We start from the raw sequence: 576,716 nt of genomic DNA on the forward strand, positions 1-576,716 counted from the left end.
ACCCTCCTGCCTCCCCCAGAACCAGCTGCCCCTCTGTAAACTGAAACCTGAAGGATCAGCTCATGGCTGTAGCTGTGCCCTCAATGGTTTAATGGGAGCCATTGCCAGGTTGTTCAAGGGACTTCGTAATTTAAACCCCTGCAACTTTGGCAGGACGAGTAGCAAACAATCTCCAAAATATATCATAAATCCATACATCTTATGGGGGCTATTACATCTACTTACAGAATACAGTGGAAGGCATGAAGTAGACATAATATCTGCAAACCCAAAGTTCTAAGAATACATTTAATCTAATCTTCTATAATGAAATGTGAGGCTGGATGAACACAGCAGGCCCAGCAGCATCATCAGAGAAGGGTCTAGGCCCAAAACGTCAGCTTTTGTGCTCCTGAGATGCTGCGGGCCTGCTGTGTTCATCCAGCCTCACATTTCATTATCTTGGATTCTCCAGCATCTGCAGTTCCCATTATCACTAATCTAATCTTCTGCAAACCTCTCTCCATAAATCTATTTGAGTTGTTCAACATTGCAAGTCAAGTTAGCACTGCGTTACCTGACATGAAATATAATCTACTTGTACTGATCATCTGAATAGCTGTAAAGAGAACCCTTGTGCTCCAAACAAATCTGCATTATAGCCAGCCAACTGTACGACGTCATTGTCCTCATAAATGGTAGGTGCAATATGAGGAGTACACATTTTGTAATTGGAACCATAAAACTGAATATATGTTAAAACGAATGTCCTAACCTTCATGATGAACTCAATAATTCACAAAGTTAAATGCATGTCATAAGATGTTGAACAAATAATTACCTCAAGCAGGGGAGAAAATCTGATCAGCTCTTACATGCACATGATTCATTCTCCCACTCTGAAGTTCAGAAAGTTGTAGCGGAACAATGGAAGATTAGATTAAATGTGTTCTTAGTACTTTGGGTTTCCACATACCACATCTACCTCATGATTTCCATACTAATCTGTATGTAAAGTTGTACTGTTACAGCAAAAGAGGGGTGAGAGTCCATTAGGTGTTTGGCTAGACAGCCAGCATGTAGATTGGGGTTCACGGGGTTCGATTCCTGTTCCAATTGAAGTACGCTAGGGACCTGCCACCTCACCCGACGCGGCATTTGGCCATGGTTCAGCAAATAATCACTGAAGACCTTCCTTTGAGCTAAGAACTAAAGAAGTGCTGATGACAGGGAAAGGCCATTGAGAATGGGGTAAAGTGAATTTCTCTTGCAGGGAGTCAGAGTGGATTTGATGGCAAAATGGACTTCTGCATTATAACTCATTTTCTGATTCTACGTGCTGCCATCCGTACCCATTGAAGTTTTCTTTTCAACAGTCGTGCCTCACTTAAATTCTGTGCTGACCTGAAGATTTGGCTCATCCATCATCATGTCATCCGACGTTTTGTCGTTTCAGATGACAGGATCACCATAGAGTTCTAATGAAAGGCAAACCTTGAAATGTGAACTTGCCCCTTTACTTTCCAGACATTCTGCCTGAGTTGCTGAATGTTTGTACAATTTTCTGCTGTTATCTTGATATGTGGTGTGATATTCTTTACAATACATCTTTACAATTCAAAATCCATTAAACTCTAAATTTATTTATGAAGTTAAGTAAAGACCTGCAGTCTGGAATTGTTCACCCGCGATACTGGAAACATATAACTATTACAAACCTTCATTGTCACCGCTTATACATCATTTATTAAGATTAAAAATCCAACTAAAATATAAACAGTTCAGAACTTTATTAAAAAGATCGCTAACAGTTTTGCAGAAAGCAGGTAAAATAAAGTGATATTCATGGGCCTTTGAAGATTTTGTTGATAATGTTTGAATACTTAATTTTGCCTTCCATGTTTTCATCATATTTTGACATCATGTGATAAATTTCATCTTCATCCAAAACTATGTTGCAGAGTCGAAGAACAGATCGAAATTCAGGCAGTGTGAGAAATCCAGTGCTGGTAAAATCCAATTTTCTACACACCTTTTCCAATGTTTTTCGGTTACCAGCTAACTACAGGGGTAATTAAAAGAACAATGGAATCTCAGAAGCATTTAATTCAGTCACTATAATTGGCAATATTATGAGATCAACAAAATTAGCATCCTACAAAATCAGCAGTGCTTTCAACGTGTTAGCACATATTTCAACATTGAATAACTGAAAATACTAACACCGTACCTTAGCTGAAGAAATGTTAAACCAGATATTACCATCAACTGCTGATTGCCCAGATCAGACTTTGTTTTCAGATCACTAACAGTTGTAGTTTTTCTTTTAAGCTCTACAATGATACCTTTATATTTTTACCTGAAGAACAAAATGTCTACAATAACACGTGACTTTTAAAATAAAGAGAGACGGTTGGAGTAAAGCTAGCGTCAAGTATCCGTGTGTAATATGAGTATATGCGAGTATAATGAGAATCTTGAAAAATCAAAGTTACAGATTCAAATTATTGTTTATAAATGGAATGATAATTTTATGTTGAGTTGTCAGATTTAATTTAAGCAGCAGAAGAAGTGCAATTTGTGCCCACATTCACAAATGTCAGTTGAGGGGAAACATAAACTCTTAAATCCCAAACAAGTCACAGCTAACCACACTTGTGTTTGTGTAGCTGTAAAATGGAGGCGGTTCAGAATTAACTAGATCCCTTTCTCTCAATCAATAAATCACAATGTATCGAACTACCATTTAAACAGAATCCTCACCATTCAGAGAACATATCCCAGTAATCACAGTATTGTATTCAAGTCAGACATACTGATAAAGATACTAAAGTCAGTCAAAAGAAATGTAAAATGGAATTGCAGGTAGATAGTGAAGGCGGCATTTGGTAAGCTTACCTTTTATTGGTCAGTGCATTGTGTATAGGATTTGGGAGGTCATGTTGCGGCTGTACAGGACATTGGTTAGGCCACATTTGGAAGACTGTGTGTCAATTCTGGTGTTCCTGCTATATGTGGGATGTTGTGAAATTTGAAAGGGTTCAGAAAAGATTCACAAGGATGTTGCCAGGATTGGAGGATTTGAGCATTGTGAGAGGCTGAATAGACTGGGGCAATTTTCCCTGGAGCATTGAAGGCTAAAGGGTAACTTTATACAGGTTTATAAAATCAGAAGGGATATGGATAGTGTAAATAACTAAGGTCTTTTCCCCAGAATATGGAAGTCCAAAACTAGAGATCATAGGTTTAATGTAAGAGGGGAAAGATTTCAAAGGGATCTAAGGGGCAATTTTTTCTTGCAGAAGGTGGTATGTGTATAGAATGAGCTGCCTGAAGAAGTGATGGAGGCTGGTACAATTACGACATTTAAAAGGCATCTGGATGGATATATGAAGAGGAAGAGTTAAGAGGGGTATGGGCCAAATACTGGAAAATGGGACTAAATTTGTTTGGAATCTCTATCAGCATGAATGAGTTGGTTTGAAGGGTCTGTTTCTTTGCTGTGAAAGTAGAAGTAAAATAGCAAATTGATGTTTGTAAGTGAAGATTTCTATACAGTGCTCACTAGAATATTGCATTTCCACTTTAAGAGGTAAAGACAAATTGGATCCCCAAGTGCTTTGATTAGCTTTTACAAGCTAGTCACAGATATGTCCATTTGTTCTTACATATAAATAAATAAATATTCTAAATTGCCTTCAACTTCACACATCAGGGAATGTAAATGAAATCAGCATGGAACAGGATGTTTAATTTTGCTAATTTGCTCCTGCAATTTTCACTTTATTGTGAAGACCACAAACACAGTGAAGTTACAACTGTAAGTGTGAAGAATTACCATGCATTTTGTATTCTATGGCATAACTCATTAGGGGTTAGCAATATACCCTGGGAGGTGGAGCTCACACAGTAGATAGTATCACGTTGTACATCAGTTATTAACAATGTCTAATATTTAATTCTACTGACTGCCCAAGATAAATTTTCAACCCTAGATCAGATTTGAAAGTTATGAACCTGATATGATATCTTTCTTGAATCTGGACTGATAGTTGGTGTTCTCTACAATTTAACTTCAACTCCAAGCAAATTGCAACGCAAACCCCAGCACTTAATCTGAATCTGTTACGTATGTTTTGTTCGTAACAAGTTAAAGTCCAATATTAGCTACATCCTCCAGTGAACCACTCTGTGAATCTTTCTATTACCTTTCTTCTCAGTTTCTCCGTGATCATGTTCAGACCTTTATGCATAGTTTCTGTGTATATTGTGATGTCTGGTTGATGTTTTTGGTTTGGAGTTTTCAAATTCTTAAGCCTGACTGCTCTCCTTCGATCTTCAAATGGCTGAAGGAACTCGACGTATGAAATCCTAAACAAAACATATTCCATTGTTTCAGAGAAAATTTCTCTCTAAATTATGACAATGCACAAGCTTAAAGTACATTTTGGACCAGTAAGCGGCACTCGATCAGGAAGAAGAGATCACATCCAGCGTGAGGCACAGCCCAAATGGGATGAGGAGTGGCAGATGGAGCTTAATTTGGATAAAGGCAAGGTATTACATTTTGATAAAACAAACAAGGACAGGACTTATACAGTTAACGGTAGAGCCCTGGATTGTGAGACTCAGGTGTTCATGTATATGTCCATTTGTCCATTTCAAGCCCACCGACACCCACAGCTACCTAGAATACACCTCCTCCCACCCACCCTCCTGCAAAAATTCCATCCCCTATTCCCAATTCCTTCGCCTCCGCCGCATCTGCTCCCACGATGAGGCATTCCACTCCCGCACATCCCAGATGTCCAAGTTCTTCAAGGACTGCAACTTTCCCTCCACAGTGGTCAAGAACGCCCTTGACCGCGTCTCCCGCATTTCCCGCAACACATCCCTCACACCCCGCCCCCGCCACAACCGCCCAAAGAGGATCCCCCTCGTTCTCACACACCACCCCACCAACCTCCGGATACAACGCATCATCCTCCGACACTTCCGCCATCTACAATCCGACCCCACCACCCAAGACATTTTTCCATCCCCACCCCTGTCTGCTTTCCGGAGAGACCACTCTCTCCGTGACTCCCTTATTCCCTCCACACTGCCCTCCAACCCCACCACACCCGGCACCTTCCCCTGCAACCGCAGGAAATGCTACACTTGCCCCCACACCTCCTCCCTCACCCCTATCCCAGCCCCCAAGATGACTTTCCACATTAAGCAGAGGTTCACCTGCACATCTGCCAATGTGATATACTGCATCCACTATACCCGGTGTGGCTTCCTCTACATTGGGGAAACCAAGCGGAGGCTTGGGGACCGCTTTGCAGAACACCTCCGCTCGGTTCGCAATAAACAACTGCACCTCCCAGTTGCAAACCATTTCCACTCCCTCTCCCATTCTTTAGATGACATGTCCATCATGGGCCTCCTGCAGTGCCACAATGATGCCACCCGAAGGTTGCAGGAACAGCAACTCATATTCCACTTGGGAACCCTGCAGCCCAATGGTATCAATGTGGACTTCACCAGCTTCAAAATTTCCCCTTCCCCCACCGCATCCCAAAACCAGCCCAGTTCGTCCCCTCCCCCCACTGCACCACACAACCAGCCCAGCTCTTCCCCTCCACAAAACCAGTCCAACCTGTCTCTGCCTCCCTAACCTGTTCTTCCCCTCACCCATCCCTTCCTCCCACCCCAAGCTGCACCTCCATCTCCTACCTACTAACCTCATCCCACCTCCTTGACCTGTCAGTCTTCCCTGGACTGACCTATCCCCTCCCTAGCTCCCCACCTACATAAATGCACAGTGCTCAGGTAATGCAACACAGCATTACAACACAGAGTGGGCTCAGTAAACATTCTCAATCCTACTCATTTCGCCGTATGAATTATTCATTTATTCTATTCTTTATTAGTCTCAACATGAATAAACTGGGCAATTTGGGAGTGACACGTCTCTCTGCCATCCTGAAGGAAGAACATTGCAAAATACAGAGACTGTCATAAGTAATTATGTTTGAAATATCAAACAACACACGTTATTTGCCCTCATGCATTTGGAATTCCATATTAGTAACTACCAGCAAATGTCACCTTCTCACTTCTATTATTCTGTAATAATTTACACATAAGCACAGACTATAAAAAGGGAAGAGATAATGTGAACTGCAGATGCTGGAGAATCCAAGATAACAAAGTGTGGAGCTGGATGAACACAGCAGGCTAAGCAGCGTCTCAGGAGCACAAAAGCTGACATTTCGGGCTCTCCACCTATCTTCTTTTCTCTCCATCTTCGGTCCGCCTCCCCCTCTCTCCCTATTTATTCCAGAACCCTCACCCCATCCCCCTCTCTGATGAAGGGTCTCAGGCCGAAACGTCAGCTTTTGTGCTCCTGAGATGCTGCTGGGCCTGCTGTGTTCATCCAACCTCACATTTTATTATCTTGGATTCTCCAGCATCTGCAGTTCCCATTATCACTGTTCATGTATATAGTTCTTTGAAAGTTCTGTCACAAGTAGACAGGGTGGTTAAGAAGGCATTCAGTATGCTTGCCTTCTTTGCTCATAACACTGAGTATAGGAGTTAAGATGTCATGTTGAGGTTGTTCAGAACATTGTTGAGTTTGAGGCCACTTTTGGAATACTGTGTACAGTTCTGGTCAGGAAGGATAGTATTAAATGGGGGAGGGCTCAGAAAAGATTTGCCAGGATGTTGCCTGGACTGGTGGGCTTGAGTTAAAAGGAGAGGCTGGATAGGCTGGGAACTTTATTCGCTGGAGCATTGGAGTTTGAGGGGTGACCTTATGAAGGTTTGTCAAATTATGACAGGCATAGATTAGGTGAATAGCAAAGGACTTTTCCCTAAAGAGCAGGAGTTCAAAACTAGGGGGCATTTTATTTTTTTAAGGTGAGAGAAAGATTGAAAAATGACCTCAGGGGCAGCTTTTTCATACAGAGGGTGGTTCATATGAGGAGTCAGAGAGTGTGAGGGTGTGCATGAGAGGGAGTGCGTGACAGTGTGAGAGAGTGTGAATGTTAGAGAGAAAGAGTATGAGAGAGTGTGTGTGTTCCATGGAAAATAATCAAAAAGGTTAAAACGGGGTGCGTTCAGCAGAAGGTATTAACGTTTCCAGAACAATTAACAGGACAGAGAGTTTGGAAAGGGTCAGGAATTTAACTTCAGGCACAACAATAAAGTGGTATCAATGAGACTAGAGGCAGTCAATGCGGGGCTGAGGGTGTTGGACTTAAATGCATGCAATATACGAAACAAGGTAAATGAGCTTGTTTGAAATTGGTGGGTATGATGTCGTAGGATCACTAAGAAATAACTGCAAGTGGATCACATGCTATCGAAAGGAAAGGCGGATAGTCAGAGGGGAAAAAGTTGGAGGAACACAGCAGACTAGGCAGCATCAGAAGAACAGAAAACTTGATGTTTCAGGTTGGGACCCTTCTTCAGAAATGCATTCCTCCAGCTCCACACTGTGTTGTGTCTGACTCCAGCATCTGCAGTTCTTGCTATCTCAGAAGAGAAAAGTTGTATTGTTAGTAATAAATCAAATAAATCAATAGCATGAAATGATATAGAGTTGGAAGACATAGAATCTGTGTGGGGCAAGTTGAAGAATTGCAAAGAAAAGAAGACCCTGATGGGAGTTATGTGCAGGCCTCCTAACATTATATTTTTTTCCAACATCCTGGCTAATTTAGGAGATAGAGAAACCATGTAAGAAAGGAACTATTACCATAATTATGGGGGACTTCAAAGTGCAGGTGGACTGGGAAAATCAGGTTGGTAGTGGATCCCAAGTAAAGGAATTTGTGGAATGTCTGTAAAATGGTTTTTTGGAGCAGCTTGTGGTAGAACCCACAAAGGAACTGGCAATTCTGAATTTGGTAATGCGTAATGAGCCAGACTTGATTAAGGAGCTGAAGGTGCAGGAACCCTTATGGGGCAGTTACCATAATACGATAGAATTCAACTTGCAGTTGACAGGGAGAAGCTGGAATCAGATATCATGGTCTTACAGCTGAGTAATGGTAACTACAAAGACATAAAGGAAGAGCTGGCCAAAGTGGATTGGAAGGGGAACCTAGCAGGGAAGACAGTAGAGCAGCAATGACAGGTGTTTCTGGAAGTAACTTAGAAGGTACAGCAGAAGGAAGAAGAAACATACTAAGGGGAGAACAATGTAGAAATGACTGACAAGGGAAGTCGGGGACAGCATAAAAGCAAAAGAAAAAGTATACAATGTGGGGAAGATTAGTGGGAAGCCAAAGGATTAGGAAGTCTTGACAAACCAGTAGAGAATAACTGAAAAAGCAATGAGGAGGGAGAAGTTGAAATATAAAGGTAAGCTAGCTAGCACTATGAAAGAAGATTGCAAGAGTCTTTTTTAAATATTTAAAGGTGAGACAGGGAAGAGTCGACATTGGATCGCTGGAAAGTGAGGCTGGAGAAGTAGTAATGGGTAACAAAGAAATAGCAAAGAAACTGAATAGGTACTTGGTGTCAGTCTTCACAGTGGAAGAGGTTAGCAGCATACCAAAACATCAACGCAGCCAGGGAGCAGAGGAAAGTGGTGTGGCTATCATTAAGGAGATGGTGTTGGGAAGTTGATCGGACTGTAGGCAGATTAATCAGCCAGACCAGATGGATTACATCCTAGAGTTCTGAAGGAGATAGCTGAGCAGATTATGAGGCATTGGTTGTTGAATTTTCAGGAATCACTGGAATTAAGGAAGGTCCCAGAGGACTGGAAAATGGCTAATGTAACACTCGTGTTTAAGGGGGGAGAAAGGCAGAAAACAGGAAAGGAGAGGTCAGTTGACCTGACCTCAGTCGTTAGAGAGATTTTAGGAGTCCACTATTAAGCATGAGATTGTGGAGTACTTAGAAGTGCATGGCAAAATAGGGCTGAGTCAGGTAGCATTGTCAAGGGGATGTCATGCCTGACAAATCTGTTGGAATTCTTTGACAAGATAATGAGCAAGTTAAACAAAGAAAAGCCAATAGGTGTGATTTCTTTGAATTTCCAGAAGGCCTTTGACAAAGTGCTTGAAATAAAATAACAGCCTATGGTGTTATGGATAAGGTACTAACATGGATAGAAGATTGGCTGACTGGCAGAAAGCAGAGGGTGGGGATAAATGGTATTTTTCGGGATGTCTGCCGGTGGTGACATTGCTGCAACAGAAGGGTGGCAGTCAACTAGTGCCTGATTAAGGCCACCTGGAGCACAGGATGGCCTTGTTCAAAGTTGGTCAATTCAAGACCTTCCTACCTTCAGGGAGAGGATGAGGAGAAAGCTCCCATACCCATAAAATCCAACTCCATCTGAGCTATATAAGGTAAAGTAATATAGGCTTTTCCTGATCCTTGATCATTGCAATGGTTTCTCTTCTTACTCCCACACTATTATTTCTGGTATTCCCAGTATCTCTCCTTGATCCCCTGTTTCTCATACACATGCTACCTTTGATGACATCATGCAAAAGAACAGCGTTAGTTTCCACAGTCACCTCACCACTATCTCTCTTAATTCCTCCATCATCACTATACTCTCAGATTGCACATCAGACCTCCAGCACTGAATGAGCAGTAACTTATTCCATCTGAACATCTGGAAGAGAGAAGCCCCTGTTTTCAACCCTTCCTCCAAACTTAATTCCCTGCTATTTATTATGTACTCATCTTTAGCAACAATCTAACTGAAGCAATCTGTTTTCAACCTCATATCTGACTCAGACAGGAACTTCTGACCTCACATTTCCACTATCATTGAGGAAGTCTATTTCTATCTCAGTGACATTGCTCTACTTCACCCCACTTAGTATATCTACCACTGAAACTTTCAGTTATGCCCTTTTATTAAACTTCTGTCTATCTATCTTTTCTCTAGTGTTTGTTTCCGAAGATTCTGAATGACTTCAGAATGTTAATCAGGAAACTCTCCCATTCTTACCACCTGCTAACAGGCATTTTGGAAGAATTTACAGACCGACAACCGACCCTTGTTTCAACACAGCATGAATGCAAATTCTGTTGCCAACAAGTCCTGGCATGGGACCTGAACCTTCTGGCCTAAAGATAAGGGCACTATAAGTCTGCCTTCAGACTTGTCTTGCTATCTCTAGGCTTCAGAGTTCTCACACATTCTCTCTACGATCTTGTGATCACTCAAAATTCCGCTACTCGTGTCTCAGGTCATACCAAATATTTGTAACCTGTCATCTTCTGTACTCACTGACTACATTGTGTTCTGATCAACAACATTTTGATTTTATGATTCCTGTTCATAATTTGTAATAATTTGCTCTTTTTTTTCCCATCTCCAGCCCCACAAGTTTCCAAGGCATATAGATGCATCTAATTCTGACCTACTCAGCATCCCTGATTTTAATTACAGTATCATTGGCTTACACTCCATCAATTACTTAGGCCCTTATCTCTAGAATTCCCTTCCTGCAACTCTTCACCTTTTACTTTCCTTCTTTAAGGCACAACTTAAAGCTACATCTTTGACTTGGTTGTGGGCCATCTCTCCTAACCAGCCATATCGTACAGTTTCATATTTTGTTTTCTTGTGCTTCTGTGATACACTTTGGGACGTTTCTTTACATTAAAGTTATTATATAAATGTAAGTAGCAGTTGACGTTTCAACCTTTCTTTGCCAAGAAAGTAATGTAAATTTTGTAATGCTGGCATGTCTATTTTGTCTCACTATTTTCATCACATTTCCCTCCCCCCCGGGTCAGCACATTTCAAGTATTAGACTCACGTATGATTAAGAATGCACATCCTGCTGTCATTCTGGAATCTGCCCAACACATCAGTATTTGACACTCAGTCATAAAGTTGTTGTATGTAAATGTATTTCCTACCACTGCATGGAAAACACATTCATGCACCTGGGTTATCCCAAAATAGGTCATTATACATCCTTTATTGATCTTTATTCATCTCTGCAACACACAATCAGGATTTAACAGGGTAAGCCAGGGAGGAAATCAATTAAAAAAAAGATAATTGGGTACTAACTAACCAGTTCTTCTCATGGGTAAACCTACTGGCGATTATCTCACAGGTCTGATCATTCAGCGACTCACATACATCCATAAGAACATCTTTGAACTCCTCTTTGCTAACAAAGCCAGTGTTAAATTGATCCAACTCACGAAAATTTGTCCAGAGGTCATCTAGCATGAGCTTAACCTACAAAATAACACCAGAGTAATCAATAAAAATGGAAAATCAGTGTTAAGAGAACCAACTGGCTGATGTACACACATATGCAACAGAATAATCTATAAAATTTGAAAAGGATATTGGATTGGACAGCAGCAGTATTGTCTTTAGTAAAGGGTTTTTCTTTTTGGCTTTCTTCTTATTTTATTTTCTTACTTGTAATCAAAATAAAATGAGGGTAGTAACACTACTGATAGGTTTAAACTCTTGTGGTGCTGTATGCCAACCAGCCCCACAAGCTTTCTCATCTAATTCTGGCCTGCTGAGCATCCCTGATGTTAATTACAGCATCACCAGCTGATACTCCATCAATTAAATGCGGAGAGAATCTTGCAGTATCTCAGTTGAAATGATAAGGAATGTAAGTAGAATTCAGTTTTGTTTTAAATATTTCAGCTTCGTGAACTCAAATCAGGAATATTTAAACAAAGAGCTAAATCAATTTGAAGTGCTTGAGAAACAGACTGACATTCTTGCATATTGATTCATAACAATTTCTACCAGGAGTTTTCAGGAACTCTTCCAGTTGATGCAAGAAAGTGTCACCTATTAGGAAAACTACAACTGGCTATATTTACTTTCTGGTAGGAAATTTTATGGAAAAGCTACAGGGGAGTTTTATGATGTTGCTTAATAGAGGCAGTGTGTTCCTCGAGTGATAACGGAAATGAATGTTCAAGGATATAGTGGGAACTGGGCAATGTAATTACCCACATTTTTGGAGTGTTACTAATATGTTTCTGACAAGTGGGCAAACCCTGAAATCCACTTCATTGTATCAGTGGAGGCAGCTACAGGGAGAGAATATGATAAAATACATTAAATCAGCTACAGTTAAATATAAAGAATGCTTTTAAGATCTAGTGTGTGCAATGATTGGCAATGCCTATGGTTGGCATCAAAGGAGCAAATGAAAGACAAATTTTAGGTATGTATTTAGCCATATGAACTATTGTTTATATTTAAATATGTATTTGTTTATAATATACAGGAGATCAGTTAGCTCAGCTGGCTGGACAGCAGATTTGCAATGCAGAGCAATGCCAACAATGTAGGTTCAATTTCCACACTGACTTGAGAGATGACTTGTGGTGGTTTAACTTGACACTCACCTTCTCGACCTCCCTCCTTGTCTGGGGTGTGGTGACCCTCAAGTTAAACCACCACAAGTCATCTCACCCTCCAAAAAAGACAGCAGCCCTATGGTCTGGTAAGACTATGGTGACCATTATATAGACCAAGACATTTTTCAAAATGAATTTTTATTGAGGTGCAAATATTGCAATTTCTGGGTTATGGTAGCCAATTTTCACCAGGAATATCCCACAAATGACAAATGAATAAGCAACCAATTAGTTTTCTGTTATGAGCATGTCATGTTGGCCATAACGCCAGGAGAAATTCTTTGCTCTTCCTTGGCTAGAATAGTATCAAAAGATACCTTATGTGCAACTAGAACAACTGTTTTAAAGGGGATTAGTTTTGCACATTATCGCCAATTCATTAATGCATCACTCTAGTACTGTATTATTGTCAGCTTCGTGAGTTTTAGTCTTTGATCACAGATTTTCAAATTCACAAGTTTCTGGCCTTAAATTGAAGACACCAATAACTAGCATCATAGGAATGAAGTCTGAATTCTCGTTTTCAGCCAAAGGTGATATTTCTTTCTGGAAAGTTAGAGGTAATTGGCTGAAGAGTAAAGACAGGATACATCACCCAATGTTGTGCTGTATCCAATTTATCCTACACCTTATGCTGAATTTATTTTAAATAAATATTAAATGTAAATGATGAATGAAAATGCTGTCTGCTGATTTACCACTGACCATGAATATAAACATCATTTCTTGACTGAATAATTACTTAACCTTAGCTTGCAGATTGTCCTCAATGATTTCTGTGTCACAGTTTAACTTCCTAGATCGTACCAGGAAGTCACTGTCACCTTTAACTGGTGGATGTATTTTGGCATTTGGGTAACAAGCTGATTTAGGTGAAAATCCAAAGTGCCGGACAAATTCGTAGAAATCCAAAGTGTTATCTTGACTGGTAATTACAGTGCTCCACAGTTTTTGGACGTCATCTCTTGTGATTGGCGGGTGAATATCAAATCTGTATATGACAAGAGAAAGGTAACAGCATTTCTGAGAAAAAAAGTTACTGTGACAATGAAAACACAATTATGTACATTTTAATGGGAACAGCAAAAAATATTTCCTTAACTGCTTCAAAAGTTGATACATTGACTCAGGAGAAAATCGTCTGGTGTTCATCTTATCAAGTTTATTAAAGTTTTGTTCCACCATTTGGTATTGTTTCTTCACAAGATCCTGTATAATATTTGAGATCTAGAATAAAAGAAGTTATTCATAAGTGCTGGCCAAGTTCCACTCCTTGTAGATAATGAGTGAAGATTAAAACCTGAGGAGGTTTTAATTTACATTGATTTATTCACAGTGTGAATCATTACAAGTGTCTAACTCCTAACTCGACTCACACCCTCTGTCAGTAAGTATCCCTATATGTGTACTCAAGTAACCATTCAATTGATGCTGTTAAGATAGTTTAAATCAATCTGTTCAGAAGTTTCATGACACACCTGTGAAGCATGGAACTTGTACCCAGGTCTTTAGACTCAGAGGCAGGAACATTATCACCTCCATCTGTATATACTTAGCCTCAAATGATACAATTGACAACCTGCACTTCTCAATAACTAGTAATTTATCTTCAATTTTAAACACTGAGGTCGGCATTTCATTGAAAATGCACCACATAACATTAGGATGTGCATCTGAAAAAAGGGAATCTATCGTCAATGCAATGTCAAGATTCATCAAAATAACATTAACAGTAAAAGTAAACTAGCAAGTTAAGGTTGTCTGGTCAATTCTCTTCAGTGACTCTCAACCATATACCTTTTTATTTTGATCTACACTCCAATAACAATTTTCAGCAGGAGCATAAAAAAGGAAATTGTGAGCATACTCATTACAATTTTACACCTATTAATAAGCTTGTGGATCTTATCTAATTAATAAAAGAACTTGGATACTGGCCATACCAGAAGGTTCACTGGTTGTAACAAATATGTCAAATAAGTTTTGAATCCATTCACATCATTCTGTCTGAAGATGATAGTGAAAAATTGGCACAGTACATCAAATACAAACATTTCAAAATAATATCTATTAATCTTTACCTGATCTGTTGTTCTTCTTGAGCCATACTCTTTGTTTGTTGAATTTTCATTGCTGAAGTTTGTCATTATAGATTTGTCACACAAAAGACTCTTCGCACCTTTACTATTGTGCAATAAAGACAAATGAGACCTAGTACTTAATCTGGGATTCCATTTTAACTATTGGATATATTCATTCATAGCTACATCATAATTTATGTAATCTGAGAATTAAAAATATTGCTGTTTGTCATAGATTCCTTTTAAATTTTTCTCCTTTCCTCAGATCAGCAGCTTCCTGCAGTAAAGCAGTCCAGCACAACACTCTAGCAAGTAGAATATAAAAACAGATAATTATTTAAATGGTGAACAATTGCAAAATTCCAATATGTGGAAGGATCTAGATGTTCAAATGCATGAGTCACAAGAATTTGATATGCAGACAAAGTAAGTGATTAAGAATGTTAATTGAATGTTATCCTTTATTACAAGGGGATTTGGACATAAAAGTAATAAAGCCATGCTTCAGTTAAACAGGGTATTGGTGAAACCACATCTCAAATATTGTGTGCAGTTTGGTCTCCTTACTTAGGGAAGACTGGAGGACTTCAGTGGAGATTTACTGGATTGGTATTTGGAATCAATGGGTTACATTTTATGATAAAAGATTGGACAAGCTGGACTTGTGTTTCACTAGAGTTTACAAGAGTGAGGGATGATTTGGTTCAAATTTTTAAGATCCCGAATGGTCTTGACAAAATGAACATGAAAAGAATGTTTACTTTTGGGGATGAGTCCAGAACAAGGGGACACTGTTTTAAAATTAGAGTTGTCCTTTTAGGGCAGGAATGAGGGGAAATATTTTCGCTCTGGGTATTGGGTAGCTTTGGAATATTACTTCCGAAGACGGGAGAGGTGGGGTTATTGTTATTTTTTAGCCAGAGGAAGATAGATGTTTGATAGGCAAGGGAATCAATAGTTATCAGAGATAGATCAAATTGAGGAATCCAGAACATAAATAAATCAGTCTTGGTCTTAACAAATAGTGTAATGGCCTTGAAGTCGAGGATAGCCTACTTCATTGTATGTTCGGATATTTACAAGGTGCAATATTTTTTCAGCCAATTGGTGGCAGGGTTTCTCATCTGCATAGCTATGAATAAAAATATTTGTCTTGTGAGAAATATGAAACCAGCAAATTACTGAAAAAAAATTCTCTCCTATGATGCCCTTAAAAAGAATGAGTATGTCAGACTCTATCTAAGGAAGAAGGTCACTTGCAATTGTCAAGCTGAATGTTACAAATTGTCCCTCAATTGTATGTCTGTGTAGCATGTCTTAGATATTTTGAATGATATTGGCTATTAAACATGTCATAATATAGCTTTTTGTCTACTTAGTATTTCTAAACATTTTGAAGTGATTCCAAGACTACATCAATATGTAAAATGCATTTAACGCCAGGGATTTCTGTATTAAAGTACAGCCCATCTGGAGTAAGATTATGCGTACATGTTATATAAAAGGCTGCCAATTTCAATCTTTTCCGCCAGTAGCTGACGGCTACACATCACCCCAAGACCCTATATCTATAAAGATTATATCATGTTACAACCTATCCCCAGGTGAGGTTCCCCAATTTGTGTCAGTTCCACCCCAACTACTCCAAATCATTAATCTCCAGGTGTCTTTATTCACCTACTCCCTGATTTGGTTGTAACAAGATTAATTTAAAAATGATTCTCTCCCATTGTGAATACAATTTTCCCCAAAGTGAAGAAATTTACATTGAATTAATTGATTAGCAGTAATTTAACCCTGTTTGAGTTTATTAATAACTAAACCCAATAATAAATATTAATACAACACATTTACACAAATCAGATACAAGAATCCAATACAGAAAAAGATAAAAATTAATAGGCCTACAGATCAGTTTCTGAGTTATTTGCAATGAGTAGGTAGTGGATAATCAAGCAGTCAATTTCAAGATTCTTGACTTTACAGGTTAGCTGAAATTTTTTTGGCTCATTTAGTTTTGAACTGGCTTGCTAACTACCTTCAGGCACCTCAAGCAATCAAACTATGACCTGCAATGCAGACGTGACTGGTGGAAAGTTCTTTGTGACTTTCGTAGCACGCCAAGCAAGTAAATGTGAGTATATATAGAGCAGGACTGAAACTCATTCTTAAACTCTGTACCTCTGTTTTCCTGAAGGTGGAAAAGACAAACATCGCCTAGACTGCTGTCACTTCTGCTGTCATGTTCCTAGTCTGAGATACTCACAAGAGATTGCAATTCAGTTTGCAATGCGTTTCTCCTTTTGAAGCTGCTTTGTCACTTTCAGACATTCTTAAATGCCTCTCCAGACCACCACTGGGTTTATATCCACAGTCATCTTTTGGTGTATCTCCTATTTCTTAAAAAAAAGCATTTTGCGAGCATTTTTTCAAAATGTCCAAAGGTGATTCGAAGTTGTGATCTGTGGTCACGACAATCTGATTTAAAGTTTTCAAGTTTTTGTAAGTTTTGTTAGTTTTCTGAGGAAGAAAGTCTCTAGTTATGTGGTAAGAATAACAGTAAGTATATTGGAAAACATCTACTTATGTCCCCAGAGGTATAGGTGAACAGAGAGATCTGGAAGCTGTTGTCAGAGGTGTAGTGAGGATATTCTGAGATTGTCAAGAGATGTAAATCTGCATTCATATTGTTGAATAACCTTCCTTTATCAACTATTTACGAAGTGGGTAGGAGAGAGCATTCTTCAAACCTAAAGGATTGATCCTAATGTGAAACATCAGCAACATTACCCATGTTGTATACTACGTATGAGTTAAATATGACTTACTCATTCTCCCTCCCAAGCCTTTTACTCTAGTTCGTTAAATCATCATTATTGTTTAGCCATCTACATTTCTCTTTACATAAGCTGGGGGAGAAAATTTGACTCTGTCATCAGCCCGTCTTCAGGGAAGAACAAAGCTTTTGTCCAAAGGCAGAAGCTTGAGCTGACTGAGTGTATAAACTGACACCTCAGAGGGCACTGCAGGTGCACCCACCACAAAGACCTAAAGGTAATGTCAATGAACACCTATATTGTGGAGTGTAGGAGATTGTAGAAAATAAAATAATTTGCTTCCTCTGGGATACTATTACTGTCAAATACAGTTTTCAGCAGTCCATTAATGTCCATTGAAATACATCCTAAGCCTTACAGTCAAAAGTTGAAAGTGAGGCTTTAGTCAAGATACAGTATCAGAAAGGAACAATGCACCAGTTTCAGTAACCAATTTAATATGAGCCTTCTCGCCATTAACAAAAATATCAGACAGCTGGCAGTCATCTTGAGGTCTTGTAACTTCAGCCAATAAAAGTGTACCATTGCTTTCATTAGCATCTATGTCTAGGACACAATAAGCTGTTGCCATTTAGTTTTGCCAAGTTGTCCTGCTGTAGGGACTCCTTCTGCTGTTCCTACAGATAATTCTGAAATGGCCTTTTTTGCTATGTGTGGAACAGTGTATGAGTAGTTTTCTTGCCAACAGGGTCATTTCCCATCTCACCATGAGAATGGAGCAATGAGGGCCATTGCATCGTCTACCCATGGCTTTCAGTTCCTAAATGGCTGAGCTGGCTTGTGGTTAACAAACTGGACAGGCTTAGGTGTGGGATCCCAGGGCAAATCTCTCTCAATTGAGAAGAGCTTGTCCTGTCTGTGGATTTCCTCTTGGCAGCCTATTTTTAACAGATGTAGTACTTCCCTAGACTTTAAGAGTTCAGATAGACCTTCATCTAGGACACCAAGTGCAATGCAGTTGAATAAGCTTGTCTCATAGGGTTCTAAAGCAGCAGTAAAATGCTAGCAAATAAAAAACATTTATGAAAGAAACCACAGTGTATACTGTTTGTTGGCTGTGCTAACTGAAGCTAGCATGATCAACATCTGTGTATTGCCCTGGACTCAAATGGTTATCAAGATCCTTAATTAAGCTAACATATTTTGCCATTTCTTCCTCTATTTTAAGTTGGTCAAGAACTACATCAGCAATGCAAAAAGTATATCAAATGGTCTTTACCAGTTCTGGAAGCAAGGCCTGAACTATGATGCATTAAGTTAAACCATTGGTGCTAGCATCTTCATTCAGAGGGCTCATCTGAGCTACCTTTTTGCTTCAATGGTTCAGACGGGGCAAGGGGCTTAATTACCATGAAAGGTACAGCTATGTTCTGCAACTGACCAAATATAGGTTAACTAGTTTGTGTTCAATCACCATGTAGTAACTTGCAAATTAAATTTTTGTTTGTCACTTTGCATCACCTGAGCTACGAGGTGGTTAAGCATTTTCCTGCTTCAAATCTTCTGCTATGTACTCACCATCTGGCTGTTCAGTTCTTCAGATTGTCTCCCTTCATGACATCAACTAAGCTTGAGAGCAGCAGGTGAGTGCCTGTGCTTAGGGCTTTCCCTAAGGATAAACCTTGTTCCATTGGCTGCTTCAAATGTTACCATCATCAATTAGAATGGTGGTAAAGTTTTACTGGTCAAGAAGTCCAAAATTGCTGGCAACATGTACATACTTAAATTGTAGACACAGGATAGTCTGTCCTCATACTGGTGAGCAAAATCTTCATCAACTAATTTCATGTACAAGTTGGTAGGAGAGAACATCCTCAAAACCTGGTAGACTCAGTCCTCATTCCAAGTGTGTTCCTCCATCAGTACAGATCATTAATGAACACGATTCATTACCATAATATGATTTACCTAATGTCCTACAAGCTGCATTAGAAATGATTTTGAAATCCATATAGGGTGTGACCTTGCTGTATGTCAGCGAGTATTTGGGCTGCTATATGCAGGGGTAAGTGAACTTTTCACGGCATGATAAGTCTTACATAGCATCTTCATTTTTTTTAGCATTTAGGGAGAGATGGAAGGCAAGGGAAGAGAGGGAAAGGAAAGAAAATGGAAAGAAAGTGAAGGGAAATGATTCAAGCAAGTGAAAGAGGAAATGAAGAGAAGGAAGGATGATATTCCATGGTCACTGACCACAAAATCCAAATGATTTTCTCAGTATTTCACACACCAAAGCAGCTGTAGTGAACCAAACATGCATTTCTATATAATTGTTGAGTATTGCAATCTTTCAGAATGCATATTACCTATCCCCTCCAGAGATACTGAGTGTCTATATTGATGAAAACACCTCTTTTATGAATATTCACATATGTGAAGCCAAAAAACATGCTTTGATGGGCATTTAACCCAATTTTCTCTGTGACTTATTTATTATTGTCTATTCAGGGCTAGGCAGGTCTTTTTAGGTGAATTGATTAATGACTATTAGGAACTACACTATTTGACTGTGCTTGCTCATATCAACTCATTTCATCATATACCTTCGGATTCAAATTGGGAAGAATTTGATATACAGCAAACTACAACAAAGAACTGCTTACCAGCTGTCAAATATGGACATGAACTCAAGATATTTTACATTGCCTTGGGCATCAAGTGGTATTCGGTTCTTCAGATAACTTACTTCTTCATCCGACATGTCAATGCCAAATCTTGGGGAATAAACAAAAAAAAACAGAAAATAATCATAACCAAGTAATACTGATAAAAGATATAATTCCAAGCTCTTTAGAAAAGTTTACATTCCGCAGAATACTGCAAACAACACCAGGAATATATAAGCATAGTGTGTCTATTTTACAGTATTTTAGGAATGTTTGTTTGCTGCAACATAACGTAGAAAATTTTTTTCCAGCAAAAAACATGGTCATTGCTAGGATGAGATGCTATTAGGTATCATACTCGAATTCAAAAAGTACACATTATCTAAAGGAATAATTTTTCTGTGACATTTTATAGTGCAGTGGAGTAGCACTCCTGACTCTGAGCCAGAAAGCCTATGACATGATGGCCAAATGTGTGTTCATAACAGTCAAGTAAGTTAAATATCAGTTCTGAAGAAGGTTCATTGGATCTGAAATCTTTACTCCAATTTCTCTCTACAGATGATGCCAGACCTGCTGAGCTTTTCCAGCAATTCAGATCATAGAATGTCTACAGTGTGGAAACAGACTCTTTGGCCCAAGGCCACACTGACCCATCCCACTATAACGCACCTATAACTCCACATCCCTGAACACCACAGGCAATTTAGCATGGCCAATCCACCTAGGCTGCACATCTTTGGACTGTGGGAGGAAACCGGAGCACCCAGATGAAACCCGCAGAGACACGGGGAGAATGTGCAAACTCCACACAAGGGTAGAATCAAACCCAGGTCCCTGGCGCTGTGAGGCAGCAGTGCTAACTACTGAGCCACCGTGCTGTTTCTGTTTCTGATTCCCAGCAGCCACAGTTCTTTTGGTTTCTGGTTTAGATTGAATATCAACTTGCAAATCCTTCCAACATATGCCAATGATATGTGGTGAGAATGTGACTAATTCTTGGTCAGCCATGTAATGGAAAAAAAATTGAAGCCACCACCAGCAGTGTTTGTAGTTCCTGACTACAAAATGCATGTTAAAGTGAATATTGCCACAGCAACTCAAACTCCTCAGTTGCTTAGATGGCTAGTGTGGATCGAATTGGTGTCATCAGGACAGGTTTCAATCCCTATGCCAAGTAGAACGGATTTTGTATCCTACCAGGGAATGAGGTTGTGGAACTTTGAGTTGCATCTGACTTCAGGCAGAAAACTCAACAGGATGTTTTTTCTGTGTGTCAAAATATCCCTAATCTCCTCAAAAGATTCTCCTTTTTCTTAAGGTTCTGCACATATTATTGCACCTGATCTCATTATCCCTTTTAGCCACCTGATATTCTGACTTGATTAAAGGAAGAAAAGTAGGGGCGATCACCTGATGTGGAATTTAAAAAGACACTGTATGTAAGAAGAGAGATACCTGTCAAAAATATACCAATATCAAACAAGATAGTATTTCTCCGAAGTAATGATACATTTTTGCTAACCTTTTGTCATTTGAACTTCAAAACTGTTCTGAATCAAATTTCAGCCAGCAAAATGATGTTAAGTGATTATAATAAGAGCCTGTGTCAAATTGAAGTAAATTATTGGTATCAGAAATTGTGCTTACAAGATTTCAAATCGAAGTATCTTAAGAAACAAATAGCATTTTATGAAGCTAACAACCCATTAAGTTGAGAGTGTATAATTTTGAAATATTTTGTTGTGCATTTATTAGAATGATGATTATTATTCACATATGCTAAAGCTTCTTTATTGCTTTATCCTTGATTGCTAACTAGTATAGCAATGCATCTCATTGATGGCTCAAACTCCTGTGTAAAAGGTTGCAACACATTTTAGTTTTCAATTTTTGAGCAGCGCACTCTCACATATCTGTAGGTTGGCTTTTGTACCAAGACAATTGTGTCTGTCTTTCCTCTATACTAAAAAAATTGTTGTACTAGCAGTTGTTGTACTTCAGTGATCCATACTTTACTGTATTGCCGGTTCTGTGAACTCTGAATGCACCTACAATAAAAGAGTTAATGAGTATTATTTTGTGCCACAGGTTTAGCAACATTATCAGATGTTGTGAGATAATTCTGAATGACTAGGATATTTACAGGGCTTTGCAAATCTGCAAATACAAAACCTGGAGATATAGGTTTTTGTCGGGTTTTGCCAAATTTAAAGGCAGAAACTGATTGTAATTCTTGAATTCAATTTCAATGACTGTAGATAACAATATTAAGAGGCTGGTTGAATGTGGTTCACTTAGGCCTGTGATCAAACAACCCCATGCCACCAAGATCCAATGCCTTTCATGCCCCATGATCTAGTTCCAAAATTCCCACCATGCCCTCCACAGTCACTCCTCAGGAAACTGGAAATTAAAGCTGTAACAGCAATAAAATCTGAGGCACAAACTTTCTTAAAATATTTAAATGAGCAATCTGGCCAGAGATTGAGTTAGTCCCCTTTGTGCCACCTCCATTAATACTAGCAGTGGGCAGGCACATTGCATATACGGGTCACTTTGCACAAAGCTTGCTGTACAAAAAATTCCATGTTATTACTTATGTTCCTGGCAACCCAACATCGCAAATAGTTAACTGTGCTGTCTATAATCTTATAAAAAACATAAATCATCCACGAGAAAAATTTTAAAGATGTACCTGTTTTTTAAACACATCCAGAAGGCTTGTTGGCTGATTACATCTCGTTTCTGCTTGTCAATTTCACTGCAAAGCAAGATGTTGTATCAGCTTCAAGTGTATGCACTTGAAAAGTATGTGACGTTGTGCAATTTTGTGATGCCACCTTACTTAGCCACTGGCCTTCCATCAACTCCTCTGTTAATAAAAACCATGCTTTTTGAATCTCTAGACTGGACAAATCCAATTCTCTCCAGGCAGGATCTCCCATCTTCCATTCTCTCCAGCTCTTTACCAATCTCCTCCTTTAGAATGCACCTCCAAATCTACCACTTTAATCAAGCTTTTGGTCAGAATTCCTCACTTCTCCTTCTATTGCTCAATGGCAAAGAAGTTGAAAATGTATTTATTGTTACTGTTCTTGTTAAGTGCTTTGGATCAGTTTGCTGAGTTAAATGCACGCTACAATTGTAAGTTCTTAGAACCATAGAATCATACAGTATAGAAGAGGCCCTTCAGCCCATTAAGTCTGTACCACCTAAAGTATGTAACTACCTTCACCAGTCTCACTTTCCTGCACTAGGCCCATAGTTTTGAATGTTATGACACTTCAAGTGCTCAACCAAATACTTTTTAAAGTTTGCGAGGTTTCTCATCTCAACTACCATCGTTGGCAGTGCATTCCAGAAACTCAGCGTCCTCTGAATGGAAAAAGTTTTCCTCAAATCGCCTCTAACCCTCCCGACTTTCACATTAACACTATGCCACCTGTATTATTGACCCTGAAACTAAGGGGAACAGCTGCTTTCTATTCATCCTGTCCATGCACCTCAATCTATACACCTCTATCTGGTCCCTTCTCAACCTTCTCTGCTCCAAAGAAAATGATCCAAGCTTATCCAGCCTCTCTGCATTGATGAAATGTTGCAAGCTAATCCCATCCAGTACAGTTACATGCTTCATGAAATGTGGTGACCAAAACTGCTCACTGTACTCCAGCTGTGTTCTAAATAAAGCTCAGTACAATTCCAACATAACCTCCCTGCTCTTATAATCTATGCCATAACTAATAAAGGCAAGTGTGCCGTATGCCTTCTTAACCACCCTATTAACCTGCCTTACTTCCTTTGGGGATCTATGGAATAGTACCCCAAAAACCGTCTGTTGTTGAATCAGAATCTAGACTGACATTTCAGTTCATTACTGATAGCAATGTGTGTTGTCAGGGGTTCCATTTGTTGACTGAAAAGTTATACTAAGCTCTCAAACCCAGAGGATCAACTGCTCTGCATTGCCATTGAGACAGGTGCCCCCTTATTAGGCTGCAAGGAGAAGAGGAGTATGCCTCTATTTTCAAACTCCCTCACAGGACAGGAAATTGCTTCATTATTCAAACAGGCAGGTCCCAGCTTTTATTGAGGAAAGACTCCCAACAACTGCTATCCTTGGCCCCAGCGGCTCCCCTTGTTGTTGGGGCATTGGGCTCTCTGGATCTGATGGCGTAGCTTACACCCCATTCTTTCATTGTAATGATTATCAAGCATGTAAAATCAAATATATCACTTACTGAAAACTTCCTAAAACGGAAAGGAAATCATTGTGTAACAGTTCCATTAGCTTTGCCTCCGTGGCAGTTACTGAGGATTGAGAACCAAAGCTTCTGAGTTTGTTAAATCTGCACAGGACAATGAAGAACAATTAAAAACACTACAGACAGAATTCACCTTTAAATCATTTCACAAAGTGTGTACACTGCATTATTTCTGCAGACAAGATATATTCTGCAGGACCAGCTTTCTGTTATAGATACACAACAAAGAAACAAGTCCAGACGAAAACACCTGCTGTATGACTACACTGTCACCTGTGATTTTCATCAGTTATAATACGGTGAGGTAGTCCGTTTCCACTTCTATCTTGAAAGTTGTGAAGAAACTCCATATAATTTATTGTTGCTGCGTCTTCTTGAAGTCCACAACGCAAAAGGAAAGTATTTAGCTGGTCTTCCTGCAACTGAAGGTTGTATTTTTTCAAGACACATAAGAAGTTGTCTCTGGATACCTTCATGAGAAAAGAAAATGATTTACTCGATTTACGCGCTGACACACTAGCACAAAGTAAATTTTCTGAGTATGCTTAACAAGCTAACTGACTTTATATTAGTACTTAAAACCAGTTATTATCAACAGTTATCCTGTAATAAGTGATTTATCATTGTGTTAATATTTCTTCATCCTGCCCTATTTCTCATTTTTATGTACTCATATAAATAGCTATTTATGTTAAACTGTTACCAGTTGACTACAGTGAAAAGTTAAATCAGGTAGAGTGTAAAATGGGCACCTGGCCTAGTCCTGTTAATTTTCCACTTGATGGGCTAAGTTAAAACATCCCATAGCTTTTGGACATAACTTTTATTCTGGTATTTAACTCTAAAAGGGGCCATTATTTTGACACAGTTCATCTTTTTTTTAAAAGCCTTGTATTCTGCTTTTCTAATGTTACTGAGACAAGACTATTGGCAACCTCCATCTCTCTACAATAGACTGCATAATGGGTCATTCAGTTAAGAGATGTTTCTCTCCTGTGTGCTGACATGCACCCTTACCTCAAGTTCCAGCAAAGAAGACTAACAGCACCATTATATCATTATCACTTCTCCACTCACCAGATTCATTGACTTTATAGCCTGTCAAAGCTGAATCAGTAAATTAGTGTTTAATATTTGGAAGAGTATTTACTTTGTGGATTAATTATACTGGGAACAGAGTCAAGGCTCCATGGAATTACTTACAGTTAGAACTGTATCTTTTTAGTCCTGCCTGGACTCCTGCCCAGTTTCCATTGTGTCACTCAATCTGTTAATTTGGCAATATAAATATTCCCTTTCCAAAACTGGATTTTCTTTAAATAGTAGCAGAAGTGTACTGTTTTCATTAAAAAATAATACCTCATAGAAATCATGCAACAATGAGTTCCAATACATGCTATATGCTTTCAAGCAAATATAAAATGTTTACCAAACACTGTTGTGAAGATAGTGCCCCTTAATTGTCTCCACTAAATAACTCTATGTAGCTACTCTGTTAAGTCCACAGCCTGTTCCAAATGTCACTTGAAAATTGGCCATTTAACCTTTTGGCACATTCCCTAAGGAACTGAATAGGACAAAAACTAATTTGTTTTGAACACTGCAATATTAAGGCTTTTTAAGCTCCCCCTTCCCCATACTGACGTACATAATTCCTCCTGACTGGTACAGAAAAACACAAATGGAGGTTAAAAATCATTTCAGAATAGAATGCAACTTTTGAGCAACCAATGCAGTTTCACCAACATTTAATGTCAATGTAGGTCCAAAGAGCACCAAGTTACCTTTCCAGAGTTGTCTTGGTCATAGTAATAAAAATCAGTCAGCATACTCTTGAAACCCTCTCTAAACTTTTCCTTCAACCAGTTTTCTATGTTCAACGTCAATTTTCTCTCCATGTCTGCTTTGGTTTGGTTTCTTCCTGGAGATCCTGCATTTGAATGTGAAATGTTATCCACAAATATAAAAGTAAATAAAATCCATGTGGGAAAAGCAATTGGATCCCCAGAAATGTGACACATTTGTTAGTTCATATTAATATCCATGCCAATCTATAACTGTGCCACAACTTTTAAACAGCAAACATTGAACAGCAGCATATTATTTTGTGCTGATTACATTTGATTGTTTACGAGCTGGATGGAAAATAAAGGAATACTGATTTCATTTTATTTTGGATTTCATGTAGAGCACAGCTCCCAGAATTCAGGTTCACATATATGTTCTTACACCTTCAAAACCTAAAATTTGTTCCAATTAAAGGCACTTTAAGGTGATTGATTAACACGTACTTTGTTTTTAATATCTCTAATGCTCATTTAAGGGGATATTTTATCTCCCTCTACCTGGTTTGGTAATTGCATATATCCCAGGACCTTACAATGAGTCATAAGATACCCTTATCTACCAGGAGAACCCCAGGTTTAGGAAGTAAATCAGGGCCTATGGCATAAATAGGACGCCAGTGCCATTTATACTAACTGCTGAGCAATGGAGACTAAGACAGAACAAAATAGAAGTGACATTATTTCGATGTGGCCATGAAGAGAAAGAATAATGTGGGCTACAGCCATACTGGACTCCCCAGTCCCAATTGCAAAACCAATCTCCACAAATTTGGTTTCTTCCTACCCTGGAGCTGGAAATTTGCCTCGCAACACCATCTGTTGCTTGCAGCTCACTGCAAACATGTTAGCAAGGCCTAATCCTGAAAATATAATGGACATCACACTGGCACTATGGAACAGCCAATCAACTGCTAATGGTTAAAATCAACCCCGTCACTCCATGAGGAATAAGGAAAGCACCCAGACATACTTGGTTGATCTTCTGGCAATGTGAATCTGGTCGTCTTGCCAGGTGCTGATGGAACTGCTCCCCATCTTTCTCTGTTCTCACCTGTTGTTTGAAAACCCAAAGCCCTCATTAAACTGTCAGCTTTAACAATCCCAAGATCATCTGGGTCATACCTGGAGATGGAGTTGATAAAGGATAGTGAATAATGAGTAATCAAAATCACAGTCTAGAAATTCAAGTTCTATATGACCGTAATGACTTGTTTTCTTTTCAAGAAGTACTCACTTAAGTACTTTAGCTGTTTATGTAATATTATGTAAAAAGTATTGTCATTGTGGAAAAAAAAAGACCTAATGATGACAAGACTCCTCCATTGTGTTGTTCCTTTTATAGAAGAGCCACTGAACATCTACAAATTGCATCAATTATATTGGGGCGGCTTCTGAAAGCTAACTATGAAGTTAATTGCTTTGCTGAATCTTGTATCATAGAGTCATAGAATCATATGTCACGTCTTATCGCCTATCTCTTGCATAATCTCACAATTTTTTTACAAATACGATTTTTACTCTTAAAACAGTTGAGAATTATTGTGGACAACTGATGTACTTTAACAAATGCTACCAATTGACCAATTAACTGTACAGGGATCTGTAAAGCTGCACTGTAAAGTCACAGCTGCTGACTGGAGACCATTGCTGGAATATTGGTTCCAGCAAAACATTGCCTTGTTTATTCTGTCTCTTCTTGGAGTTCTTTCTTTCCACGGGGAACGCTCCAGTTATGGCTGTACTCAGAGAGCAGGGACAAGCATCCACGTTCTCTGAGCATATTGATCTCTATGACTCTATGACTCCTCCAAACTCCTTGACATTGACCACAGGTTTTCTGTATTTGAGAATTATCTCACTGTGCATTCCCATCAGCCTTTCCTGAATTCCATGCCTCATTTGAGATTTCTGCAGCAGATCTATCTGTGAGCTCACACCTGGATAACCGGTTTCCCCTATCACTATTGCAGGTGACTCAGTATCTAAACATATGCAAATGCCTCCTCCAAACTATTCTGGAAGTGTTTCTTCATCATTATTCCATATTTCCTCTTTAATTTCCTGCTCCTATACCTCTAACTGGCCAGGTCCTTGTCCTCTGAAGGGAGAAATGCACATCAATAACGTTGCAACGTGCATGTGCAAAGATGAAGCAAGTGTATCCTTAAATCATCTGATGCATGCAAAGCAGAAAGGTTGTGGGATGAGGGGGATGTGAGATGTAAAAAGATGGTTTAGATCTTCATTTCTGATTTTCTCAATACTGCTGCTGGCCACAGCCTCCGACAACAGTGACGAATTGCTGCTGCCTCCGATATTGCACTGTCTTGTAATGCAGTGAAGAAAAGAGTGCATCACTGAGTGGGATGTGATAGTAATGATAATGGTTAAATAGTTTTGAAGAGGTAGCATGGAGAACTGAGGGCCGTGTGACGCTTATGGTTCAAGTTTAAGGTTGTGACATATGGATACACTCATAAACCTTGACCAACATGGGATGCCATTGAACATTTTGTGGCACTGCATTCAATCCTATACTGCTGACACTGACCGTGGAAGCTGGGCACCTTTTCAGTGGCCTCCTGTGCTTAAATAATCTCTCTCCTTGTTATCTCCTGCACCATGGTCTCCAGTGCTACATCAGAGCAACCTGGCATCTCCACCCCACTTAGTTGTGTTATTTCTCTGTGTTTACTAGGTCAAGCTAATTCTTTGAAACAACATTCCTTCCTCTTAAGAGGTACAAGTTGATTCTAACGAATGCAGTATAGCATGAACTCGTGTGAGCATCTCCCAATTTTATTCACTCAACAGCAGCTGCATGCTGCATGCTGCAAATGCATAAAAACTGCATGCAGCAGAGTAAATGAGTGCAGTTTAATCCTGCATCAGAATCCCAGGTTTTCAGGAGCTGTCTAACTTTGCCCCTTAGTTTGCAATCTCTCAAAGTTTTAGTATTTTAAAAATAGAATTCAAGTGTTTTAAGACAGATCCATTGACGGAAAAATTTTCACTGTAGCAGCATTGGTGAGAGTTATGTTCAGAACCAAGCAAAGGTCCTGATGCAGCTGAATCAACACAATTTTACAATGGACAATTATACAGCATCATTAGCCCCCTAAAAACGTCTCCAACTCTGAGTTATATTCAGAGATTTTGGATGGTTACTTAGCTGAATAATTAGCAAGGATAAATTATGGAATTAAAACTGCTGTGGCTGTTGATCATTGGAAGACTGACCCTCATCTCTATACTCCAACAACTCCTTGCTCCCACCAACCCCTGATGGATGCTCCCCCTTCCTCAAAGCCCCCAACTCAACACAACTTTTAAGCACCCTATAATACAATACACATCCTGACCTTCAAGTCCTCATCACCAGACCATGGACTTGACTCTCACACTCCCAGTTCACATCCTATCCCATTGCTTCCCCCAGACTGAATATCTCTGATCCAGACATTTACTGACCCAACCTCTACATATCCAATAACTCTCTACCCTACCCAATATTTCTCATTATCCCTCCCTTGCTCCGAGCTACCAAAACCCCTGGACACCGAATTCCCAACCTAACCCAAGCCCTCATTCACACTTGACACCAAATCCCTAACTGCTTAGCCTGCATCCGCTCACTACCTGGCACCTGTGTACATCCCCAACCCACCTGCCACCTGTACCCCTTCCACCCCTGCTCCTCCCTGGCACTCTATTACTCACACGACATCCTATTCCTCTCCACCCCGGCACCTTGCAGCACACCCACCTGCCACTCAAACTTATGGAATTAAAAACTGCTGCAGCAGTTGGCAGTTGTAAAATTGACCCTCATCCCTATATCCCAACAACTCCCTGCACCCCCCCCCAATCCCTTGATGGAAGCTCCCCCTTCCTCGATGCCCCCCAACTCAACACAACTTTTAAGCACCCTATAGTACAATACACATCCTGACCTTCAACTCACCATCGCCACACCATGGACTGGACTCTCACACTCCCTTACTTGACACAGTTCCCTTCTCTCTCCATCTATCAAAGTGGCTACATGACATTTAAACCACAGAACATTGCACCTACTACTGAAAAAGCGGTGTTTGGTTTCAGTATCCACTCGACTGTTGGCTGTGTATATCAATGCCCTCATGTATGCCGCTCAGCTGGGAAGGTCCTGACTCAGATATTCACAGAACAAACCCCACCAAAGTTAAGTGGGCAACTTTTAGTCTAATCTGACTCAGAAATAGGGATTCCAACCAGATCACAAGATTTATTAACCACATAATGGAAACATGAACCTGTTCATTTTAAGTGTTTTAACACTTGCAACAAAATACCAGGCAAAGAAGCATTGTAAGCCTTCGAAAATCAGATTTTTTTTGTGTTTTAAACATACAAGTCCTGTGGAATTGTAAGCATGTCATCAAGCTATTTGCTACAAACCACTTCATTACTTATAGTGCAGTCATTAATAATACTCTGTACCTTTTCAGCAGTTTTATGAATTCTTCTTGTTCCATTTCTATTCCCAGCTGATGTAAAACATTTTGAAATGTGACTGGATACATTCTACCATTATCCATTTTTAGAAAAAGATCTCTGAGTTCCAGTGATCTGGAAATAAGGCAAAATGGTTTGTTAGGCAAATTTATACACTTGTACATTCCTAGCTGCAAACTGGTTCCTAGGGACCTGTTTCATCAGAAGGGGCATGTTTGCATGGTTCCATTGCAACTATCCTAACAATTGGCAAATTACTGACACTGATTATAGAATAACGGAGTACAGAAGAGGGCCTTCAGTCCATTGATTCCGTACCACTAATAATATATTCCTACCTACATTGGTCCCACTTTCCTGTGCTATACCCACTGCCATGAAGGATAATGGCCTTAAAAGTGACATCACCCTCTCAGTTTCGTGAGGCTAGCGGGGGAGGATAAAATTAGGAATTATTCAAGGTGCAACCTCTGCCCTATTTAGTATCATTTTATTTTAAGTTGACTGTAATTAATCTCCCTTCTTAACGAGATTGATGAGTTTTATTTTAAAAAAAGTCAATACTTATACTATATTGGTTTATCATAGCACACCATGAAAAATATTCATTGCATTTCTCAACGTTAGTGGTTTGTGCGTACAACTTATGAACCTTGTTTCAAAATCGTGTTATGAGAAATTTCTACTGAGCCACAGAGGAGAAGATGACCACATGCTCTGGGCTTGTGTTGCTTTATTTTTGTTGATGTCAAATTATTCCTGTATTATTTCAATCAAATAAAACTTAATAACCTCCAAACACTGAGCTTAAGTGATTCTTTTCATCTAGCAACTTTTGCACAAACGCCAATGTGTTGAGAGTGATGGCCCTTGACAACAAAGGCAACAAGGGGCCAAGTACATCAAAAAGATCCAGAAAAATTGTAGTAAATGGAAATCAAGGGCAAAACTCTCCATAAGTTGCAATCATATTTAGAACAAAGGAGGAGAGCTGTGGCTGTGGAAGGGCCAATCATCTTAGCGTCAGGACAGTGTTTCAGGAGTTCCTCAGGGCAGTGTCATAGGTTCAACCATGTTCTGCTGTTTCATCAATGACCTTCCCTCCTCAAACTTGTCAGAAGTGGGGATGCTCTGTAGCATTAATAACTCTACAGACACTGAAACAGTTTGTGCCAGCCTGCAGCAAGATCTGAACAACAATTAGTTCCTGACTGTTTAGTAGCAAGTAACATTTGTGCTATGCTAGTGCCATTTCCAGCAACAGAAAAATCTATTTCCTGTAGATGTTCAAAGGTATTAACATTGTTGGATCCTTATAGTCAACATCCCAGAAGTTACCATTTATCAGACTGAATCAACCATAAGCATACTGGAACTACAAGAACAAGTCAGAGGAAGCATATCCTGCAGCAAGTAACTGATATCCTGAATTCCCAAGCCTGTCCAACTATTTACAAGGTGTAAATCAGGAACATAGTAGAATACTCCCGACTAGTTTGGATGAGTATAGATTCAGCAACACTCAAGCTCATCACCCATCCATGACAAAACATCTCACTGATTAGCAGCCCATCGGCCGCCGGCAATATTCAGTCCCTTCACATTTTTGCATACTGGTAGCATTCAGTGACAAGGCTCCTTTGAAAGCACCTTCCAAACAAACAATTTCTACCATCCTGAAGACCAAGAGCAGTAGCTGCATGCAAATACCACCACTTTCAAGTTTTCTTCCACATCACAGCATCTTCACTTGAAAATATATCACCACATCTCACTACCACTGGGTCTAAATCTTGAAACTGTTTAGCAACAGTACAGTAGGTGTACATGTATTAGATAAACTGAGATAATTCCATTAGACTGCTCACCACTAATTTCTCAAGAACAGTCAGGGATGGGAACAAAGACCAGCCATGCCAGCAACACTCACAATCCATGAATAAATTAAAGAATACAACAGGTATAGGAATAAAACATTAACATATGAGAAAATGTAAATCATCATATACCACCATTGAGTTCCCAAGGATTGCACGAGTCCAATATCTGACAATGCTGTGCAGTGTTACTTCATCTTTGGTGTCTAAATTTCTGTGACAGAACCCATTGGACAGTGGTATAACTATACACAGTCTTACCACATACTGGGCATAACAGTAACAGAAACACATCATATAAACATCCCACTGCCAATTAAAACCAGAGAACACCACAAGGAGAGCTCATCATTATTGAAGTATAACATTTTATATAAAGGAAGCAGAGAGAAAGTTACTTTTCAGGTTTACAGAAAGTAATAAAAAAACTCTCTACATTTTTATAAAGACATAGATATTACCTTTCTCTAGCCATCGCTTTCAACTGTATATGAACTTGTGTTGCACTCATTCTTTTGTTTTCCCGGGGCCTTTTCACAGGATCCATCCAAGCTGGATACCCCTTTGGTTCTTGTTCTTTGAAGTGTGAATAAAAGTTTTCAAATGTAATGATGGACTTTGCATTAAGTTTAAGTCTGTAATGATACAATTTGACAAATATCGAACACTACTGGTCAGAAAAAAAATACTGAATAATACATTCATGTGTTATTTAGTGGACGTGAAGATTTCTATCTAATTTCTAAGACACTTTCTTATTTTGGTTATCCAAACAAAACATATTAACTAACAAACACTAAAAAATTGTTGGCAATACAGTGCAAATTAATCAGGAAGTTTGTGAACTACAGTTGGGGCACAAACAAAAGACACACAATTTACCCAGGATTCCACTTTGATACACAGTCCTCAGAATAACACGTCTTACTGCTCCTAGATGCTTTATTGACATTTGTTATGACGGCAATTTAAACATCTATCTTTGCATTTTCACTACTAATACACAAATACATTTTAAAATGTTGGGAGAAAACTCCAGCTTTGAGATTTTATCTGAATATGAGACATCAATATGAATGTTAACATGTCAATATTGATGAGAAAAATTCAAATTAGCTGCTTGGAAAATTATGGAAATATCTATTATGTCCATGCTTTCTAAGTTGAATCTTACTAACAGAATTTTTAAGATGGCAAAATCTTCCCTATATCCAGCAGATTAAACTAAAATGAAGTTTAATAAGCTACAAGAAATGTTATGGTATAATGACATAAAAGCAAAACTGATAAATGAAGTCATAATTTAGAATTTATTTGAGTAACCTTGTTACATCACCAATGAAAGCCATAATTGTTATTTTCCTTACATTTTAGTTTATTAGCCAAGGAAATAAACTCTCAGGAGCAACATTCTTGAGGTCCTGGATATGATTCTGGCATTGCTGTGCCATTATTAAATCAAAATCTCAGTTACTTATATCATGAAAAATGTATGATGTGAATGGTGAGCCACAGGAAAAGGTAAGGAAAAACCCATTCACCTTAGATAACATCTCTGACTGTCAGCTGATAAAGGACTCCCATTGACACAGAACTTCAGAGAAGATTCACAGTCATCTGAAATCTTGGAGCCCCTATGGGGACACGCACTACTCCCAACAAACTGACAATAACCCCACCTCTTAATCACACATCTCCTGGGTGACTGTAAACTTCACTAAATACAACTTGCTACCTGATCTAAGTAGAGAGGTTTTAACTTATTACAGAATGTGAACAGAACTTAGCTGTTTAAGGCTCAGTCAAGAAAGTTGTTGCCACTTGATCTACAAGTGGAACATGAAGATCAGTTCCAAATATGACTGTAGCCATCTGAATGAGACCTTCACCCACCTACTAAATGTCTGCCCCAAAAGAACTTATCGTATTGGCATCTGGAACACTGCATCAGCATAAACTATTAAAAATGTTGTTAGACTCAACAACAACTTTAATTCCCCAGAAGGCAAAGAAAAAAACACAAATAAAATAAAAGTAAAGTAAAATAAAGCTTGCGTTTTACAGTCAATATTAAGTTTCTGGTGTGCAACAAAATGTCCTTAAGTACTATTTTTTCGTTCAAATTATGTATTACAACATACCTCAGTAAAAGATGATAGAACTGCCTTGCAGCAATGTATTTTCTCAGGAATCTAGTAAGAATTGTCAGCAGTACTTCCCTGAAGTATGGAAAAGTGAGAAAAAATTTATTCGATCATACATTGCATGTAACTTTATTTATAAACTTTCACTCTCAGTTATAATGCTGAATTATATCAAAGAACAGATCACTGAATTAAGCTAGCCATTACTGTTTTCTTAAGCCTGTCACTTGCAAATAAACATAGAATAGGCCAAAAACTGTTGCAATGGTAGGTCAGGCGAGCTTCAAAGCTCACCATTCACATCATACTTTTTTCATGATATAAGTAACTGAGATTTTGATTTAATAATGGTACAGCAATGCCAATGTCATATCCAGGACCTCAAGAATGTTGCTCCTGAGAGTTTATTTCCTTAGCCAATAAACTAAAATGTAAGGAAAATAACAATTAAGGCAGATGGAAGAAAAGGTAGGATGAATTATGTGGACACTAAAAGGAATAAGGAGCAGTAAAGAAAAAATGTGGTTTAAGACGAGTAGAATAAAGAGTCAGAAGAAAAGGTAAAAAGACATTTAAAAACAAGCAGAAGATGAGGACGATGTATCCCAGTTATGTTTGAAAATTGCTGAATGAACCTTGAGAAGTTAGCAGCCAAAGCCCATGAAGGTTGTGTGAAATGCAAAGGCTAAAGGGTAGAACGACTGTGGTCAGAAGTGGAATACTCCGTGGATATTGTTCTCATAGCAACAAAGGAACTGAAGGGCAAACAAAGGTGAAGATTCATATAGATGGCCTTCTATTGGAAAAATCTCTTTCAATGCGTTTACAACTAGAAATTACGTTGTGGAAACACTAAGTCCTATATCATGTTGTTCCTCTCCAGCATACAGCACTTACTATATTTCTTGTTTCAAGTTACTTCTATGTCATTTCTGAAAGAAATTAATTTTATTATTGTTTGAATGAATGAATGTTCTGAATGTCAAACTGCTTTGGTCCTGAAAATTATCAATTTCTAACACTTACAATGTGCAGGTGCTAAAGATAGTATTAAAATACCTGTAAGATGGATAAAATGTATTTTCAAAAAAAATCCAGGAACAATTCAGCATGAGATTATACTCGTCCTTATATTGGCCAGCAAGGTTTAATGTCTTGTCAGATTATAATTTGTATTATTAACCAGGACCGCCAGAACATTAACTGTTGACTTTAAATGGCTGCAGCAGCAATTATTTGTAATCTTATCATAAATCCATGAGGAAGAATTCTTGTGGATCAGTGATAGTGTCCTGACTCTTGGACCAGGAGGCCTGGGTTCAAGTCCCATCTGCTCTAGAGGTGTGTGATTTTAGAACAGGTTGATAAGAAAAAACAGGGTTTTTTACAAGAAGTTTTGAATCGATTAGATTCAACAGGGACCTAACTATTGATTTTGGTGAAGTTAGCAGCAAACATTTTAGAAATTTGAAAAGAATCAGAACTTATGGCATGTCTCTTTCACACTGAAATGCAGGATCTTTTCCAAATTAATAATGCCAAGTGTTGTTAACATGCATTCTAACTTCTATTGCAATACAAGCCTCCTAACAACTTAAGGCTGAGGAAGAATTCTCTGAGTGGCTAAAATTCAATGCAAGTAAATGAACCTTCCTTTCTCTAATCAATTAGAAATAATTTAAATGTGGATACATGCATTAGTGTGACATGCTATTCTGATCAGAAATGTAGATGTGCACGTGGGTTGACCAGGGATATTTGGGGAAATTCCTGGGTTTAATAGTATGGGGAAGGAAAGAAAGCAATGCAAAGCCAAAAACTGTGAAGGGAAATGTATTCTCCATCTTTGCACCCATGAATAACAAAAGACCTCTGTTTAACATGTGTTATAGTCAATGTGTGTATTTAATAAAGTATAACTGTTCAACTTCTGATAATCTGTTTAGTATTTGCAAACTCTTGTCGACTGTTGTTCTGTATTGAGTTAATTGATCTTAGCAAATTAATTTGATGGATAAATGAACTCAGTGTTCTGAACGAGAAACCACTCCTGTTTATTATTTACTTGTCTGTGTTGGAATATTCGAGACTGTAGTCACTGCTTCAGAAAACAATCGAGCTCGGCTTTGATTTTCTCCATATAAATTAGCTGTTAACATGCAAAGGTAAACCTTCCAATAAAAATACAATTTTATTTTTGAGTTACTCATTGAAATTTGCTGGCAAGGCCTGCATTTATTTCCCATTGCCTTTGAGAAGGAGGTAGCAAGTTGCAAATTGGTGCAAAATTTAGCCAAGACAGATGTGTTGATGGTGCGTGCAATTTATTAGGGTTAGCTCCTGATCGTAATTGTCCATAGCTCCAGATACAGATTTGGACATCTGAAAGGAAATGAGACAATGATGGGTCCAGAAAATCCAGAAGAGATTAAATTTAGAAGGATGTAGCCAGTTTTAGCAAAATTTAAGAAAAAAATTGATAGAGAAAAAGAACTAAAATAGTCCAGAAATAATCTCAAGGCTAAATTGCTTTCTTACTGTACACTTTGCATATTGTATGCATGAATTATTGTAAATTAGATGCAAGATAAGTGACTCCTTTGATTCCACCATTATAATGAAGCTTTCTTCTGAAAACTCTTTGCTTCTGTTTACTTGATCCTAGAAAATAATTTAAAGCCTAAAATGAGCAAGACCTATGTCTAAATGATTGGGTTCACATGACTTACATCTGTTAATAAAGCAAGGACAAACAGAGAACCTATGCTTTCCAAATACTGACAGTCCCTCTAAGGGAGTGCAAAAGATGCCTGCTTCTTCTTCATAAGGGAGATTGTCATCAAATTAAGCCTTTCATTGATACTCATCTGTTAACAAGTTCCGCCGCAGAGCCAAACCCTAATTGTGGCTGTGAATATCTTTACTGGACTATTGGCAAGGACAAGGATAAAGCGCAAGGTAAACCTATGCTGTCAAACTTGATTATGAATAGTTATTGTGTAAGTTAGTTCTATACCACACTATCATAATGATTACTGTATCGTGCAACCAATAATACTTGGTCAACGACTATCACTTATACAGACAGTAACTGCTCTAAATAAAATTATTCAATGCCGTATTTCCCTAATAATGAGTGGTAGCTATATAGTCAATCAAAGATGCTTGTTACATGATTAGTCGACTTTAGATTTAAATATATGCTTAATTCCTCCTGAAAAAAATCTTAAGTATTATCAACTAAGATCTAAAGAAAGCTTTCCACACAATCCTGTGCAACTTCTTTAAAAAGCCTTTGTCCAAAGTGTTCAAAGAGGAGCTAGTAATAAACTCAACCCTTTTGTTTCATTAAGATAGCTGCCTGTCTCTCTGTTTGTGTGTTGCCTTTAAGACTTCAAGCCAGTCTCTTTCGAACAGGCTTTCATTGTGTGTCCACAAAAGCAAATCTCATCAATTTGCTTATACTGTCTCTTTTATGAATTCTTATGCTTCACTGTTCATTTAACTTGCTCATGTTTAGTTACCGTCCAGCTGCAAGACCTCAAAGCTTCCTTACAGTCCCATGTATGCCTACAGTGTCTGCTGTCTGGATCATTGTGCACAGACCATATTGTTATTATTTTTCTGTATTTTTGATTATGAACTGAAATAGGAAAATGACTCTCAATACCAAGAATTGTAGAAAGGATTACTGTATTTTTAAAAGTAGGTAACCTGGCACTCATTGCAAAGTGCTGTTTACACAACTGTTTGTTCAAGCAATGGAGTTACTATAGACAAGCTGGATTGGATGGAGGGGTTGGGGTTGGTCGAAGGGAGGCCAGCAGCAAGTAGCTGATTGGTCTGCGGAATGGTGACCAGTGTTGATGACACAGGCCATCTCTCTGCCAATGAATAGAAGATTGGCTGTCAGGTAGCTAAGAAGCTTGTAGAAATAAATGTTTGTGCAGAAACCATCAGGCCAGCCAATAGGAAGGAGGTGTCCCTTTCTCTGTAGTGTGTAAGAAAAATCTAAAGAAAGTCAGTTTATTTCACCTTAATAGCAGTTGTAAACTTAAGATTTGAACCAATAAGTCAGAACCTTTAGAAATGTGCCTCCTGCAAGCAAATGAAAGCACATGATGAAGGAAGATCCAGGAGCGGCAGGTCCTCACGAGTCAAAGGATCATCTCAGTGAATCTCTGTGGATAGGCGTCAATGATCTGTTTTCCAGTTTTTCTCTCCACAGTACCCAGTTTTTTCTGTGTGTCCGTCTGTACGTGTAGGGGTAGTTTTATAAGGGGAGTTGAATTTTAACTAGCAAAGGTGCATGTCAATTGTTTATCTTTAGCCAGGATCCATTTATTTGTAATAAATAGTAACTCTTGCTAAGTACAGAAATCTAGTCCACGCTTTCTGTCAATCTGGATCTAAAAGGCAGGAAAGTTGGGGAATTATGTGTACTTTTATAAAAATTTTAATTTTTGTATCGACGCCAAGAAAGCAGGGCTTGATATACCCAGAGAGGCGTAACACTTGGCACTTATTCAAATAGTTTATTTGAATAGTTTATAGTTTATTTTATTTACAGTAGTTTCTGTACACTTCATTAATGCTTAATTATTTTTTCAATAAATAGGCCACTTCCATTACAAGACTGATAGCTGGGTCGGGGTTCATGCTAGGTATTTCCAGAAAAAATTGCAAATTTCTTTCCTCCGAAAAGTAGTTGGTGTATTAGGGGAGCTGAAATCAACATGTTATTTTACTACTCAAGTTCTCAGCCAGTCAGGTCTCTGCCACCAGTGAAATATTACAAAATGTACCTTCAGTTATATGAAACACAATCTGATTTAAACTGTTAAAATTGGCCCACATTGATGCTTGCCCAAATTTAAAATGATTCAATAAAGAAAAAGACTTGTGCTTCACCTTGTCACATGGCCTCTACCAGTAGGGTCATGTGCCTGGAAAAGCTGTTTTAGTGTGTAGAATCCACCAGATCTAAGCTTTTCATGTAGAAGATATTGAAGCTGGAAAATCAATAAGGAGAAATCATTAGATCCACAAAATGCCCACGTGAACATGTAGTTACAATTCATGCTTTCTCCAAGCATTCTTGACTTGTGTTTTCAGAGAAAGGCTGCTCGGTAAGTAAACTTACAATAAATATGATCTGTAATTTCAACATTCATGAAATAGTGTGATGTAGAATTAACACAGTGTTAAGCACTGAAACCCACTTTGCACACTGTCCACGCTGTAATTCAGAAAACACTGCATTATTAGAGTGCAGCATTTAGTCTATAGCAAAAAAAACTAATTAAAAGGATGTGATTTCATAGATTCAAAGTAAAACAAGCAATCAGCAATTATACTAATAGAATTACACAAGCTGCTCCAAACTGAAATAATGGCGTTCAGAACGTGCGTTCTCAACTTGCATTGTTGTAATTTGTGTGGTCTGTTGTGTGAAGTCAGGCATGTTATGATTTTTATATTTTATTGATTTGTCAGTAACCTTCAAAATGTTGTTTGCATTTTCTGGGTTTTGGCCGGGGCCTGAAAATTGCACATTTATTCCAGCTATGAAACTTCATTGAAAACAAAATGCAACAAATTATTTCTCTGTGACCAGGTTTATCTAATTGATTTTTGTTTACATAACTAAGGGTTAATAAGCAATCTGTTCCTAGTATTGTTAATATAGTTGGTCCTTTGACTTTAATGATACACCACCTCTTTATGTGACCCAAATCAGTCTAACTAATAATTAATAAAATGATGGAATCTTAATAATTGTGCTGCTTTTATTTTCAGACTGTCACTGTGGTTTTTAACACTAAGGATACCCATTAGTTAAACCCACCTGCTGTGAAAATATCTTTAATATTTTACAGCCTGTTGGAGTGCCCTTAGGTAGCTGGACCATTGCATTGTTAGGTAAGAACAGCAGAGATTCATGTTCCACATCGATTCTTATTGCTAGCACTCAAATGAAAAGACCCAAACTCCAGTATTTCACAGAAGAGGCATCTGCTGCTCTGATAACCTATGTATTTAATGCATGGTGTGACATGGTGCTGAAGTATAAAGGAACAACATGGGTTCAATTCTCAATTTTTCCTGATCTCTGTTGAGGCAGCTGCACAAATGCTGCTTTTAGCTCTAGTGGTATTAAGCTGCAGATGAGAAAGAAATTAGTCAGACTCCCTGCTCTTGACAGATTTTCAATGAGTCCTCATGGAAGTGAATGCAAAAAAGCTCGAAATCTAAAATAAAAATAGAAAATGTTGGCCTGTCATTGCTTAAGCCATTGATCTCTTTTATTTCAGTAGCTGGAATAGATCGATTAACTGTAGGGTTGATCCAGATTTTGTGGAAGGAAAGGTGATTGAACGGAGTAGGCACAATAAAGTAAGTACATTATTGAAAAGAAAATCTGTCCAGGGATTCTGATTAACAAGAAAACGAACGAGTGTGATGAATATTTAAAAAGAACCTATTAATTCACATTTCAACGCTGCATTGTTACAGAAATTGTAACATGCGTCAAAAGCATGAGAAACTCATCTATTATGAATACATAATCAGTTTAATTCAGTAAAACAATTATTTCTATTTTATTTGAATACAGAGAAAAATTAAAATCAGCAGGAAACATATCATTAATTTGCTTTCTGTTGATTTCAGTTCACGTACAAAAAGGAGTACAATGATGCCATTATTTGCCTGACATCATTGACCAAAATGCAAAGCATAAAGACTTGTGCTTCTGAGATCCCAAATTTAAGAACATTTTTCAGTCAGATTTGATGGATAGGGTTCAATTGTGTTACGTACATGAGGATCTCATGAAATGAATCTCTGCTCCATTTGCTGGACCCACCTACTGATGCCATACTGCCTAAACATTATCCCTTTAGTAAAACCTATTCCTGTATTTGATGGATGATGGGCACAGGACAAATTTCTAAACTTGGTGCATTCATTCATTTTTTAAGCAAAATTCAAACCATGCAATGATTATGCCTTAACTTCAGAACTTTTATTTATTATTGCCTCTACTTTTTTCATTGAATCCCTACAGTGTGGAAACAGGTCCTTTGGCCCAACAAGCCCACACTGACCCACAGAGCATCCACCCAGACCCATCCCCCTCTAACCCACCTAATCTACACATCCCTGAACACTGCGGGCAATTTAGCATGGCCAATCCACCAAACCTGCACATCTCTGGACTGTGGGAGGAAACCGGAGCACTCGAAGGAAACCCACGCAGACACGGGGAGAATGTGCAAACTCCACACAGACAGTCACCTGCCGGTGGAATCAAACCCGGGTCCTTGGTGCTGTAAGGCAGCAGTGCTAATCACTGAGCCATCATGTCGCCCCAACATTTTTTGTATTACGTCAAATTGAGAATGCAAGCACAGCACACTAAATAAGCATAATATTTAATTGTACAGCTCTAAATTTTTTACCTCATCAATTTGCAGTCTCATCTGAGTACCAGGCCTTGTGTTAATTGCCTTAACATCGTGATCAATCAATCTGGGGTCACTGGCCCACCGTTTTTCTAATTTAAAAAAAAATCATTCTTGTTATCAAAAAGTTACAGAATTGTGAATTTTATGCTTCCCTTATCCAGTCATAGAGTCATTGAGATGTACAGCAAGGAAACTGATCCTTCAATCCAACTCATCCATGCCGAGCAGATATCCTAAATTAATCTAATCCCTCTAAACCACATCCCTCCAAACCCTTCCTATTCATACACTCATCCAGACACCTTTTAAATGTTGTAATTGTACCAGCCTCCATCGCTTCATCTGGCAGTTCATTCCATACCTAACCCTATCTATAAAATGTACGACAAAATTATTTAAAGTTCTATGACTGTGGCCACTCTCTCATGCAAACTTTTTATTTAATTAGCTTTCATCAAGTATTTGAAAACTTTGTTTTTGAGGTTCTCCCATAAATCATTCATTTGTGGGCACAGAGGCAACTAACCAACACCTCTTTTCACCAGCAGCTGTTTGAGGTGTTAAAGGATGGTTCGTGATTAATCACCCCATGGAGTAAGCAATGCTTCCTTGGAGCATTTGAAAACTGGACATTACAGGTTGAATTTTGATGCTTTTCTCACGCAGATTTTCTGAGTGACTATCCAGTCAACCTTATGTAATCTTTGAACCACTATCATACACAGCTGCAAGACTCAGCTGAACATACTGAATCCACTGAACATGTAATTCATGGTGCACACTTATCCCAAAGTATCAATGAGTATGCATTTAATCGTGGAACTTACTGAGACTTATCCAATGATCAAGTTTTCTCCAGTTGTCCATTTGTCCCTTTCTGTGCTCTTTAAGTGCATCTTCCAAAGCAGAGATGTACTCACGCCTTCTGTGGCTTGTTTTCAATGGATCCCCATTATTTGAAAATTCCCAAGAAGCAGATCTTTCACTATATAGTCTTCCACTTGACAGGCTTGATTCTCCCTGAAGTGAAATAGTTTCAGGATTGCCCAGCCTTGACAAAGGGTGTTGCACTTCAGGAAACCTGGTTGGTAACTCTGAATGTGAAGCTGGTCTGGTAATGCTTACCTGGGCCATTTTGGCTAATGTGAGCTAAGCAAATGCTAAACCACCATGATTAGAAAAGCATTGGTGTCCTTGCCGCAAACAGGAACTCTCGTCACAGCAACAACTTTGTGTTGCTATGGGCAACCTCAATTCTATACCTCTGAAAAGAATAAGCTGCAGGGGAGATCTGATTGAATGGCTGTCTCTCAAAGGTTTCCACTAAATTAAACAAGCTTCTGCTTTTGTCAATTCAAAAGTGCGCCATTAACAGTGAACACAGTAGTTAGAAGCTGTGTCACACCAGTGACATTCTTTGAACAAAGCCTTGATTATTAATAACTTATCTCTTTTCTATTTGAGTCCGTTGATTTCTGCAGTTTTAAAAATCTACACTGTATTAATGATTTTATTCCCCTTTTGAATTGTCCTTTCTTCATCTCTGATATTGCTTTCAAAAGATCACCAAAGTATCTCATAAGACAAAACATTGCTATTCAAACAACTGTGTCTGTCAACCTATACTGGCTTCAATTCTCCCAAAGTCTCAAATTAAATTCCCTCAACGGCCTTGCCTGTCACTATCTCTGTAACTTCCTTCAGTCCTATAATTCCAAAAACTCCGATTGGGATAGAACTGCAATATTATATAAATGTGGCTCCTGGCTTGCGATAGTCACATGACCTATCTGTTGTGAGAAAAGTCACTGCAACATTTATTTTACAACCAGTTGAATAAAGACATAGTGTAAGTTAGCCTGCTGTCCTATGACCTAATAACAGAATCACAGTGGAGCTGAGACTGAGGGTTGAAAAGCTGTTTAGAAGTACAGCTGCTAAAAGAGGAACACAGGAATGTTGAGAGCTGAACACTTAAAAGCTACAGATAATAAAGAAGCATGCCACAGCTGTTAGCCTAGACGTATTGGGCTGAATCTTGTGTTTCTTTTTGGCTAAGTGAGTGGTGTGTCAAAGTTTTTGGAGTATTCTCATCATGAGACCCGGTGAGATTTCTCGCTATATTGTACCAATGTGCTTCACTAACTACCTACCCCATCCCATGTCATCCCTCATGTGTGAGTTAATTCCCACGTTGCCATGAGTTTTGAAGTAACTCCACAGAGGCCAGGATCCCATCACCAAGTCACCCTTTATTTACATGTGGAGCATCCTTAACACTGTTCCAGCTTCTTCAGAATCCCCTCTCGGAGTGAATAGAACCTCTGACACTACTATTTATATCTGTCAGCTACGGTTCCCTGATTAGACCAGAAGAACAGGCCCAATCAGGGAAATCATATTCTGAGGGCCATCTGGTTGACCTCATTACAATCACTACATGCTATTCACAGGGCAACCTGTTTGGCATCCCTTTCATTCACACCATCTTTAAAAGCCCTGTGCACCCAGAGAAGCGATGTTAGTATACAGCTGCCCTGCATGATTCCAGACATTTGCCTTGCATAGGCAAGTCAAAGGGAAGTGGGTGTCCCACTGCATGGACAGGGCAGTGCAAAAATAAGATGTCCTCTTCCTGCAGGACCAGTGGAGGAGGTCATGCCAATCAGGTCAGTGTAGCCTCAGCCATCTGGAGAAATGACCAGCAGTAGAAAGAATATCATTGACTTCCTCCACTCCACCAGAATAAGTCCCACCACCTTCTCTCCGCTTCCTCAAGCTCACTTTATCTCCGCTACTGCATCCACGCCCCAACAAGGCTCAAGCGCTACCACTTTCAATATTGCCTGCTACATTTTGCCTCGCTCACTGTCACTGACACGCCAAACCCCTGACAGCAGTCCTGCCTGTCCACTGTGCTGTCTGTTCACTCACTTGGGACATCTTTTCACTTGCAGGAAAAGTAACAGCTGTGCCACCCATTTTCATCTCCCTTAACCATGCCTCTCTCTCATTCCAGGAGTGTAACAGTCACATAATAGGGCAGAATGTGACCATCCTGAGTAACTGACTGACAATGTGCAAGCCACTGGACTAGTATCAGAGGTTGCCCTTGGCTTACTATGCTGGGACATCCTGAATGCAGCCTGTCTCCCTTGACTTGACTGGGACTGCTGACAACCACAACAAGCTTCCTGGCTTTATAGCTGCACTAGACAGCAAGGCAAGACAAGTAATGGGTCTTATGAAATCCCATGTAGACTCAGACTGAGTGAGCACGGTGGCAGCACACACTGTCCTTGCAGCAGCATTGCAACTGGAATCTAGGAGCAAGGGTAGGCCATTCAGCCCCTCGAGCCTGTTTCACCATTCAATGAGATCAGGCCTGATCTGTGGCCTCAGTCCATATATCTGCCTTTGACCCATATCCCTTAATACCTCAGATAAAATTTTGTTAAGCAATCTCAGATATAAAATTAATAACTGATCTAGTGTTCATTGCCATTTCTGGAAGAGTATTCCAAGCATCTACCACCCTTTGTGTGTCAGAGTCCTTCCTCACATTTCTCATGAGCAGTCTGGCCCTATTTCTCAGACTACATCCCTGGTTGTAGCCATGTTATGGACGTGCCGATGTTGGACTGGGGTCAGTAAAATCAGAAATCACACACCAGGCTATAGTCCAACAGGTTTATTTGAAATCACAAGCGTTCGGAGCACTGCTCCTTCATGTACTGATGAAGGAGCAGTGCTACAAAAGCTTGTGATTTCAAATAAACCTGGACTATAACCTGGTGTCACGTGGTTTCTGACTTGAGTCTAGGATGTGTGTTGCCAGTACAGCCTGACATGCAGTTGATGTACTCTCCTGATCTAACAAAGTAATCAAGCATGTGCAGTCTTTGCAATGAATACCAAGCTAAGCAAGTTAGAGAACTGCTGGTAACACATAACACACCAGACAGACCATAATGAAGATGGGAGTAGACTGCTTCATCGTTGCAGGTGGTGATTATCTGGACACCATAGTCTACCTTTATGATTAACGAGAGGCATACCTATTGACTTCAACGACTACCAGTGCAATTGTGGAATGTGTAAAAAGCACACTATGATTGTTCCTGCATTCCAGACATTGTGATGACTGACAATAGCCCTAAATTCACAACTTGAGGACTGGTAATTTCAACCCCAAACATCATCTCTACACTGTGACCACTCAAATGGAAAAGCTGAGGCAGCAGTGAAAATTACCAAAGGAATCAAGCAAACCAAACCCAAGGCAGTTCTCAAGTTGAGAATCTCACCTACATAGGGCATGGAAAACAGTCTGGTCCAAAAATTAATATCACACTGTACCCAAACTACCCTTGCAAGAAACCCAAAATATTAACAGCCATGAATGACAAAATAGAGGTGAAATGGCAGAAAGCCACTTTTCCTTTAGACAAAACCAACAAGCCATTGCCAGAACTGAGCATTGGAGAGCCAGTCAGGGTACAAGTCCTCAACCCTCTCAACAAGTATTAGCCCAAGTGGCAACTGGGGACCTGCCTAGTGCAATTGTCCCCTCGTTTGTATGCGGGAGGAGTAAACAGCCAGGTTGCAATCATGGGCATACATGCACAATTGGAGAAGCTATAACTTCACTGCAAACGCCCAATGAGGAAGATGTGAATTCACCATCTGCATAGACCACAGATTAACCATTAGTCCCAGAGGTCTACCGCATCTCAACAACGGAAATGGAACATGTTATATGACAACAAGTGGCATGTGAATAACACTCCCTAGAGAAGGAACCTCACCTAGATGAACGGCCAACAACATGCATGGATACTTTAAGAGACCAGCATGATTTTAACAGTGGGCACAAGGCATATGCAGAGACTGACAACAGTAAAAAAAAACTGCTCAGGTACAAGAACAGTGGGCGCATCATAGGTAACTTGATAATGCACAATGTAAATGAAAAAGAAATAATTTTTTTTGAATAAAAAAATTTTGGCTGGAAATGCAATATTGGCTTCCCTGTGACCTTGACCATGAGGCAGTTACTGCAATCTTATGACAGTTCAATAAAAACACAGTACAAGCTGGACTGTTGTAAACTCTTAACAAATTCTACCTTCAAATTTTAACATTATGGATCCTCTATTCTCTTTTCCATATCACTGGAGCCCCTGTCTAGAGCTGTCTTGGCTAATTTTTTTAGAATACACACCCCAAAGTCTCTACACATCCTCAACCCCACCTTCACCTTTAAGGAATTTGCTTCTAACATACCACCTCAACCAAAACATTTTGACCTCCTCATATTTTTAAGACTTGTCGATTTTTATCTGATTGCACTTCTGGAAAGCCAACTTGGGATATTTTTCTATATTATTGATGCTAAACAATTTTGTTGTTGCTACACTCGTGACCTTTTCATTAATACCAGTTCAATGTCTCAGCACTGTTCTAATTCAGGGTATTCAAATTTTGAGAGAACTGTTTCAAGAAGCACAGTGTACATCTGTGATTAGCCTCTCTTTCTTACATTGCTTTGGCTACATATATTACATGGCTCTGGAAATTACAAGAAACAAAATAAATATACCAGAAGTGACCAAGTATACCAGTTCCTAGGATTGAACACTGATGTCAGAACAAGTAATCGTGGATGAAAACGCCTCAGCATTTCAGTCTATTTAGTTTTAACCCCTATGTTCAGAAAAAAAAAATGCTTTATTGCAACTTCTGTGAGAAAGACCTGTGGTGACTGGTTTTCAAGTGCGCAAAGCGGGGACATTCAAATTTGTGGCTGTATTTATACAGATTATAAATAGCCGCTAGGATTGTGGTTTTCAAGCAAACAGTATGGTACTCTAAGATAACAAAGTATAGATGGACACAGCAGGCCGAGCAGCTTCAGAGGAGCAGGAAAGCTGACGTTTCAGGTCTAGACCCTTCTTCAGAAACGGGGGAGGGGAAGGGGATTCTGAAATAAATAGGGAGAAAGGGAGAGGAGTCTAGAAGATTGATAAAAGAGGTGGAGAGCAGACAGACAGATCAAGGAGGTGGGGTTGGAGCCAGAAAAGATGAGTGTAGGTGGGGAGTTAGGGAGGTGATATGTCAGTCCAGGAAGGATGGACAGGTCAAGGAAGCGGGATGAGGCTGGTAGGTAAGAGATGGGGGTGGGGTTTGAGGTGGGAGGAGTGGACAGATGGGAGGACAGGCTAGGGAGGCGGGTACGAGTTGGGCTCGTTTTGGGATGTGGTTGGGGGTGGGGAGATTTTGAAGCTTGTGAAGTCCACATTGATACCATTGGACTGCAGGGTTCCCCAGCAAAATACGAGATGCGGTTCCTGCAACCTTCGGATGGCATCGTTGTGGCGTTGCAGGAGGCCTACAATGGACACGTTGTTCCAAGGAGGGGGAGGGGGAGTTGGAGTGGTTCACACTGGGAGGTGCAGTTGTTTGTTGCGAAATGGTCCCCAAGCCTCCGCTTGGTTTCCCCAATGTAGAGGCGGCCACAACGGGAACAGCAGATGCAGTATACTACATTAGCAGACGTGCAAGTGAACATCTGCTCGAAGGTCTTCTTAGGGCCTGGGATGGGGGGGTGAGGGGGGAGGTGTAGGGGCAGGTGTAGCACTTCCTGCGGTTGCAGGGAAAAGTGCTGGGGGCGGTAGGGCTGGTGGTGAGCGTAGAACGGACAAGGGAGTCACGGAATGGTCCCTCCGGAAAGCAGATAGGGGTGGGGAGGGGAAAATGTCTTTGGTGGAGGGGCCGGATTGCAAATGGCAGAAGTGTCAGAGGATGATGCATTGGATAACTCAGTACTCTACTTACTTTGGTAAAAGGTCAAGTTCTGTATTCTGCAGATGCTTGTTAGTATTCTTATACATATGCACATTACTCCTCACCTAAGTTAAATTTAAAATGTTTATACAGTGCAGGTAGCAATGCCCATTTCAGAACTGAAGAGGAGTCATACTGGACTTGAAACATTAACTCATTTTCTCTCTCCACAGATGCTTTCAGACCTGCTGAGTTTTTCCAGTATTCTCTGTGCTGCTTTCAAGTTTGCAGGTTGGCTAAACGTGTTTGTAGGCCTAATGAAACCAGGGCCTGGAGGCCCAATTTGGAGCTGAACTTCATGCAACGTCAAACTGAAGTGGTACCATGCATCATCAACTCCTGAGATACTCATGTTGCTTTGTTCTGAGAATATTTTTACAAACCTCATTCCTGGAATGTGCCTGTCACTGCAAAGCCAACATTTGCTGCTCATCTCGAATTGGCATTGAGCTAAGTGGCTTGCTAAGCCATTTCAGAGGGCAATGAGAATGGAGTCACATGCAGGCCAGACAAAGTAAGAATGGTGAATTTCCATTCCTAAAGAATGTTGGTTTATCAGACGAATATTTACAACAACTGACAATGTTGTAATGGTCGCCATTTAATTAGCTTTTTAATCCCAGATTCTTACTGAATTCATATTTCACTATTTGCCATGGTAAGATTTGATACAGGATCGACCACAATCACTTTAAAATGGCATAGCATTTGTTACTAGTTTCTGTGTTTCTATATTCCCACAACATTGCTCTGTGGACTACTAGTCTACTGACAGTACCACTACCTCTCCTCTCGATTATGTCAGTGCCTGAGTGAAATGACTTCAGCTGGTGGCAGGTGGGAACTGAAATTGTATCATAAATACAGTTTCACACACAGGAGAAAGACAATGTGAAAAATCCATTTGAAGACAAATTTCCAGGACTCCAGGTGGTGGTGAACTGTTTCACGTGACAAATTACCAATAAGAAAATAATCCCTTATCGACTTTTCTTCACTTGTAGAGTAAACGTCTGTTTGTCATCAGGATGAATTTCAGATTGTTCCAGCAAAGTGTCAGCACAAATAAGAAGGGATGATTGGCTTTGTTCTCTGTTTGAGAAAAATCATGAGAAGCAACCTACATTACTTGGACAGCAAGATTAACTAAATCAGGAAGGTTCCAGTGACAACAAAGTTCTCTGATCAACTTACAACATCCATCACTGTGAATAATATGTACAATACCCCTGCTTTATAAAATGCTAGAAGGTGATCCTTCATAGTTAAGGTCATCTTGCATGATTAAAACCTGGTTTCTGGGTGTAACTGAGGTAATTCCACTGACTATTGTTGAGAAAGCATGTTACTTGATCTTTAAGTATGGTCGCTAGGGTACATTCCATTCATCAGAGCAATAATTATATTCTGTGTTTACATTTGTTCTGGTAGATTAGTATACAAAAGCAATTATAGGCACAAAGACACACGATAACTCAACATAAATTTCACCATTTGTAATAAAGCTGCCAACTGTCTAGTTGGATTACAAAAATGACCCTCTAGGTTATTTTTATATTTACTTTTTTAAGAATAGTTGTCCAACTGTTGAGCGTAAATAGGTTATATGTTATCAATTGAGGACAAGATTTTTTTATTGCAACTGTTTTAGTATTTTAAAAAAATCCCTTTGTAAAATTAATAGAAATGCCTTAAATGTCCTGGTACACTGTCATATCTCTCAAATATCCTAAGATAGTATATTTTACTTTATATAGGTAAATGTTGGGGATGATACAAATTCAAGCAAACAAACAGCGGCTGAATTAGTGAACAAACAGCCTATACATGATAAATGTTAGTCAAGTTATAGGGAGAACTCCTTGATCTTGAAATTATGCCATAGAATCTTTAATATCATGACCTCAAGAACAGGCAGATAGCTTCAAACCAAATGTTAAATCAACCTGCTAGCATACCAACATTGCTACTTCCAGATACCATGGTCTGAATCTTAAGTTGATTTATTTAAGTCCGAGTTGTGCTGGGGTTTTGTTTGGACATTTTTTCACCAACCTAGCAGATTTTTACTCTTAGCAAACTCGTTATATTAGTTACTTACTGAGTGCCCCTCTAGCATGTCTCACCCCATTTTTATCACATACTCTTCCTGAAATCACTTGCTGGTCAGCGGACACCCTTCAGTCTGTGCCATCTTGCAAAGGCCCTGTGCGCCTAGATAAATGTTGACAATGAGGCGTTGCTCCTCACCAGCAATGTCATGGCTCAGCAATCCCAAAGCCACAATCGATCACAGCTGGCATAGCTGACACTCCCTTGCACATACAACCTCATTTTGTCTCTCTCCATTGCTGATATTTAACCACCAGGCCACACTTTCACCTGTCTCTACACCCTCTAAGTCAATGCTATCCTATCTCCAATGCCCATGGTAGATCTACAGTTTGTTATCGTTCAGTAGGGGAACATCACATGCAAGTAGTTGGACAAATACAGAAACCAGTAGAGTCTGATGTTTGTCCTGACGATGCGGAAATCTGATTTGCATTAAGAACAAAGGTCAATTTACAGCCCACGATTGTTCATTACACCCAGCTCTCTTCTCTTGGAACTGGGCATAGGTGAGGTTCTGTCTGCCTTGTTGCATCTAATGCAGTTGTACCCTGTCACGGACAGAGTTAGGTTCCTCCTCCCCATGAAGACTGTTCCTGTTCCCCCAGTACTTCAACATCTACCACATCACCTGCTGCAACTGTGCGGAGCACAGCAAGCTAGGGTGATATGACACACTCTGTCCAGATGATACTGGAGGTTCCAAGAACAGCAGAACTGCATCTCCAGTAGCCCTATCATCCAATCTACTGAGGCCTGGTTAAAGCACAGACGGACTGCAAGGGCATGGGCTTCAAGACTCTGGCAGAATTAAGTATCCGGAGTGCCCACAGACAAACCCCAAACTGGAACTTTATCAGCCCCATGACTGACCGTAGTCCTCCCATGCCCCATTAAAGAGTGTTACCTCCTGACTTTGACACATGTTCACATGACTGAAGCGCATAGTGTAAACTGCTGACACGTCACAGGTATCATATTGATATAGTCCAATGTCACACTGACATGTGCATCTGCTTGATTGTTCAGTGCTCCCCATCATAACAAACTACCTCCTGAAGACCATATGTTTCAAGGAAATAACATGAGGCACACAAAGGCTAGCAGGCCACAAGTCTGTGCTAACGTCAGCAAGTGGGCATGAAGAAAGCCATGTGAAGTATACAGAGTAAATGCAAAGTGAGCGAGTGTTAAGAAAGGGAGCTGAGAGCCATGAGATGCAACCTATGCAGATGCATGAGGTACATGTGAGATATTGTGTGCACAATGAACTGGAGGAAGCACACAGGTCATAAGTGCTCCTGTGCTCCAAACTGCTGAAGAACTGAATTGTTCAGAGAATTTTTCTGAGAGCAGACATGCTGATGTGGCAAGCCTGGTAGCTTGCCTATGCCAACTTGCAAAGTAACAAAATCCCAAGAAGGATGGTGGGTGTGGACATTGTTCTGAAGAAGCAGTTACATTATGGCCAGTACAAGCATTCGATGAGCTGCAGCTGCCAGGTAACTGCTCTGAATTACTTGGTGGGAAATTGCGCCATCTAGTTTTTCATTGGACAAGAGGATAATTGGAAGTGGTGCATCATTAGGCGAGTTGGGGCTTTAATGCAATGCAAAAGACATGGACACAAGGTTGTTGTCATTCAAGGATGACTTTCTGAAGTTACCATGTAAGGTTTACGGACAAATCAGGAAAACGTTTCTCAACATCGAAGATATATTTATAAAAAAATCCTCACCATATTTTCCTTCATTTCTTGCCATTGCTCACATCACATTAGGGAAGGTAAAATTGGAGTCTATGCTCCAACTTGGGAAAGAAGGCAACTACAAAGCAAATTGAATTTAACCCAACTTACATTGAGAAAACAAAAGTGTGGAGCTGGATAAACACAGCTGGCCAAGCAGCATCTTAGGAGCACAAAAGCTGACATTTCAGGCCTAGGCCCTTCTTCAGAAAAGATGAAGTTCAGATGTTTATCAATATCTAAAAGTTTATCAACATCAAAAAAAGGAGGTAGATTCTGGGGAAATTGTACTGGAAGCACAAGACTTAGGTTTGTCTTCAGAAAGTGGCAATCAAGTTGAAGGACATAGTAGGAAATGTAGATGCTGGAGAATCTGAGATAACAAGGTGTAGAGCTGGATGAACACAGCAGGCCAAACAGCATCAGAAGAGCAGGAAGGCTGATAGTTACATGATGGCCAGGAAATTGCACCATCTAGTTCTGAAGAAGAGTCTGGACCCAAAATGTCAGCCTTCCTGCTCCTCTGATACTGCTTGGCCTGTTGTGTTCATCCAGGTCTACACCTGGATATCATGGAAGTTGGAAGTATGTCTTGAACTGCTTTTTGGTTTATATCCCTTTAGTGTGTTTTCTAAGTTTCAATATTTCACACAGAGATGGCCACACAAGTGAAAACTGACAAAAGATATGCAGGAGGAGAATCATTAACTTTTATAAAGTAGAGCTACAGAATTTATGGAATAAGTTGTATTTTCTCACGCTATGGGCTGAATATTATTCTTTTAGCTGTGTATCAGTTGCATTGGGTTTTTAGTGTTTCTCTCCATGATGCCAAGCAAATTTTACTGACATCTTACCAAACCCACATTATACCTTCCACCCCACCTCATGGCACACCACTTGTTCAATTCTAGCCCCATTCTACAATTTACTTGACTCAGAACACTTCACCAATGCTGGAATATCCTGAAATGCACTAGCATCCTAACCATCTATAAAAGGCCATTGTGTACTTGGACAAGCAGTGTTAGTCCAGAGCTGTCTGGCACAATCCCTGGCATTTGCCTTGTATGGTGAAATGTGCTCAGCCCTCAGCTACAGAGTTTACCACTCTGAGACAACATCTTGAGGTCTAAAGAATTTTTTCCAATCTTTTTTGCAATTTAGATCCTTTACGCCATGAGTGATTAGGTGACAGTCAGTCCTATGGGGTAAAGGTGTATTATACATAAAATTATCATTTGGGAATTTGGATTTTTCAAAGACAGACAAAAAGCTTTTAGTTTCAGTGCTTTAAAATTAAGTTTTTTAAAAATTTTATAAAATTGAAAAGGTCAGAAAGCCATTTTGAAAAGAGATCTAAAGGTATAACTTCCAAGAAAGCATAAGACTTAGTCGAAGACTAACCAGACACAAACTGTGTTGAATGATGAAGTGTTTAAACTGCCTTGTATGTTCTTAAATGTATTGAGGATTCCTCACAGCCTTTTAGGCAGTACGTTCCACATGTCCACCAACCTTTGGGTGAAAATGAAATTCCTTAAATTCCCTCTAAACCTCCTGTTCCTTACCTTAAAACTGTTTTTGACCCTTCTACTAAAGAGGAAGAGTTTCTCTCTATGGCCCTCAGAACTTTACACACCTCAATTAGATTCTCTTTCAGCTTCCTCTGCTCTAAGGAAAACAACCACAGCCTATCTAGTCTCTCTTCACGGATGGGAAATTTCAGGCGAGGCAACATCCTGGTGAATGTCTTCTGCACCCTCTCTACAGCAATCACATCCTTCCTAGTGTGGCAACCAGAACTGCACAATACTCCAGGTGTGGCCTGAGTAAACATTACAAACCGCTCCTTTATAACCTCCTTGCTCTTGTATTCAATATCTTGACTAATAAAAGGTAAATATTCAATTTGCTACCTTGACTACCTTATCTATCTGTCCTGCTGTCTTCAAGAATCTATGGACATTCACGCCAAAGTCCATCTGGTCTTCTACACTTCCTAGATTCCTACCATTATACATGTACTCCCTTGCCTTATTAGTCCTCCCAAAAACTCCCACTTCAGGATTAAATTTCATTTATTACTATTCAGCCCACTTGGGTTGGTCCAATTTTTACTGCAATGAATCAAAGGCAGGGATGGATTATGATGAAGTGGATGAAAATTAGTGGTGATACAGTAGCAGGACAGATGCTGAGGTGCCACAGTGAGTAAATAGGAAGTGCTTGGGAGAATGAGGTGAGTGAGAGCGGTTAAGTACAGATGATGCACACAATACTGAGGGTTGCCTTGGTGAGTCACATGCGCAGTAGCAGAATTAGAATGAAGGCTGCCATGTGAATGAAAAATAGCAGAAAGACGGTGGCATTTAATATGGTAGCAGAAGATCATTGACCTTGAGGTTGCAGACTTGTTTGCCAAGCCGATGTGTTTGATTGCAGACATTTTGTCACCCTGCTAGGTAACATCATCAGTGGGCCTCCAGTGAAGCATTAATGTTCTGTCCCACTTGTTATTTATATGTCATGGTTTGGTATTACTTCCAGTTCTATTTTTCAGTGGTTTGTACATCGGGTCCAGTTCAATGTGTTTGTTGATGAAGTTCTATCAGGCCTCCAGGAATTCCCGAGCATGTCTCTGTTTGACTCGTGCTATTATGGATGTACTGTCCAATTTTCTCAAAAACTTTAGATCATTGACTTTCCTTTGGCCATTCCAATTCACTTGCAATTTGGGGCTAAGATGTCTCAGTCTGCCTGCATGGCCGCCTGTGATGGTCAGCTAGAATAAAGTATGGCCCTTTTCTTCACGTCTACTAATACTTCCAAGTTCCTGTGCACGAAGTAGGAAGCAAACTTCCCTTTCCGTTCGGCCATGTGATTCATAATAATGTTCAAGCACAACAGTATGATTAGTCAATCCTGGTTTGCAGCATCAGAAGTGGCATGTAGCTAGTCTTTAAATATAAGACCATAAGACATAGGAGTGGAAGTAAGGCCATTCGGCCCATCAAGTCCACTCCACCATTTAAATCATGGCTGATGGGCATTTCAACTCCACTTCCCTGCACTCTCCCCGTAGCCCTTGATTCCTTCTGAGATCAAGAATTTGTCGATCTCTGCCTTGAAGGTATCCAATGTCCCAGCCGCCACTGCACTCCATGACAATGAATTCCATAAGCCCACCACTCTCTGGCTGAAGAAATGTTGTCTCATTTCAGTTTTAAATTTACCCCCTCTAATTTTAAGGCTGTGCCCACGGGTCTTAGTCTCCCCGTCTAACGGAAACAACTTCTTAGCGTCTACCCCTTCTAAACCATACATTATCTTGTAGGTTTCTATTAGATCTCCCCTCAACCTTCTAAACTCCAATGAGTACAATCCCAGGATCCTTAGCCATTCATCATACATTAAACCTACCATTCCAGGGATCATCCGTGAGAATCTCCGCTGGACACGCTCCAGGGCTAGTATGCGCTTCCTGAGGTGTGGGGCCCAAAATTGGACACACTATTCTAAATGGGGCCTAACTAGAGCTTTATAAGGCCTCAGAAGCAAATCACTTCTTTTATATTCCAACCCTCTTGAGATAAACGACAAAATATGGGTGCCAGATGAGTGAAAGATAGAAGGCTCCAGCTGAGGTAAGTAATCTCTCTCTCCAGCTGTATAGTTACCCAATAAAGCTGTCCAAGAGCCCGGCTGTATTATCAATGAGGCAAGAGCAGAAGATTATATGAGTTACATTGTTACAGACTATGTCGGACCAGGTACCACGAATTCAAATAATGTGCTCAAGTAAACATTAACAGAAAAGGGGAACATTCCACCCAAAAGAAGCAGACCAAAAATTCGGAGCCTTTCAAATTTTCGCCGACTTTTATCACTCATTACATTCTGTTTCAGACAACACCAAAATCTTTGTCTCAATTCTCTTCCTTCATAGAAAACTCCCAGTAAAAATACTTAAAAGGCAGCCACAACTAAAACAAGAAATAACCTATACAAATTTTGATACAAAGACCAGTTAAAGTCCTACACTTCCATTATGTTGAACATTTGCAAACTAGATATTTGAAAACCAGAAAACGTCTATATGAGCATTGTGAATAATGATGCAAGGCACAAGGTACGTGCAGCCTAAATTAAAGGCTACTTTGATTGTCACATGTACCAAAATACAGTGAAACGTTTTGATTATGGGCAGCACAGGTAGATCATAGTAAGCAAAGATGTACAGATCAAAAAGATTTAGACACAGGTTACATTGCACAAAGCGTGCGCTAGACCAGATCGGCATTATTTTTGGCTAGACAGTCCATTCATCAGTCAAATAACCGCCAGGAAGAAGCTGTTCCTGAACCTGCTGGTGCATGTGTTCAGGCTTCTACATCTTCTAACCAGCAGGGAGTGCACTATGCTGCAATACTCTCATACAAATGCAATTTGAACAATGGTTCTGGTATTTATCAGTTTCACAAGTAGTCATGAAAACACCAATTACTTCACTGCGATAGCAATCATACTGGTTATAAACTATCAAGCTTTGGAATTTAAAGTGCTGCTGCTTGTTGATTAGTTTATTTTTAATTCCAATTAAAAGCTATGCCATTTGAGATTTTAAGAAATTGCTTAAAGGGGCTATTGTGTTTATGAGCAAATCTTGTTCAAATACAACATTTCAAGAGTAAATAAATTGGTTTGACAAGCTGTACTAGGCCAAGCTTCTTTCTCATAAATAAAAATGATACTAGTATCAGAGGTAATGGGAACTGCAGATGCTAGAGAATTCAAGATAACAAAGTGTGGGGCTCGATGAACACAGCAGGCCAAGCAGCATCTTAGGAGCACAAAAGCTGATGTTTCGGGCATAGACCCTTCACCAGAAAAGGGGGAACGAGGAGAGGATTGTGAAATAAATAGGGAGAGAGAGGGAGGCGGACTGACGATGGATGGAGAGGAGGGTATGGGTGGGGAGGTAGGGAGAGGATAGGTCATCCAGAGAGGACAGACAGGTCAAGGGGGCGGTTTGAGGTTAGTAGGTAGGAATTGGAGGTGTGAGGAGGGGATAGGTGAGAGGAACAACAGGTTAGGCAGGTGGGGATGAGCTGGGCTGGTTTTGGGCTGCAGTGGGTGGAGGGGAGATTTTGAAGCTTGTGAAGTCCACATTGATATCATTGGGCTGCAGGGTTCCCAAGCGGAATACAAGTTGCTGTTCCTGCAACCTGCAGGTGGCATCATTGTGGCACTGCAGGAGACCCAGGATAGACATGTCATCTAAGGAATGGGGAGGTTGAAATGGTTCACGACTGGGAGGTGCAGTTGTTTACTGCAAATCGAGCATGGGTGTTCTGCAAAGCGGTCCCCAAGCCTCCGCTTGGTTTGCCCGATGTAGAGGCAGCCACACCGTGTACAGCGAATGCAGTATACCACACTGGCAGATGTGCAGGTGAATCTCTGCTTGATGTGGAAAGTCATCTTGGGGCCTGGGATGGGGGTGAGGGAGGAGGTATGGGGGCAGGTGTAGCACTTCTGCGGTTGCAGGGGTAAGTGCCAGGTGTGGTAGGGTTGGTGGGGACTGTGGAGCAGACAAGGGAGTCGCAGAGAGAGTGGGCTCTCCGGAAGGCAGACAAGGGTGGGGTGGGAAAAATGTCTTTGGTGGTCGGGTCGGATTGTAGATGGCGGAAGTGTCGGAAGATGATACCTTGTATCCGGAGGTACGTGAGGACTAGGGGGATTATTGCGAGGGTGGGGTGTGAGGGATGAAGTGCCACCTCATGCTCCCGGGAGGAGCTCGAACAGTTCATCCATTTCAACAGCTTCCACCCCCACCTCAAGTTCACTTCTACCATCTCCAACACATCCCTTACCTTCCTGGACCTTTATGTCTGCATCTCAGGCAACCACCTAAAAACCATGTCCATTTCAAGCCCACCAACTCCCACAGCTACCTGGAATACACCTCCTCCCACCCACCTTACTGCAAAAATTCCGTCCCTATTCCCAATTCCTTTGCCTCTGCCGCATCTGCTCCCAGGAAGAGGCAATCCACTCCCGCATATCCCAGATGTCCAAGTTCTTCAAGGGCCGCAACTTTAGCCCCGCAGTGGCCAAGAACGCCCTCGACCGTGTCCCCCGCATTTCCCACACCTCATCCCTCACACCCCACCTTTGCAATAACCCCCCTCAAGAGAATCCCCCTAGACCTCACATACCAGCCTACCAAGCTCCGCATACAACACATCATCCTCTGACACTTCCGCCATTACAATCCGACCACACCACCAAAGACATTTTTCCCTCCCCACCCTTGTCTGCCTTCCAGAGAGACCACTCTCTCCACGACTCCCTTGTCCGCTCCACACTCCCCTCCAACCCTACCACACCCGGCACTTTCCCCTGCAACCTCAGGAAGTGCTACACCTGCCCCCACACCTCCCCCCTCACCCCCATCCCAGGCCCCAAGATGAATTTCCACATTAAGCAGATGTTCACCTTCACATCCACCGGTGTGGTATACTGCATCCGCTGTACACGGTGAGGCTTCCTCTACATTGGGAAAACCAAATGGAGGCTTGGGGACCGCTTTGCAGAACACCCACGCTCAGTTCGCAGTAAACAACTGCACCTCCCAGTCGTGAACCATTTCAACTCCCCCTCCCATTCCTTAGACGACATGTCCATCCTGGGTCTCCTGCAGTGCGATAATGATGCCACCCGCAGATGCAGGAACAGCAACTCATATTCCACTTGGGAACCCTGCAGCCCAATGGTATCAATGTGGATTTCACCAGCTTCAAAATCTCCCCTCCCCCCACTGCATCCCAAAACTAGCCCAGCTCGTCCCCGCCTGCCTAACCTGTTGTTCCTCTCACCTATTCCCTCCTCCCACCTCAAGCCGCACCTCCACTTCCTACCTACTAACCTCATCCCACCCTCTTGACCTGTCCGTCCTCCCCAGACTGACCTATCCCATCCCTACCTCCCCACCCATACTCTCCTCTCCACCTATCTTCTCCTCCATCCATCTTCAGTCCGCCTCCCCCCCCTCTCCCTATTTATTTCAGAATCCTCTCCCCATCCCCCCTTTTCTGATGAAGGGTCTATGCCCAAAACGTCAGCTTTTGTGCTCCTAAGGTGCTGCTTGGCCTGCTGTGTTCATCCAGCCCCACACTTTGATGCTAGTGTCAGAGTCCTTTGGTTCAGCAAAACTGTGCCTTCATACAACCTCAACAGGAGATAGTATTTTAATGTAAATATGTTACTTTACATGAAATGATCACTGTAAATTAGAGGCAAATCAATATTCGTTCAAAAGCATCAATTTAATTTGTAACACAAATTCATCAACAAAACATTTTATGCAAGTTGTTTAATGGATACTTACTATTGCCTCAACTTCTCAAGATCTTCCTAACATGCCCATTAAGCCCTCTCAGGACATCATGCTCAGTTTCTAGTTTCTACATTTCTTTTGTCAGACTAAGACTTACAAGGTTTATCACTTACATGGAAGCAGCTGTAAAGAATGAAAAATGCACAAATGCCATTCTAAAGTCATAAACATTTCTATTACTGTTTTCAATCAATTTAAGTGGCTGTATCCTTTTAAAAGTATCTGTCACTTGTGTAAGGAACCTGTATAACCCGCAAGTCCAAAATATGCTAGGAACTTGCTTATTCCAACTGAAATATGATGGGGTTAACACAGCTTGTCAGGGCCTAATAATACCAAATTGGTAAATCCCATGGTTAAATGTATCAGCAAGGGATAAAGGCGTTCAAAGATTAGTAATGGGACATATCATGTATTTAACGAAATATTTAGTTTTATATAATTGAGGAAAAACCATATTTTAATGTAACAACTGTACATGAAATAGAAAACAATGCATTAAAGTTTAAGACCAGCCACACAGATGAGAAATTTAATGAAATATTTGCTATGTTGGCAGAGACTGAGGTTTCCACAGGATTGCACCCCTTCACAAATCAGACTTTAGTCACTACCAATATATTTTTGATTCTGACCATTGTCTTTCTTTTAAATTAATGCATCTGGTTACAAGATGAGTTATCACAAAGCATTATCGTGTCTTTTCAGTAAATTACAAAAGTTGAGAGGTCAATTAGAATGGAGATTTTAGATAAAGAAATTTCAACCATTTCAAGCATCACGATTTGTTTCCAATCTCTTCCAACGAGATTAGGGAAATTTAACACTTTGGGTCTGAGTAAGGGTTGGACAAAGCCAGGTAAAATAGTTAATTAAGATTCCATTGGCACAGGTGTAACTATTGAAAGGAAAATATAACCACATATTTCTTGTCACGAGTGGAAAAAGAGTTATTGAATTCAGAAGAGGAAGGCTGCACATTGATTTGAATGATGTAGAAATAATTCATGCAAGTTCTTAGACTCTTGAACACCAATCTTGGTGCACATGCACAGTCTGGCTAGTTGGGCATTAACCTATCAAGATTAGATTCAAGTTTCAACGTCACTCATAAAAGGATAAAGGATTCATCATATACAATGCAGTTACGTGCAGGCATGTCATCACAACTGTACTTATGCACACCTCTGCCATTTCCTCAGTTACTCCATAGTGGACAAAAATTGCACATAAGAGGAAATGCTTACTTTATGTTACTATGAGCAAGACAAGGAAAATGCGCTGATGGGAGAAGTGAGAGTCCAATCGTAGTTTGTACTTTCTTTCTGATGACGAGTCACTGGACTTGAAATGTAAGCACTGTTTTCCTCTCTATAGATGCTACCAGACCTGCTGTGTCTCTCCAGCACAGTCTGTTTCAGTTTTCCACATGCACGGTTTATTGTTTTTATTCGTATTTCATCTCAAGCTACTCTCAACTCACTAACTCAACACACCCAGAGCAAATATTTAACAGCAAATATATCACTGCACTGTGCTAATGCTGTCTTCATGATCTTTGTCTGTTTTACATTTCACAAGGTAATTCCCAGGAACCAGGGCCACCTCTCCATAGAACTTAACAGTGGAATTAGGCCAATTGACGCTTCAATGCTGTGCTGTCAGTTAGTTGTTAACTAATCTGGCATTTTTAACTCCACTTGCTTGATTATCCTCATAACTAGCGTCTACAAAGAAAATACCTGACTTGCCTTGAATAAATTCAAAAACCCTAACATCACTGTTTTCTGGGGAACAGAATTCAACTTACTAATTAAATTCTGCAAAATGAGATTTCTTCTCCTCTCTACAAAAGAGACCTCATTCTTAAACCGTATCCTTTCTTTCTGGTCTGGATAACTGGAAGCGTCCTTTCAGCATCCATCCTTTTGTGTTCCCTCAGGATCTTCCATGCTTTGATAAGATCACCTGTCGTGTTCCTGAACTTCGAAAGATACAGGCCCAACCTTAAGAGATAAGCTTTTCCTTCCACCAGGAATGAGTTGAGTGAATCTTCCTTGAATTGTTTCTAATGCAATTTTACTTATTTTCAAGTAAGGAGGCCAAAACCGCGCATAGTAATCTAGATACGGTCTCACCAATGCCCTGTACAGGGGCAATAAAGCTAGCACCTTTTATATTCATTAAATTTGCAATAAGCAACATTTCATTTACTTTCCTAATCTCTTGCTGCATCTGCAACCTTTCCTAATTCATGTAACAAGACACCGAGGTCACTCTCTACTAGAGAAACGTAATCTTTCTCTCCTTAAATAAATGTTACTTTTCTATTCCTCTTCTCAAAATTGTCAATATGTTCCCACACAATGCCCCATCTGCCAATTTTCTGCCTACTCATTTAACCTGTCCATCTCCATTTGGACCTTCTAGCTCCCCTGAAAAAATTCCTATTTGGGTGTGATCAGCAAATTAACTGACGTACATTTGGCCCCTTCGTGGAAGTCATTGATATAGGCTGTAAACAATTGAGGTCCCAACACAAGACCCCAATGGCATTCCACTTGTTTTCTCTTGCCACATGAAAAGACATTTATGACTACTCTGCTTCTTGTTAAGCTAACTAATTCTCTCGGCATGATAGAACGTTACCACCTACACCGTGAATACTTGTGATGTTTGGTAACCCAAGATGCAGCATTTTTTTGAATGCCTTTTAGAAATCCAAGTTTTGAGTTTCCACTTTATCTGCCTTTAGATCTTTGAAACATTCTAACAAATTAGTTAAACATGGCTGCCTTTTCACAGTCATGTTGACTCTGCTTAATGTCTCCACATTTATTTTCCCATTGAATAATTCCCCAGACTCAAGAAGGTCAATACTAGTTTCGGTTATACTTTTCCTCTGGTTATTGCACAAATTGCTACCCTGCTGGACTACTTTACTGCTTCCTTTGATTTACCACATCTCTTCTTGCATGATTCACTCACCTCCACTATTTAAAGACTGCTCTACCACAATGGCAGAGGTAGGAAGATGGATGAGGTTCTACAAGTAGATTTCAGAAATTAGGAAGTAAAAAGCAGTTCTTGATAAGGAGCAGTTAATAGGATTACTCCAGTGCCAGATACTTCAAGTCAAAAGGATCGATCAATTGAATGCATGACTGGAGAAGTGGCAGAGTCAGGACCACATCAGATTTCTGAGGCTTTGGGGCAAGTTGGACGTGTACAAACTAGTCAGGTTACATCTTAACTGGGCTGGGACTAAGACTTTACCTACACTGCAAAATTCCATGACTCAAACAAGAAGATAAAAATAATGTATTTAAATATTTTACCAGAGAACAATGAGTAAGGGTGAGAAATTATACATGGAGGGGGAAAGAAACTATGCTATTTGCAAACTTAGAAGCAGAGTACAAAAAAAGGGCCTGGAAATACATATGCAAGATGAATTTAGATGCAGTCTTTTTGCAATCACGAAACCACAAATATTAAGTGGATTGTATTAATTGGCTCTCACAACTCATACTCTGTATTTTAAAGGAGTTGGAGCAGGTGATTATTGGTTCCAAAGAGTCACATTGAACTCAAAACAACAATTCTGCTTATCTCTCTAATACGCTGCTCGACCTGTTGAGTTTTTCCCCAGCAGCTTTTTGATTTTCAGATCGCCAGCATCCATAATGCTTGGCTCACTTTGGGAGATGATAATGAAGTGGTAATGTCACTGAACTAGTCGTCCAGGGCCCTGGCTAATATTGGAGGAACGTGCATTTGAATGCAAATGGTAGATTTGAATTCAATAAAAATTCACAATTTAAAGCTTGCTTAATGGTAACATTGACAATTGTTGGAGGTGATTACAAAAGATAGGATTTTATGGCCATTTAGAAAGGTAAAAATTGATTAGGGATAGTCAGCATAATTTTGTGCAAAGAAAATTGTGCCTTACAATTGAGTTTTTTAAGGAAATTACCAAAACGATGGATGAGGGTAAAGGGTGCTGTGTATGTGGAAGTGGTGAAGGATGTGGGTAAATTACAATTGTTAAAAGACACGTGGATAGATACATGGATAGGAGAAGTTTTGGAGAGATAATGGGCCAGGAGCAGGCAGTTGAGACCAGTTTAGTTTGGGATTGTGTTTGGCAGGGACTGGTTGAACTGAATGGTCTGCTTCCATGCTGTATGACTGTCGTAAAAGCCCATCTGATTCAAAAAATATCCTTCAGCTGAAAAAAAAACTGTTGTCTGAACATGGTCTACATGTGATTCCAGACCCACAGCAATAAATCACCTGCTGTTAGCTTCTGAAATGACCATTAAGCCACTCAGTTCAAATACGGTTAGGGTTGAACAAGATATTTTGCACAAGATGCCAGCGATACCCACATTTCATACAAGAATAAAAGAAGAAAGGAAACATTGGTTCTCATAGCAAACAGGTAGACTGAAAAAGGAGGTAACTTTGCAATTGCAAAGGACCTTTGAAAACAGTATAGTCATTCTGCTCCATTTTAGTCCTGTTATTCCAAGGAACAGGTCAACAGTGTTTGGAATACTCTCATATTTACCTGGATGAATGCCACACAAACACCACCAAGAGGCATGACATCATTCACAACAGAGCAGCCCACTTGATTAGCACCACAACCAACCATTCAATCTCCACCACTGTTGCAGCACCTTACGCCATCTCTGAAATGAACTAGCAATTCACCAAGACTCCTCAGACAGTACCTTCAAAACCCACGACCACTACCATCTGACAGGATAAGGGCAGCAGATATATGGATTACAATCACCTGCACATTGCCCTCCAAGCCAGTCACTATCCTGAATTGGAAACATATCACAGTTCTTTCAGTTTCGTTGGGTCAAAATCATGGAATGCCTCCCCAACAGCATTATGGGTCTACCCATAGCATACAGACTCAGCAATCCAAGAAGAAAGCTCACAACGACATTCTAAAGGACGGATAATATATTCTGGCCCAGCCAATGGTAGCCACATCTCTTACAAGAATAAAAAAATTTGAGGAACTTAAAGGTTAACAAGTATGTCAAAACTTCAAGGACAGAGTAGAAAACCAATTTTGAGAGAAGTAATTTGACAAAAAGGAAATGTTGTTCAAAAGGCACACAAACAGTAAAAGCCTATTATTAAGTGGAGAGTTGTGAGATATACACATTGAGTCATATGACACAGCTGAGGTATGATTCAGAGTGGCTTCAACACCATAACAGCACAACGTGTTTGTAATGTCCAAGCTGGTTTTAAGAGCTACCATACACCCCGTAGATGCACAGTTTTGTTGCCGAATTCCAAACAAACGCCAGCTAAAATTTCACTGATGACAGCTTCGTAGTAGGACGAATATCTAACAATGAGTCAAAATACAAAAGGGAGACAGAGGGCTTGGTGACGTGATACAAGGAGAACAACACCTCTTCCAATGTTGGCAAAACTAAAGAACTGACCGCTGACTTCAGAAAGGAGAACACACCCCCCATCTACAATCAACAGAACTGGAGTTAGATTAGATTACCTACAATGTGGGAGCAGGCCCTTCGGCCCAACAAGTCCAGACCGCTCCTTGGAGCATCCCACCCAGACCCATCCCCCTATAACCCACACAGCCCTGAACACTACGGGCAATTTAGCATGGCCGATCCACCTAGCCTGCACATCTTTGGACTGTGGGAGGAAACCGGAGCAAACCCACGCAGACACTGGGAAAACGTGCAAACTCCGCACAGACAGTTACCCAGGACTGGAATCGAACCTGGGTTCCTGGTGCTGCGAGGCTGCAGTGCTAACCACTGAGCCACCGTGCCGCCCTGTTGAGAGGATGGAGAGTGTCAAGTTCCTCAGAGTAAAGATAACAGACAATCTGTCTTGGACTTCCCACATAGCTGTGACAGTCAAGGCAGCACAACAACGCCTCTTCTTCCTCGGATAGCTCAGGAAATTCGGCATGTCCGTAGGGACCCTCGAAAATTTCTACAGATGCATCATTAAAAGCATTCCACCTGGATGCATAACGGCCTGGTAAGGCAACTGCTCTGCCCAGGACCACAAAGAGCCGACAGAAGGTGATGTCACAGCCCAGCCCATCATGGAAGCCAACCTTCCATCCATGGGCTCTATTTACATGACTCATTGCTAGAAAGGCTGCCAACATCATTGAAGACCCATTGCACCCCAGTAATGATTGCCTACAATCACATCCATCAGGCAGAAGACACAGACATCACTCACACACACACACACCAGCAGGTTCAGCTTCTTCACAGCCATTATTAGACTGATGAATGGACTGTCTAGCCTTAAATAATGTTGATCTCGCCTAGTGTGATTGTAACTTGTATGTCTTTAAGTTATTTTTTAAAAACAATCTTTGATCTGTACATCCTTGCTTACTATGATCTGCTGCACTGCTCGTAAACAAAGTTCTTCACAGTACTGCAACAAATCAATCGATCTTATCCAGTCTCACTTCCATCTGCCATTTTTCTGTAGTTCTGTAGCATTTTTCTCTTAAGATAGCTTTTAGAAAAGAATAGTGTAACTACGGTTAAGTCAACCTCACAGTAGCAGGAAGCGAGACTTACAAAACTTAAGACATTTCGAATGGTGAGGAGGATAGTGACAGACATCAAGGGAATACAAACAGGCTGACAGAATGATCTGGCATTTAGCAGATGATGACATTTAATGCAGAAAGAATGAGAAAAAAATAAAGAACACAATTCTGAAAAGTATGCAGAAGGAGTTATTTGTACTTAAGTCATTGAAGATGGGACAAGTTAAGTGATTAATAAGAGGCAATGATATGGTCTAACTAGAAGTATGGAATACAAAAAAGTTATTGTAGACTATAAAAAGCTCCCTGATCTCCAAATGAATTAGATGAATTAGAAATTCTGAGCACCATACCGTGAGTGGGAGATGAAGACATTGAGCAGGGTGCACAGAAGATTTGAGGATAGTTCTAGGAATGAGGCACATGAATTTCATAAAGTTTGAACACAGAAGGCTGAGATCAGCTTCGACAAAGGGTTTTCGAAATCATTAAGTGTCTCGTCTGAGCAGACAGAAAAACTGCTTCCAATGATGAAACGACACCAATGCAAATTGAATAGCAAAAGAATGAAAAGTAACTTGAGGAAAAAAAAATTTATACAATGAGTGGTTAAGAATGCACGATCTGACTGTGTTGGAGGTACAAAAATAGCAGCTACAAAAGAAGATTAGATGAACACATGGAGAGAAATCATTTGCAGGTCTACAGGGCAAAGACTACAGAAAGGGGCTAAGACTTATTCTTGCAGAAAACAGCAGTCATGCAGGCTGAATGGGCACCTTTTGTGTTGCAACCATTCTATGATTCTCTAACTGTCATCCCACGGCAATCCAAGGCCAAAAATAATCCAAAGTGACAGAGTTTTAAACTCTCAGTGCAACTCAGTTCAATACTAAACTTGCAACCAGGCAGCCAATTTCTCTAACGCTAGCTAATGGCCTGAATTTCTGAAATACAGGACACTCCTGAGCAGTATAACACCTTGAAAGAAATTAGGGGACAATGGAACATAAAACATTTATACCTTTATTTTGAAGTAAGCATGATAGCGAAATATTTAACAATCAAGTCATTAATTATTTAAGCAATAAACTTTAAACTTAAATGATACCGCAAAAAATAAGTTTCAGGAGACCTGCAATTCATTTGATACATTGTTAGCTACTACCTCAAATTTTAGTTATCATGATATATGGCCAGACCTTGTCCATGTGGCTTTCTTCAGGACATGTACCTTATTAAACAATGAGTAATAGTTCAGTGGTTACAGGATTCAAAATTACTAGATAGACATTTCAAATATTGTACTTTCGGCTTTCTGAATTTTAATCAGACAATCAACACTATTCTCGGATGAAAAACACATTCACTTCTGAAAACACTTATTCCAAAAAGTCCAAGCTGGAACAAGAGTAGTAAGAACAAAATTTAGAAGCTACTCCTTGACCTTTGCGAAGTATTCCTTCGAACCTTTTGGGGAAGGCTTGATCTGTAAAATAAATCACGAACAGATTTATTACACTTAAGTGAAATGTGTCTTTGCAATTAAATTTTAAAGATAACTTTCCTAAAGTTAAACTACAGGGTGCAGTACAAACTTGGGAAGTTGTAAGTGCAGACAGTTCAAGGCAGTTCAGACATGTTTGGAAGTAATGCCATTGATAATAGACTGAAAGCTGTTGTTTTATATTGAGTATGATGAATGCAATTGCAATCCTATTTCACCCTTTTGGCTTTGGGCTGATTGTGGAAGGAATTGAAAATGTAAAATTTGTCAAGATAACAGCAAAGCTGTGCAGGAAAACACACAATGTCAACACACAGCATATGTAGAATAGTTTCAATCCCTAACCCATAAAAAGATGCTAATGTCAATCAAAATGCCTCACTGAGGAGCCAAATAACTTCAATATTGAAAACTGAGGAAGGGGTATAAGCTTCCATTTTGATTGTATCGGATTCGTGTCCATCAGCTGAGAGATTCTGTTCAGTAACTTGTTATCCTTGTTTTTTGTCCTCAGGAGATGTTAGGAAGACAGACTGATTGTTGTTATTTATTTGTTTAAGCATGGAACTGACCACTACACAGTTAAATATTCCAAGAATTTCTTCCAGTAATCATATTGCATCCTGGCCTCCCATATTAACCAAAAGTAGCATGGAATGTATGGACACCTTCAGTGCCATTTTTGCCAGAACCTTTGCATACACTAAGCTTTCAGGTAAGAAGTTCATGCCATTAACACTCGGTAATGATTGGGTGGTCCCTGTATTCCTGAGTAGGACAGTAGTTTTTTCACTTCATTGAAGGATCACAGGTACTGTTCACTTCAAAACAAACCAGTGGTAACTTCCATGGATTTTGACTGTTTCTTCTGCAGCTCGGGTATTGTTCCTGGAGGATCAATCACTCTGGCTGGACCACACATTTGTGAACGGTGCTAGCACCCTTTTCTAGACTGGCTTGGTGAATCCTGACAAAACCTCCTTTGAGGTTCCTTTGAACTTCTAGAAGTCAGATTTCAAACGGCCTATTGTATTACACATAAAAAGCACATGAGTCTTTGGGATTTCCTATCCTGTACACCCTTACTTTTGACACTTGGGGCAACACTGCATTCTCAATTTTATTCTCACTTTATATACCATCCTATCATTTCTAATCCGTTTGCTCAGGCCAGGAGTCTGTAGCCAAACCAGATCTATCCGTTCGTAGTTTTTTAAGCAGGGTCTTGTTCCATGAATAATCAAGATGTTTCTTTTCTCTGCCCCAAAACTATGCTTTATTAAATCTCCTTATCAGAAACGTGGCTTCTAACTTTGACTGAAGCATTTCTTTCCATTGTCCTCAAATATTTTCTGAAAGCTAGATCTTGTCAAGCAGTGGAATCCAAGTATCACCCACACACATGCATTATGACAAAGTAGGGCTTTTCAAACCCTTTTTCTATAATCAAAAAGTACAATCACTGTTGGGAAACAAGGTTATTTTAGATAAGTTGGAGAAGTACACCCAAAGGAAGGGTTGTTTATAGTTCAATAACTTATCAAAAGATGCATCCAGAAAGGTCATTTACATTTGAATGTCTGTCAAGATTTGGCAGGGTTCTGGCAAAAATGGTATTGGAGGTGTCCATACATTCTATGCTAGTTCTTTGAGGAGGCCACGAGGCAGGTTGATGAGGTTCGAGCAGTGGATGTGGTATACATGGGCTTCAGCAAGGCATTTGATAAGGTTCCCCACGGCAGGCTCATTCATAAAGTCAGGAGGCCTGGGATACCGGGTGATTTGGCTGTCTGGATTCAGAATTGGTTGGCTGACAGGAGACAGAGAGTGGTTGTAGATGGCAGGTATTCCGCCTGAAGGTCAGTGCTGAGTGGTATCCCGCAGGGCTTTGTTCTTGGGCCTTTGCTGTAGTTTTTATAAATGACTTGGATGAGAAGGTTGAGGGGTGGGTTAGTATGTTTGCTGATGACACAAAGGTTGAAGGTGCCGTTGATAGTATTGAGGGCTATTGCAGGCTTCACCGAGACATTGACAGTATGCAGAGCTGGGCTGAGAAATGGCAGATGGAGTTCAACCCGGATAAATGCACCGTGATGCATTTTGGAAGGTCGAACTTAAATGCTGAATATAGCATTAAAGGCAGGATTCTCGGCAGTGTGGAGGAACAGCGGGATCTTGGTGTTCAAGTGCCTAGCTCCCTCAAAGTTGCCACCCAAGTGGATAAGGTTGTTAAGAATGCATATGGTGTTTTGGCTTTCATTAACAGGGGGACCGAGTTTAAGAGCCGCGAGGTTATGCTGCAGCTCTACAAAACCCTGGTGAGACCACACTTGGAATATTGTGTCCAGTTCTGGTCACCCTGTTATAGAAAAGATGTGGAGGCTTTGGAGAGGGTACAAAGGAGGTTTACCAGGATGCTGCCTGGACTGGAGGGCTTGTCTTACGAGGAGAGGTTGCCTGAGCTCGGACTTTTCTCTCTGGAGAGAAGGAGAAAGAGAGGTGACCAGATCGAGGTGTACAAGGTAATGAGAGGCATGGATAGAGTCGATACCCAGAGACTTTTTCCCAGGGCAGGATTGTCTGCCACGAGGGGTCATAGTTTTAAGGTGTTATGAGGAAGGTATAGAGGAGACATCAGAGGGAGTTTCTTCACCCAGAGGCAAGAGAGTTGTGAGTGCATGGAATACTTTGCCAGTGGTAGTCGTGGAAGCAGTGTCATTAGTGACATTTAAGCGACTGCTGGACATGCACATGGAGAGCAGTGAATAGAGGGGAATGTAGGTTAGGTTATTTTATTTTTGGATTAGGATTATTCCACGGCACAACATCGTGGGCCAAAGGGTCTGTACTGTGCTGTACTTTTCTATTTTCTATCTAATACTGGGATCTGGCTAATTAGTTTGTTACTTTTCTTGGTAATCTTATGCTTAAACTTGTTGACCAAACTTTAATATGCCATGAACTATAGATTAGTATTGCTGACAGTAAATTACACAATGAATCACATCAACTTTGGAGCACAAAAACAAGCTATGCTACTGAAATAATCTATAACCTTGTTTAATATTGCACAGGAGCCTCCACCCATTCTTCACACAACTCTACTTTGCTTAAGAAAATAACTAGTTATCTGAAGGAAGAGCATTTGATTTTACTAAAACCAACACAAAACTGAAGTTAAATAAGAAAAAATGTACTAAGAAAAGCTGTATGTAGCGTCATCATTACATGCTGAGCATCAAAAATTTCAGTGATTTCTGATTAAGTTGTTTGAAGATTCTTTTGTTTTCAATTAGCTATTTAAGCCATATGATATCAAATTGTGTCCAATTTCAATTTATTTTCCAAATCCAATTTTATTGTATTAAATCAGTTCCCCAAGTTTGACAATTTGACAATTAACCACTAAAATTTGATGCAATGAAAACATTTGGAAGAAAATAAGACCATAAGACATAGGAGTGGAAGTAAGGTCATTCGGCCCATTGACCCCACTCTGCCATTTAAATCATGGCTGATGGGCATTTCAACTCCACTTCCCTGCACTCTCCCATAGCCCTTGATTGCTTGTGAGATCAAGAATTTATCAATCTCTGCCTTGAAGGCATTTAACATCTCGGCCTCTACCGTGCTCCGTGGCAATGAATTCCACAGGCCCACCGCTCTCTGGCTGAAGAAATGTCTCATTTCCGTCTTAAATTTACCCCCTCTAACTCTAAGGCTATGCCCACAGGTCCTAGTCTCCCCACCTAATGGAGACAACTTCCCAGCATCCACCCTTTCTAAACCATACGTTATCTTGTAAGTTTCTATTAGATCTCCCCTCAACCTAAACTCCAATGAATACAATCCCAGGATCCTTAGCCGTTCATCGTACATTAAATCTACCATTCCAGGGATCATCCGTGTGAATCTCCGCTGGACACGCTCCAGCGCCAGTATGTCCTCCCTGAGGTGTGGGGCCCAAAATTGGACACAGTATTCTAAATGGGGCCTAACTAGAGCTATATAAAGTCTCTTTAAAATCACAATGGTATGAAGAACTTAGTCCTATCAAGCTTTCTTCCTCCTTCCCTGAGTGACACAAGCAAACTGGCATACAAGTCTTGATTTTAAACTTTGCATACACCCTACCCAAGAGGTGGTGGGGAGTGGTGGTGAAGAGAAATACCCAAGACATTTATCAAAGAGCAGACCAACATCCAATAGCTTTTTTTTGTAAAATGGAGCTTACAAAGTATGAATAACTTAATTTTTGTACTCTTGGATTGATTTTTGATCAACAAGGTAGTCAAGGGTTGAGGCGGGATAGGAACCACAATCAGATCAGCTACGATCTTAATCAAATGGCAGGGCAAGTTCAAGGAGCCAAATGGCCTTATACGCTTCTTAATTCGCACGTTTTTGTGCTCAGGAACAATTGTTCATTCCTCAATCTGTTGCAAAACATGAAAATGGAGAATTTGCTCATATGTTTTCAGAATCAAATCCAAACCCATGTGTGCAATGGAGGTTATTTGACTGACAGAAAAGAACTGTTGAGTGGAAATGGATTCATGTAGAGAATAGAAAGTCATTTAGTGGGACTGGGATATTTTTGCCAATATACAAATTTGGAGAAATGTCATTAACCCTACAAACCTTGCAGCATTCGTTAAAATCATGGCTCATCAGTTTGTGTTCCAAATTTCACATTCTCATCCATCCCTGATAACCTTTAATTTTTTGTCTAACAAGGATCTATCTCCACCTTAAAAATGCTTAATTGCCCCATGTTCACCATCTCCTATGGCAGAGAGTTCCAAAGCTGCACAAACCTCAGAAAATATTTCTCCATATCTTGGTCCTTAAAACTCCTTAAAGGAGGACAAAACTGCATACAGTATTTGAGATATAGTCTCATCAATGCCCTATAACTGTACCAAGACATCTTTACTTTTATTTTCAATACTTCTGGTAAAGGATAGCATTCCACTAACCTTAATCATTTGTTGTACCTGCATGCCAATTTTGAGACTCAAACACTAGAGTACGTGGATCCCTCTGCATCTCAATTCTGCAGTCATTCGCTGTTTAAATAAGTCTTTTATTCTTCCTGTCAAAGTGAAGAACTTCATTTTCTTGACTTTGCCTCAGTCGCTCAACCTTCATCCCAGTTATGTCATCTTCACAAAAGAGCTTCCTACCTATAGCTTTGTCATTTGAAAATTTAGCAACATACCCTCAACCAAGTTGTTAATATAAATTGTAAAAGGTTGAGGGTCCACCATAGATCTGTACAGGACCTCAATCATTCTGCAAATCTGACAAAGTTCTATTTATGTATACTGTTTTCTGCCAGCCAGCCCATCTTCTACCTGTATTCAAGGAGGGAGGGAGGGAGGCAGGAATCTGAGGGCCAGTTAGCTTGCCGATTCTAACAACTACTCCAGAGACAATCATTAAAAAGGTGGTTATTACGGAGGACTCGGAAATATCCAAAATAATCAGGAAGAGTCAGCATGGTTTAGAGAGAAATTATTTTGAACCAACTTACTGAAATTTATTAAAATGGTGTGATAAAGCGAAGCATGATGCATTGAACTTGAATTTCCCGAAGGCACTTGAAGATTCCACATAATATGCTTATCGCATAAAGGGGGGGCTTAGTGTAGGGGCTACATACCAGTATAGAGGGATTATATTTGCTACTTTCCAGTCTGATAGAATGTCTTCAAAAGATGTGACTAATAAGTTTATTACTACTAATGAGTTGGTATCATGTTATACCAAGCACAGCTTGCTTTCTGGTCAGTTCTAGAATTGGCTCCTTGAAAGAAGTCTCTCAAAAGTACACTTTGAGCTCACCAGGGCTACCATCACCAATCTAATTTTTCCAGTTTAGATGAAAAGTTGATGAAAATCATCCATAATTATTGCCAACCCTTAATCGCAAGCACCCAGTATTTCTTCTTTTATAACTCTTCCCCTCGTGGTGGTTACGGTTCAGAGGCCCGAAACGTCAGTGTTCCTGCTCGGCCTGCTGTGTTCATCCAGCTCTACACCTTGTTAGCTCAGATTCTCCAGCATCTGCAGATCGTACTACGTCTGATACTACATCATAATTTCCTGAACCTAAGGTCACCTCTGGCTATTGCACCAAACGATCTTTGATTATAAGTGCAACTGCTCCACCCTTCTGCAGCTTCCTGCTCTTGTTGATATCAATATCCTGAACTCAATCCTGCAGTTACATCTCTGTGCCAGCTATCAGACGCTACTTAGTAATCTCAAATGAGCATTATCACTTCAGTTACTTTGCTATGAAAGTTACTAGCTGGACAAAGTCAGTAGTCTCATGACACCAGGTTACAGTCCAACAAGTTTACTCAAAATGACAAGCTTTTGAAGCGCTGCTCCTTCATCAGAAGTCTAAAGGAGCAATGCTCCAAAAGCTTGTGATTTCAAATAAACCATTCGGACAATAGCCTGGCGTTGTTTGACTTCTTATATATGTTTGAATCATTTGCAGCAGAATTCTAGTTTTGGTTTACAAACAAAAAAAAACAAGCAATGCCATTTCATTAAATTGTAATACAGTCAATTTTACAAACCGTTGGAGATTGAGGTGTCCAGTCAGCTGGACAAACCTCTCCATGTGTTTCCACAAACTGGAAGGCTTTAACCAAACGTAGAGTCTCTTCAACACTGCGACCTACAGGCAGATCATTGATGCCAATGTGCTTGATAATGCCGTTAGTATCAATGATGAAAAGTCCTCTGGCAAAAATAGAATTTTAAGAAATGAGTAAATCAAAAAATATAATTCCGTATATGTCTGTCAGTAATTCATACATATCTTAAATTTATGATGTGAAGAGCTGAAAGTTACATTCAAGGATCCTTAAACTGAAAAATACAATTGTAAACATGCCTGAAGTGTTTCATAGTGAGGAAAAAGGCATTAAATATTTTAAATTGTATTTACAGCAACAGGTAAATCACATCACTGGCACATGGCAGTTTTAATTCTGATTCTGGCGCTCAAGCCTTGCTTAAAATTAATACATTAAATCTTCTTAGGTGCCATTAGTCAAAGGAGTAGATGATTCTACTGGAGAAACAGCTACCCATAACTTAGGGCCGAAGGAAAGTTGTCAATATCAAATCACAGTGATTGAGACGGAAAGTTGCAATCGTGCAATTGAAGTTATTCAAGATCATAGGGTGAGGGATGTCACTGCTTCACAAGATGCTTTACCCTATAATTGGCAAATACAAATCCTGCCATAAGAGCAAATTTCCGTTCAGCAAGAAAGTTAAGGCATATATTAAACAAATTTATACATGCCACATACACACAAGGTTTGTCAGTACCGAAAGGAACTGCCAAGAACAAGTATTGGTTCCTTCTTTGGTAAGCAACTTTTAACTACCAACTTTTGATGAATGTGGCAGAGGTGGCCTTGTTTTAAGTGTCAGGTACAGATGCCAGAAGAATCAGGTTCTAGAAGACCTTGACAGGAGACTCCAAGCGTGCAAATCAAATCTTCTCTTTTAAATGCCCCATTTCAGCCAATAGTCTCCATTTGAGGAACAGAAAGAGACATTGTGTATTCTGCCACTGCAGCCTTTATTCTGTTAATTCATAGAATGTTGGAGAAGTAAACCTTTGAATCCAATATGCCCATACCACCACACTGAAGGAGCTACGCACTCAATTGCACTTTCCCCATCTTTAACCTTATCCCAAAATTCACTTTTAAGTACACATTTAAATCCTTTTGGAAACATTTCCATCATTCTTCCACGTAGCGGATTCCAGATCATTAAGACTCACTACACACAAAAGGTTTCATCTCTTCATGGGGTATTTTTGCCAATGATCTCATGTCTGTATCCTCAATTACCATTCCTCCTGCTACTGGAAACAGTTTTACCTACCTACTCCGTTAAATACACATGTTCTAGAAACTGCTTTAAGCCTGCAAAAAAGCACTCCTGTCCAAATGGTTTTAGGTGTAACACATTCAAGACTTGACTGCATTCCTCCTCGTTTCTGGGTTTCAGATGCATCAGATACACTTTCCCTTTCTATTGCAAAGTCACAATCACATTTACTCCTGAAGGCCAATCGTTAGGAGAACTGATCCTCCACAACCTTTTGCCAATAGAAAATTGACTCTCTTTCTCTCACTTTTGCTATATTGTTTCACAATGTCAGTTTGTTCTGCCAACCGCAACAAAGCAGTGTCCACAATTTTTTGAATAGCTTAAAGAATTAATTACACCAGTATCAAGGGGTCCAGGTGCACATCGCTCACGATCACGAGCAGATATAACGTGTGCACTTGGTTGCTGTGCTCTCATACATAAGACATACCTATAACGTAACACTTCCACTTGTGTGTAACCCAGACAAACACTTCTGAGCAGGGATGGATTAGCACTGTGTGGCTGACAATGGGAGAGCACTATATAGTGCAAGGTCTTTCTTTCTTTCTTTCTTTCTTACTGCACCATAGAAAGTAGTCAGAAGGCATTAATTTCAATGCACATTGTTAAAAACAAGACTGGAAATTTCACTTACTTAAATGGGGTAAAACCACAATGTGCAGAAATGATAATCACATCTTTCAAAGTCAGATAAGAACAGAACAGGAATAAAACAGCAGGCCAGAAACAGATGCCAATTAAAATTTTAAAACATTTTCTGCAAATTCTTATTGCATTATGTAGTTAGGAAAAATTCATATCTTCTAGCAATTTGAGACATGGAAAAAGACTGCCAATCAGCCTGAGTGAACAGCTTTCATTTCAGTCTGCAAGCAAACAACTTAAAAATTCAACATGTTCCATTAAATTTACATGCAGTAGGTGGCTGATTAAAATCCCTCTGAAAAGAAGGCTGATAAGCTCAGTTGACTCGTGGTTGAGGATAACGGTAACAGCACAGGCTGAATTCCTGCTCTGGTTAAGGCAGAATGGGGGCATGCTTCCTTGCTCTGCCCCTGACAATCCACCATTAACAAACCTGCCAAGGAATGTGGCCGAGGATGAGCTATCAGTCGGAAATGAACTAACAACTTGTCTTCAGACGGGCCACAAACGGAATAGAGGTGAGGAAAACAACTCCAAAAAAAACTTGCACTTCTATTTAGTGCCTTTTAAATTGTCAGAAAATCCCAAAGCCCTATACAACAAGGGCACTTTTCAATATAGAGACAGACTGTTTTCATTGCACCACATCACTAAGCCCTCTATCTCCCTTCTGTGTTTTGATTCGCTGTTGTTAGAGATCTGTCCCACTGTGGTCGGGTCATCAGCAAACCTGTAGACGGTACTCGTTCGGAATTTGGCAACTAAGTTGTAGGTGTACAGGAAGTACAGTAGGAGGCTGAGGACACATCCTTGGCAGGCTCCAGAGTTGAGTGTGAGAGGAGGTGCAGTTACCTATCCTCACTGATTGCAGTCTATAGGTCAGAAAGTGGATGATCCAACAGCAGAGGGTGGAGCTGAGACCAAGGTCTCAGTTTTGAGATCAGTCTCGGGGGGATAATGGTATTGAAGGCAGAGCTGTGGTCAATGAGCAGGAGTCTGACATAGGTGTCTTTGTTGTCCAGATGTTCCACGCATGAGTGCACAGCTAAGGATCTAGCATCTTCCGTGGATCTGTTGCGTCAGTAGGCAAACTGTAGGGGATTGAGGCAGGTTGGGATACCGGAGTTGATGTAGGTCATGACCAGTCTCTCGAAGCACTTCATGATTACTAAAGGCAGAGCTACTAGGCAGTAGTCATGAACGCACATTGCATGTCTTTTTTTGGGGTAAGGGGATGATGGTGGTCTTCTTGAAGCAGGTGGCGATTTTGGCTTGTGGGAGGGAGATGTCGAAGATGTCAGTGAATACCTCTGCAAGTTGGTCTGCACAGGATCAGACTGCTCGGCCGTGGACACCGTGCAGACCCTGGCGCTTTCTGTAAGATGTAAGATTGTAAGATTCCCTACAGTGTGGAAACAGGCCCTTCGGCCCAACAAGTCCACACCGCCCCTTGGAGCATCCCACCCAGACCCCTCCCCCTATAACCCACACACCCCTGAACACTACGGGCAACTTAGCATGTCCAATCCACCTAACCTGCACATCTTTGGACCGTGGGAGGAAACCGGAGCACCCGGAGGAAACCCACACAGACACGGGGAGAATGTGCAAACTCCACACAGACAGTTACCCGAGGCTGGTATCGAACCCGGGTCCCTGGCGCTGTGAGGCTGCAGTGCTAACCACTGAGCCACCGTGCCGCCCCGTTTCCTTGGGTTAACTCCCAGGAAGATTAATCCGACTTCTGAAGCAGTGACAGAGGGTACAGGTGTGACTGGAGCCTCTAGGGCAGACATTACCACGCCAGTGGTATTCTGCTCAAACCGAGCGGAGAAAGCACTGACTGAGACAGGGAGGGATGAGTCATTGTCCACTATCTTACACTGTTTCATTTTGTATCCCGTAATGTTGTTTAGGCCTTGCCATAGACAGTGGGAGTCTGTTTGGTCAGTCTGGGCCTTTAACTTGGTCCAGTACTGCCTTGTGGCGTCCCTGGTGGCTCTGCAGACGTCATATCTGGATTTTCTGTATTAGTCCTGCTCATCTGAAGACCAGGCATGCAGCATTCAAATCAGTAGGAAGTGGATTTCCTGGCTCATCCAAGGTTTTCGGTTGGGGAATGCTCAGATTGATTTCTTTAGTACACAGTCCTGCATGCATTTGCTGACCAAGTCCATGACAGTGGTGGTATACTTATCCAGGTTTTCCACTTAACACATCCAGACAAGAGTCCAAGCAGTCCTGGAGACAGTCCTCTGTTGCCCCGGAACAGTACTGAACTTTGTTTCGTCAAGGGTTCTACCATTTCAGCTTCTGCTTGTAAGCTGGGAGGAGGAACACGGTGCTGTGGTCAGATTTTTGGAAGTGCGGGCAAGGGATTGAGGTAAGCACCTTTGATGGTTGTGTGGCAGTGGTCCAGAATGTTCAGGCCTAATGCAACAAGACACGTCATAGTTGTGCAAGAAAGCAGAATTGAAAATTTTGCTAATCTTTGGAACAGATTCGCTGAATGCAAACTAGACTGATGCAAAAAAATTTCAATGTAAGCAATCCCAGTGTACTGCTTAAGTTTCTAAATAACAACAGATTGGCCTGAATGTCGAGGACAGCATTCATCATCATTACTCTATGGTACGCATTGCAACATCCACACATGCAGAGACAATTTGGAAATCCAGAGTTGCTCAATGATTCATTGCTCGTTTAAAGGTTGAGTTTATTGATAATGCAAAACAGCTAGAAAATCAACGAATTAATGTAACCTTCTACTTTGTGTTATTACTCTTTTGTGAAATCCCTAAAACTCCCTTGTGAAGTTAAGTATGAATGAGTTTTTTTTTAAAAAAACAGCATATTAATCCATAGCTTGCACAGATCAAGACCTCTGGCTTGAAAAATCTAACATTATAACCGTTGACCGTTCCATTTCTCAAGTCACGATATCACAGGTTTTATTTTTCTGTAACAAAATACGTCAGTCTTTAATTGCAAGTCTACGTCCTGATGTTTATTTTGTATTCAGCATGGTTATATAAAGTGATTTTAAAATGTATTCATGGGACGTGAGCATTTTTGGCGAAGACGACATTTATTGCCCATTCCAATTTGCTCTTGAGAAGATAGTGGTGAGCTGCCTGTTTGAACCACTTCCTGGAAGAACACCTACAACGCTGTTGGGAAGGGAGAGTGATAAAAGCTGCCTGTTACTTGCTGGTTTATCATGTGAAATTTTTTCACTATGACTGCCTGCTTAGCCTGCCTAATGGTCTTGCTATTCCTGGAGTCTAGTTTCTTCCTACATCTAGCATTAAATTAGCTTCAAGAAAAGCTAAGTTCATGACACCCAGCACATTAGATATTTGTGGGCAGCTCAAGGTCAATGATAACACATAGTGACTTCACTAGTGAGTGCTAGACCTGGGTCAAACTAAATACATTTTATGGTCAATATCTAAACATATCTGTTCGCTTGAAAAGACAATCGGAAGGCAGACTTTCTGATCCATCTGCAAGCAACTAGTTCCAATACCATGATGTTGCTGTGTTCATCCAGCTCGACACTTTGTTTTCTCGGATTCTCCAGCATCTGCAGTTCCTACTATCTTTGAAACAGTTCAAATACTACCACACATTAAAAACTGAAATCTAGTGTCCTTGATGATACATATTAAAATGCTTTATAAAGTGTCCTCAATCTCACCCTGTACCTCATTAATATACTCTACTAATTAATTCCACTACCACCGAAAAGGTCAAGACTGAAGTTAGACTACTACTTCAATTCTGCTTAACTGCAACAACAAAAACCTCTTACCTCAGTGCAATACCAGCATTTTCCAATAATATTCCATAATCCCGAGAGATCTGCTTTGTTATATCAGACAATAGTGGTATATTCATATGCCCTAGACCTCCGCTCTGGGTTAAGAGAAAAAAAAAGTTACAAACAAACTTGTTAAAGGAAAATTGACTTCAGAATGCTAAAAAGTTATTTATCAAAAAGCTTTATACCAAGTACAATTAATTGAAAATTCCTGATTACTATGCCAGACTGTCTAAACTTGGTTATTCATGAATAAAGTTATATTCTACTTTCAGACACCATCTAAAACATTTTGTTTTTGTCATCATTAGTGCTCGATAAGACAAGACATTCTTGTCTTTCCAAACAAATTCGATATTCTGAAAGATTGAAACAGAATTGTTTAGCAATTATCTTATTCAAACGCTAACTTTATAGGACTACAGCAACTGAAACTCATCTGAAAACTAACTTTTTCTAGAAGACAAATAAACAACAGAAGGTCCAGGTGTATAAATCTTCATGCTTACTTCTGTACCTTTCTCGGAGTATTGATCCAGGCAAGATGAGAGAAATGAGAGTCTACAGAAACACCGATTACTTCACAGTTCACATCATGGAACTCGTTTGCTTTGTTACTAAATGCAACGATCTCAGTTGGACAAACAAATGTGCTGCAAAAACAATTTTTTTTTAAAAGAAGTTTAAATGCAGACTTTTTAAAATCAAGTAATAATAATACTACTACTAATAATAATACTAATCAGAACCTAGTTAAAAGAAAATCCATCATGTCTTACATTCTGGCAAATATTTAATAGGTTAAACACAAATACATTTGTTTTACATGTACAATTGTGTTTTTAAAAATGGCTCATAAATTGCAACTTCAAGTCTGGAATATGTGTCCACATTTCTATCTGCATAAAATATAGTACTGGGAGAGAAGGAAATAAGCAATAGACAAAGTTATGACAAATAGATTTCACTGTAAATGAATGTGCGTTCAACCACTTTGGGCCTAAAAGGTATTGTCAAAATAAATGACCAGTCTGAAACAAGAGCGATCCAAAAGAGATAGTAGGACATGCAGATACTGGAGAATCTCTGAGCTAACAAGGTGTAGAGCTGGATGAAAATCTGAAGAAGGGTCTAGGCCTGAAACGTCAGCTTTCCTGCTCCTCTGATGCTGTTTGGCCTGCTGTGTTCATCCAGCTCTACACCTTGTTATCTCAGGGATCCAAAGAGATTTGGATCTCCATGCAGATAACTTAAAATTTTGTAGAAGTCGGAAGTAATCAAAAAAATTAGTATAAAGCTAGCACTTTTCAAAAAAATCCAGAGGACTAGATGTTTCAGTATACCAAAGCATAGTTCTAGTTGGCCCATATCAGAAATATGAAAACAAGTCTGGGCATCGCACCGAAGGAAAAATATAGAGGCCCTGGAAGGAGTATAGGTTAAATTAACCAGATGATACCTTGAGTCCAATAGTTGACTCACAGGAGAGATTACAACTAAGATTGTATTCCTTAGATTCTAGATTAGAGATGTTCTGAACAAAAAAGTTTTCAAAATATTAAGGGAACAGATTGAGTTCATTAGGAGGCATTAGTTTAAAAGTTAGCGCATACAAAGCATGATAGAAATTTAGACTTTTCTACTGGCAATTGATGCTTGATCATTTGTTGATGGATATGGGTCAAAAGCAGAAAAATGCAATTAGGACACAAAGCAGCCATAATCCCATCGAAGGTTACAAAAGATTATGGGCATCATGAGAAAAGAAAGACATTTTGTAGGAAAATAGAAACTGATAACGAGAGAATGAAAAGTACCCTGACATCTCAACAACTGCCCAATTGAACTTTAGGAACTACATAACCTATGTTCAAAGCATTATGATGTTCAATTTAATGTTCAGTCATTCCTTTGCATTTATTACCCTTAAAATGTTTGGCATATTTAGTACAAAAATTTAATTTATAACATTTAGAAAAAAAAAGTGTCCCAATATTAACAGAAGCGCTTATTTTAACATTTTGACAAAAATGCTATTAAAATCTTAAATTCAATGGCTGTTGAAAATGAGCTATTTAATAAACTGGATTAGACGATCTAAAAGCTTTTTAGAAAACATACATGTACAATCCTTAGCAGGTTCATCTTCAAAAGAATCAGAAGTGTTTGATGTAAGCTAGCCTTCATGATTGCTCAAGCTTGAATAATAATTGCGAAAAAAGCCCAAAGATCAGAAAGCGATGTAACATTTACAACATCATTAAGAATGGCCTGCTATAGATATCTGATTTTTTTTATCTAGCATTTATAGTACCCTTCCTGAATACCTTAAACAGTGGTTAAATACATTTAGCTTTGCATAAAGAACATAAAAATCTTCTGTGCTACACCACAAAAAGTATGGCTGGTGTGCACACCAGAAATTACAACAGCTATTCTATCCCTTTAAAAAAAAAGATGATTCAAGCCCAGAAATTAAAAGCAGAAAAGTAGCCATGATTATTGTTCATTTGGTGAGGTTAGGGTTACAGCTTGTGTATAGAATGAGGATTCAGAATGAGATAAAACAACGTTAGGGGTCAGAGCAAACAAAAACAAAAGTAAAAGCTGATAAAGAAAGTAACAGCAATAACAAAAAAGTACACACAAGCTAAAATCACAGCTGAAACGAACCCACACCCAAAGAATAGAGTGGGTTATCAAGATACGGGAGCACAACAGTATTTCTCTGAAAGATGTACTCCACCCATCTTTCACCTCATATTTTTAGAACTGATAATACAACAAGACGTGTGGGCCACCTCCTACTTAACTCTGACCAAAACAGAGTATTTCCATGCTGATTCTTTTTGAAACTTCCCTCAGAAAATACTTGAAACAAAATACTGTTTGCATGTATTAGAACTGCGCTTGAAACAGGTGTCAAGAGAGGAATTTAAAAGTACATAATCAGAGAAATATGGCCAAAAAAATTATTCATCTTAAAAAATATTCTAAGCAAATTTTAGATATCAATGTTACTTACAAATCCAAAGGATAGAAGAAAATGACAAGATATTTTCCTTTGTAGTCATCCAAATTGATCTCTTTGAACTCACCATTGACCACAGCAGTGCCCTTGAAAAATGGAGCAGGTTGGGTGACAGCAGGAGTAAAGTTTGAATAAGCTGAAAAGGTACAAAAGCCAATTATCCAGAGGCTACACTCTTTCTACTAACCTCACAACTACACACAAAGAACATTTGTATGAAAATTCATATTCCCAGTCCGCCTGCACAGTGCATAGTTTTAAAATAGTTACACAGAAACATTAAATTTGCATTCTCTGGAATTGTATATAACTATGATCAGCACTATTAACCAAAGATAGACGGCATACAGTTATTAAGTTCAAAAGTGAACACTACTTATAACAAGAGATACAGACAACACACAGAAGGGTAAGCACAACGGTACCCAAACTCTGACTCACAAATCTGTGTTTATTAGAGAGGTACAGACTTAGAGGAGATTGTAGAATGACAAAGTTGATAGATTTTGACCAATTGAATAGGCAATTTGAAATTAATTGAGGTGATATCTTTTAGAGTATCTGTATTTGCAAGGGCAAAAAAGAGAGATTACATGGTAAAGGAATGCCAATTCAAAGCGTAAAAAGTTCACCGTGGAGTGGCTGATGACAGAAATCTTGAGTTACTATTGTCTCCAACAGCTTGTCAGATTGCCTTACACAGTCAGCGACTTACCTGAGGACTAAACTGAAGGAAGAAATCTTCTGAAGAAGGGTCTAGGCTCGAAACACCCGCTTTCCTGCTTGGTTCATCCAATTCTACACTTGTTATCTCAGATTCTCCAGCATCTGCAGTTCCTGCTATCTCTTGACTAAACTGAAAGTTCTGAGGAAAGGTCACTGGACCCAAAAACATAGACTGTTTTTTTCTCCTTCACAGATGCTACCAGACCTGCTGGGCTTATCCAGCAATTTTGTTTTTGTTACTAACCTTCTAGCATTTTGTGATAAAATTGTCCAGTTTTATTCCTCATCTAGAGGACTAATACAGATTTGTATCATGACAGTGTCAGTTGCTGCATCAAACAATTTGAAATTCTTACTTGAAATATCTGAGCAAGATGTTTTCTTAATGTTATTTTAGAACAGTGCCAAAAAGAAGTGCTCCTCAAAACATGTTTTAGGCAATGTTAAATTTAACAGGCAAGTTATTACTAGTGGCAGGTTTAGCTATAAAAATCAGTCAGCTTCTAACGCCGCACTGTCGGGCGAAAGGCTCTATCTGTTGATAATGAAATGTGAGGTTGGGTGAACACAGCAGGCCCAGCAGCATCTCAGGAGCACAAAAGCTGACGTTTCGGGCCTAGACCCTTCATCAGAGAGGGGGATGGGGTGAGGGTTCTGGAATAAATAGGGAGAGAGGGGGAGGTGGACCGAAGATGGAGAGAAAAGAAGATAGGTGGACAGGAGAATACAGGTGGGGAGGTAGGGAGGGGATAGCTCAGTCCAGGGAAGACGGACAGGTCAAGGAGGTGGGATGAGGTTAGTAGGTAGGAGATGTTAATGGTTTTTGCTCAAACTGGTTATGAGGTCGTTTAGAACACATCAGCTTCCCAGAGTACTTACTTGTACTGAAGTTGCACTTATGACTTAGAGAGGTTGAACTCCGCCAGTTTGCTGCATTTTTGTGTCTGCAGTGCAGTCGGAGAGCCGCAGAAACTCCCCTGGCGTATAAGCATGCACGAGAAAGCTGCAAATCAACAGAAACGGAGAAGATACAAGATCACTCCAAGTGAACTACGCTTGGACGAATGTTAAATTTATGTTTCTTGCAGACGTAAGAGAAGTAAAACCATAAATTGATAGTAGTGTGGCTCCCCAAACAAATTAAGTGAAATAATCAGAAATTCAGATCGCTTTATATCTTTCAATTTAACAAAACAAAAATGTGTTAAGGAGGTTGGGGGGGAGGGGGGGGGGGGGGGGGGGGGGGAAGAGAGAAAGAGAAGTGGGGGGGGGAGAGAGAAGTGGTGGGGGGGGGGAGGAGAGAGAAGTGGTGGGGGGGGGGGAGAGAGAGAAGTGGTGGGGGGGGGGGGAGAGAGAAGTGGTGGGGGGGGGGAGAGAGAAGTGGTGGGGGGGGGGGAGAGAGAGAAGTGGTGGGGGGGGGGGAGAGAGAGAAGTGGTGGGGGGGGGAGAGAGAAGTGGTGGGGGGGGGGAGAGAGAAGTGGTGGGGGGGGGGAGAGAGAAGTGGTGGGGGGGGGGAGAGAGAAGTGGTGGGGGGGGGGAGAGAGAAGTGGTGGGGGGGGGAGAGAGAAGTGGTGGGGGGGGGAGAGAGAAGTGGTGGGGGGGGGAGAGAGAAGTGGTGGGGGGGGGAGAGAGAAGTGGTGGGGGGGGGGGAGAGAGAAGTGGTGGGGGGGGGGAGAGAGAAGTGGTGGGGGGGGGGGAGAGAGAAGTGGTGGGGGGGGGGGAGAGAGAAGTGGTGGGGGGGGGGAGAGAGAAGTGGTGGGGGGGGGGAGAGAGAAGTGGTGGGGGGGGGGAGAGAGAAGTGGTGGGGGGGGGGAGAGAGAAGTGGTGGGGGGGGGAGAGAAGAAGTGGGGGGGGGGGGGGAGAGAAGAAGTGGGGGGGGTGGAGAGAGAAGAAGTGGGGGGGGTGGAGAGAGAAGAAGTGGGGGGGGGGTGGAGAGAGAGAAGAAGTGGGGGGGGGTGGAGAGAGAGAAGAAGTGGGGGGGGGGGGTGGAGAGAGAGAAGAAGTGGGGGGGGGTGGAGAGAGAGAAGAAGTGGGGGGGGTGGAGAGGGAAGAAGTGGGGGGGGGTGGAGAGAGAAGAAGTGGGGGGGGGTGGAGAGAGAAGAAGTGGGGGGGGGGGGGTGGAGAGAGAAGAAGTGGGGGGGGTTGGAGAGAGAAGAAGTGGGGGGGGGGTGGAGAGAGAAGAAGTGGGGGGGGGTGGAGAGAGAAGAAGTGGGGGGGGGGGGGGGGGAAGAAAGGTGACCTTCGCCAACTGGCTGCAGGAATTGAAGACCAGCAGACAGATTGTCAGTTAAAAACTGTGGCCTCCTGATGCTGCTCCAGCAAAAACGTGGAGCCATATCGCCACGTGATTGGGGTAAAGCAGTCACCACACGGGACGGGGTTAAAAACACAAACTCCAAGTCTCTTCAGAGAGGGAAAAGGGGGCAAGTAGACATTTCGTGCATCTAAAGGTATGGTTCACTGGGACATCTAGAGAGCGGCAAATGGCCACAGGCTGTCCAGCAAACATTGACGAGGCACCCGGTACTGACGAACAACGCCATTTGGGGGAGGTGGGAGAGGGAAAGAAAGCCACATTTCAGATATAACGAGTATTCACTACGACCGCGACACAAAGAAATGGAGAGAATTCCCCTTCACACACCCGAGTCACAGTCGCCGCCATCTTAGTGTCCACAGCCCCGCCCCCTCCAGGGGGAACGCTGGGCCGCTGTTAAAAATGACCATCAGTTATCAAAAAACACACCGAATTCAATGCTCCGAAAACAACACGCAAAGCCCGTGTTAAATAACATAGAAATAAAACAAACAAAATTAAACAGCGCCAGGACCCCGCCCACAGTCCATGCCGGATGTGATGTCACCAAATGCGCGCAATTTCCGGAGGAGCAAGATGAACTACATGCCAGGGACAGCTAGCCTGATAGAGGACATTGACAGTAAGGGAATGTATTAAATATTTATCATCGGCGAGTTGTAGCCAACCTCATGTGGGGTGTCGGTAGTAAAGAAGTGTATTTAATTTTCATTACGTTCAGCTGTAGTCAGTCTGGTGCAGGACGTTAACAGTAAGAGAATATACACATTTATTGTTATGCCTGGCTGTAGGCAGTCTGATAGAGGACATTGATGGTAAGGGCATGATGCTCAATTGTCATCATGTAGAGTTGTAGTCAGTGTGAAAGAGGCTATTGGCAGCAAGGGAGTGTACTCTCACTACCTGTGCTCAATTGTCATCAGTTCAAGCAGTCGCCAATCTGAGAGAGTTACATTGTCAGTAAGGGAATATATTCAATTACTGTCATGACAGGCTGTGGTCAGTCTGATAGAGGATGTTGACAGGAATGGAAAATACTCAATTATCATGTTGATCTACAGTTGGTCTGATAGAGGACATTGATAGTAAAGGAAAATACACAATTATCATTATGTTGAGCTGGAATCACTTTCGTAGAGGACCTTTATAGTTAGGTAATACACTCAATTATCATCATGTCAAACTGTAGTCAATCTGATGGAGGACATTTGAAAGTAAGGGAATAGACTCAATTATTGTCATGTTGAGCTGTATTCTGTCTGAGAACAATGATAGTAAGGCAATATTCTCACACTGTAGACTCAATTATTATCATTATCATCATCATGTCGAGATATAGTCAGTCTGATATGGGGCATTCACATTTGGGGAATAGACTCAATTACCACAATGTGCTGAAGTGATTCTGATAAGCAACATTGACAAGAATGGAATATGGTGTCATTCTCACAGTATTCTCAAATATTGTCACATCGAGTTATAACCAATCTATTTGCATAATTTGGTAGGGAATATACTCACAATGGACACTCAATTATCATGTCAATCTATAGTCAGTTTGCTCGAGGACATTGACAATAAGGGAATATACTCACATTGCATCACTAAAATCAAAGAAGATCTGTAAAATCTTTTAAAAGTGTTTAAAATGTAAACATTTGGCTGAAATAAATATAGGTTCTTTACAGGCACAGTTGGAAGAATTTATACTGGGAAATAGAGAAATGAGAGAGAAGCTAAATGATAAAATTTTGTCTGTTTCTCTGTGAACTTACCAGAAATCTCTCAGAAGTAGCGATCCTAGTGACTGAGAATGATAAGTTGAAAGAATTTAGAGTTAGTATGAAGATTGTACTTGAGAAATAATGGATTCTAAAGTTGATAAATGGCCAGGACATGAAACACTACATCACAGAGTGTTGAAGGAAATGGTTATAGAGGTAGTCATTGCATTGATGGTTTTATTCCAAAATTCTGTAGATTCTGTAAAGATTGCTGCAAGTTTGGAAAGTATTGAAAGTCATCCCACTATTTAAGGGACAGAGAGAAAACAGGGAAGTACATACCCTTTAACCTTACATCAGTAGTCAGGAAAATGCTAGAATCTAGTATAAACAATGGGATAAATAAACACTAGTTGATAATTACTTGGTTGGGCATGGTCCGGATGAATTTGTGATTGGAAAATTGTATTTCACAAGCTTATTGGCGTTTTCTGAAAATGGTACAATATGAATAAAGGAGAACTAATAGATCTAGTATATGTAAATTAAAATAAAGGGAAAAAATTGTTTACATCTTATTCAGGAAATATCAAAATGCATTGCATATTGTAGAACTCGTGTGAGCAAGTATATACAGACACTGAAAACTAATGAGCTATATTACCTGGTTAAATTATTGCCCATTATGTCAATTCATGGAATGGAACATGTTAGTCTTTTACACCTACTGTCAGCATCAAGCAATTAAATCAACTGTAACACAGAAGGGTGTATACTTAAGTTGTGTGGAGCCAGGTGTAGATATCTTTTCTATTATCTCCACAATGTACCCAATGATCTACAGTAAACTACACATGAGTTTAAATTTATGAATATGCCATTGGGCTGTGTTCATATTTAATTGTAATAATTGTAGGAAGTATAAATATATACAGGGCTAGACATCAGTGCTCCTGAGACTAATTTCCCACATGAAATGTAAAACAACCAAGACAACAACCAGTGCATAATGTTATTTTGAAATTATTTTTAAGAATTTGTATATTATAAATGTTGTCAAAATTTCCTTTTGCTGAATTTCTACATATGTTTGATTCTGTAAAATTAACAGACCACCATATCAATTGAAAATAGTAATGTATTTCATCGTTGTTTGCCATTAAAATTGTTGCACCACTATGAATATCATGACATATAAATATTCAATGTCAAATGAAACTTAAAATAATTGAGAAATATATGTCTTATGAAGGAAAATATTATGGAATTTATAACATCTATATGTGTATATTTTGATTTACAGCACTAGAAACTGCGAGTATTGCTCCAGTGACCCCTTTTAGTATTTCTAATAGTTTCACTTTTGCTTTTAAAGAATGACTTTTTAAAACAGAACTTTAAATATCAAGTGTTTATTTTTTAATAAGTCCATGTCTTGTAAATCTTCCTCAAAGAAGAGGGCTGTTTTTCTCATGTAAATTTTAGATTAATTCTTTAGTTATTTGATATTGGATGAGGTGGTATTGTCTTTCTTTCCAGACCTGATGGTCGTGTTGGAAAGCAATTTTAAATAAACGAAGGATACACTAAACTTTGGTAACTGCATCATACGTGGGAATAATGATTTTTCAAACTATTTGTAGTACTAAGACTGGTTTCCAGGATTTGAAAGGATACTTGTCTTTGCTCCCACATGAAAGGAACTTACAGACTGCAAATTCTGTGAATAGACAAATAAGCCTCAAGTCGTTATGCAGTAACATCTGTTGCTTATTTTTCATTCATTCGTGGGATGAAGGCATCGCTGGTAAGACCAGCAATTATTGCCCATCTGTAATTGCCCAGAAGGCAGTCAAGAGTCAACCACATTGCTGTGGGTCTGGAGTCACATGTTGGCCAGATCATGTAAGGATAGCAGTTTCCATCCCTAATGGACATTAGTGAATCAGGTGAGCTTTTTTCCCAACAATTAGCAATGGATTCATGGACGTCATTGTACTCTTAATTCCAGATTCTTTTAAAATTGAATTCAAATTCCACCATCTACCATGGCAGGATTCAAAGGTCCCCAGAACATTACCTGGGTCTCTCAATTAACAGTTCAGGGATAATACCTTAGGACATCGCTTGTCCAAGAGTTTAAAACTAAAGTTCCTATATACATATAAAGTAGATGAGAGTGTGTGTTTGAGCAAAGAATATTATTGAACGTCAGAGCTGTTATTGTCTTCCACCACCAATACCATCAAAATGCATTCACTGCCTTTAAGTCTGAAGCTAAAACTAAACAAAGTTAGAGAGGGTTTTGCCATACCCCATGGTCCAAATCTGAACACAATTTAGTGCATGAATAGAGGAAACTTTGGAAGTCAATACTCTTTTCAGTCCAAAGATGCAAAAGATTCAAAACTCATTTGTAAAATGGCAGTTCAGCCAACATTAAGAAGAAACAGGATGCTTCTTCTCATTTGCTTTATTCACATCGCACTTTTAGTGATCTACTGCTAAAGTACACCTTCTGAGAAAGAGATTTTGTGTGAGAAATGACTTTAATGATATGATAATAGTATAGTAGGGATAGGATTCCTCCCCGCCAGTTCACACCACTTTTGACACATACTCAATCATTTCATTTGTTAGTTTGTACTGTACTTTCTTGTGTTTCTCTGGGTTTATTTTGTAAAAACTCCTCACATCTAAAAACTTTCTGTTTTGGAACAAAGCATAATTAGTCATATGCATAATCTGTCAGATTTAGCTGATAATGATCATTATAACAGAATTTATGCTGTAAATATTGCCATACCTTATCCAGTTGTTCCTTCAGCTGATTGGCACAATTATTGTTTGCTATGTCTGACTGCTACTTGCAAGATGGCAGTGTGCTCCTGAGATGCTGCTTGGCCTGCTGTGTTCATCCAGCTCTACATTTTGTTATCTTTGCCTGGCTTGGCTGTTGTCTTTTTCCTACATAGGCAGAGATTGGTTACACCTTCTACTATCCATCATCCACAAGTGATTTAAAACAAATTCTGGCTAATCCAACTCTGCCCAGCACTAAACGTGTGCTTTGCAATGCCCAGTTGACTCTTCCCTGCATACGTATGGCAGCTCATTCCATACATGCATTACCCTCTGTGTGGAAAAAAAGTTGCCCTTTAGGTCCCTTTTAAATCTTTCCCCGCTCACGTTAAACCTATGCCCTCTAGTTTTGTACTCCCCTATTCTGGGAAAAAGACCTTGGCTATTCACCCTATCCATACACCTCATGATTTTATAAACCTCTGTAAGGTCACCCTCAGCGCCCAACACTCCAGAGAAAATAGCCTCAGGCTATTCAGCATCTCCCTATAGCTCAAACCCTCTAACTCCAGCAACATCCTTGTAAATCTTGTCTGCACCTTTCAAGTTTAACAACATCTTTCCTATATAGCAGGGGGACCAGAATTGAACACAGTATTCCAAAATTTGTCTAACTAATGACATGTATGGCTGCAACACGACACGAATGCACTGATTGAGAAAGGCAAGCTATCAAACGCCTGATGAAGGGTCTAGGCCCGAAACGTCAGCTTTTGTGCTCCTGAGATGCTGCTTGGCCTGCTGTGTTCATCCAGCCTCACATTTTATTATCTATCAAACGCCTTCTTCCCTACCCTGTCCACCTGACTCCACTTTCAAGGAACTATGAAACTGTACCCCAAGGCAACATTTGGCAAAACACCCCAAGACTCTACCTTAAGTATATAAGCCCTGCTCTGATTTGCCTTAACAAAATGTGATACCTCATATTTATACAACTTAAACTCCAGCTGCCACTCCTCCGCCCATCTGATCAAGGTCCCATTGTACTCCAAGATTGCCTTCTTCACTGCCCACTCCACCACCAGTTTTGGTGTCATCTAAAATCTTACTAACTTTTCCTCCTATATTCACATCCAAATCGTTTATATAAATGACTAAAAGCAGTAGACCCAGCACCAATGCTTACGGCTCACTGCTGGTCACAAGCCTCCAATCCGAAACCAATTTTCCACCATCTGTCTTTGTCTCCTACCTTCAAGCCAATTTTGGATCCAAATGGCTGGCTCTCCTCTGATTCCATGTGATCTAACTTTACTAATCAGTCTACTATGTGGAATCTTGTTGAATGCCTTACTGAAGTCCAATTAGATTACATCCATTGATCTGCCTTCCTCAATTGTCTTTGTCACTTCAAAAAACTCTATCAAGTTAGTGAAACGCAGTTTCCCACAGACCATTTTGACTGTCCCTAATCAGTTCTTGCCTTTCCAAATACATCTAAATTCTGTCCCTCAGAATCCCCTACAACAACTTACTCACTACTGACTTCAGGTTCAACAGTCTATAGTTCCCTGGCTTTCGCTTAAAGCTTTTCTTAAATAGTAGCACCACATTTACCACCCTCTAGTCTTACGGTGCTTCACCCTTGGCGGTTGATGGTTAAAATATCTTAGCAAGAAGCCCAGCAATCACTTCCCTTGCTTCCCACAAATTTCTAGGTTACACCTGATCAGGTCCTGGAATTTATCCACTTTTATGCAGCTTAAGAGGTCTAGCACCACCCCTCTTAGACAGTTTTTCAAGATATCACTGTCTATTTCTCCAAGTTCTGTAACTTACATATGCTCCACTGTAAATACTGATGTGAAATACTAATTTATTATATCATTGGTTTCCTGTGGTTCCACACATAGACAGTTTTATTAATTTTTAAGGGGCCCTATTCTCTCCCTACTTACACTTTTGGTCTTAATATATTTATAGCATCTCTTTGGATTCTCCTTAACCCTATTTGCCAAACTGCCTAATGTCCTCTTTTTGCCCTCCTGATTTCCCTCTTGAGTTTACTCCTATTGCCCTTATATTCCCATTTACTGCAGCTGATTGAGCATCTCCAACCCTTCTAATCTATGCAATAGTGGTCCACTTGATCTTTCAAGATGGCATGACCAGCACGTTGGAGATAGATCACTCACATTGGGGCCAATTTGACTTTGCACAGCCGTGTACAAGTGATTGCAAACTTTCAACCTGTTTTATGTCTTTCCTTATTTTCTTCCGTTGCCACTCTTAAGAACATCTTTGCAATATTTAGCTCCTTTCCTTCACTTACAGAGAGAAAGAATTGAAACTTTTGCTTAGTGCCCTGCAAAACAGAGAAGATTGTTGTGAAATGCAGATTTGCATTGCAGTCTTGAATAAATCACTTCATGATCAAAACTTTTTTTTTGAAGGGAAATAAAATATACAGTGTCTAAACAACAACAACTGCACTCAGTGCTATGAGTTCAACTGTTCAATACATAATTCAAGGAGCCCTATCATCTATTTCAACACAAAAACAAGAGTGTCCCTGCTGGAAACCAGAAATAAAAACAGAAAATTCTGAAACTTACAATAGGTCAGGCAGCACATGAAATATTAGTTGTCTATGAGGTTGTTGACTTGCTTATCGAGCTGTTTTGTTTCCGTTCAGACGTTTTGTCACGATGCTAGGTGACATTATCAGTGAGGCCTTGGATGAAGCAATGTTGTTCTACTCTGCTGGGAATTTGTACTGTCCGGACTGTGGTGGTGAGTAGTGTCATTTCTGTTTTTGATCTGTATGAGTTTGTATATGGGGTCCAATTCTATATGTTTATTGATCAGAACTACGGGGTTAAAAACCATGCCTGTAGGAATTCCTGTGTGTGCCTGTATTTGGCTTGGGCAACTTTGGTTACGTTGTCCCAGTTAAACTGACGGCCTTCATTGTCTGAGTGTACTGATACTGAGGAAAGTTTGTTGTGGCAATTTGCTGCTAGCTGGTGTTCATGTATTCTGATGGCAAGTTTCCTTCCTGGCTATCTGATGTAATGTTTATGGCAGTCATTGCACGGTGTGTTGTAAACCATGTTGGTTCTGTATGTTGTGCGAATGGGTCGTCTTAATTCTTGGGAGTGTTTGTCCCCACAATATTCCCGCAACTTCATCTGCAGATGCCTACTAAACAGACAACAACAGGAGGAAACTGTGCACCCTAACACACTGGCCACACTGCCCTATATCAAGAACATATTAGATCTGGTAAAAGGACTCCTAAGACCACTAGGAATCATGGTAGCACACAAGCCCACTGCTACTCGGTGACAAACACTCAGAAGGATTAAAGACCCCGTTCCCACAACATGCAGAACCTACATGGTTTACAACATACCATGCAATGACTGCCAGAAAAATTACATTGGATAGACAGGAAGAAAACTAGCCATCAGAATACATGGACATCAGCTCACAGCAAAACAATGTGACAAACTTTGCTTAAAATCAGTACACTTAGACAATGAAGGCCATCAGTTTAACTGGGACCATGTAACCATAGTAGCCCAAGCCAAACATAGACACACATGGGAATTCCTAGAGGCATGGTTCTCCACTCATAATGCTATCAACAAACATATAGAATTGGACCCCATATAAAAACCCACAGAGATCAAAACTGGAAATGACACTACTCACCACAACAGAGCGGACAGTATAAATTTCCAACAGAGTAGAACAACGTGTGGAGCTGGATGAACACAGCAGGCCAAGCAGCATCTCAGGAGCACAAAAGCTGACGTTTCGGGCCTAGACCCTTCATCAGAGAGGGGGATGGGGAGAGGGAACTGGAATAAATAGGGAGAGAGGGGGAGGCGGACCGAAGATGGAGAGAAAACAAGATAGGTAGAGAGGAGAGTATAGGTGAGGAGATGGGGAGGGGATAGGTCAGCCCAGGGAAGACGGACAGGTCAAGGAGGCGGGATGAGGTTAGTAGGTAGGAAATGGAGGTGCGGCTTGAGGTGGGAGGAAGGGATGGGTGAGAGGAAGAACAGGTTAGGGAAGCAGAGACAGGCTGGGCTGGTTTTGGGATGCAGTGGGGGGAGGGGACGAGCTGGGCTGCATCCCACACCAGCCTAGCCTGTCTCTGCTTCCCTAACCTGTTCTTCCTCTCACCCATCCCTTCCTCCCACCTCAAGCCGCACCTCCATTTCCTACCTACCACCTCATCCCACCTCCTTGACCTGTCCGTCTTCCCTGGGCTGACCTATCCCCTCCCTACCTCCTCACCGCGCCTCCCCCTCTCTCCCTATTTATTCCAGTTCCCTCTCCCCATCCCCCTCTCTGATGAAGGGTCTAGGCCCGAAACGTCAGCTTTTGTGCTCCTGAGATGCTGCTTGGCCTGCTGTGTTCATCCAGCTCCACGCTTTGTTATCTTGGATTCTCCGGCATCTGCAGTTCCCATTATCACAGAGTAGAACAACATTGCTTCATCGGCAGCCTTACTGATGATGTCACCTATTTACGGTGACGAAACGTCTGAATGAAAACAAGCCAGCTCGGTGAGCAAGACAACAACCTCACCCACAACCCAAGCTACAAATCTTAGCTAAAACTTTAAATTAGCTGTCTATCTCTCTATTTCCTATTTCACTTGTATAAGTTTAATGATTTCCATTTGAAGTTTCAATAGCAATTATTCATTTTTATTTTGGGTGTAAGATATTTTGGGGCAATTGTTCCACATCTGCAAGAACATGGAATGATTCTGTCTGACTTGTAGAGCCAGGAGGTACTTGCTGTATTTGTAGACAAAGTGGGAACATTTTCAGCAGCCTGTACTGTACTATAGACAGAGCTGGACAGCACATCAGGACAACCGTTATCAGCGGTAGAGCCCTTGAAGGAATGTTACCTCAGTGTAACTTATTTTTGAGTAGAATAATAACAAACAATGAACAAGCTAAATTTTTGTCTGTCAGTGGGCCATTTTACTCAGCTTAAATAAAATGCCTTTTAATTATCCTCCGAAATTCTTCTGAACCTGATGAAAGTTTGCCCTCAAAACCTGTTTCAAAACCTGACTGGTTGCTTGGGTCTCTGTTGCTATGTTCAGAACAAAATAAAGTCTAGGCCAGAACAACCCCTTGCAATATTATAGTCTACTTAATTAACAATTTAACTACCTTTCATTTTCAGTGCCTTTTGTGCTGAATATAATTTGCATTAAGCAAATCCAATAAATCTAACTTTTGACTTGAGATAATGCTCCTAGCCCTCTTCTGTTTAAGGACTCTCAAATTATTGCTCCATTTACTCTTCTATATTCATCAGCTGATTGGCTCAAAATTAAAACACTCAAATAATAGAATAACTATTTTGCATGTCTTGAAATTTGAAATATGATTGATTTATTAAGATGGTTGGCCTGAATCCTGCAGCTACATGCATGAGACTTTGCTATGTCAATTCAAGAGCATTTAACAACATACTTTTCAATCTTGTCCTCTGTCTTGACCCCATGTTAATACTGTTTTCTTCTAATATTGAAACCATTTGTATTTCATGAAAAATGTTTATTTATATTTATTGTAGAAAATGATACCAAAATAGTTCACAGATGTAATGCAAAATTAATGTTGAAGCAAAAGGAAGAACTTATAACCAGAACTAAGGAATTTGAGGGAGTTTAGAAAATGTTGTGTATTAGGAGACAAAAATAGCTTTAGGAATACGTAATCAGAAGGAAGGCTCTGTAGCTGCATGACCTACAAGTTCATTTCACAGATCATGAAATGTTTCCAAATCAACAGCCTTGTCAAGTTGCATTCCACATGAACATAGTTACCTCCACAACTCTGGTGCATGACTGTAGAGTGATCTCCCCAGGCTGGGTGGATTTTTTTTTATATGTGTGTCCTCTTTTAGAATCCTGTGGGGATTCTAAATCCTCTTTTAGATTTTCTCAACAAATGTAGGAAATTCCTCTCAAAATGTTGGCATGCAGCATGCTGCTGGGTGCTTTAATCCACTTGAGGTTATTTGCAAACAAAAGAATTCTTCTGTTTCTTGTTTACTCAGTGAGAGTCAAAGGATCACAAACGTTTAGAAAACTTTTTATTCAGGATAACACAAACCTAAGCTGCTATGTATCATTTTCATGATAATAGCCTTGATGTAAGTGACAGATTGCTGTATTTCGATTTCTAAACTAAAAGATGCCAATTTTCATCTAGGCAATGCATTGATAGTATGTAGAACGAGACAGTTTTCAATAAATGTAGCAGCAAAAATGGCAACACCTACTGAACTGTGTGCTCAACCAATGTTCAAAATTCCAAAAGGATGCCTCACATCATAACATGACTGCTTTGTTTTTTTTAATGCTTGATAAAAGGAGGGAATATTCTCAATTCATACTATTAATTCAATATTGAAAGCAACCAATTTATTTTGCTAGAATGACTTCCATTTCTGTAGCACTTTTAAAGTGGTAAAATGGTGAAATAGTCAAGTCCAGACTATCAAAGGCATGCATGAGTGTTTCACGAGCAAACGAATTGAAACAGCTAAGAGTGAGATGATGTAAAAGGTGGGAATGGGCAGTTTTAGTGATGGCATGAGTCTGTGATTTGAGCCACATTTTCATATCAAACATGATTTCAAGCTTACAAAGTTAGTTCAGCCTCTTAACAGGTGCCAAGGAATTAATAGAACCAGTGCGAGGGGGTGGAGTTTGTAACGGAGATGAAAAACAATGACTTCAGACTTCCCAGCATGTCATTTTAAGCAAATTTTGGCAAATCTGATATTGGATGTTAAAAACTCTCATAACTTAGAAATAATAGATGAGTCAAGAGAGGTGGTGTGACATGAAGCTGGATGTCATCAGTGCTGATGTGAAAGTCAGTGTTCTGCTTTGGGTGTTGTGTTTTTGGATGGGGGTTCAGGTAGATCTTTCAGAGACACCAGTGGGGCTCATGCTGGAGCAGGAAGGCAAGAACAGCATTCACTACTTTAGTGGAACATAAATTGTTGAATTCTGAATTGTTTAGCCATTGTTATAGTTTGAGAGAGGTGATAACCATGGTATGTCAAAAGGACAGGGTCATGGGTGAATAGGATTGGTTCAAACACCAAAGTTTTGGATGAATAGAAGGTGAAGCGGGGATGGGGGTGGGGTCAGGGGGCAGTGGGGCCATCGGGGAAAACGTTGGAACTGTTGATTTTGAAGATAATGAATGGATGTGGCTTGCAGTACAAGTACAGCAGTGATACATAGGCAATGTTACAAGGATAAAAGCAGTTGGTTTTCGTAATTAGCAGAGTATGAGTCTGGAATCTCACAGGTTAATGCCTCAGTTAAGATAGCAGTCAGAGGAATGTCAGACATTATGAGCTAACCTTCATGCAGTAAAAGTTCAAGGTTTCAATAATGGTTTATTCGCAGACTTTAGAATTTACTGCACAGAAACAGGCCATCTGGCTCAAGTCTGAGTTGATATCTATGTCTACCAACTTATGTTTCTGTTGTACTCATCAATACTGAAGGTCCCACTATTGTATATTGTGGCTTACGGATGGAACCTTCAATGGTTCCAAATTACAACTGTGTACTTGTGTTGAACTACAAAGCAAGATTTCCAACAGTTTGTTCCGATAAATTTCTGAGTGTATTTTTTCACAGGACCCTTATGATTAATCGTATTATTTAAAATATTTCGTTTTATTTACAGAAAAACATTTAGTAGTACTTCGAGATGGGAGAACATTAATAGGATATTTAAGGAGTGTAGATCAATTTGGTGAGTATTATTATAGGAACAAAGTAAAGTTATTTAAACATTGTGGTGTATCAATCATTTTTGATCATGAAAAGTTGCATTGATCATGTGATCGAAGTTGTTAAATATATCCATAGGCAATTAAAAGAATATGGTGTTCCTGTGATGATGGATTTGTATCCGTACAGTAATTGCAGAACACTAGAGTTAGGAGAGGTTTTAGCATTGAATTATGACCCATCACGGGAAGTATAGAATTGTACGCATTCAGGTTGCGTTTGTTTTCACTGAATTTTAATTTAATGCCGAAGCAGTACAGATGTAATAGAGATATCATTATTACTTCTAGAAATTAAATAGATGCAAAGAGGTATGAATAGTAATTTTAAAAAAGATTAAAATGAATATTCTAGCATGTGACTGCGTAGCACAATGCAGCTTGACATAATTGAAAGGAACAGCTAAGTAAAGAAATTGACATTTGTGGTTACAAGGAGCACCAAAAGATTTACATGTTAATATACCAAGCCAATAATTTATAATGATCTGACATGTACTCCAACAAATGTATTTAAATAAGATCAATATTGAGCTTTCAAATATAAGAGGCGTTCCAAAAAGTAGGGGTCAATGCAAAGCTCTACAGCTGGAATTTCTGTGCATTTGGATAATTTGTGTTTTAAAATGTGTTGAGAGCAAGATTAATTAGTTGTCTCTTGAAAGTGTCCAAATATAGCCTTTTCCTCAAGTAGCCGTGTAGAGCACTGAAGTTTACAACTGGAAAAATTAAACTTAGCTTTTCAACCTTCTCAGTGAAAGCATTTTCTTTTCTTGGCTCTTTAGTAGTCAGTCTTTGGTGTTTACCAAACATTTTAGGAGCGTTTGTCGTTCACCTCAGAGAGGTGGGAGGTATTTTATGTCAACTTTGTCAGTCACTCTTCTCAACAGTTCTTTTTGATCTTGAATGTAAACCTATAATTTATTCATCCCTTCATAATTCTATCTCTATCTGCCTAACGTAGCTCAAGTCAGCAGGAGAGTTTATCACTCTATAAAGGAATGTTACTGTCAGTAGGGGAAAATAAAACTTCTGGATGCCATGCCCCACTTTGAAATTGAAAAATAGAATGGAGTCAAGATTTCCCTGAGGATCCTGTGCTAGGTGTTATGAAGGCAGGGCAAGTGCTCTGACTTGGACAATTGCTTTCATCATTTGAGCAATGGTTCAATTGTTTGACAGTTGTAACACACTCCATAATGTTTGGGAATTGCTTCATTTTTAGATTCTGAGTTTGAGAATGCAGCTAATTGTTAAGCAGATAGCAGGTTATACTGCAATTATGTCAAAATAATCAAAATGTAGTTGATAGGGTTTATTGGTCTGCAAAGTTCCTTTCCACTGAAATTCAGTTGTCCAATTAGTTTAAACAGAGAAGTGGTGAAAACAAATGTATAATTAGATCTTGAAGAGCCAGATCATAATAGAGCATATGAAGGTGATCTTTGGATGGAAAACTTAATATAGCTCACATTTCCACTCACTGACCTCTCAGCAAGTACGTTAAAATTTCACATATCAGAGGAGCAGAATGTGACTCCTGTCATGACGTGAGGGTAGTGCACTGGAAATCCAGCCCCACTATTCTCAGAGATGTCACTAATATTAAAATTTCATTAAACCACCAAATTGTACAATTCTACCTAACTCTCTAATTCAGGTTCAAGGAATGTGCACACCAGGATTTCATGAACAAGAAAATAAGTGTTTATTGTAATAAGAATATCTTTAAACAATAGCATTAAGGAGACATGAATTATTAATGTACAAGTCAATAACTAAAAATCTACTTCTTTCTAAAATTTCTGTATACGCAGAATCTCACAAAAGAGACAAGGCAAAACACAAGTATTTATAGGCGTTAGGAAAGTCAAAAAAAAAAGGGTCAGAGAGGCACATTTCTGGCACCAGTCTGGATCTTGGATGTTGTATCAGTGATAATGGGAACTGCAGATGCTGGAGAATCCAAGATAATGAAATGTGAGGCTGGATGAACACAGCAGGCCCAGCAGCATCTCAGGAGCACAAAAGCTGACGTTTCGGGCCTAGACCCTTCATCAGAGAGGGGGATGGGGAAGGGTCTAGGCTGAAACGTCAGCTTTTGTGCTCCTGAGATGCTGCTGGGCCTGCTGTGTTCATCCAGCCTCACATTTCATTATCTTGGATCTTGGATGTTGATGTGTTGTTTTCTTTTGGTCTTCTTTCAACTCCTAATTCTTTGCTAATAACACAAGATTGTGGATGCCCTAATTCAATGACTTTTGTTCACCGGTTGAGGATTTGCCTTTTCAGTGCCTCTTAAGGTGGCTTTTCCACTGTTTCTTTCAACAGGGGATTTTGCAGAGGGAGAAACTTAGAGAGAAAGATGAGGGACAGTAACTAACTGCTAGATATTTTCTTTTACTTCTCTACGCAAAAGGTAGGGAGAGATGGATGCTTTCCGTTTGCAGACCAGATATTTCTGCTGTTTTGTCTACACCCTTAGCTGTAGCTAGCTGCCCTGGAGCCATCAAGTGACTGTTACTATGCTGAACCCTCCCAAGCCCACAAAAACTGATCCCAATTGAAGTACAAATCAGAATGCTGTCTCTGGGTAAAATTGCCCTGACAGAAAGGTCATGCCTTTCTGTCTTGAATATTCGCTCTTTGTTTAAATAAGACAACATTATACATACAACTCAAAATGTGTTCTAGTAAATTGTTTTTAAAACTGTAGATACCTTCTCACATAGTTGCTTTGGTTTAAATCAGTATTTTCATTTTTTGGTCCACAATCCAAAAACAAAGCGAATAAAAAAATGTAGTCTTTACACTACAGTTTTCTCAAAAGAATATGTGGAGTTAGATTTAAAATATGTGGCATTACATCTGGAATATAAATCCGTTGTGACAACTGTGAAACGATTACTGTTTTAAAAACCCATCTTGCTCATTCATATCCTTTTCAAGGAAGAAAATCTGCTGTCTCACCTGGTCCAGCTCACGTGTGATTCCAAACCCGTGGTACTGCCGTTGATTGTAATCAGCCCTCTGAAATGGCTTTGCAAACTACTGAGTCCAAGAGTAGTTAGGAATGGCCAACAAATATTGGCCCTCCAGTGGTGTCCACATACAATGAAAGCATTAATAAAGACCCTGTGTTGAATACATGTTGACCATGCAATACCATCCAATGTGGTTTATCCAAAACCATGCAGTTTGAAATTGACTTTGGATCTTACCTTGGGTAATAGGGGGTCTCTTCTTGAAATAGAAATTTGCATAAGTTAGCTTAATTTGTTTACTAATTCACTCAATTTTCTCAAATTACGAATGTAAATTTGTTTAAGTGATGGTTTAAATACCCCTGTGAGGGTGTGCTATTGATGCATGCAATTGTGGAGAAGTGGTACTTTTCCTTTTGATGAAAAGCATCACAGTTAAAATTATGGTTGGTGGATTTCTGGAACTTTGGAACTAGCAGAAATATATCAGTTTTGACAGTAGTTCACTTGCCTGTTTCAACAGTTAACTATTCAGGGGTTAATTTCATTTCATACAACTCTGATGTAAAAGTTCAAAAAAAATATGAATTTTACATATGTTATAACAGTTGAAATTATCCTAGTAAAAATTGCTGTGTGATGTATTACATTGCCCCTGGGATGTAAGTTAGAGGTTAATTCCCATGACACTTTGATCTTAACAGATTGAGGTTCATACTGTCATCTAATCTATTATGACTGAGATCCTTATTTTACATTACACTGTATGAACTTTAAATGTAACCTTTTGCACGAGCTAGGTTGAGTTAAGAATTAAGTTTGAGTTAAGGTCTCGAACTGCAGTGCAATTGCAACACAAGAATGTGCTTTTATTGATGATTGTGTAGTAATCTCCTTCAGGTATTGATTTAAAATTTCTTGAGAGTGGAGTTCATGCTGAACACCAAGGCAGTTATGCTTCTTCTTCCATCACTGTGTTGCAGCTAATTTGGTTCTTCATCGGACAGTGGAACGAATCCATGTAGGAAGAAAATATGGTGACATTCCCAGAGGGATTTTTGTTGTCCGAGGAGAAAATGTGGTGCTTCTGGGGGAAATAGTGAGTTTAGTTATTCTCTGATTTCCTACTTCGTTATTTTTGAACCATACTAATAAAAACAATAACAGAAAATTGGAGAATAACTTTAGTTTGATGTTTGGCTTTGCAAAAATTAATTAGCCATTGATTACACCACTTATTTCTACCTAGGTAGTATTGCCTGAGATCCACGTCTTGGGTCACCTTCTGGTGAAACCTTCATTCGCTCTTTCGTTACCTCTGGACTTAAATATTCAAAGGCTGATCTCTCCCACTCTAATTTCTGTAAACTTGAGGTCATTCAAAATTCTACAGTTTGTATCTTAAATAATAGCAAATCCTGTTCCCCTTTCAGGCCAGCACTTACTGACTTACATTGGCTGTCAGTCAAGCAATATTTTGACTGTAAATTTGCATCCTTATTGTCAACCCACTGGTTGCCTTACCCCTACTTATCTTCGTAATTTCCAGCACCAAAACCCCTTCAGATCTCTGCACTCCCCTAATTCTGACCTTTTGTGCATCCTCAATTTATATTGCCTCACTACTGGTGGCTGCTCATTCAGTTGCCTAAACCAGACTTTTCAAATACCCTCCGTACACCTCTACATTCCCTACCTTATTTTTTTCCTTTACACACACTCCTTTTTGACCAAGCTTTCAGTCATCTCATCCATTGTCTCCTCATGTGGTTGGATATCATACTTTGTTTTGTAATGCTGTTGTGAAGTGCCTTGAGACACTGACAATGTTAAAGGCAGAATATAAATATAACCTATTGTCATGACAGGATTGACATTTGTTGTACTTTTCCTCTCTTTCAGCAATCAAAATAATGGTCTCGTGGTGTTTAAATTTGTTATTCTATTACATTCCTTTAACGGTTGATTTTGCCTTACAGGATCTGGAAAGAGAGACCGATACTCCCTTACAGAGGGTGTCTATTGAGGAGATTCTGGAAGCTCAAAGAGTTCAGCAGCATGAAAAACAAGAAGCAGAAAAGGCAAAAAGTGAAGCTTTGAGAGAACGAGGATTATCTATCCCCCGTACAGATACTCTTGACGAATACTAAAAGAGCCACTTTTAAGAATACAATACCAGACTTTGCCACACCACCTTTTTAAGTGACTGAAGTTGTTAGATTTCACAGCTGAAATGGGATAGATTGTGTCTATAGTTGAATGAACTCCATATGTAAAAAAAAATTTTTAACAGACATTTTACAATGGACTTGCTGTGATTCTTTTCAAAACACAGCAACAAAACATTAGAAAAATTCATTGAGTTAATTTACGGGTTCTTGAAACCATCCTATTGGTCTGAAAATGTAACAATAAAAGACCTTCACCACAATGAAGCTTTAGTCGTACATGATGGGCTTTCCATTCACCGAAAGGATGTGCCATTGCAATCAATGTGTAGGTAGGTTTTTCTTACATAGATTAACTTGCTGTATATTTACCAAAAATAAAAATATCATTCATTTCATAAATTGCAGAGTCTCAACTCATATCTTTGTATGTTGTGGAGCCTTGTTTATGTACAAACTGGTTCCCTCGTTTAAATCTAAAATACACCAACTGAAGGTTGTGAGCAGTGATTGAAAACAACAACTTTGTTAATCTATTATATGACAATCTCTCAATAACATTTGTTGACATGCACTCATCTATGACCTATTTTGCACTGTTCCTGGCTACTTATTGGCAGAAAAGTAATATTAAGATATTCCTTTACATAGAAAATCTTATTTCTACTGGTACCTCTATGGAGGGTCAACCTATTTTGGTGTAGGCTTGTGAAAATGGCAAGTTTTTATTCTACTTTTTATTTCTTCTATTAGTTGCAACCAATAAATTAATTTGCTGAAACTGATCCACTGTTGCCTGGTTATATCCTAGTTGGACATTTCTATTTACTTTGCAAGTCTTTATGTTGTCCTACTGCTGAAGGAATGTCTTCTCTATAGTTGACATGCAATATATTTTGCCCCATAAATTACTTACTTCTCTGGGAGCAGCACCTAAAATGTCTTAGAAATGTACCTATATTGAAATTACTTCAGAAGAGATTGCTTGGTCCATCAATGGAAAGATTTTAGAAGCAAATGTGTTGAAGATAGGACTATCTAGTTCAGATCTCAAGGTACGAATATACTTTTTGCATTATATTATAAAAGTTATAATTCAAAGATCTCATCATAGGAGCATACATTCGGTTCAGGATTGACAGTAACTCCTTCAATTTGCAAAGGCTTGAGTTTCACATAAAAAGCACAGAATAGCTAAGTGAACTCTTATTTGCCAATGTTATTGCCCCTTGTTTCATAACACATATGCCAGGGCATATCCAGCTTCTTGTTTGTTGCTTTGCCTAAGCCTCTGAATGCTGAGGCCTTCTGTAAGCAAAAGACAGAGATCTTGTACCAACCTGCCCTGGTCACAAACTCCAAACCCCTACAGTCACAATCAACCATACACCCCTCAATTTAGTTCAGATATTTTGCAATCTTGATAGTATCCTCTCCAAAAACACCTGGTTGATGAAATCACCTGTCACTTGGCAATTTGGCATGGCACAGTTGTTAGCACTGCCAGCCTTGGTTGATTGGCTGTGTGGAATTTGCATGTTCTTCCTGTGTCCTAAACGGGTTTCTGCCGTGTGTTCTGGTTTTGTCCCACGATCCAAAAATGTGCAGCTTAAGTGAAATTGCCATGCTAAATTGCCCTGTAGTGTCCAGAGATGGGCAGGCTAGGTGCATTAGCTATGGTAAATGGGAATAGGGTGGGTTTGGTTGAGATGCTCTACAGATAGTCAGTGAAGACTTGATGGGCTAAAAAGGCTCTCTCTACTCTAAGAATTCTATTATTCAAATGCATTTGGCAGGCTTACCTACTAATACGCTTTAGAGAGAGTAAGGAGTTTGTGTCAAAAGAAAGACCAAAGTTACCATGCAGTAGTTTGCAAATTTCTCAATGGCAATCAGGCATAGCTAATCTACTGATGCCATGTGAAGCAACTTGATATATTCCACCTTCTCTCATTTAGGATCTATATGCAACACAAAGTTACAGGACAAAATTTCTAATATCCAAGTTCTTCCAAAGTGCAGCAGACCCGGTCTAGTGAGCATGCTTATAAAAACCTTGCTTTGTTGGGTCAGCCATGTGGTTCTCACGTAGCAAAGGCCGTATCCTACAGCCAGCTGAGCACCAAAACCTATGTCATAAGGTGCCCAAAGCTCAAAAGCAAAGACACTGGAAGCCAATCTAAGCCTGTACATTGGATCCTGCTGCATAGGAAGTTTAACTCTGGAGAAATTCAAACGCAAAAGTCTCTGTCATGAAATAATCTCAACGTTTGAGAACAGAATTCCTACGGAATAAGTGAGCATGTTGCAGAGCCAGTGCCTTCAGCCACACCTCCAAGAGTGAATTCATATGTATAATTTTCAATTAGATCTGCAAAGATTTAGTGTAACTTTAAATATGGGATAACACCAATCCAGACAGTGAATATTTCATCTCATTTCTGAACAATCATCCATCAGAGTAACAGGAGAACTCATCAAGTCAATTAGAACTTGAGTAATGAGAATAGGAAGCAGCGCACTGCCGGCTGAGAAACAAGTGGAATAGCAGCTTGGATATCCATGGTGGCCAGGGATGGTGGAACATGATCCGCAGACTGGGAAATACTTTATGTTCACAACCGACTCAGATCAGTTTCCGGTCAGTATGAGACAAAGGTCCAGTACAATCCTACTGTCTAGTGTAGCACCGAGTGACAGCCACCAGAGATGTTGGAGACATTTATTGGAGTTTGTTGTGGATGTAGCAATCAAAGTGGTTGAAGTGCTGCCAGCAGTATTCCCTCTGAGCTGCTTGGCCACTGGGATGCAAAAACCGAAATTGCTGGCAAAACTCAGCAGCTCTGTGGTGAGAAAGCTGAATCAACATTTCTGGTGACTCTTCATCAGAACTGTTAGCAGCTCAGAAAAATGTGGTATTTATGCTGAAGATGAGGTTGGTGGGGCATGTGGAGCGGTGGAGATCTTGCCGAGAGAGAGAGAGAGATGTGAAAGGGATAGAGAGAGATGTGAAAGGGATAGGTGAACAAGGAGATTATGGATAATAGCCCAGGACTGAAGAAAAGCTGAACAATTGATAACAAGAGCTAATAGCAAGAAAGAATTAGAATTAGGTTTTATTGTTACATGTGCTCAAGTACATGGATGATGTGGAGGTGCTGGTGTTGGACTGCGTTGGGCAAAGTCAGAAGTCATACGACACCAGCTTATCGTCCAACATGTTTATTTGAAATCTCAAGCTTTTGGAGCTGAAATCTGAAGGGATATAGGAGTGTAGTGAAAAGTTTACAATGTCTCCATTGTCTGGCACCATTTTAGGCACAAGAGCACCTAGATGTAAAATCTTGGTGACGCAGTGAAAAGTAAAGAAATAAAGCTAAGGTCGACGTTACAAATTTATGATGGGATAGCAAGTTGTAAGAAGGATGGAGGCCTGCAGAGGGGTGTAGACAGGCTAAAGGAGTAGGCAGAAAAGTTGGCAAATGGAGAATAATGTGGTAAAATGAGAAATTGCCTACATTGGAAGGAATAACAAAAGGCAATATATTTAAATGGAAACTGTAGAAAGCTTTGTGACAGGGATCTCAGTATCCTCGTACATGAATCACAAGAGGTTAGTGTAGTGATTGTGACAAGGTCAGCCAGGTGGACCTCATAGAATATGAATTCCCTGATTGGGGCTGTTAGCCTGGTCCAATAAGGGAGCCCTACCTGACAGGCATAAGCAGATATGTCAGGGGTTCTGCACACTCTGAGAGCTGGCTGTGAAGAAGCCGGACTAATAGATTAAAGCCAGACTTTTGGGGTGGCACGGTGGCTCAGTGGTTAGCACTGCAGCCTCACAGCACCAGGGACCCGGGTTTGATTCCGGCCTCGGGTAACTGTCTGTGCGGAGTTTGCACATTCTCCCCGTGTCTGCGTGGGTTTTCTCCGGGTGCTCCGGTTTCCTCCGACAGTCCAAAGATGTGCAGGCTAGGTGGATCGGCCATGCTAAATTGCCCATAGTGTTCAGGGGTGTGTGGGTTATAGGGGGATGGGTGTGGGTGGGATGCTTCAAGAGGCGGTGTGGACTTGTTGGGCCGAAGGGCTTGTTTCCACACTATAGGGAATCTTAACTAATCTAATCCAATATCAAGTATAATGCACTTGTACGTAAAACGTAGCTTGGTGATGGAATACTGGCCTCTGTAGAGTTATTTCAGTTAGCACAGAGATATTCTAAGGAGCTCAGAAAGACAAATGAAATGTTGGCCTTTATTGAAAAGGGAAGATATTATAAAAGCAGTGACTATAGAGAGAATTAGTGAGACCACACCTAGAGCACTGTGAGCATTTTTTGGACTCTATTCTTAAGGAGGAATGTCCTTGCATGGAAGGCAATTCAAAGAAGATTCACTCAGCTGATCCTTAGGTCTTATAAAGAAAGATTTAACCAGTTAGTCCTATACATATTGGAGTTTTGAAGAACTAGTGGTGACGTTATTCAAGATTCTGAGGGAATTGAGAGGGTAGATGTTCAGAGGATGTTTCCCCTCATGGTGCAAGCTAGGCACAGCTGAAAAATCAGGCATCTCCCATTTAAGATGGACATGTGGAAGACGTTTACTTCTCTCTGAGAGTTGCCAGTCTTTGGAATATCCCTCTCCAGAGAGCAGTTGAGGCTGAAACACACAATATGTCCCCAGCTCAGTTTTGTCTACAGGATTGTTGGGGCTTGTGGGGAACAGGCAGGAAAGTGGAGCTAAGGCTAAAGTCAGATTAGCAATGACATTGATGGATCTTGGAGCAATTCAGGGTGCTGTGTAGCCGACTAATGCTGCTGGAATCTTCTGTCACATTTCAGTTCTCGGTCTGTGCTGATTTCCGTGGCTGTGAGGGCGCCTGTGTTTTATTTCCCTGAAAGAGAGGAAGTTTTGACAGCTGAGTAGGTTGTGAAGCTGGAGTTGCAAGAGTATTGGGAAGCAACAAATTAACAGCGTGATACGAAATTGCACTTTCAATGAGCCAAAAATATCCTAAGGTGCTACATGGGAGTGCTGCCAGGTTAAATTGAACACCAAGCAGGATGTTAGGAAAGTGATCAAAGAAGGGTTAGGCTTTATGAAGAATAGTGGACAAGAGGGAGAGAGAAAGAGAGAGAGAGAGAGAGAAAGAGAGAGAGAGAGGCAGGGAGGCTTACAGAGGGAATTCCAGAGTTGAGGTTCCAAAAAATTGCCAGATCCTGTGGTGGCTCAGTGGTTAGCACTGCTGCCTCACGGTAGCAGGAACCTGGTTTGATTCCAGCCTTGGGTGACTGTGTGGAGTTTGCATGTTCTCACCGTGTCTGCGTAGGTTTCCTCCCACAGTTCAGAGATGTGCAGCTTATGTGAATTGGCTGTGCTCAATTGTCCCGTAGTGCCCAGGGATGTGCAGACGTGGTGGGTTAGCCATGGGAGATGTGGAGGGAGTTGGGATGCTCTTTGGAGGCTTCAGTGCAGACTCACTGGACTGAATGACCTGCTTCCACACTCTAGGGATTCTACAAAAAGCTGAAGGTGTAGCCAGTGGCAACATGGCTGAAATGGGGAAGTGCCCAATTGTCTCGAAGAAGAGGAATGGAGAGAATTCAGAGTGCTGTAGGACTGGAGGAAACAATAGACACAGAGAAGCAGGGTGGGATGTGGAAACAAGGGTAACAATGTTAAAACGCAGGCTGCTGTTAACTGGGGGACACCATGAAGGTCGGAGAATACAGGGGTGATGGCCGAATGCGAGGAATGTGCATACAGCCCTCCGAACTCCTGATTGTAGCTCAGTGTCAAGTTTTTTTGCTTGGTACCATTCCTGTGACTTGCATCAGGATGTTCGAATACATTAAACGCACTATGTAAATGCTAGTTCCTTCTAGCAATGACACACGGTAACCACAGTGTGTGCCATCCGCAGGATGTACTGCACTAATTTGCCAAGCCTGGCTCAACAGCACTTTCCAAACCCATGATCACCACCATCTGGAAGGACAAGGGCAGCAGCTACACAGGAACACCACCCTCTGCAAGTTCCCCTCCAAGCCACTTACCATCCTGACTTGGAAATATAGCTGTTCCTTCAGCGTCTCTGGGTCAAAATCCTGCAACTTGCTCCCAAACAGCAGTGTGTGGGTGTCCCTACACCACATGGATGGTATTGTACATAAAAGCAGCTCACCACCACCTTTCTAAGGGTGAGCTAAGGTTGGGGAACAAATGCTAGTTAAGCCAGTGATGCCCACACCCCCTAATGTGGAAATAAATAGTCAGAGTCTGTTGTCCCAAATTTGCAACTGTACATAGCGCCTTTTCCTGCAGTACCCACAGAGTACTGATCGGAGGCAGGAGTTAAACTCAGTCAATATTGTAGCATCCCACCACTGGTCTGCTAACTGGGCATTCACTGCGATTGAGGGCCTTTGCAAACTGTAACTCAGTGCCCCAATGGGGACAAAGCACACAGAGAGGATCATGTTTGGAACTGTGTAACTGGCCAAAAGTGGCCAGTTGGGCGGCAAGGTGGCTTAGTGGTTAGCACTGCTGCCTCACAGTGCCAGGGACTCGGGTTCGATTCCACCCTCAGGTCTGTCTGTCTGTGTGGAGTTTGCACGTTCTCTCTATGTCTGGGTGGGTTTCCTCCAGGTGCTCTAGTTTCCTCCCACAGTCCGCAGATGTGCAAGCGAGGTGGATTAGCCGTGCTAAATTGCCCATAGTGTTCAGGGATGTCTAGTTTAGGTGGGTTATAGGGGGTTGGGTCTTGGGTGGCATGCTCTGAGGGTCGGTGTGGACTTGTTGGGCCGAAGGGCCTGTTTCCACACTGTAAGGATTCTAAGAATTCTAAGAATAGTGTTTCTGAAGAAGGGTCCCAACCCAAAATGTCAAGCTTTCCTGCTCCTCTGATGCTGCTTGGCCTGCTGTGTTCATCCAGCTTCACACTGTGTTATCTCTGGAATAACAGAATTTTAGCTGGAAGAAAGGCTGCTCCAGAATCAATGTAGCAAGCAATCATTATGTCCTGGAGATGTCAGAGAAATGTCCATCAGCACCAAGTTTAGTAAATGGCGTTTAGAAACTCTGGCACCAGAGCTTTATCAAATCTTATTTCAAATTTTAAAGTAGTGGTGATATTGATAGCTTTAACCTCACATTTAAATAACTACCTCATCATCACAAATAGATATGATTATACAACTTGTAAGTAAACGGTAAAGAACTTACAGAATTTTTTCATTGTGGAACAGTAACATTTCAGATCTTATAATTTAGCATATTAAGCATACTGGGAAAAGTATTTTCAAGCAAAATATAGTTTACTCTGCCAAGCTGATAAAATTGTCTGTGAGCAGAGGAAAATAAAACCCAGACAAGAGTGCAAGTTTTTAAAATGATAGCTATCAGAATTTTCATTGAAACTCAGATTAGAAAAGCTGTTGCACACTTTTAAGCATAATGTACTACCATGAGAACATAAGGACAAAAAAATACAAGCAGAATTAGGCCATTTGGACCTGTCAAAGCTGTTTTTGCTGTTCCATAAGATCCTGCTTGATCTTTGGCTTTAAATCCATTTTTTGTCCTACTCTCCCTGTTCTTTGATACCCAGAGAGATTAAAAATCTATCTCAGTCTTAAATATATTCAACAATGGAGCATCCACAATCTTTTGGGATAGAGAATTCAAAAGATTCAATAGAGAAAGCCAACTGGTGTTGAGTTTAACTTGAGGGTCACCATGCCTCAGAAAACGGGTGAAGTTGAGAAGATGGGACCTTCATTGCTACCTCGGTTGCTGCAGGAAATGAACCCATGCCGTTGGCATCACTCTGCAAACCAGCCATCCAAGCTAATTTGCCCCCTATCATTGCTGATACTTGTTAAGAGAAACGTGGCATCTTCCTCGGTTCGTAGTATGCAAGTATATGTTTTACAGTTTGAATCGATTGTACCTGATCATAATTGCTCTCTACGTCTTCATCAATAAAGCAACCTAGAACTTTTTACCTTTATCAAATGTTTGGCTTCAGAGGACTGATAGATGCATGCATTTTAAAGACATGAATAGCTAGTTAGGTTATGTTGTTGTGCTGTTGGGCCGCATTATCATACAAAGATACAGGGTAGTGTGAGTCACTGACCCCAAAATAAGACAAGCAGATTGTTTATGGAATAACTGATGTCACTGTATCCTTGAAAGTATATAAGGCAAGGTCCAAATCTGTTGCATCGAAGATTAGTGCTAATGAATAACACACTTCCCATTTCTGGTACTCATTGTCATTTCGAGCACTCTCTGGTCACATACAACACAGTGAAATAGAAAGTAAAGTTCTTGATGTTCTGACCCTGTTACAAAGCTCAGAGCAGACTCAGAAGAGGATCAGTTCCTTGGCCAGTGTGGGTTTTCCCCTTTCCCCACACTATAACTTAACATCACTAATTCGTATAGAATTCTGTGCGTAGAGTCCATCTGCTCTCGGGGGTGAATTGAGACAATTCAATTCAATTTCCTGGAGGATCATTCCAGCCAAAAGACGTCAGTTTGGGTTACATTAGAAGTAAATTCCTTTACATGCAAAGAAACTCTTCTGTTACAAGAGTAACTTCAGACCCTACATCTGCTGTTGGTAAATTAAAAAGCAATCTTCCCTTAATCAGATAACAACATAAAGAAAGAGTGGAGTTTGAAGGGAAGTAATTTTGCCAGAAGATTTATTGGCATTGAACATAATAGAATATGTCAGCTATACCCTGGCCTTCCTGATTGCTTTGTATAGTGGTGCACTGTTGCGCTTTCCAGTTGATCAGATAAATATATATTCAGTATGCTGTGACATTAAGTAGGCTTATATAAATAAAATGCAGGATAACAACTTTTACCATGGTAACATGCTGTATTAATATTTGCAAACAAATGAGTTTGTATATGAAAATGTATAATTAACATCATATGTAATGCTGTTATGTTGTAAAGCTACAAGAATTTACCAATGATGGTTTGTATTGTAAGTGCAAAAATTCTACCCTTTTCTGTACTTGTACTTTGGCCTATTGCTCAGGTAATGTTAAACCCTTGACATGTAAACATCAGAAAAAAAGAGTAGATCCTTGAGCCTGACGATGTGAAATAGTGCCATATTTGCATAAGTCAAATCAAGATGCAATGTATTAAGTGTTGCAGAATTGTTGAAATAAATTTACGATTTTAGTATAATAGAAGCGTTTCTAGTACATGAAGGATATTCATGGCATAACATTAAGTGTAGTTAGGTGAATTGTGGCAGATGCAGCATAGAATATTTAATTATTAAACCAATTTTATGACAATATAAAATGGGATACAATACATCTGGGTGAAAACGCAATCTAGAAAATGTCTGTAACTTACAGATATAAATAAATTGTTACCTATTGCTTTGGATGCTTTTTTGTTTAATTGATAGTGGAGCGTCAAGTTACAGCTTGAAGCAAAGAAATTGCATTACAGTTGAAAACTTAACCTAACTTAGGGAATTTATGCTGAGATGCAGATAAACAAGTTACAGATTTCCACTGTCATCACAGATTCCAGGTGTCCTGGTTCAGCAATTGATGGTTAACTACATTTAGACTTCTATTTGCAAAGGCATTCAACAAATCAGGGCAATGCCCACAAAAAACTCAGGTTAATATTGATTGTTGTCATTAATGTGGAATTGGAGATGCTGCATCTTGCGCTCCTAGTATAAACATGACCTTATGGCTAAAATACAAGCAGTTCCCTTGGCAAGCCACTTGAAAGCTCAGCCATATGTCTTCGAAGTTGATACTTAGGCCTTGAGTAGGCTATTTTGCAATAATAGTCTCAGGCTTTCTAGGAAATAAAGATTAATCTTCAAGTCACTGCTGTGAAAAACGGAAACAAAAATCACTGGGTTTATTTTAGAAATCATTTTCTTTTGAGCACTTCTGTGAAGCAGACGAAAAATGTTTAATCGCACAAGGTCATTGCAGATAGGAGGTCTTGTAATGAAACTTCCAGGAATAGGTCTAAGCAGAGCTGACAACCCTAATCTATATTTCTTTGGAATGTACTGAGTTTACGAAAAAGGATTTTTTTGCAGCCTTCTACACAGAATTACAATGATTTTTATTGGCTGTGTCAGTTTTCAACGAATCTCTACAGAATTGAAACAGGCCATTCAGCCCATTGGGTCTACATTGACCTGACAAACAGCATCCCACCCACTGCCCTACTCTATCCCCACATTTCTCATGGCTAATCCACTAGCCTGTACATCCCTGGACACTACAGGAAAATTTAGCATGGCTAATCCACCTAACCTGCACATCTTTGGGCTATGGGAGGAAACCAGAGCACCCAGAGGAAACTCATGCAGACACAGGAAAATTGTACAAATTCTCCACAGACAGTTACTCAAGCTTGGATTCAAACCCAGGTCCCTGGTGCTTTGAGGTGGCAGAGCTAACCACCGAGCCACAATGCTGTGCTTTTGAGTTTTATTGAGTCTTTTGGAGATTTCTCACTGTATCTTGCCAAACTCACCCTATTATCTACCTACCCTTTTGCACCTTACCAGTCCAATTCTATTGTCGTCTTACCATGTGCCATTCCCAGAAGTTACCACTTAATGGATATTCGCCAAAATACTCCCCACCCCCCCCACCCCGGCACCCACACTGTACTTGAACAAGTTACTGTGCACCTGGATGAACACTGGCATTCCAAAGTTGCTCTGCTTGGTGACAGCAGCAGATTCCAGGGAAGTGAAGATGGCACTGTGATTCTCTGGCAGGGTCTTGGAGGTCTTGTTGCAAAGCCAAGGCATTCCCCTTCTGGAGGATTGATCAGGGAGGCCATGGCACCAGATGCTGGAAGACTGGTGTGAATTTGTCAACTGGATTTCTGCAGTCTCCACTGTTCAGCTGAATGACCAGCAGTGCCACAAGAATCTCAATGACCTTGTCAGTTGTGCCAGGGTAAATGCCACACCCTTTCAGCTACCTCAAACTTAAACTCTGCAAATGCACCCACCTCCCATCAAGGCTCATCCTCTGCCACTTCCACTATCATAGAATCCCTACAGTGTGGTAATAGGCCATTCGGCCCAACAAGGCTACACTGACACTCAGAGCACCCCACCCAGACCCATCCCCTGTAATCCACATAATCTACACTTCCCTGAACACTACCAGCAATTTAGCATGGCCAATCCACCTAGCCTGCACATCTTTGGATTGTGGGAGGAAACTGGAGCACCTGGAGGAAACCCACAGAGACACGGGGAGAATGTGCAAACTCCACACAGTTGCCCAAGGGTGGAATCGAACCAGGTCCATGGCACTGTGAGGCAGCAGTGCTAACCACTGAGCCACTGTGCCACCCTTCACAATCTTCCTTCAGAATCTCTTGTTTCTCCACACCACTAACCCCATATAGCCACTGTGCTGCCCACTCTTACACAGAACATCTCACCACCTTTCCCTCACATGAATCAGCTCTAACAGCTGTTTCACCCACTTTCAGCTCATTCAATGCTTCCTTTTCTCTAATTCCAGAAGAAGACAGCCCACAATAGGGCATAAAGGGCCTGGACAGATGGAGGGATACATGACATTGGGTTCCTCACCCACTGTGAGAAAAGACTTCTGTATCTCACAAGAGAAGTCTGCTGAGTGGGGAATTCATTCCACAGCAACTCTAAACTTAACATCACTGTCAGTGTCATTTATTGCACACCACTTCTATCCAATGGCTGTGTTTTGTGGCTACCAGTGGAATATTCATGACCTTAATGGAGGAATGGCCTCCTCCATCAGAGGCTACCTCTTTGACCCCAACAGAGAGAGCACCAAGGCCTCAAAAGGCTGCTTCAGATATGCGTTATCTCCAGGCATCTCTTTGTCACCAGGAGACAGGGTGGTGTCAGGAGGTACCGAACCAGAGAGGGAACCACACACAAGGTCCCCTCAGAAGCCTCTTCGCAGGACCCTCCAGAAGTGGCTAGACCCTCCATGTCTGGTCACCTGCTCCATTAAGCCTTGGAACCTTAGAAGTTGAAGCTGAAGAATGTCTACTGAAGCCTCTCAGCATCCTGAGCTGTCCACACAATAATGTCCTTGTGGCCACTGACCTAACTTCAAAAGCCAAAGGTTCCACTATGGAGCAGATTGCCTTCAATATTCTGAACCTGGGATAACATGAAACCATTGTGGAAGGAACAGAAAGCAAAACACCTTCCAAGGGCATTTTGGTGGCACAGGTGTTAACGCACTGTGTATTAAGTATCACAGTTGGATAAATTTGGTTGGTTTTGCATTACATCAGTTTGAATCTCTGTGTAGCCCTGAATGTAATTATGCTGGCATGATGTATAACTTCAGGATATATTGTGGATTGATAACTATGTTGAGAGCCTGCTGCAGTATGTGGAAATAAGGTGAACAAGGCAAATAACAGAGCAATGGGTTCTGTTGACACCTTTGCTCTTCATGGTCAAATATCCCAATTCTTTTGCTGAATGAATTGGCCAGCAATATTGTTGGGCAGGGAGGGGTAGAATGCTTAGGGAGCCAATGCAGTAGGATCGCCACAGGTTAGGACCCACAGATCAATGTCCTGCAAGTAATGTTGTTGCCCTCTGAAGGATCTCAAATTGGTTGGTCAGGCAGTCCCCTCCCTTTCAGGATGAGACACCAACATCCCTCACACACAGCCCCCTCCCCCCAACTCCAGATGTGGTCATTTGGTTCCCAATTACATGCTTTCAATTTCCAGCATGATGGAAGATGACAGTGTATGCTTTTTGAACTGTTGCTTTCCACCTCTATCTCTACATGTTAGTGATACCCAAACATCCAGATTCCCTTCCTATAAATCCCATAGGCTTTACATCTACACCACCCAACCCACCTACATTAGCCTATACCTAGGCGCCATCACCCCCACAGCCCAACCCCGGGCATAGGAGGTAACATTTCAGTATATGCTGTGCTATACTTGAAGGCGGAGTGCTGCTGACTTCACCCCTCTCACAATACCTCGTTCCCAGCCATGCTGTACTGGATTCCACCATCCCACTCCCCACGGTTAAAATATGGTTACCTCCCTTCACAATGGTCGTTGCCTTTCGCCTCAGCCTGTAGACCCCAGTCACCACAATGACATTCCCAAGTATCGTCCCGAGGACGGCAGCCCTCTTTGTTCTCTTCCTGTCCTTTCCAGCAGGAAGTGCCTAAATCCCAGACTGATACCTGTATATGTTTCCGACTGCAATGTCCCCCCTCATCACCGGACTTCTGCTGTGGAGCTACAGGACTGACTGTGTGGCCACTCTCCAAACTGCGGAGGCATAGACCCCCTGACTGAAACCACCTCCACCAGATGCCTGAGCATGGTCAATCCTCTGGACTGGTACTGGAGGCAGATGTTAACTTACTGTCCTTGGATCCCCTGACGAGAAGTTTCTCCATGGACTTCAGTAATACTTTGAGCCCTGGCTGCTTGCTTGCTGCCCATGCTGTGTGTGTTTACTGTGTAATCTGCTGGCACCTGGTGCAGTGTGAGATTGATGTGGCATGGAGCATACAGCAATGTGTCTGTTCACTTGACTGAACATTGCTGCCCAGCAAGGCAAGCTTGCTGATCGTGAGACTGCACTAATTAGTACCATAAGGCAAGGATGTTGTGAGTGTGTGGCTAAGTGAGAGAGCACTAAGAGAGCAAGCAAGCTTCCATGAGATGCACACTGGCCCAATCTGTGAGCTGGGTGACTGTCCATGCACATAAAGTGTCCTTGCAACAAAATTGCAATGCTAGCTGCTGGTGCACCCTGCTATGCAGCTTCCCAAATATCCTGCAAGTAGATTGAAGAGGTGCTCAGAAGACCCTGAGGGGTTGGCAAGTGTCAGATGCTAATACCTAGATGATGGTTGTATGCAGCTTGTAGCCATGGAGCTTGCCCTCCGATGTCATTTTGTACTGAGCAACACAAAGGCTATCACAGGCAGCAGTGACCTGAAGTTGCCAGGTACCAACTCTGACTTCAGGTTGAGAATTCTCAGTGGGTTTGCTTACAGTGGATGGCACAGTAGGAAGTTGCATATTAGTGGTGAGATGTACAATTAATAAGTTCATTAACATGCAATAATCCCTCTTAATAGACAGCTCGCTGCTTCCTAATGAGAATCTCCGCTTGATGCCCAGAAATTGTTTAAAAGTTACAACAATTTGGTACTTATGCCAAGATTGGCCTCACAAAATTCTGATACATTTCTTGCTGTGGCCCATGTTGTCAGGCCCCTATTAGGTACTGCCCATAGTAGTTTACCATTTTCCAATGGGTATGCCAGTATGTATACATTAATGTATAAATTTATCTATAAATATACGTGATGTATATAAATTTTCATGCAGAATTATAAACTTACCAGTAAACCTATGAACTTTTCACAATATATAACCAGTTGTGCCTGGAAGAGGAAATGTGCACTAATCCAATGGTGAAACAATGTACTCTGGAACAAACTTTCCGTATTTTTCAGACTTAACTGAAATCTCAGGTAGTTCTGTCTAAAATTAGGCAAGAGTAATAGTTAGGAGAGTCTAGCATGGAAATAAAAACTGGCGATAAAACAAATGCATGTGTACATTAAAGCAGGGAAAGCCCAGCACATCTGGAAAGTCTGTAGACTTTAATGCTAATTTTAATGCCCATGCCTCCTTCTTACTTTTCCTCTAAATTTTCCTGGAAAAGCGCCCGAACTCTGATAAATTTAAAAGTTAAAATAATGTTATAAGTTTACAGACTTTTTGCCGATGTCGATGATGAAAGGAAATCATATAATTGTGTGGATGTCAGCTGAAACTGCAACCAAGTATGACCTATGTTCTTTCACGTATTGCATTACTATTTTTGGTCATGATGAATGACGGCTAAATTTTTTTTTCCTTATTCATTCACAGGATGAGGATGTCGCTGGCTAGACCAGCATTTACTTCCCTTCCCTAAATGCCCAGAGGGCAGTTAACAATCAACTACATTGCTGTGGGTCTGAAGTCACATGTAGGCGTGACCAGGTAAGGATGGCAGTTTCCTTCCCTAAAGGACATTAGTGAATCAGATGGGCTATTCCAACAATCAACAGCGGTTTCATGATCATCATTCCACTCAAAACTCCAGATGTTTTTAATTGAATTCATATTCCACCATCTACCCTGGTGGGATTCGAATCCAAGTCCCCAGAACATTATCCAGCGATAATACCATTAAAGCCATGACCTCTCCAACTGTCAAATAAATTAACTCAAGAGTACAGTTTAACAGTGTAATTGTTGGGTTTATTGTCCATTGAAACTACTGTGGAGTATTAAATGATAATTTTATTTTGTACTTCTAAGATTATAAACATTATTTTTAACTTTAGTTATTTTTATATCCATTTTTTAAGCTGACAGGTCAATATTATGCTGATAGGTTTTTATGGTATGATAGTACTTGGTGCAATGCACACATTAGGATGTATTTGATGGAAGAATGTATCTTGCTCACTGGCTGTGTAGTTCACAGGAACACCTGCATTACACCCACCCGCCCCCCCAACAACCTGCTTTCACCTCCTTTAGAGAAGGGCTGTATTAAGTTCCTCTCAAGCATGAGTCAGTGATTAGGACAGCAGAAATCTCACTCACCTTGAAGATGCAGCCAAACCTTTCAAAAAGCACTGCCGCTAAAGAGGGTGATTGCTGCTAGATCAACACCCATCCACATCTAGAGACATTGACAGATCCCAAGCACAGGTGAGTGATGGTGTGGGAGTTGGTGGAGCTTGGGTGATGAGCAAGTCGACAGCAAAGGGCAGTGAGCTGGCTCTCAGCAGCCCACCATTCTCACCATTCAGACACTGAGTATCACATGCAACTCTGCATGGGCCTGCTTCTCATGCTCCCCATATAAAGAACACCCTGCCTGCCATTGGGCTCAGACCAGTAACAATACAATGAAATCCTAAATAGCCTTTAAAGATGTCAATTTGTGGGTGTACATGGCAATGGTTAGGCCACTTTTGGAATACCGCGTTTGATTCTGGTCTCCCTGCTGTAGGAGAGATGTTATTAAACTTAGAAGGAATCAGGAAAGAGTTACAAGCGTGTTGCCAGGGTTGGAGGATTTGAGCTACTGGGAGAGGCTGAATGGTCTGAGGCTATTTTTCCTGGAGCGTTGGAGGCTGAGGGGTGACCTTACAAAAGTTTATAAAATCATGAGGGGCACGGATAGGGTGAATAGTCAAGTCTTTTCCCCAGGGTAGGGGGATTTAAAACTTTTTCACACAGAGGATGAAGGGTGTATGGAACGAGCTGCCAGAGGAAGTGGTGGTGGCTGGTACAGTTACAACATTTAAAAGACATCTGGATGTCTGCAAGAATAGGAAGGGTTTAGAGGGTCATGGGCCAAATGCTGGAAAATGGAACACGATTAATCTAGGATATCTGGTCAGCATGGGCCCAGTAGGGTCAGTTTCGTGTTCATCAAGGCTCAGACAGATCAACATTGAGAAATTGAATATTTCCACACATTTACGCATCCGACATCTTGGTAAGATTGGAGTGATTCAGGCATAAAAGGAAGGTATATGCAACTCCAGCAATGTACCTGAAGTGGAATCTCACTAAAGGACCCAAATGCCACAATGTGATTAAGCCATTTTGCAAACCAGTCTCATGACCTTGATGAATAAGATGATCAGTTTAAGACAACAAAAATGACATTCCTATTTAGTGGGCCCATGGCATTAGGAATATGAAGATTTTGTAGCTCAGCGAGTGGCATTCCTTGTGTCTGTGGAAGCTATGGATTCAAGTCCCATTTTGGGATTTGTTGGTAAGAGCAGGGGAATTCCCAGTTAGATGGCATTGCCATTCCAACAGACACTTGACTCTGTCTCTAAGAGAGAGATTTATGGACTCTTGCAAACAATGGATAGTTATAGATAAATGATCACTGGAAGCAGGATGGAAATTCCTAAACACATTGTACGCAAGTTCTTCAGGCTTGGAGAAGGGTAATACCTGAAATGTTGGCTTCTCCTTGACTCCACATGCTGTCTAGCTGCTGTGTTCTTCCAGCCTCGTGGTTGTCTACCTTGGGTTCCAGCATCTGCAGGTTTTTTTTGTCTTACACACAAGTTACAGACTATGAAGATATTATATATACATCCATCTGATAACATCTTCCCATTGTAGGGATTGACCTGGATATAGTCAAGTACTCTAATGGGTTTGCATCTGTGTAAAACTACTCGCTGTCCATAAAACAATGTTAACTGTAAAAAGACAGTTTGATATTTCCATTTAAAAGGGAATCAGATTCTTATGATAAAATGTATCATAAAATAAGAAAATAAAAATGTTCAATCTAATCTTAAAATTTGATTGCTATGACATTAAAATTCAGGTACTGGAGGCACCAAATGTATCAGAGCCAATAATATGATATTTTTTTTGAAGAGCAAACAAGGCCAAAGAAACATTGCCATTCTGGCTTTTCTTTTAATCTTTTCTGATCTGCACTTCTGAAATTGTTTGTTCCCACAATTTTCTCGCATTTTTCTGTCCATTTTTCTCATTGTCACACTCAGCCACTGTGGCTGGAATTTTTTCCAATGGCACTAGTCCAACTTCAAGAGAAAAAGCACAGAGGGAGTGCCTCTGCTCACCCACGAGGCCCCAATTAGATTTTACGGTCGAAATGCAGATAACTACCTGATGTTCTGAAGAAGGGTCACTGGACCTGAAACGTTAACTCTGTTTTCTCCTCCACAGATGCTGCCAGACCTGCTGAGCTTTTCCAGCAACACTACCTAATGTCATGTCTGTGATTCCCACGCGGGAAAATGTCCTGCTTGCAAAGCTATTGGTGAATCAGATGACCGAAAGATCTCTAGTCCCAGCTGTGCCACTGGGAATGTCCTGTTTGTCCCCTTTAAGGAATCTTGGACAAGCTGGAAAATCGGTTAATGGTGTGGTTTTACCAGGGCCCAATCCGGCAGGCCCTGGATAGAGAACGGTGGAAATGAGTTGTGGATTGGCAAGCTGTGGGGACTATTTCAAATGGGATAGCCTCTGTTGGGTATAGGGTCCAGGAGCGACCAAAACACCAATCTCACTGCACACCACCCCCCCACCCCACGTCTCCTCTTTATTCCAATTACTCCAAGTCCATAGTCTCCACATTGTGGCTTGGACATATTCTTTGCTACTAGTAAGATACCAACGGTGGTAAGAGATGACCAATGGGTTAGTCATCAACTGGCGACTCAAGGATCAGAATTGATGCTATGAAGTGTGGTCTGTCTGACCCCTATCACAGCTGGTAAAATACCAGCAGGGGCAGTGAGACAATGCCATGGCATTCCCTGCCATGCCAATTATTTTATTAATAATTAATTTATTCCCAACTGACTCCTGGGCACATAGCAGGGAGACTAAAACTCCAGCCTGTACCTGTATAACAAGAATTAATACAACGCAGTAGAAAAGCAGCCTCTCTGGTGAGAGGCACAAGTTAATGTGCAGGATTTTCCTAGAGGCAGGGACGCTTCACTGACCTTTGAAAATAATGGTAAATCCCCGATTTCAGGATTCCCAACCCCTCTTCCTGGCACTCAAATTTTGTTGCTGCAGGATAAGACCGCAGTCTGGTGGGGGTCAGGAGAACTCACTCTGCACTCTTGATCAGGCAGGCTCCATTCCAGGGAAAGGCAATCTCCGAAAACCCCACAACTTTGTGGAGACTGGCCATCTTTTGAAGGACTCATGCTAGTCAAGAATACATAGTGGGACACAGCTGAGAGTCCAAGCTTCCAATGTCTTGGCGAAAACACTGCACATAAAGAAAATATTGCTTTCTCTGAGGTTTATTTTTGTCAATTACATAATGTTTAATTATACACGATAAAGAGATGTCAAGTGCTCATAGTTTCTGCTATTGATAATTTTTCGGTCTGGATGATTGACACTTTTCTAGGACGGTGGTTAAAGAAGTTTCTCAAGAGAGTTATGAATGAATGATTCATTTTTAAAAGCACATGTCATTATTACAATAGAGCTCATTGTTTCTGTATTGAGCAAATGGACATGGAAATACCATAGGTTGAAATGGAATGAATGGAGGACGATTGGCAGAGAATAGAGGAGAATAGGCTGGAATGCAGGGCATGAGGGCCATTGGGAATGTTTGGAGGGGCATGTGTTTACATAGATGGGGCTGAGCAAGGAAGTTTCACAACTTTTATTGCCTGGCTTCAGGATGGAAATCCAGTCTAATATTTCACTTCATTTCTTGTTACCAGAGATGGGAAGTAAACAAGTTTAAACAAGCGCAGAGTAGAGAAAGTGGGTGAGGTAGGTACTTGCTTAAAATCTATTACATTGCCCGCCTTTTCTGCTTCAAAGTAAATGTTGTAACCCTCGGGCATTATTTTAACCACTTCGAATTAAAATCAGGCCTATTAATTCTGTCTTCTTTCTCCAGAGATTCTGCTAAGAGTATCCAGTATTTCCTGTTTTTATTTCACATTTCTAGCATGGGCAGTATTTCAATTTTGCATGTCTAACAATTTGGAACTTTGCCCCCTTCTATTAACCTACATCTTCAATTCAAGCAGTCTTGATTCATTAGTTTTTACGCCTACCAATCTCTTGAAGAATAGGAACACATTTCACATCTAATTTTTAATATTCCATCACAATAAGTGTTCCTTTTCTGTTTGTTGTTTTATTCTCTGCCATTTGTACAACTGATCAGTCAGTCAATGGCAGAGAACAATATCCATGCCCTTCCCTGGCTGACAGAGTTGCAAGGTGTACCAGAACATCTGAAATGCAGGAGTTGTCAAACTTTAATAACTATGAATAAAATACCTGCATAAAATGTTTGTGATAGGCATCAGAAAACTTGGAAAACCAAACACTTATTTTGGGTACTGGGCAGAATATTTAAGCCTCTGTAATAGATTGTCCAATGTTTGGAAATATGCCTGATTGGCCTGATTCATATGGAGCATTGTGAGACACAGCTTGGAGCCAAATGCTCTACACACAAAGGAAAAAGCCTCTGCAGGCTTTTCTTGTAACCCTGTTGGGTACTGTCTCAAGATCACCATTGGTGAGGATCTGGAAGAATACACAGTTGCTCATTTTTTCAAAATGGAAAGTTGGATCGTACCAAATGCCCTGTAGGCCTGGAAGAAGTAAAAGCCTGAAAGTAAGTGAGTTGGAGAGTTTCATGCATAAAAATAAATTTTAAGACATTTCCAAAGCAGTGTGAGACTACTGAACCACTTTGGTTCTTCTCTTCTTATAGAGACATACAGCACTGAAACAGACCCTTTGGTCAAAACAATCCATGCTGACCATAATCCCAAACTAAACTAGTCCCCACCTGCAGCCTCTTGTTTACAATGTTAATAATTGGAGTCCTCTTTAAAACTGAACTCTTTGGGTATTTCATATTCAATATTTTCTCTGCAGTTGCTGAAAGCTGAAATGCTACCACCAGATGTTCTTAGAGCATTTATTTACAAAACATTCCAGAAATATTTATAGCAATGAAAATGTATTTATCCTGTAAAATAAATTGTACAATCTTTCAATCTGATCTTCTCATTTTGGCTTTTAAAGATTATTTGGCACAACATCTTAAATTTGATTCTTAACTTAAATACACTTTCATAAAGTATCAAAGCTTGAATTTCCCAGCCATTTTGGGGTTGAGGACGAAACCAACAGAATCTAGCCAGGTGATGGAGGGACTTAGTTAGGCCAGGTTGATTCTCATCTTGTGGATCATGCAAAATTCATCCAGAAAGGGCTGTGATTAGTGAAATAGCAACATCTGTAGAATCCCTACAATGTGAAAAGAGGCCATTTGGCCCATCGAGTCTGCACCAACCCTGCAAAGGGCATTCCACCCAAACTCAGCCCCCTATCCTATTCCCATAATCCTGCATTTTACCATGGCTAATCCATCCAGCCTACATGTCCCTGGACACAGTGGGCAATCCACCTGACCTGTCTGTGTAACCTAATCTGTCTTCGGACTGTGGGACGAAACTGGAACACCCAGAGGAAACCAATGCAGAGACAGGGAGAACATGCAAACTTCACACAGACTATCACCCAAGGCTGTGAAGTAGCAGTGATAACCACTGAGCTATGATGCCACCCCATAAATACCAGCAAGCGGGGAAATCTTGTCTTGCCCAGATAATGTGGGAGCATCACTGTTTCTGCCCAGTTTTGAACCAAAAACATTTTGTGTGTTAAGTGAAAGTGATAACCACTACAGTACAGAGACACAAAATTTACTGCAATTCCCACAATTTCTGTTTCCTTTACTCCTACTGTTGTGGATTCATACACCATGTAATCATACTGATATGCCTGACCCTGTAAAAAAATTAATGTAAAAATTAATTACACAGATATTGATCCTTGTTGGGAAATCAGAAAATTCTAAAATGAGAAATTTTGAAACTATAATGTAGGATTACAGCTTATCAATTTGTCACAGCTATATCTATCTTCCTCCCTCTCAAGGTAGTAACCTGGAGCCTGTAATCCCACAAGTTGAGGCAGGACAAAGATAAAATTATGCAGCAGACGGAAGTTCCAGTCTTCACCACAACCATCCCAGTGAGCTGCCACAAGAATGGCCTACTACTATTACTGTATACACTAGAATTTCTACATGTTTAGCTTGAGTGGACATAGTAACCATTTAAAGTTTACAATTGTATTTCTATATCAACAACTAAGGTTGCATAAACCTCTAAAAGAATTGTATAAATTTTATACATCTTTGCCTTATTTTGTACAGTATAGATTAATATTTTGAAATACACATTTTTTTCAATGCAGTGTACAGTAACCTTTCTAGGCGAAATTTGCCACTTTAATACCATTTTATGATGGGAGTCCTCACCTCAAGAAGAGCTGGTCCTTGTGTCCTTGGGCCATTAATGGTCTTTGAGACACTCCTGCCCAAGGGGATTATCTCCTAGGACTTAATGTCACCATGGCATTTCTTTACGTTGACTTTCAACATGTCTTTGAAGTGCTTTTTCTATTCATCTCCTGTGCATCTGTCCTGAGTAAGCCAGGATAAATTAACTATGTGACCAACACAGTGAAGCTGACTGTGGATGATCATAACATCGATGTTCGTGGTGCCTGTTTGTGAGGAACACTGTTGTTAGTTGTTGGGGCACCTATCCACCCACTTTATTCACACGCAGTGTTGATAATATGACTTCAGTGCTTTGATGTGCCTCCTGTATAACTTTCATGTTTCAACTCCATACTGTAAGTTAGGGATCACGACTGCGTGGTGGACCACAAACTTGGCTTCACATTTGTTGCTGTGTACCTCAAGCATTTCCTTACTCAGGTAGACAAAGGCTGAACCAGCAAATTTCAGGAAATGCTGGATTTCTTTGTTAATCGCAGCCTTCTGATAGATAACTTTCAAGGCACTGAAAGTGTTTCACTTTCTAGGTACTTACTGGGAGACAATGGCCTAGTAGTAATATTGTGGTGCTGTTAATCCAGAGACCCAAATAATACTCTGTGGATCTGAGTTTGAATCCTGCCATAGGTTATATGTGGGGGGGAAAAAATCTGGAAGTAAGGGCAATTGTTGGGGGAAAACCTCTCCCTGGTTCATTAATCCCTTTTAGGGAAGGGGCCTGCCAACCTTACTTGATCTGCCCAACCTGTGACACCACAGCAATGTGCCTCAGTCTTAGCTGCCCTTGGGGCAATTAAGGATGGTAATCAATACTGGCTGAGCCATCCTGTCAATGAATTTTAAAAAAATCAATGGGCCAGATGCATTTTAAGTTGGCTGATGGAGGACTTAGGTCTTCTAAATGTTGAGTGTAAGGCCCATTTTCTTATAGGCCTTATTATAAATGTCAAAGATCTGTTTCTGACACTGCGCGTATTATGGCATCTTTGGTCTGTTGGAGCTTAATGGCTAAAGTTCCTCAATGCAGTCATCTGAGATTAAATAATCTGCAGTTCTGAAGAAGGGTCACCGGACCCAAAACAGATGCTGCCAGACCTGCTGAGCCGTTCCAGCCGCTTTGTTTTTGTTGTCGTTGTTGTTAAATAGTTTACAGTCCATGTGATCCTGAATAGGGTTGAACAGCCATTTCCATACTCATAGAAGACAACTACCTTTGTCTGCAAGGAAATAATAATGTATTTAAAATTATTCCAGCATGGCTTTTGTCACAATTAGTTATTTTTGACAAATAAATCATAATTTTCCATAATTCCCTAGAGACTACAAGCATATATATGTCTCTCTCTCTGTTAAGGGAGGGCCAGTTAGCGACATACAGCTTGAAGGACATGCCTGAACAAGCACAGAGCTGGGTGAGAGGCAGGACTCTGTGAATTACCACTGTTAGTATAGAGATTGAACTGACTCTAATGGTATGATTTTGCATCAGACTTCAGCCGTATAACCAAATGAGCTAACCAACGCCCACCATATGTTTGACTAAAGCTTAGTTTGTATATGATAAAATTAGCACCACATCCACAAACATTCACTCCCTTCAACACCGACACTCAGTAGCATCACTGCATGCCAGCTACGAGATGCACTGCAGAAATTCACCAGAACTCCTGAGACAACATCTTTCAAACCATGACCTCTAGCATTTGGAAAGATAGGGGCAGCAGAAATGTAGGAACATCACCTCCTTCAAGTTCCTCTCCAAACCACTCACTAATCTGACTTAGAAATATGTCACAATACGGAGATGCTGGTGTTGGACTGGGGTAGAAAAAGTCTTCACCTGATAAAGGAGCAGTGCTCCAAAAGCTTGTGATTTCAAATAAACCTGTGGGACTATAACCTGGTGTTGTGTGACTTCTGGTTCAGAAATATGCCACCATTCTTTCAGTATCACTGGGTCAAAATCCTGGAACTCCCTCAGCTTTTGTGGTTCAACCTACAGCAAGTAGACTGCAGTGGCGCAGAACACACTACCTTCACAAGGGCAACCAAAGAGGAGAAACAAATGCTGGTTGTCCAGTAATGCCCATATCCCATGCGTGAATGTTAAAAAATGTCCTCAGAAAATTTGCATTTTCCAAAATGCCTCTGCTGACAAAATTGATTTTAACAGTCATTGAAATTCATGTTTTCCTGATGAATTATTTGACATACCTCCACAGATTTCATCCTAATTTTGAATCCAACAGCAACTTTTTCTCGCACCACTTTACAATTAGTAGTACTGTTACGATGATGCTGCAACAATCACAAATCAAACCTTATAATCTAATAGTTGTTTCTTTAAAATAATTTTCTTTCCATTCCCCCAATAAATACACAAAGAATGTACAAGATTCTTTATTGTTTTGTGTCACTTGGAATGGACAATTAATGCTGGCACGTGCTGTTCTGTACACTGAACCTTCTTTATTGGAGCAAGAACAGAAATAGCTGGAAAAGCTCAGCAGGTCTGGCAGCATTTGTGGAGAGAAACCAGAGTTAATGTTTCAGGTCCAATGACCGTTGCTCAGAACACAGTTTGATTAGTCTCCACAGATGCTGCCAGACCTGCTGAGTTTTACCCACAATTTCTGTTTTTGTTTCTGATTTACCGCTTCTGTAGTATTTTTGTCGGTTCTTCCTTATTGGTGTCTGGTGAGTATTAAATATCCAGTATTGACTATTATTGGAAGCAGAGAGTTACAACTGATTAATAGTACAGTAACTGTAACACAGAGTGACATGCAAGTTATTGTGCATGTTAACAATGACAAGTGGGTAAAAGCAGGAGATGATATAATGTGAGGTAACAAGATGTAGAGCTGGATGAACACAGCGCGTCAAGCAGCATCAGAGGAACAGGAAGGCGGTTTTTCTGCAAAAATGCGTTTCTGAAGAAGGGTCTAGGCCCAAAACATCAGCCTTCCTGCTCCTCTGCTGCTGCTTGGCCTGCTGTGTTCATCCAGCTCTACACCTTGTATATCTCAGATTCTCCAGCATCTGCAGTTCCTACTATCAGATGATATAATTCGTCATCTAAAGACCCAGGTTCAAAATCCTTGGTAAAAATCTGGAATTATAAGCTAGTTCCTGTTGATTACTGGAAAAACTCATTTGGTTTACTAACATCTTTTAGTGAAGGAAATCAGTCATTCTTATCTAGTTTGGCCTATGTCTGACTCCAGACCCTCAACCATACAGTTGAATCTTAAATGCAATCTAACAAACCACTCACTCATATCAAACTGCTGTCAAAATTGAATAACATCAAGTGTACCACCCGTCATTGGTCACAGGCAACAGAAACATCAATGGCAGGTCTGATTCTTAATAAGTCCTCCTCCTTACTAACATTGACTCAGGCCAAAATTTGGGAATAAGTTAAGCAACAGCCTAGCATTTTCATAGTCATATTCAATGAATAATGTGTTACTAACTACCATGTCGATGTGAAATGGGATGGACCGACCAGAGTTGGCAGCATAGTGGCATACAGTTTGTGGGGAACTGCCCAGAGTCTTCAAGTTTGATTCCAGACTCAGTGAAGTCTCATGACATGAGGTCAAACATGGACAAGAGGAACCTTTTGCTGATAAATCCCTTCATCAATTTGATAACTCAGATGGTCAGTTCCCCTCATATTGAAGACTTACTAAAAGAAACACTAGACATGGCAAGTGAATAAATTGTAATGTTGTTGGAGGACTTCAATATTCACCATTTAGTGTGACTTGAGAGCACCACTACTGACCAAGGTTTTACAGTATGTTTTTGAGATAGTTTCTTAGAGTAACATGTTTTGGAAGCTATCTTAAAGTTAGTACCAAGTTATATTAAAATTGGTATTGTGTAGCATGTCATTCATAATCTCAGAACAACAGCACCACTATGTAGCATTGGCAGCAATATGATTTCATTTTTCAACCAGTTGCTCAGGAAGAATATTGGGCATAAGACTGGTAAACTTAAATAAGTCCAACTATATGGGCATGAAAGCTATGCTGGCTTAAATGAATTGGCATTATCGGTTAGTGGAAAATTAATGAAGACACAGTGACAGATGTTTAAGGGGAAATTTCATAACATTTAGAATAAGTATGTTCCTACTATGAAGAAAAATTCTGAAGGGAGGACCCTTGTTAAATAAAAAAAGTTAGGGAAAACCTCACATTTAAGGAAAAAGCATATAATTGCACAAAAGTGAGTGGCAAGTCAGCTGTTTAGTCAGACTAAACAGAACAGCAGAGAATGTCTAAAAGATTAACTGAGAAGAAGAAATTAGTGTAAGAAAGGTAGCTACAAATTTAAAAATAGATAGCCAAGACCTTCTACAGGTACATTAAAAAGGAAAAGAGCAAGAAAGTGAGCATTGGTCCTCAAAAGTATACAAGAAATATTATAGCTATACCTGCAGGATTTGAACTCAGGTTCCCAGAACATTACCATTGGGGCAGCGAACTCCATTAAATGACAAGGTTACACATTAGATCACTGCGAAAGAAGACAAGGATGAGGAAGTACAGGAAACATTTCCACTCAGAGTGGAAATGGCATGGAGAAATTTCTGAGAAAATAACTGAAGTTGTGAGAGAAATGTTCATGAGGGACGTTTTGGATCCTCAGATTGCTGAAAACTTTCATTCAATCCAAACAAATTCTGGATGCTCTCAGGCGCATGCAGGCTCAAGATTTTCTGCATCACACTTTCAACAGGAAAGACAGATCTATCTAAACAAGTGTTAATGTGCAGAATCTCAGCTACCATTAGCCAAATTAAACACAAACAGCTGAAAAGCGACTAGCCGATTGGTTCTCTTCTAAATGGAAATTGATGAAGCAGATGAAGTTAAAAAGTTTCCATTCTGTACATGTTTGAATTTTTACTTCAGCTGACATTCTTATAATTCAAACTGCATGAGTAAATTTTAAGTGACAGATGATTCAACTTTCCCTGCTCCCCAACTTGCTTCTGGATGATATTTCTGTTGTATCAAAATGCTCTTTAGTGCGTGTGCTTAAACCCAGCCGAAGAAATCAGTGAAACTTGCAAATGATGCGTACAATTCTGACTTGTTTTGTCACCGCACAGTCCCAAAAGAAAAGGTTCTTTAGGTTGAGAAAAGTGCTCCAGTACAACCAGCAGGTTAAGTTCCTAGTGTGAGTGATAATGAGAACTGCAGATGCTGGAGAACCCAAGATAATAAAATGTGAGGCTGGATGAACACAGCAGGCCCAGCAGCATCTCAGGAGCAGAAAAGCTGACGTTTCGGGCCTGGACCCTTCCTAGTGTTCCGTTTTTTCATAGATTTTTCTCCCCTCTTGTAGTTAAGCACAATAATTTTCAATGCACTCAACCAGCCTTACCTTAGAGATTATTAAGAAGTTCTTAGTAATGTGGTGATGCCAGTGTTGGACTGGGGTGGACAAAATCGGAAGTCACACAACGCCAGGTCATAAATCACTTTGGAAGCACTGCTCCTTCTTCGTGTAGCACTGCTCCTACCTCATGTGAAGCCCTGCTCCTTCCTCATGTGTAGCACTGTTCCTACCTCATGTGAAGCACTGCTCCTTCCTCATGTGTAGCACTGCTCCTTCCTCATGTGTAGCACTGCTCCTTCCTCATGTGAAGCACTGCTCCTTCTTCATGTGATGTGGACTATAACCTGGTTTCATGTAACTTTGTCCACCCCAGTCCAACACTGGCATCTCCACATAATGGCTATCATCGACACCACAAACTGCCGGCTCAGAATGGAAAGGGTCTCCAAGACGATTGTGCAAGTTGACCACTTCACCTCATGAAGGAGCAGCACTTGAAAGCTTGTGATTTGTGCCTTCTGCAAGAAAGGTACTATAACTGGGACAAATTGTGGACTTTATCATCCAAACAGTTGCAAAACTTTTGGGAGTAAAAGTGGCTGATTATTTGATCAGCGTACTTGGCGCCTCACTTGATTGTGCTACCTCTTTCATCACTCAGGGCACTGCATTGATGAGTTCTGAAGTGGCCCAGACAATGGGACTACAATTCCCAGAATGCCGGCGGAGGTCGCGGCTGCGCAGTGGCTGGCGCTGAGGTGTGGCTGTCAGGAGGGTGGATTGGGAACCCCCTGCAGGCCGGGAGGGTTCATGGCAGCTTCCGCTCCCCTTCCCCACCACCCCCCCCCCGCCCCCTAGAGGAGCCCAGAGCATGGGGGGCGGGGGGGAGATCGGTCGCCAGTCGCTCGCAGTCTCTGTGTGTGTGATGTCCCGGTGCCCTGGCTGTCTCCAACACAGCGGGGGAGGACAAGGCGAAAGGGAATCGGGAGAAGTGGCAGGCAGCCTGGCTCAGCCGGCAGCCTGAGAAAGCAGAGACAGCGAGGTTTGACAGCAGCAGCAGCAGAGGGAGAAGAAGAGAGCATTTCCTGAGCCGCATTTCTCCCCAAGTCCATGGAGCTGGAGAATATAGTCGCTAACACGGTCTTGTTAAAAGCCAGAGAAGGTAATGCACACACATAGAGATGTGCTGGGGCTCTGTCTTTTACGTTTGCTGGAGAGGAACGTTCGGAAAACAGGGGAAAATAAGAAAATAAACTGATTTTGCAATCAAGAGAGGGACGGAAAAGGGAAAGGGGGAAAAAAGAAGCACTTTTTTCATGACTTGTTGAGAAGGGCTGAGGGATTTCCTGGTGAGATGTAAATGTTTTACTGCGGGAGCTCGGAGTTAATAGATTGAGTGCGAACAGTAGAAGGGGCTGGCATATACGGCAATGGCAGATTTTAGTGAAAAGACACAATCCATGCTGTACATTTTCACCCCTCACTCCATTTTGACCTTTTTTTCTCGTTTATGATGGAGGGGGCTGGGTGGGTTGTTGGTGGCGGTGTTTGATGGCGAAGAGGCTGTAGGTGTGCTGTTATTTAAATTGAGATGTTGTGCATTGACATCACGTACTGATTTCCCAGCCTAAAGAACCTTTTCTTTCGGGACTGTGCGGTGACACAGGGATTTAATGCAGTGGAAAAGACCCTGACATATTACGTCCAACTAGTGATACTGGATCTGTCAGAAATAACGCGTCTGTTTGCGTTTAATATGTATTTCTGTGTGTAGACTGTCCAGACCCAGTTTGTATTAGAGATGTGCACATTATCGATTTACTGGGCAGCCTAAAGGGTGCTAAATGACTGTGTATGTTGTTTGCGAGAGGGTACGGCGTATGGGAGCCTCGCTTCACACTTGGCATCTCTCGATCGCCCTAAGCTCCCTGTTAACCATCTTATTCAACGGTTGGTTTGCATTAGAAGTTGGGGGTGGGGGTATTCATCGGTGTAATCTTCGCGCCACTGATTTCTAAGAAATGTTCTGTATTTGCATTTCATTTTTTTAAAAAAATGCAAAACCACCTCATTAACGAGCTGCAGTATGCCTGAGACCGAGAAGAGCTTTTCCTTGCATTGAACTATCTGCACATCAGTGCCCGTCACATCAGGACAATCTGAACTACACTGGGTTCTTGTCTTATTCTCTTTTTTTTTAAAGCGGGGTCGTTGTGTTTCATATCAATGCCCTTCAAAACAAAAATTAAAAACACAGTAGTGAATCCATTTGGCAATTCCTGCAGGGAAATCCGATTCAATGTATAGTAGTCACTTTATCTGGTTGTAATGCGAACGTAAGCATGTTTGTGTTTATTTTGTTGAGGGGGTTACATTGATATGACCGCGGTGGACTGTTAACTGAGGCTTTATTATTTCCCTTATGATAGCATTTGTTCCTGTTGGACACATATGAAAGCGCAGCGTTTTAATACCGCTGAAGATGCGTTGAATTTCAAGCTAATATTTTGCATTGCTTCGGCTGTTAGATTTATTTTCCCTCCGTGAGTGTGTTCTGGCCATTTGGAAATACGCAGTGCTTTGTGTAAGCAGAATTGGTCAGGAAAGATTGGCATGAGCAGAGGCTGAATCGCTGAACAAGAAAAGCCCGTCTGTTACGTTTATATTCACATAACATTTTAGCACATTACAGTTTCTCTATCTGACGTTAGAGGGCACAGGTCTCCGGAAACTCCGATGGAGAGAGCTCAGTGTTTTACGCACGTTTCTGTTTTTGCAATGCTAAAGGTGAAAGCATGAAATTTGCATTGCTTTTGGGGATGGTGGGTATGCAAATTAGAGGGACATGCAGACGATCGTATGATAAATCGGCAGTACACACTGGTATTGAGTTTGTATGAAATCCTCCTGGCCTTGGTGTAATCTGCAGAGGTTTTTTTGTTCGATGCAGCCTGCAGTGAGCAGTAACACTTCAGGGTGTTGGTCTCTTGTACAACATATGTCTCTGTCCAGAAAATATATAAGTTTAAATGTTGCTGGGTAAGAAAACATAACGATATTCATTTAGTATGGGAGCACATGAAACTACTTTTAGATCCATTCGCGACGGCTAAATGATATTTCGTCATAAGGGCAGATTGGATGGTATTGCCCTCTATTCTATTGCATATATGAATCTTGTGGTACCGCTGGTTTACCACCATGGAAACTCCCCCATGTAAAAGAAAACTGCATTTCTATTTTCTAAAAAAAAACTGGCATGGACATAATATTTAGAATCACCAGAGGGATGTGGAAACTATTCTATGCTTGTGACCTAACTTGACCTTCCCAGTTCATTAAGGCCAGTTCTTGGGTGGAATATGAAGTATATTTCAGGGACCAGTATAGAGTAGTCTCTGTCTATTGAAGGTGGACTGCAGCCTTGTTTCTGGCTCTTTTTTTTGTTTGTTTCTGATTGTGGATTGCAACACATGCCCACATAGACACACCACTGACAGCAACTTCTTCTATGGGGTGTTTGTTTAATCGAACCTCCTTTTCAATTCAAATGTGTTATGATGTGGACCTTTTTTGATGTGGACATTTTTTCTTCTTCTTAAAATAGATTCTTTCCTTGTTCGTACCATTCGTGGGATATTGCTAAGACATGAACCTGCACAGGAACAGAAAATCAAGTTGCAGTTTTGCTTAGGACTATATGTAGAAGAATGGTGGTGGGGTGGGGGGGATGCAGAGCGGGTGGTTTGCTGCAAAGAATCACCTAGAAATGTATACAATCCTAACAGGGTAAACACAGAAAGGATTTACCTGACAACTGGGAGTCCAGAACCAGGGATTGCAGTCTAAGGCTATGGAATAGGGTATTTAGGACTGAGATGAGAAGAAATACCGTCATACAAAAAGTGGTGAGCCTGTGGAATTATCTGCCACAGAAAGCCATAAAAGTCAAAACATTGAATGTTTGCAAGAAGGAGTTAGATATAGTTCTTTGGGCTGTTGGATTAAAGGGTATGGGGAGAAAGCAGGAAAAGGGGACTGACTTGGATGATTGATTGTGGCCATTTTGAATAGCAGAGCAGGCTCAAAAGGCTGAATGGCCTAATCCTGTTCCTGTCTTCTCAGCTTCTTTGTTTCCTTAGTGAATGTTATATCATTATCTTCCAATGTGATAATTCACTCCAGAAAGATTAAAAGCCATCATTTATTCCTGTGAGTTATCATTTAATACTCTGACCTACATAAATATTTAGGTGTTCAGAACCAAAGGACGAAAGTTCTGACAAACCTGTGTAAAACGCTGGTTCAGAACTAATTGGAGTATTCTCACCAATTCAGTCATGTGGATAAATTGGAAATGCTGGGGTTGTGCTCTTTAGAGCAGGGAAGGTTGCGTGGTGATTCATTAGAGGTACTCAAAATTCAGGGGTCTAGGCAGCATAACAAGAGATAAACTGTTCCCATTGACAAAATGATCACTTACTTAAAGTCACAGATTTAGTGACTGGTAGCAGAACCTAAGGTGACAGGAAGGAAATAAAATCATGTAGCATGTGGCCATGATCTGGGTTGCATTGTCTCAATGGATGGAGGAGGCCCAGGAAAGTCATGGCTTTCAAAGGGAACTGGATAATCACCTGAAATGGAACAAAATGCAGAGCTACTATGAAATTACTGAGGGAATAAGACCAGCTGACTTGTTCGTGCAGAGAGCCTGCACAACTGGAATGGGCTCCTTCTGTGCCTGTAACCATTTTGTTGTACTTTATGCATTTGCGCTTGGCATTAATCTCCTTTGGGATTAATATGTTCAGTCTGTTGATTGTGTGCTGTCATCACTTCAGTCATGAAAAAGTGTTGCACTTTTAAAAATATAGTTATTTTGATGACAATTTGTCCTATGAAAAATATAGACTTCTGCCATCTAACATGAAACCTGCTAAGTATTACAACCTAAGATAACCAAGTGTGAAGCTGGATGAACACTGCAGGCCAAGCAGCATCTCAGGAGCACAAAAGCTGACGCTTCGGGCCTAGACCGATTATCTGATGAAGGGCGTAGGCCCGAAACGTCAGTTTTTGTGCCCTCTCTGATGAAGGGTCTAGGCCCGAAACGTCACCTTTTGTGCTCCTGAGATGCTGCTTGGCCTGCTGTGTTCATCCAGCTTCACACTTGAGTATCTTGGATTCTCCAGCGTCTGCAGTTCCCATTATCTCTGATCACAAGTATTACAACCTAGGTCTTTTGTTACTTTATTTAATGTTTCTTTTTGTTATATTTGTTTGTAACAATGTGTTTTCTGAAACTACATATAGCTGTGCATTCATATATTTTAGAAGGCCATTGAATATTTAGTTGTACAAGCTCAAAGATTTTATGAGTGTGTGCTCTCATGAATAGTTTATGAAGTTACCCATGTTTCTTGATTGCAATGTGGGTACAGAAGGAATGTACTAGCACTTCAGGCTGCATATTAATGGTGGTCTTGAAATAATTTATTTGTATTTTGTTTCACTGTTATTGTGGTACAGCTGAGAGATAACTACGTACTCATTGCATTTTCAAATATAGTAATTCCAGTTGTGTTTGTATATGCTCTGCACTATCAGGCTGGGATTAATTTTGTTTATTAAATGTTAGCCTTACATATATGTTGATGTTAAAACTTGCTTCTAATCACTAGCAGCAGTGCAGCTGTCAGCCATAGCACCCTCGTTTCTGAGTCAAGGTTGTGGGTTAACATCTCAGCCCAGAGTCTTGAGTGTGCATTCTTAGTGCTGTTTTGAGGGAGTGGCACTGTCAGAAAATCTTCCTTTCAGTTTGAAGAAATCCCATAGCATTTTAAAGAGCGACCATGTTTGGTATCTCATGGGAACAAAGGACAAAGGAGCAGGAGGACACCATTCAGCTCTTAAAGCCTGCTGTCCCATTCAATAAGATGAGGCTGATTTGGTTGTGGCCTCAATTCCAGTACCTCATCTACCATCTCCGTCTCCCAATCACCCTTGTCTCAAAATCTGTCAACTCAGGCTTGGATAAGTTCAACAACTCAGCCTCCACTGTCTTCTGGGGAGGAGTTCCACAAATTCATGACTGTGAAAGGAAACAAAAATCTCCTCACTTCTGTCTTGAAAGCAAGACCTTATTCTTAAACTGTACCCCTGAGTTCTACTCTCCCATGCAAGGGGAAACATCCTCTCAGAACCCACCTTGTTATTTCCCTTAGGATCTAATATGTTTCAGTAAGATCACCTCTTGTATTTTGAAGCTCCAAAAGGTATACCCCAACCTGTTCAAACTTTTTGAATAAAATGAGCCGTTCATCCCAGGAAGGAGTCAAATGAACCTTGTCAGAGTTGCTCCCAAAGCAGTTATATATTTGTTTAGATATGGATGCCAATGGCATAGTACTCCAGATCTTTTCTCACTAATGCCCTGTACAGTTGCAGTAAAATTTCTCTGCTCTGACATTCCATTCCCCTTGCAATAAATGATGGCATTCTATTTGCCTTTCTAATCATTTGCTGTATCTGCACACTAAACTTTTGTGATTCTTATACTTGCGCACTAAATGCTTCTGTACACTAAATTGTGCAGTCTCTCAACATTTTAAATAGCATAGTGCACTGCTTTTGTATTCTTGCAATTTTCCGCAGTTCACTCCTTCTGCCAAAACTTGGTCTTCTCACTAAACCTGCCTAAATATCTTTTGCAGACTTTCTAACTCTCTTCACAATTTACTTTCTTATCTCTTTTGGTGTCATTGTCAAATTTGGCTGTCTCAAATTTGGTTTACCCATTCTAATCATTGCAAATTATGAATAGTTAAGGCCCAAGCACTTGCTCTGTGGCATTGCACTAGTTGCAGCTTGTCAACCCAAAAAGGACCTTTATTCACTATTTCCTGTTAGCTCACCAATCCTTTAACAATGCCAATATGTTACTTTTTGCAACATAAGCTGGTATTTTGTGTGGTAACCTTTCATGTGGCCTCTTGTGGAATGCCTTTTGAACTCCCTTACCCAGTACTATTAAGAAAATGATATGTGGTTATTAACCCAGAGATAGTAGGAACTGCAGATGCTGGGGAATCTGAGATGACAAGGTATACAGCTGGATGAACAGAACAGGCCAAGCCGCATCAGAGGAGCAGGAAGGCTGACATTTCGGGCCTACATCCTTCTTCAGAAATGCGGGAGTGGAAGGGGGTTCTGAAATAAATAGGGAGAGATGGGAGGCGGATAGAAGATGGATAAAGGAGAAGATAGGTGGAGAGGAGACAGACAGGTCAAGGAGGCGGGGATGGAGCCAGTAAAGGTGATTGTAGGCGGGGAGTTGGGGGGGGGGATAGGTCAGTCCAGGGAGGATGGACAGGTCAATGGGGTGGGATGAGGCTAGTAGGTGAGGAGATGGGGTGGGAGGAGGGGATAGGGGGAGGAAGGGCAGGTTGGGAGGCAGGGACAAACTGGGCTAATGTTGGGATGTGGTCAGGGGAGGGGAGATTTTGAAGCTTGTGAAATCCATATTGATAGCATTGAGCTGCAGGGTTCCCATGAGGTGCTGTTTCTGCAACCTTCGGATGGCATCGTTGTGGCACTGCAGGAGGCCCAGGATGGACATGTCGTCTGAGGAATGGGAGGGGGAGTTGAAATGGTTCATAACTGGGAGGTGCAGTTGTTTGTTGCGAACCAAGCGTAGATGTTCCACAAAGCGGTCCCCAAGCCTCCGCTTGATTTCCCTGATGTAGAGGAGGCCACACCGGGAACAGTGGATACAGTATACCACATTAGCAGATATGCAGGTGAACATCTGCTTGATGTGGAAAGTCTTCTTGGAGCCTGGGATGGAGGTGAGGGGCGAGGTGTAGGGGCAGATGTAGCACTTCCTGCGGTTGCAGGGAAAGTGCCGGGTGTGGTGAGGTTGGAGGGGAGTGGGGAGCAGACAAGGGGATCCTGGAGAGAGAGGTCCCTCTGGAAAGCAGATAAGGGTGGGGAGGGAAAAATGTTTTTGGTGGTGGGGTCGATTGCAGATGGCAGAAGTGTCGGAGGATGATGCGTTGGATCTGGAGGTTGGTGGGGTGATATGTGAGGATGAGGGGGATTCTGTTTTGGTTATTATTGCGGGGAGGGGGTGTGAGGGATGAGCTGCAGGAAATACGGGAGACACGGTCGAGGGTGTTCTTGACCACTGAGGCCAGGAGGTTGCTGTCCTTGAAAAACGAGGACATCTGAGACGTATGGGAGTGGAATGCTTCATCCTGGGAGCAGATGCAGCAGAGGCAAAGGAATTGGGAATAGGGGATGGCATTCTTGCAGGAAGGCAGGTGGGAGAAGGTGTTATCTAGGTAGCTGTGGGAGTTGGTGGGCTTGAAGTAGATATTGGTTTCCAGGTGGTTGCTAGAAATGGAAATAGAGAGGTCCAGGAAGGAGACAGAAGTATCAGAGATGGTCCAGGTGAACTTGAAGTTGGGTGGAAGGTGTTGGTGAAGTGGATGAACTGTTTGAACTCCTCATGGGTGCGTGAGGTGGCGCCGATACAGTCATCAATGTAATGGAGGAAGAGGGGGTTTAGGGCCAGTGTAGCTCCGGAAGAGGGATTGTTCCATGTAACCTACAAAGAGGCAGGCATAGCTTGGGCCCATGTGGGTACCCATGGCCACCCCTTTTATCCATAGGAAGTGGAAGGAATTGAAAGAGAAGTTGTTGAGAGTGAGGATGAGTTCGGCTAAGCGGATGAGGGTGTCAGTGGAGGGGGACTGGTCGGACCTGTGGGACAGGAAGAAACGGAGGGCCTTAGGCCATCTGTATGGGGAATGCAGGTGTATAGGGACTGGACGTCCATGGTGAAAATGAGGTGTTGGGGACCGGTGAGTTGGAAGTTCTGGAGGAGGTGGAGGGCTTGGGTGGTGTCACAGACGTAGGTAGGGAGTTCGTGGACCAAGGGGGAGAAAATGGAGTCCAGATAGATGGAAATAAGTTTGGTGGGGCAGGAGCAGGCGGAGACAGTGGGTCGTCCAGGGCAGTCAGGTTTGTGGATTTTGCGAAGGAGACAGAGGGGATGGGGCAGGGTTGGGGAACAATGATGTTGGAGTTTGTGGGCGGGAGGTCACCTGAGGTAATGAGGTTGTGGATGGTTTGGGAGATGATGATTTGGGGGTTCGATCATGATCAAGGGGGCGGTAGAAGGAGGTGTCAGAGAATTGGCACCTGGCCTCAGCAATGTCAGTGCGCGAAACTACAACTGCACCTCCCTTGTGCGTCAGTTTTATGGTGAGGTTGGGTGAGGTTAGGGACTAACTCCCCACCTACACTCACCTTCACTGGCTCCATCCCCGCCTCTTTGACCTGTGTGTCTCCTCTCCATCTATCTTCTTCTTTATCCATCTTCTATGCACCTCCCCCTCTCTGTCTACTTATTTCAGAAACCCCTTCCCCTCCCCCATTTCTGAATAAGGGTCTCGACCCGAAACACCAGCTTTCCTGCTCCTCTGATGCTGCTTGGCCTGCTGTGTTCATCCAGCTCTACCCCTTGGTATCTTATATTAACCCAAATTGTTTGGGACCAAGTGATTGACTACTGCATTTCCTTACATTACAATAGTGATGATTACTTCATAGGTACTTAATTATACTGTATGCACCCAGCTTTGGGACAACTTGAGGCCAGGAGAAGTCCAATATAAATGCAAGGATATTGAATATTAATTGGTGTTCTATCAACATCAGATAGGATTTAGAAAAGAGTATTTTCACTGAGACACGATTTAGGTATAATTTCAGGGAAATTAAATTAACAGGCATTACCATTTCAAAGAAACATTATCTTGGCCTGCACTCATCACTTAAAAAATGCCAATAGGGATTTTAATGTAAGGTATGCTGGTGTCATTTTATAACAAGCTCTGGGAAATACTTGAGAGTGACGGCTGTGACTTATTTTGCGTTTTTTGTTTATTTATTTACTGGAAATAAAAACCTGCTATTGAACATTGAAAAATAAACCTTATACTGTCATGTCATTGAGCTATGTGGCATACCCTGATGAAAGAGACTATCCTGCATTAGCTTTAAGAGTTATCTGATAATTTGCAAGTGAAATGATGTTGATGATTGTCACATATGTTGAAGACTTGTTTCCTTGTTCCCAAAGTTGTCATGATGTACTTTTTTAATAATTAAGTTGGTAACAATGGTTAATATTTGTACCAATGTTTTGCAATCCAAAGGTATGCATTGGACATCCTTTCTTTAGCAATATTTTTGCTGGAAATAAATTTTGAAAGTGCTTATAATGATGTCAGAAAGTAGGAAACATTAATGTTTGGGTTACAACCTCAAACACAGTTGGCTGTGAGTTCACCAGTAACATTCCTGATCATTATTAGCAATGTACAACAGATGGCTGCTCTAGTATCAATGAGGAAGCATCTTACTAGATGTAGTTTACCAGAATGATTTGTTATTTATCTGTCAAGTATGTTTTGCAAACCAAGCATGGTTTCAGTTCTAATTTCTGAGTATTTGGGTGCATTGAAATCCTCTAACACACATTTGGCTTACTTTTTTTTAGTTTTTAATAGCTGATCACGTTTCGAACCAAAATATTCTAAGACAGAATTTGAACACAGCTTAATTTATTAAAATTCACCACCTTTAGCCTGCGTGTAGTTTTACTGCCTTGGTTATTCTGGATCATGGTCACCTCCAAAAGCACTGTCAATTATTATGTTTATGTGCAAATTAAGTTTGGCCTTTTTTCTTTCTGCCCATCACTCTTTTGATTAAATTGCTTTTGTATTACTTTCACTTTGTTAATGTATTGGACATTGACAAATTAACAAGATTGTAGAAAGTCCTTGACCTAAAGGTGGACTGACCACCTTCTGATTGAAACATCAATATCTAATTTGATTTTGCAAGTCTTTCAGTTTGAAACTAGCATGGGTTTTAGCCTGTGTTTGATTATAACATCTTTTCTAAGCTGCACTTGGTCAAAATAATTTGTTCAAACTTACAAGTGCTGTAAATCTTTTATTTTTTAAAAGAAGTTTCATTTACTCCTCAGTCATCTTTTAGCGATTTGAATGGTTAGAGGATGAAAGGTCACGTCTAGTGAACTTTCCACTGGGCAGATGTGTTAAGCCAGCCATTCTTAGAGTTGTGTATTTATGAAGAGTTGCTGGTCCAGGTTTTGCATTGGGCATAATGGCTTTAAATAGCTGAATATCTTTCTTTGTGCAAAATCTGTTCTGAAAACTGCCATTAGCCACAGTAATTTGCTTTCATACATTATAAACTCACTTGGGAGAAATGCCTATATTTTTTCTGGGCAGCCTTCCCTTCCTCTGTGAGCACCACAAAGTGAGCATCAGAGAAATGTGTAGCTTTCTATTGAGTCTGCTGGCCAAATTCAAACATTTAAGCTTACTGCATGACGTAACAGGAAAATCTACCAAAAGTAATATTTATGCAACATTTGAGGTTCTTGATCTTGTTGTCACTGGAGATATTTGCTTTTGAGCTGTAGCTTTGACCTGTATATTTTTGTTCCCTGTATTAAATCTTTGTAATACTATGCTCTCTCGTTTTGTACTTTCTTAAAGAATATTTGAAGAATGCCTGTTTATTGTATCTTAGATTATCATTAATGTCGATAATGAAGGTTATTTAAATAATCTGAGGCATGTTTTGACAGGCAATTGTATTACACTTGTGATAGAAGAGTGTTTTTTTATGTGAAAGGTTCACAATATCACACTATTTACATGACTCACTTATAGCTGTGGATAGGTTGGAGTTATATTGGCACACTAGACCGAGGTATTGATGAGCCCTGGTACTTCTGTTAGATTGTTGCGCTCACAGGAACCCTGAGCTGGTATGAAAGTTGTGCAAGAATGTGAATATTGGGATTGAACTTTACCTTAGAATGATCTCTCTCTACAGTAGTTGGTTTGAAGAGGCCAGGTTTTTATAAAGCAACAAATAGGGTTTAATTAGCATGTACCTTTTTGTTTCTGGTGTATAAAACTTATCACTTTGAAAAAATATATTAGGAAGGCTAATTTTTAGCTCACCAATGTGCATCATGTGGAAAGTTTACAATTTGAACTCAGCTTTTTTTTTGAAAAAAATCATTTTTTTTTACAAGAGGAATTTATTTTTGGTACATTTTGAATCACTTGTTGCCCTTTCTTTGCTTCCAGCACACGGGTCACAATCTATTCATTTTACTGAGATAGTTAGAAATTTTGCAGTCTCAAATGATCACTTCAAGATCTTGCATTGATTTCCTGATTTCCATAAATCAATATCCCCACGCCTAGTCAGCATAATTAATATAGACAAGAAATAATAAAGATCTATGTACGATTTCTCTTAGAGGACAGCAGTGGAGCCATGAGGTAACTGCAGTCATGTGTCATTGTGCTATCAGTTGTGGGGAAGTTACTGGAATATCTTAGAGGCAGAGTGACTGAGCACTTAGACAAGTGTACATTGATCAAAGAGATTCAGCATGAATTTGTGACGGGTAGATTTTGTGCTCAAGTTGAATATTTTTGAAGCAGTCACTAGAGTGGTGGACAGTCGAGATGAACATCTGACCTTCTAACTATACCATCGCTAAGACTACTGATTGCAATATTTATAAAGTTACTTGTTCTTATCTCATCTGCTGCTGAAACTCTTTATTGCATCTTCTTGTTACCTCTGGACTTGATTATTTCAAAGTACTTCTAATCAGTTTTTCACACAGGATCCTCTGTAAATACTTCCATGGCCTCACTTCTCACTCCCTCTGTAAATTCCTCTACTGCCACAAGTCTCTGAGCTCCTCCAACCTTAGTCCCCGAGCATCTCGGTTTGTCAAAGCTCCCAAATAAATGGCTGTGCCTTCAGCTGCTGAGGTTTATTCTTTGGAGTTCCCTCCCTAAATCCTACCACCTCATTGTACTTCATTAGGTCCTAGCTGTTTGACTGACTTTTGATTATCATTTCCAATAACTTCTTGTATGATTCAACAGTTGTTTTATTATGCTCAAGATGTTAGATAAATGTGTTTTTATTATTTAGGGAGCACCTGTAGATGTTCCCGGCAGCATTCGATGAGGAAATTAGTAGCCAGAAATAAAGCACAGGACATTTGAGATAAATTTTGAGTTGGTAATTGGTTTGAAGGGATAGAGTGTAGAGATAAAAGAAGCATTCTCTGCTTGGCAAAATATGGTAAATGATGTCATTTACTCGGGTTATTCATCATTTCTAGTAATGACTTTGAAGGAATGGGTATTTCCAAATCCAGATTTACAAATGGCTCACTGTTAGAAGGAGGAGTAAGTTGATGGGAGCAGGAAGTCATAGAGTCATAGTTATATAGCACAGAATCTGATCTTTTGATCCAACTTGCCCATACATGCCAGATGTCCCAAACTGCTCCACTCCCATTTGGGAGCATTTGGCTGATATCCCTCTAAACCTTTCCTATTCATGTATCCATGCAGAAGCCTTTTAAACGCTGTAATTGTACCTGCCTCCACCACTTCCTCTGGCAGCTCGCTCCCACTCTCAGCAACACCCTCTGCATGAAAAAGTTGCCCCTTTAGTCCCTTTTAAATTTTTCTCCTCTCAACGTAAACCTATGCCCTGTAGTTTTGGACTCTGCTGCCCTGGGAGAAAGACCTTGGCTATTCACCCTATTCATGCCCCTCCTAGTTCTATGAACCTCTAAGATTGCCACCCCCCCTCCCATCCCAGCCTCCAATGCTCCAGGTAAAATAGCCCCAGCCTATTCAGCCTCTCTGTATAGCTCAAACTTTCAAATCCCGGCAACATCCTTGTAAATCTTTTCTGAAACTTTTCATGTTTAACAACATCCTTCCTATAGCAGGGAGACCAGAATTGAATGCAGTCTTCCAATAGTGGCCCAACCAATGTCCTATACAGCCACAACATAATACTCAACTCCTGTACTCAATGCAGTACCAATGAAGGTAAGCATGACAAACTCCTTCACTACCCTGTCTACCTGTGACTTCCACTTTCAAGGAACTGTGCACCTGCACCCCTTTGCCCTTTAATTTGGCAACACTCTACAGGGCCCTACCATTTACTGTATAAGTCCTGCCCTGATTTGCCTTACCAAAATCCGGCACGTCACATTTATCTAAATTAAACTCCATCTGCCACTCCTTGACCTATTGGCCCATCCAGTCAAGGTCCCACTGTACTTTGAGATAACTTTCTTCATTGTCCACTGTTATGCCAATTTTGGTGTTATCTGAAACTTACTAACCGTACCTCCTATGTTCACATCCAAATCATTTATATAAATGATGAAAAGCAGTGGACCCAGTATTGACCCTTGCGGCACACTGCTGGTCACAGGCCTCCAGTTTGAAAAGCAACCTTCTCCTTCTACCTTCAAAGCAATTTTGTGTCCAATTGGTCAGCTCCCCCTTTATCCCACATGATCTAACCTGGCTAACCAGTTTACCGTGCGGAACCTTGTTGACACCTTGCTGAAGTCCACATAGACAACATCTACAGCTCTGCCTTCATCAACTTCCTTTGTCACATCTTCAAAATTAAATTAGTCACAATTTCCCTCACACAAAGCCATGTTGACTCCTCCCTAATTAGCTCTTGCCTTTCCAAACATATGTAAATCTTGTTACGCAGAATCCGCTCTAACTTACCAACCAGTGACATCAGGCTCACTGGCCTATGGTTCTCTGGCTTTTTCTTATCCCCTTCCTTAAATAATGGCACCACGTTAGCCACCCTCCAGTCTTCTGGCACCTCACCTGTAACTATCGACAATGTAAATATCTCAGCAAGTGGCCCAGCAATCTCTTCCCCAGCTTCCCACAAAGTTGTGGGATACACCTGATCAGATTTCAGGGATTTACCCACCTTTATGCATTTTCAGATGTCTAGCACTACCTCTTCTATAATGTGGACACTTCTCAAGATATTACTATTTATGTTCCAAGTTCTCTTGCTTCAGTGTTCTTCTCCACAGTAAATACTGATGTATAATATTTGTTTAATATCTCACCCATCTGCTGTGGTTCTACACATAGACAGCTTCAGTGATCTTTAGGGGGCGTATTCTCTCGTTAGTTACTCTTTTGTCCTTAATTAGTAGAATCTCTTTGGATTCTCCTTAGCCCTATTTACCAAAGATAACCCATGTCTCCTTTGCGCCCTCTCGACTTCCCACTTAAGTATACTGCCCTTATATTTCTCTAGGAATTTGCTCAATCACAGCTATCTGTCCCTGCCCTGTGTGTCCTCCTTTTTCTTGACCAGAGCCTCAATTTCACAAATCATCCGGCATTCCCTATATCTACCAGCCTGGCCCTTCACACTAAAAGGAACATTTTGCCTCTGCATTATCACTAGCTCATTTTTAAAGGCCTCCATTTCCAACCATCTCTTCACCTGTGAATAGCCTCTCCCAATCAACTTTTGAAAGCTCTTGCTAATACTATCAAAATTGGCTTTACTTCAATTTAGAACTTTATGTTTTTAGATCAGGTCCATCCTTTTACATATCTATTTTAAAACCAATAGAATTATGACCATTGGCCCCAAAGTGCCCCCCCACTGACAACTCAGTCACTTGTCCTGCCTCATTTTCCAAGAGCAGGTCATGTTTTGCTTCTTCCCTACTAGGTACATCCACATACTTTTCTTGTACACACTTAACAAATTCCTCTCTGTCCAAGCCCTTAATACGATGGCATTCCCAGTTTATGTTTGTAAGGTTAAAATCCCCAACATCAGAACTCTATTATTCTTACAGATATCTAGGACATATTTTCTTCTCAATTTCCTGCTGACTACTGAGGGGTACCTATAGTACAATCCCACTGAGGTTATCATCCCTTTCCTATTTCTCAGTTCTACCCATAAAACTTCACTGGACTATCCCCCAGGAATATCCTCCCTAAGTATAACTGTAGTGTTATCTATAACCAAAAATGCCACTCCCCCTGCTTTCTATAGCATCTATAGCCCAGAACATGAAGCTGCCGGTCCTGCCTCTCACTGAGCCACTTTTCTGTAAAGCTTTGATATCCCAGTCCCGTGTTCCCAACCGTGACCTGAGTTCATCTGCCTTACTTGTCAGGCCTCTTGCACTGAGATAAATGCAGTTTCATTTTTCAGTCTTACCTTGTTCGTTGCCTTGCTTTTGCCTACCATGACTGTTAACTTCCTGTCTTCTCTACTATACCAGCCTCATATGTATCTCTTTTCTCACAATCTCTTTGGCTGCCACTCCCCAGCCCCACCCCCAACTTTAAAACCTCCTTAGTAGCACTGGAAAATCTTCTTGTTAGCATATTGGACCCATTTCAATTCAGGTACAACCTGTCCTTGTATGACTCACTTCTACACCAGAGGAGACCCCAATGATCCAAAAATGTGAATCCCTGACCCCTGTACCAGTTCCTCAGCCACATCTGCCTATCCTCGTATTCCTACTCCCACTAGCACATGGTGCTGGGAATAAATCATCAAGTGTCATAGATCAAATGAAAATACAATGATGGCTTGAATTAAATCTGGCAACGTATATGTAATACAGATAAGCAATATTTTCTAGAGCTAGGGAATGAACGGAACTTGGAGTGGAGTTGAGATTTCAACCAGATCAGCCATGATCCTATTGAATGGTAGAACGAGCATGAAGGGCTGAATGGCCTCCCTAAGATCCCATGAATATCTTTAGCACATATGTTAGAAATGTACTGATCAACAAGATTCTCAAGTTTAATTGGCTGTAAATGCAATTAATTGATTATAGAATAAGTGTTGTAATTGGTCTTAGTGTTGACACAGCAGGAACATTAACAGGGGGAGGTGATGGTCTGGTGGAATCATCGTTGGACTGTTAACCTGAAGTCCTAGATAATGTTCTGTGAACCTAGGTTCAAATCCTGCCATGGCAGATAGTGGAGTTTGAATTCCATAAATATCTGGAATTAAGAATCTAATGATGACTCTAATCCATTGTCGATTGTTCAATGTCAGGAAAAAAAAACATCTGGCTCACTTATGTCCTTTAGGGAAGAAGACTGCCACCCTTACCTGGCCTGGCATATATGTGACGTCAGACCCACAGCAATGTGGTTGACTCTGAACTGCCTTCTGGGCAATTAGGGATGGGCAATAAATGCTGCCTGGCCAGCGACACCCTCATCCTGTGAATGAATAAAGAAAAAAAACCAGACTGTCCTGTTCTTGATCAATTATCAACCAAGCTGGAAGTGAATGATTATATCTGTCAAATAACAATAATATTCGTCTCCATTGTGATTGCCCTGTAAAGGAATAGTTTGTTCATGCTCACAGCGAGGACTTGAACCTGATGGGTAGTCACGTGGGAAACAATTCACAAAATTGTATCCAAAAATACATCATCCTTAGAATAGACTTGAAAAGACTGAATGCAGTGGAGCATTGTTTTATGTTTTTAATCTTTCCTGAACTACTTTAAAATTTTGCTTGCGATACATTTGCTAGGAAAAATATATTCAAGAGGTTTGGAATTCTGAATGCATGATGAAAAGTAAAATGAAGCTGTCCAGTATTTCAGAATATTTATTCAACTATTCAGTACCTGTATGGCTAACTCTTAACTGGGTATTTACAGCCCATGCCCATCTATGCTCTGGAAAATTTGACTTGGGAAGAGTAAGATTAAACTGTTGCAGCCTGTTGAAGTAGTGATGGACCTGCTATCTATTGCATTCCAGACATACTTCTGGGCTCACGGTTTCGTAAATTGTTCCAAAATGTTGCCAATGTTATGCCCCAACCTCAGCATGTGAATAAGCCACTATCAACACTCAGCCTACTATCAGTATTACAGACAGCAGTGGAAAATGTGATCAGTGTGAAATAGATAAAATGTATTCAAACAGATGTTTCCAATAGAAAACTCACTGAAATCTATTATTGTAATGACAAGGAAGGAATCATGATGAACTTTAGACTTAATTGATTGTATAGGATCTTGGGCTCCGACACCAGGCATTCATGCAATGTAAAAATAAATCCTCGGCTGAGCATCTCACTGCTTCGGTTGAGGCCCCTGATTGCTGGGTGTCATCAAAGTCATTAGACAATGAGTATCTTCAATCACAGTCATTGAAACAATTTTTGGTAATGAGGAACGTTTTGAAGAATGCTGAAAAGATATTATCCCAAAGGAATTATGACACTCCCCATCCCTCAGCCCCTCTCAAAATTCCCGTATCTACCCAAACTTTTGAATCAGCTCTCACAGCCTGTCCACCCAGTTATCCAACAGATATATCAGTTATTTCTTTAGCCCATAATTAGTTGCCGTTGTGGATTTTGACACATACTTTTTGGCAAACCAATGCAGGAGAAAACATCTGTTAAGCAAAGATGAAAGCAATGTCAAGTGTTGCATAATTTGAACAGAAGTCTTTAGTTGGAGGGCTATGAATAAGAGTGGGTTCAGTTTAACGATATTGGATTTAGTGGCAAATGTGGTAAGAATATTTCATCAGTCTTAACAATAAAGCTGTGCTATAATTAATAAATTATTTCATTCAAATGCATCTTCCATTAGGTTCACAAAACCTTGAATCTATCTCTTTCCACATACGTACATTCCATTCTTATGAAAGTAAGACTGTATTTCATAAAACTGTATTTGTCATGCTTCAACCAAGAAAGATCCTTTTTACCGTCACATTGCCGAGGCAGATTAGCACCTCATTAATTTTCTTTTAAAATTAATTTACATGTTGTTGCTTTGTGTTTGAAATTTCTCAAAAACTAATCATAAAAGCACTTGCTTTTAGTTGGAACTAAAATGCATATAATTTAGGGAATTGGATTGTAGACTGTATTCTTTATCTTATTTGCTCACTGGCTGAAAGCCGAATAAACAAAAGCTGAGCCCATCCTACCCGTGCAGTAGCAATCCTGGCAGTCAAGAAGGTTTTCACTTGCTGTATTTGGATATTGACTGTAGCAACTTTATTCAATGTACTGCATTCAGAAAAAAACTCAGGGTTGCATTTCTGTGGTGCTTTTCACACCTTCAGGATGCCTGAAAGGCCGTGCTGCCAGTTTAAAATGTAACCTCCAGAAACAATAGCAGCCAGGTTGGGCACAATAAGTTTCCCATAAGCAGCAAACAGTTAATTACTAGGTAATCTGTGATTGTGATGTTAATTTGAGGGATCAGTATTGGTATAAATGTTAGAAGCACTCCCCTGCTCTTCTCAAAATAGTGCCATGTGATCTTACACACCTTGATGAGACAGTAGATTAGGCCTAATGTAATATAAATCCAAAAGATGACACCTCTGACAGTGCAACACTCCAGTGTCACTACTCTGAAATTTAGTTTTAATCTTTGTGCTTCAAGCTTGGTTTTGTCCTTTTGATATAGTTCAGTTTCTCAGGCACACTGAATTATTGGCACCCAGTCAGATTTTATAAACCTGGGGCTTTTTGTTTTAAATTAATGTATGGTGTGCATTCATTTATTAAATGGTTGAGTTCCTCTGTTGAATCTACAAATACAAATGAAAATTAATAGCATTACCATCATTGAATCACTCAGCATCAATATCCAACGGTCACGATTGACCAAAAATACAGTTGGACCAGTCAAGTAAATTCAATAGCTGCAAGAGTAAGTGGGAGGCTGGGAATTTGGTGATTACCTGATTACCCAAAGCTTTTCTACCATCTATAGGGCACACATCAGGAGTTCACTAGGGTACTGTCCAATTACCTCCTTCAGGGCAGCTCCCCTAAGTCTGGGGAAATTCACCTCCACTAATGGTGTACCACAGCTGTTGTGTTATCTATAGTGCAACAACTCAACAAGGACTTTTCAACAGCTCTTCATAAACTCTGCTGTCTGTAAGCTAGAAGGGGAGCATGCAGATGGGAACATTGGTACCCAGGATCCACTCAAAGTTAATTATCACTGTCATTAGGAAATACATCGCTTGTTTCTTGACTGTCAACACATCGAATTCCTGAAACCCACTCCCTAACAGCACGCCGGGGAGCACCTTCACTATACAGATCAGAGTGGTTCAGGAAGGCAGCTCACTATCACTTGTTCAAGGACAAATAAGGATAGGTAATAAATGACCAGCAAAGACCTTTATCCCATTAGAATGCTGTTCTGACGGTGCGCTACAAGATAAGTTACAAAAGAAAGAAACTTAATGCAGCTGTCTAATTTAGTGGATAAGCATTCAACTCAATGTTAGATTACTTTTGGATAGTGGATATGTTGCTATCCTGCAGGTGGGATCAACGTAAAGGATCCTGCTACAGTGAGGCTGCACTGCCTGTGAGATTTGCCTTTGCAGCCTGACCTTGTTTTTTTCTCACTCTAAGTTTAACTCATCTGGATTTGCAATTTGTTAATGTACAACTCACTGCACAATACCTGCTTTCGTAGACAACTAGAGAGTGTGGAAATGTTCAGAACCAGATTTTCTAATCAGACAGTTACTGTCTTGTAACTGGAATGCATGACATTTCTGAAACAGAGCAATGAATAAAATATTGGCAAATGATCTCCAGCATTGTGCGGAAAAGGCAAGCATACCATGTTATTTTCCTAACGTTGGCAATGCTTGAACCTGAGCATTCTGAAAATATGGCTCCATAACTTTGAATATATATCAGTTAATTCTGCCAAGGATTGCATGCTTCTGCTCTGATTTACAGCTCAGGTAGAAAAACACAACTAATGCAAATCATAAGGTTAAAAACGAAGTGAGATGTTAGTACCAGTCCTTATCCTAACAGCAGCCCTAATCTCTGTTGTAATTTTTCATCTTACCCTAAACATTACAAATGAGCAAGAATAGGCCATTCAGCCCCTCTGACCTGTTCCACCATTCAAAGAAATCATGTCTGATCTGTGGCCTAACTCCATATACCTACCTTTGGCCCATATCCCTTAATACCTTTCCTTAATAAAAATTCATCTATTATCACTGCCTTTTGTGGAAGAGAGTTCCAAACATATGCCACCTCTTGTGTATAAAAGTGCTTTCTAACATCTCTCCTAAAAAACCAGCCCTAATGCTCAGACTCACCTTGTTCAAGAATCCCCACCTAGTGGAAATAATTTATCTTTATCTATCCAGAACTTTTGTGTTAGTCTGTTGATGACTTTGATCAGATCGCTCCTTAACCTCCTAAATTCTAGAGAAAACAAGCCTAATTTGTATGATCTTTCCTCCATTACTTTGGTAACTGGTAAACTGTGCAGATTACAAAATGTGAGGCTGGATGAACACAGCAGGCCAAGCAGCATCTCAGGAGCACAAAAGCTGATGTTTCGGGCCTAGACCCTTCATCAGAGAGGGGGATGGGGAGAGGGAACTGGAATAAATAGGGAGAGAGGGGGAGGTGGACCGAAGATGGAGAGTAAAGAAGATAGGTGGAGAGAGTATAGGTGGGGAGGTAGGGAGGGGATAGGTCAGTCCAGGGAAGACGGACAGGTCAAGGAGGTGGGATGAGGTTAGTAGTAGCTGGGGGTGCGGCTTGGGGTGGGAGGAAGGGATGGGTGAGAGGAAGAACAGGTTAGGGAGGCAGAGACAGGTTGGACTGGTTTTGGGATGCAGTGGGTGGGGGGGATGAGCTGGGCTGGTTGTGTGGTGCAGTGGGGGGAGGGGACAAACTGGGCTGGTTTAGGGATGCAGTAGGGGAAGGGGAGATTTTGAAACTGGTGAAGTCCACATTGATACCATATGGCTGCAGGGTTCCCAAGCGGAATATGAGTTGCTGTTCCTGCAACCTTCGGGTGGCATCATTGTGGCAGTGCAGGAGGCCCATGATGGACATGTCATCTAGAGAATGGGAGGGGGAGTGGAAATGGTTTGCGACTGGGAGGTGCAGTTGTTTGTTGCGAACTGAGCGGAGGTGTTCTGCAACGCGGTCCCCAAGCCTCCGCTTGGTTTCCCCAATGTAGAGGAAGCCACACCGGGTACAGTGGATGCAGTATACCATATTGGCAGATGTGCAGGTGAACCTCTGCTTAATGTGGAATGTCATCTTGGGGCCTGGGATGGGGGTGAGGGAGGAGGTGTGGGGACAAGTGTAGCATTTCCTGCGGTTGCAGGGGAAGGTGCCGGGTGTGGTGGGGTTGGAGGGCAGTGTGGAGCGAACAAGGGAGTCACAGAGAGAGTGGTCTCTCCGGAAAGCAGACAGGGGAGGGGATGGAAAAATGTCTTGGGTGGTGGGGTCGGATTGTAAATGGCGGAAGTGTCGGAGGATGATGCGTTGTATCCGGAGGTTGGTAGGGTGGTGTGTGAGAACGAGGGGGATCCTCTTAGGGCAGAGGCTTGGGGACCGCTTTGCAGAACACCTCCGCTCAGTTCGCAACAAACAACTGCACCTCCCAGTCGCAAACCATTTCCACTCCCCCTCCCATTCTCTAGATGACATGTCCATCATGGGCCTCCTGCACTGCCACAGTGATGCCACCCGAAGGTTGCAGGAGCAGGAACAGCAACTCATATTCCGCCTGGGAACCCTGCAGCCATATGGTATCAATGTGGACTTCACCAGTTTCAAAATCTCCCCTTCCCCTACTGCATCCCTAAACCAGCCCAGTTCGTCCCCTCCCCCCACTGCACCACACAACCAGCCCAGCTCTTCCCCCCCCACCCACTGCATCCCAAAACCAGTCCAACCTGTCTCTGTCTCCCTAACCGGTTCTTCCTCTCACCCATCCCTTCCTCCAACCCCAAGCTGCACCCCCAGCTACCTACTAACCTCATCCCACCTCCTTGACCTGTCCGTCTTCCCTGGACTGACCTATCCCCTCCCTACCTCCCCACCAATACTCTCTCCACCTATCTTCTTTACTCTCCATCTTCGGTCCGCCTCCCCCTCTCTCCCTATTTATTCCAGTTCCCTCTCCCCATCCCCCTCTCTGATGAAGGGTCTAGGCCCGAAACGTCAGCTTATGTGCTCCTGAGATGCTGCTTGGCCTGCTGTGTTCATCCAGCCTCACATTTTGTTATCTTGGAATTCTCCAGCATCTGCAGTTCCCATTATCTCTGAAACTGTGCAGATTACTTGTCTTTTTAAACAATAAATAAGTACTTTAACTGTTTCGTTGCTGTTATCTATCTGAACAGTTTTAAAAGGAGGTACCATATGAATAGAAAGTGGCTTGAAAATAAATAAATGAAAGCGATTAAAGGAGTCACAAATGCAGAATAGTGTCATTTGTATAATTAATTTAATTGACATCTTGGTTGTCTTAACAGTCTAGGAAATTTCAACAGTTTTCAGATTGGGACAGATTTTGTTGTGAAAAGTTTAATACTTGTAACAGGGGTTTGCAGACTTGTCACGGGGATTACATGACAACTTGCTGTCAACCAAACAGCTCAGTTAGGGGTATCTATGATTTGTGTGAACAAAGCAAGCAACTGTGTGCATATCCTAACTAATCATGTTGAGAATGCAGTTTCTGAAGCAAGAGTGAGGATTTGGGTAAGAAATGAAATACAGCAAGAAAATTTTATCAAACATGATTACATCTTTGTAAACTTTTTATGATAACCTAAAAAATATCCTGCTCACAACACTTTCTTCCCAAAGTGACACATTTATTTTCCGGTACACTCTTTTGTCACCTTGTTTCAGCAATGGGTGTCTTGTCCTATTGCCAGTCACTTAGGCATGCATTATAAGGATCTTCTAATAGATCCTTTCTGTTACATCTTCAAAGGAGGCGATGCTGGTCTCAGCTGGTGTCATCTCAGACCTGTTAAATGTTGATGTATCACATAAATCTTCCTAAGCCTTTCGTCAGCTTCCCACTTTAAGTTGTTTAAATACATTGTGCTTTTCTATCCCTTTTATAGAAATAGAATCTGCAGAATCCCTAACTTTTGTGTCTAGCCATGGCTTTTCTATATTCATGCAGGATTTCTTAAAGGGTTGTTGTTTGAAATTTAGAATATGACCTGAGTATTCACCTTGATGAGTTTTTCTCACCTTGGTGTTAATGAAGTATATTGGAATCTGAAAAGGAAGGGCAAATAATGAAGGTTTACAAGCTTCGTTTTCCCTCACCCTGCTTCCCCACACATCCTGAACACATGCCCCGCTTTCCACTTCCCATCACTCATACTTCAACCTATCCCAAACTTTCTTTTACTTTCTCTCACTGCCTGGCATTCTGATCACTTTTTACATCAAACGTTACTGCTCCCTAAGCCTGCTTCCCTCACTCTGAATGCCAGTGCCTCCCCTACCTAAGCAATCATAGCTTTTCCCTGTTTTTCACTGCTCTCCGACTTCTAAAGGGCCGCTTTTATTGATGTGCTTGTAGGTGCGATTTTAGAACTGGCTGTGACAAAACACCATGCAGTTGTTTCCTTCAGAGATAATAGGAACTGCAGATGCTGGAGAATCCAAGATAACAAAGTGTGGGGCTGGATGAACACAGCAGGCCAAGCAGCATCTTAGGAGCACAAATGCCTCTGAAGAAGGGTCTAGGCCTGAAACGTCAGCTTTTGTGCTCCTAAGATGCTGCTTGGCCTGTTGTGTTCATCTAGCCCCACACTTTGTTATCTTGCAGTTGCTTCCTTTTCTTGTTGTATGGTCATGTATTCGAAATCAACCTATTTTAAGAACAACTGCATCAATTTTATTCAAAGTATTGGGTTGGTGTGTTCCAAACAAGTGTCTGAACAGTTCAAGTACAGGTATCTGAAAATTATTTTATTAGCTGTTTTAAAAAACAAACTATTCAGTTTTGTTTGGTCCTGGTCTCTCTCTTTCTGGAAACTTTCTCAACTTAACTCTTTAAAATTGAAGAGTGGTGGAGTGTGTGAACAACAATTAGTCAGGCAGTAATGTTATCAGGGAGCAATTTTATTAACCATTAATACAATGTGGTGTTGCTGGCGAGGTCAGTAATTGTTGCCCATCCCTAATTTCCCTAGAAAAGGTGGTGGTGAGTTTGAATCTCTGCTGGCAATGTCGTGTAGGTGCACCCACAGTATTTGATCCAAAGGCAGTGAAGGAAGGATGACATACTTCCAAGTCAGGGTTAGGGTTAGCTTGGAATAGATCTTGCAGTTTATGTTGTTCCCATGTGTCTGCTGCCCTTCTTCTTTCCAGATGGTGAAGGTTATGGTTTGGAAGATACTGTCAAAGAGCCTTGGGAGTTTGCTGCATTTCATCTTGAAGATGATGCATAGTTCTGCCATCGTGTGTCAGTGGTGAAAGGAGTAAATTAAGGTGGTGTAATTTGGGGTGCCAGTCAAGTGGTCTGTTTTGATTTGGTATGGAGATTATTGAATTGCGTTAGAATTACACTGATCCAGGAAAGGGATGAGTATTTCAACACAACAAGCCAAGCAGCATCTCAGGAGCACAAAAGCTGACATTTCGGGCCTAGACCCTTCATCAGAGAGGCTTTCTGATGAAGGGTCTAGGCCTGAAACATCAGCTTTTGTGCTCCTGAGATGCTGCTTGGCCTGCTGTGTTCATCCAGCTCCACACTTTGTTATCTTGGATTCTCCAGCGTCTGCAGTTCCCATTATCTCAGTATTCCAACACACTCCTGATTTGTGCTTTGTAGATGGTGACAGACTTTGGGGAATCGGGTGAATACCTTGCCTCCGAATTCCTTGTTTCTGACTTGCTCTCTTTTAGCATTTGTATTTAAATGCCTGTTCCAGTTCAATTTCTGGTCAGTGGTGACATCCAGGATACTGATTGTGGATACTCAGTGATGGCAATGCCATTGAATGTCAAGGGCGCTGGTCAAATCCTCTCTCTTGTTGGAGAAGGTCATTACCTAGCACTCATGTGACAAATTTTATTTGCCACTTACCAGAAAATAGCAGATGTTGTTCAGATTTTGCTACACATAGACATGCATTAAGGAGTAGTGAATGTGCGGAATGTCGTACAATAATCAGTGAACATCCCCAACTTTGACCTTATAATGGAGGAAGATGAAGCAACTGATGATGGTTGGGGCTCGGTCGCTAACCCGAGGAACATGTGCAGTGATGTCCAGGGACTTAGATGACTGACCTCCAACAATCGCAGTTATTTTCCTTTGTGCTAGGCATGACTGCAACCAGTGGAGAATTTTCACATGATTATTATTGAATCCACTTTTGCTAGGGCTCCTTGATACCAAATGTTTGCTTCATGAAAACAGTCATCATTGCAGCAATGAAAACTATTCATGGCTTACAGCCTATTTGAGATTGTTAAACTTAAGGACTAACATAAAACTCAATGTTGTCATTGCCACTGTTCAGTAAATGCAGCTAGCACTTAAACCCTAAGTGGCGGTCATATTATTATTGGAAGATCATGCAATGTTACATGATAAAACATGCAAGTTTGGACAAGGTGAGTTAGATTTGCTATTTCAGCCCAAGATGTACTCCAAAGTCACTTAGATACAAACAGTAAGCAAAGTTTCTCTCTGGATCAAAAGAGATAAAAAAAAGCTCCATCACAGAAGTAGACTTTGAGATGCAAAGATGAAACCTGTTTGAGAAACATTTTATCACAGGACTATATAATTGTTTTAAAGAAGTTAGTATACTTTTACAATATAATTCTGATCTAGCAAACTAACTGTTTTCTCTTTCAAGATTTCTGAATTATTAGAATTGCAATTAAATTGTAGGCTAATATTTAAATAAGCACTGTTGACCAACCAGACTATCATAATCTTCCTCAGCCGTGCATCACAAATGTAACCCTAAAGTAAAATAAGCTGTTGCAGTGCAGTGATTAGAATCATTTAGTTGTTACCTATGGGTATGCAAAAGTGTTTTGAGAAATGGCAGTAGTTTAATTGTGAAAACTGGGTGGTGTAGGCAAGTCGGGCTCATGGGCCTGCTTCCATGCTGTAGACGTTGTGAGTCTATTGTTCTAAGATCATTCATTAGGCTCGGCCATGAGTTCTTCCCTCCCTAACTTTGTCTTTGTAGAATAGCATTATATTTTTGTAACAAAGGAGGACGGTTCTTAAAATAAGCATCAGGAAGCTGATGTACCTATCCTTCCTTCCTTTCTTTCGCTCTCTCTCTCTCACTCTCTCTCCAATAGAAAAGCGCTATTTTGAAGACAGTGGTGGAAAAGGGAGGAATTTGGAAGGAAGTTAGGTGGAAAAGCAGGTTTGGAAATATGGAACAAAGCAATAATAATCGATCAATTCTCAGAATTATTTCTGAAATTTCAAATGTTACTTTTTTGCCATATGTATTGTGGTATTTGACTGTTTTGTAACAAGAGAACAAGTTTGAGTACAAGGATTTAATTGGAGAATTGATAGAATGTTTACTAGGGAGCATGTGCTGAATGAAGATAACACTCAAACTTGTTCAATGATGGCATTAAGATGATAGAAAATCCAAGTGCAAGCATAAAATGGAGATAAACTGAATACTTTAACTTTGTGGAATAAAAGTGAGTGAAGAAATTGCTAATGCTGGCCCAAACAATTTTTTTTGTAGCTCGGTATGTGAGGATCTTGAAAGCGTATTTGTTTTTCCTGGAAACTATGTTTTTTTTAATTAGTTAGATAAAATTTTATTTCAGTTCCCATTGAGTAATTGGCCACATTTTATAGGCTGTGGAAAAAGAACCACATCAACCATTATTATATTTATATTTTTCCAGAGAATTTGCACATTTTTTCCTTGAATATGCACAAATCTGAAACTGTACAAAACCATCTACAAGGGAATGAGACCTATAATTAAGGTAAACAAATGTATATCTGCTTACCTAGGTAAGGAATTCCACTGAACAACAGAGTCTGAACCAGGAAGACTAAGTTACAATAGCTGGCTCAATGGTAAATCATGTGAAAGACATCAAAGGAATGAGATGAAAACAAAAGCTTGATTGTGAGAGTGAAGCAGATGAACCAACACTCCCCTCGTGCTCACTTTCCTGCCTTTTCCCCATAATCCATGATTCCAATACTGATTTAGAAGCTATTTCAACCTTTCAATGAGGAATCTAGAACTCCCTGCCATAGTGAGCTGTGCAGGCAAAGACTTAATCCTTTGACAGAAGAATTCTTCCTCATCTCAGTCTTCACTTGGTGCCCCTTAATTCTAAGACTATGCCCTTTGGTCCTGGACATTCCCATGAAGAGAAATATCCTCTCAGCATTTACCCTGTCAAGTCCCTTAAAAGTCCTGTATGTTTCAATGAGCTTGCTTCTCAATCTTCTAAATTTTAGTGAGTAGAGCCCCAATCTGTTTAACATTTGCTGTCAAGAAAATCCCTCCATACATATGGGGTCATCTTAGTGAATCTTCTCTGAACTGCCTCCGATGAAATAACATCTTTTATTAAATAAAGGAACCAAAACTGTTCGCTGTGCTCCAGATGTGGTTTCACCAGCACCTTGTACATTTGCAGTAAGGCTTTCCTACGCTTATACTTCAAACCGCTTGAAATGAGGGCCAACATTCCATCAGCTGTTAAAATCTGCACAGACAATATTAACACCTCCAAATACAAAACTATCTAGAAGTGTACTTTAAAAATCACTAAATTTTAAGAGCTCTAAATTTTCTTTCCTTATTCCATATTCTGGAACACTTAATATCTTGCATTTTTCCTTTGTGATACTTCTGCTGTTCAAAACAATGGTAAAATTACTGCTGCTGTTAACAGTCATATTGTGTAACAAAAGCAGAAATTGTTGGGAGAAGCTCAACAGGCTTGGCAGCAACTTTGGAGAGAAACTAATATTTAACATTTTTTTGTTTCAGATTTCTAGCATTTGCAGTTCTTTGTTTTATTTTAGCCATATTGTGTAGTTTATTCGATTCAGTGGATAGAGAATCTGGAAGACTACATCAAAGGTGTTTTAGAAGCCTTTGGGCTGTCTAGCTCCCATCCTCTCATGCCCACTCATGTCCCCCACTGACACCCCAGAGTGCCATTCATCCAGTATACAGTATGGGGAGTTGAAGTAAAATTAACTTCTAATAATCCAATTCAACTCTCACTTCAACATATTTGATGATGAAAAGCTTTTCATTGTGTGAACTCTTTCAAAGCCATGAAGTCTTTGAGTGGTTCTCTTAACAATAAACAACTTCTGATCAGACTTCCAAAAATATGCAGCTCTTCCTTTCCTGGCCTCTTTATACTGTCAGTTAAACTGTCAACTCAGAACCTTATGCTTACATAATTTAGCTTTTAAGTTCAGCCAAGCATTCATAATGACATCCTAATAGACCTTGGGGAAATTTCATCAAAAATCTCTATTTAAATTGAAGGACCAGATAGTGACCCAGGCAAAAAGAGCTTTATTTTTTCCTTAATCTCAAGTGACAGTTTCTGCCTTGTTTTTCAAATGTTTAAAGAGCTGGTCATTTAAAAAGCTTCTGAAGAAATCCTTTCTGCCTTTCAAGACCTGTTTGCATTCACTCCATCAATCTTTGGCACTTGCACTGCAAGTTGTTTTTTTGCAACAGTCAAAAATAGGGTCTGTTTGTACTCAGCACTAATTTCAATTTGCACTACTAAATTCAGACTTCTCTCTTGTGAATTATTCTGTACCCACTTACCCTGCCAGAAAAAGATGTGATCTATTGGGAACTGAGGTGGGATTTGGAAGCTGGATTCAACCTACCATTTTTAAAGACATTTTACAAGACTGTACAAAAACCTGGCCTGCTGTAACTTTTAAATCTATTTGTTTTTTGAAGTCACTAGACATAGCAAACTGGTTACTTTAGGTGTTAGTAGTACCACGCCAGTACCCCCTCACCCATTTCCCAAGTGCCAGTAATTCTGTTTGGAATGCAGTTTTGCAGCAGTACATTTTCCAAATTCATTTGAGTGGCTGTGCTGTGTGTGTGGTATCATTGAGGAACACCATTTTCTTGTCCAACTCTAAATCAAGATTGACAGCCTTGCAGATTACTCATTTCTCAGCCGGCCAATTTTGGTAGATCCATTACCACTTGGGCCAAATTGTATCTGAAGGCAGCTTACAATTACATCAGAGGCTCTTCCATTCTTTAGAGTACAGGATCTTAATATCAGTTATTTTTAAAGTATCATGATGAGGTGTCTGTCTTAATTCTAAAAGGACAATTACATTTATAATTAAAATTCATCTGGATGGGTACATGAACAGGAGCAGTTCAGTTCATGAACAGGAGAGAGATATGGGCCAAATGCTGGCAAATGGGACTAGATTAATTTAGGATATCCAGTCGGCATGGATGAGTTGGACTAAAGAACTCCACAACATTCTGTGACAACACACAATAATGTACAGCTACATAAACAAAGTTGCTGGCAAAGCTCAACAGGCCTGGCAGCTTCTGTGAAGGGAAAAACAGAGTTAACGTTTCGAGTCTGGTGACTCTTCCTCAGAACAGAATGTACAGCTAGATGTTAGAATCTGTTGAAATACATACTGGTAAGCTTAAGAGAAGGCTCACTTAATATGAGAATGGCAAAGTGGAAATATTGATGGAACTTGTGTAAATAATATGGATGTTAACTCTTAGGGACAAAAACAGAAATTCATAGGGAGAAACTCAGTCGGCCTGACAGTATCTGTGGAGAGAATGCAGGGCTAATATTTTGAGTCCCTTCTACAGAATTGATAGTGGTGATGAAAAGGTGGTATTTATGGCGAAAATGGGCTGGGCAAAAGGAGCTGGGTGAAAAGAGTGAGCAGATAGGTGAAGATGGAGCCTACAGTGAGGGAGGTGGTTATGTAGGGAGTCAAAAGGATGGATGATGGTGTGCTCAGGAGAAAGAAAAGCTGATGGTGGGGGTCATAAGTAGGTGAAAATAGGTTGGCTGTGCTATTTTCTAAATGGTGAGAAAATTCGTAAAGCAGAAGTACAAAGGGATCTGGGAGTGTTGGTCCAAGATTCTCTAACGGTTAACTTGCAGGTAGAGTCCGTAATTAAGAAAGCGAATGTAATTTTGTCGTTTATCTCAAGAGGGTTGGAATATAAAAGCAGTGATGTGCTTCTGAGGCTTTATAAAGCTCTAGTTAGGCCCCATTTAGAATACTGTGTCCAATTTTGGGCCCCACACCACAGGAAGGACATAGTAGCCCTGGAGCGTGTCCAGCGGAGATTCACACGGATGATCCCTGGAATGGTAGGTTTAACGTATGATGAACGGCTAAGGAGCCTGGGATTGTACTCATTCGAGTTTAGAAGGTTGAGGGGAGATCTAATAGAAACTTACAAGATAATGTATGGTTTAGAAGGGGTGGACACTGGAAGTTGTTTCCGTTAGGCAGGGAGACTAGGACCCGTGGGCACAGCCGAAAAATTAGAGGGGGTAAATTTAAAACTGAAATGAGATGGCATTTCTTCAGCCAGAGAGTGGTGGGCTTGTGGAATTCATTGCCGCAGAGTGCAGTGGAGGCTGGGACGTTGGATGCCTTCAAGGCAGAAATCAACAAATTCTTGATCTCAGAAGGAATCAAGGGCTACGGGGAGAGTGCAGAGAAGTGGCATTGAAATGCTCATCAGCCATGATTTAAATGGCGGAGTGGACCTGATGGGCCGAATGGCCTTACTCCCACTCCTATGTCTTATGGTCTTGTGGAAAGCAGCCCATATCATGACAGGCTTTAGGGTGTGGGAGTGGGTTAAGGCCATGGAAGGAGGTGTCCAGGTTCTAAAATTATTGACCTCAATATTGAGCCCTGAAGGCCTCAGGGTTGCCAGGTGAATAATGATGTGCTGTTCTTCCAGTTTATGTGGAGCTTCACTGGCGCCTGAGATCGAAATGTTGGCCGGGGAACATGGTGTGTTGAAGTGGCAGGGAACTGGAAGCTTGGGGTCATTTTTAAAGACAGAATGTAGGTGTTCTACAAAGTGGTCTGCATTTTATCTCCTCACTGTAGAGGAGACCACATTGTGAGTTAATACAGAAGACTAGATTGAGTGAAGTGCAGATAAATCACTACTTTACCTGGAAGGTGTGTCTGGAGCCTTGGCTAGTGAGGAGGGAGGAGGTAAACAGGCAGACACTGACTGTCCTGCTGAATTTCTCCAGCAATTTCTGCTTTCATTTTAGATTTGTAGCTGCTCTTCATTTTGTATAAATCTTGGGAAAATGCTCTTTCAATTATGTATGTTGCTTTTTATTTCTAAATTTTAAAAAAAAGTTTGGAATAGATGTGGTAAGAGTTTTCTGTCTAATACAGCTTGAAATATAACCTGAGAAAACATTTCCATTTATGATTTTCTCCTTACACAGTGGCTGGCTTTTGTCTGGTGTCTCTGCAAAGCTAAATAGCAGTCACTGGAAAATCACAACATGTTGCCAGCAGCGATCCTGAATCGCAGTGCTTGATCATGCCGTAGCCACTGTGGTGCTGGGTTCCATTTTTCTTTAAAAAAAGTGTAATTAAAGATTCCCTTTTGTTCTAGGGATTCTTGAAAGACTAATGAAATGGCACAATACTGGATAGAGTAACATGGGTGCAACACAATTGTAGCTGGACCTTGGGTTTGAGGTGTCAACCCACTAAGGTGCTGTTCTTTGTCTGTTATGCATTTTCACTCTCAAGTGAAAAGCTGAAAGGTTTACAAACGCTGTATTGCCTAGTGATTGCTGAAATAGTGTTGTCTCTGTAATAACTCAGGAAACCTGCCTGGGAAGGAACACGGTTTATTGCTGAACACCTAAAACAGAGCCACTAATCATTGCGTGCATAGGCTAATCCCAGCCCAGGATGGGCAGCTCTGCAACCTACACTGGTTGTCCAGAGATGTTGTGACACACCTGAGGAACAGGTGTGTCTTGAGTCTGGGACTCGTAGATCAGGGTAGGGACACTACCGCAGTGCCATTAAAAACCCTTCTGAAGTCAAGACGAGTTGCAAATTGCATTTGAGCCAGGTAGGAATGGAATCTACAATCTTCTGATTCGTAGCCCTGAATTATCCATTGTGCCAAGGGCTCGGCTAATGAGTTCCAGCTGGGCAGGGCTTTGCCTGTTTACCAAGGGAATTCATGTTCAGGACTCCTGATAAGGAGATTAATTAGTGATTCCCATGGGCCTTTTAGGGGCTATTACAGTCTCAATGCATTTACGGGAAAGCTAAAAAAGAAATTGCAAACAATACCTTTGATACCATTGGAGTGGCACGGTGGCTCAGTGATTGGCACTGCAGCCTCACAGCACCAGGGACCCGGATTTGATTCCACCCTCGGGAGACTGTCTGTGTGGAGTTTGCACATTTTCCCCATGTCTGCGAGGGTTTCCTCCAGGTGCTCTGGTTTCCTCCCACAGTTCAAATGCAGGCTAGGTGGATTGGCCATGCTAAATTGCCCGTAGTGTTCAAGGATATGTAGTTTAGGTGGGCTATATGGAGAGGTGTCAGGGTGGGATGCTCCCAGGGTCGTTGCGGGCTAGTTGGGCTGAAGGGCCCGTTTCCACACTGTAGGGATTCAATGATAACATCAGTGATGATAGATCTATATGATGAAAGATGGGAGGAGGCTTAATTGAAGCAAGGATGCAGTCACAGACTGAATATTGAAAAGCCAATTACTGTACACCTCAAAAATACTATGAAATAGTGAAAAAACAAGGTTTTTTTGTGTACTTACACAAAGGAGACATTTTATATTCTTGAATTCTGTTGATTTCTTTAATAGATGTACATGACTTTTGAAATTCAGATCTTCTAATAAGTGACTTTCAGGGTCCAGGTGTGCTTTTTCGTTGCGTGCTGTTAAACATCACCACTGTTTTTAGTACTTTATTTGGGGCATTCTGATATTTCATACTTTTTTACTCCACCACAAAGAGTGGCTCGGCAGCAGTACTCCAGATTGGGCTGGTTAGGTCCTAAAGGACGTAGCTGCTAGACTGGTCTGGAGGTGAGGGAACCAACAAGGAGGAAAAACAAACTTGACCTCATGCTTAACCCCAGTTCTGAGGAAGAGTCACCAGGCCCAAAACATTAACTCTGTTTTTTTCTTTCACAGATACTGCCAGACCTACTGAGTTTTTCCAGCAACTTTGTTTTTGTTCCTCACCCTTACTAATCTGCCAGCTGCTGTTGCATCTGTCCATGACTATATCAGTAAGAGTGACCATCACACAAATCCAACCGGGCCAATTACCGCCCCATCAGTCTACTGTCGATCATCAGTTAAGTGATGGAAGGTGTCAGCAACAGTGCTATCAAGCAGCACCTGCCAGAAATAACCTGCTCAGTGATGCCCAGTTTGGGTTCTGCCAGGGCCACTTAGCTCCTGACTTCATTACAGCCTTGTTTTAAACATGGACAAAAGAACTGAATTCTGATGGTGAGATGAGAGTGACAGCCTTTGGCATCAAGGCTGCATTCAACTGAGTGTGGCATCAAGGAGCCAGAGCAAAATTGGAATCAATGGTTATCAGGTGGAAAATTCTCCGGTGTTTGGAGTGATGCCTGACACATAGGAAGATGGTCGTGGTTATTGAGCGTCAATCATCTCAGCTCCAGGACATCTCTGCAGTAGTTCCTCAGGGTAGTGCCTCCTCAGGGTAGTGCCCAAGGCCCAACCACCTTCAGTTGCTTCATCAATGATCTTCTCTCCATCATAAGGTCAGAAGTGGGGGTGTTCACCAATGATTGCACAATGTTCAGCACCATTTGTGACTTTTCAGATACTGAAGTGGTCTGTGTTCAAATGCAATAAGATCTGGACAATATCCAGGCCTGGGCTGACAAGTGGCAAGTGACATTTGTACCACACTAATGCCAGGCTATGACTATCACCAGTAAGAGACAATCTAACCACCATTCCTTGACATTCAATGATGTTACCATCACTGAATTCTCCACTGTCAACATTCTGGGGGTTATCATTGACCAGAAACTCAGCTGGACTCACCACATTAACAGAGTGACTGCAAGAGCAGGCCAGAAGCTGGGAATACTGTGGTGAGTAACTCATCTCCTGACTCCTCGAAGCCGGTCCACCATCTTCAAGGCATAATTCAGGAGTGTGATGGAATATTCCCCACTTGCCTGGATGCACCAGTAACACTCAAGAAGCTTGACACCATCCAGGACAAAACAGCCCATTTGATTGGCACTACATCTCCAAGCATTCTTTCCCTCCACCACTGACACTCAATAGCAGCAGTGTGTACTATCTGCAAGATGCACTGCAGAAGTTCACCAAAGATCCTCAGACAGCACCTTCCCAACCCACAACCACTTCCATCTAGAAGGGCAAGGACATCAGACATATGGGAACACCACCACTTTCAAGCCACTCATCATCCTGACTTGGAAATATATCGCTGTTCCTTCAGTGCCACTGGGTCAAAATCCTGGAATTGCTTCCCTAATGGCATTGTGGGTCAACCCACAGCAGGTGGACTGCGGTGGTTCAAGGAGGCAGCTCATCACCACCTTCTCAAGGGCAACTAGGGATAGGCAAGAAAAAGTTCAGCCAGCAATGCCCACATCCCACTAATGAATAGAAGAAAAAAATGCTTTGAGTGAAGCTACAGTTACATTCTCCTAAAAACAGAGGCAAAATACTTCGGATGCAGTGGACATCCAAAATAAAAATAAATTTGTGCAAGAAACAGACATCTGGTCAGGTATTGTCCATGGAATTTTCCAATGGACGCAATGGTTCAATTGTTCAGTGTCTGCTGAATGCCCACTGTGTATGATTCATTTAACCCTGGTGTGGCAATTGAAAAAGAGAAACTAAACTGTAGGCAAACAGCAGGAAGCATGAGAGCAGACATCTTAAACCATTGAACAAGGCTGTTGTTCAGACACATAACCTGACTGTATCATCTCTGCATATGTCAGAGGCATAAAACACATCTATTTGTTTTATGAGATATTCTGTAAATGTAGCTTAACTCTACACAAACAGCATCAAAACTTCTTTGCAATAGTGCTTACATTTTTCTGACCAATTCCCCAATCCCAAGCTTGCAAATGTCACCATGTGTACAGAATAGTATGAGTGTAGTTGATTTATAATGTATAATTTACAGCTGAAGCCTTGTTTGGTTTGGCGGAAATGAGGTGATTCGAAACTAAACTGATTGTTTTCAGCTGTTTAGAATATTTCCTGTTTCTCTAGTAAAAGCAAACTATATATTTGTGAAGATCAACTTCCTTTGTACCTTAATTTGCATTTCTCCACTTAATCAGTGCAAGCATCTCACATTTGTCCTTAATGTGGCATTCTCTGACCCTCTACTTAAACTACCATGATAAGAATGAGACCTACACTCTTTTGAATCTTAATGATGTGATGATAAATGATAATGATAAATTTTCAGTTCTGTGAAGCAATATGTAACAGAGGAAAAAGAATTGAGTTTTTTGAAGAAGTAACACAGTGGATTGATGAGGGCACAGTGGTGGATGTGATCTATTTGGATTTCAGTAAGGGGTTCAACAAGGTTCCTTATGGTAGGCTGGTTAACAAGGTTAGATCACATGGAATACAGGGAGAACTAGCCACCTGGATACAGAACTGGCGCAAAGATAGAAGACAGAGGGTACTGGTGGAGGGTTGCTTTTCAGACTGGAGCCTGTGACCAGCAGTATGCCACAGGATTTGTGCTGGGTCCACTGCTTTCTGTTATTTATGTAAATGATTTGGATGTGAACATAAGAGGCATGGTAATTAAGTTAGCAGTTGACCCCAAAATTGGAGGTGTTGTGGACAACAAAGAAGGTTACCTCAGACACCAACAGGATCTTGATCAGATGGGCCAATGGACCAAGGAGTGGCAGATGGAGTTTAGTTTAGATAAATGTGAGGCGCTGCATTTTGGAAAGACAAATCAGGACAGAACTTTTCCACTTAATAGTAAGGTCCTGAGGTGTGCCGCTGAACAAGGAGACCTTGGAGTGTAGGCTCATGGTTCCTTAAAATTGGAGTCACAGATAGGATAGTGAAGAAGGTGTTTGGTATGCTTGCCCCTAATGGTGAGTACATTGAGTATAGGAGCTGGGAGGTCATGTTGCAGCTGCACAAGACTTTGTTTGACCATTTTCAGGGTATTGAATGCAGTTCTCGTTTCCCTGATATAGAAACAATGCGGTGAAACTATAAAAGGGTTTAGAAAAGATTTACAAGGACGTTGCCAGGGTTGGAGGGTTTGAGCTATAGGGAAAGGCTGAATAGGCTGGGGTTATTTTTCCTGGAGTGTCAGAGGCTGAGGGGTGATCTTAGAGGTTTATAAAATTATGAAGGGCATGGATAGGATAAATGGAAAAGGTCTTTGCCCCGGTGTGGGAGAGTCCAAAACTAGAGGACATAGGTTTAGGTCAGAGGGGAAAGATATGAAAGGGACTTAAGGGGCAACTTTTTCACACAGAGAATGGTGCATGTATGGAATGAGCTGCCAGAGAAAGTGATGGAGGATATTATTACCTATCCAGGTGGCTTTTAAATGTTGTATGTGAATAGGGAGGATTTGGAAGGATATGGGCCAAATGCTGGCAAATGGGACTAGATTTACATAGGATGTCTGGTCGGCATGGACGAGTTGGACCAAAGGGTCTGTTTCTGTGCTGTATACCTCTGTAACTCTAAGTGATTTCAGCTGAGAGAGTTTATTTGTTCAAATAGATATTACAGCTTCAATCAGAAGCATTCCAGTTGTAAATCCAAGCATGACCCGATTCTGGAGAGAAATATTGTGAAACTTTTTAGAGGATGTATTCTCCTACTGTTTTGTAATTGGCACTGGTGAAGTGCTGAGTGAGTCCAGCTTGGACCGCCTGTGAATTTCATAAATCTACTTCCTTCCTATAAACAGAGAGCCTAAAATTTTGTATTTGTACATGATAATGCAGCATAAACGAAACTACTTGAGGTCAACCCTAAGAAATAAATCATGTTTGAAGTGATATTTGTGCTGAACATTTTGGCATGATGCTCCCTGTGAGAGGAAAATGTCAGTTATGCAATTTAAATTTCTTCCTAATAAGCTGATGCTTCCTTTAAAATTAAATTATTCACTATTGTTGCAGTGTAGAATTAGAACAAGGGGCCATTTGGTCCATAGTAACTGTGCCAGCCTTCTGCAAAAGCAACTTGGTCAGACTGACTCTCTCATTCTTTCGCTTTCCTGCAATTTTCTCTCTTCAATTGCTTATCCAATTCCTTTGAAAGTCACAATGGAATCTGCTTCCACCTCACACTCGAATAGTGTGTCCCATGTCCCAATGCTTTGTACTATAAAATGATTTTTACCATTGTGTCACTGTTAATTCTATTGTCACTCACCTTATATCTGTATCTTCTAGTTCTTAAGCCTTCAACTAATGAGAGTAGAGTCTCTCCATCTGTCTGCCCAGACTCCCTCAAGCTTTTATACACCTCTATCAAATGACCTCTCAATCTTCTCTAACAAACAACTCAAATTCCTTCAATTTACCCATATCCCTGGAACCACTGTTGAAAATCTTTTCCTGTATCCTCTCTAATGCCTTCAGTTCTCAAAAGGGCATTGTGCTCCAACTGAGGCTGAACCAGTGTTTGTGAAGGTCCCCCATCATCATGATCTCTTTGCTTTTCAGGTCTGTCATTTTATAAAGAACAGGATCATTTTTAACCTTCCCAATGTGCCCGATCACATTCAACAATTTATATAGCTGTATTTAAAATCCTTTTTTATCTCCATCCCTTTAGACTTAGACTTCTTGGTTTCTGATGTCTCTTCCTGTTAAAATATATTACTAACACTTTTCTATATAAGATTTGATTTGCCACCAGCTTGTCTATTTCCCCTCAAAGCCTGTCACATTCCTCCTGATGTTGGTTTTAACACTTTGAAGTTTTGTATCACCTGCAAATTTTGAAATTGTGGCCTGCACAACAAAGTCAATGCTAATTTGTATATATCAAGAAAAATAGTAGTGCTAATAATCGCACCAGGTGCTGCTATTGTATAACTTGCTTGAGTCCAAAAGAAGTTGTTTCCTGTCATTCAGCCAATTTGGCATCTGTGCTGGCGTGCTGACCCTTTTGTTCTATGTATTTTACCTTTACTGACAAGTCTCTAAATTAGACCTTTATTGATGTCCATGTACAATATATCAACTGCTTCAGCTTCTTCAACATTCACTGCTACTTCATCAAAAACTTAATCGAATTGATTAGTTTTGACTTTATTATGTTAAATTTAATTTTAGTTTGTCTCTCCCAGATCACACATTATTACTAAATGATATAGCCCTGACAGCTGCCAATCAGTACAGTACAGTGTAAGGTGACTGGATTCAATCCTTGAATATCAATGGCTTTCGAAGTCCATAGACCCCCAAGCAGCTGTTGTTGGTAAGGACTGAAGTACTGAGGAGTCAATTTAAATTTGAGATACTGAGATTGGAAAAATTTCTGTTAGGTCAGAGTGTTGAGGGGTATGGGGGATATGATGTGTCAATGAACTTGACTGAGTAGACCAGCTGTGATTTGGTAGAATGGCATGACAGACTAAAGGAGACGAGCAGCCCACTTCCTACGAAAATTCCACTCCTGTTTTCTTAAGCATCTAATGTAAGTTGGATTGCATTAGAAAAACATATGATATAAGTACATCAGGACAAGAGAGGAAGCTTCATGTGACTGAATTGTTTGTTTTTTTTATTTTCTGCTGCCCTATCCCTGCATGATGGAAAGGTATTGATGAAATGAGCATTCTCCTCCATTAGTAAATTTAGTGGAACTAATGGACATAAGTGGTTTGAGAGCAGTTTTTGTTGAAAATCAAGTAGTAACCTGTTGAAATTATGGAATAGCTTAAAGTTAATTTAATTCTGAGCATCCATATAATTGATGTGGTTTTAAAAGCTGGAGCAAGGAAAACTCGAGTTAAAAAGGAGTTAGGAATTATTTAACTTGCAGATGTAGTCCAGTGATCTTCACACTGAAGTGGAACATTAGAATGTCACACAGATGTGAGATTTACTGGGATGTGTGAACAAGTTCACAACTACAGAATAAGAATTTATAAATAAATTTGTAATTGGCCTCTGACAAATAATAAATTTATTTCACTTACTTATTTAAAGTACATAAGTAATGTTATTCAGGTTGCGTAATCCATGAATAAACAAATCCTTAGTATTAAAAGGTGCAGTTTTTATAATGAAACTTGGAAAACATACAAAATTTAAGTAAGCCAAATGCATTTTCACCTTTACTGCTTTATCACCATAGTAATGCATACTGCTGCTGATAAATTCTGTTTAAATAGATCTTTAAATTCAGAACATTAATTGAGAATCTCCTTCTAAACTTGAACAGTGGTTCAGTCTGCCAAAACTTCTCCTTTTGAGTTTAGTATACAAGCACAAAAAAGGAAAGAATTGTGACCGCTGTGATCATTTAGAACACAAAATATAAAGGGCCTACTCTGTCGGTCCTCAGAGCCCTTTGCCAAACTTGAATTATCTGCTTTGCATTTACATTCAACTCTTGTACTCACCAACTATAATAGTTGAGTTAGTTTATAGCACACATACGATAGCTCCTGAGAGATTTTCTTTTCATTCACTGCACTTTTCCATCAGAGGAGTTGGGATTTACTATCAGCATGATGTAGCCTTATAACCTCTAACTAGGCTATTTGCCCATAAAAGTAGTTGCAGCTAGGTGCATTGCAAACTGGATGTTGTTCATTACATTGTGCCTCTTCAACTGACCATGTTGCTTCTGAGAAACAGCATAAACTTGAGGCAGAGGCCTGAAATGGAAAAAGCCATTGTTTAGATAAGTAAGCTTGACATGTCTCGTGTTGCATATCTTTATTACGCAGTATATTCTTAGCTGAGTAGAGATACCAAGCTGGTGGTCTAAGGGATTGTCAAAATACGTTTGGAATCATTTGATTCGTTGCCCTTCTATTTTTGCTTATTAGATTTTGCCACAGCCTATATTTCATTCATTGTTTTCCCACGTCCACAGAATTTCCTCCTTGGAAGCTTACCAGCTCTGCTCAGGCGTGATTTGTATGTTTCCTACTTGTCGTGATTCATTGTTAGCCATGACTGGCTCAAATACAATGATGCAAAATTTGCACATAAATCAATATGACAGCCAAGTGTGATGCATGAAGAATGGTAGACAGACGCTCACCAGCCATCCCAATATTATATTCTCGAAAACCAGATGAAAGATGACACTGGAGGCAATCCTACCAGCCTGAACCATTACAGGCATTCACCACCTAGACTCATCCACACCTCAGAATCAGTGAATGACTCTTTATTTCCGCTCAAGTGAAACCCCATTGAAAGCATTCCTCCCGCACATAATTAAACACAATTGATATAAAATTTATTCCAGAACCCTCACCCCATCCCCCTCTCTGATGAAGGGTCTAGGCCCGAAACGTCAGCTTTTGTGCTCCTGAGATGCTGCTGGGCCTGCTGTGTTCATCCAGCCTCACATTTTATTATCTTGGATTCTCCAGCATCTGCAGTTCCCATTATCACTGATATAAAATTACCACTGTTTCCACTCTTATTTAGAAAATGCTCACAGTTTTGTCCAATGTAGGTCAGAGGCTACATTGACCTGACCCTTTTAAAAAAAAATCGGCCAAAGTGGTTTCACAAGTTTATTTGAAATCACAACCTTTCGGAGCATAGTCCCTTCATCAGATGAAGTGAGAGAGAAGCACACAGACACAGAATTTATGGGCAAAGACATCAAAAGACCATACAAACAGTGTGGGTGAAGTATCGAATAATAAGTCTCTGCAGCTGATCCTAAGTGTCGGATGGTGTGAGTGAAATGCTAACAGCTGAATGCCAAGTGAAGGGATGACCTATAATACCACTAAATTAGGCAGAAAAATAGTTACCAAAAAATTAAACATGAGGTGGTGCTGGTGACAAACTAAATGACTGGAATAATGTGATTGGTAAAAGAGTCACATGCCAAGGGTCTAACCAAACTAATGAGTAATTCAAAAACGTACAAGCTGTTTAAAGCAGAGAGTTCATAACAATTTATCAAGGTGACGGTGTCAAAACAGGACAGTGAGAGAGATTTTACGGATACAGAAGTGTGGTGGGGTCACATGCAGCGTGACATGAACCCAAGGTCATGGTTGAGGCCATCTTCATGGGTACAGAACCTAGCTATCAGTCTCTGCTCGGTGATTCTGAGTTGTTGTGTTTCTCTAAGCCCATCTTGGAGGACGTTTACCTGAAGATCGAAGGCTCAATGCCCTTGACTGCCAAAGTGTTCCCTGACTGGGAGGGGACCTTCCTGTTCGGCAATTGTTGCATGGTGTCCATTCATCTGTTGTCGTAGTGCCCGCATGATCTCACCAGTATACCGTGCCTCGGGGCCTTCTTGCCTGCAGCGTGTGAGGTAGACAACATTGGCTAAGTCACATGAATATCTGCTGTGTACGGGGTGAGTGGTGTTCCCAAGTGTGACAGCTGCATCCATGTCGATGATCTGCTGTGTCTTGCAGAGGTTGCCGTGGCAGGGTTGCATGGTGTTGTGGTTGATTTTGTCCTGAACACTGGGTAGTTTTCTGTGAACGATGGTCTGTCTAAGGTTTAGTGGTTGTTTTGAAGGCAAGAAGTGGAGGCGTAGGGATAATCTTGGTGAGATGCTCATCGTCATTGATGACATGATGAAGGCTACAAAGAACATGGTGTAGTTTCTCCGCTCTGGGGAAGTACTGGTTGACAAAAGATACTCTATCACTTGTATCCTGTGCCTGCCGTCTGAGGAAGTCATTGCAATTTTTTGCTGTGGCACGTTGGAACTGCGATGAATGAGTTGAGCATCATATCCCATTCTTATGAGGACATCCTTCAAAATCGTTGGGTGTCCATCATCTGAGTAGATCCTGTGCACGTGCTGGACTTGTCCGTAGGTCGGTTGGTTTGTTGGTTGATTTGTCGTCATGTGTACCAAAGTACAGTGCAAAGCTTTGTGTATGAGCAGTACAGACAGATCATAATAAGCAAGGATGTACAAATCAAAAAGACTTAGACAGAAGCATACAGGTTACATTGCAAGGGCTTGGGCTAGGCGAGATCGACATTAGGAAGTTTAATCAATAATTGAGGCTAGAGGGCCCATTTGTCAGTCTAATTATGGCCAGGAAGAAGTTATTCCTGAACCTGCTCATGTGTGTTTTCGGGCTTCTGTATTTTGTGCCTGACGGAAGAGGTTGGAGGAGATCATTAGCAGGTGCAAAGGGTATTGATGATGTTGGCAGCCTTTCCGCAGCAGTGAGCCGTATAAATAGAGTCCATGGTTGGAAGGTTGATTCTGTGATGGTCTGGGCTGTGCTCACCACCGTTTGTGTTTCTAACAGTCCTAGGCAGGGCAATTGCCATCCCAGGCTGTTATGCACTCCTATAGATGCAGCATTGAAAGCATACTGTCAAAGTTGGTGAGGGATCGCATGGACATGCCAAATTTCCTGAGATACCTGAGGAAGAAGAGGTGCCATTGTGCCACCTTGACTGTTGCACCTGTGTGGAAAGTCCAGGATAGGTTGCCGGTTATTGGCACATTGAGGAACTTAGTGCTGCCCATCCTCTCAGCCTCAGTTCCATTGTTGACAAGAGAATGTTCTCTGCCTTTCTTTCTGAAGTCACCTGTCAGTTCTTTAGTTTTTCTGATGTTAAGAGAGAAGTTGTTTTCATTTCACCAAGCCCTCTATCTCCCTTCTGTATTTTGACTGGTCGCTGTGAGATATCCATCCCACTATGGTGGTGCCATCAGCAAACTTGTAGGTGACATTCTTTTGGAATTTGGCAACACAGCTGTGCAGTAGGGGGCTGAGGACACATCCTTGGGGCGCTCCAGTGTTGAGTGTTATGGAGGAGATGGTGCAGTTACCTACCCCCCACAGATTGCAGTCCACGAGTCAGATATCTAAGGATTCAGTTGCAGAGGATGGAGCCAGGACTAAGGTCACGCAGTTTTGAGATCAGTCTGGAGGGGATAATAGTGTTGAAGGCAGAGCTGTAGTCAGTGAGCAGGAGGCTGACGCAGGTGTCTTTGTTGTCCAGGTGTTCCAGGGATGAGTTCAGGGTTAGGAATTGGGCATCTTCTGTGAATCTGTTATGTCGGTAGGCAAACTGTATGCGATTGAGGCAGACTGGGAGATTGGAGTTGATGTGGCCCATTACCAGCCTATTGAAGCATTTCATGATTTTTGAGGTCAGAACCACTGGGTGGTCGTCATTCAGGCACCTTGCATGTGCTTTCTTAGTTGTCTTGAAGCAGGTGGCGACTTTGGTTTATAGGAGGGAAAGGTTGAAGATGTCAGTGAATACCTCTGCCAGTTGGTCCACACAAGATCACAGTGCTTGGTCAAGGACACATCCAGGCCCATCACTTTCCTTGGGTTGACTCTGAGGAAGACTAATCTGCCATCTGCAGCAGTGACGGAGGGAACAGATATGTCTGGGCTGTCAGGGCAGGCATCACCATGTCGCTGGCATTCTGCTCAAACCATAGATGGGTTCTTTAATCTGTTCAGGATGGAAGCTGGAGAAATGCAGCATTGTGAGTTTGTCCATGGGTTTGAGGTAGAGTGAGGTATGGGGGTTCTGCTATAACACAATAGATGAGTTCCTATGAAATGACTTGTTACAGAAAATTGCACTAAAGAAATAGCAGGGCCCATGGGGTCAGGACAAACCATCAAAAAAAATCACTCAAAAGCATAACACAATGGATAGCACAGTTTGAACAAATGTTCAATTCACACATAATAATGAAATGACGGTAAATTTATCTCCGTATCTTGGAAAAAATGCTAAGATGACTTGATGGGAGAGGAGGTTCTGAGGTAGCTATGTTGTTAGTGCAGGGGCTGAGGGTTGTTACCATCATCATTACCTTCAGGCGCAGATTTGTTTGAAAGGCTTGGGCGAAAAATAGTTAACCCAGAAGTGGATGGCTGTGGTTCATTGTTTTCTCACTGTTCCTTGGGGGTTGGCTTAAAAACGACATCCAGTTTTACTGCTTTGCCCTTTTTCTTTCATGAAGAATCTGTTTGTAGGCTGCCAGATAAAGATCTTATTCCACGAACTGCTACCCTTCTGCATTCTGCGTATTAATTGTTGCCCTCTAACTGTTGCAACTGCTTCTCAACTTTCCTTAGGATAGAAGACAAAACAGAAGTGGAAAGCTCTTGTGGTGCAGCAACCGGGATTTCATCTTCTCAGTCTCCAGCTTCCACATCCCCCTCAATGACAATTTGTTGTAGATCCGCTGTAGAGAGGTCTTCACAGTGGGACTCAAGCTGTGCTTCAACATCCTCACTCTCCACCTCTTCAAATCTAACTTGCTTTGCAAGATCAATACAATGTTCTTTGCTTCTTGGGAGCTCCTCTGATGGATCAAAGCCTTTAAAATCTTGAGAAAAATTTAGGAGAAGCTTCTGCCAAACTACAAGCAAGCAGTCCTTACTGATATCACCCCAGGCCTCTATGATAGTGTCAATTGCATTCTTGGTGTTAAAACTCTTCCAAAAGTGAAGAACACTGCCCTTATCCCCCTCAGTGGCTACAATCAGCCTTTTAAATGTGCACCTTAAGTAATAAGCTTTAAAAGCTTTAAATTGCACCCTGGCCTGTGGGTTGAAGGAGAGAGATTGTGTTTGGAGGTAGAAATAGTATTTTGATGTTTTCAGCAAGCTCACCAGTGGTGGGAGGATGGCTTGGCACATTATCCAGGTTAGGGAAAGTCTTGAAATCCAATTTTTTTTTTCCGACAATACTTTCTAAAAACATCTGCCAAATCATCAACAATAAGGTCAGAATCAAATTGCCCTTCCATCCAATCTCTTTTGTTTGGCCTAAAGTAGACGCCTAGAGTAGACTTAAGGTAACCTTTCAAGGCTTGTGGATTGGCAGAGTGGTACGCCACCACAGGTTTAAGCTTCAAGTCTCCCCTGGCATTGGCACCCAGCCGCCCAGTCTTTTGATTCTTCACCACCTTAAAGCTTGGAGCGTATGCTTCTTTCGTAGAAATGTAGGTTCTTGATGGTATTCTCTTCCAGCATAAACCTGTTTCATGCAATCTGAAAATTTGATCTAAATTGTAGCCTTCTTCATCAATTAATCTTTTTACTTTGGGAGGAAATGCCATCACATACTCCTCATCTGCACTGGCAGCTTCACCACATAACTTTGTTATGAAAAGCATAGTGGTTCTTAAAACCAGCAAACCAGCCACTGGTTGCACTCAAGGTAGTCATAGCTGCAGGATTGTCAGTTTTTTTTTGTTAGATCTTCACAAGTTGATAAGGCTTTCCTTTTTGTGGTGAGGAAGATGGTCACAGAACACTTCTTCATTTGCACTTCTATCCACACACTTAGCCACATTCACACATTTGCCTGCATCCAGACTTGTTGCAACAATACAGCTTGCTTTAATCTTTGAGATAGTAAGAACTGCCGATGCTGGAGTCAGAGATAAAACAGTGTCTGAAGAAGGGTCCCGACCCAAAACATCAACTTTCCTGTTCCTCTGTTGCTACCTGGCCTGCTGTGTTCCTCCAGTTCCACACTATGTTGCTTTAGACTTTTCTGCATTGTCTCTAATGGTGCGTAAGGTCGACTCCCTTGTTCCTGTTGCATGAGCCATATCACATGTTTTCTTATTATACTCAAAACATTTTACAACATCTAGCTTCTATTCCAGTGTTATAGACTTTCTTTTTACCTACCTTTACTGTACTGAGGTGACCGTCCTTCCTTTGGACCCATGGCAAAGAATCACTGAACACAACTACATAGCAATATCAACAAGACAGAAATGCAATGAGCATCCAAGTAGGAGTGTAGTGTTAATAAAACAAGCATAGAGTCCAGAGATGCACCTAGCTGCAATGCCTGAGATATCTGCCAATCCATACCCGCAGCAGCTTTTGGCTGGAGATTTGCTATGTTCTTGTTTGCAGCTGGTGCCCATCCAGTGGATGGAGGTGTGGGGTGTGATAGTGCTGCATTCAATGGAGCATGGCCTGAGATGTTGGGAAATGCCAGCCAAGATGGAGACTCAAATGAGAAAGCCGTGAGCTGCTGTTGGCATTGTAACCACTCTGACTTTCATGCCAGGGATTGTAGCTGTCTAGTGTTTCGAAGCCATGTTGGAGAATAGCAAACTGTGTATAAACAAGGTGAGAATAGATAATAACAAGATGTGAATACATGCAAATATGGCCCTGGCAGCTCACCAGGGATACTCTCATCTCACCCTCCAAACCTTGCCTGAAAATTTTTTTTTCTCAATCTTGAGAATCTAATTTTTCTAATCTTGCTGTATTTGCTGAACTGGTTTGCCATTGCCAACATCCTGCAGGGACTTGGAAAATATCAGCCCATGGTTTTATGATGCCATGAAACTTTGATTTGAATCAGTCTGACATTTAAGTGCTTCCACTCTTAGCCTCCTAACAGTAAAGTACGCTTTGGTTTGTTACAGTAAGTGTTTACACAATTAGGACATACTTTACATACCAGCACTTAGCTCAAACCTAAATTCTACAATGTGCTTGTGCATTGAGTCACTGTTCACTATGTAGGCAACAAAAAAAAAGAATTTTTGATTCTTTATAATCCAGTTGAATATTTACTCTGGATTTACCGCAACAATGTTATTACTAAATGATATTTCTGCCCATTGTTTTGAGTTTGGCAATCATTGTTTCTTTCTACTCAGCAAGAGGTTGATGTCTTCACTGTACCCATCCACTAAAATGAGTTTATGTAAAACTTCAATGATTGTGGACATTTGGAAATCAAGCAAGGGATAGGCAATTTTGTTAACCAGGAAAACTAGCAGAAACTAACTAAGACTTTCAGTTATCCTTATGCAGCTCTTTCCCAGCTCCCACAAGACAGAAACTGGTTACCCTAATTACAGAGATAATAAGGTGTAGAGCTGGATGAACGCAGCACGCCAAGAAGCAGGAGCAGGAAGCTGATGTTTCGGGCCTAGATCCTTCTTCAGAAAATCATTTTCTGAAGCACTACGCATCCAGCTCTACACCTTGTTATCTCAGATTCTCCAGCATCTGCAGTTCCTGCTTTCTCTGTAACTATTGGATTATATTGTTTTGCATCCACAGGGTACTTATTTGACAATATCAGCAAGATCATTGTGGGGAAACACTACATCAAGGTCAGGAACTTAGTGACAATGAGAAAAAGTGAATGAAGGATCAGCAATCACCGTGCAACTCCTGTGCACCTTCTCAGATTCTCCAGCATCTGCGGTTCCTACTACCCTAATTACAGCACTGACATCAAGTTTGTGAATGTGAAAAAACACTGTTTTCTCAGTCTTGTAGTTTAAATTGTAGACTTCTAACATGTGTTTGTTCATGGAGTATGGGCATTGCTGTCTAGTCCAGTAATCACTCGCCATTCCAGGTTTCTCTTGAGAAGGTGGTGGTGATCATCCCTTTTGAATCACTACAGTCTATGTAGCGGTGGGTAGAGTAGCGACATTTCTGTTAGGGAGCAAATTCCAGGATTTTGAGCCAGCCACTGTAAAAGAATGGTGATGTACTTGCAAGTCAAGGATGGTGTGTGACTCTGAGGGGTACTTGAAGGAGGTGGTGTTAGTGTTTCACGTCTGCCTTTGTTTTTCAAGGTGGTCACAAGTTTGGAAGATGCTTTTGAAAAATCATTGTTGAAATGCAGTGCATCTTATAAACGGTGCACACAGTTGCCTCTGTGGTGAGGAAATTGACTGTTAAAACTGCTGGAAGGGGTGCCAATCAAGTGGCTACTTTGTCCTGGATGGTGACAAGTTTCTTAAGTATTCTTATTGGAATTGCACTCATCCAAGTAAGATGTATGTATATAACTTTCCTCATTAATATAAGTGCTGCAGAAACTCAGGTTCTGAAGAAGGGCTGCTAGAATTGAAATGTTAACTCTGATTTTCTTTTTACACATCCTGCCATGCATGCTGAGTTTCTCCAGCAGTTTCTGTTTTTTGTTTCAGATTTCCAGCATCTGCAGCACTTTATTTTATGGAAAGCCTGGAAGAGAAATGTAAATGTTTAAGACACAGAACCCAACTTGCTGCAAGTATGTCACAGGGATTTCGTTTTGCAATCTTCCATGAAAACAACATTTTCCATTATTATTTATTGGAAAGTGTTCTGATGGAAATTTAATTATTTTCCCCCCAATCCTAAACTTTCTCTCAAAATCAGCAAATGACCTATTATTGAGATTGTAGGATTTAATCCTTGCATTATTGATCATAAAAATCATTAACAATATAGATATAGACAACAATTTTTATAATTATGGATAGTTCTTTCATTTATGCACAATCTTACCTGTGCAGCAATGGAACTGCTGTAGGACAAGTCTGGGGCAGTGCTCTGAGTTTTGAATGGCACATTCTGGTCAATGTTAAACATTTTCCTACTTCACAATTGGCATGATTATTCAAAAAAAAAGTGACATTTTGATTTTAAGCACAACTGACTAGCACGGTACTCCCCAAAACTACTTCAGTTGCTATCTTAGGTCTCACACTTAAATGTTCAACACTCACCTACTCTATACCATGTACAGAAACATCCTCCCAGTTCAAGCTGTTAGTTATCCATGTCTGGCATTCATAGATCATAAAATATTGACCTTTTCTCCCATCCTGGTCCTCTGCAAGAGCAATTCAGCGAGTCCCATTCCTTCCTTGGCCCCCAACCCTGCAACTGTTTTTATCTTGAGGTGCTTGTCAAATCCTGTTTTGAAAGCCTTGAAATATACCTCTGCCACCTGAGCAGGCAATAAATTGCAAATTCTTGTAACAAACTGTAGAGAAAAAAGGTTTTCTCTTACTTTAGGGTGCTACACTTAACCCCTTCGTAATACTTGCACCACCTCCTTCCAAACCTCTCTCCAAGCTGGCAGTATTTTACTGACTGCAGCATGCATTCAAAATGGTTCCTTTTGTTTGCCGTCCAGTTCCCGACAAACACTTCCCCCTTTCTCCTGAGGTATGCTGGCACTTCCTCCTGTGCAACTGTCATTTCCGAGTTACTTTCCTCTTCCTTTCCTCATTTTGTTCCAATTTTCACTTCTTCCTGTGATTGTGTAATTACATTTGGTTCTGTTTTGAGGGGCGGCACTACAGGTTTTAGCCAGTGGAAACAAATAAAGACGGAAATCTCACAATAGTGCCCTTGATACGATTGCTAAAAAGGAAAAACAGATCGGTTTGGAGCATTTGAATTGCATTCAAAAGCAAATTGAAGATTTCCAAATGACAGGTTTAGTGTTTGAATAACTGGATATGAGAGCAGAATTCCAGGCGCTATTACTGCCAGAGGCAGCATGTCTCTTGGTCTTACTGGCATAGGGACTGCGTTGAGTCCTGGAGTGAGCAATGGATTTTAATTGAAGCCTGCCAAAATAAAGTTGAGATGATTCCACTCTTTTAATGTAAGCTTAGAGACTCAAAATGCTAATGGATGAGAGTACTGACCTTTGAACATTTGAGCATTCTTCTTTTCCCTATTACCTTTGGCACTTGCTTTTTTAAGTATGATTGCTGAGTTGAATATTCATTTGCATTGCATCAAATGTGGAACACTTAAGAGAAGTAAATGAGTAACAGGTTGGTCCAGTCTTTCTTTCTGGACTGTTCGTTCATTAAGACCAGAACTAACAGTCTGAAAGGTTACCTGAGTCCATGAATCCTTTGCTTGAACTCTCAAGATGTACAGAGGTACCTTTTTCACTATTGTATCTCCTGTTGTGGCATTCATAGATGTGCTTCTGTCTAGATGCTGCTAATAGCTGGTGCTGAGCCTTCTGAGAGAGTGCAGGGCTAACGCAGTTTCAAAGTGGTCCTGCTTCTGCTTCTATTTTGAGTAGAAGACCGGGGTTTAGCTTTAATCTTGTGGAAAATGTTCAAGCTGGCAGTATCTGTTTCGGTTAGGAGGTGACGAGATTGCTTGCGAATTGTCATGGCAGCTCATTTTTCCAGAACGTGTCTGGTCGGTTGTCTGCCTCTAATTTTATCTTTCAGATTGTATAAATTATGGACAGAGGAGTTTCTTTCAGTGAAATAGTTTGTATTTTGTTCGATAGAATTTTTGATTGGAAAACTAAAAAGCTGCACTTAACCAGTTGGCTAAAAATCAGACTCTTGATCTTTGTTTTCAATGACACCGAAAATTATAACTTAAATGGAAATTAGTTTACCAGTTAAACTGCATAAAAATTCTTAATGATCAGAATTATCAAAACAAGCATTGTTTGCTACAGCTATCAAACATAGTTGTCTATGTTGGAATCCAGAACCAGGAAACAGTCATTATTACCAAAAATTAGAGATTTATGTTCAAGGAATGGAAAAAGCACAATCAAACTAACTGAAGGACAATTATTCTTTCTCTAGTTCAATTAAACTTCAAAATAAAGTTAGCAAATAATTAGAACGATATGATTTCATCAGGGAAAACCAGCAGGTATTTAAAAAAGGATGGTGACACATTTAACTTAAATTTCCAAGAAACTACAGTGTAGCAAACAAGAATGTTAAGCAATGAAGCCTAACGACACAAAGCAATATGAAAGTACTTATGGTCAGAATTTGGTCCGTTAGGCATAAATAAAGCAGTTCCACAGGACACAGTTGTTTAAGTACATGAAGAATTTTATGGCGGATTCCTGGAAATCACTTGAATTTTTAATTCATTCTTGGGATATATTGGTATATATTGCCTATTCCTATTCACTCTTGAGACTGTGCTGGTGAGCCACTTTGCTGAAATGTTGCAGTTAGTAGTGGAGTAGCTAAGTTGACTTTTCCACAACAGTTTGAAGCAACGGGCTTGGCCATATCAGAGGATTGTAAAAATCTAACCATGTGTCTGAGTCACAGGAGGGTATTTCCTCCCCGAAGGGGAAACTAAATGGGTTTTTATGACATGCCAGGGAGTAAATTCGATGTGTCTGAATGAAGTTCACTTCCACAAGTATCTTACAAATTAGTGACAGAAAATGCTTTTCAATAGCAAGGTAACTTACTTTTGGGACAGGAGGTTCAAAACATAATGTGACCATGTTTCTGAAGATGAGTGATGCATTGGAATTGTCTTTAAATCTGTTGTGACTGGAAAAGAAAATGTATGCATTCAAATAGATAGAAAAAGTACCCTCAGTGAGATGTGAAGAGTTTTTTTATTTTAACAATAGCTTGCTACATGTTCTGATGAAGGGGTGCTGGAACTGAAATGTTGACTCATCTTTCTCTCGACACTGAGTTCCTCCAGCTGTTAAAACAAAGGGATTAGGGAGGCTGCACTTTCAACGAAAGCCATAAAAGAAAAATTTCTCCTACCTACTCAAATAATGTTTGTCAGAAAAGAAAATAAGGAAGGATGATTATAAGATTAATAATTGAGATGGATCCATATTTAAAAATGCCTTAGAACTTATTATTTGAAAATCATTTGATCATATCAAGATCTGCCTTCCACTCAAACAAAGCTCACATGTTAGATTAGGAATATTTCAAGTAAGAGTCCTTCTCATGGGTAGGAGAATGTTCTGTGACAAAATTATCTATCTGGTCGGCGAAGAGTAGTCAAATTTCATAGAAGCTGTTAACGGGTCTTGAGCCAAGTTATTGCATGGTAGAAGCATTACCAAACAACAAATTTATTTGCCCAGGTGAATTAAAACATTGATGCAGAGAATCTGTCCAATACTGTCAGAGCAATGACCATTGCCAGAGAAACTGAAACCAACTCTCAAAGTAAAATGCTGTCAATGTCGGAAGTCTGAAATAAAAGCAGAAAATGCTACTAATACTCACCAAGTCTGGCAGCATCTGTGGAAAGAGGAAGAGTTACTGTTTTGAATTTAATGCAACACTTCAGAACTAAAGGAGGATAGAAGTGTGAGTTACTGTTCTATAACGAGAGGGGGAGGGAAGACCAAAAAGGAAGGTATGAGATAGGGTTGATAGCTAGAGAGATTAAATAACAAAGATATCATAGAACAAAAGGAGGAGAGGAAATGATATTGATCCAGTCGTCAGTGGACTGGAGAAAGAGCTGAGGGAGGAGCCTGGGTAGATCTGGGAAAAAAAGAGTATTCCATACACTCTGCAAATGGATGGGAACCACTGTGATCCATGTGCACACCCAGAACAACACCTTGCATTTGGAGGAAGTGAGATGAGTTTAAGGAGACATTATTCAGAGAACAAGTTCAGGTCAGAGTGCTGGATAATGGTGGTGTAGGGATGTTGATTGGGACTCTGTTGAAGGAAGAGTTGGTGAGTTGTCAGATTGTCCTGGTAGGTGTAGAGACGTTTTGGTCTTTTATAGTGAAGGTGGTGGTCCTGGCTGGATGCTGGAAATTGTCGAAACAATGTAGAGCGTCAGAATACTTAATGTAGGTGGAAAGATCCTGAACAAAGCGAAGCATCTTACAGACAAAATATGAAGTGAGTTCTTGCCAGATTTGATTGGGTCACTTTTAAATTTTTAACTCATGATAAATTACATTTTATGTGTCTTAATTAAACTTATCTCTTCAAAATAGCTTGGATTAAATTTTCCTTGTAACATATTTGAAAACTGGATCCATAGTTATGAGAATATACATCAGATCTTAAAGTACATCTTAAATATTATCTCTGTAAAGTGGATGTTTGTTTGTTTCTACCTGCTTCTTCATAGGATACGTGGAACGGCCCCTCTTCCACTGTTACACTGGGACTATCCCCCACCTCTTCTTCCTCTATAATGATGACTATATCAGCGCTGCCTCATACTCCCATGAGGAACTTGAACAGTTCATCAACTTTACCAACGCATTTCACCCCAACCACAAATTTACCTGGACCATCTCCAATACCTCCCTCTCCTTTATGGACCTCTCCATCTCCATCTCTGGTAACTGTCTCAGCACCGACATCTATTTCAAGCCCAACGACTCCCATAGAAACCTGGACTATACCTCCTCTCAGCCACCTTCCTGCAAGAATATCCCCGCTTACTGCCAATTCCTGCGCCTCCACTACATTTGCTCCCAAGATGGAGCATTTCACTCCTGAACATCCCAAATGTCGTCCTACTTCAAGGATAGCAACATGCCCCCGATACCTCCCACCCCAATTTCTGTTAATCTGCAATGCCGTCTGCCACACCTCTTGCATTTCCCACACTTCTGCCTTCAAACCCCCTCCCCCCAACAAAATTAAAGACAGAATCTCCCTTGTCCTGACATATCATCCCACCAAACTCGGCAACCAGCGTATCATCCTCCATCACTTCCACCACCTACAATCCGACCCCACAACCAAAGGGATATTTCCCTCCCCACCCTTATTTGCCTTTTGTAGGGACCACTCACTCCACAACTCGCTCATCCGCTCCACATTCCCCACCAACCCCACCGCACCTGGCATCTTTCCCTGCAACTGCAGGAGGTCCTACAGCTGCCCCTACACCTCCCCTCTCAGCTCCATCCAAGGCCCAAGACAAACTTTCCAAATCTGGTGGGGATTTACCTGTACATCCTCCAACCTGGTCTACTATATCTATTGCTTCCGATGTGGCCTCCTCTATATAGGTGAGACCAAGCACAAACTCCGATTTGTGGAGCATCTGTTCTCTGTACGCAATCATTAACAACACGTTCAAGCTCCCAACCATTTTAAATGCCCCTCCTTCTCCCTGGGTGACATATCCATCCTGGGCCGCCTCCATCGCTGCAATGACAGCACATGCAAACTGGAGGAACAACACCTCATGTTCCACCTCTGGAACTTGCAGCCCAATGGCCTAAACATAGAATTCACTGGTTTCAAAATCTCCCCACTCCCGTCTCATCCCATGTCCAACTCTCCCTCTTATCCCCACCTCTTTTGACCTGACACAACCTGTTCACTTTCTTTTCCACCTATCTGCCCCACTCTCCCCTACCTGCACCCACCTATCACCATCCCACCTACCTTCCACCAGCCCCACCCCTCCTCACTCTATGTATTTCCCAGCTCCCTTCCCCATCCCCAGTCCTGATGAAGGATCCTGACCCAAAACATCAACTTTCCTGATGCTACCTGGCTTGCCATGTTCGCCCAGCTCCACACTGTGTTTACTGTTTGTCTATCAGAATGTTTGACACTTTTGCAACTTTATGTCCTTGGCAACAAGTGATCTTTTTGTTTCTCCTAAGCGGGCTCATAAACCCATTGTGTTATAACAGTGGTTATCTCACCTGTGCAGTCCCCTCAACCCAATATGCAGCTGATAATTTTTCATGAATAAAGACAAAAATAGTGAAGAATGGACAAGCTGTGGTAAATCTGTATGGATGTTCGTTGATTTTTCACTAGAATGTATCAATTCACAATATGACTGATTCTTTTTCTCTCTCTGCCTTAACAAGTTACTTGCGTATTTCCTGAAGGTACTGCATAGGTATTTTGTTTTACATCACTTCTGCCTTTTTTTTTAATCAATACTGTTAGCAACAGAAATGTATTTTATTCTTCCTTTGTGCCATATACTCAATTTTCTTAATTCTGGTTGAGTTAATCACACATAAGATACAGTGAGAGAATCGTTATAACTAGGAGTTTTTTTGACCCAGTGTAGCTGTTTCACTACAAAATACCTACATACAGTTTAGTCAGTTTTCTCTTAAATGATTTCAAGGTTTTGGTCTTCGCCAGTCTGCCGTGAAATATGTTGAACTGTTCTGTTTGTAAAATGAAGAACTTTCTGACATCAGTCTGGTTCTCTGACGTTTCTCTGATTTAAACCTGCCTTGATTTATTTTGAAGCCATGCTCTGATTCATCTTCTGTACATACCTTCATTTCCAGTTCTGCTCCTGAAGGCAGATCCAACCCATAGCATCAGAACCTCCACCACTAGTAGTGCAAGGAGATAGGTCCAATTCGCATCCCAGGCTTTTGGCATCAATCTGATTCATACAAACCATCCAATCAACTGAACCAAGTCTGAGTGGTTGTGACAACGTACATTTTTACAGCTATGTTGTCACCTGGAGCTGAAGCCATGATGGCAGAGATTCCAATGTTCTTTCCATTAGTGAATAGGAATCTCTCCCACACTTCTGGCCTGCCATTGGTTGGAAGGATTTATGAATTAATCCACAATCTGTTTGTTGTGTCATGAATGCACATTACATGGCGTCAGAAGCCCTGGAATATATCTCAAACTGGATCTTATGGCCCAGAGCTGGAGAAACTACCCACTGCACTTACCTTCTCTATATTTAAAAGACATTAAATATTTCACATTCACCTGTTTCCCCCAAAAGGTTCAGTAGAAGCCTATCATATGGAACATCTTAAAGTGCTTTGTGGAAGTCTCAAGACTTTTCAAAGCCCTTTTTGGGTTGTCTTTTTCTTAGAAGTCAAAATCTTTTGAGCTTTCACATCATTTTTTGAATTTGTATTGATTGACTTTTCCTAGGTGTACACACTGATATAGACTATATTTTTATTCTTCGTGAATTGATTCCATTATCTTACTGAAAAATATTGGGTCTGATGAGCACTCCTTGTTTCTGGTTTGTCTGGTTTATTTTGAGAATGGTGGCATGTCACCCCCTTTTCCAAGTTAGTAAACTTCCTTAACATTGATCAGCTTTTACATAATGACCAATAGCGCTGCCGTAGATCCCGTTGTGTATCTGTCAGCATAAGTCTGATTTTGGAGACCTTTTAGAAATATTGGCCCAGGTATTCAGAGTGAAGTTGGAAAGAGAGTTTCCTGATTCGCTTGAAAATGACCCACTTCCTATTTGATGTATGCAGTGCTGGAGATTCTTTATGTTGCAATTTTGTCCAGAGATCATTAAATCCAGCGGGAAAGAAAATCTTTTTAGAAACCACAGCCCCAGTTATACCTGTCAGTTTGCCTTGTTCTGTGATTTAAATGTTCAATAGCGCTGCCAGCCACTTTGCGAGTGTGAAATGCTAAGTATGTGGGGTGAGAGTTGTGAGTGAGGGTGGGATAGTGTGCCAGGTGGGTAAGATGCCAGCTTAAGTAAATGAATGCTTAGGATGGGGCCGGGGCTGGTAGTGGGGATGGTGTTAGGTCTGATAGGTGGGAGGGTTTTCTGGTCTGTCAGTGAAGAAACCTGCGCGGTTAGTGGGAGAGGGTGTCAAGTGAACACACCAGTACAGAGAGGGGAGGTCTCTTCATGGTGTGTGAGGGGTATGGGGGCTTTTCAGGTCTAGCATGGGTGGATATGTTGGCCAGACTCCAGTCAGAGTGATGGTTGTTAGTTTTAGTTGGAGAAGTGAGCAGCACAGGGTGCTGGGCTGTCAGAATATGATTAGAGCCAAGTTGCAAGGTGGTGGTGCTGGTCAGTGGGTAGTTTTCAGTGCTGTAAGGGGTGTGGGGGAGGACTGCTGGAGGGTCAGTTTAATAATTACCCAGGAGCTAGAGACGGTTTTTGGAATTTGTAACTTTACCTGGGCAAACATACAGTGAGGCAGAACCTGTGAACTTTGATGGACCTTTGTGGCGGGATCTAGGTTCGGGAGAATTGCCCTTTGGAAAGATCGATTTAAGACCATAAGACATAGGAGTGGAAGTAAGGCCATTCGGCCCATCAAGTACACTCCGCCATTTAATCATGGCTGATGGGCATTTCAACTCCACTTCCCTGCACTCTCCCCGTAGCCCTTGATTCCTTCTGAGATCAAGAATTTGTCGATCTCTGCCTTGAAAGCGTACAACGTCCCGGCCTCCACTGCACTCCATGACAATGAATTCCACAAGCCCACCACTCTCTGGCTGAAGAAATGTCGTCTCATTTCAGTTTTAAATTTACCCCCTCTAATTTTAAGGCTGTGCCCACAGGTCCTACTCTCCCCGCCTAACGGAAACAACTTCCTAGCATCCACCCCTTCTAAGCCATACTTTATCTTGTAAGTTTCTATTAGATCTCCCCTCAACCTTCTAAACTCGAATGAGTACAATCCCAGGATCCTTAGCCATTCATCATATGTTAAACCTACCATTCCAGGGATCATCCATGTGAATCTCCACTGGACACGCTCCAGGGCTACAATGTCCTTCCTGAGGTGTGGGGCCCAAAATTGGACACAGTATTCTAAATGGGGCCTAACTAGAGCTTTATAAAGCCTCAGAAGCACATTGCTGCTTTTATATTCCAACCCTCTTGAGATAAATGACAACATTACATTCGCTTTCTTAATTACGGACTCTAACTGCAAGTTAACCTTTAGAGAATCCTCGACCAACACTCCCAGATCCCTTTGTACTTCTGCTTTACAAATTTTCTCACCATTTAGAAAATAGTCCATGCCTGTATTCTTTTTTCCAAAGTGCCAAACCTTACATTTACTCACATTGAATTTCATCAGCCATTTCCTGGACCACTCTCCTAGCTTCCCTACCTCCTCAGTACTACCTGCCTGTCCATCTATCTTTGTATCATTGGCAAACTTCGCCAGATTGCCCCCGGTCCCTTCATCCAGATCATTAATATACAAGATGAACAGCTGTGGCCCCAACACTGAACGACTTGTCACTGGTTGCCATTCTGAAAAAGAGCCTTTTATCCCAATTCTCTGCCTTCTGTCAGACAGCCAATCCTCAATCCAAGCCAGTAGCTCACCTCAAACACCATGGGCCCTCACCTTGCTCACCAGCCTCCAGTGAGGCACCATATCAGAGGCCTTTTGGAAGTCTAGATAGATAACATCTACTGGGTTTCCCTGGTCTAACATACTTGTTACTTCTTCAAAGAATTCCAACAGGTTTGTCAGGCACGACCTCCCCTTACTAAATCCATGCTGACTTCTTCTAAGCTGACCCTGCACTTCCAGGAATTTAGAAATCTCATCCTTGACAATGGATTCTAGAATTTTTCTAACTATCGAGGTTCAGCTAATTGGCCTATAATTTTCAGTCTTTTGCCGTGATCCTTTCTTAAACAAGGTGGTTACAACAGCAATTTTCCAATCATCTGGGACTTTCCCTGACTCCAGTGACTTTTGAAAGATCACAACCAAAGCCTCTGCTATTTCCTCAGCCACCTGCCTCAGAACTCTAGGATGTAGCCCATCGGGGCCCGGAGATTTATCAATTTTTAGACCTTTTAGCTTTTCTAGCACTTTCTCTTTTGTAATGCCTACCATACTCAACTCTGCCCCTGACTCTCCCTAATTGTTGGCATACTACTCATGTCTTCCACTGTGAAGACTGACGCAAAGTACTTATTAAGTTCTTCAGCTATTTCCTTATCTCCCATCACTAGCCTTCCAGCGTCATTTTGGAGCGGCCCGATATCTACTTTTGCCTCTCATTTGTTTCTTATGTATTGAAAGAAACTTTTGCTATCATTTCTAATATTACTAGCTAGCCTACCTTCATATTTGATCCTCTCCTTCCTCATTTCTCTCTTTGTTATCCTCTGTTTGCTTTTGTAGCCTTCCCAATCTTCTGATTTCCCAGTGCTCTTGGCCACTTTATAGGCTGTCTCTTTTTCTTTGATATATTTCCTGACTTCTTTTCTCAGCCATGGCTGTCTAATCCCACCCCGGATAATCTTTCTTTTCTTTGGGATGAACCTCTGTACTGTGTCCTCAGTTACACCCAGAAACCCCTGCCATTGTTGCTCTACTGTCTTCCCTGCAAGGCTCTGCTTCCAGTCAATTTTCGTCAATTCCTCTCTCATGCCCCTGTAATTACCTTTATTTAACTGTAACACCATTACATCCGATTTTTGCCTTCTCTCTTTCAAACTGCAGACTGAACTCTACCATATTATGATCACTGCCTCCTAAATGCTCCCTTACTTTAAGGTCTTTTATAATGTCTCGGCTCATTACATAGCACTAAGTCCAGAATAGCCTGCTCCCTTGTGAGCTCCATCACAAGCTGTTCCAAAAGCCATCCTGCAAACGTTCCATGAATTCCCTTTCTTTGGATCCACCGGCAACATTATTCACCCAATCAACCTGCATATTGAAGTCTCCCATGATCACCCTGACCTTGCCTTTCTGACATGCCCTATTTATTTCTCAGTACATCTTGCGCCCCTGGTCCTGATCACTGTTAGGCGGTCTGTACATAACTCCCATTATAGTTTTTTTGCCTTTTGGTTCCTCAACTCCACCCACACAGACTCCACATCCTCTGACCATATGTCATTCAATGCCAAAGATTTAATTTCATTCTTAACTAACAAGGCAACCCCACCCCCTCTGCCCACCTCCCTGTCTTTTCGATATGTTGTGAATCCTTGGATGTTTAACTGCCAGTCCTGAACTCGCTGCAACCTTGTCTCTGTGATGCCTACCACATCATAATCATTCAAGAGGCAGTTCTCATGAAGTCAGCTCCATCAGGGATTCTACATGTTCGCGACATGCAGTTACAGTCAACGTTACTGCAGCCATTGTCTGACCTTTGGAATAACTGACCCATGAAGTGCTAACTATGCATTAAAAAATAAGAATCTTTGCTCACTGGGTTTTCTACCAGAACCACATCAAGTAAGTAATTAATGGATCACTTCATAATGAATCTAAATGGAATGCCTGTTAATTCCACTACTGTCCATCAGAAGCTTCGGAGGTCTCGACCTTGTGAGAGACCTTGAAATAGCATTATCTCTTGTTTGTATTTTAATTTTTTTTATATTGGTAAATTAAGCTTTGTGTATTCTACATGCCTTCTCATGCTACCTGCGCTTTTGTACAAAACGGATACAATTGATTTGAAGATAATAAAGTGTGAAGCTGGATGAACACAGCAGGCCAAGCAGCATCTCAGGAGCACAAAAGCTGATGTTTCGGGCCTAGACCCTTCATCAGAGAGGGGGATGGGGTGAGGGTTCTGGGATAAATAGGGAGAGATGTGGAGGCGGACCGAAGATGGAGAGAAGAGAACATAGGTGGAGAGGAGAGTACAGGTGGGGAGGTAGGGAGGGGATAGGTCATCCAGGGAAGACGGACAGGTCAAGGAGGTGGGATGAGGTTAGTAGATAGGAAATGGAGGTGTGTCTTGGGGTGAGAGGAAGAACAGGTTAGGGAGGCAGAGACAGGCTGGGCTGGTTTTGGGATGCAGTGGGTGGAGGGGAAGAGCTGGGCTGGTTGTGTGGTGCAGTGGGGCGGGGGGGAACAAACTGGGCTGGTTTTGGGATGCGGTGGGGGAAGGGGAGATTTTGAAGCTGATGAAGTCCACATTGATACCATTGGGCTTCAGGGTTCCCAAGCGGAATATGAGTTGCTGTTCCTGCAACCTTCGGGTGGCATCATTGTGGCACTGCAGGAGGCCCATGATGGACATGTCATCTAAAGAATGGCAGGGGGAGTAGAAATGGTTTGCGACTGGGAGGCGCAGTTGTTTATTGCGAACCGAGCGGAGGTGTTCTGCAAAGCGGTCCCCAAGCTTCCGCTTGGTTTCCCCAATGTAGAGGAAGCCACACCGGGTACAGTGGATACAGTATACCACATTGGCAGATGTGCAGGTGAACCTCTGCTTAATGTGGAAAGTCATCTTGGGGCCTGGGATAGGGGTGAGGGAGGAGGTGTTGGGGCAAGTGTAGCACTTCCTGCGGTTGCAGGGGAAGGTGCCGGGTGTGGTGGGGTTGGAGGGCAGTGTGGAGCGAACAAGGGAGTCACGGAGAGAGCGGTCTCTCCGGAAAGCCGACAGGGGTGGGGATGGAAAAATGTCTTGTGTGGTGGGGTCGGATTGTAGATGGCAGGAGTGTCGGAGGATGATGCGTTGTATCCGGAGGTCGGTGGGATGGTGTGTGAGAACGAGGGGAATCCTCTTTGGGCGGTTGTGGCAGGGGCGGGGTGTGAGGGATGTGTTGTGGGAAATGCAGGAGACGCGGTCAAGGGCGTTCTCCACCACTGTGGGGGGAAAGTTGCGGTCCTTGAAGAACTTGGACATCTGGGATGTGCGGGAGTGGAATGCGTGGGAGCAGATGCGGCGGAGGCGGAGGAATTGGGAATAGGGGATGGAATTTTTGCAGGAGGGTGGGTGGATGGAGGTGTATTCTAAGTAGCTGTGGTGGTCGGTGGGCTTGAAATGGACATCAGTTACAAGCTGGGTATCTGAGATGGAGACTGAGATGTCCAGGAAGGTGAGGGATGTGCTGGAGATGGCCCAGGTGAACTGAAGGTTGGGGTGGAAGGTGTTGCTGAAGTGGATGAATTATTCGAGCTCCTCTGGGGAGCAAGAGGCGGCGCCGATACAGTCATCAATGTAACGGAGGAAGAGGTGGGGTTGGGGGCCTGTGTAGGTGCGGAAGACGGACTGTTCCACATAACCTACAAAGAGGCAGGCATAGCTGGGGCCCATGTGGGTGCCCATGGCCACCCCCTTAGTCTGTAGGAAGTGGGAGGAATCGAAAGAGAAGTTGTTGAGGGTGAGGACGAGTTTGGCTAGGCGGATGAGGGTGTCGGTGGAGGGGGACTGGTCAGGCCTGCGGGACAGGAAGAAGCGGAGGGCCTTGAGACCATCTGCATGCCGAATACAGGTGGACAGGGACTGGACGTCCATGGTGAAAATGAGGTGTTGGGGGCCAGGGAATTGGAAGTCCTGGAGGAGGTGGAGGGCGTGGGTGGTGTCACGGACGTAAGTAGGGAGTTCCTGGACCAAAGGAGAGAAAATGGAGTCCAGATAGGTGGAGATGAGTTCGGTGGGGCAGGAACAAGCTGAGACAATGGGTCAACCAGGGCAGGCAGGTTTGTGGATTTTAGGACCGCAACTTTCCCCCCACAGTGGTGGAGAACGCCCTTGACCGCGTCTCCCGCATTTCCCCCAACACATCCCTCACACCCGACCCCCTCGTTCTCACACACCATCCCACCAACCTCCGGATACAATGCATCAGCCTCCGACACTTGCGCCATCTACAATCCGACCCCACCACCCAAGACATTTTTCCATCCCCACCCTTGTCTGCTTTCCGGAGAGACCACTCTCTCCATGACTCCCTTGTTCGCTCCACACTGCCCTCCAACCCCACCACACCTGGCACCTTCCCCTGCAACCGCAGGAAGTGCTACACTTGCCCCCACACCTCCTCCCTCACCTCTATCCCAAGCCCCAAGATGACTTTCCATATTAAGCAGGGGTTCACCTGCACATCTGCCAATGTGGTATACTGTATCCAATGTACCCGGTGTGGCCTCCTCTACATTGGGGAAACCAAGCGGAGGCTTGGGGACCGCTTTGCAGAACACCTCCGCTCGGTTCGCAATAAACAACTGCACCTCCCAGTCGCGAACCATTTCAACTCCCCCTCCCATTCTTTAGATGACAAGTCCATCATGGGCCTCCTGCAGTGCCACAATGATGCCACCCGAAGGTTGCAGGAACAGCAACTCATATTCCGCTTGGGAACCCTGAAGCCCAATGGTATCAATGTGGACTTCATCAGCTTCAAAATCTCCCCTTCCCACACCGCATCCCAAAACCAGCCCAGTTCGTCCCCTCCCCCCACTGCACCACACAACCAGCCCAGCCTGTCTCTGCCTCCCTAACCTGTTCTTCCTCTCACCCATCCCTTCCTCCCACCCCAGGCCGCACCTCCATTTCCTACCTACTAACCTCATCCCACCTCCTTGACCTGTCCGTCTTCCCTGGACTGACCTATCCCCTCCCTACCTCCCCACCTGTGCTCTCCTCTCCACCTATCTTCTTTACTCTCCATCTTCGGTCCGTCTCCCCCTCTCTCCCTATTTATTCCAGAACCCTCACCCCATCCCCCTCTCTGATGAAGGGTCTAGGCCCGAAATATCAGCTTTTGTGCTCCTGAGATGCTACTTGGCCTGCTGTGTTCATCCAGCTTCACACTTTATTATTTTGGATTCTCCAGCATCTGCAGTTCCCATTATCACTGATCCAACTGATTTGAGTACATTTTCCCTTTGAGCAATCAGACAGGTTGTACTCGGACCTTCAGCTTGAACCCTGAGGGCACCGAACTAAGAGCTTTTATTGGTGGAAAAGGTGGAGATGAAATACCACAGGGCTCAAAGTTTTTGAAGGCGTAGGCAAGGGAGTTGTTTGGCATCTTGCACCAATAATGTCTAAAAGAAAGAGTAGTTATGGTGAGGAAACTTTTTTTCAGGCACAGAGAGTGATTCTCGCAGAATTTGAGAGATGGGGATGTCAGTGTTGAGGACATGATTGGGAAATAACCCAGTCTGATTGTAAACATAAATATTGTAAGGCTTTGTTGTAAGTTTTAAAGGATAGCAGTACCTATTGAAGTAGAGGGAGAATGAATATGCAGACCAAGGTGAGAAAATGGAAGAAAGAAACAAATCGAACTTGGGTGGATACCTCCGTAAAATTAGCCTGAAACTCGGAGAGGTATTCATGTTATGCATTGTCATTTTAAATGCAGAAAGAGGCCACATAGCAGGATTGGATTGAAATACAATTGTGAATAAATGTCCATCTTAATTTTAGTCATGTGCCCTTTGCATACACGTACTACAGGCAGAATTCTTGAGTTTACTTCAGTTAAGATCTTGTGTTGAATATACTACTGTGTTATGTACACAAAACATGGCGTCAGAAGTGACACTAAAGTGAGTGTTGCGGAGAAAGAAGAAAACAAAGCTACTGAGACATGCTTGTGCGCAGAGTAGTAAGCTGCCATTCGATAAGCAAAACAACAAGCGAAGAACAATGAAGCATGCCACAGTTTTTTTTTAAAAGAACTGTTTCTTAACAATCCAAATTACACTTCGTATGAAGCAAAACTGAACTTGTTTCCAGGCTCAATGGCAGGACTCTGAAATAGCAGATTTGTTTTGCAAATCAGAAGAATGTTAACAATTCACTAACCTCTATCACTTTGGAAAGAGACTCTTTCAAATAATATTTAACCTTAAATTTCTCTGAGAAACAGAAAATACTCAGCAGAAGTTGAAAAAGCTTTGAAAGCACACCTTGAATACAAAGTAAATGGCACATGTTCAACATTGGGGACCCAGGTGAAAAAGGCTTCATTCGTCCAAACATAACATAATTAACTCAGTTCACAGAAAATTGCAATGAAGAGCTCATTAAAAGTAGAATCATTGTGCATAAGAGATCCTGCCACAAAAATATGCATTTTGTAAGTCAGCTAAGAAGGTTTTCAAACCAGACCAAGGGGAACATCATTCTGTCCACATGTTGAAGAAAAGCTGATAACCTGGCGTGTATTATCGTAACACACAAACAGTTGAAAGATCATGAGTGTGAGACACGTAAATAAACAGACAGAAGTGGGACAAGCTGGAATAACTAGCAGTTACTTGTGCAGGAGAAAAGTCATGTATATCTGGTATCTTGTGTATCTCAAAATTTGCATGGAAATGCATGTAATCTTTGCCTAGTACGAAAAAGGGGACATTTGGATTGTAATACAATCACATACAAACGTTTTTCCTAATTTGCTGTAGTCATGTGACGTCTGTGCACGTCTCATATCCACTTCATAAAGCTTTGTGTTGAACACGTTGCTGTGTTGTACACATGAAACAAATATATCCAGACATTGCCAGTTTTGCTGAATTCGCAAGTTAGAACTCACCAGCTCATCAGGTATAGATACACTCTATATGCTGTTCGAGAGGGAGTTACAGGATTTTGACCAAGTGACAGTGAAGGAATGGCAATATATTTCCAAGCCTGAATGGTGAGTGGCTTGGAGGCAAATTTGGAGGTAGAGATAGCATTCCCATGTATCTGCTGTCATGGTCTTTATAGTCGGTCATGGTTGTGGGTTTGGAAGGTGCTGCCTTAAGAAGCCTTGGTGAGTTGCTGTTGTGCATCTTGGAGATGGTACGTAACTGGTTTGGATTTGTGCCTTGTAGATGGTGGACAGGCTTTGGGGCATCAAGTAAGCTACTCATTGAAAGATTCCTAGCCTCTAAACTGCTCTTGTGGCTACCAGATTTATGTGCCTAATTAAATTGTATTTATCATGATTTCTGGTAGCTTTGTTTACTTTAAATAATTTTGTATGTTTCCATCTAAGAGATAGTTGTGTTACTGCCTCAATTCCTGTCACTGTATGGCGCAGTACTCCCAAATACTGTTGGAGACAGGTTCTTGTTATCTCTTTCGTCTGTGTAGTTTCACGTCACTCTCCAGACCATGATTGAACTTGTCAGGTGGCCCACAGAATGTTTGCTTTAGTGGTCAAAGATTGCTTGGCTTGGCACTTAGCACATGTGGATTTGTCCTTCACAGAGAGTTAAAAAAATGTTTGAGTAAAATTTATTATCTTATTACTTTCTCCAAAAATTAGCTTATTGTCATAAAGCAGCGAGACATATGAGGATGAATTGCTACCAAAGAACTAACAGTCCATGATGCCACCCCCATCCCTCCCACTTGCTTCATCCTTTCAACTTCAGTCAAGAACATAGACTGTATCTCTTCACATTTCCTCCTTTTACATTGTGTACATGACATCTCTGAAAAGGTTAATTGAAAATATCTATCACCTTGTGCACATGTTTTCCTGTGAGAGAATGTTTCATGTTTCATGTTTTAATTCCAAGCAGTCCCAGACAAATTTGCCCTAATGTAGTATATGTGAGAGTTAAACTTTCTATCACCCTTTGTTTTTGGTTTTCTGTCTTGGTGATTTCCAGTTTGGTGAGTTTCCAATCTCAGAGCTGTCTGCCTCTCAAAGGAAATCTTCTAAGAGTAGATTTGTTTGACTCTCAGTGGCTTTTGTTAGGATTGAGTCATGCCTATAATTTTGGAGGATTCATCGGTCATATTGAAAGCATTGTTTAGATTGCTGAAGCTTTTCATCTTGGGAGTCCTGAGGACAATTTGTAAGAATACCAATTCAAGGCGAAAGCCAACATTTATACTGCATGAGAAGAAAGTGGACTTTGGTAAACATGTTGCCATGGAAAATGCACCGATCAATGAAGACTGACAATTAAGTGCCAGACTTTGTTTAAAATTGAAAGCAAGCAAGTTGACTCTAACTGGTTAGGGCATTGTCCTGAGAAATTAATTAACAAATGACAGTCGCCTATTTTGCTGAGTTCAAACAGGCGCTGTGCACCACATGTTCTTTTTGCCCTGTACATTAATATACGTAGGTTCCAGCAAGCCTGACTGACTATCTTAAATAAGATGTCTCTTCATGCACTTGTATAAAATTCTTGCTTTGTATAGAACAACACTAGTAATTTTTAGCATCCAGTGAAATTGGTTGTCTGTTAATTTCGTTAATATGGAAACAGAAGAACATAACAAAACATAATCTGGTCTAAATGAACATAGCTTAGTGCTGGTGAGAATCTGCAACAAGGAACTAAATGAGTTAAAGTTAAAATTTATTTTGAAATGTAACTGATTATTGTGAACTGAATGTGTAACTGATTAGTCTGAGATGAAAGTAAAACTGATTTTGTCATAAATCAGATGCTAACAATTAGAGCTCTTTTTTTGCTTTCTCTTATTGACATTATTGAAATCCTAATTTAGCAGCATTTTTAATGAAATGTAAATAGCTTGATATTTCATTTATTTTGAAATTGTTACAGGAATCTGGAAGAAAGCATTTGCCAGAATGACTACGTTCTCAGCTCTGTAGCTGTTGCCTGCACTTTTGTGCTCACTGTAGCCTGATCAGCACAATAGGAGTTGAGTTGTGAAATCAGTTTTTTTACAAACTAGAAGTGCAAGCCAACAGAGGAAATATATCCATGGCTGAGCTGATTCCTGCACAATTGCAAGCGATCAAACCTATTTAAATGAAATAGAATTCCTGTCAGTTTTATATACTGGGACTTCACTTCTCAGGTTGGACACACCACTCCACGATAGTAAATCATGGATACGTAGACTGTCTGAACTCTGTTGAATATTTGTGCAGTCTTTATTGTTTCTGAGATACTCTTGGACATTGCTTTTGAAACTCTCACTGGCAGTCTTTTGTTTTTGCTTAACTTGTCTTTTTGACCTCCAAAGGATGTTTTTTCCTTGGCTGTGCCAACATACTGCAGCAAGAATGTTTCCAAGCAAGGCATTTAACCTTTGATTAAAAGCTTGTATACAATGCTGAAAAATGATGTTAATTGTGCAGCAGTTGTTTCCCTTTAACTAACAATATAAATGGCACCATACAAGTGAAGTTGAAAAAGTTTGACTGGAAGTTGGAAAAAAGCAGTGAGACAGATGACGATGAATTGCTACCAAAGAATTAACAGTCCATGATACCACCCCCATCCCTCTCACTTGCTTCATCTTTTCAACTTCAGTCAAGAGCATAGACTGTATCTCTTTGCATTTCCTCCTTTTACATTGTGTATATGACATCTCTAAAAAGATTGATTAGAAAATATCCATTACCTTATGTACACGTTTTCCCGGAAGAGAATTTCGATGTTTTGAAATGCCCATGAAACAGCTGAATAGGAAGTGTACAGAAGAAGATGACACTTTGACAGCCGCTCCTTTATAACTGAAGATATTAGACTCCAGCCTTCCTTGGATAGACACATAGCTCAGGAAATGGATGAACATGAGTAGAGGAGTGAAAAAAGTTTGGAAGTATTCCCTTGTCATTCTTTTTTAAATGAAGCAAAAGGTCCTTGTTAGTTCCAAATAACTCCAAGTTTAGATTTTCCTGAATACCTGATTTTGGCCTAAAACTTCAGGTCATCAAACATTCATACGTTTAAAATCACATGCAAAAGTTTACAATGTGGCTGTATATGCATTTTCAAACTGACTTTAAGCTTCTGGAGAAATGGCACAAACTAGTGATTGATCTCAGTGATCATTCTTCAAATAATTGCCATGCCTAGAAGTGAGCTTTTGGAAAGGTAGTTAATGCATCTTGCAAAGTAAGCTGAACAGTTAGACTCTTTGTTTGTGAAGGTAACTGCAATCTAAACAATAGATTTAAGGAACATCAAATTTGATACAAACACAATGCATGGGATAAGTCAGCTGTTGTCCCACAAGCTTAGCTTAACCAGGGTGAATTAGGTAGGTTCTGAAAACCATCCAGAAGTAAAAGATAAAATTCAATAAAACAATGTGTTTAATAAATATAAAGCTGTTCTACTGGAGGAATGGTGTGGCAAAATAAGACATTTAAGCTGTTTTCAAACTGACCTGTTATGATGCTGTCTGCTGGAATGGTACCTTACTGATATCCTACTCTGTGTTGTTCTCACTGAAAGTGATACACATACTAACAGCAATGTACAAACCTCCGTACAATGAGGGAGGAAAATGGTCCAAATGTAGCTTTTAACTGTTGGACTTCCTTTCTCTAAATATTGATATGGTAAAGGACATTAAATTCTCTGCTGTTCAAAGCATTTCTGTAAAAGATGGGCAACAGAAACTCACAGTATTACCTTTTAAAATGAGATATTTCCACGACACCCCTTGTGAAACTGTTCTGGCAGTTATTCTTCCACATAAGTGCTGAAAGGATGCTCCCCACCATGCTCCCCACCCTTCTTTAACTAGCTGTTTCAAAATAATGGGCCTTTCATTTAGCATGGAGATGAGAAGGAATTTCCTCCCTCAATATAGTCTATAATCTTTAAAATCCTGTATGCCCCCAAAGCAGTTTAGGCTAGAATATATTCAAGACTGAGTTATCCAGATTTGTGATCTTCAAGGGAATTAATGGTTATGTTGTTTGCCGGGTGGTGGTGGTGACACGAAGAAAGGTGGAGTTGAGGGCAAGATCAACCAGGATTTTTCTGAATGGTGGAGAAGGCTTGAGGGGCTCAGTACCTTACTCCTGCTCCTTTTGTTTTTCATTTTTTAAGAGTTAATAATACACTGCAACAAATAAACCAGAGTTCCCAATGGATTGACTTTTTCAATTTATTAGAGAATAAGACCTTTGGGTCAAACTCGTCCATGTTGACCAAGTTTCCCAAACGAAACTAGTCCCAATTGCCTGCATTTGGCCCATATCCTCCTAAACCTTTCCTATTCATGTGCCTGTCCAAATGTCTTTTAAATGTTGTAACTGTACTTGCATCAACTACTTCCTCTGGCACTTCCTTCTATTTACGAGCAACTCCCTAAGTGAAAGAGTTGCCCCTTTTAAATTTTTCTCCTCACACCTTAAAATTATGCCCTCCAGTTTCGAACTCCCCAACCCTAGGGAAAATACCTATTCACCTTATCTATGCCCCTCATGATTTCATAAACCTCTATAAGGTCATCCCTCAACCTCCTACACTCCAGTGAATAAATTCCCGGCCCATTCAGCCTCCTCTTCACAAATGCCTCAGCATTGAATTAAACCAGATATTTTGGATACAACAACAAGACTGAAAGAGTGGTTACTTTTTTTCCCTAATAGTCTCGCAAATAACTAGATGCCTGTGTTATTAAAGGAATGTGCCACAGAAGATTAACTGAAATCATTCTGGTGAGACTGACTTCACTAGATAAATTTGTTAAGGTGTAAATTGAAGTTAAAGCTCATCTGTTTTTTTCAGATCCCCAGCTGCTCCATTTTATTGTGCTATCACACTCTCCTGGTAAGTGTGACAGGGCTGGTGTATTGGAACAGCGGTAAAATAACAATTTAGTTCATCGGACACAACACTAAAATTATGAAGATTTGCATTCAGCAACTTAAAGCAGTAATACCTAGGCAAATTGTTCCTCTGAAAGTGGCAGAATAAATCCATTACATGTAAATTATCGTGAAAGAAGTAAACTTGTATTGATATAACACCTTTAGCACCCTAAAGGCATCCTAAAAGTGCCTTACAGACAGTGAAATGCTTGTTTATACAACAACCAAAGTGTCTCAAAGTGATGTTATAACGATGATGGGATGATTTGCTTTGTAGTGTTGATTGAGAGATCAATGTTGACTGCATGTTGTTGGACACCCTGTTCTTCAAAAGATAATGCTGTTGAATCTTGCATCCACCTGAGAGTGCTCACAGGACTTTGGTTTAGCACTTCATCCTACAGTGAAGCACTCTCTAAACACTGCACTGGCGTGCCAGCTTACATTTTGTACTCAAATTCCAGCAGTGTGACTTCAACCCACAACTTCTTGAGTTGGATGCTAGAATGCTAGCCAAGAGCTACACTTGACACCTAGACTGCTCCAGACGACAAATGAAACTTTTTACACCAACTTTTTGCAAGACATTTACTCAAACTGTTAGGCAATATGTTATCCAAATGTGAATGTTTGCATTTCTGATTAGTGAGTACAAAATGAGAAATAGATACGATATCCATATGATCTTAATACTTGTTAGCCTAGACAGAAATACATACCATTTAGCTAACAAATGCACAATATGGTTAAGATCAAAAGTGAGCTTTGTTTTCTCTAAGTATTGTGAAAGCTTTACTTCAGTTACCGAGCAGTGAAACATGGTTAAGAAATGTTGCATGTGAATTATAATTTACCTGTGAATGCATGGAACACATTTCATGCAAAGAAATCGGGGCTTGTGGCTAAATGTGTTGCAACATACACTTCTGACAAGTGAGAAATTTATGTTGGACACCATAAATGTAAGGAATGTGCAGTTACTGGAATGAGTCTTTCACGTATCGTTTTTGGCACCTTTCCCTGAAATACTTCATGAAAGCAAAAGTGCTCATTGCACAACTCAGAGCTCAGTTACATTGCACTTCCTTTTCACCTATTTCTCTGGGTTGCAGTACACCATCCTGTCATCTAGCAGGTGCTGCTGGGGCTGAGGTTCAGAGAATGAGAGTTTTTTTCAGTAAATAGAATCATGGACTTGATTCATTCCAGTTCTGTGTGAGTGACAACAGAACAATAAATAAGGAACTTGCATCTATATAGTTCACTGCATGAGCACCTCACAGCCGGTGAATTACTTTTTGACATGTCGTTACTGTTGCAGACAGATATGCAGGCCAATTTCCACACAAGATGAACCCACAAATACCAATTATATAGATTAATCTGTTTTTTTTTGATAGAGTTTGCTGAGGGTTGAATGTTTTCAAAGATACTGTTAGGCTCCTTGCTTCTCTACAGCATCTGCCATGACATTATTTCTGCCCACCTGAATGCACAAGCTCTACCTTCTCTGCAGCACTTTCTCAATAATACAAGGAATTTGCTGCTCAGGATTTTGGTTCCTGCTAACCATTAGTGAGAATGCCTTGCTAAAACCTATAAATGATGCTGAGATGAAGAAAAAAGATGCAATGCAGAAGGAGGAGAAGTTGTTGAATGCTGAAAAAAGTCTGCTGAACCGTGTTACACAAATAGCCTCATAATGAAAGTGTACTCCTGTCATTTACTGTGTCTCATTCATCATTCCCTCAGGATTTTATGCAGCATCAAATGCTCATTTTATTAGTTCAAGTCGATCATATTTTTTAATCAAATGAAGCACGAGTGTAGGTGTGAAGTAAAAGAGTTACAGAATGGCTACAGCACAAGAGATACCATTCACTTTTCAAATTCTTACTACTCTCTTGCTGGATTCATTTGGATAGTTCCACCATCTTGCCCTTTTCTGTGTATCACTACAATATATTCCTAATTTGTGCCACTCCTTTTGGAAGTCATGATTGAATGTGCTTCCATTACTGTCTTCAGGCAGGAAAATCAACTCAATACCTCTCACGGTATTTAAAAGTTTTTTTTCCTCCTAGGTCATTTTGCTCTTTTGCCAGTCACTTCAATCTGTATTTTCTGATTCTTGACACTTTGCCAATGGAAATGATTTCTCTCCTTTTACTTTGTCTCGAGCTATCAAGAATTTGAGCACTTCTCTTGAACCTCCTATCAACCTCCTTTCTAAGCTAATTAATTTGTGTCAGGTTAAGCACCAGAGCTGTTTTGGACACTTCATCATTTGGGATATTTTATGAAAAGCGTATTAAAGCCAGACACATCATGTACTGTTTCATCACCTAGATGATACCAGGCTTGAGAAATTTTAGTTATGAAGATTCGTTTGGGAAGACAGTGAACATGTCGAGAAGTTTCGTTCAAAATATGCAGAGGTGAGGTGGCGGAGTCAACAGATCAGACAATTTTAAAAAACGAGGAATACCTCCACCTTGGAATTCCCTTATCTTTATCCCAAAATGGGAGACCTGCAATTCTAAAAACTTGTCCTCTAATTCTGGACTTACCCACAAGAGAAAATGTCCTTTCCATGCCCACCTTGCCAACACTATGGGCGGCATGGTGGCTCAATGGTTTGCACTGCAGCCTCACAGCACCAGGGACCCGGGTTTGATTCCGTCCTCGGGTGACTGTCTGTGTGGAGTTTGCACATTCTCCCCATATCTGCGTGGGTTTCCTCTGGGTGCTCCGGTTTCCTCCCACAGTCCAAAGATGTGCAGGTTAGGTGGATTGACCATGCTAAATTGCCTGTAGTGTTCAGGGATGTGTGGGTTATAGGGGGATGGGTCTGGGTGGGATGCTTCAAGGGGCGGTGTGGACTTGTTGGGCCAAAGGGCCTGTTTTCACACTGTAGGGAATCTAATCTAATCTAATCTTTCACTAAGATTTTATTTCTGTTTCTAATTAGATATTCCCAGCAACTCCTGATCATCTTAGATTCTCATTAAAAAAGGGAATTTTGTCTACTTCAGACCTTAAAAATATTCCATCATCCACAAAGAAATTCCCTTATCTTTATCGCAAAAGGGAGACCTATAATTTTAAAAACTTGTCCTCTAGTTCTGGACTTACCCACAAGAGAAAACGTCCTTTCCATGCCCGCCTTGCCAAGACTATTAAGGATCTTTCAAACTTCAAACAAATCTCATTCTCTTCTAAACTCCAATATGAACAAGTCAAGCCTATCCAGTCTGTCTTCATAAGACCATCTCAGCAATCATTGATCCAAGCCCTGAAGTATTACATGCCCTGCATGCGGCAAGGTCTAAATGTAACAAATTGGACTTGTCTGACATTTCAGAACCTTTTGAAACAGATTGTTGGAAATAAATCATCCTTGATCCTAAGGGACTGCCTAGGAAGAGGATTTGAGGTATTGGAACAGATTTCACTGGAGTATATTAAGTAGCTTTTATCGAAATTGAAAAATGTTGATTAGAAAAGTACGTTGTGTAGAGCAGGAAATGGACTGTTTGTTACACAGGAGATGGTAGATGGTGTTCCCCAAGAATTAGTGCTAGGACAACTTCAGTCTCTTTAGTAAGTAGAAATGACAGGTGTTAGAACTCAGTAAGTTTAATATCTGCCCATGATACTGATATTGAATGGTACCATTCAAACATAATCGATGATGCAATTGACTGCAGCATAGATGGGCAATACGTAATATGTGATAGAGTGGACAAACAAGTGACAGATGGAAGTTAATGAAGGGAATTATGAAGTGATGCCTTTTAGCAGAAGGGATAAATAGTTAATGGGAAGCTCTAAAGTGTGCAGGGGCAGAAGGATCTGGGAGTTAATTACACAGATCTTGAAAGACGGTGTAGCATGTTGAGAGAATAGTTAGCAAAACAGATGGAATCTTGAGACTCTTAAACAACGTCTCAATTCCAAAAGCTGGCAGGTTGTGATGACCCCTTTATAAAGCTCAGAATAGGAAACAATTAGAATATCCAGTTCAGGTCACTACACTTTAGAAAAGATGTGTGAAGGTCACTGAGAAGTTTTAAGAAACTTACTTCAATAATTGCAGACATTAGAAAATTTAGATAGAAGGTTAATTTAGAGAAATGGAAGTTGTACTCTTTGGAGCCAGTGAGATTGAAGCAAAATTGATAGAGGTATATGGGATTTTGCCAGGTTTCAAGATGAAAAAATGATTTCCATTAATTGTGGTAAAAGTAGTAAGAGACCACAGATTTAAGGCTTGGGCAAGAGGGAAGGAAGAACACTTCTACACAGCAAATGGTAAAGACCTGGAATTCCCTCCCTATGAGAATTGTGAAAGTGGAGGCAATGGTTTCCACAGGAAATGGAGCTAGTTGTAAATTGTAGATTATATGGAAAATAAACTTACAGGACTATGTGACAAGAACAAGTGAAGAGGACTGGCTGTATTGCACCATAGAGGGCCGATATGGACATGGTTGGCTGAATGATCTCCTCGGATTCAGCAGTTGCATACAAGGAAAGTTGTTAAAGTTTGACATTTTTTGCTTCAGGGAACATTTATGACAAAAACAATTGTGTCTTTTAAGAGAAACTTTGCATAGCTATTTGATGCAAAGGAAAATAGGGGGCCTAAAGAGATACTGAACAGTGGGATTTTCAATACTTGAGTTGAATCGCAATGAGCAAAACTGGTTCTTTTGCTTTTTCTTCAAATTTCAGTGTTTTGAATCTGTGAGAAGTCCTTTCTCCAAAACAGATAGGTCATTCCTGTCACCAGTGTAATTTATTTTCAAGCTATGATGCTTTAATAATTTTATTCTTCAGTTGTGTATCTTTAAAGGCTTATTCATCATCATATTAAAAAAAACTACAATTTAGAAAAAGCAGTTATTACAGGGAAGCATATGGATTATTATTTGAAAATTGTAGCCTCTTATCTCAGGATTCAAATTGCAACATGATGTGAGAGGGTAAGGGTCTCATTTTTGAAGGAAGAGCCAGTATACATGAGTGGCAAAGTGAAAGAAAGAAATCTTAATGTAAATAATTTCAGAATTAATTACAAATTGTCAAAATTTCATCTTGTTCACTCCACTGTAAGTTCAGATGCATCTGCCCCATGAAAAGTTTCCCTAAATAGTTCCAGTATTATTTTTGCATCTTCCTATTATTAATTAGCAGTATATCAATTTAAGGCAGAATATTGGATATAATTGATCAGTGATTTTTTTTTCTGTTATTCTTCATGTTAAGCAGCTGTTCTACAGTCTGCCCAATAGTGTCAGGTTGGACTTTAACAAATCATTATTCCTGATGAGACCTACACACATTGCTAATAACCATGTAGATAAGAATTGTAAATTGTAGATTATATTGTTTTACAAATAATGAGGAGACTAGTGAGTAGCTTGAGCTACACAAATTGGCCAATAATTAGGTTTTGCTAAATCTACATATATTCCTTGCATTTTTCTTAATTTTGAAATATTATTTCAACATTAACATTATTAAAGTGCTCTTGTTTTACCATCTTATGTTCCAGCAATGTTGTTTTTCTAAAGAGTAGTAGGGACATTATTATCTGATGACCAATTTATTTCCTTTTGAATTCAAATAGTATTCTCGAAAAGTGAGCAGTTAATTCATCATCATTGACCCTCATCTGCAAGAATATTCTGAATTGCAAGGTATGTGAAACTGACAGGAAACCAATTTAAATGAGGACTTAATTTTTTACTGTTACTTAAGTGGATGTGGTTTGCGGCTAGCTCCTTCACCAGGCTGCATTAGCAGATAGATTTTTTGTGCAGGTATGCAAGCATTTTTTTTGCTTCACTAATCGCCTATTTTCTGAACGGTTACATGAGAAGATTTGAAAGAGTTCACATTAAGATAAACTGACCAGGAAACACAGATAACTGCCAGAAATTGTATAGATGGGTTTTTCAGCAACTTGTTTTAGAAAATAAACTGTTAAAATTTGATAGGCTCGTGTGCTAACATATGAGGCTGGATTTTTGCAGAGCCATGGAGACCCTGTTGTTCTTCCAAATTGACAGCTAGGGACTGGAAATTTTTAAGTCCTTTCTCCAATTCCAGTTAGAAACAGTTTTGCCAGTAGTTGAAAGGAGGTGAGATGTACTTCACACATGAAAAGTTCCTGAATTGACCAGGTCATTTGATAACACTAGATAGTTCATTAGAAGCGAATTTCTTTGTTGGAGGTGAACGCATATTTGTGTGAAACGTTTGGTTTTTGACAGATCGTAAACCCTCTGAATGTTTCACGTAGTGATGTTAATTGCTACTGCTGAAGCTGAAAGTAAAAACACCAGCGGTCACGTGACTGGAAGATCAGAACAGTATACAAATGTATCAGAGATAATGGGAACTGCAGATGCTGGAGAATCCGGGATAACAAAGTGTGGAGCTGGATGAACACAGCAGGCCAAGCAGCATCTTAGGAGCACAAAAACTGATGTTTTGGGCCTAGACTCTTCTTGTATTCGTCCAAGTATCCATCTTTGTAATAAAAGAGTAGACAATGCAATGCACTACCATTTGCACTTACAAGTTTCCCACTGTATGGGGTCAATAAATAAAAGTGTCATTCACGAACAAAACTGTTAATTCCAGTCTGTCTCAGTTTTTGTCAGTCTCTACTATTGCATACAAATTTTTTGAGAAGTAGAGGTCTCCTAATGGCACACATGCACATTGTTGCCTTTTCATCTGGTATCAGCTCATTGTTGCCTGATGTTCCTTAACTGTGAAATGTCATTCCAGAGCTGTTGCCAGGGTAACTTGTAATCCATTGCCCTTACTAAAAAGCACCTGTAAAACGGCCCTTGTCACCAGCTCTGGGCAATCCTCCATCACTGGTGACGAGTTTCGCTGGTTCACTCATTTTTCTACCACCATGGTTGAGAGTGTGATTCACCAGGAACTGCCTGTCCAAGCCATTTCTTTGGTGTTGTGAGCCCTTTTGCTTTGGATATACAACAGAGTGGTGTAAGCTCACTCCAACCTATTATCAAAGGTAAAGCTCTTCAGTGTGATGATGGTGAATCATAGTTGGCTTTTCACATCTAAATGCATAATTGCTTGTATTTACTTGAGTATCCTGGACATAGACCCATCTGTGCTATAGCAGTGTTATGTGCCAAGGTTATCTAACTGACATCCCAATATCATCCATCAATCAGCTCACCTTGTTAGAGTACAACAGGTCGTGGATCTCTTGCAGCATGGATTCAGGAGCAGTCATTTGTGCTCATGTTGGATACAACCTCGTGCCATGCTCTCTTCCTCATGAGGTGAGTTCTCCCTTCCTCCAGGTTTATGATCTTCCTCTTTGGTGGCACCTTTTCAACCAGAATCTATAGGCCCTGGTTGGAAGAACGGAGCATGGTTTCTTCAACTACTGTCCAGTGCTGCGATATTCTATCAGGGAGATGAAGAGAGTGCTTGGGCAAATAATGCTTCTAGCTTCATTCATCATCACATAGAGGCTGCACATGCAGGAGCTGAATCTAGTTCAACGACAACTATTGATGAGATGGCTGAACGAAGGCCGGGTCGCCTAGCATGTGTTCCTGTCAAGCCAAAATGCCATGTTGTACTCTTACACAAAAATAAACCCTGCTGGCCTGCACCCTCTGAGACAAGTTTGTCTGTGATGTACGGAGTGCTACTGCAAAGTGGGCCAGGCACAACTGGATTCCCATGCCTGAATAGATGGGAGGTTAAAAGGCAGAGGCTCTGCAAGTATCACCTGACTGTCACCTTGAGACACGATGTTCCTGGGAGTTAATGTGAAGTGTGAGCACCGTTTGATGCTGCCATCTCTGTGGCTGGAGGTGGTGAGCTTCCATTTGAACAGTGTGCACAGGATTGGGAATGTCCAAAAGAGTTGCTCAAAAACAAAACTAGCTCACATAGCATGCCGCAACTAAAATATTTCCCTTACAGTCAAGCACTATCCATGTTGCTCCCTCAAAACTGCTTTCTAACACACAGGCACACTTCTGCCCAGCTCCCTTCTCCTGACTGCAGGCAAATGTAGAAACCCCTCTTCCTGCTATACACTCGAACAGCAGAGCCTCTTTCTCCATCAACCCCATTCCTCCTCAGCTTTGCTGCACCCACCCCGTCCCTGATCCCTTTCGACTTGAATCAGAGTGCTACCAGCAACACCAGTAGTTGGCAACCATTTGCCTGCCAAATAATATCAGTCAGTGCAGACCAGCTTCCTCCTTTCCGAAGACTCGGCACACATGCAGCAGCACCATACACGTGCACAGGCGCCAAAGGTACTCAGACAGCAGCAAGAGGAGATTCTGAGCAGGCACTGCTGGGAATAATCCAGGGCAAAGGCATTCTGGGAAGCCCACAACTTAGGGAAATTGTGGGACGATCCTATCAAAGGTGGGAAGGCCTTCTGTTTTCTACTTGTCTTCTTTGGATAACAAGCCTTTAAACTCTTTGTTGTACATCTGAGAGGAGGATATGGCAGATGAGGGTCAAGTGTATGTTTTGACTAAAGCTTTGAAATGTGTGATTCACCTTTGTGGCTGGTAGGACATGAACACAATGCTTCTGGCCCAGAGGTAAAGCCACTACTGTTACAACACAAGACCCACCTCCTAAACATTAAATGTGAAATATCATTCAGATAGTTTAACTGTCTCCCCTCTGATGAAAACCATAACTAGTCCCAAGGCAATCATGTCATACATTGCTACCAAATTTTCATAATCACAATCTGGTGTTTTCCCTCCCACTCTACAGCCATGGTTTACTTGTTTTGCACCCATGCTTTTCAAAAATCTGACAGACCCTCTGTTAGCAGTATGTAGCCCTTTACATGTCTTTCCAGTACATTATAGACCACTAAATCCTTTGGCAGTTTCTTTGCGAAAGTTAAGTTATTTGTATCCTTGACATTTACCTCGTTTTCTTCTCCCCACTGTCCACCTTGCTCTGTTTAGTTCTGCCATTTAACTGTGCCAGTGTTGATGAAAAGTCACCACCAAGACAATTCTTCACCTACATTTCTTGTTAGCTGCTGATGTATGCATCCAGTATTTTGTTGTGCATTTCAGAATACCAGTATTCATTTTCTTAATGTTTCAGTTTTATTTGATTTCTACAAGTCAATAAGTTGGCATTAATAGCTGTATTGCTCTTCCTTTGGCAGGTGAAAAGTGAGAGTGTTGATATTTTTCACATCCTTTCACACCTTTGCCGCAATATTAATGATTGGCATTCAGGTCTGTTACAACCCTGACCAGAACACCAGATGTATGATATGATTGCCCTGGGGCCAGTTATGGTTTTCTTCAGAGGAGAGACAGTTAAACTATCTGAATGATATTTCACATTTAATACTTAGGAGGTGGGTCTTGTGGTGTAACAGTATTGGCTTTACCTCTGGGCCAGAAGCACTGCGTTCATGTCCTTCCAGCCACAAAGGTGAATCGCACCTTTCAAAGCATTGGTCAAATCTGCTGACTGTTATGACTTCCAACCAAAATGCTGGAAGTGTCGATATTTAAGTTTTAAAAAACATCAGATTTGTCACTTGAAGTAGAGCAAAGATGTCTATTTTCAAAAAAAGACAGAGGTAAACATATGATTTTACTACTTGCACTGTATTTGAAAGCAGAATGTTTTAAATGTAGTAATTGTGAGGTCTGTTTCTGAATTTCTGAAACCATAGATATATTTTTGTAAATATGATTTATATGGCTTAAAAATTGAAGATGTATGTATAAAATGTCAGCTAACAATTTCCACACTTCATTTCCCCTGTTGACTGTACGGTATTAATTTATTCCTGGGATATGCTTTCACCTGCAACATTTTCCAATCTCATCTTGAATCAATAATTACCCCCACCTTTTCTCTATGTAGGTCACTGGATAGTGAGGAGGAGCTCCTGCTAAATTGATACAAGAACATTGAAGTCAATTATAACACCTTTATTGGCTCAGCTAAACTACTGTTAACTAACTCTTTGTATAGACACTAGACCTGGAAGCATTCCAGTCTTTTCAATGGAGAAACTAAAAGTCATCTGGGGAAATAAATTCTTCATTCTGACTGAAGGAATTTGCAGCATGGTAATCTGATAACTGTTGGAAGTGACTGTTTACTGATGAGACAAGCCGCATTTGATTGAATGATGCAGGTTTGATTGTAGGGGTTCTTACGCCAGGATAGATGTTGTTCGTATTTGTATAGATATATTTTGCTGTGAAATGTAAAAGCAAAGCATGTTTACAATTCTTGTACAGTAGCTGAAGAAAATCAATGAAGCCATGAGTATTCAATGTAAATGTAGCAACATGTGAATTAAGAGCAGGAATGGTTCAAACGGCCTCAGGTCTGCTCTACCATTCAGTAAAGTTATAACTGACCTGATTGTGGCCTCAACTCCAGTTTCAGAGTAACCCCTCATGCCCTTATATTCTTGAATGACAAGGGAGTTAATGTAACTCACCCCTAAAAATGTTCAGTGTCCCTATCTCCTCCTCTGTCCGTGGAAATGAGTTGCATATCCACAAGCTTCTGGGTTAAAAAAAAATCTTCTCATCCCCATCTTAAATAGGAAACCACTTATTTGAACGCAGTGTTCCCTAGTTCTCATCTCTCCCACAAAGGAAAACATCCTTTCAGCATCCACCCTGACAAGTCCCCTCAGGCACTTGTATGTTTCAAGAGATCACTCTTCATTTGTTGAAGCTGCAATGGATACAGATCCAACCTGTCAAACATTTTCTCCTCGGATAGCCCCCTCATCTCAAGAAACAGCTGAGTAAACATGCTCTAAACTGCTACTAATGCAATTATGTCTTTTAAAAAATGAGACCAGACTATGCAGAGTGCTGTAAATGTGATTGCATTATTCCCAACACAACTGTAGCAAAACCGCCTTGTGCCTGTATTCCATTCCCCTTGCAATAAATAACAATATTCTATTTGCCTTCCTAATCACTTGCTCTAGCTGTGCATTGTCATTGAGTGATTCATATACCAACACATTCAGATCACTCTGTATTTCCAGGGTCTACAGTCTCTCCATATAAATGATATGCTACAGTTCCTGCTCAACTGTTTACATTTACCCCCAAATTATATTCCATCTGTCAAATCTTTGCCCATTCACTTAACCCATTTGTATTAATTTGCAAACACCTTATGTCTTTTTCATAACTTAACTTACTTTCCTATCTATCTTTGTGTCATCAGCAAATTTAGTCAGTGCACATTTAGCCCTTTCAACCAAGTTATTGATATTGATTGTAAAAAGTTAAGATCCCAGCATTGATCTCTGTGATCTGTCACTAGTTACATTTTGCCAAGCCACACATGACACATTTTATCTATCTTCCTTTGTTATTAGCCAGTAAATTGTTTACCAGTGCTAAAATATTACTCCCTACACCATCATCTGTTATTTGGTAGAGTTACCTTTTGATGTGGCACCTTACCAAGGCTTTATAGAAATCTAAGTATGACATGTTCATGGGTTTCCCTTCAGTCATATTGCTTGTTCATTCCTCAAAGAACTGTAATAAACAAGTCAAACACAATAAGCCTTTCACAAAGCTATGTTAACTCTGCCTGAATGCATTGAGATTTTCACTAAACCCTGCACATTGTTATTATATTACATTATCTCCATAAGAGCTCTAAACGTTTTCTTTATGACAGAGGTTGAGTGAACTGTGTAATAATTTCTAGCTTTCTGTCTGTCTGTTTGAAGGAGAAGTTTGAGGAGAAGTTATATTCACAATTTCATTATTTCCAATCCAATGTGAGCTTTCCAGAATTTAGGCAGTTTTAAAAAATTGAAACCAAATCTCAGCAGCCACTACTTTTAAGATCCTCAGATGGTGTCCAACAAGACCCCGTGATTTGTTAGCTTTTAGTTCTAATAATTTTCCCTGGTGATTGTATGTGTTTTAAGTCCCTTCTCACTCCTGGTTCACAACTACTTCTGGGATGTAATTTGCGTTCTCTACAGTGGAGACAGATGCAAAATGTCTGTTCAGCTTATCTGCCATTCCCTTACCTTCCTGCAATTCCTTGGGGGCTAATACTCACCCTAATTACCATTTTTCTTTCTAAACATCTGTCAAAATTTTACATTGTTTATATTTCCAGCTCATTTTCTCTCCTACTCTAATTTCTCTATTTATTAATGTTTTTGGACATAGTTTAAAAAAGAAAACCCTGTGACCTTCACAAGACTTTGTGGGATTACATCTCTTATTGTTCAATATGTCACAATCGTTAAATTCCTCAGTTAGCCACAGAGAATACAATTTGAAATCAAAATACTGCAGGTTCTGGAAATCTGAATTCACAGAGGAGATGTTGGAGATGCTCAACAGATCAGTTCAGAAACTGCTCTGAAGAAGTTGTATTTGACTCGATGTTAATTCTGTTGCTGTCTCTATAGATGATGCTAGACCTGCTAAGATTCTCCAGTACTTTTCCTCTTTATCACAGTACATTTTTCCTCTGGAGTCATTGCTTCTCACTGGAACGTCTGTTTGCCAAGTGTTATGAAATGCCTCCGTAAATGTCTGCTACTACAACCCCACTCACCTATCAGTTAACCTAATTTCCCAGTTTCCTTTTCTTCTTCTCTGGTAGGAAATGGTGTTCTTTAGCATATTAAATGTTGTGATATTGACAATGTCTAATTTCTAGTCCTTTGGCTAAAAAGAACTTGAGTATTGTTGAAAATCTATAGCTTTTACCAAAGCTTTCCATCTTACATTCATCTAAACATCTTCAGGATTACTCATGTAAAGGAGAACAATATTTTATACTGTATGAGAAGTGAGTGCTGATTGGTAAATGGACTCTGATTGGTAGAAGTTGGTCACTTGATGAGTGCAATATGAGAAGCTTCAAAAAAAGTTTCTCTTCAACAGGACCAAAGTTAATTTGACTCAGTAACTTAGAAATGCAGAGTGTAAGAACAGGAATGCAATGGCAAATGCCTGTCATGCCAGGGGCTTGCGTTCATCTAGGGTGACTGTGTGGAATTTGTACATTCTCCCTGTGTCTGCGTGGGTTATCACCTGGTGCTCTGGTTTCCTCCCACAGTTCAAAGATGTGCAGGTTAGGTGGATTGGCCATGCTAAATTTGTCCGTAGTGTCCAGGGTGCATGGTTAATGTAGGGTTACAGGAATTGGGATTGTGACATGGCTCTGGTTGGGATGCTGTTCAGAGGATTGGTGCAGGCTCAATGGGCCAAATAGCCTCTATCTGCACAGTTGGGATTCTGTGAGTGGACAGTTCAGGTCTTTTGAGTCTGTTCTGTCATTCAGTGTAATCATGGCTGATCATCAATCTCGATACCCTGTTCCCAGTCATTGGAAACGTCCTTCCTGTGTTTGCTGTGCTTTTTGCTGTTAGAATTTTATAGGTTTCTATGAGATCCCACTCATTCTTCTAAACTCCAGGGAATTCTAACTGATCCAGTCTCTGTCAGTCCTGCTATCCCAGGAATCAAGCTAGTAAACCTCAAATATACTCCGTCCAGAGTCAGAACAACTTTGAGGTGTAAGGAAACAAGGAGACCATAACTGCACACAATACTCCAAGTGTTGTCTCACCAGGGTCCTGCACAATTGCAGCAAGATATCCTTGCCCCTATATTTGAATTTGCTTACTATGAACACCAGCGTGCTATTGGTCTTCTTTGCCACCTGCTGCACCTCCATGCTTAACTTTCAAGCGACTGGTGTACACGGATACTCAGGTCCCCCTCCCCCTTGCACCTCCCACTTCACCAATCTGTTACCATTCTGTTAACAATCTGCCTTCCTGTTTTGCTAGCAAAGTAGACAGCCTTACATTTGTCTACAGTATATTCATTTGCCATGCATTTGCTCACTCACTCAACTTGTCCAAGTTGCACTGAAGCATCTCTGCATCCTCCTCACAGTTCACCCTCCCACCCTGCTTTGTGTCATCAGCAAATTTGAATCAATTACACTTGTCCTCATCTAAATCATTATAATATATTATGAATAGCTGGGGTCCTAGCACTCATCTCTGCAGTAACCCACTAATCACTGCTTGCTTGCAAATCAGAAAAGACCCTTTCATTGCTATACTGTTTCCTGTCCGCCAACCGGTTCCCTATCCGTTTCAACACACTGCAATCCCATGAACTTTAATTTTACAAGCTAATCTCTTATCTGGGATTTTACCTTAAAATTGAGCAAGAGGAGGCTAGATGGCCTTTTTTTGAAAAAATAAAATTGCATTTATATAGTACTTCACACAACTGCCAAACATCCCAGTGCTTTGCAGACAATAAGTACGTTTGAATAGTAGCCACTGTTGTAATATAGGATTTGCAGTAACACCCATAAGCAGCAATGTGATAACCGGATAATTTACTCTTTTCATTGTGGGATCAATACTGACCAAGGAAAGCTTCTCTCACATCCCACACAGTAGCATCATGAAATCCTTTACGTTTACTCAAGCAGGCAGCTGGAGTCTCAGTTTAGCATCTCATCTGAAAGACGATGTATCTGCAGTACTGCCTCAATACTGCACTGGAATGGCAGCCTTGATTTTTTTTCTGTACTCAGACCCTGGAGACACTGCTTGAAGTTCAACATGTTTTCTCAGTTAATATTTTGAATTGTATAAATTTAGGTGTTTTGTAGCTCATTGCTAAAGCCATAGAACCTGCAATTATGTTGGCAATTGCCTCTTGATTTCAGTTGAGCCATAAATGAAGGAGAAAGTAACAGACATGTCACTTCATGCAAATAGTTAGAAAAAAATAGCTTTTGCTGCACAGAGAGGGTTCTACAAGGATAATGGAAAGAAGCTCACAGTTTTTGAAGGTAACTTTTTGAAATGACTGTAAGCACCTTTGTTTTGGGTTTGTATCTCAAAATCTTTCTGTTTGTGTAGGTGGTGGAGGAAAGCGCAAGGGTAAAAGTAAAAAGTGGAAAGAAATATTGAGGTTTCCTCATGTGAGCCAATGTGAAGATCAAAGGAAATCAATAGGTGAGTAACGTATCATAACCTTTGCTTTATTTGTGCAAAAGCAACAGTTGAATAATTATCATGCACAAGCAGTTTTGGTGAAAACACAAACTGACAGGAAACCTCTCCTCTTCAAGAAAGCAAAGAATGTAACAAGGTTTACATTGTTAGTCTTTTAGCTGCTCTGTCAAATTGGAGTAAAAATATTCAAATGTTAGTGTCTTATTCACTCCACTGTAATTTAAATGCTTTTACCTTGAGTTTAGACATTTTAGTTTTTCCAAGCAAAAGCATGCTTACAAATACAGTTTCCTTCAGCCCAAACCGGCCCATGCCGACGAAAATGTCCATCCATGTCAACCCTATTTCACTATGCTTGGCCCATATCCTTCTAAACATTTCCTATCCATATATTCATCCAAATACCTTTTAAATGTTGTTAATGTGCCCGCCTTAACCACTCCTTCTGGAAACTCATTCCATATGCGTACTGCCCTCCTTAAACGAAAAGTTTCTCCTCAGGTTCCCATGCATTCTTTCCCCTCTTACTTTAAACTGATGCCCTCTCATCCTCAATTCCCCAACCCTGTGAAAAAGACTGAATGCATTCACCTTATCCAGGCCTCTTGTGATCTTATAGAAGTGTGTAAGATCCCCCCCTCAGTCTCCTACACTCTAAAGAAAAAAGTCTTAGCTTGACAAACCTCTCCCTTTAACTCAGTCCCTTGCGTCCTGGCAACATCCTTGTAAATTTCTTCTGCACTCTTTCCAGTTTAATAGCATCTTATAGCAAGGTGACCAAAACTGAACACAATACTCCAAGTGTGGCTTCACCAACATCCTGTATGACTGCAATATAACTTCTCAACTTCTGTACTTAGTGCCCTGACTGAAGAAGGCCAGTGTGCCAAACGCCTTCTTCACTAACCTGTGACTCCACTTTCAGAACTGTGCACCTACACTCCAAGGTCCCTCTGTTTCACTACACTCCTTAAGGTCCTACCATTCACCATGAAACTCTTGATTTTGTACACAGACTTTGTTTTGGTCCCTATGCCTGTTATTTACACTAATTGATCTCCAGTAGCACTGTTTGTTAGCTATTATCCACCAATTGTGTATGTTGGAGGAATCCAAAGTCATTGAATTAAAGAGATAGAATAGGGTAAGTTTCAGTTTTGTTAAATAATATTTTCAGATATTTCTGGAGATTGAGCTTTGCAACTATTTGTAATTCTATAAGATTTATTTAAACAGATTTTCCTCTACCTTTTTATCCCATACCTTGTACAAATCTGAGGATAGGCAGTGAAATGTTATGTACATGGTGGGAGGTAGGTATCTGCTAATTAATTGGACTGGGGTAGTGGAATTTACTTGCACTTGGGAGCAGTTCAGTGTATTTGAAAATAATTTGAATGCTGTTGGGATTTGGCAGAACTGGGCTTCAGGTGTCCTGCTGTTTCACATTATTGAATTTGGAGAGTTGTGCCGTTGGCAGCATAGAGTCCTTTTGCACCAACATCATTGCAGGAGAGCCTGCAATCTGTCAGAACTGTCAGGACAGAGCTGAGGTTTAGCATAACTGGGAGTAGAATGTGGGATTCAGCTATTGGTGTATCCCTGGAGAGGTGGAAGTGGTACAGGATGGGTCTGTTGGCACTACACGTATCAGATTTCATTTTGGTTTGTGGCATTCTAGTTGATCTCTATTAATAATAAATATCCTTGGCCTCGTCTGCAAAACTCTTGCATATTTTTTCTCCCCTGCATGTGATACCCTCACCCTCTCTTTCTCGTTGTGTTCATCTGTTTCTCTCCATGGCTCTCTTATTGTGTCTCACACTCTGTAACATTCCTTTCATGGAAAACTGAATTCATATGGTCCTCTGATCCTCAAAAAAGGATCTTGTTTTCTTCCTGAAATAAGGAGGAGAAAGAAGTGCCTTTGCTGGAGATAGTGTTGCACCTGATAGGAAACACAAAGGCCAGTTATGTGTCTCTATCCCAGAATTAGAGTTTTCATGTTGCTGTTTCATCGAAAATTAATCCCGTTCTCATGAATGGTATTTGGCACAGCTGACAATTGCTAGGTCACATCCAGGTGAGAGTACAACGGGGGATGTGTGCTGATTTTATTTTCAATCCTTAAATAGCTGACTTATTTTTATTGCAATTGAAGTATAGTTTACAGATTCATTCCCCTGATCTGTAACTGGCTGCCAGAAGTTTTACAGAAAATGCCTTGTGTTTTTATCTTGAATCATCAATACTGTCACGTTGTTGAGCATCTGGAGTGATTTAAGGAAGGATGCAAATTCATTAGAAGCCATTCAATGAAAATTTATTAGACTTCTATCTGAAATGAACAGACTCCTATGAGGAACGATAAGATTGACAAGACCTCTAACTGTTCAATATGAACACACAGCAAGGAACAAGCATGGGTCAGTTGGCCCTTTGAGCCTGTTCTGCCTCTCAATAAAATCTGATTTTAACCTCAGCTCAACTTTTCCTGTAGATCGCTGATAATCTTTCATCCTCTTTGTAATCAAGAATCTTGGTATTTCAAAGAGCAGGACGTGATCTGATTGAAAGATACAAGGTACCTGTGAAAAGGATGTTTCCAATTCTGGGAGAAACGCAGGCTAGGGGGTTAAAAATAAGAGGTTTCCCATTTAAGAGGAAATAAAAATTAATCTCAGTCTTTGGAACACACATCCGCCAAAAAGCAGTGGAAGCAGTTCTTGAACCTTATTGAGACAGATATAGATAGATTCTTGATAATCAAGGGGTGAGAGGGTATCAGGGGGGTGCCTGTGGAGTAATTAGATCACCAATCTTCTATTGAATGGAAGGGCAGACTTGCGGGTCTGAATAGCTTGTTCCTGCTTTGTATATTCATATGAGCCAGAACTGTTTCCAGAACTGAACCCACCCCTGGGGTAAATGGGAACTCCTGGGAGTTTTACAAGGAGGTCTCCCACCCACCCCTACCAGCCAGTTGTCATGGAGAAAGTTTCCTGCCCGAGTGGATGCCCAGTTAAGCTTTCAAAGCTGGATGACCAGTCATGAGGCTTTTCTGCTTAAGAGAGGCAGTGAGCTGCAGCAAAAGCTAAGTAAGAATTGACGCTTCAACATGAAGGCTCATTCTGACTGTTTTTAAAACAAAACAATAGAAAAAGCAACCAGGCTGCAATTGTTGTGAGGATGTCCTTTCATAAGGCAATCTTTTTCCTATGCCATGCCAGGAGGACAGGCCTTAGACTGGCTTGGAGTTTGAGTCTTGACTCCCCAGTGCCCCTCCAGTTAAACTGGCTTCCCATTGCAGGAAACTGGAAGTTGACTGGAAAATCCCAGTGGCTTTCTCTCATTTCCTTAGTGTGCTTAATGAGCTGACTTGACTGCCAGCCTTGTTGGTTGGGAGTGCTATTATGTCAAACCCTTCCTAGGCAAATATGGAATTGCAAAAAAACTGGCACGACAGCTAGTCCAGTATTGTCCAGGTCTGGCTGCTTCCATTTACAATCATACTGAGTCACAAAGACTCCACTCTGACCTCCACAAGTAAGCAGGAATACCGCATTGATTATGCAATCAGTGTTCCAAATAGTTTCCTGGAATGCTTTATACCGTGCAAAGGCCAGTCGGCCTCTTGGTTTGGCTGTTCAGCCAAAAGACATTTCTACAATGTTACCTTTTAAGTGGGTTGGTTAGTAACTGTATGACTGGTTTGTGATGCAGTGTCATGCCAAAAGCATGGGTTCAGTTCCCATATTGGCTGAGGACATCATTGAAGTCCTCCCTTCTCAACTGTGCCCCTCACCTGAGGTGTGATGACCTTCAAGTTAAAATCAACACTAGTTGTCTCTCTCTAATGCGAGATCAGCTCTGTGGTCTTCTGGAATTATGGTAACTTTTATCTTTCCTTTGCTTCTCTGTACTAAAGTATCAGCATGGATTATTTGCAACCATCCCTGGAGTCAGGCTTGACTCCTCAACGCAAGCATGAGACAGTTGAACCAAGGTGGGCAACCATGCGTTTTTTAAGATTTTGAAGAAGTCTGAAAATATGTTGTTTTCTTTGGTTCATGCATGCACAGGGAAGTAAGATGATGAAATTACAGAATGAGCTCTGAGCTGTAATCGTAGTTTGTGCTGGCCCACCATTTTATCTATCTGATTAATTAAGCTGCACTGTTCCTGATGAAAATTACAGTTGAGTTACAACTCTGCTAACTCCAAGGTAAACTATACTTGGTATTTCTTCCCAAATTATTTTCCTAAGACCAATTGTTCTGGCAAATACTACGTTAAGTTATTTGCTCAGCAGGTCAGCACACCTGGTAGGATTTGTAAGTAACCCTGTCATAAATAGGCTTTCTACTTTAAGCTTCAAGTGAGACCACAACTTCCACAATATTTAGCAAAGTTTACTGTTGAAGAGAAACATAATGTTAATAAAATAATGTGCAGCTATTCAGTAGAAAAAAATATATATATTAGAACAATCCTTTGAGGTAGTGTTGAATTGCAGTCAGCAAAAGCTAATTTTTTCTCATTTAAGTCGTCATTTTGAAAAGGCTGCTTCAACTCCAATAAGTAAGTCTGGGTTCAATTAAATGTTGAAAGCCATTTGTAATTAATAATAGACTTTGTACACATGCACTATGCAAAGTTTTTTGCATATTGCATAGACTTCCTGTCCGCACAACTTTCTTCCTGTTATCACACTTTTTGAATAACATTTTTAAGTTAACATCAAAATGGAAAATTATTGCATGATTATGTATCGTTATTGGGAAGCTGTACAGAGTATGTTAAAACTTTATTGAAAGGGGAACAGTCAATTTCCTGTCATGATACACTTGCAGGCTTCACTAATCTTGGGAATATCATGGGCATTGGGAATATTGTGAGTAGTTTTGGGCCCCATATCTAAGGAAGGATGTGCTGCTGTTGGAGGGGGTCCAGAGGAGTTTTAAAAGAATGATATCGACAAAGTAGATGTTGTCATATGAGCGGTGGACAACTCTATGTCTGTGCTTGATGGAATTCAAAAGTATGAGGGGAATGTTATTGAAATTTAGGGAGTAGCGAGATGTCTAGATAGAAAGTGGATATGGAGATGATGTTTCCAATAGTAGGAATGGGTAGGACTCAAGGGCACAGACTTGGAGTGTGCTGAGATAGGGAGGAATTTCTTCAGCCAGAGGGTGGTGAAGCTGTGGAAATCATTGTTGCAGAAGGCTGTGGAGGCCAAGTCACTGAGTATATTTAAAACATGGAGAGGTTCTTGATTAATGACAAGATCAAAGATTACAGGGATAAGGTAGGAGGATGGGGTTAAGAAAGATATCAACCACAATCGAATGTTTAGGGTTAGAGTTAGTAGACTTAATAAGCTGAATGGTCTAATTCACTCCTATATTTTATAGTCTTGTGGATGCATACATAAAATGAAATAAATATTTTGCAAAGTGAGTAATCAGATCAAACTTAAAGCATAAGTACATTTTAAATTTCTCTTGCATAAATGGCATCTCTGATTTTAATTTTGCAACAGACAGGACTAATCATGACCATTTAACATCTGTTGGCCCATGCTGCTCTCACCCATCCTCAACTTCTGTGCCTCATCCTGTACCCATTTTTCTTCTATACCCAATTATCAATGAATATAATTCTTTACAACTCAAAAAACCAGCGCTGATCCACATTTCAACTTGCTGTTCAATATCTGCAGTGGTTTGTCTGTCTTTGTTGGTGACAACACAGCACCATAAGCAACTTGTAATTTACAGACTCAGCACGTTGGCCCAGTTCCTGAATAGTATTTTCATTGTCACATTTCCTTCTCCTGGGAATAGTCACTAAGTTGTCTGCCTTGAAAATAATTGTTCCTGCTGGTCCTACCTCCAACCCCCACTTGCCTTAGAAATCCTTCCCTTGCCCCTAAGCTTGCCAGTCACCATCTAAATAGTGTGGGCAGTGAATAGCAGCAACAAACATTGAGTAAGGGAGACTTGGAGGAGGAGCAGAAGCTGAGTTTTAAAGCAAGTTACTGATGGAGGAAGGCAGTAATCACAGTGCCACAGACTGATGGGTAACCACTGGAGACTTTCAACAAAGGGTGTCACAGTGGGAACCTGTAAAGGGGAGGATGAGAATAGGCTGTGGTGAAGCATGCTAGTCAGGATGGACATGGTGCAGAACTGATAGAAGGAGCTTGGAAAGAGTGCAGGGCAGAATGATGTTGGAGCATGCAGATTGGAAAGTAGTCCAAGTGACCACAGCAGGAGAGACAGGGAACAGCAACCCGAGGCATTTGTGAGAAAAGTTAATGGAGATGAAAAAGGAATCTTTTGAGTTAAGTGAGAATGTTTTTTTAAAAAAAAGTGATAAAAGATGTCAATAGGTCTGGGGGGAAGAAAGTTACTAAAAAGCCATCCAGTGGCCACGATGTAGAACTGCACTATGACGCCAGTGTGTGCAAGAATTCACACTGATTAAAAATTAATTCAAAGGTACAGCTTTAAAAATGATAACGTCAAGAAGTTTTATCAACATGCGTTACTCTTCATCATGCTGTAAATGTGTTTATTCCAGTCTGAGCAGATGTTTTAATTTGTCTCTGAAAGGTTGGTTTAATATAATTGTCTCCCAGTGCAGATTTCCATCTTCTCTGGAACTGCAGCAGACCAAATATGCTTAAAAACAACAGAAAAACATTTGGGCTGCTCCAAAGTAGGAATGTATATAGTTCAAATGTTTTAAACGCGGATTTTTCGGATCATTGTTGTCCTCTATCTGTGCTACATCTGTCCGTTTACAGATGCAGTACACTATAGCTTCATCTCACCAAGAAAATTCTGGTTACGCTGGTTTCCAACTTATTAATTCATCTGTTAAATGAATCTAAAGTTTTAGATCTGTACCTTGACTTGTAATTGACTCAAGCGCTTACAGACATTAATAGGAACATTTACATAGCTGCATTCCGTTTTACATGGTATAATACTATATTCGAGGTGATATTTTAGAATATGTATATTTTTTACTGGCAGGCCTGGTTCACAAGCGAAATTTCATTCTACTAAGCTGTAGTCATTTAATTCAACAGCACTGGAAGTCTTTTTTGCTCCGTTTGTGAAATCGTTCTTTGTGCTACAAAATGCTATGAAGATTTGAATTAAGATTTGATTTGCAGTGACTGTGACTATAATTTTGTTGTTTGTTTAAAGAAATACCAAAATCTGTGCAGATTGCAGACAAGTAACAACGATAAATAGTATTATCATTCATGATAATTTGATGACCTTGAATAATGTCATAATTAGTGGACAGATTTACTGAAGTTGGATCCATGTAGCATGCATTTGCCAATGTTTGAGAAAAGTTAGCCATGTTAAGAGTTAATATTTCTCGTAAAACAGTAATTATCCTTTCTTAAAGAGTTCATGTGTAATGCAAAAACATTAATGTAGCAGCATAATTGAATATACCATGGTTGATGTTTGGGGCGTACATGATTAGCTTGTGGCTCAGTCACTATTCGTCAGATTATGAGGAATAAAGGAATAATACTCACCTTTATTCTAAAAGCTGTTTCACATTTACATTATGAATATCTATATGTACGCCCTTCACAATTAAGGAACAAAATATACATATCTGGATATTACATCCATTCATGAAAATATTGAATACACACACCTCAGTCCATGCACAGCAGAAAAGAATTGTCCTTGGTTAAGCTACTAAATACAATGAATGCACAGCATAACACTATGATATGCATGGATATGGCAGACCATTTGTTACATCCCGTTTCAATCAACCAAAAAGAAACTACAATCCTCCTATTGCATCCATCCTTTTTTTAAAAGAACTCATTCCATAATTTTCACCTCCACTGCTCTGTAAAGTGTTCATTCCAAATGTTAATTATTATTTGTATGAGGAATTTGATGATTGGTTCTGAATTTGTTTTCTCAGTAGTTTGGGCCAGTATCATTTTTCTGCATACTGTGGCGGGAAACCAATGTTCAAATTCATCACTTCTGTACAAACATTAATGCAGGAGGCTGTTTGATCCACCTTTCTGATGAATAATTAAATTGACACCCTGTGTCTGCTTCCTTAGGTGGATGTAAATGTTCTCACGGCACTATTTTGAAGAAGAGTAGAGAAATTATCTTTGTTGTATTGATCAATATTTATCTCTCAGTCAATATAATTAAGACTGATTATCTGGTCATTATACCATTATACTGTATATTTCTGAGGGATTAGTTTAGATGCCTATTATCTGGTCTCACTAGGACACAGCACAGTCAGTTTCTCCACCTAGCAGTTCCCATTATCTCAGTTTTTAAAGAAGCATGCTTTTGTTATTTTGACTTAATTCGTTTGCTTGGTACATATGTCATTCTTTTTATAAGTGTGATATTTCGTAATTTTGTTTTTACAAGATTCACCTGTCACAGGTGAGACCACTTACATATTTTGTTCAAATAGTTTGAAAGTCATTTTTAGAATCACAGTGTAAGTTTCTAATAAGATTATGTTTCGAGTTTACCGGCTGATAACCAGAGAAGCGTTCATTGAAAGAAACTTTGGTGTGACTGGCTGGAAGTAGTTTTGACCCTCGTGATGAGCTTTGCTTTTCAGCATACTTCCCTAATGGACAACAACATTCACTGTACAGAAGTAATTGAACTAATAAGTTGTGTTGAGCATGTCATCAGGGGATAGTCTAGCAGAGTGGAAAGCAGTACAATGCTGGTTTCTCTGCACAGATCGTTATGTAACACAAGATGCCTGGAATAGACTTTGTGTAGCGCATTAAAAGCAATTCCTGTAATCTGCTGCTTCAGTCAATCGGGAGCAACTTTCCATTCTTCAAGATGCCTGGACCTGCAGTACACTGAGGTAGACAAACTCCGTCTTTAACGAACTGTTAGACACACCAGAGCATGAGAAGCACTGGAATTTCAAAAAGGAATACTTCTTTAAAAATTTGGACGTAACCTTCAGAGAGGCATCACTTTTCCAGAAAATGCATTTGAAGAATCAAATCTATAGGTAACACAGGTATGGTTTCTGTAGTTGAAGAGGTGAGGCAGAGATAGGGGCATGCACTGATGCAGAGTTGTAACTGGTCAGTCGTAATGATGATGTGACTCTGGGGTTGAATGCTTGTCGTAATTGACATTGAGTTTGCAAATTGTCTTGTTCAACCTCACAAAGTTATCCAAATGGAGTTGGTGGTTGCTTTATGAAACTCAAAATGCTATAGAATCAAGGGAACAAACTGCCACAACACTTTATTCCCAGCTTGAATAATTGCAAACTAAAATATTGTATTCATGTATTATATGACTTTCATGCAAAAACCTTTATTGTTGACTTTTCTAATTCAATTTGTATTCCTTAGGTTGCAGAATGAAACTAGTAAGTCTGCAGGGTACACTATTGTACAAACATTAATGCAGGAGGCTGTTTGATCCACCCTTCTGATGAATAATTAAATTGACACCCTGTGTCTGCTTCCTTAGGTGGATGTAAATGTTCTCACAGCACTATTTTGAAGAAGAGTAGAGAAATTATCTTTGTTGTAGTGGTCAATATTTACTTCTCAGTCAGTATAATTAAGACTGATAATCTGGTCATTATCACATTGCTTCTTGTGATAGCTTGCTGTGAGAGTTTCTTTACAACAGTGTTTAGACTTCAATGTAGATCATTAGGTGTAAAGCACTTTGGGATGTCCCAGGGCCATCAATTGCAAGTCAACCTTTCTTAAACTGTGTTAGCTTCAACTCAGTCAAGTAAGTATTGACATCCAAAGTCTAGACTCAGAAGATTGGCCATGTCTGTGAAACTGTTCTCCTGTGCAATTAACCAGCTTCATAAGGTTTGCAGGGCAGTGGACAGGGAGTAGGAAATAGTGAAACATCTCTCCAGTTCAGTGGCTTTAACAAAGACTCTACCTCTTTGGGTATAAGTCTCAATGGAGTTATTGAAATTCAGCAATCATTATTGGGGGCAGCTTCTGCCTTTGTCATGGAGGAGCTCAGTATAGATACTTGCATCAGTGCGTAAAGGCCAATGGAAGAGTGCCAGATAAAATGCAGTCCTCATTAATGTCTATTTGTAGTACACCAATCCAACAAAATTCTTCTAGCTAGCCCTTGACCTTTTTCTACTTGTACATTGAAAAGGAACATTACACTGCTGTGAGGGGATGTGCCCAGCTGCTTCATGAAGAACTGGAAAAACATTCACAGTGAGTGTTAGAAAGTTCAAATGAATTAATACTAAGTCTTCCTGATAGAGATCTTAAACCTTACATTGTCCTAAAAGCTGGACTGACAATTGCACTTTTTAAAAAATAAAGTGGAGTGATCAAGAATGTTCTCAGATAATGTGACAATGACAATATTGAATGGTTATGTCTATACAGTCACAAATTGAAAATAGCAATGTTATTGATGAATTTGTATTGGAAAACAATTTTCCAATTGTCCATGAATCTGCACTGCAATTTATCCGAATACCTTGAACAACTTAATCATATACATTGTCAAAACATATGAAATCATTCTAATTTATTTTCTTAATTGTACATTAGATATATTTTGTGCAGTGCTCTTTCAAAGGCATCAAAATACAATAAAATATTGAATGTTGAGTAGCAAGAAAAATTGATGAATGACATGAGAGTGGGACTGAAGCATGGTGGAGGAGAAGGTTACATGAGAAGTGTCCTGAAAACAAGGAAGGAGGTGGCTAGCAGGAGGGACATGGCCTAGGTAGGACAATTCCAAGAAAGGTATGGTAGGAAAACACTGCTGATGGTTATGGAACAGGCTTGAAGCATTCACTGGTATTTGAGAAGTAGACAATGCTTGCATGGCTGTGAATATGTAACTGCTTAGCAAGTCACTTGCGGGGAATCAAGACATGACAATGCAGCTGTTTTTCTACATAGTTAGTAATTCAAACTACGATGTTCCCTTTATAACTTCTGAACCAAACTATTTGGTAAGTGTTTGTATCCTTGTAATTCTGCACTTGCTATTTTTATTTCATTTCCAGAAATACATTTTAATTTGTAAATGTGCATTCACATGTGACAGTTCACACAAAATACTTGACAAAATGTGTTAGGTTCATTACAGTACATTGCAGTGTAAAATGCCTCATTTTATTTATAATTCAGATTGCATCTGCAGCTGCACTAAATGCTTCATGATGTATAATGCTCTGATTCTGGTTCCAGTCCCGCTGTACTGTAAGTGCTTTTGATTGTGGACATTTCCCATTAACCCTGTATGCTGGCTGCACCAAGGTTTGGTATTTGCCTCAGCACATTGGATCTTGAAATGTGGTACAGTGCAACTAACTGTTATGGATAGCCCTTTTGCTCTGAAAGACAAACAGGTTTCCCACAGGTCAAAAAGAGACATTTACTAAGTTCAGTGCCTAACTGCAGCAGTTGATGTTTATTTGCTCTTTGCAAATGCATTCCAGGAAGAGATGCCTCTCTGCATGATGGGCAGCTGCAGTGGCTCCGGGAGTATGTGAAATATCAAATGGGGAGAAGGCTGTTCTCCCCACAAGGCAAGCCACACGTCTTTGTACTTGCTTGAAAATTCAGGTGATGAGGCATTCTGACAAGTGAGTTTGGTCAGCTTGGGAAACCATCTGACTGAATTCATCAGAGATAACAAGGTGTAGAGCTGGATGAACACAGCAGGCCAAGCAGCATCAGAGGAGCAGGAAAGTTGTCATTTTGGGCCTACACCATTCTTCAGAAAATAGTTCACCATGTCCTTTATCTCTAGAACCGCAAGGAGATATGTGCCAGTCATCTTGTGGTTAGTGTTATTCTGCATAAGTTTTCTAGAAGGAATAGGTGCTGCAGCATAGTCCAACTGAATGGTACTTTGTGCATTCTGCAGCAAACTGGTTAGAACTGCCCTTCACAATAATAGCGGCAAGGTGACACTTCATGTTGCTGCAGTGCTGTTCTGATCTTGGGAAAATCTTGTTCACCGTTTCTGCAATTTAGAATGTCATTTTTAATTTTACAGTGTAACAGGAGATAATTAGATAGATGCAGTTGAAATAGCTTGAAGTCTGGTACACATAAAAAGTTGGAATCATGTTGCTGTTGAATGGTTAGTAGCTAGGAAGTCAGAAACTAAAATGCCAGACTTTGTGATTGGCAGAACACCTACAATGAATGGAACTTCAGATTACTTGTATGTGTTTAATACAATCAGAGTTGGTGAGATAGAGCTATATCAGCTGGCTCAAGTAGCTGGATATGAATGGCCTACAAAACTTGTAGTAATGGCCTTACAATGAGAGTTAGAACCAAATTAGCTTAATAACTGAAAATACAGGTTAAGCGTAGTCTGGAAGCAAGCTGCTTCATTATGGAAATGCTTGGAGCTGAAGAATGTTCTCTAGTTTCCATTTAACTGGAGATGTGTTTGCTGGGAATAATGAGTTACAATTTGGAACTGGGAGAATGCAGAAGCAGAACTAGTGGTTGGTACACTACAACAGTGATTAGATTTTAAAGTAGATTGTTAGCTGTAAAGCACCTTGGTCGACCCATTGTCTCAGCCTGTTCTTGCCCCACTGAACTCATCTCCACCCATCTGGACTCCATCTTCTCCCCTTTGGTCCAGGAACTCCCTACCTACATCCGTGACACCAGCCACGCCCTCCACCTCCTCCAGGACTTCCAATTCCCTGACCCCCCAACACCTCATTTTCACCATGGACGTCCAGTCCCTATACACCAGTATTCCGCATGCAGATGACCTCAAGGCCCTCCACTTCTTCCTATCCCGCAGGCCCGACCAGTCCCCCTCCTCCGACACCCTCATCCGCCTAGCCGAACTCGTCCTCACCCTCAACAACTTCTCTTTCGATTCCTCCCACTTCCTACAGACTAAGGGGGTGGCCATGGGCACCCGCATGGGCCCCAGCTATGCCTGCCTCTTTGTAGGTTACGTGGAACAGTCCGTCTTCCGCACCTACACAGGCCCCAAACCCCACCTCTTCCTCCGTTACATTGATGACTGTATCGGCGCCGCCTCTTGCTCCCCAGAGGAGCTCGAACAGTTCATCCACTTCACCAACACCTTCCACCCCAACCTTCAGTTCACCTGGGCCATCTCCAGCACATCCCTCACCTTCCTGGACCTCTCAGTCTCCATCTCAGGCAACCAGCTTGTAACTGATGTCCATTTCAAGCCCACCGACTCCCACAGCTACCTAGAATACACCTCTTCCCACCCACCCTCCTGCAAAAATTCCATCCCCTATTCCCAATTCCTCCGCCTCCGCCGCATCTGCTCCCACGATGAGGCATTCCACTCCCGCACATCCCAGATGTCCAAGTTCTTCAAGGACCGCAACTTTCCCCCCACAGTGGCCGAGAACGCCCTTGACCGCATCTCCCGCATTTCCCCCAACACATCCCTCACACCCCACCCCCGCCACAACCGCCCAAAGAGGATCCCCCTCGTTCTCACACACCACTCCACCAACCTCCGGATACAACGCATCATCCTCCGACACTTCTGCCATCTACAATCTGACCCCACCACCCAAGACATTTTTCCATCCCCACCCTTGTCTGCTTTCCGGAGAGACCACTCTCTCCGTGACTCCCTTGTTCGCTCCACACTGCCCTCCAACCCCACCACACCCGGCACCTTCCCCTGCAACTGCAGGAAATGCTACACTTGCCCCCACACCTCCTCCCTCACCCCTATCCCAGGCCCCAAGATGACTTTCCACATTAAGCAGAGGTTCACCTGCACATCTGCCAATGTGGTATACTGCATCCATTGTAGCCGGTGTGGTTTCCTCTACATTGGGGAAACCAAGCGGAGGCTTGGGGACCGCTTTGCAGAACACCTCCACTCGGTTTGCAATAAACAACTGCACCTCCCAGTCGCAAACCATTTCAACTCCCCCTCCCATTCTTTAGATGACATGTCCATCATGGGCCTCCTGCAGTGCCACAATGATGCCACCCGAAGGTTGCAGGAACAGCAACTCATATTCCGCTTGGGAACCCTGCAGCCCAATGGTATCAATGCGGACTTCACCAGCTTCAATGTCTCCCCTTCCCCCACCGCATCCCTAAACCAGCCCAGTTCGTCCCCTCCCCCCACTGCACCACACAACCAGCCCAGCTCTTCCCCTCCACCCACTGCATCCCAAAACCAGTCCAACCTGTCTCTGCCTCCCTGACCTGTTCTTCCTCTCACCCATCCCTTCCTCCCACCCCAAGCCGCACCTCCATCTCCTACCTACTAACCTCATCCCACCTCCTTGACCTGTCTGTCTTCCCTGGACTGACCTATCCCCTCCCTACCTCCCGACCTATACTCTCCTCTCCACCTATCTTCTTTTCTCTCCATCTTTGGTCCGCCTCCCCCTCTCTCCCTATATATTCCAGAACCCTCACCCCATCCCCCTCTCTGATGAAGGGCCTAGGCCCGAAACGTCAGCTTTTGTGCTCCTGAGATGCTGCTGGGCCTGCTGTGTTCATCCAGCCTCACATTTTATTATCTTGGAATACCCCAACGTCCTGCCTTTTTCGTATATTGGTTAGCTGTAACTTACAGTTGATCAGTGCCAAAGTCTAGACTCATACGAGATTGTCTCATGCTGCCCATGTCTGTGAAACTTTTCACCTGCACATTTGACTACATTTATAAGGTTAAGAGCCATAGAAATAATTCAGCACAGAACAGGGTTGTTCAGCGTATCTGGTCCATGCCAACCCAAAGACACCCAGATGCCTTTCTTATCCCATCATCCTGTAGACAGCCCATAAAGCGCAGATCCAGGTATTTTTTAAGAGTCTAAGGTCTCTGCTTCCGTCACCAACTCGGGCAGCGAATTCCAGACACCCACCGCCTTGTGCATAAAAATGTTTTTCCTCATGTCCCCTCTAATTCTTCTGCCATTTGACTCGAATCTGTTACCGCCAATTTTGAACTCTCTGCCAAGATAAAACGGTTCCTCCTGTCGATTCTTTCTCTACCCATTTTGAATCTGAATACCTCAATCATGTCACTCCTCAGCCTTCCCTGTTCCAAGGAAAACAACCCCAACTTCTCCAATCTCTCCTCATTGCTACAATTCTCCAGGGCAGGAGAACAGGGAGCAGTGAATGGTCAAATATCTCTCTCTGTAGCTCAGTAGCTTTAACAAAGATTTTATTTTCCATTCGGGATGACCAGGTATAAATCTCAACCAAGATTGTAAATTCACCCATCAGCAGTGGGAAAGCTTCTACCTTCATAGAGGAGGAGATCCGTACAGACACCTGTCATTGTGTGAGCTTGTAGCCAACTAAATTCTACACTGGCATCATACAAATTAGAAAGACCTTCAAATTAAAACTTGAGTGAAAACAATATGGGGTTTATTTGATAGATTTAAATATGTTATGGAGAAAGATTTACTTCTGAATTTTATAAGCTCTGATGTCTTGAATTTTAGTTATGAAGAGAAATGAATGTCCCGCAGTTTGTTTTCTCTTTCAAACATGCTTTAAGTTCACCAGCAAAGACTAGTAATGATATGGTGCTATATTCTCATTGGGTTTGCTCATGATTCATTTTGCCAATGTGCCTTTTTGTCAAATGGATGTTCCAATTTAAAAGCATAACATCTTAGGAAGGTTAACTTGCACAGTTGGTGATGGGTCATAACCAAGACTGTGATATGTGGATAGACCACGGTGAATGAATTTTATTTTTTTTTTATCAACTGACGTTTAAAACTTCATATAGTTTTGACGTAAAAGCTTTTGAAATATTGTTTCGGACTTCCACGGTTTGGCATGGAAAGGTGCCGTCACCCACTTTGTTTTAAATATTTTAGTCTGATACACCTTGCTTCAGGTACAGTATTATTCTTGACCAAATAAATGGTAAACTTTAATTCTATTTGGACCACAGACACGAGACTTCTCATAATTTCCACCTGCACAGTCTCTGCCATCGTCGGCGTCCAATAAGCTATTTTGTAATTAATCAATTGTCTGTAGCACTGAAGAATCAACACCATGTGTAAAGATGATTTTGTGTGCCACAAATTGCAGTGAAGCTTAAGTTGATAGACACATGTCTTATTAATTTTTTACTATTCATATTTTTAAAGCCAACAGTGTTGAGCACAGACCAGGCATTTGTAAAAGGTCATATTAATATTTAATGATTTTCTGACAATTCCGTGATGTCATTCTGCGCATTTGTGCTTTAATCAGTTTGGCACTTGTGAAGTAGCTGTACTCTTGAGAAGAGCTCTAACAGATAGAAGACCAGATAATTGCATCATTAATGTGGAAATTAAACTGTGTTGCCAGGATTTTAGGCTTATAAATTGGGACTGCTGCTGAGCCATGCATGCTTAGATCAGGCTTGGTGACATCAAGTCATGACCCAATGCCAACTATGCCATTTCCGACAAGCTTTGCACACTTAGCAGCACCTGCTGCTGAGTATTGGCACTTCTGGGATCTTTACAGAGGGTGAGACTTGCTCCTTCATTGAAAGATTTAAGTTCCACACTCTACTTGTTCAGCTGCCAACAGTGTGGCTTTGCTGTGGGTCGATCTTTTTAAAGTTGATCGATTCACAAATGATTCTCTAACAAGAGGGCAATCAATAACCAAATTCTTCCACACGCCACCCCCTCCCCCAAGCCTGTCAAATTCACCCCGACATGTGAAACAAACAGGTTATGATTCACTGGCAGCCTTCATTTTGTTCAGTGCCGGATTCTTATTTACCTGCAACCTAAACCCATCTGAGACCATGTGTTTTCAAAGAACACATGCAGTTGTTCCATATCTGTCATGGCTCAGTGGATATCACCTGTGCCTCTGATTCAAGAAGATTGTGGGTTCAAGTCCCACTCTAGAGATTTGTACAAGAAGATCAAGAATGACACATCAATGGAGAACTGAATGGGTTGTGCACTGATGAAGATGCTGACTATCAAATGAAACATTAAACCAAAGCTGTAGCACTGTTCTGTAAAGGAGCCAGGGGAGTTATTTGCAGTAACACAGTGTGGAGCTGGAGGAACACAACAGGCCAGGCAGCATCAGAGGAGCAGGAAAGTTGACGAGTCGGGCTGAGACTCTTCTTCCGAAATGGGGAATGGGCAGCGGAAGGGTCTTCTGAAATAAATAGAGAGGGGTGTTCGAGCTGGGGAAGGAAGGTGGGATGGTGATTGGTGAGTGCAAGTAGGTAGTGGTGGGGATTGGTCAGTGAGGTGGGAGGAGCGGATACTTGGGAGAGAAGACGGACAGGTCAATGCGGCAGGGATGAGATGAAGAGTTGGTCTTGGGATGAGGCTGGGGGTGGGGAGATTTTGAAGCTTGTGAAGTCCACATTGAGACCATTAGGTTGTAGGCTTCCAAGGCGGAATATCAGGTGCTGCTCCACAAGTTTCCAGGTGGCATCATTGTGACATTGGAAGAGGTCCAGGATGGACATGTCACCCAGGGTGTGGGAGAGGGAGTTGAAGTGGTTCACGACTGGGAGGTGTTGTCGATTGTCCTGAACCGAGCGTAGGAGATCCACTAAGTGATCTCCAAGCCTCTGCTTGGCCTCCCTGAGTAGAGGAAGCCACATCGGGAACAGCGGATACAATAGACCACATTAGCAGATGTGCAGGATGTGCAATCAGAGTGAGTTATTTGCAATGTCTAGTCCAGTATATATCCTTCAATCAATATCACACAAAAAAACACACCTGGTCATTATCACAATGCTCTTCGTGGGGACTCGCCTTGCACAAATTGGCTGCATTATTTTCAACATTATATCTGTGATGGCACTTCAAAAAAACTTCATTAGTCGTGAGCACTTTGCAATATCCTGAGCTTGTTACAGGTGCCCTACAAATGTAAGTTCAACCATTAGGTTTAAGGAGTAATATTGATATAGTTAAATCAATTCAATGAAGTAGTGTTTGAAGTGCAATACTTTGGTGACTCCGAAGTTTGTGGTATTGAACAGCTTGGTTACCACACGTTCCTTGCTGGACTCCTGATTGCACAGGACAAGCAAGTGTCTCAGGCAATGCTTTCCATACCTTATCCCGGGTACGAAATTATTAAACTGCTTCCTAATTGGAGTCTCATTTAAATTATCCATGCTGTTCTACAAGCAGCTATTAGTGAGTAGATCGCACACAACAGAAACTTGTAGGTCTGTTAAATGAAATCCAACATTTAAAGCTAGATTTGCACATTTGCGTGTGTCACATTCTAACTGCTGTTCTTGACTTGAAAACCATATCCATGACAACAGTTGAATGGAACGAAATTACGGATTGATAGTACCTGAAGTGTCCTGGGGCATATTCATATATTGTATAACTGTTGATATCAAGAGGCACCTACAAAGAAATAACCCCCAGTTGAAGTTTTACCAGGGACTCTGTCAACTATTATTCAATGTTTTGGATGTGTGGCTCAATAAATTAGTGAAGCATCATGTTCATACCAAATGGAATATGTGCATGGTTAATGGAGAAAATAACCCTTCACAAAGTGAAGGAACACTAACACTGCCTTGCCTGATGTTTGCATAGCTTTGTCAAGTCAAATGCTGCAAGAAGGGCACAAACTGTACTAACACTTTTCACCCCAACCTCCAGTTCACCTGGACCATCTCTGAAACCTCTGTCTCCTTCCTGGACCTCCCTGCCTCCATCTCCGGTGACTGCCTCAAAACCGATATCTGTTTCAAGCCCACTGACTCCCACAGCTACCCAGAGTACACCTCCTCTCACATACCTTACTTGGAAGAACGTAATCCCCTCCTCCTGATTCCTCCGCCTCCGTCATGTCTGCTCCCGAACATCCCAGATGTACTCCTATTTCAGGGAACACAACTTCCCCAATCTGGTGATCGAAAATGCTCTCGATCACATCTCTTGCATTTCCCACACCTCTGCCCTCACGTCCCCTCTCCACAACAAAAACAAAAACAGAATCCCCCTTGTCCTTGTGTATCACCCCACTAACCTCTGGATTCAACATGTCATTTTCTGCCATTTCCGCCACCTGCAATCTGACCCCACAACCAAAGATGTATTTCCCTCCCCACCCCTTTATTCCTTCCAGAGGGACCGCTGTCTCCCCGACTCCCTCGTCCTCTCCACACTCCCCACTAGCCCCAGGACCCACAGCACCTTTCCTTGCAACTGCAAGAAGTGCTACACCTGTCCCTACACATACCCCTTCACCTCCATGCAAGGAACCAAAAAAACCTCCACTTCAGACAGATGTTCACCTGCACATCTGCTAATGTGGTCTATTGTATCCACTGCCGCCGTGTCCTCCTCTACATCGGTGACACCAAGCAGAGGCTCTGAGACTGCTTTGTAGAGCACCTGCACTCTGTTTGAGACAAACGACAACACCTTCCAGTCGCGAATCATTTTAACTCCCCTTCCCATTCCCTGGGTGACATGTCCATCCTGGGTCTTCTTCAGTGCCACAATGACACCATCCGCAAACTGGAGGAGCAGCACTTCCTATTCTGCGTTGGAACCCTACAACCCAATGGTCTCAATGTGGACTTTACCAGATTTAAAATCTCCCCACCACCTCCCCCCAACCAGCCTCATCCCATGACCAAGCCTCCCTCTCAACTCCGCGTCCTTGACCTGATCCAACTTGTCCATCTTCTCTCCCACCTGTCCACTCCTACCCATCTCAGTGACCAATCCCCACAACTCCCTACCGGCTCTCATCTCTCACCAACCCACCTACCTTCCCCCAGCTCCACCCCTCCTCTGTCTATTTATTTCTGAGCTCCCTTCCCCCTCCCCCATTTCTGAAGAAGTGTCCCAACCCAAAATATCAGCTTTCCTGCTCCTCTGATGCTGTCTGGACTGCTGTGCTCCTCTAGCTCTTACTATCTCACAAACTGTTGTCAGTTGTTCAAATAATGCAGAGTATCCACTTCAATGGCTGAAATGTAAGATCAAAAGTTGACCATAGGATCTGTTCAACTGGGATTATGGCTAATCAGCTACATCTACACCATTTTCCCCATTGAACCATGTTCCTTACTATCTTTAGTATCCAGAAATTGATCTGTTTCTGTCTTGAACGTGCTTGTTGATTTTGCTTCTACAGGCCTCCAAGGTAAATCAGTCCAGAGATTCTCTACTCCCGAAGTGAAAGGATTCCTTCTCATTTCAGTATTAATTGCCTGCTCTTTCGATTATATCCCCTACTTCTACACTCATTAGATTTGGGGAATCAAAGGACAAAGAACACAGAAAATTACAGCATGGGAACAGGCCCTTTGGCCCTCCAAGCCTGCGCCAATCCAAATCCTCTATTTCACCCTGACGCCTATTTTCCAAGGATCTGTATCCCTCTGCTCCCTGCCCATTCGCGTATCTGTCTAGATACATCTTGAATGACGCTATCGCGCCCACCTCTACCACCTCCACTGGTAACGTGTTCCAGGCACCCTCCACCCTTTGTGTGAAGAACTTTCCATGCACATCTCCCTTAAACTTTTCCCCTCTCACCTTGAAATCGAGACTCCCTAGTAATTGAGTCCCCCACTCTGGGAAAAAGCTTCTTGCTATCCACCCTGTCTACACCTCGCATGATTTTGTAGACCTCAATCAGGTCCCTCCTCAGCTTCCGTTGTTCTAATGTAAATAATCCTAATCGACTCAACCTTTCTTCATAGCTAGTGCTCTCCATACCAAGCAACATCCTGGTGAACCTCCTCGACACCCTCTCCAAAGCATCCACATCCTTTTGGTAATGTGGTGACCAAAACTGTACGCAGTATTCCAAATGTGGTCTAACCAAAGTCCTGTACAACTGTAACATGACCTGCCAACTCTTGTACTCAATGCCACGACCGATGACTGAAAGCATGCCATATGCCTTCTTGACCACTCTATCCACCTGCGTTGCCACTTTCAGGGTACCATGGACCTGAACACCCAGATCTCTCTGTGCATCAGTTTTCCCTCGGGCTTTCCCATTTGCCGTATAGTTCACTCTTGAATTGGATCTTCCAAAATGCATCACCTCGCATTTGCCTGGATTGAACTCCATCTGCCATTTCTCCACCCAACTCTCCAATCTAGCTACATTCTGCTGCATTCTCTGACAGTCTTCTTCACTATCTGCTACTTCAACAATCTTAGTGTCATCTGAAAACTTGCTAATCAGACCATCTATACCTTCCTCCAGATCATTTGTGTATATCACAAACAACAGTGGTCCCAACACGGATCCCTGTGGAATACGAGTGATCACAGTTCTCCATTTTGAGAAACTCCCTTCCACTACAACTTTGTGTCTCCTGTTGCCCAGCCAGTTCTCTATCCATCTACCTAGTACACCCTGGATGCCATGTGACTTCACTTTCTCCATCAGCCTACCACAGGGAACCTTATTAAATGCCTTACTGAAGTCCATGTGTACGACATCTACAGCCCTTGCCTCATCTATCAACTTTGTCACTTCCTCAAAGAAATCTATCAAGTTAGTAAGACATGACCTTCCCAGCACAAAACCGTGCTGCCTACCACTACTAAGCCCATTTGCTTCCAAATGTAAGTAGATCCTATCCCTCAGTATCTTCTCCAGCAGCTTCCCCACCACTGACATCAGACTCACCGGTCTATAATTACCTGGATTATCCTTGCTACCTTTCATAAACAAGGGGACAACATTAGCAATTCTCCAGTCCTCCGGGACCTCACCCGTGCTCAAGGGTGCTGCAAAGACATCTGTTAAGGCCCCGGCTATTTCCTCTCTTCCTTCCTGCGGTAACCTGGGATAGATCCTATCCGGACCTGGGGACTTGTCCACCCTAATGCCTTTTAGAATACCCAACACTTCGCCCATCCTTATGCCTACTTAGCCTACAGTAATCTAACATGTATCCCTAACCTCAGCATCCATTGTGTCCCTCCCCTCAGTGAATACCGATGCAAAGTACTCATTAAGAATCTCACTCATTTTCTCTGAGCCCTCACATAACTTCGCTCCTTTATCCTTGAGTGGGCCAACCCCTTCTTTCGTTACCCTCTTGCTCCTTATGTATGAATAAACGGCTTTGGGATTTTCCTTAACCCTGTTTGCTAAAGATATTTCATGAACTCTTTTAGCCCTCTTAATTCCTTGTTTCAGATTGGTCCTACTTTCCTGATATTCTTCCAAAACTGCTTCTGTTTTCAGTCCCCTCGGTAGAATCACATGTCCACATATACCCTGTCATACTGTCTACCCTGTCACGCCCTGTAAGAATTCAGTACATTTCAATGAGATTACCTCTCATTCTTCTGAACTGTAGAAAGTACAGGCCCAGTTTCTTCACAGTCTCTGATATTGAAAGCATCATATCTGTTACAGAGTGGAATCTTTACAGTCATACCATTAGCCAAAGTGACTCAGCATGACACTGAAGACAGTGAAATTGATGAATTTTATAAAATTTGTATTGAAGGTATTTTCATCAGTTAACTATACCACATGCACATGAATTACAAAGAAACAAAGAAACCTACAGCACAGGAACAGGCCCTTCAGCCCTCCAAGCCTGCGCCGATCAAGATTCTCTGTCTAACCTGTCATCTATTTTCTAAGGGTCTGTGTCCATTTGCTCCCTGCCCATCCATGTACCTGTCCAAATATATCTTAAAAGACGCTAACGTGTCTGCATCTACCACCTCCGCTGGCAACGCATTCCAGGCACCCACCACCCTTTGTGTAAAGAACTTTCCACGCATATCGCCCCTAAACTTTCCTCCTCTCACTTTGAACTCATGACCCCTAGTAATTGAGTCCCCCACTCTGGGGGAAAAAGCTTTTTGCCATCCACCCTGTCTATACCCCTCATGATTTTGTAGACCTCAATCAGGTCCCCCCTCAATCTCCGTCTTTCTAATGAAAATAATCCTAATCTATTCAACCTCTCTTCATAGCTAGCACCCTCCATACCAGGCAACATCCTGGTCAACCTCCTCTGCACCCTCTCCAAAGCATGCACATCCTTTTGGTAATGTGGCGCCCAGAACTGTACACAGTACTCCAAATGTGGCCGAACCAAAGTCCTATACAACTGCAACATGACCTGCCAACTCTTGTACTCAATACCCCATCCATTGAAGGAAAGCATGCCATATGCCTTCTTGACCACCCTATTGACCTGCATTGTCACCTTCAGGGAACAATGGACCTGAACACCCAGATCTCTCTGTTCATCAATTTTCCCTAGGACTTTTCCATTTACTGTATAGTTCACCCTTGAATTTGATCTTCCAAAATGCATCACCTCGCATTTGCCTGGATTGAACTCCATCTGCCATTCATCTGCCCAACTTGCCAGTCTATCTATATTCTGCTGTAATTTCTGACAGTCCCCTTCACTATCAGCTACTCCACCAATCTTAGCATCATCAGCAAACTTGCTGATCAGACTACCAACACCTTCCTCCAGATCATTTACATATATCACAAACAACAGTGGCTCCAGCACAGATCCCTGTGGAACACCACTGGTCACAGGTCTCCAATTTGAGAAGCTCCCTTCTACTACTACCCTCTGTCTCCTGTTGCCCAGCCAGTTTTTTATCCATCCAGCTAGCACACCCTGGACCCCATGTGACTTCACTTTCTCCATCAGCCTGCCATGGGGAACCTCATCAAACACCTTACTGAAGTCCATGTATATGACATCTACAGCCTTTCCCTCATCAATCAACTTTATCACGTCCTCAAAGAATTCTATTAAGTTGGTAAGACATGACCTTCCCTGCACAAAACCATGTTGCCTATCACTGATAAGCCCATTTTCTTCCAAATGGGAATAGATCCTATCCCTCAGTATCTTCTCCAGTAGCTTCCCTACCACTGACGTCAGGCTCACTGATCGATAATTACCTGGATTATCCTTGCTCCCATTTTTAAACAAGGGGACAACATTAGCAAGTCTCCAGTCCTCCAGGACCTCACCCATGTCTAAGGACACTGCAAAGATATCTGTTAGGGCCCCGGCTATTTCCTCTCGCTTCCCTCAGCAACCTGGGATAGATCCCATCCGGACCTGGGGATTTGTCCACCTTAATGTCTTTTAGGATACCTAACACTTCCTCCTTCCTTATGTCAACTTGACCTAGACTAAGCAAACATCTATCCCTAACCTCAACATCCGTCATGTCCCTCTCCTTGGTGAATACCGAAGCAAAGTACTCATTAAGAATGTCACCCATTTTCTCTGACTCAGCGCAGAACTTTCCTTCTTTGTCCTTAAGTGTGCCAATCCTTTCTCTAGTTACCCTCTTGCTCTTTATATATGAATAAAAGGCTTTGGAATTTTCCTTAACCATGTTTGCCAGCAATATCTCATGTCCACTCTTAGCCCTCTTAATCCCTTTTTTCAGATTTGCTCTACATTCCCGATATTCTTGCAAAGCTTCGTCTGTCTTCAGTCGCCTAGACCTCATGTATACTTCCTTTTTTCTCTTGGCTAGTCTCACAATTTCACCTGTCATCCATGGCTCCCTAATCTTGCCTTTTCTATTCCTCATTTTCACAGGAACATGTCTCCCCTGCATGCTAATCAACCTCTCCTTAAAAGCCTCCCACATATCAAATGTGGATTTACCTTCAAACAGTTTCTCCCAATCTACATTCCTCAGATCCTGCCGAATCTTGGTATAGGCGGCCTTCCCCCAGTTTAGTACTCTTCCTTTAGGACCACTCCTATCCTTGTCCATGAGTATTCTAAAACTTACGGAAATTTGGTCGCTATTTCCAAAGTAGTCCCCTACTGTAATATCAACCACCTGGCCGGGTTTATTTCCCCTGCACCAGGTCCAGTATGGCCCTTTCCCGAGTTGGACTACATACATACTGCTCTAGAAAACCCTCCTGGACACACCTTACAAATTCTGCTCTGTCTTGACCCCTAACAGTGAATGAACCCCAGTCAATGTTGGGAAAATTAAAATCTCCCATCACCACCACCCTGTTTCTCCTACACCTTTCCATTGTGTGTTTACATATTTGTACCTCTATCTCACGCTCGCTGTTGGGAGGCCTGTAGTATAGCTCCAGCATTGTTACTGCATCCTTCCTATTTCTGAGTTCTACCCATATTGCTTCACTGCTTGAGTCCTCCATGGGGCCCTCCTTCAGTGCGGCTGTGATATTGTCTTTGACCATTACTGCAACTCCTCCACCCCTTTTACCTCCCTCTCTATCCCGCCTGAAGCATCAATATCCTGGGACAACTGGTTGCCAGTCATGCCCTTCCCTCAACCAAGTCTTAGTAATAGCAATAACATCATACCTCCAGGTACCGATCCAAGCCCTAAGCTCATCTGCCTTGTCTACTACACTTCTCGCATTAAAACAAATGTACCTCAGACCACCTGTCCCTTTGTGTTCATCATCTGCTCCCCGACTACTATCCCCTTTAGTCACACTGACTCCATTATGTAGTTCCCTACAGGCTTTCGTTTCTACCTCTTTTCTGTCCAATATTTGGTTCCCATCCCCCTGCCACATTAGTTTAAACCCTGCCCCACAACATTAGCAAAAGCACCCCCAAGGACATTGGTTCCAGTCCGGTTCAGGTGTAGACCGTCCAATTTGTAATAGTCCCACCTTCCCCAGAACCAGTTCCAATGTCCCAAAAATCTGAACCCCTCCCTCCTACACCATCTCTCAAGCCACACAATCATCCTAGCTATTCTTTCATTTCTGCACTGACTAGCACATGGCACTGGTAGCAATCCTGAGATTACTACCTTTGAGGTCCTACTCTTTAACTTGTCTCTTAACTCCCTAAATGCTGCTTGTAGGACCTCATCCCGTTTTCTGCCTATATCGTTGGTGCCTATATGCACCACGACAACTGGCTGTTTGCCCTCCCCCTTCAGAATGTTCTGCAGCCGATCGGAGACATCCCTGACCCATGCACCTGGGAGGCAACATACCATTCGGGAGTCCCGTTTTTGACCGCAAACCGCCTATCTACTCCCCTTACAATTGAATCCCCAATGACTATCGCCCTTCCACTCTTTTTCCCGCCCTTCTGTACAGCAGATCCAGCCATGGTGCCGTGAACCTGGCTACTGCTGCCTTCTGCTGGTGAGCCATCTCCCCCAACAGTATTCAAAACGGAATACCTGTTTTGGAGGGAGATGACCGCAGGGGACACCTGCACTGCCTTCCTGCTCTTCCTCTGCCTTTTGGTCACCCATTCACTATCTCCCTCAGCAGTCTTCATCTGTGGTGATTACCAGTGTTCTGTTTGCCTTCGCACGTTTTGGTGATTAACACCCACACCTACATCAATAGTTTACATATGTTCACCCTATAAGTTGGACCTCTGCTTTTAGAATGACCTTGGAGGCTACAAAGGTCATCTCAAAGACCAATGTCAATGATATCCATAATAGAGAAAAGTCAGATTTTATCATGGATTCATGGTGAAAATGAAATAATGAAGAATTTTGTTAAACAGTTGACCAGTCATGACAAACATATATCTGTTAATTTTGAGATGTACGATTGCGTACCTGTGACAATTCGAGTTGGAAAGTGATATTTTTCCACTTGTGCAGTATGTTACAGGAAGTTTTATTTTCCTGCAGCTGGATTTCCTAATCAAGGAATTACCTTTTGATTGAACATCGGTCTGATATGCAAACCGACCAACTCTTATGCGCGTGTTTACTGTAATTTTATAATTTGCTGAAGTTTAGCATTAAATAACCATTTTGTTATCTTGACATTGCTTGATAATTTAAATGTCTTTGGTGCAAAGTTAGCTTCAATTTATCATTAGTATCTGTATCTCTAAAATCTGGTTCAATCTATTCTATTTTAAGCTAACATAAATCATATTTTGCTTTTTGAATTTCTTTAAAATGGCTGCATTAGCAGGAAGGAAAGTCTTAAACTAGAGGAGTGGCACTTTGTCTAACCAGAAATTCTGGTCTTTCTTCTAAATTAAAGAAAACGTCTTTGAAATTATTTGATTTGCTTGTAAATTGAGATTAGGAGCAATGGTGTTTACTGAGAAAATTTCATTGTGCCTTTCTCTGAATAATGCATTGTTGTCATTGTGTTAAATACATATGACAAATGGGTAGTACGGCATAAAAATTCAGAGGCTAATTTTCAAGGAAACAAGTGGGTCCAGGGAATAACCTCCCGCCGCTGAAGATCGCAAGAAATTGATGTCTGGGCGTTGTCTAATATTCAAGTAAATGTCAGCAACTAGTGCATCCCCAGAAGCAGTTTAGTCCAGTGAGGAATAAACGTTTTGAACCACCTATATCACAGGTCATGACACTGAGGTCTACCCAACGTTGGGATACTGCGCTAGGTAAAAGAGTAGGAACAGCTGGCTGAGAAAGCGTTCCTGTTCCTCCTGGTTCCATGTCAATTTAAAAAGACCCTATGCCAGCAGAAGAGCCCACTTTCTCAGATGAATCCTAAAACAGGTGTAGTCTTTTGCCTATTTCAGACAGCTTCCACAGTCATAATAATGATTTGAGCTATTTCATATCAGGCATTTCTAAGGTGTAAGGTGTTGGTTGCTGAAATTGGGCACAGTGAGATTCAATTTTATCCTGTGAGGCTGGATGAACACAGCAGGCCAAGCAGCATCTCAGGAGCACAAAAGCTGACGTTTCGGGCCTAGACCCTTCATCAGAGAGGGGGATGGGGGGAGGGAACTGGAATAAATAGGGAGAGAGGGGGAGGCGGACCGAAGATGGAGAGTAAAGAAGATAGGTGGAGAGGGTGTAGGTGGGGAGGCAGGGAGGGGATAGGTCAGTCCAGGGAAGACGGACAGGTAGGACTTTTGTTGGAAGCGGGTGAAGGGGTCAGTGGAAGGAGGGTTAGGTTCCCGGTTGAAGAAGTAGGCATGGAGGCGAAGACGGCTTCCTCTACATTGGGGAAACCAAGCGGAGGCTTGGGGACCGCTTTGCAGAACACCTCCGCTCAGTTCGCAACAAACAACTGCACCTCCCAGTCGCAAACCATTTCCACTCCCCCTCCCATTCTCTTGATGACATGTCCATCATGGGCCTCCTGCACTGCCACAATGATGCCACCCGAAGGTTGCAGGAACAGCAACTCATATTCCGCCTGGGAACCCTGCAGCCATATGGTATCAATGTGGACTTCACCAGTTTCAAAATCTCCCCTTCCCCCACTGCATCCCTAAACCAGCCCAGTTCATCCCCTCCCCCCACTGCACCACACAACCAGCCCAGCTCTTCCCCCCCACCCACTGCATCGCAAAACCAGTCCAACCTGTCTCTGCCTCCCTAACCGGTTCTTCCTCCCACCCATCCCTTCCTCCCACCCCAAGCCGCACCCCCAGCTACCTACTAACCTCATCCCACCTCCTTGACCTGTCCGTCAGCTTTTGTGCTCCTGAGATGCTGCTTGGCCTGCTGTGTTCATCCAGCCTCACATTTTATTATCTTGGAATCTCCAGCATCTGCAGTTCCCATTATCTCTGATTCAATTTTATCCTGTTGTTTTAAGGCCAGTAGCTGAACCACAATAATTTCTTCACGTATGAACCATAGAATCTCTACTGTATGGAAGCAGGCCATTTGGCCCATTTGAGTCAATACCTATCTTCCGAAGGGCATTCCATCAGATCCCCCCTCTGTCGCTGTAAGACTACACTTCCCAAGGCTAATCCAGCTAGCCTGGACACTGTGGACATTTAGCATGGCTAATCCACCTAACCTGCACATGTTTAGGACTGTGGGAGGAAACAGGACCACTTGGAGGAAACCTGTGCAAACACAGGGAAAGTATGCAAACTCCACGCAGACAGTCTCCCGCATGCTAGAATCAAAGCCACGTCCCTGGTACTGTAGTCAATTAAGGTCAAAAACAGGTTATTTTGGTTGTGTATTGGTGATCTTTGCAAAATTTGTGTTGTTATTATAATCAATGGTGTAATGGAAATTTTTGTGTATTTCCTCTTGTACTCTTTACTGATTTGTATATGTATGCTGCTAGGTTAACAAAAATAAGAGCACAAGGTGTAGATTTTACAATCACAATGATTATTTTAGCATATATGTTGTTGCAAGTTAAAGCAATTCATGGTTTGTGAGAATGATGTACTGTATCTGTGTCCATTCTCCATTCTTATTTAACACAATTATATTTTGGGGCAAATTTTGGCTTCATGTAAAATAAACTTGTAGACTGCAAAGTGTGAATTTTTAAATGTATATTTAAAGATTGTTTACGATATGATAAAAGATGTCTTAGTGAAATCAGTTGGATTTTATGGGCACAACTTCCACGAAAGCCATTACAGTATTTGTAGAATACTTCATTTTCAGTGGGTGTTTTGGCCAGCCGATATTTTTTAACCAAGCAATGAATGATATTTGATGTTGGCTAGTCTCACCTTTTAACCTTTATTCTACTTTTTCTGGAATTTGCTGGGAATGTGAGATGAAAAATTGAGGACACTGCAAGGAATTTTGCGATCTAAATGAATCTGAAAGCAACCATGTATCTCCTTAACCCATAAAATTGAAGGGTTGCACAATAACCAAAACTAGTATTTAGCAAGGAAGTTTGTTAGAATGGGTGGAATCCAGTGTCATATCAGATACTAAAAAACAGCAGAGGAATGAACGAGTTGAGAGAAAATGTGCAGAAGCAAAAATTAAAGTTAACTTTTTAAATTAAGTTCCCGACAAGTAAAATCTGAAGGAACAAGGATCCATGTTTGAAATAGTTCAATTCCTGCACCAGGAAGTTTGACTCTCAATAATTAACACTTACAACGTCATTAAAAAGGTGTTTAGCTTTAACTGTCTGCCTGAGTTTAATTAGTATATTAGTACAAGTGCTGGACCTTCATTCCATTCAATGAGTTGAATAGTGAGTAAGACAGCCAGGTACTGTTTTTGAGACACTAGCAGTGGATCAACAAACCTACAACACCAGCTTATTACTTTCTGCATTTTACACATCTGACCTTTATGCAACTACCACAACAATTTTAACAAACAACAAAGTGCTTTAGACTTACTATTATTTTGACAGAAATATTTGGGCCATTATTTTATGCAAAGATAACTGTATATAAATTTGAAATTTGTGCAACTGGCAATTGCCATATTCTATTAATTGTTCAGATTGCTCACACGGCAAACAAAGTACCAAAGTATTTGACTTCAGTGCTGTGACGCACAGAGGGAGTGGTGATATCTAAAAATAAATGGAGATTGGTGATGTGTAAAAATAAACTCATTAAAAGTAGTATGACCTGCTTCCTTATAGACAGAAGAATCTCATCAGACGGGAGTTCATTTTCACACACCAATGTCCCTTAAGTTTTATTTTTGGGTTAGCTGGCCCTAGGTTAAAACTTTCCAGCATCAGTTTCAGGTTGCTGACCGTGCAGAACGAAAAATATTATCAGGATTCACATGGTTGACTTTGAGAAGAAATTTTTGAGAAGAAAGACACATGAAAGTTGGGAAAGTGTGAATGGCCTGTTCTTGTTATAGTAGCTTTTCACTTTTTGAGGTTCATATAACAAGTGGAGCAAAGTTGTCCAGCATGCTTCCATTTAGAAAAAAGGTTTTTTGCATAACTTGGAACTCATCAAGCCATATATTTATAAATTTACGTCGTGGTACACTGAACAATTTTGTTAAATAAATAAATTAGTTTCTACATTAAAATGAACATTAAAGCTTTCCTTCATTCCATAACAAATGGATTTATATTTCTCTACCACTGAGGCAGTAGTACTGAGATTAGTTCTTCCTAAACCACCTTGTTGAGTGCAAAATTCAAACAACCAGTGTGTAACTAAGGGCCTAGGCCCGAAAAGTCAGCTTTTGTGCTCCTAAGATGCTGCCTGGCCTGCTGTGTTCATCCAGCTCCACACTTTGTTATCCCTGTAAGTAGGAACTGTTTACTGGATCAAATGGCTTGAATCTGTGGGCTGTATATGACCCATAGATCATGGCTTGGATGTTACAGAGACTAGTCAGGGTCAACGTGGCTGTGTGAAATCAAAATTAATTCAATAGTTCTATTGTTTTGAAAGTGTACTTAGGGCAGAAAAGAAAGAAGCTATGGGTATGGTATCTTTGGATTTTCAGAAGACATTTAATAAGTTGCCACATGGGAGGTTGTTCCTTTAAATTCAGGTATATGGATTTGGGGATAGTATGTTAATATGTATTGAGGGTTGGTTCATGGACTAAAACTACAGTAAGAATATGTGTGGCATTGTTGGAGGGTCACTGGACCCAAAATGTTAACTTTGATTTCTCTTCAGTGATGCTTCCAGATCTGCTGAGCTTTTCTAGCAACTGCTTTTCTTTGTTTGTGACGTTGTTGGATGTCAGGGTGGAACTAGTGTTTGGGCCTCAGCGAATGATAATCTATATGCTGTCTTCTTGGAGGGGAGCCGCAAAGTGTCTGCCAAAGCATGTGGCCCAGTTAAGTAATTGCACAGGAAGACAGGAGGTGGAAAGGGGAGATTTGAAATTATGCACTTCAGGAACAGTGCAAGAGCAAAATAATTTTTTGCAATGTGAATGGTTAGTTTTTGTATCCAGGGATTTGGGGACAATGTACATAAATCATAAATTTAATATGCAAGCAATGGGAAGGCAAGTACTTGTTACACAGGGTTACTAATTTGAACAATGAAACCTTGCTACAATTCTAAAGGACTTGAGTGAATCTAGGTCTGGAATGTTGTGTGCAACTTTGACTTCTCAACCTAAGGAAAGACATCCTTATGTTTCAAAATATGCAACAAATGTTTGCTTGTTTGATTTCTGGTATGGAAGGGCTGATCGATTAGAAGAGATCTAGTGGACTGGACTTACGTTCTCTGGAATTTGGAAGAAATGAGGAGTGTAAACTTTTTGAGACACATAAATGGTTCGTCCCCTTTTCAGATCGATCCAATTTTTGCTGGGGGTCGCAGGTGGCGGGGAAAGAAATCTGATGGGGTGGCTCCTAATGGAAGAAACCCAAACTCAGCAGGGCTGTTGAGCTTAGTGCTGAGCACAAACAGATGCCGGTTTGGCCAGTCAAAGCACCTTAGCCAGCAATTTGCCATTTATGAATAGGCGTGGTGTTTAAGGACTCTTTTAAAAATTCTTTCATGGATGTGGGTGTTGATGGGCCAGCATGAAAGGTGCTGGTGAGCAGCTCTTTTGAACCACTGCATTTGTAAGTCAACCCACTGTTAGGGCATTTTCAACTTCACATGGTTCCTGAGTTCTGCAATGGTAGATACTGAGCAAGTTACCAGGGAGATACACTGTGGGGAGGAAGTCCAGGGAATTGTACTGTTTCCTTTGGATATAGTTACTTAGCATATTCAAAAGGACTTATGCCATTAATGTGTCCAATTTTGGGCCCCACACCTCAGGAAGGACATACTAGCCCTGGAGCGTGTCCAGCGGAGATTCACACGGATGATCCCTGGAATGCAGGTTTAACGTATGATGAACGGCTAAGGATCCTGGGATTGTACTCATTGGAGTTTAGAAGGCTGAGGGGAGATCTAATAGAAACTTACAAGATAATGTATGGTTTAGGAGGGGTGGACGCTAGGAAGTTGTTTCCGTTAGGCAGGGAGACTAGGACCCGTGGGCACAGCCTTAAAATTAGAGGGGGTAAATTTAAAACTGAAATGAGACAACATTTCTTCAGCCAGAGAGTGGTGGGTTTGTGGAATTCATTGCCGCAGAGTGCAGTGAGGCGGGATGTTGGATGCCTTCAAGGCAGAGATCGACAAATTCTTGATCTCAAAAGGAATCAAGGGCTACGGGGAGAGTGCAGAGAAGTGGAGTTGAAATGCCCATCTGCCATGATTTAAATGGCGGAGTGGACTTGATGGGCCGAACAGCCTTACTTCCACTCCTATGTCTTATGGTCTTATAGTGCTCCAAACAAGATGTTCTCCCTTGTAGTTCTCCGCGCATAGTCACTCAAAATGACTGTGGACGTCCTCTTACCACGGTGTGTATGAGGACATAGGATTGGCTGGACGGAATGTGTTGGCATGGAAATGGCATGTAGAGTGGATTCGTGGATGTTGGGTGATAATGGGAACTGCAGATGCTGGAGAATCCAAGATAATAAAATCTCTGATGAAGGGTCTAGGCCCGAAATGTCAGCTTTTGTGCTCCTGAGATGCTGCTGGGCCTGCTGTGTTCATCCAGCCTCACATTTTATTATCATGGATGTTGGGGCTTATTTGAAGCAACTAGATCTAAGTCTTGGAGAACCAAGACAGGGCTTGCATTTGCACGCACTGGCCTCAGTGGCCTTGGAGGATCTTCTGCAGATATTGATGGGACCAACTTGATCCTGCCTCCCCAGAATCAAAATTAGGTCCAGTTGGCACTTTTAACCACAGTGATGTGCTGAGCCAGAAAATTTTCAGATTCAAGTAACTCATCTTGGCAGTAAAAATCAGGCCTATAAAATTCTGATGCTTTTTACAAAATAAGCAACTTTTGTAACAGACATAACTATTAAACGAGTTTATTTGCGAAGAGAATTGATAGCAGAAGTTGGCACTAAAATATTGAAAACTTTGGATATTGATATTTGGAACCAGATAATGAACTGAGAATTCAAGCCCAGTTTGAGGAAGGTATGAAGCAGTGTCGCAGGTAGAACATTTTTTGTGACTTTGAGTTTAAATATTTCTGAACTGTACAATTTTTTTTAACTTTTCACAGTTAGTGGAGTTTGTGGTTCTGTCTTAATGCTGCTGGCATTTCACTGCCTTTTGCTTCAGATTGTTGAATTAGAACTCAATTAACTAGTAAATGATACAAATCCCATTTCAGCTTTCACAAATTTTTAGGCATCAGATTTATCATGGTATTTTTTTTTCATTCTTAAAAGGTATTGAATTGCTTAGTAATATGTCTAAAAACAATTCACAAAATGGTTAATCAAGCAATATGGTCAGGCAGTCATACAGAGCAAAGGTTAAGGATAACCAAAGTTTTAACATTTGCATCTTAAAATCTTTTAATACCAAAGATATCATGTGGCAGCAAATCAGACATCCTGTTTTGGAGTAGATATTTTGGTGTAGGGTTTATACTTAGTTATGCTAGTAGTAACAGTGCAGTCTGAATTGATTGAATGAGTGCAAAAGATTAGAATGTTTTAAATAGATGAGTTCTTCCTAAAACCACTTGTATTCCTCCTCTCAAGAATATCTTATGATGGCTCACAGTGCAGTTTGCCCAAAATAAGGACCCCACAAAATTGATCATGCTGCTGGTCTAAGTTGAGATTTCATTGCAGACCTTCAGCTTGAGCTGGTTTTCTTTAGTACAAAGGCACTAATAGACCTGCTTTAAAATTTATTTCATATCTAAAGTATTTAATTTACTAAGCTGCTGACAAGTGCACAACAACTATACAATTAAATAGCTTAGAATTGTATTTTCAGCCGTTTTTGGTGCTTTAAAATCTGGTTATTCACAGCCAGAGTATCCTTCTGAACTTATTAACAAAATTGCATCAGGTTATCATCCTTCAATATACCAAAGAATATTTGATAATAGAAAAGAAAAAAGAACAATTTGATTCTGTTACTATTACAGAGATAGTAGGAACTGCCGATGCTGGAGAACCTGAGATAACACAGTGTGAAGCTGGATGAACAGAGCAGGCCAAGCAGCATCAGAGGAGCAGGAAAGCTTGATGTTTCAGGACCCTTTTTCTGTTGCTATGTCCTGTTAGTTTAGCTTGTGGGAAACTTGGTTTGTGATTGCAATTTTTACCGAAACTTGATTTTAACCTGATTATTAGAATTCTTAGTGCATCTTGGACACAATTTCCAGAATGTGCACAGAGCATTAGCTTTTAATGAGGGTGTAAGTTTATTTTGACTGATGCTTTAAAACTGTATTTTAAAATTCAGGGAAAAAGGAGAAGGAATGGACAAAGGTTGCTGTTTGAAGTAGTCAGGAATAAAGGGTCCAATTCATTAGAGACCTTATTAAACATGTTGCTGACTGCAAACTTTTTAATTATATCAGCACTATTTCTATTTCTTTATGGACCTTTTCATTTTAGTAAGTACCCATCAACTATCTATTTTAAATGGTGGAATCATGTAGCTGTATTGTATGTTACTCAATAACTTCATATGGGTATAGTGATTTTGGGTATGGACATAGTAATAAATTTCACTTGTGATGGATCCAATTTATTTCATTTTTTTAATTGACAGCAGCATGATGAACAGCCTGTGTATATGGCCATTGATCCATCTATCTCCCACTTTTGCAAGTTGTATGTCACCAATTTTACACAGTATCTGTATTTCCTGTCATTACAATTTTTCAGTCATACTTCTGCGGTCTGCAGTCTTTTTTGATATAAAACAAAACTAAATCATGATTAACAAGAGAGCTACTACCAATTAACAAAAGTTAATCAAGTGATTAAATCTGTGCTTTTTTAATATATAGAAGTACTACCTCATTTTACTCTAACTAGAATTTCTAACTTCCAAAGGTTCATAACTATTTTCTGAAATGTGCAAAAGTTCAACATTGTCTTAGTTTCTATGTTGAAATAGTTCCCACATGGTTTTTATTTTGAGGCAACCACTCTGTTATAAATCTGGGCTTTAAATTAATATTTTTCTCCATAATGATTATCATGCATACATTATATTTTGAGCAAATGACAAAAACATAAGCATGGTCAATTGTCAAGAGAATGCAAGTGACTGAGCAGCTTCTCTTGTTCTACCTTGAGAACTTGATTAATCATGCTTAACATCTCCATTAAATCACGTGTACACTTCCTTATTCAAGGGAATAAAATTTAGTCTACCCACTTAGACTAGGTGGGAAGTCTGGTAAGGTCTAGACTGGTCTTGTCCAGTCTTTTTCATTTGTGAGCCCATAAATGGCACCCTGCTATGGATTTGGAATGGAGAAACAATGAGAACTTTGGAATGGAGGAACATTGGGCTCCAATTTGTGATGATAAGGTTACAAGATCATCTGTGTCAAGTTCAGGTTCGTTCTAAATGCAGTTTTGGAAACAGAGTATAACAGATTTATTTATCATAAATTAACAAAAAGAAAATCTTAACCATAGTTTCCAACTTTAAAAGTTTCAATAAACAAAAAAAATCTTGGTCTAAAGAATATCTCACAAGGCTCCCTTGAAGAAATAAATGCTTTTAAGATTTTTTTCTGGGCCTTATGGTCATTGGTACAATATAGTAGTCAAAATTATGTTTTGAATGTGGTTTTGTTGCGAATAATGACGATAATAAGAAGGTACAAATTTCTTTTCTTGGAATAGTTACAAAATTAAATAATTCTAGAGAATAATGAGGCCCTGTTTCCATGGATCTGATGACCTCACTGTTAAAATATTTTTCTTTGTATTCATTACATTCTCGTGTGACTATTAGACAGACATTCGGTATACATAGTCACTCAAATAACAGTGATGGAAATGAGCTCAGTATATATAGCCACTGAGTAACAGCGATGGAAACAAGTCCAGAGGCCTTAAAAATGAAAGGTCACCAAGGTGCCAAAAGTATTGCATTCTTGAATGAAAGGTTCAATTCAATAGGCTGAAGTTGTATAACTTAACATCAAAATAAATTGTGTTGAATTGTTCTTGGATACATTTGAATCATGTGATTCAAAAACTACACAGTGTTCGAATAGTGACACACAGTCGTGGTAAATTCATGGAGGTGGCTATTTAAATCTCTACTTAAAGTGTGTGTAGTTTTGAAATGGAAAGCAATGATTAGTTGTGCAGATAAGTTATCTTATCAAACAGGAAATGCGGATGGAACTGTTATTTTTAATGTATTGACTGCAGGCCTAGTAAAATCTAAATGCCACATTGGTAACATTTGTTCCACCCTACATCATCTGCTGGTAAATTGAGTTATTCCTCATCTCAAAATAACAATGAAGGGTAAGGTTGTCAACATTAAGCTTAGCCTGGGTGACTAGTAGTTGTATTGAATTGAATTGAATTAGCTTTATGGTCACATACTCAAATGAGTACAGTGAAAAGTTTGCAGTCACTGCATTACACTGCCATCTTAGGCACAAAGGTACCTGGGTACAGATACACAAGATCAAATTCTTAAGAAACAAAAAGAAATTAGAAAATGAAGAAAGCAGTCCAGCATTTCAGGTCATAGGAATAAATTAGAAAAATAAGAAGTATAAAGTTCAGAATAGGAGTCTTTCCCACTCAGTTCATGCCATCACCAAGCCTCAAGGGAGACCTCTACTGCCTTCCTGCTGCCTGCACCAGATCCACCAACACCCCACTTGTAGGGCTCACTCCATGTTTAGGCAGCAGCTGTTCGCCACTGTGCCCACTTCACTGATGTTACTGAACCCACACTCTCCCCACAACCAAGAGTCCCTGGCTGTGCTGCCAGGCCAGGCCTGTGTTGGGCCATGATACCTGCTTTAGATGCAGATGTTGCCTTGCTGGCACTGCCATCTTGAAGAGCCTGCTGCTGCTGTCGCCAGTCCCCCAGCGCTGGGAGAACGACCCTCGCTGCTGCTGCCTTCAGTCCTGAATAGGGAGAAAATGCATTTCATGATACCACCACCTCCCATAGCCCGGAGAAGCCACATCTGCCACTTGGCATGCAGCTGGCTGTCATTGTTGTGCTAGTGCTGCTGACCAAACCAGTGTGTGGGGTCAAGTACCCCCACAAGCAGGATTTTTAGTTTAGCTTTCAGCAGTAGCTGTTGGAGTTGTGAAAACTGCTATATCTCTCTTTCTTACTGTTTCCATCTGTTACAGCTCAGAGGTGGGTTCTCTTCCTGCTGCTAGGATTGCATGTGAGACAATTTATTTTACTGATTTTGCCTTTGCCAAGGGTGTGTTTATGGGATATTACAACATTGGAACAGTTAATTAGTAGTAGCTAATATATATTGTTTTGTTAAGCATTTTGATAGTTACAGTTAAGCCAATTTATTTTTATTTTGTCTGTATATTAACTGTAGTGTAAAAAAAAAGCACATTTGGCTTAAGAGTAGTTTGACCAATTGAATTTCATCAGGAATGCAATGCCTTACATATACCTTTAAAATAAGAAAAAGTTAGAGTGTAGGCTTTCTTCTTAATATATTTTGACAGGGTTTGGTCCGGTCCATAACACTATAACAGTAGCTACACTTCAGATGTATTTAAGGGGTAGCAAAGTACCTGGGAAATCCCGATGCTATAAATGTAAATCTTCCATTATTTTTAGTCTTGGTTCCACTTTATCACATGTAAATATAACTTATTGGAAAATTGTTCACACATTGCAATCACTTTTCAAAATAGAATGCACAAAAATGTTTCATGAACAATCAAGGGAGGTTGATTTCTTTGCTATCAGGTACACCTAAGTGATTTCCTCCTGTTTAGAGGTGGGAATCTGTTTTACGCCTTGATTATTAATTATGCTCCTTATTGTTTCTCTGCAGAAGTTGTCTGTTCTCTTACATAGTTGCACCACTTCCTTTGGTTACTCCACAGTAAGAAATGAATATTAGCCACAAAAAGGAGTGCCAGATTGCCAGAACTAGTCAACTTGATCTGAAATACCAAGGTGTAGAGCTGGATGAACACAGCAGGCCAAGCAGTATCAGAAGAGCAGGAAGGCTGATGTTCTGGGCCTAGACCCTTCTTCAGAAATGGGGGAGGGGGATCAAAGATGGATAGAGGAGAAGATAGGTGGAGAGGAGACAGACCAGTCAAAGAGGCGGTGATGAAGCCAGTAAGAGGTGAGGGTAGGTGGGGAGTTAGGGAGAGGATAGGTCGGTCCAGGGAGGACGGACAGGTCAAGGAGGCAGATGAGGTTTATGGGTAGGAGATGGGGCAGGGCTTGAGCTGGGAGGAATGGTTAGGGAGGCGGGGACCAGCTGGGCTGGTTTTGGGATGTGGTCAGGAGGGGGGAGATTTTGAAGCTTGTAAAGTCCACATTGATACCCTTGGCCTGCTGTGTTCATCCAGCTTCACACCGTGTTATATCAGATTCTCCAGCATCGGCAGTTCTTACTATCTCTAAAACTTGATCTGAATGCAGTTTCTCTGGTGCTAGTTTGACTGTGCTAATTAAGTGAACTCATTAGGAGCTTTGCTGTTGCACCAAGGTTGTAATTCTGGGCTTCTTCAATTATGATCAAATCTGAAGTAATAGGTGTGGCATCATTTGGAATTTAAAACAAAACTTTGAAATTTAGCAGCTGTATCTGCTACCCACTGCTAGAATTTAGTGGAGGTGTCAGGAAGCTTATGTCTATGAACTTCCTAACTTGACAGACATGTCACCTTTGAAAAGACTGCCACCTGCCTTTTTTCACTTAAAGATGTGGGACAGGACAGGGTTGGGTGCATCACATTCCAAGGCAGACTTGTGGCTGTTGGATCATCAAGTTGGCAGGTTAAATTGCCCACCTCTGTTTACTGGGAAATCACCCCAATTTTAATTAAGTATCAGGCCCTCAAACCCTGACTGTGCCACATTCCCCTCCAAGTCTCTCATATTCCTCAGTTGCCATATGACGTCTATGCTCCTAATACATTCCATATATTCTCTGTTGCCGCTTCTCTGGTATTTACTGTGGGTGGATCGCAGGTTATTTATTTGAAGTGGAGATGAAAATTGAAAATTGTAACAACTTAATACAGCTCTCAGTCCGACATACGTTATACTGAAAAAACATTCTCATTCATAAAATGCATTTAAAAAATGCAAACACTCTCAGGATCAATCTGTTGTGAAAACAAACAATCATCTATTTGATTTACCACATCAATGAGAGATAATCCTTTAATAGTCTCTTGAAACTCTCAGTAGAATAATGAACACTCCCTCTGCTGCGATAAATGATTCAACAGCTTCTGAAACTCAACCAAACATTCATAAGGGGCTCAGCTATAATAATAGCTCTGGAAGTGTGAATAATGGAGCCTGTTAAAACTGATAAAATGGATGCTTTATGTTTTTCTCCACAACATCAAAGATGTCCAGTCAGTCAAAGCAGTCCAGGAGCAGCTCATTATTTTCTGTCTATGAAAGATGCCTTTTTTATATTCTTTAAATTCTGAAATTGAAGTCACTTCATCACACCAACTCCAATATTTGGTTATAAATTGGGAAATGATATGTTAATACTGTGGATGCGTTTAAACAAAAGTTACAAATTAATTCAGCGTGCTTATTTTTCTGCTCTGTGCATTCTAGCAGAACTCCTTTGCTGGTGTGTTGTAAACTTAAAATTTTGCCGAACAGCTTGACTAATATAAATGTGTTTGACATATGTCTCTGCAATCCTCATATTAGCAATTCACCCGGGTTTTCCGGAGAACCTCCCATCTAAGGTGGTGCATTAGATCAGAAATTGTGTCCTTCCTTACTGTTATTATATTTGTCCTTTATTGGTTGTAGGTTCTTTTGATTCTGCAGATTGTAATTAATGCACAACTGCTTTGAACATGAAAAGTAGAGGATTCATCTTCATATAGTATTATAGAAGTTACAATTGTTAACATTGGCTGGAACAGCTAGAAAGCTTTAAGTTAGATTTTTCACAGCAGACTGTCCTGAAACGCTGTGCATGAGACATATTTCTGTCAGCCCATTATTGATCATGTTAGTTGATTGGCACTTCTGTAACAGTGATTTTAGACCAATGAAATCATGAAGAAAAAATCCACTCTCCTTGAGGCAACTGATCTTCCTGACATTTCAGTGTTTTTTTTTTCAAATATGTGTAATAGCCCATTAGGAGACAAGTGTGGAAAGACTTGGCAACATTTCCCCCATGTGAGGCCTTTCCTCCTACCAATTTTCTGGGTTGGAACCCAGACCTGATTCTTTGTCCACCACAGATGCTAGACATTCTACAAAAGTGGACTTCTGGGCGGAGCCCCCATCCACGTTCCCTGATGTCCAGGCACAAATAAAAACAGAATGTAAAAGTACAAAATACAAGGAAGAAACTGACAGATATAGAAACATAAGTAGAAGATAGGCACTCACAGATGAAAAGAGAGATTGTCAGAACAATATTTGGAGGTGGGGAAGCGTTCATAGAACAGTTACTGAATAGAGAATGATTTCTTGAGCATTGAGGAAACGTAATCTAATCCTAGCACACCTTTCGACCTGCACATTGTTCTTCTGATTTGATAATGCAGTACTGAGAGTTGCTGCGCTCTGAGGTTTCAGATTGTGATGATGTACGGTTCTAATCACGGGCAAAAACATTTTAAATGCGTTCGGTTCTAAACTGTCCTTTAGCTGTGCTGCTTATCATGCCAACAGTGCCACATTTATACTCCTGTTTTTATAAAATCAACAACTCATTGTGAACAATATCATTGGACTGTGTGTGAACCCAAGCCTATTTCCATTTATTTTGTGACATTCCATTAAACTATAATTTGAATCTCATTCTTTAGATATAAGAAACTGCTTAGTCAATAATAGTGGTAACAGCCACCAAACATTGTCCTTGCAAGATTACCGTCATTATAATATCTTTTATTGTAGTTTTACAATTTTATTTTTAAGGGTTAACTCAACACAAGACTACGTGTGCACCGTAAGGCAGCAATAGCATGCTGTATACAAAGCTCAGAGATCCCACAAACATACGATCACATTAAAGTTCTGGAGACCTGCCACATCCAGACATGAATGGTGGTGAAAAACTTTAATAAACAAAATTCCCCAAAGTCAACCCACTCAAAATATTCTTTTCCTTTCATGTTAGGTAGGTGATCTTCTCACAGTCCCATACTACTATGACTGAAAATGTCAACTGAATTAATTCACTGTCTCAGTTATATATTTACCCTTCCTTTCCGCTAGGAAGTGTCAAGACTCCAGTTGTATATTGTTGAACAGTATAGGTTGTCACTGTGTTATTCATTGGATACTTAAGCTCGTGAAAAAATTATACAGAAAGCAAAATGACAAATTCCCCATTGTATTTTCAAACTGCAGGACTAATTTTCAGTTACTGTACTTTCAGTGCATTAGGCTTGTTTGTTTGTAGCATCGGTTGAAAATAGTCTGAAATGGTTAATATTTGCTTCCGCCAAGCATTTGATGACTTGTGGACAGAACAGCCTGGGATTTCAAAGGCGTGTAACCGAACATCTAGTCCAGTTCAAAATCTTTTAAACAACATCTAGGCTAACTTGGTAACATTAAGTCAGATCAGGTAGTACCTTTCCTCCACTATACTAGAGTAAACAGGCACTGTATTCTCTCTCACTTCAAGGGATTGGTGGCAGCAATGTCAACCAGTGTAGACAGCTGGCATATCCATATATTGGCACATCTTTGCACATACGATAAGTGTACAATAATTGCAGTCTTTCTATTTTGAAAACAGAAGCAGAATTAATTGGATTTGAGTACAAATTAAAACCGTATTAAAGAAATGATATGTAAAGCACTTTTTCCTTTTGCCCAATCCTTGCCCCCTTTTTCATGTAGAGAGAGACTATTCCAGCCTATGTGAGAAGCAGCCAATTGGAAGACTACTTTTTCGTCAGTTCTGTGAAGCGCAGCCTGAACTTCAGCACTACATCAATTTTCTTGACTTAGTGGTAAGTTGGTTATGGAATTTCTTTTTAATATAAAATAAAAGTATTTGGGTGTTGTGTTTGGACACTTGAGTGCCTAGGTTAAACAGTTTTTTAAAATGGTTTTTTTGATGTTTTTTACCCAACCTCCTCCTAATGGTTGGCTGCAGACTTGGAGCAATTATTTGGGAAATCACCTTCCAAAGAAAGCCAAACCTTGAATTACAACATTATCTACTCCTTGTCTACTGACTTTGTGAGGTTCGGCATCCAATCATATTGTCAGACTGACATAGAGTCTTAATGTTGTATGCATGGCAACAGACCCTATGGTCCAATTTGTCCATACTGACCAGATATCCTAAATTAACCCAGTCCTATTTGCCAGCATTTGGCCCATATCCTTCTAAATCCTTCCTTTTCATGTACCCATTCAGAGGCCTTTTAAATGTTGTAATTCTACTAGCCTCCACCACTTACCCTGGCAGCTCATTCCAAACATGTACCATTCTCTGTGTGAAAAAGTTGCCCCTTAGGTCCCTTTTATATCTTGCTCCTCTCACCTTAAACCTATGCGCTCTAATTGTGGAGTCCCCAACCTGGGGAAAAAGACCTTGGCTATTCACCCTATCCATGCCTCTCATGATTTTATAAACATATATAAAAACATGTTTCCTTCTAGAATATATTTTAGTTGGAGTTTAACTGTACTATAAAGTAAATTTAAATCTTTTTTGGTGGAAGAGGACTTGTAGGTTTTACTCAGATTGCTCAGATATAATTTGTAAGTTTAGCAAGTCTACTGCAATACCACGTAAAGCTGAGACTGTCTCAAATAACTTTAGCCAACTCCTACTCCAACAACCAATCAGCTCGGCTGAGGCCGATTTTGGGTTTGGTCACTAAGCATAGATAGATCTGTTGGTATTGGAGGTAGTATATTAGCATGTATAGAGGATTGGCTAACTAATGGAAAACAGAGAGCAAGGAAAGGAGGGCATTTTTTAGGATGGCAACCAGTGGTCTGCCACAGCGATCAGTGCTGTGAGCACATTAGTGACAATATGTATTAATAACTTGAATGAGTAAAATAAATGTTCTGTAGCCAAGATTGCGGATACAAAAATAGGTGGGAAGATAAGTGGTGAGGGTGACACACAGAATTTGCAAAGGTTAAGTGAGTGGGCAAAAACTTGGCAAATGAAATATAGAGGGAATATGTCGTGGGGAAAATTTCAAGTTATGCACATTGGCAAGGTGAAAAGAGGACTGAATTTAATTTTCAAAGGTAAAAGGTTGCAGAAAGCAACAGCACAGAGGGATTTGGGAGTCCTTATCATAAAATGCTAGCATCATAATTCAGCAAGTAATAGGAAAGGCAAATGGAATGTTGGCCTTTATTTCAAAGGGATAGAGTATAAACATAAGGAAGTTTTACTAAAACTATTTAAGGCACTAACCACTAGATCACAGCTGGCTTACTGCGAACAGTTTTGATCCCCTTATCCAAGAAAAGATATACTGACGTTGGTAGAAGTTCAGAGAAGGTTTGCTTGGCTGATCGTGGAATGGGGAGACCCTCTTATGAGGAGAAGTTAAGTAGTTTGGGTGTATATGCGTTGGAGTTTAGAAGAATGAGGGGTATTCTTACTGAAATGTACAGGATTCTTCGAAGAATTGACAGTATAGATGCAGAAAATTGTTTTCCATGCTGGGAGACTCTAGGACCAGAGGGCGTTAAGTCAGAACAAAGGGTCACCCATTAAAGACAGGAGGAATTTCATCTCTGAGGGTAGTGATTCTATGGAATTATTTACTGCAAAGAGCTTTAGAGGTTGGGTTGTTAAGTATATTTCAAGGCAGACCCACATGGATTTTTAATTGTTAAAGGAATCAAAGGTTATTTTGAAAAGGTAGGAAAGCAGAATGAGGTTTGTCAGATCAACCATGATATCATTGAATGGTGAAGAGACTCAATGGGCTGACTAGCCTGTTTTGGCTCCAATGTCTCATGATCTGTATATGTACCCAAGTAAACTCCGTTTATATTATGTACAGCCCACATGAAGCTTTGTTTAATGTACTTAAATTCTTTTCAGTTGGATCCTGGTGTCTGGTTCCCACGGACATGCAAACATTTTCATTCATATCAATTGAACTACTGTGTGGAGTTACTAACAGTAAGCAAAATACATGAAAAGCAAGCGCTTAGTTACCGACATATTATGACCACTGAGCCAGAAGATTGTTACTTTGAACCACAGCATAAACACGTTTTACAGCCTGATGATGCAATTCTAAGACAATACTGCCTTTTTAGTGGTACAGCACTTTACATGAAATATTGAACCGTTGAGTCTGTTTTGGTGCCTCAGGTAGGCGTTGAAATCCAGTGATGCCATTAAATAACAGGAAATGAAAACTACTAAAGGCCAATGTCCCTTACCAACATTTACCCCGTCAGTGAACAGAACCGAAACACAAGCTAACTCTTGTTTCATCTCATCACCTTTGAGAGAGCTACACTTGTAGTTAGCATTCCCTTTGTCTCTTGCTGTGTTGGCACTTTCACCACCTGTTCCACTCGCTATTTTCAACAGCCTAAAAACTATGATTTTCCATCCCCCTCCCATTGCAAAGCATCATCACATTGGATTGGAAATGTTAATTTTGTTTCTTTATCCACATGCTGCCACACCTGCTCAGTTTCTCTAACACTTTTTGCTTTTATGTCAGAATAGTGTTGATCTTTATACAAGTTCACTTATTCTATTAATCAAGGATTCAAAGTAAAGTGGAATCAAATATTTGTATTTGTAAATTCATTAGCCATAATACCATGAACTATACTGAAGTTGTATTAAATGAGGTTAAATTGAAATTCAGAATACAATACCTTATCAGCTTCTTAATGTTGATACATTTACACAGGACAAATAATATCGTAAAATGATCATAAATTGAAGCAGAAATAGCAGACAGTGGAAATTGACTAGGTTTTAATATCTAGCCACTGGCGTTTCTGAAATTGAGTGGATTGATATCATTCTGCCTTAATATTTTATTGCATTTTAATATCAATTGTTAATTCAATATTTTAAAAAGTCAGTTTTGTACAACAGTGATGTTTTATGATGCAGGTGAGAATACGTTCCCTAATTGCTCCTGAGAAGATGTGTTGAACTGCTTTCTTAAGCTGCAGCAGTTCATCCTGGTGGTGGTATATCCAAAGTGCTGCTAGGAACTGAGTTCCAGGATTTTGATTCAGTGACAGCGAAGGAATAACAATATAGATTTAAGTCAGGATGGTGTGTGACAGTGGGGTCTCTTTCAGAGTTGTGTTCCCATGTACCTGTTGCACGTAGCCTTCTAAGTAGTCAAGGTTGTGGGTTTGGAATGTGCTATTGAAGGACACCTGCTTAGTTGCTCTGGTACATGTTATAGATGGTACTCATTGCTACCACTGTGCATAGTTTTGGCAGGAGTGAATGTCATTGGTGATGGATGGAGCTGCTTTGCCCTGGATGATAAAGAGCAGCCTGTGTTTTTGCAACAGCACTCACTCAGGCAAGTGGGGAGTATCCCATCACATTCCTGACTTGTACCCTACACAAGTAGACTAACTTTGAGGAATTGGGAATGAGTTCCTTCTCTTGAAATCCCCAACCTCTGCACTGCTCTTGCAGCCACCGTATTTATATGGCTGTCCAATCAAGTTGCCAGTTAAGAGATCTCCAGTTATGTTAATAGGCAATTTCAGCTTTGGTAATGCTGCTGTATGTTAAGGTTAGAGTCTGTTTTGCCTTACACTGGTGTGGCTTGAACATTACATGCCACTTGTCAGCCCATGCTAAAAGTTATCCAGGTCTTATTACTTTCAGGTATGGACTGCTTCAGTATCCCAGGAGTTCGAAATGGCACAATGAACAAAATGTCAATGTATTAATTATTGAATATATTCAGATGAAGGATTAGAGTATTGAAAATAATAATAAGCCACGTTGGATGCATTTACAACTGGTGCAAACTAAATACATATAGTAATGGAAAAGTTAATATTAATGCTGAGGTTCAAATTGTCATTAGGGTAAGTAGAACTTGGAATGGTGTGTAAAAGAAACATTCCAAAGTGTGTTCAGGATTTTAGGCATCTAAGCTGTGTCCATTTTTGATTACACCATGTTCCCTTCCTACATAACCTAGATAACCTGCTGCGCTAAATCAAGACCAAGACTACAAGATGTAGCAGACGAGGAGGAGAGGAAATGTTGTAGATCATTGTTTCTGTGAATGGTAATTTGGCATATCTTAAACTTGAAAGTACTTCAGTAGATTTTAACAAAAATTCTAAATGGTTATATGAAATTTAAGGCTTCATTTGATTTTAATCAGATGTAAAATACTAAAAGTTAACAATGTAGCTATAATTCATACAAGTATTAGAGGCAAATATAAAACTCTAATTGAAACAAATTTTAATGACAGATGAATGAAACAACATTATAAATGTTATTACAGTTTGTACCCCTTTACACATGTACATCTTTTGAGCAATTTCTTGTTGCATTTACATTTTGGCGCTAATTCTGTTCACAAAAATATTTAATTCTATGGTGATTTGTTGTCCTGTTTCTTGATGGCCAATTTGTGAATTTGTCAATTTTGATACAGACTAGGTATTGATTCTTTGTACTGCATTAGGAAGACATTCATCCCTGCTTGCTAACACGCCTAGAAGCCTGGTACAAGTTTATTCATATACCCTGCAGTATTTTGTTGGTGTTTCAACAGCAGTGGGAAATTCAACTTACAAACACCCAAGGTTCTTGTCAAAATTTGGTCATGGTAGTGTAAATCTCACTCACTCACACAGAAACTCACACACACACAAACACACACACAAACACACACACAAACACACACACAAACACACACACAAACACACACACAAACACACACAAACACAAACACAAACACAAACACAAACACAAACACAAACACAAACACAAACACAAACACAAACACAAACACAAACACAAACACACACACACACAAAATGAGGAGTTGTTCCTCTAATCACATATTCTGTCTGATTCTTGCAGTTTCAACTCCTCCAACGACAAGTTCCCTCTCTCCTCCTTCATCTCCTTAAGAGACAGATTGGAGGAGCAGCAAAGTTGGAGGGAGGGATCCTGGGAATGGAAGACTTACTCTGGCTTGTCCTGGGACCGCCATCCAGGAGTTCACCTGCACGGTTATGAATTGCTACTTGAGGAGAAGCAAACAATGAAAGGAAAGGAGAGCTTCTCCGTCAGTAAAAAGGCTGATACCGATCCAGGGAGCTGTCACTGACTCAGCCTTGCTAAGTGCATGGTGGAGCTAGGTCCAGTTAGTGTTTGTGGGTGTGCCGGTTGGGTCGATCCCTTGGTTAAAGGCTATCCCAGTGAGCAACCATTTGGGAAGAAAACTCCCAACTTGAGGAAGCATACTGCAATTGACAGAAGTTACTAAAAACACAAGTTAGCAACAGATCAAAATCCTGGAACTCCCTCCCAGATGGCATTGTGGGTCTACCTAACATGGACTGTGGGGTTGAAGAAGAGAACTCACCACCAGCTTCTCAAGGGACAACTTGGAGTGAGCAATAAACGGTGGCCAGCCAGTGACACCCACATTCCATGAATGAGAATTAAAAATTGATCAGCAACAATAATACCATCTTTGATTCTGACCTGCAGTAAGCAGTCTTTTCACAGATCCTGTGGGTGGTTCCTTGAGAGCCCTTGAAGGATTAGATTTACATTTTGCTTATTCTGTGCTGGACAACGGCCCTGCCGGTGGGATTTACCTACTTTGCAACCACTGCTGTTCTAATTCCCAATCTGTCCCCTCTCCCTCTCTGTAGACTAATGTGATAGAAAGCCCTGAGATCCTCAGTGATTCCCCGATTTTATCTAAACTCACCCTCTCGGTCCCGAAGGAAGGGATTGACAGTGGGAATGAATGCAGCAGGTATGCAGAGTGGCAGAAGCACCCCCAGCACAGCAGCAGTGTGTGTCTGCAGTGACTCTACACTCCAGGCATCACGTGCAGATTATATTGTTAGTCTAAAAAATTCTTTGAGCCAAAGTGAACCATTCGTAAAAGTAATCCCTTTCATTTACTCATGTATTTCCAATGGGTAAGAAATGCACAGTAACAAAAATATTATACCACTCAGGAAGCTGATCGTTTTGCTCATTCTTATTATATTTAAGTTGGGTAGCAGGTCACCGCCCTTTGATTACAGCACATCAAGGCCTGTGATGGTAGATCTCACTAACCTAGCTAAAAGGTGGAATGGTAGAAGGCAAGAAGGATCACCTCATAATCTGGGTCTGGTAGTGGAACTGAGTGAAGTGCCTCAGAAATTTATGCCAGAGTCTCCTGATCTGCACACATAACTCAGTCTGAATTTTAGTGCTGGCAAACTAGGGTTAAAGGTGGGGTAGTAGAAGAGTCCAAAGATTTAAAAGCCTTGAATGGGTAACAAAGCACCGTTCAGATTAGAGTTAATGAAATCCAGTACAGCAACTTAAATTTGTCTAGCGCCTTTTAACATAAGGAAACATTAAGGTGCTTCACAGAATCTTTAAAATCTCAACGTTAAAAGCAGTAGGTATGCGAGAGGCCAGCCAGGAAGATGTTGGAATAGGGAAATAGTGGACTCTACAGCCTACAAATCTACCCACCATTCAATATGACAATGCCTTTTCTTCACCTTCAACTTCATTATCCCATTCATCTCTCCGTATTCTTTGATTCCCTGACATCAAAACGTATTCAATGATGAACCATCCATAGCCTTCTGATATAAAGAATTTTATGGATTCTCATCCTTTTAAGTTAAAGGACAATTTCTCAACTCAGTCCTAAATAATTTTACCCTTCATTGCGAGACTGTGCACCTGCAAACTTCCCAACCAAGGGGACAGACACTATGTTTGTCCCCTTCAGAATCTTGTGTGTTTCAAAGAGATCGCCTCTCATTCTTCTAAACAGCAGAGAGTGTAGACCCAATTTAATCAACCTTTTATCACAGGCCAACCTTCTCATCCCAGAGTTCAACCAACTGAGCTTGGTTTTAATGCAGGCATATTTTTTCTTAAATGTTGTTCTGACCAGTCCCAGACAAGGTTTCCCAATTCATTATGGTTCCAGATGGCAGATCCAAAAACATTAAGCTCCCAGGTTTCAAAAGATGCATTGGTTATTTATCCACACTCTGTTAGTTGCAACAAGGTTAATTTTTCAGAAGCTCCCCTTCCCCTCTAGATACCTTTCTCCCAGACCAACTAAAGACCAATGAAGTTTTATATCTTAAAAGGAGCCAAGTTAACTAGACTTGCTTGAGTTAACAAAAGAGAGGTTTTTTTTAGTTACAGAACATGAGAATAAATAAGACGAACATGTTCTCACAGATTACAGTAAGAAGTGAGTCCAAAAATAAACATGGATTTGTCTGAGTCACTCATAAGGTGTCGATAGTCAAGCATTACATTGAATGTTACCAATAGCATTGACACTGTTAATATCAATCAGTTTCAAGATTCTTGGCTTTGAGGATTGTCTGAAATTCCTTTGTCCTACTTCTTTGAGGCAGCACTTGGAGTGAGATAGTAATGTTCCCTTTCTTTACCTGCAGAGTAAGAGTGTTATATGGCTGTTCTCAAAGCTGTATCTTTGTAAGCTCACTAATTCACGCACTAGAACATCAAGCCATTAATACATGCAGACAAGGGTTAAAGCTCACTTTTAACCCTACGTTTTGCATATCCCTCGAAGGAGAAAACACCAACATGTCTGCAGGATAATAAAATGTGAGGCTGGATGAACACAGCAGGCCCAGCAGCATCTCAGGAGCACAAAAGCTGACGTTTCGGGGCTAGACCCTTCATCAGAGAGGGGGATGGGGTGAGGGTTCTGGAATAAATAGGGAGAGAGGGGGAGGCGGACCGAAGATGGAGAGAAAAGAAGATAGGTGGAGAGGAGAGTATAGGTGGGGAGGTAGGGAGGGGATAGATCAGTTCAGGGAAGACGGACAGGTCAAGGAGGCGGGATGAGGTTAATAGGTAGGAGATGGAGATGCGGCTTGGGGTGGGAGGAGAGGATGGGTGAGAGGAAGAACAGGTTAGGGAAGCAGAGACAGGTTGGACTGGTTTTGGGATGCAGTGGGTGGAGGGGAAGAGCTGGGCTGGTTGTGTGCTGCAGTGGGGGGAGGGGACGAACTGGGCTGGTTTTGGGATGCGGTGGGGGAAGGGGAGATTTTGAAGCTGGTGAAGTCCACATTGATACCATTGGGCTGCAGGGTTCCCAGGCGGAATATGAGTTGCTGTTCCTGCAACCTTCGGGTGGCATCATTGTGGCACTGCAGGAGGCCCATGATGGACATGTCATCTAAAGAATGGGAGGGGGAGTGGAAATGGTTTGCGACTGGGAGGTGCAGTTGTTTATTGTGAACCGAGCGGAGGTATTCTGCAAAGCGGTCCCCAAGCCTCCGCTTGGTTTCCCCAATGTAGAGGAAGCCACACCGGGTACAGTGGATATAGTATACCACATTGGCAGATGTGCAGGTGAACCTCTGCTTAATGTGGAAAGTCATCTTGGGGCCTGGGATAGGGGTGAGGAAGGAGGTGTCGGGGCAAGTGTTGCATTTCCTGCGGTTGCTGGGGAAGGTGCCGGGTGTGGTGGGGTTGGAGGGCAGTGTGGAGCGAACAAGGGAGTCACGGTGAGAGTGGTCTCTCCGGAAAGCAGACAAGGGTGGGGATGGAAAAATGTCTTGGGTGGTGGGGTCAGATTGTAGATGGCGGAAGTGTCGGAGGATGATGCGTTGTATCCGGAGGTTGGTGGAGTGGTGTGTGAGAACGAGGGGGATCCTCTTTGGGCGGTTGTGGCGGGGGCGGGGTGTGAGGGATGTTTTGCGGGAAATGCGGGAGACGCGGTCAAAGGCGTTCTCGACCACTGTGGGGGGAAAGTTGCAGTCCTTGAAGAACTTGGATATCTGGGATGTGCGGGAGTGGAATGCCTCATCGTGGGAGCAGATGCGGCGGAGGCGGAGGAATTGGGAATAGGGGATGGAATTTTTGCAGGAGGGTGGGTGGGAGCAGGTGTATTCTAGGTAGCTGTGGGAGTCGGTGGGCTTGAAATGGACATCAGTTACAAGCTGGTTGCCCGAGATGGAGACTGAGAGATCCAGGAAGGTGAGGGATGTGCTGGAGACGGCCCAGGTGAACTGAAGGTTGGGGTGGAAGGTGTTGGTGAAGTGGATGAACTGTTCGAGCTCCTCTGGGGAGCAAGAGGCGGCGCCGATACAGTCATCAATGTAACGGAGGAAGAGGTGGGGTTTGGGGCCTGTGTAGGTGCGGAAGAGGGACTGTTCCACGTAACCTACAAAGAGGCAGGCATAGCTGGGGCCCATGCGGGTGCCCATGGCCACCCCCTTAGTCTGTAGGAAGTGGGAGGAATCGAAAGAGAAGTTGTTGAGGGTGAGGACGAGTTTGGCTAGGCGGATGAGGGTGTCGGTGGAGGGGGACTGGTTGGGCCTGCGGGACAGGAAGAAGCGGAGGGCCTTAAGGCCATCTGCATGCGGAATACAGGTGTATAGGGACTGGACGTCCATGGTGAAAATGAGGTGTTGGGGGCCAGGGAATTGGAAGTGCTGGAGGAGGTGGAGGGCGTGGGTGGTGTCACGGACGTAGGTAGGGAGTTCCTGGACCAAAGGGGAGAAAATCGAGTCCAGATAGGTGGAGATGAGTTCAGTGGGGCAGGAGGAGGCTGAGATGATGGGTCGACCAGGGCAGGCAGGTTTGTGGATTTTGGGGAGGAGATAGAAACGGGCCGTGCGGGGTTGGGAAACAATGAGGTTGGAGGCTGTGGGTGGGAGGTTCCCTGAGGTGATGAGGTCATGAATGGTGTTGGAGATGATAGTTTGCTGCTCGGGTGTGGGGTCATGCTCGAGGGGGCAGTAGAACGTGGTGTCAGAGAGTTGGCGTTTGGCCTCGGCGATGTAGAGGTCAGTGCGCCATACTACCACTGCACCACCCTTGTCTGCGGGTTTGATGGTGAGGTTGGGGTTGGAGCGGAGGGAGCGGAGGGCTGCCCGTTCTGCGGGGGAGAGGTTTGAGGGGTGGAGAGGTTGAGGCGGTTAATGTCTCGACGGCAGTTAACCCTGCAGCCCAATGGTATCAATGTGGACTTCACCAGCTTGAAAATCTCCCCTTCCCCCACCACATCCCAAAACCAGCCCAGTTCATCCCCTCCCCCCACTGCACCCCGAACCAGCCCAGCTCTTCCCCTCCACCCACTGCATCCCAAAACCAGTCCACCTGTCTCTGCCTCCCAACCTGTTCTTCCTCTCACCCATCCCTTCCTCCCACCCCAAGCCGCACCTCCATCTCCTACCTACTAACCTCATCCCACCTCCTTGACTTGTCCGTCTTCCCTGGGCTGACCTATCCCCTCCCTACCTCCCCACCTATACTCTCTTCTCCACCTATCTTCTTTTCTCTCCATCTTCGGTCCGCCTCCCCCTCTCTCCCTATTTATTCCAGAACCCTCACCCCATCCCCCTCTCTGATGAAGGGTCTAGGCCCGAAACGTCAGCTTTTGTGCTCCTGAGATGCTGCTGGGCCTGCTGTGTTCATCCAGCCTCATATTTCATTATCTTGGATTCTCCAGCGTCTGCAGTTCCCATTATCATTGATACAACATGTCTGCAGGAAATGGCTTCCTGCTAAGAAGAGCTCTCTGTTTCTTCCTTTTCAGTCTTTCCAGTTGAAGTTTCCCTGAATTTGTACAAAGTTTACATTCCATGTGTCCAGACACAGTACTCTGCCACATAGTCAATGAATTTATATTCACAGTCATTTTGTTCTCAGTAGCAGTCATAGAGATGTCCACCATTACTCTGGTTTGCCTTACCAAAATGCATCACTTCACATTTATCTAAACTGAACTCCCATCTGCCACTCCTCAGCCCATTGACCCATCTGATCAAGGTCCCATTGTACTCTGAGATAATCATCTTCACCATTCAGCACAGCACCTATTTTGGTGTAACTTCAGTCTCCTTGAAATGAAGGCTAGCATGCCCTTTGCCTTCCTAATTGCTGATGTACCTGCATAGTAACTTTGTATTATTTGTATAAGCACGTCTAAGTCACTATGAGCACCAACATTTATAAGTTCCACATCTTTTTTAAAAAACGATCAGCTTTTCTAATCTTATTACGTATGTGAATAACGTCACACTTCACGATTTTTGCCTCTTAATTTCCCAATCATTTAACTTGGCTATCCATCTTTGGAGCATCTTTGTGTCCTCCTTAGTCTGCATTCCTACTTGGTTTTGTATTACTAGAACATCATTTGAGTCTTTAATATAACTTCCAAATAGCTGAGGCCTCAGCACCGATTCTTACTAAACACGATCACAGCCTGTCAACTTGAAACCACCCGCCCCCTTTATATGTATTCCTTGCTTCATGTTCATTAACCAGCCCCCTATCTGTGCTAATATTATCTCTCCCAACTTCATAACCCCTTATCTGTCTTATTTTTGTTGAATATCTTTCTGAAATTCAAGTATACTGCATCTGTTGCTTCATTGGTAGTTACGTTCTGAAAAAAATGCAACTAAATTTGTTAAACACTATTTCCCTTTCGTAAAACCTTTGTTTGATCATACTACAATATTCCATGTATATTGAGAAGACTTTCTTGATAGATTCCAGCACTTTCCTAATTATTGATGTCATTTTGAATGTTCTGTGGCTACCTGTTTCCTTTCTTCCTCTTTTCTTGAATTGTCAGTATAAGATTGTTGCGGCCATCTGAGTTGGGTAAGTGTGGTCGTGTTCTGCTGCTAAAAGTGTTTATCTAAATCGGTGGCATGTGGTATGAGAAAGTAAGTTGAGTGTTCATTTTTTTTCTCACTTTGTCTAGTTCCCAGTTGGAAGAAGAGTCGTTGAGGCCATTATGGTTAGTCATAAAGTCTTAACTGGAAAAGAATGAGCAGCAGATTCTCTTTATGCCATCTTGCCCAAAGGAGGTGAATGGCCTATTGAGATCCTTTTGGAGTTGTGAATAATAGGACATCACTTCTGAGGAAGGGCCACCAGACCCAAAACGTTAACTCGGATTTTTCTCTTCACAGATACTGCCAGACCTGCTGTCCTTTTTCCAGCAACTTCTATTATTGCTCCTGATGGACAGCATCAGCAGTTCTTTTGGCTTTTATCACTCCTGCATTGTAGCAATGTAACTGTATGCCACTCCTCCCAATTAAAGGTCCACTATTGTACTAAAAATGCTTTCATCTAAAGTAATATAGTAGAGAGGTAGTGGCAGAATGGTATTGACCCCAGTAATCCAGAGAGCCAGGCTAACGCTCTGAGGACCTAGGTTCGAAACCCACCTCAGCAGATGATAAAATTTGAATTCCACTACTAAATTCAGAATTAAAACGTGTTAGTCTAGTGAGGACTTTGTAACCATTATCAAGACCTGACCTGGTTCATTTGCGTTCTTTCGGGCAAGAAATTTGCCACCTTTACCCAGTCTGTCCTACATGTGACACCAGGTCCACAGCAATATGGTTGGCTCTGAACTGCCCACTGGTTTGGCCTAGTAAGTGACTCAGCTTAAGGGTACTTAAAGATGGGCAACAAATGGGCTGCAGGATGGTAAGGGTAATAATAAACAACGCACACGACCAGCTCCACAGATACAACAGAGAAATTGCACACCAAAAAACTTTATTCCTGGAAGCTACCAATCATGACTGGACAGCGGACATGGAACAAGCCATCAACATCAGCCAACAGACAACAAGAGCCAAGAAAAGACAGATCCTTCAACGCAAGCTAGCCACATCTACCCACAAAAATGACAACAACAGAACAGACACCTGGATAAGAAACCTCTCTGACAGGAAACTGACAGACACGGACAAAGCTGTGGACACCCATGAGATCACCTATGTCCGGACTCATAGCAGAAGCAGTGATGCAAAGACTAGAAAGGACGGCCCTTCCGCAAACCCAACCAAAATGATGGATACTCTGCATAGACAACACTTTTTCATCATTAAATGGACCAAGTTAGAGGAAACACGCAAACTTATAAACAATACACTCACTGGAATAAAATTCACCAGAGAGGAGAAGAACAAACAGCTCCCATTTCTGGGTGTCATGGTACAGCGCAAGACAAAAGGGGAACTGCAAATGAAAGTACACACAGACCAGGTACTGAACTTCAACAGTAACCATCCCAGGACACACACAAAGCTGTGTGCGAACACTGTTTAAACGGGCAACAACACACTGCAACAGCACAGAACTACGCCAAGGGAAAGAAGAATACCTTTTCCAGGTTTTCAGAGACAATGGATATCCAAAAAACTGGGTCAGAAGATGCCTCCCTGAACAACATCTGGAAGATACTACACACCCCGATACACTCATCACACTACCCTACATCAGGGACACATTGGAACTAACCACAAGACTCCTACGACCGCTGGGCATCAGAGTGACATACAAGCCCACATCAACCCCACGACAACTGCTCACCCGAACTAAAGACCCACTCCCCGCCATGGACAGGACGAATGTCATCTACAAGATCCCGTGCAGAGACTGTGAGAAACACTACATCAGACAAACAGGAAGGAAACTAACAACAAGAGTACACGAGCACCAACTGGGTACAAAAAGACACCACCAATACTCACTCATCTCAATCCACATGGATAAAGAAAACCACCAATTCAACTGGGACAAGCTAAGCAGAGACAGGCACGGGAGTTCCTAGAAGCCTGGTACTCCACGCAGAAAGCCATCAATAAACACATAGAGCTTGACCCCATATACACTCCACTACGAAGGAAAACCGGAAATGAGGCAATCTATCACAACGGACCCCAGAGTTTAAAAACCAGGTGTGAAAACACGCTGACACTTCATCGGAGGCTGCACTGATGATGTTACCCAGCATGGTAACGAAACATCTGCGGAACAACAAACCAGCTTGGCAAGCCAACCAACCTCAATGGGCAACAAATGCTGGCCTTGCATCCCTCCAAAAAAAACAAAGAGGAAAAATAATATTTCTATGTAGTTACCTTCTGCGATATCTTTCAATGCTAGACTGAAGTATTTACCATTCTGTGCCCTTTTTTTTAATTGCCATTCTCAGAAAGCATAATAAATATTAATTCTGAAGTTTCCCAGGAGATATTGCAAATCCTGAATAGGGACACTTAGTTCCTTGTTTTATGTCCCTATATCAATCCACAATAGTGAGATTCAAGCAATGTCAATAAGAGTGTGTAATGTGGTCAAAATTCTAAAATATTCTGTCTGTTCTTTTAAAATACGGTGAACTGATTTTAAAAGATCCTGCTCAATACTGTTGTGATAACTAAAATAAAGGTGAGGTTGTACTCCCCTTGTTGAAATTATTATTTCAATTTTTTAGATATTTAGGGGCTCAATAGCTCAGTTGGCTGGTTTGCGATGCAGCGTAATGCCAACAGCATGGGTTCACTTCTTACACCGGCTGAAATTCCTGCAAATGACTCTCCTTCTCAACCTTTTCCCTCACCTAAGGTGTGATGACCCTAATGTTAAACATCTACCACCAGTCCTCTCTCTCTAATAAGAGAACAGCCCTATGGTCTGGTAAGACTATGGCGACTTTACCATTTATTCTGTAAATTTATTAGTCTCTACCTCAAACGTGAAGAAAATAATAAAATTCTTGTGCTTTATTAATGTTTTCATCTATCTACACTTGTCAGCTTAATTTATCTGGCATATTTTCTCTTTTCTCTTACAATTATGTTACTTCTGAAGTTTCCATTATTTCTTGGGAATTTATAAAGTTAATCCAGGTGCAAAATTATTACAGATATGATATTGTTAGTGAGGTTTAGTTAGGCAATTTAATGTGATACAATTCATTCTGCACAAAACTAAGGTGTATTGTATGGGTTAATGGTCTTTGAATGAACCAGCTCACAATCTGATGATGTGCCAAGTTCTAATGACTCACATATGGAGCCTTAATTTTGACCAAATTATTTGTTTAAACCTCTTGGGACTATGCCATCGGTGCAGCTTAACACTAGACATACAAGTCATGCATTAGACAAATGCATGAGGATGTAACAGCCCTGTAATTGAAAACTGAAATACAGTAACTGTTTTCCAACAGAGATTTCCCACTTCTGACTCTGTTTTCACCAGTATCTGCCTTTCTCTTCACCGAAGTGTGTCTGTCTTTCTTTCACACATAGTCTTAATCTCTGTTCCTGCCTGTCTTTGTTTCTTTCTGGCCCTAACTTGTAGTGTCACACTCCTTCTTAATACTTTTTAAAGCTTTCTCAGCGAGTCCTTGGCTTTCATTTGTGTGTCTGTCTGTGTCTGCATACATATATGTCTGTTTCTCTCCTCTTTCTGAATTTTTTCTTGGTGTTTTTTGCTATTCAGAATTATTGCTCAGCTGCTCAGCCCCTGGTAAAAAACTAACTTTGATGTTGATAGAATATCAAATTTCTTGTCAATGATGAGAAAATGCGCAATTAAAAAAAAATGAGCTAGAGACTTGTTTGTGATATTTCATTTTCTAACTTAGCCCCTGTGCATTTCCCAATTATTTGTTTCACACCCTCGAGAAGTCTTAATGAAGTGAAACATTGACTTGTTTTTATTTCCTGATGTTGGCTGTGAACATAAGTTAGTCGGATTGGCTGTTTACCCTGATCGATGACATCACTGTTGCTGGGCTCCTGGTCAACCCCTTGATCGGCCACTGGATTCAAATTGACACCAGGAAAGGAAAAGGTCATGCCATAGATCTTTCTGGGAAGCTTTCTTTGATATCAGGGCCGAGCACCACCACTTTGTTGCTGACCACAAATGCCAAGCCAAAATGTTTTTCTCCTATGTCCTTTGTTTGTGCTTCGCCTCCCACTTCTCCCACCACCACTGCCCCTCCCCCATCACTCCATTCTGTTTACACATTCTGTCTGCCTTATCACAGAAGAGATTCCTGCAACTGTAGCTGGCTTTTGCTCACCGCCCAACGCGGATGTGGTGTAGCCTTGGAACTATAACATTGATGCAACCACTGAACTGAAACTACAGTCCTGGCACATTCCTTCAGTTTACAGATGTAAATCACTGTATGTATTATAGATGCGTCTACCTGTTACATTCTATAAATTGGAGTAATTGGAGTAATTGTCCAATTAACTTACTTCTAAGTAAGACAATCTTACGGGAGTTGAACTGCTTCAGTAGTTCTTCATCCAAAGTCAGTTCTTAGAACAGCTCACTCAGGATTTGTTCTGCCACATGTAAACCTGTAAGTTGGTGCACAAACAGAGATCAAACCTGGTCATCCACGGAACTTTATTTGCATTTAAAAGCAAGCACAAAATATTAATGAGGATGCTACTAGAATTGAGAGGATACAAAATAAACAAAAGGCTGAACAGAGTGGAGCTGTTTTCTCCGTAAATTAGCAAACTACTGAGGGGTTACCCAGAAAAGGTGCTTAACTTATGATGCCGAGATGGGGTAGACCCGGAGGATTTTCCTTTTTAGTTGGGGGACGTGGGAAACTAATCTAGCAGCGATATATCTGACATAATCACCAAAACATCCAATAGGGAACTCCAGTGAAACCTTTTTGCCCAGGCAGGCATTACAAGTGGAACTTGCTGCCACAAGAAGTGGTTGAGGTGAATGGCAGTGTTGTAATTAAAGGAAAATTCGATAAGCACATGTTGGAAAATGGACTAAAAGGATATGTTGGTTGTTTAGATGAAGAATGACGTCAGGAAGCTTGTGTGGACATATATGCTGTCATAGCTGGGGTTAATGATCTGCTCATGTGCCATTAGTTTCATGTCAAATTAGGAAAACAATCCATCTTACATTCTCATTAGACATTTTTCTTACTGGGGTGTAAGATAAGTGATCAGAAAACACTTCAGCTTGACACACACAACCCTTTTTACTTGATGCATTACTCTGCAAGATGAAATTTGTATAAGCTAATGAGATGTACCAATAAAATTATGTTTTTGCAGTTAGAAATGCTGGGCCCAGCATTTTTTTGCCCATTTATAGTTGGCCTTGGGGCAGTGGTGGTGAGTTTATCTTTTGAGTGACTGCAATTCATTTACTGTAGGTTGACCCACCATGCCATTTGAAAGCAAGTTTCAGGAACTTGGAGAGGGAATATGAAAAGTGATGGATGGAATGCCAGTCGAGTGGGTTGCTTTGTCCTGAGTGATGCCAACCTTCTTAAGTGTTGTTAGAGCTGCGTTCATTCAGGCGAGTGGGGAGTATTTTATCGCACTCCTGATTGTGCTTAGTAGATGGTAGACAGGCTTTGAGGACAGAGGAGGTGAGTTACTGACAGGTTTTGAGGACAGAGGAGGTGAGTTACTGACAGGTTCTTGTACTGCTTCATAGCCACAATATATGTATGGTTGGGACAGTTGAGTTTTTGGTCAATGGTAACCCCAAGATGTCAATAGAGGGGGATTAAATGACACGTTGAACATCAACATGTAATTATTAGACTCTGCCTTGTTGCAGATGCTCATTGTTTGGCGTTTGTGTCTTGTAAATATTATTTGTCACTTATCGGCCCAAGCTTGGATGTTGTCCAAATCTTCCTGCAATTGAATGTGGACTGCATCAGTATTTGAGGAGTGTGAATGGTGCTGAGCATTGTGCAATCTTCAGCAAACATCCAACTCTGGTCTTATGATGGAGCGTAGGCCATTGATGAAGCGGGAGAAGATGATTGGGTTTGGGAAACTAGATGAAGGAACTCCTGCAGAGACGGCTTAGGACTGACATGACTGACCTCCAACAACCACAATCATTCTTCTTTGTGTGAGAACATGACTCTGACTTGTAGAGTTTCCCCCTGATTCCCAAGGACACCAGTTCGCTAGAGCTCCTGAGGCCATATTCAGTTGAATGCTGTCTTGATATCAAACAATTACTCTCTCCTCACCTCTGGAGCTTGATTCTTCTATCCATTTTGTGACCAAGGCTGATATAAAGTTGTCGTTCTGTTTCAAAAGAATCTGGGAAAGTGAGTTGGCTGGATTATCTTTGCAAATTCCTAATCGAAGATTGCAGGTGGTGTTTTTTGTACCCTGCATTCTTAGTTTATAACTGGAAAAAATGCAGTTAATTGATATTGATCTGTCTTGCAAAAAGAAATTTTTTATACTTAAAGGTCAATCTCTCTCAAGCAGACATTTCCTGTTGCATAATGAATAGAAGCATGTTTTCTAGAGAATTACGCTTAGTCAACTTGCTTTTTTCTCTTGGATTCAGCTCCTGATTACTGCTGAACCACGAATTGAAATGAATGTGCTCCTCCTGCCTCCAAAAAAATTAACATTTACACATTAATAAAGAGATCTGACTTGGAAAAATAATGCCAAAACTTGGGAATGTCTTGTGTTGAGAAAGCCAGAGGACAGGCTCTAAGTTAACCTGGAATGCATATTTCCATTTTGTAATATTATCCTGATTGCCTGAGGCTGTTTCCATGATGGTGTGATATACCAATGTGCCTTGACTTGAAGTAAGCCATACAACTGATACAGATCAGCCATGATCTGATTGAATGGTAGAACAGGCTCGCGGGGTTAAATGGCCAATTCCTGTTCCTTTGTTGTTCTGGCATTTCATGAAGGACTCAGGGCTAAAGGTTACCAAATAAAGAAACAGGGAGGTTAGAAACTGATCGCTTGGAAGATTATTTCAGATTAAGTAATGTAACAATAGAGGGACATTGCCTAGCCTTGCTTTGCAGGGCACAGGGAGAACTAAAACAGAAAGTGAAAAGGATGAAACGTTTCTATGCCTTCTGCCAAATTGATGCTGCTGCATAAAGTAGAGAACTGAATTCAAATAAAAATAGATAAGGAAATGTTAAATGTTTTTTGAACTACCGTAATCCCATAGTTTACAATGCTGTGTCAGTTGTGGTTTATTTTGTAATAATCTTTTCTCTGTACCAGGTGATGTGTTGAACTCCCAATGCTGGAGCACAAAAATTAGGGCTGACACTAGGATATGACTGAGAGAGTGCTGTATTGTCATATGTTTCATCTTTTGGATGAATTGAATTGAATCACTTATTGTCACATGTATCCAATACAAAATACAGTGAAAAGTTGATACAATCGCCATGCATTGGCAATGTTCTCATTAACTTAAAATAAAAAAAAGAAAGATAACTCAAAGAGAGTCCAACTTTGCCTTCACCCCTGCTATAGTCCTACTCTGGGCTTCACCAGCCCATGCCATGCTGCTGCCAGATGCCACTCTGGGCTTCACCAGGCCACCCCACTCTGCCACAGGGTCCTGCTGCAGATTTCACCAGCGCCCTCCACGCCAAGGCAAGAGTGCTGCCTCAGGCTGCGCAAACTGGTTGATGCTTTGGCCACACTGCCTCTGAATATGTTACCTCTCCGAACCCCATCGGAACTGCCTTTCTGCCAGAAGAGCTGTCATTAAAAGGTAACTATAAGCGAAAACAAAACAAAACTGAGAAAAGAAGAAGAGGGGAAAATAAAGAAAAGAAAAAGCTGACAAAGGGGAAAGGCCAGGACCCTGCTTACTGAACTGCTGCCATCCTTACACCCAAGCATTAAACCAAAAGCACTACATGTCCCCTGAATGCATATAAACATCCCTTGGCAGCTTTGTGAAGATGAGAAGCTAAGTTAACAATGGTATTGAGGCCAATATTCATCCCTCAAATAAACCAGAGAGAAACAAATTTCCTGGTCAATATCACATTGCTGTTTGTGGGAGCTTCCTGTGCACAAATCACATTTTCTAAGTGACAACAGTGACAAACCTTTGAAAGTACTTGGTTGGTTATAAAATGCTGTAGGATATAGAGGTTTTGAGAGGCACTGTGTAAATGCAAGACTTTGTTTCTAGTCTGTCTCTCTGTAATGGGCTGTAAGGCAAAGAAAGTTTTTTTTATTTTTGCGTAGCTCGTCATTACATCATCTTGAAACATCTCTTGGCACATTCACTGCTATGAATGATTGAACTGTCGAGAAACGGTCTTCAAATCATGGCTGAGAAAAGTTCTGTTGACCATGTTGCTGTAGAGTTGTACCCCTGGAAAGTTATAGAATTGTTTCCAGCTTTAAAAAAAACACATGCAAGGTGAAAAGTGATGGATGTGTAAGACAGAAAGAAGAGTGACAACAAAGTGTTAGAGCTAATAAAAGGAATTGTGAAATTTGGTAATGTTAACTCATTGATTACTTGTGGATCGAATGGTAAGTCAACAATTATTCACAATACTATTATTTACATTTATTGTTTAAGTGAAACTACAGTTTCAATATTAGTTAGTCAATTCAAAAATCTCTCATCATATGAAATAAACTTGAAAGATTCTAATAAGTCAGTGCCTTCCCTTTTGTTCTTGTCTGTGCCAGTAAATTCTGTTCATCCTAAGGACACTGGTGCAGGTCCTTGGACACATTCCAGTGTTTCCTTTACTGCTTATTTTGTTCCCATATTGTCAATGCCAACAACCTCACAGAAATAAAGTTCCAATATGATAAAGATCTCCTTTTCCAATTGCTCTGTCAGAAAGATCTTCTTTTTTTAATGTATGCAGCAGATAATTTTGGCAGAATGCCTGAGTATTTTCTCAGTAAAAATGAACCCTGTGATGATTTGTCTCGTAAGATTTCTTGAGAGGGATGATGAGTCAGTGATTTGAAATTTGAGCATCTCAGCATGTTGGCAATATGGATAAGCATCCAGTAGCAAACCTCTTTTTATCATGTAATCTCTAGCTTCATTGGCTGTAACAAAGCTGGGAACAATCAGTTTTGCGTCTAGGGAAATGTTTTTCAACCTCTGGACTCTATTTGACCTAAGCCGTTATTTTCTCCCTTTTTTAGAATCTGATTGGCCCTGCACGCTGTTTGAAAAGTTACTAAGCGAATAAACAGTTGATCAGTCCCTCTTTGTTGCTACTCATGGGGCAAATCAAAAATTAATTTTTCAAAAAGTTAACTTTTCAGCGAGTGTAGTGTGTTCACTTTGCCAAGTTTCACCCAAATAAATGTTTGGTTTGTCTAAACTTGTATCCATTTTTGTCTGTTTTTTTTCCCTCATTAAGTGCTTGGTATGCATCAGATGAAGTCTTTGATGTTTTTCATGAGTACCTCAGATGCTGTGATTGCTGTGCCAAGCTTTACAGCAATTATTATTGAAAATTCAGCCTATCTCAAAATGGTTCTCAAAGTAAATGTAGTTTGAACTCCAAATGCAAATAGAAATGAAGAGTGGAGCTTTTGGAGTTGGCTTAAACCAAGTGATTTTGGATCAATATAATGCATGAGTTTTTCCTCTCCCACCCTGCCAACCCTCAACATAGCCATCAAAAAGATACACTATTGCAAGGTCACTTTCACTTTGGTAAGGTTTTAAAATGGTGGGTCAGCCACTGGTTACATACTGTGTCCAATTGTCGACTGAATGGCCAAGCCAACAACTCCATTCATTATCTACTACCAAATTTATAAATTATCCCTGGGCGAACAAAATTAAGTTTGAAGGATGTTCAAGTTAAATTATGCCTGCTTGTTCATGGAATTTTTCCACTATAATGGAATTGGAATTGAATTTCCATATGGGATGAAAATGAGCTGTGGTTCAAAGGAAAGGAAGACTAAGAAAGCTGAACTATCCCCAGTTGTGTGTTTGCTGAAGTTGAAATTTAACTCCAAACTTAAAACGTTCATAATTTTAAATAAGACATTCCTAATTCGTACATTTTTGTTGGTGGTTATCTACAAGGCCATAGCAAATTTCTAATGGAGTAAAGCTCATATTTTAACAACGACTGTAAAAGTAATTACTGGAAATAAGCAACAGATGCTGAGAGAATAATGCTACTTTTTGGCAGTATTACAGTTGGCACAGTATAGTGGATATGGCATGTGCTGTCAATTGTCTTTTATTATAATTAGATTTTATGAAAAATGTGTTAATCTTTTAAGACAGTCAGATCAACTTTAGACTACGTGGGCAGATTGCTTTAGAACAGACTGAACAACGTGATGATGGATTTTGTATGAGTTACCTGTGCTGCCACTTTGATATCAGTAGAACTTATGGATGCATGCACTTTTCATAAAACGTATTCTCAAATTGTAAAATTTCAACCACCAGCATATTTCAACTGCTTGTATTTGGATAAAGCTTGTAGTAACCATTGCAGAGTAAAGCATAGGTAGCAACCAAGACTGTCACTTTGAATGTCGTAATTTTTCTTTTCTCCTGATTGCGTATTCCATCCAGTCAGGATTTATTTTCATTCGCTTCTCACTATCTCAGTTAAGTAACTTGCTGCATGATCCAGTTTTACATTATTAATAAATTGAATCATGTTTCCATTTTATCTGTTTCTCCAACAAACCAAGAACCAAAGTCCTGAAATCACCCCTAATGGTCTTCTGAACAGATCACATTAACTCTAATCATGTTGCGTTATGCTTCATCTTAAATTGCATCTCAGTTATGAAGATTGTTATAACTTCTGTGCCAAATGAAATGTCACGTGTATGGAATGGTATTTTTGAAATCCTATTTCAAAGGAAAATGAAGGTCTCAATAAGCAATGGTTTACAGTTCAAAGTTGAATCTTCAGAATGGGCCATTTTGTATTTTTGGACTTCCTGTCAACAATAGCTTTCAATGATTTATAATCTCTTACCATTTCTTTCCAGACGGAGTATGAAGTTATGCCAGACGAAAAACGTGAGGAAAAAGGACAAGAAATGATGAGTAAATACCTCACCCCAGAGGTAAGGAATCAGCTTTAAGATTAACATCTATTCATTGCCCAGTCTGTCTTGAGAAAATAATTAATTTGGCAAATGATGCAGAGCTGAACTTGCAGTCAGAAGCTGGTGGGACCAAGTCCTATTCCTTGTATATGTCATAATTCCGAGGTCAGGGTTCATCTAATCCTATGAATATACTGCAGCAACACCTAAATATAAACCTAATCTTAAATATACTGTGGTTGGATCCACATGATGGGTGAATATTAAAGCAGCCTGAAAGTGAAAGATCTTTCAGACTTTTCTAGCACTGTAGGAAAACCTTTAACATTGTGACTTCCTGTGTTTCTAAATATATCTGTCAATCAGTATCCAAAGAATCAGGAACAAATTGTTTCAATTCAACAGATCTGTGTGGAACAAACACACTGTCCACTGAAAAATCCTAGGTTTACAATAAAGACAAGAACATTTATCAGATCCCTTCCAAAAATGAAGATTTCTAATACATACTGGTAGGAGGTAGAATTTGGATAGCCAAGACTAAAGAAACTATGTTAGCCTCACGAGTGGGATTTCTAGCCTGCTTATTCCTTTATGGCCAAATTTCCTAAGCCAGTATTTTCAGTTGTGTTCTGAGTGTTTAATAAGTACTGGGACTATATTGATTTGAAGAAGCTTTTAAAGTATCAGAAAGTAAAGATTACCCTACTGGATTAGGTGACAAACCCATGATGTTTCTGCCTAGATACTCCCATAGAATCTATCATTTGTAGATGCTTTTTAATTGTTTTGAAATTTCATGCACAATAAAACTTGTAATAACTAATGCCATTTAACATATTAAATAAATAACGTTATTGGTGAAGTAATATTGTGCCCATTTCTTAGTCTCTGTAGAAATATGGTGCAGAAGGAGCTATTGTATTCCATCTTCTCAGATAATGATTAACTTACTATTCTTTAGAAAAGCATTCCTAAAGAGGTTTTGTAATGTGGCCAAGTACAATTGATACACTGTAGCTAGAGTATTTCAGCCATTCTTCCTTATTGAAGGTATGTTTGTATTTCTTGGCATTCTCCATTGTCAGTTCTGGAAGATTAATAATGAATAATATGCTGGGAATATTACCCCCTAACTCATCAAAGTGATGATTTTTGGTGAGTATGCAGTGGTGGAGAGAAGGTAGACTGGAGTAGTAGCAGATGGAGAGAATAATTGGGGCGGCACGGTGGCTCAGTGGTTAGCTTTGCAGCCTCACAGCGCCAGGGGCCCGGGTTTGATTCCAGCCTCAGACAACTGCCTGTGTGGAGTTTGCACATTCTCCCCGTGTCTGCATGGGTTTCCTCCGGGTGCTCCGGTTTACTCCCACAGTCCAAAGATGTGCAGGCTAGGTGGATCGGCCATGCTAAATTGTCCATAGTGTTCAGGGATGTGTGGGTTACAGGGGGATGGGTCTGGGTCTGGGTGGGATGCTTCAAGGGGCAGTGTGGACTTATTGGCCTGAAGGACCAGCTTCCACACTGTAGGGAATCTAATCTAATTGAAGACGGTTTGCTGCTGGGCTAGGGCCATGATCGGGTGGAAGGATAAAGAGGGAGAAAGGCACGGACCAGGAATGGCTGAATAGGAGTAAGTGGAAAAAAGAAGCTTGTGTCTGAGGCACTAACATGGAAATGACACATGACACAAGTCATGGAAGAATTTAGTTTGTGATAGTTTTAGAGATTGATGTGAAGGTTATTGATACCAAATAAAAAAGGGAACAAAATAGAACAGCGGAATAATGATGAATAGGGAGAAGTTGAGTTTGGCAATACGACGCAGAGAAGAAGTAGATGCAGGACCTAACGCACTTGCCAGAAGCCAGAGGATGATGGGCCAAGAGACTTGAGGTGTGAGAGAGCAATGACTAGGACCAGGACACCAATGGAAAAGCAGAGTACACAGAGGATCCCGATAGAGAGGCCAGTAAAAGAATAGCCCTAGAGATTAATTGAAATCTGCATAAAAGATGTTCACTTCATTTTAAAATATTCAATTTTCCAATTTATAACAAGATAGAAATTCTCCACAGCACTATAGAAGTGAAAGTTCTCGATGATTTAATTTTTCTGCCAAAGCTGTGTTTCATTATAATTATTATTGTTGAAATCAGGGCAAAGTATTGTTCTTGATTGTTTTCTTATGACCATTTGTTGATTTCTTTGCTGTTGTTTAAAATGTAAGCTACCATGAATTAGAAATATTTGCTGGTAGTCCAAAGGGTCTGCCTAATTTCCAAATTTAATTTTTCTTTGAGATCTATGAATGAATGATTTTCTCTAACTGTGTTCATGCAGTTAGGACCTAGGTTTGGTTTTCACTGATGTAGACAGGGACCCAGCATTTACTTGCAGTCTAAATATCTGTCTAAAATCCCAATACTACTTTAAGATGATAAAATGTGAGGCTGGATGAACACAGCAGGCCAAGCAGCATTGCAGGAACACAAAAGCTGATGTTTCGGGCCTAGACCCTTCATCAGAGAGGGGGATGGGGAGAGGGAACTGGAATAAATAGGGAGAGAGGGGGAGGCGGACCAAAGATGGAGAGAAAAGAAGATAGGTGGGGAGGTAGGGAGGGGATAGGTCAGTCCAGGGCAGACGGACAGGTCAAGGAGGTGGGATGAGGTTAGTAGGTAGATGGGGGTGCAGCTTGGGGTGGGAGGAAGGGATGGGTGAGACGAAGAACCGGTTAGGGAGGCAGAGACAGGTTGGACTGGTTTTGGGATGCAGTGGGGGGAGGGGACGAACTGGGCTGGTTTAGGGATGCAGTAGGGGAAGGGGAGATTTTGAAACTGGTGAAGTCCACATTGATACCATTAGGCTGCAGGGCTCCCAGGCGGAATATGAGTTGCATTCCACCTGGGAACCCTGCAGCCTCATGGTATCAATGTGGACTTCACCAGTTTTCAAAATCTCCCCTTCCCCTCCTGCATCCATAAACCAGCCCAGTTCATCCCCTCCCCCCACTGCACCACACAACCAGCCCAGCTCTTCCCCCCCACCCACTGCATCAGTACAGATCTTGAGGGAATCAGATCTAAGACTAGGTTCTCTAATAATCATTGTAATGATCCATGCCATATCTGTGTAACATGAAAATTGTTGCAGAGATGCAATAAACTGCATCTTGTTCACTATCAGAGACTCTTGCAATTAAACAATAGGTAGTGGACCACAGTGACCCTGGAGAAACTTGCACAAAGAAGGTATTGGTGGCAGTATATGATGCTTACTCTCAGCATACAATTCAACAGATAAATCTAATGATAAATCAAAGCAGAACTTGTCTCAATCAATTAAGAAAATGATTCCAAACTTGCTGATATAAAATTCAGGCTTGGGTTTTTAATCAATTCTCTTATTCGTTTGGAAGTGGGCCCAGACCTAAATCTACAGACTAGATGTGAATTGGGGGTCTTGCAATTCTGAGAGCTGGTTCTGAAATTTTCAGGGGTTATATTTTGGTTTTAGGGGCTCCTTTCTCATTCTGCCTGTTATATTGAATGATGCAGACATGTTGTAAACTTACCTTCAGTATTTGCGTTCACTTCCTTTCAATAGTTTCTTCTTTAGATCGATAAGATAGCTCAATTATGAAAAGATTCCATACATTGAGACCCCAATACAGACATTCATAGTCCAATGTCAGTCACATCTGCAAATTACTCTATCACTTGTTGCAGTCAAGTTCCAAACAGGGTCAATAATTTGTCCTTAATTGCCTTCAATTCCGTGAGCTTTAACTTGAGCCGACGATCTGTTATGAAGGACTTTATCAAATGCTGTCTGAAAGTTGGTAAAAATAACGATCGTAGCCATTCCATAGATATCAGGAACTTAATGCTTGAAAGGGTGGCAGAGAAGGAATTACTGCGACATTTGGGAAGTATTTAAATGAAAACATGAAATGTCATAGTATACAAGGCTGTGGGCTAAGGGCTGAAAAATGGGATTGAAGTAGATAGATACTTGATGACCACTGCAGACATGATGGGCTGAGAGGTATCTTTCCATACAGTGAAGGCTCTATGGGATTCTATGGGCTGAATCATGCATTTTTCGACTAAGCGTTAGTTTCCTCAAATTTCGTTCAGGGTTTCTCTCCATGAGGTCTATTGAAATGTCTGGCCAAACTCATCAATGGTTATTTACCTTGCCCCTATAGTGACTGCCACTCCCAATTCTAGCCCCATCCTGCTACTCACTGTACCAGGAATTACTTACCACTGCCAGAATATCCCAGAATTGACTGATATCCCTGGCACCTGTACCATCCTTTTTAAAACGAAAAGGCTGTTGTGCACCAGGACAAGTGCTGTCAGTCTGGAGCTGGCTTGCACATTTCCTGAAGTATTTCCCAATAGCAGAGAAACAGAAATTGGAGGACCAGCTTTATTGCCTAAGGCTAGGAGGGTCTGCTAAATGGTGTGGCACAGAGGCCCCTGGACTAGCAGTGGGGGCCATTGATACTAGACCATGCCAGCCTTGTCCAAGGCTCTCAGTGGGTTCATACAGTCTCATCTGACTACAGTAATGTACAGCACTGTAGGAGGAAGGTCAATGACCTCTCGATGACCAAACATATGTGCCACCATCCTCCTTTCCAATATCAAAACACACTCTATCTCTGTTACTGTACCCACCCCCCCACCAAGGGTCATATTCTCCTCCTTTAACTACTGCCCTCAACATCCTCCCTCACTCACTTTCGCTCACCCCAGACCCCAACACCGCTAACCGCACACATGCCCTGCTCACTGCCTAATCACTCATTCAGGTTACTTAATCGCCCTTTATACCTGACCATCCCTCTCATTCCAGGAGGAAAATAGACTGCAAAAGGGCAGAAAGAATCAAAATGGATAGTGGGCTCCTCACCCCTTAGGTAAAGAGCATTTATACTAAGACCACCCTGAGATACTGAACGGGGACTGGTGATTTACTGCGCCAGGACCTCTGAGACCTCTTGCCTTGATTGAGGCCTGCTGGCAAGTGTGCTGGCTTTGTGTCTGTACTAAACAGCATGACAATTCAGCACTGCTGTGGACCTGCTATTCTGTCTGACCAGCAAGGAACAAAATGACAAGGCAATGCAGAGATGCTGTGAGCATCCACGTAGGCTCAGAGTGAGTGAGCAAAGTGCTGGGAGGTGCAGCCTGGTCCAGTCCGTGAGGTGGGTGCATGTCCTTGCTGCAGCATTGTAATGATGCTTGGCCATTGTGTTCCAAAATGCCGCAATGAAGTACAGACATGTGCTTAAGTAACCGGCAATGTGCCATGTGGGCTGTTAGGGGCTGGTACGTGTTGGATACCAATGTCCTTGGATGTGGAGTGTGTGTGCGCATGACAGGTGCCCAAATGGATGTTCTTTGAAATAAGCAGTGAGCTGAAGTTGCTCTGACCTTCATGTCAAAAATGCTTGGTGTCGTTTGCTTGCATTTGGTGGTAGGATAGGAAGCTGCATATTAATGAGGCGAGGTGTGCAATTAGTAAGGTCATTAACAGGGAGTAATTCTCCTTAATAGGTAACTTGTGGCTGCTTAGCAAGAATCTCACCTCGACGTCTCGAACTTAGTTAAAAGATGCAGAAAATTATAGAATCAGAGTTATATAGCATGGAAACAGGCCTTTCGGTCCAACTCGTCCATGCTAATCAGATATCCTAAATTAATCTAGTCCCATTTGCCGGCATTAGGTCCATATTCCTCAAAACGCTTCCTATTGATATACCTGTCCAGATGCCTTTTAAATGTGGTGCTGTAGCACCGGCCTCCTCCACTTTCTCCGGCAGCTTGTTCTACACATGCTGTCATCCTCTATGTGAAAATGTTGCCTCTTAGGTCCCTTTTAAATCTTTCTCCTGTCACCTTAAACCTATGCTTTCTAGTTTTGGACTCCCCTACCCTGGGAATAAAAGACCTTGGCTATTCACCCTATCCATGCCTCCCATGATTTTCTAAACCTCTATAAGGTCGCCCCTCAGCGTCCAATGCTCCAAGGAAAACAGCCCCGGCCTATTCAGCATCTCCTTCTAACTCAAACCCTCCAACCCTGGCAGCATCCTTGTAAATGTTTTGTGAACCTTTTCAAGCTTCACAACATCCTTCCTGTAGCAGGGAGACCAGAATTGCATGCAGTATGACAAAAGTTGCCTGACCAATGTCCTGTACGGCCTCAACATGAGCTCCCAACTCCTGTACTCGCTGCGCTGACCGATAATGCTAAGCTTCCCAAATGCCTACTTCACTGTCCTATCCACAAAAGGAGAAAGAGTGAGAGTGAGAGAGAAATAAAAACTGAGCGGGGGCATGGGAGAGGACAAGAATTCCTCCTTGGAAAGTCCTGTTAGTTGAATTTTCCTGGACATTTTGCTGACTTCTGGGGGCAAACTCACCTGCTAACCCATGTATCTTGAGGCCTGCTGTGATTTCCTTAAACTTTCATTGTTCGATTAAGGCAAGTGAGAGATTTGTGTTCTCACATTTTCTTCCATGTTCAAAATTAATGGTGTTCTCGCTTGTGCATCCGAGAATAACGGATATTTTTATCTTGCAGCAAGAATTTTTTTTTAAATGTCTGAGCAAATGACCGATGAGATTTCTCTTACCTGCAAAGTGCAACACCTTTAAGCCAAATGGCACATTTTGTTTAAACTGTGCAGCAAATATTGGATGCGGCACACTTGTTGGTATGGAGAAACACAATTGTAGCTTTCTCTTCCGTTAAGGAACAGTCGCTAAGAAGCACTGCTATAACCAGGACAATCCTCCTTCATCTTCTAATTGAAAATTCTCCTTTGTTTTGCATATAGAACATAGAACATCGAACGTTACAGCACAGTACAGGCCCTTCGGCCCTTGATGTTGTGCCGACCTGTCATACCGATCTCAAGCCCATCTAACCTACACTATTCCATGTACGTCCATATGCTTATCCAATGACGACTTAATGTACCGAAAGTTGGCGAATCTACTACCGTTGCAGGCAAAGCGTTCCATTCCCTTACTACTCTCCAAGAAACTACCTCTGACATCTGCCCTATATCTTTCACCCCTCAATTTAAAGCTATGCCCCCTCATGCTTGCCGTCACCATCCTAGGAAAAAGGCTCTCCCTATCCACCCTATCTAACCCTCTGATTATTTTACATGTTTCTATTAAGTCACCTCTCAACCTTCTTCTCTCTAATGAAAACAACCTCAAGTCCCTCAACCTTTGCTCGTAAGACCTTCCCTTCTTACCTGGCAACATCCTAGTAAATCTCCTTTGCACCCTTTCCAAAGCTTCCACATCCTTCTTATAATGCGGTGACCAGAGCTGTACGCAATACTCCAAGTGCGGCCGCACCAGAGTTTTGTACAGCTTCACCATGACCTCTTGGTTCCGGAACTCGATCCCTCTATTAATAAAAGCTAAAACACTGTATGCCGCCTTAACAGCCCTGTCAACCTGGGTAGCAACTTTCAAGGATCTATGTACATGGACACCGAGATCTCTCTGCTCATCTACACTACTAAGAATCTTACCATTAGCCCTGTACTTTGCCTTCTGGTTACTCCTACCAAAGTGCATCACCTCACACTTGTCTGCATTAAACTCCATTTGCCACCTCTCAGCTCAGCTCTGCAGCTTATCTATGTCTCTCTGCAACCTACAGCATCCTTCGTCACTATCCACAACTCCACCGACCTTAGTGTCGTCTGCAAATTTACTAACCCATCCTTCTACGCCCTCATCCAGGTCATTTATAAAAATGACAAACAGCAGTGGACCCAACACCGACCCTTGCGGTACACCACTAGTAACTGGTCTCCAGGATGAACATTTCCCATCAACTACCACCCTCTGTCTTCTTTCAGCAAGCCAATTTCTGATCCAAACTGCTATATCTCCCACAATTCCATTCCTCCACATTTTGCACATTAGCCTACTGTGGGGAACCTTATCGAACACCTTGCTGAAATCCATATACACCACATCAACCGGTTTACTCTCATCTACATGTTTGGTCACCTTCTCAAAGAACCAAATAAGGTTTGTGAGGCGCGACCTTCCCTTCACAAAACCGTGCTGACTATCCCTAATCAATTTATTCTTTTCTACAGGATTATAAATCCTATCCCTTATAACCTTTTCCAACACTTTACCAACAACTGAGGTAAGGCTCACTGGTCTATAATTACCAGGGTTGTCTCTACTCCCCTTCTTGAACAGGGGAACCACATGCACTATCCTCCAGTCATCTGGCACTATTCCTGTAGACAATGACGAGTTAAAGATCAATGCCAAAGGCTCGGCAATCTCCTCCCTGGCTTCCCAGAGGATCCGAGGATAAATCCCATCTGGCCCAGGAGACTTATCTATCTTCACCCTCTGAAGGATTTCTAATACCTCTTCCGTGTGAACCTCAATCCCACCTAGTCTAGTAGCCTGTATCTCAGTATTCTCCTCGACAACATTGTTGTTTTCTAGATTGAATACTGTTGAAAAATATTCATTTCGTGCTTCCCCTATCTCATCTGACTCCACACACGACTTACCACTACTATCCTTGATTGGGCCTAATCTTACTTGCATCATTCTTTTATTCCTTAAATACCTATAGAAAGCCTTAGGATTTACGCTGATCCTATCCGCCAACAACTTCTCATGTCTCCTCCTGGCTCTTCTGAGCTCTCTCTTTAGGTCTTTCTTGGCTACCTCGTAGCCCTCAAGTGCCCTAACTGAGCCTTCACATCTCACCCTAACATAAGCCGCCTTCTTCCTCTTGACCAGACATTCCACCTCCTTCGTAAACCACGGCTCTCGCACTGTACAGCTTCCTCCCTGCCTGACAAGTACATACTTAGCTAGGACACACAGGAGCTTTTCCTTGAATAAGGTCCACATTTCTAATGTGCCCATCCCCTGCAGTTACCTTCCCCATCCTATGCTCCCTAAATCTTGCCTAATCTCATCGTAATTGCCTTTCCCCCAGCTATAACTCTTGCCCAGTGGTATACACCGATCCCTTTCCATCACTAAAGTAAACATAACAGAATTGTGATTGCTATCACCAAAGTGCTCACCTACTTCCAAATCTAACACCTGGCCGGGCTCATTACCCAGTACCACATCTAATGTGGCTTCGCCCCTTGTTGGCCTATCTATATACTGTGTCAGGAAGCCCTCCTGCACACTCTGGACAAAAACTGACCCATCTATAGTACTCGAACTGTAGTGTTCCCAGTCAATATTTGGAAAGTTGAAGTCCCCCATGACAACTACCCTGTCTCTCTCACTCCTATCGAGAATCATCTTTGCTATCCTTTCCTCTACATCTCTGGAACTATTCGGAGGCCGATAGAAAACTCCCAACAGGGTGACCTCTCCTTTCCTGTTTCTAACCTCAGGCCATACTACCTCAGTTGACGAGTCCCCAAACATCCTCTCTCCAACTGTAATACTGTCCTTGACCAACAATGCCACATCTCCGCCCCTTTTACCATCTTCTCTGTTCTTACTGAAACATCTAAATCCCGGAACCTGCAACAACTATTCCTGTCCCTGCTCTATCCATGTCTCCGAAATGGCCACAACATCGAAGTCCCAGGTACTAACCCATGCTGCAAGTTCACTCACCTTATTCTGGACGCTCCTGGCATTGAAGTAGACACACTTCAAACCAACTTCTTGCTTGCCGGTGCCATCTTGCTTCCCTGAAACTTTATTTCGGACCACCCTACTCGCAACCTTTTCTGTCGTCGAACTACAATTTTGGTTCCCATCCCCCTGCTGAATTAGTTTAAACCCACCCAAATAGCCTTAGCAAATTTCCCCCCCAGGATATCGGTACCCCTCAGGTTCAGGTGAAGACCATCTTGCTTGTAGAGGTCCCACCTACCCCAGAAAGAGCTCCAATTATCCAAGAATCCAAAACCGTCCCTCCTGCACCATCCCTGTAGCCATGTGTTCAACTCCTCTCTCTCCCTATTCCTCGCCTCACTAGCACGTGGCACGGGCAACAAACCAGAGACAACAACTCTGTTCATCCTAGCTCTCAGCGTCCATTCTAGCTCCCTGAATTTCTGCCTTAAATCCCCATCTCTCTTCCTACCTATGTCGTTGGTGCCAATGTGGACCACGACTTGGGGCTGCTCCCCCTTCCCCTTAAGGATCTCAAAAACACGATCAGAGACATCACGCACCCTGGCACTTGGGAGGCAACACACCAACCGTGAGTCTCTCTCGTCCCCACAGAACCTCCTATCTGTCTCCCTAACTATGGAGTCCCCAGTGACTAATGCTCTGCTCCTCTTCCCCCTTCCCTTCTGAGCAGCAGGGACAGACTCTGTGATATGTGTAAACAAATTCTCAAAGTGGACCATTCATTCTTACAAATGAGTCTTCATGTGGGTTACGTGTATTGTTTTATATTTGCATTACAGAAAGTTTGAAAAATGTGTACAAATCATGCATCAAGTTTTCAAATATCCAATGAATCTTATCATTTTTATCACTCCACCCCATGCAAAACCAGCTTTCATCAACTGAACAATTTGGTTGCAGTTCCGAATTTCCGGTAAAAGTGAAGAAAGTCAGAAGTTTGAAAGGCGAACAGACTTATTTCTGGAACACAGTAGTTATTGCTGCTATCACTGATATTACATATATCAATGATAGTGAAATGTATTTAAAATAATTAATAAAATAGTGGGTGAATTTCTGAATATGTTTTTGTAACTAAAGTGCCACAAAAATTAAACTTCAAAACCGGCAATTGATATTTGTGTATATTTTCCCAAACTGACATGAGATCACAAGACCCCTAAGTGAACACATTAGTTGATTGTGATAACAGTATACGATCGTGCTACATCATCTATAACCAGATTGCAAATAGCCACCTGAGGAAGTGTAAAACAGCAGTCAGTTTGTTGCTTCTTGGAAACAGCTAAATGTCTTGTAGCTGAATACCTTCTAACTAAATGCCTTCTAGCTAAATACCTTTCAGTTTTAGGTCTTTCTTTTCCAAGTAAAATATTTGGCAAGAATGTAAAGAACAGTCACATTTATGCTTCTATACAAAGAGATTTTCAGACTTTTCTTGACCACAGTGCATCATCAGCATAAATCAGATTGGGGATTGTGCCATCCAAGTGTAAGATTAGTTTCACTTTTGTTATTACCATGGAGCTTTTATGCTTCTTTTTAAAGTGTGTTTTTTTTCATTAAGTAAAACGAATGAGGCAATATATAACTATTTGACGTGGCTTAATGATACTATAATCACCTAACTTCTCATTTTTTTACATGTAAACGTTACCAGAGTTGACTCTGTCTTTCATATTGGGCAGATGATGAATGGGTTTTGATCAATTAACTGATTGTCTGCTCAGTGCAGCCTTTCAGACATTGCTATGTGAGGGATTGGTATTGGATATGCCTAATTTTACAGTATTTGCTGAGTTTCTAGCATTGACCCAGTTTTCAAAGCAGCTGGTTGCATGTGAGAGTCATGATGGAGTTGCTATATGTAGGCAAGGTGTAAGAGGTCTTGTGGATAGTGTCTCTGCTTCTGAGCCACGTGGCCTGTGTTGAAGTCCCACCTACTCTAGAGGTTTGTAATAACATCTCTGGACATGATTCGAAAATATCCTAAAGGCAAGGAATATGGTTTGCATTTATTTGTGTGTAAATATTCAGCTGGTTACATGGGTGTTTTTCTGATCGTGGTTAATAGTTTAAAAACAAAAAAAAAGTCACAGTGGGAAAAGAAAACACTCAGCCCTGTATGATAATACTTCTGGATATATTTTCAAAAAAAGGCAAGATGTTTACTTTCTTGGATGTGTTTTATCAGACTCTCTGTGCCACAGATTTTCATGTAAAGCAGTGGGCTTTCTCACTTAATAAGGCTTTGGTTTGGTGGGTTGGAAATTGGCCCAATGCTGGTCATGGATCTCTCTCTTTCTAAATGGAACTCAAGCTGCCTTAATGTAAATTGCCTGTCATATGTTTGATTTACTTCCTTCCCAATTCCAGATGTACTTAGTGTGTATGTGACTTTTGCAATTTATTCCTGCATAATAGTATTAACAATCTGTAGTGTGATAATAACGTGTGATAATTGCTGATGTGCCACTATCACACTGTGATACTCGCATTTGTGTTATGGGAACTAATATGAGACACATCAAGTAGTATTAAATAATTCAGTGAACTTCTATTTTAGCTCCTGGTATTTACATACGGTACATTATAATGACAAGCACTTACATGCCTGGGCTGAAGCTAAACAATTCAAACGTATGGCAGTATGTTTCCCTCAGTGTCATGCTGCAAGAGGACTCTGTATGATGGAGACTGAGAGCTTTATGTCATTGGCTGAAATGCCCATGGTACAGTGATGACATCATGAACATGTCCCTTAGAGGTATGTCATACACCTGCTATAAGACGTTACACAACATCCAAAGAAAACAAATCTCAAATGATAAACATCACTGAACATAGGCACGTGTTACAATTCAACAATTACAGACAAATTTAAACAAGATTAATAAGAATAGTAATTCAAGTTTTGGAATAATGTTTTGGGGGTTGGGCAACTTGTCCTGATCTGAAAGGCAGGAGGTTTATAAGGGATTTGATGAAAAACCTTTTCATCCAGAGGATAACGGTGGTGCAGAACACACTGCCTGGGAGGGGAGCTGAGGCGGGAAACCTCATGACCTTTAAAAAGCACTTGGATGAGCACTTGAATTGCCATAATATTCAAGGCTATAGGTCTAGTGTAGGAAAATGGGATTAGTGCTGGCAGTACAGACCCAATGAGCTGAAGGGTCTCTTCTGTACTGTATGATTCAATGGGTCATATCCCATCTGGAGAAAGAGATGTGTTATTCTCAGCTCTCTTTGGCTCACATTTTGGTTATCTTACTGCTGGTTGCTGTCACTCAGCATTGTCATTGCCACTGTGTTCTTCCTTCACTCTGTGGGTCATTCAGAGTGGCTCTGGCTTCTATTCCTTCAGAATCTAGCACCAGGATCAGATTTCATAAAACCTTACCTGGTTGAATCTCCTAGAAATCCCTGTTGGAATCCAAATATGCGTGGCTGGTGCCCTCTGTCTGTTGTGAAGTTGTGGTTATTCTCTCCTGCTTGCTGGTCATCTGTATTTCATTCCTCTCTGTATTGGAAGAGGAAAATCCTAAGGCTGTTTCATTCCCACCATAGTGGGTGTGGCTAGAATTTCACATCTGGTTACAGTGTTGAGCACTGAGCAGACTGGTAGCCCTCCCACAGGTGCACCATCAGTATCTACCTACTAGCTTTCCAATTAATTTGCAGTTTGAGCTTTCATGTTGGTACTGCAGTACAATTGTGCCACTGCATCTGTTATACACAATGAGATGGTCTTTGGCTGGCTGTGTCGTGAAGTGTCACTTGTTGAGGTACATGTCTTTAAGGATGTATATTAGTAACATGTTGGCAAGTGCTCCTGCATCAATTTTGGCTTTCACAGTGTGTTGAACTGCCTTTCAGGGTATATGATGTTGATGATTTTAGCCATTTTATACAGTTGACATTGTGAGAGAAGCTGACAAAATGAAAGGCTTGGTTATTTTCCAAAGGTTGTGTTTCAGTTGTTGGCTGTTCTTGCAATTGACACATTTGCATGACTTTCCATGCCATCAGCGTTGTGGGGTTGTACCACCTTGTTGACCACCTGGATCTTGTTTTGGAGTCTGACTTTTCTTTTACCACGAGACCCTAAGAGAAAAAGAACAAAGTAAACTATTTATCCCCTTCGAGCCTACTTGCCATCCAACAGGATCATTCTAAGCCAACATTTCTCATGTCCATTTTCCTGCCCTTACCTCTAAACCCTTGATACCCCTACTGATCAAGAATCTAACTATCTTAGCATTAAGTATACACGAGGACTCTGCTCCCTCAGCCCTCAGTGGCATGGAGTTCCAAAGACACTGACAGAAGGAATTCCTCCTCATGGATGGATCTGACAAATTGAACTATGACACATCCTGCAGATTTGGTGCACTTTGCTAACATAGTCATGTCTGAACACACAGCATACAGTTGATACTGGCCTGCTAATATGGCTTTGTACTGGTATCCATCTTCCAACAAAGCATCAATGGTAAAACCTTTCTTCTTGAGCAGGATACCTCTCAGGAAAGCTTTGATTAGGTTGGAGATGATTTCCAACTCGATCAACCACAATAACTTCATGTGAGTACAGATCTCCAGTTTAAATAGCCAGGAGGCAGACATGCCTTCTTTCTACTTAAGGTTCCAAATCTTTCAAGCTTTTTACAAAAACAAAGAAACAAAGCATGATCCTACTTCTTGACTTGAATGTTAATACAGTCAGAAGGCCTTCAAGAGTTAAAGTAAAATTGACAGCCAAAAGGCTTCTTACAGGCTTAAAACTTACATTGCCCATCAAACATTGTTGTCAGTTTAGCTGTGCAGCTCTCCTGTTCAAAACAAAATGGCATTTTAAGCAATAAAAGGTGACTTTCTAATCTGGAGCAGTTTACCTGTGTGCAGAAGTCAGTTGAATCATCCACTTTGCTTCCTTCACTTTAGTGCCAAATTTTGACGTCATCACTCCTTTCTTGGTGCAAACTCCCCCCTAGTGGCTAAGGCCTGTTAGTACGAGCCTTTCTCTTAAAGGCACAGACCCAGACTCATCAAAACCTATTTAGGGTGCACAACATTGAAAAATAAAGTAAAATAGAAGCAAAAGAAGGAAAAATAATAGGACAGAACAGCAGACCACAGAATGAAATAAACAAGCCCTGCAACTGTTTGAATGAAACGAAAGACCACAGAAGGTCAACAAAGAATGGAAGGCAGCAGTTTGACTAGGGATTAAGCAGTGAGTGAAATCTTTACAGAACTGCAGCCACCTCAGCAAAATATATAGCTTTACTTCTCAGAACTAGACAAAAATGAACCCAAGAGTAGATGCCTTGAAATATTACTTGCTATCAGCAATTCGAGGCTGTGCAGAATAAATATATCTGTTTTTTCTGGGAATAATAAAAAAAGAACAGGGATGATGGGGTGAGCACTTGAGGGACAGATCAAAGTATAAATCAACTTCTGGGTTAATAGACTCCCGTACGGGTCTCATAAATGGAAGTCCCAAGAGCCTCCGGATTGCTTTGTCACCAGATGCTGTGGCAAAGCGAATGAGTGCAATTTGCCTGAAGAAGAACTTTTGTAATTGGGCAAACTGCAAAATGGTTAATGTGGGAAATGATCTGCTGCTGGTTTCTATGTGGGCAAAACTGAGATTTAAAAAGTCTCTGAAGTAGGTAATTATATTTGCAGGCCCTTTTGAAGCAGTTTTTATAAATATGCTAGAGTTGATTTAGAATCCAACAGGTGGAATTTGTTCATCTGTGTAAAGAGAAGAATGGCCCCTTAATGTAAGTTTTGGTTGGATTTAAATTTGCTCTTCAATGTTCCTGGAGCCTGTACAAAAGTGGAAATTCCACCAACCTCCCCTGCCCCCGACCCCTAGCCCTGTTCTTGTCCTCTTTACTGCTGTCAATTGAAAATCCCTCTGATTGAATGAGGCTGTGACACTATACCCTTATTGTTCCAGTTGCCTGAATGTAAAATTTAAGGGCATCCTTCAGTTGATTGGGGGTTAATTTATTTAAATGAAGTGTAGACTCTAGTTAGAATGTTATTCCCCACACGATTAATGTGACATTCAAATACATCTCCATGAACGTTCGAAGGATGGCATATTGTCTGTGAGGAATGAGAACAGGGCAGCATCCGCTAGCATGGAATATTTGCACATTTAGGGTAATAATTATTTTAGCAGAGCTATAAACTAGAGATTTGCTGGCATGCGTTTGAGAAGGCACATAAAGTAGGGAATATACTATTACATGATGCTGCAAAGTGCTTCTGTCACATTGTTTGCCAGCTAGTAAATTGACAGTAAGACTATTTAACTCCAGTATGAGGTAGAGTTCCTCAGAGGAATGCTCCAGTCAAAACACTTTGAAATGCAGTTGCTGTAAAATAATCCAGTCCCTTTTAACTCTGACTGCCTGTGCAATTTTTAGCAATTCTGATTTTTATTGCCTGTTTAGAAGTGGCGTGACCGGAAGTTGATAGCTTTTTTCCTTACTCAAGAATTTTACATGTAGAATTTTTTTCAAATCTCTGATCTTGGGCCTATTACTATAATTGGTCCTTAATCTGTGCATACATATGGAAATAAATTATTTTAATCAGTCACGTTGCAGATCAAAATGCGTCACTGTTGTTCTGGAACAAGAACACAACTGTTGACTTTATTTTCTAACAAATGCTCCTAGGCGTTAAATCCATTTGGGTTGGGGGTTTGCTATTCTGCTTCATGTAAGTAAGGTTTTTGATCGGGTGAGCACGGGTCGAATAAAATTGAAGAAAACGGTATAGGGATTGTCAAGAACTAGGGCTTTATTAAAGCAAATTTAGCAACTTAAGTGACCAGACAGATGGTAGTGCAACAAAATTAATTCAGCTTGCATCTCACACAATTATGTACTTTGTGGCATCACTATTTTAATCACATATACTGAAGTCTATAAAAATGCAAAACTTGCAGGAAAAGTTAAAGTGGAAAAAGTAATGTTCTGATTCATTATCAGGCTCCTTTCTCAATAGCTCCATCATTGAGAACAGCTGGGTTGGGTTGAGTAACAAATATTTCCTTTCAATTTTGGAATGTGCAAAATCATAACAATTAAGGCTACTTAAAGCAATGTTTTCATTTGATCTCATATGTGAGTTTATTTTTTTCAGTAAATAGAGTTTCCATGCTTTTTGCTTTTAAATTCCAATGACATTCCGTGATTGCTTTACAAGATTTTGTGCACTGAAGAAAAAATGTGATTTGTAAATTTTGACTCTAGTCAGAGTGTTGGTGTACTGCTAATTAAGTGAGCAAACGCTATCATTGTATTCATGCCAAATTACATTACTGGGTACAGTCAGAGGAAACTACAAAAGTGCTGATTAAAAACTAAACTAAACCTGTTGGTTAATTTAAAACTTATGCTTCTGTACCTGTGGTCAAGCCTAAAGCCTTCCTATAGTCTACAGTAGTTCTTGAATAACACATAGTGATCTGTTCTCTATTTTAATGTCTGCAATCAAACAGAAATAGCCTACAAAGTCTTACCATGGTAATTGTGTGCAATCTTTTTCTTTCGTGAATTGGTTGAATTGCGACTGCAAGGATTGATCTTAGAGCTGACTTCTCAGTTCTTATTGTAATTCCTTCTCTGACCTTGGTCTTGCAAAGTGTTGGCACATAAATACACAAGAACTGAGTGCAGGAGTAGACCATTTGGCCCTTCTGAGTCTGTCCAATCATTTTATAATCATGGTTGATTTGATAGCGGTCTCAACTCAGCACCCCTCACCCCCATAATAATTTATTAGATGACGCTCTTAAATTTGTCTAATAAAACCTTGTATGTATTCATGAATCAATATGCACTGCTCTCATGTTAGGAACTTACAAAGACTAGTGACCATCTCAGAGAGGAAATATTTCCTCATCTCCATCTTGTCTTTATTTTCAAATTAAGATCCCCGCGTTCTTGATTCCCAAGTGAGGGGAAACAGATCTCAACATTTACCTGTTTAGCCTCTTCGTATTCTTATATGTTTAAATAAAACCATCTCCATTCCTCTAAGCTACATTGAGTATAAATATGAGGTATTGGGAACTGCAGATGCTGGAGAATGTTCCTAAGATGCTGCTTGGCCTGCTGTGTTCATCCAGCTCTACACCTTGTTGTCTCTGAGTATAAATCTGACCTGCCCAGCCTTGCTTCGTAAGATAACCCCTCAACTCGAGAGATCAGTCTATGAACCCTGCTGTCACCATGGCAAGTATATCCTTCCTTAAGTCAGAAAGCCAAAATTGTTCACATTACTCTGGATGCAACCTCACCAATCTCTTGTAAAAAAAGTCCCCTTGCAATAAAGGCAACATTCCATTTGCCTTGTTGCTAACTTTTTGTAATCCATATGTAAGAATTTCCAGGTTCCTCTGTACATGGCATATTGTTGTTTCCTCAAAATAGTGTCCTGCTTTTCTGTTGTTTCTGCCAAAGTGGACAATCTCACATTTTCCCACACTGCACTCCATCTGCCAAATTTTTACCCATTCACTTCATCTGTATGTCTTCACTGATTCAGTGTGACCTACTCTCAACCTGCCTGTCCTTGTGTTGTCTGCCCAGCAGGCATAGCTTCAGAATGTTGTGAAGTATAAGTCTAGACCAAGTGAACCGTCTTCACCCAGTCCACTGGTGTTTTAGTTGTGCAGAATAAACATGATTTGTTTTCTCCGCAACTGGGAAAACAAATTTTCTGCGCATTCTATCATTTGTCAAAATTAGTTTTGATGGATGAGAAGCCACACTTATTGAGGGAGTTCTAACTTTTCTGCCATTTCTTTCCCAACAATTTTCACTGCCTTGCTTTCACTGTGGCTCAGAGGCAGCTGAGTAGAAGCTTATCAGAACTGAGCCTGTTCGGTGTAATAGCTTTTTCCTTATCCTGAACAATCTTGGACTATTATAGAGATGGCTGGTATTGATGTGATCGAGACTGATGAATGTTATTGGTTTTGCAGTCTTAAAAGCTGGGCGTGATATTTTCTACCCACTGACCAGTTCCGTTTCCATTGCTCATGTTGATTTGCCCATTATTTGTCTTTTAGTTCAGCACTTTACTTGAAAATTTATTTTTTTACCAAGAGGTTAAAGAAAAGATTAGGAGAAGTGAAAAAGACTTGGTCAAGGAGAGGATTAAAGGTAGAAAGGGGTGGAAGGTTCAAGGGGTTTTCTGTGAGTTTGATCTTGGTCGCAAAAGATTCAACCTCTCTTTTTGGAGCGAACACTTGATCAGAGAGACAACGGTATCGTGGTCAGAATGTTGTTCTAAGGCTGGAGTGAATTGTTGAGCCATAGAAAAGCAAATTCATGGAAGGATTTTTAACACAAGGAAAACTGGCTCAAATGATGTCTTCACAGCTCCCACCTAACCTTTCTCTAATCCGCACTCCAGGTGCACTCGACTTGCAGGGCCACCTGTGACATGCCCACCCCTTGCCTCTTCAGAGCTCCCCCTACCCCTCCCATGACAAGCCACTTGCCTCCCCATTTCAAACTGGAGCATGGCAGCCTGAAGCTAAGCTAAAGACCCTCTACACTAAGAAGGCAAGCTAGGGACCATGAGATGCATCTTGTGCAGATAAGGTATTAAGGGGACTGGAAACTAGTATAGGATAAGTGGAACTGGTGGTCAGGAGGTAAAAATACTGACCTCCTCTCCACCCTCTTGCCAGCCAGACCCCACAGGTCCCTGCCTGTGAAGCAGACAGCTGGTTTTCCTTTCCTCAGGTCCATGTCTTCAATGATAATGGTGAAACACTGCAGTATGATGGGCAGTTCCTTGTTTGCAACATCTGAAATGCTAGATAGGTGGACTTGAAATATAACGTTGAAAGTCCTGGGCCATGACAAACACATCTGCCTCTCCAGCTGAATGAATGACTGCCTCAGAAAGGCAACCAAGGGTCCGGTGGCAAAATTAATAAAGTGTCGAGCAGAAGATTGTCTGGGAAATGTCACTCTGAGGCACGGTGGACTGGAAACTAGGAGCTCCACTCAACAAAACTCTTGAAAATGGGAAAATTCCACTTTTTGGTGTACATTTCAAAATACCAATGAAAACCTGCTTAATAGCAGACCACATTGTAATCAGACATGTCAACTGGAACAGGAGTAGCCCATCGTGGTCATTAAGTCTGCCATTCAATACGATCAGGGCTGATTGAACACAATGTCTTTTTGCTCACTCCATCCCTATAACTGTGTATGCCACTGGTACTCGGAAATCTATCAATTTCTAACTAATACTTTTCTAGATCACTTCTATGTGATAAGCGAAGAAGAAGTTGTCTTATCAAGTAGAGAAAGAAAGAGTGCTCTGTGCATTAAATAATAGCAGTTGTAAAGGATTGTGTAGAGAATGGTCCGTTTTTGACCATACTGCAGGATACCACAGAGATGATATCTCTGCTTTGTATTTTGTGCCCAAATTGATGCTTGCAACAGAGAAATGGTAAGCTTGTAATTCTACCTGCTGTCCAACAGGCTATTCCACACAAGTATAGTAGTACAATGATTTTCTCTACAGGTTTTTGAGTCCAAAGTTCTTCAAGCGTAATTGATTCTGAGTATTGCGTGTGGTATAAGCCACATTGGCATGTATTACATTTCTAATCCACACGTCATAGCAACACATTTCTGGAATATTAATGGTGTATTTTTTTTAAATTATTAAATCACAAAATTGGGCTGCACCCAAACGTTGTATTTGGTACTTTTAGAACATTTGCAGCATGATACCTGAAGAGAAAAGTCCCAAATGGTTAGTTGGATGGTAGAAGAATGAGCAATCGTCCTGAATGGTACGGTCATTCAAATGAGTGAATGGTGAGTAATGGAGAAAATATTTGTTGATAGGGCCTTCCTGTAGATAATAGAGCATTATCTGTCAAAATTTAACATTGGTAGATTGGGAGGTGAGGGCACAGAAATGCCATGATCTCCATCAGAGGAAGTAGAAATTGGATTTGAGGCATGAGAAATGCACTGGGTACCAGAAGGTGTTAGCAAGAAAGCCACATTTCAGGGGGAGAAAAGAACCTTTTTAAAGTTATTCGATCTGATGTAATGGTGCATCAGAGAAAAAGGGTATGAAGAGTGCTTACTAGAAACTGGATGAGAAGCGAAATAATCCAAATTGTTCTGAAAATGTGTAAGGCAGTCTTTGAAAAGTTCATTACACAAGAGAGAAGTATGTAAAAATCAGAGAGTCAGAGATGGCCCTACCAACGATAAATGTTAGGTTGACATTGGATGCATAGCTATTGAAATTCTGAAAATCTCAAAATAGATGGCTGACAGCCATTTTTTCTGAAGGCCAGATAGAAGTCAGAGGTTTAAGCACATCCTGGCATCTCAGGATATAAGTGGTCTCACCCATAATGATCATTGCACAGGTAAATGATGGAAGCCAGTAGAGCCATGGATTTGATGATGATGCATTTCATTTCGAATTACACTTCCAACACGGGCAATTGGAGAGTCTTAGAGTCATGCAACCTAGAAACAAGTTCTTCGGCCCACTATGACTGTGCCGACCAATGGGTACTAAACTATACTAATCCAATTTACCTGCACTTGGTCCATAGCCTACTATGTCCAGGTATTTTAAATGCTCATCCAGACCTTTGTTAAATGGTAGGCCAGTATTTACCTCCACCACCCTTGTAGGCAGTGTGTTTTATATTTCTACCACCCTGAGTGAAAACATTTTTCCTTGTCACAGGCTTCCAATCACAAAAACAACCCTCCGCTATCATCCTTTTGCCTCCTATTCGTAAGACAGTTTTGAGTCCAGTTTGCCAAATTGCTTTGGATCCCATGGGATCTGACCTTTTGAGTCAACTTTCCTTGTGGGACCTTGTCAAAAGCCTCATAGTAGTCCATGTAAACTGCATCAACTTCACTACCCTCAGTGTTCCTTTTTCAAAAAACTCAAGTTTGTCAGACAGGATCTCCCTCCAGAAAATCCGTGCTGAATATCCCTGATCAATCCCTGCCTTTCCAAGTATTAGTTAATCCTGTCTGTCGGAATTTTTCCCAATAATTTCCCTACCACTGATATCAGACTAAACCGTCTATAATTACCTGGCCTATCACTGGTGCCGAAATGAACAAAAGAATTTGTTAGCCACCCTCCAGTCATCTGTGGCCAATGAAGTAATAAAGGCAGAGGGCAGACACTTCCTCATTGTGGTCCATAGAATCCTTGTTGTTTTCAGAATTTCTTAGTTCAACAACTCTCTCCAGCTCTGCATCACTGCTTGCACCCTCAACTATGCTCTTTACTGCATTTATTCCAACTTCATTTTTCCATTGGAGTAGAGCTTTCAACAGTCTAACCTGGTAATCTGGAACTTCCTTCACATACCAATTATTTGACACATCTTTCTGCACCTTCAAACCTTTTTCTTAACATAATCCTCTTGAACAATAGTTTCATCCTCCCTTATTTCCCCCCTGCTCCACTTCAGTCCAGTCCTGATAAACACCTTGGATTGGTTGCTGCATTAAGCATGCAATGCAAGTTATGCAAATGACCCCTGCGTTAATTTAGAAATACAATTCACTTTCATAAATGCAGTGCTTTTAGTCATGCTAGTTAAAGCTCTTCAAGCAATTTAATCATCTAAATTTCTGTCTGAGTTACTAAGGAATATTTGATATGATCTTGTTCTGGATTGCGTTTTCAGTTTTACAGAACGCCAACATGTCAGCTTAACCTAATAGCTGACATGAAAAGTACCATGTATTTCTACTTCTAAATTAGTCATTGACAGTTGGCAGAGTGTCAAAAGAAAAATTCTGATAAACTTCAAAGAGCCACTGCCCCTCATTAGCAAAAGAGCTAACTTAGTGACAAAGTTATAGTTGAAAATTAATACACTTACCATGTTGTCTCATGGATAAAGTCTAAACTATGTTTGATTAAAAGGGTAGGTATGATCACATTACTGTAAGTTTCGTAGAGTTCTAGACCAGCAGATGATTTCTGAATGATGTGTGCATTAAATTTTATGTGCAAGAATTCATTGCTTTGCTTCCCTGTCAGGGTACTTCCAGGAACATAATCTAAAAATTTCTCCGATGTAAAGGAGACTACATTGTGACCTTCTTGTACAGTTGACTAGATTGAAAGAAGCACAAGTAAAATGCTGCTTCACCTGGAAAGTACGTTTTAGGCCCTTGGACAGTGAGGAGAGAAGAGCTGAATGGGCAAGTGTGACACCTTCTGTGATCCTTTGTATGTGGAGACTAGTGGGATGGAAAGTGAGGACAAGGAGAACTTTATCATTGTCCTGGGGCTGAAGTGTCCGCAGTAGGAAAGTTATTGGAGAGAATACTGAGGGGCAAGATCAACCAACATTTGGATGGTCAGGGTCTGAATCTGGATAGTCAGCATGGATTTGTGCGCGGGAATTCATGTCTGACAAATCTTTTTGAGTTTTTCAAAGAGGTAACCAGGAGGACAAATGAGAGTAGGGTGATGGATGTTGTCAATGTGGACTTTAGTGACGCCTTTGGCATGTCCTGTATAGCAGGCTAGTCCAGAATGTTAGGATCCAGGGAGTCCTAGCTGATTGGATTCAAAATTGGCCCAGTAGTAGGAAGCAGAGGGTGATGGTTGAAAGTTGTTTCTCAGACTGGTGGTGTGCCACAGGGGTCGGTGCTGGGACCATTATTATTTATTTACATAAATGATCTGGATGTGAATGTACAAGGCACGATTAGTAAGTTTACAGATGATACAAAATTAGGAGGTATTGTTGACAGTGAGGAAGATTATCAAAAATTATACAGTGATCTTGATCTGATGGGGAAGTGGGCTAAGGATTGGCAGGTACAATTCAATACAGATAAGTCAAACCAAGGTAGGACTTATACAGTAAAAGATAAGGTCCTGAGGAGTGTTGTGGAACAGAGGGACCTAGGAGTATAAGTACATCGCTCATTGAAAATGGCATCACAGGGGAACAGGCTGGTGAAGGTGATAATTGACATTCTGACCTTCACAAGTGAGGCATTATGTATAGGAGTTGGAATGTTATATTACAGTTTTATAAGTTGTTGGTGAGGCCACACTTAGAGTATTGTGTACAGTTTTGGTCACCCTTGTTATAGGAAAGACATAGTTAAAGTAGAAAGTGTGCAAAGAACATAGATGTTGCGAGGACTAGTAGGTCAGATTTATAGGGAGAAGTTTGTCAGGGGAGGACGTTATTCCTTAGAATGTAGAAGAATGAGGGATTTAAAATCATTAGGGGCATTGATAAGATTAAAGCATATAGTCTTTTTGCCAGGGATGGGGAATTGGAAACTAGAGGGCATAGGTTTAAGGTGAGAGGGGAAAGATTTAAGGAAGACCTGAGGGGTAACTCCTTCATACAGAGAGTGGTGCGTACATAGAATGGGCTGCTGGAGGAAGTGGTTGAGGCACGTACAATAGCAGCATTTTAAAAACATTTGGATAGGCACATGGAGGGGAAGGTTTTAGAGGAATATGAACCAAATGTGGGCATTTGGAAGTCACTGAGTGGACACCATGGTCAGTGTGGACCAGTTTGGGCTGAAGGGCCTGTTTCCACGCTGTCTTAGAATATGACTCTATGACTGTAACTGCACGATATGGATGAGATACAGTGGAGGTGAGTGGGGAGGGTGAATACTCAGTTCAGAATAAAAGGTGGACACATCAGAGGCATCCCAGTAGAAGATGTAATAGAAGTGGTGGAGACAGAGAACCTGGGTGAATGGAATGGAGTCTTTACAGGAAGCAGGAAATGAGGAGGTTTATCACCATTACTGTGGAAGTGAGGGAGGGGGCGCGGGGGGGTGGTGGATGTGTACTGGGGTTGCACGATCACAGTGAAGAGGAAACAGCTAGGACCGGAAAATTGGAAATTGTGGAAGAAAGGTACAGCATTAGAAGAATATCAAACATAAACGGGATGAAATTGAAAGAGGAGCTGGAGATGAATAGAGGCAAGACGGGAAGAAATTAGTTTGTGGGATAGGAACAGGCTGAAATGATGGGTCTGCAAGGGTAGTCCTGTTTGTAGATTTCTGAAAGAAGGTAGAAGCAGGCTGTATATGTTTGGGGAAGCTGTGAGGCAGGAAGATCCGCAGGGCAGGTGCTATAGTGATAGTCCTGGAAATAGCAGCTTGATGTTCAGGTATGGGGTCATAAGGACTTGGAGCAGGAGTAGGCAAGTCAACCCCTCAGCCCTCCTCCATCGTTTAATATTATCATGGCTGAGCTCATCACATTCTGAGCTCTACTTTCCTGCTGGGTCCCCATAAACCTTTAACCTATGACCAGTTAAAAATCTCCTCTTTAAGTTCATGTGGCCCAGTGTCTGCAGAAGTGAATTCCACAGATTTGTGACCCTTTAAGATAAGTAATTCCTCTTCACCTCTGTTTTAAATCTGCCACACCTTAGCCTAAAACTGTGACCTCTCATTCTAGATTGCTCCACAAGGATAAATATCCACTCTACGTCTACTTTGTCAGTCCCCTTTAGCATCTTATATCTCAATTATATCCCCCATCATCCTTCTAAACTCAAACAAGTGTAGGCCTAAGCTGCTCGATGTCTCCTCATAAGTGAAGACCTTCATCACTGGAGTTAATCTACTGAGGCTTCTCTGAACTGCCTCCAATCCATGATCCAAGGGGAAGAAAGGAGGAACTGTCTGAGAGTTGGAACTTAGCCTCTACCAGGTGAAGGTCAGCAAGCCAAATGACAGCAGTATTATCCTTATCAGCAGGTTCGGTAATAAGGTCAGGGTTAGACACGAGGGAAAAATGTGCAGCAGATTTTTGGGGAAGCCAGGCTAAGGTGGGTGAGAAGAGCAGAGAAATTAATTTCAGCAACATCATGTCAGCAGTTCTCAGTGGGGGAAAAAAACACATTAACTGGCAGTTAATCTCATTTGTATTTATGAAAACTTATTGCATGCAGGTTGGCTGCTGCTTTAACCTACAAAACAGCAGTAACTACACTTCAAATGGAATTAATTGGCTCAGCAACATTTCAGACATCCTGAGAATGCGAATGGTTCTCTACGAGCCTTAAAATCTTTCTCTACTTTTACACAGACAATTTTAAGAGTGATTTACCATGTTTGCATGTTGAAAACTTAGCAGCAACAGCAGTATGTCCGTATACCATTTGTATAGCAGTATACCATTTGTCATTTTAGAATCAGAGTCATAGAGGTCTACAGCACAGAAAAAGAAGCTTTGGCACATTGAATCTGCACATCTCAAAATCAAGACCCAATCCAATTTTCCAGCATTTTTCTTATAGCATTGTACAGTGAACATCTAAAAACCACAAAATGTGATAAGGATTTCTGCCTCTATCACGCTTGCAGGCAGTGAGTTCCAGATTCCAACTATCCTCTGGATGAAGTGTTTTCCTCACATTCTCTCATAAATCCATGTCTCCTGTCATTAATCCCTCCATTAAGAGGAAAAGTTTCTTCCTGTCTACCCTATCTACACCCCTCAATTTTATACATTTCAATCATGTCCCACCTCCGTCTGCTGTGCTCCAAGGAAACTAGTTCCATTCTATCTAATCTTTCCCAATAACTAAAACTCACCAGCCCAGACAACATTCTAGTAAATCTCAGGAGCACAAAAGTTGACGTTTCGGGCCTAGACCCTTCATCCTCTAGGCCCGAAACGTCAGCTTTTGTGCTCCTGAGATGCTGCTTGGCCTGCTGTGTTCATCCAGCTTCACACTTTGTTATCTTGGATTCTCCAGCATCTGCAGTTCCCATTATCTCTCATTCTAGTAAATCTCCTCTGCACCCTTCCAATGCAGTCACATCCCTCCAATCATGTATATCAGTTAATGAAAATTGAATTGAATAAACACCTAATGTTTTGACAAAATGCCATGTACATATTTTGAAAACTTAGAGTATCCATTAGGTCCGGTTTGCAAAACAACTCAACATCTGTGTACTTGCCCCCTATTAAAACATCTTATGAGCTGTGTTTAAAAAAGACAAAAGCACTGCAGAAACAAAACAGAAATTGCTGGAAAACCTCAGTAGGTCTGACAACATCTGTGGAGAGAAATCAGACTTAATGTTTTGGATTCAGTGATCCTTCTTCAGAACTAATGGTAACTATGAAAAAGTTGATTTTTAGTCTGGAAATAAGGTGGTGGCAGGGGTAAAGAGTAAACAATAGGTGGAGATGTAGCCCAAAGAGAAGATCAGTTGAATTAACAAAGGATAGGTAACAGTAAGCCTACGAGATTGAATGGCTACTAAGGGGGCTATTAGTGGCTAACAATGGGTAGTGTGTAATAGTAGATCATATGACAACAAGGCCTGGTGTGTGGGGATAGGAGTGAAGACATGGCCTCTGGCCCTAAAATTGAGCTCGATATTGAGTCCTGAAGGCTCCAGGATCCCTAAGTTGAAAGTGAAGCCTTGTTCTTCCAGCTTCGCTGGAGAGAGGCCAGGATGGAGATATTGCCCAGGGAACAAGGTGATGTATTGAAGTGGCAGGCAACTGGAAGCTTAGGGTCTCTGTTGCAGACAGAATATAGGCGTTCTCTGAAGCAGCCACTTGTCATTTCCCCACTGTGGAGGAGACCACATTGTGAACAGCGAATGCAGCAGACTAGATTGAGTGTTGTGCAGGTAAATTGCTGCTTCAGCTGGAAGGCGGATTTGGGCCCTTTGATATTGAGGAGGGAGGAAGTAAGTGGGCAGGTGTTACCCTTCTGCAATTGTAGATGAAGATGCCATGGGGCTGTAGGAGGGTGTTGCAAGTGAAGGAGGAATGGACCAGGGTGTCCCAGAGGAACCAGTCCCAGTGGAAGTCTGACAAGGGAGGGGAGAGGAATGTGTATCTGGTTGTGGTATCTCAGTGGAGGTAGCAGCTAATGATCCCCTGGATGTAGACATTGGTGGGATGGTAGGTGAGGACAAAGGGACCTTATCGCTGTTGTAGGAAGGAAGAGACGGGGCAGTTACTGAAGTGCAGGAAGTGGGTTGGTCACGGCTGAGGGCCCTGTCAGCCATGGTGGTGGGGAATCCTTGGTGGAGGAAGAAGGTTGATATTGCTAAGGCCTCATTGTTGAAGTTGGCCTCATCAGAACAGATACGACGGAGACGGAGGAATTAGAAAAATTGTATAGAGTCTTTACAGGGAGTACGGTATGGGGATGTACGGTCAAGTTAACTGTGAGAGGCGGTTAGTTTGTAATGGATTTTGGTGACCAGCCCATCCCTAGAAATGAAAAGCATGTGGAAGAAGAGAAGGGAGGAGTCGCATGGACCAGGTGAAAGTGATAGCGGGATGGAAATTGGAAGCGAAATTGATAAATATTTCCAATTCCAGGTCAGAGAGGGAAGCAGCACCAATTGTATCACCAATATACCAGAGAAAGAGTTGTGGGTGGGGCCCAGAATAGCCTGGAATAAGGAATGTTCCCCATACAAAAAAAACGGGCATAGTTTGGGGCAGTGCTTTACACTTCACCCAATCTAGTCTACTGGGTTTGCTGCTCACAATGTGACCTCCTCTAGATAGGGGAATGAAGTATAAACTGGGTGACCACTTCTCAGCGCACCTATGTTCTGTCTGCAAAAAAGACACTGAGCATCCAGTTTCCTGCCACTTGAACACACCATGTTCCCTGGCCAACAACTCCGTCTCAGGTTTGCTGTAGTGCTCCAGCAAAGCTCAGCGCAAGCTGGAAGAACAACACCTCATTTTCTGCTTGGGAACTCCACAGCCCTCTGGACTCAATATCAAGTTCAATTATTTTAGGGCTTGAGACACCTTCTCCCATGTCCCAAACCCAACTCCCACACACCGGGCCTTACTGTCGTACAGTCTGCTATTATACACTATCCATTGTCAGCTACTAACAGTCCCCATTAGCAACGATTCATTCATCAAGGCTGACCGTTACCCAGTCCTTTGTCCAACTGTCCTCCTTTCTCTTTGGACTTAATCTCCACCTATCATTTACTACTTACCCACCCATCTTCTGCATAAAAAATCACAACTTTTAGCTTCTAAGTTACCATCAGTTCTGAGGATTGGTCACTGGATCCGATATGTTAACTTTGATTTCTCTCCACAGATGCGGCCAGACCTCGGATTATCCAGCAATTTTTCTTTTGTTTATAAACTTGTATTTATTTCCCATGGGCAGGTTGTCACAAACCAAAGATCAACAAAAAAGCGTGACTGATTCCTCATTAAATTCTGCCTTGTACACCATCAGCTCAAACTTCAAATCATTTTATTAGATTTTGACTTCATGTCATCAAGCTGTATAAATATTTTGGAGAAGGGTGATGCACAATTAATTATATTGTCGTAAGGTTAACTTGGTTGTCTTGTCAATATATTTATAATTGAATTACTGATTTTCTCAAATAAGATGGGTGCTGCCTTTAAATATTAGCAAGCATTCAGTATCGGACGTTACCTAATACAAAGCTATGATTAGTCAACATTCTCATTGGTAAAAATATAGGCAATGAAGGGAACTGTGTATATGTTTCATTGTACTTAAAACTATTTTTGAACTTAATTGGATTTCATACTGTGTAAATATTCTAAAATGTCTTTGTTTCTTTTACATGTTAATAACAACTGGGAGAGGGAAAGAGAGACTGGCATTAAATAAAGCTTATTATGCATTCTAAAAAATAAATATTTACAGTGACAGTTGCATATGCAGTTGTGCTTCTCATTACCTTTGGACTCTTTTGTGAATCATTTCTCAAAGAATTGCTTTAAACGTCGTTTTTCATTGGGCACTTTTTTGAGCATGCTTGAATTTCCAGCCTTTTAGAAAAAAACTAACAGGACAGGACGTATAGTTTCTGCTGTTTACCACGCTTCTACTACAGTTTAACCATGAGAGCCATTTGCCTGTTACTGTAATGCAGCAAATTTATTGATGCAATATGCCACATGACTGACTCGAGGTAAAACATTTTCTGCATACTAACTGTGAAAGGTACAGGTCCCTCAGTTATGACTGATGACATGAGAGAACTTGTTCAAGATGCAAATAACGTTTCTCCTTCCCTTAACACTTTCCTTCTGAATTATGTGCAGAAGCTAATACTTTTCAAGCTTCGTTCTAAATCAAACAATAAAATTGCAATATAAACTTATGATGCAAGTTATTTTATTTGCTTCCGGGCTTCCTCCTCAAAATCTTCACCATTTTCTCAATTATTTATGTGCACTGACAAGTCTCCAATGACCAACACTTTAATAAGTGGTTATTCATCATCATCTGGTAGTGACAGGCTAACTGTAACCATTATTCTAAAGCTAGCATCCAAAGCACTAGAGTATCTCCTTGTGTCAGTGACAGAACTGTTAGTAAACTTCTCAGCGATGTTTAGCTTGGAGTTTCATTAAACATTTAAAAAAATTTTTTTTGGATGCATTAAATATGGCTTTTATTCTGCCTTGTGCCTAAATTGTTTATAAATGTGCAATCTGTAAATCAACATAATTAGGATTAAAATGTATAACTTATTTTACATCTCTATATTTCAGTCACTTTTTCCACAGGGATTAGAACTCACTAGCCTTTTTCTATTTGATTATCATTGTTTGTGATACCATTGATTTCTTTTTAAATGTTAAGAATTAAAATCGGTAGAAACTAACTTAAAAGTTCCGAAAATGGGAGGCCAGTCCGACTAATTTTACACTGGGGTGACAAGTGAGATTATCAGTTTAATTAAATCTCGGCTTGCACTGTCCTTCTTTTAAGTTTGGGTCTGTGTTCTCTGTTTCTACAGCTATTAATATATTTATTCAGTTAAGAATTTTGAATAGGTATATTTTATATGACTGTTCTTTTCAACGTAAAATATATTTAATCAATTTAGTGCTTTTCAAATGTATCCATAGCATCATTCCTCTATCTCTGTAAACTTCTCCAACCTAACAACTTTCCAAAATGGTTACTGTCGTCAAGTTTGGTGTCTCGAGATTCCCTGATTTTTAGCATTCCACTGCCGAGAGCCGTGTCTTCAGTTTCCTCAGCTTGAACCTGAAATACCCTCCTTTTATCTCTCTACCTCCTTTTAAGACACCTACTAAAACCTACCCCTTTGATCAAGCTTTTCGCCACCTGACCTAACATTTCCTTCTGTCGAATTTTTTTTTATCATGTTCCCATGAGGTGCTGTGGGATGTTTCATTATGTTGAAGATGCTGTATAAATTTAAGTTGTTGCCCTTTTCAGTGCCACCTGGGTATTCTCGTAGTAGTATGATGACCAGAGTCGGTCAAAGTTCATGAGGGTTAGCTTATACTGGTGTCTTCTACAGGTTCATTTCTTGTGCTTGCTCTGTGGCTAAACATTACAATATCAAGTCAATTTGCCGCACACAATCCTGTTGATTTCAGTAGTTGTCAAATTTCTCTTCTGGGTTGTGTTTTAGAGTTACCATTTTACTCCATTATTTATTTCCCTTCCCTGGTCTCTCAGCTGCACATTTGTTCCATATTGCATGCAATCTTTCACTTCTTAGTCCGCCCACCCAACCATCACAATCCCTTTTGTTTGAACTCTCTGTACTCAATTTGACACAATCTGCAAATTTGGATAACTTCTATCGACCAGCAATTCCTGACACCTGCTAACATTGACATTCAACAACACAGCTGCTTTCACAAATAAGCTTCTCTTTCTCTATATGGGCCAAAGTTCATTTACCCTCTGAAATGGGTGCCCTGTTCCCATGTCTGTCCTGCCTCCATCTGTGTGGCACCTGAGTCTGATTTAAATTCACCACCCACAGACTATTTGTTGCTAACATATTCCTGTGCTTCCTCAAACAACTTCGAGAAACGTATTCAGTAAAACCTCTTCTCCTGATTTCCTTTTGACAAAGGCCACATTTAACTCTGTGGCTTGATGTCAATAATTTTTTTAAAAGGCAAAAAGCACCTTGGGACATTTTGGTATGTTGAAAGTGATATAAAAGTACAAATTATTCTTTATGTAGGATGCCAATCAATGTCAGAGACAAGAAGGTGTGGAGCTGGATGAACACAGCAGGCCAAGCAGCATCAAAGGAGCACAAAAGCTGACATTTCGGGCCTAGACCCTTCATCAGAAATGGGGGAGGGCAAGGGGGTTTTGAAATAAATAGGGAGAAAGGGGGAGGCGGATAGAAGATGGATAGAAGGGAAGATAGGTGGAGTGGAGACAGAGAGATCAAAGAAGGCGGGATTGGAGCCAGTAAAGGTGAGTGTAGGTGGGGGAGGTAGGGAGGGGATAGGCCGGCCCAGGGAGGACGGACAGGTCAAGAGGGCGGGATTAGGCTAGTAAGTAGGAGATGGCGGTGGTGCTTGAGGTGGGAGGAGGGGATAGGTGGGAGGAAGGACAGGTTAGGGAGGCGGGGACGAGCTGGGCTGGTTTTGGGATGCAGTCGGGGGACGGGAGATTTTGAAGCCGGTGAAGCCACCTGAAGGTTGCAGGAACAGCATCTCGTATTTTGCTTGGGAAAAAAATGTGGATTTCACAAGCTTCAAACATTATTACATAGGGGTGGCAACTGAGATTGTCAGTATAATTAAATCTAGGCTTGCATTGTCCTTGTTTTAAGTTTGGACCTGTGTTGTCTGTTTCTACAGCAGTTGACACTTTTATCCGGCTTCCCCTAAAGGGACGGCATGATGGTGCTGCTGCCTCTCAGCGCCAGGGTCCTAGGTTCGATTCCAGCCACAGATGACTGTCTGTGCGGAGGTTGCATGTTCTCCCCGTGTCTGCATGGATTCCTTCTGGGTACTCTGGTTTCCTCCCAAAGTCCAAAGATGTGTAGGTTAGGCGGATTGGCCATTGAAAATTTGACCTGTAATGTCCAGGAATGAACATGAGAACTAGGAGCAGGAGTAGGCCATCCGGCCCTTCGAGCCTGCCCCGCCATTCAATAAGATCATGGCTGATCTTTTCGTGGACTCAGATCCACTTACCAGCACTCTCACTGTATCCCTTAGTTCCTTTATTGTTCAAAAAAATCTACCTTAGCTTTAAAAACGTTTACTGAAGTAGCGTCAACTACTTCACCGGGCAAGGAATTCCATAGATTAACAACCCTGTGAGTGAAGAAGTTCCTTCTTAATTCAGTCCTAGATCCGCTCCCTCTAGTCTTGAGGCTATGCCCCCTTGTTCTAGCTTCACCTACCAGTGGGAATATCCTCTCTACTTCTGTCTTATCTATTCCCTTCATAATATATTTCTATAAGACCCCCCCTCAATCTTCTGAGTTCCAATGAATATAATCCCAATCTACTCAGTCTCTCCTGATAAAGCAACCCCGTCAACTCAGGAATCAACCTAATGCACTTCCTCTGGACCCCCTCCAGGGCCAATACATCCTTTCTCAAGTAAGGAGACCAAAGCTGCACACAGTACTCCAGGTGTGGCCTCACCAGCACCTTGTACAGACTTGGTGGAGTAGCCATAAGACATAGGAGTGGAAGTAAGGCCATTTGGCCCATCAAGCCCACTCCGCCATTTAAATCAGCCACAGGAAATGTGAGATTACAGGGATAGGGTGGTGGGGGAGGGGGTTTGTGTGGGATAGTTTTCAGAGGACCGATGCAAATTCAGTGGGCTAAATGACCATTGTCCGCATTTAGGGTCTCTGTTATTCAATGATATTCACTTCAGCTACTGCTGATGATAGCAAGTTGCACATTCAGAAGATTCATTTGAATTATGTATTTGATGTTTTTGTTACTGTGTAACTTTAATGTTCTTGAAGGAGTTGCAGATCAGAGATGTGTTGTACCATTTAAATAGAGGGTGCAAGTAAATCGAAGGACTTACATTGGTAGCTCAAAAAAATCCTTTTAGCTTTTTCCATTTTAAACATTTATAAATATTTGTGATCACTTGTTTTTTTAAATCATGCATGGTGTTCAGTTTTATTAAAAATTCACAGACAACAAAGTGGGCCTTGCTTGCTTGTAGCTAGACCTGGACAATATATCCAAGCATGGCCTAACAAGTAGTAAGTAACATTTGCACCACTGAAGTGCCAGACAATGACTACCTTCACTGAGGAAGAAACTAACCCTCATCCCTTGATTTTTGGTGGCAATGGCATTGTTGAATGCCCCCATCATCATCTCCCTTGGGGTCATTGACCAGCAACATAACCAAGTACGCCATAGCGTGGGTATGAAGGCAGGCTGGAAAGCAGGCATTCTGCAGCAAGTAACTCATTTCCTGACTTTCTAAAGCCTGGCCACCATCTACAAGACATGAGTCAGAGTGTGATGGACTGCTCTCCATTTGTCTGGATGTGTGCAACACTCTAACAGTACTACAGACACTTGCCACCTTCTGGGACAAACCAGCCTACTTAACATCCAGGCCAACACCTTAAATATCAAACTCCATTCACCCCAAGTGCCCAATGACAGCAGCGTGTGTCATTTATTAGATTCATTGTGGTAATGTGCCACAATCCCTCACTGCACCTTCAGAACCTATAAACTATACAACCCAGAAGGATAAGGACAACAGATGCCTGGAAAACCCACCACTCGGAAGCCTCGTACTATCCCGACTCAGAACTGGATTGTCATTCCCTCGTGTTACCGGACTAAATCCTGGAACTCACCTTGATATCATTGCAGGTATATTGTCACCACGAAGACTCCAGTGGTTCAAGAAGGTGGCTTCCTACCACCTTCTCAAGGACTACTGGAGATGGGCAATGGAAGCTGACCTCATCAACAATGCTCATATTTCCAAGGACATTTTCTAAAAATTCCTTTTCAACTGGTCAGCAGGTCTGCCATTTTCCTTTTGAATTGTGAGTACACTTAAAAATAATACGAGCAATACAGCACAGGAACAGGCCTTTTGGCTCGCAAGCCTGCACTGATTCCTTGTCCTTATTTGGACCCGCTACCTATTGCCCATGCACCGTATCTATCTCTCTGTTCGCCTCATGTTTATGTGTTCATCAAGCTACACCTTAAACATTGTTAATGTGCCTGCAGTGGCAGTGTGTTCCAGGCACTCATCACTCTCTGCGTGAAAGATTTTCCCCGCATTTCTCCCCTGAACTTTTCCCCCTTCACCTTGAACCTGTGCTGTCATGTCGTTGACCTTTCCACCCTGGGAAAATGCTTCAGACTATCCACCCTGTGTATACCTCTCATAATTTTGTTGGACTCTATTGGGTCGCCCCTCAGCCTCCATCTTTCCAGTGAAAACAATTCAAGTTTACCTAACACACCTCCTCATAGCCAAAACCCTCCAAAGTCAAAAATCACATGACACCAGGTTGTAGTCCAACTGGTTTATTTGAAATCACAAGCTTTCAGAGTACAGCCCCTTAGTCAGGTGCTCTGAAAGCTTGTGATTTTGAAAAAACCTGTTGGACTGTAACCTGGTATTGTGTGATTTTTGACTTTACGCAGCCCAGTCTAGCACTGGCACCTCGACATCATAGAACCCTCCAGACCAGGCAACATCCTGGTTTAAAAAAAACAAAGTTGCTGGAAAAGCAGCTTTTGCTGGAAACACCCTGGTAACCTTTTCTACACCTTCTCCAGAGCATCCACATTCTTGTGACAACATGCCCACCAGAACTGCACACACTATTTCACATGTGGTCTAACTGAAGTTTTTGTACAGCTGTAGCATAACTTGCCAAATTTTATATTTGATGCCCTGACCAATAAAGGCAAGTGCACTGGCACGGTGGCTCAGTGGTTAGCACTGCAGCCTCACAGCGCCAGGGAGCCAGGTTCGAATCCAGCCTCGGGTAACTGTCTGTGTGGAGTTTGCACATTCTCCCCGTGTCTGTGTGGGTTTCCTCCGGGTGCTCCGGTTTCCTCCCACAGTCCAAAGATATGCAGGCTAGGTGGATCGGCCATGCTAAATTGCCTGTAGTGTTCAGGGGTGTGTGGGTTATAGGGAGATGGGTCTGGGTGGGATGCTTCAAGGGGCGGTGTGGACTTGTTGGGCCGAAGGGCCTGTTTCCACACTGTAGGGAATCTAATCTAATCCACTGTATCCTGTCTTGACCACCTTATCCATCTGTGTTTGCCACTTGCAGGGACCTGTATGCCCAAATCCCTCTATGTCAGTGTTCCTAAATGTTCTGCCTTTTGTTCTATTATTCACACCTGAATTTGATCTTCCAAAATAAAGTTAGATATTTGCCCTAAAATACAGTTAAATCACAAAACACAGTTAGATATTCATGAATATTCTCTACCCTTCTAACATTAGTTTCTATTTCAGCTATCTTGTTTACCTCGCTGTCCTTGAATCTGTCTTCATCTGGACTTGGTCTTGAATGAATTCTGGCTGTTATCAGGAGAACTCATTTTGAATGTGCAAGAAAAAACATTGAGAAACATTATTTAGAATGGTGGGATGTAATGTTTCAGTGTTGGAAAATGTGTTTTCAGATGGGGCAAGATTGAAGATTAAATATTCCTGTCTATAAAATGTTCAAGAATAAACAGATCTGAGATAATCGAGGACGTAATTGCGACTTTAGAAATTTAATTCTTTCTTAATGATGATTCTCAGAAGGTGTCTGACTCAGTTAAGAAATTACCAGGGTTCAGTTGTTTTCTGAGCATATATCATTGATCATTGAATGGAAGTGTGGAGATTTCAGGAAGAATTAAGTTAATGGTGTAGAAAGGCCACAGATACAGTGGGACGTGAAGTGCTGCATTTTAGTTAAGTTCATGGAAAAACTAACATGACATAAATTGTAATGGCTTAACAGTGGATTAACAGACGAATGAAGTAACTGGTTATTTTCATGGAGCCTTGAGTATTAAAACAAGGAAACGATGTTGAATTTGTGCAGCACAGTTGGAGACTTGGAGTACTGCAAGTGATTTCGGGCACCCAACCAAGAAGTGATACTAGAACGACTGAAAAGCTATTGCATAGGATTTACCATAATGACATTGGAATTGAGAGCTTATTGTAACATCGAAAACTTTAATAAGCTGGGGCTTTTTCATTTAGACAAAGCCAGTTCAAGGACAAGCTGCAACATGCAGAATCCCCTGAGAAAAAGAACAGAAAATGACATCACCAGCACAGGAAATGACATCACCAACCCAAGGAAAGCTAACCAGATAAATAGAAAGCGGGACATAACACCAGCGCTTCGTTGGAGGCTCACTGATGATGTTACCTAGTATGGTGATGAAACATCTGGGAACAAACCGGCAAGCTCAGTGAACTAGCTTACATCTCGAACACAATAAAGACCCACTCTCTTGTGGACCGAGAGGAGGAGAGTGCTATCTTGGAGGTGAAAGGAGGACGTCGGGTTGGCTGTGCACCCTTGCGACCAGTGGATCTTAATGCTGGCTTCGGCCTAACGCTGGTTCAGGGGAGCAGCCAACCTGCAACGATGGCTGCGGCAAGTGCTCGTGCCCCAGGCCAGGGGGTCCGGAACACCATCCGTGTTTCTGTAAAGAAGGTGGATGAAGGTGCACCTGTGGACCGCACCTTCTTCGTGAAGAGGATCCTGTTGGACTGTTGTGGGTTTGCTGCTGCGGACACTTACTGCCTGCAGGATTTCCCCGGAGGAGGTTTTTACGATGTGACCTTCCGGAGTGCCAAGCTTTGCGAGCGCTTCCTGGAGGTTTTCAAGGAGAAAGGAGGTGAGGGCCCCCTCTCTGTATTGACCGCTGTCCCGCTGTTTGTGATGCCAGTGCAAGGAGCCGTATGGTGACTGTACACATGTACAACCCGCATGTGCCAGCAGTTGATGTCCTGACCTTCCTCGGAAGGTACGTGAAGGTGGAAGGGGACCTAACTGACATCGTGGACCCCTTTGGCATCTGGACGAGTAAGAGGCAGGTCAAGGTGACGCTGAGGATGGGCGCAGATGGGAATGTCGCACACCCGCCGATCGCGAAGCTGGACTGGGGCTACCTGACCTATGCAGGGCAACCTAAAGTCTGCCATGCCTGTGGTAGGTCAGGTCACGTGGTGGCCGACTGCAAAGCCACCATCTGCAGGAACTGCAGGGAGGAGGGACACCTTGCAAAGTATTGCCCACGAGAGAGAAGCTGCAACCTTTGCGGGGAAACGGGCCACTTCTATAGGGCATGCCCGCGGCGGGGTACCACCTACGCCCCAGGTCGCCGGCAGGGGAAATGCGGGGCCAGCCCCCCCGGAGGAGAGGAAGGCACCAGGGCCCAGCAAGGACCCCACTAATGTGCAGGAGGGCCAGGCCGTGCAGGAGGGCCCAGCCCTGCAGGATGGGCCCGAGGCCAGCAAAGCACCCCTGCAGGCTCCGATTCCCCCCCGACAACCCGGAGCCAATGGATGCGGCGACGGGCGACCCAGGGGAGTGGACAACAGTCCGGAAAACGTGGAGGAAGGTGCGTCGACGGGCCCAGGAACCGCAACCATCAGGCGGGAAGAGGCAGCAGCTACAGGGGGGCTATAAGAGCTCATCTGACGAGGAGGATTCGGAGAGGGCCCACCCGAAGCAGAAGTTAAAGGTCTCGAGGGGGAAGGAAAGCAGCACCCCGCTTCCAGGTGACGGGAGGCGTCCTGAGGCTCCCTCCGACACCCAGTCAAGTGCCGCTGGAGCACTGGAGGGCCCCCCGGGGACTTCCAGGCGGGAAGGAGGAAACAGCGCGTCCGCAGCCTGACCCGGAGCCGCACCCTCCTGCCTCCACACCCCTGACGGGGGGATGCCAACCGGAAGGCAGCACGGACGGTTTCCTGAGCCCGGAGAGCGTCCAGCAGTTAGCCCGGGCAATGGGCATGAAGGGACAGATGGAGGGGCTGGACCTTGGACTTGGGGAGGGTACTGTGGTCACTGCCCACAATGGGGGTACGAATTGCGAGCATTAATGTGCGCAGCATCAAGTCAACCGCGAAATGTGTATCCACGTTGGCCTACCTGACCACCATCAAGGCGGACCTCCTGTTTCTGCAGGAGTGCGGGATACCGCACCCCGGCAGGTACGGGAAATGGTCCGGCGCCTGGACCTGTGGGCCTTCGATCTGGTCGGGGGGTAACGACTGTCGCTGCTCGGGCCTGGCTATTCTGCTGCGGGGGCGCGACTTCACCATCTCTCAAGTTCAGGAGGTGGTTGGGGGGCGCCTCCTAGTGGCTGACATCACCTACAGGAATGCTCCTCTGAGGCTGATCAACGTGTACGCCCCAGCGGTACAGAGTGAGCGGTTGGCCATCCTGCAGGGGCTTCCACCCCTGCTGGCTACGTCCAGGCCGGTCATCCTAGGCGGAGACTTCAACTGCATCATTGATGCAGATGGAAGATCCGGCGTGCGGACAGCGGGTGGGGGGAGTCAACTGGACGTCACGTCCAGATTCCTGATGGGCACGGTGAAGGACGCCAAGCTGCTCGACGTCTTCAGCACCCCTGCAGATGGAGCGCAGCAGAGGTATACCTGGTCGGGGCCAGACAGGTCTATCCGCTCAAGGATAGACTTCCTGTTTGTGTCACGGACATTCTCGGTCAGGTCCACTGGCGTCGAGCCGGTGTTCTTCTCTGACCACTGCCTCCTGCTGGCCGACTGTCACTTACAGGACGACCAGCCGGCCGGCAAGGGGACGTGGAAGCTCAACACGACTCTGTTGACCCCAGAGAACGTCGAGGAGCTTAAGAGGGAGTACGCCGGTTGGAGAACCGTGAAACCCCTCTTTGAGTCTCCAGGCGACTGGTGGGAGACGGTAAAGGAGAACATCAAGAGGCTCTTTGTCCTCAAGGGTGTTCAGAAGGCAAGAGAGAGGCGGGGAAAGCTGTCGCGACTCCAGAAAAGGGTGCAGAACCTGCTCCTTCTGCAGTTGATGGGCGTCGATGTCACGGAGGACCTCCGCGAGGTGAGGGGCCAGCAAGCCTCGCTCTTCGCCGCGGAGGCCTCCAGGATAATCTTCCGGTCCAGGGTCCGCTCCGTGGAGCAGGACGAGATGTGCTCGCGTTTCTTCTTTCAGAAGGTGCACAAATAGAGTTCTGTGCTTAGCCGGCTGAAGGAGGACGACGGCTCGGTGACGTCGTCTCGGCCCGACATTTTGAGGATCAGCAGATCCTTCTATGCCGGACTGTACGACACGAAGCTCACGGACAGCACGGCCTCCGAGTCGTTCCTGTCGTCTATCACGGAGGTCTTAGACGACGGCACGAGGGAGTGGCTGGACCGGCCGATATCCCTGGACGAGCTGGCCAGAGCCCTCAAGTCCTTGCAGAGGAATAGGACTCCCTGAAGCGACGGCTTACCGGTCGAGCTGTATTCCGCTCTGTGGGGCCTGGTCGGCCAGGACCTGCTGGAGGTGTACGATAGTGCGCTTCCGGCAGGGGAAATGTGCAAGTCCATGAGGAAGGGCATCATCACCCTCATTTACAAGAGGAAGGGGGAGAGGGAAGAAATTAAGAATTGGCGTCCCATTTCACTTTTGAACGTGGACTACAAAATCCTGGCCAAGGTCATTGCCAACCGGGTCAGGTCTGTCCTGGAGTCAGTGATTTCACCCTGACCAAACCTGTGCTGTGCCGGGCAGGAAGATCGCTGAGAGCCTCGCGCTCATCAGGGATACGATCGCCTACGAACAGGACAGGCGGGTGGACACCTGCCTCGTCAGCCTGGACCAGGAGAAGGCCTTCGACAGGGTCTCTCATGCTTACATGAGGGACGTCCTCTCCAAATTGGGGTTCAGGGAGGGCATCCGCAATTGGATCCGGCTGCTCTACGCCAACATCGTTAGCGCAGTCTCGATCAACGGGTGGGAATCAGACAGTTTTCCTGTTAGATCTGGAGTCAGGCAGGGCTGCCCATTCTCTCCTGCCTTGTTTGTGTGCTGTGTGGAGCCCTTCGCCGCCTCCATCAGGAAGGACGTGAGCCTGAAGGGCGTGACTATCCCAGGCAGCGGAGGCCTTCAGGTCAAGACCTCCCTGTACATGGACGATGTCGCCGTCTTCTGCACCAATCGTCTGTCGGTGAGTAGACTATTGGACATCTGCGGCCAGTTTGAACTGGCCTCGGGTGCCAAAGTCAATAGGGTTAAGAGCGAGGTCATGTTCTTCGGGAACTGGGACGACCGCTCCTTCATCCCCTTCACAGTCAGGACAGACTACCTGAAGGTGCTGGGTGTTTGGTTTGGTGGAGCTGGGGCATGCACTAAGACTTGGGAGGAGCGTATCGCCAAATTGAAGCAGAAGCTGGGCAGGTGGATGCTCCGGTCTCTCTCCATCGCGGGTAAGAACCTGGTTGTCAGGTGCGAGGGGCTTTCGGTACTGTTGTATGTGGCGCAGGCCTGGCCTATTCCCTGGACCTGCGCCGCTGCGGTCACCCGGGCCATCTTCCACTTCATTTGGGGGTCGAGGATGGACCGGGTCCGCAGAGACACCATGTACAAAGACCTGGGAAATGGGGGAAAGGGCGTACCGAATGCCACCCTTGCCCTGATGGCTACCTTTGTGTGCGGCTGCATCAAGCTGTGTGTAGATCCTCAGTATGCAAACACCAAGTGTCACTACTTACTGAGGTTCTACCTGTCCCCGGTGTTGCGAAGGATGGGCCTAGCCTCATTGCCGCGGAACGGTCCGAGTAGTTGGACCGTTCCGTACCACCTGTCCTTCGTGGAGAAATTTTTGAAAGGAAACACCTTTGACCACAAGGCCGTCAGGCAGTGGTCAGCACGTAGTATCCTCGAGACCGTTCGGGAAAAGGAGAGGGTGGATCCCGTCGTGTGGTTCCCCACACAGACTGCCAAAGTCGTTTGGCAGAATGCCTCATCGCCAGAACTTTCAAACAAGCACAAGGACATTGCTTGGCTGGCGGTGAGAGGGGCTCTGCCAGTGAGATCCTTTATGCATGCCCGGAATCTCTGCACCACCGCACGCTGCCCTCGAGGTGGCTGCGGGGGGGACGAGACTGTTGATCACCTCCTTCTGGAGTGTGCCTATGCGCAGGAGGTCTGGAGGGGGATGCAGTGGTATTTGTCGAGGTTCCTCCCAAGCAGCTCCGTGACGCGGGACTCCGTGCTCTACGGGCTGTTTCCCGGGACGCACACCGAGACCAACATCAACTGCGCCTGGAGGACCATCAATGCGGTGAAAAACGCTCTTTGGTCTGCCAGCTGAAAGAACTGACCCCGACCGAGTGTTGCAGACTGGCGCACTCCAAGGTCCAGGACTACGTGCTGAGGGACGCGCTGAAGCTTGGGGCAGCCGCCGCCAAGGCGCGGTGGGGAAAGACCACCGTATGAGCCCCCTCGTCCAGAAAAGGGAAAAGAATCCTATCTGGTAACTGGGCCCAGCTGGCGCCTTCCCCAACTGGTCAGGGGGCCAACTGGGACCGTGCGGGGTGACGACTGCCGGGGCGGTTTCTTTGCTTTGTTTTTTTTTTCTCTGTTTTGTTTTTTAACTTTAGTTGGTGTACGTACCCCCGGGTAACCCGGAGTGGCTTGCATGACTGGGTAGGTGTATAAATGTTTTATTTTTTGTACATTCTATGAATAAAGTATATTTTTTCAAATAAAAAAAAGTGACGAAACGTCTGAAAACTAACCTTCCAGCTCAGCGAGCAAACTCTCACCCAGAAGCTCAACCTGAGCTACAAATCTTCTCAAAACTCGCTAGAATGGCAATTGCCTGACACAAAGATGACACCGTCTATATGTTCAGAGATAATGGGAACTGCAGATGCTGGAGAATCCGAGATAACAAAGTGTGGAGCTGGATGAACACAGCAGGCCAAGCAGCATCTTAGGAGCGCTAAAGCTGACGTTTCGGGCCGAGACCCTTCCGATGAATGGTCTAGACCCGAAGCATCAGCTTTTGCGCTCCTAAGATGCTGCTTGGCCTGTTGTGTTCATCCAGCTCCACACTTTGTTATCACCATCTATATGTTCACTGGAAAGTGTGGAGACACACTCATGAAACTGTGCACTTTACTGACATATCAGGGGAATTCTGACTTTGATTGTTGATCTGAAGGGACCATTTTAACTTCCTTGAGGCTTCTTTTTGAATAGGATACAATATTTTCTAAACAGTAGAGATGTGTATGCACAGCTGATAGGAAAGTAATGCTATGGAAAGCTGATTTCTGTCAGTATTAGCTGAGGTATGATTGTTCCATTACCATGGAGTTGCTGTATCCTTGTTCATCTATGCAGGGCCACTTCACTCCAAGAAACCCATTGATTGCTTTGGCTCATTTCCCAGAAAACGGCAGCACTGAAGGCCCAGTTATTTTCAACTGATGAACTCACTTCTATTCCAGAGTTCCTTTACCAACCAATCAAATGGATTAACACAAAAGGTATTGTGGAAACCTCGCCCAGATATAGATGTGGATCCATGCTGGTGATGGCGAAGTGTGAGTGTGATGACACTTCACTCGTGCATGCACACGTGTACTGCAGAGCTGAGCTATCCGGGCATGCACGGCCTCTGGCAGCCATCTTTGGCGTTGGGAGCTCACAGTCCATAAAGAAAGTGATGTGGAGGTGCCGGTGTTGGAATGGTGGGGGGGACAAGGTCAGAAATCACACAACACCAGGTTATAGTCCAACAGTTTTTGTTTTAAACACAAACTTTCGGAGTCTTACTCCTCGTTCAGGTGTTCGTCACTAAGAAGAAGTAAGGCTCTGAAAACTTATGTTTTCAAATAAACCTGTTGGACTGTAACCTGGTGTCATAAAGAATATCTAAGGGGGCCAGGGAGGATTCAAACTTTGTGTGGTTTTAAAGAATTTAGAAAGTGAAAAATTGTATCTGATGGATAGTGAATTAGTCACTAGGGGCATAAACCCACCTTATCAGAGGATGTACAAAGTGGGGATAAAAATATCTTTATACACAGACGTTACGGAGATGGTGGTGTAGTGATAACATGACATTGAAACATTGAATCAGAATGCTTGGTCACAAGGGTCTATAGAGACATCTTAAAAAAGCACTGAAGGAATATTTTTCAAAAAGACTTTTAAAAGAGTAAGAATGGGAATAAACTCTGTTCTAAGTGAAGAATTAGCATCAGGACATAAACAATGGACTGAAAACACCCTTTTTGTTGTAGTTGTTTTGTTATCCTATTAGTAATTCAGTTGGCTTGTCTGCTGCTTGATAACACATTTACATTAGACTGAATTATAATGAATATGTTAAAGTCAATGAGATCATTTGAAATGCAGTCAGATGGAAGGTATTTGCATTGATCTTGAAGAAAATAACCAGAAGAATTTGAATAGATGCCTATTTGCACTGCACAAACCGAAGTAATCTGAATATAAGAAAATAACTGTTGAATATCAAATCAATATGCAAAAGGTAGATGAGATAGGATTTATGATATAAAATACTTATCTGCACGTGTATTTTAAATAAAGATTAATACTCGGGCAAAAACACAACGTGCGGAATTTAGTGGCACTGATCTGGGTTCTGCCCACAGGAGGGAGCCCTGCGTCTCCGTTCCAAGATTCCTTGGGGAGTTGAAGGAAAAGTGAAGCAGGCAGGAGAGTGGAATTAAAGTCCAGCATGATCAACCAGAATCGTAACAAATGGTGGAATAGTTTGAAGGGGGCATTTGTCTGCTGCCCCTTGTGTTCCTTTATAGTGACCATAGAGAGAATCCTGTGACTCTACCCCTTTCCATGGAAACAGACCCTTTGGCTCAACATGTCCATGCTGACCAGGTATCCCAAACTCATCTAGTCCTATTTGCCTGTGTTTGGCCTATATCCCTCCAAGCCCTTCCTATTTATGTACCTGTCCAAATGTCTTTTAAATGTTGTAATTGTACCTGCCTCTACCACTTCTTATGGCAGCTCATGCCATACATGCACCACCCTCTGTGTGAACAAGCTACCCTTCAGTTCCCTTGCAAATCTTTCCTCTGTCACCTTAAACCTGTACCCTCTACTTTTAAATTCCCATAACCTTGGAAAAAGACCTTTTCCTATTCACCTTATCTGTGCCCCTCACGATTTTATAAACCTCTATATAGTTGCCCTCAACCCTCTGTACTTGAAGGAAAAAAGTCCCAGCTTAGTCAGCCTCTCCCTGTAACTCAAACCCTCCAATCCTGGCCACATCCTTGTTCATTTTTTCTGTGCCCTTTGTAGTTTAACATCTTTCCTATGGCAGGATAACCGGAACTGTATGTAGTACTCTCAAAGCGGTCTCACCAATATCTTGTACAGTTTGTCTAGTTTTCTCACATCACCCATAGAGAACAACTTTATTCACATAACGAGGGAAGTAAGAATGCTGATGCTGGAGACTGAGATAACACAGTGTGGAGCTGGATGCACACAGCAAGCCAGGCAGCATCAGAGGAGCAGAAAAGCTGACATTTCGGGTGGGGACCCTTCTTCTGAAATTCGTACACCCAGCAGGTTAGAATAGTTGCCTTCATGCTTATGACCATTTTTTTGGCAATTTGTTCTTCAAAGTAAGGATTTTCTATCTAACGCACAGGTTAAAATGCAGGGATTTGAGACTCTCCATGGAACAGAGTATGCTCAACTAAGAACCTGTTTCCATGCTGTAAACCTCTATGATTGTTCGTGTTATCTCACAAAACATATAGTTTGATTCTGTTTGCCGTTAGATTCTGACATAATTTCATCCAAACGACAAATGCTTCCCAGTGTCAAATAGAGGCCAAAAGAGTGACCCACCAGAGGAGTGTGGACAAGAGTACAGAAAAAAAATCTTTCCTTTCAATCGGTTTTTCTCTTCCCGTCCTTTGGTTTGAATGTTGACTAAGGTTGCTGCCTACTGATAGGCTGGTGACTACACTCAATTGAAAATATACCCAAAGTAAATAAAAGCATAAAGTGTGAGGCAATCAAATCAAGACAGTTTTTCCTTTCATCTTTGGAACCTTATGTTACGACCAGCCAGTTAAATGTAATGGGCCAATGTATAAAATGAGGTTAATAATCCGTATCCTTGCTTCCAGTTGCAGATTCTCACAAAAAGCTGATTTGACATATGTTGGCAATCGCCCTTCCGTCTATATGAAAGGTAGCCATTGAGAAATGAAAAAAGGAACTCACTATATAACCAGTGTGCTTCTGTATACTGTGCAATGTATTTTGAAGGCAGTAATACAGCACTTGTCCTGAGAATGTTTTATGAGGAATGTTGCTCGCTGATGTTTAGTCAGAGGTAGGGAGATTATGGGTGAGGCCTAAAAAGGCCAAAGAACACGATGGGGCCGGAAATGTTATGCTCTGTTTCCCCATCTGCAGCTGCCCAGCAGGAAAGAAGGTACAATCATGCAAGAGGCCAAATGGAAACCTTAGGACATCCTCCACAATTGGGAGGTGGGAGTGAGTTGCAAATGAGAGAGTTGGGAGAAGATCAGCACCTAGAGCTGTGGGGGTCAAATGACTCTATCTAGAAAGAAGTGCTCATAGCTGCTCAACAATTGCAAAAAGAAACTGTGTAAAGCTGACAGCACATTCCTCCATTTCAATACTCGCTTTTCTGACCCAGCTCTGTGGGAGCTTGATCTTAAATTTAACCACTAAGTACCTCAAATTTCCAAAAGAGCACTCTGATACTCCAGTACCTATCAAAGAAATGACACATAGAATCCATTATTAAGGAAGCAGTAACAGGTCATTTGGAAAGTCAAAATACAATCCATCGGAGTCAGTATGGTTTTAAGAAGGACAAATGACTAATTTGCTAGAGTTCTTCAAGGTGTAACAAACAAAGTAGATAATGGGATCCTGTCGATGTAGTATAACTGGACTTCCAGAAGACATTTGATAAGGTGGTGATTTATTAGTTTGCATAGAGGATTCACTAACCAACAAAGTAGAGAATCAGGAAAAGTGGGTGTTTTTCTGGTTGACAAGATGTAACCAGTGACAGGGTTCAGTCCTCAGGTCCCCAACTACTTACAATCTATGATGATTTGGGTGCAGGAATAGAAGATCCCAACGCCACATTTGCAGATGACACTAAAATAGAAGGGACGGTGAGTTGCAATAGAGAAAAATTACAAATGGATATTGATAGATTAAGTATATGTGCCAAAATTTGCCAGATGGAGTTTAACGTGAATTACTGTGAGGTTATCCATTTTGATTAGAAGAATTGCAAAGCAACTTATTACCTAAATGAGAGAGATTTCAGAATGTTCCAGGACAGAAGGATCTGGGTGCCCTTATGCATGAATCACAGAAAACTAGTATGCAAGTACACCCCGTAATAAGGGAGGCAAATGGTATTTTGACATGTATTGCCAAAGGAATAGAGTATAAAAGTAAGGAAATGTTCCTACAACTGTACAACTTATTAGGAATATTGGACACAGTTTTGATTCCCTTATGTTAAAGAAAGATGTAGGCGCATTGGAGGCAGTGCAGAGGAGGTTCACTTGGTTGATTGCAGAGATGAGGGGATTGCAATAGAAGGGGAGATTGAGCAGTTTAGGCCCATACTCTTCAGAATTTAGAAGAATGAGAAGACAACTAATTGAAGTAGATAAAATGCTGAACAGGATTGACAATATAGACACAGATATCATGTTTCCTCTTGTGGAGCAAACTAAAATGAGAGGTCATACATAGTTTTATGATAAGGGGGTGCACATTTTAAATGGACATGACAAATTATTTCTCTCAAAGGATCATTAATCTGTGCAATTGACTACCCCAGAGCAGTGCGTGCTGGGACATTAAGTAACTTTAAGGAGGAGATATACATGTTTTTAATTTAGTAATGGATTGTATGGTTATGGAAGGCAGACAAAAAAACAGAGGTGAGACCAGAATGAGATTAACCTTGATAGTATTGAACAGTGGAGCAGGCTACAAGAGCTGAATTGCCTATTTGCGCTCTTAGGTCTCATGTTCAAATGGCTGTCAGTAGCTGCTCAGTGGGTTGGAGTCATGCCGCCTTATTTAACTTCATAGCCTCAGCTACACTCTCCCCTCATGGGGTCTGGTTAATACTGAGACCACAATGTCAGCAGGAGGAATTTTTTTTGTTTCCATGTCCTTGTTTACACTGAGTAGGTATATTCGGAAAAAAAGGACATTCAATAAAGTTGTTTTCACAGTGATAATAGACCTGTCCATATCAACAGTAGATTGTAAGGGCTTGTAAATCTCATGTGCGACAGTAGTTTCCTCCTCTGACCTCTGACCCAGGCAGGACACTGCTGGGCTGCTCATCTTGAACAATACAGCGAGGCTTGGTCCATTTTAACAGACAGTTGGGTGTTGTTTGCGAGATATATTTGGGTTCATGGCCCATTTACTCCTAATCACCAGACCTGCCGCATCCTTCTTATTAATTATTATTTTCTAACATCAAAATTCATCTTGCCTTCTTTTGGTGGCTTTTGGGGAGGAAGGAGGTTCCAAGAGGCGCTGCAGTGTGGATCCAGCCATTGCGGCTGCTTCCTGGTGGGTCCTGTGGTGTGGTGGGCTGCTTCGGCAACATGGTAAGGGCCAAGTCAGAAATGCAATGGCTCGGATTCCTTGCGGCGTCCTCTGTAGCATTTACGGAGGCATGGTGGGATCCGGCTTGGCCCAGGATTACTTGTGGCAGCTTCAATGTCGAGTTTCCTCAATCTGAGGAGTGCTGGAGCTGTGAATTGAACTAAGATGGACTTTGTCTTAATTTTTTTTATTTTTTAACGCATATGATGTCTATTATTAATATGACGCCAGAGTACGATGATTTAAACACTTTTCTCTGTAGTTGTTTTCTAAAAAGGCAAGTGACAATGAATTAATATATTCTGCCCTATGTTCTATATTCTGTCCTGTATTCTATCCACAACTTGCAGGTTTTGGACCTGTAAGAATGAAGTGACCACAGCAATTCAGTAAGATGCAGGCCAAGTAATGTTGGGCAACTTTCTGGGTCAGATAGTGGGCAGTCCACTGTAGGACCAGTGTAAAATTGAGTGGGGAGTGTGCACGTGATGCACACTCCCTTCACAAACTGTTAAGTTTGAATTAAGATCCAAATGATGACAAATGACCCCAATTTGTGTTTCATCATCTCCCAGCTGAGTCATAGCAAGTAGTTATCAACTCACTGTGAAAAACAAATTAAAGTAGTTCATTGATGGGAAAAAGGTGGTAAGCATCTTTTAGATTTAAACTCCCCTTCCACTAGTTTCTGCTGGGTTGAAATTCCCCCTTTATTTCTCCTAATAGCAGTGATTTATTATTCGCAGTATGGATGTCAGTGTGAAAAGAATTAGACTTAAAGGAGCCCATTACTAGCAGATAAACCAAATGGAGAAATAGTCTATAAAAGATGGAAAACCCATCATATTATGTACTGTATCATTAAAAAAAATGAGGAACTTGATGTCAGGTGTAATCATCTTTAACTTCCATTGGTATTTATCTAAGGATATAACTTCAAATGTGCCAACATGTATTTAAAGTAAATAAGAGGAGACTGGGTCCATGAGGGTGATGTTCCTGAATGTTTCTGGGACTGAGCAGTACGTAATTAATTATTTGCGATGATAATAAGAAAGTAAAAGTGTCATGTTTTGCATTAAAAATAAATGTTTATAGGAATTAATTCGCAGATTTTTTTGAATACTTCTGTACAGATTTAACAAAGCCCAGGTGTGATTTTAAGTGAATGTTTGATTGTGTTTAAATCCTGTATGTTTTCAGTCCCCAGGATATATACGAGCAGTCAGCGAAGATATTGTCCAGCAATGTAAAGAAAAACTTGAAATGATTGCGTGCAAAGAGCTCTTCTGTAACTGTGTAAAGTAAGTGCAAAAACACAAATGTCAGATTTTTCTATTATTCTTTAGGGAGTGATTTGTGTTCTCCATTTAACAGAAATATCAAGTTACTGCAGTTACCTTCTCATAATTTGAAACATGGTAATTGTAATTCTCTCGCTGTTTAGTTTTCATTTAATTATTACCAGAAGCATACCCTTCCTTCCAAATGACATCCTCTGAAATGTTAGATTTGAGCTTCATTGGTTGCTCACTTTGAATAATGAATCCCCCAGCACAAATCTGATAAAGATGCCAAGTTCAAGTAGCTAGACTGTGAAGTACATTTCACCATTTATCACTTATCTTCATTCTGCACTTAAGAGCGAGCAAAGCACATTTTTTAAACAGAGAAAAATCTGTGACCAGCTCAGTATGTAAAAGCATCTCTGCCCAGTCTACATAACAATAACATTGATACACACAATGAATTGAACTAGGTACGATGAGTTGAGGCACTAAATCAATTTATGGAGAACCTTTAATGTAAGATCATCTCAGAACATGTCACAGAGGAAGAACAGAAGCTGAGGAATTGAATGGTTAAGAAATGATAAGGAGATAGAAGGAAAGCTGTAATTCTCCTGGTCCTGTGGCAGGTGTAGAGAGTGCAACAGGAGGAAATGTCAATACAAGAGTTGAGGCTCAAGTCTATTCCTATCTTCAAGTGTCTTGATGGAGCTGGTGCATCAAAGGTGGCATCTAACCATTTAACAATGAGAAGCAATGAGTTTGAATAATCAGATGCTCAATTCTGTGCAGATTGCAGACTCTGTTGGGATCTCTCATCAGTGATAAGCGCCTGCTGACGCTAGAGACTAACAAGTGCCTGAAGGTGGCTTATCATGGCAGGAGGTGGGAGCTCGTGCGGCAGCTTTCTGTTTTTCAACATCCACCAGAGGCTGTGGATCAGGACGTCAGCTGTGGCCACAAGGGTGTTGTCCACATGGGTGAGCCAACAGCTGTCATTAAAATTTAATTTTAAAAAGAGGACATTTTTATTTCCCATCCTGATAGGTGGCACAGTGGTTGAAATCAGGAAGTGATCCCACCAGGCAATTAGTTTAAAAGTGCTTAATATTCCATGTGTAGTTTCAAGAGAGCTTTTTAATGGGAGAAACAACTAGATGGAATAAGAAGGGGCTCAGTACCTATAAATTCTGACATCAGTAGCAAAGTACGAAAAGGATGTCTATACAAATGACAGTTGTTAGCATTTGAAGTGATGGAGAGAGTTTAGGGTTTGCAATGGCTTGCAGGATGAAACAACATACCAATATCTAGCTTTATTACATGATAAATCACATAAGTTATTAGTCATTTATTGCTAACTCCTTTTGTCCAACGGCAATTATTTAAATTTATTTAAATTGTTCAAAAGTCTAGATTTTTTCTTTGTATTTTCAATCAAACAGAAATTGAACAAGGAACTTTACTATCCAGCTTCCTTTAAGAGTGTTTATTTTGGCACACATTTGAATAGTATGCTTTAAAATGTGCCAAATATATGTTAGTATCAGTCAAGCTGTCTGTTGTAGCCATATGCTGTTTTGAAAAGTTTGCTTTAAATTTTACATTGTTAAATTGTTTTGAAAATGTTTGCTTTTTGTTTTTGATTTCTACAAACCCTTCTGAGTTTTCTTTTGGTGGAAAAGATGTTATTTGAAATTCATTAGCTCTTTGACACTTCATTTAAGATGTAATTCTAACATGTCTGCAAATGTTTAATTAAAGTGGACGTATCCGGTGCTCTATGATAGAAGGACATGTTCTATTTATTGAGCTATGTTTAGTGATTCACCACATCCTCCTCTTTATCTGGTTAAACACGCTGTTAGGGGATGCTAATCAACTTTTGTTCAAATTAGATACACTAAAATCCCTATTTATCTTTGCAAATATGTTCCACTGGACAACAGTTTAGAATACAATTTCAGCATGTACTGATATGCTTCCAAATCTTTTTCTTTATTATTTCATATTTCAATAATTTATCTTGCATTTTATTTTTCTCATCAACAAGTGGCATAATTCTATGAAGTATCTACCAAGTCAAAAGTAGAAAACTTAATACAATCTTTGTGACAGTCTAATTTTTCTGGTTATAAGTATTTTGTGTGTCTTTCATGCTTACCATTTTCAGAGGGTAGTATTTGGTACAGTTCTCCCATCCTCGTCCAAATGACCACACATCCCATGTAAATGTAAATAGTTACAGACTGTGGGATCTTCCATTGGCATGTCATTGTAAATCCAAACCAATTTTTCCTTCACATCCACTCACAATGGGCAGAATAATCCCTTCCTGTTATGGCAAGGACAATATATTGAGAATGAAAATTCAGAATTTCTGTGTCAAGAAATTTTTTTCCCGATTTTTCCTTGAACTTCTTGAGAATCTCACTATTTTGGCACCTTCCTTATTTCTGTGCATTTCCATCTCGGGAATGCCCCAGCTTATCTCTTTTCTATGCCATTTCCAGTTTTCTCCTTGCCAGAGAAACTGGATGACACACATTCCCAAAGTGTAAATTAGAGCCTGTGCTTGCAGCTTATGACTCAGCAAAATTGTGTCCAACAGTGCTTTCACCACAAGCTGCAAGGACACCATTATTTTTGATCCTCGGCCCACAGAAGTCAGGACCAGCAGACCACCAGCTTTGCCATGTCATTATGCCTGCTCTTGGACCAATTCCCACACCACCTCAGCTCCTTAAGACTTTCTTTGGGTCTCAAGGATATCTACAGTTTCAGTGTTTCTGCCAGATTGCTTTACTCGCAAGGTCACACACATCTCTGGATCTGCACTTGGTGAATCCTACAGCTCTTAGCTTGCATTCAGTCATTTTGCGCTCAGAGGCTACCAGCTTTTCTCCTATTTCATGTTGCTTCAGGCTACCACCTCTGTGGTTCACCTTGCTTTTTAGATCAGAGAGGGTGGTAGATGGCTTGCGGCTGTGTGTACCATCGGATGTCAGTGTCATACCCACAGCATTACCAGCAGCTCACCCGGCAAACGCACTGCATGTGCTTCAAGCTAATGGCTGCGTGAAAGTCACAAGTGAATTATTTTCAAATGGGATCTGGAGGGGGGGAGCTGCAGCCAGATTCCAATCCAGGGTTTGGGCCACTATAAGACCTGCAGGTTGCCTGCAACTAATCCAAGGATTATGGGTAGATCTGTCAGGATGCTTTGTAAACCTCAGAACAGAATTCAGCTGGGGCTGCCCTGTGAAGTCAGTCTGAGGCATGGTCCGTAATCAGGCCTTGTGGTTTGGGTAGTGAGCAGTGGTGGGGGGGGGGCTTTACTAGAGAAGTCCATTGGAACCTGTTTGCACTGAGACACTAAGTAATGATGACAGTAATGGGAGCAATTCTAGATAGAAAGATGTAATCTCAATGATAATTGGAGGGGTTTGGGAGCTCCACGAGGTGGGGTTGGGGTGATGGCAAGGAGGTTCTCATGAGTCAGTCATGCTGGCCTCCATATGGAGGGAGTGAAGGGAGATGGGTACAGTGGCCATCGAAATCATGGGAACTCACAGATTTCACAGATGCTGAGTGTAAAGGACAGATGTTAATAGTCATATAAAAGGTCCACACAGAAGCAGGGGAGGCTAAGCGGTCATATGGGAAACAGGGCACCTGCACTGTTGCTACTTTGTGCTTTGGGAGTGGTGTCAACCTCTTACAGTTGGAGCAATCACAGGAATCCTGTCTCCGCTGTTTCGGTAATGCCACCCTTGGTGTCATTTTAAACTACACCAGCAGAACATTCCAAATCTTGGCCTTGAACAATCAGGAGCGTCAGATTGTTCACACTAATTTCCTCCTTATCAAGTCAGCAAAACAACTGTAATTGGCCACAAGCACTTCAAATGATTACAAGTCTCAGGTCATCACTGTTACACCACTGTTGCCCCCTCCCGTATGCATCATGGGCACAGAAAAGAGATGGGTATTACAGAAGGGGCATGAGGGTGAGGAAGGTGCAAGAGGAATACGTGGGATTAATGCACCATGTGGTGTGAGGTCTTGAGTCACGATTTCAACGAGACCAATGTCCCAGTAAGCAGTAGCAGACCTTCTAGCCTGCCTGCCTTGCCATGCAAAAACCTCCATACTGCCCATGGCCTTTGTTCAGAGACAGCAGTTTGGACTCTGTCCCAGCCTCCCTCCCTGACATGAAAATGGAGCATGCATGCAGTGCCTTCCATAAAATAAAAGGGTTTGCAGTGTTGGGATCTTTCCCAATGCTCAGTACCCTTCACAAAAAAATCAGCCTGCTGCTAGCATTTGAATAGGTGCTTTGTTATGTATTTAAGATGATGTCACCTACACGGCTATGGACCAAAACTTGGAAGATTGAATTAGGTGAGATAACCCATTCTGAACAGGCTAGGACATGATGGCTCCCTGTGTTGTAAACCTTTTGGCTTCTATGAGTGATCTGGCTGGAGATGTTCACAAACAATTGAAGAGATTAGTCACCGCAAAAAAGATTGCAGACAAATAGCTGTTGCATTTGTAAAACATAATTTCTAGGAGAATTCTGGGACACAGGATTATCTTTGTTCCCTGTCCTGTGTGCCTGGAATGGGACTTGCCCAAAATCTACATAAATGAAATCATGCCGGACAGCAGAATAGCTAACATGCAGCCTAGACTAGAGTTTACCCTTTAAAGAGAGCATACCTTGTTCCACGTTTTTCAGTATAAATTCACTGCATTTGGCTAAGAAATGCTATTACTTTCAGAAATTTATGGGATGCCAGTTGGCTCCAAATCAGGATTTTGGTTCATCCCGGGAACCTGCTATCTACAAGATGATTTATCTGTTGTTGAATCATCAGTTAAAATCCTGAGATAATGTTAAAAGTGAACTAAGCATTAAAACCCCATTCTCTGTTGGCAAAATACTTAAGTCTATTTTATATTTTAAATATTCCTTTTGGTTCTATTTCTTTAAAAGTGGTACTTCACATTTTCATTTATCATCATATCTATTTGTGGTGGACCTTAAGTAATGACTATTACTCATGTCATAGGGAAATTAACCACTGTTGCTTACAAGCTTAAGACCAATCCTTAACCAATTACCTTTCCGTGCTACAGTGTATTGGAATGTGTATTCAGAAATGTCACCACACCAAAAAACACATTTTGGAGTTTGTATCTGAATGATAATGTTTTCATTGTTAAGTTGCTTGCTGTGCTTAGTATAAAATCGCTGTTCTGATTACATTGATGAAGACAGTTGTGAAGGTTGACCTGGGTGTTATCCATGACACTCTAAGAATGCAATTCGTTTTAGCAATTTTTCCTTTATTATGATCTTAATTGTTGCACGACAAAATCATGGAAGGTTTCTTTCATTTAATAGATTAAAAGCAACACCATGGATTTACTGTATTGATTTGTTTTCAGGGGTTATGAAGAAGCCATTTTACATCATAAGAAAATTTCTCTTGACATGTGTTTGCTTTATTGCTGCAAAAGACTATAGTTAGTTTCTTGGAGAAGACAATGGTTGAACTGTTTAGCGTCAGACACTAGAGACTGAAAGAGAGAGGTTTGACCTAGCAAACAGTTTATGTGTGATTCTTGCAAAACGTTGTCAACATGTTACTGAGTTTAAGCAAGGCTGGTAATGACTATATTGGGCTACAGTTGGAGCAAAATGGTGCAGCATTTAGTGGATTCAATGCATATTTATATTGGAGGGTACATTGAATTAAATTGGACCTGCTATTTTAGCTGTAATTAAGTTTACCTGGTATGGTTGAATTTGAATAGACAATGGAAGTTAAGGTAGCAGACTGCAAGGACACAGTAGAAAATCATCTCACATTTCCAGCAGAGAGCTCAGTAGGTGGTCACTATTGCTTTAGGTTGATTCGAATCCTGGTTCAATGACCAAAGCTGGTCGTAAGCATTGGAGAAAATTCATTGATGCACCATCTTAAATAATTCCAACAGATCTGTATCCTGTTCTGACTGGGAAAAGTCATTGCTTGAACCTCATGTGACACAATGTTACTTTATTCATATAGTTTGTTGGCTTTTAGCTAGTAGCATGGTCATCAACCCAAGCTGTGTTGGAAACATTGATAGAAGTTTCTGTCAACAAGATCAGTGCAGAAGCCGAAGTTGATTTTAATGTAAATTCTGCATAAGTGGATCCAAGAATCTTTGGGCAATTATTGGAAAAAAATGGACAATTTAAAAATCTGTGGCAAAATCTTAAACGCTGCACATGGTTTATTTCTTTGTCAGGCAGCATAAATCTAATCTATAGTACTTAAGCAGAAAGTCGATCTTGATTATATTAAACATAAATAGATCAGTACTGCAGAAAAGTATTGATGTCGAAGTAAACAGGTGAATAGAATACAGTAGATACGTAACAAAAGAAGATTGGCATGAGGTAATGATGCCAATTTGAAGAGCCAGTGTAGGCATGATAAGCCAAATGGTATTCTTCTGCGCTGTAAGACTTGTGTGATTCAAATATCTACCTGGGATCTGGAATCATTCTTCTGGCTGAAGTATATCTGCTTCATGTTTTAAAAAGTCATCTGAGGCTGATTATGTTTTGTACACATGGCATTTTAAATATTATTCTAAGCTAAGATAACTATATGTAGAGTATAAAGTGCAAGAAGTGCACTTGGATTTGGAGGCTTGTTAGTATTTCTCTTTCTCAAAGTATGCCAAAGAAGCAGTTAATTATGCTCAAGTGATGCACAGCCTTTATCAGTGGTTATTTTAAGGCTGAGTCAGCATGTGGTTGAGGAAACACCAATATGAGTAAAATTGGCAATGTCTCTCTCTCTTCCAAGTGTAAATTAGTACCAACTGTAAATATTTATTGATGAAGTACAGAAACACTTCAACCCTTTCGTTTCTTGGGGATATGTTAGCTCATGGCAAATTGTGGAGAAGTGATGTTCTATTTTTCAAAACACAATGTAAGGGCAAAGTGGGTCCTGCTAGTTCCTGAAATGCAAGATGCTGAGAAGATGAATACCAGCTCTTAAAATATTTTTTTAATGATTATACAGGGTGGCAGAGTGAGGAAAGGTAGAGGGCAAATACTTGGGAATTACCAATGGCGTTTAAAAGCTGCTAGTTACAAAATCAGTTGTCTTGATTCAATCATAGCTGCATTACATTCTGAGTGATGTGTATGTCAACAAAATCTCTGTAAATAAGTAATAACTTTGCACTCTGGTATCACCATCAGTTTGTGGAAAAGAGCTACCATCTCATTACGTTGAACAATTGTAGTGGCTGTTTTAAACTTAAATGTAATAAAATCTGAGAGGCTTGTATAAGGTCATCAGTACACAACAAACGTGGTGCATTAGAGACACAGGAGGATACTGAGGGAGAAGTATAAGCAAGTTGAGAATCTGATGTTTTTTCAATGGCATGGCTGTGTACTGTATACTGTTCAGCTATTAGCACTGAGCAGTATGAATTGATTCTGGCATTCATTGCTGGGAGAGATTTGATATTCTAAACCTAAACTTGTGTGCATTATTCTTTTGGAAAAGTCCGTTTACAGTATTAGACATTGGCCGGGGGCGGGGGGGGAGCATGGAGAAAAATCTGTTAACGACCAAAGTTTGTACGAAATATTCCAAAAGATGGTCAAAGAAACTCTCAATTATTTGCAGGAACCTGTTTCTATTCATCCTAAATTAATCTTTGTGCTTTTGGAATTTGTATTGTGTAGAAAATTTGCATGGCAAATGACCAGAACCACTAGCATATGGTCAGGAAATGCATCAGTGCCGCCAACAGGCTGTGAGATACAGTGACTGAGAAACAATGTTTATTTACCAAAATTAGGAACAAAAACTGAAGATATGGCTTTTAAGGTTATGGATAGAATTTCTCCTTTCCTTGACGAGAAAGGTGAGAAAACACTGAGAGAATGCAAATAGCCAGAATCTCAAGGAGCACTGAGTTGTAGGCTGCCAGTCCGCATGGCTCCAGTTACTTTGTTAACACTGTGTTTAGTGCTGTGTTGCATGGAGAATTATTTTCCCAACTTTCCCTTCAAACCTTAAATGGCAAATTTGAAGCCTCACCATTAAGCAACAATTGCCTAACTCCCATGCATTTGCATTTCATTAAAGCTCCAACTCATCTTATTAAAATACCACTTAATTTTCCTTCTCCAAGGAACCCCTCATGGTGCAGATTCCTGTATGCAGATGAGAGTGGAGACCTGGTAAATGTAGCTCACTGAATGCTTGTCCCAGCCATCATCCAACTGCTCTTCATAACGATATTCCTGCCTGCTGCTTGACCAGCATTCTCCATGACCCTATATATGCATCATTTTGGCACCAGTTTCACCACATCATCATACCTACTCTTGGACCAACTCTCACGCCATTTCAGCCATTTCACACTTTACTAGAGAGTTCAGGAACACCTAGGACTTGTTTCTGCCAGATCACTTTGCACGCAGGGACATGAGCATCTCATACAGCTTTTGGCTCTCATCTTCTTTCTTCATACTCTCTCGTTTTGTATTTACTTGGAGGCTGCCAGCCTTTGTGTACACTCTCAATGATTACTTGGCATACACTTACTGACTTTAGCACTAAGCTACAGACTGTCAGCCTCTGTGTAGTTCCAATTACTTTCTTAACACATAGGGTTTTTAGTGTTCAGGTGCAGCATGCATCGCTTTGCAGTGCAAAGGGCTGGAAGGGTTAACGATTTCAGAGAATGAGGTAGGGTGAGAGCCATTGACTGTACATGAAGTTAGATTGAAATGATGTAGCAGATGGTAGAGTCATAGAGTCATCGATGTACAGCACGGAAGCAGACCCTTCGGTCCAACCTGGCCATGCTGTCCGGGTATCCTAAATAAATCTAATCCCATTTCCCAGCATTTGGCCCATATGCCCATTTTGAGGTCTTTTAAATGTTGTAATTGTACCAGCCTGCACCACCTCCCCAGCAGTCCACTCCACACATGCACCACCCTCTGTTTGAAAAAGTAGTCCTTTAGATCCCTTTAAGTCTTTCCCCTCTCACCTTAAATCTATGCCCTCTAGTTTTGGACTCACCCCACCCTGGGGGAAAAGACCTCGTCTATTTACCTTACCCATGTCCCTCATGATTTTTATCAACCTCTATGAGGTAACCCGTCAGCCTCTGACTCTCCAGGGAAAATAGCCCCAGTCTGTTTAGCCTCTCCCTCTAGCTCATATCCTCTAACCCTGGCAACATCTTTGTAGATTTTATCCGAACGCTTTCAAGTTTGACTGTGTCATTCCTATAGCAGGGAGAGCAAAATTGCATGCAGTATTCCAATAGTCACTAAAGAGTCCTGCACAGACACAACGTGACCTCCCCACTCTTATACTCAAAGCACTCACCAATAAAGGCAAGCATGACAAACACCACCTTCACTATCCTGTCTACCTGAGACTCCACTTACAAGGAACTACAATCCTGCATTTCAAGGTCTCTTTGTTCAGCAACACTCCCCAGGGCCTTACTATTAATTATGTAAGTCCTGCCCTGACTTGCCTTTCCAAAATGCAGCACCTCATATTTTTCTAAATTAAACTCCATCTGCCTCTCCTTGGCAAATTGGCCCATCTGATCAAGATCCCGGTGTACTGAGGTAATTGTCTTCACTGTCCACTTCACCTCCTATTTTGGTGTCATCTGCAAACTCTCTAACCATACTTACTATGTTCACATCCAAATCATTTATATAACACAAACAAAAAACAGTTGACCCAACCCTTGTGGCAACCCCATACCACCACCCTCTGTCTCTACCTTCGAGACAATTCTGTATCCAAATGGCTAGTTCTCCCTATATGCCATGTGATCTAACCTTGCTAGGCAGTCTACCATGAGGAAGGTTGTCGAATGCCTTACTGAAGTCCATATAGATTATGTCTACTGCTTAGCCCTCGTTCATCCTCTTCGTTACTCCTTAAAAAAAACTCAATTAAGTTAGTGAGACACAATTTCCCACACACAAAGCCATGTTGACTATCCCTAACCAGTCATTGTCTTTTCAAATACATGTAAATCCTGTCCCTCCATATTCCCTCCAACAACTTGCCCCTCAGGCTTGCCAGTCTATAGTTTGATTAATATGACCAGGCTTTTCCTTAGCATCTTCCTTAAATAGTGGCATTAGGCAATCTTCTGGCCCCTCACCCGTGTCCATCAATGATACGGATATCTCAGTGAGGGGGCCAACAATCACTTCCCTACCTTCCCACAGAGTTCTCAGGTACACCTGATCAGGTCCTGAGGATTTGTTCACATTGATGTATTTTAAGCCATAGATGGTAAATAGTAGCACTTATCTTTGCAAGATGGAGAAGATCATTGACCTCCTTCCTGAGCTGTTAGGTGACCCACTTCACCCAGGGCACAGCACTGACCCAGGCTGTAATTTGTGTCCAAGCTGGCATGGCCTGGTGGTGTGGCCTCCTGTGGCAATCTGCAGTGAGAGAAGGACTGCCTTCATCCTCTTCCACCACAAAACTGGGAGCTGGCATTCTTTACCTGTGGGCCATGCCCAGAAAGTAAAGAGTACCAGAATGGGAGAGACTGTTCGAGTTCTGCCACATCTGAAGTGGTGTGTATCTGGACTTTCAATATAGTGCCAGCAGCTCAAATGTCAGAAGGCCCTGACAGTAGCAGCACCTCCACCCCTCTCACTGCACAAACAAGGAACAGGAGGAAACCATTCAGCCTCATGGCACTGCTACTGTCCTTCAAGAAATCGTGGCAGGTCTGATTGCAATGTCAGATCTGTAATCCCACCTATCCCAATAACCTTTCAACCCCTTGCTTGAAAAGAATCTATCTACCTCTGCTTTAAATGTTTTCAAGGACTCTGCTTCAGAGAATCCCAAAGACTATTCACCATCTGAGGGGAGGCTGTTTGCCTCATTTCTTTAAATGGGCAGAAGAGTGAAGCAAGACCAGTCCCTGAGGAAGGTGTCTAAAAGACTATGTTACATAATTAATGAGGCAGAGAGCTCTCGCTCCAAGCCATGGCAGACAGTGCACTGTGAATCTCATGCAAACACTTCAACTGCAAAGGGGCAAGTTTGTCTTAAGTACTTTGATTTAGACAAATACAGATTAAAACAGTTCTACAGATATTTTCCTAAACTAATGGATTGAGAATTTAATCTTCCCAGTGACAAGGTATGCTGAGGTAATAGGGAAGTAGGATGGAGAGTGGCAGTTGGGAAGGCGATGGTATGGTGGTATTATCGCTGAACTGTTAATCCAAAGGCCTAGATAACGTTTTAGGGACTCAAGTTCAAATCCTGCCATGGTGGATTTTAACGTTAATAAAGAAAAAACTGAATAAAGAACCTAATGATGACCATTGTCAATCATTGGAAAAATCTATCTGGTTCACTAATGTCCTTTAGGGAAAGAAACTGCCATCCTTATCAGGTCGGGTCTACATGTGACTCCAAACCCACAGCAATGTGGTTGACTCTTAACTGCCCTCTGGGCAATTAGGGATGGACAATAAATGTTGGCCTAGCCAGTGACACCCTCATTCTGTGAATGATTTTTTAAAAGTATATCAAATAAACAGTTATATTGCTGGAGAAGGATGATGTGGTTCAAACATTTAGGAAAATAAGGGTCTTTGGGCGAATTAGTACGGTATGCACTGTGACCAAATTGTGGGAAGGAAATAAGGTAACAAATTTGCAGCTAAGCTCCAGAGAAATGCAACAACAATTTTCGCCTTGATATTCATAATGGGGACCTTCAAATTTCCCACTAAAGACTGAATAAACAATATTTTCAAAAACAAACAGCAAAAGAAATACCTGAATTGTCCAAATCTTTGATCAGTCTGTTTTCAGCCAAGCAACAAGAATGTTGGGATCGAGTTTTGGGAATTGAGAGGAACATATTTTAGTAGGAAAACATATGTGGAGCAGCCTCCTTTAACCTCTAGCAGTCAGTGCACTCAGACTTGTTACAGGCAGAGTTCAGGACAAGAAGTAAAGGACAGAAAGTGGAGAGTATGGTGAATGGTTGCTCTTCAAACTGGAAGAGTGTTTACACTGTTGGTCCACAGGAACTAGCGTTAGGGCAGCTGTTCTTTTTGCTACACCTTATATTAATTACATGGGCCTCGGAAATGTCGTAAATGATTCAATGTAAAATAAACAGTGAGCTGGACAAGGACAAATCTGAGGATGTCAAAGACTGGTGAAATGAGCAAACAGCTTGGAGGATGAAATTTACTGCAAAGGAATATGAAGTAGTGCATTTTGATATGTAGGATGACAGGCAATTTACATTAAATTGTACAACTTTAAAGTGGGTGCACAGACAGATACACTTGTGGGTGTAAGTACACAAATCTTTGTGATAGGAAAAGTTGACAAAGCTGTCGAGAAGCTTATGAGATCTTTTCCTGTATTAGTACAGGAATACAATACAAAAATAAGGAACTTATACTTAGATGTTTATAAGACATTGGTTAGGCTTCACCTGCAGTATTGCATTTTATCTGCAACACACTTTAGGAAAAATGTCAAGCTGGATAGAGACAGTGTAGAGAGAGTTTTAATAGAGCAATACCACAAGTGTTCGAAAGTGGGATTAGGCTCAACAGCTCTTTCTCAGCCAACCCAGAGACTGCACGATGAATCGATGGCATTCTCTGTTGAATTTCAATGACTTTCTGCCCGCAGTAAGTGAAGATCTTGGAATTGTCCTCCATTGAGAAGGTAAAAGTCTTGGTTAAGGTATTTAACAATCCTGAGCAATTTTGCTGGTGTATATCAGGTTAATTGTTTCCCGTAGCAGAAAGGTGAGTAACCAGAGGACATAGATTTATGGTGAAAGACAGAAAACCAGGGCTAACATGGGGATCTTTTTTAAACAGTTGTGAACTGTAGTGCACTGCTCAGAAGTTGATGAAAGCAGGATCAACAGAAACTTCACAGTTGGCACTGGATAAGTACTTAAAAGGATAAAAACTAAAAGTCCTATTGGGAAACAGCAGAAATGTGGCATTAATTTGAATAGCTCTAACTCAAAATGAGCGTGAGCAAAATACGCCAAATGGAGTCCTGTGTTGTATGATTCACTTAAAGTGACGCTGCTGATTATTGCCCTCGTGCCTGAAATAATGTGCAGTCTTTGTTATGATTACTGTTCCTGCAAGTTCACACAAAGTAACATGTCTTTTGACTGTATTTGTATTATGTTGTATAATAGGTCAGTGCATGATTATCTCAGTGGACAGCCATTTAATGAATACCAGGAAAGCATGTACTTTGATCGCTTTCTCCAGTGGAAGTGGCTGGAAAGGTAAGGCTCATGGAAGCAAAGACATATGTCTTTACATTGCATTTTTATTTAATCAAGCATGAGAAAGCTATTGAATATTCAAAATGTTTGAAGATCTGGGATTACAAACTGGTGCCATGTTTATAAAAGGTTTATTTTATTTGGCAATAATGAAGCTTATTATTGAGACATTAGATTTACAAGTAGGGAAACATGAAGGCCATCACATTGATCCATTTATGTTCAATAAATGTGTTTAGTACCTCATTGTTGATGCTTACTTTTTCCCAAAAATTTTATGCTGTTTGTGGCTATAGATAAGAGACAAACTACTTGCAGGTCACAGCGACTGATGCCCCACAGCTAAGGATGGTATAAATGTTTCAAGGAAGTTTTCTCTTTTCAGATTTTCTCCCTCCAAGGTGAAGTACATGGCAGTCATTTCTACATTAGTGAGCCTTTTTCAGCCACCCTTTATTAGTTATGACCTGCTGGATACCTTGCATTTTGTTTGGTGTCTCCTTATTGACGTATAATGAATTATTTAGTAGTGTTGTGACTGTGCTATTAAGCAAACTGAGGATTGTCATTAATGCAGCGGAACAATGATTGGAACCAGAACTAAAACTTGTAAAAATCATAATTCAACATTGGACCAGATGGAAAGTGTTTGCTTTGACAGTGTGTATATTAAAGCCTGGTGAGCTCAAGAGCTATACCCTGGTACTTAAAGAGGAAATGCAGTCTACTAAATTGTCATATAAAATGTTAAAGGCAACTACCTGTGGACTTAGAGAATCAAACTTTAACTCTTTTTTGTTTAAAACTGCTGCTAAGAGGCAGACATTTTGTCTAGAATTTTCTCTTGGTGTGATGAGATTTGTTCTGTTTCAGTCATGTTATGAATGAAACTGATGGAGTGTGACCAACATTGGCCCAGACTTCAGTCTGGAAAGTAGTTCTATTCTGGCGGTTAGGGAGAGGTTCTATGCTGTTGGAGTTGATGTGATGGAATGGACACTTTTGCAGTTGTAAGGTTTGGAAAGCTCAAAGAATGGGTTTCTTAAATGTAATAGAATCCCTACAGTGTGGAAGCAGGCCATTCAGTCCACTGAGTCAACATTAACCCTCTGAAGACCATTTCATACAGACCCACACCCACTACCCTGTCCCTGTAACCCTGTATTTCAATAGCTAATCCGCCTACCCTGTACATCCCTGGACATTAGACAGTCTAGCATGACCAGTCCATCTAATCTGTATTGTGGAAGGAATCTGAAGCACCCAGAGGAAACCCATGCAGAGAAATCTGTAAATTCTGCACAGATGGTCACCTGAGGGTGGATTCAAACCCAGATCGCTGGCACTGTGAGGCAGCAGTGCTGGCCCCTGAGCCACCCCGCTGCCCTTGCAGAATGTAGCTGCCGCAGGACCCCACTGACAGGCAGTTTGAATCACAGGCCAGAGGACTTGCAACTGCACTATTTAAACAAAAACTATGGAAATACTTCAATCTTTCAAGTAATACTATCAGCCATGAGGCATATTAACAGTTGGAAGGCTGAAAAGAAATTACCTGTGGGTGAACATGCTCTGTATATCATTACTTAAACTAACCGTAGTGAAAAACTAACGAGGCCCAAAGAGGAACTTGTTGAAGTGTTTAAGAAATGTCAGGTGGAACATTTCTAGTATCTTTGAGGCAAAGAGAAGAGAAATTTTAGAACTTATTTGCTACTAAATTGTTCCTCCACTCGTTTATCCAAAAGAAAAGCTATGCATTTTGTTTTAGCTCACGTTGTATTTTTCTTTCAGACAAGCTGTAACAAAAAACACATTTCGGCAATATCGAGTGCTGGGAAAAGGTGGCTTTGGTGAGGTAAGTTATTTTGGAAGCTCTTTTCTGCTCTGATTTTTCTTCTTCCTTGAACTCCGATTAAGTGCAAGAAACATGCCTTATACAAAATTACACATTTTTAAATGATTTCGAACATGTTCTAACAAGTATTTTAGCGACCTGAGACAAAATTCTGAAAATGTGCAAGTTCATAATCCACGCATAATACTCAAGGTTTGGAGGTTAAATGTCTCTGAAGACCTTAACATTTCTCCTGTTCTAAGTACATGGAAAATAAAAAGAACTAATTATTCTGTCTGTTTCAAATGTAGGTCTGCGCTTGTCAAGTGCGAGCCACAGGAAAAATGTATGCTTGTAAGAAGTTAGAGAAAAAGCGAATTAAAAAACGAAAAGGAGAGGCGATGGCTTTAAATGAAAAGCAGATTTTAGAAAAAGTGAACAGTAGATTTGTAGTAAGTATGAGTATCATTGCCATGTGATTTGTTGACCAGTGTGTACAGCCCACCTTGAACGATTACCAGAATCCAAGCCAATTTGTGTTTTTGAATGTTGATCATAATGTTGTATATTATGTCCTCATTTTATGCCTCATACAACACATTTAGAAAGGTATAATTTTGTCCATTGCTCTGTTTTGAGTTGGTGCTGAGCATGTTTAATCTTCAAAAGTAATACTAAGTAAACAGTGCAGTCTGTGTAGAAACAGTACTGTTTACTACCTTAATCTTTTGCTGAATTTTAACTTAATTGACTCATCGTCCTTGAGTTTCTTTCTGCAAAATTGTGAAGATATGGGGAACTGTCCACATCTTTTCATGCATTGAGAAGCTAATGGGTGTAACTTGTATTTAGTTAGATTCCTGTTAATTTGGTTAGTCTTTTCTCATTTGCCACTGACTTCCTACTGAATGTCTATTTGCAATGAATCATCTATACCACTAGGCATGAAAACTAGGCACGATGTATGGTATTTATAAACCATTTGATCAGCTCAGTACAATGTGATTACAAAAAGAATGCTGAATTCCAAAATAAAGGCTGAAAATAGTGCACATACAGGACAATTTGATGAGCAACTGAAGGGAAAGCCTAGGTTGGCTTTGTAGGTAAAAGCTTCCATCGCATTGATAAAAAAAATTAATTCCTAACCAATAATTACTATAGTGGGGAAATAGCGTTTAGAGAAATTTGCATTGCAGTGATTTCAACCAGTGCTAAATTTGAAAATATTTTCTGATATTTCAACTGATGTATTTCAGAAACAATAAAGCAGCATTTCTGTGGTGCCTGCTTCATTGAATAAACTAATTTCTTTTGTGACTGAGAAAAGAGAAGACCCTCGATTAATCAGTTGACTGGTCACAGTTGCCTCGTTGTTTGACAATATCCTACATGCTTTTCTTAGTTCAGGTTCCAATGTATTTCTGTATCTGAGTACTGCTTTAAGAAAACAGAATGGAAACTTTGTACAATTTCTTTTCATGGAAAAGACTTGAGCAGATTTTTCCACATTCAAGCCTGTGGTAGTGTTGACATTCCAATAAAAAGCTTAATTTTTAAATATAACATCTGTATGTTATATAAGACTTGAGTTCTGTTTATAGTGCGCGAGATTTACATTCTGCAAACATGACCTAGAGCTACTTACATCATTCTACACTTTAAGTAGATGCTAAGTAATATAAGACTGGTATCACAACTGTGACCCTTGTTTTTACTCAGTTCACATTCACCCATGGAGCAGTACGATAGCTAAGATGGTCTTCAGCTGAGGGTTACAGTCGAACAGTTGCCTAAAGTTACCACTCCTGTTTGCAGCACTGCTTAGCTTTACGTGGAAATACTGGGCTGGAAAAATAACTATGATGATGGCCCAATATCTCAGGCAGAAGACTAGTGGAAATACTTTCCTGTCCCGGGCAATTTTCTTCAAACCCCATCAGGATTAAGTCCTAATCAATTAGTGACCTCCCTACTGTCAATGTTTCTGGGTCTTTGGGGGGAATATCCTGTCTCCAAGCCGATCGGTTGGCTGGAAGCTTTTCAGTCCCAGCAGCACCACAATGAGAGGAGGCCACTATTGAGACTGAAGGAGGCACAAGACCAGGGGCAGCACAGGCAGCTTAAGGTTAACTGAAGTGGATGGGTTTGTTGGGGCCACTCAGACCCTGAGAACTACTAGGTGGAAAATGAGTAAAGTTCCTGCTCCTTGTTATCAAAGAGTGATGGGAAATTTTTACTAACGATGGCTCTCGCAAGTGTGAGGCCTTCCATGGGCCACAGAAGACCTTGATCAGGACGGCCGTACATAAGCCTCAAAAGACTTTGCTAAGGGATACCTACCTAGCAGCCTGCCCATGTATCATGACCTGAAGCCTCCCAACACTGGTAGAATGCCAATTTTGTGTCACAATGTGACTCCCAAATAGCCCTTAGTTGGCTGCCTCAATTGGCCTAGGTACAGGAATGTTAATCTTCTGAAGTTAAACATGGATGACAGGAAGGCAATGAGGCTCTCCATCCTACACCTTCCCATTGGTTAAATAGCCATTGTCCATGATTCCCAGGGTCTCAGGAAATGTCACCTACTGCAGATAAAAATCAGGTCAAACTCAATAACGTCCACCTTCATGGTTGAACAGTTACAGGTAGTGCTGCTATAGTGTGTTTTGTTAACACAAATTGGCTGTAATGTGATTGATAAATTGTGGGCAGTGTTTGAATGATGCAAATTTCTTTCTCCACATGTTTCCTTATAACGTGATTTTCTGTGGCGCAAGGTCATACAAGAACGCAACTATTGTGTTATAGGAGAACTACTGTACCAGCGAAGCTCGTAGACAAGTGGCCCTTTGAGTGAGGATCTAGAGACAGATGAGAAATAACTTCTGTCTAAGTGTTGTGAATCTGATGAATTCACTATCCCAGACTGCAGTCAATGCCAGTGCATTTCGTTAAGTTAAGGAAGAGTGAGACTTTTTTTATAGAATCCCTACAGTGTGGAAACAGGCCATTCAGCCCAACAAGTCCACACCACTCCTCCAAAGAGAATCCCACCCAGACCCATTCCTCTAATTTCCCACGTCTAACCCACCACGCCGAAACATCCCCAGGCACGACAGGCAATTTAGCATGGCCAGTCCACCTACCCTGCACATTGTTGGACTGTGGGAGGAAACTGGAGTACCTAGAGGGAATCCAAGCAGACACGGGGAGAATGTGCAAACTACACACATATAGTCGCCCAAGGGTGGAATCGAACCTGACTTTTTCATTGGTAACACGTTGACTGGTTATGGAGAGTGGGTAGAAGAGTGAATGTGAGGTTGAGATGAGATCAGCCATGATCGTACTGAATGGCAGAGCAGGTTTGAGGGACTGAATTGCCTACTCCTGTTCCAAGCCCTTATGTTTTTATAAAGAGCAACAGATGCTGTGGAGCTATACGCCCATGCCTACAAGGTTCTGATGCTTTCAGAGCATAGAAGACAATCTGTGATTAAAGAGGCAAATATATAATAAATTTAGCAAGTTGGTATAGATTTTCTTAATTAATGCAATATGTAGTTTCAGAGCACTTGTTAATTTACTTTTTGTATAATTTAGGAGCCTGGAGTTGCCGCTTAATTCAGGCATCTGCCGCTTTTGTACCATTGCTCCCAAAATGTTTGTGGCCACTGGAGAATGTTCACAAATATCTGAGATACGCGGGGAGAGTAAAACAAAATAACAAAATCAAGTATTGAATTAAATACTGCATGTGATCTGATCAGAGAATGCACACAGACATAATCATTGTATATCTCGCCTGGAAATTTCCTCAAAGTATATGTAGTTGGTGTCATGGTATCTTCCTGAATGATGGGATACTGATTGCACTTCAGCCTGTGTTTCCTTACAGTGGCCATGAAGGTGAGGGGGTTGCCTCGTAGAGAAGGTGGAGTCATCTACATGAGCTTTTACTATGGAGAAGTTTATTTTTCAAAGTTTGATAAACAAAAATAGAGTGACAATATAAGTAAGTCAACTGCAGACACAGGATACATCTGCAGCAAAATCAAATGCTTTCGGGAGGAAAGGAAATTTTAGATTATCAAACATGAGAGAAAAAAGCTCCCTTGTGAATTAGAAGTGTTCTACTCACCTTGCCTTTTGGCTAGGACTGGGGGAAATCCTATCCCTTAACTTAAAACTGACATGCTTTTATGAATATTAATAGCTGGAATTCATATTATGCCATAAACCACTCAAGCTGTACTGTCTTTTTATAATGCCAACTGCACTCATGTAATTAGATTTTGCTTGGTAAGTACTTGTGGGTATTGTTTAACTATCGACTTTTCTGTTTACTGTGTTTATAGGTTAATTTAGCCTATGCTTATGAAACAAAGGACGCACTGTGCTTAGTTCTGACTTTAATGAATGGGGGTGACTTGAAGTTCCACATCTATAACATGGGAAACCCAGGATTTGAAGAAGAGCGAGCTGTATTTTACGCAGCTGAGATCTGCTGTGGACTGGAGGATCTCCATAAGGAAAACATTGTTTACAGGTGAGAGGAGCTCCACATCAGGCTACCCAGGAGCTTCGGTGAGATACCTGTTTAAGGAAATAATTCTGCCTCTTTTTTTATTTCAAAATCAATTGCTCTGCTCAATTAGAATGTGCTGTTTATGTCACTCAATGTCAGATGGAGATTATGAACTCTCAATAGCAAAATCTATTGATTAAATTAATGCCTAATTGTTCACCAATTATTGGAGTCTGAAACTGGAAGTTGCTTTAAATATATAGATGATACTTAAGCATCTGAAAATACAGGGCTGGGAAGCCATAAACTTTCCACAGCCCAACTCTGAGCAACATCCAAATTACACAATGCATCCTCAAATGTAGGCACTGTAACTGGACTGGAATGAAGCTTGGTGCCGAAGCTGGTGACTCTGATTGTTACCAGGAGGCAGGAACTGCTGCAAAGTGAACACAGCAAAGGCAGGTGGGAGCTGTGGATGAGACCTGCTACTCACTGCCTTGTTGAAGGGAGGCAAAACAGCATGGGGCCAACAACCACAACATGTACACAAGTGAGCAAATGGATCGAGATTCCCCCAGTCTCAACTTTTTTCAGCATGTAAAAGCACTTTAATTTCTGCCAGTATTGAGCACAACTGCTGAGCACCAGACTGCACAAGTTGGATGGTTTACAATGTGTAAATCATCATCTTGCCCTCCCTTACGTGTTCCTTACAAGAAACTTTTACAGATCTTCAATCGGATGTAGGTGAGCCTTGATCCCTTGTCCTCCTCACATGGGAAATTCCAGCCCCTCCTAGAGGTATCAGAGTACTGACATGTCATTTGAGAGTGGTATTTTCAGAAAGTGTTCACTCTCATTTCAATCCCTAGACACCTGAATGAGACATCTGCTGAAGTTGCCCACTTCAAGTGTTAACCTTTTTATGAGGAGTTTGTCAATAAAACATTGACCCACTTCCTGATTGTTTCTAAGGTGCATCAAGAGCTTCTGTGCATTTGCAGCAGTTGGTGAATCTCTCCGAGGCAGTAAATGACTGGATTATTTAATTCCTTGCTGTTGCTGAGGTTCATTCTGATTGCATCTCTCAGTTCAAGAATACAAATGAAGAGAATCAGTGACCTGAAAATGAATAGTGTTCATTGACCCTGTCAACATTACTCAAACTATCAGTCTGAATAAGCAGAACACTAGATTTAAATGAAGCAATTTGTTTTTAAAGAACTCTGTTACAACTAAGTCCGAGAAAACCTATCTTCTTGGCATCACAAGTCATTTACAAAATCAGATATATTGTTGCTATTGTACAGCACCTCACTAGATTGCAATTGAATAAAGATAAAACAAATTTTTCGTCATCTCTCACTTGCTCTCTTATACACAGATGGCTAACTTTAATCTAACAAGACTTAGAAGTCTATATGTTTGAAGGGATATATACTACATACTTGCAAATTTAACCTTCAATTATTATCCAGCTGATCACAGCAATTCTTTGAAATAAAACCCTCTGAATGTTTTCTCTTCATTGCAGCCTTTTAGGGAACATAGTGTCTAATGAACCCACTTATAGTGGGCTGATGCAAATTGTCAATGTCTATCCGATTGTAATAATGAGGATTCCCTCTTGATTGGTTGATTTATTGTTACATGTACCGGAGTACAGTGAAAAGCTTTGTTTATGTGCAGTACAGGTAGATCATAGTAAGAGAGATGAACAGATCAAATGTTGTAAGAAACTTAGAGGCACACAGGTTACATTGCACTGCGTGTGTGCTAGGCTGTTTCAAGTTGTGATCTCTATTCATGGCAATTACAGCAAACAGCCAGAGCCAGTGGAGAGGGTCACCGTAACACAAATGATCAATTATAAAGCCACATACTAGTCCATCCCAACCAAAAGTAAGTTTCATGAGTTAAACTTCCTTGAGGTATTGACCTTTCAAATCCCAGCACCTGAAATTCCCAACCCACACCCAACCATTCACAGAAATAGTATATCAGAGTTAACTAAAGCTAATGCAGGTATGAGAAGCTCATCCACATCAGGGTGTCATTATTAATTAATGTATGCATTATCCACACATAATTTTAAAAAGCTTTGTAACATTACCCACTGTGATACCAAAACATGTGGAAACTAAAATAACAGCTGAAGAGGGCACTTCATAGAGCAGATACTTTCGCCACACCCCGTTAACTCAATATTATTATAATTAGGCAGTTCTTTCTTGAGGCTTGTCCTTGTCTGCTTGATGCTTTGTTTCTACAAAGCTGAAAAGGGAAATTTTTTAAGAGCTTCTACCTCGCTCAGGAGACTTCAGACCAGTTCACTTGCTCTGAAGATAGTGCCAAGTTCCAGTGGAGCTGATGCACAACATTCCACCTAAAACAAATTGCAACATTATATCAACAAAGTTATTTTTCCCCATCTCCCAATGTGAACGGATATGTTTTTTTTAAAACAACTATCAAGAATCCACTTCCACCAAACTAATCAGTTCTTCTTTGGGCCATACCCTATCTATCTAACAGGTCCCATTGAAATCTGCCCATTTTGTTTTGTAATTTATTCTTTCCTGACAAACATGCAACACACTGGTGAAAACATTAGCCTTCCTTCAGTGATGGAGGTAAAACATCTAACACAACTTATTCTTACAGGTGATAACAAAGTGTGAAGCTGGATGAACACAGCAGGCCAAGCAGCATCTCAGGAGCACAAAAGCTGACATTTCGGGCCTAGACTCTGGTCTACAGCTTCACACTTTGTTATCTTGGATTCTCCAGCATCTGCAGTTTCCATTATCACTTATTCTCACAGGTGGTTTTGGTAAAGTTAGGATAAATTGATGCTGTAACTCCTGACCTAAGACTCATCACTACAGTGCCTGTTCCAACCTGCCAGTATCTTTAAGATATCTGGTCCAATTGAAATTCCTAGATAATAAAATGTGAGGCTGGATGAACACAGCAGGCCAAGCAGCATCTCAGGAGCACAAAAGCTGACGTTTCGGGCCTAGACCCTTCATCAGAGAGGGGGATGGGGAGAGGGAACTGGAATAAATAGGGAGAGAGGGGGAGGCAGACCGAAGATGGAGAGTAAAGAAGATAGGTGGAGAGAGTATAGGTGGGGAGGCAGGGAGGGGATAGGTCAGTCCAGGGAAGACGGACAGGTAGGACTTTTGTTGGAAGCGGGTGAAGGGGTCAGTGGAAGGAGGGTTAGGTTCCCAGTTGAAGAAGTAGGCATGGAGGCGAAGACGGCGGAAAAACTGCTCTATGTCCAACGGTTGGACATAGAGCAGTTTTTCCGCCGTCTTCGCCTCCATGCCTACTTCTTCAACCGGGAACCTAACCCTCCTTCCACTGACCCCTTCACCCGCTTCCAACACAAGTCCTACCTGTCCGTCTTCCCTGGACTGACCTATCCCCTCCCTGCCTCCCCACCTATACTCTCTCCACCTATCTTCTTTACTCTCCATCTTCGGTCCGCCTCCCCTTCTCTCCCTATTTATTCCAGTTCCCTCTCCCCATCCCCCTCTCTGATGAAGGGTCTAGGCCCGAAACATCAGCTTTTGTGCTCCTGAGATGCTGCTTGGCCTGCTGTGTTCATCCAGCCTCACATTTTATTATCTTGGAATTCTCCAGCATCTGCAGTTCCCATTATCTCTGATATCAATTGAAATTCCTGTTGCTAAGAGAGCACTTGGTTATCTTTGTTTTTTCGTATGCACAGTGCTCTGCTTGCTACTACTGAATTTAAATTCATTGAGAGCACAGATGGCCAAGTTTGCACACATTACACATTTAATCTGGGGACCCGCTGAACGTGTTTGACATCAGACTGGTGTTATAAGTGCCACATCCTATAAATGCACCCTCCATGGGTCTCATTAGCCCCATCCAGAATAGACTGTTAGTTCTGTTCCATTGCAGAGCAGGAGCTCCCCTCCAGCAGCCCTGGTCTTGGAGAGTAAATACATGCTTGATTTCGCAATAGTTTCAACTCTAGGTCTGAAACACTGAATGGCAAGCTGCAGTTTCTTTGTTTAGTCTAAAATGTAGATAACTCAAAACTCAACCATTGAATCTCTGAGTCACCAAGCAATTTGTAAGTGTACCCCACCTTACTAAATAATAGGAGCCAATTCATTGGGCAAGTACATTAAAGTACATGGTATAGGCTGTACCACAGTACATAGCGAACAAGTGGAACTGCCAAAGGGCATCGAGGAGACTCAGGTACTTTTCCATAGGGAAGTAAGAAATAATTTTGAAAGTAAGCTGTCTCACTTGTCCACCTGCCCAATCTGATAGTGACAGAACAGCATTGACAAAATAACTGGGAGTGGGTTATAAGGGAACCTTCTCAAATAAAGATTGACATACACTATAATATGAGGAAGCCTCGAGAAAGGTTACCACAAAAACTCTGATAATGGAAAAATAAAGCACCACTTCTAAAACCTTTTTCAAAAAGAAGTCAAAAACCACCTCTTTCCAGTCAGAGCAGATATTTCCATCATTTAAAAAAAATCCAGTTGAATAAATTGGTATTTTCTTTTTGTTAAGTTGTATCTCAGCTGATTCATATGGAGCTTCTCCTCTTTCAAAGCTCAACTACAATACATTCAGCAATCTCAGACAAGTTGCACTTCATACAATCTTTAGCGAGTGCGATGTCCAAGCCTCTACTTTCTTTGGGTTCCCTGCATGTAATATTGTTTTGGAGGGCAGAAAGCACAAAAAAAAATTCTTTTATGAAAACAATACTTTGCCAGGACTGGAAATATTTATTTCAGCAGTATTTAAAACTGATCGCTGAAATACTGACTGCATTAACACCGTCACCTGGGACATGTAGCTTTGAAGTCATTCCCAACAGGCATGCATGAATGAACTCCTTTATCAGAGCGGTATGTGTTAGGAGCACGTGGAAAATCTCCAACAGAAATTTTCCATGCACATTCACTCAGTGTCATGCAACATGAAACCTCGACATGTTGTGCCTTTTCAGTGGTGACTGTGAACTCTCTAATGCTACTCAACATATTTTTTCTAAAACTATATTAGATGAGGATTAAGAACAGCCCAGAGCCCAGAAAGGCATGAAAGAACAGTATATCAAACAGATATCCATTTATTGCAGCCTGTTCCATAACAAGTACATTGTCGAGTGATGGGATTTGTACAAAACCTGTGCATTGAAATGGCAAGTACTTGCTGAATTGTGAAGGAAGTGAAATGCACCAGTGGGTGATCAGACATATATTTTTGCTGTCAGATAAGAACGGGCTGATGACGCATGGTCAACATGACATAGATTGATACAGAGAATAGGTGGATCAAACAAAGCAGAAATATCTCTTAGCTCTTAACGCCTTCACTCTTGGAATCAACATCACCCATTATCACTATGCAAGGCAGTGTGAACAGTATGTCATATTTCTCATGAAAAAGTGCAAAAACAAACAGATTGCCTCGTGTACTTGTGAAAATGTTTCTTCAAAAGGAATTGGTCGGTGTCGTTACAATCCCCATAACAATTGACAACATTTTCAGAGTATTTTTCAAGTTTCTCAAATGACTAACAGAATTCAACCACTGGACCAGGTCTCAGTTTTTAGAATATTCCCTATAGCCAAACCAAATTAAAGTCAAAATGGATCAAACTTTACTTAACAAGCAAAAAAAAAGACAGATGAGGAAAAAGGTAAGTTTAGCGTTCACTAGCTAAACCTAAACAAGATGGTCAGAATTTTCACTCCCTTATTGGGAGCTCATGGTCAGGATGATTCTTGGGCCTGCAAACCCAACCTGGAAAATGTGCTGGGGATGTTCGGATTATTGTCCTGGTGTGGATGAAAATAGAAGTTGCGATGGTTGATTCTGGGAAAAGCTCAGAGTGTGCAAGTGCCAGCTGGGCAAAAGGCTGACCTCAGTGCTCCAGCACTTTGTTGAAAATATAAATCAAACAGAAAGTGGCCCTCACCCTTTGCACGTAGCCATGGCCCTCCCATTGCCAACTCATGCCCCTCTGCCCCAAACCCAACCTCAATGGCCCCTCATACCTCCTGTAGCAACTTGTGTCTATTTAGCCACCTTTATAGCTGTCAGCCCCTGCAGACTCATACTCTCACCCTTTGTCGACCATGAACAGGGCACTGAGATTAATTACATTTCTTGAGTATCTTTTGATGAATTCATTTTTACTATAGTTACTATAATTAATTTCATTTAATCTCTTATTAAAGGTATGCAGTTGACTTTAGAGTCTCAATTCAAAACCCTAATAACTGCTTGGAGCTGTCAATCAACTTGTAAAGTGACAGGTTTCCCACGGTATGATAATGGAAGGTGGCTAAATCAGTCATCCTGTGCTAATGGTGTGGTGATCAATGTCAGGCTTATGTCAACAATTTGAGTGAAAAATCAAGCACAGTTTTTTTTCAAATACTGCAGACATTATTTTTCAGATATTGAGATGACAGGAGCTTTAGATGCCTTGACAGTCTCCTTTGATAGCTCTCTTTACATCTCAAACAAGCTTGACTATTCCAACGGATTATCCACTTTGCACGCATATGTTTGTCTACTTTTAACAATCCCTGACCTTTGCCAAAGGTCACCCAGGGCAGCATCCAGAAGGGTACCTTACATATTCAAGAGAGTATCCAACGAAGGAATTCCTGTGAGGTTTCATATTTTTTTCTTCTAAGGTCTAAAGTGCGTAAGTTGAGTTTTGGGCCATCTCAATAGTGAAAAATCAGATCTGACTGATGCAGCTGCAATTGCCAACTCAGACCACAGGCATACAAAATTGGAATATGTCCTCAATTGTCTCTAACCCAGCAAAGATGGTGCCAACTTAGGGAGTGGGACTTCTTGAGTTCAGATCTCCAGTGCCATTTTCTCTATGATATCAAGCCTCTCCATCTTCTCAAATTCAGGCTAATAGTTACAAAACACTTTGCTGTAATTTGTGCAAATTGCTTTATAGGAGTGTTCTCAAAGTCACACTGTGCTCTCAAATGGATTCTTTCTTCTCTTAGTCAAGTGAAAACTTTGTCCTTTGACAAGGGTTCCTCCCAGTGTTTAAGTTTTCCAGATCCAGCATTGCACACCTTGATCATTCCCTGTTCCCTTGGATCTATTCCCTTTTGAACGAAAACCAAACTGTCTCGACAAACTGCCTCAAGAACCCATTAAGTCACTAAAACAAAACCGCTTCTCCTACTTTCCCACAGCAGTAACTTGTCTATTTTCTGTTTCAAACACCAGGTGTCATTATTTTTTCTCTGAGGTGCTGTGAAAAGGAGATAAAATTGCCATCTCACACAAATCAATTTTTATTCGAGTTTCTCTTCCTTGGCTTCAAATCACATGAGTTTGTCTCTGTGCTGAGGTGGTGATCTCTTTCTGTTCTCTGTTTTACTTTATGTTAAAGGTACATTTTGAAACACATCAGGAGGATGAAAAGTGGGCATGAGAGAGCTTTGGCTGAGAAGATTAGGGTGAATGCAAAGAGATTCTTTAAGTATATTATTTAAGTATATTAAGTATAAAGAATAACTAGAGAGAGAATAGGACCCCTCGAGGACTAAAGTGGACATGGACACATATGTGCAGAACTGCAGGAGATGGGCGAGCTCCCCAATGAATATTTCTCCTCTGTGTTTACCACGAAAAACACTTTAAGATTTGGGAACTTGGGAAGTTATTGGCGATATTTTGGGGACAGTTCATATCACAGCAGTGGAGGTGTTGGAAGTATTAGCATGTATGAAGGTGGATAAAACTCCTGGTCCTGATCAGTTATATCCAAGAATCCTGCAAGAGGCTAGAAAAGAAATTGTGTGGGCCCTGGCTGGTATTTGCATCATTGTTAGCAGGATGAGGTCCTGGAAGACTGGAGGGTAGTGCATGTTGTGCCCTTATTCAAGAGGGGCTGCAAAAAAAACCTGGGTATTATAGATCAGTAAGCATACCATCTGTGGTATGTCAGTTAGCCGAGTAGGTTCTAGGGATAAGATATACGTGCATTTGGAAACACAGGGTTTGGTTAGGTGTAGTCGGCATGGCTTCATGCTTGGGAGATCATGCCTCACAAATTTGTTAGCGTTCTTTAAAGTGACCAGGAAAGTTGATGAGGGCAGAGTGGTGGAGGAAGTCGACATGGATTTCAGTAAGTCCTTTGAGAGGGTTCCATATAGTTGGCTGCTCTGGAATGTTACATTACATGGAATCCAGGGAAAGCTGGCAAATTGGATACACAATTGGCTTGATGGTAGGAAGCAGAGAGTAATAGTGGAAGGATGCTTGTCAGACCGGAGGTCTGTACTCAGTGGTGTGCCTCAAGGGTCAGTGCTGGGCTTGTTGCTGTTTTTTATCTATATCAATGATTTGGATGAGAATGTATGAGGCATGATTAGCAAGTTTGTGGATGACACTAAAATAGGTGGTATTGTGGACAGTGAGAAGGTTATCAGAAATTGCAGCAAGATCTCGATCAGCTAGGGAAGTGGGCCAAGAAACTGCTCTTATCTCTATTAAACTCAATTTGTCATATCTGTTTTGTTAAATGTACACTGATACATTGAGCCAGGTTTAGCTGAAGCAAGACATGTTTTGGTGAGCAACATTGTCTGCAATCATTAACACCAAGAATTACAGTGATACTTGCTGGAAGTGTGAACTGACTTCAGTAAACTAACAATCCTTGAACAAAAGGATTAATAATTAACAAAGCAAGAAATAACAATGAAAGACACATTAGTTTAAATCAGGTAGGGGAAGAGACATAAAGACAAAAAGATTGGATTATGAGAACAGGAAGAAAAGTAAGATTTTAAAACTCTAACAACATTTTATGACTGTGACTCAAGGTCAAATTTTTCCATTTCTGGGCCAGAGAGAGTGCATTACCATTTGTCACATCATCAAAAGGATGAGTTTAATGGATGTCAAGATGTGCAAATCCTTAAAAATAGTAGAGAGGTTGTGATACTTTCTGCAGAGCAAATGGTAGGCCCATATAAATTGAGCAGAAAATTCTGGAGAGCCATAATTCAGGTAAATCTGAAGGCATACAAATGGGCTGAATTAAGGTAGAATCTAAATAGAAAACTGAGCCCTAAACCAGTTTAAAAAATCATAATTTTGATGCCTTTAAGGAGAAATTGCACACATGCAGAAAGAAATAAAAGGAAATGCCAATGGAATGGATTGGGAAAAGGTTACTGTGGAATGTAAAGCTGGCATGGATTGCAGTGAATACTTTGTGATTCGGAAAAAAGTTGCTTAATTTGTAACCTTTTCATATTTGTTTCATTTTTTCAGAGATTTGAAACCTGAAAACATATTATTAGATGATTATGGTAAGTAAACCAGTTCTGCGAATGGAATAATCATTGTATAGTTCAGAGTCAATTTTATTATTACTTGGGCATAATTTTGTTTCTTCCTTAACTCAGCTATCAGTTGTGTGTAATAAAAGTATGCAGGCATATAAATTATATATAAAATGCAAAGCCTTATAAAATGTCTGGCATATTCATGAGTTTATTACATTTTAATTATTAATATGTTGTATGGCACCACAGATACAATTATATCATGCTTAGTCATTTACTTTAACTCTTAAACACCATCCATTTTACATGCAGTTCATCTCCAGAATTTTGCACACCAGTAGGATTTTGATTTTACAGAATTTTTGCTATTATAGAAAGAAAGAAATTGCACATTAGAAAATTTAATAAAATATTTTGATAAGCTAAATATGGCTATGCTAGTGGAAAGAACTGGGAGAGAATCCACCTATGAGCCTTGTTATCGACCCTAGCATTTTATTCCTGTAGTTCGGAAGATGATTCCAGCATAGTGTTACTCACAAGAAGAAATAAAAAAAGGGGAAATTCCAGCCTAAGCAGAAGTGCACAAGTAACTAGTCAGAAGGAATTAAATTATCCATTTGAAAGCAGTACTGGCTGCATGTACACTTAGTATTAATAGATAGATGTCTGCTTTTTGATAAGCTAAGCATTGGAAGATCAAACCTGTTCATTTCAGTAGATTATGCTGAGATACATAAAGCCTCTGTTTTGTTTGTAACTGTATATGTGTTTGAAACCAAAACGCTTCATCTCTGACCTATAGGTAGGTGCTTAGAATATGCAGTGTTCTTTATATAGCTTTCATGTTGTTGCTAAAACAAATACTAATGTTGCACTAACGAAGCTATTCAAATGTCAGAAATATCTATCACAATAATAATACATATCAAAGATTATAATTTTAATTTCAAAATTTACATTGATTTATTGAATACTCTGACATCCCTTTCTTTCCACTTCTGTTTTAATTGTGTTTATTTTGTATCTATTTCTAATGTTTAACAAAATACTTTCGCCATCTCATTTTTTTGAACCTCTTCTTTCATTATCAACTTTGTAGAAAGGCATAACTTTCAACAATATAAGCTGATTGACTGGACCTCAACCTAAGGGTTAGTTTTTTCAGTGACTGGAGTCTTAAAAGCTGCCATGAATTAAACACCACTTTCCTAAGACTATGTATCTTCTTGTAAAGTTTTTTACAATTAGTATTTCCTATAATCGCTTTCACTTCAAATGGACACCATGCACCAAAAGTTTTTTTTTAATGAGACTACAAGATTGAACCTAACTGCTTATGGGAATAGTAGTCCGTTGTATTTGTTAATGTAATGAGAGTACTAATGAGAATCACGTGGCTCCTAATATTCAAAATATGTTCATTAATGTCATACTAGCAAAAATGTAAATTAGCCTACACTAAGGAAATGTAAGCAGTTTTCCTAGTTTACTTCTGTTCAATTGAGAATGTTTCCAGTAAAAACATATTCATCAAATAAATAACTAATTCTTTGTTGTTGCATTCCTACAGGTCACATTAGGATATCTGATCTGGGTTTAGCTGTGAAAATTCCAGAAGGGGAGACCATCCGCGGCAGGGTTGGAACGGTAGGGTATATGGGTGAGTTTTCAATCAAAATTAGGCACTAATTTTATAGTTTTGACTTGGAACTTACCAGTTTATTTTCTGTTTATGAACCTTGTACGATGCAGTTGTAATAGAACTTTACATGAATGCAACATGCAGATTGAATTCTCACCAGTTTTTACAGAATACATTTTTGTTTAGAGATAAGATGTAAATGGAGAGAGTCCACAGAACACTGTAAATCTGGATATCCTCATACATGACCTACAAAACATTAGCATGCAGGTGTAGCAAGTAAATAAGAAGGCAAATTGAATATTTTGTTTTATAGCACGGGGAATTGAAAAGAAATTAAGTTTTACTACACATTCTACAAAATATCGATGAAATCGCTCCTATTAGAGTATTGCATAGAATTTTGTTGGTTTCATTTAAAGAAAAATTTATTTGTATTGGAGGCATTTGAAGGATGGTTGATTTCTGGGTGATGTCTTATGGGGAACAGTTGATCAGGTTGGGCCTCTGCTCATTGGAATTTGTAAGAATAAGAAGTGACCTAATTGCAACATAAGATTCTGAATGTGTTGACCCAGTAAGATGCTGGGGGAAGAACCTAGAGCTAGTACATGGTTTCAAAATAAGTGTTTTCTACATCATGTTGACATGAAGGAAAATGTATTTTCTCATGGAGTCATTACTATTTGGAGGCATCTATACTATAAAGCACTGGAGGCTGAGCTGCTGAATTTATTCAAGACCGACTTGGACTTTTTATCTGTGTGAGGGTTGAAAGTTGTGGGGTAAAGCAGTTTGGAGTCTCAATCAGAACTCTTTGATTGTATTGAATGGCAGAGCTGACTTGAGGACCAAATGGTCAACTCCTGCTCTTGTTTCTCATGTTCTTGCAGAATATTCACTGACATAACTAAATGGATTTTAGACTTAATCTTAATTAAGCAATAGCTACTGTTGACTAAGTTTTGAAAATCCTTTCCATGTGACAAATTAACTGTTCATGTGGCTGTTTTGTTTATATATTATCTTGGATGAGAAATTATAAACTGGTGTTTTTGTGGGTTGATGAAAAATTATTTTCACACAGGCAGGCCACTTTTTTTTCCCCTGTGAGTTTTAATTCAAATCTGTCTCCACCTTGGTACAGTGTAAATACTAACATCAAAGATAACTGCCACATTTGAACGCAGTGGTGTGAAATTTTCCATTGTATTCCATTTCATTTGAACTTTGAAGAAGTATTTTTAGTTTGAAATGTTATTTCCTTATACGTGAAAAATCCATTGGAGTATACTCTCATACATATCTCATATTGTGATTAATACAGTGTAAAAACCTGATTCTGTGTATGGTCATGTTGAGTATAAGTCATGTATCACTCTGATGCAGTCTGATTCATTGAGAGATAAAACATCTGATGCATGTGAATGAACCATAAGTGTTAACTATAGCCAAACACCTTGACAGCTGTTCTAGTGCCACTTTTATTGAATTTAGTTTCAGGACATAAGTATACTGGTTGCTAAACAAGCAAATCATTAATCAGTCTCTTAAAACATTCATCTTTGTTTCATCTGAATTGCTTAATTTTCTCTGTAACAATGAGAGTAATACTGTTACTGTGAATCCATATAAACCTTTTAAAATATGCATTAAAACCTTATTGTGCTACCACAGGGAAGTCCATGCAATTTGTTAATTTTGTACATGAGCCTGTGTTGTAGCAGTTAGCAGGTTAGCTAATTTCACTGCAAGCTGTCCGTTAAACTAGTGGTGAAATCAATTTTTTAGAATTCTTTTCATAGTTTTGGAATGAAAATTATTCAGTCGGTTTGCAGAAAGGTGCAATTGCAGTCCACCCAGCAGAGTTGCTGTGCCAGTGAAGGCAATGTTGGAAACTGAGCAGCATGCACCTTCAAGCCTGACATAATTTATTGACTGAAACATTCCCATAAAAACAATTTGACATTTTACAATTTATTTTGAGGAACATTAATCAAAATTATTTCCTCTTCCCTAACCACTTGATCACAAACCGTACAGTTTGAAGACTTACAGTTCTTGTTTGCATTGGAGCCTGAACAAAGAAAAAACAAACTATCCATCCTTCAGTGGAACATTGGCCAGAGTGGTGTCTAGTGTGGAATATATGGCACTCTAATCATAATCTGTGAGGAAAGCCAATCTATTTACCTGGCAGTCTGTTGCAGACTCTTCATTAACATCTGCCTTTACCTTGTTATGGTATTGTAGGATCCAGTTTTGAATCTTAATTTATCTCAATTGTTATTCCTAATCCTGATGGATGTCTGCCCAGCATTTGTAGCACAATATTTGAAATACACATGAACGTAAGTTTGAAATACTGTTTTTAAAAAGAGGCTGATTTACTAAGTTCTTCCTTGTGCCAATTATGCAAATTAGAATTCCAAATATTTGGCATCAGTATAAAAATATTAAACTCTCAGTTGGCTATGTGTTTTCTTCAATGTCATGGGTGACATTGAATGAGTAGAAAATACAAAATGTTATACTGTTGCTGGCCATATGGCAAAGGAAGAAATATTTTAAAAAGTTGACTTAGAATGAAGCGTTAGAAGTACAGGACGTTTATACTTGTATTACAGTAAGTGTCCTGTTGTACGTGCTCAAACAACTGTCTGGCTGGTTCATCTGTATGTAATACAGGTACAATTGATCCAAATAACACAAAATTCTGTGCATGTGGAAATCTGAAATATAAACGGAAAATGATGACAATACTCAGCAGGGTCAGACAGCAGCCACAGCAGTAAAAATCAGTTTCATTACATGAGCAATTTCTTCATGTATTAGTGTAATGGCCCTAGGGTTTTAAATAAACTTGGTTAAAGTAAAAGAAAGCAAAAGGGAAATATGATGTCTGTTTAAAAGCCTAAATATTTTAGAGATTTTTGGTCATAATTATTGGCCATTAGGCTGCTATTCATAAGAATCACAACCATTTATTTGTTCAATTTATTTTTATAAGAACTTGCACTGGCCTGAGTTTAGCCTTTAATTTTGACATTTCTCACTTTTTAGCTCCAGAAGTATTAAATAATCAGCGGTATACATTGAGCCCTGATATTTGGGGTCTGGGATGCTTAATCTATGAAATGATTGCCGGTCAGTCTCCATTTAGAGGACGAAAGGAGAAGGTAAAAAGGGAGGAAGTAGACAGACGAGTGTTGGAAACAGAAGAAAATTACACAGACAAGTTCTCTGAAGAGGCAAAATCTATCTGCAGGATGGTAAGCTCTGGAAGTGATACTTAACTTGGACACCTTAAGAATAACCAACATCTAATCAAGGACTCTTGGCTATCCCATGTTCATACTATACTGTAAATTAATTTCTCTTTTATGTTTTATAATTAGGAAATTACAGTTAGTAATACTGTAAATTATCCCAAAAAATCAAATAGCATGGGCCACTAAGTTTTCATGTTTCTGTACAGAGTCAGGTACCTCTCCACCATATTTCTCTCACAATCTCTTGCTGAATGGCATCCCCCTTTTTCTTTCAAAAGAAACCGCTCTCATCTCCAGCCTCACCCCTTGGCTTGGGCTGCTGTTTTGCTAAGGTAAAGAGTATCACTATTGAAAAAGACTCCTGGCTCTGAATATCACTTTTCCATGTTATCTTCCCCATCACTTGCCTTCAGTTGTGTTTTTTTTTTGCTTTCTGCTTGATTGTCACTTTTCTATTTTTTTGTGTTCACTTCCCCTCCCCCCCAGCCATCTTATTGTGCTCTTCTTTCTCTTTGGATCATTCCTTTGCCATAGTACACATTATTTCACATTATTTACCTGCAGAGGCAGCATGAGACAGCACAGAAAGGTTTGGAGGATGCCTACACCGACCTGGCATCCTACCACCCTGCGTGGCTGCCGTCCGCTACCCCTTACGCACTTAGCTTCTATCAGTGATTCCCACAGTGCCTTTAGGAACTTAAAGCTATGCAATACAGCAGATGCTGCTGCAGAAACGGGGCTATAATTTCAGCACTGATCCACCTTGCTCCTGCTTCCATAGTTTGCAGCGCCAGACTACCTGTGTTGGGAAGACTCCTGGCCCAAAGTTTTCATGCTGCATCAGGAAAACAACCAACATAATTTAAGACCTTCTCATCCCGGTTAAACTCTCTCCCACACCCTTCTGTTAGGCAGAAGATATAAAAGTTTCAATACGTGTACAAACAGACTAGAGAATAACTTTCCCCCCTATTATCAGACTTTTCAACAGACCATTCAAATCTTAATGTTGATCTCTCTTTCTCTGCAGCTGTGACACTGTATTCTGCACTCCGCTGTGCTACCTGATACACTTTGTATGGTGTGATCTGCCAGAAGAGCACTGTATCTTGTTGCATGTGACAAAATCAAATTTAACCAAACCAAGTGGGCAACTTTTTGTCTGCCCTGGGTCAGCAAGAGAGGCTCCAATCCAGCTCGGAAGACTGAACGCGTTAATTTTAGGAGTTTAGACTGTCTTGGTTGGAAGTTTCATGATGTGGAGGTGCCAGTGTTAGACTGGCGTAGACACAGTCAGAAATCACACGACAACAGGTTATAGTTCAACAGGTTTATTTGACTTCACAAGCTTTCGAAGCACAGGCCCCTTCATCAGGTGAAGTCACTTTCATGGACACTGCATCTTACAAAATAGCTTGTTGTTGGAATAATATTGAAGAGAAAATTGAAAACTAAGAAAAATATTGTATTAATAAAATTGATCAATAACTGTCTTAAGTAAAAACAGTACGACGTAAACAGTAAAACTTCCACAACTGTTATGTAGAAAATGTAAGAAAATAAGAAGTAGGAGCAGCAGTATACAATTCAATCTGTTTTGCCATGCAGTAAGATCTTGGCTGATCTTATTTTAGATTCACCTTGCTGCCTGATCCCCAATTCCTTCTGTTCTCCTAGAGATCAAAACTCAATATCAACATTGAATATCTTCAATGAAGAAGTATTCATAATTACCTGGCATTGAGAATTTCAAAGAATTTTTAGCCTCTGAGTGAAGATTTCCATTCTTATTTCAGACTTAAATGATCGGCTCTTAGTCATAATATTATGCACTTTAGCTTTAGACTTCACATCCAGAGTAAAGCTCTCGGCATTCACCCTGTCAAACTCCTTCAGAATCTTTCATGCTTTAATGAAATCTCCTCTCTTTCTTCTATATGCCATATTATGCAGGTCAGTTTGACTCAACCGCTCATCAAAAGGCAACATTTTTGACCTATAGGCTATAAAGTTTTGAGATAGGAAGTCTTCTGCAGCTTTTCATTGGGCCATATTCTATGTACTTTTTAATCTACGGGAAATCATTGATATCTGCAAAGAGAGGAGATATGTTAATATAATAAGTGGGTGCTTTGGCAAAATCTTTCTCACTGTATGATCTGCTTGATATTTCCAATGCTTTCTGTTTTTAATTTCCATTGCTGATCAAGTTCTTTGATTTTATTTGCAGACCATGGATTTTTTTTACTGTTTAAGATAGTTTGCTCCTTTATGGGAAGGCTGAGTGCTGTAGTTAGCAGTGCCGTGTTGCCTGAGATACTCGGAATGGGTATAAAAAGAAAGGAAAATCTGCAACACAAAGGATAGTCCTTTTTTAAATGTAATCTGTATCCTGATTTTCTAATGCATTTCAAAGATATTGCCAGTTATGCAGGAACCAAACCTTAAAGATTTCTTTTTAACTGTGTATTTCTAGAAATGATCCAGGAAAACCATTTTAAGATGAAGAATAACATTTAAATAAGCGGAGGGAGTTTTGTGCATTTGCATGTCACCTGGACATAGAACAACAGACAATACAGTGCAGAACAGGCCCTTCGGCCCTCGATGTTGCGCCAACTTGTGAACCATCCATTTTACTAAGTAACGTTGTTACAAGTGGAAATAAAAGTATGGCACATCATATATTTGTTCCCACTGTCATCTGGGAGTGTGGTTGAAATTGAACAAGAGAAATATTTCAGTTGAGACACGAGGATCAAAATGATGAAATCAAAACATGTCTGTCTTTCTTCTACCTTATGCCCTGTTATCACTTAGTGTAGCTGACAAAGACAACAGTTAATGCAAAATCAACAGGAATAACCATTTATAGATATTAGTAAGTAGAATGCAGTAGATTAATTTTTTAATTTGCATATCAAAGCATTAATTATAAAATGGTTACAGCATGATAAAAGGTCATTTGGCCTGTCCTGCCCCATGTTGACTTGCTATACGAGCAACTCAGTTAGTTCCATTCCCTCACCTATTCCTGCAGCCCTGCACATCTTTTGTTCCTCTTCAGGTAATTATCCAATTCCCTTTGAAAACCGGGATTGAAACTGCCTCCAGCACACCATAACTGGGAGGCATTGGCCTAGTGATATTATTGCTGGATTTTTAATCTAGAAACTAGGATAACATTCTAGCAGCCATGAGAAAAGTGGAATTAATAGTCTCATGAACATTGTTGATTGTTGGAAAGACGCATCTGGTTCACTCATGTCCTTTAGGGAAGGAAACTGCCATCGTTACCTGTAGATTTTGTTATTTATCTTAAACTGATGCCTTTTGGTTCTCACTTTCTCTAAAAGGATCAAGATCTCCCTACCCAGTCTGTCTGATTGTCTTGGTTGTGAACGCCTTTACTATATCTCCTCTAAATCTTTTGTTGTCTAAGGAGAACAATTCTGGCATCTCCAATCTGTCCTCATAAGTGCAGTCTCTCACCCTTGGAACCGTGCTTATGAATACTTTCTGCATTTTCTCTAAAGTGTGATGCTTAGATGGCACACAAAACATCAACTTACGCTGAACCACTGTACTAAAAATGTTCATCTAATCTCTTTGCTTTTATACATTTTGCCATTACTTATAGAGTTCCGAATCCCATATGGTTTATAAAGCACTTTCTCAACCTGCTGTACCATCTTCATTGATTTATGTACATGTACTCCTAGGTCTCTCTGCTCCTTCTCTTCCCCCCACCCCCTTTAGAATTCTACCCTTTACATTTCTCTGCATTAAATTAATCTACCACTTGTTTGCCATATTCCAGCAAGACTTCTGTGTCACCTGAAGTCTATCATTATCCTCCTCCAGTTCTCAAATACTCAAGTTTTGTGTCATGCACAATTTTTTCAGTTGTACCCTGCACACCCAAGGAAAAGTCAAAATACTCTCACTGAGAGCTCTAGCAAATTACCTCACTAGGGTAATTGGACCTGGCTTTGTTCTGGTACAACAAATTTGTACAAGCCCCATGCCCTTCAGAACCAGTTTTCAATATTGCAGAAACCTAATGACCTTTCAACCATGCCATCTTTCCAATTTTTTTTGATCTGCACTCTTATTTCTGTACTCAAGATTAAGTAACACTGGGAATAATCCAAAGTTTTCTCTTCCTTTAGGCTTCCATTGGCTAGTTCCCTTCCTAGATTTCTAAAATCTACCTGAAGGACCTCACCCTGATTTGTCCCTGTATCTCTTGTGTTAATATGAACCATGAGTCTGGACTATTCCCTCCCTCCTGAAGTGCTCTTTAATTGCTCAATGATATCCTTGACCCGAGGGACCAAGGGGGCAACATACCATAAACAAAAACAGAAATTGCTGGGAAAGCTCAGCAGATCTGGCAGCATCTGTGAAGAAGTTCTGAGGAAGAGTCACTGGATCCGAACATTAACTCTGATTTCTCTCCTTTGATACTGCCAGACCTGCGGAGTTCTTCCAGCAATTTCTGTTTTCGTTTCTGATTTCCAGTATCCGCACTCATTTCAGATTTTTTTTTCGGCTATATACCGTCCTGGATTTAGGTTTTCAGCCTCAGTAGGCATTACTGTTCCCCATATATATAATGCCTGATCTGTATTGCTTCCCTCATCTTCCTCCTGACCCCACATGAGGTTGAGTTAGCTTTGGTGTCATGAATTTAGCTCTGGCTACACTGGAAGGGAACATTGCTGTCAGCAGTATTCAGAACTGTTACCAATTGGAGAATGAGTTACATTAAGGGCACTCCTACATTATCTGCCTGGCCTTCCCTGACTGCCTGATAGTAGTACTTCTCCCCTCCCCACTTATGTACTGTTAAACTGTACAATGTTCCCATACCGAAACATCTATCCATGTAACTCTGAGCCTCACTGATGCAGCTCAATGATACCAGAAGGCACTAAAGCTCCAAAACCCAGACCTGTTTGAGTGGGCAATCCCTGCTGCACATGTAATTGTCCATGATATGAGCAGTATTCTGGAATTCCCACATAAGATGTGCATACTTTGAGACTACGATCCATGCAGCTCATCTAGTTAATTTAATAACTGAGCTAAACCAAAATAAATCCTTTGAAGAAACTTATGGAAGTAAAACTGTAAAATGTACCGGGCCTTAAATAAATTATTACCTATGCCAACTGCACTTAGTCTTGTGTATTCACTGTTATGTAGACCAAATAAGTGCGTGCAGTTTCACATTGATTAATGCCAAGTCTAAAAATGAGCCCTGACGCTTTTGCGTGCACGAGGCTGTAAGTACCAGGGGCACACCGTCACAAATGACAATCTTCTTCTGTTTGAAAAAAATTTTAGCTGAAGATCTACCAAAGCTGTTAACAATGTAAAATACCTGAATGTTTTCTCAACAGTTACTAACCAAAGATCCCAAGCAAAGACTGGGCTGTGCAGGAGGAGCTGCTTCCGATGTGAAGAAAAACCCATTCTTCAGGAATATCAATTTCAAACGATTAGAAGCAGGCATAATGGAGCCTCCATTTGTACCTGATGTGAGTAATGAGACAATGTTACAAGGAGTAGTTGCAAATCCATTATTTACTGCTGTGATCAGAATGATTTATGAGGAGATATGTTCTTGGCTAAAAATAAACTGAGTCACTTATTTCTTCCCGCAATATATTGTGGGTCTCAAATGATTAGGAAAGAAGAAAAATATTCTTTTTTAACATATCAATGATTTGTCTTTATTAACATTATGTTAAATACAAAAAGTGTACAAATTAAGATGACAACTGTGAAGAATGTTGCTGGCTATAATCTATTTTAACAAATACAATATGCAAACATCCTTTCACAACGCAATAATGTATTTGTTTTAACCCTCCTCATGGATCTTGTTTTTGTAATACAGCCTCTCCAACTTTGCACCTGTACATGAGCTCAGTGCAGTGCATTATTAGTAATGCAAATGAATTCTCATAAAACCTCACGTTCTTCTAACCAGGGACATTGTTTTAATTTTCACTGATGTAATGCTTCAGTTGCTAATGTAATTTTTTATATGTTTTTTTTAATACCAAAAGGATCTTTTAAATCATTTGCAGCTGCTTCAGGGAATTGTGCTATGGCCATTCTGAAAGGGAAGTGATTAAATATTTATATTAATACAACATTCATAATTTGTTGGCTTGGTTGCGAAGTACAATGAAACATTGTTCTTAAATCCTGCCTCCATCCCTAGAAGCCAGCCCAAAATCCTGTGGAGGAATAAAATACATCAATTCAGATATCTATCAGTTTTTAACTGTTTGAACCAAGTATTCAGTAGACAAGCATGTTCACAACTGAGTTTCATTGAATAAAAACTCTCATTTCAAAGCTATCTGCTGGAATTCATTGGTATGGTCGTGCTTGACTGAGACAATCTGACATTCTAGACTATAAGCACATGGCTGGATCCCCGAGCTTTACTCCCAATCTGTGCCATACTTTCCCTGAAAATTTATTGTTCATACTTAGCACTGAGAGCTGCAGCTTGATGAGCGCTTATCATTTGGAAAGAAGTAGGTGGTGCCGTGATGGGTGGAAGGGAGCACAGCAAAGAAAAGTTCCATTGCGTCCCTGTTTGTGAGCATGTTCTGGTTTGAAGTTAATTCTGTATTTCGTAGCATGCAGCCATTCTTATCCCAGCTCCTTGCTCCTCTCACAGCCACGAGCGGTCTATTGCAAAGACGTGCTGGATATTGAACAGTTCTCCACTGTGAAAGGAGTAAACCTGGACCAGACAGATGATGATTTTTATTCGAAGTTTTCAACAGGCTGTGTTTCTATTCCCTGGCAGAATGAGGTGAGCAGAACACCATTCCCTGTTTGAGTTTGTTGAGAGGATGCTGTCCTCCCTCGTGCATACTTGCTAGTTAACCTGATCACTAGAATTTATTTTGTCATTTTGGTTATCCATGAGAACAAGGGTATGAAAATATCTATCAAACATGTAATTCTTTAATTCAGGCTAGTAATAAAACTGTAAAGTCTCCTGTACTCCCTAAATGCGGCACCTCAAGAACGAGTTTATAAATGGCTGGAAGGTGACAGAATCCTGTGGTTGAAATTGGACCTCATTTAGATAGTAAAAGTTAATTAAGAACAAGCGTAGCTGTACATGAGCTTGGAACCTTAGGTTTGTTACATTCAGACCCAAACTCGGGTGTCTAACATTACTGGTGCAGTCCAGTGATGCACACCATGCATTGTATTCTAACGTCTCCATTCTCCATTTTTGCCATTTACTGATGTGTCAGAAGTGAACCAGTATTCACAGACCTTCACCTCTAACACGTTTATATGTTCATAGTTGCTGTCGCCGTGAACTAGCATTAATATTGCTGTCTAGCAGTGTTTTTCAGAAATACAACTACATGCAAATTCTTGATAAAATTGCACAAATAAACCTGCTGACTCCTGACTTCCTTACCACATCACCCCCTCCCCACCCCCCATGTCATTACCAACAAAGCCAGTCTCGGGTTACCAAGAACATGGGATCTGTTTTCATTGGTCAAATTAGTTTCTGTAGAAAATGATACTGTTAAAGCTTTCCACAGTCTACGATGCTATTTCCTCTTATCTCACAGGCTTAGTGTATCCTCACAAAAGCACATAGTAAACATACTTCGATAAGATATCAGTATTAATTTGGTATAAAATTGCACATTTGGAGGGCAGAGTAGTCACCTTCCCATTCTACAGTCAAAATTTGAATCTAATGTAAACGAGTGATTGTGTGGCCTGTGACTGGAAAGAGATAAGATGATTTCAAACCATTTCTTAGTGGCATATACCCAGAGCACCTACAACTGGCAGTAAGTTACATATTTATTCAAATACTTCATCATATTCCTCCCTATGTTACATCGAATGTTGTCAGGTCATTTTCTTAAAATTGTTCTGAAACACTATCACAGAAGGACTTTTACTGGAGTCCATCAAAAGATGTCTATTTACTCATTTACACAAGTTGGTGTATAATTAGTATGTTGTGAGCTCGTTTGGAGTTAGAAATGAGACACTGAAATACAGAGTTCTGCATTGATACATCGTCAATCCTAGAAAGGCCTATTGTCCGCACCAAGTAGAGCTCCCTTTCCATGCCCCATCTGCACAGACATTGATGCACACGAGTGATCTTCTGTTTGTCTGTAATCTCTTGGAGGCTCAAAGTTCCATTATGGGTTAGCAGGCTTTCCCACACCGTGGCCTGTGTAGTAGCAAGAGTCGAGTTGGCAATTGCAGCGAGCTTCATGACTATTCTGTAGCAAACAGAGAAGCAAGGTTAACTTTTGTAGTGCACTTGGTAATATTTGTCCATTTTGGTCACTGCAGATGATTGAAACAGAATGTTTTAAAGAATTAAATGTGTTTGGTCCAAATGGAAGCTTATCTCAAGACCTTGACAGGAGCTACACCCCTGAACCACCCAAAAAGAGTTTTCTTCAAAGGTTATTCCGGAGGCAGGTGAGATCTAACATTCCGAGGACGTTAAATTTTCTACTGCACAGAGAAGTCCATCATATCACCAGAAGGTTGTATTTTGCTTCTGTTTTAGTACGTATCACTGCTCTACCTCCTCCTTCAGTTCTAAAGAAGCCATATTGGACTCTGTTAACTCTGTTTCTCTCTCCACAGATGCTGCCAGGCCTTTTGAGTTTTTCCAGCATTTCCTGGTTTTACTTGAATGATGTTCTTGGTGATTTGTGGTAACCGAGAATAATTAATATTCATTAAGATCATTAACAATGACTCGACTGGCCTGTCTGAGCTACAAACCAGTGCCAGTTTTGCATTACATTACATGACAGTACCTTGTTTCTGACTAAAGCAGAGATGGAGATGATATTTTAACACAATATCTCTTAGTGCCATATTGTACTTATTCTAGTAATGAATAAACCTGTATTGTTCTCCATTTGAAGCACACAGACAGGATATTAATGCTGCCTGCTTCTCACGGGAGAAAAAATGTTTCTTTTTGCGTGGTGTGTATTTTGTAAAAATGTAATCTTTCTGAAAAGTAAAGCTTATTTAATCAAGCTAACCAATAAGTTAAGATAGAAATGAAAAGCTTCTGTTAACAACATGCCAGTCCAAAACTTCAGTAACTTTTAATGCAACTGTGCAAAGAATAAGGGGTTATGTATATTTCAGCTCCCATCTGTAGATTATGACATTCAAGGATGAAATTACACATCTGTGGTAATCTGTGATAATGCAACTATCGTTATTCTAGAGTATTACAAGACAAGAACCTTCCATCCCATCTGAACTCATGCATTCAGGAATAACTGCCCACCCAACACTTTGGAACTAATATTATTCAAGGGAATTAAATAAGTGTTTGCCTTCACTATTTTAGTGTTTTATCTGGATAGTGATCACTTTTTATGTGAAGACAAACTTCAATCCAAAATTTGTCTTGCCCTGGTTGGCATTAGTGCTGCCTTCCACTCATGTCACACACTCAATCTGAATTGGTCTTCTAGATGTACCTATTCTGAGTGAATGTTACAACATAGAGGGAACACACGGAGCGCATCAGACCTCTGCACATATTCTGCTTATTAAACCAAAGTTTCTCCACAAATCCCTGACCCCATAGACGAACTTCTACAGACACATATCAACACGTTCAACTCCGTTGTTTGTCGGGAATGATCTACCGATGTAGAAAGATTGAATATGTGGATGCACATTTGTACCAAAGAATGAAATGAAGGGAAAAAAGAATTGAAAGTAAACTGTTAATATTTCACACAAGGGCTTGTGAAGATTGAGCTCATTCCTGTCCTCCCCACCCCATTTTCCCCATCAAATTTGTGGATTGAAATGTTTAAAACTAAAATCAGCAGTACAGTACAGAAGGAGGCCATTCAGCCCATTATTTATGCACTGGCTAAATAAACTATCCATCCATTCTAATTCCACTTTACAGCATTGGGTCTGCAGCCCTACAGGTTACAGCATGTCAGGTCAAATAAAGTTCCTTTTAAATGAGCTGAGAGTTTCCACCTCAGTGCCTAACTGGGCAGCAAGTTCCAGAAACACACTACCCCATCAATGAAAATGTTTTTTGCCATGAGCACTCTGATTCTTCTACCAATCATCTTATATTTGTGCTCCCTGGTAATTGGTCCGTCTACTCTATTCAAGTCCCTTGTTACCATATCCATCTCAATGGAATAGAAAAATAGAAACATAGAAGATAGGAGCAGGGGGAGGCCATTCAGCCCTTCAAGCCTGTTCTGCCATTCTTCACGATCATGGCTGATTGTCCAACTCAACAGCCTAATCCTTGTTTCTCCCCATAATCTTTGATTCCATTTGCCCCAGGTGCTATATCTACTCGCCTCTTGAATACAGTCAATGTTTTGGCATCAACTACTTCCTGTGGTAATGAATTCCACACGGTCACCACTCTTTGCCGGAAGAAATGTCTCCTCATCTCAGTCCTAAATGGTCTACCCCAAATCTCACCCACCATTGGCAACATCCACCCTGCATCTACCTTGTCAAGTCCTGTTAGAATTTTGTTAGTCTCCCTGAGACCCCCCCCCCCCCCATTTGTCTGAACTCCAGCAAAAACAATCCCAACCTAATTAATCTCTCCTCATATGCCAGACCTGCCATCTCTGGAATCAGCCTGGTAAACCTTCACTACACTCCCCTTGAGAGCAAGAGCATCCTTCCTCAGAAAAGGAGACCAAAACTGCACACAATATTCATGGCGTGGCCCCACCAAGGCCCTATATAACTTCAACAACACATCTCTGTTCTTGTACTTGAAACCTTTCGCAAAGAAGGCCAACATAACATTTACCTTCTTTACTGCCTGCAGCACCTGGATGCTTACCTTCAGCAACTGGTGCACAAGGACACCCAGGTCCCACTGCATACTCCTCTTCCCCAATTTACAGCCATAGGCCACAGGCAATTTCAGGCAACTTGTAAAGGACCCAGTAATTCCTACTCTTTGTTTCCTGTCTGCCGACCAGTTTTCTATTCATCTCAATACACTTTCCCCAATCCCATGCAGTTTAATCTTGCACATTTAGCTCTTATGTGGGATTTTGTCAAACACTTTCTGAAAGTCTAATAAACTACATTGACTGGCTCCCCCTTATCAACTCTACTAGTTGCATCTTTATAGAATTCTAACAGATTTGTCAAGTATGATTTTCCCTTCCTAAATCCATGCTGACTCTGTCAGATTCTGCCACCACTTTCTAAATGCTCAGCTGTAAAATCCTTATCGATGAATTTGAGAATTTTCCCCACTACTGATGTTGGGCTCCCTGGTCTGTAATTCCCTGTTTTCTCTCTATCTCCCTTTTGAATATTGGAGTGACATTAGCCACCCTCCAATCTGCAGGGACTGTTCCAGAGTCTATAGAATCCTGGAAGATGACCACCAATGTATCCACTATCTCTAGAGCTATTTTGTTAAGTACTCTGGGATGTAGATTATCAGGCCCTGGGGATTTATCAGCCTTCAATCCCAACAACTTTCCCACCATCATTTCTCTGCTAATATTAAACTCACTTAGTTTTTCCAACTCATTAAATCTTGCATCCTCCAACAATCCTGGTATCTGATTTGTGACCTCTTTAGTGAAGACAGAACCAAAGTGCATATTCAGTTCCTCAGCCATTTCTTTGACCCCATCACTCTTCAGCTTCCTCTATTCTAATGAAAACGACCGTGGTCAATCCAATCTTGTCTCATAACTACAATTTTCAAACCCTGTCATAATCATATAAATCTCTTCTGTACTCTTTCTCAATGTTCTTCTTGTAATGTGGTGACCAGAGTACGCATACACATCTCCAGTTGGGGTCTAACCAATCATTATACAGTTCCAGCAGTACATCCATTTTTTAAAAAATTCATTCCACGTGGCTTTTTGCCACTTTATTTACCTTTCCTACCTACTTCAGGGAAATGCGGATGTGAACTTTAAGGTGTTTCACTTTCTTTATTCCAGTCATGACCCCAAGTTTATTGTGTAATCCCTTGCCTTGTTTGCCTTCGTCAAACTGTATGTATGTATTTTAATTCATTGTTGGGATGTGGGCTTCACTGGAGAAGATGGTGGTGATCTCCACTTGAACTGCTGCAATCCATTTGGTGTAGGTACAGCCACAGTGCCATTAGGGAGAGGAGATGCAAGATTCAGAATTCCATTAGCCATTCAACCAAACTGTTGATATCATCCTTTAGACATACTCTTCAGTGTCAACCATCTGGCCACTTCCTGTATTTTCTGCAAATTTCCCAATCATGCCTCCCACGTTAAAGTTTAACTCATGAATGTATACCACATATATACCAGACAGTATGGGGCCCAACATTGAGCCCTGTTAGATAAGGTTAGGTAAGATAATCAGGGATTTGGAGCGAAGACAAGCAAGTGGGTCGGGTACAAATAAATATACAGGCATACACATCAGGAGCAGAAATAGAACACTCAAGCCTGCTCTGCCATTCAATAAGGTGAGGGCTGATCTAATTACTCCACATCTTGCCTACCCCTATAACCTTTCAATACTCTGCTATCGAAGAATCCACCTTAAAAATATTCATAAAATATTCAAAGACTCTGCTTCCCCCACCACTTTTCAAAAGCAGAATTCTGAGGGCCACCAAAACTATGAGACAAGAAATTTTCTCCTCTATCTCTACCCTAATGGGTAACCTCTTATTTTTAAACAATAGCCCTCAGTGCTAGACTGTGCCACAAGAATAAACATCCTCTCCACATTCACTCCATGAAGAACTTTCAGGATCTTATTTTTCAATCAAGTTACCTCTTATTCTTCTGAACTCCAGTGGATGCAAGTCTATCCTTTATTGACTTAATTGAAATGGATGAATGAGTTTGAGAGGCTGAATCGCCCAGCATGTTTCGGACAGGATGACTATTTTTGCATGACTTTTGCCTAAGAGGCAGTTTCATTTTTGCTTTTATATTTTGGTCAGCTACTCTTTGTAAGAAAATACATTTTCTTGAATTTGGACATGCTCAGTTTGCGCATTTGCAATTATATTTCTACTTTATTCAAATGCACACATTGCAAATGTTCCATTAGCAAATGCTGACTTTTTTAAAAATTTATTTTTATAAATTTTCATGAGACAAAGAAGTTTAATCTAAAACAAGTACAATTACGTATTTGCCTGCAATAAACACCAGGCTATAAGCAAATGTTGTATACAGATCAGGATGGAATGTGCATATCTTATCTTTGTAGAGTTAGATTCCAGCTTCAAAATGATGTTGCAATCTCAACACTTGGCTCTTTTCTTCTTGTTCAGAACAGAGCCTGAAAGTTTGATGCAGTGAAACAGTGCACCATTCAGTAATTGAAGATAAGTTCAACATGGGCTTGTTTTCAGTTCATATAATTGATTTTTCAGTTTACTTCTTAATGTGAATTGCCCAGTCAATTTTTACTTTTCACATTGTACATAAGTAATATCATTTTATATTTTTAGAGGACAGCCTCACACATGGTGCTCAGAAATGTGACAAAATAACAAGTTCCTACACAAAGTTGCAGGAAAATTTATAAACCATTCGTGTACAAAAAAAATCAAGTTGTTTCACAGTTTATAAAGAAAATGGACACTGAGCTAAAGAAGGAGAGTTTATTCTGGCCGGAAAGGTACTTTCTAAAGGGAAACTTGACATGGGAGGTAAAGATCAGCTGTTAAATATGGGGAAAGAATTGATGCAGTAGTCAAGAGGCTTGTGCCAGAAGAATGGAGACAATGGGTGGAATAACACCGAGCCCTGATTGACATGGGTTCCAGCAAGAAATCTGTGGGAATTGTAGAAGTTGAGTGAGGTCTGTCTCGACATAGAGCCGCTTGCTGCTTTTTCCAACCAAACTCCAAGAGTCAAGACGAAATTCTCGAAAGGTAACAGTGAAATGCAGTTTAATGCGGATTATTGCTCGTCCTCAGCCTCATTGACTGCAAATTTCACCTCATTAACATGCAGCTTTTCTGTCAGACCATCCACCATGAAAATTCCCAGCAGGTACCCAGCAACTCCAGTTGGCATCATGTTCCTTTGAACTGGCACCTCGGGCATCCAGCACCAACATTTCAGGTCACAATTCAGGACAGAGGCCATGCACTTCCAATGTTCAGCCTGAGTCAGTTTCTTTGTGCCATCATGGTGTATCTTTAATCCAGTTATACTACACTACTGCACTGTAATGCCGCACACTGGAACACACTAGCAACTATATTTGGAATGTGCCTGCAAGGACACTGTTTTGCAGGCCAGGCACCCAGGTCACACACTGGACCAGGCTACATCTCAGAGCTAACAAAGTGTGGAGCTGGATGAACACAGCAGGCCAAGCAGCATCTGAGGAGCACAAAAGCTGACGTTTTGGGCCTAGACACTTCATCAGAAAAGGGGAGAGGGAGAGGGTTCTGAAATAAATAGGGAGAGAGGGGGAGCCGGATCGAAGATGGATAGAGAAGATAAGTGAAGAGGAGACAGACAAGTTAAAGGGGCGGGGAGAGAGATCCCCTGACGTTTGTCCAGAGGGAGGAGGGTAACTTCTTCAGGTTAGGCATCCCTGGAAGAGGCTTCGCAGTGAGGTTAAAATTGTATCAGAGATAATGGGAACTGCAGATGCTGGAGAATCCCCCTTTAACTTGTCTGCAGTTCCCATTATCACTGATACATCTCAGAGCTGTTGTTTGCCCTTATAGGGCAACACTAACTTTGCACCTACCTGTGTGCACACAACAGCACTGTCTTCCAGTTTTTTGTGTCTTAACCCTCATCCAGAGCTACCAGGATCACAATACTACTCTTTATTCTGAGATAATGGGAACTGCAGATACTGGAGAATCTGAGATAACAAAGTGTGGAGCTGGATGAACATAGCAGGCCAAACAGCATCTTAGGAGCACACAAGTAGACGTTTCGGGCCTAGACCCTTCATCAGTTTTCTGAGGAAGGGTGTAGGCCCAAAACATAAGCTTTTGTGCTCCAAAGATGCTGCTTGGCCTGCTGTACTCTTTAATCTTACTGTTTTGTGCAGACACGCAGCCAGGAAACCAGTCATGATTGAAAGCAGTCCTCAGGTAAGCCGGGGTGGGGGGAGACAGTATTCATGACTTAGAGCCTGCAGGTTGAGAATGAGAGAAAGGAAGGGATTGACTAAGGTGAAGGTGAGTGCACCAGCTTTTAGTCCTGGTACAGCAGTCAGAGGAGATGCACAATTGCTGGTATGGCAGTTTGGAGCAAGGGAAGATATTGTAGGCATGCAGGATGTGAGCGTCAGTGGGATGGGTGTACAGCTGCAGAGGGACAGTGAGCTTGAGGAAACAGAGAACATGTAGCACTTACACCGATGCAGTGCAACAAGGTCATTGACATTCTTCAGGTTCTGCCAGCTGATTCTTTGGGCCATGGTACTGACATGGGTGATGACCTTGGACAAGGTTGCCAGGGAGTGGTGTCATGGCTTCCTCTGGTAATCCTCAGAAAGAGGGGTCCTCCCCTCTACACCATCCCCATTCACCAGGATATTCAGGTCCACAACACATCCTGCCCTTCTCCAACATCTAGGAAAACTGTCCATCACTGAGCAGGATAACTTCCGAATGCCAGCACTTGTCCAACAGCACAGTGGCCTTTTCAATATGGCACTGCTGCAAGGGAAGCCAGTCTTTCAGCAGACTTCGCTGAGTGGATGAAGGTGAGTTGTTTTGGGAATGGCGGGTGTTAGAATGTGGCCAGAATTGAGCATGGGGGACACTGGGGGCAGGATAGGTAGCTAATGAGGCGAGTTTGGTTGTGATATGCTAAGAATAAATCCCTCCAAAAACCTCATCACAACCTGGACTATGCCAATTAAGATGCTCCACCCACTCCATCAGAGCCCTGTCCACCTGAAATGTCGTATCATTTCAAAGTTGCTATAATTATAATGGCCTGAGTTTACACAGTGAGAGTTTCCAACACTGCCCAGTGTAAGAACCGCTGGCTGAACCGGCCCCGACTTGACCACCTCATCCCACAGCTATGTAACAGCCATTCAGGCTATTGATTGGCTCAATCAGGGCCCTCGCAGCAACCGTGCTCAGTGAGGGAAATGGGAGGGCAGGGCTGGATTTGAGGGAAAATGCGGGGGTCGGAGGACCTGTGAATTGGGTTTTTTCTGCGGACTGGGGTTGCAGTCCTGTAATGGGAGGTATCCTTTCCTGACCACTAGCCCAAACCTTGAAAGAATCCATACTGGATGCTTGACATGTCTCTGTTCTACCTGGGGATAACGAGAGATGGCCCTTACGCAGCCAATCCAAGCCAGCGTGTGGAAAATGATTCTTTAACGAGACTTCATGATTATCATATCACATCTCAGACCTGTAACACTCTACTTGTTTTGTAAGGTGAATTCACACTAAAACTCTTAGCTGCTGCTACTCGTGTTTAGTTATTTGTAAGGGCAGCAATATGAAGGTATCGCAGTTTCACCAGTATTGAGGAACAAGATCTATAACAATCAGACAGTTCAGTGGATAAAAAGCCTAAATTGTGCTGTATGACATTGTTGGGATGTGATGTTGATTTAAATTGAGTTGTTGTCTGTGATGTTCCTGTATGCTGACCTCCTGGTTTTGAATGATGTGCACAGAGGGGAATTGGACAGGAAAAGGAGAAGGTGAAAAATACAAACCATCCAGACCCGATGGAGATTGATTGCCTTTTTTATTGAATTTTTGTGCACAGGATATTGGCATTGCTGGCTAGACCAGCGTTTATCGCATATCCCTACAGGTCCCTACAAGGGGCTCCCATTTTTGCTCATTCCAGCAGAATGAGGTCAGAATGAAGAAAAAAGTGAGCTACATGATTCTGTTTAAATTCAGTGTTTTGCTGCTGATGAAAGTTCATGGGAAATCTCATCATTGTGTTGAGTGGCACAAACATGAGAGAAAGTAGCTTTCCATTTTGAAAAGCAGGATTTTGATATCTGAGTTGACTTTTAGATACCTTCCAGGTGACCTGATCAAAACCTTCCCCCCCTAGATGAGTAGTGAACAAGTGCCAAGCCCACTGTTCATCTCCCAACTATGGAGCGAGACTAAGGAAAATCTAGAATAAAGGAAGACACCTTTTAAAACAGCAATTGCAGGCATACTGAGAAGTGACCTATAAAGATACGCATCTTGGAGCATTTTGAGTTACAAATTTATCTGGAAATACCATTATATCAAAAATATATTAGATAAAATCTGTTTTAGACATGTTATTAAACTTGGAGCAGTTACACTTGCCATTGTATCAAAATAGAGTTAAAGTAAATGCTTAGATGGCTGCAATGAGAGAATAACTTGAACCAGACATCCCTTCTTGGAGATAACCATATTTGTCCTTTGCTGAACCATGAAATGCTTTTAATAATGGACCAAATAGTTACTTATTGCCTCAGGTCCATAAGCGATTCATAAACTTAACAAGTATACATGTGAAAAGGAAAACTGATTTAAAGAAATAGTACTGAAATGGAAAAAGGAGATCACACCACAAGTTTAATCTGCCATAGTGAGAAAGGTTATATTTTCCACTTAAAGTTTCCAAACATTGCCATATTTCATCAGGGCAGCAACTTACAGTTGAATTATTCAGACGGTTCATTCAAACAGAATTTCATCTGTCTTTGTTGCATTCAAGCAAGGTCATATACTGTAATCTCTTTTTCAGAATCATCATAATCATTCAAACAGCACTACAAATGTGAAGGCCCATTCCAATCATCACATGAATTGCCATCCAGCTAATTCAAACTCTGGAGGAAATAGCTAGTCCTCAGCTCATCGTTCGTGTGGTGATTCTTTGTATTCTTCAGCTTTTCCCATTTTCTGGAACTATTTAGCGGAAAAGCACCAGTTCCTGGTAGGGTATTCATTCCACACGACAGAGCCGCTCCATTTTTGTTGGTCTAGCTGCCTCACTTCCTCTCAGGTCTGTCTTGCAGGTTGGGATCATGACATTTGAAACAAGATGGTGTCTCCTTAGAATATTGCAATAGCAAATCAATGAAAATGGCTACTTGCACGTATTTAAATATAGCATTATACCAGAACTGTATTTTGTCTTTATTAAAAAAAAGTTTTGTAAATTTCTCTATAACTGTCTCAGTTTACATTTTGTACATTTGTATTTAAAAGTAAGTCAGAATCAGGATGTATATTTTCTGCCCAGCAGCTGTAAAGCCATGTGCTGATTCCACCAATGAACATCTTATGTATTTTTATGAATTGTGATTTAAGACTTCCTCAGCATTTAACAATGAAAGAGAACTTTTTAAATCTGCAATAGAACAGTTTTTCATATTCTTTTGCCATATCTGCAGTTATTTTATATTTTTGTAGTTTGTCTTACCCTGAAATTTTATTAAATGTTGCTTTGGTTTGTATTGCTTTTTATTTCATTTTTTATTTAACAAGTACATCTTTCCTATGATTTCTCTGCAAGGGACATTTTAATCAGAGTGAATGTATTTTACAATTTTTAAGGAGCTTTTCATAGCATATAAAATATTCAACAGGGTTTCAAAATGAAAATGCAAATTTGATGGGGAAAAGAACCTACTTATGACATAACTAAAAGTGAATTTGGTTGAATCCCTTTACCACCTAAACATGTCATTTACCTTGGGCTAGTTGGAATAACACCTTATTTACTTGTTAAGCATTGCGATCTGTATGGAACTAGTCTCATGGTATTTTAGATAATAGTAGGGAAATGTGGCAATTTGGGCACTGGAGAATTTGAATAATGAGACACGCTGTTGAATTGGATTGTTAATTGGAAAAGAATCTTAATTTGGTATGATATTTCAGTCATGGCCCAGCCACTCGGAGGGGCAGTGATCAACCAGAAGTGAGGATTATCCCTTTGAGGGGAGCTGAAATGGACAGCCATTCTCGGTGATTCTTGTACATCTATTGATAGATGTATAGGCAGAGCTATGGATTCACATTTACTTTGGATGATCTAAAGGCTAATTATTTGGAAAGAAAATAACGTGCAAAGGTGTTTCAGACACTTGCAGCCACCAGCACCTCCCCTGTTCCTCCAATCTCTCTGGCTCACTTCCATTGCCCTATCTATGTATGTGGTGGATAGAAGAATATTAGGGACCAAAATTAATTGATAATCATCAGTGTTATCAATAGACAAGTCTGTAAGCTCCACTGGACTTAAGGATGTGTTTCAGACTTACCAATACCCATGCCTCTTTGGTTTTACATACTATACATTTTGTGTCCTTAATCCCTCCTCGCGGTTTTGCAGTTAAACATTTTTGTGCATACCCTCTACCAAAATTGATGATTATTTGCACTCAGAGAAAAGGCTGCACAGCACTGGGAGGATGTGTTGACAATGATGCTACCTTTTAGAGAAAAAATATACAAATGGTGAATTAAAGCTGAAATTAATCATTCGAAAGTTTATTTCACTCCTCAACTCTGGGCACTTTTATTTTCATAATCTTTATGTATAGTTCAAATATCGTCTGGTCATTTAGAAAGGTGTAGATCGTACAGTCAGGTGTGGTGTAAGGGTTAACTCTACCAATTTGACCGTCTACTAACGTCCACAAACATTTGATGAATAAACATTTACCTTGATATTATTTTGTATCCAGTCAATTCCTGTTAACTGAATAAGTATTGTATTGTAATCGCATTCAATTTTTTTAAGTTTACGGTAGATCTCAGTAAGAATCTTCAGCAGGTCATATCCCATGTGTAATGTCATCACAGTGGGAGATGTTCTGAAATCAAACCAGTTTTCCATTCTGTTTAATTTTCTGTGATTTATGGAATGAACAGTAATGTTTCACTACAATTAATTGAGTTGTATTGTTGGGTAACAGATATTATAATATTCACTTAACAGGAATTTACAACTTCCATTAATAAAATAAAATAGAAATTAGAAAATTCTTTTTTCTGCTTTTTTGCCATCATTCTGAAATGTTTATTTGACAGATATTTACTTAACTTGAATTGAGTGCTTTCTATTAAACATCAGCTAAAGCTGAGTTCTCTTCTGTTTTGAACTTACTGTTATTAACATAAAATCCATTTCCAAGTTCTTTAAATACAGCATTTATTATGCCTTAGGTTTATCAATGGATTCCACTAGTTGTTGCCATCCAAAGACACCTTGAGATGCTGGTCTTCAGGTTTGCTTGTAAAATCCTGATGATTATGATAGTGTCATGTAGTGGTGAAGGTAGACAGTTTTTTTGGCTTCCTGATTAGCAAAGTACTGGACAGCTATTAGAAGATGAGTAAGATTTAAAGTTATTGATAGGAGTAGTAAACGAATAGGAAGAATTGTATACGCAATGTAAACAAATAATTATGGAAGGAGAATAAAATTTTTCTGTGTAGGACTTGGAAAAGCTGTTTATTTTTGGACTCCATTGCAGGATGAGCTGGAAGCACATACAATTCGCCATTTGATTCAAAATAAATGATCTTGCAGCTCAAAACAATTTAGAAATGATGTCATTTCTTCAGTATTAGTTTGACCTGTTAAACTGTTTGGCAGAGTACTTGTACCAACAGTAGAGTTTATTTAAGTGGATAAGATTTACTTTGTTCATCTTTACCAAAGTAATGATACATGCAAGAGTGGCATTTCATATTAAATCCGACATGATTTGCTTTTAAGTATTCTCCCTCTTTTGCATTTTGTGTGACCTTCTTAACATATTTAATTCATATCTGCATTTCTTCACATTGGGTGCAAAAGCAAATAGTTAAACTATTAAATAGGTAAAAGCTTATTGTCTATTAGATGTTTCATGAGATCTCCCACTTATTAATACTAATTTTCTGACATCTTAAGTCTCTCTAAAAGCAAGAAATGTCCAACTTAAGAAATAAATACAAATAATGAAGTTAACCTTGAGGGAAAATGATACACTAAGTTTTGTTTTCAAATTGTCAGAATGAAAATTGTGGAGAAATTTTAAATCATTCTGTTATCTGGTATTAATGTCAGAAGGTCTGTTTTAGACAAACATTTCCTGTTTGTAATAATTCTTAAATGAATGATGTAATTGTCACTTTTTGTATCAGTGTGAGTTTATATGTTTTCCAATAGAATGATTACTGCCATTTGTTCTGTATTAACAATATCAATCAATGATGGTATCCAAAGGTTTACAGCTTCTTTTCAGGGAATTACACTTTCATCTTTTCCCTCTGGTTTAGGATGGTACTGAGGACCATGGCTTCTGTCTTCTCTGACTGCTCTTCATTCTTAGTAACTAATGTCCAAAAAACGCACAGTGCTGCTGTAACTAGATTAAAATCTGTTGTTTTTAGTAAAATAAAAACAGGAACATTTGAATTGAAAGAAGAAAGTACTGTATCTTTGATCTGTAAATTTAAAATGATTATGTGTCGAAATACAGTTGTTGACATTTCTGGATTTTCAGAACTCCTGATTTTGTTTGTCTCTTCAAGATTATCTTTTAATGGTCTGTTGGTTTTTAACTGCAAAACTCTTGACAACGTTTTCTCAATTTTGCTTTGAGGAAAAGAGTGCAACTCGGTGTAGGCTTTGAAAGCCTAAAGATGTCGGAGATAATGTTTTAAAAGCCATTTTAAACAACATAGCAGCTTTTGTCTGAATAAATCCATCCTCATTGTCAGTTAAAGAAGTGATGTAATTAATGTCAATGAATGCATGTACTGCGTTTCTACATGCACAAAACTGTATGGATGTATTGTTTCTGCCAACCCCAAACTGAAAGATCAACCAAACGATACTCTCTTCGCCATTCCACTAACGATATTTTTAACAGCATCCACAAGTGGCTTGGGCATGGAAAACAGTGCTGAAGTTTTGAATTCTTGTGTGCTTCCGGGGGTATAAAGGGCAGAAGAAGCAGCATTTCAGATAAATAATCTGGGTCAAATTAGGATCAACATCTTCATAATTTGTAATTAAAGTAATAGTTCATACTGACAGAACGTGCTCTCAGCGGCTAATGTTCTTATGTACTGGCTTTACTTTGAAATCATCACATCTCCATATATTGAAACATATTTACCCCCAGCAGAACACAAATTACTGAAGTCATATATAAGCCTCTCAGCTCATTAAATGTTCTAGAAAGTTGAATTTGAGTTAATTATGTCTGCAGCATAAATAACAGGTGTATTAATTTTACATTCACTTTCACATAGCTTAATCTGCCCAGGGAACAGTATATTTAACTTTGCTTAACACAAGAATAGCAATGGCCCAATAAATATGAGCATTGTGAATTTATTTACTAATTGTAATGCAGCATAAGTGGTCTGCAACCTTATTCCAAAAGTAAATCCTTCTGTTGTTGGAGATGCAGCAGTGTAGTATTACTGGTCAATACTAGTAATGCTACATTTGACTAAATTTGAGCGGAAAACAAAACAATTGCATTTATTATCCAATGTCATAACTCACTTGGCAAAATGTGCTGGAAATCAGGCCACACTGTCCTTGGAATTATCACAATGTGAAAATTTGATTTAACCACTAAATTACTTATCTGTCTAATTCCGGTTAAAAGAATATACACACAAGTTTTTTCATTAACAAGAAGACAATTAAACTGTTTTTAACTGGTGACAAGAAAGAAACATGAATTGTTAACTTATAATGACAAACATAAACTCTATTCCTTTTAAAAGAATTCTGTACACACACAAACAGACACACATAGAGGCAAGACAAGACACAGATGTTATGGATAAGGGAGGAAAATAAAGGCTGAGAAGCACAGTTTTAGCACCCAATCGGATTACACAGGATGACCCTCTGATGAAGGGTCTAGGCCTGAAACGTCAGCTTTTGTGCTCCTGAGATGCTGCTTGGCCTGCTGTGTTCACATTTCATTATCTTGGATTCTCCAGCATCTGCAGTTCCCATTATCTCTCTCTCTCCTACACAGGATGAATTATTGTCTTCAGTTTTTTTTTCACCCAATTCTTTTCTACTGGCGTAAGATTGTGGATACACAAATTCTCAGTCTTTCTTGTATCAGTTGAGGATTTGCCTTTTCAGTGCCTCAAGGTATTTTCCTTCCCTTTTTCACTTTTAACAAGGGAATTTGCAGAGATCAATTTACAGGAAAATTGAGTGAGAACAGTTACCATGAGACTTTCTGGTACTTACTTACTTATTCTATTCAAGGTTGTACAGACAAATTTCCAGCAGAGAGATTCTGTATCTGGAGTTGGTGTTTGCAAGGGGAGCAACTGATCTTTTGTTTCAAAATACAAACAAGGAAAATAGCTTGAATAAAACAAATGTAAGACCAGGAGTCCTTTCATTTCATAAAATAAGTCAGGAGGGAGAGAGAAATGTTGGGTTTTGTTTTTTGCAGGCTGGAATCTTCTATTTATTGACACCACACAAAGCCTATAGTAACCTGCCTAGGAGCCTATTAACCCTGAACCTTCAAAAACCAGCCCTAATTGGAAAACTAGTTAAAAGCAACCTCAGCAAAATTGCCCTGACAACCCATGAGCAGTGCCATTCTGCCTCGAATTCTCCGTCCCTGCTTGAATAGGGCAATATTGTATATACAAGATACAATGCTTGTTTTCAAAATGGCAAACATTTTCCACAGATTCCCTGTTTTAAAACAGTCTGTCTTCCCATTGTTTCATCTGCAGTCCAAACCTTGTTAAAAGTTTTATTTATGGAATGAAAGGTCTTATGTTACTTTTGTGTTATTCAAGCTATTTTCCTTGGTTATATTTTACACCATAAGACATAGGAGTGGAAGTAAGGCCATTCGGCCCATCGAGTCCACTCCGCCATTTAAATCACGGCTGATGGGCATTTCAGCTCCACTTCCCTGCACTCTCCCCGTAGCCCTTGATTCCTTGTGAGATCAAGAATTTATCGATCTCTGCCTTGAAGACATTTAACGTCCTGGCCTCCACTGTGCTCTGTGGCAATGAATTCCACAGGCCCACCACTCTCTGGCTGAAGAAATGTCTCCCCATTTCCGATTTAAATTGACCCCCTCTAATTCTAAGGCTGTGCCCACGTGTCATAGTCTCCCCGCCTAATGGAAACAACTTCCTAGCGTCCACCCTATCTAAGCCATACATTGTCTTGTAAGTTTCTATTAGATCTCCCCTCAACCTTCTAAACTCTAATGAATACAATCCCAGGATCCTCAGCAGTTCATCGTACATTAAACCTACCATTCCAGGGATCATCCGTGTGAATCTCCGCTGGACATGCTCCAGGGTCAGTATGTCCTTCCGGAGGTGTGGGGCCCAAAATTGGACACAGTATTCTAAATGGGGCCTAACTAGAGCTTTATAAAGTCTCAGAAGCACATCACTGCTTTTATATTACAGCCCTCTTGAGATGTGACAATATTACATTCACTTTCTTAATCATGGACTCTACCTGCAAGTTAACCTTTAGAGAATCCTGGACCAATGCTCCCAGATCCCTTTGTACTTCTGCTTTACGAATTTTCTCACTGTTTAGAAAATATTCCATGCCTTTACTCTTTCTTCCAAAGTGCAAAACCTTGCTTTTGCTTACATTGAATTTCATCAGCTATTTCCTGGACCACGCTCTTAAACTGTCTAAATCTTTCTGCAGCCTCCCCACCTCCTCAAAACTACCTGCGTGTCCACCAATTTTCGTATCATCGGCAAACTTTGCCAAAATGTCCCCAGTCCCTTCATCCAGATCATTAATAATAAAAGTGAACAGTTGTGGCCCCAACACTGAACCCTGCAGGACACCACTTATCACCGGTTGCCATTCCGAAAAAGAGCCTTTTATCCTAACTCTCTGCCTTCTGTCAGACAGCCAATCCTCAATCCAAGCCAGTAGCTCACCCCGAACACCATGGGCCCTCACCTTACTCAGCAGCCTCCCGTGAAACACCTTATCAAAGGCCTTTTGGAAGTCTAGATAGATAACATCCACTGGGTTTTCCTGGTCAAACCTACTTGTTACCTCTTCAAAGAATTCTAACAGGTTCTAATATCCTGGGTGGGAAATTTGCTAGTGCTGTTCGGGTGGATTTAAACTAGCTCAGAAGGGGGATGGGAAACTGAGGTGTAGTTCTAGTACGCAGGAGATGAGCATAGGGAGGACATGGGCAGGACCTCACTGTCACAGGACTGTGCTGGCAGATAGCAAGCTGGGTTGAAGTGTGTCTACTTTAACGCCAGGAGTATCCGGAATAAGGTAGGTGAGCTTGCAGCTTGGATAGGTACCTGGGACTTCGATGTTGTGGCCATTTCAGAGACATGGATAGAGCAGGGCCAGGAATGGATGTTGCAGGTTCCAGGGTTTAGATCTTGCATTAAGGTCAGGGAAGGTGGTAAAAGAGGGGAAGGTGTGGCTTTGTTGGTCAAGGACAGTATAACAGTGGCTGAAAGAACTTTTGATGAGGATTCGTCTACTGAGGTGGTATGGGCTGAGGTTGCTGAGGAAGGTTTATCGACTGAGTCAGTATGGGTGGAAGTTAGGAACAGCAAGGGAGCAGTCACCTCATTGGGGGTTTTCTACAGACCCCCAAATAGCAGTAGGGAGATCGAAGAACTCATAGGCCGGCAGATTGTTGAAAAGTGCAAACGCAGCAGGGTTGTTGTAATGGGTGACTTCAACTTTCCCAATATTGATTGGAACCTCCTTAGTGCAGATGGTTTGGATGGAGCCGTTTTTGTCAGGTGTGTTCAGGAGAGTTTCCTTACTCAGTATGTGGACAGGCTGACGAGGGAGTGGCCATTTTGGATTTGGTGCTCGGCAGTGAGCCAGGACAGGTGTCAAATCTCGTGGTGGGAGAACACTTTGGCGACAGTGACCACAACAGCCTCACATTTACCATAGCCATGGAAAGGGAAAGGAGCAGTTACCAGGGCAAGATATTTAACTGATGAAAAGGAAACTATGATGCTATCAGGCAGGATATGGGAAGTACAGATTGGGAGCAATTGTTCCACAGAAAGGGCACAACAGATGTGTGGAGACTGTTTAAGGTGCAGTTGTTGCGAGTGATGTATAAATTTGTTCCTCTGAGACAGGTAAGAAGGGGTAAGATTAAGGAGCCTTGGATGACGGGAACAGAGGTGCTTCTCATCAAAAAGAAGAAGGCAGCGTACGTAAGGTGGAGGAAGCAAGGGTCTAGTACAGCTTTAGAGGATTACAGGCTTGCTCGGAAGGAGCTCAAAAATGGACTGAGGAAGGCCAGGACGGGGCACGAAAAAGGCTTGGCAGGAACGATTAGGGAGAACCCGAAGGCATTTTACTCATACGTGAGGAATAAGAGAATGATCAGGGAGAAGGTAGGGCCGATCAGGGATAGCGTAGGGGACTTGTGCGTGGAGTCTGAGCAGGTAGGGGAAGCCCTAAATGAGTTTTTTACTTCAGTTTTCACTAAGGAACGGGACCTTGTTGTGAATGAGAACTTTGAGGAGCAGGAAAACAGGCTTGAACAGATCGAGATTGAGGAAGTTGATGTGCTGGAAATTTTGGCAAACATTAAGATTGATAAGTCCCCAGGGCCAGACCAGATTTATCCTAGGTTGCTCCGGGAAGCGAGAAAGGAGGTTGCTAAGCCGCTGGCAAAGATCTTTGCTTCCTCACTCTCCACCGGAGTCATACCTTAAGATTGTAGGGAGGCAAATGTTGTTCCGCTTTTCAAGAAAGATAATAGGGAAATCCCTGGAAATTACAGACCAGTCAGTCTTACGTCTGTGCTCAGCAAGGTTTTGGAAAGAATTCTGAGGGATAGGATTTATGACTATTTGCAAAAGCATAGCGTGATTGAAGGGAGTCAGCATGGCTTTGTGAGGGGCAGGCCATGCCTTACAAATCTTATTGAGTTCTTTAAGGAAGTCACGAGACAGGTTGACGAGGGTCGAGCAGTGGATGTGGTGTACGTGGACTTCAGCAAGGCATTTGATAAGGTTCCCCACGGCAGGCTCATTCACAAAGTCAGGAGGTATGGGATACAGGGTGATTTGGCTGTCTGGATTCAGAATTGGTTGGTTGACAGGAGGCAGAGAGTGGTTGTAGATAGTAAGCATTCTGCCTGGAGGTCAGTGCTGAGTGGTGTCCCTCAGGGCTCTGTTCTTGGGCCTCTGCTCTTTGTAGTTTTTATAAATGACTTGGATGTGGAGGTTGAGGGGTGGGTTAGTATGTTTGCTGATGACACAAAGGTTGAAGGTGCCGTTGATAGTATTGAGGGCTATTGCAGGCTTCAGCGAGACATTGACAGAATGCAGAGCTGGACTGAGAAATGGCAGATGGAATTCAACCTGGATAAATGCGAAGTGATACATTTTGGAAGGTTGAACTTAAAGGCTGAATATAGGATTAAAGGCAGGATTCTTGGCAGTGTGGAGGAACAGCAGGATCTTGGTGTTCAAGTGCATAGCTCCCTCAAAGTTGCCACCCAAGTGGATAAGGTTGCTAAGAAAGCATATGGTATTTTGGCTTTCATTAACAGGGGGATCGAGTTTAAGAGCCGCGAGGTTATGCTGCAGCTCTACAAAACCCTGGTGAGACCACACTTGGAATATTGTGTCCAGTTCTCGTCGCCCTGTTATAGAAAAGATGTGGAGGCTTTGGAGAGGGTGCAAAGGAGGTTTACCAGGTTGCTGCCTAGACTGGAGGACTTGTCTTATGAGGAGAGGTTGACTGAGCTCGGACTTTTCTCTCTGGAGAGAAGGAGGAAGAGAGGTGACCTGATCGAGGTGTACAAGGTAACGAGAGGCATGGATAGAGTGGATAGCCAGAGACTTTTCCCCAGGGCAGGATTGACTGCCAGGAGGGGTCATAGTTTTAAAGTGTTAGGAGGGAAGTATAGAGGAGACGTCAGAAGGAGGTTCTTCACCCAGAGAGTTGTGAGCGCATGGAATAGTTTGCCAGTGGAAGTTGTGGAAGCGGGGTCATTAGTGACATTTAAGCGACTGCTGGACATGCACATGGACAGCAGTGAATTGAGGGGAATGTAGGTTAGTTTATTTTATTTTTGGATTAGGATTATTCCACCACACAACATCGTGGGCCGAAGGGCCTGTGCTGTGCTGTACTTTTCTATGTTTTATGTTTGTCAGGCATGACCTCCCCTTACTAAATCCATGCTGACTTGTTCTAACCTGACCCTGCACTTCCAAGAACTTAGAAATCTCATCCTTAACAATGGATTCTCGAATTTTACCAACAACCGAGGTTAGGCTAATCAGCCTATAATTTTCCAGCTTTTGAAACAAAGATAAGCAGCTCCCCTGGCAGACACCAGCCTTCAGGTGCAGAAGCTCTCTGCTGGAAAATTGACTGTATAACCCTGAATAGAATAAGTGAGTAAAACATTTCTACTTTTTCTAATGGTCCAAATATCATGTATTCAGTTGGGTAAAACAGCATTGTGTATGCACGTGTCTTGAATTTCTGCATGTGTTTTATTTATTGCAGATTGTTTTTCCCCTCTGTTTGTTCACCACTAACAATAATATTTTAAAGAAGTAGTGATAGCCTAAGATTAAACATGCTCAAGAATTTAAAATCCAGATGTACAGTTTAACTGTTTTCTGACCTCTGCTATAAATCATGAGTTCATGTCAGACAATCCCACTTTAAATATGCTGTAAGTACATAATATAAGGCAGAAAAGATAGAGATGACATGGTCTGAAATGGTCTAGGAAAAAGAGTGGACTAAACTAAGTCATTTGCATTTTACGTAAATGTTCTGAAATACTAGACATACAGTCCTGTAAATGTTTCTCTCAAAGACCAGAATCTTTCAGAATCAGTCATCTGTTTAATACTTTGAAACAGATTATTGGCAGATTGTGAGCATGGAAGTCCTTTTGCCAGAGCAATTCAAATCTAATTCTGCTTTATAGCTGTGATGGGCAAGCCGTTAGCATGTTTATTAAGCAGATGCAGTACCATGCAGGTCTCACAGGTACGCATGAGCATTAACAGCTTGCTTTTAACTTTAACCAGTCCCTTTAATGTAATGGAAGAACTATAATTTCCACATGAGGTGGAGTCTAAAACACAATTCAAAAGCTGTATTTTTTTCCGAAACAGGCAGTGCCCAGTGAAAATTAGAGGAACCACTCCAGACATTTTTATTGGGATGGGGTGAATATGGTATGTTCCAGGGGAAACCATGCCAGAATGCAAGTTCTGCATAGTTATGGTTTGAAGATTACTCTTGAAACTTAAGGCTCACAAAGCTGAACTTCAGTGGGACAATTTATCGAGTATGCCATCCGCCCTGTGATATATGTGGAGTGATAAGTTATGATGCTAGTATTTATCGTTCAGCTAGTAAGTTTGTTCAGGATAAATATTCTCATTTGTATTGTACAACATCCACTTTACTACTGCAAATATATCTATTCACATATGAAATTCAGTGCCAGATTTTTTCTTGCTATAATGATGACCAATACAGCAAATTCTAATAAATTAAACCAAGGATTGCATTAACATAGCAAGTCACAGGACCTTGAATGCTTTCTTATACACGCTTGAATTCTGGTGAAAGACAAAGTGAGTCTGCAGATAAAATAAAAGCTGAGACAAATATGTGGCTTGAGAGATAGTAGGAATTGCAGGTGCTGGAGAATCTGAGATAACAAGATGGAAAGCTGGAAGAATACAGGAGGCCAAGCAGCATCAGAGGAGCAGGAAGGCTTACATTTCAGGCCTAGACCCTTCTTCAGAAAAAAAACTTTTCAGAAAAAAAACGTCAGCCTTCCTGCTCCTCTGATGCTGCTTGGCCTGCTGTGTTCATCCAGCTCTATGCCTTGTCATCATAAATACGTGGTCATGGGTTTCAATTTGCAGGAGATGCAGTCTTGAACTTGAAGTTCTCGTCTCAACCACTACTTTGGTCCAAGGCGTTAGTGCAGTCATTGAGGGAAAACCCAGTAACGCTGAGGAAATGGAGGTTGTGTCAAATCTAACGACAGGCCTTCATTAAATTGTTGACTCTTCCCCGCTGAGCAGCCAGCATTAGGAAGAGAAAGGCAGCAAGCAATTGAGGCATGGCATAACTTTTCCAGCATCATCCCACTGTTATTAGTGAGTGAAGATGGGATTGTTCGGGAGGTGGGGGAGTGTTGGAGAGAGTAATTAGAGAGAGAGTACCCAGTTGTGAGGTGGTGGGACAACGAGGCCAAATTCACAGAGGGGGGAAGCTGCTGGTGGGGAGGTTACAAAAGCATTTCTGCTCATCCTAGCCACAAAGAATACTGCAATTGGCATTTACCGCTTCTTAATACCCACTTGGCACCTTGGGAAATCCACGTGAGAAGAGTGAAGTGAAATCTGGTTTCTATTGTAGTATGGAAGGTCAGTGTTATATTGTTTATGAAGTCACCCATCTGTCCTCAGTGGGACACACATGGCAGGAAACCTTCCATCGTTAAAAAAAATGTACAACAGGCATTTTGGGGATGTGTAAGCTTCTGTCTTCACTTTCTGCTGATTGTGGGGCAGTGATGGGGACACAGGATGGATGGGGGGTTTAAAAGGGAAAACCCCTAGTTGTGATTTGAGCATGGGAATGCCATGTATCAGGGTTTAAGCTGGGTTCAAGAAAAATTCTAAATTATGTATTGAATATTAACATTCCCGTTTTTGAAGAAGAGGTTATTGTTCCCTTTCTGACTTCACTGATTTTCCACAGCTGGTGCCACATCATCCTTCAACCAGTATCCAACAACATCATCATACAGGGAGAAGGCAGGAGAATGGGGTTGAGAAACATATCAGCCATGATTGAATGGTGAAGCAGACTTGATGGGCCAAATAGCCTAATTCTGCTTCTACATCTTATGATCTCCTGGTCTTACCTAATATTTGTGTCATGGGCTGTTAATCAATGACTGTGCTTTAGTTTGTATTTTAGTGAAAGTAAAAAGGGAAAGGGTTGCCAGCAGGTACAACAGTATCTGTAGAGAGGAACAGAAGCAACATTGGGTCTTCACTGTGAAAAAGAGAAATATTGGACTCGAAACATTAACCCTGTTTCTCTCCATTGAAGCTGCCAGATCTGCTGAGTTTCTCCAGCAATTCAGATCCCCAGAGTCCACAATAACTTGCTTTTGTCCTTTTTTTTAAAACCTAATATTTTACTTGATGCATGCCTTTAAAAGAGTTTCAGTTAGAAAAACATAGCACTAAAGGTCTCGATTAGAGTTAAGAATAAGGGATTCAAATGTTGCCTTCAGTCAAGAGGATGCTGGGTTAGTTTAGTTATCCAGGGTTCTCTGAAACAGACCTGTGAATTGAGTGCTAGTTAGGAAATTCACTGAACTTCCACAGGAAGTCCCTCCTGTTGACATCTGCCAGCAGTTCTGGTGATTATATCTGGCAGGGGGAGGCAGTGATAGAATTATAGTATCCTACAGTGTGGAAGCAAGCCATTCAGCCCATTAAATCCACACCAACCTTCCCAAGAACATCCCAACAAGCCCCATCCCTGTAACCTTGCATTTCCTATGGCTGATCCACCAAGCCTGCACACCCCTGGATACTATGGGAAATTTAGCATGGGCAATCCTCCTAACCTGCACATGGTTGGAGTGTGGGAGGAAACCAGAGACTTGGAGGAAAACCACACAGACAGTCTCCGGTGGGTGGATTCAAACCTGGGTCCCTGCCACTGTGAGGCAGCAGTGCTAACCTCTGAGCCACCATTGCCACCTCTCGCAGGTGGTATGGCACCCACACAAGTCCTGCTATAGTTGCTGGATTCCTAACCTTAGGAGGATGTTGGCCAATGAAGACGGGGAGATTGTCAAAACTCTCAGCAGCCCTATTTCTGAGGGGGTGTCCTTCAGTTCAGGCTTTATCTTTGAAAGAGGATCCAGCCCCTAGAAACCTGTATGCAGCTCCACGTGGATTTGTTTGACATGCTTCCTGTGTGATGAATCCCTTTCCCGCTGCTGGGCAAAATCAGCACCAGTGGGATATGGCACTTGTGCCAACTGCAGGAATGAAGTGGGCAGTGGGCTTGGAAGGCCGGCCACAGAGTTCCCACTACGGTCATCAGAGTGAAGGTGGTTGGGTCTCCCCATGATCGTCTTCCACTTGAGTAAATGCCCCTCTGTACATCCCCTCAAATCCCCACAGCCAGGGGCAGTAAATTCTGCCTGTGGAGTTAAATCTAGAAAGTGAAAGGGTTACAGTTTGGAATGGTAGTGTTGTGTTTGCCATAGATTTGTTACACAAAGATGCACATGTCATTTGGTACACCAGCTGCCTGATGGTCTGTTCATCAGCAGTGAAGATTCTGACACTGTTGAAGAGTGGATGTGAGTAAAAGAATTATGGTACAGAAAAAAAATCATTGGGAATACACTCAAAAATCTATCAACAGCTTACTTGCAATTTTAATAACATGATGTTCGCATACAGCAATGCAGGAAATAGCCTGACGTCAAAACTATTTTGTGCAGGAATTACACATTGCAAATTTGAGTGTCGATTTAATGTTCTGGTAAATTATTTTTTCCAAGTGTTCTTACAAACTCAACTGAGCCAAGCATTGCTGAGAGGGTGCTCCAGTAACCATTCTGACTGACTAAATCTGAGAACAGTCTAAAATATATTGCTGAGGATAGCACTATACTGTACAGAGCTTTGTGAATTGGAGTCTTCTGAAAAGTTAGTAAATTATTCCTTTGTGGTACTCCCCACCAGCCCACCAACATTATATAGCGTTCAGTTATGTGAATGAAGTAACCGCACATTGTTGCGGGCTTCCTTGAAAGTACAGGTGAAAGAAAAAGCTGCTGACTGAGAGGCAATCTCCTGACATCCACCCATTGTCAGGATGAATGCATTCAGCCGATACCTAGTCCTTGGACACCATGGAAACAATTCACAAGAGTGCACAGTTCCCAGTGTTACCAAATACTTTGGAAAGCTCTGAGAAAATAAATTGCAAGGCTTCTGGTCTCACTGCTGACAACTGACATTGCTAAAACACTTGAGACTGTTTTCCCCAACAGTGAGCACCCTCTTTCCCCCATCCCAGCCTGGCTTCAGCTGCAAGCCTCAGTGTAGAGGGATTCCCCTTCCCCCGTGGTGTCCCACAAGCTGAGGCTATTATTAAATTCAAAGTAAAATGTGATGAAGAGAGGATGTCACAAATGGCAGTGCCCTGTCTCTTGCCTAATAGAAAAAGAGAGCCTCCTATGGCTGCTTTCGAACTTGCAGGCCTCGAATTGGCCCTGGAGGTACAAGGATCAATCTGCCATCTGTAATCAGACACAGAGTCTGCCTTCTGGCTTATAACGAGCCAATTCGTGGTAACTGTTCCCCATTTAGTGTGAATGCATGACCCTCAGATTCTAACTGCAAAACTTCAAAACCCGAGGGGGAAAATGTCCTGCCCTGAGTATTGAGGATTCAACATTATGATAAAATGATCTGTGTTGATGGCCTGGATTTAACCCATCCGATTTGACACTTTACAGAGAGATGATAGTGTCAGTTGATGGAACAGTGAGTGTGTTCCTTCTGAAGGCTTGCTTTCTGGTCATCAGCCTGCCTCGTTGTGAATTCCATAGGCTTCCCACTTATTGAGCCTGGATATGGACTTGCCACGACAAGGAGGGCCAGTCAGCAGCCTTCCAACTGGAAAAAGCAGGAGGCTGAAACAGGGAAGAGCAAACATGTTTCTAGTTGCAGACATCCACTTTCCATCATTAAGTCTCTAGGGAGAGAAACAGGTCGGACATTGTTTGAAGAGGGAATAGCTCTGCAGTACAGTCTGTAACTGTTTCATCTCGATGGGGGACCCGAACCCAGCATGGAGCACTTGCCCCCACCTGTGGGAATCTGCAGTACAACTGAAAACTTCTAGCTTGCCTCCTTCAGTAGGTAAGTAAGTAACTACCGTCCAGGTCCGTTACCCAGCACAGTAAGGTAATAGTTACTTCAGGACAGCTGTTGATTCTAACCAGCGTGGTGCTAGTGTAAAGAGATAATGGGAACTGCAGATGCTGGAGAATTCCAAGATAATAAAATGTGAGGCTGGATGAACACAGCAGGCCAAGATGAAGGGTCTAGGCCCGAAACGTCAGCTTTTGTGCTCCTGAGATGCTGCTTGGCCTGCTGTGTTCATCCAGCCTCACATTTTATTATCTTGGTGCTAGTGTAAATCTTTGTTTATTGGCTGGGATTACCTATTCTTTAAATATGTATTTATTTCCACAAATGGTCATTGTGGTCTTTGTCTTCCTCACTGTTGATTCATTCTGACGTCAGAATGAATCAGCTATCTGCTATTTAGAAGGAATTCCTTCAATTCTGTTCCTGGATTGATTTCGATTACAATGAAACTGGCTCTCATTACCTTTTGATTTAGGAGTTCGGTTTTCTTTTCTGATGAGGGGTGAAATTGTCCAACCTTTTGTTGTAGAGTCAAGCAGGCTTTGAGCTTTGCGACATTTACCAACAAATTACCCCGTGTTTGAGCAATGAACTGCTAAGTCACAGTTGCTTATTAGTTAAAGTTAAATAATTGAAAGCAGGTGGAGGGAGACTGCTTGTAGCCTAAAGCATTCTTAACAAATGCTTGTCAGATCAGGACTTATTGCAGAGGTAGTCATGCAAACAGTCTGGAACGCACCTCCACCCACCCTCACCACCCCTCCCCCCCCCAGTACAAACACATATAGCCAAAATTGTGGATCCAATATGTGGATGACATGTTTGTCATCATTAAATGCACCAAGTTAGAAGGGACACACCATTTCATCAACAACGTTTTCACTGGCATCAACTTTACAAGGCTAGAGGACAACAACAATCCACTTCCATTTCTAGACGTCAGGTAGAATGAATGACCAATGGAGAGTTCCAAACCACAGTATATAAGTGAAGCAACCCACACTGACCGAATCCTCAATTTTCAGAGCAATCACCCCAACATCCACAAACAAAGCTGTGTCAGGGCTCTATTCAATGGGCCACAACTCACTGCAACATGCCAGAACTACAGAGGAAAGAGGAACAGCACCTATACAAGGTATTCGCAAACTATGGATATCCCAACAATTTTATCCGCAGGTGCCTACTAGATAGACAATGCCAAGAGGATACAGTTTGCAGCCAATACACTGGCCACACTATGCCATATCAAGAACATATCAAAACTGACTAGATGCCTAAGAGCACTAGGAATTGTGCTAGCACAGAAACCCACAGCCACACTACAACAAACACCCACAAGGACCAAAGACCCCATACCCATGACATACAAAACCAACATAGTTCACAAAATACCTTGCAATGTTTACACTGACTGCAGCTTTGGCCAAACCGGAAGGAAACGAGCCATTAGGATACACAAACAGCAGCTGGCAGCAAAACAACACAATAAACTTTCCTTCCTCTCAGTGCACTCAGACAATGAAGGCCATCAATTTAGCTGGGACAATATGACCATCCTGTCTCAAGTCAAACACAGACATGCACGAGAATGCCTGGAGGCCTGGTTTTCAGCCTGTAAAGCAATCAACAAACATGCTGAATTAGACACCGTATACAAACCCTTGCAGAATAGAACTGGAAATGACACAATCCAACTTAACAGACCAGATCATATAAATACCAAGTGAAGTAGAATAACATCACTTCATCGGAGGCCGCACCGATGATGTTACCTAGCATGGTGACAAAATGACTGTACAATAACCAGCCGACTCGGCAAGCAAACCAACAACCTCATTCTTGACAAATTTCTGAATAAAACTGTAGACAACATGAAGTAATGGATGAAAACCTACCTCTATTTATAGCGTGTTGATAAATACCTCATATGCCAAAGTTTCCAAACTCTTATTGTGTGCGATGGTCCACACTTGCAGTACACTCTAACTGCATCTCGCAATAAATATTTGTCAATGTATTTCCAGTTATTTGTATCATTGGAGCATGACTCCATTTAACAAGGGGGAAAGCAATCTCTTAGTTGAAAATAATCTCTTAGAAAATAGGAGGCAGAAGTAGGCCATTTAACCCATCGAGCCTGCTGCACCATTCAACATGATCACAGCTGATCCACTGGTTCAGTACCATGCTCCCACTCTATCCTCATATGTCTTGACACTTTTAGCTTCTAGAAATCTTGCTCCTTAGGATGGCAGAACAAATAGAGATAAAAATTAGGGGTCACTAACTGGAAATAGGGTCAGATAATTTTTAGGATGTTGCTGCCAAATGCGGATTGGTCCTTTCGTACCTGTAAACAAAAGGGCTTATTGCATTTTTTTAAAAAAAGGCTCCTCAGGCAATGGGTGTCCTGAGGTATGGAGAAGACGCTGGTCTTATACTCTCAGTCTCACCTTTTGTAAATGTGGCCCAGCAAACAGATGCCTCTGAAAGGGAGCATTTAAACTAAATCCTTAAAGTAGAAATCATGTGGAGTCGGGAGTGGCCTTCCTGACTCCACAGCACAAGTAGGAAGTGGCAACAGCTCCCTCATATCAATTAGACATGGGCCTCAGATGTTCCTGTTTGGCTGCATCCACTTCCTTTGTGCCAAAAACTGAGCACCGACCAATGTTTTACCCACTGAAAGTAAACTCCATGCCTCACTGCACCTTAAACACGTTTTAAGTGAAAACTTTACTTCAGCCCTTTCTGAGGCAGCATAGCCTCACCCCCCGTTAGCTATCAAAATCTTATGTTGGTGGATATTTTTAATCAACCTGCTCAGGCATGTTATGACACATGTCTGGAGCAGGTGGGATTTGATCCTGGACTTTCTGGCCTATGGGTAGAGACCACTACTACTGGACCACGAGATAATAAAATGAGAGGCTGGATGAACACAGCAGGCCCAGCAGCATCTCAGGAGCACAAAAGCTGACATTTCGGGCCTAGACCCTTCATCAGAGAGGGGGATGGGGGGAGGGAACTGGAATAAATAGGGAGAGAGGGGGAGGCGGACCGAAGATGGAGTAAATAGGGAGAGAACACAGCAGCCCATTTCTCATGTTGGTGATTCAGGCATTAATGTTGTCTCCATCTGTCAGTGTCATTAACGGGTTAGACACAAAGTTAGATTGGTTCAGTATATACACTGTCAACTTCAGCTTTATCATTCAACCAAGGAAACTTAGAGCATTTTATATTATGAGGTGTCTTTAAAAAAGAAATCTGTAGGTCATAATATTTTGCTGATTCCTTTAATAAAAAGGTGAAACCGAAAGAAAATTAATGAGCAATTCTCATTGCTGGTACAGGTCCCTGCTCCACTGCTAACGTAGACTGTCCCCAATCCAATGTGTTGAGTCAAAATTATTTCCAGTCATATCTCTACAGCAGTCATTTCATACTGAATGACCTTTCTTACCTATCCACTGTCTTTCCATAACATAGAATTCCTCCAATATGCTGAAATTGTCCAGGAGTCTGCTAAGTTCTCTGGCCTCAGTCCTGTTGTTCACCAGTGCCCTTTCTTAAATCCCTCCTGCTGAAGTTAATTGCAGCAATCTGTTGTGGCTGTGTTTAATCATTCAGTGCTGACCTCTGCTGTTAGAATAAGCCTGTCTCAAGCTCTTGTCTCAACTTTCAAAATGTAGTTGCGTCTAACTCTGGTATGACCTTGCTCCCCAAGGACTCTTTGTGCTTTATCTGCTGATCATCTTGGTGCATCTTCTCCAGATCCATCATTCAAACCCAGTTAACCTTTCACAAAGACTTCTAACACAGGCCAGATTTTCATCTGCGTCTGGGAAACATCGTATCAGATTTTCTAAAAAGTTATACTGAAAAATATTTTACCGTCTTTTGTACCCAAGTGTGATGGGCCTGGAATTCAATCCTATGAAAGGAATGTTGACAATCTGTCAAGTGCTTCTTTGGAATAATTAAATTAAAAGATTAAAATCTTATTAGCAAAAGCATTGGAGTCCAGACAAGTAAAATATGTCTTTCAAATTGTTTAGGCAACATTTGCAAAAAATGCAATGAGGAAAGTATTTTCCCAGATGCTACATTCCAAGTTCAATCCTCGCATTCGGTATACACTGCTGAACTCACCAAGGCAGTTTTAAAATTAGACTTTAATAATGCCATTGCACATAATATAATACCACATTCTTGTGTTCAACCGCTACAAGCTATGTTAACATCATAGAGAAAAAAAATTCAAGGTATATCTGAGGAATAAATGTTGACTTAGAGATTGAAAGACTTCCTTTGCTGTCCTTCAAATTGTACCCTGTGATAATTTCACATTTCATCTTAGGTATTTGAAAGTTGACAATAATCTGTACTTTTGCTTTTCTAGTTTTGGCTTGGTCTAGTTTTGACCATAATTTGTAACCAAATTGACTTTTTGTAGCCACTTGAACTGTTCAGCCAAATATTGTAAATGTTCGTCCCAGGTTTGACTAAATACAATGAAATTGTCGACGTAACTGGTCCAGTTACCAAGTCCTCAGATTGTTTTATTGGTTAGCCGCTACAAGATTGGTGCATGTGTCATCCCAAATGGCATGATGTCCTCAGTCCAATTATGAATTTAAAAACGCTTTCTCAAGACAATTTTTGTGACAAACCCTATGTGTCCAATTCATCCAACACAATCCTCCTGTTGCAGGGTAGGATATGTGTCCAATTTCATTACCATATTGATTTTATGATAATCAGTCCAGAATCTTTGTGATCCATCCCGTGTTGGGACCAACGCGATAGGTGAGCTCCAGTTACTTTGACTCACTTCAGTAATGTCTTTGTTCTATGTAAATGCAGTGTTTTCTCTCACCTAAGCTAATCACTCTATATTAAGTCAGTATGGGTATTGCTTGAGAGATGCTGCATTCCCCAAATCAACGTCATAAACTGCGAAAACCACTTATCCTGACCAATTCCCACAAATTGATTTATAATTATGCATTAGCCTTTGAATTGACGTTCTAGTTTTATGCAAGATGAGGCATGATGCTATCTAATCTTTTAAGTACCTCCATGTTTTCCAATATGATTATGGCGAAATTACCTTCTGCATTTTTCATTTTGGATTCATTTGTCTCTATGGGGAGGCAACGACCTAGTGGTATTATTGCTGGAAGGTTAACCCAGAGACCCAGTTAATGTTCTGTGAGGACTCGAATCCCACCATAGCAGCTGGTGGAATTTTAATTCAATAAATATCTGGAATTAAGAGCCTAATGATGACCATGAATCCAGTGCCAGTTGTTGGGAAGAACCCATCTGGTTCACTAATGTCCTTTGAGAAAAGAAACTGCCATCCTTACCTGGTCTGGCCTACATGTGACACTGGACTCACAGCAAAGTGGTTGACTTGTAACTGCCTTCTAGGCAATTAGGGATGGGTATTGAATGCTGGCCTAGCCAGTGATGTCCTCATCCCATGAATGAATGAAGAAACTTGCTCTGTTTTAGTTTCGCTCCCTATTTCCTTCACTGTCATTAGTATACTTTTCTCCCAACTATCATCTCTATCATAATATCTTTTCAACATGTTAACATGACACACTGGCTGATTCTTTCTCCTATCTGGAGTAGTCACTACATAATTCACTTCCTTGAGTCTCCTCTTATAAAGTTCAGTGAACCTTGCTTTTAGTGACTCCCCAGAGACAGGCAAAAGCATTTATTTCCTGTAACAAACGTTTGAACTTTGGCCCTTCTTTTGTCTGCCCTGGATTTTATTATGATTTGCGCTTCTTTCAGATGATTTATACCTAGCTGATATGTGTTGGTTAGTTTCTGTTGAAAATTTGAGACATAGATTGGAAATGTTGTTTCTGAGGTTTGGTTTAGCAAATTTTCATTAAGTTATTTAAGTGTTTCCCTTACCTTACATCCACATAAGTTCAAAACTATTATTAAATCCTGTGGACATGATATATTGGTCTTGGATATATTGGCCTTGAAGCGAGTAATATGTTGTTGCCTGGTCTTCAGAGGCTAAGTTAAGAGGAGAGATTATACAAATTAGGCCTGTTTTCCCTAGATCTAAGAAAGTTACGAGTGATCTGATTGAAGTCTTCAAGATATTAGCAGAAAAAGACAGGGTGGATAAAATAAACCATCCCCACTGGTTGGGGATTCTAGAACTAGAGAGCATTTTCTAAAAATCAAACCGTTCAGGAGCAATGTTAGGAAGCACTTCTACATAAAAAGGGTGGTAGAGGCTTGGAAGTCTCTTTCACAAATGGCAGTTGATACTAGATCGGTTGTTAGTTTTAAGCCTGAGATTAATACATTTTTGTGAAGCAAAGGTCTTAAGGGATATGGGCCAAAGGCAAGTATATGGAGGTAGGCCACAGATCAGCCAAGATGGCATTGAATAGCAGAACAGCTCAAAAAGCTGAATGGCCTACTCCTGTTCCTATTTTCCTACAATAGGAGCACATTTATGGCAGACAGGAACAATTGAATTCCCTTATCCCAATGATTAGGGTATTCTCGATGATAAATTGGGCTGAATCTTAAGTTTTCCTGGCCATGTATGATTTGCATTGGGTTTTTGAGGCTTTTTCGCTGCAAGGCCCAGCGTGTTTTCTTGTTCTGTCTTACCATGCTTGCCGCATTAATTGCCAAACCCACCTCAAAAACATTTCTCATGTCCAATTTCCTATCTTGCCTTACACACAATTCCCTCAACAATCATCACTTAGCAGATATCTGCCCAAAGACCAGCATCCCTTGCACCCTCACTAGCTTTAAGAGGCTGCTGTGTACCTGGTCAATGAGAGTCTGTCTAGCTCACAGTGCCTGACACAGCTGAGCTCTGCCATGCCAGGTTTGTCATCCCCAGTGTCCTTCATTCTCCTCCTGGGAAGCCTGCTCCTGTTCCCCAGTCCCTCAGTATCCAGCACATTGGTTCATTGTCTGGCCCAGTTGTGCCGAGCTCAGTACACCAGGGTGGTATGGCACACCCTGCCTGGTCTATTCTGGAGGGCCTCCTCCCTCCACAGACTGGTCCAAGCAGTAGAACCACAGCAGCCCCATCATCTGCTCCACCACAATCCCTGGTCAACGCCTGGGTAGCATTGTATCTGAGTTCCCCATCAGGCAGGTGTTATGAGCCATGGTTGCAGTGGGTATCCCCTACCCCCCAGTAACTAGTTTTGTAAGGCCCTGGACCCTCAAACACATCAGGTACATGAGAGTGCTCGAGGATAGAAGATACATGGCATCTGCAATGGCAATGGGCACACACCCTCCAGGAAGTGCTCATGGGGATCATAGGTCACCCAGACTTAAATGGAATAGAATCCCTTCCTGTTGATGAATTGCGCAGCATTGTGATACTGCCCCCTCAGTGCCACCCACCCTACTCCCAGGGGAAGCCAAATTTGTTCCTGAATCCCACTGCCTGGGCTGCAATTTTGGCAGAATGAAACAAAGCAGGGTGATCCTCTACAGATGGCATCGGGCACTGTCCTGACATGCTTGGTGTGAGACAATGACTGAGAGATCCCACACAGGTTATCCATCGCTCCCAGGAAGGATCCAGTCACAAAGAGATGTTGCACTGCAGTGACCAGAAGCCACAGGACAATGGGTTGATCTTGCACCTCCCCTACCACCAGCTTACACCGGCCAGGCATCTCATGGCCTGTGATCCATCTCACCACTGACTTGATCACCAAAGGTACGTTTAATCCAAAATGGAAATGATCTCGTCAGCCTTCTTCATGATCTAATTAGCTCTCCAACACATCTCTCTGCATTTGTGCTGGGTTTTTCATCAGGCTGTCATTTCCTGCTGTTGAGAATCTTTTCCCTCCCATTTTTTTTCTGATTGAAAGGTCAGTCCTGCCACAAAAGCTGATCTACTGTGTTGTAATGAATCCCTTCTCCCAATCCTACAGGGAGTAATTGCAAAAGGGTGAAACGTGAGCAAATGAGACTATACATATATAGGAGTTAAGGTACATGCTATTTATTTACCAGATGCTAGTTAGGAAGAAAACATTATCTTCATTGTTGGGCAGCTCTTCCATCCACATATAGATGTATAGCTCTCACACACAATCATGCACACACACGCACACACGCATGCACACACACGCAAACACACACACACACACACACACACATGCACGTGCACACACACACGCATGCACGCGTGCACAAACACACAAACACACACACAGGTCCATGCTCGACTGAGGGGGTTCTAATCTCCTGCTTGTTTTAGTCCACTGAGTTTTTCCTGATTGGGGTTATTACCTTGTGTCAATCAAAGATCTCATTGTTAACGAGATTCACCCAGTTCCAATCACATCATCCCTCCCCACGCCCCTCTCCGAGTCTGGGCCTATTCTTTTGCTTTTGCTTCTCTTGTGATGTTTTTGTCCCAAGGCTGGTTCCGCTGACTTGAACTCAGGGAAAGGTGGGATGTACCTGAATGTGATCCATTTCTAGCATTTGGAACATCTCGAGAATTTTCACCTCTTCCTCTGGCAGTAAGGGTATTGAGGCTGAAACCATTTAGCAGTCTGAGGCTTCCTCAACACTAGACGGAGGGGGAGCACCTTCTGGCTGTTTTAGGGGCTAGGTATAATTTGCTGCTACCCTGTTTGTGAGGTAATAGCTTTCGGGTGATCCACGTGTTCCTTCATGGTCTACGATTTCAGCCCCATCACAGCCTCAGTACTAGCCATTCCAGCACCATTCCCTCCAGGACTGGGCGCACATCCCTGTCCACCATAGGACAGCTCCAACTGCACCTCCTCGTCCTGCAAGAGAGCATGGGATTGGTCCCTGAGTGCATTATAGTGTGTTTTGTGTTTGGATGAAGAGCTGGCAGAGTGTGCAAATGTGAAGTGAGAATGTGTGGTGCCGAATTTTGGATCACTGTAACGTCCAGAAGTAACAGAGAAATGTATGACAATTCAGGAAAATCAGTTTCTGACCAGGCAACATAAACCAGATAGCAGAAAATGCGGATGGAAGATTGAAGTTCAGATGGTCAGTTATCAATCTGAAATACCATCTCTCTGTCTCTGACTCTGTGTCTTTCTCTCTCTCTTTTTCTCTCTCTCCCTCTCTCTCTTTCTGTCTCTCACTCTCACAATTCTTCACCCCTTAGATGTCACCTTACCTGCTGAGTGTTTCCTGCTTCTATTTTAAATTTACAACATCTAGATTTAAGTATTGTCAAGAGAAGGCATAAGAAACATTCAACTTTAACTAAGTTAAAGTGCATCCATGATTAATGGTAATGAGGTGGTGAGGGGAGAAAGAGCAAATGATAGCAAGAAGTGAAATCTATAGCAAAGAAGACCATTAGATTGAACAGCCAAGTTACCTCTATAAATAGCATTAAATGTTGTGATTACTAAATAAGCACAATAAATGGATGGTTAGCATACATGTTAAAACAAATCAACAGCTCCATAGTTTAAAAATTGTTTTTGGGTTCCCTTGGTGGAGTGTGCGAGGTAAGGGTTTTAAAGATTGTGCTGAATGATAATGTCTGAGTGTCTAATTGTGTTACCATGTAAGAGAAGGTATTTGTGCATGGCTATTTTATTAGCCTCTGAAACTGTTCTGAAGGAACAAGCTGTTTCTCTCAAATACCTTGTCACTTCATTTTGCATGCTTTTCAGTTCCAGAAATCATGCTCACTGGGTTAAGGGACAGCAAGAATGTAGGCTCTCATATGCCATTAAATAATCTCTGTCTATTGGAGTTAATATCTTCCACAAGAAGAACACTTTTTGCCAAAATGCTTATCAAGCAGTTTTCAAGGAACCTGCATCTATAAAGGACTACTTTACTATATATGTGGTTGTTGACTTGCTCGCTGAGCTGGTAAGTTTGTTTGCGAATGTTTCATCGGCATGCTAGGTAACTTCATCAGTGCGCCTCCAGTGAAGCGTCACTGTTCTGTCCTGCTTGTTATTTATGTGTCTTGGTTTGTTGGGGTGGGTGTCATCACTTCTAGATTTGTTTCTTAGTGATGGTATATGGGGTCCAGTTCTGTACCAACTACTTCCAGTTCTATGGAAGGGTCACCAGACCCGAAATATAAACTCTTTTTTTCTTCACAGAAGCTGCCAGACCCGCTGAGCTTTTCCAGCAGCTTTGTTTTTGTTCCTGATTTACAGCATCTGCAGTTCTTTCGGTTTTTATTTTGTCCAGCTCTACACGTATGTTTATGGAGTTCTGGTTTGAGTGCCAGGCCTCCAGGAATTCTCGTGCATGTCTCGGTTGGCTTGTCCTAGGTTGGTTATGTTGTCCCAGTTGAATTGGTGTCCCTGTTTGTCCATGTGTATTGAAATAAGTGATAGTTGGCCATGTCTCTTGGGAGCTAGTTGGTGTTTGTGAATCCTAATGGCTAGTTTCCTTCTGGTTTGCCCTATGTAATGTTTTTCGATCCTTTTTCGAATCCTTTATTCCCAACTGTGGCCAAAATAGTGTAGCTGTCGGTTTGTGGGCTACCGTGATTCCTAGGGGCAGAGTAATCTGGTGGTCATTTCATATGTGTCCTTAATGTCTGCAACAGACCACAACAGGATGGCACAACATGCCCAGAGACACTAGTCACTCTTCCATACATTTGGAATGTATCTGTTGCCACCCACTGATGATGTTACCAAGCATGGTGACGAAGTATTTGCGAACATACTTACCAGCTCAACAAACAAGTCAACAACCACATCAACAACTCAAGCTACAAATCTTCTCAAAAACTTTATTGTGTAAGTTTCATCCTGTTTGGGTATTTCAGAGACTAGGGCATCACTGTCCAATGATGCATATTCATGCAGGAGTTGTATCCTTTGACCACCAGATGGCACTTTGGAAGATCCAAACACTGCAAATCCTTCAGACCTGTGATTCTCACACTAAAGGACTCGTGCAAACTTATTTTAGTCCTTGTAGGAAAAGAGAAGTCTAAACACTTGACAGCATCAACTGGATTCTGAAAATACCTTTCTCTTACAGATTACAATAATTATTCTGTGATTATCAGAACTAGACCTGGCCGTTAAACCACTTGATGCAAAACAGAATTTCAGAACTTATAAGTTTAAAAAAATTCATGTTTTATTTTGGAAATGAATATTCTCCAGAGTATGTCAATATTTGTTCTTTTCATTCTTTGGTGCCAAGTTGTATAAATGGCACTTGGTTCCAGCAGAGGGCGCTGTAGTTGGGATTTGATGCCTAATACTTGTCTCACTTTTGCATATCACTTCAGTACTGCCATTGTTTCCTTAATGACAAGAGGAACTATTTCATTAAATGTAGTCAAAAATGCAATACACAAAGAGCCACAACACTTACTAAAACACCATTAGTAATGCTTATCAAGGTAGGGACACATTTTAATGATGTTCATAAATGTATTACTGGTAATGAAAGAGGACATTTGACAGACTGCACGGTGCTTTTTGTGAAATGCCTTTCAAGATTTCATTCCTTGGATTTGTCAAATTTCTCATTGAAAATAGGAGGATGCATGGAAAAGCCAGCTGAATCTGGGGTACAAATGAATCAGTCCATTTGTTCTGAAATTCTCGATTTTTCTCCTTCAGTTTAAAAACATTCTTTCTTGGGATGTGGTCATCACCGACGAAGTCAGTGTTTGTTGGACGGCCCTAATTGATCTTTAACTTAATGGCTCAATTTCAGAGGGCAGTAAAAAGCCAGCCATGTTGCTGTGGGTCTGGAGTTACTTGTAGGTAGGACTGGTAGATTTCTTTCCCAAAAGGACATTAGTGAAGCAGTTAGGTTTTTAACAGCAATCAGAATAATCCTTGTGGCCACTTTCATATTCCAGATTTAATTAATAATCAAAATTCTAAACAGCTGCCCTGATAGGATTTGAATCCTTGTGCCCAAGGTATTAGCTTGACCCTAATGGATTATTAGTCCACTTGCAGTTCCGCGATGCTGCCATCTCTTCCTCCCACACTGCTCTCTGCAAAGTGACCTCAAACTGAAGGCCAGGGTAGGTTTGTCCTTTCAGTGAATTATCTGCCCGCACATGCTCGTTAACACAGTGACAATAGCAAGGCTAGACACAGTGTGCTATTGATTATTGTAACGGCCCGCCAATGCTCCCCAGCACAACCTCAATATCCTTAAGAGGACTTCTGTTACATTGACTGATGTACGGGACCACAAATTTTCCTTTGGAATTATAAACTGGCAATTGGACGTCAGACACCATTGTGTAGCAAAAATCCGGGAAAGTTTTGCAACTTGAAAATCAAGTGAGACCAAGGTTATGGTACTTCTGGAACAGGGAGGGTGTTGCCTTGTGAGATGGAGTGGCACCAGGAATCATTGAGTTAAGGAAATTCTGCCTGATGACAGCCAGCTGCAGGTTGTTGCATGATTGATCTGGCTGTGGGTTGTTGCAGACCTATATGTACAGAGCAGCTAAAGACATCCAGAAGCAAGCAGAAAACATTCTCTCTCTCTCGTCGTCATTGCTTAAACCAAAAGGACTGTGAAAAATAACTCTCCACCTTGTGGTGTGGACATTTGATTTGCAAAAATCATTTTCTCAGTCAATATTTTTCCACCAATTGCATTTGTGTTGAATCGTTTATCTTTTGTCCTGATCTGGAGCGAAGAAGGATGAGAGGTGACCTGATGGAGGTGTACAAGATGATGAGAGGCACAGATAGAGTGGATAGCCAGAGACATCTTCCCAGGGCGGAAATGACTATTACAAGGGGGCATAATTTTAAGGTGATTGGTGGAAGGTAGAGGGGAGATATCAGAGGTAGGTTCCTTACACAGAGAGTGTTGGGTGTGTGGAATGTGCTGTTGGCGGTGGTAGTGGAATCAGATACATGAGGGACATTTAAGCAACTCTTGAATAGGCACATGGATGATAGTAAAGTGTAGCATATGCGGGGTAGTTTGATCTTAGAGTAGGATAATAGGTCGACACAACAGCGTGGGCTGAAGGGCCTGTACTGTGCTGTACTGTTCTATGTTTAAAGAAACACAGTTTAAGTCGCAAAGTAGAAGAATTTTTCACTGTGTATTAAAGAATAAGTTTCCTTTGAATAAAAAATCATTTTCTCCGTAATGATGATACCTGGTGTGCATTACTTTCCTCCCGAATAGCACTCAGTCAGGCAAATTGCTGGTTTAATTGGATATTTGCACAGGGATGTCTTGTGGAATAGTACACCTCAGATTTCAGTACACTCCACCCAACTGAAGACCACTACCAATTGCTATCAAATAAACCATATCAACTATATTTGGTAGCACAGCGGTTAGCCCTGCTGCCTTGCAGATCCAGAGACCTGGGTTCAGTTCCAGCTTTGGGTGATTGTCTATGTGGAGTTTGTATGTTCTGCATGAGTTTCCACTAGGTGCCCTGGTTTTCTCCCTCAGTCCAAAGATGTGTAGGTATGATGTATTGGCCATGCTAAATGTGGAGATAGGGTATGGTATGGATCTGGGTGGGATGCCCCTTAGACGTAAAGTACAGCCTTGGTTGGTTGAAAAGACTCCATCTGCACTGCAGGAATTCTGTGAAATCAGGTTCTGAGTAAATCAAAATGCACCATTATGAGAGATAGTAAGAACTGCCAATGGCGGAGTCAGAGGTAACACAGCATGGAGCTGGCGGAACACAGCAGGCCAAGCTGCATCAGAGGAGCAGGAAAGCTGACGTTTCAGGTTGGGACCCTTCTTCTGAAAGAGCAGGAGCTTTCCTGTTCCTCTGATGGTGCCTGACCTGCTGCATTGTTCCAACTCCACACCAGCATGGGAGACTTTATCAAATGCACCAACCGGGCCTCATGGGGATATTTTATAGGTTACTACCTGCCTGTGTTTGGATCTTGGACAAAAGTCATGTTTCCTGATCAAGAGCTTGGCAGACAAGAGTATTTAGATCGCTGGTGATGGTTTGTAGACATTTGGTTCCAAATTAGGCACAGGTTGGAAGAACAATTTTCTGCAAACTCATTCGGACAGTGTTTGAAAGCTGTATTCATTCAGGCGACACATAACCTTCTTGGCAGCTCACATGTAGCAAGATGGAATCTGAGCCAGAAGTAGTGATTTACGATACAAACTTTACCAGATAACTCTGTGGAGTTAGTGTCCTTAAGAGGAGTGGCTGGGATGAAATGCCTGCAGCTGGCTATGCTGGTATCCAATAGATGCAGACCTTTGTATGCCTGCAAAGAGTCAATTCCATATCAGTGGTAATGCACTAAAAAAAATGACCTTATAATTACCTTTGTATTCACTACCAACCTATACAACAGATCAAGATCATGGCCTTTTTGATTTCATTACTACAATGCAATGGCAAGCTTTGCTTTTGCACTATGGGGAAGAAACTTTGGAAGGCATACTCAGCTGAAGTATTACTGGAAATGATACAGGCTAGAATAAGAAAACCCAAGACAGTCATTTCACTCCCTCACAAAATATAAGATATGAACTCAGTTGTTTAATTGTGCAGCAAAGTGCAAATGTAACTACTTTTTGTATTAACAGCAGCAAAAGGTAACTGCATTGAGATAGGTCATGCAGTCAATTTACAAACAATATTACCCTGAAGTTTTGCATTGCTGAATCTTGCAGATGGTAGAACCATTAGAATAAATTTATCCAAGTGTAATGAAGGCTAAAGCAAAATTAAACAAAATTTGTTATCCTTTGTAAGACATTAAGAGCTGTATGCATTACGACACAGCTGATGGCTGAAGCCATTAGTGTTATTATTCGGGTGAATATTATCCTCACCCTGGAGAGGCTGAGGATGTCTTCAATCATTACAATTTAAAATGTCACTGAATTAACCCTTGCAATATACAATGCTAGGAAAATTGATGTATGTTGATTTACCGCATCAGAGCAGCATGCAAGCAAGTCAGTGATGAGAAAAGAGCTCAGCACAACTGGACATTTTCCAAGTTCATCAATTCATGTCTAATGAATATTATCAATCAATCTCATTGAAAATCAGATGCAGTATCAACAGATTGGCAATCAGGGTTCCAACACAGATGATCCAGTTATTCCAATTTGATACAAATACAGTTTTTCCCATGCTGGAAAATGATTTATTTATATCAAGACCAATGAAGACATAGTGTTAGCAAGTATGTTTGTTGTGAAAGATACATATTGTTCAAACACTACAACCCCTCAGCTTTACTCCATTGGTGCATAGCATCACAATAGAACATGCCTTTTGCAGTTAGTCTCTACTTTGAACAGAATGCTGAACAAACAGAATATTTGTATTTTGTCTTAGTTTAGTGTGATTATGAAATGCCAGTTCTAACACTGACATCAGTTGAGGGAGAACCAAAAGAGTCAGAGATGACGAATTACACTGTCTCATTCATATGCTTTCAAACAAAATCGTACGTTTGTGGACCAAGATTGCCATACAAAGGCAAATATTAAGGAGCAGCTGATTCAAGATGTTCGACCTTAAATTCTGAAGGTAAAGCTGTGATTTGTTCTAAAAGGAACGTGTGGTTGGGGGAAACTTTTCTTTCCATTTGTTCACGGGATGCAGTTATCACTGCCTTTAGCATTTATTACTCCTCAGCAGGTAGTGATAGGGGAGTGAGGAGTCATTCATGTTGCTGTGAGCCTGGAATCACATGGAGGCCAGACAGCATTCCTTCCTAAAAGACTTCAGTGAATCAGATGGATGGATAGTGGCTATACGGTCACAATTCCATATTTTCTTTTTAAGAATTAATTTGAATTCCACCATTTGCCATGGCAGGAATTGAATGCACATCCCAAGAACGTTAGATCAGAAGTTCTGAATTACTAGTGCCACCACACCATCACCTCCCCAGTGCAGATCTATTTTGTGTTTCCATGATATCTGCTCAAATGATTCATTTGAAATGTGTAGAAATGCATTTATATCATGGCAGTAGTACCACTAGAACCTCAACACATTATACCAGTACTTCCCAAATCTTTTCTCAATACGGCCCCAGAATTGATGGTGGCAGGACAGTGCAAGGATTTGTGGTGGATACTTCAGGTTCTGAACAGAGACGGGAGCTTCAAGCATTGGATGGGAAGGGAAGCCTTCAAATGTAGGATGGGTGAGGAGCATAGTCAGTGTAAAGGAGCCTTCACCTGAGTGAGAGACTCGCCAAGTAAGTGTATCTGAGAATTTGGATGAATGTGGGAATTGGGTGCAGAGAAGACAGAGGTGATTTCAGTAAGGTTTACTACATGAAATAAAGTTCCCTGAGCAAGAAAAATATTTCATGAGGATTAAAGGTATGGATTGAGAGGCCTACCTACAGTGAGACCAGCAATGGAGTGGCAAAGCAAATCACAGTGTGCCACAAGCAGGGAAGTGTGGGGATGGTGTGTAGGATTGATGAGTGTTTGTAGTCTTCAAAGTAAAAGTAAAGTCTTTAGTTTGTGATAAGATCTCTAGCCTTCTTTTCCACTTTTCCTTACAAATGATTTATTCAGTATAAGATTGGTACTGGTGTAAAAATTTACAATAGCAGAGGAATTACTGAGTAAATTAAACAAAATACAATAGTGATAGCACAATAGACAATGTGTTGCTGCCACAGCATGTGAGAACTGCTGGACATCAAAGGAATTCATGGCAAATACATCTGTACTAAATGTTTGGATCTCAAGGAACTTTGGATCTGAATTGAGTAGCTGAAGTCTCAGCTGCAAATGTAGTGTCAAACCTGGGAGTGGGAGCATTTATTTGGACACTGCTCCAGGAATTGGTCACAACTGCCAGATTAACCAATTAAAAATTTAGCCTGTGCTCAGGAACAGGAGGTTGTGACTGCAAGTGAGGCATAGATGAGGACCCTTACAGAAGCTTCAGGCCTTGCAATTGTCTAACAGTTATGAGATGCTTGCAAGCTGTGTGGATAGAAGTGGGAATTGTAGGGTAACAAAGAAAATCAACCATGGAATTATGATATGAAAGCGTTAATGCTGGGGGAGGAATTATGAATATATTATATGATGTGTATAGTATAATAAAGCAGGTAGGAGTCAGAATAATTAGGGGAATAGATACTGTTCTCTGGATCTAGTTGGCATTGTTCAAGTTGGTGTTAAAAACATTGCTAGGACTAGAAAGGAGGTTCTGCTGAAAGAATCTGAGTATTTAGGACCTAAATTAGAAAGTAGAACCTCCAAGGCCTTGGGATTATTATCTGAGCCATGGGTAAACTGACACATAAAATCAAGGAGTTAATCGTATAGCTCAAAAATGGAGTTGCAGCAAGGGTTTAAATTCATGGACATTGGTACCTATACTGGGGTGGAAGGCAGCTATTCTGGCAGGACAGGCTTGCTGGAACCAGCATCCTCCAAATCAAATAACTTGGCAGTAGAGAGGGCTTTAAACTAAATAAAGGGGGAAGGATTCTAGAGGAGGGATATGTGGGCTTATCCAGCAAAGGGATATGGTGGTATAGCAGAAAAGCTATTTGATTCATGATACCCAGAGTAGGACAAGATAGAGTGGACGACCACTGAGAAAAGAGGTCAAGGGGAGAAGTAATGCAAACGTATTTGGAGAAAAGTAAATGAGTTAATGAGTCAAATGAAGATTAATGTGTATAACCTTATAATCATTACAGAGTAATGGTTGCAAGGAGAAGAATGTGGGAACTAAAACATTCAAGGTTATGCAACTTTTCGAAAGTATGGGCAAGAAGGAAAGGATGATGGGTAGCATTGTTGATTCCAAATGGAGTAAAAGTGATAGCAAGAAATGGCCTTGGATAGGAAGATGTTGAATCCATTTAAGTGGTGGTCAGAAAGAAGAAGGGGAAGAGGACACTGATGGGAGTGGTCAATAGTTCCCTCAACAGTTGCTGTAGTGTTTCACAGAGAATAAATCAGGAGACAATAAGGGTATGTAAAAAAGGCAGTACATTAAATATGAGTGACTTTATACCGTGTCAACTGGGAATGTCAATTTGGTAGACATAGCCACAAAGAAGAATTCATATAGAATGTCTTGGGGACAATTTCTTAGAACAATATGTTGTGAAGCCAGCAAGACATCAGGCTTTTTTGGAATAGCTAAAATGATATGAGGCAAGTTTAAAGAAGATCTCAGAGTAAAAGATTCGTAAGGAAATAGTAACTGTAACATGAAAGAAATTACATTCCATTTGAGAGTGAAAAGTTTTGGTTTGAGAAAAATGTGCCGAACTAAAATAATAGGGCTGAGGTGCGGGAAACGTGAGACATGCTATCAAAGGCATTTTTTCAACCACTGTGGAGGAGAAATTGTGGTCCTTCAAAAATGAGTTTCCTGCACCTCTGCCCTCATACCCGCTCCCTGCAATAACAACAAAGACAGAATTTCCCCTTGTCCTCACGTATCACCCCATCAACCTCCGGTTTCAACACATCATCCTCCGCCACTTCTACCACCTGCAATCTGACCCCACTACCAAAGATATATTTCCCTCCCCACCCTTATCTGCTTTCTGGAGGGACCGGTCTGTCTCCATGGCTCCTTCATCCGTTCCACACTCCCCACCAGCCGCACCACCCCCGGCACTTTTCCCTGCAACCGCAGGAAATGTTAGACCTGCCTGTACACCTCCCCCCTCACCCGCATCCCAGGCCCCAATAAGACTTTCCATATCAAGCAGATGTTCACCTGCATATCTGCTAATCAGGAATATCGTATCCGCTGTTCCTGATGTGGCCTCCTCTATATCAGAAAAACCAAGCGGAGGCTTGGAGACCGCTTTGTGGAGCACCTACGCTCGGTTCGTGACGAATGACTGCACCTCCCAGTCGTGAACTTCAACTCCCCCTCCCATTCATTGGATGACAGGTCCATCCTGGGCCTCCTCCAGTGCCACAACAATGCCACCTGAAGGCTGGAGGAACAACACATCATATTCCACCTGGGAACCCTGCAGCCCAATGGTCTCAACATGGACTTCACAAGCTTCAAAATCTCCCCTCCCCTGACCTCATCCCAAGACCAGCCCATCTCATCCCTGTCTCCTTGACCTGTCCGTCTTTTCTCCTACCTATATGCTCCTCCCACCTCACTGACCAATCTCAGCCCCCACTTCCTACGTACTAGCCTCATCCCTGCCTCCTTGACCTGTCCATCTTCCCTCCCACCTACTCGCCCCTTCCTCCCCACTGACCACGCCCCATCCCAACTCCCTATCTACACTCACCTGTACTGGTTTCATCCCAGCCTCCTTGACCTGTTCATCTTCTCTCCACCTATCTGCTCCTCTACCCACTTTCCATCATCATCTTCCCCTCTCTCCATTTATTTCAGAGCCCCCTTCCCCTCCCATATTTCTGAAGAAGGATCCAGAGCTGGAACATCAGCTTTCCTGCTCCTCTGATCCTGCCTGGTCTGCTGTGTTCATTCAGCTCTACACCTTGTTACAAGGTCATTTCATGGCGCCCTTTTTGCACTCCTAATTCCCTGCTTGAGTACTTTCCTGTTTTCCTTAACCTCAGCCAATATTGGGGAAGTTAATGTCACCCACAATGACAACTCTGTTTTTATTGTATCTTTCCACAATCTGCCTACATATTCGTTCCTCAGTCTCTCAGTGGCTGTAGGAGTGCCTACAGGGATAAGGGACCACACACAAGGGCTATTCAATAAGATGGGAGCTCACAGTATTGGAAGTAGTATATTAGCATGAGTAGAGGATTGACAAACTAAAATAAGGCAGAGGGTTGGGATAAGAGGGTCATTTTCAGGATGGCAATCCTTAACTCATGGTTTGCCAAAGGGTTCAGAACTGGGGCCACAATTATTTATAATATATATCTCTATTAATGACTTGCATGAGGAAAACGAATGTACTATAGCCAAGTTTTCAGATAACACAAATCTAGGTGGGAAGGAAAGTGGTGAGGATGATACAAAGAATCTGCAGAAGGGTGTAGATGGGTTAAGTGAGTTGGCAAGAATGCAGAGTGTGCAGGGAATTGATGAAAAAGCAGGCTTTCTATACAACACAAGATGACACTGACTAGTTCAAGGTAACCTAGAAATATTCTTTATGCCATGTGCCCTTTCTCCATAGAGGAGACGGTGCTAGCCATCATTGAAACCACCATACAGAAAACCATGGACAGTTGTGGGGCTAACAGCGAAGATATTGATTTTATTCTCGTGCCCATTCTCTTATTTTATTTCCTGTTTGAACCACTGTCTCTTTTGACTTACATTATAGATGATGTTAGAACACATTTCTTGTCCTTTCCAGATCTTCTGCATTTCTGCTTTCAAATGCCCTGGAGCTGCAACTGGCCAGAGAGTGGAAGAAGAAGAAATGGCCAAGGTGCCAGAAGATAGTTTAGATGAAGGAACTCTGTCACCCATTCTCACACTCACAAACAACAACACTTTACCTTCACTGAGTACACTTCAGAGGTTAACTTAAGAGAAGGAATCAACACACAGTGAGACACCAGATTCAAGTGACCTGCAATCAGGAGAGAGGCACTGGTGCCTACTCACTGAGTGCTAAGGATTTTTGCTGCAGAGGATTTAATGAGGAGATTATAATGCCCTCTGGAGATGACTGACACATATGCACCATTAAATACTTGGTACATTGCTAGGTAGGAAAGAATGTAGTCAATATCAAAAAGTGTGGTGTGCCAACTTGGCACAGGACTTTGTGCAGAGCATGGAGTGCATCCCCTGCATCATAGGCCTGGTGGTCAACTCCAATCATACATTCTGGATGCAGCCATGATGCAGTGTCTGATGATCAATGAACAGCTTCCATTGCAGCAGAAGATATGGTCAGGCTCACATTGCTGCCATCATAGTGCAGATGCCAGTGTTTGAGGAAGTTTCAAAGAATCACAACAGCCCAACAAACCATTCTTCAGCACATTGTTATGGCGTCACCCCTGAGGGAACAGCAGTGGCGCTTTTGAGCGTCATCCTCTGGTCGTTCCTCAAGGATGACAGCATTTGTCTTCCAGCACTGCCCCTAAATTAGTGCTCATGGCTTTACCTATCAACCAACCCAGACAGTTGCTACCAGTGCTGAAATAACGCAGGCCAAATGAGGACCTTTGAGTTCAGAACAGCTCGATAACATAACACTATAGCATAACATAACCTGTAGGCTTCTTCACTGAAATTCACCAGCCATTGAGCTGCAAAATTACAAGCACTGGGCTTTAATTGCACAGGAACGCAAAGGCAGACAAAGGACCAAGGCGTTCACAGGTTGATTAATCGTCCATTGAATACTATTTTGGATCAGTTGGTTTACCAATGTGATTAGGAATGTTTGTTTAGTGCTGGCGTTTATGTTTGCGAAAGGGAAAGAAAGGGCACAGTGAAAATTAATAGCAGAAGGCAGGCAAACTGGGATTGGTGGTGAAATGGGATTGCCTTTATTATACTGAATTTGAATGACTTGCAGCATACCAGTGATCCTCCACACCAGCCCAGGCAGCTGAAGCATTGCTTAAACACCCTGTTCTGTATCAAGTGGGTGCATTTCTTTCAATATGTTCACGTTATCCCCATATGAATGGCTTATGCAACAGAGATTTGAGCCAAGTGACCAGCACATAGCCATTAGCAATCAATCACCACCCTCTGGCTTGTTATGCAAATGATAAAGTGCACTGCAGCAGACTTAAGGGATCAGGATGACTACCAGAATACCAGGCGTTGGCTGGCAAAAAATCCACTATATTTGGTCAAATCTCAGCTGGATATTGATAGTATGCAATCCTTTTCCTTTGTGAAACAGTCAGCGATCACTTAGAAAAGAGAAAGAGATAATGGGAACTGCAGATGCTGGAGAATCCAAGATAATAAAATGTGAGGCTGGATGAACACAGCAGGCCAAGCAGCATCTCAGGAGCACAAAAGCTGACGTTTCGGGCCTAGACCCTTCATCAGAGAGGGGGATGGGGTGAGGGTTCTGGAATAAATAGGGAGAGAGGGGGAGGCGGACCGAAGATGGAAAGAAAAGAAGATAGGTGGAGAGAGTATAGGTAGGGAGGGGATAGGTCAGTCCAAGGAAGACGGACAGGTCAAGGAGGTGGGATGAGGTTAGTAGGTAGGAGATGGGGGTGCGGCTTGGGGTGGGAGGAAGGGATGGGTGAGAGGAAGAACAGGTTAGGGAGGCAGAGACAGGTTGGACTGGTTTTGGGATGCAGTGGGTGGAGGGGAAGAGCTGGGCTGGTTGTGCAGTGCAGTGGGGGGAGGGGACGAACTGGGCTGGTTTAGGGATGTGGTGGGGGAAGGGGAGATTTTGAAGCTTGAGAAGTCCACATTGATACCATTAGGCTGCAGGGTTCCCAAGCGGAATATGAGTTGCTCCACCTATCTGGACTCCATTTTCTCCCCTTTGGTCCAGGAACTCCCTACTTACATCCGTGACACCACCCACGCCCTCCACCTCCTCCAGGACTTCCAATTCCCTGGCCCCCAACACCTCATTTTCACCATGGACGTCCAGTCCCTATACACCTGCATTCCGCATGCAGATGGCCTCAAAGCCCTCCGCTCCTTCCTGTCCCGCAAGCCCGACCAATCCCCCTCCACCGACACCCTCATCCGCCTAGCTGAACTCGTCCTCACCCTCAACAACTTCTCTCTCGACTCCTCCCACTTCCTACAGACTAAGGGGGTGGCCATGGGCACCCGCATGGGCCCCAGCTATGCCTGCCTCTTTGTAGGTTACGTGGAACAGTCCCTCTTCCGCACCTACACAGGCCCCAAACCCCACCTCTTCCTCCGTTACATTGATGACTGTATCGGCGCCGCCTCTTGCTCCCCAGAGGAGCTCGAACAGTTCATCCACTTCACCAACACCTTCCACCCCAACCTTCAGTTCACCTGGGCCATCTCCAGCACATCCCTCGCCTTCCTGGATCTCTCAGTCTCCATCTCAGGCAACCAGCTTGTAACTGATGTCCATTTCAAGCCCACCGACTCCCACAGCTACCTAGAATACACCTCCTCCCACCCACCCTCCTGCAAAAATTCCATCCCCAATCCCCAATTCCCAATTCCTCCGCCTCCGCCGCATCTGCTCTCACGATAAGACATTCCACTCCCGCACATGCCAGATGTCCAAGTTCTTCAAGGACCGCAACTTTCCCCCCACAGTGATCGAGAATGCCCTTGACCGTGTCTCCCGCATTTCCCGCAACACATCCCTCACACCCCGCCCCCGCCACAACCGCCCAAAGAGGATTCCCCTCGTTCTCACACACCACCCCACCAACCTCCGGATACGACGCATCATCCTCTGACACTTCCGCCATCTACAATCCGACCCCACCACCCAAGACATTTTTCCATCCCCACCCCTGTCTGCTTTCCGGAGAGACCACTCTCTCCGTGACTCCCTTGTTCGCTCCACACTGCCCTCCAACCCCACCACACCCGGCACCTTCCCCTGCAACTGCAGGAAATGCTACACTTGCCCCCACACCTCCTCCCTCACCCCTATCCCAGGCCCCAAGATGACATTCCACATTAAGCAGATGTTCACCTGCACATCTGCCAATGTGGTATACTGCATCCACTGTACCCGGTGTGGCTTCCTCTACATTGAGGAAACCAAGCGGAGGCTTGGGGACCGCTTTGCAGAACACCTCCGCTCGGTTCGCAACAAACAACTGCTCCTCCCAGTCGCAAACCATTTCCACTCCCCCTCCCATTCTTTAGATGACATGTCCATCATGGGCCTCCTGCAGTGCCACAATGATGCCACCCAAAGGTTGCAGGAACAGCAACTCATATTCCGCTTGGGAACCCTGCAGCCTAATGGTATCAATATGGACTTCTCAAGCTTCAAAATCTCCCCTTCCCCACCGCATCACTAAACCAGCCCAGTTTGTCCCCTCCCCGCACTGCACCACACAACCAGCCCAGATCTTCCCCTCCACCCACTGCATCCCAAAACCAGTCCAAACTGTCCCTGCCTCCCTAACCTGTTCTTCCTCTCACCGATCCCTTCCTCCCACCCCAAGCCGCACCCCCATCTCCTACCTATTAACCTCATCCCACCTCCTTGACCTGTCCATCTTCCCTGGACTGATCTATCCCCTCCCTACCTCCCCACCTATACTCTCTCCACCTATCTTCTTTTCTCTCCATCTTTGGTCTGCCTCCCCCTCTCTCCCTATTTATTCCAGAACCCTCCCCCCATCCCCCTCTCTGATGAAGGGTCTAGGCCCGAAACGTCAGCTTTTGTGCTCCTGAGATGCTGCTGGGCCTGCTGTGTTCATCCAGCCTCACATTTTATTATCTTAGAAAAGAGAAAGATCTGCATTTATATTGCAATTTTCACAAATGCCAGAATTCTCAAAACTCTTTACAGCCAACAGTGTGTACCATTTACAGGATGCACTGAAGGAATTCACCAAAGACCCTCAGACAACACTCTCCGAACTCACAAGTTTGTCGCATCAATGGTCATGACTGCAAACAGCTTCACAGTTATTGGTAATGTTGTCATTACCTTGCTGCAGGGTTGCCATTGCAGCTGTCAGATTTCAGTGACGATCTCAATGGTGAAGTGTAAACAACAAACATGTTGTTCTGAGATAGTAAGAACTCCAGATGGTAGAGCCAGAGATAACACAGTGTGGAGCTGGAGGAACACAACAGGCCAGGCAGCATCAGAGGACCTGGAAAGCTGACGTTTTCGGTTGAGACCCTACTTCAGAAATGGGCACATTGTTCTTCCCTGATGTTTAGGAAAGTAAATCACTCCGTCAACTCTCAAAGTAGATATGGCCTACTACTGACAGTGCTTCTCCTCCTCCTTCTTCTAGCAGTATACTCTGTTCTTGTCACCTGCTCTTCTTCTCCACATCATTTATGTAGACCATGCAGCTTCCATTGCAGCAGAAGATATGGTCAGGCCTACATTGCTGCCATCATAGTGCAGATACCAGTGTTTGAGGAAGTTTCAAAGCATCACAACAGTATTGAGATAATACTCAGAAAACATCTCATTTTGTGTAATATCTCATCCTATTCCACTGAAGTAAACAATCAATGTATGAGGTGGTATCCTCCATAATTTGGCTTTGCCTAATAAGAGTGTTTTAACAACCACTCGCTCAATTAACTCTGGTCTCAGCCGAGCTGAGAGATGGGAATGTGAATGAGTTGTGAGAGAACTCCAATGAGATGTGCTTTATCTTGATTAGTAAGGGGGCAAGACGTATGGGGAGTATGCAGGAGAATGGGTTGGAAAACATACCAACCATGATTGACTGGTAGAGCAGGTTGAATGGTCTAATCCTGTAATGTAGATGACCATCATATAGTTTTTAAGGGATATGCCACTGAGATTATTTCAAATCTGTCCAAAGGAGGGAGTGAGTATTGTGAGTGAAAGATGTCAGAGAAAACTATAAGTGCTAATCTAACTTTAAAGGCTTTTACAAACAAAGCATTCCCAAGAACTTTTACTCAATTTCAGAAGGATGTGAGTCTTTGGAACTCCTTGCCACAGATAGCTGTGGGGGCAGTGTTCTTATGACTATTTAAGGATAAATAGATAGGTTCTTGTTCAGTAGGTGAATCAAAGGTTAAAGGGAAAAGACAGGAAAATGGACTTAAGGAATATTGGATCCTATTGAATGGCAGAGCATGCTCGAGGAGCCAAATGGCCTACCTCTATTTCTTACAATTTTGTTAAAATAAGTCAAGACAAATGCAGTTTCCATGGATGATCCATTAAGGGAGACGTAAAGACATCCTGCCCACTCTGGACTTGAGTGAACCCTCTTGGTTAACAAAGCAGTGAGAAGTTATAGGGTAAGCAGCATGTCTAAGTGACAGTGCTCATTCTTGGAAACATCCTCAAGTGCACCAACAAGGCTGCATGAAATGATTGGCACTATAAGATTTGAACTTCTCAATCACATTGCCCAAATTTGCCAATAAATTTCTAATGTCTTCTCAGAAGATTAAAGTAGCTTTTAACAGAAAACTTGACCCTCAGTCTTTAGATCTTAGGTTCATTCTAAATCTTTCAGCCATGTTCATAATAAAATCTAAAGATTTTCCAGCCTAGTTGTAGAAGAATGCCTGAAATATTAGCAAATACATCTCTGATAGAGAGAGGAAGATGACAGAAGTTATTTTGTAGGTACATACAAATATAACTACATCATTTAGACATACACCTGAGATCAGGAGGGATGAGATTTAAACAAGCCTGTGTAGACGCAGTTTTAATTTGGACGGTCCATTGTCTGTGTAATCTATTATCTATTGTTCACCCTATATACTAATAATTTGTATATTTTATATTTAGTGTCAAATGTAACTTTTTGAATTTAATCAACAATTATTAGTTCATGATGTATGATCTGTCTTGTTTGCTGCTTGGCAAGAAAGTACAGCACATAAATACAATCAGCAGAACCAGCCCATTTTAGTATCAATAAATACACATAGCATTGACCTGAAACAATTATATCAGTTGTTCAACTTCTCAGGATGATTAGTTTCTTCCAACGTTTAAGTTAGTATTGTTCTTTCTCATTCTTTTGATTTTCTTACCTTTGTATTATGAACCCGACTACTTAGTTCATTCCGTACTGAACGATTACACATTCTATGCACTCTACAGATCATTTCTCTTCCTCTTGCTGGCAAAAATATTTTAACAACACATGAATATTATATTATTGCCTACTCTTTTACAATTTCATATGCCTCAGGCTCCCAAACACAATTTACTTCATGTCAGATCACTAAGTTTCTGAACATATAAATTAAGAGCAGGAGTTGGCCAATCAGCCTAGCAAATGGCCTAGCAAACTATTCAGTTGTATCAATCTCTATGAAGTCTCAACAAAGCAACTATACCGGATAGAGTACTCAGCATCAGACAAGGCTTCGGGAACAACACAGCTAAATCAGCCTGTCAACCCTGCAACATCATCCTTTACTAACATCTGGGGGCTAGGGCCAAAATTGGGAGGGCTGTCTCACAGACTAGTCAAGCAACAGTCTGACATAGTCATACTCATGGAATCATACCTTACAATGTCCCAGACATCACTGCCACCATCCCTAGATATGTCCTGTCCTGCCAACCCAGTGGAGGTGGTGGCTCAGTGGAATTCTGTCAGGAAGGAGTTGCTCTGGAAGTTCTTAGCATTGACTCAGATCCCATGAATTGTCATGGCTTCAGGTTAAACGTAGACAATGAGACCTCCTACAATTACCACAAACTGTCTTCCCTCAGTCGATGACACAATGCACCTCCATGTTGGACAACACTTGGAGGAAGAACTGAAGGTGGGAAGGGCACAAAATGTACTCTGGGTGGGGGAATTCACTGTCCACCACCAAGAGTGGCTCGGCAGCAGTTCTACTGATTGAGCTGGTCAGGTTCTAAAGGACGTAGCTGCTACACTAGGTCTGCGGCAGGTGGCAAGGGAGTCAACAAGACGGAGGACCATACTTGACTTCATCCTTACCAATCTGCCAGCTGCAGATGCATCTGTCCATAACAGTATCAATAAGAGTGACCACTGCACAGTCCATGTGGAGACAAAGTCCCTTCTCCACATTGAGAATAATCTCCCATTATGTTGTTTGGGACTATCACTGTGCTAAATGGGATAGACTTTGACCAGAACTAACAACTCAAGACTGGGCATCCATAAGGTACTGTGAGCCATCAACAGCAGCAGAATTGTACTGCAACATGATCTGCAACTTCATGGCCCAGCATATCTCCCACTCTACAATTACTATTCAGCCAAGGGATCAAGCCTGATTAAATGGAGAGTGCAGGAGGGCATGCCAGGAGCAATACCCCAGTCATACCCGATAATGAGGTGCCCACCTGCTGAAGCAACCAAACAGGATTACTTGTATCAGAGATAATGGGAACTGCAGATGCTGGAGAATTCCAAGATAATAAAATGTGAGGCTGGATGAACACAGCAGGCCAAGCAGCATCTCAGGAGGACAAAAGCTGACGTTTCGGGCCTGGACCCTTCATCAGAGAGGATTACTTGTATGCTAAATAGCATAAGAAGCAAGTGATAGACAGAGCTAAGTGATCTCACAACCAACAGTTCTACAGTCTTACCACATCCAGTTGGGAATTGTGGTGGACAATTAAACACCTCACTGAAGAAGAGGTTCCACAAATATCCCCATCCTCAATGATGTAAGAGCCCAGCATATCAGCGCAAAAGAGAAGATTGAAACATTCCCAGCAATCTTCAGCTTGAAGTCCATCTCAGCCTCCTCCAGGAGTCCCCAACATCATAGATGCCAGTCTTTAACAAATTTGATTTACTCCACGTGACATCAAGAAACAGTTGGAGGCAATGGATATTGCAAAGGCTATGGGCCCTGACAACATTCTGGCAATAGAACTGAAGACTAGTGCTCCGGAACTTGCCATTCCCCGAACCAAGCTGTTCCAATAGTTACAACATTGATATCTACCCAAAAATTGTGGAAAATTGCCCAGGTATATCCTTAACATAAAAAGCAGAACAAATCCGACCTGGACAGTTACCGCCCCGTCAGTGTACTCTCAATCATCAGTAAAGTGATGGAAAGTGTTATCAATAGCGCTATCAATCAGCACCTGCACTGCAATAACCTGCTCAGTGACGCCCAGTTTGGGTTCCACCAGGGCCACTCAGCTCCTAATCTCATTACAGCCTTGTATCAAACATGGACAAAAGCGGTGAGAGTGACAGCCCTTGACAACAAGGCCACATTCAACTAACTGTGACGTAAGACCATAAGACCAAAGGACATTTAGGAGTCCTAACAAAACTGGAATCAGTGGGTATCCGGGGGCAAACTCTGCCCATTGCAGTCATGCTTGGTATAATGGAAGATGGTTATGGTTGTTGGTGGCCAGTCTCTCAGCTCCGTGAGTTGGAGCAGGAGCTTCTCAGGGTGGTGTCCTAGGCCCAATCATCTTCAACTGCTTCATCAATGACCTTCCCTCCACCGTAAGGTCAGAATGGGGATGCTCTCTGATGATTGCACAATGTCCATCCTCTCAACATCCACCCTACAAAGTCCCTTCAGGATGTGAGATAACAATGCGTAGAGCTGGATAAACAGAGCAGGCCAAGTAGTGTCAGAGGAGCAGGAAGGCTGACGTTTTGGACCTGGAGCCTTCGTCAGAAAAGTGTCTAGGCCCAAAACGTCAGCCTTCCTGCACCTCTGATGCTGCTTGGCCTGCTGTGTTCATCCAGCTCTACACCTTGTTATCTCAGATTCTCCAGCATCTGCAGTTCCTACTACCCCTTCAGGATATTCTACGTTTCATTCTTCTAAACTCCAATGATACTGAAAAACCCATTGAATCTTTCCTCATTCCAAAAATCAGTTGAGTGAACTTCCTCTGCACTGTGTCAGAAACCCCAGTTGCTTTGATCTGCCCTGAGCTGCTTCTAAAAAAAATGAATTTGTCACTTTACTGTCTGTCCTACAATTAATTCCCCTCTTGTGATTAAACTATGTTTAATGTTTGCTTCAGACATGCAGCACGTTAGAATTTGGTCAGAAACATTATGATTTCTAATGATGGATATGAGGTTTACTAAATCTACTAATCTACTTGAAAATTGACTGGAAGAAAGAACATACAATACAACTGTTGTCGGAAATAAATCAACAACAAGTTGCCACAGGAAATACTTAGCTGACTGCAAGTTCAAAACCTCAACTACACCTTGTTTATAGACTGGTGAACCTTACCGTGCAGAGGGGGTATTTCATACACTTTGACATTTGGAGAAATGACCAGTCTGAATCGGTCAGAAATATAGATTTATGCAATTTTATCATTTGATTAATTGATTGAATTCATGTTGTTATTTATTAATGTTATGTCTTGGCAGATTTCCTCACCAAAAGCTGACAATATATAGTTACAAAATTGTGCAACCATTACGATGGTTTCCTCTTTCAGTTGTATTAAATTTGAAACTGTAAATGAGAACTTCCACATCAGGATAGCCACAAACCCCGCTGTGAGTACAGTTCTCCATAAGCAGATGAAAGTCAGACTTACTGTGTCTTACACAAAATGAAAGCGTCCCAGATTCAGTCTGTCTTAGGTAGTCATCACAAAACTGCCTAAATTTAAACTTTCCTGCATAGTTTGTCCAAATATCTGGTTCAATCACTCATTCAGACAAACTTGTACTTTTAGTGGGCATCAGGAGTAGGGTTTGCACCTCTAATTGAAGTTCCTGCATGGAGGCTGAAGTCATCTTTCAAAGCCAGACCTTGTGATGTACACAATGGGAATTTTGAAGTCTCTAACACGGAGCTAAGGTTTAAATATTCCTTACAAAATGGGCGGAAGGGCATGGGTAAGAATGATCAGCACAGGTAATAACAGTACTGAGGTATGGAAAGGAAATTTTGATGGAGCCAGGATGAGAATCTCTCCAAAATAAATAGATTGAGAACTTCATGGTGCCTCAGTGCTTCAAAATAGCACTGGAGTAGCAATGGGTAAAATGAAAAATGAAAAGAAAGATTTGCATTTATGTAGAGTCTTTCATGACCTAAGACCTTTGAAGTATAGTTACTTGCTTATTGTAGGAAACATAGCAGTCGATTTATGTGCAGAATGCTCCAACAATGCAATAATGACAAGGTAAACTGTTGATCATGGAATAGGAATTGTTGGAACACTGAAATAACTCACTCTTCTTTCAAAAGTATTGCCATGCAATCTTTACATCCACCTGAGAGAACTTAGTTTTAGATAGGACTTAGTTTAACATCACACTCGAAAGACAGCACTCCCACAGTACTGCATTAGAAGTGTGTCTGACTGGGTTTTTGTGTCTTTAGTGTGGAACTTGACCCTATAGCCTTCCAGCTTAGAAGTGAGTTCAACCAACTGAGCCATGCTGCAAATTTATCTCCTGTTTGAGGGTCACAGTTGCTGAAGCTTCCCTCTTGAACAACTTGATAAAAATGGTGATAATGGGAACTGCAGATGCTGGAGAATCCAAGATAATGAAATGTGAGGCTGGATGAACACAGCAGGCCCAGCAGCATCTCAGGAGCACAAAAGCTGACGTTTCGGGCCTAGACCCTCCGAAACGTCAGCTTTTGTGCTCCTGAGATGCTGCTGGGCCTGCTGTGTTCATCCAGCCTCACATTTCATTACCCTGATAAAAATGGTGGCAGCCATTTTGGGAGCTTATTTCAAAGCTTAGTGGCGCACTGCAACTTTGAGCAGCTAGCTTCCCAATTAACCCAAGTCGAGACCATGAAAATTGTTGCCGGTTACTTTATCAGTTAAAATGTCACTAAATCACTGCATTTCCTGATAGAAACTGAAAATGAGCAGACAATCAAAGCCAGGCCTTGAAGTTAACCACAAATATGCCGTTTCTGGGTTTGTGGGAAGAAAGCAGCTGTGGCAGCAATTTGGAAGATACTTTTTTAAACAGGGAAAAGTCTCTTCGCATATGTCCAATTGTATTTAAGCAACATTTTCATACTGACTGAAGTGAGTGTTTGGAAAGTAAAATAAAAAAAACATGGTGTGACAATGACTTCTCACTCTCTGCTTGGATAGTTCATTAGTGCTCTCAATTACTTGGACCTTCACCCATTGTTGCATCAAATCTTAGTGACATTCAAAGATGGTCGGCAATGCTGTCCTTTGCTTATGCTCCTTTGTGTAATTGAACAGCTTACATAGCAATTTTTTCTCTAATAAGGACCATTTGTAAGATCAACATTTTTACTTCCAACCTTTAGCACAAAAAATAAAGATTCAAATCCAAGAATATTGGCTCCGAACTGTTCAAATGCAAAACTCAAATAATTCAAAGAGTTACAATTAATACTGTTGTGATATATGCACGACTCAGGCATTTTACTATTTATCCGGAAGGCAAGTAATAAGAGAATTCCAGTCAAATCACAGATTGCCCTTTTAGCAGTTTGACTATGTAAAAATTAGGCTTACTACTTGATATTATTACCTGATATTATTGCATTATTACCTGAATCTCCATATCCAATATAGTATTGTCGCATCATTATATTTCATTTCATCAGTAAAGAACTATTCATAGGGGTGAAAGTAATAAAAATGTGAGGAGGCACTCCAGTTCTCAAAGAATTGACAGAGACCTTATAGAAGTTTAGAAAAGAATGAGAAGTAAGCATAGGGTTAATGGTAGTTGTCATTTCCCTAGGATGGAATTTCAAAACTAGGGGGTACACTTTTAAGGTAGAGGAGAGAGATTTATAAAATACGAGGATCAAAGTTTTTACACAGAGGGTGCTTTATGTGTGGAATGAACTTCCTGAGGACGTGATGGATGTGGGTACAATTACAACGTTTAAGAGACAGTTGGATAAGTTCATGAATAGGAAAAGTTTGGAGGGATATGGGCCAGGAGCAGGCACGTGGGATTAGTCTAGTTGGGATTATGTTCAGCATGGACTGGTTGGACCAAAGGATCTGTTTCCATGCTCCACAGCTCTACATCACCTGACATAGATGTCATCTGCTAATGAAAACATATTATTGCTTTAATACACATTAATCAACACAAACAATACCACACAAAAGAAACTCATTCATTGATTTTTTTTGCTATTATGACCAGAAGGATTCCATTAGAAATAGTGAATGAAAGATGGTGCTGTTGTGAACAAGCATTTATGTAAAGGTCCACAACTACTTTAGGTAGTACCTACACCACGTGTGTTATAACACATCTGAACAAGTTGATTAGAATAAATACATTCTGAGACCATAGAGCTCTTTTAGTCTTATTGATAAGAAATCTGTAAGGTATTCTCAACTAAAAATGTTAATAGATTGCATCATCGTTGGCAACCCAACAAAGAAGTTTGAAGTAACATGGCAGTAGTGATGACAACATTCAATGTTTTTCCTATAGGCTCCACCCGAGCAATGGCAACTATTGCTGTTGCATAACCAAGGTTGCATAGCTCATATTTGAGATGTTGCTGATGACATTAAGTTCATTAACCTCGTAGCCGGAAAAGGGCAGACTGCATGGGTATTTTCGCACATTATGGCTTGCCTACATATTTTCTAATCAACCCATTTAAAAATAGCACAATATCTTGAACAGCTGGGACTCAACCTCGGGCCTCCTGGTTCAGAAACATGGACAATACCTCTGCACCACAAGAGCCTTTTGTTGCAAACTGAGATTTTTTTTAATCAACCTGCTCAGCAGTGTTATTATACAACTCTGAAGCAAGTGGGACTGGAACTCAGGCCACCTGAGTTAGAGATAGGAACACTACCAGTGAACTACAAAAGCCCTCTGTGTCGTGCCTACAGTATGTCAGTGTTGGTGACACCTGTTTGAACCATTTAAATACCTAGACAATAGTGCATGAGATTTATTAAACAGTTCTACATATAATTCATGGACTTATAAAGGTTAAATCACCAGTTCCTATTGATTCAAAGGTGAGAATAGATTGAATGGTTGCATCCATACAGGTTTGAATAATCCAAGAAAAAAATGTGTCAAATGTGGCTAAGGGGAAGCTGGGCCAGATATGAGCTGATCAAATGTTTTTTAGAATATATAAACTATATATTTGGGCCACAATCTTATGTGTGAACATGCAAGCTGCTGGAGTGAACATCCCTCTCAGTCAATGTGCAGCTTGCCACCTGCATTTTGAACCTTGTCTTGCTGAGACGGAAGAATGTGTCAACAGCCTTGCAGCAGACAGAGCCTTGAATGAAAGCCATTGGAGTTCAGCAACAGAAAGTCCCAGGAGGAAAATGGCATACCAGTCATGATGACAAATCAACTACTTCAGCTGAACAGCCTCAGTAGATACAGTCAGTGCAGCTTTACTGACCTTTTTTTTAAATCTGCATCTCACTTGGCCAAGTTTAACATCTGATACACTGTGGTTATATTATTCTGTATGTTCAAAACTTGACCATATTTTTGGTGCATTAGTGGGAAACAGTGTCTGCAGATTTTTAGCATTATGTAAAATTTTTGTGCGGACCTTAGCAGAAAAAAACTAATCACCTATGTTTTTAACTCACAAATACCCCTTGTCTTAATTTTTACAAACTGCACAGTGAAATAAGTACTAAATTTGTGACAGCATCCCTTTAAAGTTCAAAAGCCTGTTACATTCAAACAGGGAATGGGGTAAGAGGAAAACAACTCCATTTGTCCTTACTTGGTCATAACAAGTGCTAGAACGCCACTAGCATTGGATAGTCCATTTCCAGCCCTCAATTCTCCCCTTATGCATTTGTGATGTTAATCAACACTCTAAATCAGGTAAAAAAATTTTATGATGATTTCAATGCTAAATGTTGAGAAGAGTGACATGGTTCAGGGGTCTGAAAACAATGGCTTTATGACTGTGTATCGGGCTATTGCAAAGTGACTTACTACAGTATGTTTCATGGAAATTATAAAACGCTGACAATTGGCACATGGTCTTTTGCATAGTCAGTTCCACATCTTGACACATTTTACTGCAAGTCAAACAATATTTTACAGACTGCCCCACACACCCACCCTAGTCTAGGTACAGAAGAACATAAGAACTAGGAGCAGGAGTAGGCCATCCAGCCCTTGAACCTGCCCTGCCATTCAATAAGATCATGGCTGATCTTTTTGAGACTCAGCTCCACTTACCCGCCCGCACACCATATCTCATAATTCCTTTACTGTTCAAAAATTTATCTAGTCTGGCCTTAAACTCATTCAGCAAGGTAGCTTCAACCGCTTCACTAGACAGGGAATTCCACAGATTCACAACCCTTTGGGTGAAGAAGTTCCTCCTGAACTACGTTGTAGGCCTACTTGGTGCTCTGATAATTAGTGGAAATGATTCGGGGAGCAAGGTTTATGTTCCCCACATAACCTTCCAGTTGGCTGAGTTGCCCAGATCCAGTTCCGTGGAATAGTCATACTGGACTCAAAACATTAACTCTGTTTCTCTCTCCACAGACACTGCTGGACCTGCTGAGTTTCTCCAGCACCTTCAGTCTTTAGTTCAGATTTCCAGCATCTATAGTCTTTTGCTCTTACTCAATAGAATAAACATACCAGAAGAATTGTGAATCGTATATACTGCTGGTGTCTCACACTCCACTGTAACACATTCCAGAGTGAATTCATAGAATCACAGAATTGCTGCAGTACAGAATGCGCCCATTTGGCTCTTTGAAGAAAAAACAACAAAACTTGGAAATGAAGGTACAGGTCATATGGCTGTTCATTTTGAAGAATACAAGTCGAGCCAAAATCCAGACCAAATCCCCTCAAAATATAGGGCCTAGCCTTTTATTATATTAAAGGCAAATGTAAGGTGCTGCATTCCAGATGCAATTCAATTGGTCAAACTACTTGACATTAAGCAAAACATACTTTATTCATAAACTGTAATTAAAATACAACAAAAGAAAGAACATAGAACATAGAACAATACAGCGCAGAACAGGCCCTTCAGCCTTCGATATTGTGCCGACCTGTGAACTAATCTAAGCCCATCCCCCTACTCTATCCCATCATTATCCATATGCTTATCCAAGGATTGTTTAAATGCCCCTAATGTGGCTGAGTTAACTACATTGGCAGGCAGGGTATTCCACGCCCTTACCATTCTCTATGTAAAGAACCTGCCTCTGACATCTGTCTTAAATCTATCACCCCTCAATTTGCAGCTATGTCCACTTGTACAAGCTGAAGTCATCATCCTCGGAAAAAGACTCTCACTGTCCACCCTATCTAATCCTCTGATCATCTTGTATGTCTCTTTTAAATCCCCTCTTAGCCTTCTTCTCTCCAATGAGAACAGACCCAAGTCCCTCAGCCTTTCTTCATAAGGCCTTCGCTCCAGACCAGGCAACATCCTGGTAAATCTCCTCTGTACCTTTTCCAATGGGGTGACCAGAACTGCATGCAATATTCAAAGTGAGGCTGTACTAGCGTTTTGTACAGTTGCAGCATGACATCACGGCTCCGGAACTCAATCCCTCTACCAATAAAACCTAACACACCGTATGCCTTCTTAACAGCACTATCAACCTGGGTGGCAACTTTCAGGGATCTATGTACATGGACACCAAGATCCCTCTGCACATCCACACTACCAAGAATCTTTCCATTGACCCAGTATTCTGCCTTCCTATTATTCTTCCCAAAGTGAATCACCTCACATTTATCCGCATTGAACTCCACCTTTCAGCCCAATTCTGCAGTTTATCCAAGTCTCCCTGCAACCTGCAGCATGAAGAAATTAGAATAACTCTACTGGAAAACTTAACAGAGTAATAAATCATTTTACTACTAAACAGTAATTGTTCTAATATAGTAACATCCCATCAACACAGTCTTGGCAAAAGGCAAGTTCAGGAAAATAGCCTGTCTCAGGCAATTCTCCAGTCCAAGAGGAAAACCATCAAGAGAAAACTGAGAGAGAGAGAGTAGTGGAGAGAGGTTTATTTTCTTTATTCATTCACAAGATGAGGGCATCTCTGGCTACGCCAGCATTTATTGCCTACCCCTGATTGCCCAGAGGGCAGTTAAGAGTCAACTACATTGCTGTTGGCCTGGAGACAAATGTAGGCCACACCAGGTAAGGATGGCAGTTCCCTTCGCTAAAGGACACTAGTGAACCACATGGGTATTTCTGACAACTGGCAATGGATTCACTGTTATCATTAGATTCTTAATCCCAGAAATGTATTGAATTCAAATTCCACCAGCTGCCTTCGCAGGATTCAAATCCAAGTCCCCAGAACATTACCTGGGTCTCTTGATCACTGGTATACTGCAACTTGAAAAGCCAGCTTCCAAACCCCAGCAACTGTTACTGAAAACCTAAAACTAAAAGTCTTCACTCTGAGTGAGCTTGAGCTCACTCAATCAGGCTACTTCTATTGTTCCAACCTTAGAAGATGAAAGTATCAAGGCCTCGCATGCTGTTATGGGCTTTGAAGCAGATTGATCATCACTTCTGATCTCAAACTTTCTTTATAAAAAGGACAAAATATACTGTTTAAGCCGTAGTATCATCACAGCCTCCCCCTTAAAAAATGAACCGTCAATAACCAAAGATGGCTTCATTTTTTAAAAAACCTTTAGTCTTGCGCTTTTAATGAATTACAATTCATATACATTACACTGAGTCTAAGCATGTAAACATTCACTGCTACCGTCCATTTCAGTCCATTTTCTCCCACCGTTGAACACCTCTGTCTTTGTTCATCAAAGTCACAACAACGTGTCAGCAGTTACATACTTTCATCATGCCATGTGCAAAGTTTTATTTTATTCCTTAAATTATCCAAAAACCTTAAGGGGTTATAATTAGTTTATACAACTGTCTCAGACATGTTACTGGCAAAAAAGTTGCAATTTCGCAACGCTAATACCAAGCTCAAGGTCTCCTTCTCTGCAAAGGAATATTTCTGTTGATAATTGTTCAACTTTCTGGAAAAATACCCAATAGGTCTTTCTATCTTCTTGTCAACTTCTTGCAAGAGTACAGCACCAGCACCCATTTCACTCGCAACAATAGCCACCTTGAATGGCTTTTCATAATTAGGTTAATACCAGGGCAGTGGTTAACACAGACTTCAGGCTGTCAAATGCCTTCAGACGTTCCTCCACCCACTGAAACTTTTGCACATCTTCAATAAATCAGTCAGTACAGCAACTACACTGTTAAATTTTGGTATGAACGTCTGATAAATCCAATCAGTCCCGGGAATCATGGTACTTCCTTTTCGTCAATGGTATGAGAAATTCCCCAATAACCTTGGTTTTCACATCCTGTGGGGCCATCTTGCCATGTCCAATTACATGGCTCACGAATATGACTTGGGTTTTTGTAAAGTCACTCTTAGCCAGATTTATCATCAAGTCCACCTCCCAAAGTCAATTGAACAATTCTGGTAGATGCTCCAAATGTTCCTTCTATGTGTGATGAAAAATTACCAGATCACTGATGTACACCACACAGTTGGGTAATCCTGAAATAACTTTATTGATTAGTCTTTGAAAGGTGACTGGTGCATTTTTCAAACCAAATGACATGACTTTAAACTGGTATAGTCTGTTCCATGTCACAAAAGCCAAAATTTCCTTGGATCTTTTGTATGAAGGCACCTGCCAGTATCCTCTGAGTAAGTCCAACTTGGAAATATAAGTTATTTGTCCTGCCTTCTCAATATATCATGGAATAGGATTAGAATCAGATTTTGTAACTGTTTTGACTTTGCAATAGACCACATATAATTGTTGGATATAATTGTCTGGTTTTGGCACCATTACTATAGGTGAGATCCATTCGCTACAACTCACTTTCAGTATATTGTCTTTGAACATGTATTCAATCTCTTTTTGAACCTGTGCGAAGTTTAGACAGTTAAGTCTATAAAGATGTTGCTTCATTGGAACAGCTTCTCTTATATCTACATTAGGCATAACTAAATTAGTACTTCCCAGCTTATTTCCACATATTTCCCCATGCGATTGTAATAACTCTTTCAGGTCATTTTGATTTTCCTCTGGAAAGTAACTCAATAATTTATCACAATTTTTGAGAACGTCCTCATTATCCAATTTCATTTGAAGAATGCCCAATTCACCATCACCTGAATTACATTCTTCACTCTGTGTTGTATTCAGTAACACATTCTCCTTTTGCTTTCTTTCCTGATCAAAATAACTTTTGAGCATATTCACATGACACACTCTCTGAGATTTCTTTTTATCTGGCTTTCTTATTAAATAGTTCACCTCACTTAATTCCTTTTGATTAGATAAGGCTACTAAACCCTGCCTTTAAAGGTTCACCTACCACTGGAAGTAACACTAACAATTTATCTCCGGCAAAATTGCAAATTTTTGATTTCTTGTACTCAAATTTTTGATTTCTTGTACTGTAACTGCCAAACCCAGTTTCAAAACCCAGTAACTGCTACTGAAAAACTAAATCCAGAAGTCCTGGTTCAGTGGGAGTTTTGACTCCACCCATTCAGGCTCTTCTACTGTTTCAACATTAGAAGAACAAAACCCCAAGGCCTCACAAGCTCTTTACACATGAGCTTTGAAGCAGTCCAATCAACTCCTCTGATCTCAACCTTACTTCATAAAAAAACTCTTAAATCCATAGTATCATCACACAATCCATAAGAGCACTGGGGCATGACTCATCTTAGATACAGCCAAGACTAACCTTCTTGTGCACTACTTGTCTAGTATGATCAGGCAGCTGACTCTATTGTCGTATTTTCTCACACCTGAGATAATACCAGCTGTGAATCCTTTGTCCATTCCTTTTACCTCTTCTGTTTCTTTCCCTCGGTCTCTGGCCCTATTTTGGCACTACCCCATGCTGTTATACTCTACTGGGTTTTCAGTTCTTTCACAATGTTTATATAGTACTGTGATTTTCTTTACTTTTACAAAATGCAATTGTCTGATTTAAATAATCAACACTTTTAAAGCTATAACTGTATGTGGCAGCTATAGGATTAACAACAACAAAGACAGAAGTTGCTGGAAAAGCTCAGCAGATGTGGCAGCAGCTGTGAAGAAAAAAATCAGAGTTAACGGTTTGGGCCTGGTGACCCTTCCTCAGAACTGGGGGGAACAGTTCTGAGGAAGGGTCACTGAGCCTGAAATGTTAATCTGATCTTTTCTTCACAGATGCTGCCGGGCCTGCTGAACTTTTCCAGCAACTTCTGTTTTTGTTCCTGATTTACAGCATCCGCAGTTCTCTCAGTTTTTAGCTGTGAGATGAAAGTATTTAGATAATGAAGGAATTTCAGCACTGATATGGTTAACAGGGTTTGCATTCATCTTCATATTGTATCCATTTCAAACCGAGCATTTGTTATAGCAATGAAATCTCATACATATGCTGCTCTAACCAAACTACACGTCAGCACTTGCAGGCCTGCTAAAAGAATAGTGCCTTTTATAAACCAGCACTCATTGAGGAGCAACATGTGCTGACAGGCATCTTGAAGTTGCAGAACAGCAGCTGTTTCCCTGTTTTAAGGTTATTGAAAGAAATGCGCTGCTGATAAAATCAAACGTATCTGAAAGACTTTTTCGTGAGAAGGTTGATGATGGGAGCACGAGATTGTCACACAAGCTCTAACTCAAACTTCTGTAAAATAAAATTATTAAATTGCTTCTTTTAAATTCATTCTTGGGGTATAAGTGTAAATGGCAATGTCAACATTTGTTACTCCTCTCCGGCTGCCCTCAGAAGAATGTGAAAAAAGCTTTCTTCATGAATCATATGGTATAGAGAATAGATACAGCCCAGTACTTCAGAAGACAGGAAGACACATACATACCAGACGAGACAAGAACCTTCTCAAACAACCTCTGACAGTTTCATGGTCGAATTTACTGATATAGTGCCTACCATTACACTGTTCACAGTTGGCTTAAGTGCACCTACATATCAGACAGTTGCGTAATAATAAATTCACAGAACTAGCAATCAATGCTCAGACTAATATTTTCATGGAATGGATTCAGAGCCCACCTCAGCAGTTGGTGAAATTTAAATTAAATTAATAGATCTAGAATTTAAAGCCAATTACTGTAATGATGACTATGAAACTATTGTTGCAAGAACAACTGCATTCCTGTTGTGATTGTAATGACGTCAGCCAAGTGGACCACATAGAATATGAGTTCCCTGATTGGGGTCATTAATCTGGTCCAATCAAGGAGCCCTGCTGAAAGATATATCCAGTAGTGTCAGGGATGCTGTTCACACTGAGAGCTGACTCAGAGAGAGCTGGATCAGTGTCAATATCTCTCCACATGTAAATAAAGGGTGACTTGGTGACGGGATACCAGTCTCTGTGGAACTATTCAAGTTCCAACTTTCCTTTAGAAAGGAAACTTGTTGTTACTATTTGATCTGACCTATATGTGACCATAGCAATATGGCAGGCTCTGATATATCTGAAGAAGCCACTTAGTTCAAGGGCAATTTGGGATAGACAACAAATGTAGGTCTTGCCAGCGCTGCCTACCTACTGTGGAAGACAATACTAAGAAAGTAGTGACAACCACTTCCATTACATGGGAGTCAATTGCAACAGTGTGGCTTGGATAATATGGTTATCTAATAGCTAGCACTTACTGATTTCAGGCCAAATAGGGTCTTCAGTCATTTTGAATAAGTTATTCACATTTTGATAATCCCTGTTGAAAGAACCAATGTAAACATATCTGCTTATTTTAGACAAAGTTATTCAAGCAGTTTTTGGACCTCACTATAGCGGATTAGTTTATTGTTGAGATTCTGGATTGGACTTCTGACCAGGACTAAATAGAGATTCCCTGCTGGCGAGCTTTGAGAAGATTTATAGCTCAGGTTGAGGTTTTGGATGTGAGTTTCCTCGCTGAGCTGCAAGGTTAGTTTTCAGACGTTTCGTCACCATCCTAGGTAACATCATCAGTGAGCCTCTGATGAATCTTCATCGGAGGCTCACTGATGATGTTACCTAGAATGGTGACGAAACGTCTGAAAACTAACCTTCCAGCTCAGCGAGCAAACTCACATCCAGATTCCCTGCTTTTCCTGAAAAATATTGGATACTTTGGTTTTGCATTTACCATCAACTACATGTAATTGATATATGTCATTGAACTTCAAATTAATATTGACTCTGAGGACTGTGGCCATGTTTTATTTCCAGCCTTTTAAAACTGGATTCAAATGATCACAGCAGAATTTCAATTTGTATTCTCTAAGTTATTAATCTATCACACCTAGATTAATAATGCAGTAACGTAACCACAACTCCAATGTACACTCATGTTTTTAAGATGGAAAAGATTAGCAACTATGTGGAAATAAAACAGAAATGCTGGCAATTTTAAATAGACAGGAGTGCAGATTTTGCTGTCATCAATGAGCAAATGTTGTGAGCCATTCATTACACTTAGACTTGCCACAGACTGCCTATAGCTTTTAACAGTAATTAGAAAGTTAAAATAGCACAACACCTTCTGCAGGAGATTGGGAAAGTCTGTGAATACACGACAACATGCTTCCTTAATTATTCAGAATGAAGAATCTTTAGTGAAGCACACAGGGATGTATTTAATTGAGGTGTTTCATCCTATGAGTGGTGAGCTAGTTAGAGCTCTACATCACCTCTTTACAATGGCAATCAGCAGCTATCTGGACAGCAGCGTACCTTCTCTGGGTTGAAGAGGTCTCATGTGATGATAGCCGCTGGTCAATTAGAAACTGGCTGCTCAATAGAACAAGAATTAAGCCGGGAAGCGATAGCTGAAGGCATTACAACGCCTACCCTGGTACCCAGGACGCTCATGAATGATGGTTGGGCAGGGTGTGTCATAGGTTGGAAATCACATATGGTGGACTGGGGACTTAGCAGCCTCCATCCCAGTGGGAGGGCCCTTAGTCAGGTGCTGAGTACCTTTAAATGAGAGAACTTCCTCTCCCCAAAGCCTGACAGCAGCCTGTCACAGGTTTGCTCATCATGCACTCTACTTGGTGAGTTCTTCTCTCATCATTGGGTTAGTGGTGGCGCAACATGGCCCTGAAGTGGAAATTAATTTCCGACTTAAGGACGTCAACTGGGAAGGTTGTCAGTGGGCTTTCCCACTCTGGCTTTCATTGTCATGAAGGCAGGATAATAGGAGAGTTCCCATCCACCATCTTCCTACTTATTAAATTTGCCCTGGCACTCAATCAACACAGCAGAGGGCATTAAATGCTACCTACACTAGTCAAAACCAGTAAATTAGAATATCTAATTCAATACAAAATCACAAGCGATTTATACAGTTAAAAATGCAGAATTTGCTGTCAAATTTAATAGAAATCACATTATACGTAAAAATAGAGATCAAACAGAAGATGGGATTAAGAAGGATTAAAGAGACAGAAAGTTTTAATTTGAAAAAAATTACTGATAATAATAAAAATTTGAAGGAATGAAACTCCACACATTTAAAAATAAATTTCAGCGTCAAGAGGTAATCAAGATGTATATCATTAAAAAATTACTTCCACTTTAAATTGACAAAATCTAACTTTTTTTGGCATGTTTAGTGAGTGCCTAATGAGTATTGCAATTTTATGCTGTTCCATGTAATATAACAGCAGGTCACTTGGTGAAATACCACTACAGTAAAACCTCTAAAACAGTATCTCAATATCAACTTTCTGAATTTAACAGCACAAACGTAGATACTAGTGGCTGCTGTACACTTTGCTGTTTAATAACCTTAGCTTTAAATAGTCGTATCTTTATTCCCAGTGCAAAATCCAAGTTACTGCTCTTCCTGTGAATCACCCTGATGCTCACATTTGACTTCTTTAAATAGAACCCTATAAGGAAGGTCAAAGTACATGAGCTTTGTAAAATCAGTTTCAGAGTTGAGTGAACACAAATAGGTGTTTAAAAGCAGGGGTCTTCTCTTCTACCATTAAATAGCAAAACCAGGGAATAACAGGTATTCATTGCACTGAACTCCAGAGAAACACAAATGTCAAACTGCAGCATTAATCAATTTCGCAAAAGCTCCCCCACTCCCTGATCTCCCTGATGTGGCCTGCGGTCCTAAAATTGGTGTAGATGCAATTGCTGTAACATCGACTTCAGATTAAAGTGAACGTGATGATCAATAAATTATGGTACTGCACCCCAGTATACTATTAAGAGGAATTGCTGCCTTGTTGGAAGTACATTTTTCAGAAGGCAAACAAAGAAAATTGCTGAAAAAATATCATGAGATTTACTTGGCTTTGCTATCAATTGGTGAAAAGTTTGAGAGGAGTTTGAGAATTGAGAAATGGTATGACACATTATTAATCATTGAAAACATTCAGCAATGTGAATGACTTCATATTATATGATCAGTTTCCCACAGTTTCCCCTATATTATCAATAGGCAGTGGATTTAAATGTTGCATTTTAACAGTCCACTGATAACCTGACTAATGTTAACCGGTGTTCATAAATCCAAATGTAAAGTTGAATTTCATGCAGGGATAATGGGAACTGCAGATGCTGGAGAATCCAAGATAATAAAGTGTGAAGCTGGATGAACACAGCAGGCCAAGCAGCATCTCAGGAGCACAAAAGCTGATGTTTCGGGCCTAGACCCTTCATCAGAGAGGGGGATGGGGTGAGGGTTCTGGGATAAATAGGGAGAGGGTGGAGGCAGACCGAAGATGGAGTGAAAAGAAGATAGGTGGAGAGGAGAGTATTGGTGCGGAGGTAGGGAGGGGATAGGTCAGTCCAGGAAAGACGGACAGGTCAAGGAGGTGGGATGAGGTTAGTAGGTAGGAGATGGAGGTGCGGCTTGGGGTGGAAGGGATGGGTGAGAGGAAGAACAGGTTAGGGAGGCAGAGACAAGCTGGGCTGGTTTTGGGATGCAGTGGGGGGAGGGGCTGAGCTGGGCTGGTTGTGTGATGCGGTGGGGGGAGGGGACGAACTGGGCTGGTTTTGGGATGCGGTGAGGGAAGGGGAGATTTTGAAGCTGGTGAAGTCCACATTGATACCATTGGGCTGCAGGGTTCCCAAGCGGAATATGAGTTGCTGTTCCTGCAACCTTCGGGTGGCATCATTGTGGCACTGCAGGAGGCCCATGATGGACATGTCATATAAAGACTGGGAGGAGGAGTTGAAATGGTTCGCGACTAGGGGGTGCGGTTGTTTATTGTGAACCGAGCGGAGGTATTCTGCAAAGCGGTCCCCAAGCCTCCACTTGGTTTCCCCAATGTAGAGGAAGCCACACTGGGTACAATGGATACAATATACCACATTGGCAGATGTGCAGGTGAACCTCTGCTTAATATGGAAAGTCATCTTGGGGCCTGGGATGGGGGTGAGGGAGGAGGTGTGAGGGCAAGTGTAGCACTTCCTGCGGTTGCAGGGGAAGGTGCCGGGTGTGGTGGGGTTGGAGGGCAGTGTGGAGCAAACAAGGGAGTCACGGAGAGGGTGGTCTCTCCGGAAAGCAGACAAGGGTGGGGATGGAAAAACGTCTTGGGTGGTGGGGTCGGATTGTAGATGGCAGAAGTGTGGGAGGATGATGCGTTGTATCCGGAGGTTGGTGGGGTTGTGTGTGAGGACGAGGGGGATCCTCTTTGGGCGGTTGTGGCGGGGTCGGGGTGTGAGGGATGTGTTGCAGGAAATGCGGGAGACGCGGTCAAGGGCGTTCTCGACCACTGTGCACTGCCCTCCAACCCCACCACACCAAGCACTTTCCCCTGCAACCGCAGGAAGTGCTACACTTGCACCCACACCTCCTCCCTCACCCCCATCCCAGGCCCCAAGATGACATTCCATATTAAGCAGAGGTTCACCTGCACATCTGCCAATGTGGTATACTGTATCCATTGCTCGGTTCGCAATAAACAACTGCACCTCCCAGTCGCGAACCATTTCAACTCCCCCTCCCATTCTTTAGATGACATGTCCATCATGGGCCTCCTGCAGTGCCACAATGGTGCCACCCAAAGGAACAGCAACTCATATTCCGCTTGGGAACCCTGCAGCCCAATGGTATCAATGTGGACTTCACCAGCTTCAAAATCTCCCCTTCCCCCATCGCATCCCAAAACCAGCCCAGTTCGTCCCCTCCCCCCACTGCATCACACAACCAGCCCAGCTCATCCCCTCCCCCCACTGCATCCCAAAACCAGCCCAGCTTGTCTCTGCCTCCCTAACCTGTTCTTCCTCTCACCCATCCCTTCCTCCCACCCCAAGCCGCACCTCCATTTCCTACCTACTAACCTCATCCCACCTCCTTGACCTGTCCATCTTTCCTGGACTGACCTATCCCCTCCCTACCTATACTCTCTTCTCCACCTATCTTCTTTTCTCTCTATCTTCGGTCCACCTCCCCGTCTCTCCCTATTTATTCCAGAACCCTCACCCCACCCCCTCTCTGATGAAGGGTCTAGGCCCGAAACATCAGCTTTTGTGCTCCTGAGATGCTGCTTGGCCTGCTGTGTTCATCCAGCTTCACACTTTATTATCTTGAATTTCATGCATGTGCTTTTCAGCTAATTTTTGTGGTTATGTAACTGACACTGTTGTGATGAAATGCACTTTAAATTCTCAATGGCGTATCTACCTAAATCACTTTGTAATTTCCATGTGCTTTATACTGCAATTTATCTAACCATATCATATTGTTAAACAGGATACTGGAAAGTAATTTTTAAAAAATCAAGACTATACCATCATAAACTGCAGACTTGTTCATTACGAGAGGGAGATATATTCCAAGTATTTATTCACAGATGTTAAGATAGATATGGAGCTACACTAGAAATTTATTCACAGATGGAATTAAAATACAGCTTGAAGTCTATCAAGGTAGTCAGAAAAATGGTTCATTTCCTGTCCCACCAAAATAGCCTGAAACAAGGTTCATACTCTGCCAAGAAAAATGATTCATATCCTATTTCACCAAGACAGTCTGTAACGCGGCTCAGGCTGGTCCTGCTGAGGCTTTCTGAAACATGACTAGTATTTGTTTTATCATGGCAGACTGAATGTTCTCCCAAGATATTAATAAAAGGGGAAGCATAAAACAACTTGTGAGGGTATAACTCAGGATTTTAGAAAGTTATTCCAATTGAGTCATATTGACCTGTAAATGGAAAATAAACTCATCCAATTAAAATTATGAGGACAATTAACATGATAGCTCAAAAAAAGTTAGCTGTGAATGATTGCACGTGATGTTAGAAAATCCATGATACTATTCAAAAGGAGTACAGGATTCTCCTGATGTGCAGGCCTACAATAATCTATCGTCCATTGATAATTTTTGGTGGGATTTTTCTATAGGAAAATCATCCCATTGTTGTTTGCAGGATTTTGTTGTGTCCATTTGAAAGTAATTCATCGTATGTAAGGTATTTTTAGATGTGTTAAAGCGCCATATAAATGCATATCCTTCCTTCTCAGGGGCAAATTTGAATAGATAGCTGAGCTTGCAGAAGGTCCTTTCAACACTCACTTTTACTGTCAGTTTCCCCATTCATTATTTAATAAATTCCAAGTAAGATATTTTACTAGCAGCTTGCATCTAACTAGTTGTGAATTTGATCACTCATTTTTGTTTTGATTAAACAGTAGATAAATTCTCTTGGCATTGGTCCTAAATTACATGAATAAAATTTCCCTAATACAAAAATTGCTAATGTATTCAATTCTCACAAATGGGAAATGGAGGATTCTGCAACAGGACAACTGGTGCCTGAAATATTAATCACAGTCCATTGATGATTTCTACATAATACAATAATGTCTGCAAAAGTTAAATCTGAACATTGCTTCAATAAGATATCAGTTTGGGCCTATCCATTCTGAGCCTCTTATCTACCGCAGTGAGATTCTGGCTTGGGTTCAAAGCTTTCTTCTCCTGCTACATAATTGAAACATTTCTCCAGTGCTTAAGAACAATTCAGAGAAGAATTCCAAAAACTGCAGTCTGCAGACTCTAGGAGTGAAGATGGGAGATTTTTAAATCAATCATATTTGTCTTGACGGCAACTATTAATGCTGGAACAAATGGAGCAATATTTCAAAAAGCTTAAAGCAGATTTATCAAAAAAATGCAAAATCCCACTATTTGTGATCTCAACTGACTTATAGTCAAAAATGCAGAATTTGTCGTCAAATTTAATAGAAATCACATTATATATTATTCCTGCCTTTTAATTATTCCAATCTTTAAAAAGCCTTTATGATTTCCATACAATGAGTTCATAATGTCAGCAAAAGCTATCTTAGTTAGCAATAAAGAATACTGACCACACACTACTTGTTCTACACTTATCTAATGTTTAATCCAAAATAGCAAAACCAGAAACACACTGCAATCCATACAGCAATCTGTAAATAAAAACAGGCAACCATGATATAGAATAATACAGCACAGAAGAGACCCTTCGGCCCACTGGGTCTGCACTGACCTGTCAACATTAATCCCACTTTCCAACACTTGGCCCATGTTTTGACTGTTTTGAAGTTTGTTTTAAAGGTTGTGAGGCTTCCCGCATCTTCCACCCTCTCAGACAGTAGGTTCCATATACCCACCACACCCTGATTGAAAAACATTTTTCCTCAAATCCCTTCTAAACCTCCTGTTTTTCACTATTCCAGCTGCCACTGCTCTGCTCAACCTACTTATATCTTCCTGTAACCTTCTTTCTTGGTATTAACCACCAATTTATTTATTTCAATCAAACCAAGCATAGAGCGAACTATACATCTATTAAGTCAGTTTCTTAACATTTCTTGAGCAGAGTCAATTTGGGAGCTTCTTTTCCTGGAATGCACCAGTCACCAGTTAATTATATATCCAAATGAGGAAAAAAATAATACAACAAGCAAAACCTATTCCAGCAAGGTAACATTGTATTTTAATGTAAAAACACAAATCGAGAGTTATATACAAGTACAAATATCAATCATATTACTGACAAATATCTTAAAATAAACAGAATCAACAATACACAGATGGAATTTGTCCAAAAACAATATTTTTAAATCCTCCTGAATTCAAACGTTAGTAAGATTTTGAACACCATAAATTAGCCCTGACAGTTTCTCCCAAACCTTCAATTTCAGTTTTTTTTAAAGCAATTCACTGTATTAAAGATAAACTATGGTATGCAACATATAGAAATGGTCACAATGATCTTATACATGCATTTGGAGAGATAACTCAAAGCAGTATGGCGGTATATGTGTTAGATTATGAACTGGTGCACCAAGCAATTCTTTTGATTGTAGACTTACACTGTCAATTCCCCACAGATTGAGTTCTGGATCTCAAGCAGGGTACATCAGGTATAAGTTCAGCAGCTACTAACAGGAAAGACAAGAAGAAAATCAAAGATAAATGGATTACTATTGTGTCAATGAGTTCAATCAAAAGTGGCCTTCCACTACGAAGGAAAACTGGAAGTGAGGCAATCCAGCTCAACCCAGCAGGGTAATGAAACGTTTGCAGAACAACAAACCAGCTCGGCGAGCCAAGCAACCTCAAGTGTGGCCTTTGTAGAGGCCAGGGAACAAACTGACCAGTAGGACTATTTATGGAGCACCATGATGCAGAAAAAAAGTTCTGTTTTATTTATTAATAATACATTTCATGAATCTGAATATCACTTTCAGTATCCAGCAAAGTGAAAATTCACTCGAATGGATGGAATTTGATGTCAGCAATGGAGTTCCTGACAGCTTGCTGAAAAACTGTGGGAACTCTAAAAGTACTCACAGGAGGCAACACAATTTCACAGCAATCACTCACTTGCCTTGGCATCATTGCATCAAATTAAGCAGGTGCAGGACAAAACTCCTGGCCACCAGTCTCCAGCCAATCAGAGGCAGGCAGCTGACTAATACCAGCACAGCCAACAGGAGAGTTGGCTAAAACTGTACAATACTCAGGTCTTCACCAGGAATCAGTGATGGAACCCTAGAGAACATGTAGGTGGGGTGGATCACAGCAAGTGTTCAGTGAAGAAGGGGGATCAATAGACCAGGTTGGGCGTTGGCTTCCTACAACGTTGGGTCCCTCAATCAAGAATGCCGAAGTTTTAGGAGCTCCCACAGTTCAATGGTAGTTAACTGGACAGCTATGCAACATTGCTATTCAACTGGTTCTGTGGCTGGCCCTCAAACATCTCAATTTTCTTGTAAAGAAGATTGCAGCCCTCCATAGTTTCCACTCAGAGCTTTATCAGGGTGGAATCCTGAATGCTGCAGGATCTTCAACCCCTCCCTCAAATCACCCCGCCCAGTCAAACAGCCTCTCTGCCTCCAAACTCACATTCCACTCCACCTACTGGAGAAAAGAAAGCACGAAACTCAACTTAATTGCTGTTAAAATTTACAACAGATTTTCAACAAATTGGCTCTTATACTATTGGTTGTGCATTCCTGCTAGAACAGACTCTAAATGCTGAAGACACTTGTGAGGGTGGTTCTTCCAAATTATGAGAACTTTCAAACTCCAACACAAACAAGTGCATCATGGCAATATGGGATATTCAAAAAGTTTGTTATTCCATGGAAATCCGTGTGATAATCGCTGGGATAATAAAATATAAATATAAATTTATAAACATGCTATAGCTGTTTTATAAAACATGAAACAGTATACATTTACCAATCAAGTTTGGGCCAATTTCAGGGAGCAAATCAAACAACATCCATAAGCTGCCCTCTACAGTGTATGAATATTGAACTATAAAATAAGGTAACAATCAACAAAACCCGGGCACAGGCAAACACAATGGCTTTGAGGGAGTGCCGACACAGACCGAAATGCATTTAATTGACAATGTAATGTGAGTAATCGAGATTGCTCTCAAATCAAATCATTTATGAGCTTAAGGGGGCAAACCTGACAGAACCAGTCAAAATAAATAATTCAAGGTTGTGCTAAAGAAAAATCTGATCAACTGTGCTATGCCATTTTATACAACAAGGAGTAAAACATCTTTTTAACTCAATTATTGACACCCATGGAGCTGAACAGAAAGAAAGACTCAGCTAAATGCTCAACCATGTTGACGATCAATGAATGCTACAAGTGCAGATGATTTCCTTGTACACATCAGCTTCAGTACCAACATCACTAGACAACACAAGCACAAATGTAACCTGAGGTTTTGAGTATTGTTCTTTCTCAGACTGGTAATGAGAACCATTATGCTAACAGGCAGTACTATCGTCATGTATTCATTTTAAAGATTCAAAATAGTTGAATATAGATCTTTACAGATCCCATTCTTTCACATGTAAAATGTAGTTTGTTTGGGTGACCCCTCCACATGCTTTCCATCATTTTTTTTTTCAAATACAGGGGAGGTGACGGCCTTGTGGTATTGTTACTGTTATTCCAGAAACCCAGGGAACATCCCAGGGGTATGGGTTCGAATCCCACCATGGCAGATGGTGGAATTTGAATTCAATTTTAAAAAAGTCTGGAAATAAGAGTCTGGTGATAACCACATTGCTGATTGCCAGAAAAACCCATCTGGTTCACTAAAGTTGTTTAGGGAAGGAAATGACTATCCTTACCTGATCTGGCTTACTTGTGACTCCAGACTCACAGCAATGTGGTTGACCCTGACCTGCCCTCTGGGCAATTAGGAATGGGCAGTAATTGCTGCCTAGCCAGCAATGCCCACATCTCTTGAATGAATAGAGGGGGAAAAGAAAATATTGTATCAGGTTAACTGCAAAGCCAAATTAAGCTATAACATGATGGATAGAAACAGCCTATTAAGATCATTTTATCTAAATTGCCTGATGTCCTGTGAGCCATCAATGAGTGTACTTTGCCTTCTTGCCATTTCACCTCTTTCCAAAATTGAAGGTTTGGATTTCAGCATTTGTGATTTTTAGTAACATATAAAATATAGTACAGAACAATGTTGTGGGGGTGAAAACCAGCACATTTACACCAGAAAGGCATTAACTCCACATTTATGGTATATAAATCTTGCATTAGCATTTGATGCAATCAACAGGTCATATAACACTTATATAGTACAAAAATTAAAAGGAGAACTATTATGAGCAATTCTTTCAATACAGCGAGTGCTTGTTTATTAGCAGACAGATAATTGAATAAATAACCTTTTTACTTTAATGAAATTATTTAAAATAAGTATGGTATTTGAATATGAGCATCCAATGGATTAAAGTGAAATACCTTCTTTAATTTAATAAAGCTTTTACCTTTTTCATTTAAAGGAATTTTGTACGATAATATTGCACCATCTAATTTTACCACATTAACTTGATTAGATAAGATATGAAGTATAATCTTCACACAGAATTTCAAATAGGGTCTATCTCATTACAAAGCTCAATTATCTCTTGGAAGTCTATCAATTTTGAACCTACACAGATTCCAATGCTTGTTGGCTGTATTTGTTAAAAATTGCCAACCGTGGACATGTTGATGTAACATGAACGTGGAACAAGTTTTAATGGAGGTACAACATGTTACCATCATAAGCGCAGATGTCATTAAACATAAATGTATCAGTAGTGTGTACATTTACAGTTTGTATTAAAGCTTGGGAAGATAATTCACTAATAGTGAGCTGGTTTTGGATAAAATTAACTGACTGCAAACATTATCCAATTAAGCAAAATTCTCCTGGAGTTCCTGATTTTTTGTTTTAAAAGAAGTAACTCTCAGTTCACAATATTCAGCAGGTCTAAAGCAATGATTGAATCTCTTGTCGTCATCTGCAGACACCTGAACACCGATGTATTCCAAAATTAGGTGGGAACCACTGTACAAGGCAAATGGTAGTCTTGGTCAAATGCCTAGGAAATGATAATGACAATATAATCCTGCTAGTTTTCACATCAGTAATGCAGAGACAAAATTCAAAGTATCTAATTATTCATCCTGATGCTGACGTTTACATGTCATTGTTCAGCATTCTTGGTCCACACTTGTGTTGATATGCACCCTACTTGAGAATACTCAGTACCATAATTCGGAGAGATAACATGCATGATTTTCTTCAACACAGTCAACACTTAACCAATAGGTACCATTACAATCCATTAGCAAGTAAAGCTAAGAAAGCACACAGTTGTTATGAAGCTGGTCCACAAGCTTAGTTATCGATTATAAATCCTGGATGCCCTTTTTGGGACAGTTTCATCAGTATCTAGGGAAGTCTTTCCACTTTCTTCCAGTCGCTTGACTTGCTGGCATAGATCAGATTTCAGAAAACGATTGTAACTGTCATATTTCATAAGAGTAAATATCTGAAAGATAAAAACATAATGCATCAATGACACAATGAAACAGCAGCACTTTTATCATCCATAGAGATATGTGATTCATTAAAGTGAAAGCTACTTCAAGTAGAAATTAAATTGCTTCTTGAATACTTCTTAGAAACTCAATTCCAAACTAGAAAAGAACAACTAGTACTCAACTGTTCAATTATAGCATTGCCAAGTGATACAATGCATTGATCTCTACCACTTCAATTTTCAATCTTTAATAAAATCTGTGCTCCATGGATCCTCAGCAGAGGTACACAGGGTTAACTTGTGGGGAAAAACTGCCATTTTCAAACAGCAAACCATAAGTATACAGTTTCCTTTAAACAGTAACTGCACAGAATTTCTATTTTCAGAAGTGGTTGAATCGAAGAACATGCTCTCGTTCCAATGTATATTTCTCTGACATTCTTTCCTATTACCAGACAGAAGGTGATCATTCCACATTTTCAGTTCTTCATTATATTTTGATGTAAAAGTTTTCATGTTTTATAAAATAATTATTTGAAGGGCAAGATTAAAACAAACTTTAGAATGGACAGAGAAAACTACCAAAAATAAGAAACAGAATAAAGCTCACAAAGAAATTAGTTGTATGACAGACTGCATTGGATAGGTAGCCATCTAAATAAAAACCTAAACAGGCTAAAATATAGAATAATTCCAGAAATCAGGAAAAATTTGCAAACTGGCTCCTTTATTTAGGCCACATAAATGGAAAACTGCAGGAGAATTTTGTCTTTTTTTAAAATATTCTGATCATTCGTTCCTAAATCACAGGGGTTAAAAATGTAAACATATTGTCAACTGAAGCACAGTATCAAAATCCAGTTAGATTTTCTGTTACTGTATGAATAATCACAGACTTGCACAGGGGAAAGATTCAAAGCTCTTCTACACCACTGCAAATCTTCATCATGATTGAGTGCATTAAACTTAAGGCAATAATAGTAGCACTAAGTGAAATACATGAGACAAACAAGGGAAAATAACAAGGAACATTCAATGGAAGTAGAAACAAAAACAGAAATTGCTGGAAAAACACAGCAGGTCTGGCAGCATCTGTGGAGAGAAATCAGAGTTTAATGTTTCGAGTCCAGTGGCCATTCTTCAGAACGTGTTCTGATACATGCATTGGAGCAGAATGTTGCGGTCAACTCCATCAAAAACAGCAGGCAGATCAAGAAGGTTTATAAGATCATGTGACTTTGGTTAAGAGACATTTCAGTACAGAAACGGGGACAGAACTCGGGTTCAAAAGAGGAGTTCCAAGGAACATGAGTATATACTAGGGAGTGAGGAGTGATAGCAGGTTCAAGGATTTTGCATAGAAACCACAGGCCCTTGATAGGAGGTAAATTCAGAGTGAGGGTAGAGGGAACCTTAGAGGAGATTTATTCTGGTAGTCAAAGTCAAGGGAAGGCAGTAGCAGAGGCAGCTAAATATACTACCATGACCTTTGTAATAAAAAGGTTCATGAGTTGTTGCACTTATTGTTGGAGGTTAGAATGAAGGAGGCAGTGTAACAGACAATAGGTGCAGGAGTAGGCCATTCCACCCTTCGAGCCAGCACCACCATTCATTATGATCATGGCTGATCTTCCACAATCAGTATCTTGTTCCTGCCTTATCCCTATAACCCTTGATTCCACATGTAGAATAGTTTCAGAATAGAGTTAGTTGTGGAGAAAGAGAAACCAGGCTATCTTTGCTTTCCTGAATGGTCTTTGAACTGTGGTCAGTTTTAGTGATTGAAGGCATAGCTGATACTGCCTTACGTGATTGATCTAGATCTCTATTTTCTTTATTCATTGAGAGGATGTGAACATTGCTGGCTATACCAAGATTTATTGCCCATCCCTAACTGTTCAGTGGGTAGTTCAGTGTCGAACATAATCCTATGAGTATGGAGTTACATATAGGCCAGACCAGGTAAGATTAGCAAATTCCTCCCCTAAAGCAAATTGTGAACCTGATGGATATTTATGATAATCAACAGCAGTTACACAGTTTCCATCAGACTAGCTTTTTAATTTCAGATTTTTATTGAATTTAAATTTCACCATCTGCCTTGACAGGATTCACAACTATGCCTCCAGAGCATCAGCCTGACTTTCTGGATTACTAGGCCATCGTCTCCCCATTTATCTAGTGGTGAATGGTTAAACCAATTATTCAACAAACACATTTGATTCTGCACCCTTGAATGAAAGGCAGGTGGTTTGTCCATGTGCAAATACCAGGGGCCAGTTAGGATGGGAACAGTGGTAGGACAAGGGACAAGAGCATTTAAGGCAGCAAGCTGGTGTGATTAAACAAGGTTATAACTGCCAAGATGTCAAATTGAATTAAGGGTGATGAAGCAGATAGGAGGAAATTTGACAGTACAGAGCTAAGTGACTTGGGGAGGAGTTATTATCCAGGGTATATTAAAGAAAGAAGTGGGCTTGGAAGGCGGGGGATGATGGGGAATATGGACAGACAGTGAATATAAGAGATTGACCAGAGTTTGCCTCAACAGCATAGTAACAATAAGGGCAGCTGTGGACGACAAAACCCAGGGTAGCTCTGCAAATGGGTAGGGGATTTTATAAGAACAAAACAGTTTCTACAGGAAAGGAAGGTGCTGTAAACTCAAAAGTGAAGGAGGAAAATGATTTGAGGCTACTGGACAGTTGAGGAGATTGAAATCAGAGATAATGATAAGTTGCTCAGTGCACAGGCTGAAAGGAAGAATGCAGTGAGGATATCTTGTGAGAAATTTGGAGAAATATTTGATGGATGGATATCAGAGGTAGGTTCTTTACTCAGAGTGTAGTAAGGGCGTGGAATGCCCTGCCTGCAACAGTAGCAGACTCGCCAACTTTAAGGCATTTAAATGCATACGGATAATAATGGAATAGTGTAGGTTAGATGGGCTTCAGTTTGGTTTCACAGGCCGGCGCAACATCGAGGGCCGAAGGGCCTGTACTGCGCTGTAATGTTCTATGTTCTATGTTATTGTGTCAAATGAATGTCTACCCAATATATAATCATTACATGGATGGCAAGGGCTTTAAAAGAAATTAATAGTGGTCTACAAGGAGAGTTTACAGGGTCAGAGCTGGAGGCATTTGTGTTTGCACCAAGAGAAACGTTAACTCCAGTCTTACAGAGTAGTTCTTTTCAAACATTTGATTTTCAGAAGGTATTTAGATGTGGAGATTTCCTTCTTCAATTTAATGTTTTAGTTGAAATATAATATCTTGTGTAGTGCTCCACAACAGCCAAGTGCTCCATTTGCTACAGTTGCTTACATGGGAAAAGGAATTATAAATCCTGAAAGTGGCTTCATTGCTTTCAATACTTGATTACCTCTCAACACAAAATATTTCAACTGCAATTCAGCATACATCAGCAGTTCAGTGCTGGTTGACAGCATTGCCTAAGAAAAAATACAATAGCCTTTGAAAGAATTCGAATGCTGAATTAATGTGCTTGTAAAATAATGTAACCCGGCTTCAAATTCTAAGGTATTTCACTTTTAATTCATACAAATATTCTAGCTGACTGGATTACTGGCTAGAAAGGCCAATATAGGCATAAACACTGTCCTGTGAGGAGAGATTTTTGTTCTGCTTTTTAATTCACTCCTGGGACATGGATGTTACTGGCTGGCCAGCGTTTATTGCCTGTCCCTAGTTGTCCTTGAGAAAGTGGTGGTGAAATGCCTTCTTGAATCATTTCTGTCCACGTGCTTTAGGTTGAGCCATGATGCCCTGGGGGACGTTATTCCAGGATTTTGACCTGGCCACAGTGAAGTAACAGTGATATATTTCCAAGTCAGGATGGTGAGTGGCTTTGAGGGGAATTTGCAGGTGGTGATGTTCCCATTTGTCTGATGCCCTTGTCTTTATAGATGGAAGTGGTTGTGGGTTAGAAAGGTGCTGCCTAAGAAGCTTTGGTGAATTTCGACAGAGCATCTTGTAGATAGTACAAGGAGTGGATGCTTGAGGATGTGGTGCTGATCAAGAAGGCTCCTTTGTCCTCAATGGTGTCAAGCTACTCGAGTGTTGTTACAGCTGCACCCATATAGACAAGTGAGGGCTGGTTTGACTGAGCCTGTATGCATTAGAGTTTAGAAGGATGAGATGTATCTGTTAAAAAAACTTCAAACTTCTCACAGGGCTAGGCAAACTAGATGTAGGAAGGATGTTTATCCAGGCTGGCAAGTCTAGAACCAGAGCTCAAAGTCTCAGTGTGAAAGATAGGCTATTCAGGACTAAGATGTGCAAAATATTCTTCACTCAAAGGGTAGTGAAATTGCTGAATTCACTACCATGGAAAACTGTGAAAAACAAGTCACTGAATATATTTAAGAAAGAGATTGAGATTAAAGTTATCACGGGGTATTGGGAAAAAGCAGGAAAAAGGCACTGAGAGAGAGGATCGGTCATTGTCATATTGAATGGCAAAACATGCTTGAAGGGCTAAATGGCATATTCCTGCTCTTAGTTTCTATGTTTCTATATAACGTTAAATACTTATTACAGAACAATAAATTAAACAGAAGGACAGTCACTCCCCCAGACACAAACTGTATGGTTTAGAATGGTTATAAAATTAATTTTGATCCTTCAAATACATAGTTCTTAAATGAGTTCAGATCCACTGCCATAAACAGACGCCAGACTGATCAATAATAACTGGAGCTTTATGATATTTTGAAGTAGTTATGTCTCTTCCCCATTGGTCTTCCAGTGCTCATATGGTTCCTTTATCAAAAGGACAGAGGACTCTTCACAGTCCACTGAATAACTGACTGCTGATAATATGCAACAACGTGAACAGGTTTTGAGAGTTCATTCAGGGACTCTCATCAGCCACGGTAAGACAGGGAATTCAGCTGAACTCCTTGGGCAGTCGTATAAATGATGCTCCTCCTGTCAAACTCTAATGAAGTTTTCCATCAATGGCAATGGAGGGACAAGTTTGAATTCTACCACATACTGGCACATGATGAGGTAATAAAATGTTTAAGAAAGACTTCGAGATTTGTGGTTGAAATGACTTGATATTTATTTTACCATACCCTGCAATTATATAAGGGAAAAAATTCTAACTATAAATGATCTATTCTATAAAACAAAGTAAAATTACAAGAGTACTATGTCCTTTGAGATACAATAAAGTAGTCCATCCGAAGGATATACGACTGTCAATCTGACTGCTATTGATAAACAATCAAAACTAGGAGTGCAAGTGTAAAGCCTGACTGGGTATGTTAAACATACTGTTTTTATGTAACTACGATCTATACATATCTCTAGCTCTATACAAGCATGAAGAGAAATTTGTTTAACTATTTGCATAAACTTCCATTATAAACAAATAGCAACTGATGTCAATGCAATTAAATGGGGGGAAAAATCTACATATCAGAACAGAAACAAACAAGATCAGACACACAAGCCAGATTGATTTTAAAATATAAACGTCGCAATTTTTGTACTTGATTTTTAAAAAAATTAATCGAAACTAAAATAATGCATAAAAATGTGTGGTTCAACACACAGGGAACTACAGGTGCTATGCAAAATAGCATTAATCATTAATCATGATCTTTGAAATTAGAGTGCAAAATTAAAGTTTCCAAAGAATGGAATCAAATCACGTGAGATTGACCGATGATCAATGGGACTGAGTTTTTGGTCTTAATGAATTTGTTCCTTGTATTAAAAAAAACGTATCTAGTTACATTAGAAAAGAAATGTCACAGAGTCAGCTTTGCATGTTTAAACTGAAATAATTGTCATTTTCTGTTTTGGTCTTTATATGGTTTTGTTATAGGGAGGAGCTATGATGTGGGACAAGAAACTGAGAGAAACCTATCAAACAGCCCGAGGGGCTTAGGCAAAAAGAAAATATCGGGCAAAGGAAAAATTCAACAGTGGTCATAAGATTTTGGGAGAGCATAGTAGAGAAAGCAAGCAGAGAAGCTCCTCTACAGTGCCTTTTCATTTTCCATTATCAGCCTTACATCAAGCCAATGAATCTAGTGGTATTTGCAACCACTCCTCTGGGCATTCTGTCACAAGAGCCTGTCCTCAGATTTGGAGACTGTGATTAGTGTCTGATCATTGGGCTGCTCCTAAACACAGAATCCAAAATCATCTGGGCATCCTGTGTTTAACCATTTATAATATTATAATCATTCCTAAACAACTGTTAACACAAGCATATAGCAACCAACAGACCAAAATGCCAGAGACTGAAAAGCAGTCGATTTGCCTTTCAACCCCAATATTGTAATTAAAGATTTTTGAGGTAGACTTAACGTGTAGTGCAATAAAAACTTTCAAAAATGATCTATCCAGAAAAATGAACATGAAATATGTTACCTGATCTTGCAGTTTTTGAAACATGAATGGATGTGGTTGTGCCAACATGTTCTCACTGATACGAGACTGTCCCTCCACATTTACCTGTGTTGCGGCCTTACTGCAGAGAAAGGTTTTGTAGATTTGTCGTGCCTTACCATGAAGCTTCATCAATAGAACAAAGAGTATTCAAGGAATAATATATTAGTATTAGGCCTAAAATAATTAGAATAATAGCTAAAATTCAAACATGTTAAGAATGTTGTCCCTACAATATAGTACAATATACAATGCTGTATTTTCATTATTCTAGTTTTCTTTAATTTTGTGATGTACATCTTGGTGAGGCATGAGATTTCTATCTTAATAAGCAAAGGTAACAGAACCAAATTGTTCTATGAAGAGGTATAAGTTTACAAAAAAAAATTATTTTAATTGCAATCATCCAAAAACAAAGGTGGAATATCCAAGTATATAATTAGAAATTTGAGTTTAAACATGAAATAACTGGTGGTATCATGAAAGTATATCAAGGCAACTACAAAAGACTGCACATTTTAACCTGTTTATGGCACCTGACTCATAATAACGTACTAAGCGAAGATTGTGATACCTTTCTAGGACAATGGTTACAGATTTACTGAGTTCAGCATAATCTGAGATGCAGAAACGCTCAGGGTCTTTGCATGAAGTATACAACCTTAAAGGAGATAAACTCAAAGATATGAAGATGTGGAACGTGTGGGTTGGGAAACTTCATTCAACAATGTTTTACGGAGCAAAATGTGAAACTCCTCTAAAGGCATAGTGCTGAACATATTGATTATGATATACAGAGTTAAAACAGGCAAACCTAGACCAAAATGAATCTTAAATCACTGAACAAATTAATCTGCAACAAAATATTAAAGAGAGAACTCTAGAAATCCTGCAATGGAGAAACAGAAGGGGTTCACTCAGATGAATGGCTTATGCACCAACATGTTAGTGAATACAGTGATCAGAAATGCAAAGAGGAACCTTGATGAAAGCACAGACGTGGACACAAAACATAGCACTAAGAAATGTTAGCAAGAAAGAAACAATCAGGAAAATGACATGAATTAAAAAAAACATAAATGAAACTGAAACCAAGAATTAATATACAAAACAGGTGATTTCCTCAAAGTATTTACTGGAATTGGCATGCACTACCAAACTGGAAAAATCCAAATAAAATTAGTGGTAGATATAAATGAGACATCCTAGACAAAAAGAACACAAAATTAATAAAGATTCAGCAAAAGACATTATCCACTGCTAAGCAACACAAAGGGAGAAATCTGTGAAGAACTGATTCCTGTCAGTGAGTCCTCGTTGAATATTGCCAATTTTCCAAAAAAGTGAAAAAGTAGTTCTAGACCCTTATAAAAATATTTGTCTTACCCTGCACAATAATGGAATTAATCAAAGTAAAACTGAAGAGTATAGGTGGCTGCTAGTGATAATGACCTATATGGACAGTACTGATCTAGTATGCAGAAGCTACATCAGAGGATGAAACTTAGGACTGATCAATCCTCTTGTTATTTTTGATGAACTGATTCCAAGCAGTTATTAAATATGTACGATGATTTGACAAGCTTCATATGAAATGCCATTGGTTTAGCTCAAAGTAGTGGTAATTCTGTATACAAATTTGGAAGTGATACAAATTTTGGACGAATAGAAAGCATTAGTGGAAAACGTACATGGCATGGAAAATCTAAGATAATAAAGTGTGGAGCTGGATGAACACAGCAGGCCAAGCAGCATCTCAGGAGCACAAAATTTTAACCTCACTGCGAAGCCTCTTCCAGGGATGCCTAACCTGAAGAAGTTACCCTCCTCCCTCCGGACCAACCTCAGGAGCTTTTGTGCTCCTGAGATGCTGCTTGGCCTGCTGTGTTCATCCAGCTCCACACTTTGTTATCTTGGATTCTCCAGCATCTGCAGTTCCCATTATCTCTGACAGCATGGAAAATGTTGATTCAGAAGATTATTTCAAATAGATGATAAAAACAAATCAAGGAAAAATGGCTTAAATGTAGTAGGTGAAATCAATTCTAAATCAGCATTTATGTTCTTCAAATTAAAAGTGACCAACACATGACATAGACTCCCGATCACAGAGTGGAGACAGAAACTAGAATTATGTAAGGAATTATTTCTTTCTCTAATTGGTAATTCTGGAAAGAAGAACTGTAATAAACCAAGACACTTTCCTCGTCCAGACATAACTTGTGATTGTAAAACTAATATCAGACTTGTCCTCTATGAGTCTACTGCAAGAGTTTAATTTGAAGATTATACAGGAATTTTCATGTTTATAAAGTTTGGGATGTTGTATAGAACTTTAATTAAGCCACATTTGGAATACTGCAGACAGTTCTGGTCACCACATTACAAGGAAAATGTGGACAGGGTACAGAAACAATTTACCAGGATGTTGCCTGGAGGGTATTAGTTATGAAGGGAGATTGGACAAACTTCATTTGCTTCCACTCAAACGTCAAAGGATGAAGGGCATGATTGGAGGGCAAAGGATTAAAGCTTACAAAATTATGAGAGGCACGGGTAGAGTGGATAGTCGGCATCTTTCTCCCAGGGTGGAAATGCCAATTACTAGGGGACATGGGTTTAAAGTAAAAGGGTGTAAGTTTCAAAGAGATGTGACAGGCAAGTTTTTTTTTACACACAGGGTGATATATGCCTGGAATGCACCACCAGAGGAGATGGTGGAAGAAGATACAATAGCAACATTTAAGATGTATTTTCACAGATACATGAACAGACAGGCAATAGGAATATAAAGGCCAAATGGAGGTAAAGCATTTTTAGTTTAGAAAGGCTTCATGCGTCAGCACAGTCACGGTGGGCTGAAGGGTCTACTCCTGTGCTGCACTATTCTTTGTACTTTGTTAATACGAGAGAATGGTATATTTCACTTGTTCTCACAAGCAAACTCTCTCATTGTTGTTTTCCTTTCATATCCTGCCTGAATACTCACCTTCAGCACAATATACCCTACAGCTTTAATGCAAATTTCTCTAGCTTTCATCTCAGTCACTCTTTGGCATTTCTGACTAAAGTCGATATAATGCCAAAGCACAAGCAGTTACGTGCTGTGTGTCCATTCCCTGGCAGTGTTAAATGATGTTTGTGCATTTACTGGAATTTAAAACTGACGAGCCTCGATTTTTATACAATAAGACATTTATCATGCCGTGTTAAATCTTCCCCACTGGGAAGATGACTTTACATTTCAGTTTTCATGGTTATATAACTTAATTCTTTGAATGCAAGACCATTTCCATACATCTGAGTTCAAGGGTGAAATTTAATAAGTAATAACTTTTAAAAAATTGATATCTGTTATTAGTATTAATATAAACAAAACTTGGGCTTTTAAAGTCATGAAAGGAGATATGCAATATTGAGAATGATATACAAAATTCTCTGCAGGAACCAGGGTAGGGATCTCCCATGGATACTGCTACAATCTACTGTGAAGGACTGCGCAATCAGATCTGATCAGTCTATGACAAAAAAAATGGAGCCTACTTGCGGGTAACAAAAAGTAAGTATATTTATGAAAATTTTCAGTTATGATAAGGGGAAACACATTGGTCTATCACATTTGGGTACATTGCATTACCCTTATACAAACCTCAGAGCAAGCTCCTGATTCCATCTGGGTTACTGGCCATAGGTAACAGGTGAAGGTGAAGCATTTTGTTCCACACAGCAAGAAATAAGTCAGACAGCTGCATTGATATGCTGCAATGACTCAAATGTAGCACATAGATGGTCTCTTGATCAGTGAGTACTTGGTGAGGATCAGTGGGCAAGGAATAACTAGCAGTGAGGAAATCTTTAGTTGTAAAAAGGCATGTTTCCTGGGATATATGAATGCGTTCAATCATATGAACCTTGTGTTAATAAAATGGACATCAGCAACCAAGGACTACCAAACTGGGATTTAAAAAAACAGGATATTTGCTTTCTGGAACTTTTGAAGTATGATAATGGTTAACATTTATATATCCATGATACATAAATAGTGTTCAAAAATCCATTTTATTCTGGAAATGCAAACATATAGGCCAGTTTCATGTTGTCGTTGCAACTTGCCCAGTTCCAATGCTGATATTTGAATAATATTTTTACAGCAAAATTAATTGAAGACATTACATAGATTTACATGTCCATACAACAGTAACAGAAAAAAAATCTATGAATCCATCAATAAAGCCAAGTGAGAAGTATTTACCAGCTGCTTGTCTTGAATATTCTTGAACTCCTCACATGCCAACCAGAACAAAACATTTTCCTCACTAAATTCACGCCTTAGAAAATCCTGTGAAGAGAGGCAATCTATTACCTATACTGCTCAGAGGTATCGAAAACTAAACAGAATTAGGATTAAAAATTAGCCATTAAACCCCACAAGAATGGAGAATTGGGTGTTAATGTCAAGGTGTCCCAGCTTTTAATTGCATGATCATTATAATGGCTAACAAGAGCAATCCCTTGGCCTGTTTTCGAATCTATATACTTGTTAAGACTCCTTTAGTAGCTTCAGAAAATTTACCTGAAACATTATGGAAATAAATATATTTTGGACTCCACAAAGAATCACAAAATCTCGTGACAGAGTAAATTTCTTTTGATTCAAAATCACTTAATTTGAATGATCAGGTAACTGGAATTTCCTTCAGTGTTAAACTTCTATTTTAATTAAATTGCTATGCAATGACCTAAGAGTATTGAAAAGCCTGCATATTCTTTATGTGATTTTTCTTTAAAACAAAAGTGGAGTGGGGCTATTCTGAAAGAGGGTTAATTGGTTTCCTGATTATGGCATCTTCAGGTTCCAAGAAATACCCATGTGATGTGCAGTTGCCATGGAAATAAACAGCAGAGAAGCAAAGGGTAAGTAGAAAGTTAATTGGAATGATGCTGGCTTAGCCTGTGTTTTCTGCTTGGCAGTTCAGATCACATTGCCAATTTGTGTAAAGAGTGAACAAGCAAGATTCACTCTCAATGGAACAGTTTTCTCTGTCAGTCTTTGAACAGGTTCTAGTGCTGAAGTGAGTCTCTGAGAATAAAGCATATTATCTATGTTAAACAATTAGAAAGAGCTGAAGACAGAGAGGGCAACAAGTTAAAGACTGGACAAGACCAATTGCTGTTGTTTCAGTATTGCCAGAGCCCACTATCTGTGGAAATCAGAGAAAGAAGTCTCGAGAGATTGTGTACCATCAGGCCTGTCATGATCCAAATGAGAGGTGACTCGTATTCATGCACCTTGTCAGTGGTAACTACTTTCAGGGATTTTGGATGGAATATGGCTGCTGCTGAATGCATATCAGGGGCTGAAATGATTGAGTGAGAAATGAGGGATCCTAGGCCAAACTGGAAAGACTGAGTGATTGCAGATAGTTCCACATTTGTGTGGAAAGTATTGCAAGTGTCTGAAGCTACACCTTTTGTAATTCGCTCATGGGACATAGACAGTCCTAGCTGGCCAGCATTTACTTGCTGACCCTAGTTGCCTCGACAAGTTGGCGATGAGCTGCTTTCCTGAATCACTGCAGTCCACGTGTTATAGGTAGACCCACAGTGCTGTGAGGGAGGAAATTTCAGAGACAGAACCATTAAAAGAAACAGTGATACATTCCCAAGTCAGGATGGTTGAACAGCTTGGAGGGGTACTTGAAGTTGGTGGTGTCCCCATGTACCTGCTGCCTTTGTCCTTGTAGATGAAAGTGGTCTTGGATTTGGAAGGTGCTGTTGAAGGATCCTTGGTGAATTTCAGCAATGCAGCTAGTACACACTGCTGCTACTGATCATTGAGATGGAGGGAGTGGATGCTTTGGGATGTGGTGCTTTGCCCTGGTGATGTCGAACTTCTTGAATGCTGTTGGAGCTGCATCCATCCAGGCAGGTGGGGTGTATTCCATCACACTCCCGACTTGTGCGTTGTAGATGGTGGACAGATTTTGGAGAATCAGAAGTGAGTTTCTGCAACATTCCCAGCCTCCGACCTGCGCTTCTAACCCCTGTATTGATATGGCAAATCCAGTTGAGTTTCTGTCAATGGTATCACCAGGCATGTTGACAGTGGAGAACCTAGTTATGGTAATACCACTGAATGTCAAGGGACAGTGGTTAGATTGCCTCTTCTCGACGTGGTCATCACCTGACATTTATGTAACACAAATTTTACTTGCCACTTGTCAGCCCAAATCTGGATACTGTCCAGATTTTATTGCATTTGAATACGCCTGCTTCTGGATTTTGCAATCATCAGCAAATATCAATACTTCTGACCTTATGATGGAAGGAGGGTCATTGATGAAGCAGCTAAAGATATTTGGGCCTAAGACACTACACTGGCGTACTTCTGCAGAGATGTTCTGCGGCTGAGATGACTGACCTCCAACACCACCATCTTCCTATATGCCAGGTACGATTCCAACCAGCAGAGAGTTTTAACCCTGACACCAACTGATTTCACTTTTACTACTTGATACCACACTCAGTCAAATGTGTCCTTTATGCCAAGGGTTGTCACTTTTACTGCACCTCTAGAATTCCACACTTTTATCCATGTTTGAGCCAAAACTGTAATGAAACCAGGAGCTCAGTGACCCTGGCAGAACCCAAACTTGGTGTCAGTGAACGGGTTATTGCTGAAATTGCTTAAAGTTAGCATACAGCTGCAGCAGGCAGTAAATGAAGGCCAGCATACAGTTTGCCTTACTGCAAGAGGATGAGTGCAGTAGAATAGGGATGTCTTGTTGCAATTATACAAGACATTGGTGAGGCTACACCTGGAGTATTGTCTGTAGTTTTGGCCTCCTTATTCAATGAAGGATGTTCTTGGTAGAGAGGGAGTGCAGCGAAGGCTTACCAAATTAATTGCTGGAATGGCGGGACTGATGTATAAGCAGAGATTCAGTTGGTTAGGATCATATTCGCTAGAATTTTAGAATGAGGGGAGAGTCTCAAATCCATTAAAATTCTAAAAGGACCAGACAGATTAGATGCAGAAAGGATGTTCCCAACAATGGGGGAAAAAATGAATTATGATCCCTGGTTCTGAGGATAAGGGGTAAACCTATTTATGACTGAGATGAGGAGAAATTTCTTCAACCAGAGATTGGTCAGCCTGTGGAATTCACTACAACAAGAGTGGTTGAGACCAAAACATTAAATATTTTCAAGAAGGAAGTTGGTTTTGCCACAAGAGCTAAATCTATCAAGGGATACAGGGGAGGGTGGGATTAGGATATTGGGCCCGTTGAGCAGCCAGGATCATATTAAACGGCAGAGCAGGCTTGAGGGGTCGAATAGTCCACTTCTGCTCCCACCTTTTATGTTTGTGGACAAATACAGAATACAAAACATGCCGTCTATCGATCTGTTGTGATCTTTATCCCAAAGGCATGCATAATCATTAGTTAACTGTTCAGCAATTTGGTCACACCGCAGATTAGGCGTGTTGAGGGAGATAGCGAATGGGTGACCAAAAGGCAGAGGAAGAGCAGGAAGGCAGTGCAGGTGTCCCCTGCGGTCATCTCCCTCCAAAACAGGTATTCCGTTTTGAATACTGTTGGGGGAGATGGCTCACCAGCGGAAGGCAGCAGTAGCCAGGTTCACGGCACCATGGCTGGATCTGCTGTACAGAAGGGCGGGAAAAAGAGTGGAAGGGCGATAGTCATTGGGGATTCAATTGTAAGGGGAGTAGATAGGCGGTTTGCGGTCAAAAACGGGACTCCCGAATGGTATGTTGCCTCCCAGGTGCATGGGTCAGGGATGTCTCCGATCGGCTGCAGAACATTCTGAAGGGGGAGGGCAAACAGCCAGTTGTCGTGGTGCATATAGGCACCAACGATATAGGCAGAAAACGGGATGAGGTCCTACAAGCAGCATTTAGGGAGTTAAGAGACAAGTTAAAGAGTAGGACCTCAAAGGTAGTAATCTCAGGATTGCTACCAGTGCCATGTGCTAGTCAGTGCAGAAATGAAAGAATAGCTAGGATGATTGTGTGGCTTGAGAGATGGTGTAGGAGGGAGGGGTTCAGATTTTTGGGACATTGGAACTGGTTCTGGGGAAGGTGGGACTATTACAAATTGGACGGTCTACACCTGAACCGGACTGGAACCAATGTCCTTGGGGGTGCTTTTGCTAATGTTGTGGGGCAGGGTTTAAACTAATATGGCAGGGGGATGGGAACCAAATATTGGACAGAAAAGAGGTAGAAACGAAAGCCTGTAGGGAACTACATAATAGAGTCAGTGTGACTAAAGGGGATAGTAGTCGGGGAGCAGATGATGAACACAAAGGGACAGGTGGTCTGAGGTACATTTGTTTTAATGCGAGAAGTGTAGTAGACAAGGCAGATGAGCTTAGGGCTTGGATCGGTACCTGGAGGTATGATGTTATTGCTATTACTAAGACTTGGTTGAGGGAAGGGCATGACTGGCAACCAGTTGTCCCAGGATATTGATGCTTCAGGCGGGATAGAGAGGGAGGTAAAAGGGGTGGAGGAGTTGCAGTAATGGTCAAAGACAATATCACAGCTGCACTGAAGGAGGGCCCCATGGAGGACTCAAGCAGTGAAGCAATATGGGTAGAACTCAGAAATAGGAAGGATGCAGTAACAATGATGGAGCTATACTACAGGCCTCCCAACAGCGAGCGTGAGATAGAGGTACAAATATGTAAACACATAATGGAAAGGTGTAGGAGAAACAGGGTGGTGGTGATGGGAGATTTTAATTTTCCCAACATTGACTGGGGTTCATTCACTGTTAGGGGTCAAGACAGAGCAGAATTTGTAAGGTGTGTCTAGGAGGGTTTTCTAGAGCAGTATGTATGTAGTCCAACTCGGGAAAGGGCCATACTGGACCTGGTGCAGGGGAAATAAACCCGGCCAGGTGGTTGATATTACAGTAGGGGACTACTTTGGAAATAGCGACCAAATTTCCGTAAGTTTTAGAATACTCATGGACAAGGATAGGAGTGGTCCTAAAGGAAGAGTACTCAACTGGGGGAAGGCCGCCTATACCAAGATTCGGCAGGATCTGAGGAATGTAGATTGGGAGAGACTGTTTGAAGGTAAATCCACATTTGATATGTGGGGGGCTTTTAAGGAGAGGTTGATTACCGTGCAGGGGAGACATGTTCCTGTGAAAATGAGGAATAGAAAAGGCAAGATTAGGGAGCCATGGATGACAGGTGAAATTGTGAGACTAGCCAAGAGAAAAAAGGAAGTATACATGAGGTCTAGGCGACTGAAGACAGACGAAGCTTTGCAAGAATATCTGGAATGTAGAGCGAATCTGAAAAAAGGGATTAAGAGGGCTAAGAGTGGACATGAGATATTGCTGGCAAACATGGTTAAGGAAAATCCCAAAGCCTTTTATTCATTTATAAAGAGCAAGAGGGTAACTAGAGAAAGGATTGGCACACTTAAGGACAAAGAAGGAAAGTTATGTGCTGAGTCAGAGAAAATGGGTGACATTCTTAATGAGTACTTTGCATCGGTATTCACCAAGGAGAGGGACATGACGGATGTTGAGGTTAGGGATAGATGTTTGCTTAGTCTAGGTCAAGTTGACATAAGGAAGGAGGAAGTGTTAGGTATCCTAAAAGACATTAAGGTGGACAAATCCCCAGGTCCGGATGGGATCTATCCCAGGTTGCTGAGGAAAGCGAGAGAGGAAATAGCCGGGGCCCTAAAAGATATCTTTGCAGTGTCCTTGGACACGGGTGAGGTCCCGGAGGACTGGAGACTTGTTAATGTTGTCCCCTTGTTTAAAAAGGGCAGCAAGGATAATCCAGGTAATTATCGATCAGTGAGCCTGACGTCAGTGGTAGGGAAGCTACTGGAGAAGCTACTGAGGGATAGGATCTATTCCAATTTGGAAGAAAAAGGGTTATCAGTGATAGGCAACATGGTTTTGTGCAGGGAGGGTCATGTCTTACCAACTTAATAGAATTCTTTGAGGACGTGACAAAGTTGATTGATGAGGGAAAGGCTGTAGATGTCATATACATGGACTTCAGTAAGGTGTTTGATAAGGTTCCCCGTGGCAGGCTGATGGAGAAAGTGAAGCCACATGGGGTCCAGGGTGTGCTAGCTGGATGGATAAAAAACTGGCTGGGCAACAGGGGACAGAGGGTAGTAGTAGAAGGGAGTTTCTCAAATCGGAGACCTGTGACCAGTGGTGTTCCACAGGGATCTGTGCTGGGACCACTGTTTTTGATATATGTAAATGATTTGGAGGAAGGTGTAGGTGGTCTGATCAGCAAGTTTGCTGATGATGCTAAGATTGGTGGAGTAGCTGATAGTGAAGGGGACTGTCAGAAATTACAGCAGAATATAGATAGACTGGAGAGTTGGGCAGATAAATGGCAGATGGAGTTCAATCCGGGCAAATGCGAGGTGATGCATTTTGGAAGATCAAATTCAAGGGCGAACTATACAGTAAATGGAAAAGTCCTAGGGAAAATTGATGAACAGAGAGATCTGGATGTTCAGGTCCATTGTTCCCTGAAGGTGACAACGCAGGTCAATAGAGTGGTCAAGAAGGCATATGGCATGCTTTCCTTCACTGGGTGGGGTATTGAGTACAAGAGTTGGCAGGTCATGTTGCAGTTGTATAGGACTTTGGTTCGGCCACATTTGGAGTACTATGTACAGTTCTGGTCGCCACATTACCAAAAGGATGTGGATGCTTTGGAGAGGGTGCAGAGGAGGTTCACCAGGATGTTGCCTGGTATGGAGGGTGCTAGCTATGAAGAGAGGTTGAATAGATTAGGATTATTTTCATTAGAAAGACGGAGATTGAGGGGGGACCTGATTGAGGTCTATAAAATCATGAGGGGTATAGACAAGGTGGACAGCAAAAAGCTTTTTCCCAGAGTGGGGGACTCAATTACTAGCGGTCATGAGTTCAAAGTGAGAGGAGGAAAGTTTAAGGGAGATACGCGTGGAAAGTTCTTTACACAGAGGGTGGTGGGCGCCTGGAATGCATTGCCAGCGGAGGTGGTAGACGCAGACACGTTAGCGTCTTTTCAGATATATTTGGACAGGTAAATGGATGGGCAGGGAGCAAATGGACACAGACCCTTAGAAAATAGATGACAGGTTAGACAGAGGATCTTGATCAGCGCAGGCTTGGAGGGCCGAAGGGCCTGTTCCTGTGCTGTAGGTTTCTTTGTTCTTTGTATATACAGACAGCAAATCACAATCACATCCTAGAGTTTGACCATTATATATGATTTTAAAGACAATATCAGAGATGAAACTGTTCAGACATAGTCACATCTGTAGACAGCTACCAAATGTATCTGGTACATAAATATCTGAAGACAACTGCACACCCAACCAATATCCACATAAAATTATATAAGAGAGCCAAGATTGCTGGGCCTGAAGTGGAACCAAAGGTAAAGGCAAAGTTGGTATTTTCATTTCATTTTGGATTTTGCTTTTATACTTGCTCCCATTTAAATATTTGTCAAACACAGAAATATCCCTCTACTTTCTTTATTTTGTGAGACATACAGCTAAAAATGTACTTTTGTGGACTGGCTGCCTCCTTAACAGGATATAAAAAGAAATGACAGTAGGGAGTGGTTCACAATAATAATCATGCCAGTTAAGACTCTCAAGCTCTAGGGGGGTATGAAAATTGTTTTGTCCATACTTGCATAGCATTGTAGGTGGCTTCTCATTCCAACTGGAAGGAAAACCCCAAGGCAAAGGAAGGCCCACAGAAACAAAGTTAAGACCTAATAACTGAGATTCTAAAAAATCATCCATCCATACAAGTTCACGATTAACCAAGTTCAACAAGAATTCATAGTGCACTGAAATTGATACTTTAGAACTTAAGAAACAAATGTTTTCTACCATCCGTTTTCAAAATTACACCTTGCAGAAATCCAACACTTCTATAACAAAAAGCCACAAAAACTCTCTATAGCACAGTGTTAAAGGGAAAATCTCACATTAACAAATTCCAAACATAACACTGAAAAAATACAACAACAAACCTGAAATCAGACTAAATCATAACACAAAGCAAATTTGGGGCTAAACTTTTAAACACCACGGAGGGCAGATGCCTAAATTCATATCACTTGCCAAAGCAGTTTGTCAATCCAGGGAAATTAAGGTCTATTGTTGGAGACCAACTGGCTATAATCTCCATAGAGACCTATCACTTTTATTTTAATAAAGATATTTGATCAAACAAAGATATCAAGTTTTAAGAATTTGAACCCCTACAGTGTGGAAACAGGCCCTTTGGCCCTACAAGTCCACACCAACTCTTGGTGTATCCCACCCAGATCCATCTCCCTTTCACCCACCTAATCTACAGACCCCTGAACACTATGGGCAATTTTAGCTTAGCCAATCCACCTACTCTACACATCTTTGGACTGCGGGAGGAAACCGGAGTACCCAGAGGAAACCCACACAGACATGGGGAGAATGTGCAAACTCCACACAATCGCCCGAGGGTGGAACTGAACCCAGGTCCCTGGCGCTGTGAGGCAGCAGTGCTAACCACTGAGCCACCGTGTTGCCCATGTTATAAACTAAAAGCACATTGACTAAACACTATTTTCGGAGCAACCTTTTACCCTAAACCACAAACAAACTTCCAACTAACATTTTAGCATGATTGAAGATCTCCTGCTATGATTATACTTACACTGTCTCTTAAGAAGACACTCAGTTCTCTCAGAATCAACAAAAGCTGTTCTCTTCTCCCTTTTAGCCTGTTTCCTCTTCCTTTCCCAGCCAGGTTTCTTTTTTAATCCAGGACTGAGTTTCGATGAAGGATTACATGGAGAATCCTTCCCTCAAGCCAAACCAAGGTTAACTTGTCAACATCCCTTAAATCCTCTCAAATTAGTATCTTTATTCCGAGCTTAAGCTAGCATCTGTGCCCCACATGGTGAACAATAAGCTCATCATTTTCACTGCTTCAGGTGCAAGGTTGCAATCTCTAATTTCTGCTCTTTGCCTTTCAGATGGCTGCAGACTTACTGTGTATCTAAGTTTGAGGCGGCAATGGCCTAGTGGTATTATCGCTAGCCTATTAATCCAGAAACACAGATAATGTTCTGACAGCCTGGGTTCAATTCTCACTATAGCAGATGATGGAATTTAAATTCTATAAAAATCTGGAATTAAGACTCCAATGATGATCACGAAACCATTGTTGCTGTTTGAAAAATCCATATGGTTCACTCATGCTCTTTGGGAATTAAACTGTTATCCTTAGCTGCTCCAACCTAAGTGTGAATCCAGACCCACGGCAATGTGGTTGACTCTTAACTATCCTCTGGACAATTAGAGATGGATAATAAGTGTTGGCCTAGTCAGCAATGCCCACAACCTGTAAATGAATCTTTAAAAAAAAGTCAAAGGATATCTTAGAAGTACAGAAATCTGAAACTAGGGGTTTCTATGGACCTTCCCTTCCAAAAGCCCATTTCAACAGCAAACTAACTCAAATAGACCATGCACTCAGATAGAAATGCTAATCAGCTGTCCTCTGGAACTCTGTCTTGGAATTCCTAAAATGTCCCTGTGAGATTGGAGACCAACAGTCAACCTGCCATCAGCACAATGCTTTACCATTGTCCTCAGGTGCAAATATCTAGCTCCTGCTCTCCAGCGAGACAACCTGGACCCCACCCACCCCTTAACCTTTAACGAGAGGTTTTTTTTAAATCAAAGCAGAATTCAGAGCAAGTCCTATAACTCCTTCCGAACCAACTTAAATCAGAAAGGCACCACAAAAGCATAATTATTGTATAAACCTTAGTATTTACAATAAACTGGATTTTTTTACAAATCCACTTAGAGGCATAAGTGGGATGGGCTGCCAGCAGTAGACTGGGAGCTGGTGCTCCAGGCCATCCCTGCCTGCTTGCCTTCAGCTGCAGTAGTGGGCTGCCCTTCCTCCTCCACATGATAGCCCAGCTGTTAAAGATATCTTTAATGTTAAAGTTTAAAAAGTTGGATAGAAAATCATAGCCCAAAGACTGTTACGCACACAGTGCAAGTTTGAACCCACATTTCATCAAGACATTGGGGTCACGACGCTCATAGAGAATATCCTGCCCCTAGTCAATTCAGAGCTAAAGCATACATTATATGTGACATTAGTCACAATAGTGGTAACAACAGACCATCAATTTTCAACTTAGATCGTTTGATTTTTAATATGAGACCCTTCATAGGTTTAAAATGGTTTTAAAAAAGAAAAAGCATTGATGTAAACTGACTATAGTGATCAACTGACAGTGCGCCAGTTCATGAAATCATCAAAAAAGACCTAGTCTCAGTTACAATTAACATATCACCATCATGACCGAAAACAAGTTACACACTTTTTTGTCCCCAGCTTGATTTACATCATTTTGAAAATTTCTTTTATATAATTTTAAATTAGAAGTCTGCTATTTGGTTTCTTGACCCTGTTACAAACAGCAAATCTGTTGGCATTTCGAAGTCCATATTTTCATCTAACCCCCCAAAAATCTTTGATTCCTTCGTCTAACAAGAAACTATTTACCTCTGCTGTAAAAATATTCCATGCTCTTGCCTCCAATATATTGAAATGAATGACTCCACTGCAGATTATCCAGTTTAAAAGAAACAATGAAGCCCTACATGGGAATACCCACAAATTAAAAGTATTTCAAGCAACAGAACGATGAATAATAGATTTGTAACAGCGGAATGGGTTTTTTCTTCTCTCTCCCTCCTTCAGGTTTTGGCCGTTAATACCAGTGAAAAGTGAATCAGAGCAACATCTATTCACCAAGAACTCAAATAAATTTATAAATTTCACTTATGCAGTAGGAATGAGTAATCAATTGACCAACTGTGGTCTCAGTTTAAAAAGAATGGAGCCAATTCTCCCCTCACCCGGCCATAACAAAATACATTGTTCCAATTCATCATACATTATACAACTATGCAAACCTTTTTAAAGGTAGACCAAGAAAATGTTCCTTTTAAGAAATGGATTTATCTGTCTTTGAGAGAATATTTTTCCAATTTGGTCAATCTCTAAGTCTTCATCCTGCTGTCAACTGATATCACTTCCTGAAGACTGTTCCTCATTTACGTCAATAACCAGGGGGATATAGTCATGAAGTGGTTAAGTTGCCAGTTGGCTATTAATATTAATAGTAACCTGCAGGAATAATTTGCGAGAACAAAAGTTTAAATTCCATCTCCACAGTTTAAGATTTGAGTTCTTGGTAATATTTTAACTGAATTATCATTAAAAATGACCATGGAACTACCAGATTATGATTAAAAACCTAACTGGTTAATTCGTGCCATTCAGGGAGATAATATGACATCTTTACTTAGTCTGACAGCAAGTGACTCACGTTCCACGAGAGCATGGTGTTTGCTCTTAATTGCCTACCGATTGTTGTATCAAAATGCTACACAGAACAAATAAGGGCATGCAATAAATATTGGTCACGATATCTACATCCCATGAATAAATAAACAAAAATAAATACTGAGAAGTAGCCTTTGGTGGTATTTGTGCTGAGGTTTCTGCTGCAAAGGTATAATACATTTATTTCTGTTAGGTTCTTAGATTTTTGGAATAATTGTGAGATTTCCAACAATTCCATTGTACATACCTGAAATAAGGCATCAAGCTAATTGATATTTAGTTCAGCTTAAACAATTTTCCTGAAAAATTGATGAAAGATCACCAAAATGATTCATTTTTAACCAACATCAAATCATAAAATCTAGGGGCTGGAGCAAGTAAGGAGCCTGCTCTGCTATTTAATATGATCATAGTTCTTCTCATCTTGGCCTCAACTCCACTTTCCTGCTCTTCAACACGTTACTAAGCAGGCATCTGTCTAACTGTTCCTTAGATTTATTCAGTGTCCCGGCATCCGGTACACACTTGGGTAGTGAATTTCTACGATTCACAACCCTTTGAGGAAAGTACTTTCTCCTCATCTGTGTTTTAAATTTGCTCCCTTTTATCCTCAGACTATGACCTCTCATTCTGGATTGCTCCTTCTACTTTGTCAAGCCCCTTTACATCTTAAATGCTAATGATACCAAGTTTTAATTCACAACTCTAATGCCAAAGAGTTCAGAAATTCCATTCTACCAAGGAATGAAAAAGAGTGAATGAGAATAAGGGGAAAGATAAGGGAATAGGAGAGAACAGAAAACAAGAAAAATAGTTTTTTTAAAATAGGATATTCTTTATGCAACAAATGTGAACTTCATTAACTCAAATAATTCTCCTGATTTCACGATAGCCAGTAAAACAAACTTCAACAAATCCACTTAACAAACTTAAAGCTGACAAACCCGGAAATGTTTTACTCCTTCTGGATCTTCTAGAAGATTTTCTAATGAAATAGCCCACTTGGAGGTTCCTGTTGAATTCTGTTGGCTGTCAGTTGCACGCATATCATTATCATGAATTTCTGTAATAAAAAGGCATAATACTTTACAATGAATACTTCTGTGACAAAACGAGTTTTAGCAGAATTTATATTGGTCAGATTAACTGAGATTACAGACCAACCTCAGGAAAATATTTGCTTTCTTTTTGAATAAAGTTTCCCTTGACTGTTCATAGATAGTGGAAATTAACTCCTCCTGAGAATTAATGAAAAAATGTCACACTTCTACAATTTGCTTTTCTGTGGCAGCAATCTACAACACTTTTTTTACATACATCTCCATGCTCATCATTGTACCAAGGCAAGCAATATTTTTTTATTTACAAATCATATGGCCAAAGAAAAACAAAGTTAAGCCACAGCATTGGAAGGGACATTTAATAGGCAGAATGGGTAAGATTCAGTCACATTAGCTACAAGGTTAAGCTAGCAGACATCCAAAGCTAGCAGTCATCCAAAGCTAACACCACTTTGCAACATTTAGACAGTTCTTAGTTACATCTCAGCAATATAAATGTATAAATACACAAATCATCCAAGTTAGATGAAGTACAATCACTGGTGCTAAGTGGCAGGTGACTATAGACTCAAAGTTTGAGATTTGCATAAACAAAATGCAGGGGTAAGTAAACTGTTTTAATAACAAATTTTAAGACATTATCCTGCTATCCTGGGATAGAAACTATTAAGGCTTTGCATGTTTTTTCACCAACAGTACACTGACAACAGTTTCCATTGTTCTGAAATCACACGGCATTTCTGTGAAGATCCCAACAGATCTCCAATTCATTTTGTTTAAAGAACAGTTTTTCAACTTGCACTCATCAAAACTAGGATGCAAGAAATCAGACTTCCATGACTTTTATGTCATTTTAGCAGCATTTACATTCTGTGATACCAAGCAATTATCAAATTTATTTTGTTAAGCTTAAGTAAAAGAAAAACAAAATACATATTTCTATAAGACCTTGCTTAACTTTATAAACTTCTTTACATACAATTGAAATGAAACTCAATTACTGTTGTTAGAAGAAATACAGTAGCTATTTTAGCAGTAGCTAAAATAATGAAGCGAGTAGTCAATCTATCTGTTCCTATTTGAATTGCTTAAGGAAAAAAGTGATGATCAAAATACTGGAGAAATTGTTTTTCCTCACAATTTTTAGCTGCTTGTAGTGTAGGTACGATTTTGGGAGGAAACTGAGACAGATTCCAGTGTTTAAACTAATAAGTCTGGTTCCCTTATTCTAATGTCAGAACTGAAAAATCTTGAAACATTTGGCGATTCTTCTGCCAGGGTGAGAGACACAGATTTAGAAGTGGTGAGTGGCGGAGCCAATGTACAGATAAAAGTTTCTAAAATCTGATCATTCACCAGCATAGAAACAGTGTTTAACATCCATCCAAAGTGGCAGAATGAGTCATTGCTTACCCAAAATCCAACACTTCTTCCTAGACAGAGCTGCTCAGATTTACTCTCAACAGACAACATATTGACCTCTCAAATCTCTGACTAAGAGCCAAAAGTTGAGATGAACTGGCATGAGTCAGAACATAAGGTGGTAGAAGGTGAAATTCTGCAGTGATTCTCCTACTTCAGCAGAGGATTTACAAAAACCCCAGAATTTAACAGTACTGGTGTGGCACTGTACATTGCACTATACAGTTTCAAGCTCGAGGAAGAAAAGACCTTAAGCCATAGAAGATGTACAGCACAGAGTGACCTAGAAAATACCAGAGAAGCAATAGTGTGAAAAGAAACTTGTGATACTGAAATTATTTCCAGTACACCAGGTAAGGCTAAGAGGAGATATAATAAATATTTTTTCAAAAGTTATGAAATATTTTAATGGACAATATAAGGGAACACATCTCTTGTAATCACGTCAGTGAAATGGAGACACTAAACTAAATTTGACATTGTGGAGAGAGGTTATCATATTTCTTAAGCTAGTGTGATGTTAGATCATGATGTATCTTAACTATTCCTTGTAATGAAAATGTTGCATCTTTTGACAGAAGCACAGTTAAATATGCGAATCATACAGAAAAAGTAGATGGAGAAGGATATGGAAGATAGACAACCTTGGGAAATAAAAGGCAACATTTTGGAAAATGTTCATATTACAAAGGAGGAGATGCTCAATGTCTTAAAATGCATAAAGGTAGATAAATCCCTGGGACCTGATCAGGTGTACCCTAGAACTCTGTGGGAAGCTGGGGAAGTGATTACTGGGTCCCCTGCTGAGATATTTGTATCATCAAAGCCACAGGTAGGGTGCCAGAAGACTGGAGGAATGTTAACATGGTGCCACTGTTTAAGAAAGGTGGTAAGGTAAAGCTAGGGAACTTTGGACCAGTGAGCCTGACTTCGGCAGTCAGCATGTTGTTGGAGGGAATCAGGAGGGACAGGATTTACATGTATTTGGAAAGGCAAGGACTGATTAGGGATAGTCAACATGGTTTATGTGTGGTAAATCGTGTCTTTCTAACTTGATTGAGATTTTTTTGAAAAAGTAACGAAGAGGATTGATGAAGGCAGAGCAGTGCACATGCTCTATATGGACTTCAGTAAGGCATTCAACAAGGTTCCTTATGGCAGACTGGTTAGCAAGATTGGATCACACAGAATACAGGAAAAATTGGCCATTTGGGTACAGAACTGGCTTGAAGGTAGAAGACAGAGGGTGGTTGTAGAGGCTTGTGAGCACCGATGTGCGACAAAGATTGGTGCTGGGTCCACTGATTTTCATCATTTATATAAATGGTTAGTAAGTTTGCACATGACACCAACATTGGAGGTGTAGCGAACAGCAAAGAAGTTACCTCAGAGTACAATGGTATCTTGATCAGATGGACCAATGAGCCGAGGATTGGCAGATGGAGTTTAATTTAGATAAATGTGAGATGCTGTATTTTGAACATTCAAATCAGGACAGGACTTATACACTTAATGGCAGGGTCCTGGGGGCTGTTGCTGAACAAAGAGACTTTTGGAGTGCAGGTTCATAGGTTCTTTGAAAGTTGAGTCACAGGTAGACAGGGTAGTGAAGAAAGTGTTTGGTCTGCTAGTCTTTATTGGTCAGTGAATTGAGTAAAGGAGTGAGGAGGTCATGTTTCAACTGTACAGGGCGTTAGTTAGGCCACTATTGGAATACTGCATTAAATACTGATCTCCCTGCTATAGGAAGGCTGTTGTGAAACTTGAGAAGGTTCAGAAAATATTTACAAGGATGTTGCCAGGGCTAATAGATTTGAGCTATAGGGACAGGCTGAATAGGCTGGGGCTACTTTCCCTGGAGCACCAGAAGCTGAGGGGTGACCTTATAGAGGTTTATAAAATCATGTGGGACATGGATGGGGTAAATAGGCACGGTCTCTGCCCTGGTGTGGGGCAGTCCAAAACTAGACGGCACAGGTTTAAAGTAAAAGGAGAAAGGTTTAAAGGGGATCTAAGAGGCAACTTTTTCCTGCAGAGTGTGATACATGTATGGAGTGGCTGCTAGGCGAAGTGGTGGAGTCTGGTACAATTACAACATTTAAAAGGCATCTGGATGAGTAGGAAGGATATAAAGGGATATGAGCCAAATGCTGGCAAATGGGACTAAATTTGTTTAGGATATCTGGTCGGCATGGACAAGTTGGACCAAATGTGCTGTTTCCATGCCATATGACTCTAAATAAAGGGAAATCAGGAAATTTAAGAAGAACATATTAAGGATTAATACACCTGCTATTCTCTCTCTTTCTAAGCTTCTAAACAGCCATTGTTCAAAAATTGTGGACTAATGATTTCAAGTTTTTGGATTGTTCTTTTGCATAGAAATACAGATTTCTGTTTAAAATATACAAACATTAGAACTAGCATGATTTAACTAATAGAAGGAAGTGGATAGTACAAAAAGTTCTAATCTAAATTTTAGCCTACAATTTTAATTCATTAAAAATTGAGTGGAATAATTAGACTGTGTTGATATCTAGCTTTGTACTAATTAATTATGTGATCGTATTAAATATAACCACATTAAACCAGCATGTTAATGCATGTGGCTTTGACTATCTATATAATTCTAATAATCAGCAGAAATGAATGGTTGCTTTTTCTGAATTTTCTACTTTGATTATTCTGTCGTTAGTTGTGTTTAGGAAGTTACCACCAAATCTGGGGATTGGTTAGCTCATTTGGCTGGATGAGACAGTTTGCAATACAGAGTGATGTCAATAGCATGGGTTCAAATTCTGCACCTGGTGAGGATACCACAAAGGCCTCTCTAAGGTTTTAGAGTAGATTTGTAACTCAGGTTGTGGACGTTGTAATTGGTTGGTTCATTGTTCCGCAGACATTTCATTACCCTGCTGGGTAACATCATCAGTGCAGCCTCTCCTTCTGTCCTCACCTAAGGCATGATGACCCTTGGGTTAAACCATCACCAGTGTCTCTCTATAATGAGAGCTGTGCTATGGTCTCATAAGGTTATGGGTACTTCACCTATCTTTTTAATATCTATGCTTTCAAGGGTGGGAACCTTTTCTCAACACCTACTCTGTGCAGACCCTTCATGATTTTGAATAGACCCACTGAATCTCCTCTCTGCTTTCTTTTCTCCAATGAAAGTTATCCCAACTTCTCCAGTCTATCTCCATAACTGAAATTCCTCTTCCTTGAAACCATTCTAATGAATCTTTTCTGCACTTTCTCGAAAGTCTAACCATCTTTCTTAAAGTACAGCACCCAGAAGTGGTTGAAATATTCCTAGTGAGGCTAAATCAGTGTCCTATACAAGTTCAGCACAACCTCTTTGTTCTTGTACTTTACTGCACCAATCATAAAGCCCAGGATTCAGTACTCTTTATTAACTGCTCTCTCAACCTGTCCTGTCACATTAAAATAATTCATGCATAAATACACACAGGGCTCTTTGTTCCTGCATGCTGTTTAGAATTGCACCTTTTAATTTATATTCTTGTCATGTTCATCCTACAAACTGAATCACTTCACATTTCTGATTGACAAGTTGGTGCAGTGAGCGGTAAGTAGTAAATAAGGTTCAATGCAAAGAAAAATGAAGTGGTGTCCTTTGGTAAGAAGAACCATGAAAGACAAAATAAAATTGGGGTACAATTCTCAAGGGCAAGCAGGAGCAAAGGGACTTGGGTGTCTACATGCACAGATCATTGAAGTGGCAGGACAGATGGAGAGAGCATTTATTAAAGCATACCATGTCCTCAGCGTTATTAATGGGGGGTAGGTACAACAGCAAGGAGGTGATACTGAACTTGTGTGAGACACTTGTTAGACCTCAGCATAAGTACTGTGTACAGTCATGGGCACAGGATAGGAAAGATGTGAGTGCATTGGAGAGAGTACAGAAGCAATGTACAAGAATGGTTTCAGGAATGAGAAACTTTAGTTATGAGGTTCAATTAAAGAACTGTTCTTCTTTGAAGAAAGAAGACTGAGACAAGATTTGATGGAGGTTTTTAAAATTAGGTATGAGCTGGACAGAATAGAGAGGGAAAAGCTGTTCTCATTTATAAGCGGAGCAAGAATAGAGAACATCGATCTAAAATGATGTGCAAAAGAAGCAAGGATTATGTGACAAAACTGTCACACAATAAGCAGTTAGAGTTTGGAGTACATTACCTACATATTTGATGGAGGCTAGTTCAATTGAGGCAGTCAAGAGGACATTGGATGATTATGTGGATAGAAACAGTGCACAAAGGTATTGGGTAAAAGCAGGAAATTGGCGCTAGGTAATGTTGTTTATTTGAAGAGCCATTGCAGGCATGATCAGCAAAACAACCTCCTTCTGTGTCACAATTGTGATTTTCTGCATCGACCTTCATCTGCCACTTGTCTGCTCACTCCACATACTTGTCTATGTTCTTTTGAAATTTTACACTATTCCCCCTCACATTTCATAATGCATCCAAGTTTTGTGGCATACGCAAGCTCTGAAATTATGTGCTGTACACCAAGATCTGGATCATTTATACATGTCGAGAAAAGTTAGGGTCTCAACACAGACCTCTGGAGAATTCATTATTATCCTCCAGCAAGAAATCACCCTTTAACCACTATTCACTGTTTCTGCACAGCCAATTCCATATCCATATTGCTAATGTACTTTTTAAATGTGTGGCATTTTGCCATAAAAACATCTTTTGTATGACATTATAAAAGTATAGGATAAGACTGGCCAGATTGAAGAACAGAATTCAAACTAGTAATAAGATGTAAACTCACACCCAGTTGTAATTTCAACAATGAGCCAGTTTTTGCAGCCAGAAAATTTTCAGGAGCACATAGGAGACAGAAATAGGGCCTTCAACTGAATAGAAATTTGTCATTTAATTAAGCTATATGATTATGCGTCAGATTTATTCAACCTTATACCGTAATACATGACAAACACATCTACAATGCAGAAGAATCTGTTTAAGGCCTTTGGGCAGAACTAGCGCACGAAGACTGTTCAGAAGAATGTATTATCACTAAAAATCAAAGGTAGTAGTAAGAGGGTATAGTAGTTGAACTTACGTTAAAGAGAGAGTTCAGAATAATTTTCTCTTCCACAATACCACTAAAATGAAGATAGCTATGATATGGTTCCCCAAAAGGCTAATTTTGAAGGAAACAGTTTCATCACACTTGTCCTGCATGTCAATTAATATCATACCCAAAATGGCTGTTTTATATGCGCTGTCAGTCTGTTAGTGGGCCAGGTGACCTCAAAAGTAGGGGAAATGATGTGTTTTCTGAAAAGAAATATCTGGTGTAGATATTAACTACACATCAAAACATATGCTTCCTAACTTTCCTCTATCTTTCATGCTGGGGTGATGGGAGGGTGGGGGCACAATCCAGGAGTTCTCAAAAAGTGCTGTCTGATGGTGAAAAACATTATTTTGCAAGAAAGAAAGATTCCAAGTCCTTCCCTATAACCAATTCCTCATTCGCTGGGCTGCGAAAAGTCTTTCTTGGACTAATACCAAAGAAAACCAGTGAGAGAACAGCAAGTAGAGAGCTTATTTGGCAGTGGTGTGGGGCTGGCGGGCTGGGGACCGAGAACAGTTTAAAATAAAAGCGGGGACGGAGAGAAACTTGGGGAGTCAGCTAGTTTCTGTAATGAACTTTTCCTGCTTCTGGTTCCGCATTTTGGCGCAAAAAAAATGCGAGTGGGTCGTAACCGGCGCTCCCAGCACAAGTTTCTGCAGCGGTGCCGGGGCGGGCAAGCTCAGGCTACCGGCTGAAAAGGAACCGTTAGAGGGTGAGCGTCGCGCGAGGAACTGGAGTTGGGGGCGGGGGGCGTCGCACGAGGGACTTGGGGGGAAGGGGAGGAGCTGAGGTGCCTTCGGTTGCCCGGTAACAAGAGCCAGAGTCCAGCTGCGGCGCGAGAGAGAAGAAGAACAGACCCAACTGCTGACCGAGAAGACGGCACGCTGTGGCCTCTGGACCTTACCTGAAGGTGGTCGCTTGCGGCTCAGCCGGCTGACAGCTTTGGACACGAACATGATCCTCGGGGTCAGACCTTGAGGGGTTACCAGGAGGAACTCGGACTCTGCCTCTCCGCAGACACTCACAAAACTCGCTCTCGTCCGCTCTTCCCCTCTCTCGCTGAGAGACTGACGCGAAAAGTGTGCATCTTCCTCCTCCCCTCTGCTGTAACAAGTGTGGCTTGGGCTTCCTGTGCTTACACTTCGCTCAAAACGCACCAGAAGCTCAGCCCTCGCAATTTATTGGCACCCGAACAGCCACTGAATGAACAGGAAGAGATGGAGAGATGAAAGAAAGGAAATGCTAGACTGTGTTATCAGTGTGAAAAGATGACCATTTCTCTTCATTTACTGATACTTCTGTGCAGTCATCTACTTTGCAGAATTCTTCAGGACCCCTCCGGAATTACAAAGGCTGTGGCAAGGATCACCTGCATAGAGAATGCATACTTGAAATAAAATGTTCACAACTACCCGGGTTATCATCAGGTTGATCAACTTTGCAAGTAACTTAATCTTTGAGGTAACAAGGTGTAGAGCTGGATGAACACAGCAGGCCAAGCAACATCAGAGCATTTCTGAAGAATGGTCTAGGCCCGAAACGTCAGCCTTCCTGCTCCTCTGATGCTGCTTGGCCTGCTGTGTTCATCCAGCTCTACACCTTGTATATCTTGGATTCTCCAGCATCTGCAGTTCCTACTATCTTGGAAATAATCTTTGAGGCAGTTGATCGATAGAAGTTGACAGTATTTAATTGTAAGTTTTAAAAATCTTAAGCTATGCAATGAATATACAGAACCAAAACAATCAGACCGGCTAACCCATCCCAGTTAACGTTCCACTTTAGCCTCTCCAGCCGCCATCATACATAAATATAGTCGTGCAACCCTCTATTTCTTTCTCCTACATGTGCTTATCGATCTTCCTGATAAGAACAAAGAAAATTACAACACAGGAACAGGCCCTTCGGCACTCCAAGCCTGCACCAATTCAAATCCTCTATCTAAAGCTGTCGCCTATTTTCCAAGAATCTGTATCCCTCTGGTCCCTGCCTATTCATTTATCTGTCTAGATACATCTTAAATGACGTTATCATGCCCGCCTCTACCACCTCCGCTGGTAACGCGTTCCAGTCGCCTACCACTCTCTGCTTAAAGAACTTTCCATGCATATCTCCCTTAAACTTTTCCCCCTCACCATAAAATTGTGACCCCTATATCCACCCCTATATCTCATGAGTCTATACCTCTCATGATTTTGTAGACCTCAATCAGGTCCCCTCTCAACCAATCTTAATCTACTCAACCTCTCTTCATAGCTGGCGCCCTCCATACCAGGCAACATCCTGGTGCAACTCCTCTGCACCCTCTCCAAAGCATCCACATCCTTTTGGTAATGTGGCTACTAGAACTGTCCGCTGTATTCCAAATATGGTTGAACCAAAGTCCTATATAACTGTAACATGACCTGCCAACTCTAGTACTCAATACTCTGTCCAATGAATGAAAGCATGCCGTATGCCTTCTTGACCACTCTATCCGCCTGCGTTGCCACCATTAGGGCTAAAAAGGACCTGAACACCCATACCTCTCTGTTCATCAATTTTACCTAGGGCTTTTCCATATACCATATAGTTCGCTCTTGAATTAGGTCTTCCAAAATGCATCACCTCACATTTGCCTGGATTGAACTTCATCTGCCGTTTCTCCACCAACTCTCCAATCTAGTTATATTCTGTTGCATAGTCCCCTTCACTATCTGCTACTCCACCAATCTTAGTGTCATCTGCAAACTTGCTAATCAGACCATCTATACCTTCCTCCAGATCATTTGTGTATATCACAAACAACAGTGGTCTCAACACAGATCCTTGTGGAACACCACTGGTCACTGTTTTCCATTTTGAGAAACTCCCTTCCACTACAACCCTCTGTGTCCTGTTGCCCAGCCAGTTCTCTATACATCTAGCTAGTACACCCGAGACCCCATGCAACTTCACTTTCTCTATCAGCCTACCATGGGGAACTTTATTAAATGCCGTACTGAAGCCCATGTATATGACATCCACAGCCCTTCCCTCATCTATCAACTTGTCACTCAATGCATCAGTACTGTTCGCCTCAAATGTTCCACATTATCTTTTTGCCTGCTGTTATCAAAATCTTTCATAATCTTAATGATTTATATTCTGTTTTAATGCCTATTCATCTTTCCTAAAAAGATATAACTTCACAGTTCTGGTACATTGCTTTGTTTTTACATCCTTTATATTGCCTCTATTATTTCCTACTATAGTGACCAGAACTGTCCAAGTGTAGCCTAACCAAAGTTAGATATAAATTTGTCACAATATCTTTATTTTTCAATTCTATCCTTCTTGAAAGAAATACCAGTGCCTAGATAATCCTTGCAAAATACTGCAGGTGGTTTGAGAAATTATGACGTGCACAATACAGTCTTTATCCTAATTTTCCCAACAATATTCTTTGGTTTTCATTGTTATAACTTATTTCCAGTATTATATACTTCTGTATATCAGATTGTTGTTTTTGTATTTCAGCTCAACTATCAGTTGTCCCACACCTAGATGACAACTGTCAGTTGGTACTTTGCTTACTGTGGGCTAAATAAAACAACAATGGTGGTGTCATATGTAGACCTACCTGATATCATCTTAGAAGTGCTAGATCGTACAAATGCTGAAATTAGGCAACAGTGTAGCAAAGACAGAGTAGTATTAATGTGGGCTTTTAATCTTAACATAGACTGGGAGAGACAGACAAGCACCTGCCAGAAAGATTATGAATTTCTAAAGTGTGTCCAGAATAGTTTCTTATGGCAATATGTCTTGGATGCAAAAGAGGGACAAACAATATTGGATCCAGTAATAAGCAATGACCCTGATCTAAATTAGTGACCTAGTTGTTCATGAACACTTGTCAAATTGTCAAACATGCTTGAATTTTTTTCAGCATTTGTAAGAGCTAAGCAAAGATTGGATATTAGAATTTTGGATTTAAGTAAGGCAGACTTTAATGGGATAAGGTAGATACTGTCCACAGTAAACTGGGAAACTCTGCTAATAGGTAAAACACCTGCAGGAATAGACGAGATTGTTCAAAGAAACATTTAATGCTATTCAGAAGCAGTTTATACCTATTAGAAAGAAATGATCCACCTCACAAGACAAAACAGTCATGGATATCTGAGAATGTAAGGGACAGAATAAAATTTAAAGAAATGGCTTTAAAGAGCACAAAAAACAGTACAGATCCCACAGAATAGGACAAACATAAAGGCCAGTAAAGGCGCACACAGTGGCTTATAAGAGTGCCTGAAAAGGTTTATTTGAAAAGAAGCTTGCAAAGGACATAAAAGACAATGAGAAGAGATTTTACAGTTATATAAATGTAAAGCAGCTGGGTGAGAGTACTATTGGTTGACTGAACGCAGAGAATAGGAATATAGTCAATGATCGGGGGAAATGGCAGACATGCTGAACAATTCAATTGCTTCAGTATTCAGAGCAGAAAAAGGAGGTTAGAACATGGAACAATACAGCGCAGAACAGGCCCTTCGGCCCTCGATGTTGCGCCGACCTGTGAACTAATCTAAGCCCCTCCCCCTACACTATCCCATCATTATCCATATGCTTATCCAAGGACTGTCTAAATGCCCCTAATGTGGCTGAGTTAACTACATTGGCAGGCAGGGTGTTCCACGCCCTTATCACTCTCTGAGTAAAGAACCTGCCTCTGACATCTGTCTTAAATCTATCACCCCTCAATTTGTAGCTATGCCCCCTTGTACAAGCTGAAGTCATCATCCTCGGAAAAAGACTCTCACTGTCGACCCTATCTAATCCTCTGATCATCTTGTATGTCTCTATTAAATCCCCTCTTAGCCTCCTTCTCTCCAATGAGAACAGACCCCAAGTCCCTCAGCCTTTCTTCATAGAGCCTGCGCTCCAGACCAGGCAACATCCTGGTAAATCTCCTCTGCACCTTTTCCAATGCTTCCACATCCTCTGTAATGGGGCAACCCGAACTGCGCACAATATTCCAAATGAGGCCGCACTAGCATTTTGTACAGTTGCAGCATGACATCACGGCTCCAGAACTCAATCCCTCTACCAATAAAACCTAAAACACAGTAAGCCTTCTTAACAGCACTATCAACCTGGGTGACAACTTTCAGGGATCTATGTACATGGACACCAAGATCCCTCTGCACATCCACACTACCAAGAATCTTTCCATTGACCCGGTATTCTGCCTTCCTATTATTCCTCCCAAAGTGAATCACCTCACATTTATCTGTATTAAACTCCATTTGCCACCTTTCAGCCCAATTCTGCAGTTTATCCAAGTCTCCCTGCAATCTGCAACATTCTTCCACACTGTCCACCACTCCACCGACTTTAGTGTCATCTGCAAACTTACTAACTAATGACAAACAGCAGTGGTCCCAAAACAGATCCTTGAGACACACCACTAGTAACCGGACTCCAGGCTGAATATTTTACATCAACTACCACTCGTTGCCTTATAACAGAAAGCCAGTTTCCAATCCAAACTGCTAAATCTCCCTCAATCCCGTGCCTCTGTATTTTCTCCAATAGCCCTACCATGTGGAACCTTATCAAAGGCTTTACTGAAGTCCATGTGCACCATGTCAACTGCCCGACCCTCATCCACATGCTTGGTCACCTTCTCAAAAAACTCAATGAGTTTTGTGAAACACGACCTGCCCTTGATGAATCCATGCTGACTATCTCCAATCAAATTGTTGCTTGCCAGATGATTATATATCCTATCTTTTATAATCCTTTCCAAAATTTTTCCTACAACAGACGTAAGGCTCGCAGGCCTATAATTACCTGGGTCATCCCTACTGCCTTCTTGAACAAAGGCACAACATTTGCAATCCTCCAGTCCTCTGGTACTAAACCTGTAGACAATGACGACTCAAAGACCAAGGCCAAAGGCTCCGCCACCTCCTCCTTAGCTTCCCAGACAATCCTAGGAAAACTCCCATCCGGCCCAGGGGATTTATCCACCTTCACACCTTCTAGAATTGATAACACTTCCTCCTTACTTCCCTTAATCCTTTCAATTCTAGTAGCCCGTAACTCAGTCATTTCCTCTACAATATTCTCCTGTTCCTCAGTGAAAACAGATGAGAAATAATCATTTAACACCTCTCCAATCTCCACACACAACTTCCCACTTCTGTCTTTGAGTGGCCCTATTCCTACCCTAGTCATCCTCTTATTCCTCACATACCTATAGAAAGCTTTAGGGTTCTCCTTTATTCTACCTGCCAATGTCTTACTCATATCCCCTCCTTGCTGTTCTTAACCTTCTCTTTAAATCCTTCCTAGCTAATCTGTAACTCTCCATCGCCTCATCTGAACCATCTCATCTCATCGTCACATAAGCCTCCCTCTTCCGCTTAACAAGAGATACAATTTCTTTAGTAAATCACGGGTCCCTTACCTTATCACTTCCTCCCTGCCTGACAGGGACATACCTTATCAAGGACACGCAATATCTGTTCCTTAAACCAGCTCCACATTTAGATTGTCCCCATCCCCTGCATTTTGCTAACCCATTCTATGCCTCCTAAGTCTTGCCTAATCGCATCATAATTGCCCTTCCCCCATCTATAACTCTTACCCTGTGGCATGTTCCTATCCCTTTCCACCGCTAAAGTAAACATAATTGAATTATGGTCATTCTCTCCAAAGTGCTCACCTACCACTAAATCAAACACCTGGCCTGGTTCATTACCAAGTACCAGATCCAGTGTGGCCTCCCCTCTTGTCGGCCCTTCAACATACCGAGTCAGGAAACCCTCCTACACACATTGGACAAAAACTGATCCATCCGACGTACTAGAGTTATAGCATTTCCAGTCAATGTTAGGGAAGTTAAAGTCTCCCATAATGACCACTCTGTTCTTTTCACTCCTGCCCAGAATAGTTTTGCCAATTCTCTCCTCCACATCCCTGGAGCTTTGCGGGCGCCTATAAAAAGATCCCAGCAGTGTTACCTCTCCTCTCCTGTTTCTGACCTCAGCCCATACCACCTCAGTAGACGAGTCCTCATCAAAAGTGCTTTTAGCCACCATTATACTGTCCTTGACTAACAAAGCCACACCTCCCCCTCTTTTAACACCTTCCCTGACCTTAATGAAAGATCTAAACCCTGGAACCTGCAACATCCATTCCTGACCCTGCTCTATCCATGTCTCCGAAATGGCCACAACATTGAAATCCCAGGTACCTATCCAAGCTGCAAGCTCACCTACCTTATTCCGGATACTCCTGGTGTTAAAGTAGACACACTTCAACCCATCCTCTCTGATGAAGGGTCTAGGCCCGAAACGTCAGCTTTTATGCTCCTGAGATGCTGCTTGGCCTGCTGTGTTCATCCAGCTTCACACTTTGTTATCTTCAACCCAGCTTGCTGTCTGCCAGCACACTCCTGTGACAGTAAGGTCCTGTCCTTGTCCTCCCTATGCTCATCCTTCTGGGTACTAGGACTACACCTCAGTTTCCCATCCCCCTTCTGAGCTAGTTTAAATCCACCCGAATAGCACTAGCAAATTTCCCACCCAAGATATTAGTGCCCCTCTGATTCAAGTGGAGACCGTCCTGTTTGTAGAGGTCCCACCTTCCCCAAATAGTTGTTAATGGGGACTGTTAGTGACTAACAATGGGGGGTGTGTAGTGGCTCATAGTTGTTAGTCACTAACAGTCCCCATTGACAACTATTCACCCTCCCAGCCTGATCGTTAGCAACTCCTTTGTCTGTCCAACTGTCTTTCTGTCTCTTTAGTCTATATCCTATCGTTTACTCCCTACCCCACCCACCTCCCTATTTTCTGCATATAAACTGACGTTTTCCCAGCCACCATCAGCTCTGAGGAAAAGTCACCAGATCGGAAATGTTAATTCTGTTCTCCCCTCCACAGATCTGCTGAGCTTTTCCAGCAACTTTGTTTTTGTTCAGGATTTGTATCTCTGGATGTGAAATTTGCTGATGTCACTCTCCTCTTTTGCAAGGTGACAGAGGGAAACTGGAGAATTACAGACCAGTCCTACTAACCTCATCCCACCCCCTTGACCTGTCCGTCTTCCCTGGACTGACATATCCCCTCCCTACCTCCCCACCTATACTCTCCTCTCCACCTATCTTCTTTCCTCTCCCTCTTCGGTCTGCCTCCCCCTCTCTCCCTATTTATTCCAGAACCCTCACCCCATCCCCCTCTCTGATGAAGGGTCTAGGCCCGAAATGTCAGCTTTTGTGCTCCTGAGATGCTGCTGGGCCTGCTGTGTTCATCCAGCCTCACATTTTATTATCTTAGCCTAACATCTATGGGGTGGAAATTGTTAGAGCCCATAATCAAGGATAGGGTAAGAGATCACCTTGAAATTTGTCAATTAATTAGGGATTATCAGCATGGATTCATGAAGGGTAGGTCATGACAAAATTAATAGAATTTCATGAAGTGGTAAAAAAGCTAGTGGACAGAGCTAAGTTGATGGGTGTTGCTTATGTGGACTTCCACAAGGCACTTGATAAAGTCCCATGTAAGAAGAGACTGTCAGCTAAGATGGAAGCCCATGGAATTTAGGGCATATTACTGACATGGATAGGAAATTGGTTGAGTGGAAGTAAACATAGGGCTGGAATAATACTTAAGTACTCAAATTGGCAAGATTTAACTAGTGGTGTCCCATGGGGATCTTTGTTGGTGCTTCAGTTATTCATAATATTCATTAACAAATTGGATAATGGCATAAAAATCAAATATCTAAATTTGCTGATGACATAAAATTGGGCACCATTGTAGACAGTGTTGATGACAACATAAAATTACAACAGGAAATTGATAGGTTAGGTGAATGGGCAGTGCTGGGGCAGATGGTTTTCAATATGTGCAAGTGTGAGGTTATCCATTTGAAACTGAAGAAAGAATAGATCCGGATATTTTGAAAGGCACAATGTTAAATAGAGTGGATGTCCAGTGAGACTTGGAGCTTCAGGTGCATAGCTCTTTAAAATGCCACAAACAGGTGCAGAAAATAAAGGTTAATGGAATGCTGGACATTGTACCAAAAGGGCTAGAGTATCAGGATGCTTATGTTATGCCACATTTATACAAAACCCTAGTTAGACCTCACTATGAGCAGATCTGGGCACCAAACCTTAGGAAGGATGTTTTGGCCCTGCAGAGTTAAATGCATATTTACGAGATAATACCTGAACTTCAAGGGCTAAGTTTTGAGGAGAGCTTAGTAAAATTAGGCCTTTATTCTCTGGAAGGGGTTAAGGGATGACCTAAAAAAGGTTTTCAGGATATTAACAGGGGAAAACAGGTAGATAAACTATTTCCACTGATTAAAGATTCTAGAACCGGGGTCATAGTCTAAGAATTGGGGCCTGGCCATTCAAGAGAGGTGTTAAAAAGGATTTCTACATGCAACATCTAGTGGAGGTTTGGAATGCTTTTCTTCAAATTGTGGTCAATGCTAATTTAATTCATTTTAAATCTGAGACAGACAGTTTTTGTTAAGCAAATGTATCAAGTAATATGGGCCTAAGGCCAGTATATGGAGTTAGGCCACAGATCAGCCATGAGCTTATTGACTGGCAGAGCAGGCTGGAGGGGCTGAATGGCCTAATTCTGTTCCTATGTTCCCAAATATTAGTGACTGCAGTTGGGAGGAAGCCTTACTCCTGATTTATTTTCAGGTAATATAAATTAATTTGTGTTCAAAAGGAAATGACTTCCTTTTATACAATGACTTACAAACATTTAAAAGAGCTTTACAACTAGTTAATTATTTCTGAACTGTTAGTCCATAGGCAAACCCGAAGGGTCAGTTTCTGTGCTATATAACCCTAAATGCAGAAGCAGTTTTCACAAATAGCATGAAGATGAGGAACAAAAACTTGACATATTGCATGGATGAATGTTGGCGAGGGCATCTGAAGAATTTTCTGTCCACTTTTGAAAAGTTCCATGTGATTTTGAATCCCTTCAGTACTGAACTGCATTACATTGGCAGCCTGGATTATGTGCTTTAAATTCTAGAATGGAATGATAAACCACAGTTTTGAGGTTGAGAACAAGTGTTACTGATGAAACCAATGTGATATTTAGCACTGTGACTTTTGGCACTGACATTGTCAACAGAAAAAAGAAAATCAATAAATTAATACATAGTTCATTCTTGAACATTCTAGACCAGCTGTCATGGGTTGGTGAATAAAACTTGTTGACTAATAAAGTTAAATAATAACAGAAAAATGCCCACTTCAACAAGGTAAGTTTATTTAGTTTTAAATTCATTACCTTTGCAGTTCAGACACAAAGACTGGATGTGAGTTTGCTCGCTGAGCTGGAAGGTTAGTTTTCAGACGTTTCGTCACCATTCTAGGTAACATCATCAGTGAGCCTCCGACAAAGCGCTGGTGTTATGTCCCGCTTTCTATTTATCTGGTTAGGTTTCCTTGGGTTGGTGATGTCATTTCCTGTTCTTTTTCTCAGGGGATGGTAGATTGGCTCCAAATCAATGTGTTTGTTGATGGAGTTCCGGTTGGAATGCCATGCTTCTAGGAATTCTCATGCATGTCTCTGTTTGGCTTGTCCTAGGATGGATGTGTTGCTATACAGCGTATTCAAAAAGAATGGGTACCCTATGAACACAGTCCGCTGATTTCTCAGCAACAAACCCAAACAAACAGACAAAACGGGCTCAGAAACCATAACCACTCTCCCCTACATCAAAGACATTTCCGAAATGACTGCCAGACTACTCGGACCTCTTGGCATCAGGGTAGCCCACAAACCCACCAACACACTAAAACAGCAGCTAATGAACTTAAAAGACCCTATACAGACAACAAATAAAACAAACGTCATCTACAAAATACCTTGCAAGAACTGTGACAAACACTACATTGGACAAACTGGCAGAAAGCTAGCCACCAGGATACATGAACATCAACTAGCCACAAAACGACATGACCCACTATCACTCGTATCCTTACATACAGATAAGGAAGGATACTACTTTGATTGGGACAACACATCCATCCTAGGACAAGCCAAACAGAGACATGCACAAGAATTCCTAGAAGCATGGCATTCCAACCGGAACTCCATCAACAAACACATTGATTTGGAGCCTATCTACCATCCCCTGAGAAAAAGAACAGGAAATGACATCACCAATGCAGGAAATAACATCACCAACCCAAGGAAACCTAACCAGATAAATAGAAAGCGGGACATAACACCAGCGCTTTGTCGGAGGCTCACTGATGATGTTACCCAGAATGGTGACGAAGCGTCTGAAAACTAACCTTCCAGCTCAGCGAGCAAGCTCACATCCAGAACCTCAACCTGAGCTACAAATCTTCTCAAAACTCGCTAACACAAAGACGGATATAGTGATTAAAGAAAAACATCACGGCATTTGATAACCAAAGCTTAAACTGAATATTGGACTAGACCTCTAGAAAATTGGAACTTGCAAAACTGCTTCCTATAAGGAATTGAAGCTCACTTCTAAATTATCATACAACTAATATGATACCAATGATGATATGAGACCAATTACATGTGTTGTGGCCTTGGCAGATGTTTACGTACAGTGCAGGAAGACGTGCTCAGCAGAGTGGAATACACATTTACACCTCTTGGAGAAGTCCATAATGAAATGTTAGGGTCTATATCACTTCAAGGAATTAACTCTTTGCAGACTGGAGCTGTGGGTCATCCATCAAAAAACAAGATCCTAGGTGTGGCTATGTATTATGCATCCAACTACCCTTAAGTTGCAGCAAACATGGCACTGTCTGTATATCTTCATCTGAAAATATACAAACTGGAGGTACAAGAAAGAAAAAGGAGAACTGGAGGCCCTTTCAGATTACAAACCTTGATGCTTAAGTCTTTCTAATAACACATATGTGCACTTACAGTTCCTAAATAGTGGCCATGCATCACATACCATACATATGTACCTAAATGACTAGAATAGATTAGAATATCCTTTATTGTCAATCTCCTTTATTGTCCATTGTAGAAGTACAGTGAAAAGTCTGAGATAACATGGCATAGAGCTGGATGAACACAGCAGACCAAGCAGCATCAGTGGAGCTGGAAGGCTGATGTTTCGGGCCTAGACCTTACTCTTTTACAATGTCTGTCTCTTATTGCAGTGTCTGTCTCTTTATTGCACCATCTTAGGTACAAATCATGGATACAAAAGAGGAGTAAAAAGTAGCTGCATTACTTTACAGAGTTTAAAAAATAAGTTAGAAATAAGACATTGTTAAATGATTAACATTATAGTCAGATAAAAAAATTTCAAATAAACATTACATTGTAGCAGCTCAGCACAGGGCCTCTGCACATGGTCTGACCGCCCGCACCTGACCCCAGGCCAACAGCCGTACCCTTTCCACTCCGAACCCTTTCCACTCCGAGCCTCTAGTCTGCTCCAGCACCCAGCTGCTCCAAGTTAAGTTCCAGGACCTCTTCCCCCATGTCAGTCTCCACGCAGGACTTGCTGCCCACATGCTGCTCTGAGACTTGCTCCCCACACCTGCTGTTGCTTCAAAATTTGCCTCTGGGACTAAGGGGAGGGAAAAAGAAGAGGAAAAAGAAGAAAAAGAACAGGCAAAGCAGAGGAGCGCCAGCAAGAGTGTCTGACTGTGCAAGAAAATTTAAAATATTTGACACAAACATTTGGGATATTGGCATTTTACGAGGAGAAAAATTAGATCACTACCACTGTGTGAAGAAATATGTATTTGCAAATTTGAAAGCACATTTCAGCATCAGCTCCATTGAGGAACCTTATCTTTCATGCAGGGCAGCATTACTAATGTAAAGGATAGGCAGCAAAAAATGTTCTCAAGGCATTTGAACAATCACAACAGTGACCAATGTCATTAACCATACGTAGAAGAAATTAAGCAAAATTTTACTGGAACTATTTATCAGTTCACCATCTTTATAAAAAGACCTTGAATTTTGGGCTAATGCAGGATGTAAAGTCATGTGAATTACCGGAATAGCTGATATTAGTAAAAAGGAAGATTGGGTTTGACTATCATACCGTCTGCACTTTGATGCCTGTCATCTTTTTCTAATTTTGTGAGCCATAACTTGAATTACTGGAGCTCAAGTTAACACATGGCCTTCACCCATATCAAACATTATATTAAAGAGAGCTTATTCCCTGGATCTGCTCTGTACCACATTGCAGTCAAAATACACGAAGCATCATGTGAGCTTTATCAAAGATTGAATGTCATCATGGACAACCATTACATCAAAGTCCGGCTTAACTATGTCAGTTTCATTCCAATGCCAGTTTGAAAATTGTTTCCAACGTAACATTTCAGGATGGTCTGTATCTCAAGAGTCTGTGAGTTCATCAGAACGGCTGTTTGTGCATTTATTCCTGATTCATAAGGTTAGATCCATCAGTATAAAGCATGTTAAAGCAATACAGAATTTATTAGCTTGAGTCAAAATATATTCCCAAGTGTACATATTTTTGACTATCATCTTTCAGCTCAATATGGCTTAACATGCAGCAAATATTTTCAATAGGGAAATGATTCATATATGCATGTTTCATCCATTCTGTATGTCAGTTGAAAGTATGATGGTTTCATCTCTTTTTTTTGTTACTTTCCTGCCTTCTGGATTTTATTGATTTTGCTAAACTATGATTATTGTTGATAACTTTGCAGGCTTCTTATTCACATTGATTTGTGAATTAATGAAAAGTAGATGCATTCTGTGAATTTATTTTAATTAATGTTATACTTAAGTAATACAAAATACAGTAAAATGAATGATGCTGGAAATATTTTTCACCAGTGAGCTAATGGAATAAACATGCATATTTCTAAATTAAAGCATTGAACCACTTGTAACTTTCAGCAGAATCTAATTCAAGTGAATATGTGAAGATCTACCCTCAAAGATATATGATACATAGATAAATAACAAATATTTTATTACACATCTTTCAAAATAAATTATGCCAATACTACCTTAGGATATTAGGGAAAACATGTTATGTATCTAATGGGGTATTTTACTTGGTTATTGTGTTAATTAGCTTTTCTTCCACCTTATGTCTCATGTCCTGTCATCCATTTCTTTTCCACTTCACATTTAAGGTTATAATCTTGCACCATTATTCCATTCTCCATTTTAAGATGAAAACTCTATGAGTTAAATAATTTTCTACCACATAGTTCCTGTTTATGAATCACACCTGCTTTTATAACTAATTTTACCACATCAAAAGTGTATTCTTTTCAGCTATTCTGCAAGAATAGGCTATGCTTCATTGCCTATGAAATTCTTGCAAAAATGTAGAGTATCTCAAGTAGAATTGTTAGAAGTCTTAGCAGGGCTGGCAGCATCTATGGAGAGAAACAGGTTAACATTTCAGTTCAAGTGACCTTTCATTAGCCTTTCATTAGAACAGTGAACAGAACCCATCAGACACAGTATAACATTCACCTTGCCCAGTCATACAAAGGTGACCAGCCTGTCAATGGAATTGTGTTCGTACTCTGAATTGGTTATCATTTACTAACAGACTTGAAAAGAATGCAATCTGGTAAAAAAAAATGCCTTTCGGATCTTTCTAAAGGGTATAAGAATATTGTATGATTGAAACAAGGTCAGCCAGGTGGACCTCATGGAATATGAGTTCCCTGATTGGAGCAGCTAACCTGGTCCAATCAGGGAGCCCAGGCTGATAGATATAAAGAGGATAGTCAGAGGTTCTGTTCCCTCTGAGAGCTGTCTCTGGAGAAGCCGGACTGGTGTCAAGTACTATGTACATGTAAATAAAGCGTGACGGGATACCAACCTCCGTGGAGTGATTTCAAATCAAACTCATTTTAAAGTTTCTGAATTGTTTTACTGTATTTTTTCAGTCTCTTCCTTAGGATAGTTTAGTGCATAAAATGAAACTGCAGTGATAGTTCTAAATGCTTGAATAATGCACTTGTATTGCACATTGTCCATAAGACCATAAGACATAGGAGTGGAAGTAAGGCCATTCGGCCCATCGAGTCCACTCAGCCATTTAAATCATGGCTCATGGGCATTTCAGCTCCTCTTCCCTGCACTCTCCCCGTAGCCCTTGATTCATTGTGAGATCAAGAATTTATCAATCTCTGCCTTGAAGGCATTTAACGTCCTGGCCTCCACTGCGCTCTGTAGCAATGAATTCCACAGGCCCACTACTCTCTGGCTGAAGAAATGTCTCCTCCTTTCCATTCTAAATTTACCCCCTCTAATTCTAAGGCAATGCCGACGGGTCCTAGTCTCCCCGCCTAACGGAAACAACTTCCCAGCGTCCACCCTTTGTAAGCCATGCATTATCTTTTAAGTTTCTATTAGATCTCCCCTCAACCTTCTAAACTCTAATGGATATAATCCCAGGATCCTCAGCCGTTCATCGTATGTTATGCCTACCATTCCAGGGATCTTCCGTGTGAATCTCTGCTGGACACACTCCAGCGCCAGTATGTCCTTCCTGAGGTGTGGGGCCCAAAATTGGACACAGTATTCTAAATGAGGCCTAACTAGAGCTTTGTAAAGTCTCAGAAGCACATCACTGCTTTTATATTCCAACCCTCTTGAGATAAGTGACAACATTACATTCACTTTCTTAATCACGGACTCTACCTGCAAGTTAGCCTTTAGAGAATCCTGGACTAGCACTCCCAGATCCCTTTCCACTTCTGCTTTATGAATTTTCTCGCCATTTAGAAAATAGTCCATCCTTGTATTCTTTTTTCTAAAGTGCAAGACCTCGCATTTGTTCACATTGAATTTCATCAGCCATTTCCTGGACCACTCTCCTAAACTGTCTAAATCTTTCTGCAACCTCTCCACCTCCTCAGTACTACCCGCTTGTCCACCTAACTTCGTATCATCGACAAACTTTTCCAGAATGCCCCCAGTCCCTTCATCTAAATCATTAATATATAAAGTGAACAGCTGTGGCCCCAACACTGAACCCTGCGGGACACCACTTGTCACTGCTTGCCATTCTGAAAAAGAGCCTTTTATCCCAACTCTCTGCCTTCTATCAGACAGCCAATCCTCAATCCAAGCCAGTAGCACACCTCAAACACCATGGGCCCTCACCTTACTCAGCAGCCTCCCGTGAGGCACCCTATCAAAGGCCTTTTGGAAGTCTAGATCGATAACATCCATTGGGTTCCCCAGGTCTAAACTACTTGTTACCTCTTCAAAGAATTCTAACAGGTTTGTCAGGCGCGACCTCCCCTTACTGAATCCATGCTGACTTCTTCTAATCCAACCCTGCACTTCCAAGAATTTAGAAATCTCATCCTTAATGATGAATTCTAGAATTTTACCAACAACCAAGGTTAGGCTAATCAGCCTATAATTTTCCATCTTTTGTTTTGATCCTTTCTTGAACACGAGGGTTACAACAGCAATTTTCCAATCATCTGGGACTTTGCCTGACTCCAGTGACGTTTGAAAGATCATAACCAACGCCCCCACTATTTCCTCAGCCACCTCCCTCAGAACTCGAATATGTAGCCCATTGAGGCCAGGAGATTTATCAATTTTTAGACCTTTTAGCTTTTCTAGCACACTCTCTTTTGTGATGCCTACCGTACTCAACTCTGCCCCTGACTCTCCTTAATGGTTGGGATATTACTCATGTCTTCCACTGTGAAGACTGACACAATGTACTTATTAAGCTCTTCAGCTATTTCCTTATCTCTCATCACTAGCCTTCCAGCATCAATTCGGAGCGGCCCAATGTCTACTTTTGCCTCTCGTTTGTTTCTGATGTATTAAAGGATTGAATCTCCCAATGAGCCAAATACCTGCCCTCTAAAGTCTTTTCAACTGGAATTGTTTCTACATGTCCATGTGTAAAGTTAGACTTTCATCTCTTTCAGCAGAAGAATTGTTCAATTGTTTACCTAAAAACAATCTAATGTGGTATCATATGAACCAAATTGACTCTTTCAAGACCTATTTTATTTTGAGAAAATTTCTGAAAGTTAAAGTACAATCATGAAGCTAAAATGAGGAATTTGGAATAATGTACTGGACGATTTCGCCACCAGAATTCACTTCCTGTATCAAGCAGTAACTTGCATTGGAACTCGCAGCATTTTGTAAAATAGTTTCTGCGTAATTTCCTTCCTAGTTTCTCAGGGTGTTGTGCCATAACAGAGTTGAGTTCATTTTTTTATATATCCTGAAGCAGAGCAATTACTAAGACTTTTGATCCCCAAGAAAAGCCTTTGACTACAAATCTTTTCAATATGTATTTTTACACAAAATTAGTTGCAAATAAACTATAGAGGACAGTAATTGAAAAATATGGATAAACCAAGATACTGGTGCCCTGATAGCATTCAAAAAGGTTTCAGGTTTTGACCAACTTGTTCAAGCTTGTTCAATTCACGGAACAATAATGCATACAGATTGAAGGAATGTATGGACACATATCAGATAGAATTTAATACAAAGAAATGCGATACACTTTGGTTCGAAGAATGCGGAGATAGAATACATATAAAAAGATGCAATTCTGAAGGGGTTGCTGGAAGAGAGAAATCTGGGGGTTATACATACAGAATTCATTGAAGGTGTTAGTGTAGATTGAGGAAGTGTTAAAAAGGCAAAAGGCATCCAGGGCTTTATAAATAATCCGTACAGCACAAAAGCAACGAAGTTACGAGGCTTTATGAGAGACTGATTTGGCTTTTTTCTCACTATAATACTTCTAATTAAAAGCAAAGAAAAGGTGTATTTAATATCCGGGTTTTCTGTTTGTGAACATTTACCCAATGTGATTGTAATGTCATTCTCATTGAATGCCTGGATATCCCTTCAGGCTGGTGCCATTTTCAACCTGACGTCAAGAAAGGCATGTTCTGCATAGCCAAAATCAGTAAACCCTTGTGGGAAGCTTTTATACCAAGGCCTGCACTTTGACAGTCTTCACAAAATCCAGGCCAAACTGCATTTTAGATTTCCTTCACAGAGTCTGTACAAATATATAATGTAATTTATTGACCTTAAGATATGTTTATTGAAAGATTGATTGCAGCATGACACAACATTAATTATAGTCAGAGAGGCGGCGTAATGGCATTGTTATTCTAGAAAGTTCTGATGAAGGATCATTAGTCCCAAAACATTATCTCTGATTTCCCTTCATAGATGATGTTAGATCTGCTGAGCTTTTCCAGTAATGTCTGTTTTTGGTTTCTGATTTCCAGCATCCACAGGTCTTTTGGTGTTTCTTTTGTATTCCAGAGCACCAGGTTAATACTCTCAGGACACAGGTTCAAGTCCTACCATGGCACCTCATAGAATTTAAATTTAATTCATACAATTTGCCATTGAAAACTAGGCTTCAGTAGCAGTAATCATGAAACTATCATCAATTATCATAAAACATCGATGTTGTTTATCAATATCTTTTAGGGGAGGAAATCTGCCATTCTTACTTGTCTGGTCAATGTGTAACTTCAGATCCACAGTAATGTGGTAGCCCTTAAATGCTGTCTGAATTGGACTAAAAATTCAAGGGCAATAGGGGATGTGTAGCAAATACTGGCCTTGCTAATAGCAGTCACATATCAATGTAAGAATAATTGAAAACAATTATTAACCAGAAAGTAAATTATTTGGGCTGCACTTAAAGGGAGCATGGATCAGAGTAATAAGCTGAAAAGCAGCTGGCCAGACTTTTCAAAAGTCGAGCTTTCAATGATGATAGATGCCCTCTGGAACTGAATTCTGGATGTGATAGTGAGGACCAATGTTTTGCAGTCCTTACAGTGCTGGACACTCTTTTGCTTGAAAAGAAACAGCAAAATTTGTCTTTCTCAATAGTATGAAATAGATTCAGTGAATTGACAATCCATTTTACACTGTGCTTGGTTTTTTTTTATTCAATTAACTTCAAAGCCAGTACATAAATGTGAGGTGCACCAAGAAGGGAGCTGAACACATATGACGCTGATGGCTTCCATCATCGCAGGTAATCAACAGAAATGTGGTATAAGGTTTTCTGTTCCACATTCCTTTGAATACAGCATGAATAACTTATTCTTTTCAAAGAATACTTGTTACAGCATCGGGAAAATAAATGGAATACACAAAATCTCTACTCAGTTTACACACATAAACAATCGAATAAATATATACTACAATCAACCAATAAAATAATATCAGATTAATTCGTTATATTTGTTGTTGTTTCATGTTGCATTCCCTACATCCCTTATTTATAACATTGTTAATATAGTAATATGAATAATGTTTTGTAGGCCGTGTAATACTTTGTCAATAATAGAAACAAAAATGGAAGCATATTATAAAGTGACCAAACAACCACAAGTGGCAAGGGAAATGAAGAGAGCAACTTTCAGCATAGGTGCCTGTGACAACTTTGTAATCAGATTTGGACCAATTGTGGAGTTTTTCAGTTCTGCTTTGCATTTTAAAATATTGTAGACAAAATGCATTTTGCTTGATCTTAGTAGGGACCCGTGGCCAGCAGTATTTTAAATTCACCTTTGAATGCTCTGGTCATCAAAACATGAGTTTCGTTTCTCATTACCTTTTTTTGTTTGGACTGAATCAGGAGCTACTGACAGCATTTGTTTTGTTCTGTTTTGTCATATATGGGTCAGTCGTCTTCTCTAACATTACAGTATTCACTTCTGTTCTGGGTCACTTCCCTGTACTATATATAGGCCTAGTTTTGTTAAGTAATATAAACCACTAATTTGTGATTCGTTCTGTGTGATAAAGAGTAAGAGAGCAATAATGAGTGAAAATCTTTGTAATTGGGAACATTTCCCAATTCAGACAGTGTCTTATTGCTTTTGCTCCAAAAAAATGTATAAGTTTGCTCAGCGGTAAAGCAACAAAAAAGACAGCAACAGAGGTAAGAACTGTACATACAAAGAAGGAAGGACCAACTGCTAGAGAATAGATCAACTAAAGGAACAAAGAGGTGGAAAGAACGTTAGTTTTAAGCAGTAATATTTTATGGAATTAAAAACATAAAGTGCTGGAAACAGCGAGCTAGTCAAACAGCATCTGTGGAGACAGTTCATGTTTTAAGTCAAGACGATCTTTCATGTTACTCTCCACAGAATCTGCCTGACCTACTGAGCTTTTCAAGCATTTTTTTAGCATCTGCAGTATTTTGATTTTGTACTAACATTATATAGGAATTAGAAACAATGAAGACAATAATATAAATGTCACATTATTGCATTCCCCAATAATAACCTACAATAACTAGTAGACATACATTTAAAGCAAAATCAATCATTGGAACTGCAGATACTGCTTGAAAACATTTTGTCTTGGTATGTACAGTTTATGCGTCTCATTTTAAGTGCATTCTAGTTTTCAAAGTACATTCAACTCACCATCATCCCCATAAAAATTGATTTGTCACTTTAAACTATCTGCTTCAAGAGAGAGCTCAAAGTGGGTCTTGTGACAATTGTCAATCAAACTCTAAGGTGTCAAAATGATGGACCCATTTCTTGCAAATTTACAAGAAATGAAACTGCCCTTGCATCTTGCCTTACTGCCTCTTGAATTTCCAAACTTTGTACAGTTTGATCCTGATTGTCATCTCTTCAAAATTCCCAACCAATGTTTTCTCCAAACATTTATGTATATGATAATACTTATTAAAATATACTTACTTTCTGAGCATCATCTTAGCATGAACCTTCAACAGTAACTTCAAAGACATGGACCTAAACAACTGTAATTTTGGTGCTGGTATGCTGTCAGCATCCATCTATTTCAACAACAGGTTATCTGATTATTATCATTGTTATTTGTAAGGCCTCTTTTTGTGCAAATTTGCTTCTGAGTTTCCAACATTGCAACAGTAATTACACTTCAAAAGTGTACACTTCAATTAATTGGTGGCAAAAAGTTTGGGTACATCCAAAGTCGCAAGGGGTCCTTTATAAATGCAAGCAATTTTTAATGTTTAAACAACTTCCTTTAACATAGTTTCTGTATATTAGACTTGAATATTGTAAGGCAGATATAATTCTAGCATCACAAAAAATTTACATAACTTGAACTGATATTTCCCACTAAAACATTGTCATTTATAATGATGTTCACTGGGTACAGTACACCTATGGGCAAGGACAGTTTTATTTTTCCTTAAACTATTTAACTAGTGACCAATGCCTCAGTACAGAATTGCGATTTCAATGCCAAACTCATACTCAGTACTTCTCTTCCTAGAATGGATCACTTTCCCCCAAATGAGTCTTCTTACTTCAGAATGTGGACTCAGTATGTACATCAGAACAAGACTAAAGCTCTAAACTAGTGTTTGACTTTACTTCACTATAATAGGTGTATCATATAAAACAATGAATTGTATACCTCACTACCTCCCAAGATGCATAAAATAATAAACACCATTCAGTCTGGGCAATGAAGGCAAGCATGCCAAAAGCTTTTCTACCTGTGATGCATCTTTCAAAGAACTGTTTACCTGAACTCCTAGGTCTGTCTGTTTGACAACACTCCCCCACCATAGGCGAAGTAGTGGTCACTGTTGGGACCTCCCGGAACTTGTGGTATCAGCACTATCTTTAAAGTCTGTGCACTCAGTCATAGATTGGCAGTCTGTAGCTGTCCTGCACAAGCAGGAGTCTCCAGGTTACTACACTGACGCTTATTCTAGTTTCTAAGTGGTGGGTGGGAGAATGGGAAACTGCGCATTGATGAGGTGAGATGGCATAATGATGAGGATATTAATGCATACTAATAGGCCTCTTGCCACTCACAAGCTGGAATCTCATCTCGCTGTTCAACACTCGGTTGAAAAAGGGGGCTGTAGCTCTCAATATTGGGAATCCCCTTATTGCCAAACTCATGTGATTCTACCAATTTCTTCATCAATACCCACGTTGATCAGTGCCTGGGAATATTCCATTCAATGTTTTTTTGAACAATGTATATGCTACACTATGGATAAATTCTTATTTGCAATGTAATTGAACAGTTAGTACTAATATCATAATCCATTCCAAGTGAGATCCCTGGTGTTATACCTCAAAATTGATACAAAATTAACCTTATGCAATAATTTTGTGATTGCTTATTTTACAGTTCTGGCTTGACTCATTAGCAATTGAGGTTTGAAGCCAACTTTTACACAAAGCACAAGTTTAGGAGCACTGGTCCCATTTCAAAATGAGAACAGGGAAATAAATGCTGAGGTGTGGGGAGTAAAGGTATATTCAAGGAATTGTATAATATTATAAACAAGTTCAAAATAAAGAAAATATAATAAAGTAGAGAGAATTATGAATAGGAAGGAGGGGGGAAATCAAGTAAGTAGAAATGTTGCTTTAAAACATGATAAACAGTCAAAATGTTTCTTATTTTGTTGCAGTATGCAATTCTACAGTAATACATTAAGTACTTTATCACAATTTGCTTCAGTTTACAACGATGTCCAGAACACCTGTAATGTCAAAATTTTGCAATTTTCTCTTAGTTTAAGTGGTCTGTGATAATATAAACATAGCATACTGCAAATGCAGGAGATCAACCAGAAAATACTGAGGTAACTCACCAGGTCTGGTGGCATCTATGATGAGAGAAATGGAGTTAATCCTTCATGTTCAAAGATCCTTCCTCAGAAGAAGAGGGGCTATGGTGGATTTTATACATTAGTTCTGTTTCTCTCTTCACAAATGCTACCAGACCAGCACTCACTGTTTTTTAGCACATCTGTGTAAAATCAAGCTCAAATGTTCATTTCATTATTGATATTGCAGGGTGTTGTTGCTGCTGAACAGTATCTGTGTTGGAACCGCAATTACTGGCAGATAGCTAACCTGCTCTTTGCATGGCTTCTATTAAAAGCTCATGAACTTCAATGGCAGACAGAACCAATAACATACTTTCATGAATGATTTAACATGTTACAAATTTTAACAATAGTCCTGAGCCACAACATAAGAGGATGGATTGCTTTCTTTATTTGCAGTACATAAAAATGAACATAGTTTTCTTTATCGTTTTTGCACTTAATGCAGAATTCCTGCTGCAGTCTTTGAAGAGTTGGAAACTAAAAACAATTAACAAAGAGTTCAGTTAAATTTTAAAAAGACTAAAAGTTTAAGATGGAATATTAAACAATAAAACCATGAGTTACAGACTTGAGTCTAGAGTGCCACATCAGCAGTTCACTGCTTGTACTGCCCATCTTTCAAATCGGACATTAAACCACAAGTTAGATAACAAGGTGTAGAGCTGGATGAACACAGCAGGTCAAGCAGCATCAGAGGAGCAGGAAGGCTGATGTTTTGGGCCTAGACCCTTCTTCAGAAATGACCACAAGTCGCATCTGCCGGTTAAAATCATTGTTGAAAATCCTATGACTTGAAGAGCAGGGCAATCTTACAGACCAAGACCACACAGAGCAAATTATCCTTGATCAATACCAAAATATTGGCCAGATGAGGCATCTGTGATTTTAAGGTAGACAGTCTGGAGGCTGGAAGAACACAGAAGACCAGGCAGCATTTGGAGGAAAGGAATTGTCAACCTTATGGATATTACCTTTCCTCAGGACTGGATGTGGGGGTAGAGGGTACTACAGATAAAGTTGGTTGGGGGTGAAGGTTTGGGTGCAGAATGGTGGTGATAGGTAGACACTGGTAGTAGGTACGACCTGATTGGTCAATGGGAGGGATGAATCCCATTGGTGGCTGGAAGTAAGGGTCAGAAGGTGGAATAGAAGGGAGGAGGGAGGGTTTGAAGGAGAAGCTGGGGGTGGGTGGCAAGGTAATTTGAAATTGGAGAACTCAGAGTTTAGCCCTCAGGGCTAGAGGTTGCCCAGGCAGAAGATAAGGTGTTCAGAGATAATGTGAACTGCAGATGCTGGAGAATCCAAGATAACAAAGTGTGAAGCTGGATGAACACAGCAGGCCAAGCAGCATCTCAGGAGCACAAAAGCTGACGTTTCGGAGATAAGGTGTTGTTCTTCAAATTTACATTCTTAGTCACTGCAACACTGGAGGAATCTGAGGACAGACATGTTGGGGTAGGGAGGATGGTGGAGGGGCAGAGTTAAAATGCGCCCTATAGCTTTTGCCTTTTTCTTGAGTATGATGACATAAATTTTAGTTAAGCTTTACACATTCCGATGCTCCAGTGAATTGCATTGCATTTTTTTAAAAAAATGACACAAGAGACTGCCACATGAAAAAGCATACTATATTGTTACACTTTGGAAAATTTAGTCAAGATACTTTTTCAAAAACACGTTTGACAAGAATAGAGTTGTAAATCATTAAAGAAGATTTCTTTAGAAACATTAAAATCATACGTCATTCCTGTTTCTCCACACTGGTTTCAGTGTTTAAATTAGTCTTTTTCACAATTTAACTAGGGCTTGCAGCTGTGCAATTCACTAAATTTACCTCAAGCCTGTTAAATGTTGGCCAAAAGTCAGGTGGACTAGAGAGCGTTGTCTGAAGAAAACATCTTCATCTATTAATCTGAAAGGATGTCACCAATGACTTGTGTTTCTCTCATTTGTGAAGAAGTTACAATGTCATTGCATGTGCTAAGACTTTTGCGACTATAATTATGTTCTGTTATGATCACCAGGGGAAACCGTAAATCAAAATAACCAAATTCATTGAATGAACTCCAAATAAAGAAATTAGCAACAAGATTCATTCCACTTTTTGTACATTTTAATTTAGCATGAATCAGAACCCACAAGTGACTCAACTATATATGTGGGACAAAACAAGAGTGGAAGGGGAAAGATTGTAAGTAATGTGATGGTTAGGGGAAGCAGACTGACTTTTCTGCAGTCACAGATGTAACTCCAGGATTGAGGGACAGTGAAGACCCAGAAATCATAGTTCAGATTAGTATCAACAACATAGATAGAAAGAGATAACTATGTGTAGGGCTGGATGAACACAGCAGGCCAAGCGGCATCTTAGGAGCACAAAAGTTGACGTTTTGGGTCTAGACCCTTCATCAGAAAAGGGTCTAGGCCCGAAACGTCAGCTTTTGTGCTCCTAAGATCCTGCTGGCCTGCCGTGTTCATCCAGCTCTACACTTTGTTATCTCAGATTCTTCAGCATCTGCAGTTCCTATTATCTCTTAGATAGAAAGAGAGATGAGATTCTGAAAATAGAGTCGAGGGATCTTGGAAAGAGACTGAAAAGCAAGACCTTGAAGTATGTAATCTTAGCACTACTCCCAGTACCACATGCCACTATGTACAGAAATAGTAAAAAAGAGCAAATGAACACATAACTGGAAAAATTTTGCAGGAAAGTTTCGGGGGCTTTCTGGGACAGAAGGGATCTGTATATGTTTCACCTTTTAGAACCAAGGCAGTTATCCTTGTGGATAGTGTTTTTGAGGAGACATTAAACTAGCTTGTGAGGGGATGGGAACCCAAGAGACAATTCAGTTAAATTAAAAACAAAGCTGATTATGGAAGAAGAAAAGCTGTAAATGAAAGTGGAAAACAGCAGAAAAAAGTGTGAGAATAAAACACATCAAATTAAATAATGTTAAAAAGTCAATAAAAATTATACAACTGAATGTTTGCAGCATTTTCAACAAATAAAGTGAATTAATAGCATTGGTAGAAGTAAATGGTTATTATTTAATTGACATTACAGAAGTGTAGTTGCAAGGTGACCAAGATTTGGGAACAGAATGAAGTGACAGTAATGAGGTCAGCCAGCTGGACTGCATAAAATATGAGTTCCCTGATTGGGGCTGCTCATCTGGTCCAATCAGGGGGCCCTGGCTGACAGATAATAGGGGGAGTATCAGAAATGCTGACACCTTGAGAGCTGACTCTGAAGAGGCAGTACTAAAGTCAAGGACTGTTCATGTGTAAATAAAGGGTGACTCGATGATGGGATACCAGCCTCTGTGGAGTTATTTCAGTGGCAATGAAAGTAAAGCACAATCCTGAAGAAACAAACACAACAATCATCTTTGAATTGGGGTAAGCATTTCTGCTGTCAGGGAAACTTGACTTGTTCAATCTGCCTTCAACGACTTGGTCAAATATGTGGAAATAATGCATTTCTTTTCCAGGCAAATGACATTGTGCAGATGAAAACCAATGAGTAATTCTCCTGACAGCCTGTGGAGCCACAGCCTTTTCTGTTACGAGGATCCCATCTTTCCCTGAGGCACCACATATTAAAACATTTCAAGAATTGATGGACATAGTTAAGGAACGTTATGACTGCATGCCTTCTCTAACTCTGAGAAGCTATCATTTTTACTCAGCAATTTGAGAACTGGGGAATTCATATTGTGCAAAGACGACTGAAGCTTGTGACTTTGGTTTAATCCTTAATGAGATGCTGAGAGACCATTTGGTAAGTAGGATTAGTGACATAACCATGCAAAAGCACCTACTAACTGAGCCAGCTGGATTTCAAACAGGCACTACAACTGCCTTTATCTTTGGAAATTGTATCAAGCAAAGTGTATTATTTGCAAGGTATTCTCATAGAAGTGGACACCCTCACCAATTTGACTGAGTTTGGGAAACACCACCTGAGTGAGGGTAATTGCATAGCCTCACTCAGGGCATATCCTGATCAGACGGACTCCAGGCCACCCCACAGCAAAGCCCCAAAACAAAGCTAAGTCTCGGCCAAATGGCTGAAAAAAATTCTTCACGATCCAGTTGGCAAGCCATTGTAGTTGCTGCTGGTATGTGGACTTGAGATAGCTAGAGTTTCACTAGACCTAAACTAAGTAAGAGAACTCATAGGTCAGTATCACAGAGTGAACAAAGCTCTGGAAAGTACACCTACATCCGGTTCTGAACAGTTTAAAATTGCTTAGCAATATCCAAACCAGAACCAATCAAAATAAGCAGTGATCAGAGATAATGGGAACTGTAAATACTGGAGAATCCGAGATAACAAAGTGTGAAGCTGGATGAACACAGCAGGCCAAGCAGCATCTTAGGAGCACAAAAGCTGACATTTCAGGCCTAGACCCTTCATCAGAAAAAATGAAGAAGGGTCTAAGCCCAAAACATCAGCTTTTGTGCTCCTAAGATGCTGCTTGGCCTGCTGTGTTCATCCAGTTCCACACTTCATTATCTTGGATTCTCCAGCATCTGCAGTTCCCATTATCTCTGGTTCGATGGTCATCTGGTTCTAATAAAGGTTGATATTGGCCCGGCCAATATTACTCCAGTCCTTAAATTTGCACAAGACCTCAGATAGGTTGAGAACCTACATTGGGGAACCTTTACAGATTAATACTGCATCTTCAGTCCCAGTCTCTTCTGAGAAGCAACTTGTTGCCAGTGATTGTCACAAAAAGCTTGAGCGCAAGCTTGATGGGGTGAAATTGGTTGCAAGAGATTCACCTAGATTGGCTCAACATCTTCTGATTAGAAAACAGCTACCTGAGTAACATCCTAATTTAATAGCCAGAAGTTTCTCAGGAGCGTCCAGGGCCTGTCAAAGGAGGCAAGACCACCTTGCATATTGACCAGGGAGCAATTCCATGATTCTCCAAGTTACTTTTGCCCTAAGACAAATGTTGAGTCAGAAACCAGAAGGCTGGAAAGCAAAGGAATCATCAAGCCAGTCCAGTTTGTGGAATGCTCAAGTCATACTCATTTTGCAGCTCAGTGGGTCGGTTCATCTTTGTGAGGACTTTAAACAAACGGGAAACCGTTTTTCAAAGCTGGATGAATACCCATTCCCTCGTACAGAGGATTTATACGCAAAGTTGGCGGGGGGGCCTGTCCTTCCTGAAGCTGATCATGAGCCACCCTTACTTGCAGTTGCAGTTAGATGAGGATTCCCAGAAGCATGCAGCGACCAATACCCGTAAGAGCTTGTACCAATATAGGAGACTGCCATTTGGAATATCATCAGCCTGTGCAATTTTTTAGCAGACGATGGAGAACATTTTGCAACATTTCTACCTCAGGTCTCCATTCACTTAGTTGACATGCTAATAACAAGTGAAACTAAAAAGGTCATCTCTTGAACTTTGCATCAATTCCTAAAAAAGGGTTAGCCTTGGAAATGGCCATGTAGCCAAGCCATAGCTTTCAGGGAAGTGATTAAGTAGCTATGATGCTGTAAGGTATTAGCACACTGTGATCCCAAGAACAATCTGGTCTTGACAGGTGATGCCTCCCCATTTGGAATCAGGTTGTATGAGCGCATAGGGTGGCCTAATGAAGAAGAACACCCAATAGCATTTGCATCCAGGACTTTGGCTAATGTAGGCTGTAAATATGCTAAGGTAGAGAAAGAAGGATTGATGGCCATATTTAGAGTCAGAAAGTTCCATTAGAGACAAAAAATTATGATATTAATGGACCACAAACTCCTACTTGGTCTGCTTAAAGAGGGCAAGGTGATGCCGCCCATTAGCTTTGAGCTGCATTCAGTGGTGGGATCTAATATTAAGTTCATACAATTATAAATTAGAAGGGTGTGCAGGGTCAGAGTAACAGAGGCATTGAGCCACCTCTCTCAGGCAGATACACCACCAGTGGTATCTCCAATGAAACAGTCTGTAATGTTAAATTTTGACACAGTCCCAGTCACAGCTGACCATATCAGACTTTGGACGTGGAAATATTGATCCTTTCAAAACCGAAACAGCTGGTGGTGATGGGGAAAACTAAAGGGCTGTCACAACTAGAATTGAAACCAGAGACAGTACATTGTTATAGGGAGCAAGAGTGATTGTCCTGAGCAAAGGCTGCCCTTAACTCCACCAGAGCCATCCAGGGGATCTCCAAAACGAACAATTGGTGAGGTTGTGTGTGGTGACTGGGCCAAGATGCCCGAGATGCAGACGTAGCAGCGTTGGTGGGGCAGTGCCCAGAGTGTCAACAAAGACCAAAAATACTGCCAAGACCTCCCTCACATTCGTGAGAGCGGCTGACTAAACCTTAGATTCAGTTACACATCAACTGTGCAGGTCCTTTAAGTGTTCAATGTTCTTCGTCATTGTAGATGCCCACTCAAGGTGGTTAAGTATGCAAAGAATCCATTCGTCAAACATGGGCAAACAATACAAATTCTACATCCTCCTTTTTTAACACAGAGCCCCAGAAGTGTTAGTCACAGATAATAAGCCATTGTTTACCAGCAGGGAATTTGAGTGTTTTCTGAAGTCCACCTATAAGGACAGCACCATACTATCCATCATCTAATGGTCTAACAGAAAGAGCAGTCCAGACTTTGAGGGCTGACTTGAAAAAACAGCCTGTAGACTCGCTAGATACCAAGCTATCATGGTACTTATTTGATTATAGCGTCACCCCATATGCAACTACAGGATAGTAAAATGTGACCTGCCTCTCTGAGCAGTTGGAAAAGCTACCAGAACCCATTGGCACATCCTCTCCATCAAGCATTGATGAGTCCTCAGAATCTGAGATGGACATGGCAGATGTGGCTGCCTCAATGCTTTTGCTACTCGAAGAGGAGAGTGAAATTCTATTGAGGTGCTACTGGCGCAAGAGATGAGCTCCTGTGCATTACATGTTGCCTGTATCTGATGCCAAGTTTGAGGAACCTAACCCAGTACTAAAACACCCCAGGAGCCTCTCCAAGAAAAAGGACTGTCCCTCTGTCCTTGGGCTCAGAGGGGAAGAGATTTAATTATTGTAATGAGGTCAGCCAGCGGGACCTCAGAAAATATGAGTTCCCTGAATGGGGCTGTTAATCTGGCCCAGTCAGGAAGCCCTGGCTGACAGATAAAATGGGGAGTATCAGAGATACTGACACTGACCCACTGTGAGCAGACTCTGAAGTGGAAGTATTAAGGTCAGGGACTGCTCAAGTGTAAACAAAGGATGATTTGGCAACACGACACTAGGCTCTATGGAGTCTTTTCACTGAATATTAAAAGGATGATTGACATTGGGGAAAGATATTGAAAAGGAACAGGTGGGATAATGTTAATAACAAGGGACAGAATCTTTGTATTAGTTAAAGAGGATCTCGGATCTAAAGAACAGATGTAGGATCTGTTTAGGCAGAGCTAAGAAACAGAAAGAGCCAGCAAACGTTAGATGGAATGGTTGAGAGGCCACAAACAGTGGGGCTAATATAAAACAGGAAAATAAAAGTGATTGCAGCAGTATTCATGGGCGACTTCAACGTGTATGTATAGACAAGAGAAAATCAAATGAATTTCAAAAATTCTTGACATGCTTTCAAGCAATATATAGAACAAACAACTCAGGCATGGTAATAAAATGTGAGGCTGGATGAACACACTAGGCCAAGCAGCATCTCAGGAGCACAAAAGCTGACATTTCGGGCCTAGACCCTTCATCAGAGAGGGGGATGGGGAAAGAGGGAACTGGAATAAATAGGGAGAGAGGGGGAGGCAGACCGAAGATGGAGAGTAAAGAAGATAGGTGGAGAGAGTATAGGTGGGGAGGTAGGGAGGGGATAGGTCAGTCCAGGGAAGACGGACAGGTCAAGGAGGTGGGATGAGGTTAGTAGGCAGATGGGGGTGCGGCTTGGGGTGGGAGGAAGGGATGGGTGAGAGGAAGAACCGGTTAGGGAGGCAGAGACAGGTTGGACTGGTTTTGGGATGCAGTGGGTTGGCAGGGGGGGGGGGGGAGAGAGAAGAGCTGGGCTGGTTGTGTGGTGCAGTGGGGGGAGGGGACGAACTGGGCTGGTTTAGGGATGCAGTAGGGGAAGGGGAGATTTTGAAACTGGTGAAGTCCACATTGATACCGTATCAGGCCTGGGCTAGTTTAGATCTGATGTTATACAATGAGAAATGTAAAAGACCCTTGGGGAATAATGAATACAGTATGATTGAAATACATTTTTTTCAAACTTAATGAAAAACTCTATTTGAAACTAGGCTCTTAAAGCTTTAGCAAGGACAATTATGAACGTATGAGAAGGAAGTTGGCTATGGTGAACTGGAAAAAAATATTCAAAGTTTGCCAGTTGGTAGGCATTCAGTTGGCTTTCCAAAAAAAAAATAGGCTGGAATCTTTGCAGCCCCTGAACGTCCAATGAGATCCTAGCGAGTTTTGAGAAGAGTTGTAGCTCAGGTTGAGGTTCTGGATGTGAGTTTGCTCGCTGAGCTGCAAGGTTAGTTTTCAGACGTTTCGTCACCATTCTAGGTAACATCATCAGTGAGCCTCCGATGAAGCGCTGGTGTTATGTCCCGCTTTCTATTTATCTGGTTAGGTTTCCTTGGGTTGATGTCATTTCCTGTTCTTTTTCTCAGGGGAAGGTAGATTGGCTCCAAGTCAACGTGTTTGTTGATGGAGTTCCGGTTGGAATACCATGCTTCTAGGAATTCCTAGAAGCATGGCATTCCAACCGGAATTCCATCAACACAAACATTGGCTCCAAATCAATCTACCATCCCCTGAGAACAAGAACAGGAAATGACATCACCAACCCAAGGAAACCTAACCAGATAAATAGAAAGCGGGACATAACACCAGCGCTTCATCGGAGGCTCACTGATGATGTTACCTAGAATGGTGACGAAACGTCTGAAAACTAACCTTCCAGCTCAGCGAGCAAACTCACATCCAGAATGAGATCCTACAAAACATCAAGACTGAAAAGTCACATTTTGCAACTAGGTCCCAGATGTCGAGATGAGATTCTCTAGTGAGCAGCAAGATGCCTATTACTGGGGGTTATCACTCATTACCACCTTCAGTATTACTACATCTTGGCTCATTAATATGCAGTTTCTCATTCTACCGCCTATCAGATAGGAACTAGCCTCTGGGAATTTTTAACATGAAAGTCACAGCGGGTGCCTGGATGACTCCTGCTTGCTGCTTGTTCTGTCAGCCCTCCATCTTGGATAGGGCAAGGTGATGGCCTAGTGGCATTATCACTGGACTGTTAATCTAGAACCTGTAGTATTCTGGGGAACCTGGTTCAAATGCTGCCAAGGCAGATAGTGGAATTTGAATTTTTTAAGAAATCTGGAATGAAGAGTCTAATGATGGCCACGAATCCATTGCTGATTGTCAGAAAAACCCATCTGATTCACTAATGTCCTTTACCTGACCAGGCCTGTAGTGGCTCTGGACTGACTGCAATGTTGTTAACTCTTAACTGTCAGGGATGCGACAGTAAATACTGACCTAACCAGCAACGTCCTCATCCCATGAATGAACTTTTAAAATAAAAATGCACCAGTATCTCAGGGCACACTCCACGGACAGCAGCCGCATAGACTTTGGCATCCAACACATAGCAGCCTCTCTATACCATCATGGCACATCCCCACTATAACTGGCCCGGATGGAGTCCCCAGCCATGCACTCCGATCCTGTGTGGACCAGCTGGCAGGATAATTTGCATTTTTAATCTCTCCTTGCTTTGATCTGATGTCCCTTCCTGCTTCAAGAACACCAACAACCCCGTGCCAAAGAAAAGTTATGCAGTGTCCCTCTATGGTTACCGCCTAGTGGCCCTGACCTCTATAAATATAGAGTGCTTCAAGAGGTTAGTCATAGCTCACATCAACTCCAAACTACCTTGTTCCTTTGCAATTCGACTACAGGTCCAAACCAGACACCATCTCCCTGGCCCTACACATCCCTGGAACATCTGGATATCACAAGGAAATCTACATTCGGCTCCTACTTTTGATTACCATTCCACCTTCAACACCATGATTCTGAACAAACTCATCTCCAAACTCTTAAGTCTTGGGCTCTCCTCCCTGTGACTGGATCCTTGACTTCCTGACCCAATCAGTCAGAATAGGTGACAATACCTCTTCCATTGTAATCCTCAGGCTGTGTACTCAGCTCCTTACTAAACTCCTCAGACACTCATAACCGTTAGGCCAAATTCCACCCCAATTCCATTTACAAGTTTGCTGACTACCGTTGTAGGTCAGCTCTCAAACAATTAAACAGAACACAAGAGAGAGATTGACTGGTTAACAGCATGGTGTCAAGACAGCACTCAATGTCAGCAAAATGAAGAAAGAGTTGGTCATTGACTTCAGGAAGCTCAGTGGAGGGCTCACCCGTCAGCATCAATGGTGCTGAGGTAGAGATGGTCGAGTGTTGAGTCCCCAGGAGTGATGATCATTGGTCACCTGACATCGATGCGACAGTCAAGAAAGCAAAACAATGTCTCTACTTCCTCAGGAGGCTAAGGAAATTTGGCATGTCCACGAGGACATTTAATTTTTAAAGATGCACCATTCAAAGCATCCTGTCTGGACACAGTGTGACGTAACAACTGCTGTTCCCAAGACCACAAAAAAAACGCAGTGTTGTGAACACAGCCCAGTCCTGTAAACCAGCTTTCCATCCACTGACTCCCACCTATATGTCCCGCTACCTCAGGAAAGCAACCAACAGATTCAAAAACCCCTCCCACCCTGGTTATACACTATCATTTTCTGTCAGCAGAAAATATACAAGTTTGTCTACATAAAGGAATAGAAGAATAACTTTTCCCCTACTTCCCCAAAAGGAATTTTCAAATGTTAATTCTGATCTCTCTATCTGCACACCTTCTCTGTAGCTGTAAGTGTTCTGCACTCTGTACTGTTAGCCTGGCACATTTTGTATAGTACGGTCTCCCTGTTTAGCATAGAAGACACTTAACTGTATCTCAGCATGTGACAACAAAATCAAACTATTTAGCCTGTAAATTCCTATAAAGCATAAATACCCATCATAAAGCAACAGAGGCATATCTAACAAGAGAAATCAAATATATCATTAGATCAAAGGAGGAGGCTTATAAAGTTGTCAAAATGCTGTAAACTTGCTGATTTGCTGAATTTTTTAAAAAAATCAGAGGACAATTGCTCAGGTATGCCTCTAAGTACCTTTGATAGCATAAAATGGGGCCATGTCACAGGTATTCTGGCACCATTTCTCGCTTGCATGGCTGCTTGCGAAGAAGCAGAGGTAGGAAATGGTGCCCCCTGCCAGGAATGGAAATTTTATCAATATAAAAATTGGCCTGTTGAAAAAAATTTGCACTTGAGATGAAAATGCAAACTTTCCAAAGATAGAAACTATTCTTCAGTTTTAATCAGACACTATTCGGCTAAGTTTGGGGATCAAAAGGTCACTCCAAAACTTGTTTTAAACTAATAGTTTCAGTACTGAGTGCTCTAGGCCTCCCAGTTAAATGCCTGGATATTAAGGAATCTGTTTCTATGAAAGTGGGATGGCAGTGCAAAGTGAACATTCCTTATCAGTTATGAGTGGGAAAACCTATTGGCTTCAAATGGTTAAAATACTGTTGATTAACTTACAGAAGATGCAAAATTTAATTGGTGTCTCAGAATATCCATCTTTCTCAGTTCTTAGGGTAGATATGCTTCTCTCTTCCCCCTGTAAGCTATGCTACGTAACATGGCTTGGATATATTATATAAACAGTAGTTACTTCAAAATCATAACAGAACATGAATAGTTAGGGTCAAGCACTGATCCCTGGCATAACCCCAGCAGGCACTAGCTGTCACTTGGAAAAAGGACCCATATTTTCCCCTATTGTTTCCTGTCAGAAAACTAGTTCTCTAATCAGGCAGTAATCATTCACTTTAGTTGTACAATCCCTGTGTCTTGAGTGAACTTATCATAAACCTTCTACAATGTGCAAGTAAAATACATCCAATAGCTACCTCCTTATCAACTTCACTAGTTACATCCTCAAAAACTTCCAGCTGGTTTGTCAAAGATGGTTTCCCTCAGGCGCATGCTGACTCTGATCCTGTCACTGTTTCCCCAAGTGCCCTGCTATTAAATCTTCTAAAGTGGCATTTTCTCCAACACTGATGTCAAGCTAATTGGTCTATAATTCAGTTTTGTCTTTACCTTTCTTTTAAAATAGTGGGGTTACATTAACTATCCTTCAATCTACAGAAACTGTTCCAGACTATATGGGATCTTAAAAGATGATCATGAATGCATCCACTATTTTTAGAGCCACTTTAAATACTCTGGGATATAGATTATTGGGCCCTGGGGATTTGATCAGACTTTAATCCCAGCAATTTCCCCCACGTCATTTCCTTACTAATTAAGATTTCCTTTAATTCCTCCCTCTCATTAGGGCCCAGTCTTACCCAAACATTTTTCGGACATTATTTGCGATCTCTTTTGAGATGACAGAACCACGCATTTAAATTGGTCTTCCATCTCTTCGTTCCCATTATAAGATTCCCCATTTCTGGTTAACAACAGTTGAAGGCCTTTGAGGTCAAAGGTGCCAGGTGTAGAGGTTGCTACTGCTCAGCACTTACCTTAAATTTTGTTTTGCTGCAGAGACAACATCCACTATACCTGACGATGGATGCGCTCCAAATAAATCTGGTAGCAGCTTGTCAGCTATTGGGACATGATTGAAGTTTGCAATGCACAATAGGGAAAGCCCTCTGTGGCAACTGCAATCAGTTTGATCTCCTTTGGCAAAGTTGGTTACCATTTCTTGGAGATCCTCGGCATGCTCTCCTTTCGGATGAGGTTGTGTACAGGAGCCAAGAGTATTTCATCAAGGAATCTGTCCGTACTAGTGGCTTCATTGAAAAGGTCATTTAACAGCTGTCAACCAATCTCATGTTAGGCTGGGGATGCGCTAGCATAGTGATGGCTAGGCCACTCCCATTGAGTATGGAGTCTTAGTTGATGAGGCCCTTGAAGTGCTCCTTCCATCAAGTGTTGCTGCCTCTCAGTGGCATAGGTCTTTGGGCAACTAATAGTCATAATGTCAAATAATCCATGCATCACAGAACATCAGTAAGTTACCGTATTTTCTGCAGGCTTTTGATCAACTGAATTCCTAAAGTCTTGGGGCTTTTATTGGACCTTGGTTTTCATTTGTTGGTAGACCCATTTTCTTTCCTTTAGGCTTTGGTGGAGTTTCCTGTTTGGGAACCACTTCTGCTTGCAGAATTAGTGGCTCCTTGTTGTCTCATGAAACCCATCTTGACGTTTCTTGGTTGAGTCCTCCAAATTCTTCTTACTGGTGCTGCTTATGGTGGGTTTAAGGGTAGACCAAGCACTCAACTTTGTGGCTTCTGTTCATTGTCAATCTGACTGGTACTCAGTCACAATCCTGCTTAGTTATGGATTGATACTGAAGCAAAAGATGCTCCAAATTGAGCAGTCCCTGAAATAACAACTACTCCTGCCACAATCCTAATTCTGGATATCCCTTTCTCCACTGTACACTAGCCAGGGTCTCCCTGCCTCACTGGTTTTCACTCAGCCAAACAACTATTTTCTCTTATGTCACATCTTACTTTCCTAAGTACAGTAGTAGCACATGCTGATTCCTTAACAAGTTCCCACTGCTGGTCTCTTTTCTTTAATGCTGTTCTCATAACATCCTTCTGCAGCCTTTATCACCAATGATGGTCCCACTGCCTTCACCCTCACTGCAGTCTTCCTCTTTCCCACTGTATTCTCACTGCCTGTCCTACCTTTAACTCTGTTCTTTCGTTTCCAAAGTGTTCCATCACATTACTGTGCTCTCACCATCTTTATCCCCATTGTTGGTCTTGCTGTGTTACCACTGTCTCTGTGCCACTCATTCTCCCTGCCCCAGCACTGCAGATCTCAAGACTGACATCCCAGTCAGGTATCAAGGCAAAGTAACGTCCACGCAATATGCCCCCAAATGCCATGCCACCTACACATTTGTCCACTTATAGACAAACTTACCAAATGGCACCTAGTGTTGGAAAGGCATGAGTCATGTTCTGGCATGTATTTTCTTGAAATTTTGGTTGATTTTAAAGTAGGTTTGTTTAAAATAAGGGCTTTAATAGTTTGTCCCTGTTAATCCTATTTCTTGGAATGGAAGAATGCAGAACAAGGTGTGCAATCTTCAAACTAAGGATTGAGGCCATATACAAGTGAAAAAGTAAAATATATTCTCCCACAAAGGACAGTAGATGTCTGAACTTCAATCCTGCCTCTCTTTCCTACTTGCCCAAGACAATGGATGAGATCAAATTAAATTTAAAAGATCATACAAGTTTTAGGGAAGGGTATTGAGAATATGAATTAAAAGCACGGATGGTGCAAATCAACCATGACGGAACTGAATCAGTGAAAGAGTTTTAGGGGACTGAATTGTCTACATTTGTTGCCATAACCTTGGCAAGCTTGATTTTACAATAACTACAGCATTTTCTTATGCATGAAAGCTAGGTAATAGAGATGCACAATGCAACACGAAATACTGCTATATCCTGGAATAAGTGCTGTAGTCCATATTAATACATCATCTCCCATATTGGTACTTCATACTTTCACAAGCAAAGTTAAAAGACATTTCACAGTGCACAAGATACTGGCTAACATAGCCAAACTGTACCTAATCAGGAACTCCATCAATAACAAGAAGTCATTGTAGCATTTGGCAAGCCTAGGCAATTACTGTCTACTCCAACAGAAATTCTCATGTCCTACACAACCTGAGATTTATTATGTCCTCTCAGAATTTGGTGTTTCGTTGTTAAAAGATGGTGTTTCTTCCAACTTAAGGCTTTAAATAATTAGCAAAAACAATTTAAACCCCTGTAAGCTTCCTAGGCCATTTTTGCAATTAAAACAAATTAGTTTCCATAATGATAAACGTTTTGTCTAAAAAATGGAAAGTTTAAGAAAGTTTTTTTAAATCACTTTTATTTTAGATACAGTAGAATTAATCCATACATAACTAAGGTCAATTTCCTTTCAACATCTTAATAATCCATCCATTCCTCACTCAAATGAACGAGCATTGTTTTACAAACTTGAAACGCACCAACATGCACTCAAAAATATCTTTAAAATGAAATTTCATTCATGGTACTGCACCTACAATTAACAGATGGCACACATCACTGTTTAGAATAAAACAGTTGGTTTTGACATGATTGTGTACTTTTACATTTTAAGTTTAGACTCGAAAGCTCTCCATTTTCTGGTGACATTAAGAAATTATGTAGCCTTGCATTAATTTTATATAGTGTAATAAATCTGCATGATATTCGTTAACCACAGCAACAGAATTAGGCAGAAAAGAAAGCACAACATTTTTAAAAATGACACTATGCCTAAAACAGCCTAAAGAAATAAAATTTAAGGCTTCAGTTTGAAATTTACTTTGTAGATTTTTACATACCACATAAATGTAGTAGGAAAGATATATTAACAAACTCTCGTGAAACACAGCCATACATTGCAAATTCTGGGTAACTTACTACTTGAGTACTGTACAATTGAACAACTTTTAAGAAAATTCTCAACTGCTGGCACAAAGTAGGAATTGTTATTCCTTTACACTAGAGCATGCTTTAATAATCATATCTGTGTATTAAAAGCTATGTATAGATATTTACACTTGTAATCTTCACAATAATCCTCACGTCCATGTATGCAAGAATGTAGAGCACTTCGCTAACATAGCCAAAACAGTGCAAGGGACTCCAGCAGTCCAGTAAAGTCAATATTCCCTTCTCAATTTCCTGATTTTATGAGTGTGATGCATCACTTTTTCTTAAAAAAAACAAACTGTTACTTTCATTGGGCTTGGAGTTCGCTCCATTGGGTAGTAACACAAAAGATGAAAATTAAAGCTGAAGTACAGTGTTAAATTTGATGCATCTCAATCTATGGTGGTGCACTGGCATTTCAAGATGGCCATAAGTTAGAAGTTCCCTGAAAACAGCAGCCAGTTGGTCCACTGCAATGTGAAATTCAGTCACTTTATGTTTATTGAACATCAAGTCTGGCTTCAAACTCCCTTTACAATAGAAGGTGAAATTAATATTGTGGAATGCTCAACTAAATGAAAAGATTGTCAAAAGTCTGGTTGACATTTTCCCACTAACACTGCATTTATTTTTTTTAAATTCATACACAATAGCACTTCATTTTCAAAATAAATTCATTGTTCTCGATTACTTCACTCTTTGAAAACAAGTTAACAGATTATATGTTTCCCCCCACCCACCAAAACCTTCCCCATCCCAAAACAAAGAAAAAGAGCAGAACTGGGAAACATTTCAAATCCTCCGCCATGAGCTCAGCTGTGATAGAATTTTTAAAATATTCAGCTTTAAAATAAATAGTCTATATTTTACTCATGGCGTCAGTGAATATTTTGATGTTTCATCAACAGAAAACTCTGGGCTCCTGACTTGTAGGTAAATAGAACAAGTCCCTGGTCACTGTGTCTGGTATCCTGCCATCCCAAAGCCAGCTTGGTTAGGTATGACAGCTGTACCCTGTCCCTGTGCTGGTTGAGCACTAAATCCACCTACCCAGGTGGGTGCGGACTGAGATTGGCTGCAAAGAAAACAAAAGCAACATAATAAATTTATCTTAAAACTTCATGATTGCAGTACATTAATTGGACATGAATTAAACTACAATAGTTTAACTTCCCAATAATAATGGGTAAAGTATGATTAAATATTACAGCTAAAATAATTCAAGGTCTGGTCTTCAGAAGAAGGTACACAATTACAAAACTGCTCTTGTGCAGAGGCTAAATTATAGGGGAATTCATGGAGAAACTGGGTCTGAAAAATGTTTGACCTCAAAATGGGAGTTCTAACTGCTTAATCCAGTAAATTACTTACTCAACTCCAAATCCTTGCTGATTCCACGCTTGGCTATACATTCCATAAGGCGGCACCTGCCAACCATTGGCCACATATTGACCATATTGTTGAGTGTTGCCATACCACTGACCCCACTGACTCCAGGGCTGAGTAAATTCCATCTGAATAAGAGAAGAGGTGATGAAATTATTACAAATAAGTTGCTCATAATACTCTGCAATGAAATCAGAAGTCTGATTTCAGTTGTAAGCCGAAGTAATTTAGTCACTAGCTCACCTGTTGGTACTTGGTAGAATCAGTAGTTTCTTTACCCCAGTAGCATTTAACAATATGGCCTTCAATAGTGGTTCCATTTACTGACACTATAGCATGGGCAGCACTGTCATGTGTTGCAAACCTACAAAAATAAATGCAAAATTTACAAAAGTGAACTCAAGTTGATGTACTTTCCTTAACATTCATCCAAAATTTGAGTCTGCCTGAAGGACCCATGTTTTACATACTTCTAAAATCAATGACAAAAGACATTTACATACCTACTGTACTCCAGAAAGACTAAGTCTAAGGGCTTTTTAAACTTCATTTTTGAAAAGTACCAGCTTGTGCTGGAGTAACAATATGCCAATATTCAGGCAACTCACAGCTGTTTATCTGTAAATCTAGACAGTGAGTATGATGACACCAGCTTGATTAATGGCCATACCTATTAGTGCCTACTGTTGCAAAGTCTGCAGTATGAGTTAAGACATCTGCTCCAAAGTGTATAAGTCAGAACAGGAATAGTTCAAGGGAAAAAGGTATATGTGCAGAACAAAACCAAAACAGAGAGAAAGGAAATGTAACAGGGACTTCCACCCAGTCCAGGTTTCCATAAATTCTGGGAAAATAAACAAAGGTGACCTATTCATGTTTATAATCAAACATTAGCAGTACAGTGGCTCAGTGGTTAGCACTGCTGCCTCAGCACCAGGGTTCTGGGTTCGATTCCACCCTCGGACAAATATCAGTTTGCATATTCTCCCTGTGTCTGTGTGGGTTTCCTCACACAGTCCAAAGATGTGCAGGCTACGGGGACTGGCCACGCTAAATTGCCCATAGTGTTCAGATATGAGTGGATGACAGGGTTACAGTGGGAAGGGTCTGGGTAGAATGTTGAGGGTCAGTGTGGACTTGTTGGGCCAAAGGGCCTGTTTCCACATTCTACAGATTCTATGAGTTAGGCGTATTGACTGATATGTTTGATATTTTGCTTTCAAGATGAGACTGTCACTTTGTCATTTTGACATCAGCTGGCAAATTCTTGATAAATTAGCATACACAGAAGGAGCACATGCAAGTCATGAACTCCATTAATTGAATATATAACCAAGATGCCTCTTATACCATCCATTATCATACTTCTATGCTCTAAGAGATGGTAATACCTGGGATGTCAGCTATGTTGTTTGAAGTTTTTATAAACCTAAACTTACAAAATGAATCATGACAGTGCTCAAAACTGTTGGCCATGTCAAGACAGATAAACTAACTTCATGGGAGCAGGAATCAATCATAAACAGGTGGACTGAACTGTGGGATGTATGCAGCACACAAGAAGCCCTCACCACTTACCCACACAAAGATGCCTGGCTTATACTAAAGGCAGTGGAAAACAATCAAATCTACACAGGGCATGACAGTGTGGCAACTTCCTCCAGAAGTGGTTGGTAATGAATGACAAAAGTGATTCTGACCAGAAAGTCTCCGACCATTGAGAACATTACTCTGCCCATTAATAGTCCAATCAGCACCTCAGCATGCCAGTGAATGGATAGCCCAATTTGAAATCAGATTTCAAAATGTTACTGTCAAATGTAGTAGTTAGTACATTAACATTTTAGCAACTAACCCAAATTGTAAAAAGGTAACCCCTCATTACATAAATTACATAAAGTGTAATCCATCAATCCCAATTGACTAGAATTTTTAGATTTTAATGAAATACTTAAAAATGGAGGTCCAACATACTACCCAATGGATGAGAGAGATAGTATCTTTCAGTGTTACTCAAAATATAATCAAAATGGAGCTATCCGAAACAAGGATGATAATAATTTCACGGATCTCAGAGTAACTATCTTAAAATAAACATCATCTACTGTAAAACAAATTCAATTATTACAAGAGGAGGTAATACTAGGTAGATGGAGATGAACTAATATTTTTATGATACTTTCAGTGAACACGTCAGCTTTTTGCAGTACAACTTTCACTGGACTTACATAAAAAAAACAGGGAAGTCTATGATCCACCATGGATCTTAAGAATTGGTTCACACTTGATTAATTGGTTAAATTTAAATGTCAAACCAAAAAAAGCATTACAGTTGGACTTACCTAACAAATGAGTATCCCTTTTCTGGGAAAACTCTGATTTCCATAATTTGCCCAAATGGTGAGAAAGTCTGACGCATAAGTTGTTCTAGAAGAATTGAAGAATTATAAGATGTACAAGAATGTTAGTTCTACAATATCCAAATATTCTGTTTTAATAAAAGATGATTCATTATGTTATACATTAAAATGAATGTTCATACCTGTCAAGCCTGATGCAATACCACCACAGTAGACAGTACAATTTGTAGAACTAGACTGATTCACTACTTCTTCAAATTTTAGATGTTTAGAACTACCTACAAAGAGAGAGAAAAACATTTCCCCCACCTTCATCAGTAGCCCTGGTGATGCAATACAAAGACCCAGACTAATGAAGCAAAGTAAACGTAATGCCCAAAATGGCAGCAGAGTAATTTAAATTCACTAAATGAAACAAAGCTGAAACAAGAAGTTATTAGCAACAAGAACTATAAAACTACTGATTTATTGTTTAAAAAATTATGTACTTTATCAAGGTTCATTCGGGAAGGGAATCTGCCACCCTTATCAAGTACATGCACTGAAGATCAACAACATGGGCAATTTTTAACTACGTTCTAACATGCCATCACAAACTACTACATCCAACCATTTTAAAAGTCTTAACAATAAAATCAGATTGGCAACCCTGATCAATTTAAATGACCATGTCTACTCTTCAAAGTTCTCCCCATTACTATCTGTGGCATTGAGACTGTTGTCAACTTGAACAGCCAGCATAGCAAGTGAATGGGAACATTATCTAAATCCCCTCCAAGCCACACACCAGCCCGATTTAAACATTACTGCCAATGCAACTGTACCACATGCACTGTAGCAGTTCAAGAAGGTGGCTTGCCAATCATTATGTTCAAGGACAATGAATACCAGCAAAGCTCTCTTCCCAGTCATGAATTAATTAAGTATTCAAGCAGATATGTGCATAACCTGCCACAGCAAGTTGGGAGAAGGGAAAATAAATTGTTTTATCCTCATGGTATACAAGCTACTAGACGTGCTATAAAAATGCACTGTTCCATTTTAATGAGACAGTAGGAACTGCAGATGCTGGAGAATTTGAGATAACAAGGTGTAGAGCTGGCTGAACACAGCAGGTCAGGCAGAGGAGCAGGAAAGCTGACGTTTCGGGCCCAGGCCCTCCTTCAGAAATGGGGGAAGGGGAAAGGGGTTCTGAAATAGGGAGGTGGGGGGGATAGAAGATGGATAGAGGAGAAGATAGGTGGAGAGGAGACAGGTAGGTCAAAGGCAGGGTGAAATGAAGCCAGTAAAAGGTGAGTGTAGGTGGGGAGATAGGAAGGGGATAGGTCAGTCCAGAGACGATGGGCAGGTCAAGAGGGTGGGATAAGGCTAGTAAGTAGGAGATGGGGGTGGGGCTTGAGATGGGAGGGGAGGATAGGTGGGAGAAAGGACAAGTTAAGGAGGCAGGAACAAGCTGGGGTTGTTTCGGCTCATGTGTTCGGGGTTGGGGGTGGAGACTTTGAAGCTTGTGAAGTACACATGGGAACCCTGCAGCCCAGTGGTATCAAAGTGGAATGAGTTGCCATTCCTGCAACCTTCAGGCGGCATCGTTGTGGCACTGCAGGAGGCCCAGGATGGACGTGTCATCTGAGGAATGGGAGGGGGAGTTGAAATGGTTCACGACTGGAAGTGTAGTTTTTTAGTGCAAACCGAGTGTAGGTGTTCCACAAAGTGCTCCCCAAGTCACCGCTTGGTTTCCCTGACGTAGAGGAGACCACAACAGGAACAGTGGATACTGCATACCACATTAGCTGATGCGCAAGTGAACAATGTTCTTGGGGGGGGGGGGGGAGAGAGAGACGCGGTAGAGGCATTAGGGCAGGTGTAGCACTTCCTGCGGTTGCAGGGAAAAGTGCTGGGTGTGATGGGGCTGGAGGGGAGTGTGGAGCAGACAAGGGAGTCTCAGAGACAGTGGTCCCTCTGGAAAGCAGGTAAGGGTGGGGAGGAAAAAATGTCTTTGATGGTGGGGTCAGATTGCAGATGGCGGTACTGTCAGAGGATGATGCATTGTATCTGGAGGCTGCTGGGGTCGTACGTGAGGACAAGGGGGATTCTGTTTTCCTTGTTATTGCAGGGAGGGAGTAAGGGGGAAATGAGAGAGACCCGGTCGAGGGTGTTCTCGACAATGGGGAAGGGTGGGGAAGAGTTGCGGTCCTTGAAAAACAAGGGCATCTGAGATGTTTGGGAGTGGAACGCCTCATCCTGGGAGCAGATGCCATGGAGGCGAAGGAATTGGGAATAGGGGATGGCATTTTTGCAGAAAGGTGGGTGGGAGGTGTATTTTAGGTAGCTGCATTCTACATCAAGCAGATGTTCACCTGCACATCAGCTAATGTGGTAAACTGTATCCGCTGTGGCCTCCTCTATATCGAGGAAACCAAGCGGAGGATTGGCGACCGATTTGTGGAAGACCTACACTTGGTTCGCACTAAACAACTGCACCTCCCAGTCGCGAGCCATTTCAACTCCCCCTCCCATTCCTCAGATGATATGTTCGTCCTGGGCTTCTGCAGTGCCGCAACCCTGAAGGGTGCGGGAACAGCACCTCATATTCCACTTGGGAACCGTGCAGCCCAGCGGTATTAATGTGGACTTCACAAGCTTCAAAATCTCACCTCCCCCGGCCACATCCCAAAACCAGTCCAGCCTGTCCCTGTCCCCCTAACCTGTCCTTCCTCCAACCTATCCCCTCCTCCCACCTCAAGGCCCACCCCAACTTCCTACCTACTAGCCTCATCCCGCCCCCTTGACCTGTCAGTCCTCCCCGGACTGACCTATCCCCTCCCTAACTTCCCCCTACACTCACCTTTACGAGCTCCATCCCTGCCTCTTGAACTTGTCTGTCTCCTCTCCACTTATCTTTTCCGCTAATCCATCTTCTATCTGTCTCGCACCCCCCCCCCTCCCTATTTATTTCACACCCCACTTTCTCCTTCCCCCATTTCTGGAGGGGGTTCTGGGCCCAAAACATAAGCTTTCCTGCTCCTCTGATGCTGCTTGACCTGCTGTATTCATCCAGGTCTACACCTTGTTCCATTTTAATATTGCATTATTAACAGATGTAGAAGCTTATGGTTGATGCTTTGTGCCTTTCAACTGAAGATGCAGTGAGAATAAATACAACTAACTGGCCTTAGGCAAGTTGAGTTTGGACAAGAAGTTAACAATAATAGAATCCTTCTAGGTTAGCACGGTCCACTTAAATCCAAATACTGTCCATAATCTGCTAGTTATAAAATACAATTTCGTACTTTATCCTTCAACATATTTTATGTTTATCCCACAAACATCTCCATTAAAGAATGATACCAGACATGTCAAGGACAACCTTTGTTGCTACAATCTATGTTGGTTGTTCCTATTTATTTTCTCTTCATCACAAAGAAAACAGTAATTTCACTTCAAAATTCTCCTTACCACTAAATGGCCTGTAATGACATGGTGTGACAGCTTAGAAAATGAGCACTGAAATGGACCCCCTCCAATCCTCCTGTACATTCACTCTACAAACTCAAATTTAATTCCTAGGTCTTGGTACATAAAGAATATGGTGCACTAACAGACGCAAAGTTCTGCTAATGATTAATAAACCCTTCAACATTTATCAAATCTGCAAAAAGATTAAATGGTTGAATTTACGCCAAAATCATCTGTTAAAAATTGAAGGATAATCAAGTCAAAGTTCAAGTTCCTATTCCAGTTATAAACAACTGGTTGAAGGATTTACCTAAATGTGAACGAATTCTCATCAATTCAGTCAGCGGAAAACAAATTCTAGTTTAATATCATGGACAGTAAACTGGGGATCTTCAAAAACCACTGACTTGAGGCAGAGAAAACTTACTTTCTGGTGCACTCTTTGGGGCTGGTGGTTTGCGCGTTGCCCAGTTTGTTCGAATTTGCCGGCCTCCCAGCCACTGACCACTCATATGCACAATTGCATTTTCTGCATCCTATGACACAGATAAACATGCGATATAAATTCTGCCTTTCACTATAATCATCCAACTCGAGGTTCACTGAGTTTGCCAATTATGAAAATTCAACTACAAATTTAATTACATAGACACAGTTACATGCAAACATCAAGTTGCATAGATAAACATACAAAAATGCAGTACACACTTTCTAGGTTACATGCTGCTCAACTACTCCAATTCTACAGCAACAATCTAATTTTTCAGGTATCAATATTTGTAGTTGAGCAACTGATGCCTACAAAATGAAAAGCATCCGTATATAATCATGAAATACATTGACAACACTGTTTTTCTTAAAGATCCACAGATTAAAAACAATCTCCACATTAAGAAGCATCAATTCCTCAAAATTAGTTATTTGCTTTTTACTGCTATAGCAGATCTGTCAAACATTACCTAAATTATTTTAACATTTTATGAACAAATGTTGAGGAAGATTACAAAATAACCTACTGAACAACAAGAGTCGTGAGGAGCAAAGTGCTCCCTCATTTTACACAGTCAAAAGATTCGAGGTTACATGGAGACATTTACTCTAAAAAGAGGTAAATAAATAATTGAAAGACAGGGGTGATAATCAAATCAAAAGTTTCTGAACACAATTTCTGCAGATTGTCCGGAATCCCACGTAGAAGTTCACTTAACAGCAAAAGGTTAAATTTTTCAGAATTCAAATCCAAGTAATCTGTACTGAAAATTAAATTTCACAGAAATGCAGGTTAGAAAGAACAGATCAAATTTTCAGTTTCTAGAATATCCCCTACGGTTAAGCCAAAAGGTAAGCACATTACTCTTAATCCAAGAAACAAAAAGTTATTTTCCATCTGAAGTTGTAGCAGCGTGCACAGTGAAGTGATACTACCAATTAGAAGCTAGATTAAAACCCCACTGCTCTTAACTAGTCTCAGACCATTAGAATGTATCAACGAGTACAAAATTGATCTGTAACCTGCCATAAATTGCCCAACAGTCCACAAAATTAGCATGCCTAGAATATTTTCTTGATTCCATTCACCCAACCTACCTATTGATCCAATCCTCCCTGATATCTAGTTCTGCAACACAGCTGTAAACAAGAACCGGATCATTTTGCATATTTAACAGTAACTTTATAACAGTAAATAAACACAAAACTGCAGCTAGCACAACTAAATCCAATTAAAGCTCAATTTAACCGTTGTATTTCGTGCAGTCTTACATCATTAAATATAAATAACATTACATTAACAGACATGCATATGATTCAAAGTTATTACTGATATTTTCCATTGCAATAAGGGTTCTGTTTTATTTGAGACAAAAATGTGATTTTGCCCTTCAGCTATTACTCCATGGAAGTGAATGCAGTTCTTCCAAGAAAGAGTTTTGAAATTGGCTGACTTAAATTATAAATTAGTTCTAGCAAATAAATTCAGCACATGTATTACAGGTTTCAAACATATTCTAAGGTATCCTAGTTATGAAGAAAAATCTTTCTACTGTCCCAAGCACAGTATACTACTTTTACCTACAGCTTCCTTTAACTTATTCCCACAATGAGATAATCCAATGAAAGCACTTTGTCTTCCCAAAAATGATTTTAATGCAATTAAGTGAAATGCTTAGAGAAACAGAACAAGCGGAGTTATTACAGAATTAATAGTCCATCTAGTTCGTTCCACTATTCGATGAAAAAATGGTTGATCAGATCTTCAAATATATTTTTCTGCCTTTTCCCTAAATTCCATAATTGACTTGATGAAAAATTACTCCATCTCATCCTTGAATATTCAACAACTCAGTCTTGAAAGCACTCGGTGGTAAAAAAAATTCCACAGATTCACAACCTTCAGAAGAAATTTGTTATCTTGAATGGGTGACCCCTGACTGAGGTTACACCTTTTGCCTAAATTCTCCTTCACAGCAAAGCACTTTCCTTATTTGCCCTGTCAAGGCCCCTAAGGATATCTGTTTCGATATGGTCTCTCATTTTTCAGAACTTCAGTGGGGATATGTTCAACTACTCCAGCTCTCCTAAGAAAATCCCTCCTTATCCATAATCAACCTCATGAACTTTCTCTGGGCTGCCTCCAATTCCAGTAATTAAAAGTTTTAGCAAAGATTTGTAGCTCAGGTTCTGGGTGAGATTGTTAACTTGCTCGCTGCATTGGCTTGTTTTTGTTCAGGCATTTCATCAACATGCTAAGTAACATCAGTAGAGCCTCCAACAAAGCAATGTATTCCGCATGGAGTTTATACTGTCCAGTCCGTTGTAGTAAATAGTGTCATTTTCTGTTTTGATCTGCATGTGTTTGTATAATGGGCCTCATTCTATTGGTTGCTGATTGCATTACGGGTCAAGAACCATGTCTCTAGGAATTCCTGTGTGTGTCTATGTTTGACTTGGGCAATTAATAGTTACATTGTCCCAGTTAAACTGATGGCCTTCATTGTTCGAGTGTACTGATAGGAAGAAAGTTTGTCGTGTCGCTTTGCTCCTAGCTGACGTTAGTGTATTCTGATTCCTTCCTGTCTATCTGATGTAATGTTTGTGGCAGTTGTTGCATGGTATTTTGTAAACCACGTTGGTTCTGCAAGTTGTGGGAATGGGGTCTTTAAACCTTCTGAGTGTTTGTGGGCTTGTGTGCTATCATGATTCCTCGTGGTCTTAGGAGTCTTGTTGTCAGTTCTAATATGTTCTTGATGTAGGTCAATGTGGCCAGTGTGTTAGGGAGTACTGTGTCCTCTTATTGTTGTCTCTTTAGTAGGCATCTACAGATGAAGTTGCAGGGATATCTGTTCATAGCAAACATTGCCACTCTTGCAGTTTATACAAAAATAGATGGGAAGGCAAGTAGAGAGGGAGGAAGAGTCAGAGTCCACAGAAGTGTACCAACCACTTAGATGAATGGGTGAAGACTTAGTAGATGGAGTATGATGTGGGAAAATATTAACTTATGCACAAGAAAAGCTGCGTTAGGGCACTATTTAAAATGGGCCATGACTCACAGCAACACTCCAGAACTATGCTGGAAAGAAGAACAGCACCAATACAAAAATCTTTGCTATGAATGGATATCCCTGCAACTTCATATGCAGGTGCCTACTAAATAGATAAGAGGAAAAGGTACACCCCAACACACTGACCACACCGCCCTACATGAAGAATATATCAGAACCAACAACAACCACACCACTCTACAACAACCAAGGATTAAAGACCAGCATGTCGTGGGGATGGGAAGCAATGCAGTTTGCAAAATGCCATGCAACTGCCACAAACATTGCATCAGACAGACAGGAAACTAGCCATCAGAATACATGAACCTCAACTAGCAACAAAACCACAGTACAAACTTTCCATAATATCAGTACACTTGAAAATGAAGGCCATCAGTTTAACTGGGACAACGTAACTATAGTAGCTCATGCCAAACAAACATGCACAGGAATACCTTGAGGCATGGTTCTCAACCCATAATACAATCACATTTGGTACTGGACCCCATATACAAACCCATACAGAAAAACTAACTAGAAATGACACCACTTACCATAACAGATCTGACAGTAGAAATTCTGAGTGGAGTAGAACAACACCACTTTATCAGAGGCGCAAATGATGTTTCCTACCATAGTGATGAACTGTCTGAATGAAAACAAGCCAGCTCAGCGAGCAAGTCAACAACCTCAACTTATTCCATTAGTTAGCCATTCCTCTATCCATTCAAACGTACTACTGCAACAGCATGGGCTGTTATTACGCAGCCTTAGGCACAGTATCTTATCAAAAAACTTGCGGAAATCCAAACATATATTGATTATAAATATTTCCACTGCTTACCCTTTATCTGGCCTGTTGTTTGTTATTTGTTCAAAGAACATAAATTTGTCAAGCATGATTGTGGCTTCATGAAGAGACATTGACTCTGCTTGGTTGTGTGTTTCTAAATATTATCCTAAACAGTGTCCTATAACTAAAAGTACTGTTGCTGACACAGTCTTGTCTTAACAGTCATTGAGTACAACAGCAAGGAGATTATGATGGAGTTGGTCAAAGTGTTAGTTAGGCCAAGTATGGAATAGGGTGGCTGTTCTGGTCACCACAATGTAGGTGGTGATCACACTAAAGACACAGAGGAGGTTCACCAGGGTGTTCCCTGGGCTGGAATGTTTTACCTATGAAAAGAAACTACACAGGTTGGGATTATCTTCCTTAAAGCAAAGGAAGCTGCGGAATAACCTGACTGAGGTATACAATGTTATGACTGTCACAGATAGGATAGATGGGAAGAAACTTTTTCCCTTCATGCAGGGGTAATTTAAGGTTAAACGGAAGGAGGTTTAGGTAGGATATTATTAAACTGGAGAGGGTTCAGAAAAGATCACGTTACCAGGACAGGAGGGCTTCAGTTATAATGAGGCACTAGATAAGGTGGGACATTTTCACTGGAGCACAGGATCGAGGAGTAACCTTGGAGGTTTTAAAAAATCATGAGAGGGTACAGAAAAGTGAATAGCAAAAGGTCTTTTCCCTAGGATGGGGAGGTTCAAAACAAGAAGGTATGCTTTTTAAGGTGGGAGGAGAGAAATTTAAAAAGGGATCCGAGAGGCAACTTTTATAGAACAAGAACATTACAGCACAGTACAGGCCCTTCGGCCCTCGACGTTGTGCCGACCTGTCATACCGATCTCAAGCCCATCTAACCTACACTATTCCATGTACGTCCATATGCTTATCCAATGACGACTTAAATGTACCTAAAGTTGGCGAATCTACTACCATTGCAGGCAAAGCGTTCCATTCCCTTACTACTCTCCAAGAAACTACCTCTGACATCTGCCCTATATCTTTCACCTCTCAATTTAAAGCTATGCCTCCTCATGCTCGCCGGCACCATTCCAAAGAAAAAGGCTCTCGCTATCTACCCGATCTAACCCTCTGATTATTTTATATGTCTCAATTAAGTCACCTCTCAACCTCCTTCACTCTTAACGAAAACAGCCTCAAATCCCTCAGCCTTTCCTCGTAAGACCTTCCCTCCATACCAGGCAACATCCTAGTAAATCTCCTCTGTACCCTTTCCAAAGCTTCCACATCCTTCTTATAATGCAGTGACCAGAACTGTACACAATACTCCAAGTGCAGCCGCACCAGAGTTTTGTACAGCTTCACCATAACCGCTTGGTTCCGGAACTCGATCCCTCTATTAATAGAAGCTAAAACACTGTATGCCTTCTTAACAGCCCTGTCCACCTGGGTGGCAACTTTCAAGGATCTGTCTACATGGACACAGAGATTTCTCTGTTCATCTACACTAAGAATCTTACATAGACGGTAGTTCATATTTGGAATAAACTGCCAAACAGGCACAGTTACAACATTTAAAAGACATTTAGACAAGGACATGAATATGAAAGGTGTAGAGGGATGTGGGCCAAGTGCTGGCAAATGGGACCAGTTCAGTTTGGGAAATTTGGTTAGCATGGATGAGTTGGACTTGAGTGTCTGTTTCATGCTCTATGACTCTACTTTAAGGAACTGAAGGAAGAATTTCTTCCACCCAGAGTGGTGGGTGCTTGGGACACTCTGCCTAAAAAATGGTAGGAGACATCATAACATCTAACAAATAGACAAACGCACGAAATGCCAGAGCATACAAAGCAATGGACCAAGTGCTGGAAAATGGAACTAGAGTAGATAAATGTTTGATCATCACATGGGCATAATGGGTCAAAGGGCCTCTTCCCATGCTGTACAGCTCTGTGACCGCATGAGACAATGTGATCGAAGCCCTTGGTCTTGCACTCGAGAACAGACGCAGAAGGACCCAACTTCAGAGGGAACATCAATTCATACTGCCTGAGAAAAAGGTGTTGACTGATTGATCAGGACAGTCTGTGGGGAATACACCTGGGAACAGCTGCCTCCTCAGCTTTTGTTTACAACTCTCAGAAGCCAGTCAGCTCAGTTCGATCCACAAACAGAAAATACGTCTAACTATTATGGTTGTTCGACTCAACAAAAACTTGCTGGACAATGCCAGAACCAAAATCAACAGGCCTCTTTTGTATTCACATCAAAATTTGGTGGTTACCCATTTCCTGATAAATGCTCCACAGCAACCACGAATCCAAACACTCCATTTTCTGGTCAATCAAAACCCAGTTATCCAAGCAGTATAAATTTTTTGAAGTCTGATATTCTTGCATTGTCCTTGTGAATGCAGGATGAAAACTGCCACGAGTAATCCCATTTTTCAGCAAAACGTAATTATGTAACATCAACCAAATACTACAATGTCATCATTTTAATGGCTATACTGTTAAGTAACTGCATTATATTTCAGAAGAGCTTACCAGTTTACTGTAGAAAGATACAAATCCATACCCTTTAGATTTCCCTGTTGCCAAGTCTTTTACAACACGAGCATCCCTGTGTAAACAGATAGGAATGAATAAATAATAACGTAACATACTCTTGAACAAAATAAAAAAGGAACCACACACACTGTATTGTCAGCACAAGTCAACTTTCAAAAAAAAAGGGATTTTTAGAATCCCACCATAATAACTAATTCTTCTATCCTTTGTTACAACTTAACCTTTAGTGTAGCAGTAAATAGCAAACATGCAAACTGTAGCATCCTGAACTCTGTTTCACTAATTACACTGAACTGGAAACCAAGAGCTCTTCAACAATTTTTTAAAAAAAACGCTAACCCACACTAGCACTAAGCTGAGAAATAGTCTGAAATACAAAATACAATTCCAATTCCAATTTTCCTTAACCATGCATTTCTATACAGAGCCTTTAATAATGTGTGTTCTACCTAGCCACACAAATATTTGAAATATAAAAATTCAGAAAAGAGAAAAAAAATAGGAATTAAAAAAGGCATACATCGCCTGTTAACTGAATTCTTTATTTTTCTTGGTATGGTCAATTCTCTACCCTCTTTTTGGACTGTGGGCAGCTGTAAATTTTGAAAAATTGAGACTTTCAGAAATTTAGAAAATGAATATGAAACTAAAACAATACTAAGCACACCAGTACGAACAACAATTACATAGGATTTGTAAGCACGTCAATAGGATTGGGAATACGAAATTCGCACTATATAGAGCACATTAAAATGTTAACAATCAAATCTAATAAATTTATTAAAAAAGAGAATAAATAGAAATGAGAAAAAACTACAACTGAGTTAATGAACTTCCAGTGTGCACAGTTCCTTGCAGTTAGCCATGGGGATCCTGTCCATTCTTAACAGCAATTCTGTAAAATAACCAGAATGCTATTACTTTTAATTATGACTCAAACTACAAAAAGCTGCACATTGCCATTATTTTCTGTAGCCTCTGTACAAGCAGTCTTACAGTGCTCTTCTTGTTGAAATTTACACTAATTTATTATTTAGAGGAGAAGTACGAAAGCAGAAATACATACCAGACCAGTCATTACAACACAGGTAGTTGAAAGTATATAAAATGTTAATCAACATGTAGGTTTAAGTGCAAATAAGCAAGAGAATTTAAAAGAAAGGTGTTAAAGTACGTATTCAAATCCATTTTACAATGTAGCATGAACTGAACCTTGCAATTTGAACAGGTGTCAAGAAACAACAAACACTAATATTGACAATGGCCCTAACATGCATTTTGAACACCCAATAATTCTAAAGTCTGCCAGCAACACCGACTGGTAGAAGACTGATACTACACATTAATCTGTACTACCCAAACGCACGTTTCGTAAATTGATACATTGGCCCATAAGCTGATGACGAAATCATAAATTCACAGAGCATGCCATCATTATTGTGTTCATAAACAGCAAATTTAAGAGTGCAAATTATAAACCATAAGTTGTGAATAGCCCAAACTGAAGGCCACTTTGCATGCTCTGTTAGACTCTCAAGAACAGGAACTCACCATTAACCTCCCCATGCACAAAAAACGTTGGATTATGCTGTAAATGTGAATTGCTTGCTGCATAATATTAGGGCTGCTTTCTTTTTAAAACGCAATGGAATGATCACTGATCTTGATACTCCATTCTCCATCAGAGGGGCATGGAAAGCGAACAACTAAAATTCAAGTCTCACACCTGCAAGTCCTGCTTGTAATTTTTTTTTAAAAAAAAAGAACTTTATCTCCTCTATCCAGCCCCCAACCAAAACGTACTTCTGAATATTTGACTTTATAATTACCTTCTTTTGTGCAGTTTCTTTCTGCATCCTGAATTATACTAATTAAGCAGATGGATTATTGATCCTGTCTTTCACTGAGGTCTCAGATGCCTCATTATTAGCTTTCACGTCCAGCAATTTGCAGTGCAAAGACATGGATTGAAGGGCGATGAATAATAGTAAACAAATGCATAGCACAGATGCCTGACTCCAGCTATTTTGGGTCATTGTTATGGCTGCAGAGAATAATTCAAGCTTAAGGATGAACTGATGCAAATTTCACTTAACTAAGTTATATACATGCTGACTACCCCAGTACTGTAACAGCTTAGTTATATTGAAAACAATTTGTTGAGTTAATTTAAATTCAGATATGGAATCCATAAACATATTACTTGATAAAGAACAAAGGAATTGCAACAAATAGTCATTTCATTACCTAAAAGAATGCACATTTATCATTTTAATTAAGTATCAGAACGGCAAATTTTGCTGCACAACCAATTTTTCCTGCTAGGTGGTCTACTTCATCGGCAAGTTGCCATCAGACAAGCTTGTCTTACGTCTTAAAACAAAAATCGATGACCAAAACTGCTGATGGGTTCGTTTAACTTGAGCACAATTTTCTTTGCATACACAGTGCTGTAGATTGAATTTTATTGATTGAGTTTCATCCTTAGCGAGGACATTCCCACCCAAACCAAACCAGTTAAATTTAATGCCCTCCAATCCCTCACACCACTAAAGTGAGTGTGTTCAAATCCATCTACAAAATTCAGGGCATGAAATACAAGCATACTCTCCTTCACTGTTAACTCTACACTATTTAAGTGAGTAAGGCAACCTTGGATACAGTAAAACAGTCCTAAAATGCCCTAGATCTTCACAATCCAAATGGTCAACAAGTCCTATAAACACATAAGCTACCATGAAATTATTTTCCATAGAGTCATTATTTAGTGGCCTACTTGCCAACCACCTGTCAGCAATCTAATCTCTTCACAGATGAATACATATTGAATACGTAATATTCAATGACAGGTAAAACACAATATTCAGTTAAGGCTGACTAGGTAGAGAATATATCTGAAAATAAAAGAAGGCAAGACATAAAAGTAACAACAATCCACTTCAAATGACATCACAGTGAACAAAAAAGACATCAGAATCTGAACAGCTACAAAGCTTGCAAACAAAATCAATTCCTATTTGTTGGCGATTAACTTGGTCCTGACTATCTTGAGCTGCTTCATCATTATGCACAAAGTGGTATGACATGTCAGGAGGGTTATAGGTGATAGAGGTATGAATGATAGGCACCAATGGATGAACTGTTCACCTTATTACTGACAAAGAGAAAGCTCAGGTTTTGCGTACATGCAATGAAAATGCCATCAAAACTCTGCTCAGCAACTTCAAGCCATTGAAATAGTCATGAGAACAACCAAAATGATCACTGTATACAAACAGTGATTAGAGTCAAGAGGTGCTCTTTAGCTTGAAATTCTAAAGTTTAAAATTCAGTCTGCAAAACAACTTCAGTTATATAACGATTCTACCTCAATACCTGAAAAAAAATCACAACAATTTGAATTTGTAAACAGTACTTTGAAAATAAGAACCAGAGAGGTACGGCTGCAAACTAGTTCAAAAACTAAATACACAAACATTTTACACCAGCCCATTCCTTACTCACATTACTTGACACGAGAGAGTATTTTCTTTGGACTACACCCAGCCATAATCTTGATATCATTTAAAGTTAATCCGTGCTTACGCAACCACAGCCATTGTTTAAAAATTTACACATGGAGATCAAATCCATATACAAACCGCTTCTGCTACTGACATTTTTTGATTACATTCAACAAGATTCCTAAACCAACAAAACTTGGGCAAATTGCAAGTACAAGAGCAACACTTTTGGAGGACAAATGCTCAGGCGATAAGTGCTGATACGAATTAATTTACTTAAAAATAAACATTAAGACTAAACAACAGGACTACATATACTTCATTATAGTTCAAAACCTAGCACTATGTCACTCATGAAAAATCTTCCAGCATTTAGATATTAGTGTGGCATTAAACATTTTACATCAAGGGCATGGTGAACAAAGTTGCTGTCTAGTTCTGACGTCCATTTAGCACAGATTTCTCATCTTTTAAGTAGGTTAACTGCTATGCATCTTCCAGTACAAGTAAAAAAAAAATAAAGAGACACTTCCTCCTGGGGAGACGTCTGGATAAAATGATCCAGCTCAAAACAAAGCAAAGTTTACATACCAAGGTATGTCACATTTCTTGACAATACCCTTATGGCCACTGAATCCAGGACATGTGACAGAAGGCTGCATATTACTTTCACTTTAAGTACCCATCGGAAAGAATTATAGCGAAGAAAAGCTAATAGATATGTTACTGATAAAGGTGCTGCACAATGCAAAGAAATGCAAAACAGGCCTTCATAAACCATGATGCAAAATCAAGTATGAGTGTACTTCGATGAATGAGCACTAAGTTTGTTCAGCAAAATATCAAGTCAGTCAGTGATTTGCTACAAGTGTACCCCTTCTTCAAGGAGTTAAATAAAATTTGGCCACGTTAAAATTTGTTGGTTAGACAATGATATTGAGAACATGAGAAAGGGTGCAAGCTACAGAGAGAGAGAGCATGAACAAGAAAGAATGAAGAGAAAGGCAGCATGAGTGAGAAAGAACATGAGCAAACAAGGAGTGGGTGAGTGTGAGAAACAAAAGGAGGAAAGGAAGAGCAAGCAAGAAATTGAGCACAAGTGAGAAAACATGCAAGCAAAAGAGTGGAAAGAGAGAAAACAGGCAATAAGGCTGGGAAGGATAAAACCGTGCACAGCAGGAGGGACCGAACTGTGTGCACTTGGGGGGCGGGGGGGTAGTGTTTAGTTTTACAACATTCCTTGGAATTTGCACAGCAAACTAGCAGATCTTTTGCAAGTGGGATACAATTACAACAAAATATATTCAAGAGTGGGCAGCATTCATGAGGTTTGCATTATAAAATAGATCAGGACTTCCTAAAGTGGACATTCCATTTTTTTGGGATTAAGCGTTCAAACAATGGCTACGATGGAGCTCCAACCAAATGAACAGTTGTAAGGCTGCTTTAAATCCTGGCTTTTTTTGATCTTCTGATGTGGCATAAATGATGCAGCCATGAGGCTTGGCTCCTGCAGCAGTAACAATGGTACACATTCCAGTGCCTTTAAAAATTCCAAGAAGCCTCCCTGATTTCTCTCCACCCAACCCCCTGTTGCCAGTCTGACTGTGCTCTTATAGGTCTGCACCAACACACCTCACCCTCCGAGTGCTGACTGAGAGGTCAGAACAGGTCCCCAGCCTTGAAACAAGTTTTAGTTGGGGGGAGGGGGAAAAGAGTAGGAACCTGATGAAATAATCATCTCCTTTTAACTCAAAAAGGAGATGAAAACTGCCATTTTACATATAAGAAGGTTGAGACCATAACAGATCCTACAAGATAGGACATGTTCCTGGGGAGCTATTTTATTCAGTTGCTTTCAAGTAAAAAACGGCTTCACTAAATAACTGGCAAAGAGCTGATGCACATTTTCCTTCTGGAAAAAAATATTACACCCTGTTTACCCTGTCGCCTAACAGAATTCAAGGGGGAATATCAATCTAAGTATTGAACCAATTGAGAGATCTAATAAAATAAATACTCAATGTACGAAGCTTGAATTTTAAAAAACTGGAAAATACTTACGATATTCTACCAAAGGGTGCGAATGCAGATTTCAGATCTTCTGTTGTTATCTCAGGGCTCAAGTCTCCAACAAACACGTGAAAATGATCTGAGAAGACAACAAGATTGAGTGCATACCTTCAGTGAAATTTAATATCAATTCTACATACGTTCCCTGTACATTTAAATTAGATCATGAGCTAAAATATTAAGTTGATTTTGCATAGACATTCATTATTATCAATCTCTATCTGAGGCCTGATTTAATGGGGGTGGGGGCTAACAAAAAGCTTAGCTGCTTTAGTTGAGGAACATGACATGCTGGCGGATATTTACAGGCAATACTCTAACAAAACTGGACAGTGATGCACTGCTTAAAAGGAACACTTCAAAAGGATACTTATTAGGAACTTAAGAGCAACTGTGATATTTCAGGCTTGTTGAGGATAACTATCTTGGTCTGATACTGGTATCTTCAGCAAGGATGTGCTAGGTTTAACATACAACACATTGCAGCATATTTCATTCAAACTAGCTAGGGACTATAAATGAATTTCCAATTGAGAATGCTTCCTCCTGCAAGGAATCTCTGTTCAGGTGTGCAGAATTCTCTCAGGTGCCTTGATTTTAATATCACTTTCTTACAATAAATACTTCATAATTAGTTGTCCGTGCATCGAGAATAAATTTACCAGTAAGACAGATCACATATGGAACAAAAGCATGCGATACGTAGACTTTCATGAGATTGGTTCCAAATTAAGTAGAACACCAGAAATGTGCCAAACAAAGTCACCTTCGGAGGGGAAAATCAGGGACAGGAGTACATACATTATGAAAGAAGCTATTCAATCCCTTCCAGAAAATAAAGTGGGATAAGTAACATGTTATAGGGAAAAGCGCACACAGCAATGGTCTGATGTGCCAGAGAAAACAAATGTCCGTGTACAGCCAGAGTTCAATTTTGTTTATGATGTGCAGTAAACAAAGGTTGATTCGTAGAGTTCCAATATGATTAACAGTCCTACTCCATTGCCTTCAAGATTCAACTGTTCACATGTATAGCTATCATGAAGTGTCTTTGGAAACAAATGACTTGACTGATCAAATGGCCTTTGCATATTATGTCCTAAATACGACGAGAAAGTGTCTAAATTGCTTCATCCATCTGTGCACAGAATACTTAAATTAATGTCAGTACAGAAGTATTGTAATCAAGTCTTCTACTTATCAAGTCCAAAATCACAATGAAGTGGCACTACAGGGTGAGATTCTGCAATTTTAGTCTGTCCAGCTTGGATTTAGTCCAAATTAATGGCTTGAATTATGTTCTATCGATTCATCATATCTGTCCCAAACTCATGCTACATCGGGCAGTCTTAACCAAATTCTTAATAATGCACTGACATATTGTACAAAAGTGGCTCTCATTCAAGTAGTAAGACAAGTAAATCTGAAATGGAAAATACTAATGCTCTGAAAATGGGTTTGAGCCACAACATGAGACCAGGGAACGACTGGCATTGCTGAGGCTAAAGCTGATTCTAATATGAATTCCTGAAATGGAAAGCTTCTTTCAAAGTGATACTTCGACTTGAACATTAAAAGTTATTTTGTTTGAAACTAACTACTGTGATCCAATGAAAGGTGACCTAAAGTGCATGAGGAATTAATGCAGATAAGCCTTTGGATTGTACAAGAACATTTGGTAAATGCTGTGGATTACAAATGCATGTAAACAATATTGAAATGTTATTCCAGTGAAGTTTAACTCCTAGCACCTGTTACTCAAGTAATTCAATCTATGAAGTTGGTCCAATAAAGCGGCCTGTTATCTGCTACTAGAAAATATTTGAAAGTTATTGAAAACAGATGCAATTGCCACAATACCTTGGTTTATATCTAAATACTCATACAAATTGAAATATTCATATAAATGTTGAACACACTGTATGGAAGGCAGAAGTAGCTTGTCTTCTCCAATGGAACATAGCAACACTATGACCAATTTACTTAATTCCAAGAACACAAGTAGATATGTGATTTTAAAAGAGCTGTTCTTGTTAACTGAGTTCCAGAGTTTAAAATAGCATGATTCCATTATACATCATTAATTTACTCAGTTTGATTAACGTTTAAATATCAAATATAAAATATCAAACAAACAGCAAAAATTCTAAGAGGAGTAATGATACAGGAAATTTTGTTTCAATTTAAATGTCGTCTATGTCAACAACTCATCCAAGTTTTAAAAACTAGCTGACTGTAACATGTTCATCTTTTTCAAACTCCACAAAAGAAACTAAAAACAGGAACTTCAAATTGGACAAACAAATAAGTTCAACTCAATATTCTTTTAAAATTCAGCCAAGATCAGAAAGTCAGAAATTAAATATTTCAGCTACACTAAAAAGTAAGAAACATTTGAATGGCTTAATGCATTACTGGGTGGAACATTCACCCAACCTAGATACCAGATCTAAAAATCTCCACTCCTGCACTGAATTACAAATATTGTTTCTCTCTTCCTTTGCAAGGCCATTCAAAATTGCATCATTCTTCAGTAGACATTTAGTTTAAAATAACAAGGATGCAAAGAACACACCAGAATCCTTCAAAGCAGCTTCATTGTTTAATATAAGAGCAGTGCATTGCAAAGTTGAAACCAAGTTTTATTTAGAATTTACAAAATCACCAGAGCATAACATTTTCAAAAAGTAGAATGCCACACGTGTAACAGAGAAGTATTAAAGCCAGCTTCAACAATGCTAGAAAAGCAACAAGAACAACACAAAGCACTTACTCGTTGTATCTTTCTTCTGGCTACTTGGTGTTGTTGCCCAGTTTACTTTGACTTCCTGAAATAATTTTAAAATGAAGTATTTCATTTAAAGTAAATTAGAATACACTTATTCTTAGATGTTAAAATATAAGCATTTCAAAGCTTTACCAGTATACTGCATTGTAAGATACTGTATATTCATACCAACTAAAAGGTGGAATCAAAAAGTTAACTGAGAAGAAGCACTGATTTGTAAAGGCCATGCCTGAAAATTCTAAATGATTCTTTGAAGTGATAGCTTGAGTAGCAGAAGAATACCTACTGACATTATTTACAGCAAGTAACAATGGCTAGTCCATAAAGTCCCTCACGAGAGACTATTAGCTATGTTGAAGATCCTGCAGTAGGCAAAGAAGGTAAGTATTTAAGGTTTTGGAGATCTGTAGCTCGGGTTGTGGGTGGTGAGGTTGGTTGGCTCGCCGAGCTGGTTTGTTGTTCTGCTAACATTTCGTTCCTTTGCTTGGTAACATCCTCAGTGTGGCCTCTGATGAAGTATCGGTGTGTTTTCCCGTCTGGTTTTTAAACTCAGGTCTGTTGAGATGGATAGCCTCACTTCCGGGTTTCCTCCGTACTGCAATGTATATGGGGTCAAGTTCAATGTGTTTATTAATAGCCTGCTTCGTGGAGTGCCATGCTTCCAGCAACTCCGTGCTTGTCTCGGCCTAGCCTGTCCCAGGATCTTGGCGTTGTCCCAGTCGAAGTCGTGGTTCTCGTTGACCATGTGGATTGAGATGAGCGAGTATTGGTTGTCTTTTTGTAGCCAGTTGGTGCTCATGTACTCTTGTTGTTAGTTTCCTTCCTGTTTGTCCGATTGTTAAGTTCGTTTTTCGGAGACCCTCACGGACTTGATGCAATAGCAAGACACTGACCTGGCTGCAAAAACACAATCCTTTATCATTAAGCGAGTACAAGCTGTGGAGGATCGCTGTACTCAACCTGGCACAGAGTGCCGAGTTCCCCAAGCAATTGTCCCCAAACAGTGGACAGTCCCCGCTTTTTATACGCTATGAATTGGCTGATACATAAAACAATTACTACATTTGGAACATAAAGAGAACAGGATACCGCACTGATCACTGACTGATAATGACAGGATACGATTTCAAGTCCCCAGATGTCTGGCTTGAACAAATGTCACTGACCTGGCCACTTCAGTAGAAACAGAAGTTTCATACCTTTACAGAATTACACAAGTCTCACAGCTTTACAAACGCTAGAAAGATTCTACACGGCCCACACTTTCATCACACTACCCTACACGTCGAACACATCAGAACTCAAGTCTTCTACAACCGCTGGGCGAGAGTGGCACACAAACCCACCTCAACCCTACGACAACTGCTCACCCGAACTAAAGACCCACTACTCCCCGCCATGGACAGGACCAAAGTCATCTACAAGATCCCGTGCAGAGACTGCAAGAAGCACTACATCAGACAAACAGGAAGGAAACTAACAACAAGAGTACATGAACACCAACTGGCTACAAAAAGACACCACCAATACTCGCTCATCTCAATCCACACGGTCAAGAAGAATCACGACTTCGACTGGGACAACACCAAGATCCTGGGACAGGCTAGGCCGAGACAAGCACGAGAATTCCTGGAAGCAAGGCACTCCACGAAGCAGGCTATTAATAAACTTATTGAACTCGACCCCACATACATTCCAGTACGGAAGAAACCCGGAAGTGAGGCAATCCATCGCAACAGACCTCGGAGTTTAAAAACCAGATGGGAAAACACCAATGCTTCAGAGGCTATACTGAGGAAGTTACCAAGCACGGGAACGAAACGTCTGTGGAACAACAAACCAACTCGGCCAGCCAACCAACCTCGAAAGGTAAGTATTCTAATTCACAGGCTGTCCCGCAAGGTTGGGCTGGTACTTCAACGGTGTACTATATTTATTAATGACAGTGGAATAGAAAGCTACATATCCATACTTGCTGATGACACTGAACGGAATGAACATAAGTAGTGCAGTTGTAAGTGCAAGTTGGGGAGGCAATGGCCTAGCGGTATTATCACTGAACTGTTAATTCAGAGACCCAGATAACATTCCAGGGACCTGGGTTCAAATCCCACCACATCAGATGGTGGAATTTAAATACAAGAAAATATCTGTAATTAAGAATCTAATGATAACAGTGAATCTATTATCAATTGTTGGGAAAAACCCTATCTTGTTTACGAACACCCTTTAGGGAATGAATCTGCTATCCTTACTTGGTTTGGCCTATGTGAGACTCCAGGCACAGAGAAATGTGGTTGACTCTTAACTGCCTTCTGGGCAATTAGGGATGGGCAATGAATGCTGCCTAGCCAGCAATGCCATCATCCCGTGAATAAATAAAAACATTTTTTTAAACAACAGGCAGTCCTTGGGATGTGAACAGGTACTGCTTGTCAGTCCCTTCCCAAGTCAATTGTGCACCAAGATTGAACACAATGCAAGACAATACAGAAAAGCCAAAATGAAATGCTGACTTTTATATCTAGAGAACTAGCATAAAGGAGGTAGAAGTCACTTGTATAAAAGGAGGGAGACTATACCACATCTTGAACAACAAGAGCAGTTCTGGGCCCAACACCTAGGCAAGGCCTTGGAGGGAATATAGTCAAGTATACCAGAATGAGACCTATGCACAAAGGCTTACGTAGAGGAAAGATTGCACAAAGAGATATGTTATTGGAATACAGGCAGTTAAGAGGAGTTGAGGAAATTTCAAATGTTTCCAAAAGGTATTATGGGGAAATGACAGGACAGATGGGAGAAATGATTTCTGCTGGCTGGTTGAGTCTCAGACTCTTAATATTTGGGGCCAAACATTACAGGATGAAGCAGATCTACACAAAAAGTGCTGTAAATTTGGAAAACATTTCAGTCAATGGCCACTGATGCAAAACAAGTTTTTAAATTGACATTGTTTTTTTTATTGAAATGTATTAAGCGATCGCAGATAAAAGTAGGTATGCAGTGTTAGTGCAGAAAAGCTACAATTTGATGTGTTAAATGGTCTACTCCTGTTCCCATTTGTAAACCATCTTTATATTCATGTTGTCTATATTTTATTCCTATTAGTTATGAATTACTAAGTGCATTTTGGGTATCTACTGTATTGTTAGAATTCACATTCTAGGAATAGGCCTGTATTTTAATTCCAGCCACTACTCCATCACCACATTCTTTTTCAACTCTCTCACGTGTTAATACTCTCTAATTCAACCAGTCAGCAGGGTCCACACAGCTATTTTTCAAATTCCCATTCCTTTAATTTTAATTGATTTGATAACGAGTACAGTACATTTACAATACTGTTATAGTCCTGATGGGCCACTTGACACGAAACATTAACACTGCTTTCTCTCCAGATTCGGTTAGACCTGCCCAGTTTTTCCAGCAATTTCGGTTTTTCTTTCAGTATATTTCAAGTTCCGTGCTATTGAGGTAGAAAGTGTTTCCACATACGCACTTTTAATAAATCACTATGATTTTTAAGGCTTTTACCATGTCTTTAGGGCTCCTCTTTAAGAGGAAAAAGGCAAGTCTCGTTCATTTTTTTGTTGATTGTTTGCATTCTGCAAACAGCGACCATGTTTTCTCAAGTGCTCAACAACTCAAATTCAGAGATTAGAAGTGCACATTACACTGTCTAAACAGGACTCTAAAATTTAACCTCATCTACCCAGTGAGTACATTACTGCTCTTGAAACATATGCCAGAACTAAGTACACCTTGTAGCTAGTTCAATGAGATTTGGTTAATTTGTTTTTAATCCATTTCTGAATGTTAATTTTCCCCCATGCTTAAATCACCCAGAAGAAATGTGATTCCAGTGTGGTACTGGCAAAGCTGGAAAATTTCTTATCCATACTAAATCATGAAGGCTACGTAAATACATAAAGAACTGTTGAACAATCAACAGTCCGGTTGTAGAGTGATTTGACAGAAACAGCTCTACAATAAAGATCTTCCCAGAGGTCCTTTCTAATAATCTTCCCAATGTTGATTAAGCGTAGACTCTTAGGAGTTGTAAGCATTTTTGTTATTTTGTAATATGGTACTTCTCAGGCCACATTTTCATCAGCAGGAACCAATATCTTTTTGAATTGTTAACTATTGAATGCTTCCATCAAATTACATTATTTTGAGCAAACCTTACTTTGAGGGAGGTAAAATAGCAAATAAAATTTTACTAAACATTATTTGTTAAAAAGCATATTGAACTTCTAATATCCAAATGAAAGCAATTACATCTTACTTCTGAGGACTTAAACAAAGGCACTATTTAAAATATTATATCTTAAATTTTTCCAGCTAAATTCTCTCCTCACTCACCATTTAGACACGATAGCTTACCTTACCCATTATTTTACGGCCATTCATTGCAGCCAATGCAGCTGCCGCATCCCTATGCTCATAGAATTCCACAAAGCAATACGGATCATTGCTTGAATGCTGCAAAACAGAAAATCCAACAGAAGAGTTCACCCTTCTGCTTGCGGTTTGCTGAGAAGAAAAATTCATGAAAACTTAGTACACAAAGAAGTCAAATGAAATACTTACAGATCTATATTATAGCCTTTTACTTTTATAGCCAATCTGTCCATAAAAACAAACAATTTAAAAGGAAATTACAGATCATTTAACATTTTTGAACATTTTAAAATGTTATACAGGGCTTCCCCAGGCTTCTAAATATATTTAGCGATCAACTTACAAGCTGAACCCTATAAAACCAAAGGTACGCGTTTAAAATAAAAATGCTAGATGCTGGAAATACCAAACATAACAGATTTCTAGAGAAACTCACCAGGTTTAACAGGATCTGCCTTCTGCCCACAGATGCTGCCAGACCTGGAGTTTCTCCAGCAATTTCTGCTGTTGCCTAACTTCCAAAACAGTATTCTGTGCTGCAAAGAACTGCAAATACTAAGAGGGTTAAGCTTTTGCAGAATATTGCAAATGCAGTGACATTGATCCTTCCCACACCTGCATTCAGTATTCAAAAGAATGGAGCTCAAAATATGCTGGAAATAGATGACGACTTCCAAATCAGCATGACTTAAGTAGTGGAACTGATTTACAGGTAAATATCAAGTACAATATCAAACAGGCAGATGAAGCAATTTCAGTTCATTTAAATCATGAAATTATTAATGCTCAAATTTGAAGAAGCAATTCTACTAGACAATTAAGATGACCTTATGAGCAGAACGGAACAAAATAGATTACAAATAATAAATCCTTCAAAGGTGTTATTTCAAAAAAAAAGTCACTGATTGTTACAAGTTGCATCCGGATTCAAAAACGTTAATCTTCCGAGTGCTAAAATTAACAATATAACAAGTTACTTTGCCCATCAATAATACTAAGTGCGTCCTTGATTTGGTTTTCAGTTGGTAACTGAAAATCAGCACACTTGCCAAGATGTAATGTATGCTCAAACCAGGGTACTCATAGCAATGAAACTCCCAATAGTCAATTCCAACCACTCATCAAGTTACTCACTCAATCTCCAACAGTTGAAGATCCAGTCAGTAATGATTCCAGGTTTTGAATCCATGTTTTCTAAACATGGGCACTATTATTTTGAAAGCATAAGTATACATACACACATCTAGTCAATTTCAAAAGGAACATGTGAATGGTGTTTCAAACCCAAAATAATGAACTATATAGTCAGAGCAAGATTTTTACCCCCACTTATTTATTTGTTTGTTGCTTGGTGGCCATTGCTGGCCAGACCAGCGTTTGTGCATTTCCAATTAGCTAGGACGCAGTCACAAGTCAACCACATTGTTGCAGGTCTGAAGTCAGACAATAATTTCACATGAATTAGAAGTCAGCCTAATATTATAGATTTTGTTTTATCGACTTCAAATTCCACAGTCTGTTGTGGGATTCAAACTCATGTCCCCAAAACATTAGCTTGGGTTTCTCAATGACTAGACAAGTGACGGTGCCATCAAGGCACTGTCTCCCCTGAAGTGCAGTGTTAAATAAAATTGTTTCAACCATTGTTGTACTGATAGAGCATTTTTGCTGGGGGTGAAATGGCTATTGTCCTTGCATTTCCACTTGTTAAAAGTCAGCAACATAAATGGAAATCAAGTTATCCTGAATATCTGCATGGGAATTTTTAAATATGTATATTCTCTTGTGTGAGAGCATCACTGGCTAAGCCAGCATTTCTCGCACATCTCTAGTTGCCCTTGAAGTGGTGACGAGCTACTGTCCTTGTGAGCTAAGTAGACTCTCATTGCATTAGGTAGAAATTCCAGGATTTTGTCCTAAGTTACACATATCTGAATGAAACTACAAAATTTAGCTTCTACAAAATCACAACTTCTACTGGATGTGAGTTTGCTTGCTGAGCTGGAAGGTTTGTTTTCAGACATTTTGTCACCATTCTAGGTAACATCAGTGAGCCTCCGGTAAAGCGCTGGTGTTATGTCCTGCTTTCTATTTGTGTGTTTAGGTTTCCTTGGGTTGGTGATGTCATTTCCTGTTCTTTTTCTCAGGGGATGGTAGATTGGCTCCAAATCAATGTGTTTGTTGATGGAGTTCCAGTTGGAATGTCATGCTTCTAGGAATTCTCGTGCGTGTCTCTGTTTGGCTTGTCCGAGGATGGATGTGTTGTCCTTCCTTATCTGTATGTAAGGATACTAGTGATAGTGGGTCATGTCTTTTTGTGGCTAGTTGATGTTCATGTATCCTGGTGGCTAGCCTTCGAACAGCTTTCTGACAAACAGGCAGTAAGCTAGCCACCAGGATACATGAACATCAACTAGCTCACTAATGATGTTACCTAGAATGGTGACCAAACGTCTGAAAACAAACCTTCCAGCTCAGCGAGCAAACTTACATCCAGAACATCAAGCTGAGCTACAAATCTTCTCAAAACCCGCTAACAACTTCTACGACATGAAGTAATCAAAGTCAGTAGATTTTTCTTATAGCATTTCTTTCAAAATACCAAAGATCTTCATGAAGTTGTCATTTGAAAAATGTTGGTCTAATGCAATGATTAATAAACGTTGCCAGAAGAAATTGTGAAAAAATACAGAAACTACATACAAGTACGTTAGCCAACTGCAGACGGAGCAGTAAGTTTTCAAAGGAACAGCAACTCACCCCAGAACTCAACGTTACTCCCCAATACTTCAAGGTCCATGCAACAGAGAGTACAAAATTTAGCACAATGTACTGACAGGGAAATTAACTGCCACAATGTAATATTACTCAATACTTATTTACTGTGTTTAACAACTGGCAGCAGGCTATTTGCAGTACCGTAACTAGTAAAGATCTCATTCCATAAATGATCTTTTACAAAGTATTTAATAACAGTTTTCATCTGAAGCATTGTATTTTTAGGCAAATAAGCTGGACAATGATTCAAACCATCATCTACTGTAATCAGATGCAACTAAAAATGCTTTCAGAGCAATTAAAATATAAGCTGACAAAGGAATACCAGAATAAGTTTAATATCGCAATGGTACCAACTTTTCCTGATTTCTCTCTTAGCAGCCAACTGTTCAAGCTTCAGCACACCCAAGACCCACGAAAGCACATAACAATAAGAAATTGTAGAAAGAAGCATTTTGTACCCGTCACGAAGGCACGGATACATTGAATTAAGTGAACAAATTTAATTTGGAAGCTTGTAAACAAAAGAATGCAGTACAGAACCTTTGAAACATACACAGAAAAAGCTCAACAAAGCTGACTTGCAAACACAAGGGTCACTGGACCCAAAACGTTAACTTGTTTTCTCCTTCGCAGATGCTGCCAGACCTGCTCAGCTTTGCCAGCAACTTTGTTTTTGAAAGCTGACTTGCAGGCGATTCTGGATTTAAAGTAGTGTTCAAGTAAAACCATTGGAGAGCTCCAGCTTCCAGTTGTGCATTTAAACGTGACCCATCAGCTTTTTTAGAGCATTTCAGCCACAGAACAAAACTCACCACTGGGCCAAGATGAGCCAGGGTTGCCCAGACCACACAAAATCTGAGAAAAGACAGGCTCATGAAACCAAGGGCACCAGCGCCGCACAACAAACCTGGAATGAAACACCGCCGCTACATTAGCCTTTTTGATTACTTTCAATACCTGTGAGACATTTTAATGATCTGGATCCTGAAGTCTCTTCAGATCTCTACTGTTCTGGAATCTCACCATTTAGAAAATATGTAACTCTATTCTTTTGAAAAGGGTCATAAGTGAACAACCTGACTGTACATATACAGAAATCCTTTTGCCACAATTTAGTATAAACTGTACTCAATTTCTATAAATCTAAATCACCAAAACGCCACTTGTTTTTGTCTCATCAGCAAATTCGATTATGTGGCTTTCTATCCCAGAACAAGTCAGTCATAACTATGAAGTTGCACACAATCTGAAGAAACACATTACCTGCTGCCAATAAGAATGCCTGCTCACGATCTGAACATTTGTTTCCTGCTGCTCAGCTAATTTCCTAACTTCAGGTGATTTGCCTTAGAATTTCAAAACTTTAGTTAACAGATCTGAAATCAAATTACCTTCTGGTAGGCCATTCAAATTACCACAGACGCCTGTCTATTACCTTGACGCCTTTTCTAAAAAAAGAAATTTTAAATGATTGTCAAGTATGACCCCCTCCCTACAAATCCAAATGAGTTCTCTTTGGCAGTGGTCGTTTAAAGACATTCATTCACTAGCATTAACTGACAAATTCTATGAGTTCCTCACGTCTGTTCTGCTAGCAAGTCAATATTCCCCAGTTTCCTACTCTCACTTTTCTGACAGAATGATAAGCACAATTTTTCCCCAATCTTAAAAGGCTTCTGAATCAAAATAACGTTGCCAAGTAGGTTAAACCATCTGCAATGCTCTCACCTATTAAAATATTAGGACAGGAACCGTCTTTTTTGACGATTTGTCACTCTTAATGCCATTACATTGGCAAATCAGTGTTTGATTTTCCATAACATTCAGCAAGCGGAGCTCAACCTCTACTGCAACCACTGACACCAAGTAATTACTCAATGTATCCACCACTTCCTTACTTTCATTGACAATATCACTTATCTAATGTCCAAAAGGTTCTTGATTGCTTCTGACCTCCCTCTTTCTAAAATGATACCATCAAGTTTGGTCATGGTTTACAAGCTTTTAAGAAGCTTGAGCCTCTTGACTATCTGGTTATTCTTGGTTCCCTTCATTTATCTTATTTGGCAACTTTAAAAAAGCTTTCAGTTTAATGTTGTCTGTTGTTACCTGTCAACTAACAGGTGAAGAAGGAATGAAGTTCCAAAAGCTTGTGTTTTCAACTAAACCTGTTGGATCATAACATGGCGTCGTGTGATTTCTGACTTGGTTACCCTTTCAGTTAACCTCACTTTAACCTAAAATGAGAGTCCAACATAGTGTTTGAAAGACAGAAATAATTAGATCATCATTTCCAGCAGATAAATGCTCCACTGCATTATAAAATTAGCATGTGAAACAAGTAGCATCATGGTCAATGATGCTTGCAGGCATTATGGAGCTATTTGGTGGAGACGAGAACACAACTGAGCATCCGGAGAAAAGTACTGAAAAAAGTGATCAATAGATTAAGCAAAAGGAAGATGACTACAGTAAACATGAAAAGACTGTTGAAAAAATGAATAGTTTCAACACAAGTTTTGGCCATGGAAGGCTACCTTAGTGTGTTAAGAGTTTTAGAAACACAGCTCAGGTAGGAATAAATGGATGTGCAGTGGAGTGTTGTGATAGTAAAGCATTGCTTAAACCAAAAGTGAAAACCTACAGACAGGTGCAAGACAAAAAACGTAAAACATCGAGAACAACCAATATTACGAGGTGCAGGTGCTGACATAGCTGTGTCAAGTATTCAGAAAGGACAAATTTGGGAACTAGTACATCAACAGGATAGAAAGGATTGTGGCAGCAAACAAAGTAACCAAGAGGAGACTGAAATCACATGGTGACCTTTTAGGGAGATGAAACACGGTAATGTGAGCAATAGAAACAGGGCTTTGCAGAAAAAGACCCAAGACCAGATGCAGCCTTAAAGGCAGTGAACTGCAAGAGGAATGGACAACCAGCAGGGAGAAGTTGAAAGGTGATCAACCAGCATTGTAGTTACCCCAAGTAACTGGAAGCTGCTAGAAGCACCATCAGGATGTCAGCTAAATCTGGCTTATTACACATCAAATGAATATGGCACGCCCATGATGTCGTTCAAGAAACACTACCTTTCTGATATACGCTCATCTGTTCATTCAATCTAAATAAAAATTAAAATCCATAATTAAAACACCACTGACTCTGGCAAACACTGTTTTATTTGTACTAAAAGTACCTCTGTCACAGCTGCTGCCAGGGATCCTGTGCACAACTCCCACTAGACTTCAAATCTATTCTTAATGCAACCAAAGTCAGTACTCTATTACGTCTCATTATATCCTCTTACCATTGAAACTACAGTCAAGAAAACACATCAACACCTCGAATTCCTCAAAATGCTTAAGGAAATTCAGCATGTCCACAATGACTCTTACCAATTTTTATAGATGCACCACTGAAAGCTTCCGGCCCGAATGCATCAGTTGGTATGGCAACTGCACGAAATTGAAGAGTTGTGAATGCAGCCTATTCCTTCCACTGACTCAGTCTATATACTTTCTGCATCCTCAGCAATGCATCCAACATCAAAGACTCCTCTCACCTGTTATACACTCTTCCACCGGGGAGAAGATACATAAACACAAAACGACAGATTCAGGAACAGCTTCTTGCCTGCTGTTGTCAGACTTATAAGCAGACCTCTCATTCTTTATAGCTGATTGTTCTCTGCACCTTCCTTTTAGCTCTAAGAGTATATTCTGAATTCAGTTCCATTACCTGAAAGTACTTATGTAAGTTATGATTTGTCTTGAGTGCAGAACAATACTATTCAGTGTCTCGATACGTGACAATAAATCAAATCAAATTCATCTTAAATCATTAAGTTTACTCTTCTCCCTGAAGCATTTTCCCAATCTTCTCTTTAGAATTGACAATCTGGTATATTTAATTCCAAATAATGGCTCACAAATTATACTTAGGACACAAAAGCTGACATTTCAGGCCTAGACCCTTCATCAGAGAACTCTCTGATGAAGTGTCTAGGCCCGAAACGTCAGCTTTTGTGCTCCTAAGATGCAGCTTGGCCTGCTGTGTTCATCCAGCTTCACACTTAGTATCTCGGATTCGCCAGCATCTGCAGTTCCCACTACCTCCGATCATAAATCATACTTTCCTGGTTGAATTTGCACTTTAGTTCTTGGATTTGCTTTTAATACAAAAAACAGAAAAACACTCATTTGGGCCACATATACAAATGTTTGTTGTACTCAACTACTTAAAATCACATTTCTTAAATTTGTCTCTTCTGGTTCAGTTACATCCTTCAGTTTCTTTTACCTGTCAAGTCCAAAGTATAATTTGAGTACTCCTCCCTTGCGTTCCGTTCCTTCTATTTTTGAATTAATATCAATACTAAATTTTCCACCCAAGCCCACCCGTCAACCTCCAAACCAATTCCTTGTATTGAGTCCCCGTTTTTGTCTACATTCTGGTCCCACGCCAGTTCAGGTGGAGTCAATGGTACAGCTTCACGATCCACTAAAATGGAAAGCCCACTCTTTTCCACACTAATCCAATAGCCAACTGGTTACCTTGTCTATCAAAGCCCCAGGTTGCACCCAATTCAGTTAATGATCAAGGTATTATAATCCTTCAGGCCCTGCACTTCAATTTAGCTCCTGGGCCTCATTACTCGCCAACAAGTGCTTAAGTTGCTATTCAGGAGTCACAACAACTGGTTCCTCTTCCTTTAATATCAAACTAATTAAAGATCTTCTCAATGCCACTTCAGGGAAGGCACCCTATCACGTGGAAGTCCTGATCCTGCCTCCAAAGAACATTAACAGTCTCCCAAATCATCAAATCCCTTACTACAATACATTCTTATTTCTCTTCTCCTCCCGTATTGTATAGTCTCCTATATCCAGGAACACAGACTGCATTCTGGCTGTCCCGCCAATTGCCTTTATACTTATACTTTTAGGGTGCTTCCTTTGCAGAAGATGGCAGCATGGTGGCTCAGTGGTTAGCACTGCTGCCTCACAGCACCAGGCACCCAGGTTCGATTCCAGCCTTGGGTGACTGTCTGTGTGGAATGTGTACATTCTCCCCATGTCTACGTCAGTTTCCTCCAGGTGCTCCGGATTCCTCCCACAGTCCAAAGATGTGCCGACTTGGTGGACTGGCCATGATAAATTGCCTGTAGTATTCACGGATGTGTAGATTAGGTGGCTTATAGTGGTGTGGGTCTGGGTGGGATGCTCTGACCATTGGTGTGAACTTGTTGGGCCGAAGGGCCTGTTTTCACACTGTAGGGATTCGATGAACTATGATTCTAGTAAGTAATCTAAACTTTTAAACAGATAGTTTGCACTCATTTTCTTACATCCTTCTGTTTTGTACATTATGGATCAAACCAATCCCATTCTGAGCCTCTGAAATGAGAGCAAAGTCTCCAGCAAATGATGCTGGTACTGCAATGTGGCCATGAGCACTCCAACTCAACTGAACTGGTAAGAGTGGGCAGCATGGTGGCTCAATGGTAAGCAATGCTTCCCCACGGGGACCCGGGTTCAATTCCACCCTCAGGCATCTGTCTATGCGGAGTTTGCACATTCTCCTTGTGTCTATGTGGGTTTCCTTCCATAGTCCAAACATACGTAGGTTCGAAGAATTGGCCATGTTAAATTACACAGTGTCCAGACTGGGTGGATTAGCCATGGAAAACGCAGTTACAGGGCTAGGGTAGGGGAACTGAGCTAGGCAGGATGCTCTGAGAATCGTTGTGGACTGACTGGCCAAATGGCCTGCTTCTACACTGTAGGGATTCTACGCAGAGGAATGGATATAGGGATTTATTTAGGTTAAGCATGCCACAATTTCACATAAAATTCAGTTCAAACGGAGAACTGATGTTATTCATGTAGATCCACTGTTAAACTTATTGTCATGATTACAGGTACCATAACACTGGAAACAAAAAAAAAGCACCCACTTCTACAAATTGCTAGATTTTGCACTCTGTTTTGGGCACAGGTTGCATTATAAACAATCTCCTTTCAAGGTTAAGATATTAAATGCTAACTACACTGTCCACACGACACTCTTAGTTGTGCACATTTAAGTACGCAGTCATTTCCGCTTTTATTCCGTGTTCTAGCAATACAAATCAGCTATAACATGACTGATGAATACGGGAATGTTATTTGTGATATAACTTGAATCCATCAGCGTGCAGAGTAGGCGTCAACATCACACAATTATTTTGCAGGCTTTGTCCTGCACATGCTCAAAGTTAGTGCCGAAATAGCCTGTGCCAGCATCGCATGATTGTGAGCATTCAGGGCAAAGCCCTCAAAACAACAAATGAAGCACAGGCTCTAGGTTTTAAGGTAGTAAAAGGTCATATGACTGTGCTGATGAGTGTCAATACCAGTGGAGACTTAAAGCTTAAGCCTATGGTGGTGTACCACTCAGGTAATCTGCAAGCCTTGGAAGGTTACCAAAGTTTACACTTGGTGCCTACTTTAGGTCAAGCAAAAGTAGTTGGATGATGGGACAATTTTTTTCTGACCTTAATGATGATTTGAAAGATGTTTTGACAAAGTACTGCAGGAAAAAATAAATTGGATTTCAAGATTCTATTTCTACCTCCAAACACAATCTCTCTCCTTCAACCCACAGGCCAGGGTGCGATTTAAAGCTTTTAGAGCTTATTATTTAAGGTGCACATTTAAAAGGCTGATTGTAGCCACTGAGGGGGATAAGGGCAGTGTTCTTCACTTTTGGAACAGCTTTAACATCAGGAATGCAATTGACATTATCATGAAGGCCTGGAGGGATGTCATTAAGGACTGCTTGCATGTAGTTTGGCAGAAGCTTCTTTTAATTCAAGATTTTAAAGGCTTTCATCCATCAGAGAAGCTCCCAAGAAGCAAAGAACATTCCGTTGATCTTGCAAAGCAAGTTGGATTTGAAGTGGAGAATAAAGATCTTAAATAGCTGCTCAAGTCTCACTTTGAAGATTCTCTATAGCTGATCTACAAATTGTCACTGAGGGGGAAGTGGAAGCTGGAGATGAAGGCGACAAAGTCCAAGATGCTGCACCATGAGAGCTTTCCACATCTGTTTTGTCCTCTATCCAGAGGGTAATCAAGAAGTAGTTGTAGGTCTTAGAGTACAAAGATTACAATGCAGAACACAGCAGAGTACTAGTTTGTGGAATAAGATCTGATTTGGCACCCTATGAACAGATTCTTCAAAGAAGAAAAAAGGCAGAGCAGCAAAAACTGGTTGTCTTTAAGCCAACCCCCAAGGAAGTCAGAAGACAATGAACAACAACTATCCAGTTCTGGATTAATTATTTTTCACCCTCACCCTGCAACTGAAACTGCACCTAAGATGGTGACGATGATGCTGCCCCTCAGCCCCTGCATTAACAATTCAGCAACCTCAAAACCACCTCCTCCATTAAGTCATCTTGAAGTCATTTTTCAAGGTAAGGTGTTAAATTTACTTCTATTTCATTACTAAATATGAATTAAACATTTATTCAAACTGTGCTGTCATTTATGTTAGGCTTTTGAGTATTTTTGAGCAATTTTTTGGTGGTCTGCTCCTAATTCTGCTTTCCCCATAAGTCCCATTTCTATAACGCGCAGTTGCGCAGGAATGCAACTATCACTTTAAAGCAGATTCAACTGTTTTGTGTTTGTTTATTTTGGACAAAATATTGATAAGGATTCAGTCCAAAATTCTAACTATTTACTTCAAAAATAATTTACTAGGCAGTAGACACTACAATGCTCTTATTAGAGCAATCTTAATATTTCTGCATATTTACCATTAGATTATTTTTGATCTTGTCAGTATGCGCATCTACAGAGCTTCATGACTACAGACTGAGCGATAGATTTGCTAATGATAAAGACAGGAATGACATGAAAGAAGATTCTTCATTGCTTGCCAGTGCACATAACGCTACAGCTCAATTTTTATCTACAGAACCATCTTCAATTTATTCGTGAGCGATTGTTACTTTGTATGGTCAAATTCAAAAAGCTAATTGTTAGAATTATGAACAAAAATTTATGTTCCTGCAACCTACCTGGAAACAGTAGTGATTTTAAGTAACACTAAAGTATCAAGATTAGTATTTGGGTAACAAATGAAATATTTATGAACATATTTGGTTGACAACTTTTTAAGTCATTACCAGTGAGAAACTAATATGGAGTAATGATGTGACACTTTGGCACCATCGAGCAGATGAAGCACACAAACGTGAAGACTAACAGCTAGGAGGTAAAATCTTAATAGATGATAGCAAAGTTGAAAATGCAATGATTGGAGAGTGAAAAGAATTGGGAGTATGTAAGCTGCCACGGTGCTGACCTGAACTCTGTTGCTCGAGTGAATAGTCAAATTAGCAAAAAGCACGTGTGCAGAGGGAGTAGTGGTAGATGAGCTGTCCCTCAGGTGCTGTAACAATAAGTTCCACCAGCCAAGTCAGTCTAGCACAGAATCCAGATCCTCTTGTCTACAGGTAGTACAATGCCCTCCAGAAGAACTAGAATTTGTATGACAAGGCACGGAAGGAAAATTCAGGTTTACTTCAATTTTAAAAATTTACAGCATAGCATTAGACTTTTCTCCATCCTTTCCTCACCCTAGAGAAGGTATTTGTAACATTCCCACTACAGAAGATGTCCATTTGTTTTAATTTATGCAAATCAATCTGAAACTTACTCAGAAACCAGTTGCATGAACAATAATTACTTCCACAAGCAGTTCTACTCTTTTCAGAAGACTCTGTAAACGTTTGTGGCTTTTAGATGTATGCAACTTATATTTCCAGCTGTGCATAAATACAAAACAAACAGTGTACTGTCATAATTGTGAATCAGTATCCTACTTGAAGCCACTGAAAAGAATGAAAGCTGGATTAGCATTGGGATCTCATTTCACAAAACAAAATCAATGCTGGAATCAGTACCATAGCTGGCTCTTCGAACAAGTGCAGAAATCATTTAAGTATTGTAGGTTTTAAAAAAATGTTTTGTAAGTGGAAGAAAATTAATCTTTACACTGAGGTTATATCATTTTTTGTTGGAATGTAATCATGGTGAGTTCTTACCTCCGTAATCATCTTACAGCTTTTGCATGGACCAATCTGACTGAAAAGTTGAAGTATAAGGGCTTCTGTCACATCTCTAGAGAGGTTACCTACGTAGCTGAAACAAACACATTTGAATGTCCGTTACTACTGTTGCAATTTCCCTAATAGCTTTACTTCTGTACCTTGAAAAATGATTTAGCTTAATTGTTCTGTGTGCTGTGATCATTCTTTAACTAAAGGCGAGACCCGTGGTACAGTCAAAGGTACTGAGGTCACTGGCAACAAAGACAAAAACTGCAGTTTTGACAGCATCTGTGGAGAGATAGGCAGAATTAATGTTTTGTGCCCAATAGGACACTATTTTAAAGCAGTGTTTTATTGGAGACAAAGGTGAGAAGCTGGAAAAGCATAGATCAGACAGCAAAAGAGCAGGCAAGTCAACGTTTTGAGCTGAAACCCTTCGTCAGGGCTCGGAAGGGGAGCCCAAAAATATATGGAGGGAGGGTGATGAAGGCTGCAGGTAGGTTAGGAGAGATGGTGATAGGTGCATGCAATAGAGGATTATTGTGATTGGTCCGTGGGAAGAGTGCCGCAGATGGGTGGATAGGAAGATGGACAGGTTCAGCCAGGGAGTGTGCTGGGGTTGGGGGGGGCGATTATGAAGCTGGTGAAGTCAACGGTGAGGCCATTGGGCTGTAAGCTCCCAAGCCGGAATATCAAGTGTTGTTCCTCCAGTTTACCTTTGGCCTCACCTGACAGCAGGGGAGGCCAACGATGGACATGTCAGCAGGGGAGTGGGAGGGGAAATTAAAAATGAATGGCAACTGGAAGGTTGGGTTGGTTGATGCGTGCAGAGCACAGATGTTTCACGAACTGGTCCAGAGTCTCCAGTTGGTCCCACCAATTTGGAGGCGGCCACATCAGGAGCAATGGATGCAGCAGATCAGGGACGATGAAGGGCAGGTGAAACCCTGCTGGATGTGGAAGGATTGTTTGGGGCCTTGGACTGAGGTGGCAGGGCAGGTGTAGGGCCTCCTGTAGTTGCAGGGAAAGGTACTGGGTGTGGTGGGAAAACTGGGGAGCACAGAGCCAATGAGGGAGTCACAGAGACCATCCATTCCATGACTCCCTTGTCAGCTCCCCACCAATTTCTCCACCACACCTGGTACCTTTGTGCGACCGCAAGGGGACCAACGCCAACCCCGGCATCTCCCCTGTAGATTTCAGACAGCACTTTCTGTTCAAAGGCAACAGTCCACTAAAATGTCATTGCACATTTCTTCCAAAAATACTTTTTCCAGGAGTTGTGCACTTGGGAATGTCTGGAATGTCATCTGGAACAAAAAAAATTTAAAAGCATAAAGTGTCTAAAAGGCTGTAATAAAAGATAGCAGTGTCATAAAACATATGGACACAGGGGGAAAAAAGGTTACTTGTACATTGGGGAGAAAAAGGTATTTGGCATTTGGATTGTTCAAACCCATTCTTTTTTAATCAACAAGCAATTGTGGCAGGAATTTTATCACTTTCTTTTCAAGACACCAAATATCCAAAAATACCATATTGAATCATGATCAAAACTGAATACATCTTCCAAACTCACTGTACTGAAGTCCATAATATATTCACATCTAAGTGTCCAACCCAAAAATCTTGAGAACTATTATCCATCTAAGTCACTGCTCAGATTCAACACTGCAATCTTAGTTGATCTTTAAGACGAAGAGTTAGTAATAACTAGACGTACCACTGAAAGCGCAACGTCAGTGAACAATTTTGGAACAAACTCTCTTTACAGGAACGGGCAGAGGAAGAATAAACATTTACACTCCCTGGCCACTTGTTGACCATGCTACGTGGATAAATCTACCAACCTTTCGACATCAGACCCAAAAATAGAGCCGAGTTCTTTATTAAAAAAACCTGGAAGTGGAAAAAATATGGGTTTTCAAAGCAGAACATGTGCTTGACCCGACTTTTTTTTAAAAAAAGAACCCATTTACCATCAGGTAGTTAATATCCCTAACCCACCAGCCTCCCTCCCAAGGTCCAGGAGGTAGAAGGCCAGCGCCTGCTGCCAGGGTTGGGAGTTTGCGGGGGAGGGTGAAACAACAAGAAAATGGATTCCCTCAAGCCCCAGCTGGTTAACGATGGCGGGGCAGCCGGCCCGACTCTGCTCCTCTTCCCCAGCCCCCCCACCCTCTGGACGGTGCAGGAAGGTGGGTGGGGAAGGCAGTCTGGGTTTCTCCGGTATCCAGCCCGCTCTGGGCGCCAGGCCTTGGGTCACCCGGCTGAAAAGTGAGTGCGTGCGTGAGGCAAAGGAAGGGAGGGAGGATTTACACCAACCCTCCGTCCCCCACCACCGCTACCTTTCCTGCCGCGCACACAACTTTAATTTTTCTTGTTTTTGAAAAAGAAGACCTTCGGCGTTTTGCTCTCCCCGTGCCCCAAAGGACGATCCTCGTGTCACTCACAGGGTGCGCGGGTACGAATCGTCGTCCATGTCGGGACTCGCTTCCTCCTCCTCAGACTGTCGTGTCCCCTCTCTCTATCTCCGCGCCCGATCCTGCAAATGGCGGAGGAGCCGGTGCGTCAGCTCCTCCCCCGTCCCCCCCGGACTCCACGCTCCGCGCGCATGCGCAGCCGCCTTCCACCACGCCACTGCCGACTCTCTGCGAGGAATCCCAAACTTTACACCCATTTCATCTCTGAGACAGCAACAATTCCTCAAATCAAACACTGCTGACTGTATGGAAAGAACCCCAAACCTACCCTCATTTCATCCCCAAGACAATTCAAATCAATCCCCTCTTCATTCCCCATTACGCCCCTGCTGGCTGTCCAGGAGCACTCCCAAACTTACCTTCATTTCCACCCCATGATAACAACAACTCAAGTCAATTACCTTCTCCTCCTCAATCCCCGTGGAAGCTGCTGACATTTTGGAAGGAATCCCAAACTCAGCGTCATTTCATCCCAAAGACAACAACACCTCAAGTCAATTCCTCAACAACAATCACTGCCTCTTCCTCATAGCTGACAATGATAAACTTTCCTCAATTTCATCACTAAAACACTTCAATCCCTTCTTCCTCAAGGATCACCCTCCCTCCCATCCCCACTCCCGCTGCAGTTATTCTGTGAACAATCCCGACCATTCCCTCATTTCATCACAAGAACAACATCTCAATTCAATTCCCACATCCTCCTCAACAATCATCCTTCCTCCTTCCTACATTGATCCAAGCCCTCACCAATCAAATGATATTTCATTTTGACAATTTCTCCCCTCCCCAGATTGTTACACAAGAAATTCAGGTCTTAGTTCTTTGGGTGCAGCAGACCATTGCTGAATGTAAAATATTTGTAGCGCACTATGTCACCATTTGGTTTGCATTACAGGGCTGAATCTCAGCTTCTATTGATTTTGTTTTTGTTCACTTTTGCTGATTTCCAACAATGGCTCATTTTTGGAATTGGCTAATTACTTGCGACGTTCCCCTGCCGGACAACAACAAGATGTGGGTTTTTGGAACACAGTAATCGTGGTGACGTGCAGAAGGTGTTTAGACAGAATGTAGCTAAGATCAGGTAAAGTATGTGGCCTGGTGGTTAAATAGTGACTGGGGTGAGGGAATAACGTTGTATGTGTGAGGGAAAGTCAAGCATGACATCTGTGTGCTGTGGGCAGCATGGCTTTGTGGCTCGAAAACAGAAATTGCTAGAGAAACTCAACAGGTCTGAAGATAGATAATTGGAAACATCAGCTCTACCCACAGATGCTGTCAGACCTGCTAAGTTTCTCCAGCGATTTCCATTTTTGTTTCAGATTTCTAGCATGCCAAGTTCTTTATTTTTAGGCTTTGTGGCTGCGGTGCCATTACATTTTCAGTGAGGCCCAATGCCAGAATACCAATGCTTATCTGGGTGCATAGCAGTCTTTTGAGATGGCATAGCAGGGATACTGCTCTTTGGTGGATACTTAGTGAATGTTGAGCTGTTCCAGGAATGGTGGGTGGTAGTATAGAGCTCAGATCAGGAAAAAGAGAGACATCATAGGGGCATGAAATAAATAATGAGGCAGGTTTGGTAGGATACAGCAAAAGATTGCACTTGGCCTTGTGGCAAGAAACCCTCCATGAAACTGACAAGTGTAAATTGTGTAAAATTCAGCACTTGGATTGTTACCTGAGGAGTACAAGTGAACCAGGAGGGTTTAAACACATGTTGTAGCGTCAGTCTACATGTGACTGTGGGAGGTACACTGACTTCAAACAGTGACTGATAATTCAGAAGAATTATGCAAGCAGTGCTGAGACCTTGTGTTTCACAGAGGAATGCTGTTTCTCTGGGTAGATCACAGAAGAGTTATGATGCAGAAGGAGGCCATTTGCCTGATCATGCCTGCATTAGCTCTTCAAATGAGCGTCATTACCTAGTGCCAACCTCCTGCTTTTTCTAACTACCCTTGTGCATTTATTTATCCAAATGATCACCAATGGCATCTTGAATGCCTCAGGTGAACCTCCCACATTTCCAGGCAGCGCATTGCAACCCTACCTACTCACACTGCAAAAAGATTTTTCCTCACTTTACCTTTGCTTGTTTAGCAGACCACTTTAAATCTATGCCCTTTTGTGCCAGTTCCTTTTATGAGTGGAAACAATTTCTCCTGATCTATTCTATCCAAGCTGCTCATGACTATGAAAACCTTTTATCAACTACATCATGGAATTATTGTTTCAATGCTATTTCCTGCTGAGCTGATCCTTGCTGTCACCAATAACTTTTACACTGCTAATGTGATCATTGCTCAATCACACTTGTCAGTTATTGTCAGTGTTTTGGGACTTGCTTTCTTTATCCAGCTTTGTACCTTTCACTTTCCCCAAAGTCTTCATTTCAGCTCCTCCCCTGACTAACATTTACATTCCCATCCTGGTGTGGTTGCTGTCCAAATATTGTGTATCCATTGGATAGGAACCTTTCGATCATAATGAATGCACTTGATTGGAGCGGAGAACATTGCAAATCAAATGCAAAACTGAATAGACAGTATTAAAAATATTACAGACAGGAAGATTATGGGTGTCAGGACTTTATGAAATTCCATCAGCAATTGTTAAATGTTTATAGTCTGCATTATGTCACGACCCAGCAGATTAAAGATACATGGAATTTGAAGGGTGTGTCTTATTAAGGAAGCTTAAGCATACTACTAGAAGCAGTAACTGGGGATGTGTTTATATTGCTGGTCACTGCCTTTTGCTGCTGATCACAACAAAGATTTGAAATCAGACTGTGCCTTCTACGACCTTCCGAAGCACTTTTGAACCAATGAAATACCCTTGAAGTGAGGTCATTGTTGTAGTGTGGTAGTCAATTTGAGTGTTCAAGATTTCACACAGAGCTATGCGATAATGATCAAACAATTAATTTTAGTTGGCTCACTTCCTTTTCGTATAGGGTTACAGGATATGTCACACACCCCTGAGTGGGCAGGTGGGAGCTGAAGTTTAACCTAACCACCCCCGTCCTATAGACAAGTGACAAAGATATGTCTATTTGGGAAAACAAATGCATCAGGCATTGATATTTTTCTTCTTACAATGAAATCTTTGGCTATTATAGCAATAGCAAGGCATTAACAGTGCGAAACGATATCAAGACAAAGAAATGTGCCGATCAATAGTAGCTCCACCAGTAATCACAAATCCACTGTGGGAATTAAAGGGAAATATTTAAAATAATGGAACAGAAGCTTTGGAACAGTAGATATAATGAAGAAAATTGATTCTATCTTAGAGACTTTTTGTAAACCAATAAATAATTAGCATTACAAATCTAACAGATGGTCGTATTTTTCATTAACAATAAAATATATCACTGCCACCTGAAGGTTGCAGGAACAGCAACTCATATTCCGCTTGGGAACTCTGAAGCCCAACAGTATCAATGTGGATTTCACAAGCTTCAAAATCTCCCCTCCCCCAACTGTATCCCAAAACCAGGCCAGCTCGTCCCCGCCTCACTAACCTGTTTTTCCTCTCACCTATCCCCTCCTCCCATCTCAAGCTGCACCTCCATTTCCTACCTAGTAGCCTCATCCTGCCCCCTTGACCTGTCCGTCCTCCCAAGACTGACCTATCCCCTCCCTACCTCCCCACCTACACTCACCTCTACAGGCTCCATCCTGGCCCCTTTAACTTGTCTGTCTCCTCTCCACCTATCTTCTCCTCTATCCATCTTCGATCCGCCTCCCCCTCTCTCCCTATTTATTTCAGAACCCTCTCCCCATTCCCCTTTTCTGATGAAGGGTCGAGGCCCAAAATGTCAGCTTTTGTGCTCCTAAGATGCTGCTTGGCCTGCTGTGTTCATCCAGCTCCACACTTTGTTATCTCGGATTCTCCAGCATCTGTAGTTCCCATTATCACTCTTTGTATCAGGCATCTTACATATGAATTTATCAACTTTTCTTTTTTGGAAAGAATAAGAAATGCTAGTTATGCTTAAGCTACAGTGGGGCTGCTAACAAACATCACAAATTGTGCTCCAGATTTCAGTCCATCAATAAATAACTTTTCAGTGATCTATGAGTGCTGGCAAATAATACTTACAATCTTAAAACATATTTGCAAGCACTCACAATTCTTAAAATGTTGGGACAGTTCTTATGTGTTTAAATTTTGCTTTTGTCTTTAATCTGATCTTTTTCTAAAAACAAATTCTATGAAAAGGCATCATGAGAACTTGCTTCTTGTATGGGATTGTTGTCAATCTCTTGTGACCTAGCTTTAAATAAGCAATAGTCTTAACACTGAAAAGGAGATTTTTGCATTCACCAGGATCACAGCATGATTAATCATAGATAACAAAGTGTGGAGCTGGATGAACACAGCAGGCCAAGCAGCATCTCAGGAATACAAAAGCTGTCGTTTCGGGCCTAGACCCTTCATCATAGAGGGGGATGGGGTGAGGGTTCTGGAATAAATAGGGAGAGAGGGGGAGGTGGACCGAAGATGGAGAGAAAAGAAGATAGGTAGAGAAGACAGTATAGGTGAGGAGGTAGTGAGGGGATAGGTCAGTCCAGGGAAGACGGACAGGTCAAGGAGGCGGGATGAGGTGGTAGGTAGGAAATGGAGGTGCGGCTTGAGGTTGGAGGAAGGGATGGGTGAGAGGAAGAACAGGTTAGGGAGGCAGAGACAGGCAGGGCTGGTTTTGGGATGCAGTGGGGGGAAGGGACGAGCTGGGCTGGTTTTGTGATGCAGTGGGGGGAGGCGAGATTTTGAAGCTGGTGAAGTCCACATTGATACCATTGGGCTGCAGGGTTCCCAAGCGGAATATGAGTTGCTGTTCCTGCAACCCTCGGGTGGCATCATTGTGGCACTGCAGGAGGCCCATGACGGACATGTCGTCTGAGGAATGGGAGGGGGAGTTGAAATGTTTCGCGACTGGGAGGTGCAGTTGTTTGTTGCGAACCGAGCAGAGGTGTTCTGCAAAGCGGTCACCAAGCCTCCGCTTGGTTTCCCCAATGTAGAGGAAGCCACACCGGGTGCAATGGATACAATATACCACATTGGCAGATGTGCAGGTGAGCATCTGCTTGATATGGAAGGTCATCTTGGGGCCTGGGATAGGGATGAGGGAGGAGGTGTGGGGGCAAGTGTAGCACTTCCTGCGTTTGCAGGGGAAGGTGCCGGGTGTGTTGGGGTTGGAGGGGAGTGTGGAGCGGACAAGGGAGTCGCGGAGAGAGTGGTCTCTCCGGAAGGCAGACAAGGGTGGGGATGGAAAAATAGCTTGGGTGGTGGGGTCGGATTGTAGATGGCGGAAGTGTCGGAGGATGCAACCGCAGGAAGTGCTACACTTGCCCCCACACCTCCTCCCTCATCCCTATCCCAGGCCCCAAGATGACCTTCCATATCAAGCAGATGTTCACCTGCACATCTGCCAATGTGGTATATTGTATCCATTGCACCCGGTGTGGCTTCCTCTACATTGGGGAAACCAAGCGGAGGCTTGGTGACCGCTTTGCAGAACATCTCCGTTTGGTTCACAACAAACAACTGCACCTCCCAGTCGCGAAACATTTCAACTCCCCCTCCAATTCCTCAGATGACATGTCCATCATGGGCCTCCTGCAGTGCCACAATGATGCCACCCGAAGGTTGCAGGAACAGCAACTCATATTCCGCTTGAGAACCCTGCAGCCCAATGGTATCAATGTGGACTTGACAAGCTTCAAAATCTCCCCTTCCCCCACTGCATCCCAAAACCAGCCCAGTTCTTCCCCTCCACCCACTGCATCACAAAACTAGCCCTGCCTGTCTCCGCTTCCCTAACCTGTTCTTCCTCTCACCCATCCCTTCCTCCCACCTCAAGCCGCACCTCCATTTCCTACCTACCACCTCATCCCGCCTCCTTGACCTGTCTATCTTCCCTGGACTGACCTATCCCCTCCCTACCTCCTCACCTATACTCTCCTCTCTACCTATCTTCTTTTCTCTCCATCTTCGGTCCGCCTCCCCCTCTCTCCCTATTTATTCCAGTTCCCTCTCCCCATCCCCCTCTCTGATGAAGGGTCTAGGCCCGAAACGTCAGCTTTTGTGTTCCTGAGATGCTGCTTGGCCTGCTGTGTTCATCCAGCTCCACACTTTGTTATCTTGGATTCTCCAGCATCTGCAGTTCCCATTATCAATGATTAATCACACATGCAGTACAAGCTCATGGGCCAGTTTTTGACCCATAAGCAGATGTGGAATCATGCTGTCTCAATCCTTCAAAGGCTACAGGACAGAATTAAATCCATGTGGCCATATAATAATTTGTAATAATACAGTACCTTTTATCATCTGAGAACTTCCCAAAACTTTACAGCCAATAAAATTCAAGGGGAGGGCAGTGATGTGATGGTTATGTCACAGGATTAGCAATCAAGAGCTCCAGGCTAAGGTTTTGGAGATATTGATTTGAATCACATATGGTGGATTTTTTAAATATTCATTTATGAGTTGTGGGCATTTCTGGGAGGGACAATATTTGTTGCCCATCCCTCATTGCCCAGAGAGTAATTAAGATTCAAACACATTGCTGTGGGTCTGGAGTCACATGTAAGCCAGAATAGGTAAAGATGGCAGTTTCCTTCCCTAAGGGACATTAGTGAATTAGATAGATTTTTCTGACAATTGACAATAGTTTCATGGTCATCATTAGATTCTTAATTCAGATTTTTATTGATTTCAAATTTCACCATCTATGGCTGGATTCAAGCCTAGCTACCTAGAACATTATCTAAGTCTCTGGATTTCTAGTCAGTGATAATAATAATAATAATGTTCTGCAATTATAAGCTAGTATAATGGCCACCATTGCTGAGTGTTACAAAAGTCCATCTGATTTACTAATGTTCTTTAAGGAAGAAAGTATGCCACTCTCACCTGGTCAGGCCTACATGCAACCTTCAGAACCATAATATGGTGGTTGAATTCTTAACTGGCCTCTGAAACAGCCGAGAGAGGAAATCAGTTTGAGATAAAATAGGGATTTTAGTTCAATTTTATCATGAAGTGCAGGAGTACAGTGAAAACTGTATAATGTCAGCAGACATGGCACCGTCTTAGGTACAAAGGTACCTAGGCACAAAAGACAGAGGTACAAAGTACTAAAAGAAACACAGTTTAAAATGTTCAGCATTACCTTCACATTCTAAGTAGAACAATAAATAAAGTATTAGTTAGCATTAAAATCTTCATTAATATAAGCTCGAAAAATAAAGGTATAAAGCACAAATAGAAACAAAGCGTTTGGTAGTGATTGCTGGGACATGGTTACAAAGAGACCAGGTGTGGGAATTGAATATCCAAGGGTACTCAGCATTTCAGAGAGATCGACTGAAAGGAAAAGGAGGTAGTGTAGCTTTGTTGGTGGAGGAAGGGATTAGTTCTGTAATGAGAAATGACATAAGCACAAGAGATCAAGACGTGGAATCAGTCTGGATAGAAATAAGAAATAGCAAAGAGAAGAAGTGCTTGGTAGGAGTCATCTATAGGTCCCTAAACAGTAGTTCCACAATGGGGCACAGTATAAACCAAGAAATATTAGTGGCTTCCGAGAAAGGTATGGCAATAATCACGGGTGATTTTCACATGCACACAAACTGGAAAACTTAAATTGGCAAGGGTAGTCTAGAGGCAGAGTTCATTGAATGTATTCAAGATTGTTTCTTGGAGCAGTATATTGTGGACCCATGCAGGCTACTGTGGACTTGGTGTAGTGTAATGAGGAGAGATTAATTGATGACACCATAGTTAAAGATCCTCTCGGGAATAGTGACCATAGTAAGATAGAACTTGATATTCAGTTTGAGGGTGAGGAAGTGCAGTCCCACAGTAGTGTTCTGGAATTAAACAAAGGAAATTACATAGGCATGAGGACAGATTTGTCCCGAGTAGATTAGACAGGAAGGCTAAAAGATAAGACAGTGGATGAGCAATGGCAGTTGTTAAGGAGTTACTCAGTTCCTCACAACTAAAATATATCTCAGTGAGGAAAAATGATGGTAATTGGGGGGGCAGCGCTAATAAACATCCATGGCTAAACAAGGAGGTCAAGGACAATATTAAGTCAAAAACAAAGGTGTACCATAATGCAAAGGCCAGTTGTAGGTCAGAGGATTAGGAAACTTTCAAACATAAACAAGAGGATACTAAAAAATTAATAAAAAGAGCTAAGGTAAATCGCAAAAGAAAAGTAGCAACAAATATCAAATAGGGTAGCACAAGCTTCCATAAGTATATAAAAGGGAAGAAAGTTGCTCGGGTGAATGTTGGTCCCTTAGAAGATGAAACTGCAGAGTTAATAGTGGAGAACATTGAAATAGCAGAGATGATAAATCAATGCTTTGGCTCAGTTTTCACGGCGGATGACAATAGTATCATTTCTATTGGAATGGGAAAGTCAGAGGCAATAAAAAGGGTAGAACTTAGAACAATCAACATCGAAAGGGAAAAGGTAGTCAGCAAACTATTATGATTGAGGAACGGCAAGTCTCATGGGCCTGATGGACTACATTCTAGGGTATTAAACGAAATGGTGGCAGAGATAGTGGATCCATTCGTTACAATATTCCAAAAGTTCCTGGACACAGGAAAGGTTCCAGTAAATTGGGAAAATACTACAATATAGCCCTTATTCAAAAGAGAAAGGTAAAAGTAAGAAATTACGGACCAGTTAGTTTAACATCAGTCGTTGGCAAAGTGTTAGAATCAATTATCAAGGAAGCAATATCAGGACATTTGGAAAATCAAAACACTATCCATCAGGGTCAGTATGATTTTATGAAGGGCAAATCATGTTTGACTAACTTGCTAGACTTCTTCGAAGATGTAACAAGCAAAGTGGATAATTGGGATCTTTTAGATGTAATATATCTGGACTTCTGAGGAGACATTTGATAAGGTGCCACATAATAGGTTAATTCACAAGGTTAGATCATATGGGATTCAGGGTAATTTATTAGCTTGGATAGGTGACTAGCTGATGACCAGTAGACAGAAAATCAGGATAAATGGGTTTTATTCTGGATGGCAAGAAGTAACAAGTTGGGTGCCACAGTGTTCAGTCCTTGGACCCAGCTATTTACAATCTACATTAATGACTTGGATACAGCACTAGAAGGCTGTATAGGCAAATTTGCAGATGACACAAAAATAGGCAGGTCAGTAAATTGTGATGAGGAAATAAGAACCTTACAAATGGATATAGATAGGAAGGAGAGTGGGCCAAAATGTGGCAGATGGAGTTTAATGTGAATAAGTGTGAGGTCATGCATTTTGGTCAGAAAAATGGGAAGGTGACCTATTATTTAAATGGGGAGAGATTTTGGTGTGCTCCAGTGCAGAGGGATCTGGTTACCCTCCTTGATGAGTCACAGAAAACTAGCATGCAGGTACAGCAGATAATAAAGAAAGCGAATGGAATGTTGGCTTCTGAAGCTAAAGGAATAGAATATAAAGGTAAGGAAGTATTGTTGCAACTATACAAGGCTTTGGTGAAACAAAACCTCGAGTATTGTGCACAGTTTCTGTCCCCTTATTTGAGGGAAGATGTAGTGGCATTGGAGGCAGTTCACAGGAGGTTCACTAGATTGATTGCAGACGTGAGGAGTTTGTCATATGAAGAGAGATTGAATAGTTTAGGTCATTACTCTCTAGAATTTAGAAGAATGAGGGCAGATCAAATTGAGGTATTCAAGATGATAAAAGGAATAGATAAAACAGACGTGCAGCAGATGCTTCCTCTTGTGGGGCATTCTAGGATAATAGGTCATAGTTTTAGGATAAAGGGAAGCAAATTTAAAACAGAGTTGAGAAGAAACTACTTCTCCCAAAGAGTCGTTAGTCTGTGTAATTTGCTACGCCAAAGTGTGGTGGACGGTCTAACAGTGAGTAAATTTAAGGAGGAGTCAGACAAATTTTTAAGTGGTAATAGAATGAAGGGTTATGGGGAAAAAGCAGGAAAATGGGGATGAGGAGCAGATCAGGTATGATCAAATGGCATAATTCTGTCCCTATAGCTTATGAACTTATGAAGTTAAAAATGCAACAGTCTTTGACAAGTCCTTTGCTTCATTCACTTTCTGGGAGACCTCAGTTGCCTGTTCTCGATGTGGCCGCTAGAGATACTGGAGACCTCCCTCACCACTCGCTCTCCCTCTTCCTCCCCTCCGCAATTTCTGAAGAAGGATCTAGACCTGAAACATCAGCTTTCCTGCTCCTCTGATGCTGCTTGGCCTGCTGTGTTCATCCAGCTCTACCCCTTGTTATCTCAGATTCTCCAGTATTGGCAGTTCCTACTGTCTCTGAGTGAGTTTTAACCCCATTGTGAAGCCTCTTCTAAGGATGCCTACATTGAAGAAGTTACCTTCCTACCTCCGGAAAGACCTCAGTGGATCTCCCTCCTACTGCAACCCTCTGATCCAACCCTGCCTCTTTGACCTGTCCGTCTCCTCTCCACCTATCTGCTCCTTTATCCACCTTCCATCCCGTCTAACCCTCTTTCTCTATTTATTTCAGAATCCCCTTCTCCTCCCCGATTTCTGAAGAAGGGTCCAGACCTGTAATGCCAGCCTTTCTGCTCCTCTGATGCTGCTTGGCCTGCTGTGTTCATCCACCTCTACGCATTGTTATCTCGCTCTTCCTATGTTGGGCCTCGATGCTGCTGTTGCTGCTGCTGAAGCTGCCACCTCCCCACTCTCCTCCTGCTGTCTCTGGAACTTGCCTGGGGGCAGGACCCACTCGCATGCCAAGATCCTGCCACATTGGGCCAAGATACCAGGTGCCAGGCTGAGAGACCGTCACGGGCCGGGACAGCCCGAGTTGAGAGGACGCCTCGCTGGGTCTGCACTGAGACCAGGAGTGGATGAAAGAAGAAAATAAACGCCAAGAGAGGAAGAAAAGAGAAAAGGAAGAAATGAGAAAGAAATGGTCAAAGCCGACGAACTTTGGCTGAAGCATTCTACTCCACTGCAATCTTGTAATGGACTGGGCAACAAATGCCAGAGATGCTCACATCCTGTACAAGAATGGAAAAAGAGAAGAAGTACTTAAATGTGCATTTGTAATGCCAAGGTATATATGCCAAGAGCCAGAAACTGGGGTTGAATATTTGTGAGAGATAGTAGGAACTGCAGATGCTAGAGAATCTGATATAACAAGGTGTAGAGCCAGATGAACACAGCAGGCCAAGCAGCTTCAGAGGAGCAGGAAAGTTGATTTTTCAGGTCTAGACCCTTCTTCAGAAATGGGGGAGGGAAAGGGAGTTATGAAATAAATAGGGAGAGAGGGGGAGGCAGATAGAAGATGGATAGAGGAGAAGTTAGATGGAGAGGAGACTGATAGGTCAAAGAGGTGCTGCTTGGCCTGCTGTACACCTCTACATCCAGCTCTACACCTTGTTATCTTGAATATTTATGGCTGTTGTTTACCAATGCAGACATGACGGACTAAGGGACTTTTTAGCTGTAGATCTCTAATGACCCTCTGACTTCGAAATATATTTTTGCAATGTAGTTGCTACTGCACTGTAGGAAATGCAGCTGCCAGTTTGTCCAAACAAGCTCCCATCTACAGCCATGTGTTGTAAAGTAATAGTTGCATAATCTGTTTTGTTGATGTTGATTTGAAACAAAATATGTCATGTGACTCTGAGGAGAAATTCCCTGCTCTGTAAACTATTTTTTGTATCCACCTGCAAGGATCGCTATTTAATGTCTTACCAAACAAAAAAGCCCATCTAAGACTGGTGCACACCCTCAGTCCTGCACTGAGTTGTTAATCTATGTAACTAAATCGCTGGAGTGACAGAGAACTAGTGTGGAGGGTTGTTGTAGGTTGCAACGGGACATTGATAGGATGCAGAGCTGGGCAAAAAAGTGGCAGACGGAATTCAACCCAGAAAAGTGTGAAGTGATTCATTTTGGAAGGTTGAATTTGAATGCAGAATACAGGGATAATGGCAGGATTCTTGGCAGCGTGGAGGAACAGAGGGATCTTGGGGTCGACATCCATCGATCCCTCAAAGTTGCCACCCAAGTTGATAGAGTTGTTAAGAAGGTGTATGGTGTGTTAGCTTTCATTGGTAGGGGAATTGAGTTTAATAGCCGCAAGGTTATGCTACAGCTCTATAAAACCCTGATTAGACCACACTTGGAATATTGTGTTCAGTTCTGTTTGCCTCATTATAGGAAGGATGTGGAAGCTTCAGAGAGGGTGCAGAGGAGATTTACCAGGATGCAGCCTGTGCTGGAGAGGAGGCCTTATGAGGAAAGGTTTAGGGTTTTTTCATTGAAGCAAAGAAGAATGAAAGGTGACTTGATAGAGGTGTACACGATGACGAGAGGCATAGATAGAATGGATAGTCAAGAGACTTTTTCCCAGGGCAGAAATGGCTATTATGAGGATGCATAATTTTAAGGTGATTGGAGGAAGGTATAGGGGAGATGTCAGAGATAGGTTCCTTACGCAGACAGTGGTGGGTGCATGGAATGCGCTGCCAGTAGTGGAGTCAGGAGCCTTTAATTTAAGCGACTCTTGGATAGGCACGTGGATGTTAGCAAAATGTAGGGTATGCAGGGTAGTTTGATCTTAGAGTAGGATAATCAGTCGGCACAACATTGTGGGCCAAAGGGCCTGTACTGTGCTGTACTCTTCCATGGTCTTAATAACTATATAAAAACCAAAATACTGTGATGTTGTAACTCAGAAACAAAAACAGGAATTGCTGGAAAAGCTCAGCAGGTCTGGCAGTATCTGTGGAGAGAAATGAGAGATAATGTTTCGGGTCGAGTGATCCTTCTTCAGAACTGATGGTAGATATACTGAGGAAGGGTCACCAGACCCGAAATGTTAACTCTGTTTTTTCCTTCACAGATGCTGCCAGACATTGCTGGGCTTTTCCAGCAATTTTGTTTTTGTTCCTGATTTTCAGGCATCTGCAGTTCTTTCGGTTTTTATGTAGCTAGGAAAATGTCATTTTATATGGAAAAGATAGGGTTGGGGAAAGAGGGTAAAGAGTAAACAATATGTGGAGATAGAGTACAAAGAGAGAGCAGAACAGTTGGACAGACAAAGGAGTGGATAATCATTCGGCGGGAGAGTGAATAGCTGTTAATGACAACTGTTAATGGCTAAAAATGTCAGTATCCAAACACACCTTTCAGGTGAAGCAGCATTTTACCTGCACTTCAAGCAATTGAGTCTACTGCATTCGCTGCTCACAATGTGGTCTCCTCTACATTGGGGAAATGAAGCACAGACTGCGTGACCTCTTTACAGAGCACCTTCTGTGCAGAAAAAAGACCCTGAGCTTCCAGTTTCCTACCACTACAACACACCACCATGTTCCCTGGCCAACATCTCTGTCTCAGGCTTGCTGCAGTGCTCCAGTGAAGCTCAATGCAAGCTGGAAGAACAGCACATTGTTTTCTGCTTGGGAACTCTACAGCCTTCTGGACTCAATATCAAGTTCAATAACTTTACGGCCTGAGCTCTCCCATGTCCTTCGTCCAGACCCCACAAACCTGGCCTTGTTATCACATAGTTTGCTATTACACGCACCCACATTTAGCCAATAACAGTCCACATTGAGAGCTATTCACCCTCCTAGTTAGATGCTCATGCGCTCCTTTATCTGACCAACTGTTCTTCTCTTTCTTTGGACTCTATCTCCACCTATTGTTTGCTTCTTACCCCTGCCCTCTCCCCATCCTGTCTTCTGCATATAAACTGACATTTTCCTAGCTACCATCAGTTCGGTAGAAGGGTCACTCAACCTGAAACATCAACTCTGACCTCTCTCCACAGATGCTGCCAAACCTGCTAACCTTTTCCAGCAATTTCTATTTTTGTTTGTGACAGAGGACTATGTTGTAATTACAGGACAGACAAGGTCTCTTGGCTAAGTGGATTCATTCTGTTATTTAGCTGCTTCACCAGTCTTCTCCCATCATACTTAATCTAATTCCGTCTTCCTTCTGCAATATCCATTCTCGCTGTGAATTGCAATATAAATATAAACTGCTGACAAGTCAAACTATTCTCTGCAAGAGGTTGCCTTTTGTGATAGAAGCATGCATTCTACAGTACAGGTAAAGTAAAATTTCAACATATCAACGCTGGTAACAGACATGCCCCAAAGATATGTGACTCCACCAGGGCTTCCAGAGTAAGCCAGATGACCTTCTAACTAAACACTGAGACAGTTAACAACTTACTCATGCTGATAGGCATCGAATGGTGAGCAGGGGCATTCAAACATAAACCCAAATGAGGCTCTAATACACAAAC

At 41.1% G+C, this 576,716-nt stretch overlaps 6 protein-coding genes across 13 annotated transcripts; 2 read left to right on the forward strand and 4 right to left on the reverse strand.

The window, feature by feature from the left end:
• Nucleotides 1-395: 395 nt before the first annotated feature.
• Nucleotides 396-43,171, reverse strand: LOC125461685 (EF-hand calcium-binding domain-containing protein 6-like). Its single transcript, XM_048550688.2, has 18 exons — nucleotides 42,811-43,171; nucleotides 41,978-42,072; nucleotides 39,426-39,526; nucleotides 34,512-34,589; nucleotides 32,832-33,005; nucleotides 30,479-30,607; nucleotides 26,967-27,118; nucleotides 25,934-26,079; nucleotides 24,423-24,619; nucleotides 24,126-24,233; nucleotides 22,580-22,645; nucleotides 19,879-19,989; nucleotides 14,439-14,541; nucleotides 13,460-13,584; nucleotides 13,105-13,348; nucleotides 11,031-11,200; nucleotides 4,188-4,350; nucleotides 396-2,041 (listed from the first exon to the last, which is right to left on the reverse strand). Exons 1-18 carry the CDS (start codon nucleotides 43,115-43,117, stop codon nucleotides 1,823-1,825), a joined length of 2,688 nt encoding a protein of 895 aa, XP_048406645.1. The 5' UTR covers nucleotides 43,118-43,171; the 3' UTR covers nucleotides 396-1,822.
• A 24,510-nt stretch (nucleotides 43,172-67,681) lies between these two features.
• Nucleotides 67,682-87,101, reverse strand: prdx3 (peroxiredoxin 3). Its single transcript, XM_048551016.1, has 7 exons — nucleotides 86,988-87,101; nucleotides 85,223-85,346; nucleotides 83,612-83,753; nucleotides 81,104-81,239; nucleotides 80,578-80,681; nucleotides 74,777-74,942; nucleotides 67,682-68,165 (listed from the first exon to the last, which is right to left on the reverse strand). Exons 1-7 carry the CDS (start codon nucleotides 87,006-87,008, stop codon nucleotides 68,112-68,114), a joined length of 747 nt encoding a protein of 248 aa, XP_048406973.1. The 5' UTR covers nucleotides 87,009-87,101; the 3' UTR covers nucleotides 67,682-68,111.
• A 72-nt stretch (nucleotides 87,102-87,173) lies between these two features.
• Nucleotides 87,174-104,986, forward strand: LOC125461801 (U6 snRNA-associated Sm-like protein LSm1). The gene is made up of 4 exons (XM_048551017.1): nucleotides 87,174-87,282; nucleotides 98,944-99,012; nucleotides 103,017-103,132; nucleotides 104,013-104,986. The coding sequence occupies exons 1-4, from the start codon at nucleotides 87,189-87,191 to the stop codon at nucleotides 104,181-104,183; spliced, it is 450 nt and encodes a 149-aa protein (XP_048406974.1). The 5' UTR covers nucleotides 87,174-87,188; the 3' UTR covers nucleotides 104,184-104,986.
• Nucleotides 104,987-132,453: 27,467 nt separating this feature from the next.
• On the forward strand, nucleotides 132,454-384,936 carry LOC125461777 (G protein-coupled receptor kinase 5-like). 3 transcript variants are annotated; one of them, XM_048550971.2, is made up of 16 exons: nucleotides 132,454-132,756; nucleotides 217,186-217,281; nucleotides 259,893-260,005; nucleotides 282,834-282,911; nucleotides 332,320-332,420; nucleotides 345,699-345,791; nucleotides 347,586-347,649; nucleotides 347,940-348,080; nucleotides 351,990-352,180; nucleotides 361,502-361,539; nucleotides 363,089-363,178; nucleotides 366,224-366,432; nucleotides 371,844-371,981; nucleotides 373,142-373,279; nucleotides 374,815-374,946; nucleotides 384,222-384,936. In XM_048550971.2, exons 1-16 carry the CDS (start codon nucleotides 132,705-132,707, stop codon nucleotides 384,321-384,323), a joined length of 1,776 nt encoding a protein of 591 aa, XP_048406928.1. In that variant the 5' UTR covers nucleotides 132,454-132,704; the 3' UTR covers nucleotides 384,324-384,936. The 3 variants fall into 3 exon arrangements, with proteins under 3 accessions (XP_048406928.1, XP_059509031.1, XP_048406929.1); XM_059653048.1 differs by lacking the exon at nucleotides 217,186-217,281; XM_048550972.2 differs by lacking the exons at nucleotides 132,454-132,756; nucleotides 217,186-217,281; nucleotides 259,893-260,005 and adding an exon at nucleotides 276,099-276,209.
• Nucleotides 384,937-448,949: 64,013 nt separating this feature from the next.
• Nucleotides 448,950-483,969, reverse strand: LOC125461835 (regulator of G-protein signaling 10-like). Its single transcript, XM_048551103.2, has 5 exons — nucleotides 483,719-483,969; nucleotides 476,155-476,273; nucleotides 464,023-464,109; nucleotides 459,753-459,896; nucleotides 448,950-453,351 (listed from the first exon to the last, which is right to left on the reverse strand). The coding sequence occupies exons 1-5, from the start codon at nucleotides 483,768-483,770 to the stop codon at nucleotides 453,202-453,204; spliced, it is 552 nt and encodes a 183-aa protein (XP_048407060.1). The 5' UTR covers nucleotides 483,771-483,969; the 3' UTR covers nucleotides 448,950-453,201.
• A 37,743-nt stretch (nucleotides 483,970-521,712) lies between these two features.
• On the reverse strand, nucleotides 521,713-562,483 carry tial1 (TIA1 cytotoxic granule-associated RNA binding protein-like 1). Of its 6 annotated transcripts, none has more exons than XM_048550714.2 (12): nucleotides 562,350-562,483; nucleotides 559,894-559,990; nucleotides 547,995-548,093; nucleotides 543,591-543,645; nucleotides 540,809-540,896; nucleotides 535,218-535,293; nucleotides 528,743-528,851; nucleotides 525,042-525,137; nucleotides 524,842-524,926; nucleotides 522,743-522,863; nucleotides 522,485-522,627; nucleotides 521,713-522,188 (listed from the first exon to the last, which is right to left on the reverse strand). In XM_048550714.2, exons 1-12 carry the CDS (start codon nucleotides 562,376-562,378, stop codon nucleotides 522,068-522,070), a joined length of 1,119 nt encoding a protein of 372 aa, XP_048406671.1. In that variant the 5' UTR covers nucleotides 562,379-562,483; the 3' UTR covers nucleotides 521,713-522,067. The 6 variants fall into 6 exon arrangements, with proteins under 6 accessions (XP_048406671.1, XP_048406670.1, XP_048406674.1 ...); XM_048550713.2 differs by having other exon boundaries at nucleotides 547,995-548,144; XM_048550717.2 differs by having other exon boundaries at nucleotides 547,995-548,144; nucleotides 562,297-562,400.
• Nucleotides 562,484-576,716: the final 14,233 nt, after the last annotated feature.

The sequence above is a fragment of the Stegostoma tigrinum genome, chromosome 20 (assembly GCF_030684315.1).
Source record: "Stegostoma tigrinum isolate sSteTig4 chromosome 20, sSteTig4.hap1, whole genome shotgun sequence".
Lineage (NCBI taxonomy): Eukaryota > Metazoa > Chordata > Chondrichthyes > Orectolobiformes > Stegostomatidae > Stegostoma > Stegostoma tigrinum.

What these genes read in the sequence shown, in the direction of transcription:
- LOC125461685 (XM_048550688.2), bottom strand. Translation starts at nt 43,117, where the DNA reads ATGGCCCAGGTAAGCATTACCAGACCAGCTTCACATTCAGAGTTACCA. An exon ending in ACCAAGACAACTCTGGAAAG is followed by an intron (nt 24,620 to 25,933) that starts GTAACTTGGTGC and finishes TTTCTCATGAAG; the next exon opens with GTATCCAGAGACAACTTCTT. An exon ending in ATGTATCAACTTTTGAAGCA is followed by an intron (nt 13,349 to 13,459) that starts GTTAAGGAAATA and finishes TGTCATATACAG; the next exon opens with ATTTGATATTCACCCGCCAA.
- prdx3 (XM_048551016.1), bottom strand. Translation starts at nt 87,008, where the DNA reads ATGGCGGCGACTGTGACTCGG. An exon ending in TGGCGGCGACTGTGACTCGG is followed by an intron (nt 85,347 to 86,987) that starts GTGTGTGAAGGG and finishes GTTGATTTGCAG; the next exon opens with CTTTCTCGTGCATGCTTATA. An exon ending in AATGCTGGTATTGCACTGAG is followed by an intron (nt 74,943 to 80,577) that starts GTAAGAGGTTTT and finishes TATTTTTGCCAG; the next exon opens with AGGACTTTTCATCATTGATA.
- LOC125461801 (XM_048551017.1), top strand. Translation starts at nt 87,189, where the DNA reads ATGCCGGATGTGATGTCACCAAATGCGCGCAATTTCCGGAGGAGCAAG. An exon ending in AAGGAGTGTAGATCAATTTG is followed by an intron (nt 99,013 to 103,016) that starts GTGAGTATTATT and finishes ACTGTGTTGCAG; the next exon opens with CTAATTTGGTTCTTCATCGG. An exon ending in TGGTGCTTCTGGGGGAAATA is followed by an intron (nt 103,133 to 104,012) that starts GTGAGTTTAGTT and finishes TTTGCCTTACAG; the next exon opens with GATCTGGAAAGAGAGACCGA.
- LOC125461777 (XM_048550971.2), top strand. Translation starts at nt 132,705, where the DNA reads ATGGAGCTGGAGAATATAGTCGCTAACACGGTCTTGTTAAAAGCCAGA. An exon ending in TCAATTTTCTTGACTTAGTG is followed by an intron (nt 260,006 to 282,833) that starts GTAAGTTGGTTA and finishes ATTTCTTTCCAG; the next exon opens with ACGGAGTATGAAGTTATGCC. An exon ending in TGGAACGGTAGGGTATATGG is followed by an intron (nt 363,179 to 366,223) that starts GTGAGTTTTCAA and finishes CTCACTTTTTAG; the next exon opens with CTCCAGAAGTATTAAATAAT.
- LOC125461835 (XM_048551103.2), bottom strand. Translation starts at nt 483,770, where the DNA reads ATGTTCGTGTCCAAAGCTGTCAGCCGGCTGAGCCGCAAGCGACCACCT. An exon ending in AAGGAGTAAAACATTTCCGG is followed by an intron (nt 464,110 to 476,154) that starts GTTTGTCAGCTT and finishes CTCTCTTCACAG; the next exon opens with GATTTTCTAAGGCGTGAATT. An exon ending in ATATTCAAGACAAGCAGCTG is followed by an intron (nt 459,897 to 464,022) that starts GTAAATACTTCT and finishes CTATTGATGAAG; the next exon opens with CTTCATGGTAAGGCACGACA.
- tial1 (XM_048550713.2), bottom strand. Translation starts at nt 562,378, where the DNA reads ATGGACGACGATTCGTACCCGCGCACCCT. An exon ending in GATTCGTACCCGCGCACCCT is followed by an intron (nt 559,991 to 562,349) that starts GTGAGTGACACG and finishes TGTTTGTTTCAG; the next exon opens with CTACGTAGGTAACCTCTCTA. An exon ending in CCCAAAGAGTGCACCAGAAA is followed by an intron (nt 525,138 to 528,742) that starts GTAAGTTTTCTC and finishes CTCTCTTTGTAG; the next exon opens with GTAGTTCTAAACATCTAAAA.